The following is a 576,716-nucleotide window of genomic DNA, read 5'->3' on the forward strand; positions in this document are numbered from 1 at the left end:
TTAACAAGAACTGTATTAATATGTGGTATTCTAAAGGCAGTGTGGCCCAGTAATAGGAATACAGTTTAAATCTGTATTATGCTTTTCAATCCTATCTATTTATCTCTGTGACACTATATGGACAAATGACATCGACTCATTTAAATTTAATGTCAAAAGTAAAGATTTGATGTCCCACGTGAATGCAAGTTCTGTAAAATGGCCCTTTGGTCTCTCTGCTAGATAGATTTGTAAATATGTGTCAAGTAAATGTACTTTAAAATGTATTCACTGTTGGTAAGATCAGGGGAGAGACAGATGCAGGCCCTAGAATTTGGTTTAAAAGATGTTGCTGTAGTAAGCAGAAAAGACTCAGAAATGTTACCAGGTCAAGAGGAAGCTCTAATGGTGCTGGGGAGAGGGAGCAGAAGGGTTAAATGAGCAAAGATCCTCCAGGTATACAAACCTAGGGCAACCTATCATAAACATTGATTGTAACTTGAGTCCTGCTAGCCAATGGCAAGCAGGGAGAAAACAGGGCTTTATTTGCTTATTCTGATTTATGTGTTACCTGAACCAGTGTCTTTTGACAGTGGGGAAATGAACAGTAGGTTGGATAGTGACTTCGTTTGTAATATCTCCTTTGACCATCCTTAGGAAGACTCATGATGATGCTAAAGGAAAGAACGTTGGTACCATTTTGCAGGACGACTTGATTCCAATTCAAACTGTTCAGTTCAGTCACTCAGTTGTGTCTGACTCTTTGTGACACCATGGACTGCAGCACACCAGGCTTCCCTGTCCATCACTAACTCCCAGAGCCTATTCAAACTCATGTCCATTGAGTCGGTGATGCCATCCAACCATCTCATCCTCTGTCGTCCCCTTCTCCTCCTGCTTTCAATCTTGCCCAGTATCAGGGTCTTTTCAAATGAATCAGTTCTTCACATCAGGTGGCCAAAGCATTGGAGTTTCAGCTTCAGCATCAGTCCTTCCAATGAATACTCAGGATTGATCTCCTTTAGGGTGGATTGGTTGGATCTCCTTGCTGTCCAAGGGACTCTCAAGAGTCTTCTTCAACACAACAGTTTAAAAGCATCAGTTCTTTGGCACTCAGCTTTCTTTATAGTCCAACTCTCACATCCATACATTACTACTGGAAAAGCCATAGCCTTGACTAGATGGACCTTTGTTGGCAAAGTAATGTCTATGCTTTTTAACACGCTGTCTAGGTTGGTCATAAATTTTCTTCCAAGGAGCAAGCATCTTTTAATTTCATGGTTGCAGCCACCATCTACAGTGATTTTGGAGCCCAAGAAAATAAAGTCTCTCATGCTTCCATTGTTTCCCCATCTATTTGCATGAAGTGGTGGGACCAGATGCCATGATCCTGGTTTTCTGAATGCTGAGTTTTAAGCCAACTTTTCGCTTGCCTCTTTCACTTTCATCAAGAGGCTCTTCAGTTCTTCTCTTTTTGCCATAAGGGTAGTATCATCTGCATATCTGAGGTTATTGATATTTCTCCTGGCAATTCTGATTCCAGCTTGTGCTTCATCCAGCCCAGAATTTCTCATGTTGTACTCTGAATATAAGTTAAATAAGCAGGGTAACAAAATATAGCCTTGACGTACTCCTTTCCCGATTTTGAACCAATCTGTTGTTCCATGTCCAGTTCTAACTGTTGCTTCTTGACCTGCATACAGATTTCTCAGGAGGCATGTCAGGTGGTCTGGTATTACCATCTCTTGAAGAATTTTCCACAGTTTATTGTGATCCACAGAGTCAAAGGCTTTGGCATAGTCTTAAAGCAGAAGTAGATGTTTTTCTGGAATGCTCTTGCTGTTTTGATGATCCAATGGATGTTGGCAATTTGATCTCTGGTTCCTCTGCCTTTTCTAAATCCAGCTTCAACATCTGGAACTTCTCGGTTCACATACTGTTGAAGCCTAGCTTGGAGAATTTTGAGCATTACTTTGCTAGCCTGTAAGATGAGTGCAATTGTGCAGTAGTTTGAGCATTCTTTGGCATTGTCTTTCTTTGAAATTGGAATGAAAACTGACGTTTTCCAGTGTGGCCACTGCTGAGTTTTCCAAATTTGCTGGCACATTTCACAGTGTCATCTTTTAGGATTTGAAATCGCTCAACTGGAATTCCATCACCTCCACTAGCTTTGTTTATAGTGATGCTTCCTAAGGCCCACTTGACTTTGCATTCTAGGATGTCTGGCTCTAGGTGAGTGATCTTACCATCATGTGATCTTTTCTGTACAGTTGAATGCAGTACTTGGATGCAATCTCAAAAACAACAGATATGAGGATCTTTTCTGTACAGTTATTCTCTGTATTCTTGCAACCTCTTCTTAATATCTTCTGTTTCTGTTAGGTCCATACCATTTCCGTCCTTTATTGAGCCCATCTTTGCATGAAATGTTCCCTTGGTATCTCTAATTTTCTTGAAGAGATCTCTAGTCTTTCCCATTCTATTGTTTTCCTTTATTTCTTTGCACTGGTCATTGAGGAAGTCTTTCTTGTCTCTCCTTGCTATTGAACTCAGGATTCAAATGGATATATCTTTTCTTTTCTCCTTTGCCTTTCACTTCTCTTCTTTTCACAGCTATTTGTAAGGCCTCCTCAGACAACCATTTTGCCTTTTTGCATTCCTTTTCCTTGGGGATGGTCTTGATCACTGCCTCCTGTACAATGTCACGAACCTCCGCCCATAGTTCTTTAGGCACTTTGTCTATCAGATCTAGTCCACTGAATCTATTTGTCACTTCCACTGTATAATCATAAGGGATTTGATCTAGGTCATACCTGAATGATCTAGTGGTTTTCCCTACTTTCTTCAATTTAAGTCTGAATTTGGCAATAAGGAGTTCATGATCTGAGCCATAGTCTGCTCCCGGTCTTGTTTTTGCTGACTGTATAGAGCTTCTCCATCTTTGGCTGCAAAGAATATAATCAATCTGATTTCGGTGTTGACCATCTGGTGATGTCCATGTGTAGAGTCTTCTCTTGTGTTGTTGGAAGAGGGTGCTTGCTATGACCAGAGTGTTCTCTTGGCAAAACTCTGTTAGTCTTTGCCCTGCTTCATTCTGTACTCCAAAACCAAATATGCCTGTTACTCTAGGTATTTCTTGACTTCCTACTTTTGCAATCCAGTCCCCTATAATGAAAAGGGCATCTTTTTTGGGTGTTAATTCTAGAAGGTCTTGTAGGTCTTCATAGAACCGTTCAACATCAGCTTCTTCAGCATTACTGGTCAGGGCATAGGGTTGGATTACTGTGATATTGAATGGTTTGCCTTGGAAATGAACAGAGATCATTTTGTCATTTTTGAGACTGCATCCAAGTACTGCATTCAAACTGTGGGACTGGACATATATTTTATAATAGTAGGAAGAAATGACCAAAGATGGTCCATCTGCTTTGGGAAGATAAACCAATGCATGCCAGTTTACTAAGCTGGCCAGAAGGGGAAGAAGACTTTTACCACAGTAATTACCCAAAAAGGGGCTTCCCAGTTGGCTCAGTGGGTAAAGAATTTGTTGCAATAAGGGAGACAAAGGAGATGTGGGTTTGATCCATGGTTTGGGAAGATCCTCTGGAGGAAAGTATGGCAACCCACTCCAGTATTCTTGTCTGGAGAACTCCATGGACAGAGGAGCCTGGTGGGCTGCAGTGCATAGGGTCACAAAAAGTCAGACATGACTGAAGCAACTGAGCACACACCCCCAAATAGAAAAAGTTACCCTGTCTCTGAGGATCAGTGGGTTCTCCCAGTTTGCCTGGCCTAGAATGAATCTCTTGGTATGAAAATAGCCTTGGACAGTGACACTCCTTGTCCCCTAGCCTAGCCAAGTTGCAGGGCTGGTGACCTCTCTGCAGTTGGACAGTTCAAGGTGAGCCAAGTGTAGAGACCCAAGCCAAAGCCAGCCACCTGTACCTTCTACCAAGGCATCTGTACCATCTATATAAACCTCTCCATGCATGCTCAATCGTGTCCAACTCTGTGCGACCCCATGGACTGTAGCCCTCCAGGCTCCTGTGTCCATGGGATTCTCCAGGCAAGAATACTGGAGTGGGTTGCCACTTCCTTCTTCAGGGGATCTTCCTGACTCAGGGATAAAACCCATGTCTCCAGCATTGCAGGCGGATTCTTTACCCTTGAGCCACCTGGGAGGCCCATAAAAACTTCTCTGGTCTCTAGAAAACCAAGAACACACACACATACACACACACACAGAAAAGAAAAGAAACAGAGATGTGTGGGAGGCAGGAAGAGAGAGAAGCTACAATTACAGTATTTTTTTTTTACTTGTCTTTATTTCATTTAGTATGATAATCTCTAGGTCCATTCGTGTTGCTGTAAATGGCATTTTTTCATTCTTTTTTGTGGCTCAGTAATCTAGTCGAGTTTCCTGTGGATTTTCAAATTACCTCAGATCAAGACAGCAGGATGCATAGGTCACCTGTAAGAATATTCTAAGAAATGTATCTTATGCAATAATAGCACTTAATTTTTACTTATTTACATTTCACTCAATAAACATTTATTTACCCTCTACAATGCAATGGGCATCATGCTAGGTGTTAGAGATACAACTGATCCATAAAAGAATCTTTACTCTCAAAGAGATGGCAACAGTGGGGAAACGATTCAGATGTGAAAACAGACCAGAATAGGACAGGGTGGAAGCTGTTACATGCCCAGTTCTGTGTAGGGCAGGAAGGGAGTGATCCAGCAGAGGCAATACTCATGACCTTTGTCTAGGAAGACCTCAGAGTCCTTTTGAGAGAAGGACTTAATTCACTGAAGAGCAAAGAAGCATTAGATAAGTACATCCTGTGCCCTAAAGTGAAACAGGAATTGTGACGGTTCAGGCAGTGAGCAGAATGGGCCACACTGAGAAGAAAGACTCAGCCGGAATCACTGCCTCCCTCTCAGCAGAGAGCCCTGCACTTTTTCTACACGATAATAACAAGAGTTGAGATAAATTGAGTGGCCTAGCACTTTAAATTTATTATCCCATTTAATCCCTACAATCGAAACTGAAGCTAGCACAATGATTACAGCCATTTTAGGAAAGGCTAGTGAGGTTTGCAGATATGTTAACAGCTGGAAGTGATGGTGCTGGGATTGGAACAGGGGCCATCAGACATCACAACCCATGAGCCCCTTCTCTCTAGTCCCATGTAATGCTAAACCCACACCCCTGGTGGTTTTTCAGCTATTCCCTGTAGTCGTGAAATAGCACCTGGCTAGGTGGCTCAGCGATGAGGATGCGGAGAGCGACCATCCCTCCTGTGCATGCGCGAGGGTGGGTTGGCAGAGGTTCATGAGCTTGCCGCTGCAGCCTTCCGAAGGAAGAAGTGACTCTGGATGATCTGATGGTGTATGGACAATAATTCTACTCTCCAGCCTCCCCCCTTGCTCTGTGTGTGTGTGTGTGTGTGTGTGTGTGTGTGGCTGGCACACCACGGGACTTGCTCTTGGAGCCAACACTGCTGCTGACTGTACACACCCCTCCCAGTTCACCACTGGGCTGGGAAAGCCCAACCATCTGTGGTCCCCAAGCTCTAGCTCCTCAGAGCACCTTTCCCCAGCTCACCAGGATTAACCTCCACATTCCCTAAAATCTCCCTCTCCTCTGCCTTTTGGTCCGGTTGCATCAAGGCTGGAGGAGTATTGCTGATCCAAAGGTCAGATTTCAGGTTACCTGGGTAATGATAGAACATAAAGAAAGGAAACCACAGACTGACTTGGTAAGCAAGTGTGAATACACAGTGGCAGATAGGGCAGGGTTGTGAGCACCCTGAAACCTACCACGTCTTAATGTAGGTCAGTGGCAATAACCTCGGGAATAAAATGGTTAACTTTTATGATGGGTGAAGCATCCAATTAAAGTGGATGGTTCAACATGCTTTATTGTGGTTCCAGCCAACTTTTGATTGAGAAAAAGACACAGAGATTGGGGTAGCAACTGAACCTCATTCCTCTTCCGTGTAAAAGAGATCCTTGAGATCACTCAGACTTCCTAGGAGTGCCAATTTTGCCAGAAACTCAATGTCCCTTTGGGTACTTTGCAATGGGGAGAAGCTTGTGGTCTGAACAGTCAAGTATAACAAATACATGGTTCATTGGAAGAGAACTGACCATGTTTCATTTTTAATAGTCAAACTTATAAGTAACTACTACAATTAATCTATTTTAACCTGTATTCACTTAGTCTAACTTTTCAGTAACTACAATTATTAATCTGTTAACTTATTAGTAATTACAATTATTAATCTATTTAAAGTATATTCAGATTCAAAAATGTAGTTAAGTTTTCGGCTTGCACCAAGGGGCACCTTCCAGGACTGCTGCTGCCAGCGCCCCCATCCCCAAAGTGAGCTGCCAGTGTCCCACATGTCTACAGGAGACCCTCCAACACCAGCAAGCAGTTCATCAAGTTGGACTTTCCTGTCCAGTACAGCCCTGCAATGGCCACCACCACCACAGGCTGAGATATCTGGTCAAGAATCTTCAGTGCTTTTGCATTTACTATCAACTTATCATTCTGGTTTCTCACCAGACAGATGGAGTCCATTATGGTGGGTCCAGATGCCATGGGAAGCTGTAACCCAGAGGAACAACTCAGCAGAACAGAAGGTCTGGACGTCATCTCTCATGGTGCATATCAGCCTTCTGCTTGTGGAGCTCCTATATCAATTCTCTATGATTTGTATGTTTCTAAAAGTGGATTGGGAGCAGAGATGGGAGAGTAAAATGACCTTTTACTGCTGTGTTATGTGAAAATTAATAAAGTGAAACAATTCATATGGCATTAGCAGGCCAGCAAGAAGAGCTCTCATGCAGTACAACTGGAGGTCCATTACAAGAAGAATTGTCAATTACAGACCCCAAGGAAAAATTTTTCAACAAGGGAGTCATCAATGACAGTCCCTAACAGGAAAAGGTGTACGTTGCATCTCTTAGAATTGACTACCCCAACAACTCAGTTAATGAGAAAGAATCATCACCCTGATCCCTTACTTTTCTCCAATGGACTTGCTTTCAAAATAATCTGTCTCAACTCCTTTCTTTTCTCGGTAAAATAATGTTCTTCTTTCTTTGTTGGTCTTGCCCATGGATTTTTCTATAGCTTGCTTCTCCTAAATTACAATTCCTCTGCTATTCCTAAGTAAACTCACTTCTACTTGAAAAAAATAAAAGATATAGTTAAGTTCTACTGATCGGTAATGTATTTGCCAATTGTTTATTCATTGTTTGATAATATTGTTGTTTTATATAAGCCAGTATGGAGCATGTCTTTCAGCCCATCATTCATATCCAAACAAAATCAAAACTTTTTCCAGAGGTATTTCTCTTAAACTCCAACTGATGGCAATAGCTTCCTATAGGTTCAGACACTAGTTCCCGATCCTGGTAGTGTAAAAGGAATCCAAAGTCTATATATCGTATTGCTCAGAATCATACTGAGTTTAGTGTTGGCTGTTGCCTTGCTTCTCTGACTTTCCCTGAACAACCCATACTTGGCTCCATCCCCTTACTCCTGTCCCCAGGTGTGTCCTGTTTTTGTGACAGTTCCTGACAAGCGTCACTTGCTAACATTTGGCTCTGGTTGTTAATCTGGTGTCTGGGCCCCTAACCTGCCTTGCAGAGAAGTAACTGACTGTTTGAGGGACTCTTGCCATGATTATCTGGGTACTTACCTCCTTGATGAATTGTACTCTTTTCCAATTTGCCTTATGCCCATCTGAAAATTCCAGTTTTCTGGATATCCACACTGGGTGTGACAGAGATAGAAAGTATATCAAGTGATGTGATGCTACTGATTCCCCACCTGCCCACCTCTCATCTTTGCCCTTGGAAAATTTAACTTAATTATACTGATGAATTTACATTACATGTTCCTGTAGTAATCATCATTTTTACAGCTTTCTTTGGGAAGTCTCTTTACCCTGCTTTAATTTTCTTGATAACATTTACAACTACCTGACACTAAACTTTATATTTATTATCTATTCCTACCATGAGATGTAAGTTTCATAAGAGCAGGATGACAACTTTGGTGCTTAGAACAGTGCTGGCATGTAGTTTTCAGGCAATATTTATAAATTTTTTCAAAAAATGTTGAGTGGATAAATTAGCAATATGCAAGGAGAGTTTGTAACACCAAAGAGACAATCTTGCTGATTATCAATATAATGTGCCTTCTACAGGAACCATTAGGACTAAAATGTCTAGGATGTTTTGCTATGATATTAGGAGGTGGATGAGACATTGTGCCATACTGTTCAAGAGCATAGATTCTAGATTCAGACTGCCTAAACCTGAATCTGGTTTCAACTCTTACCATCTGCTCAAAATTTCTTGCAGCTTATTTAATTTGTGACTCAATTTTGCCTTTTTAGAATGGGGGTTATAACAGTGCCCTTTAAGGGCTCTCAAAGGGTTGTGGTGAAGATGAAATAAAATAATATATCTAAAGGTCTGGCAATAGTGACTTGCTCATAGTAAGCACACAATAAGTGCTATGTATTATAAGTTGAACGTGATTACAAACAACAGAAAATTCAGTTCAAGTTGACTTAGTTGACAATAATAAAGGGATTTACTGGTTCATGTAACTGGTTCAAAATTGCTTCAGAGGCAAAATGTGATTCAAGCATGTATTGATAAAGACTGCTCATATTTTTCTGCAATCCACTCTATTCTACCTTTCTCTCTTTGGAGATTTTTTTTCTTCATGGCTGGAAGGTATTGCAATAATTTTTGACTTTTACCAAAACATAGTGCACTACTAAAAGAGAGGTTCTCTTTAGATAAGTGTGGAAGATTGGGGAAGTTCCTGCCTACAAGCAATATCTCTGCGAGTCTCCTGATCTCTCCTTGGGAAAACTGCATTGCATGCCCATCTTGACCCAATCACTGGGACCTCTGGAATTGGACTGGAGATGGGGTCAGCTTGTACTGAAACCCAATCAAATTGGGGCACTATTAATAAAAAATGGGAAAATGGATACCCAGAACAGCCAACATATTTTATTGATGAATAAACCATAGAGAACTTCTTCAATCCCACTGGTGCTATAAAACAGGCAGAAGGAGAAGAAATTTCATCACCATCACCATAACTTTCACAAAACATTTATTTTGGAGAAATAGTTTACCAATACACTGTAATAGACAGTGTTCTTCCAAACTCATGGCTCGCTAAATTTTTTTTTCACTCCAATTTCTCCCTAGTCAACAGTCCCTCTACCATAAAGATACATTCTATTATTTTATATTTTCTAGACTCTTTTGAATGTCTTAGTGCACAATATGAATGAGAAGCTTTAATCCCTTATAATCCTGGATTGTATTCTTTTTTCATTTTTTATTGCAAGATATATATATATATATTACCATCTTAACCATTTCAAATGTACAATTTAATAGTATTAAGTACATTCACAGTGTTGTACATACACGAGCACTATCCATTACTAGAACCTTTTTATCATCCCAAACAATACCTCTGTATCAACTAAACAATAACTCCATCTCCCACCTTGCCCTCAGTCCCTGGTAACCTATATTCTACTTTATGTCTCTATGAATTGTGTCTGTATGAATGTCTATTCTAGGTATCTCATAGAAATGGAATCATGTAATATTTGTTCTTTTGTGTATGGCCTAACTCACTTAGCATGTTTCTAAGGTTCATCTATATTGTAGCCTGGGCAGAATTTGGATTGTATTCTTAATTGTATAAAATAAAAGCATCTTTTGCAGTTAATTCTCTCATGTGAAATAAAAAAAATAATAGTGAGTGAATTTAAAGTGGGATGATGATAAATTTTATGTGATTTTTTTTTTATAAATCTTATGTGACTGTTGATTTGCAGAGGATAATGAAATATAATCCTCATTTCATCCTAGTGACAAAGGTTCATGGGACAGTGTCAAGTATCTTGTTTTGGAAAATGTTCAGGCCATTTCTTATTCTTGCTCTGCTGTTGTTTTGTTTAAATGATATGCACAAAAGACACTGCTTTCATTGTAACCTTCTGTTTGAAACACTATTATTGACATCTGAGGATTAAGTTTTAATTGAAGTAAGATTTCAAATGGTCTATTATCTGTGATCCCTATATAATGATCACAAAGACATCCTAGAGCAGGCAATGAAACAGATAAATATGTTGAAAAGACAGCTAACAGCCCCATTTAGCTCACCCACGCTTGCCAAACTTGACACACACAATTTATCCCAGACTGATGGAAAGGGAGCATAAAATATAGCCAGTTTGTAATACTGTATGCTTCTCAGATGGTGTTTCCTTGCGCTGAAAATCAGGTGTCTCATATGCCCAGATATTGTATTCAGATAGCTGTGGATGGGTTTTTTGCCCCAACTCATCATAGTTTTAATGTGTTAGTTTGGAACTTCCTTGAGAGCAAGGTTAATGGTGAGTCTCTCATCCATATGACATTTTGGATGAAACAAGTGCTCCAGCACAAAGAAAGAGTTGAGAATATCCACAAAACCCAAGTTAACCCTTAGGGGAGAAGTGAGAAGTGACTCCAACAAATATTTAACAAATAATAATAACTTGAGATTATTATTGTAAATGATAGGAAGTAGAAGCTTTGCTATAAAAGTGACTCTAGTGATTTTTTTTTTAAGTCTCTAGATTTTTAAAGATCTTCACTCCACAGTTTTGCCAGAAGAACATGCCAAAGGGAATCTGCTCCAGGAATTTGAATCTGTTCTGAAAAGTGATTCAGTAACCTGGATTCCAATGGCCTAAACACAAAACCTGGGCAAGCCTTAGATTGTGGTTTCATATAGGGTGGGAACTAGGCCATAGCTGTGGTGTTATCCGTTTTTATTAGGAACCACACCCCTCTTCCACGTGTGTCTCACTTTCTGATTCTTGTTCAACCAGCCACTTGCTTCATCTGGGCTAAAGTGAACCCAAAAATGTATAGAAACACTACTAGAAAGAAGCCAGTGAAGGAAACCTCTTGTGGACATGGATTTCATGGGAAATAACCTGCTGCTTCTCACCATCTGTGTCCCCAGCAAGGGTTGAGAGTGTGGATGAGGAGGTCAGAGAACACGGTGCCTCTGCACTCCAGTGTGGGTTTTGGTGGAATCATCCTGGCAGCCAAGGATGTTCTTGTTGCCATCATTTGTCCCCTTGCTTCTACTTCTCCTCTGGTCCAAACGTTTCATCTTCCACACTCATCTGGATGAGTCAGACTGGAGGTGCAATTTGCCATGTGAAAAACAGATGTAGATGGACCTAGAGTTTGTCATACAGAATGAATTAAGTCAGAAGGAGAAAAACAAATATCATATATTAACACATATATGTGGAATCTAGAAAAATGGTATAGATGAACCTATTTGCAGGGCAGGAATAGAGACACAGACATAGAGAGTGGATATGTGGACAGTTGGGGGAAGGGGAGGGTGGGACAAATTGGGAACCTGCTGTATAATGCAGGGAGCTCAGCTTGGTGCTCTGTGATGACCTAGATGGGTGGGATCGGGAAAGGGGAGGTCCAAGAGGGAGGGGATATTGGTATACATATAGATGATTCACTTTATTGTACAGCAGAAACACAACATTGTAAAGCAATTATACACTGATATAAAATAAATTAATTAATTTTAAAAACAACAATGAAAAAAATAAATAAATAAAAATAAAAACAACAATGGAAACACCCAGCAATTGCCAAACTTTCTCTTCAAGTAACAGGTTTTAACCAGTGATAAGTCTTGGCTTTTGCTTCCCCAAAGAGGACATGATGAAAAGGGTAACAGACACGGAGATGTTATGAATAGGCAATATACCATGCTAAAAGGGCATGACCCACAGATGACAAGGAAAAGCGATCATTTGGTATTACTTTCAAAGGGATCTGACTATTTGGTATGAAGACTGGCAGCAGCACCAGAATACACCAATTCTGCTCAGGGGTGGCAGAACTGGGTGTGTAGACATAAGAGAAAAAAAAATGTTTTGCTTTCTTTTTTCCATTTGCTTTCCTGGAGGAAGATCACCCACCCTCTAATGCAATCGGTATCACCACTTTCTTGGAGAAGCACTGCTGTCTCTCCTCCTCTCTTGGCGGACTCACCCTTGCTGGGAATGAGGCTCTGCTCTCTGAGCTCTGCAGTGCCCTAGGATGCCCCCAGGAGAGCTCTCCAGGACTGTCCAGTTGACTGGAAGAGTCTGTAGCATGTAGCCAAGAGCCAGGGCATAGCAGAATGAGTAGGCTTCAGCTGAACAGAAGGGAGTGAAGCCAAGTTAGGAAGACAGTGCCTGGATTACAAACCAGAGAGGATGCATCTTTCAGCCTGGAACCACTCTATCCCTTTTCTACCTGGAAAATGTCCCCTGAGTTGCCAAAACCCAGCTCAGAATCCTACTTCTCATCTTCCCTTTCCAGACTCTCCTGGTGAGAGTTGGTGACACCTTTTCCCATTACAGTTACTCCCTCTTTCTCTTGCGCTGCTTGCTCGTATGCTTTCTCTAGTCAGACTGTGCATCCTGGAGGAAAGAGGTCTTGGCCTATTTTGTTGTATGTTCTCCAAATCTGGAATCACAATAGTACTGATGACGATGATGAAAGCTAACACTCAATATAGCACTATGCACCAGCCGTTGTTCTAAGCTGTTCAAATACTTTCACTCATTAACTTTTATAACAATCTTATGAGGCAGCTTCTTTTATGCCACTCATTTTATAAATGACAAAACCAAAACCTCGAATGGTTAAATAGCACTCTAAAGATAAGGTAACAGGGACATGCAGCCTCTGAGTGTGGGGACTGCTGGTAGACAAACTCAAGCATTTTGACTCTGTCCTTTCTCTACTGCCAGAGCAAATGGTAGTCATTCAACAATTTTCTCATGAATAAATGAACAGACTGGGGAAGGAACCTGAGACAAATGCCACCTACCAATGCTTTAGATGATTTTTTATCAGTCCTTGATATACAGGAGACCAAATCTTGTTCTCAAATCTTAGTTTAACAAAAAATTAATTTCTGGATTAATACATTTCTTGAATTTTTTAACAAGTGTGTCCCCCATATCTGATTTTGATGTAGATGGCCTTTGGCCCAGGCTTCAGGAAACACTGCCTGGAATGAATAAGGTAAATGGAAATACTGTTTTTCTACATGGCTCATCATTCTTAATCATCACAGTCAAAGATGTCAACTAAATGGTGACCATATTTTGTAGGGGCTGGTAAGGAAGGCTCAGAGCCACACTGGTTGGTCAAACTACTCTGTCACAGCCACAAGGACATGACCCAAGAAAGCCTTCATGACTGGAGAATCTAGTCCATATGCTTCTATTACAGGAAGCTGCAACAGATAATAATATTCAGAAGCAAACGATGTGGTGCACATATGAACACCACTTATGACCAAATTATCTAAGCCAAGGTGCCATCGATCTGGGTTCTACCTCTTCACAAATGGCATCTCATAAAATGAAATGGTGTTCCAAAGCTTCTGCCAAATGAGTAGCATTCTGGCTTTTAATGTGGATGGTTAGAAAATCATCCAGCTCCCACAGGGCCCAGAAGAAAATTAGCTACGTTTGAAAATATTATACCAAAGCCCACAGACTCACAGCTCTGTTTTTCCAATCTGTTTTCTTCCCAGAGGATGTGCAGGGAGCATGTCAGAGAGGTCAGCATTCTCCACTAAGCCCTGGAAATAAACCATCCCAGGGTGACCCGTCAGGAGCAGGGAGGAGTGGTGAGGTATGTGGTCTCTGCATAAGGAAACTTGCAGGTTGATTTCCTGAGATGCTGGCAGGTGGGTAGAATTCTGCCGTAAATATTTTTTAGAAAACCGAGAATCCAATTTGTTTCTGCTCAAATAGGCAAAATGTCACCGAGCTCCGGCGTATCAATACCAGGGGAAGCAGGTGAGTGGAATGTGACCTTTCTTATTCTTCTACCATGTGTGTATCACCAGTGCTCTTAGCTCATTCACACATGCTCCTATAATTTTTCCTAAATGACCCCGTTGTGTTGAAAGATTGCTAAGGTTCTGGTGAGATGATGAAATCTGTGTTGCCTAGGGGGAAAACACTAAGGAAACACAAATTTTAAATGTGGATGGTGTGTGTGAGTACATTTTTGTGCTGACTGTGTGTTGAAACAACGTGACTTTTGCTATTGGGATGACTGGCAACATGCCAGTAATATCTGAGATATAATATTGCTAGGGGATTATTGCAAAATGCAGATGCGCAAGCAGGAATCTTTGATAAATGATATGCACATCCACACATCAGCAGAGTTTGTATTCTTTTCTCTCCCAAGTCCTCACCAATGAGGTAGGCTGATGGGATATGGTGATAGTGGATCAAAGGAGTTTTGGGGGATGGCCATCCTCTGACCTTTGCAAAGTAGACAAACACTCAGAGTTGCACAGAGACATAACAACATACGGTGACATGGAGACTTTTGTAACCAGACACAGATGTAAACAACCAAAACTGTGCCCAACCTTGCCCCCTTGATTAGTGGTGGCTTCACCCTTTTGAATGAATTGATATTCCTAGGTCTTATGAGAATCAGTAGGCTTCTTAAGAAAGGTCTTCCTTATCATTGACATTTTGGGACCATAAAGGAAATGGCAACCACTCCAGTGTTCTTGCCTAGGAAATCCCATGGACAGAGGAGCCTGGTGGGCTACAGTCCATGGGGTCACAAGAGTCGGACTTGACTTAGTGACTAAACCACCAGTCTAACCCTCACAGTTAAGATAGCTAAGTGGCCTATTCAAAATTCACATTCAGGTGGATGACTGCTGACCCCAGAAGCTGAGCATTAAGGCTCTAGTTCCTTCTACAGCTGGCTCCTGCCCTGCCCCACCATCTAAGAACAGAAATATGCAGGATGTCTCCTCCTGGTTATTTAAACTTGACACATTTATTTGGATGATGATTTTTCTAACTTGCATCACCTACCTCCTCTGGTCTGGAAGAAAGTAAAGTCAGAAATATTATAATATAATATTTGCTGAATGCAATGAATGAATGAATGAGTCATATACCAATGATCCTTACCATTTTTAGTGTATTTTTGTATCCGTGTATTCTTGTTTAATCTAAACTGTGATTTAAAAAAAAAACAACTGTAATTTACATTTCTGTTTTTTACACACACTGCCGTCAGCAAAAGCATATTCCATTGCACCATCACAGTAACTCATCCTTAACACCAGCGAAGTCTACATTCAAAGCCACTCACATCCAGTTTTCCATTCCAAGGGTCTGCTTCTCAGGAGGGCCAATTACAAATGGCAAGGAAGTATAAATATTTATATAGAGACCTTAAAATACATTTTCTCCAAAGGTAGTCTTTCTGATTGGATTATTACTTATGGCTGTGGCTACAATCAATCACAAATGATGTGAAACCTTTTATCTTTCTCATGCTGTACACACACACACATAAGCACACATGCACACACAGCACAAAACATGCCTATGTGCTTTCTATTCCTTCTGTTTTGTTTCTCTTCTTCTTAAAACTGAAGTGTTGTTTGAACAACACAAGACTGTCTCCTGCTGCTTTTTCAGATGTCTGTCTAGTGCTCCAGGTTGTTAGGTGTCAGTGCTGGCTACTCTATCATCCAGGGCCTTTCTGGATTTCCCTCACTCGTGGATAGGTGTGCAAAGGCACAGTTTTAAGATGGAAAGCTAATGCAGGCAGTTTTTCTTCCTCTGAGCTCAAAGAAGCCAATTCTGAATTGAACTGGAAAGTCTTTAGCTGCCTCTTTTGATTGCCATTGGCCCAGGGCATTGGGAGTGCTGTCCCCAACTGAGCAAAACAACACTGTGGATGAGACTGTATGGAGAATGGGCCCCTGGAGAGGAAGACTTCCGGTTCCCCCTTCTCCCACCAGCCGAAGTGCTGCCCTGTGTTAACAGCGTGTGTATGTGTGTGTGTGTGTGTGTGTGTTTGAGGGGAATACCGAAGCAAAAGGGAGGTATATGTGCTTAGTCGCTCAGTCGTGTCTGACACTCTGCGACCCCATGGACTGTAGCCTGCCAGACTCTTTTCTTCATGGAATTCTCCAGGCAAGAATACTAGAGTGGCTAGCCATTCCCTTCTCCAGCGGATCTTCCAAGCTCAGGGATGGGACACCAGTCTCCTGCATTGCAGTTGGATTCTTACTGTCTGAGTTACCAGGGAAGCCCATTTGTTAATACTGTTTTGACCAGAATTGCCTGATTGGTGGAAAGTGATTTTGTGGCCTGAAAGCCTCCTTTACCGGGATGATGCCTTTTATCTAATCTGAGTCAGATGCACTATCTGAGGATGCGCTTGTAAATCCTGCATGAGGCTGATCAGAAAAACCAATAGGAAAACAAAACAAAACCTGCAGTCCTTATGGATCCCAAGAAAAATAACCCAAGAGCTAGATTTGAAACATTACAAATATTTTAAGTTAATCGACTTGGTCTCTATAACCATATGTCATGTACTGTAACAAGGGGGTCTGCAACTCTGAAAATCTATGCTCATCTCAGTGGTGATATCACATCAGTTTTCACTTATCTGTCAACAAGTGAGCATTCTCAATATCCCAGCGCAGGTTCTGATATAGAAAGCAGAGTGCAGAACAGGAGAAATATGTGGTCAGGGGCCCAGCAGGTCTGATGTGGTACAGCTCGGCATGCAGGGGAGCGGAGGCCTGATGAAATCTGAGAGCTCTTCTTACACAGCTTCCTTGAAGTGCTTCCTCTGAACCACCATCTCACAGGATCCGTGAACCAAAAAGAGATGGCCTTGACTCCCACCTACCTCTGCTTTGAAAATGTAAACCTAAGGGGTGCCAAATGGCTCAGCTCTGGGGGCCAGCTTCTAGGTTTCCATACTTTCTTTTGATGCCAAGTGCGATAAAAGAAATGGTAAAAGGACACAGCGTTGTTTGATAGGCTAGCATATTCAGGTCAGGACAAGCAGTTTGTGAAATACTCTGCCCGCCCCTCGGAGGCACCGTCTCCGCCCTCAGCAGAGGCCTCAGGACAGCTTCAGGTGCACAACTTTAGCTAATGTCACCACTGGTCTTGACTCCTTTGCCCGGAGAGGACAGATGAGGCAATCGTTGTCCCTGTCATGATGAGCCAGTGCCCTGAGAACATTTCCTAACCCAGCCCCACCCTCCCCAAGAATGAGTTTAACCTACAAAGTTCTGCGAAGAGGCCCCAGAGGAGTCCTGAAAAACCACTCACAGGGAAGGGATTCCAGCCTGTTGATGGGAGACCACAGGGAAGGAACGGATGCATAGAGACACTCCTTTATCTTGATGGATGACAAACACATGGATGCCTTCTTAAAATAAACATACATTTTCGATGCCTCCTTTCCTATCCCCTGTCCCAGGGACACACATTTTTTTGTTTTTTTTTTTCTGTTTTATACATCACTACCATGACCACCAGTATAATTACATGTCATGTAATCAGGTCCAAACTGGAATTCTGCTGTGCCCATGTGAGAGCTGATGGCCCCAGACATGTTATTTGACCTCCCATGCCTCAGTTTCCTTAGATGATAAGAAGAAATACTGACAGCTCCCTCATCTGGGAGGTTGCTGGAATTGGTAAGGATGACATTCCCCCCCTGGAATCCTGCCCAGTGTCTGGAGCTCCGTAAAGGTAAACAGCAGTGGGAAGGACTCGCTGCTCCAGTGAGTCCTAGATGCTATCCTCATGACCTTTCATTTTTCAGATGGCTTCACATTCATAAAACATCCCTCTGTCTCGTCAAGGGATTTCTGCCTCCTGGGACCTTAATACTCACCCCATATCCCCTCAAATGCCTGTTTCTCCACCTGACAGCCAGACACTCGGGACATTTTCTTCCATCTCCTTTCCATCTCTCCTGCTTCACTTAAAAGGTAGCAAGATGAAAATGGCACAGAGCTGGAAGCACTTTCCTCAGCAGGACAGCTCTCCCTCTGGATCTCTGTGCAGCCATCTAAACGGAGTCTTCACAGATTGAAATTGAGCGCCACTGAGGAGCATTCCCAGCAATGGCTCAGCTGTTTCCCTCTTTGGGGTCTGGGGTCTGTGTTCCCTGAACGAAGATCCCTGTGACTTCCACAAATTGGAATAACACCTATTTCAAATATATTATTTGATGAAAGCAGATGTCAGCAGATACTGCCTATGTAATTGATATTTGATTTATTCAAGATTTATGCATGCTGTGCCTTAGATTTATTAATGATAATCCCCGGCTCTTGTGTTTAATATAGTGGAACCAAAACATAATTTGCTGGGATCAGTCAGAAATGCATCAAAGTGATTAACTCTACATGCAAACCATTACCCAGTGACATCCCTACTGTGCACAGTGCAAAAGGGGGCAATAATACAGTAATTGGCTTCACTTATGCAAGTGAGATATTTGCTGTGATTGCTAGTAAAATTTGGTCCCTTTTATCTCTGATTCTGCATCTCTGTATCCCTTGTCATCCTTTGATGCTCCTTTCCCAGGCAGGATTTGGCTGAAACGAGTTGGCATGCACCACATGCACATACACGACACCCCACCCCAGCAATTATGTGTGAAGGCAGGCGCAGAATCTGACTAAAATAGACAAGAGGGTAACTGCCCTTCTCAGGAAGCCCCCTGGTGGGGCATCGCCTCTGGTGGGGATGAGGGGCCATCTCCCTCTTCCAAGGGAAGGCCAGCAAATGGAAATCACATCCCACCATCACTCTCTAGCCACATCTGTCACCTTTATCAACACCCAGACAGGCTGCAAAACCACTGCCATTTTGGAGTGGACATTTGGGACTATGCAAATAATCACTAAGATAACTTTTTATGGGGGAAATGCCTACTCATTTATGTTTGTTTTCTGTTTTGTTTCAGCTAATTAAAACTTAATTGGATGGACAACCCTTTATTATAAGACTACACCCTTCCCACTTATTTGTTTTTAAATATCTTTTCTAATATGAATTATTGATGATAGTAGATGAGAGCAGTTTTGATTTTAAAAATTCAAAAGTAAAAATAATATATGCAGGGGGCAAAATATTCAAAGCCTATGAAAATGTGTGAAATGAAAAATAGAAATTCCCCTTCTTTGTTCTATCCTCTGTCCTTCTCCCCAAAAGTAGTCATTGTCATAGCTTCTAGAGTAGCTTTCTAGAAAATGTAAGCCTAGTATACCTACTTAAATATGCTCTCATAAAAATGTAAGCCTAGTATACCTATGTAAATTTGCTCACGTAAAAATGTAGGTTTCATATACCTATGCTTTTCATTTAATACTGTATCTCAGAGATGTTTTCTGGTTTGTACCTGGAGAGCTACCCAATCGTCTTCCATGCGTATTTATGGTCATTTTTAATTGTTTAAAGTGCTGCCTGGCCTGGCAGTGCTGTACAATAAGGCTGATACTTGGAAATCATTGCAATATTCCTGCTTGGGACTTGGGACTGCAATTTAGAATGAAGTAGCACCTTGTGAGGATTTATAGCAAGACCAAAACACACCTGCATCCCACATTTTACAGCAAAACTTGTAAATGGCCCTTGATTTCTCTGTTGTCTGGAATGTGCCATATGTCTTCAGGGCATCTGGTGGAACGGATCAGTTCATCAGCCTGGCATTTTGATGGGTGAGGGTGGCTCTGACTCCTGCACCTAATGCCAGGTTTAGATCACGCTTTTAAGCATGTTCAGTAACATGTTGGTAAACGTGGCTTATATCATCTACTTCATGAATCTAACAGAGTTCCCCAATCCCTGGGCCACAGATGGGTACTGGTCCATGACCTGTTAGGAACCAGGCAGGAGGTGAGCCACAGGAGGTGAGCTGCAGGTGAAACCAAAACCACCCCTCCCCACCCAAGTCCATGAAAAAATTGTCTTCCACGAAATTGGTGCCCAGTGCCCAAAACGTTGGGGACCACTGATCTAGTGTCATTCACAGTTAATTTAAAATGAAGTCTCAGGCTGCTTTCTTTGGCTCCTTCATGGAACAACACTAATTGTTCTGTATCAGTTTTTCTTGATTCCTAAACAGTATTAGAGGTATCATTAGAAAACACAGGGACAGCTCACAGGGGCATTCTTTTGCGTTTTTAATGCCATCAGGGAATTGCCCTGAGAATCAAATAGGGTATCTTTTGATGTTCTCCAGCTCATCTTTTTCCATCCTTCTGAACAATGCCCCGAGTTCTGAAGGGTGTTCTGCGTGGGCTGGGCCGGCTGATGCACTTCCCAGGCCTCGGTCGCTAAGTGCACCCTCTGAAAGCTCCACCAGGCTCCTGAGCATGGACACAGCTATCCCCTCTCTGGACTCGTTTCTCTTAATTGCTACAGAAGCTATTCCTGCTTCAGCAATCCAAGTGATCTATTTTTCCTGTCCTAAAAGTTAATTGATTCCTGCTTCCGAGTGCCATGGACGATGAAGAGCTATGTCTTCGCTGGGCAGCAGTCAACTAGATGAGGTCCAGCTTGACCCACTTCCAAAGGCTGCTGGGGCCACAGCTCAGCCCGGCCTGAGGACCCTAGGCCTGAAGTCTGAAAGAAATTAGCATGGGGTTAGAAGCAGCCTGAGGGAGTGATCTCCAATGTGAAGCATGGCTGCCAGTCTTCAGAGTGTAAATCTTCAGATTCTCAGAAAATAAGGGCATGGGCAGGCCATTTGAAAGCTGATAACTGTTATGGTGGGCTGAGTGTTGAGCAAGGCTCACTTGGGTTTCACTGGTGGCACAGCATTAAAGAATTCGCCTGCAGTGCAGGCTCACAGGAGACTCGGGTTCAATTCCTGGGTCAGGAAGATCCCCTGGAGAAATGAATGGCAACCCACTCCAGTATTCTTCCCTGGAGAATCCCATGGACAGAGGAGCCTGGCAGGCTACAGTCCGTGGGGTCACAAAGAGTCGGACACGACTGAAGTGATTCAGCATGCACCTGGGTGCAACTTCCAACTACATATGCTTCTTCTAACTAACAGGCCTCAGAAATGACACTGAACCACTCTGGGCCTCAGTTTCTTCTTTTGGGGGAAAATCGCCTACCTCGGGTGTTATGGAGAGAACTAGGAGAATGTTTGTGAGGAAACGTACATTAGGAAAATGACATGTGATGCTAGTGGAGTGTTTGAAACCAATACCTGAAGGACAATAACATCAATAATAGTAATATTTATTACTATTCAACAAGGTCTTAACATTCAGGCCACTAGCAGTTTTCTCAGTGAAAGTCTACAAGGACTTCAGAAACCTAAACAACGCTCTGGTGGACTTCTGAAGTTCACCAGGTCACCTCCTGCTTACCATCTACTGCCACGATCTTCAGGTTCACTACCCTCAAAACTCTCTCTGATTCCCGTGAGCTACTGATATTGACAATCCCAAAGGGGTTATTCTGCTGGTGTTTATTAAATGCAGGTTCAACACCTAGACCAGAGGAGTAAAATGAGGAAACAAATGGAGACCATGAAGCAGCAAATGTTTAATTAACATCAAAGTACCAGGGGAAAGGCTGGCTGGCACTTAAATTTCAAAAAACGTTAGCTCCCCTCCTGGAAGTGAGTCCTCTTTTTGCTCAGAGCAGTGTTGACATTCAAGTTATTGAGATGACAAATGATGCTGAGCTTGGGAGATTTAGGCTTATGAAACCTCCTTCACGTCTTAGTTCAGTCGCTCAGTTGTGTCTGATTCTTTGTGACCCCATGGACTGCAGCACGACAGGCTTCCCTGTCTTTCACTATCTTCTTGAGTTTGCTCAGACTCATGTCCTTTGAGTCGGTGATGCCATCCAACCATTTCATCCTCTGTCATCCCCTTCTCCTCCCTGACTTCAGTCTTTCCCAGCATCAGGGTCTTTTCCAATGAGTCAGCTCTTTGCATCAGGTGGCCAAAGTATTGGAGCTTCAGCTTTACTTCTTAGCCACTCTTAAAAGTTGAGGCAAACTAGTAATTCGGGGATTATTCATGACACTATATTGGGTTTGCACAATACCAGGATATCACAATGAAAAGATGTTCAAGGTTCTTCTGTATTACCAAGTCACAGAAATTTGTAGAAGGTTAGGGTCTGAAGAGAGCTTAGAAATCTTCCAATTATAGTGTCTTGGCTTTCAAACATATTTGGGATGGGTATGGAACAGGTTTTATCAAATAAATTTCTGTGCAAGTAACCAATCAATGTGACTGATAAAAATGCAGTTACTCTCATGGGAGGAGGAAAAGAGAATTCCCCTCTGGGCAACTCAGGAATGGGAAACACCTTTGAAAACCACATCTGTCTAATTTTATTTTCACTTAATAGAAGAGGACTATAAAGTGAAGTTATCTGAAAGTATGATTTCCTGAGCACAGCACCAGCCTCACCTGGGAATTTGTTAGTAATTCAGATTCTCAGGTCCATCCCAGACCTACTGGTGGTAGAGTCCAGGCATTTGTGCTTTTACAATTCATTGAGATGATTCCAATGCATGTTTACTCAAGTTTGAGAAATAAGAGCCTTTAAGTGAATACTGCAGGCTCACTGAATGAGATTCACTTTGGTAAGTGGAAAGGCATCTACAAATCTCACTCAGATTCCAGGGTGTGCATGCTATCTTATGAATGGTTCTCTTCCATTCCATATACTTTGCTGTTGTTCAGCCACTAAGTCATGTCCAACTCTTTGCAACCTCATGGACTGCAGCATTCCAGACTTCCTTGTCCTTCACAATCTCCCAAAGCTTTCTCAAATTCATGTTCATTGAGTTGGTGATGCCATCCAACCATCTCATCCTCTATTGCCCCCTTCTCCTGTCCTCGATATTTCCCAACATCAGGGTCTTTTCCAGTGAGTCTGTTTTTCACATCAGATGGCCAAAGTATTGGAGATTCAGCTTCAGCATCAATACTTCCAATGAATATTCAGAGTTGATTTCCTTTAGGATTGACCAATTTGATCTCCATACTGTCCAAGGGACTCTTAAGAGTCTTCTCCAGCACTACAATGTGAATGCATCGAATCTTCAGTGCTCAGCTATTTTTATGGCCCAACTTTCACATTTGTACATGACTACTGAAAACGCCATAGCTTTGACTATACAGACCTTTGTTGGCAAAGTGATGTCTGTGCTTTTTAGTACATTGTCTCGGTTTGTCATAGCTTTTCTTCCAAGGAGCAAGTGTCTTCTGATTTCATGGCTGCTTCACCATCTGCAGTGATTTTGGGAACCAAGAAAATAGAATGTACCACTGTTTCCATTTTCCCCCTCTCTATTAGCCATGAAGTGATGGGACTGGATGCCATGATCTTAGTTTTTTGAATGCTGAGTTTCAAGCCAACTTTTCACTCTCCTCTTTCACCCTCATCAACAGAGTGAAAGTTACTCTTCACTTTCTGCCATTAGAGTGGTATCATCTGCATACATTTTAGGAATATCAAAGAGAACTGTATGTCTATTGTACTTTGGAAACTATTCAGTAATTCTCTTAGACAAATGGCTTACAATCAAGAGATGTTGATCCCCATCAAAGATTAATTTAAATGGATTTGACCAATAGCCCAAATTGTAGCAAGGGTTTACACCCAAATACATACTATTCTACAGAAAATATAATTTGTCAGTTATAAAGACTGGACACAGCTGGAATTTAAAGAGTGACTTTTAAGACATGTCTCCCATGCTCTAAGATTTAACAATGCCCTCTCCTAGTACCCCATAACTTCCCCCTTCTCATTTTAGGAGTGAAAAATGAAGAACAATGATGTTAGTCAAGCTTGCCTAGGCCACATACCTCCATAGTGGTACAATAAATATTTAAATCATGTTCTCCTAATGCTTGAGTGAAAGTGAGTGAAATTCACTCAGCTGTGTCCAACTCTTTGTGACCCCATGGACTGTAGCCTGCCAGGCTCCACTGTCCATGGAATTCTCCAGGCAAGAACACTGGAGTGGGTAGCCATTCTCTTCTCCAGGGAATCTGCCCAACTCAAGGTTCGAACCTGGGTCTCCTTCATTGCAGGCAGATTCTTTACCATCTGAACCACCCGGGAAGACTTTCGGATACTCAGTTTATTATTTTCTCTGACATTATAGGAAGTATACTAGACAATTTCCTAAGATGTGGATATTCAACCAGATCAGTTTCCTCTACAGATTTTATCTTCCTCTCTTTTCTGTTGCTTATAATTGATCCTAATAAACTTCATAAAGGACCTGAAATTGTTGAATCCTCACTTCAGTCATCAGTTAAGAAGCTCCCTGCCCCATCCTGGTGATGGGTGAGATGAGAGGTGTCATAACTAAAGCAACTATTCCCTTCTGATCCTACCGGTGGGCATCTGTTTCTAGTTGTAACTGACCAAACACTCCCTTCGCATAGAAACTAATAACATGTTAACATATGGTCTTGAATCTGGGCCACCTAATGACTTTGCATGGAGATTAATCGAAGGTGTTAATGGCATCATTCCCAGCCAGGAATGTCAAAATATTGGCTTGGCCTCCTGTGTACATGTTTTAAGAGGATTTGCTATTGATACTGAACTGGATTAACTTTAAATATAAAGAAAAATACTGTAACTTCAGCAACCACCTGTGAAGCAAGTTTCTGTCGCTGAGGAGTCTGGATTAGTGCTCTAAGCAGGGTGCAGGATAATGAATTTGACATCCCATTTTGACTCCCTGGGAAAAATTCCCAGGATACAATCTTCTTAAGTGGGGGTATTACAGAAAGCAAAATTCTGTTGAGGGTGAAAAATTCATTCTATGACCTTCTATAAGACTATGCATGGAAAATGCCATTAGAGATTAGAGTTGATTTATGGATGTTCTGTGCTATTACTGCCCCTTCCCCCATCTCACCCAGGGAGGAGAAATGGGCAAAAGACCAGTGAAAAGAACTATAACATGAGCCATATTCCCTCAAGTATTTACACAGAAATGTATTCAACTTCCAGGAAGCTTCAAGCTTAGTTATCGTAATTATCTCACGCGTTGATCCTGGTACAACTGCCCTTCTATTGGTTCTATTTTCTTTTTTTAATTTCTATTTTAACCACCCTAGCACTTGTGTGCTTATGTATGTGTGTGTTTATTATGATTCACCTTAAAGGCTTCTTGAGGAATATAAATTATAAAGACATAAAAGTAAACATAGAATAATCTCCTTTCATGCATATATTTACAAACCCGTAAGCTCTAAGGAAGAGTGAACTGGATTTTAAAAATATTTTGAGAATTGCTTTTACTGGGGTTTTTCTTTGCCTAGTTTGTTCAAGTGATTTTGGCCAAAGGAATCATATAAAATACGTCAAAATCAGATCCACTGCTGGCTACACAACTGGCTAGAGAGTAAAAATTATTGACTCCCTCAGAGCACCACCAATTCAATCATGCCTCAGGGAACAGACCCTTGAAATTACAATTTCACAAGTCTTTTTTGAGGAATTACTCAGTGCCTAGTTCTTGGAGTATTTCCTCTCTGTGCTCCTGCAACACTGTACATACAGCTCTCTTACATCACTGTGTAGATTTGTGTGTATTTTCTCTCTTCCCATTTGTCCTGACTGGGAGCTTCCTGAGGGGAGACTTGTCTCTTATTGTTTTCGTACCCAGTTTCCAACAGTGGCTGACATACAACAGGCAAATAGTTGGGGACAGATTTTTGTGGATGAATAATTCTGAGAGATATGCAAAAAGGTCTGAGACACCATCCTGACTGCAAAGAGGTTATCATATTCTTGTGGTTTTAGTACTCATTGTCCTGAAACAAGCAGAATGGAATTCATCCATAGTATTACTAACCACATTATACATTTGGTTTCACAAACTCACTGAAGCCAATAAGGTAGTTTTATTTAGGTCACACAGTAACACACATTTGTGCTTATGGAGAAACACTCTGTAGCACATGAAAAAGTTCTAAATGCTTAATTAATCATTCTTACAAATTTAGCACATTTTGTGCTCATGTACTTGTGCCAACAAAATTCCACATGTGCATTTTTAATTTCTCCTAAACAAAAAATTCCAAATTCTTAAAAAAAAAAAAAAACTTAACCCCTTATATTTAGATGAAAGCAGTAAAGCATGGAGTGGGCCGGCTTTTATCTAATTTTCCAAATTGAAGACAATAAAAAACAAACAAACGGATGACAAAAAGCAATGTATGTCTGATTCATTTCACTTTCCTGTTTGTCAAACCACTCAGGGAATTCAGTTGGGCAGGCTGAAATTCCTTGTACATTTGACTTTCAATATCAAGCAGGATAGCACACCATCCACCGAGATCAGTTCAGTCCAGTTCAGTCTCTCAGCTGTGTCCGACCCCATGTTGCAACCCCATGGACTGCAGCACGCCAAGCTTCCCTGTCCATCACTAACTCCTGGAGCTTACTCAAACTCATGTCCATTGAGCTGGTGATGCCATCCAACCATCGCATCCTCTGTCATCCCCTTGTCCTCCTGCCCCCAATCTTTACTAGCATCAGGGTCTTTTCAAATGAGTCAGTTCTTCGCATCAGGTGGCCAAAGTATCGGAGTTTCAGCTTCAGCATCAGTCCTTTCAATGAATATTCAGGACTCATTTCCTTTAGGACTGACTGATTGGATCTACTTGCAGTCCAAGGGAGTCTCAAGAGTCTTCTCCAACACCACAGTTCAAAAGCATCAATTCTTTGGTGCTCAGCTTTTTTTATAGTCCAACTCTCACGTCCATACATGACTACTGGAAAAACCATAGCTTTGACTAGATGGACTTTTGTTGGCAAAGTAATGTCTCTGCTTTTTAATATGCTGTCTAGGTTGGTCATAGCTTTTCTTCCAAGGAGCAAGGGTCTTTTAATTTCGTGGTTGCAGTCACCATCTACAGTTATTTTGGAGCCCAAGAAAATAAAGTCTCTCATTGTTTCCATTATTTCCCCATCTATTTGCCATGAAGTGATGGGACCAGATGCCATGATCTTAGTTTTCTGAATGTTGAGTTTTAAGTCAACATTTTCACTCTCCTGTTTCACTTTCATCAAGAGGCTCTTTAGTTCTTCTTCACTTTCTGCCATAAGGGTGGTGTCATCTGCATATCTGATGTTATTGATATTTCTCCTGGCAGGCGTGATTCCAGCTTGTGCTTCATCCAGCCCAGCATTTCACATGATGTACTCTACATATAAGTTAAACAAACAGGGTGACAATATACAGCCTTGACATACTCCTTTCCTGATTTGGAACCAGTCTGTTCCATGTCCAGTTCTAACTGTTGCTTCTTGACCTGCATACAGATTTCTCAGGAGGCAGGTCGGGTGGTCTAGTAGTCCCATTTCTTGAAGAATTTTCCACAGTTTGTGGTGATCTACACAGTCAAAGGCTTTGGCGTAGTCAATAAAGCAGAAGTAGATGTTTTTCTGGAACTCTCATGCTTTTTTGATGATCCAACAGATGTTGGCAATTTGATCTCTGGTTCCTCTACCTTTTCTAAATCCAGCTTGAACATCTAGAAGTTCACTGTTCATATACTGTTGAAGCAAGGCTTGGAGAATTTTGAGTATTACTTTGAGAGCGTGTGAGATGAGTGCAATTGTGTGGTAGTTTGAACATTGTTTGGCACTGCCTTTCTTTGGGATTTGGATGAAAACTGATCTTTTCCAGTCCTGTGGCCGCTGCTGAGTTTTCCAAATTTGCTAGCATATTGAGTGCAGCACTTTAACAGCATCATCTTTTAGGACTTAAAATAGTTCAGCTGGAATTCCATCACCTCCACTAGCTTTGTTCGTAGTGATGCTTCCTAAGGCCCACTTGACTTCGTGTTCCAGGATGTCTGGCTCTAGGTGAGTGATCACACCACCACGATTATCTGAGTCATGAAGATCTTTTTGTATAGTTCTTCTGTGTATTTTTATCACCTCTTCTTAATATGTTCTGCTTCTGTTAGGTCCATACCATTTCTGTCTTTAATTGTGCCCATCTTTGCATGAAATGTTCCCTTGGTAACTCTAAATGTTCCCTTGGTATCCACTGGGTAGCCCACAGCAAAGAGAACCACACAAACCAAAAGGGAAGGAATGTTAAGCTGAACTGTCATTGACCTGCCAGACTCAGGTACCCATGAGCTGTGAAACACATGTGGGATTATGAAAAGATTATGTGGTCCTGGATGTTGTAAATGCACCCTAGACTGTCTCCCCTCACTAAAATAAAGTGATGCAGAGATGCCTCCATGGAGAAAGCAATCAGTGGTAGGGAATGAGGTCCCTTACTTTTCTTTCCCCATCCTCTCCCTCCCAATCCTTTCAAGTCTCCCATAGGTCCAATCTGGGAATTCTTGCAGAGGCTAAAGTCCAGCAGTTTAACAGCTATTAAACACGGTCATAAAGTGAAGATGCAGCCCTCGAGTTGGGCTCTTGGCAGCATCAGAGGAATATGGCGAACCGCACAGCTCTTTCGCTGACAGGAAATAATGGAAGGGATGAGGGAGGAGGTGTGGCCAGACCAGACTGGGACTCGGAGAGGACGACCCATGGAGCATACTAACCCACTCCGGTATTGCTATTTAGTACCTGTGAAGTCTACTATTATGCATTATTAAATTCATGTATTATTGAATCATGAATCCTTGTTCCCTGATAAGAAATGGAGATGATTTCTTAGCTTAAATGAAAGCCCTGCCTCTTTATTTAAATAAAACTGTATTACTGGCTGCCTAGCATGCTAATCAGAAAGCTGCATTAAGCAGGTAGGACTATACGAATTAAAAAATAATGAAACAAGACTTTTCAGCCAGACATTGTTCCCTCGCCTGCTTTTCATGACAGCGGATTTCCTACTTGGAGTTGATAAGACAACGGCAAATGAAGATAACAACATGAGAGGGAAATCACTCACTCTAATGGGCTCCACCTGTGCAGACTTCAGCTCATTTACATGGCTGCAGAAAAATTAGAAATCATGCAGCAATTAGTCTGTTCTAGATTATGCAGTGTGTCAACTGATACCACTCAGGAGAGCACTAGCGCTAAAAAGGTTTCAGAAGATAAATCTGCTCTCCTATACAAACAGTTTTAATTACCTGGAAAACAGCATTGCCTATTGAGAAATCTCCATTGTGAACCTGGGCTGCTCTCCTGCTATTGGAATCAGATGTCGGGAAATTCCAATGCTTATGTAATTGACTCATATAATATTTGATGACTTGTTGAAACTGAAATTGGGTCTTTTGGTCGGCTCCCCAATTGTTCATCAAAGGCCCCTTTAATGTCTCTGTTAGAGTTGGTCGGGGAAGGGAATTTAGATTTTTTTAAGTGTGTCTGTTTACTGGTACCCTTTGCTTCTCAAACCTTAGCTCTTGTAAGTCTATACATATCTGATAATTTTTCATAAATCATTTAAAATATGAAGCTGGAGTCAACAGATCAAGCAACTATGAACAACTCCTTATGAATAAAACGTTAAAGCCATTAAGGTTTTGGAATCTTACTCGAGATAGGGGGGAGAAACTCTTCTATTCATTTTGGCCTTGAAGTATAAGTTTCCTAAAATCCAAGGAAGTGTCTAGAGAAATAACAGTTATGAAAATTCAGCTTTTGTATTTATAAAGGATCATTTAAAGATTTTACTGTGATTTTGCTTACAGAAATGCTTATGTATTTATACCCACTTTATTTATTTTTTTTGTTTTTGTTTTTGTAATTGTTTTATTGGATTTGAAAGTAATGCAATAAAGTCTGAAGTTAATGGAGGCATTCTTCAACAGAAAGTTTTGGTCCTTGGGTAGCAACTTCTTGGAATATTGGTAGAAAGTATTCTGTCTGTGCTTTTAGGGAAGACAGAATCAAGGGCTATTATAGAAAAGAGCAAGTAAGCACTTAGCATTGTCCACTAGAGTTTTCTCCCAAAGCAAAGCTAAAAAATGGCTTCTGGTTGGTGGATGGCAGTAGGAGTGAAGCATGCCTTGAAAGGCAGGCTGTGTGTTCCTTCAGTGATAAAAGCAGGGCCAACCTTACCTACAGGTAAAGAAGCCAATCCCCCTAATATAGATGCGATTTCAGCCAGCAAACCTCTACTGGCCAAGAGATTTTTTTCTAAACTTGCTCTCCAAGATTGAGTTCAAGATTCTAATAAAGATATGGAATAGCCAGGGACACTTCACATGGAACTTCATTGGTTTCCACCTTTTGTCCCAGAAGCTGTAGTCTAATGAGGGTTCTCTTGACAAAAGATTTGCAAAGACTATCAATGTAACATATGTGCTGTAGCCCCTTCCTTAGTAACAAAATGAATATAGTATGCTAACACCCTGAAATGTTCTGCAGTAAAGAAATTCATTGAACCCAGCATTTTCCAGATCCCAAATAAGTCAAATGCTCCTCCACACCCTTTTGTAATGGAGTGTTCCTTTACATCCAGTATCCAAGAGAAAAACTTTGGGTCACACCCCTGCAGTCGGGGGGCGGGGGGAATGGCAAGAGCAGACTTTGCCTATGGACAGGAGGACACAGGACTTTAGGGTCATAGTTTATAGCGCTAGAGAGCGCAGAGGCCAACTTCACTGGCTGTGTGGATTTCTTTGGATTATTTCAAGGGCAATTTCCTCCCATCTCAGCTCTTACATGCACAGCAAACATACAGGCACACACACAGACACAGACATGGCCCCAGCCACATAATGTCCATCAAAGTCTAACACAGTTTTGCAACTTAGTTTCCTTATGTGAGACACTGAACACAAAAAAAGGTTTTCAGCATCTATTCTCTCAAGGCTGGTAGTAATCAGTACCATTCTAGATGCCTAGGAGAGGAGTTAATTCATTACACACAGTGAATACCTTACAGCATTAACACATAATTCTCTCCTAGAACCACAGCACAATGACACTCCTGCAATATTTTTAGGATAATCCATTCTTTTCTGCAATACCTTTTCTTACTCCACCTTCCCCGAAAGAGAATGTAAAGTGCCATGTGATACTGCATCAAAGAATGATGGACTCTTTAATCTGGGAAGGATCTTAGAGATGATGCATTAAAGGTGAGGACAGTAAGGCCCAGAGGCATGGCCCTAGTTGCTCTGTGTGACACACTGAACCAAGACAGAACAGGATTGTTGTTCTGGTCTTCAGATCAGAGACTTCAGTTTGTCCAACCACATCCCTGTGCTCTGCCATCACCCAGGGCCCCTCAGCAGAGGAGACAGCAGGCCCCATTCAAAAGTCCTAGCCACAGCATGTGAATCTACCACTTTGAAAAAGTAGGTCATGCAGGACCCTGAAACTCAGAGGACATGGACAGCACTGAGAATAACAAGGGATGGAAAGTCATCAGGGAAGCCGAGAGTGTCCTGGAGAGAACAGGAATCTGGGTGCGAGGCGACTAGGTCAATACCTTCTAGAGTCATAGCCCTCTCATGGGTGTGCCAACTCATCCCCTTCCACAGTGCCAACACAGCAGCAGTCATTCGGCTTCTGCTGCTGCTGCTGCTAAGTCGCTTCAGTCGTGTCCGACTCTGTGCGACCCCACAGACGGCAGCCCACCAGGCTCCCCCGTCCCTGGGATTCTCCAGGCAAGAACACTGGAGTGGGTTGCCATTTCCTTCTCCAATGCAGGAAAGTGAAAAGTGAAAGTGAAGTCGCTCAGTCGTGTCTGACTCTTAGCGACCCCATGGACTGCAGCCTACCAGGCTCCTCCGTCCATGGGATTGTCCAGGCAAGAGTACTGGAGTGGGGTGCCATTGCCTTCTCCGATTCTGTTTCTAGAAGGATGCTAATAAAGGGAGGTCCAATTGGAGATGGTGCGTACAGTGTGAGGGAGACTGAGCTCAGGATGGGGACTCCAGCTGGTCCTTCATATACCCAAGGACTGTCCTCACAGCCAAAGGGGGAATTCAAGATTAAAAAGCAACAACAACACAACTCAACTTTCTGCTTCTTGAGGCATCTGCTTGATGAAATAGGGAATATTTGCTAAAAATAATGGTTATTCTTAAAAATACTAGAAATAAATTGGATTTAGAAATATTTTAAGCATAAGTACAATAAAGAAATGAAAAGAAACTATCTATGGATTTGATGATATAAAGTATAAAAGATTAGTACATTAGGAAATGTAACAAAGTCAAAGGCAACCTGGTAAGGTGGTTTGTCCTCACTGTGATCGGCACATGTTTCCACACTCTGTTTGAGGTGGGAGGAAAGTTACCTTGTGGTTTGAGAATAGGCAGCACTCACTGCATCAGCCCAACAGCATCCTTGAGAGGTGTGTTCTTGGCCATCACTTTTCTCTGCCCTTTATATCTCCTGAGGTCACAAATGTGCCCTCTCACAGTTCCTCTGAGCCACTGCTGATTACAGTTGTGGGACAATCCCTAAAGGTTGCAGCGGTATTTACAGCACATTTCATAATATCAAAGAGTTTCCCCTTTTGCCTGCTAACTTTTATCATTTCCTCAGTCACTTTAGTGAAGGCACTTGTACTGACCTCATAATTTGCATTTAACACCCAGAATGACATTCTTTGTTTCTTTGCTGCAGGCCTGGTGCCAATTCTTGCATCCCTTTTATTAGTCATTATAAATCAAACAGTCTACAGAATACAATAAATCACAGAAGAGACACAACAGATAAAGCCACATTCTTGATGTAGTGAGTATTCTGGAGCAGGAGTTGACTGAGGGAGTTCCCAGTATGGTTCCCAGAGTATATATATCCCAAATGGTATATTCCACCATACCAGTTTCCATTGACTAAGAGCATAGTGGAGCCCTGGAACATGGAACAAAATTAACATATGGACTGTCAGCTCTGAGCCAAAGGAGGCTCAGTCTTTCATCTTCTTCTCTATCTCGGCTCACTCCCTTGGTGATCTCATCCTGAATTATGATTCTAAATACCAGAAAGTGTTGACTACTTGGAAATGTATGTCTCCAGCCCAGACTTCTCCCCTGAACTCTAGACTCATATATCCAGCTGCCCACTTGACATCTCCACTTGTAAGTCTAATAAACATCACAGGCTGTCATCGTCCACTTGAAACTCCTGATCTTCTCAGGCAGGTACCCCTTCCCTATCGCAGAAAATGACAATCTCCTTCTTCCAGTTGCTCAGTTCTTTCTTTTTCTCATCCCCACCTCTGACTGAGTGGGAAATCCTGTTGACTGTTATCTTCAAAATATATCCAGAATCTGACCACTTCTCACCACTTACAGGCAATTCCACTGGTCCAAGCCCCCATCATCAATCACCTGAGTGATTGCAGTGGTTTCTAACTGATCTATTTTCCTTTTGACAGCTGCAGCTCAGGCTCATCATAGCAGCCAGAGCCTGTCATGTCAGACCTTTAACAAAGGCTTCACCTGACTCGGAGGAAAAGCTCAGATCCTCCCAACAGCCAGAAGGCCTTACTACTCTGCCACCCACATCTTATTTCTTTCATGTGATCTTGAAGTCACCTCTATTTTTCTCACTCTGCTTAAGCTACTCTGGGCTCCTTGAATGTATGTTTGAACACACCAGGCATGCTTCTGCCTTGGGAATTTTTAAAAATTTGTTTTCTCATTTGCCTGGGTCACTCTTCCTCCAGATATCTTCATGACTCTCTCATTTCTCTTAAGTCTTTGCCTAAATGACACCTTCTCAGTGAGTCCTTCACAGACCATACTATGTAAAATTGTAAAACCTTATCCTGATATTCCTTACTTATTTTCTGACTTTATTTTCATCCACAGTCCCTATTCTATATGATGTTACAACTTTATTTAATTATTTACTGTCAGTTTCTCTGCATCAAAATATAAAAAGAATAAATGTAGAGATTTTTGTCTCAATTTTCCACTGCTATACCCTTAGTGCCTGGAATAGTGCCTGGAACATAAGAGACAAACAAAAAAAATACTTGTTGAATGACTGAATAAAGGAAAGAAAAAAGATTTACACATTTGTTGCTTGTGCAAGATTAAATATTTGGGAGAGAAATATATTTATGATAAACTGTGCTGTGCAATGCAGTTTGTAAGTATGACTGATGTCTGTGACATCTCTGAATCTCAATGCCTTTATGTAAAAGTTTCTTTTTCATTTGTACAAAGTTCACTGTGGATGTGTAATGACTGGGTGGGTCTCCTGAATGGCTCTCTGACAGACAGTAACTCAAGAGATCCAGGTTATTTTCACCTGTCATTCTCTACATCCTCAGAATCCTTGACTTATACCAAATGGGAAACTGAGGCAAATGGAGTTATTGAATGAAAGCTTGGATGAGATACTGCATAGGATCAGTTTTCAAATGACATACATATTTTTGCTCACTTTCCTTTGACCAGCACTCAGGTCCACGGTCTCACCTAGATGCAAGGATGATAGGGAAGGAATTGAGAAATACAGCTTAGCTGCAAGCCCGGGAAAGAGTAGAAGTAGATATTGGTGAGCACTAGCAGTTTTTATGACATGCTATTAAATCATATAAATTGATAAGATAAACAATAAGTCCCTAAGAAACTCTAAGTAGGCAACAAGTAGAGGAGAAAATCTAAAATTCTAAGGAACACATAAAAGCATGTTTAACCTCAGTATAACAAATAAATGCACAAATTTAAATAAGATAACATTTTAGGAAGTTCTTTTCTAGTTTGCTGAGAGTTTATATAATGAATTTTGTAAAAAAATTTTTGTAAATTTTTCCCCTGCATTTATTGTGGTGAATAAGTTTTCTTTCCTCCTTTAGCTTTTTAATGTTATTAATTAGATCAGTTGACTTTTGAATATTAAAATAACCTTGCCTTCCTTAGATAAAATACATTTAGATGTGATGTATTAACCTTTTGGGGCTTCCCAGGTGGTGCTAATAGGAAACAACATGCTGTGCCAATGCAGTAGACATAAGAGATGCATGTTCAATCCCTGGGTCAGGAAGATCCCCTGGAGGAGGGCATGGCAACCCACTCCAGTATTCTTGCCTGGAGAATCCCATGCACAGAGGAGCCTGGTGGGGTACAGCCTATATAGGGTTGCAAAGAGTCAGACATAACTGAAGCAACTTAGCACCCACACATTATCCTTTTTGAATCTTGACTGATTAAATCTACTAATGTTTTGTTAAAGATTTTTGTGTCCACGGTTGTGAGATATTTGTCAGTGAATTTCTTTGATGTTAATGTTTCCATCAAGTTTCAGTATTAAGGAAATTGAGAAGAGTTCCCTCATAGTCTACTTTCAGAAAGAGTTTGTATACATTTGGTATTATTTCCTCCTTGAATGTTTGCTGGAATTCACCAGTGAAGTCATCCAAATTTTAAGTTTTCTTTAAGGTAGATTTTAATAAGAAATCAATTTTATAAATTTGATAAATTCTGATCTTTTACATCTTCTTGTATAAGTTTCGGTACATTGTGCTTCTCTTTTCAAGGAATATGTCTTTTTTACCTAAATTCAAGATTTATTGGCATAAAGTGGTTCATAATATTCACAGCTCCTTAAGGGACCAAAGCCTTGTCGTGGCAAAGGGGCTTGCATGGCTCAATGAAGCTATGAGCCATGCTGTGTAGGGCCATCCAAGATGAATGGGTCATAGTGAAGAGTTCTGAAAAAATGTGGTCCATTGGAGACAGAAATGGCAATCCACTCTAGTAATCTTGCCTGGAAAACCCCATGGACAGTATGAAAAGGCAAAAGCATATGAAATCTCAAAGACAATAGGATGATCTCAGTTCGTTTCCAAGGCCAACTGTTCAACATCACATTAATCCAAGTATATTGCCCCAACCATTAATGCCAAGAAGCTGAAGTTGACAGGTTCTATGAAAAATTGTAATACCTTCAGGAACTAACACCAAAAAGACGTCCTTTTCATCATAGGGGGTTGGAATGAAAAACTAGAAGTCAAGAGATACCCAGAAAAATAAGCAAGTTTGCCCTTGGAGTACAAAATGAAGCAGGGCAAAGGCTAACAGTTTTGTCAAGAGAACACACTCATCATAGCAAACACCCTTTTCCAAAAACCCAAGAGATGACTCTACACATGAACATTACCAGATGGTCAACATCAAAGTCAGACTGATTATGTTCTTTGTAGCCAAAGATGGAGAAACTCTAAACAGTCATTAAAAACAAGACCTGGAGCTGACTGTGGCTCGGATCATGAGCTCCTTATTTCAAAATTCAGGCTTAAATTGAAGAAAAGATGGAAAACCACTAGGCCATTCAGGTATGACCTAAATCAAATCCCTTATGATTGTATGGTAGAGATGATGAATAGATTCAAGGGATTATATCTGGTAGACAGAATGTCTGAAGAACTATAGATCGATGTTCATAACATTGTCCAGGAGGCAGTGACCAAAACCATTCCAAAGAAAAAGAAATACAAGAAGTGAAAGTGAAGGTTGTTCAGTCATGTCTGACTCTTTGTGAACCCATGGACTATACAGTCCAATGGAATTCTCCAGGCCAGAATACTAGGGTGGGTAGCTGTTCCTTTCTCCAGGGGATCTTCCTAACCCAGGAATCAAACTGGGGTCTCCTGCACTGCAGGCAGATTCTTTACCAACTGAGCTATCAGGGAAGCCCAAAGTGGTTGTCTGAGAAGTCTTTACAAATAGTCAAGGTAAGAAGAGACACAAAAGGCAAGAGAGAAAAGGAAAGATATACTCAACTGAATGCAGAGTTCCAGAGAATAGCAGGGAGAGATAGAAGGTCTTCTTAAATGAACAATGCAAAGAAATAGAGAAATGAGAAAGACTAGAGATTTCTTCAATAAAATTGGAGATATCAAGGGAATATTTTATGCAAGGATGGGCACAATAAAGGACAGAAATGGTAAGGACCTAAGAGAAGCAAGAAGAGATTAAGAAGAGGTGGCAAGAATACACAGAAGAATTGTACAAAAGAGATCTCAATGACTTGGATAACCGTGATGGTGTGATCACTCACCTAGAGCCGGACATCCTGGAGCATGAAGTCAAGTGAGCCTTAGGACACATTACTATGAACAAAGCTAGTGGAGGTGATGAGATTCCAACTGAGCTATTTAAACTCCTAAAGATGATGCTGTGAAAGTGCTGCACTCAATAGGCCAGCAAATTTGAAAAACTCAGCAGTTGCCACAGGACTGAAAAGGCCAGTTTTCATTCCAATCCCAAAGAAAGGCAATGCCAAAGAATGCTCAAACTGCCACACAACTCCACACATTTCACATGCTAGCAAAGTAATGCTTGAAATCCTTCATGCTAAGCTTCAACAGTATGTGAACCAAGAACTTCCAGATGCTCAAGCTGGTTTTAGAAAAGGCAGAGGAAACAAAGATCAAATTGCCAATATCCATTGGATCATCGAAAAAGCAAGAGAATTCCAGAAAAACACCTACTTCTGCCTCATTGACTATGCTAAAGCCTTTGGCTGTGTGGATCACAACAAACTGTGGAAATTCTTAGAGATGGGAATACCAGACCACTTTACCTGTCTACTGAGAAACCTGTATGTGGGTCAAGAAGCAACTGTTAGAACCAGACTGGTTCAAAATTGGGAAAGGAGTACATCAAGGCTGTATATTGTCACCCTGCTTATTTAACTTGTATGCAGTTACATGTGAAATGCTAGGCTGGATGAATCACAACCTGGAATCAAGACTTCTGGGAGAAATATCAACAACCTCAGATATGCAGATGATACCACTCTAATGGCAGAAAGTGAAGAGGAACCAAAGAGCCTCTGGATGAGGGTGAAAGAAGAAAGTGAAAAAACTGGCTTGAAATTCAATTAAATTAAGAAAACTAAGATCATGGCATCTGGTCCCATTATTTCATAGCAAATAGAAGCGGAAAAAGTGGAAGTAGTGACAGATTTTATTTTCTTGGGCTCCAAAATCACTGTGGACAGTGACTGCAGCCATGAAATTAAAAGATGCTTGCTCCTTGGAAGGAAAGCTATGACAAACTTAAACAGCATATTAAAAAGCAGAGACATCACTTTGCTGACAAAGGTCCATATAGTCAAGGCTATGGTTTTTCCAGTAGTCTTGTACAGATGTGAGGGTTGGACCATAAAGAAGGCTGAGCACCGAAGAATTAATGCTTCTGAATTGTGGTGCTGGGGAAGACTTTTGAGAGTCTCTTGGACAGCAAGGAGAAGGAGAACAAACCAGTCAGTCCTAAAGGAAATCAACCCTGAATATTCATTGGAAGAACTGATGCTGAAGCTGAAGTACCAATACTTTGTCCACCTGATGTGAAGAGCCAGCTCATTAGAAAAGACTCTGATGCTGGGAAAGATTGAAAGCAAAAGGAGAAGGGGGTGACAGAGCGTGAGCTGGTTAGATAGCATCACTGACTCAATGGACATGAATTTGAGCAAACTCTGGGAGACAGTGGAGAACAGAGAAGCCTGGCATTCTGCAGTCCAGGGCTTCAGAGAGTCAGGCCCAACTTAGTGACTGAACAACAACAATAACAATATCCACATATTATACTTACAATGTGAAATACTACCTTAAATCTCCATGTTCATGAATATGAAATGGCACTTATGTTTTTCCTTAACAGATTTTTTCCCCCTTTCTTAACAGATAATTTTAAGATCAGTTTTAGGATCGCAGAAAATTGAGTGGAAACTACAGTCATACACAGGTTCCCCCATTATTACTTCCCCACCAGAGTAGCCAGCACATTAGTTACAACTGATGAACCTACCTTGATACATTGTTATCCTCCAGAGTACATTAGTATACACTAGGTTCTCTCCTGGTGTTGTCCAGTATAGAATGAACATGTATCCATCATTATGACACCATAACACAGTTTCACTGGGCTAAAACTCCTCTATGCTCTACCAATTCATCCTCTTCCCCCCTGCAACCACTGACTTATTTTTTTTTTTTTACTATCTCCTTAACTTTTTTTGGTCTTTTCCAGAGGTCCATATAGTTAGAATCACACAGTTCAGTTCAGTCACTCAGTCGTGTCTGACTCTCTGAGACCCCATGAACCACAGCATGCCAGGCCTCCCTGTCTATCACCAACTCCCGGAGTCCACCCAAACACATGTCCATTGACTCGGTGATGCCATCCAACCATCTCACCCTCTGTCATCCCCTTGTCCTCCTGCCCTCAATCTTTCCCAGCATCAGGGTCTTTTCAAATGAGTCAGCTCTTCGCATCAGGTGGCCAAAGTATTGGAGTTTCAGCTTCAACATCAGTCCTTCCAGTGAGTATTTGGGACTGATTTCCTTTAGGATGGACTGGTTGGATCTCCTTGCAGTCCAAGGGACTCTCAAGAGTCTTCTCCAACACCACAGTTCAAAAGCATCAATTCTTCGGTGCTCAGCTTTCTTTATAGTCCAACTCTCACATCCACACATGACTACTGGAAAAACCATAGCCTTGACTAGATGGACCTTTGTTGGCAAAGTAATGTCTCTGCTTTTCAATATGCTATCCAGGTTGGTCATAGCTTTCCTTCCAAGGAGTAGCGTCTTTTCATTTCATAGCTGCAGTCACCATCTGCAGTGATTTGGGAGCCCCAAAATTAAAGTCAGCCACTGTTTCCACTGTTTCTATACCTATTTGCCATGAAGTGCTGGGACATGCTTGCTACCATGATCTTAGTTTTCTGGATGTTGAGCTTTAAGTCAAATTTTTCACTCTCCTCTTTCACTTTCATCAAGAGGCTCTTTAGTTCTTCTTCACTTTCTGCCATAAGGGTGGTGTCATCTGCATATCTGAGGTTATTGATATTTCTCCTGGCAATCTTGATTCCAGCTTGTGCTTCATCCAGCCCAGTGTTTCTCATGATGTACTATGCATATAAGTTAAATAAGGAGGGTGACAATATACAGCCTTGATATACTCCTTTCTTGATTTGGAACCAGTCTGTTGTTCCATGTCCAGTTCTAAATGTTGCTTCCTAACCTGCATACAGGTTTCTCAAGAGACAGGTCAGGTGGTCTGGTATTCCCATCTCTTGAAGAATTTTCCAGTTTGTTGTGGTCCACACAGTTGTGACTATATTGGCATAGTCAATAAAGCAGAAGTAGATGTTTTTCTGGAACTCTCTTGCTTTTTCGATGATCCAGCATATGCTGGCAATTTGATCTCTGGTTTCTCTGCCTTTTCTAAAACCAGCTTGAACATCTGGAAGTTCACGGTTCATGTATTGCTGAAGCCTGGCTTGGAGAATTTTGAGCATTACTTTACTAGCGTGTGAGATGAGTGCAGTTGTGCGGTAGTTTGAGCATTCTTTGGCATTGCCTTTCTTTGGGATTGGGATGAAAACTGACCTTTTCCAGTCCTGTGGCCACTGCTGAGTTTTCCAGATTTGCTGACATATTGAGTGCAGCACGTCACAGCATCGTCTTTCAGGATTTGAAATAGCTCAGCTGGAATTCCATCACCTCCCCAGCTTTGTTCGTAGTGATGCTTCCCAAGGCCCACTTGACTTCACATTCCAGGATGTCTGGCTCTAGGTGAGTGTGAGTGATCACACAGTCATGATTATCTGGATTGTGAAGATCTTTTTTGTACAGTTCTTCTGTGTATTCTTGCTACCACTTCTTAATATCTTCTGCTTCTGTTAGGTCCATACCATTTCTGTCCTTTATTGAGCCCATCTTTGCAAGAAATGTTCCCTTGGTATCTCTAATTTTCTTGAAGAGATCTCTCATCTTTCCCATTCATAGTTTTCCTCTATTTCTTTGCACTAATCGCTGAGGAAGGCCTTCTTATCTCTCCTTGCTATTCTTTGGAATTCTGCATTCAAATGGGTATATCTTTCCTTTCCTCCTTTGCTTTTTGCTTCTATGTAGCTTTTACAAATTGGCTTTTTTTCAGTTAGTAACATGCATTTCAATTTCCTCCATATCTCTTCATGACTAAATAATTCATATCTTTTTAGTGTTGAATAATATTCCATTGTCTGGATGTAGCACAGTTTATTTATCCATTCACATACTGAAAGAAATCCTGGTTGTTCTTAGCTTTGGGAAATAATAAATTAAACTGTTATAAATATCCATGTGCTGATTTTTGTATAGACATACTTTTCAAATCCTATAGGGATATACCAAAAAGTGAGATTGCTGGACCATACAGTAAGTATATGCTTAGTTTTAAAAGAAGCTGCCACTGTCTTCCAAACTGGTGGTATCATTTTGCATGCCTACCAGCAATGAATGAACCTTCCTGTAGCTCCACTTCCTCATCAGGATACTGTGCTGTTAGTGTCCTGGATTTTGGTCATTCTGTTTGTTCATTTGTTTAATTATTTATTAAACATATTTTGATTTGAGCATAGTTTATTTATAATATTATATTAATTTCAGGTTTACCACATGGTGATTCAATATTTCTATACATCATATTCCATTTAAAGTTATTATAAAATATTGACTATATTCCTATACTTTACAATATACCTTATACCTTATTTATTTTATACCTGTTAGTTTGTACCTTTTAATCTCTTATCCCTCTCTTACAATTTCTCTCTTCCCACTGGTAACTACTAGTTTAATCTCTATATCTGTAAGTCTGTTTCTGTTTTGATATATTCATTCATTGCTTTCACTTATTAGATTTCACATACAAGTGATAATATAAAGTATTTGTCTTTCTCTGACTTATTTAGTTAACCATCATACCCTTCAGGTCCATCCATGCTGTTGCAAATGGCAAAATTTCATTCCTTTTTATGGCTGAGTAATATTCCAAAATCACATCTTTTTTATCCATTTGGCTGTTGATGGACACTTAGGTTGATTTCATACATTGGCCAATTGTAAGTAATGGTGCTAGGAACATTGGGGTGCATGCATCTTTTCAAATTAACATATTTGTTTTCTTTTCTTTAGACATAGACAGAGGAGTGGAATTGCTAGATCATATGGTAGTTCTATTTTCACTTTTTTGAGAAACCTCCATACTGTTTTCCACAGTGACTGCACCAAACTTCATTTCCACCAACAGTTTCCCTTTTCTCCATCCTCACCAACATGTGTTATTTGTGGTCTTTTTAAATAGCCATTCTCACAGGTATGAGGTGATATCTCATTGTTGTCGTGATTTGTATTTCCCTGATGATTAGTGATATCAAGCATCTTTTCAAGTGCTTGTTGGTCATATGTGTATTCTTTGGAAAAATGTCTATTCCAGTCGTTAGCTCATTGTTTAATCAGGTAGTTAGTTTGATATTGAGTTGGATGAGCTGTTTATATATTTTGAACATTAGCTTCTTATTGGTCATATAATTTTCAATCATTTTCTCCCAGTCCAATATTCTTGCCTGGGAAATCCCATGGATAGAGGAGCCTAGCAGGTTACATAACATGGGATTGTGAGAGTCAGACACAACTTAGTGACTCAACACCAACAATATCAATGTTTTACAGTTCCCACAGTATAGGTATTTCATCTCCTTGGCTAAATTTATTTATTTTTAGAAAGTTTATTCTTTCTGATGTGATTTTTAAAGAGGATTATTTTCTTGCTTTCACTTTCTGATAGCTCATTATTAGTATATAGAAAAGCAACAGATTTCTGCATATTATTCTTGTATCTTGCAATTTTACTGAATTCATTTATTATTTCTAATCTTTTTTTCTTTTTTTGGTGAAGACTTCATGGTTTTCTATATAAAATATCCTGTCATCTGCAAATAGTGACAGTTATACTTCTTCCTTTCCAATTTGAATGCTGTTTATTTCTTTTTCTTGTTTCATCCCTGTGGCCAGGTCTTCTAAAATTAATATTATGTTAAGTAGAAGTGGCAAGAGTGGACATTTTTGTCTTATTCTTTGAATATGATGCTAGCTTGTGGGTTTGTAAGTGGCCTTTTTATGTTGAAATATATTCCCTCTATACCAACTTTCATGAGAGTTTTATCATGAACTGACGATGAATTTTATCAAATGCTTTTTCTGCAGCTATTGAGATGATCAAGTGATATTTAGTCTTCCTTTCTTCCTTTGGTTAATGTGGCATATCACTTCGATTAATTTATGGATGGTAAATCATCCTTATATCCCTGAAATGAATCCTACTTGATCAGAATGCATGATTGTGTTAATGTACTTTTGAATTCCATTTGCTAATATTTTATTGAGCAATTCCACATCTGTGTTCACCAGGCACATTGTGATTTTCTTTTTTGGTGTATCTTTGTGAGATTTTGGTCTCAGGTCTTATAAAATGAGTTTGGAAGTGTTCCCTCCTTTTCTATTTTTTTTGAAATAATTTGAGAAGGATAGGTATTTACTCTTCTTTAAATGTTTGGTGCAATTCACCTGGGAAGTCATCTGGTCTTGGGCTTTGTTTTTTGGGAATTACTAGTATGGATGTGAGAGTTGGACTGTGAAGAAAGCTGAGCGCCGAAGAATTGATGCTTTTGAACTGTGGTGTTGGAGAAGATTTTTGAGAGTCCCTTGGACTGCAAGAAGATCCAGACAGTCCATCCTAAAGGAGATCATCCTGGGTGTTCATTGGAAGGACTGATGTTGAAGCTGAAACTCCAATACTTTGGCCACCTCATGCAAAAGACTAATTGGAAAAGACCCTGATGCTGGGAAGGATTGGGGGCAGGAGGAGAAGGGGACGACAGAGGATGAGATGGCTGGATGGCATCACTGACTTGATGGACATGAGTTTTGGTAAACTCCGGGAGTTGGTGATGGACAGGGAGGCCTGGCGTGCTGCGATTCATGGGCTCGCAAAGAGTTGGACACGACTAAGCAACTGAACTGAACTGAACTGAATTCAATCTCTTTACAGCAATCAGTCTATTCATATTGCTTCAAGATCCTTCTGTGTCATCTAAACTGCTGTTGCTTCCCTTTAGTGTTTTTTTAAATATTATTTTTGGTCTCCCTGGAGGCATTTTTAAAGAAATAATTGTATTTATTTTTGGCTGTTTTGGGTCTTTGTTGCTGCGTGGGCTTTTCTCTAGTTGGGGTGAGTGGGTGCTACTCTATGTGCTGTGTGGGGGATACTCTCTAGTTGCTGTATGCATTTTTAAAGAAATAATTGTATTTATTTTTGGCTGTTCTGGGTCTTTGTTGCTGCGTGGGCTTTTCTCTAGTTGGGGTGAGTGGGTGCTACTCTATTTGCTGTGTGGGGGGTACTCTCTAGTTGCTGTATGCGGGCTTCTCCCTGCAGTGGCTTCTCTTGTTGTGCAGCACAGGCTCCAGGGTGCTAAGGCACACCGACTTCAGTAGCTGCAGCACATGGGCTCAGTAGTTGCAGCTCTCAGGCTCGAGCGCACAGGCTCAATAGTTGTAGGGCAAGGGCTTAGCTGCTCTGTGGCAAGTAGGATATTCCCAGATCAGGGATCAAACCTGTGTCTCCTGCATTGGCAGGTGGATTCTTTATCACTGAGCCACCAGGGAAGCCCCATTTTTAGGTTATTTTTTATTTCAGTTATTGTATTCTTAAATTTTGATTGGTTCTTTCTTATGTTTTCTACATCTTCAGTGAAGTTCTCACTGAATCCCTGCATTCTTTTCCTGCGTTTTATGAAGGTTCTTATGAACATTTCTTTGAACTTTTTATCCGGTAAATTACTTACCTCCATGTCATTAGGGTTTTCTTCTCCGGGATTTTATTTTATTCTTTTGTTTGGAACGTTTTCCTTTGTTTCACTTTGATGGAATGGCTAGAGCTGGCGTGGACATGGCTCAGGAGGAGTCCCAGGGGGACTCAAATAATGGGACTCACAGACACGTCCAACCTTGAAGAGGCCCTCAGCAGTTCTCCCTTTGGCAGGAGCACTAGAGTTAGTAAACAGGTTTTTTTTTTTTTCCCATATAGTCCAGGTGCTCTTTAAACTGCTGGTGTTTTGCTGTGTCCAGGGTGGGTGAGTCTATACTTGGGCTCCTTGGCAATATCCCTCCCTAGTGCAAGGCACGGCACTGGGAGTGGGATTCCCATAGGTACTGTGTCTCCCTGTCTTTCCTATCAGTTTCGATGTGGTCCTTCTATGTGCAGTAGTTGTTTAGTCAGCCTTCAGATCTTCAGGAGGAATTAATCTATATGCAGGTGTAGATTTGGTGTGTTGGTGGGTGGAGGTCAGTTCAGGATCTCTTTATGCCAATATCTTGGAACCCTTTAAATTTCCCTTCCAAGTAAAATACTTCCCAGGTCTGGCCCAACAATTCTATGCCTAAAATGAACTAGATTCTTCTATATAGAGAGAAATATACGTGCTTTTTTTAAAAAAAATAATAAAGTCTTGTTTTAAAATAGCACAGAGAACATTATATGGCTACCTTTAACTTATTTCAACTTGAAATAAACTGAGTATCTGCTATTTCACAGAAAAAAATACCTAATTCTCCTATAGTGGTCTCCCTTGTCATTTGTATATGCAGAAGTTATATTGTTAGATACAAATATACTCATTGTTGATATATCTTCCCTATTTATTGCTCATTTATCAGTATACAGTGTCTCTTTTGGAGATTTCACTAAGAGCTATTCTGTCCTGATATTGTACTTGATATTTTTCTATCCTAAGAAATGCCAAGGTTTACGCTAATTTTTATATTCACAATAATAAATCCATCATCATTTAAAAGAATCATATAAGTGCATATTATACTTTTAAGATTGCTATTATCTTCTTCATTGTCAAATTCCTGTGCAGAGTTTTTCATATTTCTCAGTTACTTTGGCTTTTCAAATTTCTCTCATAAATTTCCTTAAGTTTATGCTTCTTGGTGAAAAATATATTTAAAATTATATTTTACAAATGTATATTAGGATGCCACTAAAATTGCTTCTAATTTCCTCTCCCTTAATTCTTGGATCCTCTGAATTATTGGAAAAGTCATTTCCATTCAAATAGGACTAAGAGTAGTTAAACGTTGATAAAATGTTTATGAAATATAAACAGAGAGAGAAGTTGGACAGATTTGTAAAAGCTTATTTTTTCTTCATCAAAAATTTCTAGCTCCTAATTGAACAAACTAGCTCTCCCAGTCTTCACTGTTACCAAAAAAAATTCCAATCCACCTCCTCAAACAAATAGACATTCACATATTTCATTTTTTACCCCAGTTACCATGATTCAACTATAGCACTAACCCTGCTGAGTTTTTAATGACATAAAATATAAAACTTTCTTATTACCCACCACATATACATGTGTTTTACTCTCCTGCTTTAATGAACAGATGGTATATATCACAATAATCTGAGTGCATGAATAAACAAATTAGAAGAAAATGTCTAATATTTCCAGTAAAATTGGTACTTTGGGAAGATGTGCTATGTTTAACATAACATCACATACACACCCTGCAGGGTTGTATCCATGGGCATATGTGCAAAATAGTTGAAAATCATGGAAAATACGAGATGAAATACAAACTCCTTAACTTGCCAATTATGACCTATCATCATCTGACTGCCACCTACCAAGCCAGCTTTGCTCCCACCACTGCCCTATTTGCATCCTATATGACAGACATTTGAACTATTTCCTAGTCTTTAAATCACTGTCCCATTTCATACCTCTGTGCCTTTGTGTATGCAGTTCCCTTTGCCTTCCCTTTAAATTGACTCATTGTCCATCAAGTAAAATCTTATTCACCTCTCAAATCTCAGCTTAAATCATACCCGCTAATGAAAACGTATCTTATTATGCCAAGAAGAAAAAAAGAATTTGGTTTCTACTCCCGTTGTTTTTATACTAAATTCATAGTACGCCAATTATCTCACTGTATTTTAATAACCACTATTTTAAACAAAATATATTTTTCATCATTATTCGCCATCACTTATCACCTAGCATGGTACATATTTATTACTGTATAAATATTTGCTGAAAGAAGTATTTGGGGCCAGCCATTTAAAAGACACGATAATACTCTCCAAACACTACATTTCTAGGGTTATATTTGGTATTCCCTTAGTAAAACAAAGACTGGGCTTATAGAACTTTACATAGAACGGTTGTGAAAATTCTCATCCATATCACGTAAGACCCCTTGAAGTCCCACAGCGTCTGGACTATTCATCCTCTCTGACCTCTCTCTTCTCTGAACTGTGAACACATGAACCTCTAAAGCCCAATTTCCCATTGAGAAAAATCTGACAGTCATGGGGTGAGAGAATAAATCTCTCAAAAGCTGCATCTTATTATTAAAACTCTTCTGGAGGTTAGGAAGAATGGAGATGGATAGCTATTTCAAACGTTGCATAAACCCAATGAGAGTAGTTTTGCTCATCTGCCACATGGTCTGTCTTTTGTCCTCCACTGAAGGGTCAGAAGATGAAGGGACCCTGGCTAGGACAGTCTGCAGGACAAGATATTTAAACCTGGGGAAGGTAATGAGACATACTAAAATACATACATGTAAAAGTGTGTGTGTGTGTCTATGTGGAGGTAGGTTTAAATTGTTTTTCCAGTCTTCACATCTTTTGGTGGGATTATATTTGGAATAAAACAGCCATAAGTTTGCATGGTAACTCCATCATGTATTTGCCTCTTGAACATGAGCCAGTTAAGGTTAAACTCTTTAAGTTTCAATTTTATCAATTCTATAAATACCTTCCACTCTCATCTCTAAGATCCTTACACACACACACACACACACAAGACACACAATTTCTCTTGGTTGTGAACATACACTGTAGCCTATAGATGCTCACTGTCTTAAAATGCATACAGTATGTCTTAAGAGAAATACTTTTGTTCTTGTTGTTTAACCATTCAGTCATGTTCACCTCTTTGCGAGCTCACAAATTGTAGCACACTAGCACGCCAGGCTCCTCTGTCCTCCACTATCTCCTGGAGTTTGTTCAAATTCATGACCCCTGAGCTGGTGATGCTATCTAACCATCTCATCCTCTGCCACTCCCTTCTCCTTTTGCTTTCAATCTTTCCCAGCATCAGGGTCTTTTCCAATGAGTTGGCTTTTCACATCAGGTGGCCCAAGCATTGGAGAAATACTTTGGCATTCCTCAAGGAAATTTAGCATGTGACTAACTGACTTACTATGGACTGCAAGGGGGAATGAGGCTAGAACCCATCATTTTGTCTCTCCATTTTCCCACCCCAAGAGGCCTCTAAGGTAGATAAGCAAAGTACTAGCCTAATGCCCTGTATTTCAACTGAGAAAAGGGACTCAGCCAGGTGGATTGTGTTTCCCCAAATTAGAGTCAGAATTAGACCTGACACTTCTGACTTCTATCACCACACCTGTTCCACTGAAAACCAGAGGATCTTAAATCTGGTTGCATGATTTACTCCTATTTGCCTCCCAGGTCCACTCTCCACTCTTGTCCGTGGGTGGAGAAGAAATAAACTTCATGGATGGTTCCAAAAGGCTCTCTTAGCTCCTGACTTCTAGCTGGGGTCACTCAACCAGGATCACCAGCTGGGGGCAGAAGAGGGAAGGATAATGTGGTTGGGGTAGTCTTTCCCTAGGTGACTTCCTGTGGGGTTACCTACAGTCAGCTGCTTCCCTCCTAGGTCAGGCTGCCCTCTCTCTGGGTTCTGACCGCTGCTCCCACACTTTTCCCCTTCAGACTAGGGGTAAAACAGCATCCCACTGTCCCCAGCCCAGGGTACTGGAATATCCCTTCTGGTTTCCCTCCACCCTGCTGGCACCTTTGTAAAAGTCCTTTTATTAAACTTTCTTCAAGTTACCCGATTTGAGCATGCCAGTGATTTCCTGTTGGGACTATAATCGATATGCCAAGGAGCTTTTAGGAAATACAGATGCCTGGGGGCCTCCAAAACTCCCCAGGTGATTCTAGCTAACAGAAGGGATTGCAAACTTCTGCACTAAATCATGATGATGATTTTTGTTGTTGTTGCTGTTGTTGAATCACTAGTTGAATTACTCGTACGTATACACACACATGCATGCATATTCACGTTCACAGGGAGAATGGCAGAGCCTTCACCAAAAGTGAGGTAATCTTGATTTTGCAGGCTACCAGTCAGGCTGACGTATGGATTGATAAATGTGCAAACACTTAGGATCCAGCAGCCTTGTAAACACATTCAAAATATTTACTTTCATGCTGTTCCTTTCTTCTTCTTCTAACACCCAAATGTCAATTTTAATGGAAGCCACATCTCCCCATATTGATTGGTTCATCTTGATTTTATTAAGGTTCAGTTTGGCTGCCCAGGAAGCTTTTCTAGTGTTTGAAACATTTATAAAAATGTATTTGGGAAGGGTACGGCGGGGCGATGAGGTAGATGGGGGGAGCAAAGAAAAAAAAATCACATTTTGCTTAAAATAAAGGCACAGTTTGTTGCCCAGATTTCATTAATTCAATAAATAAAAATACAAGTAAGCTCCAACTTCAACAAGCTCAAGTTTCCCTCCTAGCTGTGAAACCACAGTACCCCGATGGCTTCTAAATGTGTCAACACATGACCTTCCCATCCCAAACTCACCCGTGGGGAGAACATGATTTATGAGGTTGTCTGACCATCCCTGAAAAGGTTTTAAATATTTTACTTTCATAATAAGTGCAGCTCCTTCATTCAGTGGTAAATGATAGTGGGTTCTTGGAGAAAAGGGTGAGTTTCTGGGGGTGGGGGGAAGATCTCAACTTGGAAGAGATTCGCAAACAGCTCTGTGGCACCTTATGGTGTGTGAGCTAATTACTTGCCCTAAGTTGCCTAGTAAACCATCTTTGTTTGGGAAGGTTAAGTTTCTTCTCTGTTCCAAAAACTCAGAGCCAAACAGGGAAAGGAAAAAATGACGGTGTCTGTGGTGAGGCTGGCAATGCCGCCCGCCGGCTGGTTATTTGGAAAGGTTTTAGAAGATGTGTTATGAGGCATGGTAATGTGTGTCATTTTTCATGACTGAAGTCAAAGGATTTAGCAAGTTGAGTCTGAGGACTTGGATGCGGCAGTGGAAAATACCAAATAATGTGTAAGCTTTGCATCCCACCGCTGCCCAGGGCTCTCCTACCATCCGAGACGGAGGAAGAGGACGCTATTTTTTGGACTGCCAAATGCAACAGCTAGAAGATGAGAAATTTGGCTCAGCTCTAAAGTCATTTTTATATAGAAGAAAAGTGAGTTTTGGTTGTTGAAGAAGTCCCTCAGTTTACAAGTTGTTAATGGAGAACATGACTGTTCTTTGAAAAGGATAAGTCAAATGGTGACCACCTTTTATTCTGAGAAAGAGGAAGTGACTCTAAAAGAAATAGAATATGGAATACCTTTCTCTCCAAGTTTCACTTTTGTTCTGGTTCCTTGTAAATATGCATTCAAGGGGAACAGAGGATATAGCTAACCCTCCTAGCCAAGGATCCTTAGTTCCAAGTAATGGAAACTCACTTGAATGCATGTTAAGACAGAAAAGCAACATTTCTTATAAGGATACAGGAGTATCCCATGGAATGTAATGGATCAACAGAGGTCAGTCATAGGAGAGGCCAGAACAGGAGCCAGAGAGCCATGAAGAGCCAAGGCATCTGCTCCATCTGTTCGTTTATCTGCCTTTCTAGTCCCCTGCTTTACCCTCTCCCTCCATTCTGCTTCTCTCTTCTTACCCCAGACTGGATTTCTTTCTTATTCAGGTCCAAGGCTGAAGAGGACCACTCCACAGTGATGTCTCCCATTACACAGTCACTTGGCTCAAGGGACCAGCCCAGATCATGAATGAGCTATCCCTTAGAGAGTGCTTCCAAGTAATCTGCATGTTGTATTAATTCATTTAACCCTCCTATCCAGCCTATTAAGTTTATCCCTGTTTTATAGATAACAAACTTGTGAAAGTCTCTGTCGTGTCCGACTCTTTTCGACCCCACTGGAATTCTCCAGGCCAGAATATTGGAGTGGGCAGCTGTTCCCTTCTCCAGCAGATCTTCCCAACCCGGGAATCAAACTGGGGTCTCCTGCATTGCAGGCAGATTCCTTACCAGCTGAGATACCAGGGAACCCCTAACAAACTTGAGGCAGAAAAATTAAAAGACTAGTCCAAATTTACATAGCATGTGAACAGTAGATAGAGGTTTCAAATCAAGACAGCCTAACTCCAGAGCCTGTGCTCTTAATCAGGGCTGTTCTGCTCCCTGAGTCCCAGTGCCATTTCCCAGAAGAGAGAACGTGGTTGGCATCACTTGGATCGGGTGGGCACCCCACTCCAATCAGCCCTGGCCAACGTGGTGATAGATGGACCTCAGCAGGACCACATGGCACAACTTGAATTGTAGGGCACATCTCGTTGCTGTTAAGGAATCAGTTACCCCAGAATGGCGATGGGGTTTGGACAGATAGCACAAACTCTTCACATTATTCTATGAAAATGCTTATGCTCTCTGAGCCTCATGGGACAGTGTAGCAATACAGAATTGTGCTGTAGCTCAGTCACTCAGTAGGTGTCTGACTCTTTGTGACCCAATGGACTGTAGCCTGCCAGACTCCTCTGTCCATGGGATTTTCCAGGCAAGAATACAGGAGTAGGTTGCCATTCCCATCTCTAGGGGATTTTCCTGACCCAGAGATCAAACCCACGTCTCCTGAGTCTTCTGCATTGGTCCATGGATTCTTTACCACTAAGCCACAAGGTCATTAAAATATTTCAAGCACTATTTTCCTGGACATTATTATTTTCAAAGAGGCAACTCTACATGTGACTTACTTTTTTTCTAGTGTTCTCTAAAGATGGAAATTTAAAATTTCCCATGTGGCAGTTCAGCCAGGTTCCTGCAGTAGGGGAGTTCTTCTCCCCATCTAACCTAAATGCATCTAATGGCAGCTGAAACTGATCACTTTGTGTTGATTTCAGGGTAAACTGCGCACAAAAGGAACATGTGAGGAGATGCTGAAGTAATCTGTTTTTGGCTGAGTGTCACGCTGACTTAATTAGAAAATTTTATCAAAAGACTAATAACAAAGGCATAAAACATTCCTGGAATTATGTGTCTGGAAAGAGTTTCATTAATTTAAGTCTTTTTATATATAAACAAGTACATAAGTGAGGAAAGCACTCCAAGTCTGAGAGAACATTGGCTCCCTAACAGAAATGGCAGGGACGATAAAACTGTGAACTAAGAAATAGGCAATTTTTGATACATATTTCTGACCCTCACTCCATAAATGCCCTTATGCATGAGGCATTGGCCCATGTGGAAATTCTGATGCATTCAACAGTTTCCTAATACACAATTCCATTGAATGTATATAATATTCCACCACAGCAAATGAACTAAGGAAAAAGAAAAATAAAACAAGATATGCTCATTTTATTCTCAATTATCCAAAGATGTTTTCAGCTTACCCTCTCCTCAAACTTTCTCTATTTTTACTTCTAGCTAGCTTTTCACCTTTTGCAGGCCCTCAAATTTTTGAGCAGTCCTCATCTCTCTTCTCCCCACTCCAGTACTCTTGCCTGGAAAATCCCATGGACGGCGGAGCCTGGTAGGCTGCAGTCCGTGGGGTTGCTGAGAGTCAGACACGACTGAGCAACTTCACTTTCACTTTTCATTTTCATGCATTGGAGAAGGAAATGGCAACCCACTCCAGTGTTCTTGCCTGGAGAATTCCAGGGACGGCAGAGCCTGGTGGGCTTCTGTCTATGGGGTCGCACAGAGTCGGCCACGACTGAAGCGACTTAGGAACAGCAGCAGCAGCATCTCTCTTCTATTGTGGCCAAAGGATTAGCTGACAGTTTGCCCCCACTCCCTCAATATGCACATATACACACACACTCACACACTCACATATACTCACACGCATACCCTTCTTGAGTCTGTGCCTTGCCGTCTTCCCTGAAATTTGGTTTGGGTCTATTTCACTCCAGCTCAGCTTATAACAAATAGTCTCCTAGGCATTCTTAACCTTGTTTCCACTCTCAGAAAACAACAATGGCTCTCACCTTCCACAGGGATCACTTCCACCATGTCTCTTTATCATGGTCTATCAGTTCCCTATAGCATCAATGGAAGCTGCAACCCAGCTTCAACCAGTCCTCTGTGACCCCTCCAAGTTCCCCATTTAACTAGAAATTTTCATTTCACTCCAACCTCCACCTACGACATCACTCCAGCTCTCCTGAACAATCTGCTCTCACTTTCAATTATTCTTGGGAACCTGACTTCTGAGTGATACATACCAGGGACATCCAAACGGATGAGCTAAGAACAACCCCCTGTTCTACCTGAAGTGAGAAAAAGAAAGTCTTCAACCACCAATAACCCCACAAAGAGCAGACAAAAAAGATAAGGTAACACTTTTTTTCTCTGTGGATACTTCCAGGTTGTCAACGCTTACTCATAACCTCTCATTTTACAACCAAATAGCACCTCTCTAAGATAGGCAGGGACTAGATGATTTTTGTTGCTACTTGACAGATGAGGAATCCGAGATCTTTTGATTTCAGGTCTGTTCCACTCCGTATTTCCTGGAGTTAAGAACCTGTTCCACAGGCACCAAAGCTTTGGTCAAGGGCTCCAGCAACCAGGCTAGAATGCTTTATCGATAGAGATGGCTGCACAGGTACATACTACATACATTTGATTCATATATTCAACAAATACTGAGTCCATGAACAGCTACTGAGCTAGTACTTGGGACACTTCTGTCTTCCAGATTGCTAGAAGTATTTGCTAAAGACCTTTGCAACAGTTGAGGGTTGAGAATTTCAAGGGTATTGAGGTAGAAGCCACAGCCAACTCCTGACCATCAGTCCCGCCCACAGATGGGGTTAGACGATGCCACCAGTTTCTTTAGGATATCTCTTTCGGTGATTCCTTCACTGCTATTAGCCAATGTCTCTCCCTCAACACTTCCTTCACCTGCTTTCCCGACTTGTTAATGCTCAGGGTTCTTCCTGCCCCTAGTCCCTCCCACTCATGAAGAAAGCTCATCAAAACAACCAAGCTAGAAGCTCTTCTCTTCCAGGAAGTTTTTCACAAAACACAATTCTTAAAGGGGGCAATATTTAGTTCATATGAACGCATTATAAATTTCAGAAATTCCTTGATCAAGATGGGATGGTTTAGTTATAAAGTGTTCTTTGGCTGAAGGAAGCCTTCCTGAAGTAGCTCAAAGCACCAGGAATCATTGACATCATTCTGCCTACACCCAAGGCAGCTCTGAGGGAAGTTGCAGTGTGCTCTGCACAGAGAAGGGCCTGGACTCCAATGACCTGAGCTGTCTGCAAAATTGACTCCTGGGACTTGTTTTAAACCTTTGTCTGTCTCCAGCCCCAAGTTCTCTGGCAATGATGGGGAAGCACTTCTTTGTGAGACTTAGGTGGCTTTTGTGAACACATGGGCCCTGACTTTCATTTCACCGGACACACTACTATAGTGTAGGAGGGGTTTGGCTGCACAGCTGGTGCCATCCTGTGTGTGTGCATGGTGGCTTTGGAAAAGACACACTCTCTGGGAATGTGAGGAAAGACCCGACAAAGGAGGTGTCATTCAGACCAGCTGTGTCAAGGGGTGGGTGCAGCGTGTCAGGATGTGGAGTGAAGAGACCAGGGTTTCAGTCTCTGCTCTCTCCCTTCTGAGAATGACCTCCCCAAGGCATTTCCCCTCTTTGGGTCTCAGGTTGCTCATCTGGGGTGGGAGTATCCCAACCCTTGACATTTGCTTGCAAACTCTTGGATTCTGGGATTCCTTAGACTTTGCTCTTAATCCAGTCTTTATGACTCTGGTTTCACCAGAAACTCTTTGTGAGGAACAAGGCCCAGCTGTGGGAGGCGTCAGTGAGAGACATCAAGTCAAACAGAAGGTGCAGAGAGCAGAAAAGAACCATGAACCGTGTGCCACCAAGGCTCATGATTCTCAGTTTTTTTAGAGGCCTGGCAGGTGGCAGGTAATGTGGGATGTGCTAGGTCTATGGTAATAGGAAAGTGTGAAGCTTGCTTTAAACCAGAGAGGGTGTGCCACAACTAAAGGCACTCAAATTCATGTCTTCTAAGCACTGCACCTGTCACACAAAACAACTCTGTGGGTTGGCTTATAACCAAGGACAGCAGGTTTGAGACCCCATACCATCTCCGGAATTACAGAAAATATTTTTCCTGAAGGCAGCCAACTTGTCTGTTACCAGCTAAGACATTTTTCTTTTCAGAAATTCAGATCAGTAGATTCCTTTTCAATCAGATGCTTCCCATGGAATCCAAAAGCAGAGACAAACAGGGTGGATCAGACAGAAAGGAGCTTAAAAACTTACAGTTCGGGACTTCCCTGGTGGTCCAGTGGGTAAGACTCTGTGCTCCCAGTGCAGGGGGTCTGAGTTTGATCCCTGGTCTAGGAACTAGATTCCACGTCTCAACTAAAGATCCCTCATGCCACAACTAAGACCCAATGCAGCCAAACAAATAAATAAATATTTTTAAAAACTTACAGCCCATCTGAACCTCACTAGGCTCCAAGCATCGACCCCAAAACTGGCTCTGTTGTTAAGTGGAAAAGCTTGTCTGCAGCCTAAATGGTCCCCAATCACCTTCTGAACTGAGCAGGCCCTGAGAGCTGGGCAGAGTCACATAGGAGTGTGGCTTTTCAGATGAGAGAACAGCAGGCAAGAAATGGAGACTTCTTGCTAAGCCCCATTAACGTTTTAATAGAGCTTAAAGTAACAGTTCTCTTTGAAAACGCTTTATTCATAATTGACCAATTGTCATTAGATATAGTTACACTCCATGGCATCTTATTAGAAGGAGCTTGTTTGAACCCCCTCCCCAAGCATTCATAGTAAATTCCTAACAGATGATGTCATAACAGGCCATTACAATCTATAACATGTAGACACCATTAAAGAAATGTGTGTGCTTTTTTGGTACTGAAACATCTAACTTTATTATGAAGTTTGCTATAAAACCTGCTATGATGTATTTAACAATATTAAAGTGTTTATTCTTTAATATTGAAGTCACACTGCCCCTGTGATGCCTGTTATTCCTGCCACAAATGAGAATTGCCAAAACTGTCAGCTCAGTATTTAAACACTTCCTTAAGAGATTTCTTTCTTTCTCTTTTCCTCGTCTTCATTACTTTTTTTTTTTTGCTATGAAAAAGCAGATGTTCTAAAGCTATAAGTAACTAAAAACCAGCAATATATGCTCAAAGGCTGAAACCTAATATTTACAATAAGCTGATCCAATGAGAAATGTCTCCCCAGTGACCCTGGTCATGAAGTGGGAATCCATGTGGTCACTGGCCCTGGTGAGACAGTTGTCATTTATCAGAACCCATGCCCTGTGATTCTCGATTAGGGACTTTCCTGACATCAGCAACTCTCTACCTACTTGATACAAAAAGCAAAATAAATATGAAATCCATCCTTACTGCATCACATTCCATTGGCTTTACAATTGCCATATAAGATAGCTATGATGGATTCCATAATTTATGTAAGGAGATTTGGGCTTCTGGGTGGCAGTGGGCTCTACTGTTCGTCTTTATCACTGTAACAAATGTTACAGTTTCTAATAAATCCTTCAGGTAGAAACCACTGTCACAAACATGTATTTCTAATTGCTAATGAGAGCTAGAGATATTTATAATCAGACAAATGGCAAAAATAAGAGAAAGACCAGTATTCCTTAGAAGAAATCATAAAATTCAGACTATGGTAGAGACTTGACTAACTGCAGTATTAGTACTTTGGTATTCTTGGGAATGTGTGCATGTTGGGGAGGAATCAGAGCCTCCCCACAAGAGCTTCTGATCCAAATAAGTTCTGTAAAAGAGTTGGACACGACTGAAGCAACTTAGCACGCACATGAATATTCCATGATGAATATTCCATCACTTGCAGGTTAATTTGATATAACAAAGTCCTCTTTTAAAATGCAAACATTCCTTAGAGGGTTAAGCCTGTGGATTATTATGTTTTGGTACCTCTCTCATTACTGTAGTAATCTTCAGAAGATTCTCTTTAATTCAATCTACCAAACGTTTTAGTGAATGCCACATTCAGAAAACTAAGATCATGGCATCTGGTCCCATCATTTTATGGGAAATAGATGGGGAAACAGTGGAAACAGTGTCAGACTTTATTTTTGGGGGCTCCAAAATTACTGCAGATGGTGACTGCAGCCATGAAATTAAAAGACACTTACTCCTTGGAAGGAAAGTTATGACCAACCTAGACAGCATATTAAAAAGCAGAGACTGTACTTTGCCAACAAAGGTCCGTCTAGTCAAGGCTATGGTTTTTCCAGTAGTCATGTATGGATGTGAGAGTTGGACTGTGAAGAAAGCTGAGCACTGAAGAATTGATGCTTTTGAACTGTGGTGTTGGAGAAGACTCTTGAGAGTCCCTTGGATCGCAAGGAGATCCAACCAGCCCATCCTAAAGGAGATCAGTGCTGGGTGTTCATTGGAAGGACTGATGTTGAAGCTGAAACTCCAATCCTTTGGCCACCTCATGCAAAGAGTTGACTCATTGGAAAAGACCCTGATGCTGAGAAGGATTGGGGGCAGAGAATGAGGTGGCTGGATGGCATCACCGACTTGATGGACATGAGTTTGGGTAGACTCTGGGAGTTGGTGATGGACAGGGAGGCCTGGCATGCTGCGTTTCATGGGGTCACAGAGAGTCGGACGTGACTGAGCGACTGAACTGAACTGAACTGAGAGTACTATGTCCATTATGGGGGTTTTTAGAAACAAAGATTGTCCAAACCCTCTCAACGGCTCCCTAAAGGAGGTACTACAGGTTCCCAACAAGAAGTTTATTCAAGTAACTCAAGTGAAAGGCTCCCATTCCTCTCTGTCCTCCAGAACTCTCCGGATCTTTCTCACTGTTCTTGTTTCTTATTGTTCCCATTGAGAAAATGGACATTCATTTTTTTCCCCCGAGCCTACTTTTTCTATATGGAACTTCTAAACCGCATGGCTGTATTTGCTCTAAATGCATGTGTGCTCAGTTGTGTTCAACTCTTTTGCGATCCCATGGACTGTAGCCTTCCGGGCTCTTCTAGCCATGGGATTCTCCAAGCAAGAGTACTGGAGTGCGTTACCATTTCCTACTCCAGGGGCTCTTTCAGGCTCAAGGACCGAACCCATATCTCTTACATCTCCTGCATTGGCAGGCAGGTTCTTTACCACTAGCGCCACCTGGGAAGCCCTGTTTGCTCTGCAAGAACCTATTTGGGCCAGAGCCTTGGGCTTCCACTTGCCAAGAGGAAATGCTTCCATTCAGATGGAAAAGACTATTTCTACAGGTCAAGCATGAGTCAGCCTGAGGATTACTGTAGGAGGGAGCACTTGTCTCCCACTCCAGTGAACCCCTGAGTGGGATTTCAGAAAGACTCACTCCTGTGATTTCCTCCCATCCCTCATTACTGACCACCCCAACCCCACTCCCAAAGGAATGATAAATTGATTGATTGTCAGTCAGGAAGAAAAAGTGGACATACATGGCTCAGAATTCTCATCTACATTCTCTGAACTCACCTGTCTGCAGAAGGATGCATCTACTTGTTTGGGGCTATGAGTAAGGGGGTCTGTCCCTGGAGGTGAGACTTGTAATTTAGGAGAGAAGGGCAGATTCAATTCAGCAGAGTGTTGGCAAGTCCATTTGGCCTCACACCAAAGCCACATTCTTTAATCCACCTTGAATCAGTAAAAAGCTGATAGATGGATCTCTACATGTCCAACCTCTGTGCCTACCTCCCATCTCATCTGAATATTGCAAGGAAGAGAGCTATTTTGGGGGGAGATCCCTAAACGCTAGCACTTTTACATCTCCTGCACTAAAAGTGGTACTGACTCCAGGTACTGTGTGCTCTAGGTGAGTCTCCTGTAGCATTTACATGGAGACATAGTCCTTCAAAACTCTGTGGGCTGTTCTGGAAATCCTGCCTGGTACACTGCCATCCAACCCTAATCCTCATGGGAGAGATATTTCTTCTTGGACACAAGTATGCAGAGTGATCTGATTAAACACTCACTAATGAAATGTTTAGACACACTAAAATTAAAACTACAGAAAACTAGCTAATCTGATCACACGGACCACAGCCTTGTCTATCTCAATGAAACTAAGCCATGCCGTGTGGGGCCACCCAAGACGGATGGGTCATGGTGGAGAGGTCTGACAGATTGTGGTCCACTGGAGAAGGGCATGGCAAACCACTTCAGTATTCTTGCCTTGAGAACCCCATGAACAGTATGAAAAGGCAAAAGGATAGGACACTGAAAGATGAACTCCCCAGGTCAGTAGGTGCCCAATATGCTAATGGAGATCAGTGGAGAAATAACTCCAGAAAGAATGATGGGATGGAGCCAAAGCAAAAACGATACCCAACTGTGGATGTGACTGGTGATAGACGCAAAGTCCGATGCTGTAAAGAGCAATATTGCATAGGAACCTGGAATGTTAGGTCCATGAATCAAGGCAAACTGGAAGTGGTCAAACAGGAGATGTCAAGAGTGAACGTTGACATTCTAGGAATCAGCGAACTAAGATGGACTGGAATGGGTGAATTTAACTCAGATGACCATTATATCTACTACTGTGGGCAAGAATCCCTTAGAAGAAATGGAGTAGCCATCATGGTCAACAAAAGAGTCCGAAATGCAGTACTTGGATGCAATCTCAAAAACGACAGAATGATCTCTGTTCGTTTCCAAGGCAAACCATTCAATATCACGGTAATCCAAGTCTATGCCCTGACCAGTAACGCCGAAGAAGCTGAAGTTGAACGGTTCTATGAAGACCTACAAGACCTTCTAGAACTAACACCCAAAAAAGATGTCCTTTTCATTATAGGGGACTGGAATGCAAAAGTAGGAAGTCAAGAAACACCTGGCGTAACAGGCAAGTTTGGCCTTGGAGTACAGAATGAAGCAGGGCAAAGGCTAATAGAGTTTTGCCACGAGAACGCACTGGTAATAGCAAACACCCTATTCCAACAACACAAGAGAAGACTCTAAACGTGGACATCACCAGATGGTCAACACCGAAATCAGATTGATTATATTCTTTGCAGCCAAAGATGGAGAAGCTCTATACAGTCAGCAAAAACAAGACCAGGAACAGACTGTGGCTCAGATCATGAACTGCTTATTGCCAAATTCAGACTTAAATTGAAGAAAGTAAGGAAAACCACTAGACCATTCAGGTATGACCTAGATCAAATCCCTTATGAGTATACAGTGGAAGTGACAAATAGATTTAAGGGACTAGACCTGATAGACAGAGTGCCTGATGAACTATGGACAGAGGTTCGTGACATTGTACAGGAGACAGGGATCAAGAAAATCCCCATGGAAAAGAAATGCAAAAAAGCAAAATGACTGTCTGAGGAGGCCTTACAGATAGCTGGGAAGAGAAGAGAAGCGAAAAGCAAAGGAGAAAAGGAAAGATATTCTCATCTGAGTGCAGAGTTCCAAAGAATAGCAAGGAGAGATAAGAAAGGCTTCCTCAGCGATCAGTGCAAACAAATAGAGGAAAACAACACATTGGGAAAGACTAGAGATCTCTTCAAGAAAATTAGAGATACCAAAGGAACATTTCATGCAAAGATAGGCTCGATAAAGGACAGAAATGGTATGGACCTAACAGAAGCAGAAGATATTAAGAAGAGGTGGCAAGAATACACAGAAGAACTGTACAAAAAAGATCTTCATGACCCAGATAATCACGATGGTGTGATCACTCACCTAGAGCCAGACATCCTGGAATGTGAAGTCAAGTGGGCCTTAGAAAGCATCACTACGAACAAAGCTAGTGGAAGTGATGGAATTCCAGTTGAGCTATTTCAAATCCTCAAAGGTGATGCTGTGAAAGTGCTGCACTCAATATGCCAGCAAATTTGGAAAACTCAGCAGTGGCCACAGGACTGGAAAAGGTCAGTTTTTGTTCCAATCCCAAAGAAAGGCAATGCCAAAGAATGCTCAAACTACCGTACAATTGCACTCATCTCACACGCTAGTAAAGTAATGCTCAAAATTCTCCAAGCCAGGCTTCAGCAATACGTGAACCGTGAACTTCCAGATGTTCAAGCTGGTTTTAGAAAAGGCAGAGGAACCAGAGATCAAATTGTCAATAACCGCTGGATCATCGAAAAAGCAAGAGAGGTCCAGAAAAACATCTATTTCTGTTTTATTGACTATGCCAAAGCCTTTGACTGTGTGGATCACAATAAACTGTGGAAAATTCTGAAAGAGATGGGAATACCAGACCATCTGACCTGTCTCTTGAGAAACCTGTATGCAGGTCAGGAAGCAACAGTTAGAACTGGACATGGAACAACAGACTGGTTCCAAATAGGAAAAGGAGTACGTCAAGGCTGTATATTGTCACCCTGCTTACTTAACTTATATGCAGAGTACATCATGAGAAACGCTGGGCTGGAAGAAACACGAGCTGGAATCAAGATTGTCGGGAGAAATATCAATAACCTCAGATATGCAGATGACACCACCCTTATGGCAGAAAGTGAAAAAGAACTAAAGAGCCTCTTGATGAAGGTGAAGGAGGAGAGTGAAAAAGTTGGCTTAAAGTTCAACGTTCAGAAAACTAAGATCATGGCATCTGGTCCCATCACTCCATGGGAAATAGATGGGGAAACAGTGGAAACAGTGTCAGACTCTACTTTTTTGGGCTCCAGAATCACTGCTGATGGTAACTGCAGCCATGAAATTAAAAGACGCTTACTCCTTGGAAGGAAGGTTATGGCCAACCTAGATAGCATGTTTAAAAGCAGAGACATTACTTTGCCAACAAAAGTCCATCTAGTCAAGGCTATGGTTTTTCCAGTGGTCATGTATGGATGTGAGAGTTGGACGGTGAAGAAAGCTGAGCGCTGCAGAATTGATGCTTTTGAACTGTGGTGTTGGAGAAGACTCTTGAGAGTCCCTTGGACTGCAAGGAGATCCAATCAATCCATCCTAAAGGAGATCAATCCTGGGTGTTCATTGGCAGGTCTGATGTTGAAGCTGAAGCTCCAATACTTTGGCCACCTCATGCGAAGGTTTGACTCATTGGAAAAGACCCTAATGCTGGGTACGATTGGGGGCGGGAGGAGAAGGGGACGACAGAGGATGAGATGGTTGGATGGCATCACCGACTCGATGAACATGGGTTTGGGTAGACTCCGGGAGTTGGTGATGGACAGAGAGGCCTGGCGTGCTGCAATTCATGGGGTCGCAGAGAGTCGGACACGACTGAGCGACTGAACTGAACTGAATGAAATGTTAGGGAAGCAATACCACATTCGCCTTCTCAGAAGTGTTCCTGGTGATTTAATGGAGAAACACATGAGAAACCAGCTAACCAAAAATGATGAGTAATAGTGGCAGAATTTAAAGCATACTTGAGCCAGATATTTGGGAACAAATCTCATCACCCTGCACTGAGGATGGAAAGCTTTAAATGCTCACAGATAACAGGCAGGGGAAAGAAATTACTAAAGTGTCTGAGGATAAGAAAACCACAAGCTCAAGTAGGATGGTAACTGGCGATTGGTATTTGCCTTTGACATTAAGAAATAACACAGAGTGGAAGGGACTCAGGCAAGCCTGACACTGTGGACAAGAAATAGCCTCAGTCAGTGTACAATAAAAGGATTTATTTACACCCTATATTTAAGAGAGGCAGCCTCTCCTGGGTGCCAAAATATTGTCACTGAGTCAGATGGGGTTAATGGATCTTTTGGATTTTTAAGAGAAACAAGTCATAAGTGTGGATTTTTATGTAAAAACATCTCAATGCAGAGTTCCAAAATATAGCAAGGAGAGATAAGAAAGCCTTCCTAAGATATCAATGCAAAGAAATACAGGAAAACAATAGAATGAGAGAGACTAGAGATCTCTCCAAGAAAAACAGAGATACCAAGGGAATATTTCATGCAAAGATGGGCACAATAAAAGACAGAAATGGTATGGACCTAACACAAGAAGGAGATATTAAGAAAAGGTGGCAAGAATCACAGAAGAACTTTACAAAAAAAGATCCCAATGACCCAGATAACCACGATGGTGTGATCACTCACCTAGAGCCAGACATCCTGGAGTCTGAAGGCAAGTAGGCATTAGGAAGCATCATTACGAACAAAGCTACTGGATGTGATGCAATTCCAGCTGAGCTATTTCAAGTCCTAAAAGATGATGCTGTGAAAGTGCTGCACTCAATATGTCAGCAAATTTGGAAAACTAGGCAGTGGCCACAGGACTGGAAAAGGTCAGTTTTCATTCCAATCTGAAAGAAAGGCAACGCCAAAGAATGTTCAAACTACCACTCAAATGCACTCATCTCACACACTAGCAAAGTAATGCTAAAAATTCTCCAAGTGAGGCTTCAACAGTACATGAACTGAGAACTTCCAGATGTTCAAGCTGGATTTAGAAAAGGCAGAGGAACCAGAGACCAAATTGCCAACATCTGGTGGATCACAGAAAAAGCAAGAGAGTTCCAGAAAAACATCTATTTCTGCTTTATTGACTATGCCAAAGCCTTTGACTGTGTGGATCACAACAAACTGTGGAAAATTCTTCAAGAGATGGGAATACCAGACCACCTGACCTGCCTCCTGAGAAGTCTGTATGCACATCAAACCCGCAGTTAGAACTGGACATGGAACAACGGACTGGTTCCAAATTGAGAAAGGAGTACGTCAAGGCTATATATTGTCACTCCGCTTATTTAACTTATATGAAGAGTACATCATGTGAAATGCCAGGCTGGATGAAGCACAGCTGGAATCAAGATTGCTGGGAGAAATATCAATAACCTCAGATATGCAGATGACACCACCCTCATGGAAGAAAGTGAAGAGGAACTAAAGAGCCTCTTGATGAAAGTGAAAGAGGAGAGTGGCATACTGTCCCACCACTTCATGGCAAAAAGATGGGGAAACAATGGAAACAGTGACAGACTTTATTTTCTTGGGCTCCAAAATCACTGCAAATGGTGACTGCAGCTATGAAATTAAAAGACACTTGCTCCTTGGAAGAAAAGCTACAACAAACCTAGACAGCATATTAAAAAGCAGAGACATTACTTTGCCAACAAAGGTCCATCTAGTAAAAGCTATGGTTTTTCATGTATAGATATGAGAGTTGGACCATAAAGAAAGCTGAACACTGAAGAGCTGATGCTTTTGAACTGTGGTGTTGGAGAAGACTCTTGCGAGTCTCTTGAACTTCAAGGAGGTCAAACCAGTCAATCCTAAAGGAAATCAGTCCCAAATATTCTTTAGAAGGACTGATGCTAAAGTTGAAGCTCCAATACTTTGGCCACCTGATGCGAAGAACTGACTCACTGGTAAAGATACTGAGGCTGAGAAAGATTGAAGGCAGTAGGAGAAGGGGATGACAAAGGATGAGATGGTTGGATGGTATCACTGACTCGATAGACTTGAGTTTGAGTAAGATCCAGGAGTTGGTGATGCACAGGGAAGACTGGTGTGCTTCAATCCGTGGGGTGGCAAAGAGTCGGACACGACTGAGTGACTGAACTGAACTGACCTGCACCCTCCTTCAATGTTAGTAATGAATTCATTAAGAAAACAAGGTCAAACAATAACAATCCCCTAGCCATATAGGCTCTGACTGTGCAGGAGATGTGACACTGTCCTCAGGCCCAAGCTGACCCAGGGGTGTTCTTTTCCCCCTAGGCCTTCACTGAGTCTGGCTTTCCTGGATGTGGGATCCCTGCATATGCTAAACTCTGGCCTTCCTAATTCTGATTTTTAAAATCACCATGAAAACCTTCAAAGAGATGAGTACAGGCTCATTTTCAATAGAATGAACTCCAGCTAGCTGAAAAAAAGGCTTGTTTTTCAGCCATGAACAGCTGCTAATACCACCTTGAATGTAATAATATAACTAGTGCCTTCTGATGTCACTTTATTAAAAAGTTGCATTATAACAGAGAAAAAAATGATGCAATTATTATGAAATTCAGGCTTCTTCAAAGCAGACACTTTCCCACCATGGACTCTAACATCTTTAAAAGGCTAAAACACCTGAAAAAATCTGGGAGTTAAGAATACATCTTTTAAATTATAGCCTTTATCAACATTCCTGGTGTCTCTCTCTTCAGCTTCCCTCAGGATTTCACCTTGAAACTTAGCAACTTTATTCTCCTGACAACAACTTACTTCACAAAGATGAAACAGGTTCAATAAATTGGTGCAACAGAACCTTTAGGATGTTAAACAAACCAACATTAAGGGAAGGCAAATTCCTCCACTCTATTGGGTACCTGATGACAAGGCCCTCTAGGTTTTAGTTAGAGAATCTCAAGGAAATGTGGTCTGAGTACTGAAAAGAGGCCCCATGTGTACAATGGAAGCAGTGATGCCTTTTCAGGATCTCATTAGGGGCCTAGTGCTGTTTGCATAAGAGCCTGGTCAGCCTGCTGGCATGGGAGGGCTCCCCACTGCAGAGGGTGATGGAAGGTGGTGAAAAACAAAAGGACAGTGATGACCTTCTCCTCAAAATCTCTACCAGAGAGGACAGCTTTATAGAGACTGGACCCTAGATACACTAAGTTTATGGGGACAAAACAAGCAGTTTGAGGGGTGAGAATCAGACACATTCAATCAAACGACAGGATCAGGGCCAAAGGAGGGGGGTCCAACAAGAAGTGGGGTGTTTTTTTTTCCCCACTGACTTAAGCTGGTTCCTTGATTGACCCTTCAGAAGACAAGTTGTTTGACTTAACAAACCTGCCTGCTGGTCCCTGGGTATGTATTTCTGTCCTCAAAACCACCAGTTAGTTGACATAATTCAGTTCTTGGGAAGAATTATGCTGCTTTAAAATGCACTTAAAATGCTTGGTTCTTCAGATGCATTCATTTGTTTCAGAAATTGGTTTCTGGATACAGAAGTCATCAAATTCTCTTTGCAAACTTCCTCACTGGTGAAGGAAGATGGGCTAATAACCCAGTTTTATCTGGGAAGATTAATGTCTATCTGTCTACCACAAACCAGGGTCTTTCCAGGTGGCTCAGCTGGTAAAGAATCTGCTTGCTAATGCAGGAGACGCGGGTTCTACCCCTGGGTCAGGAAGATACCCTGGAGAAGGAAATGGCAACCCATTCCAATATTCTTGCCTAAAAAATTCCATGGACAGAGGAGTCTGGCTACAGTTCATGAGGCTGCAAAACAGTCAGACATAATTTAGTGATTAAACAACAACCACCACAAACCCAGAACAAAACATGGTGGGGAAGGGGAGGGAGTTAGTACTTTCCAATTCAATTCAATGAAGAATTATTCAGAGATTCCTTAAAGGAGCTGATAGCTCAGAAAACAATAGGACATGATACACTGAGTTTGAAGGGGTAGTTAGAGTGCACATCCAGCCAGGCTGGCCTGGAATGGTCCTAGTGATGGTTTAGTCATTAAGTCGTGCCTGACTCTTGCAAACCCATGGACTGTAGCCCGCCAGACTCCTCTGTCCATGGGATTTTCTAGGCAAGAATACTGGAGTGGGTTTTCATTTCCTTCTCCAGGGGATCATTCTTCAGCACTCAGCCTTCTTTAGGGTCCAACTCTCACATCCATACATGACTATAGGAAAAACCATAATCTGAAAGGAAATCAACCCTGAATATTCATTGGAAGGACTGATGCTGAAGCTGAAGCTCCAATACTTTGTCCATCTGATGTGAAGATTGACTCACTGGAAAAGACCCTGATGCTGGGTAAAACTGAAGGCAGGAGAAAAAGGGGATGACAGAGGAGATGGTTGGATTGCATCACCGACTCAATGGACATGAGTTTTAGCAAATGGTGGGAGACCTGGCATGCTGCAGTCCATGGGGTCACAATAAGAAAGACAAGACTGAGCTTCTGAACAACAACATGTGAGAACAACTTCAAAGGCAGAAGTCAACAAACCACAACTCATGGACCAAAGCTATCTCATTGTTTGTTTTTATAAATAAAGTTTTCTTAGAATACAGTCATGTCTGTTCATTTATGGATGCTGTGGCTGCTTTTGCTCTACCTACAATAGCAGAGTTGTGTGGTTATAGTAGAGACCGTAGGGCCCTGAGAACCTAAAATATTTACTCTCTGGCTTTTTATAGGGTTGATACCTTCTCAAAAGCTTCCCTGGTGGCTCAGACAGTAAAGTGTCTGTCTGCAATGCAAGAGATCCAGGTTTGATCCCTGGGTTGGGAAGATCTCCTGGAGAAAGCAATGGCAGACCACTCCAGTACTCTTGCCTGGAAAATTCCATGGATGGAGGAGCCTGGTAGGCTACAGTCCATGGGGTTGCAAAGAATCAGACATGACTGAGCGACTTCATTTTCACTTTCACCTCCTCTAAGGCAGTGCCTTATAATTGAGGATCACAGTCAATCCTAAAGGAAATCAGTCTTGAATATTCATTGGAAGGATTGATGCTGAAGCTGAAACTCCGATACTTTGGCCACCTGATGCGAAGAACTGACTCATTGGAAAAGACCTTGATGCTGGGAAAGATTGAAGGCAGGAGGAGAAGGGGATGACAAAGGATGAGATGGTTGAATGGCATCACTGACTCGATGGACATGAGTTTGAGCAAGCTCCAGGAGTTGGTGAAGGACAGGGAAGCCTGATGTGCTGCAGTCCATGGCACCACGAAGAGTCGGACATGACTGAGTGACTAAACTGAATTGAACTGACACCCACTAGAAGTCTTTAGACCTGCTGAAGTTCTGTGTGACCCAACCAGGAAAAGCCCAGTCTGCCTCCTGATTGCAGGACCTCTGTCTGCAGGCACCAGGTTCCCTTGGATCTTCTTCAGAGCTCTAATCAGCCCTCTTTTCTAGATAGACATCAATGTATATTTTCTCACATAGTTCCACTGCAGCGAGCAGAGGCAAACCATGACATTCTGGGGCTCAGAGATGCACCCACCAATCAAATCAATTATAACAAGTTGGGGGTGTGAATGCAATTACTCCTGGGAGAGCTATGCAGAAAGAACCAAAGCAGCTATGTTGAATTTCACTCACCTCTACCATCTCTTACCCTTCTCCAAGAGAAAACATTGTCAGAAAAGAGACGGGGAGCATCGAAAGAGTGGGAGCAAGTGTATACTTGAGGCAAGTTGCCTTCAAGTCTGGCTGTGAACTGAACAGCCTTGGAAGCCTCCTGTGCCTGGACACACCTGCTGGGCTCCAATGTGCAACAGAACATCCTAGACTTTGTAGTTCAGCCCTCATTTCACACATTTTTATTCTTTACACTAAAGTGATATGTTGACTATGTCCCTTGCTGGGGTTGGGTTATTATTGCTTTGTAAGACTCTCTTAGATGAGAAAGCTCACATATCAAGAAAATCCTGTCAGACCACATGCTGAAATTTCTGGTTCACAAAGTTTTGTCACCAGTTCTAGAAACTAGAAATAGGACCTGTCTTTGGCAAAATTATGACATGAATAAAGTTTGCTTTCCAAGTCAGAAGCCTGGCCCTTCTTATTCTTTCCCTCTTCCTGTGTCATGGCTTTTCTCACCACTCTGACCACCATGGCTCCAGCATCATCACAGGCTCGCTGGCACAGGTGTTTGAGGCTAGTCATGGGGTTCCTTTATGTGCTGAACTTCAGGATGCTGAATGTGAACCTCATTCTAACAAAAGGAGGATAAGCTGGTCCATGGAGAAAGTGGTGAAAGAAACTGGGGGGCAGGGAGGCCCATGTCACCATGAGATGTCATGACATGCAGCTGGTATTCATTCCATTGATGGCTCAGAGGGGCCTGAGAACCTCGGTCAAAAGCAGACTCATTTGAAACTGGAACCTTCAATTAGTAATGAAGGGCAAATTCTTTGCTTGATACTTGAGTTTACTCTCAGAATGGTTCAGGGAGCTTCTTTATTTTCCCAGACTCTCAGTTTCCACTTTTGTAACTGACAGAGCTGGTTACTACTGATGGGTGCAGAAAACTATCAAGGGAAATGCTTATTATTTTCTCCTTTGCAACTCTAGAGCAGAGCAATATGATGACCAAGATGGGGAATCTGGGTATGTGCCCAGAATAACGGCGGAGTTTCTCTCCAGCAGGGCTTCCCTGGTGGCTCAGACAGTAAAGAATCTGCCTGCAATGCACAAGACCCAGGTTCGATCCCTGGGTCGGGAAGATCCCCTGGAGAAGGGCATGGCAGCCCACTCCAGTATTCTTGCCTGGAGAATTCCGTGGACAGAGGAGCCTGGTGGACTACAGTTTGTGGGGTTGCAAAGAGTTGGACTGAGCGACTTCCACTTCCACTTCTCTCCAGCACCTGTGTCCCTTGCTTGAAATTTCATAGTCTAAAGTGGTTTAAGATAAAGTGACCTGGGGATGGGACTGTCCCCAGAAGGGTGGTATCTGTTAGAAAGGCCTTGAGGTGTGAACACACCTGGCCCAGTTTCTACTCTTGGGCTTCCTCTGCTGGGGTCTGTGCCATCCAGAGATCTCTGCCAGCATCATGGTTGCAAAAAGTCAGTTCTCGGCATGTCAACCTTACAACCCCTGAGCTCACAGGTTCTCGTGGCACCCGCCAAACACTTTTAATAGTTTCAGCCATTTTCAAGGCCTAGCACCTCCCAGTACAACAGTCCGTGCTGGCTCTGCTACAATTCACGCTGCAAGCCGAGAATTTTTCTCCCTTTGGCACTGCTGAGGGGAGAGGTGTTGAAAAGAAGCCCAAGCAGATGGGAATGGGATCCCATTACTTGGTAAATATCTGAATAGCATTTCTTTTTAATTCAATATGAGAGTTTTAGCATGTTTACAATTTTCCCTACCTTAATTATGAAGTCATTTTATTAAAGGTGCACATACCTCGATTATAGTGGGTGAGCTCTTGGCTCTGAGGTAGGTAACTGTGTGAGAATTCCATCCTGGGCATTGTTTTAGGTCTGTTAGCAACTGGCGCAGCACTTGCCAGTTTCCCTCCCTGGGTAACGACAGAGACACTAACACAATAGCAAAGCTGTTAATCCCAAACACATTACTAATAAGGCAAGCTGCCTTGCTGGAGGTTGCAGAGAGGATGGAGGACGGATGTGGAAATGCTAATATAGAAGCTCACACTCTCTCTCGTACTCACAGATTGGTGGATAATGAGGAATGTCCTGCTTTCCTCAAAATATCACTGCAGTCAATCACCTCAGAGCTTCCCCTCTAATCACGTGTCATCAACTGATGTATGTATTTGGGAGGCACTGAAGGTGAATAATCAGCATGGATGTGTTCACTCCATGGATGGTGTGTTTACCCCATGGATGATGCATTCACCCTGTGAATGATGTGTTCATCCTGTGAAAGTGAAAGTGTTAGTTGCTCAGTCATGTCCAACTCTTTGCAACCCCATGAACTGTAGTCCACCAAGCTCCTCTGTCCATAGAATTCTCCAGGCAAGAATACTGGAGTGGGTTGCTATTCCCTTCTCCAGGGGATCTTTCTGATCCAGGGATTGAACCCAGGTCTCCTGCATTGCAGGCAAACCCTTTATCATCTGAGCCAGCAGGGAAGCTGGGTTCATCCTGTGGATGGCGCCCAAAAGATGCTTACGGGACTCAAATTTATTCATCATTTTTGACATGCTTCTCTATGTGATTTATTGATCCTTTGGCCACATGGTAGATTCTGTAGATATTTAGTTTTGAAAAGAAATAATAACTATATAATTAGTTTCAGAAAATAGCACAATCAAGGAGGCTGGATATTGTACAGCTTGAGTGGAATGTAGTTTTGGAAGCATAACATGGCCAAGTTCAGGGACTCTGAGGAGGTGAAAATAAGGCAAGAAGTCATGAAAACTGATTTTTTCCCTTCCTCTACAGAACAGGTGCAAGCAGCTGTGGGGGAAACACACAAACTTCAACTTGGATTTGGAAGTAAAAATTGCACTGTGGGATTTAACCTTTAGATAGTCTCAGTCCTAGCTCAGAATCTCCTTGTCCTGGACATGCTTAACATTTAGTAGACTTCACCCCATGATTGGTTTGGTGGTAGCTACTGACCAAAATGCTATATCTGGCTTGACACAGAATTTTGGAAAGCCATAAAGAATTCCTCAAAGTAGTTATAAATTAGAATAGCTCCTGGAAGCTGTCAAATAATATCAACACCTCTGAGTTCACTTTTGTAGCTGCTGCTGCTGCTGCTAAACCGCTTTAGTCGTGTTTAGCGACCCCATGGACTGCAGCCTACCAGGACCCTCCGTCCATGGGATTTTCCAGGCAAGAGTACTAGAGTGGGTTGCCATTACCCTCTCCACACCTTTGTAGACTGGATCTCAATCAGCCTTAGTGCAGGCTCCTGAGAACTATAGTTTGCAAAACTTTCCAGGTGATTCTGGTGCTCTACCACACTTGAGAAGATTTTCTATGTTTTCTAGGCTTAATTTTTTAAATTAAATTTAAAAAATTTTAAAAGAAGATTGGCTTAAGAGTTGTTAACATCTTGCTTTATCAAATAAAGAAAAATAAACTACCCACTATCACCATCATTTCATCAGAAAAAGAGAGATGAACACCAAGGAAAAAATTGGAAGGACAGATCTTTAAACACATTTAATTTCATAAAAAGTCACTAAGCTGCCACACCCATGTTCATAACAGAATTATTTATGAAAGGTACCAAAAAGTGGAAGTAACCCAAGTGTCCACTGATGGAATGGACAAACAAAATGTGGGGTGTGTGTGTGTCCACTAAGTCGCTTCAATTGTGTCTGACTCTTTGTGACTCTATGGACTTTCGCGCTCCAGGCTCCTCTGTCATGGGTTTATCCAGCTAAGAATACTGGAGTGGGTTGGCATGCCCTCCTCCAGGGGATCTTCCTGACCCAGGGATTGAAACCCACGTCTCTTACATCTCCTACATTGGCAGGTGAGTTCTTTATCACTAGCGCCACCTGCAAAGTCACTAAGCTGTCACACCCATATTCATAACAGTATTATTCAGGAAAGATACCAAAAAGCAGAAGTAACTCAAGCGTCCACTGATGGAATGGACAAACAAAATATATATCCATATATATCCATAAATGATATATCCATATATCCATACATATCCACAAATTATATATCCATAAATGGAATATTGTTCAGCCTCAAAAAGAAAGGAAATTCTGACACATAATACAACAAGGATGAACCTTGAGGATATTGTGGTAAGCAAAATAAGCCAGTCACAAAAGGACAAATATTATTTGATTCTACTTAAATGAGATACCGATGATAGCCAAATTCATAGGGACAAAAAGTAGTATGATGGATTCTGGCATTTGGGGGTTGGGGAGTTGTTACTTGTTGATGGGTACAGACTTTGAGTAGGAGATGCAAAAGTGCTGGAAATTGATAGTGGTGATGGTTACACAAAAATATGAATGTATTAAAGGCTATTCAACTATACATTTAAAAATTGTTAAAATAGTGAAATTCATGTTATATATATTCTATTTCAATTTTAAAAATTCACAAAGTTTCCTTTATCCTTTTTCATCTTGTGTGCTAACTGGCATTGGAAAGCCACCGTCCAGGTTACAGGAATAGCTTAAGGAGAGGAAGCACCACTGTGGGCACAGCCCCAGTGGCTGAATCCAGGCCCCCAGGAGCCATTCACAAGTGGAAAGCCTTGCCTCCAGATAGGCTGTGGGCTTCCCAGGTGATGCTGGTGGTAAAGAATCCGCCTGCCAATGCGGAGATATAAGAGATGCAGGTTCAATTCCTGGGTCGGGAAGATCCCCTGGAAGAGGGAATGGCAACCCACTCTAGTATTCTTGCCTGGGAAATCCGATGGACAGGAGAGCTTGATGGGCTACAGTCCAGGGGGTTGCAAAGAGTCAGACATGACTCAGCACACACTCACCAGATAGGCTGCAACAACCAAACCCAGGCTGGGTGATGGAAAGACACTTTCAGATTACAGAACACATTAGCCATGCTCCTGGAGAAACTAAACAGTTCTCTCAAACATGCAAGCGTGCTAGGCCAGGGTCGTCTTATTCTTTAAACTGTTTGGTATGTTTTATGGGCAGAGAGGCCTAGAGGATGATGGACTGAAGAAAGTTTTCGAGAAACCAGAGATTTGGACCTAAGATTAGTCTGAATAGACAACAACAGCCACTGACACTTTGTGTTTTTCTTCACAAAGCAATAGAGCAAAGTAGAAAAGGACTGCACAGAGGTTAAAAGCAAAGCAATGCAAGGTCTTCCCTGGTAGCTCAGTTGGTAAAGAATCTGCCCGCAATGCAGGATACCTGGGTTCGATCCCTTGATTGGGAAGATCCCCTGGAGAAGGGAAAGGGTACCTAATCCAGTATTCTGGCCTGGAGAATTTCATGGACTGTATAGTCCATGGGGTTGCAAAGAGTCGGACACAACTGAGCAACTTTCACTTTCACTTTCATGTGAGGCCCACTGGAAGCCACTTACAGACAAGATATTCTCTGCAATAGTTAACCTTTGGTGAAATGATAGGATTAGATGAAGAGCAATATTGTTCTTTATTATAGTGGTTGTTTCTTATTAAAACATATATATGTAATAGACATAGATATGCATACATGTACATACATACATACACATATGAAGCCTTCCCTGTTGGCTCAGACAATAAAGAATCTGCCTGCAATGTAGGAGACCCAGGCTCAATCCCTGGGTCAGGAAGATACTCTGGAGAAGGGAATGGCAACCCACACCTGGCTCAGACAATAAAGAATCTGCCTGCAATGTAGGAGACCCAGGCTCAATCCCTGGGTCAGGAAGATACTCTGGAGAAGGGAATGGCAACCCACGCCAGTATTCGTGCCTGGGAAAGCTCATTGGCTATAGTCCATGGGGTCTCAAAGAGTTGGACATGATTGAGTGACTAAGCACCATGCACATGAAATGGAGGTCTGTTATGACTGGTTAGCACATTTTTAAAATTCAAATTAATCTGTTCTTAGCAACACTGACCCTGATAGTCTACAAGGCAGGCCATATAGCTGGAATTTATAATCATAAAATTTTCGTACTGCATTAAGAATCTCTGTGGGTGATAATAGAGCACTAAAATAGCTAACATTGCATCGATGTTTCTCACTCCCTACATTTGTTTAATTTCTTTGCCAGAGACACATACTTAACTTGCCTTGGTAGATTTTTGTAATATGCCTTTCAAATGGAAAACTGTATTTGAGCATTCCAATTTTATCAAGTAGCAAAAACACCCAGGCTGTTGGCCAAAATTTGCATGTTTGTTACTGCATTCCATACCCAGATATTTCAGGGCTGAAGAATAACAACCATTTTCTAAAATGTTATTGGATCCATAATTCTGGCAGCAGGTTAATTCACTTAGCCATTTCCATTAAAGCAATAATTATTGACACAGAATCGTAGGAATCACCACATATAGTGATAATCAATTCCAGGTGAAATAGTCTTTTTAGTTCAACAATGTTTGTTAATACCTACTATGTGTAATGCTCTATAATTTCTTACCTTTATCTAGCACTTCAGAATCTTGAAAGTCATGTTCATTATCTCACTCGATTCTGACAGAAGCCTGTGAGAAGGATAAGCAGGTTAACATACAAGGAAACAGGCACAGAGAGATTAAAAGCTTTGCTCAAGAGCTTGGGCCTAGTAAGTGATGTAGTCACAATACAATCCAGATTTCCTCAAGCCTATTCCTTCTCTGTGTTGCCCCTCACATTATCTGTCCTCACTGTCACCACTCATTGTTGGTATTTATCTGAAATTATCCTTTACTAGTCCTCTGAGTAAACTTTGTGTGTCAATACAACTTTTTTTTTTGTTTTTTCTAGAATGCTCTGCCATCTCACTAAGCAACATACTATGTGACTCAGATGTTCTTCACTTCATAAGCTCAGCTAACTCTTCTACCAGTAAATGCCCTTTAATTCGTCTGCTTTTCCTAACTCTGATAGCTTTGCATTCCTCCTTCCTCCAGCAGGAGAAATGAGAGGGGAAGCTTTGCCTTTGCTCCAGGGTAGGTGGTGTGACATGATGTGCAGAGGAGTCTGCGAGTCAAGAGACCTGAGTTTTGGTCCTGGTTCTGCTATTGACTAGAGGTGAAATGTTGGACAAACATGATGCCACCACAGCCCTAGTTTCCTACCAAATAAGAATTGTGATGCCTTTTCTGTCTTTCTCAGAGGATGAGATTAAGAGCAAATATGTGAAGAATTTGAAGATAAACTCTGTATTAATGTAAATATTGCCAAGTCTTTTTAGTATTCTATCATTAAATGTGGGGGTGGGGATAAAGAAACTTCCTACTGACTCTACTGAGTCAGACTTTTAAATTATATTTCTAAATGTGTGTGGGTGGAGAGCGTAGTTGGGAATAAAGGAGATGGAACTTTACCTTTCATTTCAGGTATTGGACAGACCCCTTTGAAAATATGTGCATGCATACTCAGTTGCTTCAGTTGTGTCTGACTCTTTGTGACTCTTTGGACTATAGCCTGCCAGGCTCCTCTGTCCATGGGATTCTCCAGGGAATAACACTGGCTTCAGTTGCCATCTCCTTCTCTAGGGGATCTTCCAAACCCACAGATTGAACCCATGTCTCTTGCATCTCCTGCATTGCAGGTGGATTCTTTACCACTGAGTCACCACAGAAGCCATTTGAAATATGTACCTTGTCTCAATTCTCTAAGGACTACTAGTTATCCAGATTTGTATATTCCGAGCACTAGAATCAGATGTATTCCTCCATCTGGTATGTGCAGAAAAACAGAATATATAGATTAACAGTTTAACATGGACCTCAGTGAAGATAAAAATAAAATCATCTGAGAATAATTATATAATTATGATAAGACAATACATAAATATTTATGTGGAATGAACTAAAAAGGATCCTGATTACAATCTCTACTTTCTGCTCATTAAGGAACTAGTAATAACCTTTAACAAACATGACTAGAGGAACTCTCTTTTATCCTTTTCTCCATGTCCCAGATCTTACTGTTTCACGCCTTTAGCATTGAGATGGCTATTTTTTACTATACTCTCTTACTAGTCACAGGAAAAATAATGGTCTTTCTATGTGCATTTTCACTGGGCATCAGAGGATGAGATGGTTAGATAGCATCACCGACTCAATGGACATGAATTTGAGCAAACTCTGGGAGATAGTGAAAGACAAGGAAGCCTGGTGTGCTGCAGTCCATGGGGTCACAAAAGTTGGATATGACTTAGTGACTGAACAACAACAACCCTGTGCATTTGCCACTTTTTAAGTTACCAATTTACACCCATGAAAAGTTCTCCCAACACACTCTGCCAATGATAAACAACAATTTGACTACTTGTCAATAAAATGGAGGCATTATCCTTTAGCCTTTGTCTCTCAAAGCCCAGATTTTTTATCTGCCTTCTTTCAACCTTTCAGTGTCTTCTTAGCTATGAGGTATTGGGAAGAACATTTTAAGTCTCTTTTCATGGAAAGTGTTATTTGCTGCTTGAAGTACCAGCTGAAAAAGATCCCCTACCGCACTGCACCATATCACCTCCTGTGTTACACATTAAACTCACCCCTCGCACTTACTGCTCAGAAGTGGTGCAGGGAAATAATGATTTAATCATCTCCTATTCAATACTGTGAAGTTTCTGCTGTTTCTCTCAGGACAGATCTGCACCACAAGAAGAAAGTCCTTTGATGGCCTGGGGTTTCCTTGGATTGAGAATCATGTAAAATATTGGTCAAGACTTTTCCCAGTCTTTTCTTTCATTTTGCACCTTAGTTTGGAAAGCAATTCTCTGTGCCCCAGGGCTTCAGACTGAGGAGATTTGTCTCCAGTGTTTGTATTATGAACAGGTTAATTATCTGCAACCGATTGCACTTGTCTTCGTGAAGGTCTGTGGGTAATAGAAGTGTTGCTTTTTTTTCTCTGCCCATCAGACCAAGACAGAAGACTCGTTCAATAACTCATCCTTTCTGGTCACTTCCAAACAAAGGATTCTCTCAGGAAGAAAATTTCCCAAACAAAGTCTCCCTCAAAAACAAATTCAAGATTGTATGATTTGACCTCTAGGTCTGAGACCTAGATAGTGTAAGTCTAGGAAAGGCAACCATGAGCAGTCTTTCTGCCATACATCTGTCTCTTCAGGAACAGAATGGCCTACAGTATGATGGGGAACTTTCCACTGCCTGTGTCCTTCCTCAAATTGGCTCATAGTTAGAAAGGATAAAATAAAAAAATTGACACTTTTCTGAGATGTCCTACCTGGGGGTCCTTGCATCCTTAGAGGCAATTCCAGAGGCTCAGACAAGCAGAAAACAGCTTATAATGGGCACTGACAGGACTATAACCAAGTAAAAGATGACCCAGGCCTTCCGTGAGCTGCTGTTTTGTAGCCATGTGGAGAGTCGGTCACACTGACTTGTCACCACTGCTCTGGAGCTGTGGGTCTCCAGGACTGTGAGGCCATGAATTGAGCTGTGCCAGAGTGACTTAAGGATGGACCTAATATCTACGCTAGGTCAGCTCATTTCTTGAAGTTTCAGAACTTTCCACTGTAATCAAAATGATCTGATAGATGAGAGTGATTTTAAGAATCTTGTGTCAGACTGAGTTTATGAGGCATATAATATGAATGAACTTTTTTTTGCAGAGAAGAGTTCATGGAAAGTTCCTCTGGGGGAAAAAAAGAGGTTCAGATACACAATAGGCAGAGCAACCAGATGTGCTGTTTCTCCATGGATGGTTGAGGTCTATGCTTACTGCCCTGACTCAATAATGCTTCCACTTTAGTGCTGAAAAGTGTCACAGCTTGGTAAATGGGTTATATGGTTGCTCTAGTGAAGTGATATTTGGATATTATTCTCCAAAAGGAATAGGTTCATTGATCTTGCACATGGTTGGTCAGACAAATCACACATTTGTGTAAGAAGAGCTAGAAGTGAAGCCTGCTGTTAAAGCAGTGCTGGCTACCAAAATTAAAATAGAGACTGAACCCAGCTAGTTAACCACAATATATGAAGACCCAAGGGAATGGACACCCAAGGTTTCTGGGATGAAATTTTTTCAATTCACCTTTCACTTCTCTTTACAACATGAACATAGAGTCAGGGAATTCTGATAAAAGGTATACCTGAAGAGCCATTCATTAACTATTATCCATAGACCAGGAACAATACACAACTCTAAAAGTAAATGGGAAGAACTGGGAACACTAAAGATATGTAGAACAATGAATTCCACTGTTTGAATAGCCAAATCCATTATTGTTGCACCCTTGCTATTTCTAGCCATATTAATCAAAGAAATGCTGTTTGGTGTCATGTGCAATGCCAAATCCCCCACCTCTAGAACTCCCACTGATGCCAGTACATAAAGGTCTTGTAACAGAACTTTTCTTCCAGTTGTTTTCATGTCTGAAGATGACTGATATCAGCTGAGAGTTTCTTATTTCAAAACACACTTTGAGTTGGTACAGCATAAATTTTTATCATTGGATACAATTCTCCATTTTATTTGGTTATTACACTGATATTAAATAACAGGCTAGTATTACTAACAAAAAAGAATCTAACTTTGATCTCAAAATAAAATATGAATTTTTTAATAAGACTAACTCTGAAAAAAAATTTAGGGATGGGAGAGGTGAATGTCCTACAGCAAGAAATTAAAATTGGATAAAATGATGCTTTAAAAAAAAGTTTTATTAACTTTAGATTAAACAGACATGAAGTATTCAATTAAAATGATTTCTGAGGTTTTAAAACCATCATGTTCTGTGATTAATATGGTAAATGTATGTTTGATTGAAATATTAAGCAGAAAGGAAATAAATAACAGAGTTTCAAAAATATATATTCTCATTAGTAATGCAGGTCTGAAGTAAAAAGTCCAGTAAAAATATGGCTTGCTTCTAGGAGATGAATAATATTATTTACGGAACTCTTTTGAACAAGTCAGGATGTTCTCATTTGCATATGTAGCCTGATTGGTGAATTATGACCCAGGATACCAAATCATTGTTCTCTAAACTTGAGAGAAATATACCTTATAGGCCAACCTCCTTTCTTCTGTTTCTCTCACTCTTTACTATGAAATCTGGACTTAGGGTGGGGGTGGGACATCTGGATGGAGCAAAAATTACAGTCCGTCATGTGAAAACAATTGGGTATAAAAGCAAAGAAATTTGTCAACTGACTATGTGTGCCATGTAGGATTTAAAATTATTTTCAAAGTCTTGTGTGACTGGATTCAATCCATCAATCCATTTGAGGATTTTTATTATTATTATTTGTTTTAATATGTAAGTTAAGGCCACAACTAAAGTGGGAAAACTCCAGGAAGAGAAACAGCAATGATCCAGCTCAAGAGAAGAGCTGAAGGGAGGGGCAGTGATCAACTTTTAGCTGAAAACTTGCCTCTGAATAAGCCACACAATCTCCAAATAGCATGCAATACACAAATAACTTTAAATGTCCTTCTCTGACACCAAGCAGCTGTTAAACTCTGAACAAGTCCATACAATCTCTTTGGCGATTCGACCCACAAAATAAAAGCATTCACACACTTTTCAATCTACCAATATTCTCTGAGCACTCACTATGGGTCAGGAATTGTGAAAGGCCCTAGAATTCAATGCTGAGAAAAAAAAAAATCAGGCTTTGTCTTCATGGAGTGACTCCTCTAAAGGAAGATATGGTTGACAATAAAACAAACACATAGACAGCTGCAAAAACTGCAACTGATCCAAGTGCTACTGCACAGAGGAACAGGAGGTGTGAGAGTCTACAATGGTGGCCTGGCCTGGTCAAGGAGGTCAGAAAGAGGCATTGAGGAGAGATCTAAAGGCTTAACTAAGTGGAGGGTACAACTGCAAGATAGGGAAGAGTGTGTGGAAAGGCCCAGTGGTAGGAGGGAGCAAAGAAAATATGAGGGACTGAAACCAGGTCAGCGTGACTGGAGTCCAGAGAGCAAAGCTGAGTTGGATGGAGATGAAGCTGGAAAGGTCAAGTAGGGGTCAGACAATGCACAGCTTTGAGGACCATGTTACACAGTTGGAACATTTCCTACAAGCTCCTGGAAGGTCATTGAGGAGTTTTAAATAAAAGGATGATATAATTAGAATCGAAACATTCACAGTGAGACACAAATTCCACTTCAAAAATGAAGCAGCCCTCAGCTGTCAAATCCCTTCAGGAATTGCCTGAACCACAGAGCCACGGCGCCCGAGGTTCACCCCTTTCCAGGGCTCACATCTCGATCAGTGCAAGGGTATAAGACCAGGCCTGCTCCTCTCAGCCTGGGGCAGCTCTGATGGGTTATCCCATTAGCAAAAGTCCCCACCGTGTTGGCTGAGGCTTCAGCTGGAACTTCATTGCAACTCCAACTTCTCCCTTCATCCAAGCGCACTCCTTTCCTTTCCACAAGAGACACTCTTTAATTAAATAAATAAATACTTCAATTAAAAAATAAATAAATTTAAACAAAAGAAAAGAAAGAGCAAAAGAAAAAACAAGAAACACTGCCTACTCAACTTCTTGTGTGCTGGTTCTCCATCCCAAGTCAGCCTTTTAGGAAACCCAACCCCAGACAGTCAGGAAGTAACAGGAGAATGATTCAGAGAGGGGATGGTGGTGGAAGAGGCAGCCCAAAAAGCAAGTGAAAGTGTTAGTCACTCAGTGGTGTCTGACTCTTTGTGACCTCATGGACTGTAGCCTGCCAGGCTCCTCTGTCCGTGGAATTCTCCAGGCAAGAACAGTGGAGTGAGTAGCCATTCCTTTCCCCAGGGGATTTTCCCTACCCAAGGATCAAACCCAGGTCTCTGGCATTGCAGGCAAATTCTTTACCATCTGAGGCACCAAGGAAGTCCAAGTAGGTAACTAAAGATGGTGGTAGCTGAGTGCAGGCTGATGGAGAGAGACAGAGGAATGTGAGTAAATTTAGGAGACATTTGGGAAGGATGTGGTGATGAAGTGGCGATGGGGAAGAGTGATGACGGAGAGTGAGTAACCAAGGGTGATGCCTTGCTCTCTAGAGTGTACAGCTGGGACACTAAGAAGAATCTCATTTGAGGGAAAGAGCAAAACTTTTCCTCTTGGTGCCTGTGGAGCTGAAACATTCCAGTAGAATATGGAAGAAGGACATTTTGACTGTCGACTCCAGATCACTGAATATGTGTCTAGATTGTAACGCCAGCCATGAATGTGGATAGAGGGAACCACTTTGGGAAAGAGAATACACTGCAAAGAGAGAAGAACATAGCTCTAGACCTAAGGGATTAATTTGTATGCTCATTCCGGTTCCAACTGTCTCTATTCCCACACCTCCATGGGCTTCCCAGGTGGTGCAGTGGTAAAGAATTTGCCTGCCAGTGCAAGAGAACACAAGAGACATGGGTTTGATCCCTGGGTTGGGAAGAGTCTCTAGAGGAGGAAATGGCAACCCACTCCAGTATTCTTGCCTGGGAAATTCCATGGACAGAGGAGCCTGGTGGGCTACAGTTCATCTGGTTACAAAGAGACACAACTGAGCAACTGAGCACAACATGAACTCCTCTAGAGGCAGATTTCGTAACTTTTTAGAAGTCATCGCCTCTTTGAGAATTGTGCACAATTTCAGAGGATCCCATGCCTCTAAGCTTGTCTCTGGACCCCCTAGTAACCCACAGTCTCCAAATCATAACTTCACACTCTAGAGGAAGCCTGTTTTTGCAATCCTATCCTTTCCTTGGAATAACTGTGTTTTGATGTCTTAAAGTTCTAGCTGATAGCCGTCTTGATAGTCCAACAAAGATTTTTAAGGAACACCAAGTACCTGAAATACCCGTGTTTCCACATCATCAGGCAGAGATGGTATCTTTGTTTATCAACAGTCATATTCAGGGCTGCCCTGGTGCAGAGGAAGAGTAGTGGGTTTATGCCACTGAACAGGGATTGGCAAACCTTTTCTACAAAGGGTCAGGCAGTAATTGTTTTAGGCTTGTGGGACATACATGCTCTCTGTTGTGTATATTATTGCTTTTTTTAAGATACCCCTTTCAAAATGCAAAAACCACTCTTAGCTAACGGGGCATAAGTAGACTGTGGGCCACCACTGCAGTTTGCTGACTCTTGCCATAGAAGACAATTAACTTTAAAATCAGGCAAATTAAAACTGCATTTCTCCTCCCCTGAGCATCCTGGCATTTGAACTTGGAGATAAATAGTCTTTAATCATTTGAAGCCTATGTTTTTTCATTTGTAGAATATATAATATCTACCTCTTTGGGTTGCTGTAAAACCTGGAAGTAAAGAATATTCAATATCCATCCATATACCCAGCACATGGAAGTCACCTCATTAAAGAGTATAGTGAGAAAAACTATCTTGTTTCTAAATTTTTTCTTTTGCATTAGAATATGTTGATATTAACATCCCTGCCTCCCCACCCCCACCCCAGGTTACACCTGGAGACATGTTTTCCTGGATCACGTTAGATAAGCTTGTCTATGGCAGAAAAACCCAGCTTCTTCCAGATCCTATCCATTGCTGACACAGGAGTGAAAGGGAGACCTGGAAAAATGTAACCCATGCTGTCATTCCTTGTTTTTGTGCCTTAGCCTGATGACTTCAGCCATACTTGGTTCACCACGTTGCTGCTCTTGCCAAAAAAAAGTCACACACCCCACACTATTGGCCCCATACTGGCTCCAGTATTTGTTGCTCAGACTCCACCCATTGAGGCAGAAGGCTCCTCTCCAATCTACACTGCATAAAGTCAGTTCTTTTCACAGATCTGAGCACAATGAAGGGAGACTGTCCCTTGTCATATCACGTGGAATAGTCCCGTGCTCATGCTCAGACGCTCAGTCGTGTCTGACTTTTGTGACCGCACAGACTGTAACCTGCCAGGCTCCTCTGTCCATGGAATTTTCCAGGCAAGAATCCCGGCATGGGTTGCAATTTCCTCCTCCAGGGAATCTTCCCAATCCAGGGATCGAACCTGGATCTCCTGTGTCTCCTGCTTTGCAGACAGATTCTTTATCACTCAGCCATTATTTCCAGCTTCCACTAAGGCCACAGGAGTCCAAAACCTCTTCCCTCCTTTCTATCCCAAGGGGAGTGGTCTTAACAAGCTTCCCAGGCTTGTTCCACCCTCTGGGGAAGCTTCATTCCCCTTCTTCCTTTCCCCATCAACAAATTCTGCTATATGCCCTTTCACTTCACTGGGCTACACGTATTACTCATATTTCAGCTCCTCTGCCCATTCCTTTAGATATAGGTCAAATGAGGCAAAACTGCATACTTTGTTTTTTGGTTTGTTTTTTTTTTTTGACATGGACCTTTTTTTTTTTTTTTTTTAAAGTTTTTACTGAATTTATTACAATATTGCTTCTTATGTTCTGGTGTTTTGGCCCTGAGGCATGTGGAATTTTAGCTACCTAAGCAAGGATTGGACCTGCACCCCCTGCATCAGAAGGTGAAATCTTAACCACTGGACCACCAGGGAAGTTCCCACAGTTGCATACGCTTGAAGGGCAAATCCTAAAAATTTCTGTGAATTCCTAGGAGAGGGAAAGCGGATTTTTATTCTTGGGGTCACTTCAGTCTGTGAGTTCTTGCTTCTGCACACACCTCATTGCTGAAATTGTGAAACTCTTTTTTTTCTTTATACACAGAGACACAAATACACTCACAAAATATATTTGTGTGTCTAATGGATGTAAATAGAGGTTTGAAGAAAAAGAGGTTTCATGGCATTAATGAGCCGTGAAATGTTAGACATTCTTTAAATCTGCTTTGGTCCTGCCCATGTAGAAATCTCACCAGCTCTTTGTCTCACAAGGAACTCTGGTTCTTGCCGTAAGCTCTTCTCTACCATACTTCTCTATCCATCTATTTGCATTTCTCCCTTTTCTCTCAGGAGTAAAACACAAGTCTCTCATGTAGAGCACTTCAAGGATCTTTTTTAAACTTTGGGCTCCTGTTGAATCTGTTCCCCTCAGAATCTCATCGTCTACCCCTAATAGATTGATAAATCATTTTCTCCAAACAATGAGCCTTTCCTCTGAGCAATTATGCCAGTAGCTAAAATAATAATAAAAAAATTTCACTCGCTTATACATATGTTGCCTGGCTGGATTACCACTTTAATTTTCATTTTCAGCCATTAATACTTTGGCTTAAATCAGTTAATAACATGAATTGAAAGCAGCAGGAAACAAGAAAACAGAACTAAGAAAAAGTGCACTTTCTTTGAGGGAAGAAGACCAGGGAGAAAGCACAGAGAGGCAAGGTTTTGGAAGTGCGGGAGTATGGATCAGATGAAATTCAATGAGAATTTACTGTAGGGGCTGGCTGGTGGGGAAAGAAAAGCAGAACTATATACAAGAAGATGGAAGAGTACAGAAAAGGAAATGTATCTATTTTGCCTGGAGCAGGACCTCAGTTTAGGTTTGCCATAGGCACAGTAAAATCCTTTGGTAGAAGGCACTTTCATGAGGACATGGGAGATCCTCCTTTGATGTGGAAGTGACTACTGAGAAAATCCGTGACTCCCCTGCACAAATCTCCTGATGTCATAGCTGCTATGCAAGTCTGCTTTGGCTCTGCCCTGCATGGGTGTGGCCACCCAGACTTTGAAGGCTGGGATGTGATTGATTACTGAGGCTACAGATTGTACAACTCTCATGACACACCATTGGGGTACCGGGGGCTGGGGAGTAGGGCAGAGGCCATTTTTTGCTATTTTCTGGAGCCTGCTTTAGAATTTTCCTGTATTTCTGTGTGTCTAACAACAGGCATTAGCATTTTCATGTGTTCTGAGAGCTGAAGACAAGATGTGGAAGATTCAATTGTTGAAGAGCAGTGTTCTCTAACTGCACTCTTCAGAGATTTCTAGCACTTTCGGAAAATGTACATTGACCAAGAGTTTAGTTATTGGTGGTATTTCATTTCCAGGGATGGCCCAATTTCCAATATACTCCCCCAACCCAACATATCTGCTCAGCTGGGGAAACTCTTACTGGCTTCAAAGGGTAAAGAGAGTAAAGCCAATATGCGGAAGGATAGAGGCAGATCAATGATGATTTTTTTATCAACTTCCCTGGGTCTGTGTCCTCACTGCAGAAACTGAGTTGCTTCTGGCAAACTGATAGACTAAGAACTATGCAAAAGACCTAGGAGTTGGATCTGAAATTCTGCCTGGATGGGATATTTCATAGTTAAACATGGTGTCCAGTCAGTTCTCATCTTTTTTCTGATTTTCTGAGACAGTACTGACTTCAGTCACCACGTGTACTACTGTAGCTTTGCAACTCCCTTTCCATCACTAAACTACACACACTGGTTAGCAGCTTGGCTCAAAACAAAAATCAAATTCACATTTACCATAACCTCATGTAAAAACTGCTATCTTGTCTACTATTACAAAGCAAGATTTGTGAAAACCCTCATCTCTCAAGCATTAAATGCCTTTTTTTTTTTGACTCTGAAGATTTCTGCAGACTTCAATGCCTGCCATGTGGCCCAAAAGACCATACTCCATTCAGGTCTTGCTGATTCACAGATCTCACACATCCAAGGTTAGTAGACAGAACACAGGAAAACGCCTCCAGAGGCAGTCAGACCCTTGCTAATGAAATCATGGCAGTGAGTGAATGACTAGAATAACAAAAGTTCATTTATATTTTTTGTAGGTTTTCTCAGACACTTAGCAGAGAAACTTGGGATAAGGGTAGGGAATGAACTGAAGAAGTAAGGAAATGTGATGCTCAGCCAAGATCCTTAGTTGATGTCCAGCAGAGCTCATGGGCCTGATGCATTCAAATTGACCATTGACTGAGATGTCAGAAGGGCTTCAATTTTATGGAGCAATTGGCGTGATGCTAGATGGAAATCAATACCTGCAGTCCAGATTTTGTACTTTGTGTGTTGTCGGTTGACGTTAGATGTCTGTTTCTCTTTCTTGGATGAATTTTCTTTCTGCAATCAGCATGATGAGAAAGAAAATAATGCTTATAAATGAAGTCAGCATATAGCACTGGCAGAGCTGGAGGAAGTTGGCAGCTGCAAAAATTCTGTTTTCAGTTTGCATTAAGTGGCGTTAATCGCACTGCTATGTAACTTGGTATAATCACACAGTCGTGGATCAGGATTCAGCTCTTGTTTCAGGGGTGCTGGGTCTAAGCGTGTGGCTCTCAGGTGGGAATGCCAGGCCCTCCTGGTCATCTCTCAGCAATACCGCATCTTTTAGGCCTAGGGCCTCATCCTAGGCCAGAGGTGTTCAAATGCATCCCCTTGACCAAGAAGTGAATCAAGCCAGGAACAGCCCAGAGGCACCTGGTCCATCAGGTGAGCCAAGAGCCATTTCCTCTCTAGCCCAAGGAGTGAGGTGTATGGATTCTGTCTAAGCCAGAAACCTTTTCTGTAGGCCTTAGGGTTGGCTTTAAAAATGAGGTTACTACCAAGTTGAGATTTCCCTGTGAAATTTAGTAGCATTACAGGCCAATGCAACATCTAACAAGAATGATCAGTTTATGGTTTCACTTGTGAATGAGGTGAAAGAGGCTCTAAGAACTCTTGGCCAGGTAATGGGAATTTTTCAGCACATTCTTGCTAACCAAGATGTCTTGATGAGCGAGAAAGAGTGGTCCTTTAGCCTCCTCACTACCATTAACCTGCTATGGGGCCTCCGACAAAGTAAACTGTTAATGCTCTGACCCTTCCACAGGTGCTTTTAAAGTGAAGACAGCTTGGCTGCCAAAATCTAAGGGTCTGACTTAGTAAAGGGGCTTCTCTGATGGCTCAGACAGGAAAGAATCTGCCCACAATTTGAGAGACCAGATTTGATCCCTGGGTTGGGAAGATTCCCTGGAGAAGGGCATGGCAACCCACTCTAGTATTCCTGACTGGAGAACTCCATGGACAGAGGAGCCTGGTGGGCAACAGCCCATGGAATCTCAAAGAGTTGGACAGAGTGAGTGACTAACACTTTCTTTCTTCTTTCAACTTAGTAAAACTCTAAGTTCTCAGCACAAAACTCCGGGATCCAGGCATATTTTCGGTATGTTTTTGAGGGCAGAGATCTTGATTTTATTTCAGTATCCTCAGTACTTGGGACATGGCAGAAACTTATTCATGATGGACTGAATAAGTAAGTAAATAATTATAATGTTCAAGAAAACTATATTCTTGTAAATAACCCACAGTGCAACTACCCAATTAACATAGTTTTCCGCATAGAATGAGATTCGGCCAGACAGGTCTGCATACCAAGGGGCCCCGTCAAGGGCAAAGTTTTCAGAAGCAATGAGGAAAAAAAGAATAGATGGGGACACTCCTACCTTTCACAACTTGGGAGCCTGGAAACATAGTAAATATGCAATCACTCCCAGAAAATCCAGGCTGTCCTGTTTGTACAGATCAGTGAAGACTTAAGACTACCCGAAATGATCATTTCGTAGGTATGAACTTGGCTCCTTCCTCTTCAAAGCCCTTAAACCAATGGTCCTATAATAGCAGAAGAAAGATGTGCTAATTCATTCCTAGACCATGAAGAATTCCATGGGTACAAGACCAGGAAGGATAGATCGAGACTGCTTCCTGACTTCAGATGCACTGATGCTAGCTATGGTCCAACTTGTGGAAGGAATAGGGGTTCTGGTTCCAGATAGCACTCAGGAGGCTTGATCATCACCCGAGGAGCTACACTGGATCTAGAGATGTCTAAGGCAGTAGGGTCTGGTCTGGGGAAATGAGTTTCAGCAGATGGAGGCAAGACATCAAGGTGTATTTCAACCTATTAGTGACAGCTCAGTTATTTTGAGGGTTCCTTGGGGACTCATTTTATCAGCTTCCTGCCACAACTATATTTGGGGTTATGTGCTTCCTGTGTTAATAGTCAGGTAAGCCAAGTCAAGATTGCTTTAGACAGGGCTGCTGCATACAGATTACCCTGACACCAAGGCACCTAGCCTAGGAGGTAACTGGGGACTGAAATCCAGGCTGGTCTCCTCTCACTACCTTATGGGTCGCTGGACTGGGTATGCTGTTCCTTAGGGGGATACCTTCACTGAGCTACTCATCCTTGGAGCTGCATCTACTCAGAGGAAATGTTTCCTGCCCAGAGGGAGTTATGTGCTGATTAATCACCATTTCCTCCTCCCTCCCCAGACCCATTTATTGATTTTTCTCTGTCCTACCCTTTGCCCCATATAATGGCCTCCATACAATACATCTGAGACTTTCTTATTTTCTGGCTTCCAGTGTGGTTTGGCCAACTGCAATCAACAGTAGGAAATGAGTTAGGTGAGAAAAAAGAGAGGCCAAGTTACTTATTAATATTTTCTCTATCACCACCCTCCCTTGCACCATGCCTCCCTGACCCCCATGGTTCTGACAGCATCTGTGGTCCTACTGGGTGGCCCCTCTCCCACAGCTCTAGCTCTTACTGGCCTCTAATAATGCTATTCCCTCCCTCATTCTTTCAGGCCTGGGGGTAATAAAGGCTTCCATGTTGCTAGTCCCCAGATGCCTCATCAACCCTTTTCCCATTTCCCTGGCCACACCTCTGTAAACAGTCCTTATTTTCAGTTCAGTTCAGTTCAGTTGCTCAGTCATGTCCGACTCTTTGCGACCCCATGAATTGCAGCACACCAGGCCTCTCTGTCCATCACCAACTCCCAGAGTCTATCCAAACTCATGTCCATCGAGTCGGTGATGCCATCCAACCATCTCATCCTCTGTCGTCCCCTTCTCCTCCTGCCCCCAATCCTACCAAGCATTAGGGTCTTTTCCAATGAATCAACTCTTCGCATGAGGTGGCCAAAGTATTGGAGTTTAAGCTTCAACATCAAACCTTCCAATGAACACTCAGGACTGATCTCTTTTAGGATGGATTGATTGGATCTCCTTGCAGTCCAAGGGATTCTCAAGAGTCTTCTCCAACACCACAGTTCAAAAGCATCAATTCTTCAGCGCTCAGCTTTCTTCACCGTCCAACTCTCACATCCATACATGACCACTGGAAAAACCATAGCCTTGACTAGATGGACTTTTGTTGGCAAAGTAATGTCTCTGCTTTTAAATATGTTATCTAGGTTGGCCATAATCTTTCTTCCAAGGAGTAAGCGTCTTTCAATTCTGTCCAATTAAATCCTTTGCCTCTGTCTTCTCTTTCTGGCTGGACTGACTGATATAGATGACCTTTTCCTAATCTGCATAGATGGATCATATAGGCTAGCAGAGACCGTGGGTGCAAACGACACTTTGAAAGTCAGAACAAATATTTGCTATGTCACCTCTGTAAAATCATAGTCATTATCATAATACTTATTTGATAGGGTTCCTATGAAGACTGAAGAGACAAAAAATGGACTGCGTAGTGCCTGACACAAAGCAAGTGCTCAACAAGTGGTAAAAGCTCTTAGCTTGTGATCACTGGAAATCCCATGCAGCCTTTAGTGTTCACTCAGTTCTCCCTTCATGTATGAAGCATCTGCTGAGCACTGTAGTTCCCACAATGATTGCCTTTCTCTGAATTTCTACCCTATTAATTGTCTATATAATTAATTTGGTTTCATATATTTTCACCCATTTTTTAATATCTACTATGGGCACAGTACATAATTCAAGATATTTTACCTTCCATCAATAAGAGCATGGGCATAGAGAAAAACATTTATGGAATATATATTGTGTATCAAACACTGTTAGGCACTTTCCGTGTCCTCTAGATTTCATAACAATTCTATGAAGCAAATATTGTTATTCCAACAAAATGTCCAAGTCCCTAGGCCAGTGAGCAGTAGTGAAGGGTTCAAATATGTGCCATTTTGAAGCAAAGCACTACTAACTCTTCAGTCTTTTAGAAGAGGTGACATATAACCAAGTAACTATAATTCAAGATAGTTATATGTACCTTATCACTAGGAACATTGTGTGCTAGAGAGAGACAGAGAAGAGGGGCATTAACTCCCTGCCAGGTATTTATCCAATACCATTAAAAAGATAGGTGCTAAGCCCTAGGATGTGGAAAGAAACACAAGCAATCTTTGTTTGGGGGGAATGGGATTCTAATAACATGAGCCAGACATGTGGAAAGATAACTTTAACATAATCTGGAAAATATGATGAGGTTTGGAGAAAGAAACTATGATTAGGTTTGGAGAAAGCTTCCTGGAAGAAAGAGGATTTGAACTATAGATTAAAAGATGATTCAAGTTAGCTGGTTGAAGAAACAAAGACAATACTTTCATGTAAAGGGAACAGCATGAGCAAAAGCTCTACTTAGACAGTTAAACATGCTCAGTCATCTATGCACATGCATTTGACATGTTGAGATTGTCAGTGACCTGAGGACAAGAGCTATGCCTCCTTTCCAACCTTATCCCAACACCCTATTCAACTCAAGGCTGAGGACATAGGAGGAGCTCAACAAAATCTTTCATTTGATTGGATAAATGCCTTACTCTCTCTTCTGGGAGATACAGAAGGAATAAATGGTACCACAGTCTCCCTGATTTCAAGGCCAATGACAAGTTGCTTTCAGACATCAGGGCTGAAGCACACAGCCAACGACAGGCAATATTTTTAAGTGGCAGAGCTCATTAGTGGTGTAACTGGAAATGGAATACAGGTTGGCTGGTGCTGTACTGATGTTAACACACTATTTCTCAAGATCCAGCAGCCCTGGTGTCTGAAGTCCCCCCAAAGTGAACCTCAATGCATTCAGGAGGCAATTCCAATAGAACATATGAAGGACATGAAAGCTCTTCCCTAATTCCAACAGGAGCAAACCTAAAACATGTGGAAAAACATTATGTTCAGATGACTTATTTATAAATTTTCTCTTTCCTCCCACCAATACATCCAGTCATCATGGTCTTTGATCACTTGGAGTATTACATAACCTCAGTCATCAGAAATTATCTTTAAATTGTACTTGAAAATTTCTTTGACTTTAGCGAGAATTTCACTTTATAATTGTGCATTGTTCTTGTTGATGCTTTAACAGATAAAAACTGTCCAGAGGAGGTAATTCAACAAGTTAGTAATCTTACTGCCAAGCAAAACTAAAGTCTGTATTAGATGTGAGAAGATAATTCAATTTACCTGAAAATGTCATTTTCATAATGGCTTATATGATATATCCAAATTATTTTAAAATCTGAACTAGGACACTGTGGGTACTCATATAAATGATGTGCAGATGATCTGCAGTTCTGTGACCTGAAGCTATTTTCTAATGTTTGTCTTTTAACTGAAATACTCCATCTCTCATTCAAGTGGCAATAGGTGGTTAATCCCCTATAAAAGTTCTTGGATATATTCCTTATAAATGCTAATTACTAAGATGAAAATGCTATAGGGTTTCTTAGGAAATCAATACTTTATTATGCAATAATTACATCTGCAAGTTTAATGTTCTTCATAAGCTCCAGCAAAAGGAAAGAGGTCGCTGGGTGAGATGGTGCAAATGGTCCTTGCCTGACCTGGAAAATCTTCGAGAATTTGAGGCCTAGTAAAGTGCTGAGATGTCATTAAAATATTTTCACAAGTACAACGTTTATTCTGGAAACCAAATTGCAAGAACATCTGTCTGGATGACACTTTGGCCCATAGTTGGATCTAAACCTGGTAACAGTTATAATTGAAACTGTGCCTTCATTTTCCTCCCCAGATCTTTGATTTTTCCTTTGCCTCACAGAGCAATTTATTTCTCAAAGCTACAGCAGTTAACTTTTGTTTTCCTAAGCCTTCTTGGGCATAAATCCCAGCTCTTCCAGTTTTCTACCAAGAAGTTATGGAAGGCAGGAAGACAGGAAAGGAGCTGCGAGGAGATAAAAGGGAGCTCAAAATCACTCTTCCAAGAATTTCTGGGTCACTGTCTAATTGATATGCCTATTGGCAAGCCTCAGATTTAAGCCTCTTCTGACTTCACAGGCAGTTCTTATTCTGCACCCAGTCATGTGTGAAGACTCGAGGCACTGAACATGGAACCCAAAAAACCCCAGCCAGTTCCACTTAAAGCACTCAGGCTGGGGAACTGTACCATAGCAAAATACCCCAAATAGTTGTTTTTCCATTATGATCTTCAGCCTAGCATTTATTATCATTTTTTATTGCTCACTTTTAAAGGCAATGGTCCATTTTACTTAGATCATTAATTTGCAAAAATCACGAGATAGGAGCAGAGAAGGTGTTTTTTATGGGCCATGCTACACCTCTTAGGACCCCAAAGGAAATGAGGTGTGGGCCTCAAGCACATTATAGGAATAGGCCCTGGAACCACAGTCTCCATATTCTTCCATAAATAGAAAATACCAAAGTACTTTCACAGGAATGATGCAGCTGGATGAATGGAGAATGCATTGAATAATGGACAGTATGGATGAATGGTTAGAGAAATAAGTAATAGAGGGAAACTCTGGCCAGCAGTGGGGTGTATACTAAAGACTACTGAATCTAAAGTATGGAGATATTGGGTCCACTTATCCCCAGTCACTTTCCACCTTGTGACTGCTGTCAGTAAACTTATCAGAGTGTACCTCAGCTTTTGCACCTGTAAAATGTTAATAATAATACCTATTTTATAAGACTGACAGGCAATGGAGCCTCAAGAAGTCAGGTTATGGGCTGCAGAGCCATATGGCCATGATTTAAACCTGAATTTTTCTCCATGCTTGCTCTGTCCTTAGGCACCTTATCCTCTCTACATTTGTTTCCTCATCTGCAGAATGGGGATAATGTATTCATATTAGGGATAGGGTGAGCATTAGATAAATTAATACATGTAGATAAATTAATACACATAAAGTGCATAGAAAGGTATCTTGTACACAACAGGCTAGATACATTGGTGGTGGTTTAGTCACTGTCATGTCTGATTCTTGTGACCCCATGGACTGTAGCCCTCTAGGCTCCTCTGTCCATGGGATTCTCCAGGCAAGAATACTGGAGTAGGTTGCCATGCCCTCCTCCAGGGTATCTCCCTAACCCAGGAATAGAACTCTTGTTCTCCTGAGGTTTCTGCATTGCAGGTGTATTCTTTACTGCTGAACCACCAGGGAAGCCCAAAGATAACTAATACTTGTGTTTCTACTAAGCATAGGCAAGTGGAACTAACCTAATGGTTGGCCTCCTACCTGTGACGTGGGGAGGAGAGGAAGTTCATCCTCTACCATCATTCTGTACACCGTGTAGAATAATGAGATGGTCCTTCCCACATCTTCACTCTCCAGGTGAGTAGATGCAGACTGCCATGATCTGGAAGGGCCTGGAATGGGGTTTCTCCTAGAGAAGTGACTCTAGAAATTTTAAATGTATTTACAAAGTAGAAGGATCTATGAAGTACTGGCTGATTGAGATAATGAGGATTCAGCAAGCAAGGACCATTATTGACCATTAACAAAATTAATCATATATTGAATCAACAACATGGTAATTACCTACAAGTCACACTTTAGAAATAGTCTGAATGTGGGTGAATACAGAGTCAGAAAACCTGGCTCCTAGCTCTCTTCTACCACTGCTGCATTGTGAACTTCCAGAAGCTCTCTGGGCCTCAGTTTCCTTATTTAAACTCTGATCTCCTTAAAATTTTTAAAGTTATAATTTCTAGAATGAAATGAGTGAAAAGTAGACTGTCCAACCACAAAATCCTCAACAAACTGCTTCTGATCATAACTTTTATCTTGCAAAACACTTTCATATTGGTTTCCTTATTTGAGCTAGTCAATAATACTGCATAAATGGACTAATTCTTACACTAATTTCCTAGTTGGAAAACTGAGTCACCAGGAGATAAACCTATTTTTTAAAAATATTTTTTGGAGTATAGTTGCTTTTCAATATTGTGTTAGTTTCTGCTGTATAACAAGGTGAATCAGCTATATATATACATAACCCCCAACCCCCTTATTTAAAATTTCCTTCCCATTTAGGTCACCACAGAGCATTCAGTAGTGTTCCCTGTGCTATATAGTCGGTTCTCATTAGTTATCTATCTTATACATAGTAGTATATATATGGCAATCTCAAAGACATATATTTGGATATCAGAATCTCCAGTGGCCCAGCACGTGATCTATCCTGGAGAATGTTCCATGTGTACTTGGAAAGAATGTGCATTCTATTGTTTTTGGATAGAATGCTCTATGTATTATAAATTAAGCTCATTAGATAATAACGTGTCACTTAAGGTCAGTGTTTTGCTACTGATTTTCTGTATGGATGATCTGTTCATTTCTCTAAGTGGGGTATCAAACTCCCATATGATTATTGCATTACTGTTGATTTCTCCTTTTATGTCCATTAATAGCTGCCTAATATATTTAGGTGCTCCTATTTTGGGGTCGCACAGAGTCGGACACAACTGAAGCGACTTAGCAGCAGCATTTTGGGTACATGTATGTTTATAATTGTTGTATCTTTTCCTTGGATTGATCCCTTGATGATTATGTAGTGTCCTTCTTTATCTCTTGCTAACAGTCTTTATTTTAAAGTCTATTTTGTCTGTTATAATTATTGCTATTCCAGCTTTCTTTTGATTCCATTTGCATGGAATACCTTTTTCCTGAAAGTGGGAATACCCCCACTTTCAGTCTGTGTGTGTCTCTATATTTAAATTGAATCTTTTGTAGGCAGCATATGTATGGGTCTTGTTTTTATATCTATTCAACCTACTATGTCTGTTGATTGTAGCATTTAGTCCACTTACACATAAGGTAATTACCTATATATCTTTATTGCCATTCTGCTAACTGTTTTGGATTTGTTTTTAAAGTGATTTTTCCTTTCTTCAAAGATATTTGCAAATTATGTGACTGATAAGGGGTTTTTATCCAAACTATTAAATACAAACAGCTCATACTACTCAACATCAAAAGAAAAAACAACCCAATTAAAAAATAGGCAAAAGAATTAAACAGACATTTTTTCCAAGGAGGAAATGCAGATGGCCAACAGGCATATGAAAAGATGCTCAATGTGGCTAATCATCAGAGAAATGCAAATCAAAACCAAAATGAGATAATCATCTCACACTGTCAGAATGACTATCATCAAAAAGAATACAAATAACCAATGCTGGTGAGGATGCAGAGAAAAGGGAACCCTTATACACTGTTGGTGAGAACACAGAATGGTACAGCCACTGTGGAAAACATGGAGGTTTCTCAGAAATCTAAAAATAGAACTGCCATATGACCCAGTGATCCCACTCTTGGGAATATATCCCCCCACCAAACCCAAAATCACTAATTTGAAAAGAAAAATGTACCCCAATGTTTATAGTAGCATTACTTACAATTGTCGAAGTATGGAAACAGCCCAAGAATCTACCCACAGATAAATGGATAAAGAAGATGTGGTAAATACATACAGTGGAATACTACTAGGCCATAAAAAAGAATGAAATTTTTGCTATTTGCAGAAACACAGATGGACTTTGAGGGCCTTATGCTAAGTGAAGTAGTGAGACCAAAAAAAAAAAAAAGACAAATACTGTATGACATCACTTATATGTGGAATCTTAAAAATACAACAAACTAGTGAATGAAATAAAAAAAAGAAGCTGGCTCACAGATATAGAGAATAAAACTAGTGGTTATCAGAGGGGAGAGGAAAGGGGGAAGAAGCCATATAGAAGTGGGGGGAAAAGAGTTATTATGAGATTCAGTTCAGTTCAGTTCAGTCGCTCAGTCGTGTCCGACTCTTTGCGACCCCATGAATTGCAGCACGCCAGGCCTCTCTGTCCATCACCAACTCCCGGAGTCTACCCAAACCCATGTCCATCGAGTCGGTGATGCCATCCAACCATCAATCTCATATGAGATTATATGAAATCAAATGTGTAAAACTTGAAAATTGTAAAGCACTATAAATTTGAAGAATCTTTCATTCAATCAAAAAGAATAAAGCAATAAAAATGAAAAATCTCTAGTGGAGCTTTGTAAAGCTACATATTCCTAGTCCCTTTTTCAAAACCAATTAAGTCAAAATATCTAGGAATGGAGCCTGGGAGTCAACATTTTTCAAAAACTCACCCAGTGAATTCTCAGGTAGCTATACTGGGCATCCTTCAATCAAGGGTTCTTAAAGTGTGGGCCCCACCAGCAGCATCTGCATCATTATTTGCCAGAAATGGAAATACTCACATCTTCTACCCCAAATCTGCTGAATCCAAATCTGAGAGGGATTCAGAGACCCTAATGTATAATGTTTGAGAATCATTGGTCTACATTAAAACAGGCGACATAGTGATGAAGACCTGAGACCTGCCAGCTTAAACTGAATGACATCTCTGCCACTTCTTGGCTATGGAATCCACCTACTGTCCCTTGCCTTGGTTTAAATCTGAAAAATGGAGATGAAACTGTATTTTCCTTCATAGGGTTATTAAGAAGAATAAGTAAGTTAGAATTAGTTTAAAACTAACAATAGTGTCCTACACAGAATAAGAGCTTAAATAAAAATTAAGGTTCTTGCCCAGAAGCTATGAGTAGAATGAAGAGTGGAGAAGAGATTCAAGAAACAAAATCCTTGGGGAGAAACAGCACTGGAAGTTTCTATCTGGAACACGAGGCCAATGACCCTGCTCACATATTCTAAATGACTGGGAGGGAGAATGCGAAGAACAGTTTGAACAAGCAGCCCACCTGGAGTCTGGAACAGGCCCTCACTTGTAGGAGACTTCACGGTGTGCTGAGAGCATGGATCTGTGTCAGCCCACCTGAGTCTCAGCTGTGTGACTTCAGGCAAGCCACTTAGCCCCTCTGGGCTGCAGTTTCCTCAAACAACTGAGGTACTAACAATGATTTGACTTTTTCCATGGAACTGTTAAGAATCTAGTAGAGCTATTAGATGATGTTATATATTTGAAGAGGCAAAGGTCTTAGACAAGTGTTCAGGGTTATTATCATCCTGTCTTCTTCCAGTCTAAGCTCTATGGACAGTGCATTGACTCTTCTAGGTCTCCTTCCACTGAGACAGTCCAGCATGAGAAGAATAATGGTGGACCAGGAATCGCAGAATTTCACACTAGGAAGTCTGTTACCACCCAATCCCAGAACTGCAGAACCCAGCCATCAGCCTGGACTGGACCAGGCCAAAGTGTTTACCTGGTACAGCTGTTTGGCCTAGAATAATCCTGACTATTCACTGGAAGGGCTGATGGTGAAGCTGAAGCTCCAATACTTTGGCCACCTGATGCAAAGAACTGATTCATCAGAAAAGACCCTGATGCTAGGAAAGACTGAGAGGAAAAGAGAGCATCAGAGGATGAGATGGTTGGATGGCATCATCGATTCAATGGACATGAGTTTGAGCAAGCTCTGGGAGATGGTGAGGGACAAGGAAGCCTGGAGTGCTGCAGTCCATGGGGTCACAAAGAGTCAGACACAACTTAACGACTGAACAACAACAAAAATAGATAAATGTATGAAACTCTAAAGATGCATTTCTTAGAATCTTTATAAACCAGTTAAGTTGCAATAACAGCCCCAAAGGGAAGCCTCACTTGTAAATACCTATTTAGGGACTTTAAAAAAAAAAAACAACAACTATGGATTCCAGTCCTGAGAGAGTATTTTAGCTGAGATCCTCTTCCGACGCAGGGCTGGCTGTGTGACTTACTTTTCTGGGAGAGTAGGAAGAGCAAGGCCCAGGAGAAAAGTTGCTGCCACAAGTGTCTGGAAGGATGACAACAAGTTGTGTTGCCGTCGACAGCTTCTGGAGCTGTGAAGCTTCCTCCGGCACGCTGGCCTCCTCCTCTCTCCGGGGAAACTGCAGATTCTGTGGTCTTTCCTTTGCGTCCTTCATCTGGCCCTTCGAGCTATTGCTGGGCACCCGGCATTTCACTTTACCTGCACTCAACCGTGGTCTGAGCTTTCTGCGTGGATGACTCCACGCTCCGAAGAGCTTGAGAACAGTCACTTGTCACCAGAGACACAGCTGGCTGCTTCTCATGCTGACTCCAGGAGCTCAGGCAGGAGAAGCAAACGCAGCTTGAGGGTCTCGCCTGCGTGGCCCACAGGGCTGTGACTGGAACATCTCCCGTCCTCCCCTGTGGGGCTGGCAGCCACAGTGGTTTTTCCAGCCAGCCCTTGACTGTGCAAAGACATCACATTCTGGGAAGAGCAGGTCTCACTACAGCTTGGCAAACACCTTTCTGTATCATAACTCAGCTTGCACCAGGCTTCAGTGGCCCCCCTAGGGTCATTTCCTAGTTTCCTTCCTTGACCCCCAGGGGCCATGCTAAAATCCTTGTTTACAGAGGAAGCTAGAGCCTCTGTAAACAGTAACCATCTGTCTGCTTCTTCAATCTGAATGGAGTTTTAAACTTGCTGCCTTGTAGATTATCCAGGAATCCAGTCTGATTAGAATGATTCACCCAATGGAATTAGTTTTCTTTTTTAAAATATGTCTTTTATTTACTTATTTTTGGAGGGGTTGCACTGTGTCTTTGTTGCTGTGCACAGGCTTTCTCTAGTTGTGGTATGTGGACTTCTCACTGTGGTGGCTTCTCTTGTTGCATAGCATCAGCTCTAGAGTGCACAAGCTTCAGTAGTTGCAGCACATGGGGTCAGTAGTTGTGGCCCATGGGTTCAGCTGCCCCACAGCATGTGGAATCTTCCCAGGGATCAAACCTGGGATCAAACCTGCGTTTCCTGCATTGGCAGGCAGCTTCTTAACCAATAGACCACCAGGGAAGTCCCTGGACATCATTTTCAGTGCCTGAAACACTCTTTAAATTTCTGTGCTCATGAAAACCCATGAGGGGCTGATAGTAATGACAGGCCCTGCCCAGTTCCCACCTATTCCACCTGGCCTCTCCTTAGGCCACCTAACCCACACCTGCAGCCTCATTTCCATGGCACCCAAAGGAACAACTCTGATCTTGGAAAATTTGAATTTAAGCAGTTCTAACTCAGTCTCTGATGACCACAAATCACTTGCTACCACTGTGGCTCCCAATGTGCGTCCCTGTGCTGACAAGGCAGGGTATTTTTGTTTCTGAGACCCAGGCCACTCTGTGTGCTACATCAGGTGATTGGGCCCTTGCCTTAAGTTGTTCCCAGGCCTTTAAAGCCCTGCCCACCCTGTGCCGGGCTCTCTTTTTCCTTTCAGTGGAGATCTTACTCTTGAATCTGCATCTACAGCTAGGGCCCTAGTTGCTAAAAGACTTCCCTGGATTATGGGGCCTTCTCCACTTGACACCTTGTCATATGGATCATGACCTGCTGGTGCCTCTGATACCATGTATTACCCCCAGCCTGGAGCTCCTAGTGTTTGGTCCATTTCAGTAGGCAGGTCAAAGTTAAGTCCTGACCTCTTCTAGGCTGCCCCGATTGCAGTAGATCAAAAACTACCCCATCATACCATAAGACAGGACAGTAGATTGGAGGTTTGAAGCATGCACCTCCTGAGCAACCACAGGCAGAGCTTCATTTTGAAGACATTTGCTATGGCACCAAAGAGATGTTGGAGAAACAGATTACTGCATAGAGCTTGTCTGCTCGTGAGAGACTCGTGATTGTTCAAGGAAGAAAACTCGGATATTACCTTGTGTCCCAAAGAAATCCTTTAACTTGCCTTACATGGAACAGGATGCTGGGATATGGACAGGAATTGCGCTGCTCAAGCTGCTCAATCAATCTCAGACTGCAAGTGTCCTTGAGGACAGCCCACCTACCAGGCAGTGGACTCAAGGACCCAAAGGTGAGGATAAAATAAGTACACAGGCAGATGAAGAAATAAAGACAAAATTCACCCCAACCTGATGAGCAGGGTTAGAGAGACAGAGAAGACAGGGACTCTTTTTCTTAAAAGAAAGCAATTAACAAGAAAATATAATAACTCTTACCACTGGTAACAGAAATCTACTCCTTCAGCTGCTTTCACTCTTACTGTCCAGGGCAGAATGGTGGGAATGAGACTGAGACAAGAGAATGCAAGCAGAACAATTTTCCAATGTGTCCAGGAGCCTCCAAGGCCATGGGGAAGGGAGACATAAAGGAATCTAATGCTTCCAGGACACTAAATGCTAATCCTGGTGATAAGCAGGCTCGTGAGACAAGGATTCGCTGCTCTGTTCTCACCTGCAGAGTGTGGGTGGCAGAAAAAAAGGGTAGCTTGGTTCTCTCTGCTCTCTGGCCAGAGAGAACTTCAGGGAGGCGTTCTGATTGATCCTGAGCAAGGAGCTAGAAACAGCTAAAGTGTGCAGGGGCTGCTATCCCCTCACCATTCATGGGCATGTCCAGATTCTGAGAGACTGCCCACAGCAAAGAGCTACCAGATGAAATACAGAATATCCAGTTAAAATGTGAATTTCAGATGAACACTGCATAATTTTTAAGTATGTATATGTTCCATGAAATATTTGGGACATACTTATTCTTTATAAAAACTGCATTGTTGATCTAAAATTCAAATTTCACTGGGCATTCTATACTTTTATTTGCTAAACCTGGCAACTGCCTACAGATGGCTCATCCAGCCCCAGAGGTGTTTTGTGCTGTGACCAGCATGGCAAAGAGGACCCTGGGCTATGGTAGGAGGTGTGAAATCAGCAAAGTTCATGCCTCTGAGTTTACACACTTGCTGAATCTGCTCCCGTTTCCTTTCCGCTAATCCAACCTTCTCCACTCCTCACTCCCTAGTTCATATGCCACCATACTTGACTATCTCTCCCATAGGAAACTGTATTACTTGACTTCCCCTAGGGTCAGACACCAAATTGTAATTTCTCTCCAATGATGTCATGTCCACACATTTTGATTGGGTCTCTTCCTTCTTCGTCTGCTTCATTTCATACCTACTGTGTTCCCTGAACACATACATCCTACAGCTCAAGGATCAAATTTTACATTCAGGAGCATCTAGTTTCACTCCCTGAATTTGCCAACAGGGAGAACCTGAGACCAGAGGGGACTTATCTAGAAACATGATGCTTATCAAGCATAGAGCGAAGCACACAAACTTTGATTTATTGGCTTCCCTCTACAACTTTCTACTGTATTAGTGTTTTGCATAATGCTGAGCAAACAGTCATTCTTGGTAAATATTTAAGTGAACTCATGAATTCATAAATGAATAAACTAATGAAATCAATGCTTTATGGTTCATTTGCTAATTGTATAGTGACTATATCATAGGGGAGCTTCATGGCCCCTGAACTGGTAAATGTAAGCAATGAAATCCAGCCAGCCTTCCAGGAATGATGTTTTGTGATCACAGGACCTAGGAAGCATGAGTCCCACTTTCTTCCACAGGATCAGGCTGGATAAGTCTGGGTTGAGTCAGGTAGTAGCAAAAACCAGCCTCCTCATTGGGCAAAGGTGAATCCCAATGGTTGCACGTATAAATCCAGAAGTCTAAGGAAAAAAATTTTTAATATTTTAGCTATGTGACCTTTAACAAGGTAATAACTGACCCAACCTTGGGATTTCTCATCTGTAAGAAAACATAAATAAAATTAAAAATTACCAATATAAAATATGTATCATCTCACTGTGCCAGGCACATTCTCCTATAGATACTCAGAAAGAGTCCGTTGATTTTATTTTATTTTTCTTTTCTTAAAGAGTAAACCTATCTTCTTAGCCAAGAGTTTCTTTTTTTAATTGCAAATTTCTAGGCTCTTCCTCAGACTTGCTAAATCAAAACCTCTTGTAGGGAAGCAAAGTCTCCTTTTTTAACATGTCACCCAGGTGATTCTGATGCACTTGAAAGTCAAGAACAACTTGACGAATTGGTATCAAAATAGCAAGTGATGGCATATCAGCATTTGTGGAGTCAGATCAGAACTCCTTTCTCCCCTTCTTTGTGACCCTGGAGACTCAGTAGAAGGTACAGCTGCATAACCAATGCCAGTTGGCTCTAGTTCAGTTTAGTTCAGTTCAGTCACTCAGTCATGTCCGACTCTTCGTGACCCCATGAATCGCAGCACGCCAGGCCTCCCTGTCCATCACCAACTCCCGGAGTCCACCCAAACTCATGTCCATCGAGTCGGTGATGTCATCCAGCCATCTCATCCTCTGTCGTCCCCTTCTCCTTCTGCCCTCAATCTTTCCCAGCATCAGGGTCTTTTCCAATGAGTCAGCTCTTCACATCAGGTGGACAAAGGATTGGAGTTTCAGCTTCAACATCAGTCCTTCCAATGAACACCCAGGACTGATCTCCTTTAGGATGGACTGGTTGGATCTCCTTGCAGTCCAAGGGACTCTCAAGAGTCTTCTCCAACACCACAGTTCAAAAGCATCAACTCTTCGGTGCTCAGCTTTCTTTACAGTCCAACTCTCACATCTGTACATGACCACTGGAAAAACCATAGCTTTGACTAGACGGACCTTTGTTGGCAAAGTAATGTCTCTGCTTTTAAATATGCTGTCTAGGTTGGTCATAACCTTCCTTCCAAGGAGTAAGTGTCTTTTAATTTCATGGCTGCAATCACCATCTGCAGTGATTTTGGAGCCCGAAAAAACAAAGTCTGACACTGTTTCCCCATCTATTTCCCATGAAGTGATGGGACCCAATCTAACTGCTGCGTGGTACCCCATACCTCAGGAGGAATATATTTATCAGTGATCGATAGGAACACACTACACCTCGCCACCCAGCCCGCTCTCCCAGCCTGGGGGATGAGATGGCTCACACCCGGTCTCTTGTTCCCAGTGGCAGAGCTCAACTTGCTCTGACAGATCAGTGGTTTTAAAATAATGCACACACGTCCACCCAAAGTCAAAAGAGTATCCTGAAAATGTTTCTCCTGGTTATGCAAATCCTCGTCTTACCTGAAGAGAAATAGTTAAGGGAAGATATAATATATGCCCTCAGTGTTACTTCTATACAACTCTTTCTTTTCATGGACACCAAAACTGCATGCTGGGTGACAAGAAACTAGGAAACAGTTTTGGTCAGTTTTTCTCTACTTCAAGAATTAACTGTTGAAACACCTTTTCTTTTTCCCCTTCAAACTGGCCATCTTCTTGAGGGTGATGACTTACGGTGATGACAACTTAGGTAAGGTTCCTATCTACCCCCAAATCCCTCACCACAATGACATAAATGCAAATGCATTATGAACCAAAGTCTTTTTTGCATTTCAATATGATAGAACTAGGAGTTCCTTAAGCCATTTTGTAAGGAGCTCTACCACAGTAAAGATTTTCTCTAGTATAGCTTGAAAATTCTATATGGATACTTGAAGTAGATTTCCTAGTCATTTCTCTCAAATCACTAAGATTAGTCACTGTGTCAATTCCAGTTAAGGAAAGATGTAACTAAGGTAAGGTTTATTTATGATCAAGAGATCCTCAAACATCTAGTACATGGTGATAATAACTTAAAAGGCAAGCTTTCTCTCTCTCTTTGCCTCTTTGGGCAAAAACACCAAAACAAAATGAAATAAAACAAATAAAACCAAAAACCTACCACAGAGGTTAGCTCATAAAAACATCATTAGAGACATTTGTAAGCCACGGATTCCTGCAAGGGCAGAAAGGGCTTCTTTATTGCTTTTACACAGCTCCCCTAAATGGCATTCTGAGTAGTAAGCAACCAGGCTTCAGTGCTATCTTCCAACTTGGAGCCTACGTTCAACTCTCACCCTATAAAGTGATAAGAAAGAGGCATTCAAGCTTACCATAATGCACTAGCACAGACTCAGAAGTCAGTATTCACTTGGCATTCCAGGAGCACTCTCCTTATAGCAATAACAGCATCTGGAACTTCTAGCATTTGGTTTGTAGCAGTCTGTAGAGTGCCTGCATTTTGTACATAAAAACACAAGATGGAAACTATCACTCTAAGAAAGCCTTGAAGCTCTCGAGGTTCTCTGAGGTAAATCTATCATCATCAGTACTTACTTTCCTCCAAGAATGAGAAATGACAGGAGCATGGGATTAGGAATAGCAGCAGAGGTAATGTTAGTCATCCTGATGGAGCATTTATTGACTAATCCTTATGCCAACTGTGGAACACTGGTCATGCCACTTCACCTTCAGAACAATACTTAAGGTAGGTATTATAGATGAACAGAAAAATCTTAAGGAAGTTAGGTAACCCACTCACAGACAGGGGAGTTGAGCCTCAATGCTCTATTAACATTCCTTTGATTCATATACCCTTTACGGGCTGAATGCTTATGTCTACTCAAAATTCATTATGAAGTCAATGGTTCTTTGTTACAGCAGCTTGAGCAGACTAAGACATACCTCCCTTTCCCCTTTGAACTATTGGTGCTATAACATTATGAAAGATTTGCCAATACTGTTTTTCAGGACATTCATTCATTCATTTGCTCACTGGACCTTTCATGTTGTCTTAGAACCCTGGCTCAGGAAGAGTGTGAAGTAAGCAGAGGCTCCCATAACAACTGATGTGCACACATCTAACACTGTTGCTGCCAATTGCTGACTGGGGGTTTTCAATCACATGCTGTGTCAGTGAGTAAGTATATCAAAGATCTCTTATTTAAATATAAAGCTTTAGGACATAAATACCAACAAGCAGCCACTCAGTACTCAACTGCTTATTACTGAGGCCAAGCAAAGAAAAAGAACTCTTCTTGTTTAGAAGAAAAAATATAAATGCCTGTGAACGAAGCTATGGTTTTCCCAGTAGTCATGTACGGATGGATGTGAGAGCTGGACCATAAAGAAACCTGAGTGCCAAAGAATCAATGCTTTTGAACTATGGTGTTGGAGAAGTCTTGAGAGTCCCTTGGACTGCAAGGAGATCAAAGCAGTCAATCCTAAAGGAAATCAATCCTGAACATTCATTGGAAGGGCTGATGCTGAAGCAGAAGCTACGACAGTATGGCCACCTAATGCGAAGGGCCACCTCATTGGAAAAGACCCTGAGGCTGGGAAAGATTGAAGGCAAGAGAAGAAGGGGATGACAGAGGAGGAAATGGTTGGATGGCATCACCAACTCAATGGACATGAGTTTGAGCAAGCACTAGGAGATGATGAAGGACAGGGAAGCCTGGCGTGCTGCAGTCCCTGAAGTCACAAAGAGTTAGACACAACTGAGCCACTGAACAACAATGAACGGAGAGTTACCCTAAGCACCATTTCTCCGCTCTTTCCTACATCTGACCCACTAAATTCTGATTGGTTCTGAAAGTTTTTCTCCTTGTCACCAACCTTCTAAATGATAAAGTTATTCAATGTAGACTTATTTTAATGACAGTAACAAAGTTAAGTCATCTGAGTACAGAGGGCATTTCCATTTAAATGAAAAACTTACACTCATGCTGGCATGAGAATTTTATAAGGGACCCAAAATAATGTGGGAAAAGGTGCATGTGGTTCCTGGCCTTTGCTCATCACTAATGCTATCCATTTAGTAGCATCACACAGGCATTTATCTGGCTTGATATGGAGGATCTCTACAGTTTAGCTCTCATCAACCCCACTGAATAGGGAAAGGAGATGGATAGCTTAAAAAACTTAGCACAGGGGAAAAAGCACAATACTAAGGTATACCCTTTCTGGATAGAAAGTTCAAAACTGGAGTCAAAAAATAGTTTTCTTGATGAACACAAAGCCAGAGGACAGAAGAAAGGGCTTGTTCCTTCCCTTGTGGTCAGTGTCTCTAGGCAAAACATTGCACAGCAACAGAAAGTGGAATGTGAGCTGGCTGTTTACTCCCTCAATTCACAGCAGCACTTTTCTCCTCCCAGGAATCTCTCGGATGGCTAGTGCTGGGGGTTGTCTAGTGACATGTTGCTTCACAGAAGCAGAAGTGAGGATGAGTATCCTCCCCTCAAGTTTGTGGACTCCCAGCTGCTGTGGCCATGTCCCTACCTGTTGCTGCCCCAGCCCCATTGCCCACTCCCACCACACTCCCGGTGAATCACCAAGGGCTTGACTTGGGTGAATGGTTACAGATCTTGTTTTCTTATTAATTTGAAAAAGTTCCCTAGGTGATTATGACATGCTTCTGTTCTCCTGTCCACATATAAGAGCCATTGACCCCCACCCCCTGGAGAGATGAGGAAAATTGCCCACGATCACACAGCTAAGTATGAGGCAAGCTGAGCACTCCCCAGTTCTGTGCTTTTTCTAACAGAGCATTCCTCCCATTGTAAGAGAGGGGCTTTTGGGGGATGCCACATGGAAAGTAAAGAGTGTACAAAGAGAGGATCTCACAGGGCTCTGAAAGAAGAAAACAGAGAAACAAAACAGAGTAGATACTAGATTTGCCTCCCCCTACCTCTGGAGCAACTACATCTGCTTATACAGACTTTCAGAACTTAAGGAATAGGACTATGGGAGGATCGTGGTCTCTAAGTATCCTCCTTTGGAGGAGACGTGGACAGAGCAGAGAGCCCCTGGGGCTCCAGCCTTGAGAAGCCTGCAGATCCTGAACCTCACCCACTCCTCTGAACGTTCTGACCCGCTTCCTGCTCACTCCCTGTGCAGTTGTGTATGAGGTCTTTCCAGTTGGAAAGAAAGGCATCAAAATGTAGGGAAGAAAAGCTAGAGATCATCTTAATGTTTTAAGATATTTCTTGTATTTTCCACATTTCCTTCCATAAACTTAAATTTTTTTTATATTTTTTTAAAAAAGCTTAAAGTACTCTTTCAGAAAAGAAAGAAAGAAAGAAAGGTAACAGCTCTTGGCATAGTTCTTTATGAACTCTCTACTTCTCATCATTTTTCATAGGCTCCTCCTGTGCTTCCCAATGGCTGAGCGATTGATGCCTCATCCAATGTAAAGTGAAGGAGCCACAGGACTGCAGGTGGATCTAAAGAGACATAGAAAGTCTTCTTTGTTGCCAGCCTGGTTTCTTTCTAGGCTGGCAAGATTCTTCTGAGGCTTTCATCTATCCATCTATCTGCCTACCTACCTATCTACCCTTCTATCTATCATCTATCTATTGTCCATTATCTATCTACCTATTCCCTCCTCTGCACTGAAACCATCTGAATGACTCTACATTGCCAGGTTGATGTCTCAAAAAGAATCAGTTAGCTTCTATTTCATTTGTCCTTTTAATAACTATACAATTATTTTTAAAAGGCAAACCTGTGAATATTCAAATTGCATGGGATGTGAAACAGATGCCACAGCTAAAGACTTTGCTGGCAAGTTGGCCCTCAAAACAATGTTAACGCTACCTTTTTCAAAACTAAAAACTGAAGCGAAGGGACATAAATGCACAAGGAGGTGAAATCTCAGCAGCTATTTTCAATCTGAGTTAATTGCTCCTTGAGGTTCTGCAAGTGATTTATGCCATTTATAAGCACACTCAACTGCCACTTAGCCCCACAGGGGCAGAGACGGATCCAATTTCATGGCGGCGGTGGCTTTTGTTGTATGTGCCTTCTCTCTCGGAGCCTGTGTTGATGCTCTTTGGCAGGATTTCCGACCTCCCCGTGGCAGTCACAATGTATAGTCGGGCAGGGCTGAGCTGTCAAGTGGGACGCACGTGAAACTTGAGAGGACCTCATGACTCCCACCCAGATCTGCAGAAGAGTCTCCTATGGGATCAGACCCTGTCCTTGGTATATGAGGACATCGGACCTGAACCAGAGGGAGCATTGTGGATTCTTTAAGTCTGTAGTCACTCAGTCTTAGTGTCTACCTGCATTTAAATGAAAGGTCTAACTCTGTGTATACCTTGCCCAATTCAGAAGGGAGAACTTTGTGGTAACTTTTAATTTGATACTGCTTTGCAGGAGGGCTAGAAGGAGTGCTGGGGCTGGGATTTATGAACATACATCAATCATCAAATAAACGGCCTGTAAGCATATGAATAGGAAACAGCCATCGAAGCAGGAGGCTTAGGCCACAAATTCTTTTGTTTTGTTTCTCTAGACACATCCTACATGGAGTAGAATATGTTCTCTCTCAGAGTCTGCCCTAGTTTAAATTTCTGAACTGTCTGTTAATGAAATACCAAAGGGCAGAGTTTTAAAACTATCCCTTGGAGTGAACCTCATAACTAACAGTATCACTTCTCTATACCTGGCACATGCAGGTTGCCAGGAATCATTGGGCATGCTTCATGCAGGTTGCCAGGAATCATTGGGCATGCTTAGGAACATTATTTTATTTATTCCTTTGACACAGGTATTAGTTCCACTGTATAGATGGAGAAATAGAGTGTCCACAAGAAAAGAAACTTCACATAGTGATCAAGCTACAGAGCTCCTTGCTCTTTAAACTGCCCCCGTTTGCCTGATTTCAACAGCCTAGACAGGAAAATTAGCTGATTGTTTCCATCAGCTCTTTTAGAAAGCACTGTGTGGGTGTCCTGCTGACGGTGGGTCCCAGTCATTTGTGCAGGGCACCCATCATTTATCTCCAGGAAAACTGTTTTCTCACTTGACCATGATTCCTACTCTCCATAATAGATGCAGTCATTTCCATCTGAACAAGCTTGCTGGAGTGCAAGCTGGAGCCAGACTAGGAACCAAACAGAGAGTGTGCAGAAGCAAATTGCCACTAATTTTAATGCGTGCTTAATGTAAGTGGAGTATGTGCTCAGAATGGACTCTATTGCTTTTCTGGGAAATACCCTTCCACAGCAATTGTTTTAAGTGTTATCTCTGATTAATTGTGTGCTATTTTCTCTCTCCCTCCAATCCTTCCTCTCTCTGTCTTTCTCTCACCATATTCCTTCCTCCTTCATTAAAGGAACCAGATAACCTTCCAGCTCTCTCTCCCTGTATCTTAATGTTTCAGTGTGTCTACTGCAGAAAACAATAAGGAAAGGTGAACAAGTAGGTGGTTAATATGGTCTAAAACCCTCCCCGAGCTGGGAAGACGCATCACCACCTGTGTTCCAGCTTTTGGCACGTGCTTGGGAGCAAATTGCAAGACCAGGAGGTCATAATCAGGAAAACAGAAACACATTACATTTTAATAATCACCTACCTTTTCAATAGCTTGGAGCTTTCAAACGTCGCCTCTAGTTACAGGGAACTACAATCAACCTGCAAGCCTCTCCCTTTCCACTTGGCGGAAAGAACTGCAGACGATTGGTGACAATTGTCAAAGGGAAAGGACCCATAAATATAAGTTGCCTGCTAGAAGCAATTCAGCAAAATCAAGCTCATCAACTTCCCAGCATGGATTTTATTTTATTCTAAATCAGATACTCATTAATGGGGAACATTCTTTGAATCATCATTTTATTTACACTGGAGAAATGCAAGACACATTGTCTGGCGAGGGAATGGAGTGGCGCTCTCGCTGCTGCTCAGTTGTAGGTATTTCCTTCTGTAGCCTCCTGAATTTTCTTGCTAATGGAAAACACCCAGGCCAGATGCTAGCTAGTAACAAGTTAAAATGGCACTGGAAAGTAAATAATTTTCTTTGATTTAAAAAAAAAAAGGCAAAAGGAACACATGGGATGACAGGCAAGAACATAAAACATCTTACGCCTTAGATGTCAGAATCAAGCCATCCAGATTCTGCTACTTAAGGAGAAGCACAGACCAGCACCCTGAAGGGATTGTGGGAGGGACAAGTCATGCCCTGGTGTGAGAGGGCACCTGCATTCTTGTCATCTCACTAGGAAATGCTGCCCACGGGGGCTCCTGTGCCCCTTCACAGCTGTGTCTTCCCAACTCCCATCTAGAAATCAATACAAACTAGATGCTCAATAAATTATCTGTTGAATGAATAAATATCTGAATTCTGGGAGATGCCCTATCTTTATTCAGTGTTACTAATATTTTAATTCAATTTTAATCAACACCCAAGCTAGTCTCTAGGCAAAAGACTAAAGTGCCCCCTGCTGTGATCTGATGTGGATATCAAGTCGAGTGAGATCCTCCTCACTCATCCCGCCATAAGTCAGATGCTTCTGTCAGATGCTTCTCTAGTTTTTCCATGGCTGGGCAGAAACCTCAGAGCTGGGGCAGGGGAACCGGCCCCTTACAGCCACCCACACTTACAGGGCACCCTTCCCATCTTCAGGGGGCTTCAGGAGGTGCTCCTCTGAGAATGGTAGAAGGCTGGGTGCTATGCAGTGAGTGACCGGTACATTGTTGGATCTTAGTAAGTTTACTTTTTTAGATGCCAGAGCCATTCAGAGCTGGTGTCTACCCTCAGAAGGAGCGGTATTCCCCCTTTGTACTTTCTATGGAGGTACAAAGAGGAAGGCAAACCCAGAGGCCTTGGACACATCAGTTCACAGAATACCATACAACATGCCAACATGTACAACCCAATTTTTCAGGGTGCTATGGTGTTTTCGGGGTTTTGAACCACCTCTTTTCATCCTATGTTATATTTTCACAGCATTTTCCTGTTAACTACGTGTTGACTATAATTCCCTCACGTTACCCTGACATCAACCCAGTGAGGTAGGTGTTATTAGTATCCTTCCAGAAGAGGAAACGCCTTTAAAATCATTGCCTTTCCCAAGAATAAGAAGTGGCTTTCTTTCTGCAGCAGCATGTTTTTGGCAGAGACCTCTCTGCCCTAATGAGCTGCCCCCTCTGCTCCTGCCCTCAAAGCGGCCCTGCCGTGTCCATCATCTCTGTGGCCAGAGTGCATTGTTGGTAGGTGGACTCCGTTTTTGCTTTTTTCATGTGATACCTTGTCCTAATCAGAGAAAGCCCTGTGAATTTCTAAAAAGAAATAAAGGATCTTGGAGAACAACCCACGTGCAGATGGTATTTAACATTCTCCAAACATCAAGTACTGGTTTCCAGGCCCGGCTTCTTCTTGCTATTTCCTGGTCACTTTGAACTGGCTTATCAAATTGAATAGATTCTTTGATACATATGTTGGTATTTTAAGTCCTGGTGGGAACAAGGTCTCCCATTTGTTTCAAGTTTTACTCTTAGAGATGTTTTTAAAAACCCTGCTTAGAGAAAGAATCTCTGTCAAAACCTACTATGACTTTGGTCTTCACCCATTTCAACGAAGGATGCCAACCACTGGGCTTCTTATTAAGAACGATTCCAGCTGGCTCCATACCCCACAGGGAAGCTCATTTAGATTCACAGAGGTGCCAGTCAATAGACAGCTGGTGATATAAGTTTAAGTAGAATGTTGGGCCTTGGGGTGCCAGGGTACCCAATAAATAACACTCCTTCTTCCAGTGGCTCAGACAGTAAAGAATCTGCCTGCAATGTAGGAGACCTGGGTTTGATCCCTGGGTCAGGAAGATCTCCTGGAGAAGGGAAGGGCTACCCACTCCAGCGTTCTTGCCAGGAGAATCCCATGGACAGAGGAGCCTGCCAGGCTACAGTCCATGAGGTTGCAAAGAGTCGGACACAACTGAGTGACTAACACTTCCTCCTCACCCACGTACTTGAATTAAAGGAAATAATAAAAGTGAGTTAGCATAATGAGGCCAAACCACCATCTCTATTTCAGATAAGACCCAGGGGCAAGACACTGATTGGGGTGAGAATCAAGCAGACCTGATAACTTCCTGCAAGCCTCCTTTTCTCTCCCATCTAGGCCTTGGAACAGCTGGCCCATGGGGAGTTCTAGTCTGCAGGGCAGGTGCCTCTACCAACATCACTGTCTTGGACTGGTCCTGATGGAAAGAGAAGAAGGAAAATGGACAAACTGAGCTCCATCCAGCCAAGAAACAAACATCAATGCCTGTCACCCATCAGCCCTGAAATTCCTCCTCCTCTGTATGGGAAAACCACTTGACCTTTTGGGCCTCAATATCCTCAGCTTTAAAAGGAGCAGGTTGGGCTGGGGTGGGGGCAGTGTGGGTTGAGGGGAACATGGCCAAGTTCCAATCTAGCTCTGAAATCTATGCTTAGCTCCAGCAGTGACTCTGATGGGGCTGAGGCCAAACTGCTTTCTTCCTCAAGACATCAGTCCCCTTTGCTGAGGTTCATGGTCAAAGGTCACACCCCTGAGACTCACCAGTCATCTCTCAGATGATGGTGATCATGACGACAACTCAGTGTACAGCTGTCCCCACCACCAGAAAAGTCACTTTAAGTGCACAGGTCAGCGGGAGCACCTCAGACCACAGACAGCACTTCATTATCTGCATTATTCCCTGGGAATATAGGGAATATACAGGCCTGTTTCTTAATGACTCCAATACAGTACTCAAGAACATAATTATGAAGATAATGATGCAACACAGTGGTAGAAAAAAGATGAAGAAAACAGGGATTTGGGGTCCTGTATTCTAAATTTTCCTCCTTCATGGATCACAGCCTTGGAATAGCAAAGGAGTTTGCATAACTCAGTGAAGCTATGAGACATGGCGTGCAGGGCCACCCAAGATGAACAGGTCAATCCTAAAGGAAATCAACCCTGAATATTCACTGGAAGGAAGGACTGATGCTGAAGCTCTAATACTTTGGCTACCTGATTCAAAGAGCTGACTTATTGGAAAAGACCCTGATGCTGGGAAAAACAGAGGGCAAAAAAAGAAGAGGAGGGTGGCAGAGAATGAGATGGTTAGAAAGCATCACTGACTCAATGGACATGGATTTGAGTAAACTCCAGGAGATAGTGAAGGACAGGGAAGCCTGGCATGTTGCACTCCATGGGGTCACAAAGAGTTGGACATGCCTTAATGACTGAACAACAATTTTAACTTTGGCTCAGTACCAACAAGCCATGTTACTTTCATACCTGGGCTCCTTCAGTCATGTACAAGGTGATGGAATCAGAAGTTTTCTAACTTATTCCCCCTCTTTTAAAATACAAAACCATACATGGAATACGAATACAAAGCATGATTAAAAATAAATCTGCTCTGATAGAAGTATGGGGAGGATCCCAGAACTGTCTCACTAGGCTTCCCCTACTCTATTATCCCAGCCACCAAATTTGATACACCTTGAGGTCATATATGAACAAAGCTAGTGGAAGTGATGGAATTCCAGCTGAGCTACTCCAAATCCTAAAAGATGATGCGGTGAAAGTGCTGTACTCAATATGCTAGCAAATTTGGAAAACTCAGCAGTGGCCACAGGACTGTAAGAGGTCAGTTTTCATTCCAATCCCTAAGAAAGGCAATGCCAAAGAATGTTCAAACTACCGCTCAAATGCACTCATCTCACATGCTAGCAAAGTAATGCTCAAAATTCTCCAAGCTAGGCTTCAACATTATGTGAGCCGAGAACTTCCAGATGTTCAAGCTGGACTTAGAAAAGGCAAAGGAACCAGAGATCAAATTGCCAACATCTGCTGGATCATCGAAAAAGCAACAGAATTCCAGAAAAACATCTACTTCTTCTTCATTGACTAGGCCAAAGCCTTTGACTCTGTGGATCACAATAAACTGTGGAAAATTCTGAAAGAGATGGGAATATCAGACCATCTGACCTGCCTCCTGAGAAATCTCTATGCAGGTCAAGAAGCAACAGTTAGAACTGGACATGAAACTGCGGACTGATTCCAAATTGAGAAAGGAGTACGTCAAGGCTATATATTGTTACCCTGCTTATTTAACTTATATGCAGAGTACATCATGCGAAATGCTGGGCTGGATGAAGTACAAGCTGGAATCAAGGTTACCAGGAAAAATATCAATATCCTCAGATATGCAGATGATACCACCCGTATGGCAGAAAGTGAAGAAGAACTAAAGAGCCTCTTGATGAAAGTGAAAGAGGAGAGTGAAAAAGTTGGCTTAAAGCTCAACATTCAGAAAACTAAGATCATGGCATCCAGTCCCATCATTTCATGGCAAATAGATGTGGAAACCGTGAAACACTTTATTTTTTGGCTTCCAAAATCACTGCAGATGGTGATTGCAGCCATAAAATTAAAAGACGCTTGCTCCTTGGAAGAAAAGCTATGACCAACCTAGACAGCATATTAAAAATCAGAGACATTACTTTAACAACAAAGGTCCATCTAGTGAAAGCTATGTGTTTTTTAGTATTCATGTTGGATGTGAGAGTTGGACCATAAAGAAAGTTGAGCACCGAAGAATTGATGCTTTTTAACCGTGGTGTTGGATAAGACTCTTGAGAGTCCCCTAGACTGCAAGGAGATCAAACCAGTCAATCCTAAAATAAATCAGTCCTGAATATTCATTGGAAGGACTGATGCTGAAGCTCCAATACTTTGGCCACCTGATGCAAAGAACTGACTCCGCAGAAAAGTCCTTGATGCTGAGAAAGATTGAAGGTAGTAGGAGAAGGGGACGACAGAGGATGAGGTGGTTGGATGGCATCACTGACTTGATGGACATAGGAGCTGGTGATAGACAGGGAAGCCTGGTGTGCTGCAGCCTATGGGGTCGCAAAGAGTTGGACACAACTGAGCAACTGAACTGAACTGACATCATATGGATCATTCACCCAAGAATTTATTCTGTGCCAGGCTGCATTGGGGGTCAACACTGTTCTGATGTCACATCCATTTGACAGCCCACCCAGTTTTCCTGAAGTCACATCTCTGGTATTTCTCAGGCATCGTTACAGAAAACTGAAGGGTCTGTCTAATAGGGATACGGGCCAGTGATCAGAGTCAGAACATAAAAACCACAGACAAAATATACTCGAATTTCTACCGCAAGACTAAATTTTAGCACACTGGGGAGAGAGAGAGAATAGGGTGGAGCCTAAAGGCAGAGCACTATTATAAAGTAATTTACTTTAAAAGATATTCTTCTCACCACTCTATGTGGCACAAGCCAGACTCATGGCATGAGATTTTGACCATAAAATCATAAAACCACGCGAAGAGTGTCAGGTTCTGCTCCTGAGAGAAAGTGCTTCTCTCTCACTGGAATCATGAAGCAGTTTTGGCTTCCAGAAGAGCTGGCCCATCCTCAGTCACCCAGCCCCCTCATATATCTCCTCTGCATGTGTTAATTCTTTTGAAGGTGATGGGAGTTCTTCGCACAGAAGATATATACAGCTCGATGGCGGGAAGTGAGATCCTAATTATCTGCAGCTGACAACCTTTCAGGGCCTATTATAAAAGAAATGTCCGCACCAGGCGCTTCAAGCCCTCTGTCCCAGCTCCAGGGAGCTGGAGAGAGCAACAAGGAGTGATTCGAGAGCCTGATTTATCTGGGAAGATTAGAAGAGTTACATCTATGGTCTGGGGAAACAATGGCAGAGGGGGAGCAGGCTAATGGGTGACAAAGGGGCAGGAGGAAGAGAAGAGATTTATGGAGCCTGGTATGAGGGGGAGCAACTGGAGGAATGGAATGGAATGAAGACGGGAAAGAAAGTCCCGAGTAAATATCAGGGAAACTTTCCTCGCTGATTTATTAGACAGACAAGCAGATCTTCCGAGTGAAACCTCATCATCACCCTGAGAAAGAGTGAGTGAGCCTACATAAATGTGTCATGGCTATTTGTCTCTGTCACTGGAGGACCCAGAGTGATATCCAGCAGGGTGCTTTATCCTCCTCTTGAAGAGTGTCCTTAAAAGTCAGAATCCATCTTTTCCTCTCTGGGACACTGGGAGGTTCATAAGGGGCATGTGATCTATGTTCACAAGTCTAGGCATAGCCACTTGCTAAGCATCACCAAGACTCGCTGTCTACTTTATTATTATCAGAGGAGCACGGTGTATTTACCCATGGTGCCTGGGCCCATATCTCTCCAGGGAGAGGAAAGCTTATGCTTGAGACACAACTCAGGAAAACACTTCAAAATTCAATTGAGGTTCTCTCAGCAGGGGCAGATGGAAATGTTCTAGCGAATCTACCTGCAGAGTACCCCTATCTGACCCAGATCGGGACCCTCCTATGTGCCTCTAAAGATCCCCCCACACTCTCTTTGCTCCTCATACCACTGTAGGAACCAGCTGTGCATGAGCTCTGGTGGACAGCACACAGGTTCCACCTGATGGCCCATCTCGTGCCCTGGGGAGTCCCTGTTGCCACAGAGATGCCTCAAGAGCCCACCATGCACCCACCCAAATACAACTGGGAATGATGAGTGGATGTACAGTGGGGAAAACATTTGACCTGTGACAGATGGGCGCTGGCAGGTAAAGACTCTCTCCTTTCTCCTCCTTGATGGGCTGTACAATTATGCACTTTAGGTAGTTTTCAGAGGGCCAGTCCAGCAAGATCAAGCAATTAGTAGGATGCAGCAGCCGCTGATAGAATAAATCATCTTCGTCCTCTTCCTGCTTCTCCCTATGTTACTCTCCTGTCCCCTTACTCCTGCTCACTGAGGTTATGCCCCCCAATAGGATAACAGCACAGAAACCTTTGCCTCAAGTTCTGCTTTCTGGCAGGAGTAGGGGGCGTGGGGAAACCAGGCTAAGGTGTGACCACACCATCAGGGCACAGGAGTTGCTAAAGTTACCATATCTGAATAATAGCATAAACTTTTTAAATCATTTAGCCTGAACATCTGGTTCATTTATCCCCTAGCACACTGCACAAAACTGTGTCCTTCCAACCTCAGCCCCCGACAGAGAGTCCAGACCCAGCAAGGACCCACGTATGGGCCCCATCTTATATTTCAGGCTTACTCTCCTGGACAGAGCGGGTGAGTTGGAAGACTTGAGCTCAGCCCAGTGAGTGTTTCCTCCTGAGTCCACCATAGGAGCTGGGAAACAGGGGAGCTGAGGATCAGCTCCTTAAAGGTAACCTGAGAGGTCACTGACCAGCCTGTGGCCTTTCCTTCCAGCCATGAGATCTTTCTGCCACAAGTGCTTTTGATCCTATTCTTTGTGTTATGGGCAATACAATTCCAATCAAACACTGGAAAAGTGAGGATACTAAAATGGTCACTCCATATTGCCAAAAACTCAGTTTTGGGGCCCCAAAGAGAAACCCTGCAACTCTATGTTATCTGTAAATGCTGTGAGCTTTTGTTGTTGTTTTTGTTTTGTTTTTAGTGTGATTTAAGTTCGACTATTTTTATGTCTCTACCAAAAAAAAAATTCCTTAGTAACCCATTATGGGTTAGTGAATTCCCAAACCGTTCAAAAATACTTTAAAGTTCTTTTGGGACATAGCCAGATACTTAATATTGTATTACATTTTATAGTTGTCACTTAATCAAGCTATTTAATATTATAGTACATTTTAAAACTGTCACTTAATCACATTTTCTTGACCCTTTTATGGGAATTAAAGATCACTGTAGATAAAAAATGGCATGCTTTAGTTTAAATAGATTCAGTATGTCCAGTTTGACAGTTACTTCTGAGACATTAAAAGAATTTTCTGTGATTAATGTGACCCACACACGTTAAACGGTGTAATGTTCCATTTCTTCAGCCATTAGCGGAAACAGCATCAGACAGAAGGAGCCAGAATGTAGCCAACTGGATGTAAAGCTGGAGATAGGGGTGGTGGTGGTGGGGGGTGTGGAATTTAAAGATAATATAGAGCCAGGCAGGCTGAGATAAGCAGAGATTTCTACTGATTTAATATTTGCTTTCTCTGAGCATCTTGAGAGCAGAGTCTGAGAAACACAAAGGTCAGGCCCTGGTAATGGAGTGCATGGCAGTCCACGATCCAAGCACTCTGAGGGGAGCGCTTGCCACAAGAGGGGTGATCTCCGGCAGGCAGTAGAGTGGAGTTACTCGGCGCTTATTATAAATGATTGATGAACACTGCTTCTAAATTTAGAAGTGCTCTCTAAATGGACATTTACTCACAAGGAAAAAAAAATTCTGAAAGGTCCATCCTTGGAACGGTTTTGTTTATGGCGCTGCGATAGTTCCGGGCAATTAATCCAGAATTGCGTCACTGAAAAGATTTTATATTCTTAAGTGTTCACTCATGTAGTTAAAGTAAATTACGTCCTTTTCCAAACATGTTTCAAAGAACTGTACTGGGTTTTAAAAATCCTGGTCCCTAAATCCTACTTGTTTGTTTAATTAATCTGAAAATAACTGCTCCTTCTTTGTCTCTTAATCACAGATCACATACACTGTGTTTGTTAGCAGCTGCAAATGCAAGCGTGTCCCAGTGTGTTTTTCTTGATTGTTTAATAAGAGTTGAATAATACTCTATTTAATCCATCAAATAGGACATTACAATAACATTGATCTTTTGTTTGACAGCAAATTTGTTTGATAACAGGATAGAATATAATGTAATCAAATCAGTGTCAGAAGTGCATTTCAGAGAATCCAATTAAAAACACCCATGCACACTCTAGACACGGAGCAGTAGGCCGAAGGGACAAGCAACAGCAACACACACTGGGCAGAAGAGTACTCAGGGACAAGCTAGCCTTGCCAAATGTCCAGAGCTTAAAGTCAAGACAAGTACATCCTAAGAAGGTGGCCATTTTGTTGAGGAGGGCCAACCTACTTCTAAGGTCAGAATGGACAATGACCCTCACTGTGTTCCTCCTTTGTTGGCCCAAATGCTATAATTCTTGGGACCAAAGATCCTAAATCCTACCTTCACTTATTAGCACTCCTTCTTTCACCTTCTGTTACCACATAGTAAGGGTTCTTGAGGAATGCTATTTTCACAGACCAGCACCCTTCTTCAGTTTCAAACCTGTATAAAAGAAACCTTTTCTTTATAGCATCCTCTTTCTCTGGCAGCAGTGGGGTGGGGATGGGGGTGGGACTTCCTTGGTAGCTCAGACGGTAAAGAATCTGCCTGCATTGCGGGAGACCTGGGTTCAATTCCTGGGTTGGGAAGATCCCCTGGAGAAGGGAATGGCTACCCACTATAGCGTTCTTGCCAGGAGAATTCCATGGACAGAGGAGCCTGGTGGGCTACAGTCCATGGGACAGCAAAGAGTCGAACACGACTGAGGACTAACACACTTCTCCAGGGAGGAACAGGAATGGATTCAAAGGATTGTGCAAGACCTGATCTTTATGAACTTCATTTAGGAGGACATGTGTCAGCCCTGATATTCATTCACATATGTGTCAGATGTTCTACAACTGGACCCTTTCTTTCCCTTCAAAACCTAGCACAGAGCTATAACAATGCCTCTCTCTAGATACAAAAACCAGACAATGCTGCAAAAAGGAGGAAAGAATGTACAGCAATGAACAAAAATTCTCAAAGTGCTCAGTTTTCAGAGTTGTGTTATCTGGTCCTGAAAACTGAATCAGTTGTGTTTCATTCAAAACTCTTTGTAACACCACACACACACACACACACACACACACACACACACACACTCTCCACATACCTTGGAAAAAAAATTACTGAGGTCACCGAGTTGTGTACAAAACAGCCAGTTGCTTGAATAAATTAAACCCTTTCTTTCTCCAGAGTGATTTGCTTGCAGACGCTGACCAGATTCAATGCTCACTCCCTTTCACAACCAACGTGCCAGTGGAGACACCCAACAAGCAGTGAAGGGGATTTGGACAACTCGCTTCATGTCATTGGGGAAAAGGAGGAAGACAGTGGTATTTGAAAAATCTCTAAGAAAACAAACAGCCATTGGAAACACCTGCACTCTCTTTAGGAGCTTTTTATCAACTTTCCATGGATAATACAAACCTCATCTTCTAATGAAGGCAAAATGCATGTTCACAGATAGGTTCAAACCTTTAGTGGTGAATGTAAGCTCAGAAAGTAAAAGAATAAGTATCATCAAATTTCCCAAATCGACCCTAATGCTGTGCTGATGGCCCTCTGCTAACCAGGACCCCAGGGGAAATCTGATGGTTGTTCCACTTTGAAAACTTTTCCATTTAAAACCTGAATTTCCCTGTCACTCACACTTTGTCTCCATCTCATCACAGAGGGGAAATATCCAGGATGATCTCATGGATCTAGAAAGTTAAGGAGTCTATCTTTTAATTCCTGCCTCGTTTTGCCTTGCCGGTCTCTCACCTCACATTATTACAATTTCTTTCCTATCTCCATCACTGCCTCCTTCCTTATTCTTTTGTTCTCTGACTAATCTTCCCCTTTTGTATTAATGAAGTCCTTTGTAGTTTCTCTTCAAATCCTCAAGTGGACTCCTTTGTGACTTCGTTTTTTTTTTTTTTAAACCTGATAGGGCCTTTAAAAAAAAAAAAAACCAATGAAAATTATTAATACTTCTATCCTTTCTGGCACTGTACCATGGGCCTTAAAACATTCTATTACATTTCTGATATGAAACGGTTTTCTCTTGACCCAGAAGTATTGGCAAATTACAGACCCCAAGCCAATCTTTTATGGAGAAGGTCTGAGTGCAAGTGGTGGCCTTTCAAGCGCTTAACCAGAGAGTCATAATCTTTATGACAAATAGCCTCTTGCTTTGCAGTTACGGCTAGTTTACTATGCACATGGCTGAGAAAGGGCCCCGTAAAGTGGTCAGGGGCTATTTCTTAAGCCCCCATCCCAGGTGTCACATCATTCCTTTTTACTGGTCTTGTTGGAAGGACAGCATTAGCCCCACCAATCACCCCAGCTTCCTGACCAGCTGCCAGGCTGTAAAGCACAAGGAACTGGGGTGGTCGATCTAAAGACATCAACTTGTCACTCTTGATGATCATTCATCTGCAACAGAAATGGCCCATGGTGCCTCAGAGATCGATGTGGAGACCACCGCTTTTCAACATTATTGCCACTAATTATTAAGATGAATGCACTGATTAATGGGAGCGATGCTTTTTCACTTTATGCAAATGGCGAGCTCATGCATATACATGGCAGAGGGGGCTCACCAACCTGGTGCCCGGAACGTCGCCGTTCAACCCCCTTATTCATCTGTCACTGTGACCCAGGTGCAACGACTTAGAATGATTTAAAAAGAAATGCTAAAAATGAATTGTTGATCAGCAGCCTCAGGCAGCTTTTTGGAAATTCCCTTCTATGAGGGCTGTGCTTTGATTAGAGAAGCTCAATCAAGGCAATAACTAGGGTTGTTAAGGAGGCTACGTTAGCCTGTGGGCCTCTGCTTTCATTCCCGTTGTCTAGAGGAAAGAGCTGGTGAGGATGGAAAAATGTAGCTTCCCCCTTGATGAGGTGGTAAACTGAGGCAAGGCAGCCTCTCTGGGGCTTGCTTTTCTCCTCAGTAAGACTCTGGGGTTCCTATTCAATCAATGGTCCCCAATCACTTGGGCACCAGGGACCAGTTTTGTGGAAGACAATTTTTCCACAGATCTGAGTTGGTCGGGGGGGATGGCTTTGAGATGATTCAAGCACATTACTTTTATTGTGCACTTTATTTCTATTGTTACTACATCAGCTCCACTTCAGATCATCAGGTATTGGATCCCAGAGGTTAGGGACCCCTGAATTAAATGACATAAAGGCCCTTTTAACCTTAAAATTTTTAACCTTAAAACCTTATAGGAATCTAAAACCAGTGGTAAAGAACCCACCTGACAATGTGGGAGACATAAGAGATGGAATTTCAGGTGGGTCCTCAACAATAATCCTGAGCTCTGGTGATCTCATTCCCGGCTTTTCCATCCTTCTTTCTCTAAACAAATGCCAGAACTCAAGGTTGGACACTGTATTGAATATGATATGATTATGATAGTTGGATATGATAGTTGGGGCAAGTATTCTACAGTTAGGCCCGAACCTGAGTCCTTCTCCTTAATCGTTGCTCAGTTGATCAGTCGTGTCCAACTCTTGGTGATTCTATAGATTGCAACAGGCCAGGCTTCCCTGTCCTTCACTATCTTGCAGAGTTTACTCAAACTCATATCCATTGATTTGGTGATGCCATCCAACTATCTCATCCTCTGTCCCTACTTCTGCCTTCACTCTTTCCCAGCATCATGGTCTTTCCCAGTGCTGTGGGAGCAATCTTCAGTATTCTGACCTGCCAGATGGAGAGAGTAACTGTATACATACCTTACAGAGTTATTCTGGGGGATATAGAGGATAAATGGGGGTAACGTGCCTGGTAAAGCTCTTAATAAACAAAACATGTAAGTATCATCTTTCCTTCTGTCTGCAACTGCTGGCCTAATGAATAGAGCTTAATGCTGAACTCATCATCCTTAAAGAGAACACAGGACATCTTCTGGTTCAGCCCCTGCTTTCTAGCAGGCAGAAGGTGTGATCACAATGATACAAAGGCTACATCAGTCATTCATGTGTAAGTGTTAGTTTTCTCATTGTATCAACATTTTTCCCAAATTTGAGTTTTCTGTATGGACCTCTAACTTGGGAGAACATCAGTATAAACTCTACTGGAATATGTTTGCATTTCAAGTGATGCTAACCAAGCTGCTGCCACATCTCATCCCTGAATCTGCTCCCCTCCCACAGCCTGGATCCTGGGGTGCACTGACTAACTCACATTGATGGCAAGGGCACATTAGGGTTTTGAAAACTACTGGTTGACTGTATGAAGGGTGTAGAATTGGAAAACCTTGAAGGAGGAATGAGAAATTATTCACTGTCAGAATAGCTGTGATGGACAAAGTGAGAAGCAAGCTGGGATTTCAGTCAGGTTCTGTCCCTGCAGACATCTGGCCTCTCAGCAGACACCGAGGCTCAGCTATTATTCTACATACCATACAACAGGAGGCTACCTCAGGCTTCCATTGTCCATATGCATTAACATGCATTTTCCATTATTTAAAGGTAGCTTTTAAGGAAGTATTTGTGGGTATGATAGATGCGTCTCCAAGGACCTCCTCTGTATTCTTCCTGTAGGCAAAACCCCTGCTGGTCACATCTGCATTTGTCATGAGAAATCCTGCTTTCACCAGCCTCTCCAGCTCATTTCAATTCCTGATACAGTCAATGCTTCTCAAAAGACCTTGTCTCCCAGGCCTCTGCCGGAGAATTTAGCTAAGTCCTACATCCTGTGCTTGGCTTTGCTCCTGGTAGCCTGATTCAGCCATGCTGCTAAACCTGGCTGCTCCAAGTGATGTTTGACAAATGCTTGCTTTCTAAGCATCTCCGGAACAAGACAAGGAAAAATAATCAGGTCTTTTTTTCCTTCTCCATGAAAATCTGGAACATGAAGCACTAACTTTAAACCCATCACTTCTACAAAAGGGCCATCAGAATCATGGGTAGTTGCCACCTCTGGGGGAAATCATAAAAGACTTGTGATCTATCACTTCAATTCATATCTGAAGACGGCAAGGCTCAGAGGAGGAGGTTTTCTCGGTCAGTGATGGAGCCAGGAGGACCACTGGGTCATCGCACCCTTTCTTTCCATAGCCACAGACTCTCAGAGTGAGAAAGGGCTCATCCATGCCATGCTCACTCCTCTCCTTCCTTTCTTCTCCCTTCCTTTCTTTTTTCAGGGGAAGGAGATACTTTAAATACTTTAAATAAAACAATAAATTTACAAAAATTTCATGTATTTTATATGTTTGTATTTAACAAATTAAATTGTGCTTTTATAAGATAATTAAGGATTAAAAAAAAAAAAAGCTATAGCAAACCCTGGGCAGGATGGTTCAGTCGTGACTTCTTTCAACCTATGAGTGTCTCTCTGCTTGTTTGGAGATAACATCTGAGTTTGAGCCCTACAGGGATGTGAGGTCACCACACAATCTTGATGCCCTGCCTCCCTCTCAGCCCCCGTGGGAGGGGCTTTAACTGGACCGCAGTGTTCAGTTTTGAACAGAAAGGGAAGTTGGAGACATAAAAAAAGGTGAAGACAAAGGGAATAGAAAACAAGAAAGAGAAGTGGAAAGAAGAAAAGGAAAAAGAAACACCTGCTTGCTTTGCTGCTTTTCTCATTCATTTTAAAATTATTCCCAGATCAAGTACTAACAGCGGAACCAGAGAGGAAAAGGGAATTGGAGAGGCACTCTGCAAAGACGTGTACCCCTCAGACATGTGAAAACTAGAATTCTAGCCAAGTGGGAGTCAGCGCAGGTGATCCCCCTGGCCTGGTCTGCAGACTGGAGCTGGGGAGTGGTGCGCAGAGTCTGTGGGGTCACAGAGCTCAGGATCTTTAGCTTTTTATTTACTCCCAAAGACAGCTTTACACTGCAAATGTGCTTCTTTATGAACAGGCAATATGGACTCATTATATTGTTATAGATAATTGTTGGATCAAAAGTGAAATGAACTGGTAAATGCATTAGGTGCTTTGGTATATTTGTTTTTAAAGAAAAGTTATTTTCAAAAGAAATGAGAGCTCTAGTTATACCTAAGAAACCACAGAAAAACTCAAAGAATGAGCAAAGCCCTTTTTCTGAAGAGAGGGTCAGCCTTTCTGATGCTTCATCCCACATTTAGAGAGGTGGCTTGCTGTTCAGATGGTGGGACGGTCATGGAGATGGAGAGCCAGGAGGGATCACAAATCGAGTCCTCATCCCCAGAAAGGGCTATGGGATATAGAGCAGCAGAGGCCGAGTGATGAGGCTGGGCCATCACAGAAACTGTGGGACAAGGGAAAGGATTGTTAGGATCTGCCAGGAAAGGTGCAGAGTGAAGAGCCATGCACTAGGCAGGAGCTGAGAACAGATGAATGTGTACAACTAATTGAAATGGGAATGCAATTAACACATCTTACACTGGGGGAGGGGGTGTGGAGAATTGATTAGAACTTGAAATTGTTGCAGTATCTGGAGCTTCTGGAAAAACTTAACAATAACAAACAGAACCATAACAGGGAAAAAACATCTAGAAGGGACAATCCATCTGGGAGGAGCTTCTTTTCTTCTGCGGAATATACTTATGCTAACTGGACTGCATACTTTGATCTGAATATCTAAGCCCAGCAGGGCTTCGCTGATGGCTCAGAGGTAAAGAATCTGCCTGAAATGCAGGATGCAATCCCTGGGTCTGGAAGATCCTCTGGAGAAGGGAATGGCAACCCACTCAGTATTCTTGCCTGGAGAATCCCATGGACACAGGAGCCTGGCGGGCTGCAGTCTGTGGGGTCGCAAAGAGTAGGACGTGACTGAAGCGACTGAGCACATAGGCACGCACACATCTAGGCCCAGCAGCCAAGATAGAGTTCTGTAGTTTCCAACAGGGCATTTTTTTCCCCTTAATATGGTTTGTAATCATCCTACTGACTTTGCCTAGAAAATAAAAGCATTTTTGACTGAAGCTAGAAAAGAGATCTTTTTTTCTCCTGAAGAATAAGAGTTGCTATCCAGTGTTCCTTCTGACTCTAAATTCCATGATCTTTGAAATTCTGCTGCTAGCCCTGATGCACCATTATAAGCAGAGGCTGGGATGGGGTGGGTTGTTAACATCATAAATATTAAAATGGCACTGGTCTTCTGCATACCAATAGCATAAACAGTACAACCTAAGAATTAGGCAAAGCACATTTTGCAAGTCTACACAGATGTGCAGGAGTATGTAAACTACTTTATCTATTTCTGGAAGCTAAAGAAATCTCATTTGTAAAACAGTTTGTTTTTTTTCCTGCCCTTCTCTTAGCACACCCCCTCCCAAACTTCAACTGCTCTTCCTCTCACCACAAATGCAATATTTCTGTTAATTGTTTCTTTTCTGCTGTACAATGTCAAACTTATCCCCATCTCCTTTTTATATGGCACAGTCTACATTTAACAAAATTTAAAAGTTACTTTTTTTAAACTGAGGTCCAGTTAAATTATAAGAAAGATATTTCTATTTTCCCTTGATATAATTGTTAAACTATTCCCCTATGTTGGTCAAATTTTGGAAAAAAAAAAAACTATAATTGCAACCCCAAAAGTGTTTTGGGAAGACCCCAAGAAAGGTGTTGGGACCTTATATCTATCAATAGATTGGCTATGCAACAGTCAACAGCAAGCCTACTACATCCTTGGGTTCCATCAGAAGACTGAGTGAATTTGTAGACACTGAATACTGAGTCTAATTATCCAGGTTGTGAATTATTAAGAGCATCTGGGTTCCCTTCACACATATACCTCAGGTTCAACAAACATTTTTGAGGAACCACTCTATGTTACAGGCACTTGTTAGGAACTGGCTCTTTGGTCTTCTCCAAAAGTCTTCAGGCTCTAAAAGCCAGGCTCTTTCCATTGTATCACAACAACCCCCATCCCAGGAGATTAGAAGAAAGGAAGACAAGTACCCTCACATGAATTTATGTGCAGTTCTGGTAAAAGACTTGAGGAAGCAGAAGCCTAAACTAAGCGTTATGATGAAATCAAAAGTTTCCAGATTAACTATGCTTATGTTGCTCACCCGTAATGAAGAAATAGAAAGGAGATTATAGTTGCTCTCTTAACAGATGGGTGCTTCTCTGCAAAGTCAGTCATTTCAAAAAGATTTTTGAAAGCAACTCTTCTGAGAAAGAGTTGTAAATAACTAAGTTCTCTAAAACTAGTATCATACACTGATGAAACCAATACTAATACATGGGAGAGAGACTAAGAGGCATTGTTTGAAAAAGTTTAAGAAGAGCTGGCAAATAAATTATAGTTTATTATTAATAGTTTCCCTGTTATTAATAGTTTGAGAATAAATATGAAAACCTATGGATGCCTCCTCACAACTTAACCTAGCACAGTAGGGGACCTCCTGCTCTAGTGCTAAACCCAGCATCCATGCAGCGGTGGTTGGTAAATATTTTTAATATTACCTCTATAGAACACATAACTCACACATCCAACCTGGCTCAAAATTCTTGGGTCATAGTCATTTGACTACATTTCTAGTCAATATCCCTGGTGACATATTCTATCTACAACAATATTTAGAACTTTCAGTGAAAGGATTATCATTTATTCATTCAGAGTCAAAAATAAAACTTGTGAATTTCAAAGAAACCTTCATAAGTGAGTTAATCACTTGCCTGCCACCAGAAAGACCCTTTCCAGTGTTTTAAGCATTGGGAGAAATTTGGAGATTCTCTCATAGACCCAGCTACAGAACTCTTAAACAATGATGGGACCAAGCTATGAATTAAAGAAGAGATCATTCCACCATATCCCTGAAAACACATTTTCCACATTTACAACTCATTTATACAAATACAAACACACATACACACATAGGTTATGTGCCTGTTAGAATACAGAGCATGGCACTTCCATGGTGGTCCTCCTATAGTAAGCTGGCTATTTTAACTCTGAGAATGGCCCCAGTTTCCAACCTAAAAGATTGTGGAGGGGTATCTCAGCAGAAGATAAAGAACAGGGATATCACCAAACCTGTCAACAAATATTTATTTTTAGCATGTCCATGTGTTTCCGCTTTTCCAGATCAGGCTTCCCTGCCCTTCAGCAGTTTATATTCTAGAGAATGAAACACAAATCAATCAATCAATAAGCTAATTTTAAATTCTGGAAAGTTATCTGCAGAAGACATATTAGGCTAAAGTGAGAGAAAGTAACTAAAAGTGATCAGGGAAGAATCTGAGGCTGTGACATTTGAGCCGAGACTGAATGGTGATAAACTGCAACCACATGAAGAATCAGAATCAGAGGAAAGAGCCTTCTAAGGAAAACAAATACAGGGTAAAAAGACTCTGAGACAGCTGTGAGGTTTATACGATGAGTTACAGAAAGAAGACAAATGTGCCTGGAGCAGAGCAAAGGAGGTGAGACTCAGGGGAGATGAGGTCACAGAGTTGGGCAGGGAATTTTGCTTCCAGCAGTATGGCAGATCAACTCCTCTGAAAATCCTCCTGTTGCAGAACCTATAGTGCAGAATCAATTACAATATACTTTTTAATGCATAGCTGAAACTATGAGAAAGTAAGGTAGACCCACAAGGGCAAAAAGCTGCTTTGTGAACTGAAACCAGAGCAGTGAGTTAAGGGAAGCAGCGTCTGCCCTAGGGCAATGTTATTTGGAGCCTAGAGCTTTGAGGATTAATGATCACTGGGCAAACATAGGATGGAGAGATGGTGATGAGGATCCTACTTCTCAGTGAAAGGCTAGGGGGAAATAGACTAGAAAAAGCAGCCATAGTAGAAGCCTGTATCTCTCAACTGCAATTTCATTTGGAGAAAAGAATAGTCTGGGGTTCAAATCTATTCTATCTTGGATGGTAAGGAAACCTCAATGAGAAATTAAAATGGTCCTTGGATCCCAGTAAAAGGAAATAGAAATTGTCTTAGACGAAAGTACCTGCTCTTCAAGTACCTCATGATCCTACTTCAATGAAAGCAAAATTTTTATGGAAAAATTACTAAATTTGTAAGGAGTCAAGCTACTCTAAGAGCCACGAGATACAAAAAGGGGCTTCCAAGGTGGCTCAGTCAGTAAAGACTCTGCCTGCAATGCAGGAGACCCAGGTTTGATCCCTGGGTCAGGAAGATCCCCTGGAGAAGGGATGGCTACCCACTCCAGTATTCTTGCCTGGGAAATTCCATGGACAGAGGAGCCTGGTAGGAAGAACAATCAGACTTCCAGGAACATCAGATGATGAAATTCCTAGATGTAGAACATAAAATAATTTACATAAAATGTTTAAATAAGTTTTAAAATGAAACTGAAAAACATGAACAGAGAACAAACATTGCAACTAGCCAATTTGGATAAACTTAGTGCCTGATGAACTATGGACAGTTTCGTGACATTGTACAGGAGACAGGAATCAAGACCATCCCCAAGAAAAAGGAATGCAAAAAATCAAAATGGCTGTCTGAGGAGGCCTTACAAATAGGTGTGAAAAGAAGAGAAGCAGAGAAGTGAAAAGCAAGGGAGAAAAGGGAAGATACACCCATTTGAATGCAGAATTCCAAAGAATAGCAAGGAGAGGTAAGAAAGCTTTCCTCAGCTCAATGCAAAGAAATAGAGGAAAACAATAGAATAGGAAAGACTACAGATCTCTTCAAGAAAATTAGAGATACCAAGGGAACATTTCATCAAAGATGAGCTCAATAAAGGACAGAAATGGTATGGACCTAACAGAAGCAAAAGATATTAAGAAGAGGTGGCAAGAATACACAGAAGAACTATACAAAAAAGATCTTCATGACCCAGATAATCATGATGGTGTGATCACTCACACTCATCTAGAGCCAGACATACTGGAATGTGAAGTCAAGTGGGCTTTAGAAAGCATCACTACGAATAAAGCTAGTGGAGATGATGGAATTCCAGTTGAGCTATTTCAAATCCTGAAAGATGATGCTGTGAAAGTGCTGCACTCAATATGCCAGCAAGTTTGGAAAACTCAGCAGTGGCCACAGGACTGGAAAAGGTCAGTTTTCATCCCAATCCCAAAGAAAGGCAATGCCAAAGAATGCTCAAACGACCACACAATTGCACTCATCTCACACGCTAGTAAAGTAACGCTCAAAATTCTCCAAGCCAGGCTTCAGCAATATGTGGACCGTGAACTTCCAGATGTTCAAGCTGGTTTTAGAAAAGGCAGAGGAACCAGAGATCAAATTGCTAACATCTGCTGGGTCATCGAAAACGCAAGAGAATTCCAGAAAAACATCTATTTCTGCTTTATTGACTATGCCAAAGCCTTTGACTGTGTGGATCACAATAAACTGTGGAAAACTCTGAAAGAGATGGGAATACCAGACCACCTGACCTGCTTCTTGAGAAACCTGCATGCAGGTCAGGAAGCAACAGTTAGAACTGGACATGGAACAACAGACTGGTTCCAAATAGGAAAAGGAGTACGTCAAAGCTGTATATTGTCACCCTGTTTATTTAACTTATATGCACAGTACATCGTGAGAAACACTGGGCTGGAAGAAGCACAAGCTGGAATCAAGACTGCCAGGAGAAATATCAATAATCTCAGATATGGAGATGACACCACCCTTATGGCAGAAAGTGAAGGGGAACTAAAAAGCCTCTTGATGAAAGCAAGAGAGGAGAGTGAAAAAGTTGGCTTAAAGCTCAACATTCAGAAAACGAAGATCATGGCATCTGGTCCCATCACTCCATGGCAAATAGATGGGGAAACAGTGGAAACAGTGGCTGACTTTAATTTGGGGGCTCTCAAGTCACTGCACATGGTGATTGCAGCCATGAAATTAAAAGACACTTTCTCCTTGGAAGGAAAGTTATGACCAACCTAGACAGCATATTATAAAGCAGAGACTGTACTTTGCCAACAAAGGTCTGTCTAGTCAAGGCTATGGTTTTTCCAATAGTCATGTATGGATGTGAGAGTTGGAATGTGAAGAAAGCCTAGTGCCGAAGAATTGATGCTTTTGAACTGTGGTGTTGGAGAAGACTCTTGAGAGTCCCTCGGACTGCAAGAAGATCCAACCAGTCCATCCTAAAGGAGATCAGTCCTGGGTGTTCTTTGGAAGGACTGATGTTGAAGCTGAAACTCCAATACTTTGGCCACCTCATGAGAAGAGTTGACTCATTAGAAAAGACCCTGATGCTGGGAAGGATTGGGGGCAGGAGGAGAAGGGGACAACAGAGGATGAGATGGCTGGATGACATCACCGACTTGATGGACTTGAGTTTGGCTAAACTCCAGGAGTTGGTGATGGACAGGGAGGCCTGGCGTGCTGCGATTCATGGGGTTACAAAGAGTCGGACACGACTGCGTGACTGAATTGAACTGAACTGAACAAGCTTTTCATTTCTCTTGGATATAAAATAGGAGTGGAATTGCCGAGTCATATGGTAACTCTGTTTAATCATTTGTGGAATTGCCTATCTTCCAAAGTGGCTACAACATTTTACATTCCCACTAGCAGTATATGTTGTTGTTCCATTGCTCGGTTGTGTCCGACTCCTTGCAACTCCATGGACTGTAGCACACCAGGCTTCCCTGTCCTTCACCATCTCCTGAAGCTTGCCCAAACTCATGTCCATCGAGTTGGTGATGCCATCCAACATCTCATCCTCTGTCATCCCCTTCTCCTCCTGCCTTCAATCTTTCCTAGCATCAGGGTCTTTTCCAATGAGTCAGTTGTTTGCATCAAGTGGCCAAAGTATTGGAGTTTCAGCTTCAGCATCAGTCCTTCCAATGAATATTTAGGACTCATTTCCTTTAGGATTGACTGGTTTGATCTCTTTGCAGGCCAAGGGACTCTCAAGAGTCTTGACTAACCATCAGGGGTATGCAAATTGAAACTGTAATGAAATATACTACTCATCTATTAGGATGACTAAGAAAAATTAAGTCTTGAAAATACAAAGTTCTGACAAGGATGCAGAGCTTTGGAACTTTTCAGTCACTGAGAGTAGAAATACAAAACAATACAGCCATATTGGAATACAGTTTAGAAGCTCATTGCAATCTTAAACATCTATTTACTACACAACCCAGAAATCTTACTCCTAGGTACTTAACCAAGAGAAATAAAAACATATGTATACATATAAATGGAGCTAGCCTCCCGATGAGGATGAAAGAGGAGAGTGAAAAAGATGGCTTGAAATTCAACATTCAAAAAACTAAGATCATGGCATCTGGTCCCATCACTTCATGGCAGATAGAAGGGGAAAATGTAGAAGCAGTGACAGATTTTCTTTTCTTGGGCTCCAAAATCACTGTGGACAGTGACTATAGCCATGAAATTAAAAGATGCTTGCTTCTTGGAAGGAAAGCAATAACAAACCTAGACAGCATTTAAAAAGCAGAGACATAACTTTGCTGACAAAGGTCCATCTAGTCAAAGCTATGTTTTTTCCAGTAATCACGTATGGATGTGAGAGGTGGATCACAAAGAAGTGAAAGAACTGATGTTTTTGAATTGTGCTGCTGGAAAAGGCTCCTGAGAGCCCATTGTACTGTAAGGAGATCAAACCAGTCAGTCCTAAAGGAAATCAGCCCTAAATATTCATTGGAAGGACTGATGCTGAAGCTGAAGCTCCAATACTTTGGGCACCTCATGTGAGGAGTTGACTCATTGGGATAGAACCTGATGCTGGGAAAGACTGAAGGCAAAAGGAGAAGAAGCTGCAGAGGATGAGATGTTTATAGATAGCATCACCAACTCAATGGACATGAATTTAAGCAAACTCCAGGGAAATGTGGAGGATGGAGAAGGCTGGCATGCTACCGTCCACAGGGTTGCAAAGAGTTGAACATAACTTAGCGACTGAACAACAATAGACATAAATGGAGTATAACGTTTAAAACTTGTGAATCACGATATTTTACACTTATAACTTATGTAATACATTGACTATACTTCAATAAAAAGGTACATATATAAATCTGTATGCAAATATTTATATCAGTTTTTCTCATTATCATCCAAAACTGGAAACAACGTAAATGTCCATCAGCTGATAAGTGGGCAAACAACAGTAGTATCTACAATCAACTACTATTCTTTTCAGCAAAAAAAAACTATCAATACATGTACCAACACACATGAATCACAAACGATGTGGAAGTTGTCTTGGGGTGGAGCTGATGAGACTCAATGATGGAAGGTATGAGAGAGAAAAGGAATTAATGGAGATTTTAGACCTAGGCAACTGGGACTCTGGTTGTCTAATAAGAAAAGATGGAAAGGGCTACGGGTGTGGGAGAGACAGTAGCTTTAGAACTGAGAGGAAACAAGAGCTCTTTCTTGGCCATATTAATTTTGAAATGCTTCACAGATACCCAAATGGAGGTATTAGATACGAGGTTTCAGTTTGAAATGGTTTGGATTTATACTCCAAGGATTTGACAAGATCACCAAAGAGACGGTGAAAAAAGAAAGGGCTAAAGACAAAGCTCTCAGGCACTTGAACTTAGAAGTCTGGAATTTGGGAGGAATGATGAGAATAGGCCAGTGAGGCAGAAGGAATACCAGGCGAATGTGGGATCAGAGAACCAGAGTATTCTACAGAAGAGAAGATTTCAAGAAAGAGGGTGTGGCCTGCCATGTCAAAAAAACTGTTAAAAGTAAAATGAGGCTAGACCATTGATGACAAACAAAAAAGTAAGTCATCATTGACCCCAAATAACAGCCATTTCAGGGTTGTGGATGAATGCTTAAGTAAGAATGAGAGGTGAAAAAAATAATTTTAGAAAGCATGCTTAGGAAGCTTTGAAGTGAAAGGAGACTTACTGTTGTTTTTTAAATAAATAATATCAAGGTTTTTAATATGTTAATAGGAAAAATCTTAGAAAAGGAAATGGCAACCAACTTCAGTATTCTTGCCTGGAAAATCCCATGGACAGATGAGCCTGGTGGGCTACAGTCCATGGGGTCACAGAAAAGACACGACTTATCAACTAAACCACCACCACCAGGCAAAATCTAACACACAAAAACTAATGTTTTAGGAGAGTGGTTCTGACCACAGAACTGAGTCTCTGCAAAGGTGAATGATAACTGGAGCACAGGAGAAGCTGGCCTTGGGTGAGGTCAGACACGTGAGAGGGAAGCTGTCAGTGTTTCTGTGAACTGGCCACTGTAGCTATAGGTGAAACCCGACAGGGCTGGGGGAACCTGAGACAGCGCATCCACAGCATCACACAGGTGTTTGCTGAGGTCAGGAACCACTGCCTAGGCTCAGTCTTGCTTGTGTCTTTCCAGGCACTGGTTCCCCTCTGAGGTCCAGCTCAGCCCTGGGTCATATTCAGGATGGAGTAGCAGACAGTGGGTCTCAATTAGACCAAACCTGCCAAACCAAGTACTCTGCCCTTCTTTGGGGAATCTCCCTAGAACCCCCATTTCCTCAAGCTGCTTACATTCCCCCCAGGGCCTACCTTGCGAACAAATTCATTCCAGCTCCCCCTCTCCAGAGCTATGTCCCCTTTCAAGGATGTGTGTGTGTGTGTGAAGAATGAGATGCTAAATCCAATCAGTTTGCTTCCTCCTAGTGTACACGACAATTCCCATGACTGGTAGGGCACCTGTAGCACAGGCTTGGGCTGACCACCGAGATCAGTGGCCAGGAGACATTTAAGTATCTGACTTCTCTATTCTGTAAGAAACTGACCCACCTAAAGAAACCAGTTGTGACTGTAAGGTCAGGGCCTCCAGTTTTGAATGCTACACCGTAGGAGTACTAGCCTATGATGCCCTGGCCTTGACTATTCCCTGGAGGATGGAGGCCAGATTGTCAGACAGAAAGGCAGAGGCTTTGGGGGATCCAGCTAGCCCATCAAGCAGCAGCTGAAACCTTGTCTTCATCTCACCTGCAAAGCATCCATCTTATACCAAAGGCCATTTCTCATTTAACATCACGATCTAAATTTAAGTCCAACCTGTCTTCACACTAGGGATGAAAGAAATGTTTGGACACATCCTTGGCCATTTGCATCCATGTTTAGTATCACATGGACTTGTGGCTTTTATAACCTGTGCTCATGACTTTGACCTTTGTCTTTTCAGGGTCAGTATGATTTTTAGGCATACAGAATGAAGCCAAGAATTCAACTGCATTTTCAACTGGGTAAGGTGACAGGTTTGACATGCCACTAGATATGAGACACCATCTCTGGAACAAGATCAGGATGCTTTCTTTGAGAGATAACCAGCACTGGCTGAGAGTCCCACTCAATTTACAACCAGCCTGTCCGAGCTTAGAAGTCTATGATCTCTTCTAAGAGATGGGGGTGATTTCTCCTGCTCTACATGGCCTGACATGCACCCTATAACATATTGCTTTTGTGTTCTGTAACTGCAGGTTCATTGTGAAGACATTTTAACACAGTAAGCTCAAAGTTTGCTGCATGTTAGAATCATCTGGGGAGAAAAGCTGTCTCAGAATCTCTGGATCTGGGACCCAGGCATCGATATATTTTAGTTTTCCAGATGAATTCAATGTGCTATCAAGTCTTTTATGAAAGTATTAGTGAACAAATGTAAGTTAAAATTTGATCCCCATGTGGTGCTACCAATGCAGATAATGGAGGTGACAAATGGGTAAGCAAGTTCTACCAACCACAAATTTCACACATATTCAGACAACAAGCCCATATGTCACAATTTACTCATCTGCTCAGTAACTGTAAATTTTTTCGACTGCTACACATCGATTTCAGAAAAGTTAAAATGTGAAGAAACACATGGCTCAGAATTTGGGAAACAGTAATATTGTTGGTAACCAGAGGAAAGTGTACCGGAAGCTTTTCAACCATAAGGTCCTTATTTTTGACTCTGAGTTTAAAGACCTCATCCCTCCCTGTGGTCTGGGGACCAGGAGCATCAGCATCACCTGGGATCTTGTTAGAAATGCAGAATCCTTCCTTCCCACAACTGCTGCCTCCGGATCCATAGTTTAATAATGCCAGCTCCATACATTTAAATTTGAGAGACTGCAATTTAAGAAGAAAAGGTGGGCAAACAAAACCAAATGTTAAAATTTAACAATTCAAGAGGCTTAGTATTCCATAAATTCACTACTCAACAAAGGAAGATCATTTTGTTGTGGTTTCCTCTTCCACCTTTTATCCCCTGTGTTAAAAAGACACGAATCCTTCATGGAAAGCTTTGAGAGGAGTCATGTCAAGTAACCCAGGGAAGGCTGATGTACATCTTTACATTCTCTCTCCTTCTGTGGTATATCAGTTACCAAGAACGTTTACATGACGACAGTGTCTTTTTCTCTTAGAAGTCTATCTGTTCCTTCAATTGATTCCCATATGAAGTTATGGTGCTCAGCTTGTGACGTCATGATTGTCTCCAAGGCAACTGATTCCATAAACTCAGAAAGAGGACCACAGGTGAATAAGAGCTGATGTGTTCATAAGTAGCAAAGTTCCCATGTTCCTGTAAATAACCCTAGTCAACAAACATACGCACTAAGCATTATATATAAGCACATACAGAGACAGAGCGTGGGTGAGACAGAGTCTGAGATCATCATGACTCAACAGGGCAGTTTTCCAAACCTGAAAGCTGTCTTTAATGCTTCAAGGCCTGTACAGCTTCTAAAACAATGAGAGGACATATCATTCTACTTTTGGTCATGATTATACCAAACCCTACTTTTGACTTTCTTTAGCTTGAGGGGACTGTCACATTTAAGCCAAATGCATTCCATTGTAGGGTCTTCAGAAGGAAAAACAGGCCACACTGCCAGAAGAATTGGATTTTTTCAATACTCTAGAACAGATGAAGCATATCAACCTCTCCAAGGACCAATACTCACACACATGACTGCATACTTGTGCCTTTCATATATAATAGCTCCCTAAATATTGAGATGTTTTATTCAATTCAACAAATATTTCTTGGATACCTACTCCTGAAAGGCACTCTGCTGGGCTCTTCAGGGAGCACCCAGAGGAGTCATAGGAAATACTCAACTGATATCTCACAGCCCATTACATTACCAGGGTACCTGCCACATTCAATAAAGTCCTTTGAACTTCAAATTCCACTGTGAAGGAGAAAGGGGATAATAACAACAATAGCAGGTAATATATCTATATCTATATTGAGGGTATGCCTTTCATGTATTTTTGAATTTGATTTTGCCTAATACTGTAGGTCTGTTTTCATCTCCTGATTTTGTAGGTTCTATTTTTGGATGAGGAAACAAACACAGAGAGATTAAATAACATGTCCAAGAACTCACAAAGAGAAACTGCTAGAGCTGGCACCCAGACCCAAATCTCAGGCTCTGCCCATGATACCCAGAAGTTATGATCCAGAGAGTGACCATAAAATCTGAAAACACAGATAATATGATCTTATTATATATCTTACCATAATATTAAGAAACTACTTATTATTTACCTGTCACCCTGTAGAGTGTGTGTGCTGGTGTATGAGGGGCAGGTATCAGAGTAAGGTATGTGTTATGTGGAAAGAAAAACAGCAAGGTTTTCCATATTGGGAAACTTTTATGAAAGCAGCATTGAGCTCAGCCTTCACAGAAGCTGAAATTTTAATAGCCAAAATAGAAGAAAGTAATCCAGATGAGGAGAGAACATAGCAGGTCAACAGGGAAACTATTGGGTTAACATGGTAGATTGAAAATACATCTGATTTTAAACACTCCAGAAAACCCTAAAACCATAGTAAAGGGTTTTCTTTTGCAAATAACATCAAGAGAGAGGAGACAATGACAACTAACCTTTGACAGCTGTAAAGCAGGTAAGTAGTTGAACAAACCTCAACCTGGCAGTGAGAGGCTGAGACCTAACCTTATTTATAGCGCAGAATCCTCAAAAGATTCAGCAAAGGGCATCACCCGGGATGAAGCGGGGATTAAAGGGGAGAAAAGAACAGGAAAAGCTATGTGATGGGTACTTTCATTTTTGTATTTTGACGTGTATTATAATTCCTAATTTCCCCCACATTCCAAGATGCCATAAGCCTTCCCCTCCCTAATCGAGTGAGAAGACTGGAGGAATGTTCTCTGAAGAAGGTGTAACAGGAGGTCTCTGTATTAGGCGATGCCATTATAGCTGAGGCTATGGGAACTGGGCCAAAAGAGCCATATGCACACTGATGCTCTGACCAACAGCCTTAATCTCCCACTGGATCCCAGAACATCAGCAGCCAAACTCTCATCTTCCATGCAGGAGATGAAAAATATCTCCAGGGAATCATATCAGCTCAAAAAGAAAGGTGTACAGATACTGACTTTAGGTCTTTCCCAAGAAACAGGCAAAATTACTTCACTGTGAAGCTCAAAGTGGGCAAGTCACACCCACACACCCAGAATTTTTATCATCTTTTTAGTTCTCCAGTCTTAGGCATGAGTATACAGGCAAGAATGACCAGATATCTAAGGAAAGCTTCCAATATGAAAGAGGGACACCAGCATACATACACACACACTGGAGAAACTTAAAAAACAACAATTATATCCTCAGAGATAAAACAGCATATCCATAGTACAGAATGAGAAAGCTATAAAAAAGGAGCATTTAGAAATGAAAAAAAAGCTTTTGAAAATCAAAAATGCATAAGCAGAAAATTTTGAAACTCAAAATAAAGGCTGGGGTATAAAGTTGAAGAAATCTTTCAGAAAATAGAGCAAGGAAAAAAAAAATAGTTGGGAAACAAACGGAAAGACAATCACCAGCCAAATCAAGGAATTGCTCATGTCAATAATAAGAGTTTCAGAAAGAGAGAAGAAATAAAATAGGAACAAAATAAGACAAGCCAGTAGTTTATAATAACTATAAGTGAAATATGTGTGTGTGTGTGCTTAGTCGTTCAGTCATGTCTGACTTTTTGAGATCCCAGGGACTGTAGTCAGTCAGGCTCCCCTGTCCATGGAATTCTCCAGGCAAGAATACTGGAATGGGCTGCCATTCCTTCTCCAGGGGATATTCCCAACCCAGGGACTGAACTCAGGTCTCTTGCATTGCAGGCATATTCTTAACCATCTGAGCCATCAGGGAAGTCAATAAGTGGAGTATAACCTTTAAAAATTGTGAATCACTGACATACCTGAAACTTACATAATATTACACATCAACAATATCTTGATAAAAAAGAATTAATGGGTATAATAAAACTTTAAGTCTACATGATGAAGAAAGACATTGTAAAAAATGAAAAGTAAAGTCTATTACTATAGGATGTAAGTTGTTAGGCTAAAAGGTTCCCTAGGTACCTAGTACGTAGGGTGAAAATACATTACTAGAAAATTTCAGAATACCTGAGATAGAAAGTAGATCCTACAAGTTTCCAACAAGAAAGTTCAGAAGGATTTTAAAGATAGAATCCCGGGGAAATAGCTAAACACTAGACCTAGAGGCAACTAGTCCATATAGGAGCAGTACAACTCAAGAAAAAAAAATATCTATTAAGACCATTCATCATCAAGATCTCCAATACCTCTGTACTGTCCTTGTCACCCAAGGATAGATTGCCTAGGCACATCTTGTCCAGCTTCTTATTAGTACTTGGTTTGTTTTTATTTTGTTCCAGTCAAGTTCCTGTTCTCCATGCCCTGCTGCCTGGAACATCTATAGAAAGCCGGCTCCTGTTAGCTGGAGGTGAAACAGAACAGAGGGAGCATCCACTCCCATATCAGTTTATTCCAGCCACCATAACAAAATTCCACAGACTGTGAGGCTTCAGCAACTAAAATGTATTTTCTCACAGTTGTAGAGGCTGGATACACACAATCAAGGTGTTGGCAGGTCTGTTTCTCCTGGGCTCCTGGGGCCACTTTCCTTGACTTGTAGATAGCAGTCTTGCTATGTCCTCATGTGATCTTTCCTCTGTGTTTCTGGTTTTATTGATGTATCCAAATTTCTTCTTATAAGGACACAGACTGGATTAGGGCCTTCCCTAAAGGCCTCATTTTAACTTAATCATTTTTAAAGGCCCTATCTCCAAATACAGTTACATTCTGAGGTACTGGGGTTCAGGGTTTCAACATATAAATTTATGGGGGGGTTACAATTCAGCCCATAACAACTCCCGCTAATTTTATCAACCTTTAAACTGTACATATACCTTTTATGGGCTTCCCAGGTGGCACTAGTGGTAAAGAACCTGCCTGCCAAAGCAGGAGACGTAAGAGACGTGGTTCAATCCCTAGGTCAGGAAGATCCCCAGGAGGAGGACTTGGCAACCCATTCCAATACTTTTTCCTGGAGAATCCCATGGAAAGAGAAGCCTGGCAGGTTACAGTCCATAGGATCGCAAGAGTCGGACTCGACTTAGTGACTAAACCAACACCATACCTTTTGGGGCTTCCCAAATAGCTCAGCTGACAAAGGATCCACTTGCCCTGCAGGAGACCCAGGTTCGATCCCTGGGTTGGGAAGATCCCCTGGAGAAGGGAAAGGCTACCCACTCCAGTATTCCTGCCTGGAGAACATGGACAAAGGAGCCTGGCAGGCTACAGTTCATGGGGTCACAAAAAGTAGGACGAGACTCAGCAACCTTCACTTTCACTCATACCTTTTACATATTTAAAATTAAAAGAGAGAAGATAGTAGAGTTTGAAGGGTAAGGAATGAATAATTCTCTTTACCTTGAGCACAGGAAATGAGTGGAGGAACAAGTGCACAGAAAGCTGGAAAGCTACGGTAAAGTTAATAGCGTGCAAGTGTTTGACTTTTAATAGGAGAAACAAAGTCTGCAGGCAGTCTGCAAGGCCATTGATTGCCTTTGAACAGGAAACAGATGAACTCAACCTGTGTTTTACTAATGTCTACCTGTAGCAGTGTATAGGCTGGAGAACACTGTCAACTGGCCTCATGTGACTCTTTGCAGCTACTGTCCTGGCTGAGCTGGGTCAGACTACGGAGCTGGCTAAGCCAAATCAACATGCCAATGGAGTTAGGCCTTTTCCTTGCCTCTCCTCACCTTCCATTTTATTATTAAATAGCCCTGCTTGTTATGTGGAAGGATCTCTCTACCTACATGTTCTGGCCCAGGACCAATGGACCAGGGTGCTGGTGGCAATGCTTATGGAAGGCATCAATAGGTTTTTTGCAAATGTGGCAGAGCGGGCAGAACTGGGAAGGAAGCAGGGGATCACTTTTTGTAGCTTTAGAGATCATGGCTTTCCCAACCGCCCAAAGGACCCACTTGGCTATGACCTTTGCTTTGCTAAACCCAACAAACCTCATGGCATAACACTAAGAGCAATCACTGAGTGGACTCCCTAATACCACATGCTCGACAAGGACTAGCTCACTATGTCCGCTTTTCACAAGGAACTCATTAACCAGGCATTATCACACCTCATCTTTGTTGTTGTTCAATCACTAAGTCACGTCCCACTCTTTCTGACTCCATGGACTGAAGCACACCAGGCTCCTCGGTCCTTCACTATCTCCTGGAATTTGCTCAAATTCATGTCCATTGAGTCAGTGATACTATCTTATCATCTCATCCTCTGCCACCTCCTTCTCCTTTTGCCTTCAATCTTTCCCAGCATCAGGGTCTTTTCCAATAAGTTGGCTCTTTGCATCAGATGACCAAAGTAACTGAGGACTGGGGAGTTACATAACTTACTTGGGTTCGCAGCTTTCCATGATGGATTCAGGAGTTAAACTCCTGTCTGACTTCAAAGTTCACGCTTTTCCTACTATGCCATGTGACACAAGAGATTTTTATCTTTCCACTTACCATCTTCAAACATAGCCTGTTCACATCAAGGAGATATGAGGAAACTCAGAGGTCAGCTGACCATGTACACCTTGCAGCAAACCCATTTACTGCAGGCCTGAAGGACAGGCATTCCCGCTGCTTGTTACTCATCATTGGTGGTGGTTCACTCCATTAATCTGGGCAGCCTTGACAAAAGGTTCATTGTTGTTTTTTTGTTTTTTTTAATATTTATTTATTCATTTGGCTGTGTTAGGGTTAAAGTTAGGGTTAGTTGTTGGGTCTTAGTTTCGGCACACAGGATCTTCACTGTGTCTTGTGGGGTCTTTCATTGTGGTACAGGGACTCTCTGGTTGTGGCATGTGGGCTTAGTTGCTCTGAGGCATGTGGGATCCTACTCCCTGACCAGGGATCGAACTCACGTCCCCTGCATTGCAAGGTGGATTCTCAACCACTGGACCTCCAGGGAAGTCCCAAAGTTCATTGTTGAGCAGGGATCTAACCTCTTATACATTCACTTAGCTGGTCTTTGTTCTGTGCTTAAGAACAAGTCAGTACCAATCATCTATATTCCTTGTGATAGCCTCAGGAACTTCCAGGCAGCACCACCTTCAGTTCACATGGGCTTTCCTCCTCCCTGTTCAACAACCCCATTTTTCTCAGACAGCGCATCCTCTAGATGTCCACTCACATGTCAGTGACCCTCTGAATACATCACTAGAAGAATGGACCACAGTACTGCAGATGTACGTGAGCCCCACATGGAATACCGTGAACTGCTAATTAAGTCCACGTGGATGTATTCTGGCCCCTCACCAGATTCTGAAAGCACAGTAAGCATGACTCATTGCCCTTTTTATCCCCAATGCCTTGCAAATAGAAGGTGTTCAGCGGTGTTTCTTGATCCCCCGACTCATTTGTTCAGTGATATTCTTTTCTTATCACTCCTTGGGGCCCTTTATATGCTCTCTGTTTTCCAGAAAAACTGGCTTCAAGAGTTGAGATCTGCATGGTAAAGCGGTTCCTTACAAGCCACCTGCATCTTGGGACCTCTTTGGGGCAGTGATAAATGTGTCAAGGTCTATGAAATACTTGTCAATAACGGACATAAAACTATTTTATGTCAGCGTTCTTTGTACTTCAATGATAATCTATCTGGAACACGTGAAACACTGATCAGAGTCAAATCCCTCTTGTATTAGTTATCTATTGCTGCATAACAAGTTATCCTAAAATTTAGTGGCTTAAAACAGCAATAATGATTTTTCTGGGCATCCCTCAGCTCCTGTGTGTCAGGAAGGTAGGTGTGGCTGGGTTGAGCAGTTCTGGCTCAGGGTCCCTCTAGAGGTTGCATCAGCCGTGGCTGCTGTCATCTGAAAGCTTAACTGGGGCTGGAGGATTTTATTCCAAGTAATGCACTTACATGGCTGGCGAGTGATGCTGATTAAGAAGGCCTCCTCTATTGCTCTCCCCACGAGCTTCTCCACATTGCTGCATGGATATCCTCACACAGGGTAGCTGCCTTCCCCCAGAGCAAGCCACCCCAGAAACTAAGATAAAGCCTATGGATTAGCTAGAAGAGGCCAAGCCACTTACATTCACGAGGTTTTGTGATCCTAATGAGATCCTAGAAATCTACAGTTCATTTGTTCATTTATAAATACTTATTGAGCATTTATTATATGCAAGGCACATTTCTAGCTGCCTGGAATATATCAGTGAATAAAACTAAACAATAAGCAAATGTATTCATTCACCATCTGTCTTCTCTCTAGATTTTTAAAAGGAGATAGTGACAGCTGATTTCTGGATTTGAAAGTCATTCTGCTAATTCTAGAACGTGGCCTTCATACATGTGAAAGCAAAACAGCAATAACAACAGCTATTATTATTATATAAATAACATTTGTAGGACATTTACTATGTGCCAGATGTGTGCTAAGCAATTTTATATAATAATAATAATAGGCTAAGCTTATTATATCATTTGATACATTTGAAATTCTTAACAGCTCTATGAAGTAAGTACTGTTATCATCAGCATTTTATTTTCAAACGACAAATCTGGAGATTAGGTAAGTAACTTGTCCAAAGTCATATAGTTAGTGAATAGAAGATCTGGGACTCAATCTAAAGCTCTTACATCAAATCTGAATTCTTAAAGTTGATGAATCATTCCCTAGCAGATGCTGAAACTCAAATGCCTCCTGAGACCAGGTAAGTGATGTAAGGGGAGAGAGCTAATGGGACGACAGGGAGCAGTGAAGACACTGGTGAGCCATCGGCTTACGTCTGTCTTGAGGCAGGAAAGTTCACATTTTTCTAAAATGTTTCACTGGCCAAATAAAATACTTCCCTGGGCCAGATTCAGCTAGAAAGACCCAGTTTCAAAGTTTAGGTATCATATGCTAAATTTAATTAATTTCTCAACCACAAGAATCTTTAACAATCTTGTATAGCTTGGTTTTCATCCAAAGTTTATAAAATATTGGCTACTTGTGATGAATAAGACAGGGGAGGATAGAAAACAACTAAAACTTTTCTCTACTTCATTCTTCACTTATTCATTCAACAAATATTTTTGAGAGGCTTCTATATGCTAAGCTCTGGAGTTAAAGCAAATAACAAAATAGATGTCATTCCTGCCTTCTTGGAACTTAGGTCGAGTTAGCAAGCTTTGCATCAACACTCAAGAGTGGATGTACAATGTTTCTCAAACTTATTTAAATATTTTGCAAGACCTAAGTGTTCAACAACAACAGGTGTTCCAAGGAAAAGACTGGGAAATACTTTGCCTTAAACTGGAAGATGCAAGATGACAGCACATTAGCTGAGCTGTCGACATGCCAGGTTTGGCCAGCATAGTAATTGATAAAGCTTTGGGAAACGTCTTTATGAAGGGCCTGCTCTCTGCTATTGGGCACAGACTCCACCATCAGCCTTTGGATGTTACCTGTCCTGCTTCAAACATTCATATTGCCTAATGGCTCCTTGAACACACTTGCATTTATTGTCCCTCTCTCACAACACAGAATCACTGCTGCTCTGAAGGGCTATTGGCATCTCAGGAAAAACTAAGAAGGAATGAAGGTTAGTGATGTAAATATGCCAGGTGGAGATAAAGTCTGGGTGATGACTGTAAAGGAAAAATGCACATGCCCAAACAGGAAAACAGCAGAGACTACAGGCATCTCTGTGGAATCGCAGGAAGCAAAATGTTGTCATGGGAAAATGACTTGGGAGACAGACCCACAGGTAATAAAATGAGATCCATGCCTCCCTGGAGTGCACTCGAAGCAGAACTCTTCAAGGATAAGACTGCAAGATAAAATACAAAATTTCCTGATAAATCTGAATTTCAGATAAACAAGAGATACTTTTTTTTTTAGGCATAAATATGCCCCAACTATTGCACAGGGCACACTTATAATAAAAAAATTATTTGGTATTTATCTGGAATTCAAATATAACTGGAAATTATGGAGTTTTATTTGCTAAATCTGCAACCCTACTCAAGGGACAACTAGCCAGTGGCTTGGTGGCAACTTGCAGATTTTCTTTTTTCCCTAATGTGAAGAAAAGGAACTAGTCAGCATCTCCCATGTTTAGACGCTCCTCTCAGTGGCCTGTTTTGGATTATAAAGACTGGAGGACACTGCAACCATTAAAAATGCAGAAAAGCTGAAGTTCGGCTGTTTGAGAACAGAATCAATGGCTTTGGGCCTGGGAGGGGACCGGACAAGCTATCTAGTCCCACCCTCTGTAGCAATGTTACAGAAACAGCTTAAGCAGTGGCTTCATTATAACCAGATTGAAAAATACCACTGCACAGGGGGTTGGATATAGGCACCCAGACTTGTATTTTGCTTCTGGACAAGGAAGAACTATCCAGAGGCTGGCTCTGCAGAATACCAAGCCAAATTCTGGCTAATGGTCAGAGGAAGAAAAGTACAATTTTTCATTTTCAACATCACCTAATGTTTTCTATGCTTCGTTCTAGAGGCTTTGAAGAAGGAAAAAAAGCACTTTGTTCATGATTAAGTTTTATTATAAAAGTATATCTAATTCCACAGAAATGTCTGTGTCTTCAAAAACACAATCCTTTCGATTCTTAGACCAAGGTTTTTCTCCCCACTGGAATAAGGGTCACTGTTGCACTTTAAAATTAAGTTGGAGTTCTTTGAAAAGAATTCTCATTATGGTGATCCATCATCCTCAAGGACTTTCATAAACAAAAGGAAGTATAACTGTGCAAAGGTTTCTTTTCTGAACAAAGTGATATCTGAGCTGCAACAATTTTTTTTTAAAAATCAGGCTTTCTCCTTAGGAAATTCCAACAGGAAAGAGTGAAGGTTGTGGAGAATTTCCAGGACCAAATTTTGCATTTCTTATTCAGAAAGAGGAAACTTACAGGACACAAGGAGCTGTGTATCTTTAATTTCCTTTCTTTACTGATCATTTTTGCCCTGAAGCTCATTTGTGCTTTTATGTGGATGTGCTTGGGGATCACAGGACTTTGTGTGCATGTTTATGTGTGTACGTGTGTGTGTGTGTGCACAGATGGGTATGTGAGGAATACATGTGGGTCTATCATTTTGTGTGATATTGAAACTTATTCCTTTGCACCCCAGTTCTTTTGGTATTTAGGGAAACAAAAATGTAAATTTTCTCACACTTGGGTCTTCTGATGGTTAATTTTATGTGTCAACTTGCCTAGTCCACAGTACCTAAATATATGGCCAAAAACCAGTCGTAGGTCACTGTGAAGGTATTTTTTAGATGAGATAAGCATTTAAGTTAGTAGATATTCAGTAAAGAATATTAATCTGTATCAACGGGTCTCCAACCCCAATGTGGGACTTCCCAGGTGGCTCAGTGGTAACAGAATCCTGCCTGCCAATGCAGGAGACACAGGAAACACTGGTTTGATCCCTGGGTCAGGAAGATCCCCTGGAGGAGGAAACGGCAACTGACTCCAGTATTCTTGCCTAGAGAATTCCATGAACAGAGGAGGCTGGCGGGCTATAGTACATGTGGTTGCAAAGAGTCGGACATGACTGAGCAACAGAGCATCCACACAACCCCCAGGCAGCAGACTGCTATGGGTCCACAGCCTGTTAGGAACCCAGTCACACAGCAGGAGGTGAGTGGCAGGCAAGGGAGCAAAGTTTCACCTGCCACTCCCCATTGCTCCCCATCACTCACATTAATGCCTGAACTTTTCCTCCCCTTTAACCACTCTGGTCCTTGGAAAAATTGTCTTCCATGAAACCAGTCGCTGGTGCCAAAAGGTGAGGACCTCTGCTCTATATAATGTGGGTAGGCCTTGTCCAGTCAGCTGAAGATCTTAAAAGAAACAAGTCTGCTGAGGATGAGGGCATTTTGCCAACAGACTGCCTTCAAACTAGGGCTATACCTTCTCGTCCCTGGGTCTCTAGCCTACTGGTCTACCCTGAAAACGTTAATGTACCAGCCTCCATATCAGGTGAATCAATTTCTTAAAATAAAACTCTTAATAAATCTCTGGTTAAATACACATACACAGAAATACAGGACTTTCACCCCAGATTTTATTCAATAAGATGGCCAAATTCTATTTTATATTATGTAATCAGTTCCTGAAATCCTTCTGGAGCCTTCTCTGAGTTTTGTATGGCTTTCTGAGCTGTCTTGACTTAAGGAATGCATGCAGAAGCCACCTTTACAGTCAGGTTTGGCCACAGATTTCAAGGAGCTGACTGGACCCCTTCTTCCTTCTCTTTTCCACTTCACTCGGAATGGGTGAATTCACCTATAAACATGCATTCTCCCCAACAGCCTGGAGCTTAGGTTTTTGCATCAGAGACAGGATGGTGAGTTTATCTGAAAAGATATCCAGGATGCTAATGCTGCTACTCTCACCATCTGTGTGAAATTTTCACACAGCAGCAGCAGGCTTCCAGGGAGCCCCTGTGTGAGGGAGAGGAGTGGCAGGCTGGATCCCAAGCTTTCTAGAAACTCCAGGGTCATGAATCAGAATTCAGTTCTCAGTACTGAATTGAAGACCCTCCATGAGGACCACAGAGCCAGGCAAGAGGATGAATGAGAGCCTGTGAGCAGGCCTCCTTGGATGACATCCCTGTGACCCAGATGGCATTGAACAGTTACGCTCAGTTTCGAAGGAACGCAGGATCATATGTGTCCTGGGTGTGCTAAGAATCCACCAGTGAGGTTAGGCCAAATGCTCACATGCTGCTTTCGAATGCATGGGTATCAAAGCTAGCGCAGGCTCCTTGACACCATAATCCATTATCAAAAACTGAAAGCAGCTGGTTGGATTTCTAAACTTTCTGCACAGAGAAACGCATCTGGTCCCAGTTTGCTGCAAAGAAATCAGTTTCATTCTTTCTCACAGCTTGGCTACAGAAAGCACTGGGGCAGCCTGGCTCCCCCAGATAAAGGAAAGTCGTGCTGGTCTTAAGGCTTCATTCATGCTGGGAAATGTGCTGCCCATCCCCACTGCCAACGCCTGTCTGCCTCCAGCCTGGGGCCTCAGCCAAGCAGGGACTCTGAAACCCCACCAGTTCAGAACAAGGAGGCTGGGAGTTAGCAAAGCAGCTCCAGCCCCTCAGAGAAATCTCTGCACAGATCATGTGTATGAAGGGGGAAAAAAAATCATTTTTAATGGATTGTCTCAGGATCATTTCTTTAGGATTGTGCAAAGTTGAAGTATCGACTAACTTTCTGTTAATTTCAAAGGCAAGGCTCAGCCATAATTTATTCCTTTGATTCCACTGACCATCAGCAGTTGTGGCTACTTTCTGTCCGGCTACAGAGAACAGTTAAATGATGATGTCCTTACCCCCCTTTGACTCCTCTTCCAGTCTGTTTCAGCAGTCTCACCCAGGCACTTCCTGTCTCCCCAGCTCCACTGTCTGGCACTTATTTCAGACAAGTCAATATGTTTAAATTATATCTGAACTCAAGGTAATTAATCATAAAGCTCTATGCTTTGTAATTTTTTTTAAAAACTTCTGGTTGGCATTCCACTGAATCACAATTAAAAAATAAAAGCTATCAGGGATGCATTGTGAATATCACATAAATGCTCAGGCTGGGAATCCTTTCTGGACAAACCACAAGGAGTACATTGCAAACCTCCTCTCTTTCAGGGATCTAAATAAGAGGGTCAAGATGGCATTTCAAGAAATGTTAAGCAGATCAAAGGAAAGACCTATATGAGCTGGCTGGATCCCAGTGTACAGAAACAATCTAATTTGAAAACATGAAAGTCAGGTGATGAGTTGTCTCTTTAATGCATTTTGCAAATATAGCAAAGGCTTTGAAGCTTACCGCATAATTATGCCATGGGACTGTACTGGATACACGTTACTGAAGATTGATAGGTGCTTGCTTCAAACAAATTGTAGTTTCCTCCAGTTTTAATGGCAGCCTTGTAGCACATGACTTCAGTATTTAGTTTCATCATTTGTATCTAGTCCAAGGCTGGAATGCAAAGCGTGTAATGGTTCCCGACTCCCTCAAAGGTGGACTGGCATTCAGGCTCCCATCCTTCAGTGAAGACATCCCTATCTAGGAATTGGACGATTACCATTTAAGACACTTCCAAGAGGATGAGGAGAAGGTAAACCTAGGATTCAGATAAATGGAGTTGGAGCTCATGTAATGATACAATCTTTCAAAAAAGATTGCTAATTTAGACACATTTCAGAATTTATAAAAATTATATACACCACTGTATCGGTCAGGATTCAGTGTAGAAAACAGAAACTTCAGATAATTTAAGCAGGAAAAGACTTATTTAACACAGAGAATCAGGTGCTTTCAAAATCACTGGATGGGCTGAAGGAGCAGGTTCTAGGCTGGGCCTCCTGGAATGACTTCCAGAACCATCTAATGATGGTTAGATATGGCTGTTCTAAGTTAGTAATCCATCTCTTTCAAACGCATCTCCGAGTATGATTTGTCTTACCACCCTAAGTACCATCTTCATGTCATGTAGGCCTTGATATAACCATAAAAATAAAAACAACAACCAACCAAACAAAAAAATTTTAGCAAAATACCCATGCACATTCTCCAAGGCCAATTTTTTTCAAGTCTTGCTTCCCAGAGGTTGGCATTCTAAGACACACGCACAACTAAAATCATACAATTTATCTAATGTCAAAGACAGACAGTGTAGGGAGGCTAACAGTGTGCATTTATCTTGGCAGATCCCAAAGGAAGCTCTACATTTCAAAGTTTAAAACAAATCTACATTTTAATCTCAGCATTATAGTCAGAATTAGTACACACAAAAAAATTGGTTATTCTCAAGACAATAAATTAATTGCATTTTTGATCATCTTTTGAGACATGAGAAAATATTAAGTGTATTCTAAGATAGGTGTGGACAAACTATCCCCATGCTTGTACTTGTCAAAAGCAGCTCTGTTTATTATTTAATAGTTGCTTTCCACACCGATGGCTGAACTAAGTAGTTGCAACAGGGATAGTATAGCCCCATAAAACCTTACTATTCCCTTTAGGGAAAAGCTCCCTAACTTCTGCCTTAAGGTGCATGTGTGCATGCTAAGTCACTTCAGACTCTTTGCTAGCCTATGGACAGTAGCCCATCAGGCTCCTCTGTCTATGGGATTCTCTAGGCAAGAACACTGGAGTGAATTGCCTTGCTCTCCTCCAGGGGATCTTCCTGACCCAGGGATTGAACTCACATCTCTTAGGTCTCCCGCATTGGCAGGCGGGTTCTTTACCACTAGCGCCACCTGGGAAGCTCACTTTAAGGTAACGGGGACCATATATTAGATTCATAGATGCTAATTCTCAATATCAGTAGAGACTGCTACAAATCAGTTGCTCCCATACCATTTAAACATTGAGTCACAATGCAGAATCATTTCCCCACACACAAAAGCTATCTGGTATTTTCCTATTGACAAATAAAGATTTTTTTTTCTACTATCGTTTGGACTGAGCAGCAAGCTTTTAAAAATGCTAGCTACCAAAAAAAGGTAGATCCAAAAGAGCAGAAAGGCAGATCCAAAAGAAACTTTCTAGATCCCACAGAATTTTCTGCAATAATAGAAAGGTTCTACATCTATGCTAATACACTTGAACTAAAATTTTAATTTTATTGAATTTTAATTTAAATAGTCACTTTACTTACAGTAGCTACCATATTATACAGTGAAGCTGTAAGTCATAACCTATGTTCTGGCTTTTTTGTTGTTACTAATGATACTTTGTTCAAAGATAAAAGATTTTAATGTAGATGATAGGGATATGGACAGACAATAAAGATTTCAAAAATATTTTATAAAAAGGCATCTATGTTAAGTGCTGTATAAATAATCAACACATGGAAAATACCCTCTTATTCAGTTCAGTTCAGTCGCTCAGTCGTGTCCGACTCTTTGCAACCCCATGAATTGCAGCACGCCAGGCCTCTCTGTCCATCACCAACTCCCGGAGTCTACCCAAACCCAAACCCTCTTATTAGCTGCATATAAAATCCAAATTACGATGGCAGTGAAATCTGGTGAAGTGAATAGGTGCCCTTAGATCCTCAATATTGAAAACATTTTCACCCTTTTGAAGACTCTGATTTCTAAGGCTGTGGCTCTCCTTTACATGGACTGAAGTTCAAGCCTTAAACTTAGTTCATAAAGAAAGTTTTAAAATCACTAATCTACCCAAAATATTCATATTTACTACCCATATTTTCCTTTATGGCTCATATTGTGTTTATTAGTTACATTTCAGTTCTCCCAATCATTTAATTGCTGTTTTTCTCATTCACACACTCAATAATTTGGGGAAAGTTACTGCTTTTCACCACTGACCATGATTTCAATAGACAATGTTCATGGTTTGAACAACAATTCATTTTATTTTTCTCTATTGTATCTTTCTGGATGTGAAAGAAACAGATTGGAAAGACCTAACATACCCACTCACAACCACCTCAAAGGAAGATGAGGAGCAACAACTCCATGCAAAATTCCCTGTCCAGACTCAGACGTCTGTCAGACGTACAGGATACAGCTGGACATCTCGACTTTGCAGCTGCCACATAGACCCATGTGGCCATGAATGTCAGCTTAAGTCTGAGACTGTGTTAAGGAAAGGAGAAATGGCAGGAGTCTGTGTGGTACCTACGACACTTTCCATGATGCCCTCTACACCTGGTACCTTTGTCAAATCTCTGAGGATTTGCTCCAGAGCCATAACTATGTCACAAGATGCCAAACTGCCATGTTTGGGAAGTAAACAACAAAAAGTTTTGTGGCTCTAGCCAATTTTAAGGCCATTTGTTCCCATTGAAACTTAAAATCTAAGAAAGGGAAACATGACTTTGGGTCTATTTGATTATGTCTGATACCTCTTCTCTTTCTATCAAAGGATACTGACAAGGTGAACTAGATTGAACACGGCGATCCTAAATGATACAGTTTCTCAAACTTTAGTTGACAATTACTTTAGCATTCTCCTTCAAGGATAAAGGTTTCTCAAGAAAATTTCCTGTTTAAGCCTAAAAACAATAGAGAAATCCAGAAAGCTCTAGAATGTAACTACAGAAGAGTGCTCCCCAGCAACACTGCCCACCAATTAGTTAGAACATGAGAGGTCTCTTTTTCTACCACATCAGTTAGAAATCTAAAGGGTTCCTACCAAGCCTGCCACTGATAATCTTATTCAGAGAGTAAGCCACGATTTGAAGGCCCTCAAGGAGTGGTTTCCCTCCACAGCAGCCTAGAACTCTTGCCCTAGGTATAATAGTAGCTATGGAAAGTCAAAACCACCAGTCCATGCAGGTTCCAATATTAAACAAAACGTATGTGCGATGGATGCAGTTTTGGACTGTGACTACTTCTACATTTGCCACGGTAGTACAAGTTTCCAGAACTATTGTTGGCTGGAATTTTGGTCTAAATGAATCTGTCATGGTCTTGAAGGTCACTGTAATCAGAGTAACCAACACTCTTGTGTTTCTGCCAATTGAGCTACTGTGTAGACAAACCATGAATACAATTGGCTTGGTTGCAATTGGAATAGTCTATATTGCCACAGAGGGGCTTCCTCGATGGCTCAGTGGTAAATAATCTGCTTGCAATGCAGGAGACTCACAAAATGCAGGTTTGATACCTGAATGGGGAAGAACCCCTGAAGGAGGAAATTGCAACCCACTTCAGTATTCTTGCCTGAAAAATCCCATGGAGAGAGTAGCATGGAGGGCTACAGTCCAAAGGGTTTTAAAGAATTGGACACGACTGAGCAACTGAGTACATACTGCCACATGCAAAAGTCCTCATACTTTTTGTCAAAAGAGGTGCCTGCTAAACAGTGCTACTGTATATGACCACTCTCACCCAAGGAAAGCCTCTCTGTGTGGGTAACTGTAATATGAGAAATCGCATTTGAAGTCAGAGGACCCACAACCCACATTAACCTGTTTGTGTCTCAGTTTCCTTACTCATAAATGTTCCCTTACAAGTTATTTTGGTAATAAAAAATGATAACAAAAATGTTCCTGTTGCATGGTGAGAAATTTAAAAATATCAACTATAAAAATGCCATGGGGCTTCTCTGGTGGCTCAGCGGTAAAGAATCTGCCTGCCAATGCAGGAGACATGGGTTCAATCCCTCATTTGGGAAGGTCCCACAAGCCATGGAGCAACTAAGTCTGTGTGCCACAAGTACTAAGCCTGTGCTCTAAAGCCCAGGAGCCACAACTACTGAAGCCTGCGTGCTGTAGAGCCCATGCTCCGCAACAAGAGAAGCCACTGCAATGAGGAGCCCACACATCGCAACCAGAGAGTAGTCCTTGCTGCCACAACTAGAGGAAAGTCGACACAGTAACAAATATCCAGCACAGCTATAAATAAATAAGTAATAATAAATTTAAAAAATTTTTAAGTTAATATTTTTAAAATCCCATGATTTTATGACTGAAGCAGAAGAGGCTATTATGATGTCAATCACAAACTGACATCAAAACCAATTTTTTTAACGCCTTTGCTATCTGGAGTTAAAACTTCCTATTCAAGCATTTTTTTAACGCTGTACAAGCAATATTCATTCTGGCTGCCCCATCTCAAAGTGTGTGTAAAGTCAGCCTTAATACTGTAGGGATGAGACTCGTCCCTTTAAGCTCACTAGAAACTTACTTCCTGCTGTTATTGCAGTATTTTCCCCAACATGCTGAGTTCTAACTCCCAGTACCTCAGAATGTTACCTTATTTAGGGATAGAGTCTTTACAGAGGTTATCTAGTTAAAATGAGGTCATCTGGGTGGGCCCTAATTAAAAGGGACAATTTGGAGGTAGATACACAGGGGGAATGCTATGTGAAGCTGAAGGCAGAATTGGGGTGATGCTTCCTCAAGTCAAGGAACGCCAAGGATTGTCAGAAAACTAGGGGAGATGCGTGAACCTTCCTCATAGCCAAGAAGAAACCAACCCTATCAACAACTCAATTTCAGACTTCTAGCCTCCAGAACATTTTAAAACTGCCCTAGCAAACAGATACATTCTGGAAGGGCTGTCCTCTAACAGAGAGAGATGGAAAAGGAATGGGAAGAAAGAACTAACATTACTTGACTGTATACTTTATTTCAGGAGTTTCACGTTGTTATGTCATTTAATCCTCATCATAACCCTACAGAGTAGTTATCACCTCCCATTTTGCAGATTAAGAAACTGAAATGAATTTCAGTAACTTACCTAATATTCTACAGGTTCAGTTCAGTTCAGTTCAGTCGCTCAGTCGTGTCCGACTCTTTGCGACCCCATGAATCACAGCACGCCAGGCCTCCCTGTCCATCACCAACTCCCAGAGTTTACCCAAACTCATGTCCATTGAGTCAGTGATGCCATCCAGCCATCTCATCCTCTGTTGTCCCCTTCTCCTCCTGCCCCCAATCCTTCCCAGCATTAGGGTCTTTTCCAATGAGTCAACTCTTCGAATCAGGTGGCCAAAGTATTGGAGTTTCAGCTTCAACATCAGTCCTTCGAATGAACACCCAGGACTGATCTCCTTTAGGATGGACTGGTTGGATCTCCTTGCAGTCCAAGGGACTCTCAAGAGTCTTCTCCAACACCACAGTTCAAAAGCATCAATTCTTCGGTGCTCAGCTTTATTCACCGTCCAAATCTCACATCCATACATGACCACTGGAAAAACCATAGCCTTGACTAGATGGACCTCTGTTGGCAAAGTAATGTCTCTGTTTTTAAATATGCTATCTAGGTTGGCTATAACCTTCCTTCCAAGGAGCAAGCGTCTTTTAATTTCATGGCTTCAATCACCATCAGCAGTGATTTTGGAGCCCCCCAAAATAAAGTCTGACACTGTTTCCACTGTTTCCCCATCTATTTCCCATGAAGTGATGGGACCAGATGCCATGATCTTAGTTTTCTGAATGTTGAGCCTTAAGCCAACTTTTTCATTCTCCTCTTTCACTTTCATCAAGAGGCTCTTTAGTTCCTCTTCACTTTCTGCCATTAAGAATGGTGTCATCTGCATATCGGAGGTTATTGATATTTCTCCCGGCAATCTTGATTCCAGCTTGTGTTTCTTCTAGCCCAGCGTTTCTCATGATGTACTCTGCATATAAGTTAAATAAGCAGGGTGACAAGATACAGCCTTGACATACTCCTTTTCCTATTTGGAACCAGCCTGTTGTTCCATGTCCAGTTCTAACTGTTGCTTCCTGACCTGCATACAGGTTTCTCAAGAGGCAGGTCCTACAGGTAGCAAGTAACAAAACTAAGCTCTGGAGCCATGGCTGATTCTGAAGACCCTCACTGTCCCTTATTCCTAACTTTGCCATCTGACCCTTGAGAAGGAATCTCAGGTCATCTCTAGACATTTTCAGAATTCTTGTGCTCGTGTATTTTCCTGATAGAAGCAAAATTTCCTGAACAAACTGTTCCTTACATTTACACTAGCTGAAAGCTAAACCAACTGCAAAAGAGATCGTGGCTTCAATCTGACGTTATTTCCTGGCTGAATGACCATTTTCTAGTCAGATCAACTCTAATCAGTTTTCTTTCTCAAAGAAACCAAGATTGAGTGCTTTCTAATCTTTTCCAGAGTTTTGAGACATAGAGAGTAATGCCGTCACTATGATGGCAAAATGGCTAGCCCATGAGAAGAGAGTTGAAATCCAGTTTCTGATTGGCAAGCGTAGCACAACCCTATCTGGACATCCTTTATGTTAAACCTGGCATTGGAGTTCACTCAGTTTCCCCATGGAATTTCAAGTTCATTTTGTACTTGTAATCCAAAGAAACAGGTGTGCTGTGTTCCCGCTCTCACCCTTACATGTTAATCTTTGGGAAGTTGGGGGTACTGTATGGGAGGAGTATACTGACTTTGTTTCCTTTCTGCATAATGAGAGTTTCTACAGGGAACTATTGGAAGTGGACCCAGAGAGAACATAAGACAGGACAACTCCTTTCTACCACGTATCAAAGTTTGTACAACTCTGGCCACGTGGTCCAATATCAGTTTTTTTCAGAAGAAAGACATGGGAGAATAGGAGAGCTACAAAGACACCTGTTCTACATAGTGGTGCTCCAGTGTGGAGCTGCATGTTAGATCAGGTGGAAGGCTAAAGTGGTTCAGAACATAGGCTTTGGCACCAAAACTGGGTTCAGCTCCCGTGTCTTCTTTATTTTATGCAGGAGAAATATTTAACCTTACCAAAAGTGCATAGGAGGGAAAACTTCTCAATTCCAACTTCCACAGAACAGGCAAAAATATTAACTGAAATGGTATCTTAATATGTAAAAGGCATGGCATGCAGTCGGTGCTCAAAAGTTGCAGGTCCTATGACAATGAGGCTAGAGTGTGTTCCCTGACCTCCTCTCAGGACTGAGTCAATGTGGCCACTTTCCTCTCTGCGCCATGTGTCCTGACAACTGGCTTAAGCCATGCTCACAGCTGCAGGCTACCCTCTGAGGAATCCCTGGGCGCATGTCTGCCTCTGTCGTCTCTGTGCTGTGCATTTCTGCGGCCGTGCACGACAAAGCGAGTGGGAGCCCCTCTGGCAAGGACCGCGGTCCACAGGAGGAGGACACACGCTGCAGGTGGACCCCAGCCTTTCCAACCCTTAGGCAGCTGCGGCCTTTGTCCCTTCACTATTGGGTGCTGAGTTTCTTTGGAGATAATAGTTGCTAAATATGCCAAAGCTTTTAGAAATACCTCTGAGTTCCACATCCTACCCTACCCCCCACCCCCACCCCAAGACGGCCAGAGCACAGTGACCACTGCTGAGAGAGCACACGGAGAAGTCCCAGAGGTCATCTGGGGACTGGCCTGGAATGGCAGTTCCAATTGGAACTGGAAGTTCCAGTTGGCCTGGGAGTTGGCCTGGAATGGCAAAGCGAGCCGTGGGGCGAGTTCTGGAATAGAGTTCACATTTCAGGACTGGGAGCCTCTGGGAGGGCCTTCCGTTCAGGGAGTGGCTGAAACCTGCAAACAGACCACTCCCACCAGGCCTCCCCAACCCTGAGTAAACTCCTTTAAGCCTCAGTTATACATGGTCCCACCAGGGTTTCCTATAACTGTCAGGATCTCTAGGGACCTGGGCCTGGAGACCAACTCCCTGGGCACTGCCTAGGAGGAATATGTGTCCACGGCACAAAAGGAAAGAGAGGTTCACCAAACAGAGTGTGAACAGGTACCATTCAGACAGCCAGGAAAACAAAGAAAAATAATCATGAGAACCCGATCTGAATGGAATGCTTTGATTTCTAAGTTGAGATGATTAAAAAAGTAAGTTGTCAACTCTCCAGTGTCCAAGTATTCATTTATTTGTTCAAATGAGTATTGTTTTCTGTACTCAAAATGGATCAGGCCTTGTGCGAGGCACTGGAGATACAAAGGTGAATGATACAGGTATGTCCCTGACCCCATAAAGACAATAATCAAGGAGATGAGAGAGACCAGTGGAATCGTAGAGTAGTAGAAGGTGACAAATAATATTTACTTTACTTTCCCTTGCAGAGACTTCTCAGTGATGGACCCAGAGCAAGAACTCAATAAATGATGAATGTATAAATGAACGAAAATAACTAACATCTGTTGTGTGCATTATGCAACAGGCATGATTCTAAGTATAGACTAAATAAATGCATTAACTCATTTTACATATGCAATGTATTTAATTGACATATACAAATCGATACACATAGTTGAATATATAGCAAATTAAAGTAGTAAATGAACAAATGGTGTATGCTTAGCCCCCAAACCTTCTCTCTCCTGAACGTGTTTTGAACCTGGAGAAGAAAGGACAAGAATAAACAATGATGGTGGGTAAGCTTTGGGTTAGGCACCGAGAAATCTATACGTATAAACATGGAAAGAAAATGGGTTTTGCCACAGTCATAAGAATAAGCTAAGTTCACGTCCTAACTTCACCCCATGGCTGGGTGATCATAACCTCTCAAGCCTCAAAATCCAAACCTGTGAAATGGATTCAATAGCCCTGCCTCCTGGGTCTCTGGTCAGGGTTAGTCACATCCATCAGGTTCTCTGTGAAGAAAGTGTCCTTGAACTGGGAGGCACCCTCCAGATACTAGTTGCTACGGATTTAGGACTTATTATTAAGAGGCAGCAGAGCAGAATGGGGAGTTAAACTTAGAATCAAAGGCCCTCCTTCTAAGTCTGGGCTCCATTAACCAACTGATACATGTAAACAGAGGGATTAATTGAGATAATGTGGGTTAAGATGTTTTAGCACAGAGCTACCAGTTGTAGAATAGGAGGGGGAGAAAAACCAAGCCCTTCCTGGAGAATGAGTCACCCAAGGCTTTCTCAGAGCTTCTGGATAATCTTTTTGAGCTGGGTTAAATGGACTGAATGAACGGATGAACTCCCAGGACCCTCCTCTCCTGAGAGCCTGTGATCACCCCACGTGGGTGTGGGCATGATGTGATGGACTCTGCTTGTGGGATCAATAAGACCCACCTGCCCAGGGATTCCTGGGGTCCTCTGTTGCTAACAAAGGAGTTGCTGCTAAGTAAGGAAGAGAGTGACACGGAAAGAGAGAAGGCAGGCAAGGATAGTTCTTCATCCTCAGCCAGGGTGCCTGCAGGCCAGGCAGCTCTAAGTGATGGCCTCTGCAATGAACACTTTCTGTTTGTTCAACAGTGTCAGACCATTTGGGGCAAATTTAACAAAATGTTTCAGCTTTTAGAACAGGGTATCTTCCTTGAATAAATTTGCACAAAGCATATGCACAGTGGGATAAAAGATGATATGGACAGTACTTTCTATACTGTGCAATAGATTCTTACTTTGTTGTCCTTGGCCCAATGAACATGAGACATATTTTGTGTATATTAATTATTTCTAATTAAAAAAAACTGAGTACAGAGTCAATATAACTTCAAATGTGTGAGTTAATTAGGTGTTTTTGACCCTTCACTCTGAATGCATGTGTAATCCAAGGGAACTATGGTACATCTGTGGTTGATTAGTTAAAAATTAATTTACTAAGACCCTGGTTCAGAAAGAGTTAATCAATATCAAGAGCCATCTCTTTAGAATCTCAGCTACTTTTGCAAATAGTTTTGACACCACAAGAATTTCATATTTTTGGTTCAAAACTCTAAACCTGTAAGGTTATAAATTTGGCCTTTGCTGTGAATGGAATACCTGTTATTTTGAAAAATAAATCCACACAGTTCAATTTATAACTCTTAGGTTAAAAATGTTAGAGAAGTTATAACAACTGGAAAATACATGTGTGTTAGGCGCTCAGTTTTGTTCAACTCTTTGCGACCCGATGGACAGTAGCCCGCCAGGCTCCTCTGTGCATGGGATTTCCCAAGCAAGAATACTGGAGTGGGTTGCCAAGCCCTCCTCCAGAGGATCTTTCCAACCCAGGAATCAAACCTGCGTCTTCTGCATTGCAGGCAGATTCTTTACCACTGAGCTACCAGGGAAGCCAGAAAATACCTGTAGCAAATCATTATTTGATTTACTGAGGGAAAAATTGTAAAGGTACTCATCTTCCCAGTGCCCTGGAAAGCTTTTGTTTATTTATGAGCCCTGGTCCTACCGTCCTGGTCAAGTGAGAAGACTCTTCAAAGCTGTTCAGAGGGGATCAATGTAATGAATCGCCCAGGCTGACTTTCTTTCAGACTGTGATACTAAAATTAAAACCCAAACTATATAAGCTCCAAAGCACCTCTGTATGCCACACGACCCTTCCTCACTTATACTGATGCACCGTGTTAGAAATTTTATCTAATCAACTGACATTTTAAGGATCAGAGAATTCAACAAGAATAACAATGTGGCTACAATTTAGTCTTTTCTCCCCTTCATAAAAACATCGTCTTCTATTTGGTCTCCACTCAGGTCAAGACATTTCACTAATTTGCTAGTCATTAAAAAGATATTTTTATACCCAGCCTGTAATATTATCCTCTTCAGTGATTATGATAGCTCCCAACAGAATTCCAGACTCGAAAATGAAGGCTGGGAAGCTGAACTGCAATTATGATACTTTAAATAATTCCACAAAAGTAGAACCACTGTTAAATAATTTATGGCCTTTGATCTTGTCACAGATCTACTGAAATCTTCACATCACTCGAGCTAAATATTTTCAAACAGAAAAAGGATGGTTACTTTCCCCTCTACCACCCACTCGCCCTGGCTGAAGATACATCAATAAAGCTTCCAGATGTTTGTCTTGTTGAGAAGTTGGACCCCAGGAGAGGCATTGCTGCCAGTGTTAGGGACCTGCCAACATCAAACACTTTGCCTGGCATTTGACTCCCTGTGCCCAAAACATACAGCTCTAAAAGTAGACCTGGGAGGAGGTGAGAAAACACATAAAGTTTGATTAAATTTACCTGAATCTGTGCAAGAACTAGAGTTTGCTTTCTTTAAATAAAGTTTGGGGGAAGAGGATGCAGGGCAAAGGGATGATCAGGACATTATTTAGCTTTAGAAACAGAGAGCTCAAACCAGATGAATTTCACAGGCTCTCTGGTGACTTGTTTGCAGAGTCTGTGTTAAGGAATCCTAGGGAACGATCAGGTGATATCACGGTTCCCTGATAATCCTCCTCAGTAATTATCCCTGTTTTTGCCTCAGGGTTGTTTTGCAGTAATTTCCAAGATAACTGCAGCTGAGTATATCTGAACAGAGTTTAAAAAAGAAAACCATTAGAACAGAAAATATTGAAAGAGGGAAAATTACAATTGTTCATTTATAAGCAATCTTCAAAGGTAGCCTTTGCCTTGGGTGAAGAAAAAAAGGTACCTGAATTGTTTGGGGGTTGTTTTCATCATGCAGGAAGTATTCAGGCTCCTCTGTTCACAGAATTCTCCAGGCAAGAATACCGGAGTGGGTTGCCGTGCCCTCCTCCGGGTATCTTACCAACCCAGGGAACAAACCTGAGTCTCCTGCATTGCAGGCAGACTCCTTGCCATCTGAGCCACCAGCAAAGTTTAAAATACTATATTTCAGCAATTTCAAATAAAAACTACAGGGAGAGGTCTGAAGGCTATGAAGCTGAGCTGTTAACAATAATATCAGACATTTACACTGAGCACACAGTCTGACCTTCATAACAATCCTGCCGGGAAAAGCAATCCTGGAGAGATTGGGTCAACCAGCTCAGGGTTACAGGGGAAGTGGCAGAGATGACCACCAGCCTGACCTGTGTCTGATTGACTCCAAAGCCCCCGTCAGGCTAGATAGCAGTAAAGAATTTGCAAAATAAAACATGTTTTCTACAAACAGTGTGCCTCCACTTGGAAGGAAGGTGAGAAGATGGAAGTAGAATATCTGTTTGTTCTAGCTTCACGGCCACAGGCGGAAGCTCTAACACAGTAGCTCCAGTTACTGTGGAGAGCAGGTATCAGAGGTCAGGTGCAGGGAGTTCCACCCACAGACTTCAGAATCTAAGGCCAGCCTGTTTCCCTCTGCTCTCATTGTCCATGATTCTTCCCTGTGTCACTCAATCTGATGAAGGAGCCAGGAGCTCCACAAACCATCTACTAAACATTTTGCCTTCCTTGTGATCTACCCACATCTCTTTCCCAGACCGTGATAACCCACAGTGAGAAATCAATTTAGTAAAACACTAAATACTCTCGCCTCAATAATTTTAACCATTTCACAAAAGGTGGAAAATATATTCATTGTAGTACAATTATGCTATAGCCCAAGTTTCCCAATGTCCTTCTAATCCTGCTCCCCTGACACCTGTTCCCCATCTCAGCTTCTCAAGACATAGACATATGTCACCCTTATTTTTTCCTTTGTCTGCCTTCTTCTGCATCTGACCCACCAGTCACTCCTAAAATCTATCTCCAGATTACATCTCAATTCCTTCCACTCATCTCATCACCACGGCCACCTCCCCAGTCCAGGTTACAGTCACTCTCACCTGCATGAATCTAATTACCTCCTACTTGGTCTTCACACAGAAACCAAAGACATTGTTTTCTACAGCCTTCAAAGAGTTCTTTTTTAAAATTATACAACAGGTATGTGAATGCACTATGGAAGGCTTAATATGATTCCCAAAGATATCCCCTCTTAACCCTGGGGTTGTAAATGTGACCTTATTTAGAGAAATGGTCCTCACAGATGTGCCTAAGAATCTTGAGATGAGGAGATGAGCCTGATTGATTTAAATATCATCCCAACTGTCCTGATAAGAGAAGAGCAGAGGGAGATTAGATACACACAGAAATGGGAAAGGCAACTTGACTGTGGAAGGACGCACACATACACCGAGCAATGCTGGTGACCACAAGGCGCTGCAGAACACAAAGGACGGATTCTCCTTAGAGACACAGCTCTGCCCACACCTTGCTCTCAGCCCAATGAAACTGATTTCAGGCGTCTGGTCCCCAGAACTGTGCAAGAAAAAATATGTGTTGTTCTAAGCCACCAAGTTTGTAGTAATTCGTTACACCAGTCACAGGAAACTAATACCTGCACTGTTGACGCAAAACTCAAAAATTATAAAGAACCTACTGTATGGCACAGATAATTCTACTCAACACTATGTAATGACCTATATGGGAAAAGAATCTAAAAAAGAGTGGGAACATGTAATGTGTATAACTGATACACTTTGCTGTACAGTAGAAACTAACACAAAATTGTAAATCAACTGTACTCCAATAAAAGTTAATGTAAAAAAAACTCAAAAATTATGGATAAAGTTTTAGATACCCCTAGGCCATCTCCTCTCCTCCCATCTCATTCTAGTTCTCTCATATGGGGTACCCACTGTCATAAGTTTCAGTTTTTATCAGTTCAATCTTTTTTCTTTGCATTTGTGTACATGGATGTTGGAGAAGGAAATGGAAACCCATTCCAGTATTCGTGCCTGGAGAATTCCATGGACAAAGAAACCTGATGGGCTACAGTTCAGAGAGTCGCCAAGAGTCAGACACGACTGAGTGACTAACACACACACGCACATGGATGTACTAAAAGAAGATATCTATTTTTTTGTTTTAGAGAACTCAAAGTGCTCCGCCACATTTATGGTTAGTTTTGTCTGCTTCTGGACTTGACATAAATAGAATAATGCATGTTCTTCTGTGACTTACTTCTTTCACCCATCATTACGTTTTTGAGATTCATCCATATCATTAAAGTAGGGATCTAAAGTTTGTTTTCTCTAGGGTAGTATATTCCACTGCATGAAAACAAAGCCTGGGTTCGATCCCTGGTGAGGGAACCAGATCTCACATGCTGCAACTAGATTCCCACATGCTGCAATGAAGATTGAAGATCTCGTGTGCCAGAACCAAGACTCGGCACAGTCAAATAAATAAATATTTTAAAAATACTTTATAAAAAATATTTTTTAAATGCTTTATAAAAAATTTACTTATCTATTTACATCTGAGCTCATCTTAGGAAAGAGTAGTTTCATCATAATATTCCCTGCTTGGAGCCTTCCTCTGGCTTCTGACAGCATTTATATGACTGACTCTTTCCAGGGCTCCCTTTGCCTCTCACATCGCATTTTATCCCACTCTTCCTGATCCACAGGCTTTCTTTAGGTTCCTTGAACACATTAAACTCTCTTCTACCATAAGACTCTTGCTGTTGCCCCTCCTTGGACCACTGCGTCCCCAGATATTTGCGCCCCTGGCTCCTCCTTTTTGTTCAAATCTTATCAGATCTTATCTGTGCAGCCTTCCTTGACCACCCAATCTGAGTTAGCCTCAGCCCCACTCACTCACTCCCATCAGCCCCTTTTTTAAAATTTTTCCTTGAACCATCTCTCCCTATCTGCATTTGTCTTGCATATCTGCTTCCTGGTCTGTTGTCTGTCCCCCTAAACCGCTGCTCTGTGAAGGCACGAACCCTGCCTTATCCACCACTCAATCCCCAGCAACTAGAACATGCCTGGCATGCAGTGGATGCCTGGCATATATTTGTTGGATGGGTGAATGAATGAGTAAATGAAGGTGTAAATGAAGTAAATGAAGATGTATTTTTACAGAGAGTAGATTAGACCCCATCAAAATTCAAGTACTCATTCACTCCTTTCACACAATGTGTCTATTTTCTAAAAGCCCTGAGTTGGTCCAGGTGATGAGAAGACAGTTTGTTTGCTACCACTGACAATTTATTTGACTGGCTAGGTCAGTGAGGACTGCCCCATGGACAATGAAGAGCTGAAAAAGCATTTACTGAAGTGGGTTTTTACCTTTACCTTAATTCTATGCTTCCCCTACTCCTGCATTTTCAAGCAGGGTGCAGTGTGTACTCGCAGGGTGACTAAGACACTGGACTATTATTAGTGAAGCAGGGGATGCTGATTACAACACCAAGCAGGCCTCTCCTTAGCCTGGAGGGGAACATCTACTCAAGCCTGTTCGATGATTTGGGCAGGATTCCAACAGGTGGAGAGACTGACCCCAACTAGGCCTCCCGCTGAGAGAACACAACATCACAGAGATGCCAAAGACTAGTTTGGGGGTTCAAAAATAGAACACGATAATAATGTGCCTCACCATTCACTTCACAGACATTCACAGCCTCTTATTATACTCCATGAATTTGATTTCAAAATCCATTTAGTTTCATTGCAGTCATGTGGCATTCCTAATTTCTTCTAGATTATTTTAGATTATTTCTTCATTCTCTAGAGGTAGAAAATATAGTAACTGAAGCTTGTGCAGGAGGAAACTGTGGCAGGTGATTTTAGGGGTGTCTTGTGTTCCCTTTCTCTGCAGTGTTTGCCCAGTGTTTAAAAAAAGGTTCTCAGCTTTGAGGCTGCTCTCTCTGTTAACATTCACTTCAAGATCCAAACACCAAATTAAAATGACAAGCAAGAGGAACAGGTGGTTATAAAATGTACTAACTCTGGGGCTCTGGGAGGAGGGTGAGTCAGGAAGCATGGACAGTTTGGCCTTTTTCTCCTAAAACACAAGTCTGACGCCCGATCACAGGGGGCAGTAACACCTGTGCACATACACCCGAGTGGAGTTGAGTGATTAAGTGCCGTGGAGCCTTGTGATGGAACACTGGCACTGCAGAGGAAGGAAGGTGGGGTCTAGGTTTTCAGTACAACTTGGCTCAGATGGTAAATAGTCTGCCCACAATGAGGGAGACCCGGGTTCGATCCCGGGGTCAGGAAGATCCCCTGGAGAAGGGAATGGCAACCCACGCCAGTATTCCTGCCTAAGAGAATTCCATGGGCATAGGAGCCTGATGGGCTACAGGCCAAGGAGTTGCAAAAAGTCAGACATGACTGAGAGACTAACACTTTCACTTTACAACACAGAGAACAAAGAGGGGAACACACAGCATGGTCACTTTTACCAAATGAGTCACCCTGTGGCCAAGAATCACAATACGCCACAAAGAAGCTTAAGGAGTCAAGTTTGCTGAGTCAGGATCCTGCCGATTGGGAGAGCTGATGTCCATCTAAAGGGGGTTGGGTCCGCATTGACCAAACAGGTCCTTGTTTTGCTAGACTGTCAAAATTTCCAATAGAAGTCAAAAATGGAGGTTTCTGAAGCATCTAGTTCTAAATGCTGGTGACACATCTGAACCCCTTTCTCCATATTCTGTGGATCACGCCCAACATGTCTGTGGGCTAAATTTGGCTTGTGAGCCATCAGTTTACAACTTCTTCTTTGAGAGTGGTAACCTCAATGGCCACAATTAGTTTGATCTCTCACATCCACATGACCCTTTTCTTATAAAGAAAATTTTGAAACAACTTTCTTCCCCTAAAGTATAATTTATGATAAATAATCTACCTATAAACTTAATTCAAAATTTTAAATATAATGTCCTAGTTATAATGTAAAAGCGAAGTAAAAGATGGGTGAAAGTGAAAAGTAAAAGTGAAAGTCCCATCCGACTCTTTGTGACCCCATGGACTATATAGTCCATGGAATTCTCCAGGCCAGAATACTGGAATGGGTAGCCTTTCCTTCTCCAGGGGATCTTCCCAACCCAGGGACTGATCCCAGTTCTCCCGCATTGCAGGTGGATTCTTTACCAGCTGAGCCACAAGGGAACCCCAAGAATACTGGAGTGAGTAGCCTATCCCTTCTCTAGCGGATCTTCCCGACTCAGGAATTGAACCGGGGTCTCCTGCACTGCAGGAGGATTCTTTACCAACTGAGCTATCAGGGAAGCCCAAAAGATGGGTACTTTATACAAAAATAAATATATATTTCTGTGTGTAACTGCTAGGACATAACTGCCTTGGAAGGCATGAGGACACTGTCAGATGCTTGCCTCTTTTGAGCAAGTGGCTGAGAACACAAAAGCTCCCAATGTAGAGAAATACAGTTTGTTGGTTAGTCCTGTGCATGTGTTTTACCCACATGAACATCCATGGGATATTTATAAGGCACACAGGATATGGAACAGTTCTCTACAGCATAAGACTGTTCTAGCATTGCTGCTCCTGCCCACTGATCATTGTGACGACCACAGGGTGCTCCCACAAAACTCCAAATGTCCTTTGGAGGGCTGTGCCACCTCCATTAAGAAACAGTGACACTGACCAACTAGTTGTCAACCGACTATGTGACCTCGGACAGTCTGCTTAACCTCTTTGAGTTTCCTTATCTGCCAAATGGGGAAACAGTGGTGCCTACTTCACAGGTATTTTTGTGGAAATTAAATACATTAGTAATTGCAACATGCTCAGATAATCAAGCTTCAAGCAAATGTTAACTTTTTGTATCATTATTGGGTTGGTATCAGATGGCAGTTGCTCTGAGTCATCAACCCTCAGTGGGAAGCTATTGATAATTCCACATGTTCTTTTCTAGATTGTTAAGGAAGCACGGGGAAAAAGGCATGTCCTACAGAGACGTAAAACTTCACTTGTAGTGCTGAACAAAGCTTTCCATCATTTGGCTGACTCTAATTCTATTTAGAAGAAGGCTACAAAGATATTGATACCAACTTGAGTTTTTTTCCCAAGTTGTTTCTGCTGCAGCACTTTCTATTTTTACCATGTCAGAAAATATGAAGAAATATTGTTACCACATTGCATGTGTTAAATTGATTCTCCCAATTTGGTTCATGGTTTCTTCAGGGAAAGGCCCAAGTGTTACTCTTTTTCTCTTGGTCTATGGTACCTAACGTGGGAGCAAGGACAGGGAGGGCCCTCACCTAACAGGCACATACTGGTAGAAACTCTCTCTCTCTCTGTCTTAACTGGAGGCTCAGGATTTCTATTTCTTGTCCTTCCCCAGATGCCTGCAGATTCCCTGGGGTTTACACTGCCACTTTTGATCTGAGTGCCAGCTCCTATGAAGCAATCATCCTAAACAGCAGCCCTGCCTCCACAGCTATCCTTTCTCCATGCTTTGTATCAACCCTGGTAGCAAACTCAGCACTGTGGCTGACTGCCACAAAACTAAGGGAAAAAAAGAAAACCTTCCCTCAAAGAATATGTACTAGTTGGGGATTTTACTGAAGATCTGCAGTGATGCGGGATGCTTAGAGGACAGCATTGCAAATACTGTATATTTTAATATTAGACCCCTATTTCTCTTGGAGGGTATTTTGGTCACTCTGTCAATAAATCTCATGTAAGGCTGCATGACTCTCCTCTCTCCTCCCAGTCTCCCTGGTCTCTTGTTGCTTAGAAAAAAAGAAAGTCTTCCATTTTTGCAGAAAATGTCCCTCTCTTACTGTCTCCACCCCTGGGGCTGGACCCTAGCAACACCCAAAGCATCTGCGTCCCCCGCAGCATCTGCTCCAGGCCTCATGCCTTCCAGCTCCCATTAGGACTGGCTGTGGGGAGACACAGTCTCAGTACTCCTGACCCCACTGATTGGAAATATGCCTCCTTTCTCAAAAGGCAGAAGAGGCTAGTGCCAGCACTGGCTTTAAACAATTTCCCCCTTTATTTTTTTTTATTTTATTTTATTTTTAAATAAATTTATTTATTTTAGTTGGGGGCTAATTACTTTACAATATTGTAGTGGTTTTCGCCCCTCTATTTTATAGGACACCGGTCACTAAGGCACAATGGCGTATTAACCTCAGAAGATGACCAGACAGGGACTCTTCAGGTTTTTGCTTCATTGTGTGATACTCATTTAGAAGCTACTCTAGGTTCTGATAACATGACAAATGGTTAACTATTAGCTCTAGATAATAATTCCATGCTTGATTTGTGGACAGAATTCATCTGCCTGACCCTGTTGCAACCTGAAGAAAGAAAGTGGCTGCTAACGCACCAGGCATGGACACTGTGTCCTCAGGTTTTCATGTGGAAGAGAGAGAAGGGACCAGAAGAGCTCATTAACACTAGGATTACAAATCATTGTGTTATGAAGTGCAGAAAAAGACTGAGAAGTGCTAAGTATGTTCCAATAAATACAAGCAAAAATTAAAATGTTTACTTCAAGATATCATAAATTAAAGATGTCTATATCTCTATATTCATATTATCAACACTCTTGTTATTTCTATGAAGAACTTAAATCTACCAAACTAGGTATAGAAAACTAGTGCAAAATGAGCAAACACAAATGTCAACATTTTCAGTGATTTCATCAACTGAAATATATTTTTTGCCCAAAGTTTAGACCCAGTGCTGTACCTTGGTTCAGTCAGTATTGACCTTACATATTTTCTCATATCACTGAACTGGACAAATCCAAAACAACAAAATCTTCATTGAGCTAAGCCCCAAATAAGCCAGTAGTTCATTTAGTTTAACTCGCAAGTTTTCATATTAAGAAGAAACAAAAACAACCTACCAAACAAAAAACACCTCTGACATTGAAATTTTCTTCCTCTCTAGAGTACAGCTAAGTAAATATCTGTATTTTTCCCTCACTTAAGTTCTGTGATCCAGTGATCAAAGAGCCAAATAAGAGAATAATTTCTCTGGTCTACAAAAGGTTAATTAATCGTAACTCAAGTTTTATTTTTTTCTCTACTCCCCAAAAAGGGAAGGAAAGTGACAACTTTAAAAATAACTCAAATATGGGGGCTACAGATGTACATAACGAAAAATCTGAGGCAGAAACCCAAAATAAATAGACAAAATTTAAAGAATTAGACAGAATTTAGAAGAAAGAAAAAAAAATCGCTTCCACTCTCTGTTCATTCTTAGTAGCGTAAGTGATACTTTATATTTTCTTGGCTGGGTTTAAGCCATTCAAGCACTATTGCTATAACTTTCTTGTCACTTCATAAGCTTTATTTCATAGTTTCAACTTTTAAAAGAACTTTATTCATCACCCCAACTCAAAATCTTGTAGGCACATTTTAAGTATGCTGCCACCAAGTGGCAGTCCTGCTATAGCCACCTGATTCAAAAACAAAAACCTGTGGCTTTACCTGCCATTCAGAAGTAGGTCTACTAACATCTTTCTCTTTATTGACTTTATTACGTCTCTTTACCAGCTTATTTTCTCACCATTGATACATCAAAAACAGCTAACTTTATAGCCTCCTAATAATATATTTCCTCATCTTCTAGCATAAAATTCTTCAGAATGAAAATTCTAAATAGAAATGGAATTGTCTTCCATGGCCACCAATAGGTATGTTTAAGTTGGTAACCTCAAGGATTACATTTTAGAGCAACTTTTCAAGAAATGAACATCTAAGTCACAACTAAGTACCTTTTTCACTAATTCTTAGCCTTTTAAATCACTTTATCTGAATTGTTAAGCTTGGTATTAAAATTTCCTCTCAGCAATTTGTTAAAAACTTCTGAGTTTTCTCAGATCCAAACAGCCCTCTGGGCTTTGCTAACATCCATATATTCTCTTTCTGTATCACTAACAGATATTCTAGGCACTTCATACAGGCTCTTGCAATGAATTCAGTGCTCAAAGCCTAGTCTTCCTTTCTTTTCATGTGACACCGAGAGCACATAATCCTTCTTTTCTATTTCTCTACAAATAGCTAAGTTTCCTCTTTATTCATTTTTGTCTCAACTTTCCTAATTCCCCAAGCAGTTATTGCCAATAAGAGCATCTGGCAGAACTAATTTCTAGGGGACTTAATTAGTTACACCAAGTTCTCAACTACCTTAGCAATAACACTCAGAGCTTTCAGCCTTGTAAACTGTCTCAATGATACTTAAAAAGAGAAAGCATCAGAAACTGTTTTCTGAAGGCATCACTATCCCTTACACAGAACAGACATCTTTTTCATCAAAGAGTTATGCAATTTTTTAAAAGACTTAAATTGGTTTCTTGATTGGGGGAATAGTCCATACTGCTTTGGGGACATATTTCTTCATCCATTCAAACTCAAAACAACTATATACACAACTCTAGAAAAGAGTGAAAATGAGATGATCTCAAAAGTAACATTAATAAATCAGCCACCAATATTCTATTCTTCTAATACAAAACATCTAAACCTCTCCTTTTCCTCTACTTTTTCTCCCCCTCCAGCCCCTCTGCCTTTCACTTCTGCCTCCCTTTTCTCAGTCTCTCATAAACTTCTCCTTTCTCAGTTTAACCTTTTCTCATTGCTGGCTTTGCCAGTATTTCTGCTGACTGGCTTCACACCCAGTCTGTTTCCAGTCTTAGTCCCAGGAGAGGACTACTTCCACCTTCAGCATCCCCTCCAAACTCTTCCTATTTCCAGCAATTCTGGCCAGGCCCACTGACGGTCCTGCTTTGTGAGGAAAAAAAAAGTCCATTGAAACACTAATATGTCTTTTTATTACAGAAGAATAAAGGATTGATTCACCCACTAATGCTTAAAGTGCTCATTATTTTTCTCTCCTTCATTACCATCTGCACAAACCCAGAGGCCAGGGAGACTACCTCTGATACAAATTTCAGCTTTCTGGAATTTTTTTGCCTGTAAAGTGAGGGGACAGAAGAGTTAAACTGTAGGGTACTTTTCAGCTTAAAATGAACAGATGCCATCCTTAACAAAATAAATTCAAATAACTTCTGGTTAAGAATAATAATACTTAATAGAACATTATTTATGGATTTCCTCCTATGTACCAGACTATATACACTATATACTCACAGTAACAAGCAACATCAATTTGGGCCAGCTAAGTGCAAAGCACTTGCATTATCTCATTTTCTCCCTCGACAACATTGTGACATATGTACTGTAAGTAACTTCTTTTTGCAAATAAGGAAATCAAGGCTCAGAGAGAATGAAAAAATTGTTCAAGGTCACACTGTTTATATGTGGTTGATACAGTCAGTTTGAGACTCCAATAGGCAACCTGCTAATCACTATATTCAGAACAACTCTACAAAGGTGGTGTTATTATCACTACCTAGCAGTGAATAAACATTCACATGCTGAATCACCTTAGATAATAATATCAAGTCATTAAACAGAAATATGCATCAGTTCTCACTGTGACTGGTCCCTAAAACTGAGAGTACCATGGCTGTGTATAAATTGATATTCACATAGAACTGCTAAGAAAAGAGAAACAGAACTGCCTTATGCAAATATATCAACAGAATTGTTTACACAGATTAAGACTTTTAAAACAGAAATGTCATAAAACACATCAATGTTATAACATTAAATTATAACATTAAATAGTCATTAGGATATTATCATATTCTTTATTTCTAGGAGTTCTTTCTACTAATCTGAGTGCTCTTTACTCATATTTTACTCCACTTTATAAAACATGCTAGTCTATACTCTGTAAACCTAAGGTTTTTAAGGTCTTATTTTGTTATCTGTTGTTTCTGCTAGCTGTTGCAAATGGTGTTTCATTTCTTTGTATGTTTAAGGACTTTTTTTTATTATCAAAAGCTAATTCCCCTTAGAATTTTACCTGTGAAAAATCTTTAAGGCCTAGGATGGATGTGGTATTCCTCAAAAAGATATTTGTGTTTGCTTCTGTCAGTGAATGGAGACATTACCAATTCTGGAAAACATTAAAGAAATTTATCAGCTTGAGATATTTTAGGCTACCCACCTAGGTGATGGCTTATTATTATAAATTTTTAAGGAATATTTTCACCCTTTAGTTCATTGCCAAGGTTGACACAATTTTCCTTGAGGTGCCTGAGTGAAGTGAGGGCCTCGTAAGTTTTATTTTTAATTCACCCTTGCATTATGGGTATAGCCCCACAGAGTCCCAGCTTTCTTGAAGGTCTTCTATTATATTGTCTACCTGAACTTTGTCTTCCAAACTTCAAACCCCAGGAAACCTTAAAGAATGATGCTCAGTTTGACCAAGAAAATGTCCTCAGGGCAGTAACTTGGCTCCTACCTTCATCTAGTTCTAGGCTAGAGTATTCCTTACTTTCTTGCAAAAGTGTGGAAAAACTACAAAAAGCTATCTTAAAATTTTATTCAGTATATTTAGTTGTTTTCAGAGAAGGGTGGCTTCAGGTACTTGTCCACCATCTGAGTAGGTTATTTTATGTCATTTAAACACAATTCCCCGGTGGTTCAGACGGTAAAGAATCTGCCTGCATTGCAGGAGACCTGGGTTTGAACCCTGGATCAGGAAAATCCCCTGGAGAAGAGAATGGCAACCCATTCCAGTATTCTTGCCTGGAGAATCCCATGGACAGAGAAGCCTGGTGGGCTACACTTCATAGGGTCACAAAGAGTCAGACACAACTGAGCGACTAATACTTTCACTTTCCGTGTGTGTGTGTGTGTGTGTGTGTGTGTGTGTGTGAGATGATTCATATATATATGTATACATATATATATATATGATTCAATATTAACAATATTAATTCCACAGTTTGTTATTAAGACTGGATGACATTAAGTGAAAAGCACTTTGAAAATTGCCAGGTCAGAACGCCAAACAATCGATGCCTTCGAACTGTGGTGCTGGAGAAGACTCCTGAAAGTCCCTCGGACAGCAAGGAGATCAAACCAGTCAATCTTAAGGGAGATAACCCTGAATATCCACTGGAAGGACTGATGCTGAGGCCGAAGCTCCAGTATTTTGGTCATCTGATGCAAACAGACAATTCATTGGAAAAGTCCCTGATGCGGGGAAAGATCAAGGGCAGAAGGAGAAGAGGGTGTCAGAGAATGAGATGGCTGGATGGCATCACTGATGCAATGAAAATGAACTTGGGCAAACTCCAGGAGATGAGGAGAGACAGGGAGGCCTGGAGTGCTGCAGTCCACGGGGTCACAAGAATTGGACACGACTGAGCGACCGAACAACAACAGCATGTAAATAGTAGCCATAACTGATATCCCTTCCTTCGTTCATTCAAAAATATTTATCAAATGCCTACTGTGTTTCAGACATCATGTCAGGTACAAAGGGCATAGCAGTAATAGAGAAAAAGAGACAGGAAAAGATGAGGCAAAGAAAAGGATAGAGAGAATGTTGCAGTATAACTCCGTATGCTAAAGTTTCTGAGGCCTTACCTACATGAGAGAAGCCAGAACTATGCATTCTAATTCAATCTCATTGGTCTCCCTTGGCCAAAGAGGACCACGGTGGACAGCTTGATAGCATTTTCAAGGCACAGGATATTTGGAGAATCAACGAGAATAAAACCATAAAGGAAACTCTGATAGAGCTGGTAGGGTGGGGGTGGGCAGGGTGGCAGATTAGAGCATTTCATAATTTTTTTTGAACTATCTGATTTCTAGATAATTGCTTCGGTTAAAAAGAAAAATAATTTTTAAATTCCTCCAATCACACCCTTGGTGTGAATAAATTCTAATGAGGAATATGCACACATATGGGCAGGGAAGGCCTGAAGTTTGTACCGGTCAGTGTCTCCTAGAGATTGCCAGCACTGAAGACCTTCTATAGGTATTTGTGAATGAGTGACCAGACAAATAAATGGCAGGCGAGAATTCTACCACTGAACCACTGACTCAAGTCAGACGAATAAATGAAACGAAGTTGTGTTGAGAAAAGGCAGTAAGTAGTGATTAAGACTGGAACACATATAGTCTACAGGTTACCTGCACAGGAGTTACAGAAACAGGTAATCCCCGTGAGAGCTCACAGCCCCATGCTAGGGTGGAGGCTTGGTGAACTAAGCTTGAACTGAATTTCAGCTCCCACTCGCCCTCCCAGCTGGGCCCCTTTATGCAGTGAAAAACCTGCTCAGCTACACAAGGCAGCTCTGAGTTAAAAAGCACAGGTTTGGAACCAGATGCAAGGATTGGAATCTTATCTCCTCTTCCTACTAACCTTATGACTTTAGACACGTAACTAAGCCTCTAGTTCCCCTGAAAGTAATGTAGAGATAACAGTACCTGGTGAAGAGTCTTGTCAGAAAGATCTAATGGGTGACTGCATGCAATACAGCTCTGAGAAATCAGTTTTTAGATAGTAATGGGTCAAACAATGTATGCCGTATTCCTGTACCCCTCACTTTGGGCACATTTGCAAAAGGTGTTTCAGTTTACATGATGACTCAGCTATAGAATATATGTGGGTTTTTCCTCCAGTGGACAGAGCACTGAATGCAGAGACTGAAAACCTCTTTTCCACTGACACCTTAGCCATCCACCACACACCAGCTCAAAGCTGAGAGACCTGCAGCAACTCGCTTCACCTTCTCGACTATCAAGCTTCTTCAGATTTTAAACTGAAATAATACTGTCCCATAGCCTTGTTCTAAAATTTATTTTTCGGAAGATTTGTTTTTAAAAAAATGTAGACCATTTAAAAAGTCTTTATTGAATCTGTTACAATACTGTTTTTGTTTTATGTTTTGGTTTTCTGGCCACAAGGCATGTGGGATCTCAGCTCCCCAACCAGGGATCCAACACATACCCCCTGCATTGGAAGGTGAAGTCTTAACCACTAGACTGTGAGGAAAGTGCCTGTGCTGTAGAGTCTAAAAGAGAAAGTGCTTTCTTTTCATTGTAAAGCACCATACTATCAGAGGTACTGGAAGTAACCAAAAAGCATAAAGCATAAATCCATTCCCACTTTTCTCCTGTATCCATAAACATAGGGGACACTCAGTAGAGACTTCTGGATAAATAAATAAATATTACCTGAAGAAGTTATTCCAAAAGGTCCTGGCAAGTCAGCTACATCAGCTGTTCTCAACTTTGACTGCATTCTGAACTGATCTGAAAAAATACTGCTGCCTGGGTCCCACTGGGTCTCACTCCCACAGACCTGGATGGAATCGGTCTGGGGTGTGGTCTGGGTATCTGGATCTTTAAAGCTCCCTTGACTGATCCTAACGTGAGGCTCTAATTTAACGAGCCTGAGTGGTAGTAAGGCAGACATAGATACTTGACAACCCCAAAGTCATTTCCAATCCCCTTCTCTCCTGCCAATCTTCTCTGCAAAGGCTGGAAGGAGAAATGACTCATTTTCTCAACTTCCATTAAAGTTAAGGGGTGACCATGTGCCCAGGTGTAGGTCAACGGTCAGAGGTATGCTGGGTCAGAGCAAGGGGTTTCTTTAATGCTTTTATTGTCCTGATAAAGAGACAGCTGTGTCTCATGCACCTTTTCTGGCTATACCCTCTTCCTGTCTTGAACACTCATGTGGCTGAACTGCCATGAACCACAAGAGAAACGCCAACCAAGAGGACCCCAGAAGTGTCAGCCTTGACATTGTTGAGTCTCTCAATCAGCTTCTGCAATTACCTACCTCTGACTTTCTCGTTATGAGAGAAAAACAAACTCCTTGTCTGTTTAAGCCACCAAAACCTAGCTTTCTGTAGCGTGCAGATGAATACAATCCTAACTGACAGAAAGAGATCCTGTCTATTTTCTTTTGCCCCAATCTTCAGAGGAGATGCTAACATACTAAATACTTTCATGTAAATGCAACTACAGGTTTATTTACAGAGTGATGAGTTTGCCTGGGAAAGAATTTAGAGTGGCTTACTTGAAGGTGCGGCCTCTTCTAATTAAAATTGCTCATAGACCATCCTACCTGTTGAAACACCCATGATGTAAGACAGAGAAAGGACTTTCACTGAATGACTTTCTGGAAATTTTTCTTCCTTGTTAATTTACTGAATTACACAACATTTAGATTAAGGACAGGCAATAGAGAAAAAGTACACCCTCCATTTCCAGCCCTCCAAACCTTGGGTGACTGTTCTGGGAGGAATAACTAGGTTTGCCTGGCTGACTCGGGCAGCTCTTTTCTGCCTGCCTGGCAAAGGACTGGCTAGGGCAGTGGCTTTTGCTCTCAGGAGTCTCACCGTCCTACCAGGTTTCCACGAGCTCCCGGCACAGGTGTGCCAGTCCTCTGAGCAGCTGGCACAGGCTGTATGGCGTCTCTCCTCTCTTGCAGGACACCCTCATGACCGCTCCCATTTTCATATGCTTGGTCAAAGGCTCCCCACTCCCAAAGTATCTATAAAAGGGTAGAAACAGAAGAGCAGGATTCCTTTCCTGGAGCACAACTCACACAGTTTTCTACTATGCCCAGACCCCCAAAGGGCTCTCCATGAGATGGCAAATGAAAGCAACTGTGCTTATTCTACCCCACTGAGGACTCGCTGTGTGGAAGTCTCAACTTGCATTGCACAACTTTCCTGCGATAATCACACTAAAACAAAAGGTTCTCCTTCATGCACTGTTGGTGGGAGTGTAAACTGATACAGTCACTATGAAAAGCAGTATAGAATAAAAATACAGATACCATGTGACCCAGCAATCTCACTACTGGGCATATACCCAGAGAAAACCATAATTCAAAAAGATACATGCACCCCAATGTTCATAGCAACATGATTTACAATAGCCAGGACATGGAACAACATAAATGTCCATCAACAGATGAATGGGTAAAGGAGCTATGGTACATTTATACAGTGGAATATTACTTAGCCGTAAAAAGAAATGGAATTAGGTCATTAGCAGAGATGTGAATGACCCTAGAGAATGTTACAGAGTGAAGTAAGTCAGAAAGAGAAAAACAAGACCATATATTAATGCATATATGTGGAATATAGAAAAATGGTATAATCTTATTTGCAAAGCAGAAACAGAGGCACAGATGTAGAAAACAAATGTATGGATACTGGGGGAAAGGGGAAATGATATGAATTGGGAGGCTGAAGTTGAGATATATACATACTGATACTATGCATACAATGGATAACTAAGAAGAACATACTGTATAGCACAGGGAACTCTGCTTAATAGTCTGTGGTGATCTGAATGGGAAGGAAATCCGAAAGGGAGAGGATATATGTATATGTAGAGCTGATTTTGGAGAAGGCAATGGCACCCCACTCCAGTACTCTTGCCTGGAAAATCCCATGGATGGAGGAGCCTGGTAGGCTACCGTCCATGGGGTCGCTAAGAGTCGGACACGACTGAGCGACTTCACTTTCACTTTTCCCTTTCATGCACTGGAGAAGGAAATGGCAACCCACTCCAGTATTCTTGCCTGGAGAATCCCAGGGATGGCGGAGCCTGGTAGGCTGCCGTCTATGGGGTCGCACAGAGTCAGACACGACTGAAGCGACTTAGCAGCAGCAGCAGCAGCAGAGCTGATTTATTTTGCTGTGCAGCAGAAACTAACACAACATTGAAAACAACTCTACTCCAACAAAAATTAACTTAAAAATTAATAAAAGCAGTGGAATCCTCAAAAATAGATAGGTAGATACACAGATGCATAAAACCAAATGTTCCCTGCATTGATTGAGGCTTCTTTCTCCCCCTCTCCACTTCTCTTGGGATCTCTATCAGGCTAGATAGTAACTCAACTTTCATTGCAAATAATATATTAGCTTGGGTTTCCCCTACTCAATGAAGTTGAAAGGCACTCTCATAGTTATTAAATAAAAAATGTATGAACTGGCATGGAAGGCTCACCATATTGTGAACTTTAACAATCTTCCCATCATTATCCCTCACCACTCTCAAGTGAAGCACTGGTACCATACTATTTTACATCCTGCTTTGGAAACACCATTTGAAAAGCCTAACAAGATTCCTGAAGTCAAGATACAGTACAGTATTTGACAAAATTGTTTAACTATTGGAATTACCTGGGCAATTGTTTAAATACAATTTCCCAGGATCCACTCCAAGGAAACTTGATCCTTTAGCACTGGGTTTGTGGATTGCCTTTTCACAAGCATAAAATGTGACCTTAATGATTCAACAAATTTGAGAAATATGATAACTAATAAATAGGGAAAGAAACACTCTTCTCCTATTTGCTTCTGTGCAAAACCTACCTGTCCTTCAAAGCCTAACTCAGATTCTTCATCTCTGAGGTCCTCAGACCATTCCAACTGTGGTGCTCTCATCTGCCCTCCACTCACCCTCACTTGGCACTCGATAGTCTTTCCTATGATCCATGCTTAAATTTACGCTTTCATATGACTCATTAACCCAAGGGTCCTTAAACAAAGGTGTGCATCAGAATTACCTGGGGAGGTGCTTTCAAAGTGAACATGTCAAGGTGGCTTTGCTCTTGTTTACTTTAAGGGTGATGCCCAGGCAACTGTACTTTGAAAAAGCATTCCAGATGCCTCTGGTGAGTGCCCACCCTTCTTATGCTCCAGCTTATACAATACTCTGGGAATCCTTGCACTGATCATCCTGTGAGATCTGTAGGGGCCAGGACAGTGTCTGACACTTTGTTCTAGTTTTCACCAAGGCTTACTTCATCACTTTGAGTATTGTGAAATGAGTATTCAATCAACAAGAAAGAACTATTTGAATGATTGATTGATAATCAATTGAAAAGGGTAAAAAAATGGCCCCTTCAATGGCCTATAATTAATTTTCATTCATCTTCTATTCCTAGTCCATTCTCACAGTTATTTGCTACAAATTCTGAAATGTCTAATGAATCCACTTGTTCCATACATACAAATGATACTTGAAAAATCAGTGAGAGATGCCATACATTTACAAAGATGGATGACCTCTCACTTTTCCCAGGGTACCAAATCAAGAACTCCCCTCCACTCCCCCAGATGTCACATACATGGAAAATCAGAAGCCATGTCCAGAGGCACTGTCAGTGTGAACCTCCAATGACCACGGAGCTACCTCAGAAGGTGCTCTGACATCCTTCAATGTCATGACCACATTTAATGCACTGATCTTACATTAAAACAGGTGCCATCCTGCAAGTTATTTAACTGATATGAAGAGTACATCATGCAAAATGCCAGGCTGGAGGAGCACAAGCTGGAATCAAGATTCCCAGGAGAAATATCAATAACCTCAGAAACTCAGATGACACCACCCTTATGGCAGAAAATGAAGAGGAACTAAAAAGCCTCTTGATGAGGATAAAAGAGGAGAGTGAAAAAGGTGGCTTAAAACTCAACAATCAAAAAACTAAGATCATGGCATCCAGTCCCATCATTTCATGGCAAATAGATGGGAAAGCAACAGAAACAGTGACAGATTTTATTTTCTTGGGATCCAAAATCACTGCAAATGGTAGCTGCAGCCATGAAATTAAAAGACGCTTGTCCCTTGGAAGAAAAGCTATGACAAACCTAGACAGCATATTAAAAAGCAGAGACTACTTTGCCAACAAAGGTTTGCATAGTCAAAGCTATGGTTTTTCTAGTAGTCATGTATGGATCTGAGAGTTGGACCATAAACAAGGCTGAGTGGCGAAGAATTGATGCTTTTGAACTGTGGTGTTGGAGAAGACTCTTGAGAGTCCCTTGGACTGCAAGGAGATCAAACCAGTCAACCCTAAAGGAAATCAACCCTGAATATTCATTGGAAGGGCTAATGCTGAACCTGAAGCTCCAATACTTTGGCCACCTGATGCGAAGAACTGATTCATTAGTAAAGATCTTGATGCTGGGAAAGATTGAAGGCAGAAGGAGAAGGGGATGACAGAGGATGAGATGGTTGGATGGCATCACCGGCTCAATGGACATGAGTTTGAGCAAGCTCCAGGAGTTGGTGATGGACAGGGAAGCCTGGTGTGCTGCAGTCCACGGGGTTGCAAAGAGTCAGACACGACTGAGCAACTGAAGAACAACAACAATCCACCAAGTAACAAAACCAGCATAGAACAGTCTATCAATTAGAATAATATGGCAGCCCAGATGGTGAATCTTATAATTCTGACATTGTAGGAAAGTCTCTGCATGCTGAAAATCTCCTCTCTCCTGGATTGTCAGGGAGTCTGTTGCAACAGCCCCTTTAATATAGTGGGTTGTTAACAAACAGCAATCAGGCACTGACATCTCTTGGTGACTGATTTGTCATGTTGGTTTCAGTTACCCATCAGGACTTTGAGGAAAAGGAGTGCAATACAGGTAAGTTTTGATTGATGAGGAGATACTGGTTAAGGGGAGTAGGGCTAATTATGGCATACCAGTGAAGGTTCTGGCTGGCAAGGCTCTGAAAAGGCTGAGAACAAGAAAGAGCTAGAGGAAGGGAGAAGAAGGTGATGAAAGAAAGTGACTTAAGAGCTGGAGGGACATTCAACTGACTCTGAGTGTCATCTTTCCACAAAGTATGGGGGACATGATGTGCTCTGTTTTGGATTATGAAAGCAGTGTTCTAGAAAACTGTGTGAATCTGGTTCCCAGGATCTAAAGGGACCAGCCAGTGTAAACTTCCAAATAGGAATAAAGTCTGATTCTTATTTAGAAACAACAGGCTTAACTCATAAATCTGGCTCATCTGAAATGAGGGTCAACCAGTGGACCTGCTTTCCTTTACTCCAAACTACCTTCAAGTCCTCTGGACTCCTAGGACATTCTCAGTGTAAGTGGTGCAGGCGTGCTAAGTCGCTTTAGTCCTGTCCAACTCTTTGCAACCCCATAGACTGTAGCCCATCAGTCTCCTCTGTCCATGGGATTCTCCAGGCAAGAACACTAGAGTGGGCTTCCATTCCCTTCTCCAGGGGAGCTTCCAGACCCAGGGCTCGAACACGCATCTCTTACATCCCCTGCATTGGCAGGTTGGTTCTTTACCATTAGTGCCACCTGGGAAGTGGCTCAGTGTAAGTGGACCCTCTTGCAATTAAAACAGATAACCAACAAGGACCTCCTGTATAGCTCAGGGAACTCTGCTCAATATTCTGTAATAACTTAAATGGGAAAAGAACTTGAAAAAGAATAGATACTTGTATGTGGCCACAGGACTGGAAAAGGTCAGTTTTCATTCCAATCCCTAAGAAAGGCAATGCCAAAGAATGTTCAAACTACCGCCCAAATGCACTCATCTCACATGCTAGCAAAGTAATGCTCAAAATTCTCCAAGCCAGGCTTCAACAGTACATGAACTGTGAACTTCCAGATGTTCAAGCTGGAATTAGAAAAGGCAAAGGAACCAGAGATCAAATTGCCAACATCCCTTGGATCATTGAAAAAGCAAGAGAGTTCCAGAAAAACATCTATTTCTGCTTTATTGACTATGCCAAAGCCTTTGACTGTGTGGATCACAACAAACTGTGGAAAATTCTTCAAGAGATGGGAACACCAAACCACCTGACCTGCCTCCTGAGAAATCTGTATGCAGGTCAAGAAGCAACAGTTAGAACTAGACATGGAATAACAGATGGGTTCCAAATCAGGAAAGGAGTGGGTCAAGGCTGTTAATTGTTACCCTGCTTATTTAACTTCTATGCAGAGTACATCATGAGAAATGCTGGGTTGGAGGAAGCACAAGCTGGAATCAAGATTGCCGGGAGAAATATCAATAACCTCAGATATGCAGATGACACCACCCTTTGGCAGAAAGTAAAGAAGAACTAAAGAGCCTCTTGAAAGTGAAAGAAGAGAGTGAAAATTGGCTTAAAGCTCAACATTCAGAAAACTAAGATCATGGCATCTGGTCCCACCACTTCATGACAAATAGATGGGGAGAACAATGGAAACAGTGAGAGACTTTATTTTTTTGGGCTCCAAAATCACTGCAGATGGTGGCTGCAGCCATGAAATTAAAAGACGCTTGCTCCTTGGAAGAAAAGTTATGACCAACCTAGACAGCTTATTAAAAAGCAGAGACATTACTTTGCCAACAAAGCTCCGTCTAGTCAAGACTATTGTTTTTCCAGTAGTCATGTATGGATGTGAGAGTTGGACTATAAAGAAAGCTGAGTGCCGAAGAATTGTTGCTTTTGAACTGTGGTATTGGAGAAGACTTTTGAGAGTCCCTTGGACAGCAAGGAGATCCAACCAGTCCATCTTAAAGGAAATGAGTCCTGAATATTCATTGGAAGGACTGATGCTGAAGCTAAAACTCCAATACTTTGGCCACCTGATGTGAAGAACTGACTCATTTGAAAAGACCCTGCTGCTGGGAAAGATTGAAGGTGGGAGGAGAAGGGAATGACAGAAGTTGAGATGGGTGGATGGGATCACCAACTCAATGAACATGAGTTTGAGTAAAGTCTGGGAGTTGGTGATGGACAAGGAAGCCTGGAGTGCTGCAGTCCATGGGGTTGCAAAGCTCTGGACATGACTGAGTGACTGAACTGAACTGATATGCTTGTATATGTATAACTGAATCACTTTGCTGTACACCTGAAACTAACACAACATTGTTAATCAACTCTACTCTAATATAAAATAAAAATTAAAAAAATTAACTGATATATTAATATATAAAAAAACCTTCGTTCCTCATGTGTGCTAAATCACATGAGAGTAGTGTCCAACGCTTCACAACCCCATAGACCGTGATCATCATAGAGCAGTCATGTGAGGGGAGCAGTACTTCCTGGAAGTCTCAGTAAAGATGAACTTGATGACCTTATTCAAGACTCAACTGGACAGGAGCTTTGTTGTTGTTGTTTAGTCGCTAAGTCATGTCTAACTCTTTTGTGATCCCCATGGACTGTAGCCTTCCAGGCTCCTCTGTCCATAGCATTTCCCAGGCAAGAATACTAGAATGGGTTTCCATTTCCTTCTCCAGGGGATCTTCCCGACCTAGATATCAAATCTGCGTCTCCTGCATTCATAGGTGGATTCTTTACTACTGAGCCACCTGGGAAGCTCAGACTGGAGCTAGACACTCCTAAACTTTTCCCAATGGGAGAAGCACGTAAACATCGCATTTCTCAAATGTGAATATCCAACTGACCTTCTGGAGCACGCCCATAACAAGTAGTTGCTAAGACTATGCCAAAGTCTTTGACTGTGTGGATCACAATAAACTGTGGAAAATTCTGAAAGAGATGGGAATACCAGACCATCTGACCTGTCTCTTGAGAAACCTGTATGCAGGTCAGGAAGCAACAGTTAGAACTGGACATGGAACAACAGACTGGTTCCAAATAGGAAAAGGAGTACATCAAGGCTGTATATTGTCACCCTGCTTATTTAACTTATATGCAGAGTACATCATGAGAAACACTGGGCTGGAAGAAACACAAGCTGGAATCAAGATTGCCGGGAGAAATATCAATAACCTCACATATGCGGATGACACCACTCTTATGGCAGAAAGTGAAGAAGAACTAAAGAGCCTCTTGATGAAGGTGAAAGAGGACAGTGAAAAAGTTGGCTTAAAGCTCAACATTCAGAAAACTAAGATCATGGCATCTGGTCCCATCACTTCATGGGAAATAGATGGGGGAAACAGTGGAAACAGTGTCAGACTTTATTTTTGGGGGGCTCCAGAATCACTGCTGATGGTGACTGCAGCCATGAAACTAAAAGATGCTTACTCCTTGGAAGGAAGGTTATGGCCGACCTAGATAGCATATTTAAAAGCAGAGACATTACTTTGCCAACAAAAGTCCGTCTAGTCAAGGCTATGGTTTTTCCAGTGGTCATGTATGGATGTGAGAGTTGGACGGTGAAGAAAGCTGAGCACCGCAGAATTGATGCTTTTGAACTGTGGTGTTGGAGAAGACTCTTGAGAGTTCCTTGGACTGCAAGGAGATCCAATCAATCCATCCTAAAAGAGATCAATCCTGGGTGTTCATTGGAAGGTCTGATGTTGAAGCTGAAACTCCAATACTTTGGCCACCTCATGCGAAGGGTTGACTCATTGGAAAAGACCCTAATGCTGGGTAGGATTGGGGGCGGGAGGAGAAGGGGACGGCAGAGGATGAGATGGTTGGATGGCATCACCGACTCGATGGACATGGGTTTGGGTAGACTCCGGGAGTTGGTGATGGACAGAGAGGCCTGGCGTGCTGCAATTCATGGGGTCGCAAAGAGTCGGACACGACTGAGCGACTGAACTGAACTGAAAATTGTGATATACCCCTACCTGACCCCCAATCTCCCCTCCTGCCTCCCACCTCCATACCAAGAAGCCACAAACTTCTGCAGAACTGGTTTGGTGAAGTTTCTGAGTGCAGAAGTTCATTCCATCAATGAGGTTCAAGGAAAACACTCAGCATTAGGTGGGATGTAAAGACACTTAAAAGAATGTGATTTCGACAGAATTTCAAGACAGACACAAACATTGTATTTCTCAATAATGAGAAAGGGATGAAGTAAGAATCCCACTGGGTGTGGTAATACAGAGAAACAGGGACACTTTTTCTGAGGCTAAAAGCTCTTGAAAAGCTGAAAGTGGATTCTTCAGACCTGAAGTGCAGATACTGAGGAGATGCTCACCAGAGTTCAGAGCCTGAGATTTCAATCTCTCTACAAAAGTTGTGCAAAGGGAGACAGTCCAGAAGTGACAATTTTGAAAGAATTCCAGAAGCCTGTAATGAAAGCATATCTTGATATATATTCTTTCTTGTTTTAATCTTTAAACAAGTCTTTAAAAATTAGAGATCAAGAACTGGCAGTTAATTTACAAGTTAATCTGTCTAAATTCCTGCTTCCCTTAGGCAATGTTTCATTCTCACTTACCCATGAAAAACTAAGACCCTGAAAACATCAAGTTGAAAGTACAGGGTCACACCTGTAGTTAACAATGAATGGCAGCAGGGAGTGGAAGGTACTAGCGTTAGTGTCTTACAAGGGCTCTTAACTCCCTGGAGACTTCTTGAAATCATGCTCAGAATCACCTTAAAGAACTAGGTATCAGATTAGTTCTTCCAGGCTCTAGCCTAGCTCAGTGCTTCTCAAAATTAAGCATGTATCAGAGTCACCCAAAGAACTCGTGAGAACACAGATTGCTGGGCCCAAACCTCAGAGATTCTGACTCAGTAGATCTGGGGTACAGCCTAAGAATTTGCAATTCTAGCCATTCATTTCCCAGTGATGCTGATACAGCAGACCTGGCAATAGCCTAGATCATATCTTAGAATCTGTTTCCCTAGACCATTTCTTGGGGTCTGATTTTTGTGACTTGGTCCAGTTTACTTCATCTGGGACAGAGAGGGGGCAACTTCCCACACAGGCTGAGGAATGTGGTATCAATTCTGAGGCCAGTACAAAGAGGTCCATGGGATGATGGTATAACTGGAATCAGGAAAGCAATTCAGTTCAAAAACACCAAGCAAGAGAATTAGGGAAGTGATGAGTGTGTTTATCTGGTTTCAGAACTCCAGAAGTCTACAATCAGGCTTTGCCTCAACCCTCGGCTGAGCCCTATGGGGCTTGGAGTGGACTCTATATGTATCTTAGAAATAATATGTGGTTTTTATAAATGTGTCCTCCCCCTTCCCTTCTTTTTTTCCTTCCTTCCTTCCCCTCTTTCTTCCTCCCTCCCTTCTTTCCTTCTGGAATCACTAAGTTTAAAATTTTTTTTTAACTAAATGAAATTGACAAAATACAGACTGGAACTCATCTCAAGGCTATTTAACATAAAGGCCACCATCCTGTTTCTCCTGAGCTTTTTCCTAATGAAAAAAAATGGAGGTCCACCTTGGAATTTTCCCAGCATCCTTTACAATGGTAAGCTCCTGTGGCTCAGGCCCCAGCTCCACTCTGCATAAAGTAGGACTTTAGAGTCTGGTTGGCACAAAGACAAGGACAGCGATCAAAGTCAGGGTGGGCGAATCATCCATCTCACTGTCAATGGCATGTATCACTCGGATGCTTCAAGCCCTATATACACACATCATTTTGTGTGATTTATGGCCCTAATTAGATCCCAGTGGCAGTATTCCATCAGCTAACAATGCATAGCCTAATCACCTTTTCTTCATACAAATGATTTCCTTAACTTTGCATGCATAACTTAACAGCTTTTATTTTAAAAACTCATGTTAACAGCTTTCCTGTGGCAACCAGTAGGGGTGCTATGATAAGAATCTAATTTGCTGTAAAAATGACTCATTTGTCAAATAAGCATTAAAATAATTGTTCCCCTTTTGACTGTTACCCTGCTGTTTCCAGTCATTCTCCAAAACTAAATTATTTACTCATTTGAAAGTTCAGCTGTGCATATTTTAATTGATATTCCCTCATAGGACTCATATTGTTAATGACAATAATTAACCCGAAAAGGCTGCTAAATAATTATGCTAGAAAGATATGAAGTATTTGCACAGAAAGTAAAATCAGCATTTGAAAAACTATCAAAATGTAAAACTTTCATATTTTATGGCAAAGCACAGTAATAGTTCATAATCAAATTAAAGAGAGAAAGGGAAAATGTAGATTATATGATTTGATGCAGAATACTTTATGTTTTCAATATAGAAAAGTAGTCTAGCTAACAAAATTACTCTGTCATCTCAATAAGCTTGTGATATTACTATTCTAGCTGGCAATATAAATTGTTCTCCAGCACTTAGCATGGCTTAGGATGGGAGCAAACTAACTCTTAATAATGATACCAAACACATATTCACTGCTTCTCTGTTAGATAAATCTCCCTATGACAGACTCAACAAGCCCCACACACTTCCAACAGAGACACAGCACTAGCAGATTGTATCCCTTACCCAAGAACGCAGCTGGCTCTCAACTTGTTGGGAAGATCTCAGCAGAAGTGGCAAGTCCTTATTCTCTGGGATTCAAAGAGAGCTGTGGTCTTCAGATCCTTATCAAATTAGACACAGAAGGGACCTAAGAGTCTTACACTTATTAATGTACAGTCTTTCCTGGCCAGTCTACTAGCCTTCTAGTTCCTAGAAACCCACAGAGCTGACAATCCCATGGAGATGACTAGAGATCATTTATCCAAATGGACAGTAAGGACTGTTAGACCCTACCTACTATCCTACCTTAATAGGAGACTAGAAGGTCAGAACTTAGCTATGTATGCTCCACAAATACTTCTGAACTAAAGCAGAAAGCAACTTCACAATGCCACAGAGGTGCTGGGACTTCAGGGCTATACCGGTACACGCCTCCCATATGGCAAGAGCAGCCCAACAAGGCATCAATAAAAGCTTCTGTCATTGATTCAATTCTCTTTATTTTTACCTTACAGCTGATATCACTGGTAGCATAATAATGCTGTAATAAAAGAGATGATAATATTTGGTATTTATAAAGTTCTATTTATTTTTACTCACAGGTGCAAAGACTAATGCTAATAGGAGGCAGAAGAATAACTTATGAATACGTGCCATACCTCACTTCCAAAAATATCTCCTGCAAGCACTGAATACATAGAATAAATGGATAGGTGGATATGGTGCTAATTATACTTGTCATCAAATAAAATTGCAACTTGCACAAAGAATACAATTTGATTTTATATATATGTATAGATAGATTGTTCATATGTTGTTATCTATATCACTATTCTTTCCATAAACATTAATTTAGCAACTACTCTGTGCTTAGCACTAGCAATAAAGTGGTCAACAGGATAGATAGGGGCCATATTCTCAAGCTGCTTACATTCTGGCAGTTAACCAAAGGGTATATAAGTAAATTTATTTATAGTCAAGACAGTGAAGAGTAACAATCTTTTAATGGAATCCCTCTCTGCAAATCTGCTGAAATAATACAGAGCAATAACTGAACTCAAAAGTTAAATGCAGAGAGAGGAAGATGACTGGAGCAACTGGTCAGCTGGGTTCCAGGTCTGGAAGCAAATACTGGAGCTAGGAATTCAGCTCCATATAAAATGAGAAGCTGAAATTAGGGACTAAGCTAAAGGTCCCCTGTTGATGAAATGAAACGGAGACTATTGCTTTATTTTTCCTGGTTCTGTGGCTGTGGATATAAGCAGTAGGATAAAGACATATTTAGTTTCACTAATAAGGACTGAGCTAAGCCACCCTCTGACTCAATGCCTAGATGTGCCACATTCCTACATCATCCTAAGTGTTAGTCACTCAGTCGTGTCTGACTCTTTGTGACCCCATGGAATATAGCCTGCCAGGCTCCTTTGTACATGGAATTCTCCAGACAAGAATACTGGAGTAGGTTGCCTTTTCCTTCTGCAGGGACATCGTCTTAAGGAGAAGTATAAAATGTTATTACTGTGAGATCTGATCTGAACTTGGGGAGGAGGGAACAAAAGGTGAGGAAGAGGAAACTACAAACCCACTAGACAAGGAGAGGTGATCACTGACGGAGAGAAAATATGACCCAATCAAAATAAGCTTATATAATAAAATTCCGAATATATAGGATAATCTATGGTTAAGAAATACATCTGAAAAGATTAGCACTAGAAATGTGAATTCATGCCAGATAAAACTGATTATATAGAAGAGCATGACAAAGACTTTAAATAAGTAGGTTGAAGAAATTTAATTGAAAATTAAATAATAGTATTTGTTTAAAAGAGAACAAAAATGTGAAACAGAACAGGCAGAAATAATATAAGAACATGTGAATCTGAAAAAGAACCAATTAGAAATCCAGAAGTAAAATATATAAATCATTAATATTATTGAATAAACTCATATAGACAAGTTAAAATCTAGACTGGACCCAATCAAGAGCAGAATTCTGGAATTAGAAGATATTATAAAGGAATTTATCTAGAACAAAGCACAGAGAAACCAAAGTGACCAGAAAGAACAGCTATGAGATACGGATTCTAGACTGATATGCTCTAACCCAGGAGTCAGCAAACTATGACCCACAGGCCAAATCCAGTCTTCTGGCTATGAGTCAAAAATGATTTTTACAGTTCTTAATGATTATAAAAAATCAAAATAAAACTAATATTTTGTGATTCATGAAAACTGTATGAAAATTCAATTCAGGATCCAAAAATAAAGCTTTACTCTAATACAGCTATATGTGTCTATTTACCTATTGTTTAGGCTTTCAGGCTACAACAGAATTGAGTAGTTTCTACAATAGAACTGAATAGTTTCAACAAGAACAGAATGGCCCACATAGCTGATTTATATTTACTAACTCTACAGAAAAGTTTGCATATCCTGGCTCTATCATCTCTGTTTAAGAAAAAACAAAAAGGGGAGGAAATGGTATAGATGGTATATTCGTAGAGGCAATAAATGAGAATTTTCCAAAAAGAATGACTTGGTAGTGAATGACATGTAATACTCTTCTTCAGTTCAGTGACTGTTCCTTATTTTAAGAATATTGAGGGGCATTTACTAGACCATTACTGAGTATTACCATCTAAGGTTTACAGTCAATTGTACTATTTCATTGAACTGACCAATTAACTAGACAATTCATCAATCCAGTCAACCATCTGTTGTTAGTTCACTGAAATGATTGTTAAGTTCTGCCCAATGAAATCCAGAATATCTAATCCTATAACTCACTGCTGCTGCTGCTGCTAAGTCGCTTCAGTCGTGTCCGACTCTGCGCGACCCCATAGACAGCAGCCCACCAGGCTCCCCTGTCCCTGTCTCCAGGCAAGAATACTGGAGTAGGTTGCCATTGCCTTCTCCCTATAACTCACTAAAATTTCTCAAAAATTTCTACCAATCCACCTCACCGAATTTCTGTCCTCTCCTGAGACATTATCCCATGAGTTAACTCCCTAAACTCAATTCCTTCCAAGGTATGCCCTTCCCATAGGTCTTCCTGTTGCTGTCTTTCAAGTTGCAATTCTTTAACATTGAGCTACATGATCTTGTTTATTCAGTCTTAGTTCTGTAAATATTTACTGGGTGTCTGCCATGTAGCAAGTGCTCTTCTAGGTGATAAGGAGACAAAGATAAATAAGCAATAACCCCTACCTTCAAGGATCTTACTGTATTTAACAGTTAAATTGGCAATTAAAATACACAATAATAATTGTAAAATCAGGAGCAGAACAACAGATGAAGAGCACTTAACATTTGAGGACTTGATCTCATGACTTAGCAACTAAATGATACCAATACAGCTAGCTACTAGAATCCTCCAAATCCTCAGCAATTTCTGTCACAAAATGTTTCAGTCCACAAAGAATTAATTCTTTTGGTAGTGTGAGAAAGAATTAACGATAAAAGTATTATAATAGTATTGATAGTACAAGTAACGATTATTACTATATGATCCCTATATTACTGTTTACAGCTCCTCTGTCCTCAGCCAGGCTTTACCTATACAGTTCAGTTCAGTTCAGTCACTCAATCGTGTCCGACTCTTTGCGACCCCATGAAGTGCAGCACACCAGGCCTCTCTGTCCATCACCAACTCCTGGAGTCTACCCAAACCCATGTCCATCGAGTCGGTGATGCCATCCAACCATCTCATCCTCTGTCGTCCCCTTCTCCCCCTGCCCCCCCATCCTACCCAGCATTAGGGTCTTTTCCAATGAGTCAACCCTTCGCATGAGGTGGCCAAAGTATTGGAGTTTCAGCTTCAACATCAGTCCTTCCAATGAACACCCAGGATTGATCTCTTTTAGGATGGATTGATTGGATCTCCTTGCAGTCCAAGGGACTCTCAAGAGTCTTCTCCAACACCACAGTCCAAAAGCATCAATTCTGCGGTGCTCAGCTTTCTTCACCGTCCAACTCTCACATCCATACATGACCACTGGAAAAACCATAGCCTTGACTAGACGGACTTTTGTTGGCAAAGTAATGTCTCTGCTTTTAAATATGCTATCTAGGTTGGCCATAACCTTCCTTCCAAGGAGTAAGCGTCTTTTAATTTCATGGCTGCAGTCACCATCAGCAGTGATCCTGGAGCCCAAAAAAATAAAGTCTGACACTGTTTCCACTGTTTCCCCCATCTATTTCCCATGAAGTGATGGGACCAGATGCCATGATCTTAGTTTTCTGAATGTTGAGCTTTAAGCCAACTTTTTCACTGTCCTCTTTCACCTTCATCAAGAGGCTCTTTAGTTCTTCTTCACTTTCTGCCATAAGGGTGGTGTCATCCGCATATGTGAGGTTATTGATATTTCTCCCGGCAATCTTGATTCCAGCTTGTGTTTCTTCCAGCCCAGCATTTCTCATGATGTACTCTGCATATAAGTTAAATAAGCAGGGTGACAATATACAGCCTTGATGTACTCCTTTTCCTATTTGGAACCAGTCTGTTGTTCCATGTCCAGTTCTAACTGTTGCTTCCTGATCTACATACAGGTTTCTCAAGAGACAGGTCAGATGTCTGGTATCCCCATCTCTTTCAGAATTTTCCATAGTTTATTGTGATCCATACAGCCAAAGGCTTTGGCATAGTCAATAAAGCAGAAATAGATGTTTTTATGGAACTCTCTTGCTTTTTCGATGATCCAGTGGATGTTGGCAATTTGATCTCTGGTTCCTCTGCCTTTTCTAAAACCAGCTTGAACATCTGGAAGCTCATGGTTCACGTATTGCTGAAGCCTGGCTTGGAGAATTTTAAGCATTACTTTACTAGCATGTGAGATGAGTGCAATTGTGCAGTAGTTTGAACATTCTTTGGCATTGCCTTTCTTTGAGATTGGAATGAAAACTGACCTCTTCCAGTCCTATGGCCACTGCTGAGTTTTCCAAATTTGCTGGCATATCAAGTGCAGCACTTTCACACCATCACCTTTGAGGATTTGAAATAGCTCAACTGGAATTCCATCACCTCCTCTAGCCTTGTTCATAGTGATGCTTTCTAAGGCCCACTTGACTTCACATTCCAGGATGTCTGGCTCTAGGTGAGTGATCACACCATCGTGATTTTCTGGGTCATGGAGATCTTTTTTGTACAGTTCTTCTGTGTATTCTTGCCACCTCTTCTTAATATCTTCTGCTTCTGTTAGGTCCATACCATTTCTGTCCTTTATCGAGCCTATCTTTGCATGAAATGTTCTTTTGGTATCTCTAATTTTCTTGAAGAGATCTCTAGTCTTTCCCAATCTGTTGTTTTCCTCTATTTCTTTGCATTGATCGCTGAGGAAGCCTTTCTTATCTCTCCTTGCTATTCTTTGGAACTCTGCATTCAGATGGGAATATCTTTCCTTTTCTCCTTTGCTTTTCACTTCTCTTCTCTTCCCAGCTATCTGTAAGGCCTCCTCAGACAGCCATTTTGCTTTTTTGCATTTCTTTTCCATGGGGATTTTCTTGATCCCTGTCTCCTGTACAATGTCACGAATCTCTGTCCATAGTTCATCAGGCACTCTATCAGGTCTAGTCCCTTAAACCTATTTGTCACTTCCACTGTATACTCATAAGGGATTTGATCTAGATCATACCTGAATGGACTAGTGGTTTTCCCTACTTTCTTCAATTTAAGTCTGAATTTGGCAATAAGCAGTTCATGATCTGAGCCACAGTCTGCTCCCAGTCTTGTTTTTGCTGACTGTATAGAGCTTCTCCATCTTTGGCTGCAAAGAATATAATCAATCTGATTTCGGTGTTGACCACCCGGTGATGTCCACGTGTAGAGTCTTCTCTTGTGTTGTTGGAATAGGGTGTTTGCTATTACCAGTGTGTTCTCGTGGCAAAACTCTATTAGCCTTTGCCCTGCTTCATTCTGTACTCCAAGGCCAAACTTGCCTGTTACGCCAGGTGTTTCTTGACTTCCTACTTTTGCATTCCAGTCCCCTATAATGAAAAGGACATTTTTTGGGGGTGTTAGTTCTAAAAGGTCTTGTAGGTCTTCATAGAACCGTTCAACTTCAGCTTCTTCGGCGTTACTGGTCGGGGCATAGACTTGGATTACCGTGATATTGAATGGTTTGCCTTGGAAATGAACAGAGATCATTCTATCGTTTTTGAGATTGCATCCAAGTACTGCATTTCGGACTCTTTTGTTGACCATGATGGCTACTCCATTTCTTCTAAGGGATTCTTGCCCACAGTAGTAGATATAATGGTCATCTGAGTTAAATTCACCCATTCCAGTCCATCTTAGTTTGCTGATTCCTAGAATGTCGACGTTCACTCTTGCCATCTCCTGTTTGACCACTTCCAATTTGCCTTGATTCATGGACCTAACATTCCAGGTTCCTATGCAATATTGCTCTTTACCTATACAGTCTAATACAAAAACGTATAGGGTACCTAGCATTATTCCCATTTTAAAAGGACCAAACTGAGAATCTGAGGGACTAATTAACTTGCCCAAGGTCACAGAGCAAGAAAGAGACACATTCCAACTCCAAGCTCAAGTCTATCTACAGCCAAGATCTGAATTCTTTTCCCAATCTCTTCTGCCTCACAAATCATCCCAAAGTAGCCCCTGAATGCTATTTTGCCAAATTTTCATCTTAAATGTTCCCAAATTCTGAAAGACAGAAAGAATTTTGGAAGTTTTGTGATGTGAATGGTGAGAGTCATCATAATTATTGATTATTCATACTATTCATTATTATTTGGGGGATAAATGAACAGGAAACAGGGAGAAGAGATATTCATTCATTTGTTCTATCTTTCACTATTTAGTGAGTTTTTACCATGTGCTGTTGGTCCCCATTTTAAGCCATTAAGGATAAAGAAGGGAATGAAACAGATGAAATCTTGATCCTACTGGATCATCTATTCCAGAAAGTCCCTGTCCTCCGTGGTCCCTGAAGGGAAATTTTCCATTCAAATGGAGACATTCCCATCTCCACAAATGATGCTCTCAGGCCCCAAGTCCAGAGAAGAGGCAGGTCAGTGTGTAATCAGAACCCACACAAAGATGTCCAGGGACTGGACTTTTATCAGTCCTAGAAAATTGTACCCAGGTGGTCCCCTGAGAGAATTTGTAGCCACCATTTCTGTTAGAGGGATGTGCATTTAAGTGAAAAAATCAGATGATGAGCAAGCCTCAAAATGCTGAGGCTGAACCACATGTGCTCAAAAGATCCACTGATCTCCTGACCTCAGTTTCAAGTTTACTGTGTGCTGAATGAAAGTTATGTTGAGATGGTGCCTCTCAACCTCACTCATCAGAAAGGGCTGTGTTTCCTTTTGAAAGGCTTTTGTAACGCTGCCCACTCCTCCTCCCCACAAGGGCAGTCGTCCTCACTGCCAAGCCTATTTTTATGGTTCGTCTCCAAAACAAGTGCAAAATAGTGTTGGCCTCAGATGAGCCCTCCCTCTCGCTGGCCACTGGGACACCATCTGCAAGTTGAGTGGGAACAGTAAACACTGCAGGTTAAGTAACTCATTACTAATATTTTCCTTGAGCTCTGAAACTTTTTAAACAAACAACAACAACAATTGTATCATAATAACCTTCCAGAGGTTAACAGCCAGCAGGTGGTCCAGCTCAGTCCAAATGAAAACCAGACAGCTGTTTGATTATAAACTGTTGATTCTTACTAAGATTTGGGGAAAATTTCTTGCTGCGAAAGGGTCTTCTCTTAAAAATCCCTAATGAAACAACACATAAATGTCAAAATGACAAAAATAAGGAAGTGTGTCATAGACTAAGCATTTTAATGTCCTTTCTGGCTTCCTCCAGAGTGTACTCTGGATCTAGCCACATTTAATGGCACAGATTCTTAAAGAGGTGGTGTACAGCATGAATTTTTATGACCCAAATAAAACTTGGAGAGGGTCACTTTCTCTGCCATAGTCAGTGTCCTCAGCAGATGTGTGGTAGGCTCACGTTTCAAATCAGCAACTGTACCAGCATTTTACCTGGACCCAGAGGCTATAGCGAGTGCACATGTGACGATGTAAAGAAACCCTGAGGTGTGGAGCATTATCCTGTCTGTCTCCAAGCCATTAAGACATTGCAGGGATTCCCCTGGGAAACCTTGGCAAAGCTAGAGAAAATTCCAAGGGCTGATAAAATGGTTGGAGAATGGGGAATGAAAAGTTTCTAATCAAAACCTTACATTAGCACCATAAGGCTCCAAGACTGATGACTATAACTGTTTTCTTCCCTTGATGATGAAATGGGACACAAGAAAATTACTCCCTAAATCAGTATTTAATTACCGCTCTATTATACTACAATCAGAAACATTTCAGAAAGCTCAGAAAACAAAGTTGAACCTTTTTATACTGAAATCTGCAGCAAGTGGTGAAATGCAAAAAAAACCTTAGGAATACAAGGGGGAAAAAGCTATGCAATGACAATCACCTATTTTTTAATAAAAGAAAAGGAACAAAAATGAAAAGTGTAGGAGAGAACTTCACAGCTCCTAGTTTAGTTGCAATAAATTAGTAAAAGGCGACAATCACAGAGTGTGAAAAAAAAGAAAAGAAAAGCAGCTTTTTGTTTGACCAGTTTGGTAGGGTTTTTTTGACATGACCATATAAGCAAGAGGTGGCAGTGAGCCAAATCCTCAGAGATAAGATGGGTAGCAAAAGAAAGAAAGAGAAGCAGCACCCAAGATGCTGAGCAGGCCCTCAATAACTTTTTGCTAGTTTGCAGAAAGAGTAATATGAGGGTGTCAGTGCTTCATTCTGAGAAAATAGAGTAAAAAGCCTTTCGAGGGCTTTTCATATCCTATAAGAACCAGACTGTGGTTGCTTCTCAACTACTGGAGGCTCTGCAAGTGAAGACAAAATGTAACTTAATAAATATGTATTGAAGGTCAACATACAACATCCTCTGCTAGGCAATGTGGAGATACAAAAATCAAGACAGTTTTGACCTCGAAGTGTTTTCAATCCTCAAGCAAAAATTAAATAAATAAATAACAACTAACTAGAAGATAAAATATAAAGGTATGAAGACTTTGAGATATATATAATTTAGTTAGGGAGTTTTAGGGTGCTTTTAAGAATGCTACTGGGGAAAACAGACTTTAAGCTTGATCTGAAAGTTTGAGAAAATTTTCCAGTTATGAAGGTTAATTCCAGAGTATTCTAAGAAGCATAAGGTAAGTACAAATAGTGAAAACTAGTACCAAATTTACCTAGTTATCACACATTTCTTCCTATGTTGCTCATATCCTTTTTAAAGCTCCAAATTAAAGGAGTGCCTATAAACATATTTGTTTTTATTTTAAAGAGGTTTTTTTAAAAAAAATGTTTAAGTGTATTGATGCAATTTTCTCTCTGAAATATTGTTCTAGAAGTAAGATACTGCAGATGTCTATTAGCTGGCTGGACTACTGAAAATAATCCTACCTCATATGGTTATGCCCAGCCATTCACACCCCACACATGCAGTATCAGTGTGCAGTCCAAGCCTTCAAACCTCGCTGATCTACAAATGTGATATTTGCACATTTTGCATTCCCTTTCAGTCCCTTTCTCACAGGGTCTAGTGAGCACCAAGGTTCCATTCTACCATGCTCCTTTTTGTTTGTTTTGCTTTTCTTTCCTACCCCACTTCCTTCTAGCTCCTCCCAGAACAGAGCTTACATCCTATTCCATCAGGGCCATGATCTCATTAAGAATCTTAATGTTTGAGATTGGAAGCTTTGTATTCTTTTTCTATGGCTATCATACAAAGAACCAGAGTGGATAGCTTCAACCAGAGATTTACTTTCTCACAACTCTGTAAGCTACAGGTCCAAGATCAAGGTGTTAGCACGATTGATTTCTTCCCTCCTTGAGAGAAGATAGCCATCTTCTCTGTGTCTTCACATGGTCTTCCCTCTATATATGTCTATATCCTAATCTCCTCTTCTTAAAAAGACATCAGTCGTCTTGGATTACCTCTCGCCTTATCTCCAAGTATAGCCACATTCTGAGACTAGAGGTTAAGACTTCAATATATGAATTGGGGGGAGGGGGCGGAGTGTACAAGTCAACCGATAATAGTATTTAATTCACTAAAATTCTCTGATTATCCATTTCCATCTCTATGGAAAGAGAGTCATAAGAGGATGTCCTAATATTTTCCAGTTCTACAAGAGCATGGCTACAGATCACTGCATTCCTACAGCCTGTCCCCTGACTACTTCCTATGGAAATCATGAGATTATCTCAGGGCCTGACGTCACGGCCAAAGTAAGGCATGTAAATCCCCATTTGATCCTCATGAGGAAGTTGAGATTCAGAATGGCTAGGAGATCTGACTAAAATCTTGTCAGTCAGTCACAAGAGGAAAGGCTCTTCTGACTTCAAATGCTGCATCTTATATAAGGAGTAAAAACAAGCTAACACATTAACTTCAGGTGTTAAAAAATGAATTTTAACATTAACTTTCTAGATATAATTAATCAGCAAAGAATAACACTAAAGGTGATCATTTAGGACTGGTCTTGCTGAGTAGGTGTTTATCTTCATGGTATTTTCAAGATGGCCAGGAAGGTTCTGCTGCTCAAAAATTTCACTCCCCTACTTGCTACAGAATGTCTGGAATTTTACCCTTCAGATACAAGTTCTGTAAACCAAGATTTTGTTTTGTTTAATTTTATAGTTTCAATGATGGAAATTCTCAAAGAAATACAACATTAGAGAGATTAATGAATATGAATAATGAACCACTATATACTCATGATATATATTCATGTATGATTTCCTAAAGGAAATCAGTCCTGAATATTCATTGGAAGGACTGATGTTGAAGCTGAAGCTCCAATACTTTGGCCACCTGATGTGAAGAAATGACTCAGTGGAAAAGACCCTGATGCTGGGGAAGATTGAAGGCAAGAGGAGAAGGGAATGACAGAGGATGAGATGGTTGGATGACATCACCGACTCAATGGACATGAGTTTGAGCAGGCTCTGGGAGTTGGTGATGGACAGGGAGGCCTGGCATGCTGCAGTCCATGTGGTCACAAAGAGTTGGACACATCTGAACAACTGAACTAAATTGAACTGATGTACTCATCATCTAGTCTCAAAAATGATCAATATCAACCTTATTTCATCTCTATCTCATCAACTCTTTCCTTCACAGATAATTCTGAAGCAACTCCCAGATATTGTAAATATTTCAATGTGTATCTTTTTAAGATATAACCACAATAACATTATCACACCTTAAAAAACTAATGATAATTTTATATAAATTAAATGTGAAGCTTTTAAAGTTTTATCTTTTTTGAAATGAAGCATATTGACATATAACATTGTTTTAGTCTCAGGTATGCAATATGATGATTTGATATTTGCTATACACTGCGAAGTGATCACCACAATAAGTAACTACCATCTGTCACCATGCAAAGGTACGAAACATCCTCAGATTTCTAACAATAATTCTTCAGTTCAGTTCAGTCGCTCAGTCGTGTCCGACTCTTTGCGACCCCATGAACCACAATTACATCAAATATTCATTCAGTGTTCATATTTCTCTCATTATTTCATAATTTTTTTATAATATGTTTGAATTGTTTCTAAGTATTAATAAGTTCCAATGTATCAGTTATCTATTGCTGCATAACAAACCATATCAAGTGTTGGTGGCTTAAAACAATGATTAATTGGGCTTCTCTGGTGGTACAGTGGGTAAGAATCCACCTGCCAATGCAGGGGACATGGTTGATTCCTGGTCTGGGAAGATTCCACATGCCACAGAGCAGCTAAGCAACATGTGCCACAACTACTGAGCCTGCACACTAGAGCCCCTGAGTCACAACTACCGAAGCCTGTGTGCCTAGAGCCTGTGCCTAACAAGAGAAGCCATCACAATGAGGAGACCGCAAACCGCAACTAGAGGGTAGCCCCCACTCTCCACGCTAGTTGTTCATTGTTCAGTCACTCAGTCATGCCTGACTCCTTGCGACCCCATGGACTATAACCTACCAGGCCCCTCTGTCCATGAGATTCTCCAGGCAAGAATACTAGAGTGGGTTGCCATTTCCTTCTCCAGGGGATCTTCCTGACCCAGGGATCAAACCCACATCTCCTCCACAGGCAGGTGGGTTCTTTACCACTGAGTCACCAGGGAAGCCGATGTGTAGGTATGAGCATAGTACACTCCAGAACTTAATTCCAGAACTACTGAGATTAAATTGCAGGCTGATACGGGATACATCTTGATCTTATACCAATCTTCCTCTTCCTTTATTATTCAGGCTCCAATCCTGTTTTGTGTCCTTGTTTACACTGATCCATGACAGGTCTGGTGAAGAACCTGCCAGGGTGAAGAGTGAGTGTTCCAGCCAGCAGGTGAAGGCATGCAGGTGAAGGTGCACAGTGGCGAGCAGTTACTGGTGTGTGAGAAGGTTTGCATAGCAATTCATGCTTTATTTGCACTGAAAGTGGCTAGAGGGCCAGGATTCTCTCCTTCCCACTTAATCCATGTGTTTCTCCCCAAGAGATACATCTTTATATCACGGCTGAGAGACATGAGTTTGATCCCTGGGTTGGGAAGATCCCCTGGAGGGGGGCATGGCAACCCACTCCGGTATTCTTGCCTAGACAACTCCATGGACAGAGGTGCCTGGTGGGTTACAGCCAACGGGATCACAAAGAGTCAAACATGACTGAAGTGACAGCACATACAAGCGTTCCAAGATGGCCAAAGCAGGTGATGCCAGGGGCCTCGGGCTCAGGCCCAGAACGGTGTCATTTCCATCATATGCTATTGGTCAAAGTAAGCTAGGGTCAATCCACATTCAAAAGGACAGGAAAACAGATCCCGCCTCTTGAGAGGAGAAGGACATGACTGTATAGCGATGGGAGGAATTATTGCTGACTACTGATGTTGAGGTTGCTTGCCAGGAAACAATCACATGTATCCATTGAAATTGTCTGACATGTTTCTTAAGTCATTTTTAATCTACAGGTAACTCCTTCACATTATTTTTCCTCTTGCAATGTTTTTGTTTGTTTAAAAATCAGTTGTTTATTCTCTAGAGTTTACCAGAGTCTAGATTTGTCTGACTGCCTCTCCCTGAGTTTTCTAATAAGTTGCTATGTGGAAAATTCTTAAAGAGATGGGAATACCAGACCACCTGACCTGTCTCTTGAGACACATGTATGCAGGTCAGGAAGCAACAGTTAGAACTGGACATGGAACAACAGACTGGTTCCAAATAGGAAAAGGAGTACGTCAAGGATGTATATTGTCACCCTGCTTATTTAACTTATATGCAGAGTACATCATGAGAAATGCTGGGCTGGAAGAAGCACAAACTGGAACCACGATTGCTGGGAGAAATATCAATAACCTCAGATATGCAGATGACACCACCCTTATGGCAGAAAGTGAAGAGGAACTAAAAAGCCTCTTGATGAAAGTGAAAGAGGAGAGTGAAAAAGTTGGCTTAAAGCTCAACGTTCAGAAAACTAAGATCATGGCATCTGGTCCCATCACTTCATGGGAAATAGATGGGGAAACAGTGGAAACAGTGTCAGACTTTATTTTGGGGGGGTCCAAAATCACTGCAGATGGTGATTGCAGCCATAAAACAAAAAGATGCTTACTCTTTGGAAGGAAAGTTATGACTAACTTGAACAGCGTATTAAAAAGCAAAGACATTACTTTGCCAACAAAGGTCCATCTAGTCAAGGCTATGGTTTTTCCAGTAGTCATGTGTAGATGTGAGAGTTGGACTGTGAAGAAAGCTGAGTGCTGAAGAATTGATGCTTTTGAACTGTGGTGCTGGAGAAGACTCTTGAGAGTCCCTTGGACTGCAAGGAGATCCAACCAGTCCATCCTAAAGGAGATCAGTCCTGGGTGTTCATTGGAGGGACTGATGGTGAAGCTGAAACTCCAATACTTTGGCCACCTGATGCACAGAGCTGACTCATTTGGAAAGACCCTGATGCTGGGAAGGATTGGAAGCAGGAGGAGAAGGGGACGACAGAGGATGAGATGGCTGTATGGCTCACCAACTCGATGGACATGAGTTTGGGTAAACTCTGGGAGTTGGTGATGGACAGGGAGGCCTGGCGTGCTGCGATTCATGGGGTCGCAAAGATTCGGACATGACTGAGCGACTGAACTGAACTGAACTGAACTGATGTTCTTTTTATTCTCTGGAAATTGGTCATTAAGTCTACAGGCTTGGTCAGATTCTGGCTTGATTTTCTGTTTTTTCAGGATGGAGTTGTTTACCTCCATTAGGAGGCCATAACTTGGTTGTTTCTTTTATAATGATGCTATTAAACACTGATGATCGTTATCTATCACTTGATCTGATTATCTGCAAGCTACAGCCTATAAGCAAAATCTAGCCAGTGTACCCTGTTTTTATAAATAAAGTTTTACTGGAACACAATTATGTCCATCTGTTTACATGTTGCCCATGACTGCTTTCACAGTCCAACTGCAAACTTGAGTAGATGCCACAAACACTACATGGCCCACAAAGCCTAGGATGTTTGCTATTTGATTCCTTACAGAAGTTTGTTGACTATTGATCTAGGTTAACTGAGATGGCAAAATCATGATTTTTCTAACTCTATCATTTTCTTTTAGTAAGTAAAATATTCCCATAAAAAGAAACTCCTCATTAACTACCCCACTCCAGTACTCTTGCCTGGAAAATCCCATGGACGGAGGAGCCTGGTAGGCTGCAGTCCATGGGGTCGCGAGGAGTCAGACACGACTGAGCGACTTCACTTTCACTTTTCCCTTTCATGCACTGGAGAAGGAAATGGCAACCCACTCCAGTGTTCTTGCCTGGAGAATCCCAGGGATGGCGGAGCCTGGTGGGCTGCCATCTATGGGGTCGCACAGAGTCGGACACGACTGAAGCGACTTAGCAGCAGCAGCAGCAATCTAAGGTACAGATCATATCGGAAAAGCAGGATACATGCTGGAGTCTTTCCCTCTACTTACCTGTTTTTAATAGGAGGTAGCTCCCTACTATTCTCCAAAGGTGACCAACGATGTATTGAAGTTTTTTTGGTGTTTTTGTTTGTTTTGTCTTAAAGTACCACTATGAACTCATTCCCAGTGATTAAATACATTGCATCCAACTTAAATTGTCCCATCTTTTATAAGTAAAGGTTTATTTAAATTATCTTCTGAGTCTTTTTAAAATAAGCCCCATATTATTGAGACCCTTGTTACTACCTGGTCTAACAAAGTGTTCCCCACTAATCTTGTACATTTCCTTTTCCATACATGGAATTACCCATTTCTCCAAAGAGATGTGATCCTTTGGTGAGAAATGGTATCAAGTAAACCGCATCCAGATGCATGGGATACACATTGATACTGGAGTGGTTATTATTTCTAAATTTTTTTAGATTGGAGCTTGAAAATATGTCTTTTTTTAAAGAAATAACATTATGAATTTACACTGATCCTTTTGATTGAAATTCTGGACTATGTGATTTTCACTTTATCTCATTGGTCCTACATCTTTATTTCCTTAAACCACTCTGAAAATCTCAATTTTAAACAAACCAAAATAAACATCCATTTGAATTATCCCATACACACACACAACAACTTCAGGATGGCAATGCCAGTGCTATAATCAATAATATGATTCCCCAAACATTTAAGACATTTTTATAGTTCTTTTTCTCTGAGAATATATTCCACTGAGGTTACCAATAAAGTCACCCTGTTAAAAAGTTAAGCTAATGTTTTTGATAAAACAGGACATTTTAACATAACCATTTCAAAACAACTCAAATTGCTGAAGCATTGTTTTTATTGCCAAGTAGCATGTGCAAGAGTAACCATGGATCACCACCCACTTTCTGAACCACACTCTAGAAAGGATTAGGGGTGGGGTGAGGTGGGGTCAGACTCAGAAATGAGGTGTGTCCATTGTATACGTGACAAACAAAAACAAGGAAAAAACTATTTCTTAGGACAAAATATGTTCTTTCATTTTACTACCTTTGCAAAGTGCAAATTCCCCTAAGAGAAATAATAAATCAACCTATCACTAGTAATTTACCCTTTTGTGCTAATGGGCTCTGAAAGAAACAGGGGAAGAAATTTCAAGTCTCTACCTAACCAAGGGCAGGGGAGTCAAAGAAGAATGTGAAGCAAAGAGGGTAGAACATGAAGATCCTCAAATTGCAGCTCAAAAACTTTTCCCTCATCCTACTTTTCCCCAGGGTCATCCTTTACAGGGCAACTAGATAGAGAAGTAAGAGAGATTTCATGGTAGTCAACATCCTTAAGCCTACTTTAAATCACCAGATTGCTTTTGAGAGGCATGGCTTCCCCCCTCATAAGTACATTTCGGTTTACTTTTCTTGTTCTCATCCTCTTTTCCCTCCTCTTGTTCCTACATCTTAAGCCAGACATTAGCAACCCAACTGACACCATTTTTTGCAAATAAAGTTTCATTGGAACACAGCCAGGTGCATTTGTTTATGTGTTGTCTATGGTGGCTTTCACACTCTGATGGCAAAATTGAACAGCTGAGAAAGAGACCGTTTGGACCACAAAGCCTCAAATATTTATTATTTGGCTCTTTACAAGCAAAGTTTGCCAACATCTGCTCCAGACTATGGGTTGACCCTAACTTCAGCCTTCTGGGGTATGGCTCAGCCTTTCTGAGCTCAAAATGTTGCTAAGATTTAACTTAAATGTGCCACTGAGAATAAACTCACTCCCTGAATAGGACAGAATATAGGTTCTAGAAATTGAAGTAAACTTAGGTTCAAGAGCAGTGCTTGTTGGAGGTGATCCAGTCACTTGTTCACCTTGCAATTTCTGGAGAATTGTGAAGTAAAATAAAACTTATTTTAGCCAGAACACCACCAGAAATCTCCAAATGTTTAAATTAACAATAATAACATCCACTATCATTGCTCACTTTTCACGTGCTAGGCACCATGCTGTGCACTTTACAGGTGATGTATAATCTTCTTTCATTCTTTCATCAATCCTGGGAAGCAGATACTATGATTATCTATACTTCATAGCTGAGAAAACAGACTTAGAATAAGAAATTTACCCAGGGTTACACAGCTGGGAAACAATGGAGCAAAAACTCAAGTTTTTCCAGAGTCCATGCTTTAAAACCACTAAGCAATTACCACTTCTAAGCCAAGACACTGAAGTTTGCTGTAATTTCAAGCCTAGAATCTGTAGGGCTCCTGACCAGAACTTCCCCGGCAGTCCACTAGTTAAGATTCCAGGCTTCCAATACAAGGGGCACAGGTTCAATCCCTGGTTGGGAAACTAAGATTCCACATGATGAATGGCCAAAAAAAAAAAAAAAACCCAAACAACAACAAAAAGGACTGACCTTTTTGTTTGGGACTGAGGCTGCCTAGAGAAAAAGAACTGCTGTAAATGACTTAGGAAAAAGAGGAATCTGTCACCAACACTATGAGGTAATTCTTTCATTAAGAGACTTCCAGTTAAATACAGCAGCCTGACCACAGACATGCAACCTTTCATCCCTCTGAGTCCTCACTAAAATGATTATAAAGGAATAAAAAGGATATAAGTTCTGAAGGACCGGGAAGCAAGAGAGGAGACATCAGTAGAAGAGAAATTTAATACATTTTCAGAAGGAAACTATATCAAAGACAGGTGACCAGTCTAGCTAAGCAAGAAAAGCTAGAACCAGAAACGGAGACATCACAATGAGAAGAGAGGGATGATCCCCTACAGAGGCCCTAAGAGGACCAGGCGCCAACAGTGCTGGAGAAGGCAGCAGTCAGGCTCAAGTCCAAATACAGATTTCGGGAGTTGGTGGTTAAGTCTGCATAGAAAGTGGTTGCCTGTCTAAATTCCTTTCCTCATACCACACAGTCTCCAGGCAGAAGACTGTAACTGTGTATTCTTCTAAAAGGAATAAACTAAAGAGGCTCCAGATATAGCAAAGTTGATGGGGTAGGATAAAGAAGTAAGAAACTGGAAGATTAAGGGAGTTTTATGGGCTGTCAACTAGCCTCCTTTACTCATCCTATCTGAAGAACTACAGCAAAGTGTATGCCACACCCTCAGAGTTCCCATTGTCAGATTCTTTGCTGGAGATGGAAAGCAGTCCTAGACATCTATACGCTGACATATGGAACATTCTCCAATAGAAATGCTACTCTCTGTGCAATGATGTTACACCAATTAATAGGCCCACAAAGCTTTCAGTCAACACCACTCTCAACCAAGAGCAGCTATTCAAAGATCGCCAGACTTGAGAAAAGTCTCCAGAATGAAAGAGACAAGAACAAAATAACAGAGAAAAAGGAACCAAGACAAAGCACAGATAATGTAGGAACAAAACAAAGTTTCATAAACTATAACTAATATCTTCAGAGATATAAGAAGATATTACATCTATAAAACAATAATTAGAAGCTATAAAGGAGGAACAATCAAAGAAATAGAACAGCTTTTAGAAATCAAAGTTATGATAGATAAAGCTTTCTTTAAAAATCTTTCAAAAATCAGTAGAAGAGTTGGAAGAAAAAATCATGCAATCCTAAAAGAAAATAAAAGATGATAAAGTGATGGCAGATAAGAGAAAAACAGAGCTACACAAAAGGTGAAGATACAAGTTCCAACAAAAGTAAACAAAAAACTGGTGAGATGGAAATTATCCAATATATCAAAAAATTTCTCTAAGCCAAAATTATCAATCTTTTAATGGTCCACACTCTTAGAACCCCAGGTGAGCATGAAACATCCAGCAAAAAATCATTTGCAAAAGACTCATACCATGGCACATCACTGTGAAGTAAGAGTAAAGAGAAAATTCTAAAAGATTCCACTCAAAAACTCCAGGTTGCAAGCAAAGGTTTAAGAATCAAAATGACAGGATTTCTCAACAATAATAAAGAGCTGGATAACAATGGAATAATGCCTCAAAAATTCTTAGTGAGAAGTGATTGCCAAATCAGAATTCTTTACACAGCCAAATTAAAAAGTAGTTAGAGGTAAGAGAAGGGAAGACTTCTCTGAAAGACTCAGTTATAACTTCCCTACATCTTCTAGCTCCCCTGTACCCTTTCTTAGGAAGTGCCTGAAAGAGTACCCTCCCTGATGAAAAGGAGTAAACTTAGATGGAGAAATAGTAAGGAGATCTCAAAGTAAGGAATCCAATCCAAAAGAAAGACAAAAGGAAGTCTCCATTATGGTAGCTGTGAAATAGTTTTGTTTAAGGAACTGATTAAATGACAAATTTAAACACATGGGTAAAACATATAACCAAGAGCTATATTATATTAATAGATCTGACAAACCAATTGTGAAAAATTAAGAAAAAATTTGGTGGCCAACTTAAATGCTTTTCACCAGATATATCTACCTCTCCACCTTTCATACACAAGGTAGGATTGCTCTTCAAAGGCATCTTGTGGTTTGTGAAGCCATGTGACTAGTTCCGGCCAAGGAATTGTAAACAAATGTGACATGCATCATATCTGGGCCAGAGCAGTTGAAATGGTTTGTTTCCCTCCAGAGCACTTTTCTTCCTGGTGTGGAGATAGGCTAGGTTCAAGATATTCATTTCCCTGGTGGGCCAGGGTTAAGCCTCCATGCTTCCAATGCAGGAAGCATGGGTTTGATCCCTGGTTGGAAAACTAAGATCCCACAGGCCACCTGGCTCAGCCATAAAAGCCAAACAAAAAGACACAAGTGTAACACAACATTGTAAATCAACTTCACTAAATCATTTTTTAAAAAGATAGTTGTTGCACTAAGGGCCTAGGACCCTTGGTGACTATAATTAGTAGAGTCCCTCTCACATCCCCTAAATCACCCACCATGAACACACAACATGAACAAGAAAGAACCCTCTGTTGTTCTGAGACACTAAAATGGGGTTATTACTGAATGAAACAGAGATCAGATTGTCAACAGTCACTGGATCATAGAAAAAGCAAGAGAGTTCCACAAAAACATCTATTTCTGCTTTATTGACTCTGCCAAAGCCTTTGACTGTGTGGATCACAACAAACTGTGGAAAATTCTTCAAGAGATGGGAATACCAGACCACCTGACCTGCCTCCTGAGAAATCTGTATGCAGGTCAAGAAGCAACAGTTAGAACTGGACATGGAATAACAGACTGGTTCCAAATTGGGAAAGGAGTAGGTCAAGGCTGTAAATTGTCACCCTGCTTATTTAACTTCTATGCAGAGTACATCATGAGAAATGCCTGGCTAGATAAAGCACAAGCTGGAATCAAGATGGCCGGGAAAAATATTAATAACCTCAGATATGCAGATGATACCACCCTTGGCAAATAGATGGGGAAATGATGGAAGCAGTGACAGACTTTATTTTTTGGGGCTCCAAAATCACTGCAGATGGTGACTGCAGCCATGATATTAAAAGATGCTTGCTCATTGGAAGAAAGGCTATGACAAACCTGGACAGCATGCTAAAAAGCAGAAACATTACTTTACCAACAAAGGTCTGTTTAGTCAAAGCTATGGTTTTTCCAGTAGTCATGTATGGATGTGAGAGTTGGACTATAAAGAAAGCTGAGCACAGAAGAATTGATGCTTTTGAACTGTGGTGTTGGAGAAGACTCTTGAGAGTCCCTTGGACTGCAAGGAGATCCAACCAGTCCATCCTAAAGGAGATCAGTCCTGGGTGTTCATTGGAAGGACTGATGTTGAAGCTGAAACTCCAATACTTTGGCCACCTGATGCGCAGAGCTGACTCATTTGGAAAGACCCTGATGGTGGGAAAGATTGAAGGCAGGAGGAGAAGGGGACGACAGAGGATGAGATGGTTGGATGGCATCACCGACGCGATGGACATGAGTTTGAGCAAGATCCAGGAGTTGGTGATGGACAGGGAAGCCTGGTGTGCTGCAGTCCATGGGGTCACAAAGAGTCAGACACGAATAAGTGACTGACTGACTGAATGAATGAAACCTAGCCCAACCTGAAAAGTACATGGAAATCCACACATGTTAAAACAGGGCAATCATTAGAATCATAGTATACTACTAATTCTACAGTGACAATATTTGTATAATTGTGATAATGGAAATTCTATTAATTTAATAAAATTTTGATATAACTATATTGAGAGGTGAGGAGAAGAAGAAGTTAAGGGTTTTGGTGTTTTAAGAGCTAAATCGTTATTTATCACAAAAAAGGAGCCAATAGATAAGGTCTAAATTAAACAACAGTAGTTAAGAGTGGTATTCTTTTAGCAATATGGATATACACATCAGAAAGAAACAGTTTAGACTACTGAAATCTACTTCTCTGGTAATGAAGTACATGAGAATGGGACCAAGAGACTGCTCTCTCTGTGTTTCCCAGTACTGTTTAATTGTGTGCATGAATCACTTAGATCAAAACAAATTTTGATAGTGACTCGAAGCACTGTTTGACATTATCTGACATTTCTATCTTAAGAGAGTTGAGTATGAGGTTGGGTTTCTCGCCATTTCTCTGAATTCGCACCATAGAAGGCAAAGTTGTGTCAATCTCCTACCTGCCCTTGTTGAGTGCTCTCCTGGACTTGCCTGGTTTGCCAAGGCCCAGATGGCCTGAATATCAAGCCTGAGCAAAGGTGTCTGTGCTCCCCTGGGGGAGTGGGCAACAGTGCCATCATTCCAACTCATTTGAAAAACCACTCACAGAAGCAAACCTGGGATGCTGCTGGGGAGAAGCTGAAGAAAGCACAGACTTTTCTGGGCAGATTATAAAGCCTGACAACACAGCAAGCACTGGTCTTCAGAAATTAACTCCTGGTCTGAGAGTTCCATCTTTGTTCATAAGTTTGTGTTAGGCACTCAATCATGTCTGACTCTGTGTGACCCCATGGACTAGCCTGCCAGGCTCCTCTTTCATGGGATTCTCCAGGCAAGAATACTGGAGTGAGTTGCCATTCCCTTCTTCAGGAGATCTTCCCGACCCAGGGATCAAACCTGGGTCTCCCACATTGCAGGTAGATTCGTTACCATCTGAGCCACCAGGGAAGCCGGTTCATAAGTTTATCCATAAGTAAATATAAGGACAGTCAAGGTAAGGTTAGAGTCCCTTTCAGTCCAAATGGCTCAAGGTTGCAAGACCTTCCCAAGCTACTCCCTGGGCTGGGTTAAGTCTCTAGAAGAGAAGAATGCTTACTCACGTGAATGGAAATAACAAGGTTTAACAAGTCATCCAAATAAATGGCTGAAAACACTCCAGGAATTATATAGATCATCAGGACAGGTGTTATTATTTCTTCAATAATGACTGGAAAAAAGAAACAGTCCTGCTATGTGCTAGGCTTTTTGTATAATCTAATGTTGCTATTATCATGATAGTTTTACAAATAAGAATACTGAGACACAGAGAGGTTAAATATTTTGCCCAAGGTTGCAGAATTAGTAACTAGCAGAGATGTAATTCAAATTTGGCTACCTCACTGGACCCAGGATATAATGTGAATCACTTGTAATATCTGAAGGAAAAATTCATTTTCCAAAATTCCATGTCAAAGTTCTGCACCACACAGAGTGGGGGCTGCTTTTCAAAGATGCTGTTGCTATTCGTAATTCCACAAAGCACGGATGTATGTGAAACAATCGTTCCCCCGACTGCATAGGTCTACTATTTATATGAAGCTATTTAACTTAATTACAAATAATTTAGGCTACAGATGGGAGCAAAGCGACATTAAGGATCTTGATTTTTGAAATCGCTCTAAAATAGCTTTTAAAATCTAGGAGGCAAATTGTCTTTCCAAATGGAAATGAATGTGTGATGCAGTGAAGTCTTAAAGTTATTAGCATCTTTTGCTGAGCCCCCATCTATTTCCTTTGTCATTTACACGATGTACAGCCTTTAATTTCAGCTCCATGATCAAAGACATGAAACTGGAGAAGCTCACTATTAAAATCAATGGCTGTACTAGGAGAAAGGAACAGTGGCGACATGATGGCTGCTTCTCACCTACGACAAGGGGAGACCAGACTCCCTTAAAGATTTTAGGCAGAGACCCCAGTCCAAGCTCTAAACAAGGAATGTGGAGTCACACACACATATACATAGACAAGCGTGTGTGTGCGCACACATGCTCTCACACACACACACACAGTTCAAGGAGACTCGGCCTTGCCCATCCCATTCCACCGTACCTGTGAGAGCTCCATTGCTGAATGCAGTGCCAGGAAATATGTTTTTAGGAATTCAGAGTATCACGTTTCATAATTTGATTTAAATCAATTATCCCATCCCTCCCTGGAACAGGCACAAGCTACAAAAATACAAAATGTAAATGGAACCAGCTGCAGCAAAAGCTTTTTTGCCAGGATGGATTTCAGTCAATATAATCAGCCTCCTCTTCGAAGTATGTTACTGTTGAGACCCAGAGATTGCGTGAACTGCTTCCAGTGTCCTGGGAAGGACCAGGAGGGTAACCAATTATGGGAGGGGAGAAACAGAAGGAGGTAATCTCTGTCCTGGCTTGCTTTTTACCCCAAACTCTTAGGAAGAATTAATTCTCTCCTCTGGGGGATACCGGGAAACTGAGGTTGTTGCTGGCAGCCTTCGAACACTATCCTTAATTTATGGATATTTACTAAACCACATAATCACCCTGAGTTATCCCATTACAGGGTCCAGCAGAGCCAAGGTCTGCAGCTCTGGGTGTGAAGATCAATTGGCAGAGGTTTTGTGAGTGTGTGTGAGTGTTTATTAAAGAAGGCATGAGTGTACCCCACAGTTACTTAGGTTCCCAACATGCTGCCCAACAAATGGATCCCATGCGTACAGATTGGCATCTTTCCATTGAAATCCTTTCCTGTAACCAATTTAAAATGATAATTCTATTAAAATAATTATTCTAATCAAACTTCATATCTTCTTGGCAGGTTCTATGGCGGCCTCTGTCCTCAATGTTATTTTAGCATTTTCTTTATTTGTTTTCTCACTGGGCTGACGTTGGCTCTTTGAATCTTTGGAAAGGTTTACGTCATTGGGTAACCATTGCACCTTTCTGGAGCTTTCCATTCAAGACAAGGCATGTGGGAAACAAAATGTCTTAGAGAGATACTGTACTTAGAATTTTGACCAAATGGGGGGCCAAGAAATGACTGAGAATGATAGATGGATGTCTAACTCGCCTGTTCATCTAAAATGCAGATCTCATAGTGGCCAGCCAGTCTGTTAAAGCTGTAAGGGGAAGATGAATGGTAGTCCCATCCCTCTTACCCTTATAGTTTTTCGATTTCCTCATTTTTCTTTCAAGGGCTTTTGCACTCTTGAAATGTATCACAGTTGTATCAGATCTCAGGAGTTCTCTTATCAGTTCAGTTCAGTTGCTCAGTCGTGTTCGACGCTTTGCGACCCCATGGACTGCGGCACACCAGGCTTCCCTGTCCATCACCAACTCCCAGAGCCTACTCACACTCAAGCCCATTGCATCGGTGATGCCATCCAACCATCTCATCCTCTGCCATTCCCTTCTCCTTCGGCCTTCAATCTTTCCCAGCATCAGGGTCTTTTCCAATGAGTCAGTTCTTCACATCAGGTGGCCAAAGTATTGGAGTTTCAGCTTCAGCATCAGTCCTTCCAATGAATATTCAGGACTGATTTTCTTTAGGATTGACTGGTTGGATCTCCTTGCAGTCCAAGTGACTCTCAAGAGTCTTCTCCAGCAGCACAGTTTGAAAGCATCAATTCTTTGGTGCTCAGCTTTCTTTATCACATCCATACATGACTACTGGAAAAACCACAGCTTTGACTAGAGTTCTCCTATAGCTCTTCTAATTTTTGAAATATTATTATAACACATGTCATTCCTTCTACACAACTATGTTGGAAGGTAGGCAGGACAGATCCTGTCAGTCCCATTTAAAGATGAAAAAAAAGCAACACAGAGACTGCACGCAGCTGTACCAATACCGCACAGCTAATATTCTAAGGGCTGACTGCCACTTTCCAAGTAGAGAAGCACAGCAATATAAGTAAAAACAAACTACTTCTATGTTTTAATGTTTTAGCAATAATAAAACATGTAAGGACACTGGCCAGTATGATTTTTATCATGACCAACTTTTGCTTTAAGAAAAAATATTCCAGGTGCACTTTTGCCTGAGGGATGTCATCCTCTTGATCCAAATCACTGATGCCTGGGAGTCCAGCTGTGGCCTCTTCCACTTTGCAGCCATGCTACTGAGTGTGAAAGAAAAAAAGGCTTGCAATTGAAGAGTTGGGCCCCTTGGTGCTATTTTAAGTTAAATATTGGACCAGAAGTCTGAGACTTCATCCACAGCTCTGCCACTATGGTATGTGACTTTGGAAAATCATTTTTATCTCTCTGGGCTTCAGGGTACCCTCTAGGCCTTCAGATTCTAGTATCTACTTTAAGCCAAAAGAGCCTTGAGTTTTGAGATTCCAATATTAGTCTCACTTGAAAACTATCTCTAAGAGAAAAACTGGGCTTCAACCAGGCAGCAGGCCAGTCTTGATTAGTAACTTCCTGGCAGAAATTTAAACCTTTTGATCCAAGCAAACTCCTGCTTATCACATATTGCAAGTATACCTTTAAAAAATAACTTCGCTATACCTTTGATGGAATATAAATTTAGCTATTTTACAGATGGAAAAATACAGACCTGGAGAGATGTCTTGAGCATCTCATCATGGACCTAAAGACAAGGCAAGGCCTGAAAATGAGGAAGAGGAAGGAGTCATGGGCAACAGAGCCTGAGCGGAAAAGCCACTAAGAACCTTTCTAAGGGCTGGGAAAAATCATAGGGAGAAAAGGGGCATTAAAATATCATTCAAATATAAACAAGGTGAGGCAGAAAGTTTCTTCCAAACCTCATTCTTTTCCAAACTATTTCTACACAGGACTACCCATTTTAGGCAAACCAGCTTCCAGATGGGACCCCTTTACACATACATACTTTGTCCATCACAGCTGTATGTGGCTAACAGATTGAAAACAAATTCTATTTACATGTGTATAAGAACAAATTTTATGCACATATGTTATATATGACCCAGTCCAAATTGCAAGCTCAAGAAACCCATATTTTATGTACACTATTCTTCTCTTTCATACCTTTTAAATGTAATTTTAAATGTCCCGAAAGATGAAAAGTGACAAACAGAAATAAAGACCCCCCACCCCAAGAAAGTAACCAAGGTAATGGAAGTAAATCATCTCCTAAGACTGTTTTTATGCACAAAGCCTATTCAATAAGTGGCTTCTACTGTAGGAAATCGCTTGACCAGCTGGTCCATTAAATTCCTGGCTGTGAGTATCACCTGGGGAATGTGTGGAACATGCAGAGTCCTGAGCTAGCCTGCAGATATTCTGATCCAATAGTTCTGAGTAGAAGGCCAGGGATATGCATTTATAAAAAGAACTAAAGCTGATCCTAATGGCACATGACCTACAGTCCCGTTTTCAGAACCACTGCCCTGGACCGTTTCCTCTGATGGCTCTAACTTCTTGGTGATCAATAAGCTTACTTGTGACTGCTCTCATTTACCAGGACTCCTTAGACTAGTTTCTAATAAAATATGGGTTTAGAGGAACAAGCAAGGGACTAAGAACCAGGAGGTGTGGATTATAGTCTCAGTCCTGTAGCAGATTATAGTCTCAGACTCTGGCCCTGTACCAGAGTTGGATGGCTTCATTTCTCCCATAGTAAAATGAATGAATACATGTAGTAGTTATTACAGGGGATAATCAGCATAGCAGCAACAAAATCAAAATTTCTCTTTTCTAAATAATAAAAATAAGCAGCAGGCATTACAATAACCCTGGTGTAGTGCTTTATGGGCCTTGTATTGGTTCACCTGCTAGGTCTTGAGTGGAAATCTTCAGATTCATTAGTATTTCTCAAATACTCATTCAGAACCAAGCCAAAACAATGAGCCAGAAATGAAAGATCTGAGACATCGGCTATGACCTCTCGTGGAGAGTTGGTGTGTCACCTCACAGAACTCATTCTATACTAGAATTCACTAGAAACAGGAGTCATTCCATAGCAGAGACATGCACAAGGCAGGCAGATGGACTGAGACAGAGCACAAACAAACAGACATTTGGCATGGGAAGGAGTAAGTCTGGCGCTCTTTGTGGAGATATGTGGAGAAAGTAAGTTTTAGGTAAGGTCTTAATCTTTGAGTTCATGGGAAGGAACAGAGTCTTGAATTTTGGTTATTGTTTGACTTAGACAGTCAGAGACCATGGGACATAAATTGTTCCTCCTTTTCTGGAGAGGCTAGTTTTCTCTCCAAGTGTGTATTTCAAAACTAGGCTGATGTCCAGTGTAAGCATCCATCCACTCACCCATCCATCCATCCAATATTCTTCCTTCAACGATTGTGCTTCTCACTGGGGTTGCAAATAGGTTGACGCCTTGGCGCTATTCTCCAATTTTACAAGAGAATCACAGAGTTCATCAGTGAGAGATTCTCAGTGGCCACAGGGACATCCCAGTGAGCTCAGGCTGAGCAATCTGGGAACATTCTCTCACTTCTCTTTTTCTAGAGTAACTCATTCTGCCCAGGGGGAGAGTGACTGGAGAGAGAGCACGGGATTATAATTCAGGTGTGGATTCTGGAGCCCACCTGACTGGTGTGAATCCTGACTGTAAGTAACTCAAATAACTGCCAGCAGTGTGATCCTGGGAAGTTTACAGAACTTCTCCAGGCCTCAGTTTCTCATCTATAAAATGGGGACAATAAATTAGTGTACGGAAAGCATGGAGAAGAGTGCCTACAAGCTCCATATGGGCCCTAAGTAACTGTTCACTATTAAGATGATGTCTCCTCCTACCCTAGTCACCATCAGCTGCTCAAGAGCAGGAAATCTGTAGCCCCCCACTCCATCACAGATGGGCACCCCCTACAAGAGCATATAATATATGCTAAACACTCAACATGTGCAGGCTTTTCTGGCAGCTCCTGTTTTAAGCAAAATAACATTTCCTTCTGGCCAGAGGTCCATCATCTTCTGGGAGACAGAAAATAACTGGTGAACACTACAGTCACGCTCCTAGCATGTCATGACCATCCTCAGGTTATTCAGCAGGCTCTTCCTTTCCAGGCTAGTCCATTCTTTAACACTGCCACACACAGATGCTCCGGCCCCAGCCTTTTAATCATCTCCCTTGCTTGGCCCAGAGCCTGCCCCAACTCTCTGTTGTCCATGTTGCCCAGGAGAGCTCCAAATAGGACAAGTACACACTATTTCCCAAAAATGTCTTCTCCAGTTTTCAGTTCTGACAAATGAACTGGTTCATGAGACTGAAATACTTCTGAAAACAAGATTCTATTTATTTTCTTACTATTTCCTTCACTTACCCTGATGGATTAAGAGACTCTGGATGGAAAGAAGGTGACTGTGCTCATAAACGAGAAAAGGTATGTGAGCTGATAAATATCCTTGCCCACGAGGACTTATATCAGAGCTAGAAAGCAGGCTTCATTTCACGTGTCAACTCCAATCACTTGATGTAAGAGTTTTGTTAAGGAGGATTCTGAGTGCATGTCTCAATAAGAAGTGAACTGTGATTAAATCATAGAGTGTGCCAAGGGCTCAGGAGTGGGGAACAGTTTGTGATATGGGCTAGGCTTGCCCCAGCTCCTTCTGACAGTCTAAAGCCCTTCAGGTCAAATATTTTCTCAATTATTTTGACCTTTCAATCATCACTTTTAGGATTAAAAATCTTCAACAAGGTCCAAATTCACCTTAAAATGTGTATCTTGGAAGGAATGACCTAAGCTAGTACCAGTTTATTACAACTTAATCTCAGAGCAACTAGCTAGTCACCTGCTGCTGCTGCTGCTAAGTCGCTTCAGTCATGTCCGATTCTGTGTGACCCCATAGACGGCAGCCCGCCAGGCTCCGCCGTCCCTGGGATTCTCCAGGCAAGAATACTGGAGTGGGTTGCCATTTCCTTCTCCAATGCATGAAAGTGAAAAGTGAAAGTGAAGTCGCTCAGTCATGTCTGACTCTTCGCGACCCCATGTACTGCAGCCTACCAGGCTCCTCCGTCACCTAGCAAGGACCTAAGGGAATAGTATCCAGAACAACTAGATTTTGACATGGGGGATGGAAAAGAAAAGAATTTGAGGTACTTTCTCAAAACACACACTGACAGGGTTCCCCATTGCAGCCTGGGCAATCACTAGGGAACATGAGAGCATGCAATACTGGGGAGAATAATGAATGGAGTGTCACAGAATGAATGGGATTTAGCAAGATGGAGCTCTCTGTAAAGCATACACCATCTGTTTCACAAATCTGACCATCCCTGAGCCTAGGGGATAACCGTGTATTTCCAAAGTACATGGAAAATAGGCAGGAGGTCAAAGGCACTCCTACTTACCAACTAGTAGAGGAAAACCTATTAAGTTCTATTCAGCTACTAAAGGAAGAAACCCTAAAGAAGTTTAGGCATTCAGCTCAGTGTTTCAGCAAAGGGAATTGCATGAAGGGCAGGTCATCTCTCTTCCCTTCTAGGGTCTGTAGATCTTCTATTACTGTATTTCACCTTTCTAAGGCTGTTCACAAAATAACCGCTCTAAAATCAAGATTCATCTTAAAATCAATGGCGTTTCATACTTTAGACAACTTGTTTTTCTTTTCTTTATGGAACATAAAATAATGGTATCTATTAAATTTGATGGCAAATGTGATGAAACATACTAAATTGGAAGGGGAAATTTAATACACAGGGATATACCGGAATCCTTTGCCACGTCTTCTCTTGGTTCAACCACAATCAGTGCAGCCCTCCACACCTCTGTCTTGAATCCATCAAGTGTTTGTGGAGTCCCCAAGACTCCCAGACACAGTGATTTTGTTTGTGCGGCTACTTGAAAAGTCTTGTCTGAGAGGGAAAAGGCAAGGTGGCCCTATTTATTTTAACATGTCTTCAGCTATTTTAAAGAGTTTTTTCTTGTTTCCATGTTGGAGGTCTTTCTACCAGTTTGGAAAAGTGCTCCCCTCCCTCAATTCCCCAAACGCATTAGTTAAATGCTAAAGCTTAAGAATTTTCTATGTGGCCTTCTGTTTCCATTAGATCAAGAAACAGCAACTAAGAAAGGAAGGAATGCTTTCAGAGTGTCACTTACACCCCTAGAGGCTCTGTACCACCCACGGTCTTCCCTTTCTGCCTCTCAAATGGATCAGAGCAAAATTAACTATCAAAACTCACTCAGACACTCACAGTTTCTCCAGACTTTCAGACCAGCCTTTGCCACCTGGTAAGGCATACAGTTTAGCTGGGCTCTGGGTACATAAAATAAAGTTGCTATTGGTGCCCTGTCAATCAACATCCAATCCCAGGCAAAGGCAGAGCATGCAGCCATGTGCCTGCCACATGTACAATGTTACTTTGCTCAGCCAGCTTGGAGGGAGCAACAACTCCTCCAGAGAAATTCTCACAGTCCAGACATCTGACTGGGGGATCCAAGTAGGGGAAGGACTTGGATTAGGAAAGAATTCAGGGCAGGTACTGATACAACTCTGATCGCTCCAGGCCTGACTATCCAACTATGCATGGGGAAGAAAAAAGAAGGAAAGAACACAGACAATAAAGAAAGGAAAGGAGAGAAGAGAGCAAGGATGCTCTCTTCTGGAAGCACAGCCAGAGGCCCAAGGGGACCACATTCTCTAGAAGTGGCACTTCTCAGAAAATCCTTCAAGTACTATACCGACATCACTTATATTAAAAAGTACAGGTGAAAAGACATCAAAAACATCAACGTGAAAGCAAGAAGAAGCTAAGAGAAACTATGTGGAAAACCTGGGGGCAGAAAGTAAACTGTTCTCATTCCCATGAACAATGCCACACAGCAGCCATGGCCCAGTTTAGGGAAACTGGCTTAGGAGCCAAGGGATGGTGCTACGTGTGCATGCATGCATGCCAAGTCACTTGAGCTGCGTCTAACTCTGTGTGATCCTATGGACTATAGCCTGCCAGGCTCCTCTGTCTATGTAATTCTCCAGGCAAGAATGCTGGCGCGGGTTGCCATGCCTTCCTCCAGGGGATCTTCTCAACCCAGGGATTGAACCTGGGTCTCACGTCTCCTGCACGGGCAGGCAGGTTGTTTACCACTAGCACCACCTGGGAAGCCTGGAACCAAAGCTGATGGTCATTCAGGTGGACTTTAAGAAGTTCATGTTTTGCCAAGGAGAAAAGTCAAGAATCTTTTAGCCACATTAACTAGCTTACAGGAAAAAAACAAAAAAACATTCATTAATACGTACTTGCTTTCCAGTGAATATAATCATATCTCTGTCTCTCTCTCTCTCTCTCTCAACTACTTGGCCTGAATCAATGTCTGCTGGGTAAGTCCTAAAGGAGGATAATACCTTTGCCAAACCCTACATCCCAGTGTTATTCCCCTTCAAGTTACATTTGATCATGTCTACAGAGTATTAAGACATTATTTGATTTATCAAAGGAAGTTACAGGAATGAAACAATCTTCAAACTGAGACTTTAGCAGAATTGACAGATGCAGTGGTTCCCTGTAGAACAGCTATGACACACAGAGGAACCTGAATATCATTGTCCTAAATAATCAGGAATAAATTGCCCAAATTCTCCCACTTAAGGCATATGAACACGTCTCCTTCTCTGGAGATTGTGTGAGAAGCAAACACACTTTCACTTGTCTGATCTACTCCTCTGTGGTTTTCAGTGGGGAAGAACAAGTAACATACTCGTTGGAAAGAATATTTTTCTTCTTTAACTGAAAAAGCTTAAGAATTTCCTACATGTGTATAGAATTTTATACCATTCTAAGTGCTCTCAACTGTCATCACTTTTGATGCTCACAGGCATTAAAGCCCACAAGTGAGATGTGTGTTTACAGCTGTCTTAATACCACCAAGCAAACCAGGAATATCTCTGTAAACCTCACCTACCAGTTACCATAGCCTCAAACAATCTTCCTCTCCATCCACTGTCCTACCCCTTCTTCCTCCCTAAAGCTTACTTCCCCTCCTGGTTAGTTCTGCCTCTTTTATAGCCTTTATTACTGCTGTTATACACACAGGTGTTTTCACTGCTTCTGAGGATCTTTATTGATAAGTTGATGTCTCCCTCATTTTCTCTTCTTTTCTATACCCATATCCCTGGATCTAATCATGCAAACAACAGGTTTTGTTTTGTCTCCCTCTCACAACCCCTTTCTCTCGGCCATATCATTTGGTACTTAACAATTGTTTTCCTTGTAATTTATATACAGAGTATTTACTTGCCCCCCCTCACCCTGGTTCTATTTCTGCTGACACAAAAATAAATTGATGTTAGTCTCATACCATCAATTTCAAAAATGGAAATTATTTATATACAGAGAGAATTCTTCCAAAAGTTTTCTTCTTACAAACTCAGCCTTTACTCTTCACCCTGCCACAGAATTTTAACACTGAAAGAGAACTCTCAAAATCTAACCCAACTGTCTCATTTACAGATGAAGTAAGGACTTCTCTGGTGGTCCAGTGGTTAAGACTTTGTATTCCAATGCAGGGGATGCGGGTTCGATCCCTGGTCAGGGAGCTAAGATCCCACATGCCCTGGAGCCAAAAAACAAAAACATGAAACAGAAGCAATGATCCAAATTAAAAAACAAACAAACAAAAAAACTTAAAACAAAAATAGATGAGCAGATGGGGATGTGAACCCAGGTCTTATCAGCTTTGGTCTTTGCAACACTTTGATACCTGGCCCAGTCACATTGCCCATCTGAGTTTTATTCTCATAAATTATTTGAGGTTGTCACCCAGTGGCCCAAATGTATTTTGAACTTGGTCAAACTCCATTACTCAGCTCCTTGCTCTTCAAAACTCCTCTTCTTACCCCCAAACCTGCTACTCCTCCTTGGTGAATATACCACCATCTACTACAGGTTATCCTTGATTTGGGGGTTATTCTGATTCCTCCCCTCCATCTTCCTCCCATCTCTAGCTCATCTCTTCTGCTCTCTTCTCTCAGGCCTCTCTCTCACTAGCCTAGTTCAGGCCACCCTATTGCCCTATAGCTCTTACTTTAATTATCACAACAGCATCCTAAGTGGTCTCTGCTACCATTCTCATCCATGTCTGATTGTAGTCACATCTCCTTGCATCAGCCAGAAGGAATTCTCCAAAATAAAAATTTGGTCATGTCACTTTGCTGATTAAAACCATCAATGAGTCTCCACCATCATTAAGAGAAAATCCAGTTTCTGAGAAGGGTTATGGCTATCTATGTTTTGACCCTTGCTTGTGTCCAAGCTCATCTTGGGCTGCTCCCACATCACATTTCAAACCAAACTTCCTTCAGTTATTTGGATGAGTTTTGTTCTTTCCCACCTTCCAGACTGTGCAAGCTATTTGCTCTCGCTGCAAGATTTTCCTTGTCCATTTCATTTGGATAACTGGCAAACTCCTCTTCACTGTTCAGGTAGCAACTGTAGAAGGCTTTCCCCCAGATGTCTGCATAGCTCAGGCTTACTCCTGCGGTTGCCAGCTCAGACGTCACCTCTTCAGGAAGCCCTCCCTCACCAACACCTCACCTACTCTCATGCTCCATCCTCTGGCTGTGAATTCTGTCTCTTCATACCTCCCATCACAACTTCCTGGATTATAACTTCTGTGCTTATCATTGTCTCTGCCTGTCTCTGTCCTTCCCCAGCTTCCCCACCCACCACATTAGATGTTCATGAGAACAGGGACTCTGCTGAATTAGTCACTGATGAATTCTCAGTGTCTAGAATAAGCACTTATTAAATATTTGAGAAGTGGATGGTCTCCGTGCTTAGCACAATACTTTGTTTATAGTAGTAGCTTAATTAATACTTGAAGGAGGGATGCAAAAAAGAAAGAAGGAAGGAAAAGAGGTTAAAAACTTGGGAGGTCATAATGGCTTTCATCTTTCCTTTCTGTAACAGTTGCTACATCTTCTCCTTGTATTATGTTTGTTCTTTCATCATAATTTTCCTATTAGCCATTGAAAACAGTTGCCAAAAAATAGATCACACAATCATCAGACTTGGCAGAGAACCCAGCATGGCGGTGAGACCCTCTGTCACGGGTGCACTTCCCAGACTCCTCCAACTCACTTCTTAAGCTCAGGTGTCTGCACTGAATTGCCACCTTCTGCAACTTTGACTGAAATGCCAGAATTAGTCCACAGCCTTGTCGCTTCCCCTGCACTCTTCCTGAAAACAATTACGTAAAGATCTCTCGTTTTATTCCATTTTTCTTATATGCCAACTCCTAGCTATGCAGCTCTAACTCCACCTGCAAGCTGTAAGTGGGCGGCACTGTTATTATTTCTTGACCTTCTCTCATCCCTCATCACCTGCACAATATCAACGGAGATGCATCATGTTTGTTCTCTGATTTATACTATTTTCCCCCACTTGGTTCACCTTTATTTTATAGAGAACATTTGCTTCCTATTATGGGCTTCCTCTAAACCATTCCCTTAATGATTTGACAATACTGCCCACCAGATGAAGTTTAAGGGACTCACCTTTCTTTCCTTTCTGAAACAGGGAACTCTGTTGGCCCACATCCCATCTGGGAAACTCTCTCATCACATGCCCCCCAGCAGCTTGGTCCATGAACACTGGCAGTGATCTGAGCTCTTGGGTGCAAGAACACAGAAGGGCGTCAGCCCCAGCCAGGAAATTAGAATTCACTCAGAGCGTGGAGGTCCCTGGATCTGTTCATTCATATGGGCCTCAGTTCCTTCCTACTGAGATTTGTTCTTCCTTTTACAGCCCCAGCACCATTCCTTTTGGCAGAAGACATGAATGTAAAATAGGACTGACGGAGTTTGCACTGTTCTGATCATTCATCAACAGTACCTTGGTGCTGCCAAGCACCAGCCAAAAAGGTTTCTTTTCTTCTTATTCCGTGCTTAGCTTTAAATCCTTTTTCCTATGCTAAGCATTTTTTAAAGCCCTGGTTCACAGTTTGAGTTTTAGCTTTCTTTCACTTTAAAATTTTCTTTTCATTTTTTCTCTTTTACTATTTTTTGTTTATGCTAGACATTATCTTTTACTCACCCCTGGTTCAGAGTTTATTCTTTTAAATTCTGTACATCTTTAAAAACCTGAGCTCATCAGAAAAGGACCTATGGAGCCAACCTGGATTCTACAAATTTCTTTTCTTTTTCTTTCTCACTTAAATCCACTCCTCTAAAATCATGAGACTAGTATCAGGATGAATTGGAATAGAATCAGGACTGAACAAAGAACTATTTTTTTCATTTATTTTTAGGTACTCACTGCAACCTTAATTCACAGAACATTGTAGAAAATAAGAAAATCAAAAAGAAAAGGACTGAATGCATTCAAAATCTGGACAACTAGGAATAATCATAATTAACATTTTGAAGTATATACACTTGCAGGTTCCCCCCCGCCAATGCATTAGCGAAAAAAAAAAAAAGGAATCAACTGTTCCTCCCATTTTAGTGCTGTCTAAACTCACTTAATGTTCTACTGTACACATTTTTCTGCATCACTGAATATTGTTCTACAATATCATTTTTAAAGACTAGACAGCATATACAGTATAATACAGATAAAGTATTATCAACAAATGCCTATTAAGAGGCATAGGCTATTTCCAACAATGGGGATTAGAAACAATTGTGTACTGAACATCATCGTAGAGCAAGCTTTGTGCTTATCAATGATTGTTCTGGGGGGGATTCATTCCCAGAAATAGAACTGCTACATCAAGGGGTATGAATCAAATCTGGGGGAATATAGACCAAGATCAACTTCTATATGGGCTTTTCATTCTCTGTAAATGTATAACAATTTGGGAACTTGCCTGGTGGTCCAATGGTTATGAATCTACCTTGGAATTCAGGGAACAAATGTTCAAGCCCCAGCCATGGAACTAAAATCCCACATGCTGTGAAGCAACTAAGCCCGTGTGCAGCAAATACTGAGCCACAACTAAAGCATCTGTGCGCTGCAACAAAAGATCTCACATCACACAACAAAGATTCCATGTGCCGTGACGACTAAGACCCAGTGCAGCCAAATAAATAAATAATGCTTCAAGTTTCTATTTTCTGGGGATGGGCAGGTGTATACTCTACATCCAAAACAAGAATGAGAACTACAATTTTAAAAGACCCTTATCCAGTTTTGTAGATGATAAATGATATTATTTGTTGCTTTCAATTGCATGTATTTAATCACTAGTATATAATCACATTTTTCATATGCTTTCATTAACTTTATTTTTCTGCTTTTGTGAGTATTTGTTCATATCCTTTATACATTTACTTACTAGAGGACTTATATTTTTCTTAAGATTTATACAAGTTCTTTATAGGATATTAGTAGACCTATCCTTAGGCTTCCCAAGTTGCACTAGTGGTAAAGAATCCTCCTGTCAGTGTAGGAGACGTAAGAGTCACGGGTTCGATCCCTGGATCAGGAAGATTCCCTGAAGGAAGGCATGGCAACCCACTCCAGTATTCTTGCCTGGAGAATCCTATGGACAGAGGAGCCTGGTGGGCTATGGTCCTTACTGTCACAGAATCGGACATGACTCAAGTGACTTAGGATGTACGCAGACCTATCCTTACCTTATCTCTAGTTTTACTTATTTTTAAATTTTCATTATTTTTATGGAGAACTAGTCTTATTTAGTAAATTATCTTTTTCTTAAATATTATCTACCTTCTGTATAAAGCCTTAAATATCTACCCCACAAAAAGATGATTTTGTAAAGCATTCGTATTTACTCCTGACATTTTATAGGTTTTTATAATCTACTTAAATATTGAATTCATATAGAACTTAATTTTTTATATGGTGTGAGGTAGAAGAGCTTAATTTTTGCCCCCAGTGGTTTGCCATATGTTTCAAGACCTTTTATTGAATACTCTTTCCTTCCCCACTAATTTTAAGTACTATACTTTTCACATACAAATTATTATATATCCTTGAGTCTGTTTTTGGATATTCTATTCTGTTAATTTGAAAAGAATTGGCTTTTAAGTTTTCTTATTCAGAAATGAAAAACTTTCATATATTAATAATTGTTTCTCAATAGAAATGTGGGTTTTTCTCAAATAATTCTTCAACATTTCTTATTAAATTTGTATAAAGACATTTTCTATTTCTGGTTGTTAGTATTAGTCAAATTGTCTTTCTCATCCTATTTTAGGGGTTATCACTCCTATACAGGACAGCAATGGCTGTTATGATGCATAGTTTAGACCCTCCATCTTGGCTTGTACACATATTTCCCTAGCTCCTAGGTTTTGAGGGATGGCAGTTTTAACCTGAGTCCCTCTCTTCACTCACCCTGAGCAGGAGACAGTTGCCTTGCCTAAAGTTATACTTCCCCATCAGACAGCCCATGTCCTCTGATTGGTAGGTTAGGGATTATCAAGCTCCAGACTTCTTGCTTCAAAGCAGGGAGATTCTCAAGAACCATCCCAGCTCCAGGGCTCCTCATGGAAGTGGATATGGTTCCTGGGGCAATTTCATCACAGTCTAACACTTCCCCCACTTCCCCTAAGGTACTGGCCCTGAGAGCATTTACCAATGAGCTTCCTGTATGGGAGCCTCCAATTCAGAGTTTTTTCCCTCTGGGAACCATTATTAAGACAGTTGTTAGTAGTGATCTAAGAAAGAAGGCTGAACTAACAGTCCAGTTTGGAACTGGATCACTTGCTAACCAGTTGGCAATGAGGACCTCGTCCTAGAAGCTGGTAGAAAACTTTAGGCTTTCTGAAGCAGTGCAAGGCTAAAATTTTACACCAGTGACAACCTGGGATAGGATACCCTTGGAAGAAAATTCACTGGCATGTGCAGAAGCTTAAGTTTGAGAGGTTCTGAGGAAGCAGTAATTATAAGGACAATGGCTTGCTGAGTGGCACTGATGTGTTGAGGAAAGACAAGAAAAGACTGAGGGTAATTAATCACTAATTGAAGGCTAAGTGAAAATTGGAGGACCTCGGTGGCAGCAGGTAAAGATGCTCTGATTTCTGATCTCTTGTGGGAGGAGGAGGTTAAGGATCAAGCCCAAAACTTAACTATAAGAATAACAAAGCTCCAGAGAAAGTTGGATTTTCAGCCTGGGTAAGAGCACTTTACCTGAAGCTTCAATACTTTGGCCACCTGATGCGAAGAACTGACTCACTGGAAAAGACCCTGATGCTGGGAAAGACTGAAGGCAGGAGGAGAAGGGGATGACAGAGGATGAGATGGTTGGATGGCATCACTGACTCGATGGACATGAGTTTGAGCAAGCTCCAGGAGTTGGTGATGGACAAGGAAGCCTGGTGTGCTGCAGTCCATGGGGTTACAAAGAGTCAGACATGACTGAGCAACTGAACTGAACTGAAGAGCACTTTGCCAAGGTTGTGGCCCTGACTGGGGAAGATGTGAAACTGTGAGATTTGAGATGACTCATTGTGGTCAATACACTCAAAAACTTTTACACTCCAGATCCCCTGACCTCTCTGGACCTACACAGGTGACTCACTGCTCCTATTAGTATAGAGCTCCCCTTGCTTAAAGATGATACAGAGGTCTCTGGCCTGCAATGGAACTTGTATCCTTGAATGAATACCCCACCGTTAGAGTGGGAGCTTATGGGCGCCAAGTAATAAGTGGAGTCCTGGGCCCGTCTTCTTGTAGGCCCAGTGGGCCCACAAATCCACCCCTGGGATTTGAAAATGTCCTTGGATTCCAAATGTATAAATGGAAAGGGTACACTTGGTAGATGACAGAATCTTTACACAGGTTCCTGACCTTTGGGGTAAGAGGTGTTGTAGTGAGGAAGGTCAAGAGGAAGCCTCTGTAACTTCCCCTTCCCAGGCAAAAATTATAAATAAAACACTCTTTCACATCTCAGGGAGAATAGCAGAAATTAGTAGCACCCTAAAGACATCATCATGATCTAGGATGCAGGGCTGGTAGTCCCCATAATCCACTTTCCAGTCTGTTTATTACAAAACCAGACTGATCCTAAGGGATGACAGTGGATGACATCAAACTCAACCTAGTAGTAGCTCCAATTACAGCTGCTGTGCCAGATGTGGTACCTTTTCTAGGGCAGGTCAACATGGCCTTAAACATATGGTATGCAGCCATTGATCCAGTGAATCCCTTTTTCCATCCCCGTTAGAAAGAAAGGTCAGAAACAGCTCTCCTTCATTTGGAACAGGCAAGAGAGTACATTAACCATCTTTCCCTGTGGCTGTTAACTTCCCCAACTTCTGTCATACTGTAACCTTCAGAGACTGAAATCTACTGGACCTATTGCAGAATGTCAACAATGATCCATTATATTGGGCGGGATGAAGAAGAAGTAATAGTAGTTTGGAGAACTCAGTAACACACACCTCCAGAAGATGGGAGATAAATTCCATGAAGATTCATGGACTTTTTGGATTGGTGAAATTTTTAGAGACCTAGAGATGTTGATTCATTACTTCCGAAAGTAAAAGGACAAAATTCTGCATCTCAAACCTCCTATCAATAAGGAGGTAGTACAATGCCTGGTAATCTAGCTTCTGGAGGATGCATTTTCCATTCTTAAAAATATTGCTTTGATTCCCCTATTGAGTTACATGATAGGTCAGCAGTCTGGGATAGATCCCAGAGCAGAAAAGGGCTTGAGAAGTCAGGACCAAGCTGTGATGAAAGCAGGCCTGCCCCATGGTCAATATTACTGTCAGACTCTATTAATTAGAGGTGTTGTTATGGGGGAAACATGTCCTGTGGAGTTTATGGGAAGCCCCAAAGGAAGAATCACAGCATAGCCTCCTGGGGTTCTAGAGTAAGGTCATGCTACCTGTAGAGGTGAAAAAATGGTCCCTTTATGCTACTGGTTCCTGGTAGAGATGTATGCCTGATTGCAAGACATTAAGTGACCGTGTGACCAGAACCGTTCACCATGAACTAGGTTCTGTCAAACCTAACAAGTAACAAGGTCAGACCCAGTGACAATTCCTCATAGATGGATGCTGTCCAACAAGCAGGGCCAGTGAGCACAAGCAAGCAGCACAAGCAGGTTTCCAGGACCCACAGTTCACTTGCTTCAACTACACCAGTGCTTCGCCCTCAGCTCAAATCTGTGAGACCAAATGACAAGCGAAAAAAGGCTGAGTTTGGGTCACAGATGTGTCTGTGCAAGATATGAGTGTGGGGTGAAAATGGACAGCTACTATACTACAGCCTTCCTCAGAGGTGGCCTAGAAAGGCATTGATTCAGAAAATCCTCCCAAAGGACAGAGCTTCAGAAGTTGCAGCTGGCATTGCACTCTGCATGGAATGAGAAGCGGCTCAAGGTAAGAACACTGGCTTAAGGCCAATGGGGAGTGGCTCCTCTAGTGTGTTTAGGAGCCCAAAAGAGAGAGCTTGGAAGTTCACGAACAAGAAGAGTTGGGGAAGAAGCATGAGGACAAATCTTCAGAAGTAGACACAAAATGTGAAGATCTTTATCTCCAGTGTTAACTAATCCACCGGAGAGTGTCCACCATAGAAGGACTAAGTAAACAGGCAAGAGGATGACCTGTTCAATTGATGTTAACCTGCCTCTGCATCAACCCCCTACTCAGTGCTAGCAGAATGTCTGTAGGAACTGAGTGGCCATAGAAACAGGGATGAGGGCTGTGGCTGGGCCTAACAGAGTCAGCTTCCAGGCACCAAGACTGATGGAGCTACTGTTGGCACCAAATGTCTTACCTACCAGGGATAGAGAGCAATGCTGAGTTTCTGAACAGGGACCATTGCTCAAAAAGACAAGCAATGGTTACACTGCAATCTATGCTATGTCCTAGGAATGATTTATCTTGATTGGATTTGAAACACGTTCTATTCATGGGTTTGCCTTTCTTGTCCGCAGGCCTCAGCCAGCATCACTAGTTTAGGACTGAATATTTGAGCTGCTGACCCAGACCTGACAAATATCATATTGGACCAAGGCACCCACTTTATAGCAAGGGAAGCACAATAATCGGCATATGGTCATTGGATGCACTAGTCCCATCGCATATCGCATCACCAGAAGCTGTCAGCTGGATAAAGCAACGGGATGGCCTTTCAAAGGTGCAACTGAGGTGCCAATTCGGAGATGATACTCTGTGAGGATGTGGCACCCACTCCAGAACACAATATACATGCTAAGTCAATGTACACTATATGTGCTATATGGTGCTGAATCTCCACAGACAGGATATACAGTTTCAGAGGAAAAAAGGGAGTGGCACCACTTACCATCACTCATAGTGAGGGAACTAGTAATTCCTATTCTTAAACTCTGTATATTTAGAGATCCTGGGTCTCAGAGAAGGAAAGCTCCCACCAGTTGACACAGCAAGAATCACATTAAACTCTAAGCTATGATTCCACCTGGTCACTTTGGGATCTTTGTGTTAAAAGACCAGCAGACAATGAATCACTAGGGTAACCACCTAACCATGAAGGAGAAAGAGGGCTGCTGATACACACTGGACTAAGGAAGGATGTTTTTGGAAACCAACTGATCTGCTTGGCATCTCTTGGTAGAACTTTATCCAACTTTGACAGCAAATGGGCAAGTGTACAGCATGCCCGAGAAGGGCATGACAACTATGGATTCCAGTTACTCAAGCATGTGGGTCTCAGTCATCCCACCAGGTAAACACCTAGACCTGCAGAGGTGCTGGACAGGTGCAAGGTGATACTAGGATGAATGGTAGAGGAGAAAGGCAGTGAGTACCAGCTGTAATCTTGACACCAGCTACAGAAGCGAGGGTAGTAATTCATCCTACTTAATTTCCTCTTTTGAGTTCTCTTTTCTTTTTCACTAAAATCTTTCTTTATATTTATTTATTTCTCTTTTATGCTTTTTAAGGCTACATTTTTACTTCTTGTGCTGAAAGTTTACTTATTGTAGTCTTTTCTACTTATTAGTTAAAACATTTAAAATTATACATTTTCTTTGATTATAGCTTTCACTACATTCTATCAGTTCTTGTGTGTGGTATTCTCATTTCATGCCTAAATAGCCTAGAATTATATTTTATATTTTTATTTGAACTGAGATCTAAGAGTGCTTCATTTCATTTTTAAAATTTAACTAAAAATTCGTGTTTAACAAATTTTTATAGGGTCTCTTTCTCAAATGTTTATATAAATTCAGTACTCTGGTATCCTTGATTTTCACAACTAAAACATTTGACTTAATAGCACATTGCCATGCACAAATGATTTCTTAGGTCACATTTTTACCTAGTGGATCATCCTTGTTTAGGCTATGGTTCCCTTCTCCATCCTTAAAATATCCCTTCTATTAGAAGGCAATATGGTATTGGAAACCATCTATGGTATTAGAAACCACCCTCCAACCAGCTACAGCCCAACTTCCCACTCCTATTGCCAAGTTGAAACCTCAAACCAAGCTGATTTACTGGAACTCTTACCACAAGCAAAATCCCTCCTAAACAAAGTCCCAGTGTTTTCTATACTTGCCTTTTCATTCATGAATAAAATGAATAGAGCCTCTGACCCTGACCTGCTCAATTAAAGCCCACCACTTTCTTCCAGTAGTTCTTTTCTCCTGGTAGAGCCTCCACACCAAATTCAATTCCTGTGTGGCTCTGAACTTCACACTGTAGTTCTTTTCTCCTGGTAGAGCCTCCACACCAAATTCAATTCCTGTGTGGCTCTGAACTTCACACTGTAGTTCTTTTCTCCTGGTAGAGCCTCCACACCAAATTCAATTCCTGTGTGGCTCTGAACTTCACACTGAACTCCTTGCCTGCAGAAATACACTATCCCCAAAAAAGCATCCTTTCACTGAATTCATAATTGGGGTTCCCACACTATATTGCCTGTCTCTGAGTAGCTGCTTTTGCCTCAAGCAGGAGACCCAAGACTTAATTCCAGTATGTGCCCCAAAGTTTTTATTCTTGTTGTTTCTTCCCCTCCCTGGGGCTGCACAAGTTCTCTTTTCTTCTCCTGAAAACTCAGAACGATAAGCAATGCCTCCATGTTTAGCTTTCTTCCCATCTTACAGATGAAAACAGAGGCATTAAGAAATGAAGAGACTCTTCCTAAACAAATTAGTGGTGGAGTAGCGGCTAAGCTAGAATTTGTATCTCCTAACTTCTTCTCCAGTTACGGTTAACCTAGAATTATGCTGAAGTATATAGAATTGTGTTCCTTCTCAATGGGCAGCTTCAAATGGAAAGCGGTCAATATCTAGCCTTCAGTGTCTATGTAGTAAGATGGCACAGGCATAAACTCAACAACCATCTCAAATTTGATACGCATATTCTGTAGTCATGTGTCCTTGGGACACTGGTGTACTCCCTTGTCAATCTCAGATAACTGTTCTTAGTTTTACCCTATTTTACCTTCAACCAACAGTACACCCCAGTCCTGTAACATGAAGCTTCTTTTGATCCTCAGTCAATTTTCCAGTGTAAATGTTGAATGCGTAAAGTCCTATAAATCGTAGAGATGAGAAACAGCTACCAGAGCACCTAGGAATAGCAGCCTTGCTCTATTCTCTATGTTCAACTACACGGGCCCCTTTATTCTCTCCAATATTAATGAGGTAAGTTTCATGGTACTGTGCAATTGGTAGCAATTTATGTACAAAGGGGAGAAATTTTCTTAAATTAAAGGTGCAAGGAGGAGGAAATCAAGCTGAGCTGTTGATTTCTCTTGTGTTTCAGCAACATTTTTGACTATGCCTATCTGGTGGCTCAGACAGTAAAGAATCTGCCCACAATGCAGGAGACCCATGTTCAATCCCTGGGTTGGGGAGATCCCCTGCAGACAGGAATGGCTATCTACTCCAGTATTCTTGCCTGGAAAATCCCATGAACAGAGGAGTCTGGTGGGCTACAGCCCATGGAGTCGTAGAGTTGACATGACTGAGCGACTAACATAACTACGCGGCCCAAACCACTTTGGCAAGACAACCCTGCTGGTGGAATATGCTGTACCTTTCTGCATGTGGTAAGGATGTGTAGAAGTACACACTTCTTGCCACAGCAGACCACCTGAACTCATTCTACTATAGCCTAGCTTCTGGCTTCAGGGATGCACCCGAGTAACCTCTGATAACCGAGTAACCTCTGATAGCACACCCATAACTTCTGTTTACACTTGTCAATAAAAACCCACTTTCTACCAGTCCTGAGGAGGATATAAGCATCATGGAAGGGGGTTCCCAGCTTAGGAAGTATCCCGAGAGAATCCATTCTAGGGTAGTTCACCTGAGACCTTGAGCCTAAAGTCACCCACTAACGTTCCGTGATGAAGAAACAAAGCAAGAAAGTTTTTACTCAACACTGTTCAGAAACAAGATGCTGGACCTCCAGGAACCTATGAACAATAGAGAAAATCCAGATACAGACACGCAAAAAGTATGTGTTAGAGGAATCAAGATGGAGACAGTCTTTTCATTGGTCCCCATGAATGCATACAAATGCGAGCACATACACAGGACTCTGCTCTTTCTCCAACACAACCCATTCTGTACACCACTGTTTATCCATGATACTTCTCGACACCATGTTCTTCATACTACTCTATAATTTGGAGGAAATTCTATTGCCTAGAGAGTAGAAGTGCAAATTCCTGGCAGGAAGAAGGCAATGTTTTCCCAAGTCCTCCTATTTGCCCAAGGGACTCTCATCTGTTGAATTCTACCTTAGTCTGACATTCCTAAAACACAGTGCTCCAGACAACCACTACCATTAGATCATCACTGACAAGGGAGTAGAAATATGCTTGCCATACCTGGTTTAAATTAAAGTGCTCACATTTTGCTTATATTCTCCCCTCATAAGGCTTTGTTCTCTACTTACCATTAATATATTGACTTATTCATTCTTTGATTCAGCATAGTGTTGACTGTGTATAGTGAGATGGGGGAACAAAATTGAAGCCAAGAAGCCTGGATTAGAGGTCACCTCAGGTGAAGGTAGGAAGGGGGAGATGGAAATAATTTGAGAATGAGGATGCAGGCAGATGATCAGGTTTGGAAAGGAGAATAGATGAGTATGGGTTTGGGCATTTTTTTTTGTGGGAATTTCTTTATGATAATCAAGTAGAGATACCCACTAGACATCTGGGTAGAAAAAAAGGCATGGGCTCAACCTTCAGATCAGGGAGTCATCGAAGAAATTGTGTGAGCTGAGAAAGCTGCCTAGACCAAACCTGTAAGCATACCAAGACTACCAGGTCTGAGGAAAGGTGAGAAGGACAAGGAGGAAGGGAAGGGAAGGAGATGAGGATCTGAAAGAGCATAGAGCCAGGGCATCTAGAGAAGCAGAAAATTTCCTTTTTAGAAGATACAAGACATAAAATGTTTTTTCTTTAATTCACAAATTACATCAATGAAACAATCCAAAATATTCATCGAGGGTGCATGTTGAAGAAATAGCAAATTTTACAAGTGATTGTCCTCACCTTTGAAGACCTTGCATCCTGGAGAGGTATGCACCTTAGCAAATATAACATAAAAGCATCTTATTTCTCACCAACAGTGAATAATACCTATGGGTTGATTACAGACAAACTCTTTAGTTAATGGTAGAAATGAACAAAAGACTAGTGATGAATCTGCATTAGAATTTTGATCTTTTGTATATGTGGGTCTATCCCCTAGCATGGGCTTCCTTGGTGGCTCAGCAGTAAAGAATCTGCCTGAAATGCAGGAGAAGCAGGTTCAATTAGCTGGTCAGGAAGATCTCCTGGAGAAGGAAATGGCAACCCACTCCAATATTCTTGCCTGGGAAATCCTACAGACAGAGGAGCCTGGCAGGCAACAGTCCACAGGGTCACGAGAGTCAAATAGAACTTAGTGACTAAACCATCACCATCCCTTAGCATGACGTGAAGTCAGAGGGAACATTACCCCCTAGAAAGCACACACTGAAGTTTAAGTTTCCAGAACATGGCTTGGTCCAAATAGAGTGTTTACTAAAGACAGCTGAAAGCAATACAACTGGAAGGCCAGTCTGAACTGAGATCAAAGAAAGTGGGAAAAGGTGAAAACTAGAGAAGGGGTGTCAGACAATCAGGTCAACAGGATGAAGCCAGGCCATCAACAGATAACCGAGCCAAGGATTAGAATTCAGAAACCAGGCAAACAGTTGGGAAACAGCACAAAGACAGAATACAACGAGGGCCAGAGAAAAGGGACAGGAAAAAGGCACAAGTGTCAGAGATGCGTCAGACGTGGAAGCTGCCTCATGGCTCAGGAATATGCCTGATGGCCTCAAGGAGTGGCAGGATTGAATCGAGGGGTTAAAACTACCTGCTTCTGCAGTTCCAGGTATAGCAAAGTCTTCATGAGAGAAGATCATGCTGCGTTTTGGCTGCCACCCAACTCCACCCTCCCGGGGGCCGCGTCCCATTTTTCTGCTGTAGAGTCTCTCACTGGCCTGGAGTGTGTCTGCCTCTGGCCAAGGGCAGTGCTTTCCCTTTGTCTCCTAGGCTGTAATCACTGTTAAAGACTAGGTGTGGATGATCTATTTGTAAATGTGTAATAGAATGTTAAGAAATAGGCATGTCTCCACATAATTACATAAGTAAATGAATGCAATAAACCAACACTTAACCGGGACCACTGAAAACTGGAGTCATATGGAAATGTTTCATATTGTAAGGGAGGGTTATGAGAGATTCTTTGTGGTTTTTCTCTTCTACTCCTTTCATTTACCTTTAATTTTTTTCCTTTCAGGTTAAAGCTGACTCCACATCCTAAGGGACCAACACAAGCCATCAAGTTAAATGATGTCCCTGATAGCCCTGTGGATCAATAGTTATATAGGCCTATTCCTCATCTGGGCTCTGTCAGGGCCCAAATTATACACTGTACATGAAAACCACCTCCTGGATTTACTGCCTTGCACCCCCACGCAACCCCCTTCCTCACTCATAGCAGGTGGCTTATTGCCCTGCATTTCTTTCTTTTAAGCTTTAACTAAGTCTTTGCTACTTACTGATTTCTCAACATTTCTGAAGTGCAGAGAGGCAATTAGCCAAGTTCTCTTCCCTTTCACAAAACAGCCATGATTTCTTTGAGTTCCAAAGAAACTCTTCAATGTCCTTTTTCTCTCCCAGCAGTATGAGAATCTTCCCATCAAATGATATATAACTGGCAAAGAGATTACAATAGCATGAGGAAGCAGACAAGAACTTGGCCTGCAGTGTTTTTGGTCCCCCTAGGATAACCCACTAGAGTCTAGACCATCAGCATTAGTAAGGGAGTGGCTGATGAATCAAAACATCTAGTTACACTTCTGATACCCAGGCCCAGGGGTAAATCACCTCACATTTCTTTGCCTTGGTTCTTCTCTCTCTTAAATGGCAATGATTTCACTTCCTCACATTACCTCCAAGACGATATTAACCTAAACCAAATAGAGTATATGTGAAAACATTTTATATTTTGGGGAGGGAAAGTGTCCCATAAATTCTAGGTTCTATTATTTAATATTTCTGTCTCAGATGGATCTGGTCTCGTGAATCACTTTATAACAAACTGGACTTGAACTGTATTGAACTGTTTTTGAGCTTTCTAATCTCCCAATTGTGTCAGATGTCTAGAATTATAGCCCTCTGAAACAGTGTGTGAAGCGTGCTTTATGATATGGAGACTGACTCTTGTCTGGTTAAAAGACAGCGTTTCATGGTTTTCTAATCAGTGTCCACCAGAGGTTCACCAGAGGTCAGTCTGGGAGCTAGATTAATGAGTTGCCTTACTCCCATGAACTGTAATCTTCAAATTTCTCTCAGTTTGACCCATCTCTTATCCTTTTATGTATGTTCTTGGGACATTTCTGTTTAGCAAACAGCGGTAATACTCACCACTTTAATTACGTTTAAAATAAATAGACAAGAGGTCCTATGTTCTGTTGGTCCAAATAGATGAATATCGTTTCAATGTACAGTTTCCCCATGCCCTTGTGCTATTGTAAATACTTTTTTTAAACTCTAATGCCCAGTTACCAACATGCTGACCCAGTTATCCACATGCTGACCCAGTTATAGTCTATCCTGTATAGCTTTTATTTTAACAGTAAGCTGTTTAACAATAAAAGAAAACCAATGCACTCCTCTAATTTCAAGCATAATTCACATTAGCTACTGTACTCCTGCATCCAATTATATCAACCCAATGTTTTCCACACCATCCTATCCCGAGTCCCTCTAACTAACACTTCATTGTGACCTGTCATTTAGCTCATCTTAACCAACATTTAGTTAGCTAATTGAAAATATTTGAGTACCTTCTATTTCTAAATCTGACTCAGCTATAAAGTTGTGGGGAAGTGGTCAGTGCTGCTTTTGTATTTCCGGGCCCAAACCACAGTTTTGTGGTCGTGTGTACTGGTCAATTTCTAAATGGCTGAGTTTAATCAGCATTCAATTTTGCAATCTATGCAGAAAATGAATTACAGATTTCACTGACTCTCCTGCTTGCAGGACATAAGGATCCTTCTCACTGCTACTCACAGAGTCAATTCAGATCATATTTGCAGGGTTCTCTAGCATTGCTAGGGACCTCAAGGTCTAGATTGGGTCCTGTAGTCTCTGCTGTACTCCCCAGTGAGTATCATCACATACCAATGGCCCAAGTCTTATTCCTTGTATATGTTGAGCATATTCCTCCTTTTCTCCACCTCTCTGGATTATTGTAAGACTAAAGTGAAGTAATAGAATAATAACTAACATACAGAACTTTATAGGGCTTCCCTGATGGTTCAGATGGTAAAGAATCTGCCTGCAATGTAGGAGACCCGGGTTCAATCCCTGGGTCAGGAAGATCCCCTGGAGAAGGAAATAGCAACTCACTTCAGAATTCTTGCCTGGTGAATTCCATGGACAGAGGAGCCTGGCGAGCTGTGGTCCATGGGGTCCCAAAGAGTCAGACATGACTGAAGTGACTTAGCATGCACGCATGCAGGGCTTTATAGAATTGAAGGTATCTTTTCTTAAAAGTGGGGAGGGGGAGCCTTGAAAATTTAAGTCCGCTAATAATAGTAACAGTAAATAAATGCTTTATTCAGTTTTTCCTCTGTTCCTGGGTGATCAGCTCTTCTGAAATACTGACACATCCCCGAATGAGTTCCCCATTCATTCTCTAAGCTCAAAAGATTTCAATTTCCTGACCATGACCAAGCCATCAGAATAGAATCTCTCTTTATCATTTGGATTGACTTGCATTCACTGATACCCCACTATAACTGTGGATCATCTCTAAGTTTCTTATTCTGTTTAATAGCTACATCATTGTGTTTTTGAATTGGCAGAAAGCTCAAAGATAGCCATGCACAGCAAATGGCTTATGAAGTGATACTGACCCTGATGTCTGATCTTAAACCCCAAAGTCAGTGCTATTTAGTTTTATCATTTATGGATTCAGTCCACAATTACAGTAGACCAGGCAAGTCTCCCTGAAACAGTCCCTGCTTTAGGAGTTAGCCTTTAATTTGAAGGTATTTTCCCCAGCTGAAAGTTGTAATAGTGCTCAATTCCATCTGGCAACAAAACAAAGAACTGTAGGATTTATAAACTGACAGATCCTCTAATAAATATGAGTGAGAGATCAAATTTTCATCCTTTTATGTGACTAGGTACCACATCCCATCACCTATTCTGACTCTGGGGCCTTATTAATAGCCAATTTGCACACAAGCATTGGCATGATGACCCAAATCAATCATAACCACAATGGAAAATGCTCCACAGGACAATTACAAAATTCATCAGTACCCAGAATGGGTACACATATGGCAAGCTGTGAAGGTCACCCACCTGAACATGCCACCTCCTAATTTCTAAAGATTGACCTGTCTGATAAACTAGAGGTTTGTGCCCTTCCTCTCTGGTCTACAAACATCCCTCACATAGCAGCTTGGTCAATAAAGCAAATGACTTTCCCAGAGATTGACAGGAGACAAAAACCAGGTGTGTTTCTGGTTGATTTAAAAGTATTCATGGAAAGGTCCTGGTGGTAAATGCATTTTGTGCCCATTAGATCATGTGTGGTATGGAGACAGAAACTACAATCCTTGTGTTGACATGTAAAGAGATGTCCACTAGAGTAATCCTCTGGTCTCAGGGTCATGGGCCACCCCTTACAAATAGTTCATGGATGGAGGGTGAAAATTATCAGTTCACACTGCTAAGTTAGGAGAAAACTATGAACCCTAAAATTCGGTCTCTTTCCTCTCCTCTTTCTTGGACCAGAATATTGCTGCAATCCTAGATGAGTATATATGCTGTGAAAATGTTAATTTTCCTTCAAGTGGGCAATCTTAGGGTCTAGACTGGAGAGAAGGGCAGCAGAGCATATTAACAAGCCCATCTGGTTGCATATTTATATAATGGCTAAAGTTAACCATTTGATTTCCATCTGACTGGCTCCTGTGTTGATCTTCAGTTGGCTTTGATTTCAGGCAAGGAAGAGAGGAGTGTTATTTATGGGCTCCTTTCAAATCCCAACAGCTTCATTACATAGCCATAGGACTTGTGGTAACATTAGTTGATAAAACAAACTAACCCCAACATTTCACAGACTTGGAACAACAAACTCATGTAACAGTTCAATTTAGCAACTGAGCAGCTATCCTCCAAGGAGTGAATCAAAGCCTGCCTCCTTTCATGCTCAGGTTCTATTATCTTCAACATGCAGTTTCCAAAGCCACCAAAAAGGTCAATGTCATTCCAGCAAGTCAGAGGAGAAGCGTGCTTAGAAGATACAGTAGGAGGAGTTTAGGGGCCAGGCCTGCAAGTGGTACACGTCACTTCTCCTCACATTTCTCTGGCTAGAACACAGTTATTTGGGCACAATAGGAAGGCTGGAAAACGTATTTGAGCCATATGCTCAGGAAAAAGAAGAAATGGACTCGGTGAGCATCTGACAGGCTTGGCTACAACAGCAGTCTAAGGAAAACAAAAGGCCAGTTGATTAGGTTTCATATCATTGTCAGAAGTTCCATTTGGATGGAGATGCCTCAAGAATAAACTGTGTGAGAATTTTCCAAAAATTTCCTCTATGCAATGCACGCTGTTATTAGACAACCTATCAAATGTTATAGAGACACGTTAAAGGCAAACCTTGAGACTTGCATTGTCTACCACAATTATACCCTTTGAGCCCACAATCCACCTACAGAGGTGCCACAGGCCACATCACCTGCACTGAGGATGCATGAGATCCTGGCACCCTGGATTTCTTCCTAGACTCCTGGGCTTCATCTCACCTTGCACCCCATTTCCATCTTGATTGCCCAACTCTCTGCTTCTTGCTTCATCCCTGTCCATGGTGTGACCCCTAAGTCTCTCCTTGGATCTGACCCTGATCTTTTCCTCTCTATCTGTTGTCCTAATGATTGGTACTCAGACCTTAGACTGAGGTTTCTGGCCACTGACAGAGACAAATCAGCTAATTTCTGGTCTGAGTCACCAGGCTGAGCCTCAATACCAGCCCCTCAGACCTTTTTCTACAGACAGAAGAAGGCATGCATGCTTTAGGAAAATATATTTTTCATGCCTTACAAAATTCCCCACCCAGCCAGATTTTTAATTTTAGCTGCTATAAAGAATTCTGTATGTAACCTGAAACAAACTTTATAATAATCCAAAGATGCTGGTGCCAGTGTCATCCCCATAACTATAGGAGAAAGAAAAAATAGACTTAGTAAAGCATGGTATTTTAGGAAAATCACACTGAAGGGCTTCTATTTGAACCCAGTTATTCCTGTCCCTTAAGTTTAAGCTCTAGAAAAGAGCACTGATCATGGTTTAGATGTAAGCTTACCAGATGGCACTCGCGGTAAAGAACCCTGCCTGCTAATGCAGGAGACATAAGAGATGTGGGTTGGATTTCTGGGTCAGGAAGATCCCCTGGGGGAGGGCATAGCAACCCACTCCAGTATTCTTGCCTGGAGAATTATATGGACAGAGAGGCCTGGTGGGCTACAGTCCATAGGATCCCAAAGAGTCAGACACGACTGAAGTGACTTAGCACGCATGCATGCGGGGCTTAGGTGAGGCAGGAATACACCAGGTTAATAGCAGATTTCTGGGTGAATCTATTGATGTCGATCTGGTCCCAGGCTATACAGGTCTCTCCTCAAAGAGACAACTGCTAAAGGACAGCATTATAGGCCAGTCCATTCGTGTGGAAACCCAGACGCCATCATTTCTGAGTACCCACAATCACAGTGCTGGATGGTTCACTCTGATGGGCTTCACTGTCCTTGACCCTTCTGAGGATATGGCTATTCCCTTCTTGTCCAAATCATAACACACTTTCTGTTTATTAGTCATGACTTGATTTTCCTGACAATGTGAGGAAATCTTCTCAGTCCCAAATGTCTGCCAATGATTTGTGGATTGCAGGTAAGCATGTTAGCAGGCTATATTTAACGTAATTTGAAATTTCATTGTCTTTCAGTAAAAGGCAGCTGTTTCCAGATGTCATGAATCAACCTTTATGTCTCACTGACGTGGTGTTTGCAGGAAACATCTTGCAATACTGTCATGTGTTTGGGGGAGTTTCTTGGATTCAATTTTTTGCAAGTCAGAACCTGCTGCTTTCTAGTGAATTGTTATTTGGATCGCTTCAGTAATCTCCTGTTCAGATATGACAATAGGTTGACAATTCCATGGTTCAGCTGTCCCGTTTGGTTCTCTCACAACCACAAAGCTGCAGCCCATTCAGTATCAGAACTTTGAAAACATTTGCCAACAATTCAATCACACATCATCTTTGAGGAACACACTCAGTGAGAGCTAATTGGTGCTATTGTCAAGCCCAAGAACATTTTATTTGGTTTTCTTGGAATTACTTAATTTTTCAAATCCTGAATTTCCTTCTATTTCTGTAATGTTTTGAGTACTGAGTTAATTTTTGTGTGCATTTGTCAATTATTCCCATCAACTTATCTTCACTTAAGTCACTCAATGTAAGATACTAATTAGCTGAGCAATTTTATTGTTTAGTCTGCCAGATCTATTGTTATTTTTATACCATAGAAATCTTCCCAGGTTTTTGGTGGCTTTGCCAAATTTCTGTCCCTTTGTTTTACTACATTTCCCCCATTGACCCCTTTCCTGCTATGACGTGGATTAATTCAAGTCATTTTTTCCTACTGTTGTAACGGTCTCATAGTGAATGCTTTTATGCATATTATTTTAGGTCTCATGTGTCATTTGGCTATTGAGGTAATGAATGCATGTGTATGTAGCTCAGTCACTCAGTCATGTGCAACTCTTCATGACCCCATCTACTGTAGCCTGCCAGGCTCCTCTGTCCTGGGATTTCCCAGGCAAGAATACTGGAGTGGGTTGCCATTTCTTCCTCCAGGGTATCTTACCAACCCAGGGATCGAACCCAAGTCTCCAGTGTCTCCTGCATTGGCAGTCAGATTCTACCACTAAGCCATCTGGAAGCAAGGTAATACAAAATCACCTAATTATGTAAAGTAGGAAATTTGGGAAGTGTGATGTCATTCTTTAGGTCAGAATTTGAAGGAAATTCAAAGCCAGAATGAACATAATTCTTGCAAACAATGCTTGAGTACATGGTTTTCAAAAACTATCAGTTCAGTTCAGTCGCTCAGTCGTGTCCGACTCTTTGTGACCCCACGGACTGCAGCAAAGAGTTGGAACCAACTGAGCGACTGAACTGAAAACTATCAGAACTCAATATAGTTCTGATACTAGAACTATAGTTCTAGTACCCTTTTTCAAGCTACAATACTCTCTACCCTTATTCAAATTTCAATTCATTGATCCCAGATCTGAGGACTCATATCTGATGGCATATCCATATCTGAGTCAATAACTATTCTTCTCTTTACCACGTTTAGTTTCAGATCTACCACATATTTCTCACTTAGTCTGGCTATCAGTTCAAGATATTTGGTAACAAAATGTGGCTACCTTGCAGGTCTGCACATTGCCACCTCAATTCCCAACCAGAGGTCTCTGATAGCTGTGCATTTACTGGCACTTCCTTTAATGCCCTCTCATCATTACATGGCTCAAGTGGATGACTGACTCTGTAAGCCAGAACACTTCAGACAGTCACAGCTCACTGGCCTGAGGTGCCTTAAATCTCTGGTTCCAGAACATCAGGCCCAGCCGGTTACTCGCAACTATTTCCAGCGTGTAAGGCCATTCCTGAATGAAAAGGCCATCCGTCTCCCCATGGATTCACCTCTAATTCTCCTTTCCCTGACAACTCCAGCCCCATGATGAGTTACTAAAACCTCTGTGGGATATCAGAACTGCATGAACTGACAGTGGCACAGTTTTCCTCTCATGCACAAGGACACCGAGCTGGGTTTTGAGAGGTGTGTAATTAGTATAATTACTTTATTTTGATTGCTGAGGTTAACAACATGGGCAATGCCCAAGCATATTATCATCATCAATTGATGAGCTGGAGTTTTAAAAATCTGATTATATGACATGTGTTCAGCTGTATCACCCTCTGCATTGCTGCTGGGGAATAACTATTACCTTATTCCTTAAGATGCTTAAATAATTTTGCCATGATACTGCGCCAGGTATGAGTAAACCTAAAGAAATAAGCTCCCCGAATCCTCTGCTGTGTGTATGTTTGCATACATGCCTTTTTCAAACAGCATCCAACAAAGCAGGGAGCTCATTGTATAGTTGATGAGGAGTATGCCAGCAGTTTCCCTATGTTAATCCCCAGAGGGAATTGATAAACAAGTGGTTCTTGCGTGGGGCCATTTGGCCATGTCAAAATTCGATAAATGCTTTTGGTTGGGCTGGGGGTGGAGGAAGAGAAGGAGTATACTGCTGGAAGCTAATAGACAGAGGCCAGTGATTTTACTAAACTTCCTACAATGCACAGCACAGCACCCACAACGAAGAACTGTTTGACTCTAAATGTCAACAGTGGAGATGTTGAGAAACACTGGGTTAGACCAAAGAAAAAGACTTACAATGGTTTAAGAGAAGTGCATACGACTATACAATAATAACAAGGTCAAACAGTTCACCCACTCAAAATTATTCAATAAGAATTACAAAAATTTAAAAACAGTCAGCACCATTTGTAGGAGTATCCCCCAAATGGAAAGACCTCAGGTTGCCTTCCAAAATTAGATATTCTAGGAATATGGAAATCTCCCTGAAATTAAGGACTTAAGATTTACGTGAACAAACTGCCTTTATTCCAAAGGTTCTTTCTCTCAGAAATAAAGATAGGATAAAGAATCTTTCAACGCCCATCCCAATCCTCCCACACTTATATGAGGATTCCCTCATGAAATCATGTTGTGTGTGAGACAGCCAAAAGGCACAATTTTATTTAAAAAATGATCACTACCCAGGGTTTCATGAGTCCTGACTCAGGATGATCAAAAATGAAGGGCAAGCCTTATACCACAAATAGACATATGGTTTAATTTATGTTAACATAGGTTATCGTTGCCTAAATTCAAACTATTCCCCAAATTATTCTCTTCTTTGTGCACTGTGACTCAAATAAATGAAACAAAATTTAGGTTTAATTCTTGACCATTTAAAAAGTACTGCTTGCAGGGTGGTCTATCAGTCCTTCAGATCTTAGCATGAGGTAGTTGTGAATGTGTGCTGGATTTCTTATGTCTATTTCTGATGAGTATGGGAAGCTACAGATGAGCAAGTCTCATAATCAACTGAGCTTCAAAAATTAAGGCACTTGTCTGGGGAGGCCCAGGAATCCCAGAATCCCAGTTTCAGCCACATCATCCCAGGAGTGGTCCAAAAACCTACACAGGCAGAGGACAACAATGAGAACTATTGCCCTTTATTAGAGCTGGAGCTTTGGCCCCAAATCCCAAGATGGATCTTGAGCCCTGCTGAGCTCTGCTGCCTGTCAGAACTCCTCTTGGCCAGACTAGAAAGGCTGAAGTAGCCTTCTTTCCCCTCAATCTTACTCCAGTTTTCACCCAGCTTTAAAGGTGGGGTGGGGTTCATCTCTTTCACCATAGAAAGGGAGTACCTCTGAGGTCGGCCTCTTGAAGGGCAGACCATCTAAAGAAAGACTAGGCAATTCAGGGAGAAAGGAAGACAGACAAACACACCCTACCAGGGACCTTCCCTGCATGTCCTTAGAAGAAGACAGTCGTCAAGGGAAAGTCAGTCAAAATTAAATCAGGGCAGGCAGAGTCATTGCACTCAGACTGAAAAGAGTTAATTTTAAATGCTTTACATAAAAGAGTTTGATAAGCAGTTGGGGAAGAACTTTCCAAAGTGATTTTGCCCTTGGTATGAGGACATAAATGCAAGGCTGGCTGCTACTCAACAGGGAGGTAGCTTCAGCTCTCATCATCATCCTTTTAAATTGGGGTCAGTCCTGGGGATATGTCCACAGCTCTAAAGATATATATTTGTGGCCCCAACTCAACGGGGCAGCTTGCTGGCAGACTGCGACAGTAACTGCCCACCCAGCAGAGGTTGTCTTTGGATTTCAGAACCTGCCTTTATCCTTCTGGCCCTCCTCCCCACTTTCATTTTCTGTCTCATTCTAGTTCCCTTTCTTCCTCCTTTCTCCTTTGTGTGTCCTGAGCCCTTCCCTATGGGGCTGGTTTAACAACAGCAACCAAGCTTTAGCTTCTTAATTTGTTTCACTTGGAGTTTTCCATTTTAAAGCTTTCAGGAGTTTCATCTCACATTACAATTCTGATTAAGTGGCTCTTGCTTCGCCTCCCTCCTAGGCTTGTTATAAGAACAGAGGAGTGTTGAGTTCTTCATGTCTATAATGGTCCCCAGAACTCCCGAGAGGGAGGTTTTATATTTAGGACAACAAAAATAACTCTCATTACAATTAATAAAAGAAAAACGAGACACCCTATGTAGAATCTCAATAAGCCTCAAGTATATTAAACATTCAGGAAAGAGATCTGTTGAAGGCTCAGCCTGTTATGACCCAGGAGGGGCACCACAGTTAATGGGACTGAGAGGTAAATGACACTAGGTGACGTTTAGGGCTGCCAGTTGCCACAGCAACTTGAAATGTCTTCAGCAGCAATCTCACTCCTATGTTAAAGAACCACATTCTCAAAGAAGAGAGGTGATAGAGGTCATATCAGCTTCTCTCTGACAACCATCCTCTACCTCACTGACCCTCCTCTCTACTAGGTATAAGGCTTGGGAGGCACTTCTAATACATCCATTATGTTATTTAACCTTAAGATTGCTCCAATATGGACATTTCTTCCAAACAATAGTATAACTTTGAGATGAGGTAGACCATGATTTGAATCCAGCCTCTCTGTACTGTGCTACTTTGGTGATTCTGGCCAAGCTTCTTAACTTCTTTGAACCTCAGCATCTACTCTTAGAAACTAAGATTATATATTAGCTTTTGCTGCATAACAGATATCTCAAAAATCTCACTGTCTGTAAGAAACACTGACTCCCTTGCTCACAGGTCTGCCAGTAGTTGTAGGTCTACTGGGATTGGCCTGAGTTAGCAGGGCTCAGCTCTAGGTTTTAGATGAGGTTCACGTGTTTACATTTTCTCCTTGAACCAGTGACAACCCATGGAATGTTCCTCTCACAGCAAGTCACAGGAGCACAAGAGACAGGCAAACTGCAAGCACATCTGAAGTCCCTGGTTGAGTCATGTCTGCTAAGATCTCACTGGTCAAAGCAGTTGCATAATCTAAAGTCATGTACGTAGAAATGTATTCCTTCCCATGAAGTCTTTGTAAACCACAGAGACAGTGAAGAATTGAGGTCCAGTCTCTCACAACTGAAATAACTATCACATAAAGATGTTGAAAACACTAAATGAGGTAAAAAAACATGTAAAGCCTAGGACAGAGAAGGAGCTGAATAATGACAGCTATCATCATGGATTAATAATGTTTTTGAAAGCTATGCCCATCTACACAAAAGTTCAAAAATGAGACAGACATTACTTTAATACCTTTTAATGAATTGTATCAACTGTAATTACTAAAACACAGCCTTAGACTTTTGCACCCTATCTCTATGCAACTCTGATGATGTAAGTAAGCCAGGGAAAGCTACCAAGAGGCATATACACAAACTCTGAAACTAGAGATGTTTGTCCTTAGAAACCCAGGCTTCCTGTTCTGAGCAACTTCCTCCAGTTGCTCTGGCCTTATTTAACACAGTAAAAAAGGTGTCCAAATATTTAATCACACTGATGTGTCCCTGCCTTAATTAGAAACTATTAGTACATCTGGTGGGCTTCCCCAGGTGGTTCTAGTGGTAAAGAACCCACCTGCCAATGCAGGAAATTTAAGAGATGCAGGTTTGATACCCAGGTCAAGGAAGATCCCCTGGAGGAGGGCATGGCAACACACACCAGTATTCTTGCCTGGAGAATCCCATGGACAAGAGGAGCCTGGTGGGCTATAGTCCATAGGGTCACAAAGAGTCAGACACGACTAAAGCAACTTAGCATGCATACAGTACATCTGGAAAATAGATGCTCCCTTTTTTATATCCACATGGGTTAATGGGAGAACAGGTATGTGGTAGGGTGGCTGATTTCTAATCTCTTCTCATACAGACCTTTTTCTTTTTCTCCACTTCTTGCAGGGAAGTATCTTACAATGTGGGGGAGGGGCGTGTATTTTAACCTCTCATGATGATCTTAGGGCCCCTTCTGGATTCACAACCCTTCCCTCTTGCACCATTTCACACACACAGGGAACTTCAAACCAAATTACCTCAAATATAGGCAGCATTCAAGTTGGCAGGGACAGAAAAGTTTTAGAACATCTCATAGCACTCTAGGAGAGCTAGACATTCCTGGGTTAAACTCTTCACTTCATCACCCCTTCGATGGACCCAGGGAATGTTATTTGGACTCTTTAGGACTCCTTTCTAGCAATTATAAAATGGGGTTAAAAACACATGTCTTGGCATATCACTGATGGGATCAGAGGAGATCGTTTACTACTGAGAAAACATCTATGGAGTGTTGTGTGTGCTAGATCCTAAAGATGGAGACACAGCCACTGCCTCCAAAGTTTAAAGTCAGTCCCAGGCACACAGTGTGATCTCAGTAAACCACCACTATTACTATCATTTACATTTATCTTGAGATATTTAACAAGCGGCACAGTACATGAGTCCACCTGCAGGAATGAACAGCAGTCTTAAGAGTTGTATCAAGGTGCTAGAGGCCATCTACTATGCCAGGATCATGAGGAGTAATGACCAGGAAGGCCATGGCAGCATGGCCACACAGGAAACTCAAGGTAGCAGCTATTTACTCCCCAGTAAGAAAGTATTCTGACATTTTTTTAAACAAATGGTACAATGTTATCATTTAAAATATCATTTATTTTAAATAATACACACTTATCATTTAAGTTCCTATCATACACTTTGGGAGAAGGCAATGGCACCCCACTCCAGTACTCTTGCCTGGAAACTCCCATGGACGGAGGAGCCTAGTAGGCTGCAGTCCGTGGGGTCGCTAGGAGTCGGACACGACTGAGCAACTTCACTTTCACTTTTCACTTTCATGCATTGGAGAAGGAAATGGCAACCCACTCCAGTATTCATGCCTGGAGAATCCCAGGGACGGGGGGGCCTGGTGGGCTGCCGTCTATGGGATTGCACAGAGTCGGACACGACTTAAGCGACTCAGCAGCAGCAGCAGCAGCATACACTTTCGGTAGTTCTGTTTCCTATCTAAATGCTACAATAAAGGAAGAGAGCGCTCTTCTGTATGTTGCTTTGACTGTCCAATGATGCAAGGAAAACTTACCCTGGGTGATATTCCAGTTCCAGTTCTCAGATGAACACATTATGGCCAAAGAGGAGCCAACATGTCACAGGCATCAAAGATTCCCCACAGCCACCATCCATGGGCCCAGAGCAGAATCAAATGAGTCCAAAGTCAAGACTGAAGGAAGCACCTCTGTGTCATATGTTGGCGGTTTCAAGCCAGTGTTTGAAATCTCCACCCTCCCAGAGGCCTGCTGTCCCATGAGGACTCACTTCCTCAAGGATATCTGAAGTTTCCCTAAGTTTTCAAGTTGATAAGGGACAAAAAGAGGGCAAGAGCGGCCAGGTACAAGAGAGAGGGAACAAGTACAAGAGCTCTATTAAAAACCAGAGAAAGGAATGGCCATGATATTCGTTCCAACCATGGTAAAACAAAGGCTTAAGACAGCCTTAGCTTTCTGCCAGGTTCATGTTTACTTGGTAACATTCACCTCCTCCCTCAAAGTACGAATGATTGAGGTAAATGAAGCAACTGTATTTCAGCAAATGAACACTATTCCGGTCAAGGAAAGAGTAAAGAATCAGAAAATTCCCATGCATAATGGAGAAGATTCTCATAAGAATCATGGCAAGCAATTGCACATTTTTACCTAATTCTGGCTTAGGGTTGTGGCAGTTCACAGCTTATAGAAATCATGCAGTCTATTTGATCTGGGAAATTGAAGGCCAGAGAGGAGAAGTGCCCTGTACTAACAGAGGACTCTTGATCCTCAACCCAGAGCTGGTTATATCATGCTAACATTTCTTTCTCCTAAATGCAAAAAACAAGGGCGCACTTACACACACTCACAAACACACACAAAAGGAAGACACAGAGGAGTAATCAACACATCATGAGACAGGCATTCTTGGAAAATATCTGTGACAAAATATTCTCCAAAGAATATACAAACACAGACATTTAAGATTATTATTCTAGTTGCCAAGACAACAGAAGAACAGTATCAAAGAAAGAAATAACCAGGAAATCTTCCCCCAAGTTCGACACCAAACCACAAGAGACTAAGCATGAGGTACCTCTCACTTTGGGACTGTGGGTGTAAGGAAGGCACTCAGGACCAAGATATGCTTGATCACAGAAACCTGAGCTGCTCCCAACCATGGTAGTACCACACAGCAAAAGTATTCCACGCCAGTGTGCTGCAGGCCAGAGTGATCTGAGGACTAATTCCATGCACATGTGCCTAGGAGGTTTGTTCAGGGGAAAGCAATCCAAAAGCCAACTGCAGAGTTCATTTTAATAGCACTGAGGTTGTGTGCATGTCTAATCATGGGATCAGCAAATTACATGCCTGGTGCACGGACCATATGACCTTTGTGGGATTGTGGAACAATTGAGTGCTTTTGGGAGAAACACTAAGAATTCACTGAGCATGAGGCCAAGCTGCGAAGCTGTTGCACAGGGAAGACAAGCAGCAGCAACGAGCAACAGGCTTGTGAGACTCTCCCAAGCCTGGGGCACTAAACTAGGCACTGGAGGACGATTCACCCCATCCCCAAATTCGCTGTAGAGAAAACTGCATTAACTCCTTTAATGAAAGGGCATCCCACAAAGAAGGCTCTAAATGCTTGTCATCAAAGGCAGACAGATCAGGAGGGGAATAGGGTTGGGAAAGAAGTACCTTCCATCCCTGGCTGTGCCCCCTGGGCGCTCTCAGAACTTACTGAATAAAAAGGCCTTGAGGATCCTGAACATGCAAAGGCCCTAGTAGACTAGCACAAAGTTAGTTAAATAGGCATTGCTGATGGTGAGTCAGGAAAAGAAGAGCTAACAGTTTCACAGCATTCTACTCTCTTTTCTGCCTGACCTGGTTTGCATACCTCTCTCAGTACATCATCATCTTCACACAGGACCATGTGCAAACACACACACACACATGACACACTTACAGGAGTTACCAATCTGTGATTGTAAAAAGGCTTGGGCAAGATTAAGTCCTAGAACTTTGGCAATAGGTTATCATGAGAGAGGCTGGAAACATCAGGAGAGAGGAGCCTACGGGGTCTGAGAAGCCTCTGATTTGAATTTAGAAAAGAAAAGTTAGGATCTCCTTTCCCCAAGAAAATCCTCCAGAACATAAAACCCACCCCGACATACAAATGCACGTGTGTGTGCTCAGTTGCTTAGTCTTTTTCAACTGTTTGCGACTCCACAAACTGTAGCCCACCAGGCTCCTCTGTTCACGGAATTTTCCAGGCAAGAATACTGGAGTCAGTTGCCATTTCCTACTCCAGGGGATCTTCCCAACCCAGGGATAGAACCCACGTCTCGTGCATTGGCAGGCAGATTCTTTACTGCTGAACCACCAATTAATTACAAATGGTGCTGTCAATACCAGAATTTTTTCTCCTCTTATTTAATGTTTCCCAAGGATACACTCTGTGCTGAGGACTAATTTCAAAGCACCTAAGAAGCAAGGCTTTGTGAGATTCGAGTTCCTCAAAGGTACAGGGCATATTTCCATCATCTTTGTGTATCAGTTGTCAGCACATAAGAGATCTGCCTAGATGTCTGTTGCTGTGGGAATGGCCTGCCCATGCCACATGCTCACACTGCAAAGAGGTGTTCCCCCAGGGAACACCTCTGCCTTTTACCTGAGATCATGCAGTATAACCTCATTAATATCATCTACACTGACCTGGTGGCGAAGCCTGAGTATGGCCCCACTTATAAGAAGGACTATGGTGGGGAGTGGATGTTGCCTACTCTGCCACTACTCAGGGATGTCTTCTCTAGTTATTAGGTTAATCAGGACACCTTGATTTAAAGTGACAGAAAAAAATGACAGCTGAAACTGAGTTAAACAAAAAGGATATATGTTGGCTAAGTTCCCAAGAGGATAATCATAGTTCTTTACCAGAAGAAAGGTGAATAGATACTGAGTGGCAAAATAAAAAACAGATATCCACTAGCGTCTTCTGCTTTTACAGCATGGGTGACCCTCATCTTTCTAGCTCTTCTCCATATCACAAAAGAGTTGGTCAACAAAACTACACTCTTCCACCCACCATCTGTCTATTCTTCCTCCCAACCAAAAGTTTCTCTCAAATTTTTCATACATATTACACATGCTAGACATTTAAATTACCCCTTCCATGCCTTAGCATTTTAAATCAATGCAGTGAGTCTTTCTGGAGGCCACTGTGAAGGCTGAATGTTAAGGGAGGAAACGTGGAGAGTGTGGAGCAGTGACTGACTCCTCAAGGCTTTCTCAGGCCCCTGAAATCATACCATAGGGGCAGCCAGCCATATTGGGTCCAATTCATAGGATCCCAGAAGAGAGGTTAAGTGCCAAAGCACGTCCAAGGGAGAGTGCTAGGGGTCAAACTGCTAAGGAAAATCATGTCCAAGCAGTTCACAGAGGAAGAAAGCTCTGAGGTGAGCATTTACTGCTGGAGCTCGGACGCCAGGGATTAGAGAGCCATAGAAGGCAAGAGCAAGGAACAGTGAGAGGGGCTGAGCATGGGCTGATGTTGGGGATGGTGGGCAGTTTGAGCAGAAATGCTTGTGCTGCGTTCAGCTGGCCGTAAAGTGGGCTGGCTCTTCACATAAGGGACTAGATAAATAAAACTTGGCTTCCATCGAAGGCTACGCCCCAGGGCCTTGCTCAGCTCTTTCCTTGGGTCTAGATTTTTCTTCCCTATCCCCATTCTAATGTTTCCCCGAGAACTGAGTCTGCACATAGTGGTTGATCTTTACAAACAACTGAAAATCCTCAATATTTACCAAACACCAAGCATTAGCTCAGCCTTGGGCTATCTGTTGATGATACACAGATGAAAAGATGTTATTTTCAACCTTGGAAAAATTTGCTGAGGGTGGGTGAAGCAGTTGAGTTTTGTTTTTTTTTTTCTTAATGATGATAAAATATTAGTTCTATGACAGAGGCTTATACAAGGTTACCATAGGAACTCTGAAGCGGAGCAATTAACCCAAGTGCTCTTAAGGTTGTGGGAGGGAACAGTAGGCAATGAAGGTAGAAGGAAAGCTGGGCTTGATCCTCCATGGAATGGCACAGGGTGGAAAAAGGAAAAGCAGTAGGAATTAAGAGCTGGATCAAAAAAACATGATGATCTTCAATTCTTCCCTAGAGCATGAGCTTCTTGGCATGGGGCCTTCTATCTATAGGGGGCTCCGTAAATGTTTGTGAATTAAATAATGAACAGAACGCCTTTGGAACAGAACACAGACCTGCAAGACCAAGGGGCATTGCTTCCTAAATATTATCACAGTCTTGAATTTCTCATTATGACTCTCTGAGTAGTTTAATTAATAATTGCTATGGGAAGAGAGCAAAGTGATAATTAACAGCTATTGGCCAGAGCCACTGCTGAATTAAGAGTCCAATTACAAAATGAACAAAGCACATTCAAAAAGAAGCATGAGTTCCAGGAGCAATGAAAGCCCATGGGTACCAAGGACCCTGGGAGATTTTCTTCATCTGAACAGCTACTAGGTGAAATGTGTTTCAAACAGAATGAATGAAGAAAGGGTAAATGTGAATATCTGCCAGGAAATGACTCCCTCACCATGGTTTGCCCTTCCTAGAAGTGCAAAATTTGCCACTGGGTTCCTTTTCCTCCCAACCAATAGCAGAGATTAAAATAAAAACAGAAGACAAGGGGCAGGTTACAGCCATCTTATCCTGGGTGTCAAATGCCCAGGATGCTTCCAGAAATCCCAGAGCCCCGCAGCACTTCTGAGGTCCACAAATCCCTATGACTTGATGGCTTGTTGATTCCTCCTTCCAAAGGCAGTAACATGTGTTCAGGAAAATGATAACTACAGGACTGTTCATACACAAAGAACCTCAAAAACACCTGTTGTGTAAATAGCTGGGTGGTTGGCCATTCCACTGATATCTGGGGGTTAACCTGTGTATTTATCCCCATTGTCCCCATCAGGGATCCTCCTGTTGCTGTCTTTTCCATGTACAGTGACTCTTCAATAACAGCCGGCTTCTCTCCACAATCTCTTCCCCACAAAGCATGTCTTCAATGTTCAGTCTTTTGGAAGTTATTATACCCAAACCATTAATATAGCTAAGTTTTTACTTTCTTTTATGAAGAGCCTTCTATGAATATGAGATCTTCAGTACTAGGTAACTTAAGGAAGGTATGGTAACAACCCAAATGTCCAACAAGAGATGGATGGATGAAGAAGATGTGCTATATATATATACAATGGAATACTACGTAGCCATAAAAAGACGTAAATAATGTTATTTGCATTAACACTAATTGACTTGGAAGGCATTATGCCGTGTGAAATAAGTCAGAGAAAGACAAATAGCATAAGGTATCGCTTATATGTGGAATTTTAAAAATACAAAAAACTAGTAAATAAAACAAAAAAGAAGCAGATTCACAGATACAGAGAACAAACTAGTGGTAACCAGTGGGGAGACAGAAGGGGAGGGGCAACATAGGGGGAGAGGGAAAAGGGGGGGTTATTATGGGATTGTATGAAGTCAGGTGTGTGAAGATTTTAAAGACTAAAACAGTACAAAGAATTTAAAGAATCATTCAACAAAAAAGAATTTCTAAACTTGAAACTTTAAGCTGGTGAAATAAAATTAAAAGTTTCAGATTTTTTAAAGAAAAAGATGTAATTTATAAAACTGTATGGGGTATACTAAAGAAGAAACAGAGAAAAGCAGTAAACACACAAACAATAACAATAATCTGGAAAAATTGGCAGAAGAGTAGAAAGGATTTTTTTTTTTTTAATAACAGTGATTTCTATAACTTGGAACTGCTTTAACTGAAGCACTGACTGAGACAATTCTGTGCTTTTAAAGGTAGCTTCTTTAAAAAAATATCCCTCTTTTTCCACCCCCTAGGAAATGTTGTTATATGGAGAGGTACATGATGTAAAGGTGACATTCTGTGGCTGAGCCAAGGAACTGCAATGGTTTAACCTAAGTGCCCTGGTCTTCCGCACACCCTTCCCCTGCAGAGCTCCAAGAACTTATAGGCTGTAGGCTAACAAACTATTTCTTTACATTTCATAGGCTGAACTTCAACTAGGACTCAAGTGGAAGCCTATCTTCACAGGTTAAGATCTCAGAGTCAAAACCAATTACTTTCAATTCATCCTTCATCAGAGTTTATGTAGCAGAAAGATAGGGAGGGTTGAAATTAGAAAGCTAACTACCTGCTCTCCCTACCTGTTCCCTTCCCCTCTCAGGGTCGCTCTTCTCTTGTTTGTAAAGTGTGGGTGATCATGCCTGCCGTTTCCACCACATAAAAAGGTGTACATATTTGGAGAGTAGGGGAGTAGACATGATACACAATAGAAATGTTGTATCAAGACAGAGTGATTTCCACCTTGCAATAAAAAAGAACTTTCTTTTAGGCAGACAACTCAATCCACTTGCCAGGTAAACTACAAAGCACCTTCGCCTTGAACCTTTCACAGGTCTCCCCAATCTTCCTGCTTCTGCCACAGGCCTGAGTTACTGGAAATGTCTCGGTCACATCATTCCTCTACATAACGTATATTGTAAATTCAATGTCTAGCTCATTTCCCAAGGCTTGAGTTTCTAGGATCAGTATTAACATATCAGTGGGCATCGAGAAATGTTGGGCTGGATGAAGCACAAACTGGAATCAAGATTGCCAGGAGAAATATCAATAACCTCAGATATGCAGATGACACCACCCTTATGGCAGAAAGTAAAGAGGAACTAAAGAGCCTCTTGATGAAAAAGGAGAGTGAAAAAGCTGACTTAAAATTCAACATTCAAAAAACTAAGATCACAGAATCTTGTCCCATCACTTGATGGCAAATAGATGGGGAAACAATGGAAACAGTGACAGACTTTATTTTCTTGGGCTCCAAAATCACTGCAGATGGTGACTGCAGCCATGAAATTAAAAGACACTTACTCCTTAGAAGAAAAGCTATTGCCAACCTAGACAGCATATTAAAAAGCAGAGACGTTACTTTGCTGACAAAGGTCCATCCAGTCAAAGCTATGGTTTTTCCAGTAGTCATGTATGGATGTGAGAGTTGAACCATAAAGAAAGTTGAATACTGAAGAACTGATGCCTCTGGAACTGTGGTGTTGGAGAAGACTCTTGAGAATCCCTTGGATTGCAAAGAGATCCAACCAGTCAATCCTAAAGGAAATCAATCCCAAATATTCATTGTAAGAACTGATGCTGAAGCTGAAGCTCCAATACTTTGGCCACCTGATGCGAAGAACTGACTCATTAGAACAGAGGATGAGATGGTTGGATGGCATCACCAATTCGATGGGCATGAGTCTGAGCAGGCTCTGGGAGTTGGTGATGGACAGGAAGGCCTGGGGTGCTGCAGTCCATGGGGTCGCAAAGAGTAGGACACAACTGAGCAACTGAACTGAACTGAACTGGGCATGAAGAACAGAGCACTGAACTTGAATCCACAGTCCTGAATTCAGCAAACTAATTCCCCCCAAGTTTATATTCAAAGCCACAGGCCAACTTTTACATCATTTAATTCTTTTCTTTGTGGAGGCCAGGAACTAGCAAAGGCTTACTTGGCTAAGCATCTTCCAGAGTGTGGAGGCTTGCTGAATTCCCCTGCGAGTTTTATCTTGACAGGCAGAAGTTTCATTTTCCAGATGGGAGCTTAGGATTTCTCTTTTGCCCCTCTAAAGCAAAAACCAAAACCACTAATAGACTGAAACTCTAAATAGATTAAGTCCCAACATTACCTGGCTTCAATTCATCTTTGTATTACCACAGTTGTCCTTTCTCCTCTTCTACATTTTTTTTTTTTTTACTTTTATTGGATTTCTGCCTTCCCATCTGTAAGAGAAGAGATAGAAAAGAACAAAATAAGGTAGGGACTTAATATCAAAACCTATGACGTACTCTTGCCTTTTTCATTTCTTTTATCAGAAGAAGAACACTCCAAAGGTGTATTTGGAGGAGTGGAGAGAGAGAAAAAGAGAGCAATGCGTCAATTATTACCTGCACTGAAGTAAAAGTAAAGTGAGAAAGAGTATTTTTCTCCAGCACTAAAAACAGATGAAGATCTAGGGTGTGGGATGGTAAGAGATGACAGCCTAGGGAAAACTGGTGAGAACTGTACTCACAGTGTTCTTATCTGTGTTCATGAATACATAATTTTTGGATTTTTCAGTTGTACTGAGATAGTTTCTCCCTTTCTTCTCGAAGATGCCAAAAAGAATCGCACTCAAGGGTAAGGAAACACCTGACAGCCAGGGGATTCCGACAGTGCCCTCGCAGAAGCCATCTTGCAGCTCTGCCCATGACTGAAGGTTTTCAGAATCTCTTCCCCTAGCACGAGCATATGTTTTTCCAAGCGAGTAGTGCTGGCATCGGGCTTCCTTGGTGGCTCGGTGGTAAAGAATTGGCCTGCAATGCAGGATACCCGGGTTTGATCCCTGAGTTGGGAAGATCCCTTGGAGATAGAAATGGCAACCCACCTCAGTATTCTTGCCTGCAGCATCCCAAAAACAGAGGAGCCTGGCAACCTACAATCCATGGGATCACAAAGAGTCGGACACAACTGAGTGACAGAACAGTGCTGGCATCAGCTTAGAGAAGAATCAAACACAACAGTCCATATAGATCCCACTTTATAGGAATTGGATATTGGAGAGAAGACTGGCTAAGGACAGGCCTGCCAGTCCTATCTCTGAAGATAAGCATGCCCTGCATACACCAGCCCTCCAGGGAGGCTGTGTCCTTGTCTGTGGTGAAAACCAAAAGCCTAATACCTATGTACACCCTGGCAGACTCTCCTTGGTGCAATACTCAGGCCTTAAAGGGTTAAAGCACAGCACTCTGCTAGAGGGAATAACAGAGCTTACTGCGGAATTTAAACGTATTTGGACAGGTCATTTAGGCTTTGCAGATCATATGGTTTCTTTCACAATTTGTGTTGCAACTGCTCAACTCTGCTGTTGTAGGACAAAGAAGTCATGGGTAACACGTAAACAAATGAGCATGTATCTCAATAAAACTTTATTGACAAAAGCAGGCAGAGGGGTGAACTTATAGTTTTTTTTTTAAAGTGAGGTTTGCTAAGTTGGGGGTAAAAAAGACATGTTAAATTAAGAGCAAGGTAAGAGATGGGGGCTTCCCTAGTGGCTCAGTGGTAAAGAATCTGTCAGCCAATGCAGGAGATGCAAGTTCAGTCCCTGGGTGGGGAAGATCCCCTGGAGAAGAAAATGCAACTCACTCCAGCATTCCTTTTGTTTTTTTTTTCTTTTAATATTTTTTATTATATATATTTTAATTGGAGGGCAATTACTTTACAATATTGTGGGTTTTTTGCTATACATCAACATGAATCGGCCATAGGTATACATGTGTCCCCTGTCTCTTGAACTTCCTCCCACCTCTCTCCCCAACTCATCCCTCTAAGTTGTCACAGAGCCTGGGAAATCCCATGGACAGAGGAAGCTGGCAGGCTACAGTCCCTGTGGTCACAAAAGAGTTGGACACGACTTAGCGACTAAAACAACAAAAACAAGGCAAGAGATAGCCAATCAGGACAGTTGCTCATGAAATGCCATAGCATCTGAAGCCAGCTCTTGTTTAAAAACATACCTGTAGCCATGAGAGTTCTGCAATTGGACCACAAAATGTAGATAAACACAATTATCTAAAGTCTATTTTAAATAATGCCTTTTACTTTGAAAGCTTTGCTACCATCTTATTTAAGCTTTGTGGCAAGTATTTGGAGTAGATAGCATCTATCCGTGCATGTCAAAGAGGAATTTTATGTAGAAAAAGAAAATGTTTTGCCTGAGAGCTCACAGATTCGTCCTGTGTCCTTGAGTCCTACACTGGTGGATTCTCAGTTAGTCACCTGCAGAATACAGAAAACTGGTTCATCTCATTTTTAAGATCACATTACATCTCCAGGACATTTTTTTTTTTTTTTTACCATTTTATGTAAACCTTTGAAATGTTTTATGTGCTGACCTTGCAGTTTGTCACCTAAGCACCTGCTTTTCCTTTCCATTCTGTACATGAATGTGAGTCTGAACTGGTTCTACCAGCTCTAAAATATAGCAGTTGGGTCACCATGACAATAATGTGCTGTCACTCATAAAAAGAACAAGCTGAGTCACCTCCTGGACTTTTCACTCTTCAGGTCCCAAACCCCTCAAATTAGATAACTCTCTTATTTAGGGAGAAAAGGAGGGTTAGGGGTTAAGTCTTGTGTCTCAGGGCAACACCTCAGTGAAGAAATACAAAAAAGAAATCCCAATCAGGTAATAAGAATAAGGTGAGGCCAGGTTTCGGGGTCCAAGCCACACCTCGAGACAAGCTGAGCTGAACCTCTCCATGACTCTTTCCTAAGAAAACAAATTGGTAGGAGGAGCTGCCCTCCTGACAGCAGTCCTTGGCTGGGCCTCCAGATGCCAAGACAGCCTTCCTAGCCAGGTGCCTTCTCCTCCGGGCCTCTCATCCTTTTGTTTTCCTGTTAGTCCATTCAGCCCAATAAAGCCAGTTTTTTGCATATTAAAACTTAATTTGTTTAAGAACAAACAGTTGGAGGCCTGCTACCCAGGGGCCCAGGTGACAGATCACACAAGGGGCGCATCAGCCTCGGGGACTGCCAATTTGGCGGGTGCCCGACTTCCAGGAGAGACCAGCCCAGCCCACGAGCTCCTCACTGTCAGGACTCCAAATGGCATTACTGTGAACTCCAAGGTGGAGCTGTTTACCAATACCATGATCTCTCCCCAGATGCAGTTGCTACTGCAGCTAATTAAGAGAACAATTAAGACTCAGGCAATCAGTCAAGTACACAGACCTCTGTCATCTTCCCAGCTCTCGGGTGCAGCACTGCTCCCAGAGGGATGAACCATACTCAGTCATTCAGAAAATGACAGGAAGAAGCTATTAAATATCTGAAAACCATAAAAACACAATCATACTGTTCTTTAGCTGAGCCATCCACCAGAGACTGATGCCCAGCAACTTTAGAAACTTAGCAGTCCTCTCAAATTCACACACTCACAGATAAGAAGATTAATCAAAAGCAGCTCAAATCAAAATTTAATTAGAAGGTGGGAATGGGAGAGGCTGGGCTGGCCATTCTCCTGGTTTTGCTTTGTTTTGTTTGCTTTATGACTGATCAATACCCCTTGTATCAGCCAAACGCATGACAAAGTCCATGGGGTGTCTTTAGAAAGGAAGTAACAGATTAAATATTGAGCTAAACAATTTAATCTTCCTCTGGAAGAATTTTCAGGTATTTGTAAACGTAAATCCTATTAGAAGGGTACAGTCTCCATGTGGTAGATTATAACGTCTCATTGGGAGAAGGTCATAAACACAGATATACAAGGCACTAAAACCAAACTTCTCTTAATAGCATAACATACACAGATCAGGAAAAAATGCCCTTAAAAAGTACATATACAGACATAAATGTATGTGTATTTTTTTAGTAAACTTCTTGCAGGGCAGTCTAAGATTTCTTCCTCTAAGCAGGTATTATTCTCTTTGAGCCCTTGGTGATCTGGAGCTAAGAAATGAGGCTGACCGTCTTAGAAAAAAAGCACCATAAACAAAAAGTTATCAAAACATTTCTTATTAAACACCTACTATATGCCTTGTGAGGGATAATGAAGGAATAAATAGAAAGTGTTGTTATATTTGAGCTTGGACTTTAGGAGTCAAACTGGAGTTCAGATTCTCACTCCTTACATATAAGCCTTCATTTTGTTTCATTATCTGTTAAGTGGAAGCAAGTAGTCTTCCGGTTTTAGGGGGTTGTCTGAGGTTTAAATGAGATAATACATGCAAAGTTCATAAAACAGGTCCTGACACATGGCAAGCATTCAATAAAGCTATGAAAATAATGACAAGGATGATTTCTAAAAACTACAATTTACAGATGACTTTAAGAAAGTGGAGAAAACCACTAGACAATTCAGGTATGACGTAAATCAAATCCCTTATGATTATACAGTAGAAGTGAGAAATAGATTTAAAGGACTAGATCTGATAGACAGAATACCCGATGAACTATGGATGGAGATTCGTGACATTGTACAGGAGACAGAAATCAAGACCATCACCAGGAAAAGAAATGCAAAAAAGCAAAATGGCTGTCTGAGGAGGCCGTAAAAATAGCTGTGAAAAGACAGGAATCAAAACGCAAAGGAGAAAAGGAAAGATATACCCATTTGAATGCAGAGTTCCAAAGACTAGCAAGGAGAGATAAGAAAGCTTTCCTCAGTGATCAATGCAAAGAAATAGAGGAAAACAATAGAATGGGAAAGACTAGAGATATTTTCAAGAAAATTAGAGATATCAAGGGAACATTTCATGCAAAGATGGGCTCAATAAAGGACAGAAATGGTATGGACCTAACAGAAGCAGAAGATATTAAGAAGAGGTGGCAATAATACACAGAAGAATTCTACAAAAAAGTTCTTGATGACCCAGATAATCACGATGGTGTGATCACTCACCTACAGCCAGACATCCTGGAATGTGAAGTCAAGCGGGCTTTAGGAAGCATCACTATGAACAAAGCTAGTGGAGGTGATGGAGTTCCAGTTGAGCTATTTCAAATCCTAAAAGATAATGCTGTTAAAGTGCTGCACTCAATATGCCAGCAAATATGGAAAACTCAGCAGTGGCCACAGGACTGGAAAAGGTCAGTTTTCATTCCAATCCCAAAGAAAGGCAATGACAAAGAATGCTCAAACGACCGCACAATTGCACTCATCTCACACGCTAGTAAAGTAATACTTAAAATTCTCAGCCAGGCTTCAGCAATACGTGAACCGTGAACTTCCAGATGTTCAAGCTGGTTTTAGAAAAGGCAGAGGAACCAGAGATCAAATTGCCAACATCCGCTGGATCATCAAAAAAGCAAGAGAGTACCAGAAAAACATCTATTTCTGCTTCATTGACTATGCCAAAGCCTTTGACTGTGTAGATCACAATAAACTGTGGAAAATTCTAAAAGAGACGGAAATACCAGACCATCTGACCTGCCTCTTGAGAAACCTGTATGCACGTCAGGAAGCAACAGTTAGAACTGGACATGGAACAACAGACTGGTTCCAAATAGGAAAAGGAGTATGTCAAGGCTGTATATTGTCACCCTGCTTACTTAATTTATATGCAGAGTACATCATGAGAAACGCTGGGCTGGAGGAAGCACAGGCTGGAATCAAGATTGCCGGGAGCAATACCAATTACCTCAGGTATGCAGATGACGCCACCCTTATGGCAGAAAGTGAAGAAGAACTAAACAGCCTCTTGATGAAAGTGAAAGTGGAGAGTGAAAAAGTTAGCTTAAAGCTCAAATTTCAGAAAACTAAGATCACGGCATCTGGTCCCATCACTTCATGGCAGATAGATGGAGAAACAGTGGAAACAGTGGCTGACTTTGTTTTTCTGGGCTCCAAAATCACTGCAGATGGTGACTGCAGCCATGAAATTAAAAGACGCTTACTCCTTGGAAGGAAAGTTATGACCAACCCAGATAGCATATTAAAAAGCAGAGACATTACTTTGCCAACAAAGGTCCATCTAGTCAAGGCTACAGTTTTTCCAGTGGTCATGTATGGATGTGAAAGTTGGACTATAAAGAAAGCTGAGTGCCGAAGAATTGATGCTTTTGAACTGTGGTGTTGGAAAAGACTCTTGAGAGTCCCTTGGACTGCAAGGAGATACAACCAGTCCATCCTAAAAGAAATCAGTCCTGGGTGTTCATTGAGAGGACTGATGTGGAAGCTGAAACTCCAATACTTTGGCCACCTGCTGCGAAAAGCTGACTCATTGGAAAAGACCCTGATGCTGGGAAGGATTGGGGGCAGGAGGAGAAGGGGACGACAGAGGATGAGATGGCTGGATGGCATCACCGACTCGATGGACATGGGTTTGGGTAGACTCCGGGAGTTGGTGATGGACAGGGAGGCCTGGCGTGCTGCGGTTCATGGGGTTGCAAAGAGTCGGACACGACCGAGCGACTGAACTGAACTGAACTGAACTGAATAGTCTCTGTGATTTCTACACATGATCTTACTGAATATTCATTACACTTTTATACAATGAATATTATTACTATTATGGTCATTTTAGAGATGAAGAATTGTATCTCATGAGGCCAGGCCTCCCAAGGTAGTGAGCAGGTACCAAGTGAACCAGCCTGGCATTCACAAAAGACTTGAATTTAAGACTTTTGTTTTTAACTCCAAATGAGGGGATATCATCAACAGACAGAAAAGAAGCCAAGATCACTGAAAGAGAAAACTTAACCTTTTTCGCTGGTTCAAGTCCAGGAGGACACATCTTTTAATGTGCTATGAATTAACATTTTTTACTAAAATTTAAAATTATTTTATAAAGTAAAGTCAAGTCACTCAGTCATGTCCAACTCTTTGTGACCCCATGGACTGTAGTCTACCAGGCTCCTCCATCCATGATATTTTCCAGGCAAAAATACTGGAGTGGGTTGCCATTTCCTTCTCCAGGAGATCTTCCTGACCCAGGGATTGAACCCAGGTCTCCCACACTGTAGGCATATGCTTTACCGTCTGAGCCACCAGGGAAGTGGAATCATAATACATTATGACAGAATCATAATACACTGTTTTATGTATTAAAATGCAGATTTGTTCCATGTGAATATTTAAAATGTATCATGATTTTTTAACCTATTCTGGCCTTTTTATCTTTTTTGTACATCAAAAGCCTCAAAAAAAGGTTGGGGGGGAGAAACTCCTGGCTTTCTGGTTCACCTGATTTCACATTATTAATGGATGCCAGGGAATGCAGAGCTACAGAAGGATGCATGACAGAATACTACCAATGTTTCCACCACAGACAGGACAGTGCCAAGCATCCTCAAGAGCATGTGCTGTGCTGTGCTTAGTTGCTCAGGCATGTTGAACTCTTTGCGACTCCAGGGACTATAGCTCACCAAGCTCCTCTGTTCTTGGGTATTCTCCAAGAAAGAATACTAGAGTGGGTTGCCATGCCCTCCTCCAGGGGATCTTCCCAACCCAGGGATCAAACCCAGGTCTCCCACATTGTAGGTGGATTTTTTTTACCAGCTGATCTACCAGGGAAGCCCCCCTCGAGAGCACAGTTCAGTTCAGTTCACTCAGTTGTGTCCGACTCTTTGCAACCCCATGGACTGCAGCACGCCAGGCTTCCCTGTCCATCACCAACTTCCAGAGTTTACTCAAACTCATGTCCATTGAGTTGGTGATGCCATCCAATCATCTCATCCTCTGTCATCCCCTTCTCCTCCTGCCTTCAATCTTTCCCAGCATCAGGGTCTTTTCAAATGACTCAGCTCTTCGCATCAGGTGGCCAAAGTATTGGAGTTTCAGCTTCAACATCAGTCCTTCCAATGAACATTCAGGACTGATTTCCTTTAGGATGGACTGGTTGTATCTCCTTGCAGTCCAAGGGACTCTCAATAGTCTTCTCCAACACCACAGTTCAAAAGCATCAGTTTTTCGGTGCTCAGCTTTCTTTATAGTCCAACTCTCACATCCATACATGACCACTGGAAAAACCATAGCCTTTCCAGACAGACCTTTGTTGGCAAAGTAATGTCTCTGCTTTTTAATATAGGACTAGATCTGATAGACAGAGTGCCTGAAGAACTATGGACGGAGGTTTATGACATTGTACAGGGAGCAAGACCATCCCCAAGAAAAAGAAATGCAAAAAAGCAAAATGGCTGTCTGAGGAAGCCTTACAAATAGCTGTGAAAAGAAGAGAAGCCAAAAGCAAAGGAGAAAAGGAAAGATATATCCTTTTGAATGCAGAGTTCCAAAGAAGAGCAAGGAGAGATAAGAAAGCCTTCCTCAGGGATCAAGACAAAGAAATAGAGGAAAACAATAGAATGGGAAAGACTAGAGATCTCTTCAAGAAAATAAGAGTTACCAAGGGAACATTTCATGCAAAGATGGGCACAGTAAAGGACAGAAATGGTATGGACCTAACAGCAGCAGAAGATATTAGGAAGAGGTTGCAAGAATACACAGAAGAACTGTACAAAAAAGATCTTCATGACCCAGATAATCACGATGGTGTGATCACTCACCTAGAGTCAGACATCCTAGAATGTGAAGTCAAGTGGGCCTTAGGAAGCATCACTACGAACAAAGCTAGTGAGGTGATGGAATTTCAGTTGTGCTATTTCAAATCCTCAAGAGCACAAGTAACAGTAAAATTGTAATAAATTAATTAGCAAGGAAAGATCATGGAGCACTTATTACTTATTTGTTTTTAACATTCTAAGTTTATACAATTTATTTTTTACTAACGTCTGTGTTTAACAACAGCTTGGAAATTTTCTGAGAAAAGAGCTTTCATGGTAAGTAGGAGCCAGATGTAGCACATTACTGACTCCATACAAAGGAGACCTGTGTACAAACATGAATCTTTTGGAAAGCACATGTCTCCATATAATAACACTTTAGAGCAAGTCATTTCTGAATAGTTACATACATTTACAAACATATGCCCAGGTGCATTTCTTTATATTTATAAAAGAATACATGGCTCACACTAGTCCAGGTAAGCTCTCCACAGACACTGCTCTCCCAATCCCCCAAACAGTGTGCTAGTCCCTGTGTGCAAACACTGGCACTGCCTGCTACAAAACCTTATTGGAATTGGCCGGCAATGAAAAATACCCACATCCACATGCAGCTGACAGAATAAGCTGGGCTTCACATTGTTAGCTCTCAGCAGACCTAACTTGATGTCACAGATGAGCTGGTGACCTCTAGATGGCCACTGGTGGGCTACTTTTCCTCCTTATTTGGTGTTACCAATCAGATCACTCTTCTAACCTTATAAAATGCTCAGAAATTGAATAATCAACATCCACTCAGATCAGAGATTTTTTTTTTTACATTACTGTGTGCTCATAGGCACACATATACCTACATACATTCACTCCAAAGAAACCTCATGTTTTAAGTTAAATATTGCTCTTCTAAAATATATAATACTTGTAAAATAATATGCCGTATTAATTTCCTGATATATAAAATGGGAGCCAAAAAATACATTCTTTTAAGAACTAAATTCTATATCCAGATATATTTCTACTATATTTAAGTACACCCATGTTACCATTAAAATTTTTTAAGCTACCACCTGAAATTTCCTTACAGCCAAACTACCACTGTTGAAAGGGAATCTGCCCAATTCTTATTGCTTCTCCTTTTATTGGAGATGGGAAACCAATTGACTGAAAATCAATGGCTCAGATATCCACTGAGGAAAAGAGAAGCAAGTTCAAAGACTTTTCTTACTGCTCCAAACCTGAGAAATGTCCACTGTGAACAAAAATCATACAAATTCAAGGGGGAAACCAAAACGCTATGATTTTCAGGCTCTGCATTTTCCCTGAGTAATTCAAAATGATTTTATAATGATATAACGAATTTTTCCGGGCCATTAGCCCAAAATGTTGTCTGATACCTATGACTACTTTGAAAAGGAAAAAGAAATTAAGCAGGAAATAGCCACTGAATTTGGAAAGACAGTTACGCCTTTATATAGCAGCCTTTTCATCTCTGCCTACATTATACATAGTTTTGTTTTTTTTTTTTCAATCAGAAGAACCACCGGTCTCTACTTGTAAGGTGTAATCTTCTTGGACAGGATTTTCATATGAAAAGTCGATCTCTTGACTCAAATAGGATCAACTCACTACCAAAGTTCTTTGTTAAGAATCTTCCTCTATCTACCATTCAAAGAAATGTAGACTAAAAAGGGAGGTGGAAAAGAAAGTCCTTTGCAACAAAGGAAAATATTTCATAATAGAAAACAATGCATCTTCCTCTCTAGGGTAGCAAGGCTTTATTCACTTTATTTTTAAATGGATTGTTTAGAAACTGGACAAAGGAACATCAAGCAAACCCCAAGTGGTGAGCCTCCACAAAGAGCAAAATGTCCTAATAATTTGTGAATAGCAGAGAGAAGGAAGGAAATCTCCCTAAACAATTTCATTTACTCCTTTTCTGCAAAAAATACTCACACAGGAGTTCCCTGGGCAGCCATTCCTCTGAAAATTGAGTTCTTAGTCTTCACATCACTTGCAAACCAATTTAGAGGTGAAAAACATAAGTCCAGACTATATTTAAGCAAACGACTTGTTTCTTTACTAAGCAAACTGAGTTCACCCAGTTTCTCATCCAGGTTTTGAAAATATCTGCTTGTTAAACTGAATGCAATTTTTTACATTTCTTTCAACAGTTAGAAACACAAAGGATTTAGAAGAATTATCCAAATAATTTTGGAAAACAACAACTTATTCTGAGATTGTTGTTACTTGGATATTACTAGGGAAAAATTATATTGATATATAGCCTGCTTTAACTGATATGAAAGGTAAGTCCAAGGAAGAAAAAATCTCCAACAAAAAAGAAAGAAATTTCTAAGAGGAACACCTATCATTAAAAACCTCTGGTTTCACAGCTTAATGAGAAACTTGAGCAAAAACTGGGTAGCAACACAACCAATGTACATTTTCTGTCAGTAGTCAGGCTAATCCATTCTGTATATTTTCTAAAAATAACAAAATGAAGAGTGAAGAGTGTGTCCCCAGTCATGAGCATACTATGTGAATCTCATTCTGCCTCTCATTTCAAAACTCTTCCAGGTTTCTGGCTTCCACTTTGGTTATAAGTGTGTTCAGGTAGGAAAAAATCAAAGAGAAACTGGGAGAATTCAAATTCAGCACAGTGATTCAAGGATGAACCAAGTACCAACCTGTTTTTTGTCCTACGCCTAAACCATGATAAAGAACAACAACCACAAAAAAAAAGCCTATCAAAGTCAGTGTCTTTCCCAAGAATTCATTTTTTTTCCCAACGTCCCTGTTTGTGTCAGTGTAATCATCTCTCTTCCATTTTCGCAAACTAGAAGTCATCCCCGAAACTCTCCTCTCCTCTCCTCTGCATTTTGACCTGTTTCCAAGTCTTATTATAGCCCATTTGAATTATTCCTTAGCTTCAGCCCTGTTTCACCATTTCCATGGCCATCAGCCTATTCATACTTGAACAACCAAGATAACCTCCCATATGGTTACCAACCTCACTCTAGCCTGTGGCACACAAATCCAGAGGTCACACCACTGTTAGACAAAACCCAAAAGCCCTGTTGTCTTTAAACTGGTGTGTAGAATTAGTAAAAGTCCCTAATCTAAATTCCCCTCTCCTACAGCTATGTTACTCCCATCTTCCTATTTGTGGGACATATAAGTAGATGTCCCCTAGTATCCATTGTCATCTTCTTTCTTTAAAACTAGAATCTCGGATTATAGCTGGACACATCACACCTGAAATAAAGGCTACATTTTATGCATTCCTTTGCAAACAGGTGTGCCCCTGCAATCAAGCTCTGGCCAATACAATCAGGACAGAAGTATTATGTGTAACCTCTAGGTCATACCCTCAAAGTGAAGTAATGTGCACTGGAATTCTTCTGTTCTTCACGCTGACTAGGATGAAGATGTGATAGCAGGATCAGAAACAGTCACTTTAAACACAGAAATGTAAGTCATACACGGAGGACAGCAGAGACACTCTTTTCAGCCCTACCAGTTCTCTGCTTTCAGATGGTTAAGTAAAAGGAAACAAATTTACATCTTATATAATCCATTGTTAAGTTGTGCTTCTGTGGCAGTAATCTAACCCATACTCTAATGCATACCCCAATATATACTATATCCTCAATTGTTTAATAAAATTAAAAGTGTATATTTTCTAAATTTACTCTTATGTATATAAAACCATGGATCTTTCATTCAAAATCATAGTCACTTTTGGCACACAGCCCAACACAAGCCAGCAATATAGCAATAGTTTCATCATTTCAAACCACTTTTTAAAATTTCCAGTTGAAAATGTTTCTTTATATACATTAGTTAAACTTTTCTGGTTGCAGTTGTCAGAAACTTAAGAGAAACAGAAAAATTTATACATACAAATACACACACACAAGCCACACAACACACACACAGAATAGTATGTAATGGTTCTAATGGCTTTCAAGGAATATCACAAACTTCCCTCTCTATTTCTCAAGTACTTTCTTCTGTGTGTCTGTTTTATTCTCCTTTCTCACTATAAACTAGCTTCCTATGCTTCCCTGTTTGAAGGTGGGATACAGCTGCCTATCATTCCGAAGTTTTACATATTATCATTCAGAAACCCAGAGAGAAACTCTTATTACCTCTTAGGAGTTGTATCATGTATTCACCTAAGCAGACCCTGAGAGCAAAGGTACATAAAATAAAATTGGCTTGCCATTTTTATATATAGCCTGGCAGGCTACAATACAAGGGGTCACAAAGAGCTGGACATGACTGAGTGACTAACAAGAACACAACAACAATATATACTTCAGACTATATTACAAAGCTGCTGCTGCTGCTGCTGCTGCTGCTGCTGCTGCTAAGTCGCTTCAGTCATGTCCGACTCCATGCGACCCCACAGACGGCAGCCCACCAGGCCCCGCCGTCCCTGGGATTCTCCAGGCAAGAACACTGGAGTGGGGTGCCACTGCCTTCTCCGATTACAAAGATATGATAATAAAAATAGTATGGTACTGGCACAAAAACTGACAGGTAGGTTAATGAAACAGAACAGAGAGCCCAGAAATAAACTCACACACACTTATGGTAAAATAATCTATGATGAAGGAGGCAAGAATATACAATGGAGAAAAGACAGTCTCTTCAATATGCAGTGCTTGGGTAAATTGGACAACAACAAGTAAAAGAATAAATCAGAACATTTTCTCCCACCATATGTAAAAACAAACTCAAAATGTAAGGCCAGAAACTACAAAACCTCTAAAAGAAAACACAGGTAGAACACTCTTAGACATAAATCACAATGATAGTTTTTAGATCTTATTCTTCAGGCAAAGGAAACAAAAGTAAAGATAAACAAATAAGACCTAATAAAACTTAGAGATGTTTTTGCACAGCAAAAGAAACCATCAACAAAATGAAATGACAAACTACTGAATGGGAGAAAATATTTGCAAACAATGTGACTGACAAGGGGCTAATATGCAAAATACATACATAGCTCATAAAACTCAATCTCAAAAAAGAAAAAACGCAAAATGACTCCATTAAAAAAATGATCAGATTTAAATAGACATCTTTCCAAAGAAAACAAACAGATGGTAAACAATCACATGAAAAAATGCTCAAAACTGCTAATCATCATAGAAATGCATATAAAACCACAGTGAGATATCACCTCACACTGTCAGAATGGCTTTCATCAAAAAGACCACAAATAACAAGTGCTGGTGAGGATGTGGAGAAGAGGGAACCCTTGTACGCTGTTGATGAGAATGCCAGTTGGTACAGCCACAGTATACAAACAGAACTATCACATGATCCAACATGCTTACTCCTGGGTATATCTCTAAAGGAAATGAAGATATTAATTAAAAAAGATACATGCACCCCAATGTTCAAAGCAACGTTATTTATAATAGCCAAGATATGGATGCAACCTAAAAGTCCATAAACAGACAAATGCATAAAGAAGATGTGGCATATATATATGTATATATATAAACAATGGAATATTAGCCATAAAAAATTAAATTTTGCCATTTTCAACAACATGGATGAATGTGAAGGACATTATGCCACGCAAAATAAGTCAGACAAAGACAAATACTGTATGATATCACTTATATGTGGAAACTAAAAAATAAAACAAACTAGTGAATATAACAAAAAAGAAACAGACCCACAGATATAGAGGACTAATGGTTACCGATGGGAGAGAAAGGAGAAAGGAACAACATAAGGATTGTAGATTAATAGAGACAGATGATTAAGCATAAAATAAATAAGGTACAAAGATATAACATTCTGCATAGGGAATACAGACAATACTTTACAATAGCTATAAATGGAATATAACATTTAAAAACTGTGATTAACCATGTTGTACACCTGGAACTTACACTGTAAATAAAATATGCCTCAATTTTTAAAATTTCAAATTCTACTTACTGTGAAAAACAAAAATAATTTTGATCTAAAAAGTACATTTCTTTTACTCTTCATAGATTTTTTTCTTCTCTATATGAGAAATATTTGCTTACTCTGAGATGAAAAAGATTTTCTCTTATTTTCTTCTAGAAGTTTTATGATCTAGCTTTTTAAAATTTCCATGATCTGTGTGGAGTTAATTTTATGTATGATATGAGGCAATGATCAGTATCCATCTTTCCATATGGAAATATATTTATACAATCATAATTTTTTAAAAACTATTTCTCCTTTCCCCCATTAAAATTTCTTGGCACTTTTATCAAAAATCAATTGACCATATATGTGGTGATCTATTTTTAGAATCACTGTTGTGTTCACTGCCTGAAAATGTCCATATGTCTGTCCTTATGCCAATATCACATTGTCTTGATTACTGTATCCTTATGCTCAGTCTTGAAGTCAAAAAGTTATTCCTGTGTTTTAAGTTACTTTAGGTTTATTAGGTATTTCTCCATTTCCATATAAATCTTAGAATCAGCTTCCTATTTTCTATTTTTTAAAAAAACATACTGGGACTTAATTGAGATTGCATTGAATCTATAGATTAATGTAGGGAAATCAACATCTTAACAATATTGGGTCTGTTAGATAAACAAAGTAGTTCTCTTGGTGTTATTTCACTTTCCTTTAATTTCTTGCAGCATTTCTTCAAGCATTTTGTAGTTTTTAGGGTATAGGTCTCACTCATATTTTATTAAAAATTTTATTAGTTATTTCACGGATTTTGATGCAATTCAAATGGTATCCTTAAAAATTTTAATCTTCAATTGTTTGTTGCTAATATATAGAAACAACTGGTGTTTGTACACTGACCTTTCATCCTGCAACTTTATTAACTTATTAGTTCTAGTAATTTTCTTGTAGAATGCACTGGATTTTCAATAGATAATGATCATGACAGTTTTACTTTTTCCTTTCCAATCTATATATGTTTTATTTTTTCCTTCTGCTTTATTATACTGCTTAGAATGTCCAGTACAATGATGAATAGAACTGAGGAAAGCAGATATCCTTCCTTATTCCTGATTTTAGAGAGAAAGTCTCCAGTCTCTCACCATTAAATATAGTACTTCAGTTCAGTTGCTCAGTCGTGTCGGACTCTTTGTAACCCCATGAACCGCAGCACACCAGGCCTCCCTGTCCATCACCAACTCCCGGAGTTTACCCAAACTCATGTCTATCAAGTCGGTGATGCCATCTAACCATCTCATCCTCTATTGTCCTCTTCCCCTTCTCCCCCTGCCCTCAATCTTTCCCAACATCAGGGTCTTTTCAAATGAGTCAGCTCTTCGCATCAGGTGGCCAAAATGTTGGAGTTTCAGCTTCAATGTCAGTCCTTTCAATGAACACCCAGTGCTGCAATGAACAATGGGATACATGTGGCTCTTTCAATTTTGGTTTCCTCAGGGTATATGCCTAGGAGTGGGATTGCTGGGTCATATGGTGGTTTTATTCCTAGTTTTTTAAGGAATCTCCACACCATCTTCCATAGTGGCTGTATCAATTTACATTCCCACCAACAATGCAAGAGTGTTCCCTTTTCTCCACACCATCTCCAGCATTTATTGTTCGTAGACTCTTTGATGAGGGCCATTCTGACCAGTGTGAAGTGATATCTCATTGCAGTTTTGATTTGCATTTCTCTAATAATGAGCGATGTTGAGCATCTTTTCATGTGTTTGTTAGCCATCTCTATGTCTTCTTTGGAGAAATGTCTGTTTAGGTCTTTTTCCCACTTTTTGATTGGGTTGTTTGTTTTTCTGGTATTGAGTCATATGAGCTGCTTGTACATTTTGGAAATTAATCCTTTGTCGGTTGTTTCATTTGCTGTTATTTTCTCCCATCCTGAAGGTTGTCTTCTCACCTTGCTTATAGTTTCCTTTGCTGTACAAAAGCTTTTAACTTTAATCAGGTCCCACTTGTCTACTTTTGTTTTTATTTCCATTACTCTAGGAGGTGGGTCAGAAAGGATGTTGCTTTGATTTATGTCATCGAGTGTTCTGCCTATGTTTTCCTCCAAGAGTTTCACAGTTTTTGGTCTTACATTTAGGTCTTTAATCCATTTTGAGTTTATCTTTGTGTATGGTATTAGGAAGTGTTCTAATTTCATTCTTTTACATGCAGCTGTCCAGTTTTCCCAGCACCATTTATTGAAGAGTTTGTCTTTGCCTCATTGTATATTCTTGCCTTCTTTGTCAAGAATAAGGTACCCATAGGTGCATGGGTTTATTTCTGGGCTTTCTATCTTGTTCCATTGGTCTATATCTCTGTTTTTGTGCCAGTACCATACTGTCTTGATGAGTATAGCTTTGTACTATAACCTGAAGTCAGGAAGTTTGCTTCCTCTAGCTCCATTCTTCTTTCTTAAGACTGCTTTGGCTATTCAGGGTCATTTGTGTTTCCATATGAATTGTGAAATTTTTTTGTTCTAGTTCTGTGAAAAGTGCCATTGGTAATTTGACAGGGATTGCATTAAATCTGTAGATTGCATTTGATATTATAGTCATTTTTACAATATTGATTCTTCCTACCCAGAAACATGGAATATCTCTCCATCTGTTTATGTCATCTTTGACTTCTTTCATTAGTGTCTTCTAATTTTCTGTGTACAGTTCTTTCATCTCCTTAGGTAAGTTTATTCCAAGATATTTAATCCTTTTTGTTGCAATGGTGAATGGGACTGATTCCTTAATTGTTCTTTCTGATTCTTCATTGTTACTATATAGAAATGCAAGTGATTTCTGAATATTGATTTTGTATCCTGCAACTTTGCTAAACTCACTGATTAGCTCTAGTAATTTTCTGATACTATCTTTAGGGTTTTCTATGTACAGTATCATGGCTCCTGCAAACAATGAGTGCTTTACTGCTTTACTTCTTCTTTTCTGATCTGGATTCCTTTTATTTCTTTTTCTTCTCTGATTGCTGTAGCTAGGACTTCCAGAACTATGTTGAATAATAGTGGTGAGTGAACACCCTTGTCTTGTTCCTGATCTTAGGGGGATGCTTTCAGTTTTTCACCATTGAGAATGTTTGCTGTAGGTTTATCATATATTGCCTTTACTATGTTGAGGTAGGTTCCTTCTATGTCCATTTTTTGAAGAGTTTTAATCATAAATAGGTACTGAATTTTGTCAAAAGCTTTTTCTGCATCTATTGAGATGATCATATAGTTTATATCTTTCAATTTGTTAATATGGTATATCACAATTATTGATTTGCATATATTGAAGAATCCTTGCATCCCTGGAATAAACCCAACTTGATCATGATGTATGAGCTTTTTGATGTGTTGCTGAATTCTGTCTGCTAAAACTTTGTTGAGGATTTTTGCAACTATGTTCATCAGTGATATTGGCCTATAGCTTTCTTTTTGTGTGTTGTCTTTGTCTGGTTTTGGTATCCGGGTGATGGTGGCCTTGTAGAATGAATTTGAAAGTGTTCCTTCCTCTGCAATTTTTTGAAAGAGTTTTAAAAGGACAGGCATTCACTCTTCTCTAAATGTTTGATAGAATTCTCCTGTGAAACCATCTGGTCCTGGACTTTGTTTTGGGGGAGATTTTTGATCACAGCTTCAATTTCAGTGCCTGTAATTGGGTTGTTCATAATTTATATTTCTTCCTGGTTCAGTCTTGGAAGATTGAACTTTTCTAAGAATCTGTCCATCTCTTCCAGGTTATCTATTTTATTGCCATATAGTTGTTCATAATAGTCTCTTATAACCCTTTGTATTTCTGCATTGTCTGTTGTAACCTCTCCTTTTTCATTTCTAATTCTGTTGATTTGATTCTTCTCTTTTTTTCTTGATGAGTCTGGCTAAGGGTTTGTTGATTTTGTTTATCTTCTCAAAGAATCAGCTTTTAGTTTCATTAATCTTTACTATTGTTTCTTTCATTTCTTTTTCATTTATTTCTGCTCAGATCTTTATGATTTCTTTCCTTCTATGATTTTTGGGTTTTTTTTCTTCTTCTTTTTCCAGTTGCTTTAGGTGTAGAGTTAGGCTGTCTATTCACTGTTTTTCTTGTTTCTTGAGGTAGGATTGTATTGCTATAAATTTCCCTCTTAGAAATGCTTTTGCTGCATCCCACAGGTTTTGAGTTGTAATGTTTTCATTGTCATTTGTTTCTAGCAATTTTTTGATTTCCCTTTTGATTTCTTCAGTAACCTGTTGGTTATTTAGAAACATGTTGTTTAATCTCCATGTGTTTGTGTTTCTTACAGTTTTTTTCTTGTGATTGATATCTAGTCTCATAGTGTCGTGGTCAGAGAAGCTGCCTGATACAATTTTAATTTTCTTAAATTTACTGAGGTTTGATTTGTCACCCAAGTTGTGGGTCTATCCTGGAGAATGTTCCATGTGCACTTGGGAAGAAGGTGTATTCTTCTGCATTTGGATGGAATATCCTGAAGGTATCAATGACATTCATCTCATCCAATGCATCAGTTAAGACTTGTGTTTCCTTATTAATTTTCTGTTTAGGAAGTCCCTTCTTATTAGTAGTGTCCTGAGGACTATGACAGATTTTCTAATGTTAAACTATTTGTACATTCGTTGGGATAAATCTTATACCATACAGTTTTTTCCCACATTTTACTTCTATGTATGTTATAAGCCTCAAAACTACACACTGCTATCACTGCTTTTAAAATTTCAGACATCTTGAAGAAACTTAAATATGAGAAAGACGTGTTTTATATTCCCCATATATGCATCATTTTCAGTGCATTTTATTTGAGGATTAATAGATATATTTCCATCTAGCATCATTTTCCTTCCATCTGAATGAATTCCTCTTACATTTCTTATCATGCAAGTCTGTAGGCAACATATTTCCTTGGCTTTTCTTAGTCTGGAAACATCTTTATTTTGCCTTCAGCTTTGAAGAATATTTTTGCTGGGTAAAGAAATCTAAGTTGACAGGTTTTGCATTTTTTTTCTTTTAAAACTTTAAATATGTTGCTACACTGTCCTATGTATATGTATATGATTGTTTTTCCTCTGTGTGATCTGTTTCTCTGGCTGCTTATAAGATTCACTCTTTATTACTTATTTTCTTCAGTTTAATTAAAATGTGCCTTGGTGTGGTTTTCTTCATGCTAATTAGATTTGAGATTTAATAAACATCTTGGAACTGTGGATTTATAGCTTTCCTCAAGTTTGAAAGTTTATTCAAACCATTAGCCAGACTCATCAAGAAACAAAGGGAGAAGAATCAGATCAACAAAATTAGAAATGAAAATGGAGAGATCACAACAGACTACACAGAAATACAAAGGATCATTAAGAGACTACTACCAACAGCTATATGCCAATAAAATGGACAACTTGGAAGAAATGGACAAATTCTTAGAAAAGTATAACTTTCCAAAACTGAACCAGGAAGAAATAGAAGATCTTAACAGACCCACCACAAGCACAGAAATTGAAACTGTAATCAGAAATCTTCCAGCAAACAAAAGCCCAGGACTAGACAGCTTCACAGCTGAATTCTACCAAAAATTTAGAGAAGAGCTAACACCTATCCTACTCAAACTCTTCCAGAAAATTGCAGAGGATGGTAAACTTCCAAACTCATTCTATGAGGCCACCATCACCCTAATTCCAAAACCAGACAAAGAGCCCACAAAAAAAAGAAAACTACAGGCCAATATCACTGATGAACATAGATGCAAAAATCCTTAATAAAATTCTAGCAAACAGAATCCAACATCATATTAAAAAGATCATACATCATGACCAAGTGGGCTTTATCCCAGGAATTCAAGGTTTCTTTAACATCCACAAATCAATCAATGTAATACACCACATTAACAAACTGAAAGATAAAAACCATACGATTATCTCAATAGATGCAGAAAAAGCCTTTGACAAAATTCAACATCCATTTATGATAAAAACCCTCCAGAAAGCAGGAATAGAAAGAACATACCTCAACATAATAAAAGCTACATATGACAAACCCACAGCAAACATTATCCTCAATGGTGAAAAATTGAAAGCATTTCCCCTAAAGTCAGGAACAAGGCAAGGGTGCCCACTTTCACCACTACTATTCAACATAGTTTTGGAAGTTTTGGCCACAGCAATCAGAGCGGAAAAATAAATAAAAGGAATACAGATAGGAAAAGAAGAAGTAAAACTTGCACTGTTTGCAGATGACATGATCCTCTACATAGAAAACCCTAAAGATTCTACCAGAAAATTACTAGAGCTAATCAATGAATATAGTAAAGTTGCAGGATATAAAATTAACACACAGAAATCCCTTGCATTCCTGTAACCAATAATGAGAAAACAGAAAGAGAAGTTAAGGAAACAATACCATTCACCATTGCAACAAAAAGAATAAAATACTTAGGAATATATCTACCTAAAGAAACAAAAGACCTATATATAGGAAACTATAAAACACTGAGGAAAGAAATCAAAGAGGACACAAACAGATGGAGAAATATACCATGTTCATGGATTGGAAGAATTAATATAGTGAAAATGAGTATACTACCCAAAGCAATCTATAGATTCAATGCAATCCCTATCAAGCTACCAATAGTATTTTTCACAGAACTAGAACAAATCATTTCACGATTTGTATGGAAATATAAGAAACCTCGAATAGCCAAAGCAATCTTGAGAAAGAAGAATGGAACTGGAGGAATCAACCTGCCTGACTTCAGGCTCTACTACAAAGCCACAGTCATCAAGACAGTATGGTACTGGCACAAGGACAGAAATATAGATCAATGGAACAAAATAGAAAGCCCAGAGATACATACATGCACCTATGTACACCTTATCTTCGACAAAGGAGGCAAGAATATACAATGGAGAAAAGACAATATCTTTAACAAGTGGTGCTGGGAAAACTGGTCAACCACTTGTAAAAGAATGAAATTAGAACACTTTCTAACACCATACACAAAAATAAACTCAAAATGGATTAACGACCAGAAATGTAAGACCAGAAACTATAAAACTCCTAGAGGAAAACATAGGCAAAACACTCTCCGACATAAATCACAGCAGGATCCTCCATGACCCACCTCCCAGAATATTGGAAATAAAAGCAAAAATAAACAAATGGGACCTAATTAAAATTAAAAGCTTTTGCACAACAAAGGAAACTATAAGCAAGGTGAAAAGACAGCCTTCAGAATGGGAGAAAATAATAGCAAACGAAGCAACAGACAAACAATTAATCTCAAAAATATACAAGCAACTCCTGCAGCTGAATTCCAGAAAAATAAACGACCCAATCAAAAAATGGGCCAAAGAACTAAACAGACATTTCTCCAAAGAAGACATACAGATGGCTAACAAACACATGAAAAGATGCTCAACATCATTCATTATTAGAGAAATGCAAATCAAAACCACAATGAGGTACCATTTCACTCCTGTCAGAATGGCTGCTATCCAACAGTCTACAAGCAATAAATGCTGGAGAGGGTGTGGAGAAAAGGGAACCCTCTTACACTGTTGGTGGGAATGCAAACTAGTATAGCCACTATGGAGAACAGTGTGGAGATTCCTTAAAAGACTGGGAATAGAACTGCCATATGACCCAGCAATCCCACTGCTGGGCATACACACTGAGGAAACCAGAATTGAAAGAGACATGTGTACCCCAATGTTCATCACAGCATTGTTTACAATAGCCAGGACATGGAAGCAACCTAGATGTCCATCAGCAGACGAATGGATAAGGAAGCTGTGGTACATATACACAATGGAATATTACTCAGCCATTAAAAAGAATACATTTGAATCAGTTCTATTGAGATGGATGAAACGAGCCCATTATACAGAATGAAGTAAGCCAGAAAGAAAAACACCAATACAGTATACTAATGCACATATATGGAATTTGAAAGATGGTATTGATAACCCTATATGCAAGACAGAATAAGAGACACAGATGCATAGAACAGCCTTATGGACTCTGAGGGAGAAGGTGAGGGTGGGACGTTCTGAGAGAATAGCATTGAAACATGTATATTATCATATGTAAAACAGAACACCATTCCAGGTTCGATGCATGAGACAAATGCTCAGGGCTGGGGCAATGGGATGACCCAGAGGGATTGGATGGGGAGGGAGATGGGAGGGGGGTTCAGGATGGGGAACACATGTAAACCCATGGCTGATTCATGTCAATGTATGGCAAAAACCACTACAATATTGTAAAGTAATTAGCCCCCATCTAAAATAAATAAATTATTAATAAAAAAAGAAAATTTATTGCCATTGTTTCTCCAAATAATTTCTTCTGCATCCTTCTCTGCCACCTGCCCTTCCTGGGAGTCCAATTATACATATGATAAGAACAGTTGATATTATACTATAAGCCACTGAAGTTCTATTCATACATTCTTCATTCTACTTCTATGTTTCATTTTGGATCATTTCTATTACTATGTCTTCAGAGTTACTAATCTTTTGTTATGTATATACAATCTGCTATTTAATATCATTCAGGAAAATAACTTCTATTCTTATCTCTAAAAGTTCCATCTGTTTCTTTTAAATATCTTCGATTTTTCTCTTCATGCACAGTAATAATAATTTAGTATTCTTGTCTTCTGATTCAATAACTTCTGCTTCATTGACTGAGTTTTACTCTAGTTACAATATAAGTCACAATTCCCCTTCTTCACATATTGAGCAATTTTTATTGAATGCTAAATATTGTATATTTTATATTTTTGAGTATCTGACTGTCTTGCTTTAAATATCTGTGGGATTTACTTTGGAAGGCACCTAAATTACTTGCTAAGTTTGGTGTGATTTTTTTAAGACTTTCTTTCCCCATCTTAATAAGACAGCATTTTTTAAAAATTTATTGAATTGGAGGATAATTACTTTACAATATTGTGATGGTTTTTGCCATGCATCAGTATGAATCGGTCATAGGTATACATGTGTTGTCTCCATCATGAAATCCCTTCCCACTTCCCTCCCCACCCTATCCCTCCAAGTTGTCATAGAGCACTAGCTTTGGATGCTTTGCTTCATACACCAAACTTGCACTGGTTATCTGTTTTACATATGCTAATGGATCTGTTTCAATGCTATTCTCTCATTCCACCCTCTTCTTCTTCCACTGGGGTGTTTTTTTTTTTTCTCTTTAGCATTTTCTTTTTTTTTTTTTTTAAATAAATTTATTTATTTTAGTTGGGGTGTTTTTTAAGACTTTTTAGAATACAGTAAGCCCCTTACACACGAACAATCAAGTTGTGAGCCTTCAAAGATGCAAATGTGCCCAGAGAAAGGACAAAGTGAGACAAGAGGAAGAAGTAACTGAAAACCAAAAAGATTCACAATACAGGAAATGGCAAGAGGATTTTCCTTATTTGAGGAGGCACTGTTAATATTTGAGGCCCAGGACCTGAATGTAGAACAGTACATGAAGGTTAGCTGTTTAGAATGAAATCCAGTGCTATCATGTCATCTGTGATGAGAAAAATAGAGCTACTACCCGGACATCACAGGATTTTTTTTCTTTAATGAAGGTAACTAGAATTGAATCCAGCAAGGAACCAGGAACCAGAACCTGTATCATCAACTTCAGGTGTAAATGAAATTGCAGTTTGCCTTCCATCTCCTGTTGTTGCTGACAATCCTTCAGCTCTACCATCGCCCACCTCCTCTCCCTCCCTCCAGTCAGAAACTCTTCTTGTCTGTTCACTCAAAACTAGCTCCTGTATTCCAGCTGCTGTACTATACTATTGTACTTTTTAAGTTTCTGTTCTGTAAGATTAAAAACGTTTATTTTTGTTTGCTTTTTTATGTACTATTTGTGTGAAAAGTATTACAGTTCAGTACTATATAGCCAACTGTGTTAGTTGGGTACCTAGACTAACTATGTCAGGCTAACAAAAAAATTGGACTTAGGAATGCACTCTCAGAATGGAACTTGTTCGTATGTAGGGGACTTACTATATGTCTAGAGAGCCCTTTACTCTAGAGTATATTTTAATTCTACTACAATGGCGTGACCAATATGTAGTTCCCACTGAATACCGTGCATGGTCAACAAAGACTTTTGACTCTCTCTCAGAGCCTGAACAAGTCCTAGTCCTGAGTTATCCCTGGGAAACATTCAGCTCTCAGTTTATTTGCATCTCTCGGCAGCATTTCACCCTATGCATGTCAATTACAATTTTCAGCAAAGAGTCAAATAGGCCTTTACACATATTCCTGGAGATATTTTTCTGGGCAGCACCTTCCTCTCCATAATGCTAACTTTTATGTTACAGTTAACATACCCAGGTAGCTCAAACCGTAAAGAATCTGCCTGCAATGCAGGAGACTTGGGTTCAATCCCTGGGTACAGAAGATCCCCTGGAGAAGGGCATGGCAACCCACTCCAGTATTCTTGCCTGGCAAATTCCATGGACAGAGAAGCCTGATGGGCTACAGTCCATAGACTTGCAAAGAGTCAGACAAACTGAGCGACTAACACACACATGTTACAGACACTTCAGCTTCCCTGAACTAAGATCTCTGTCTCAACTCCATAGAATTGACATGCTTTACTTACTGTTCTTACACCCTGTTCCATGATTCAGAATGTCTTTCCAGGAAGAAAGCTGGGGCCATAACAGGGTTCACCTCACTTGTTTACTTCTTTAAGAAATCACTTCTTTCAGAAATCCTCCCCTGCCCATTGTCCAAAATATAAGGGCAATTGTTTCACATGTTTTGTCAAGTCTTTCACTGTCTTTAGCAAAGGGGTAGTTTATTCTTCTGGTTCCATCATGGCCTAAAGTGGAAGTCTGCTATACACTTTTATTCTTATTATTTTGCTCTCAGATTCTAGCTTGGGAGAAATGTAGATATAATGATGACCAACTTCTTTTGAGTGTCTACTAGTTTCCGAGAATTAGGCTAAAAATTTTTACATTAATCACCTCATTGAATCTTTATAATAACCTATGTATCATATAATTATATGTCCCGTTTAATACTCCATTTTACAGATGAGGAAAATGGGACTTTCGGAAACAATTTTCCTACAGTCACATGGCTAGAAAGTAGTGGGATCAGATTTTCAATCCAGCTCTGCTGGACTCTTAACTAATATATTTGGAAAGTCCTTTGATCTATCCAATATATTTACCCCACATGACAGCATCTCAAGCATGTACACTATTATGTATGTACACTAACACTAAATGACATTATATAATTTCAAAATGTTTACACAGTGCCTGGAAATGAAGACCATGGTTTTCTGCCCAAAAAGCACTGCACACACACACACACACACACATACACACATATGCAAAGTATTCAAAGGTAATGTGTGAAGTCAGGAGTAGGAGAATTTTGTACTTGTTTATTGATCAAGGATACTGAAGTCTAAAACTTTATATCATTTAACAATTGTAATATACTCTTCTGTTATTAATTTCATGTAATTCTATTTTTATCTCATTTAAAAGATTGCAAACAAGTTTGATGAGAATAAAATCATGTCTTAGCCTCCTTCTGTATACTCTGCATTGTCTAAAACAATGCCTAGAACAATATAGTACACACTAGATTATTTCTTGATAATTGGTTGATTCATCAAGAGAAGTTTTTTAATATAATTGCTTTGATTTTTACTTTGCTTTTAAGTACAGATCCCAAAGGATGTTACTACTATATTAGATATTTCCTGCTAATTCTTTCTAGATTATAAATTCTTTCAGGGCAAGGATATGTTTTATGTATCTGTGTCTCTGCTCAACACAAGTTGTAGACCCAGAGAAGCCTCCAATACACAACCAATTTCTGGTTTCTGGAATTGATACACAGGCATGGGGCCCAAAACTGAAGAGATTACCTACTTACTATGCCTACAGGCCCATTGACCAGCACAAACTAGACCAAGTTCAAATCACCAGAGAATTTTGCATTTCAAGATTCTCTTTAGATATAAAAGTCCTAAATAATAATAATATAACTTAACAATAATGTAACCTAATAATGCAAATGGTCCACATTTGCATCACAGTTTAAAAAACACTTTCATATTACATGCTAGTCATGATCTAATCAGGAAAATGGAAAATTGCTCTTTCTCCTACAGAGGAGAGCTAATACAAAGGAACTGATTACATTTTAGTAAGGGAAAAGTGAGGAATACAATCAGGGTCATTGAAGGAACCCTTGCATAACTAATGGTAGGAAGCCACTGTCACCACTGTGTCTGGAGGGAAAATAGGAGGAAGTGCTGAAACAGCCCAGAACTTGGGGCCATCCAGTGGCTCCCCAGTCATGAGGGAAAGGATGAGTCAAGGATGCCACAGGAAGCCAAGAGGAGAAATGCCCTGGACTCCCTCCACTCAGGCTCTCTAAAATTCTGTCACTGACTCTCACTGGACAAATCAATCTGGAAGCCAAAGGGCAGGGAAGTCAGGAAAAGAACTGTAGCTTCCTGTGTTACAGAGAAGACCAAGGCAAGGCAGAGAAAGGACCTGAGAGCAATCAGGCAGTTGATTCCATATTTTATCTCACTCTGTGGAAAAGAAAATGGAGACTTGGAGAACTCTGCTACTTACTCAAGATCACACATCAGCAAGTGATAGACCTAGAATTTCTTACATTTTTTTCTATAGACTATGCTTTCCTTTCACAATAGAACAAGAAAGAAGGTGAAAAATTGTATTTGTGTGTTTGGACTATTGCAACTGCCTCCTCACAGATTTTCCCACTTTCTATCTTGTCCCCTTCTACTCTCTATTGTCACTACACATAATTGAATTTCCCCTGGAGTTTTATTTAAAGTGGTATTCACTTTAGAAGTTTCAAGCTGTAAAGAGGACTGTCCTCAGGGCCAAGACCACTGGTGTCCCCCATCCTCCCAGTCACTCCCCATTCCCCTGTGCTCCCAGGGCCCCTTTGGCTTCCTTCCCTTGTTGTAGCCACGTGTTCTGGGAAACAAACTCACTCAGAAGAACACTGCAGATAGTGGAGTGCAGTTTATTACACCGGCGGACCCAAGGCAGAGTCTCCTCTTAGCGAAGGACCCCGACCAGTTTTTGTGAAAACCTTATATACCCTAAGTGTACATGCTCAAACCATCTGCCCAAATTCTCTGAAACTAGTCTGAACAAAGGAAAAGAACGATATAGTCAAAGTTAACCTGTGATTCATATGCCTTAAGCCTAGGCAGTTAACAGCAGACAATTATCAATAGGCCTGTGGTCATACCCCAATAAACATAATAGAATTTATGATTCTATTCGGTTACACACATAATTAGCGTATTCTTTTAGGTGGAGAGTCTAGGTACGAGCCCTGGAGCTCTTCCATCCTGGGGGTCTGGTTTTCCAGTTGGTATGTCACTTCCATAGATAACTGGGCATATAGCTCAAAGTCCACAGTCCGGCCCAAGATGGAGTTCTGCTTTCAAGTTGGGGCTTGTTCTGTCTGTTTCCTCCTTCACCCTCACAGCACCTCCCACACTGAGCAGCAACTATCTGTTGCCTGCCTCCCTCTTAGATTATGGGAATCAATTCTCAGTCATCTTGATATCCTAGGATGATATCCCTGACCTCCTGATACAACGTCGAGCACATTATCAATGCTCTATAAGTGCCTGAATAAATGAGTGTAACTGAAGGTATCCTCACACCATATAGCTGAAGTATTCAAAATTGAGGCTGCTTAACTGTTCTGAAGTCCCTGAAGATTAAGATGCATCAGTTCACAGAAGGTTAGAATCATCAGGATGTTTATTCCTTTAGTCCCAATGTCTGAGCTTTAGTGCTCCAGCTTTATCATCATTCAATACAACACTGTTGGAGCCATGCCTCTTTCATTTAGTCACATGGCTGAGAAGGATTAACCCAAGTGAGTAGCTGCCTAGATTGAGAATCCATTCAGATGCCAATATAAAAATAATTAGACAACAAAGCCCTGTTTTAGCACTTTCTCTACAGTGATACACAAGAGGCATTTGTGGGCCCACAACAATTTCGAAAGCATAGTTCCAGGGAATAGTGCTATGCAATCATAAAATTACACTCGAGATAAGATTTAATTATCATTTTCACCTTTCCAACACCTTTCACAAAGTAATACTTAAAAGCTTTGCAAGAAAGAATATTACCCTTAAAGTGATAACATACAACAACAAAAGCACAAGAATGAACACCCAACAGGCCAGGCTTTTATGGGAGCTTTAGGTTCAGGATGTTATTCAAAATTATTACAAGTGACTGCTGCCTAAGGGAGTTTATAGATTGGCTTCAAAGGGGAAGCCACTGGGAAAAATGAATGGACTCTGTTTCCTAAAAGTGATATTTTCATTTCTCCAGACAGAGAGCTAATAAAAGCCACTGAAAAGCAAACACTGATCACACGGCAAGATGCATGTCCTCAAAATCATTCCATTTTCTCTATGAATCAAAACACACTCAACATTATCATTAATAGAGATGTGCAGTTCAGTTCAGTCGCTCAGTCATGTCCGACTCTTTGCGACTCCATGAACTGCAGCACGCCAGGCCTCCCTGTCCATCACCAACTCCCAGAGTTCACCAAAACACATTTCCATTGAGTTGGTGATGTCATCTAACCATCTCATCCTCTGTTGTCCCCTTCTTCTCCTGCCTCCAATCCTTCCCAGCATCAGGATCTTTTCAAATGAGTCATCTCTTTGCATCAGGTGGCCAAAGTATTGGAGTTTCAGCTTCAACATCAGTCCTTCCAATGAACACCCAGGACTGATCTCCTTTAGGATGGACTGGTTGTATCTCCTTGCAGTCCAAGGGACTCTCAAGAGTCTTTTCCAACACCACAGTTCAAAAGCATCAATTCTTCTGTGCTCAGCTTTCTTTATAATCCAACCCTCACATCTATACATGACCACTGGAAAAACCATAGCCATGACTAGATGCAAGGTAAAGATAAATGTCGGTAGAGGCCCTGACCTGTCCTCTAATGGGGACTCACAAGATGACAACAGCTTGAAGATAATTCTTACCTCTCCTGGATAGGGATATAAGATCATACTTGATATCCTAATTACATTCATAAGTTTTCAGCTAATTTTAAGAGCAAACTGTCAAGGTTATTAAGGATAAGGAAAATTTGAGAAATTATCACAGATTAGAGCAACATGGTTTTCTGCATTGAATCCTACACCCAAAAAAGTATATTAGTGGGAAACTGGTGAGATGTATATGAAGTCCAGAGTTTAGTTAATAGGACTATGTCAACACTAATTTCTTAGTTTTGACAAAATGGCATCATTATACAGGATATTAACATTAGAGGAACCTGGGTGAAGGGTACGTAGGAACTCTCTGTACTCTGTTTGCAACTTTTCTATAAATCTAAAATCATCCTCAAATAAAAGGTTTATTTTTTGAAGAAGTGATTGCTTAGCTAAGTTCACTATTCTGGTGGTTCTGTCACTATAACGACAAGTAGAATACTTCTTCCTAATTTCCAGCTTTCCAAAGAAGAGGATCTATCAGACCAAAAGGAATATGAAAAGAGCAGGACAGGCATTAGCTCCTGAAAGTCCCTGCAGGTCAAAAGGAAAACCTGCCACCATTAAATTTTGAGGGATGGCCTTAGTTGCTGAGGTTCCCAGAGGGATTTAGCTAGGCCATGGTTCCTAGGATGGACTTCCTCCTTTTGCTGATCAATCAAAGGCATCAGGCATCACTTAGGAAAGACCAAAAATATTTCTTAATTCATGTGCATGTGTGTGTGTGTGTGTATATATATACACACACATATATATATATGTAAATAATTTACAAGAATGTGTGCTCATTTTTTTTACTCAGAATACTGAAGAACAAGTTACTAAGAGGTATGTCCCCAAGTTCTGAGAGACTGTTCTACCTTCAGGCTTAAAGGGGAAGATTAAGATTGACTTTCAAAGGCATACAAGTCCTGGGAGAAAACAAATGGCATCATCAATCTGAGAAGGATTTAATACAGGGACTGATTCCCAAGGTATGGACAAAATTTAGAGAAATCAGCAAGGATCAGTACAGCACCTCGGGCCCAGGGATTGCAAAGAGCTGTTATAAAAGCTCTTACGACAACGCTCCTACAGTGATGAGACAAACAGGAAGGAGAAGTTACTAAGAACTGAGAGATGGGTACATCTAGATGGCCACCTGTAGATCATGTACTGGACACAAGCCAGAGGAGTCAATATCCTGACATTATTCTTCTCTTGCTCTCTGATTCTCTGCTGATGTCTCCCATTGGCCAAATCCAATTAGAAACCAGAGCACGGAGGAGCCCACAGCTACACCCCACATGGCTCAACCTTCTGCAGGCCCAGAACAGAGTAAGGAAAGGGGTGGAGAATGGATCTGGAGGGACAATCCTATCCATACTATTGTGCTGCTGGCCTCATCTTGAATTTTCATTGCCATTGCACCTATTTAATAATAACACTAATCTATTCACTGTTCAGTTGCAAGATTTTTCTGAATCCAGTGCAGATAAATAACTTTGCATTTTGTAAACTCTTTCGTAAGGGTCAAGCCATACCCTGACAAGATGCAACCACCTCTCAAAAAAAGGGGTATTATCTGCCAAACAGCTTAGGGAAGCAGAGTGCAGGGGCCTCCGTATGCAGTATGTTTCCACAACTGGATGCTCCTGGAAAGGACCATACCAAGTTTCCCTAAGTGGTCTCACCTTCAAATAATAGTTTTCCCTCTTTTAAGTCTGTCCTTTAGATTCCCTTCATTTGTGAAACCCTTTTAAAAAGCCACCAGCAAATGCTTCTCGCTAGAGACAATAGGGAGAGTGTGGTAGAAGAACAATGAAAAGACCACTGGAACACAAAAGGGGGGAAATGCCAGTAACTGCATATCTGTAAGACTTCTGGCTCTCAGAGACTCAATGGGGCTTGTACTGTCTTTTCTTCATCACCTTTCAACTTCTAATTATGTGTAAGAAAAACTCCAAAATGGAAGGCATTTTTATGTAAGGCAGTTAAAAGAGAGAGAAGTAGGTTTCATGAGCTGAACTTGGCAACTGAGCTAAGAGATAGATGGCCAAGGAAGGAAAAAACGGGAAGATCAAGGGAGAGAAGACAGAGGTAAGATGAAGCCTCATGTTGGATATAGAGTCATCAAGTTCTCACCTTTAATGTCAGTGAGACACGAGAAGATATGTGTCAATGAGCTGGCCAAGTGGTAGGACTGGGGTTCCCAGAAAACATGTGTAAAAGATAAGTCCTGCTTTAATAATTCAGACACCAAGAAAATCACATTTCTTTGATATTCAAGTTCTAATGACTCCAAGGATTACCTGCCTGGGTTAACAGTGCTTCTCTTTGCCAGAGAAGCCCAAGAACACACAGGCTGCTCAGTTCATAATGTCGGTCTTGTTTTTTTCATTTCACAGTAGAATTTGTGTTCATTCCATCACTACTCACTCATTTCATTTATCCAATAAATATTTGCTAAGCACCTCCTATACATCAGTTCAGTTCAGTTCAGTCGTTCAGTTGTATCCGACTCTTTGCGACCCCTGCCAGGCTTCTCTGTCCATCACCAACTCTCAGAGCTTGCTCAAACTCATATCCATTGAGTCTGTGATGCCATCCAACCATCTCATCCTCTGTCGTCCCCTTCTCCTCTCGCCTTTAATTTTTCCCAGCATCAGGGTCTTTTCTAATGAGTCAGTTCTTCTCAAAAGGTGGCCAAAGTATCAGAGCTTCAACTTCAACATGCGTCAGGCACTGTTATAAATACTGAGGATGCAGCAGAGAAAAATGAAAACAAGATCCCTTACTCTCCTTTTTGTTGTTGTTTAGTCGCCAAGGTATATCTGACTCTTTGTGATCCCATGGACTTCAGCACACCAGGCTTCCCTGTCCTTCACAATCTCCTGGAGTTTGTTCAAACTCATGTCCATTGAGTGAGTGATGCTATCTAACCATCTCATCCTCTGCTGTCCACTTCTTCTCCTGCCCTCAATCTTTCCCAATTAGTCAGCTCTTCCCATCAGGTGGCCAAAGTATGGGAGCTTCAGTATTGGTCTTTCCAGTGAATATTCAGGGCTGATTTCCTTTAGGATTGACTGGTTTGATCTTATAGTCCAAGGGACTCTCAAGAGTCTTCTCCAGCACCATAATTAGAAAGCATCAGTTCTTCAGTTCTTCATTTCTCAGTCTTCTTTATGGTCCAACTCTCACAATTGTACATGACTACTGGAAAAGCCATAGCTTTGACTAGATGGACCTTGGTCAGCAAAGTGATGTCTCTACTTTTTAATCTGCTGTCTAGGTTTGTCACAGCTTTCCTTCCAAGGAGCATGATGTCTTTTAACATCATGGCCACAGTCACCACTCACAGTGATTTTGGAGCCCAGAAAAATAAAATCTGTCACTTCTTCCACTTTTTCCCTTTCTATTTGCCATGAAGTGATGGGACTGGATACCATGATCTTGATTTTTGGAATGTTGAATTTTAAGCCAGCTTTTTCACTCCCCTCTTTCACGCTCACCAAAAGGCTTTTTAGTTCCTCTCTGCTTTCTACCATTAGAGTGGTATCACCTGCATATCTGAGGTTGTTGATATTCTCCCTGCAATCTTGATTCCAGCTTGTGATTCATCCAGTCTGGCATTTCTCATGATGTACTCTGCTTATAAGTTAAATAAGCAGGATGACAATACACTGCCTTAATGTACTCCTTTCCCAATTTTGAACCAGTTGTTGTTCCATGTCTAGTTCTAACTGAGTCTTCTTGACCTGCATACAGGTTTCTCAGGAGACAGGTAAGGTGGCAGCAAAGAAAAATTAATACAAGATCCCTTACTCTACTAGTTCAAACATTTTATTTTAAGGTAGACCAAATAAGCAGAAAATGAACAAGATACAATCAAAGATTAACACATCATTGAAGGAAATTAAGTAGAATGGACTTTTAAAGAGGATCTGCTGGTGAGAAGATTAGATTGAATGGTCTGACAAAAAAAAAACCACTGAACAGGTAGGGTTTGAGCTAAGATCCTAGATGACAGAAAGAAATCAGCCAAGCAACTAAGTGGACCATGAACATTGGAGGCTCGTGCCTGGAACAGCAAGTGCGAAGGTCCTAAGGAGGAATGGATTTGGCTGATCTTACAAAGATGTCAGAGTCAGGAGGGGTCCAAAGCTTGGCCACAGGTTATGTCTAGAGTTAGCCCTTTCTAAGGACAACTTGGGTCCTGGTGTGCTAAGTCTATCAGGCATCTAGATCTCTGAGCCACCTCCTCCCCTCCAAGAGCCTCTAACTCATTCCTATTAGGGCACAAATTTTAATGGAAGCATAGAGTCCTGACAAAAACCACCTGGGAGGAATGGATCATAAAGTCCTTGGAAATGCATTTCCACCTCCTCCCAGCACAGTGCAGGAGAGGGGATCTGCTAAATTTCTGGATAACTAAATTTAATTCTGAAGATTTTTTCCCAAAACAAAGAAAGTTCATCAGAAAGTTAGTTGACATCTTCCAATCCTACAAACTAGACTGCTCACAAAGCCTCTTAAAAGACTGAGGTTTACCCCAAATAGGTTCCCTGCAAGGTGACCCTGGCTTCTCCTCAGGAAAGGGTTATAAACTAGCTGCTGCTCCTAGATGGAGGTATCACAGTGCCATCCTCAGGATCAGTGTAAAGTAATGAAACCTCATAGCACACACAAGAAATAAATATCTCAATGTAGAGGAGGTTATAGTCAGCAACAGGGTAGCTTTGAGGTATACCAACCAATTCCTTGATACTCTTATCTTCACACTATGAAGATAATTCCTGTTCACTTATTCTATGTCTAAACTGAACTTACTGACATAGGAACAGAATATGGTAGAGGTGACACAGCATGACTCCTAGGATGAGGACATAAAGGTGAAGTGGCTCCTTCTTTGCTCTCTCTCCATCTCCCACTTTAAGGAAACCCAGTTGCCCCATCATAAGGACACTCAGGCAGTCATACAAAGAGGCCTATGTGCTGAGAAACTGAGGCCTCCTGCCAGTGGCCATGTACATGAGTAACAGTGGAAGCTGATTCTCCAGCCTCGGTCAAGCTCTCAGATGACTGCAACCCCAAGTGATACTTGGTTATGACCTCATAAGATACCCAGGTCACCAAGCTAAGCCACTCTCAAATTCCTAACCCACAGAAACTATATCTTCTGAAGTAATAGATATTTGTTGTGTTTAGTCACTAAGCTCTGCTTATGCTGATATCTGTTATATATCAGCATAAGCAGTGAGATCTGGAAGCATTTATATTGGGGTCTATGGCAAGTCATCAAGCCTTGAAATAAATGCAGTTTAATACCCAGATCCTATCTCCAGGCTGGCATGGTATGCAAACAATGGGAAACATATCTGAAACACATCAAATGCATCAAAGAGAGGAAACGCCATTTGTTTCCATTTGGAATTATTAAAAATCATACTGATCTTATATGGTTATTATGTTTTATACTGTCACACAAGACTAAGAGAATGACTTAACAGTTTGCTGACAAGCACAACAAAATACTATGACATCAAATCTGTCTCAAGACTGAAAGGGGTGAATAAAAAAAATATTTATCCCAGAGTAAAGATGTCAACTCCTGTGGCAGAGAATATCAGTAGCTTTATAGCAAGCTTATTAGTCTGGGGGCAGATAGAAGCTTGCCACCTTGATTACCTGATTCACTAGGCCCCAGACAGACAACATCTTTCCACGAGCCCATGTCTCTCTGTAGGTTAAAAACTTGAAAGATTGCAAACAAGCAGTATTATTTTGGAACCAAGAGATGCTATTCTCAAGCTTAAACTTTTTCACCCTCATCACATCTGCTTCCCAAAATATCAAAAATATTGAAAATCAGGAACTGTCAAAGGCCAATCAAGTCAGATGTGCCTATTTCAAGACCAGCATGTCAATAGTGTTTACACCCCTTCTTACACCACAGAGTCTGATTACCTCTGATTATATATTTAAGGAAACTTCCATGCACTGTAAACACCGAAAAAATACATCCCTTTAGGTTTCTATATCCTCCATCTGGCAAAGACGGGGAGTCCCCTAGTCAGCTAAAGTCCTTGACTAGGACACTTCACCTATAGGTTAAAGGACAGGGAATAAATAATGACAACAATCCTGAGCAACATCATATCTTTCTTTTATTGCCCATCTTGCCCATCTCATCATCCTCTAAAAACCTCAAGCCTAGGAGACAGTGTTTTATGGAAAATTAAAAATCCATGTAGCACTGGCACTACCAAATACAACCCCCCACAAACTGACTTGGGGACTGATGGTGCCACGATTCTTTGCCAGATTCAGGGGCAACTGCTAGAGGTGGACGGAAAAGGCAATGGCACCCCACTCTAGTACTCTTGCCTGGAAAATCCCATGGACGAAGGAGCCTGGTAGGCTACAGTCCACGGGGTCGCTAAGAGTCAGACACGACTGAGAGACTTCACTTTCACTTTTCCCTCTCATGCCCTGGAGAAGGAAATGGCAACCCACTCCAGTATTCTTGCCTGGAGAATCCCAGGGACGGCGGAGCCTGATGGGCTGCAGTCTATGGGGTCGCACAGAGTCGGACACGACTGAAGCAACTTAGCAGCAGCAGCAGCTAGAGGTGGAAAAACTATAACCAAAGAACTGAGTGAGCAGGACACTGCCCCCAGTATGGCCCTTTGGAGAAAATTATTATGGTTGCACTTTTTTTCCCTCTGTCCTTAGGTAGCTTTCCAGTGAGTCCTGGGGAATTCTTGCAACTCAGAATCTCATCTATCTTTCCCTGTGTTCCTGTCACCATAGCCTTAGAGTCAAGTGGTTTAAATTCCCAGTGGGCAAACTCCAACCATTCCAGTTTGGGTTTTTATTCCCAGAAGAGACTAGGCTTCACAATCACCCAGTAAACAAAGACAGCATTTTTAGAGGGCTTCTCTCATGGGAGAGTTCATGATTAGTGGAGCTACTGGGCAGAGCTGGGGATCTCAGGGAGTGCAAGGATAAGGCAAATAACTTCAGAGGGATGTTATATTTATATAGAGAGAGAGCCCTTAGAGTCCTCTCAAACAGAACAGTCAGAAAAAATGATTTTCATTTTTCTAATATTTAAAAGATGCCCATGATAAGCCCAGTAGTGAATTCAGTATTTCAAGAACACAATAAAAACAAACAAACAAACAAAAAAAACAGACAACTGGCACTGGTTCCCAAGAAGCTTTTAACTTCAACTCAGTAAAAATGAATTAGTAAATCATATACCCTTATGTTTATATATTTACTCACTTATTAGGCGTCTTTTACATACCAGGAATAGTGCCAAGTGTTAAGTGGGCATTGTTGAACATAGAAAAAGACATGATTCCTATGTTCTTAGAGTTTATAGTCTAGAGGGGGAGATAGAAATTAAATGGATATAGGGGATAGGGAGAAAGAGAGAAAGAATAAAAACATAGAAGTAAGTTTGTCTCTGATAGCTAGAGACAGGTATATTAAATTGCTACAATTGATCCAGTCAGGGAGGACAGAGAAATCTTCTAGGAAGGTATGCTGATTGAACTGAGTTCTGAGGAGAGAATTTCTGGTTTATCTGGGGGCTGGGGAGTGGGGGTAACATAAGATAAAGGGAAAGCCTATGTACAAAGGTCCTGGGGCAGAAAAAGAGAAGAGCATATTTAAAAAACTGAAACAAGACCACTATAGCTGCATTGCAAAGATCAAGAAGCTGCTGTAACAGAAACCTATAAAGAGGAACAAGGGGCAGACCACAAAGGGCCTTACAGATCAAGTATCCAAAGGACAAAGGGTCCGTATCCTAATGTAAATGGGAATTTATGGGAAAGGTTTAAGAAAGCAGAGACACAACTAGATTTTTCTTTTAAAGACACCCTTCTGGCTATAGCCTAGACAGTAAATAGCAGGAAGACCAGGGGACACTTAAGGAGACTGGGGGGTTCAAGTGAGAGACAGATGCTTGTGCCAGTGTAGTCTGTGGGCCCAGATGCCAATTACTAACCTACTTTTCAGCCCCACACCTGCCTTTACATCCTCTGTTCCATTCTGCTTGGCTGGGGGTCTGTGAATCCTAGCTACTATTGTTGTTGTTTAGTTGCTCAATCGTGTCTTACTCTTTGTGACCCCATAAACTGTAGCCCACCATGTTCCTCTGTCCATGGGATTTCCCAGGCAAGAACAGTGGAGTGGGTTGCCCTTTCCTTCTCCAGGAGATCTTCCCCACCCATGCTTCAAACACATTTCTCCTGCATTGGCAGGCGGATTCTTTACCACTGAGCTGTCAGGGAAGCCTGTGAACCCCCTCTCCCAGTGTGTTAATTTCTTCTCAATAAATCCTCCTAAAATACTGCATGATGCTCACAATGTGGTTGGAATGGTACAGAAAGTTCAGGGGGATCTCTCTGGATTTGAACAGACTATAACCATAATGTAGCCTCAATTTGAACTGGGTTTTGTCATTTTTTTTTGTTTGTTCTGGAAGTTATTGTTCTATCCTTGACTCATAATAATCAAAGAAGAGATTCTGAAAAAATACTGTATAACATAGGTCTTAAGGAGAATTAAAGGAGGAGAAAGAGAAGAAAAAGGAGAACAAGAAGGAAAAGAGACTAGGGCGACTCCATCCTAAAGTACCTTAAAAACTAACTGGAGGAATTCTACATAAGCCCATGGTGTGATGAGAAATCACTGTAGCTGATAAATACTGAAGGCTATAATGCAATGTATTACTGCATTCAAGGTAGGAATGGATTCCTTAGTCTGGAGATAACTTGAGGAAACATCGGCAAGGAATAGCATTTGAACTTGGCTTCCCTGGTGGCTCAGTGGTAAAGAATCTGCCTACAATGCAGAAGACAAAGGTTCGATCCCTGAGTCAGCAGTCAGGGAGGAGGAGGGCATGGCAACCCATTCCAGTACTCTTGCCTGGAGGTTCCCATGGACAGAGGAGCCTGGCAGGCTATAGTCTACAGGGTCCCACAGAGTCAGACATGACTGAAGCGACTAAGCAGCAGCAGCAGCAGCATTTGAACTTAGTTTTGTGGCTCAGCTGGTAAAAAATCTACCTGCAACGTGGGAGACCCAGGGTTCAATCCCTGGGTTGGGAAGGTACCCTGGAGAAGGGAAAGGCTACCCACTCCAGTATGGAGAATTCCATGGACTGTCCATGGGGTGCAAAGAGTCGGACACAACTGAGTACTTTCACTTTCACTTTCACTTTTTAGGTAGAACAGAACTTGAATATGTGGTACCGTGTAGGAAAGGTATGTCTGTCTAGGAAAATGATGTCATTCACTTATTTCCTGATTTACTTTTCACATATTTATTCAGTTCAATTCAGTCGCTCAGTCATGTCCCACTCTTTGCGACCCCATGAATCACAGCATGCCAGGCCTCCCTGTCCATCACTAACTCCCAGAGTCTACCCAAACCCATGTCCATCGAGTCAGTGATGCCATCCAGCCATCTCATCCTCTGTCTTCCCCTTCTCCTCCTGCCCCCAATCCTTTCCAGCATCAGGGTCTTTTCAAATGAGTCAACTCTTCCCATGAGGTGGCCAAAGGATTGGAGCTTCAGCTTCAACATCAGTCTTTCCAATGAACACCCAGGACTGATCTCCTTTAGGACGGACTGGTTGGATCTCCTTGCAGTCCAAGGGACTCTCAAGAGTCTTCTCCAACACCACAGTTCAAAAGCATCAATTCTTTGGTGCTCAGCTTTATTAACCGTCCAACTCTCACATCCATACATGACCACTGGAAAAACCATAGCCTTGACTAGACGGACCTTTGTTGGCAAAGTAATGTCTCTGCTTTTAAATATGCTATCTAGGTTGGTCATAACCTTCCTTCCAAAGAGTAAGCGTCTTTTAATTTCATGGCTGTAGTCACCATCTGCAGTGATTCTGGAGCCCAAAAAAATAAAATCTGACACTGTTTCCACTGTTTCCCCATCTATCTGCCACGAAGTGATGGGACCAGATGCCATGATCTTAGTTTTCTGAACGCTGAGCTTTAAGCCAACTTTTTCACTATCCACTTTCACTTTCATCAAGAGGCTCTTTAATTCTTCTTCACTTTCTGCCATAAGGGTGGTGTCATCTGCATACCTGAGGTTATTGATATTTCTCCTGGCAATCGTGATTCCAGCTTGTGCTTCCTCCAGCCCAGCATTTCTCATGATGTACTATGCATATAAGTTAAATAAGCAGGGTGACAATATACTGCCTTGACGTACTCCTTTTCCTGTTTGGAACCAGTCTGTTGTTCCACGTCCAGTTCTAACTGTTGCTTCCTGACCTGCGTGCAGGTTTCTCAAGAGACAGGTCAGATGGTCTGGTATTCCCATCTCTTTCAGAAGTTTCCACAGTTTATTGTGATCCGCACAGTCAAAGGCTTTGGCATAGTCAATAAAGCAGAAATAGATGTTTTTATGGAACTCGCTTTCTTTTTCGATGATCCATAGGATGTTGGCAATTTGATCTCTGGTTCCTCTGCCTTTTCTAAAACCAGCTTGAACATCTGGAAGTTCATGGTTCACGTATTGCTGAAGCCTGGCTTGAGGAATTTTACTTTACTAGCATGTGAGATGAGTGCAACTGTGTGGTCGTTTGAGCATTCTTTGGCATTGCCTTTCTTTGGGATTGGAATGAAAACTGACCTTTTCCAGTCCTGTGGCCACTGCTGAGTTTTCCAGATTTGCTAGCATATCGAGTGCAGCACTTTCACAGCATCATCTTTGAGGACTTGAAAAGCTCAACTGGAATTCCATCACCTCCACTAGCTTTGTTCATAGTGATGCTTCCTAAGGCCCACTTGACTTCACATTCCAGGATGTCTGGCTGTAGGTGAGTGATCACACCATCGTGATTATCTGGGTTGTGAAGATCTTTTTTGTACAGTTCTTCTGTGTATTCTTGCCACCTCTTCTTAATATCTTCTGCTTCTGTTAGGTCCATACCATTTCTGTCCTTTATCGAGCCCATCGTTGCATGAAATGTTCCCTTGGTATCTCTAATTTTCTTGAAGAGATCTCTAGCCTTTCCCATTCTGTTGTTTTCCTCTATTTCTTTGCATTGATCACTGAGGAAGGCTTTCTTATCTCTCCTTGCTCTCTTTGGAACTCTGTATTCAAATGGGAATATCTTTCCTTTTCTCCTTTGCTTTTCACTCCTCTTCTTTTTCCAGCTATTTGTAAGGCCTCCTCAGACAGCCATTTTGCTTTTTTGCATTTCTTTTCCATGGGGATGGTCTTGATCCCTCTCTCCTGTACAATGTCACAAACCTCTATCCATAGTTCATCAAGCACTCTGTCTATCAGATCTAGTCCCTTAAATCTATTTCTCACTTCCACTGTATAATCATAAGTGATTTGATTTAGGTCATACCTGAATGATCTAGTGGTTTTCCCTACTTTCTTCAATTTAAGTCTGAATTTGGCAATAAGGAGTTCATGATCTGAGCCACAGTCTGCTCCCGGTCTTGTTTTTGCTGACTGTATAGAGCTTCTCCACCTTTGGATGCAAAGAATATAATCAGTCTGATTTCAGTGTTGACCATCTGGTGATGTCCATGTGTAGAGTCTTCTCTTGTGTTGTTGGAAGAGAGTGTTTGCTATGACCAGTGCATTCTCTTGGCAAAACTCTATTAGCCTTTGCCCTGCTTCATTCTGTACTCCAAGGCCGAATATGCCTGTTACGCCAGGTGTTTCCTGACTTCCTACTTTTGCATTCTAAGTCCTGAGAAAATGTGGCTGAAAGAAGTATTCAAAAATCTTACCATCTAACAAACAAACATGTACAGGAAAGAAACTGACTTTTATTGTGGGGATGAAAAGTAAGGTAGCTGGATTTTCAAGAGTGAGTTCATAAAGGAATAGAGGAAGAGAAAAGGGGGCGGGGATTGTTTGGGACCACAGTGGAGAGGTATCTTTAACATCAGATCCATAAACTTGAGTTTCACCCTTTTGTTCCACTTACAATGCCTGTATTACAAAGTACTCCAAAATGTATTGCTGTACAGCAACCATTTATTATGTCCATAGCTTCTGTGGGCCAAGAAATCAGACAAAGCACAGTGGAGACAGCTTGTTTCTGCTCCACAATACCGGGGGCTCACCTGGAAGACTCAAAAACTGAGACATAAGGGTTTCCCTGGTGCCTCATTGGTAAAGATTCTGTCTCCAGTGCAGAAGACATGGGCTCCATCCTGACCCAGAACATCCCACACACCAAGGAGCAACTAAGCCTGTGTGCCACAGCTATTGAGACTGTGCCCTATCTACAGCCCATGCTCAGCAACAAGAGAAGCCACTTCAATAACAAGCCCACACCCTGCAACTAGAGAGTAGCCCCTACTCGCCATAACTAGAGAAAGCCCTTGCACAGCAACAAAGACCCAGCACAGCCAAAAGTAAATAAATAAAATTGCATTTTTAAAAAGCTGAAATATGGAACCCACTAACTAAAGTCTCATTCACTTACAGTCTGGAAGTTGATGCTAAGAGCTGACTGGAGGGTCTCAGTTCCTCTTCACAATGGCCTTTCCACATGGGCTGGCTCAGACTTTTTCAGAGCCCAGGGGCTGAGTTTCAAGGGAAAGTGCTGAAAGAAAGAGAAAATCATATCCTTTTCATGACCTAACACTGGAAGACAATCTTATCACTTTTGCATACTCCTGACTGAAGGAGTAACAAGCCCCTTCCTATTTTCAAGGAGAGACCTCACCACTTGGTTACAGGAGTGTTGCCATATTGTAAGAAGAACATATGAAAGGAGTTACCAGTCACTTGTAAGAAGAGGATAGACACATAGGTAAGTAGGTAGGTAGATAGATAGATAGGAGATTAATCTTTGGAAAATACCATCTGCCTCACCTTTGTATAACACAAAGTCCTTTGAATAGAAGAGAAATCCAACAAAGTTATATTTTAGGAATATTAACCTGACAGCAAGGACAGCATACAGATGGAGCATAGAAATGATGTAACAATTACCAGAGTAGAACTAACAAAGAATTTGGCATTTTGGCTTTTTGAGTATGAAGTTTACTATTTTGAGTTTTATTCCTTTTCTGCCTCACTATTCTTGATCAGAAATTTTAATGCTATACGTTCCAAAGTGTGCTCTATAGAATATCAGTCCCAGAAGATTCTCTAACAACAACAACAAAAAAGACCCTATGTTTAAATAGAGGTAAACATAGTCTATACACTTAATCTCTCACTTGGAAATTCTCAATGTTTCTTAGCATAGAAAAACTGCTCAGAAAGTCATCAGTAAAAGAAAAAAACACCTGATTAATATTGTTTTATCCAAAGTGTTGCCAACCTTTTTGATCACCTTTTTAGCTTTTCCCTAATTAACATCCTATGGAACTAGCCCAAAGACCACAGTCCTGGCTGCCCCTGGTGGTAACAGTGAAAAGCCAGGCAACTAATCAGTCAGCAAGTACTGATCAAATGATACATTTGGTCAATTCATGTTGATGTATGGCAAAACCATCACAATATTGTAATTACTCTCCAATTAAAATAAATTAATTAATTTTTTAAAAAAGAATAAGACTCCGAAAATAAAGGAAACATGTATTATATTGATAATAAGCTTTCAGTCGAATAAAGTAAAACAAACAAACAAACAAAAAAACCATAATAAAAGCAATGGAAACTGAGCTGTTTTAGGAAAGATCTCAGTGAAAGACACTCACATGATCTCCTTGAGAACTGAGATTTAACCACATGAGGCTGGTTCTTGAATGTCTGTATACCTCTCAAATCTCGGGCAAGGCTAAATTATTGGGATACTCTTTTACTTTTGAGTGAAAGATGAAAAAGTGCTTATTTTCCAAAGGTTTCTTTGCATTAAGATGTGGCCATTGCTTGCACACAAAGAGAAAGGGAACCGACAAAGAACTCCACACACAGGGGAGTAAACTGCCGAAGGGGGCAGGAGAGCTTCCTATAAATCACACTGGTGTGTCCCGATGGGGCTCAGCTGGTAGAACGGCAATGCTCTGGGAGGAACAAGGCCAGTGTCATGGGCCTCTTTGTCAGTGTGATTGATCACAGACACCATTAGTAGCTTTCCTTTGTGAAAGCCTTCTTTCTTCTGCCTATTTCCTTTCATCTTTTCCTACTGCTCTCCTTTTTCCAAGATCCCTGCTTCTGGCCTTTCCCAACCAACACTTTTGTCTGAAGAAGGCAAATTCACTCAAACAGACCTCCTGACTATCTCCTGGCCTGCCAGGTGCCAAACTAACATCTGGAACTCAGGCTGCTAGGGGAGTGTGGCAGGGAGCAGGCAGTGTTGTGTATCTGCTTGCGATGTGTCTTCATGAATCTAAGGCATGGCCATGCGTTATTCTCCATACCTGCATGTCCTGCTTGTGTATGCAGGTATGGAGGAGACAGATAGATGGTGTTAAGAATGGCTGGGGTTTTACCAGATGAGTGTCATGGAGTGAAAAAGAGACCAGAGGTCTTTACAACAGAGTGCTTTTACTGTTGGACCATGGAGTCTGTGCTGGAAAAGGAAGTAGTTAAGATTAAGGTGAGAGGGTAGAAAGTGTAAGAGTTAGGTACAGGAACAAATCAATCAGAGGTCTAGATGAAAATGAAAAGCTGAGAGGTTAGGAGGTGCTGCTCACAGAATGACAGGTTTTATATATAGCTTTCAAAGGAGACAATTAATTATTGTATAGCAGAAGAAAGAAAGGAGGCAACCCGTCCTTGCCCAAGAGAAGAACAAGCCATGAGCTCTCCACCTCGCCATCACTGACCACCTCTCAGCACACTGCCTGTGCATTTTTATGCACAAGAGAATCTCTGCTCCTCGTTCTGCCTTGAGATAAGCCATTTCCAATGGCTGCTTCTGTTTGCCTAACTTTGAAATATCTTGGTCCCCACCCAGGAAGGGAGGTAATAGGAAGAAAAGCAAATGGCATCCTCTTAGGTATCTATTAAGACACAGGTTGCTTGTCATACTCTCAAGGAAGCTTCCTCCCAACTCCTCTCTCTACTCCCTTATCAGGATTAGAGAACTCTGGTCAAGCCTCAGAAAGCCTGGGGCACTTATGTCTATGGTGTCTTGCCTCACGGCTTTAAAACATCTATGATATTATCATCACAAGAAAAAATTGTGTTCCTATTTCTATTATTTTGTACCTATATGAGATAATGGATGTTCACTAAACTCACTGTGATAATCATTTTATGATGTATGTAAATCAAATCATTATGCTGCACACCTTAAACTCACATTGCCATATGAGGATTATATCTCAATAAAATTGGAAGAAAAAATTTTAATACATAAATAAAAATAAAGAGCAATGGAGTAAAGTACATATGTATGGGTCTATCTTCCCCACTAGACTTTGGGTCATATGAGGGCAGGACAATATTTTACTTATTTTTATTTCCTATCACAAAGCCTAGGGCTCAGCATATACTAGGCAATCATTAATTGCCACTGAATAACTGAATAAATAAGTGAATGAATTATACCAGGAAACAGCAGACTGGCAAGAATGCTATAATAACACATGCTGGGCAGACTCCCAGGGCATTGTGTCTCTTGTACAGACCAAGAGTCATAACGTTCTCTACTTACCTTGCCCCATAGGACCAACAATGGTAAGCACGACTAAGCATTAGCGATGAAAGGCCCCCTGAGATAACCTGGCCAAACAGATGTACAGGCCATCTCTAAAATATTTGGGAGTCCTCTGGCACAGACTAAACACAGTAGTAACTAATGAGCTGATATTTGCTCAGCTCCCAAAGGTCCTTGGGACCGCAGGAAATAAACCCTAGGAAAGTTCAAAGTACAAGTCAGCTGGATGGGAGGCAACTCTGTTTCTCAAGCACTAGCTGCCCTGTTCCCACTTGGAATCTGACTTATAATTGCCAACTTAATACTTCCAAAGGTGAGCATTTATTGTCGGGACTAATGGGTGCCTCCAAAAAAATATTTTTACAACTTGCTCTTGAACATTCTGAGAAGTTCCTCCTTGGAAGCTACAAATGGGGTCTTTGTGAGAGAATCTGCCCCCTACCCAGACCATGTATGCCCAGTTGGCCAGCTCCGTGCCAACAGGTCCTTCCACCAAGGGGAATCATCTTTTTTCTTGTACTGAAATGAGTCCCTGGAAGGGCAAAGACAGCTAGAAAGCCCTTTGCTTGGACAGAGGGAGACTCACACCCACTGTTTTCAGGAATCTCAGCTGCTGCTCAGGTTCTCTGGAATGAAGATGGGTGGTCACACCAAGCCAGGTTAGCCCTCTTAGAGCTTTTCACCAACCAAAGATTCTTTCTAGATCTCTCCTTCCCACAGGGTGTCCACCCCATCATGAGGGCAGGTGAACACCGGACCAGAAACTGGAAATGTGTGCTCTAATATCTCTCAAACCAGAGGTAGAAACGTGAGCAAAACCTAGGGACCTTTTTTTCTTAAGTGTACATGTTTACACTCCCTCCCAGAGACTCCAATAACCTTCTTCTCATGATAAACATCATAGCTGTTCTGTTTCATTTCTGTTTTATTTGCCACACTAATACTAAGAGTAAAATTTACAGTGGGCACAGTAAAGGCAGCTGTCAGCAGAAAATTATTCTTATCATTGGAGGTGACAAGCAAGTTGTATCCATGGGTCAACTCTAGCAGTCGGCAGTGGCTGCCATGAATTCAGAAGAGTCCTGAGGCCATATCCAGATGTAACAACAACAACAACAGGTTGAATTATCGATGTCCGCCACGGGTTAAGGATGGGGCAGTGATGACACATGGGCCACATATTTGCCTCTGCAGCTTCAATCCTCTACAAAACCAGAAACAAAGCTCAGGGCTCCAGCCCCTTTGCCTTCTAAGTGAAATCCCTTCTGTGAAGCCAGAAACTAGCCTTGGTGATGCAGTTGCTAAACAGTGCTTATTTAAAAATGCAATTGCTAGGACCAGGATGACATCTAAAAAGGAAGTCAAACCCTGTGCTTCCTGGAAACATACCCCCAATACAAAGAAAACATCCTTGCAGAGAGGAAGAAGGAGGCTTCCTAGCAGAAACACAGCTAGGATGTCTGAGAGGGTGTTAGCAAAGTGGTATCTGCCAGTTCACAGTATTTTCTTTGCATTGCTCAAAGGTAAAGTGAAAAGATAACAACAGTGTTTTGAACATGTTTAGATGTTTTGTTACCAGAGGGAGCTGCAGAAAGTTTGAATTCTCTGAAATGAAAAGGAAAGAACAAAAAAGCACATTGTGCATTTTGCCTACTGTCAGTTATTTCACAGCTTTTCTTAAACATCTGAGGCATGATTTGGAAAAGAGGGGTTGACTGGTAGATATTTTAAATGAAGACGGCTTTCATATATTTTAAAATGCCTTCAAATAAAGGTTACTGGGGACAATGTCAGTGTCAGGTCTGACCTTAGTCCTCACTCTGAGTTGACAGGGCCAGAGTGGCCATGGACCAGAACGTCCAACTGCATTCTCCTTTTCCTCAGGTGGACAGCTCTGACGACCCATCCTTTCTGGCATCCCCCTCAGCATTTAGCAGCTTTGCTGGTTGAATTTACATCCTGGCCGGCCTCTCTCTTGGGTGTGTTCATGCCTGTTTACTGGAAGGTCTGATATGTGCTGTGGGAGTGAAAGACTCCACTTGAACTAAGGCAGTCTGAGTTCAGACCAAGCTCTGTGGATACATTCTAGTCATTTAATCACCTCCATGCAGTTTCTTCATCTGTAAGTGAGGATAGTAACTTCTTCCCAGGACTGTGGTGTGAGAACTGAATGACTGTTAAAGCACTCTGTGCATTAAAAAGCAAATGCAAAGCATCCAATGCCAGATTTCCTCACTGTAAATGTCCTCTCCTCAGAGAGGTCTTCCCTGACCACACTGTGAAAATGATCCCTTTCCTCCCCCTCCATCCCCTCTTTCTCTGCTTTCCTTTATACTGCTTACTACTCCCTGACATTATCATGTATATAGTTAGCCAGTAATTTATTATCATCTGTCTCTCACAACAGTACCCATGGATGGGGACTTCTATCTTGTTGCCCACTATGATTCCAGGCCTCAGAACAGTACCTGATCTAAAGTGGGCACTCAATGAGTATTTCTTGAATAGATGAATGGCTCTTTGCACCCCATTCCACCTAGCTGATGAAGACAGAGGCAAATGACTCTTCTCAGTGGACCATCTATCTCCCAGCTAACCTGGGAGATAAACAAAACAGCGGACAACTACTTAAAGATAAGAACAATCCCTCTGGTTAATGTATACGGGACATTTCATGTAACAAGGAAACATGATGAAAAGTTCATCTGAATAAACCCTAAAATAAATGGATTTTAGTGTCTCGGGAAGTTCTAAGTTCAAAAGCTATAATAACCAAAGAAATTTCTCCCTAGAAGGAGAAAGGGTGAAAAAAACTAGGTAGAACCCACTCTGTTTATAAGTCTGTTGCATAAGGAAAAATGCACTAAGAATGAAGGAGGCCTAACTCTGATGTGGCTCAATTCGAATAACAGGTGAACTCTTTCTCACAGTATTCGACAGAAGCTGGCCTCAGCAGTGCCTAAAGATGTCAGTCTCACCGAAACAGCCCTCAGGAAACTAGAAAACATAACAGTCAGAAGCCTGCTCACCACCTGCTGATGTCAACTATTTCATATTCATGTACAGAAATAATTCAATTCATAGTGCCAAGGCCCATTAAAAGTCTTCATACTGTCCCATCAGCCATTTTAAAAGTTCATAATTAAATAAGCCCAGCTTAGAGAGCAAATCAATTTTAGTCAGGGAACCTGGAAAGCAATAGTAGAAATAATAATGAAAGACAGTTATATTTGAATCCACTGTGCCAACAATCACCTTCTAACTAACTAGTCTAACATTAAGTGAAAAAGGAGAAAATTTAGTCAGTTTTCAACAAAACTCAAAACCTATCCCCTCTGTTTGAGAGGAGTAATGGCTAACCTTCACATTTCTCATCATAAATAAATGTTTCCGGGTTCAAAACAATCCATTTGAATTGCTCCTGAAATATTGAACAAGCTCAATTCCAGTTCTTAAAGAAACCATGCACCCTTAGGTATTGACCTCAGCAGGCATGAGGACAACAGTGGCGAAGATGAAGCACTGTCATATTTGTAATGGCTTGGAGGCAATAAGGAGGGAAAGCTCCACCTGGGACCAGCCTGAACCATGCCAATTTATCCACCGTCCTTTCATTGGATCTTCATTTCCCATGATAACCTCTCTTAGTCCAACCCTTTTCACACCTCTAATATCTCCATGTAAGATGGCAATAGAGCCCTGGCTCTGCAATTTCCATCTCCAGCCTCTCTCCCAACACACCTACTGAACAGTATATTCAAGTCTACACCTCCTATTTATACCAAACTATCCTCATTCTGTTCATCACTGTCTACTGAACCCCAGAAGACCCTGCTCTGATGATGTCAACTTTTGGCTTCTGGATCTTCTCACCAAGGAGCCCAGGCTCTCATCGTATCATTTCCCCAAAATTCTAGCTGGAAAGAAAATCTATTGCATTCTTCTAGGCTAAGCTCAAATGTCATATACATCCTGAACCCTTCCCTGATTCACCACCAAATGTGAGTTCATCTCTTCCTGAGCAAGCAGAGTGCTCTGTCCTCCCCCTGCTCTTGGGATTTATAGCTTTCTGTGTGACTTCCTGATGGTTCCTGCTCATAGATGCGTCCCCCTCAGTGGGAGGCTCACCTCCCCCTTCCTGTCTAGCTCTCATGCCTTCTAGGACTGTCCACTCTACATCACTGCTGCTGACTTATGCTCCTTCTTCTCCCCTCATCTTGCTCAGCTAGTTCTCTGGAGCCAAGTCTCCAGCCATCACTGCCACCATCCACCCCTTTCAGTAAAAGCATTAAGTCCCTTCCACTCCATGCAGTCTCTGCATCTCCTACTTCCATCTATGCTGCTGCTGCTGCTGCTGCTAAGTCGCTTCAGTCGTGTCCGACTCTGTGCGACCCCATAGATGGCAGCCCACAAGGCTCCCCCATCTCTGAGATTCTCCAGGCAAGAACACTGGAGTGGGTTGCCATTTCCTGCTCCAATGCATGAAAGTGAAAAGTGAAAGTAAAGTCGTGTCCGACTCCCAGCGACCCCCTGGACTGCAGCCTACCAGGCTCCTCCGCCCATGGGATTTTCCAGGCAAGAGTACTGGGGTGGGTTGCCATTGCCTTCTCCACTTCCATCTATACTAACACTGAAATATGACTGAAAGTCAAAGATATGTGAGCTAAACCATAAACTTACATAGAGGTTCTGTTCTAAAAGAGCTAAAAATAATCTTACATGACAGACAAAGACAAATACTGTATGATATTACTTATATGTGGAATCTAAAACATACAACAAACTAGTGAATCTAACTAAAAAGAAGTAGACTCACCAATAAAGAGAACAAATTAGTGGTTACCAGTGGGGAGAGGGAAGGAGAGAAAGGGGCAAGATAAGGGTAGGAGATTAAGAGGGACAAACTGTTAGATATAAAATAAGCCACAAGGATATATTGCACAATATAGGGAATATAGCTAGTATTTATAACTATAAATGGAACACAGGGCTTCCCTGGTAGCTCAGTGGTAAAAAACGACCCAATCAAAAAATGGGCCAAAGAACTAAACAGATATTTCTCCAAAGAAGACATACAGATGGCTAACAAACACATGAAAAGATGCTCAACATCACTCATTATCAGAGAAATGCACATCAAAACCACAATGAGTACCATCTCACGCCAGTCAGAATGGCTCCCATCAAAAAGTCTACAAACAAAAAATGCTGGAGAGGATGTGGAGAAAAGGGAACCCTCTTACACTGTTGGTGCAAATGTAAACGAGTACAGCCACTATGGAGAACAGTGTGGAGATTCCTTAAAATACTGGGAATAGAACTGCCATATGACCCAGCAATCCCACTGCTGGGCATACCTACGCACCAAGGAAACCAGAATTGAGAGAGACACACGTACCCCAATGTTCATCGCAGCACTGTTTACAGTAGCTAGGACATGGAAGCAACCGAGATCCAGGCAAATGAATGGATAAGGAAATTGTGGTACATATACACAATGGGATACTACTCAGCTATAAAAAAGAACACATTTGAGTCAGTTCTAATGAGGTGGATGAAACTAGAGCCTACTATACAGAGTGAAGTAAGCCAGAAAGAGAAACACCAATACAGTATATTAATGCACATATACGGAATTTAGAAAAATGGTAACGACAATCCTATATGCAAGACAGCAAAAGAGACACAGATGTAAAGAACAGACTTTTGGACTATGTGGGAGAAGGTGAGGGTGGGACAATATGAGAGAATAGCATTGAGACATATATATCACTATATGTAAAATAGATGATCAGTGCAAGTTCCATGAATGAAGCAGGGCACTCAAAGCTGGTGCTCTGGGCCAACCCAGAGGGATGGGGTGGGGAGGGAGGTGGGAGGGGGATTCAGGATGGTGGGACACATGTACACCCATGGCTGATTCAAGTCGATGTATAGCAAAAACCACCATAATGCTGTAAAGTAATTGGCCTCCAATTAAAATAAATTAATTAATTAAAAAAAACACAATGAGATATATTTTCAATAAACCTTGGAAAACAACAACAAAAAGAGAATCTGCCTGCAATGCAGGAGCCACAGGAAATGTGGGTTCAATCCCTGGGTCGGGAAGATTCCCTAGAGGAAGAAATGGCAAGCCACTCCAATATTCTCGCCTGGGAAATCCCATAGACAGAGGAGCTTAACAGGCTACAGTCTGTGGGGTCACAAACAGTTGGACACAGCACGCACATATTGTATATTTGTAACTTACAGGTGGCGCTAGTGGTAAAGAACCTGCCTGCCAATGCAGGAAACGTAAGGTTCAATCAAGGTTCAAGGTTCAGTTGAGACACAGGTTCAATCCCTGGGTCGGGAAGATCCCCTGGAGGAGGAAATGGCAACCCACTCCAGTATTCTTGCCTGGAGAATCTCATAGACAAAGAAACCTAGCAGGCTATAGTCCATAGGGTCACAAAGAGTCAAACAAGACTGAAGTGACTTAGCATGCAGCATGCACGCACATAACTTACATAATATTGTACATCAACTATATGTTAATAAAAAAGAAAATAATCTTACAGAATTGTTTTTATACATAGTCTTTAATAATCTATTTCTATCATATTGTGCATCCTATCATTTTCTCTTTTCTTACTCATTTGCCTGACTTAATAGGCTGAAAAACACTAGAACATACCCAAAAAACACATATATAACCCAACACTAGAACACATACATATCCCAATGCTAGAACACACACATACCCCAACAGAAGAACACATACATATGCCAAAGCTAGAACACATATATACCCCAATGCTAGAACACATACATAACCCAGATGCCAAAACATATACACACCTCAAGGCTAGAACATATCCCAAAATACACACAACATACCTAACATGATTCAATCTTTTTCATGTACATTCATTTGATGGAACCTATACTTTTAATCACCGTATCAACATTATCATTCTCTTGTTTTGGATTTTTTTTCAATCATCAGGGAAAAGTAGATAAAAGATTTAAATAACTTCATATATAAATATATTGCACAACTAAAGACTGAATCACTGCACAAACCATTAGAAGCTGGCAGGCAACATCAAAACTTTGAAATATCCTATCAGCTACCATAATAAAGCTTAAATCTGCCCATAAAAGATAGTGTGGAGTATCAAAGACCATGCAAAAGTGAGGGGTGTACACAAGTGAGAACCACTAGTATTCCTCACAACTCAGGGTCATTCCTGACACCCTGTAACCCCATGTCAGAGCCAAGTGGGCAAGGGAGACACTCAGGATCCCAAGGGTGGGGGTTCTGGTTGAAAACGCGTGCTTAAAATTTTCAACTGCATTGTTTCAATTGCATAAGGAGTTAAAGAGCCTTTCATTGTCTTGCCTAGGATTATAATACTATTTTATAAATGATAAAATGTTACATAGTTGCAATGTGTTAGAACCTTATTTATATGGAATTCATTCCAAATTTCCAATGACATCAAAATGCATTTTAAAATGTGTCTTGGTGTAAGCTCTTAGAAGGCAGGGTCCATTTTTTACTTTTTGTATCTTATATTTCATAGTATTTTTAATATAAATGGACAAAAGTTCTTATCACCATAAGCATGATAAGATGAACCGACATAAAAAGAAGAAAAGTTGTAATTAACCAAGCTCTTTTTTTAATTGAAGTATGGTTGATTCACAGTGTTTCACGTACAAAGTGATTCAGTTATACATAAACACACACATATGTGTATGTGTCTATGTGTATACACACACACACACACACACACACACACACACATATATATATAAAGTGAAAGAGCTAAAGTGAAGTCACTCAGTCGTGTCTGACTCTTTGTGACCCTATGGACTGTAGCCTACCAGGCTCTGCCGTCCATGGGATTTTCCAGGCAAGAACACTGGAGTAGGTTTCCATTTCCTTCTCCAGGAGATCTTCCCGACTCAGGGATTGAACCTGGGTCTCCCGCACTGTAGACAGACACTTTATCATCTGAGCCACCAGGGAAGTCCATATATATATGTATATATATACATACATATATATGTGTGTGTATATATATATATATTCTCTCTAGATATATATCAGAGAAGGAAATGACAACCCACCCTAGTATTCTTGCTTAAAGAATGCCATGGACAGAGGAGCCTGGCAGGCTACAGTCCATGGGGTTGCAAACAGTCAGACATGACTGAGGGACTAACTAACTAACACTTTCTCTCACTATATATATATGTGCATACACACATATATATACAGTACATATATATATTATTTTTCATATTCTTTTCTAGTATATGTTATTATTAGATATTGAATGTAGTTTCCTGTTCTATATATACAGTAGGACCTTACTGTTCACCTATTTTATATACTATAGTGTATATCTGTCAAAACCAAATCTCTAATTTATCCCTCCCCCTTTCTCCTTGTAACTATAAGTTTGTTTTCTATGTCTGTAAGTCTATTTCTATTTTTTAAATAAGTTCCTTTGCATCATTTTTTTTCCCTAATGATACAAACCAAGAGATCGTTAAAGATGTGACCACTCGGCATCACATAAACCCCTATAAGTTACTCTAAATGGTTCGTCATATTTAAATCAGATGCTTTCCAAATAAGAAACAGAAAGCCTACAGATACAACAATTGTGCACACTGACATCTTCATCAGATTATATTCCCTCTCATGCAAATCAGTGGAATCCACTTGCAGGGAATTTGACAGCAAGTCTTTCAGCAAAGGCAAAGGAAAATTATTCAGCTTCTTTGGCTCAAAAGTCAACGTGAGCTGTGGCCAGAATGGAGAGGAAATAAAAAACAAGAGGGGCGTAGAGCGTGAGGTCCTTTCACTGGAGGTTTTCATTCGTTCCCTCACAGTGGCAGGTATGAGAGCAGGAAAATGGGGAACTTTGGCCTGCAGTGTCATTGCCTATGCTGTTCAGAGAATCAGGGAGCTTGAGACCACAGCACCCTCATCGCTCCGCGATTGTTAACACACACACGCCACACACACCATTGAGACTGCCACTGCTTCCTCCGAGTCCAGAGTTGGCTCCTCTACTGAGAATCTCCTCCCTGGGAGAGGCGTCAATGGAGCAAGGAAATTGTCTCTACCGCTGGGTGTGTTACCAGGGTTCCCTCTTTTCAAGGCTCACCACAGCCGTGCTCTGAGAGACATTGCTCTGCGCTCCCCTCATTGTCCCACTGCACCAGAAACAAGCAACAGCAAAAGAACAGTCATTATTTGTATTTGGCAAGAAAGGCGGCAGTAAAAACCAGGAGGCAGTGGGCATGAAAATGTCAGACTGAGGATCGGAATGAGGCTGGGACAGCAATCACAGAGGAGCAGCCTCAGTGGAGAGGAGCCTCAACTGCAGACAGACAGGTAAGTGATGGAGAAGGAAAGAAAGAGAGAGACAGCGGTGGGGAGAGTCCACTACACCCAACAGCAAACAAACTCAGGTTCAATGCTGCTGCACTCCAGAGGTACAGAGCACAATGGCTGAGGGGCACCCAGACCCTCAAGCTGAATGTCTGGACTTCTAACTCTGGCTCTGCCATCTGCCATTTACATGATTCATAAAGGTCAATTTTTTAACTTCTTCATGCCTCTGTCTTCTCATCTGTAAATAGTGATGATGATGACACATACCTAACAGAACTGTCATGAGGCTCAAATGAGCTAATGTTCAGAATGGTTAAGGTTAGAACAAGACCTGACACATAGGATATGTAAGTTGCTAGAATTCAAATGATGATGTGGTAAAAGTCATTTCAAAACCCTTGCCTTCCTTTCTTTATGTAGGAAAAGAAGCTAAACCACTTATTTTCACCTCTAATATTCTCTCATTCTATTCATATTATTCCCCACATGCCTTGGGGGAACCTATGCCTGACTACAGGTAGTGAAAGTGGCTCAGTCGTGTCCGACTCTCCATGGACTATACAGTCCATGGAATTCTCCAGGCCAGAATACTGGAGTGGGTAGCCTTTCCCTTCTCCAGGGGATCTTCCCAACCCAGGGATCGAACCCAGGTCTCCCACATTGCAGGCAGATTCTTTCCCAGCTGAGCCACAAGGGAAGCCCAATTGCACGTAAACATCCTATAAACCAGGGCCCCCAGAGTCATGTGACATAAAATCCCCCTGTAGCCAGTGCATCGCTTGAGGTGGGGCCTGGGGGCCCCACTGGGCCAGATTCCTGCCTGGGGACTGAACTCCAGTCTCTGGTGCACAAAGTTCTAGTAGGAGGTATCACTCACCTTCAGGAAGTCAAAATGCTACTGAACGGAATTCTATGCCAAAATAAAGGAAGTATCAGGTGTTTTCTTCTTCCTTCACATTTGGATTCAAGATGGGTCTTTAGCCAAATCACATAGGTAAAATATGTCTTCAAAAAACTTTTTTCAGTTTCTGACCTCAAGTCCATCCCAAGCAGAGCTGGGTTAGACAGCAGGACGGGGTCAGAGGGAAGTTGTGCAGGGACCAATTGGTAAGGGGCACTGAAACATCACTAGGACACAAAACATTACTAAAAATGTCATCAGATGGTGAAAGATGCGTACTAAATGTGACTGGAAGACTACATAATTCTGGATCTTATCGGGGATCATACTGTTCTGCAGGGTGTGTGGAAATGGGTGGAGAGAAGGGTTTGAGTGGCCACATGATCCACATGCTTGGAGATCATTATCCATGAAATAGAACTTTTCTGTCCAAATGCCACTGGCTACGTTGTTTAGAAACAGCACTAAATGCTCCCAGAGAGCACACACCTTCTAAGGACCATGGTCCAGATAACCCCTGGCTCCCCATTCCCGCCCCCAAAGCCCAGGACGGTGAGCATGTCCATGGTGGCAGACGTTGGATTTCCAGGTTACAGAGAAGCTAAGACTTCCCCTGGCAGCTTCCTCCACTGACCCTCAGGGCTTGCTGCCCAGGCCCTGCATCTGGAAATCCAAGACCAAACTCCCCAAAGACAGTGAGTTGTGACCAGTGTGCTCTAACTGTCCCTCATGTCACATTTAATTCTTACAGCAACTCCTTGATGATGAGCTATTCACTTTCTCAGAATCTCCAGGGGACAAGAGAAGGAGACTGGGAGGCCAAAAGTCTGGAATGTAGCCACGATTGCCCAGCAGTCCTCCTCCCAGACTGGCCCGGGGCTCCAGGTCCCACGGCACAACCATCATCTTTGCTGCACCTGGAAATCATAGGCAGCTCTGGGACCTCCCTGGTGGTCCAGTGGTTAATTCTCACACTTCCGCTACAGGGGACACAGGTGGGATCCTCAGTTGGGAAACTAAGATCCCACACGCCATGTGTCACAGCCAAGAAAATTTTAAAAAATAAAATAAAAAACAAAACATGAGGAGCTCTACAGAGACCCTGCTCCTTCATTTCACTAGCCTCCAAGCCAAGTCCCTTGTGACTGTGTCTGGTGGGCAAATCAGGGTCACATCTGTGCCCCAGTGCAAAGGGGTCTGAGAAAACACAGGGTAGGAGACAGTTTCTGACTCTTAACAAGACTGAGAAGCCAAATTCCTCAATGTGAAAAGAAAGCTCAAAAGCAGGTGGTGAAAAGAAAGGGCAAGCCTGCGAATAGGGGCTCAGGGAGGAGACTTTACCTTCGGGACTTGACTGCAGTCTTCACCCAAGACTAAGGTGACCACACATCCTTGGTGCCAGGACCATCTCCCTTACATCTGTCATGAATAATGGCTCTATTATTAATAATAGCCTTTTCATTTTCAGAAGTGTTGAAGTTTGGAGAATAAATAATACTCCAATACTGTCACCTCCCTAAGCTCATGTCCTGCAATGAACCCCAAATGAGAGTTGCAGGACTTCTGCATGTATGTACATGCATGTGTGCATATGGCCTCAGACTGACTGCCCAAAAACACGTTACAGAGACTAGGTTCTGATATACAGACACTACTTCCACTTCCAGGAACTGCTCCATCCAATTTGAGACTTCAACTTAAGAACAATTCACAGGCAAGAACCACTTCCTCAATAACAGAATTACCTGGACTTGGTATATAATTTGTTGCTTTGCAATTTGAAAACCATGAAGTGATAACTCTTGGAAAAGATTCTTTTCACTGTGTCTGTTCTGTTAAATACATTGCTCTACCTCCATTATTTTATCTCACTTCCCGCAGGACTCTGCCCTTAGCTGCCTTCCAAGTAGCAATAAAATTCACCATTCTGCTTCAACTTTAAAATGCCAGCATATTTTAGCCCTTTGGGGATAAGTGGCTGCAGGAGAAATGAGAAAAGAAAAAGAAAAATCCAAAAAAGAAAGGTTGAAGAATAAAGTAGAGAAGGGAAGTAAAAAGGAAGAAGGAAATTAAGAGGAAAGAAAGAAGAGAGAATCATCTTACATGATGCATTATTCAGATGTGCATTTCCTTGGACTGTAACATGTGTTGGTAAAAGCTAGCAATTCATCAAGCCTGGTGGTCTCAGCCTGATTCCAACGGGTTTCTCCAGTTAAACTCACTCTCAGCATCTGAGCTAGTAAGCACTTTTGCCACATATCACAGGACCACGGTGTCCTTCAGAAGAGCCAGAATCCATCCAGCAGACTGTTTTATAGTGGAAGGAATGGGTACCTGGGATTATTTAGACTAACACTCCAAATTAACCCTGAACACAGTCTCCTGTTATGCTAATTCCAAGGAAAAACAACTCCCAATATTATCCATCCCTGATCTTGAGTCCTAGCAAAATAAAACTAAGGAACCCTTCCCAAGCTGTACATCAACTTTTCCTGGAAAGACCAACTTCTTGAGAAAAGCCTTGCTCATTTTGAAAAATCCTTAGGTCTATTCCATTCAACTCTTCTGTTATTCCCAGTGACATTTTAAAACAATAGTACCCAAATACATATTCCTAAACTGATAGAAGGGAAACCACAGTCCATGAATTAAGACAATGCCACTTCTAAAAATAAAACAATCCCTATACCTCTGCTTCGTTACTGAGTGGCACAGCCAGCATTTCCTTTCCCTGTTTACAGGTAATTTAGGCCCTCTGGTGTGTTACAATCACTAAATATTGAAAGATTTTTAAAGCTTCTGTTTTAACCCACAACCTCATTCTGATTTGTACATGTCTACAAGGATAGAGACGGGGAAAATATCACTTCTTCTGAATGATCCAACCTCACAATTAATAATTGAGAATCTCTTTCTCTTTCTCCCTTGCCTTTTCTTTCTCCGAACTAGAGTGCACTCTTCAGCTTGTTAAGCTCAGCTCACTCCCACTGATAATTCACTAGAGATCATAATTTATGGACAATTGAAGCTGCAGAAACATCTCTTAGAAGGAATAGAGCAGATCCATAGCAACAATTCTTCAGGGGAATATTAATCCCCGGCTTTATGTAGTGCTAAGTGTACAATAGTAATCAGAACTTGAGTAGAAGCTGCTAATCATTGAGGGAAAAGGCTGTATAAAGAATTCATAATGGAATTAGCCTGCGGCAAACAAAGAAAGACAAAATTAAATCAGCCATCAAATTGCACCAAGGAATTTTAATTTACAGGTTAATGTAGGATTATGTAACTAATCACAGCTAACATTTTCAATGAACAACCAATAAAATTCTGCTCCTTTTTTCCCTCTCTAATGTTACTAATGGTATTCCAATAACATGTTTTTATTACCTTATAATATGTTAGAAATGATTCTCAAAAATTCTAAGTCTTTCCAACTGTCAGTATCAGTGTAAAATGGTAGATCTGAAATAGTCGAAAGTGTGGGTCTAGGAAGATCCACTCCCAAGTTCAGTCCAGACCCAATACTATCTAGGTAAGTTTGCATAAAATAGATTTACATAACCATATAGCTTTAAAGTATATGCATGTTTTTCATGCAGTGCAGGGAGCTAAAATGGGACAAAAGAGACTAAATTAAATATGTGAAACTAATGTGGAGCACAAAGTATATCAGCTAATTCTAAATAAAACCACTGCCATAGATTTATATGTCAATATTGCAGACATATCCAGTGACATACACACCAAGGACCACTCTAACGGGGTTTTCATGGTTTATAAATGTGAACATCATAAAAAGAAATAAGGTTTCCAGGATAAAAAGTTGATTAGCATTTCCCATGGGAGGGGGGTGGAATCTTGTATCCACCCCAGTTATATTGTGATATCAACCAATGCATGACAAAGACAGGAGGGAAAAAACCCTTCTACACAGTTTGAAAAATTGTATGAAACCCGCTGCTTCATAAATATATAAAAAAGACAGCATAACTCTTTGTACACTGGCAAGGGGAAACTCCAAAATTATACTGTATGCTTAAAAAGACATCAGTTTAATCAAAAAGATCTTTTTCCAACATATGGCAGAAGGAAAATTATTATAAATGGAGTAAAAAAGTATGTTCATAAGCTTTACTTCACAAGAGAAGAATGCTGGGAAGAAAAGGCGACAGCATTCTTCTTGCATATGTTTTGCTTGTCGAGAACAATGTGGGAAAGTCTCATTTTCCTTTAATCTAAATGTTCATTTTATGGAAGCAGCAACATTCGGCCCAGTTATTAGCAAAGGAGTTTTGTTGCTTTATAAAGTCTAATTTTAAGATGCTCACTTCCAAAAAAACATTATGGTGTCAATTGCACTACCCTTCAGCAATCCTGTAATAACTTTATTCAACCATTTCTAATTATAATTATATTTTCAATTCCTTTTAGCTATAGAAACTCTTTATCAATCAGAGCACAAGACAGAAAATTACTTTATTACAGCTACAGCTCGTTAGGCTGAGTGCTCTTAATGAAGCAGCCTCATAATCAGATGAAAATCATGCTGGAGAAAACTTGCATCATTAGTCTGGGCCTTAATTACCAAGAAATATAGTCACTAACAATGATATTCCATTTCATGATATGGTGCATGCACCTTCTACACTAGTTGCAATTAATAATTCCACCGACTGCTACAGAATCCTTTCTATTTATTCACAACAATGGAGGGGGGAAATTCTAAATTTAATTGAGCGCTTCAGATTGAGCTCTCTTTCTCCCTCTCTTGCGTTCAGATTAAAATGTCACAAGGCTAATATTCTATCTTACAATAATTCATCATTTTAATTACATATTTTATGTATGTGAAATGTCTTTTTCAGCTTTATAGTTGAGGTTGACATTTTTGGGGACACATCTAGGAAAATGTGTGGCCTCTTGTGAAGGTGGTTCCTACCGCCCGAGACCACATCAAGGAAATTTGGAGGGGGGGATCACAACCATCAGTCCATCAACTCCATCCATGTTGGGAAAAGCTGCCAACATGAACAGGGACATTCATTTAAATTAATATCAGCGTCTTCTGGCTTTGGAAGGCAGGCTGGCGATGTTCTGGGAGGAAAAAGGCCCTGTGTCACAAGCATCTTTGTTAAGCGTGATTGATCACTGACAAAATCAGCAACTTTCCTTTGTGAAAGCCTCCTTTCTTCTGCCTGTTTCCTTTCACCCTTTCCTGCGTTCCTCTCTCGCCAAGATCCTAGCTCCTGACCTCCTGAGAAATACCTTTAGCCAGGGGAGATCCCCCGACTCTCCTGCTGGGTCCCCACGGCCCACCGGACTTGTCCTCTCTCCAAGCCAGGCAGGCTTAACTTTAAACTGAGGGTGCTGGTACAACCATTGCTCTTTTTCATACACAAATTAGGCAACTGGGTGAGGTCAAAGAGCCCTGGAGGAAGGGCAGAGGGCAATGGAATGGGCACAGATAAAGGAGATCCCCATCTGACCTCAAGACCCAAGTGTGCCTAGAGCTGAACTTCTGCCTGAAGTCTCCTTGCAGAGGAATCAGTGCCAAACAGCTGACTTCATTAATCTGGTCTGTGCTTTCCCCAATCATCTGCCTTATGAGCACCGAACAGTTTGATAAATGAAATTGATAGGAGAGAATGGCTTGGAAAAATCCACAGGGCACAAGATGAAGGGTGGGTTACAATAAAAGACTGCTCATTTTTCAAACTTTAACAAGCAATTTCTGTAGCATGAATTTAAAGATCCCAACTTAAAGAAACTTGACTTCACACTACTAATAATTACTGTTGAGCTGGCAAGGGCACAGTTCCTGAGGCAGTAGCAGGAGACATGTTCTTCCCTCCCAAGTTCAGACTCCTAATAAATTAATGACTGAATAAAGTAATATATGAAAAACCACCATGGAATAAAATATCAGATGACAATCAGCATGACGATGTTGAAGAATTGACTATCATGCATCTTTGTTCCTTCTGGTACTGCTAAGGTTTGGAGGGAAGTAATGGCAAGTAGCATTGTATTTCACATGAACATTACACGGAAAATGGACTCAGAGGAAGAATTGGATGATGAGAGCCAGGAGGACTAGGAGAGTCATGGAGCAGAGCAGGAAGATGTGGCTGCTCAGAGAAGAGTGCTAGGTGGACAAGAGGAGGTGGATCTGGACCAAGGAAAAAAAAGATACAGGAAGCATCAGGAAACGAAAGCTGTCCAGGAAGACAGCAGGAGAAGAAGGACATTAATCAAAACCACACAGAGCACATTTCCGTAAGAAAAATGTTTGGCATTCTGGACAGTCCAGTAGCTTGTGAAACAGCTTGAAATGTATAGAGATCCCCAAAGACAACTGGTTTGCAAGGCTCAGCCTGATACCCTCAGAAGCAGCCTCTAAGCAGACTTAGAGGAGAGCCAAGAAGGAGTTAAAGGGAACTGTCTGGATTTACATGTTCTCCCATCAATGCAGTGTCAGGAGAAGACCTCTGCATTATTGTCCTTGCCTTCAATCCCTCCTTAGTGTTTCCTCCTAAGGGCATCTCATTTAAGGACATAAGTCACTGCAGGTGTTTCCATCTGACAGTACTACTCTCTTGGACATGGGAGAGGCCCCATTGAGCTCTAGACCTTTGTCACGGGCTGTGACCCACATTCTGATATTCCCACTCTCCATGTCTGGCAATGTCCACACCCAAACAGCATGAGATCTTCCTGGGGCCTGCTGCATACTAGCTGTGGGGTGTGGGGGATGCTTAGGGGATTGATTTGACTCCTCTGTGCCTCAATTTTCATATGTCCAAATAAGAGCAACAATAGCATCTGCTTCACAGTGTTGATGCAAAGGTAACCTCAGGTGATGCATGTAAAAGTGCTCATAATACAATCGGGCACATGGTAAGTTTCAATACAATTAGCCTTTCAGTACAGTTATCTCTGACCAACACCATCACTGGCATCATTATAATCATCACCACCAAAAAGAGGCAAGCATAGCTTGTACTGAAAGTTGGTTCAAAGATTTCAAACAGTGGTTTTCAAACCTGGTTATATATGGAGATCACCTGCTCTGAATTCCCCCACCCCAGACCAATTAGATCAGAAGCTTCAGTGGTATTCTTTAAAGCTCTTTGTATGACTCCAGTGTGAAACTAGAACTGAAATCCAATGATATGGAGTCATCAGGCCCATGCATACTATTTAGAACATGATGTTGCCAGCTAAAAGGTCTGCATCTTGGAAAGCGGCAAAGCCCTCATATCTCAGCCTCCCAGAGAGCAATGGGAATCTTGGAGTTCCACTTTGAGATGTGATAGTTTGGAGCACTTATGACCCACGAAGAAGCAACCACAGCCTTGGCTGAAGGAATGTGCCTGGTGGCTTCTCCAGCTGGCAGAATGATCCATTTACAACATACAGAATATAATGCCTGCAGCCAAATGTTCCCATAAGATACAACTGGGACTTGCACACTCCTCTGTCTGGGGTCAGGACATGTATGTTCCACAAGGGCAAAGGTCACTTATGGACACTAGAGAAAGGACTGTCTTCCCCTGTTTAGCAAGGGCAGTCTAAGCAGAAACTGCCCAGAGAGAGCATATTAAGGCCCCAGGAGAGGAAATGATTACCACCCAGATCTCAAGGAGTGAAGACGAACCTGTCAGAATGTACAAACTTTAGATTTGGGCTAACTCTGAATTAATGTGACAAACCTAACCAGTTAAATCCTTAGCTATCTTGATGACTTTGGCAGCTGTTCGACATTTGCATTTGCAGGATCTAGGAAAACTGAAACTTTCAACTACTTAGACTCCTAAAACCAAAATAAACCTGTCAGATGCTCAAAAGACAATCCTCTATTTATTCATTTTTAATATTTAAGACACTTCCGCCGCAGAAAGACCTCCAAGACCTAGGATGAAATGATAGAGAAACCACAATTTAAAAAAGAAATTAAGAACAATAAGCAGCATCTAAACTCATCATTCATTTCATCTTGTGTTTTTCTTCCGGCAGGAAGGGATTAACTTAGACTGTGGTGGTTGCTGGAAACCTGAAAGGGGATCAGTTCATCCCAAGGAGTACAGGTTGGCACAACCCTCCTGTTCTCAAAGGGAGCCAGAAAGGATGGGAGGGTTCAATTTCCTCCCAATTAGAAACATCAAACTCCCCACTTTGTGTAATTATTTAGGGTTTCATGGAGTTTTTGCTTCAGTGAATTTTTTTAAAAGGCAAAATCAAAATAAATGCAAACTATCCCTTGAAATAACAGAAGCAGATCAGAAAAGGAAGATTTAAGGCATGAGAGATTGACTGACTTAGTCAGGAGTCCCTAGGCTGTCTCTGACCCTAGTGGGCTGAGTGACCTTAGGCAAGTTACTACACCTCTTGGGGCCTTGGTTTTCTTGTTATTAAAACCAGGGAGTTAAGGAAGATCACCAAGGCCATGCAATTCTGAAGTCCACAGTTCTACACGTTTTTTTCCCTTGCCTCATTCTTCAAGTCTACTTTGGTATTTATGGAAATATCAGAATCACTACAGGCAACTATTTTCCTCCCTACCAGTTATATAAAGAAAAGAGGATAGAGTTAAGAACAGTAACTTCACTGTCAAATTTATAGGCAAAGAACCCACAAAACTTTGCAAGCCCCAAGACTGAATACTATTTTTGACTATTTCACTCCTTTATCAGGAAGTGTTTTGATCTGATGAAAAGTAGTCTTTTCTTCATGATTGTAAATTATCTAGTTAGAAGTTATCGGGTTTATGCCTGCTCTTGAATGAGTAGCTAAGATTGTGCTTAAGACTCAGGAGATCAGCATTGTCCAGAGTTCATGAAGAGCCAGGTCATCACTACAGCAGAATGCAAAGAGTCTCTCCCACCACTGGGACCTTTCTTAACTTTCACTCCTCCCTCTTGGAAATCAGTGCCATGATTTCAAGGGACCAACAACCCAACCACAATCTGCACTGTTAAGTATCTTTTTATCTGACTTTGTCCTTTCTTTCCACTTTGCCTCTGAAGCATCTGGAAGGCAGGAATTCTGCTTTATAACTCCTTGCCAAGGTCTATGGCATCTAGGAGAAAGTAAGAGCTACTGTCAGCCAGCCTCTCAGTGCCACAAACCATGCAATCTGCACTCCGTTTTTTAGGCCAGCGACTCTCATTAAAGGAAAATTTGTCCTCGTCCCCATTTCAGGGACATTTGGCCATATGTGGAAACGTTTTTGACTGTCACGAGTGAGAACAGGGGAGCTACTGGCAATCAGCTAGTAGGAGCCAGGGATGATGGCTAAGCATGCTACAATGCACAGGATGACCCCTACAACAAAGTTGTACTCAACCCAAAAAGTCAATAGTGCCAAGAAACCCTTCTTTACACCACCGAATATTTCACAGAAATTCTAGAAAATAGATTTTCTCATCCTTATTTTTACAGTTAAAGCTCAAAGACGTTAAGTAACTTCTCCAAAGTCACCTAACAAGGCAATAGAAAGGCCAGAAATGGATCTCAAGTCTCTAGGTCCAAAGCCTCACTACCCCTCCTTGAATGAATGAATGAACAGAGAATAAATAGCCTGCTGTTCTATGTCAGGAAAGCCAAAGAAGGGCAAACTGTACTAAAGCCCTGGGCAGACTGACCTGAGACCACCTCACTGTTGATGCCCCAAGCCAGATGCTCAGTTAATACATGCTCACAGCCTCTCCATCACTGTTCTCTGGAACTGCCCACCCCCATGGAATGGAGACAATAAGGTAAACCAACAGGACCTCACATCTTCATGACACTGCCTGGCTCCAGGGAGCTTCTGGGGAGGGCACAACTACTATTCCCCAGAGTGGCTCCTGAGAAAGCTGAGAACTGGGACTGCAGAGGTGCACGGGCAGAAACTGTAGGCCACCTGGGGAGGTGGTCCAGCTCCAAGGACCCCTTAGGTCCTTTCTTTCAGGAAATGGAGATGGATGGGAGAACAAATGATTGGGGATGGTCCCCCTGCCCTTGACTTTCCCTTTGACAGACCACCTCTCTATCAGCTAACTGCTTCCAGTTTTTTTTTGAAAAGTAAGCCATTTATTCAGCAGAACCACACACGAGATTATGGTGGTTTTAAAAGATAACAACTCCCCACTCCAAGACCCCCACCCCCAGAAGCCTGCTTTACACTGCCACCTGAGGTTTCCACAGATTGATGACAAGCACTGGATTTCATGGTACAGTATGGTGGAGAAGGTCTGCTTCCAAAACCTGGTCACTGGAACCCACACTTGGGCAGCCCCTTCCCACCCAGTGACTCCTGGCCCCTCACATCTCCACCAGGCCCCCAGAAATAAGGGCCCACTGTCTGAGCCACTGCAGACCAGTCAGCTGGATGGAGTAATTAAGGGCTGCTTCTGTCAACCGTTTGTGCTGAAAAGTCTTAAGAATATTTAACTCCCACAGGCCCCAGGCATTAATTAAATCCTTTTTACCTGCTCTTTCAGACTTTTCTGGAAGCAGAAGGCTGCTGGGGGAGAAGAGAAGTCCTACAGCATGTCACACTGTAGACGTTAAAACCCATCCATCAAGGGTTTGGAAAGTGCCTTCAAGGTGGCTGGGCATCTCGTTCACTCATAACGGCCACTCTCCCAGGGACCAAACCACAGTGACAGAGATAGATGTGAGTCTGCAGCCACTGGCCAAGGACACTACAAGGATACTGTGGTTCTAGAGTCAACTCCAAAGCACCCACAGCTGGTGGAGCTTTATATATATATATATAAACTATTGAGCAAAAGAAACAAAATTTATTAAATAATATATGATTATGTGTTTTTGCTTTCTTTTGGTTTTTTATGGGCTTCCTTGGTGGTTTAGACGGTAAAGAATCTGGCCACAAAGTGGGAGACACAGGCTTGATCTCTGGGTCAGGCAGATCCTCTAGAGATATTTTTCTTACACCATTAACTAAAAGTCAAACTTTATTTAGATTTTACTAGTTCTTTATTAATGTCTTTTTTCTGTTCCAAGATCAAATTCCAAATAACTCACTGCATTTCATCAACTGAGTCTCCTCTCATCTATGTCAGTTTCTCAGTCTTTGCAGGTTTTTCATGACCCTGACACTTCTGAGGATGGTCAGGTAGTTTGTGGAACGTCCCTCAATTTAGGTTTGTCAGGGTTTCTCATAGTTCAACTGAGGTCCTAGGTTTGGGGGAACAATAACACGGAGGTGAAGTACCTTCTCATCACATTCTACCAGGAGGCATGTGATAATTATACATCCACATGTACCTGGACACGTTCGTCCTGATCGCCTGGTTAATGTGAGCAGGGCTGGCTCCTCCACCACAGACTGATTCCTTTCCCCTTTCTCTAGTCTATTCTTCTGAAGCAAGACACTAAGGCCAGCGCACATTCAAGGGGGAGTGAAGCATCTTATCATGTGCTGCCCTAAGACAGACTTCTCAATAAGAAATAGAAATCAACTTAAAAAAAAAAAAACCCATAATCTGAAAGCTGGGACCTCCTTAGGCTCTAGTCTCAGCTGTGTGACATGTGATGCACTACTGCTGCTCAGAAAGGCTTGCACAGCATACCCTCTATGAGACAGGCAGGGTGGCCATGCCTTCTCCAGAGGGTTGCTGAGGGATCAGAGGAGCAAGACATGGGAAAGGAGTTTCAGCTGCCATGCTGTACCCCATAGCCATGACAGTCAAAATGCTTCCATCTTCCTTGCTTTCCCCCCGCACCTGAAAACACCCAGCACTTGCCCATTTTTGGTCTCTGTTATCTCTGCTGGAAATGCCACCTCCCCCCAACCCCCCACTCAAACATGATTTCCCTAGCAAAGTCTTCCTTGACCTTCCTACTTAAAATAACATTCTTGTACACTTTATCCCTTCACCCTGCTGAGATGTTTTTTGTGGCTGTCAGCACTACCTGCCATTATATTCTATTTTTATTTCTATTGTTGTCCCCTGGACAAGGTTGCTTTCTTCTTGAAGAGCAAAGACTTAGTGAGCATGCTTTATTCCCCCACTGAAGCCCCAGTGCCTAGGACAGAGTCTGGCCAAAGTAGGCAGAGTGTCAAGAGATATTTTTGAATGAAGGAACACATGAAAAGTGAAAGTTAAAGTCACTCAGTCGTGTCCGACTCTTTCTGACCCCATGGATTATCCAGTCCACGGAATTCTCCAGGCCAGAATACTGGAGTGGGTAGCTTTTCCCTTCTCCAGGGGATCTTCCCAAACCTGGGATCGAATCCAGGTCTTCCGCATTGCAGGTGAATTCTTTACCAGCTGAGCCACTAGGGAAGCCCAAGAATACTGGAGTGGGTAGCCTATCCCTTCTCCAGTGGATCTTTCCAACCCAGGAACCAAACCGGGGTCTCTTGCATTGCAGGTGGATTCTTTACCAACTGAGCTATCAGGGAAGCCCTTAAGGAACACATGGAAATGACATTCCTTTGTATCTTTGCAATGCTTGGTGCCCTTGTAGATTCATGAACCCTCAGGATAACTCTATAACATCATACAACCTCCCACCAGGCTTAGAAACAGTGCCTAAACTATGAGTAACTAAGGTTATAATGTTGGATGGAGATGCCTCAGGCAGCAGAAAGACTGTACCACAGGGGTGGGGAGATGGCTTTATCTGCCATGATACCTGTGGTCCATGGGCAGTGGCTGCCTAGAAACTGTTCTAAGAAAGTTCCTGAGACCAAATCTAGATTAAGTGGGAGAATGTAATTGATTGGTTGAGTTGTAATTTTGTAATGTCTGCAGTGAGTTGAAGAACAGGAGCAGTGAGGCACATGACATTATTATACTCAGAAGCAGTGAGGTACATGTGATTATATAGAATCTCATCATTCCACTGTGAATAGGCCTGGTTTTCTAATACAAAATGATTGCCATCTAATCAAACTCCTGTAAAATAATTACTTATATCAAGGGACAGTAAATAATATGTAAAGAGTCAGCTAGTAAATATTTTAGTATTTATATTATTTAGTATTTAGATATATAACAGTCTCTGTGGAAACCACTCACTTTTGCCAGTGTAGCATAAAAGGGGCCATAGACAAAACATACATAGTGGGTGTGGCTGTGTTCCAATAAAACTTTATTTATAAAAACATGCTTCAGACTAGACTTAGTGGGCCACTGTTTGCCAGCCTCTGACCACCACAAATTTCCCTTCAAGGAATATCTTTCACCAGTACACTCTCCACATCCCCCACAAAAAAAAAAAGATCTTTAGCAAAACCAAAAATTATTACTCAGCACTGCTAGATCTTCTGACGTCTACCTACCTAGGGTCCACAGAAATTACTGACATATCAACATCTTCTGGCACTTTAAGAGTTATCCAAACTGTCACCAGTCACCAAATGTTTCATTAATGGCTGCCAATATCTTTAGAAAAATGCCACAGTGGGTTTCTTTCAACAAGTGATTTATTTCAGATATAATTTCAGTTTAATTAATAGGGGATTTCGTTGTGACCCGGAGGGTGTGAGAATCAGCAGAGAGTCTGTGGTTTGGTTAGGAGAAAACTAGAAACCTGTCTGTGCCTGTAGAAGGAAAATTTAACAAAAAAGAAAGAAAGAAAGCTGGCTTTTTTTTCAGCTATGAACATTCAGCCGATAACCTCATTAAAGACACCAGTGGAATATCTTAGAAAAGCAAACTAAAAGGACGTGGAGGAGGAACCGAGAGGTACAAGAGAGTGGGGAAATGGTATCTGGCTTATGCATTCCCTAAAAATAAGTCTGTTCCTTAGCTGAACTGCAATCTTTATCTCTACCACACGTTCTTAAAAATCTGAAATCAGCAAAAGCAACACATCAACAGTACGATTTATTAGACCTCGCCTGACACCACACAGCAAAAGTCAAGAGACATGGGCCCTGCACTTGAGGAGCCAAGTCTTCCTTAAAGTGGCTTCATTTGAACTTCCTGGCACTTTCAAGATGTATAATCACTTATCTAAGTAATAAAGTTTATTTTTTGAGGGGTGCATTTGGAGAAGAGAGGGTTGTTGTTTTCAATTACCAATAAGCGAAATGCCTCATCCACATTTCCCAAAACACCAGGTTACATTAGTTTCAGTTTTAATATCCTGCCAAAGAGAGAAAAAGAGGCCCTAAATACGAAACAAATACAGCTGTCTAATATTGCTGTTCAAATGCCACTGCATTAAATAAAATTCCATGCTGTAAAATTTTGCAAGGTGATAAAACAAAAATGATATAATAAATATAAAACATCTGCGTTTTTTTAAAAGCAAGACATTTGGAAACTGATTTCATTTATATTTAAACTTGTTTTGAAGTGTTCCTCATTTTGAAAAACATCCTAGTTACAGTATATTAGTTTTTTTTCCTCCAGCGAAAGATTAAAGGGCTGATGCCCAAGTGCAGGAGGACAAGAGGAGGAGAAACCACCACTGTGCTTTCCAGAATGAACTTTGAATCTTCAGCTGGCTTTCAGTCATAAAAAGGGGAGATGAGTGCCTTCCATCAGCAGGGCTGGAAAATGGATTCTCACACACACACAAAAATGCATTAAAACAACATAAAGTTTCTGGCAACAGCTGAGGCACACACATCCCAGAAAGAAGAAAGTTTAACAGTGTTTCTGCCTCCCTCCAGGTGCCTAGGCAGGGTAGTTTCTAAAACACTGGGAGAACAGTAAGACCACCCACCACTTTTGGTTTTAGGCAGGCTTTGACCTGGAGGGGTAGGGCTCAAATAGGGGAACTCTACCTTTACCATCAGGCTGGGAAACCCAAGGTCTCAGCATCTGGGCACTGGACTTAAAAACAGCTCAAAAGGTCTCAGATTTCCTTTGCTTTCCAAAGGGAGCACAAACAGCATTTGGGAAAGAGGAGACAAAGCATGCATCTCTTTGCTACAATCTTGAGCATGTTCATTCTCCACTGCTAGAGAGAGAATCTAGGACACCTGAATTCATAGATGGGAACTCCACCACCACTCTACCCAAACACCATTTTATTTACAACACCTATCTTTTGACCCAAAATCCAGCTACAGAGCTGCAAAACTAGGAGTGAGCTCTTTGTTAATTTCATGGCTTCTAGCAGAATGCACAACAGGTAAATTGTGCTTGGAACAATCAAGGGAAGGAATCTGACCTGAGGATGGCTCATAAAATGAGCTTTCAATATTAACATTAGCTAACATTCATTGAGCACCTCTTTGTGCCAGGAACTCTACAAACACCACCACATTTCATCTTTACAACCACCGCCGTTGCAGCTGATCGTTACCATCACTTCCAAATGAGGATGATGAACTTCAGCAGAGCCAAATGAACCGCCCTGGGTCACAGTGCTGGCCGGTGGCAGAGCAGGAACCTGAACCAAAGTCTGGATGTCTACAGAATCACTACAGGTCATTCCTCAGCATCTGGTGAGTAGGGAGTGGGTTGTACCCAAGTTTTACATAGAAAGTTTACTGATCAGTCACTGACGACAGGACCTCTGAATGGATCAAAAGGCTGCTTAACAGAATGTGAAGAGAAGTACAATTAATATTTTTTGGCTAATACAGCACTTGGGACTCCATTAACCATGTATCAAGTAGAACTACAATACCACATCTTGATGCACAGTTAATAATGGTGTGTGCACAACACATGTCACTTATACATAAATGCATTTTTCTAGGCCATTTGCAAAGAATTCGCTCCCACAAACTCAATCTTTTCTACAATGTTATTTATTAATCTGTTCAGGAAACTTTTTTATTGAAGTACACTTAATTTACAGGCTTCCCTTGTGGCTCAGCTGGTAAAGAATCCTGCAATGTTGGAGATCTGGGTTCAATCCCTGGGTTGGGAAGATCCCCTGGAGAAGGGAAAGGCTACCCACTCCAGTATTCTGGCCTGGAGAATTCCATGGACCATTCCATGGGGTTGCAGAGTCAGACACAACTGAGCGACTTTCACTTATATTTAATTTACAATGCTTGATTAGTTTCAAGAGTACAGCAAAGTGACTCAGTTATATTATTGATATATATGGGTTTTTTCAGATTCTTTTCCATTCAGTTCAGTTCAGTTCAGTCGCTCACTCGTGTCCAACTCTTTGCGACGCCGTGGACTGCAGCATGCCAGGCCTCCCTGTCCATCACCAACTCCCGGAGCTTGCCCAAACTCATGTCCATTGAGTCGGTGATGCCATCCAACCATCTCATCCTGTCATTCCCTTCTCCTCCTACTCTCAATCTTTCCCAGTATCAGGGTCTTTTCAAATGAGTCAGTTCTTCGCATCAGGTGGCCAAAGGATTGGAGTTTCAGCTTCAATATCAATCCTTCCAATAGAACTGATTTCCTTTAGGATTGACTGGTTGGATCTCCTTGTAGTCCAAGGGACTCTCAATAGTCTTCTCCAACACCACAGTTCAAAAGCATCAATTCTTCAGTGCTCAGCTTTCTTTATAGTACAAATCTCACATCCATACATGGCTACTGGAAAAACCATAGCTTTGACTAGACAGACCTTTGTTGGCGAAGTATTGTCTCTGCTTTCTAATATGCTGTTCAAGTTGGTCACAGCTTTTCTTCCAAGGAGTAAGCATCTTTTAATTTCATGGCTGCAATCACCATCTGCAGTGATTTGAGAGCCCCCCAAAAATAAAGTCTCTCACTGTTTCCACTGTTTCCCCATCTTTTTGCCATGAAGTGATGGGACCAGATGCCATGATCTTAGTTTTCTGAATGTTGAGCTTTAAGCCAACTTTTTCACTCTCCTCTTTCACTTTCATCAAGAGGCTCTTTAGTTCTTCTTCGCCTTCTGCCATAAGGGTGGTATCATCTGCATATCTGAGGTTATTGATATTTCTCCCAGCAATCTTGATTCCAGCTTGTGCTTCATCCAGCCCAGCGTTTTTCATGATGTACTCTGCATATAAGTTAAATAAGCAGGGTGACAATATACAACCCTGACTTACTCCTTTCCCTATTTGGAACCAGTCTGTTGTTCCATGTCCAGTTATAACTGTTGCTTCCTGACCTGCATACAGATTTCTCAGCAGGCAGGTCAGGTGGTCTGGTATTTCCATCTCTTGAAGAATTTCCCACAGTTTGTGGTGATGCACACAGTCAAAGGCTTTGGCATAATCAATAAAGCAGAAATAGATTTTTTTCTGGAACTCTCTTGCTTTTTTGATTATAGGTTATTAAAAGATACTGAGTATAGTTCTCTGTGCTATACAATAGGTCCCTGTTGTTTACCTGTTTTATATATAATAGTGTATACATGTTAATCCCTAATTCCTAATTTCTCTCTCTCCTTCCCTGCCCTTGCTATCCCCCTCAGTAACCATAATTGTTTTCTATGCCTGTGATTCTACTTCTCTCTTATAAATAATTTCATTTATATCAGTTTTTAGATTCCACAAATGATATTATGTATTTGTCTTTCTCTGATTTTCTTCACTTACTATGGTAATCTCTAGGTCTATCCATGCTGCTATAAATTGCATTATTTCATTATTTTTATGGCTAAGTACTATTCCATTGTACATATGGATCACATCTTCTTTACTCATTCATGGGTAGATGGACACTTAGATTATTTCCAAGTCTTGGCTGTTATAAACAGTACTGTTATAAACATTGGGGTGCATCTACACTTTTGAATTAAAGTTTTCTCCAGACATATGCCCAGGAATGGGATTGCAGGATCATATGGTATCTCCATTTTTAGTTTTTACAGAATCACCATACTAGTCTCCATAACAGCTGCACCAATTTACATTCTCACCAACAGTATAAGAGTCTTCTTTTTTCTCCACATCATCTCCAGCATTATTTGTAGACTTTTGATTGATGGCCATCCTGACAAATATGAGGTGATACCTCACTGTAGTTTTGATTCACATTTCTAATAATTAGCAATACTGAGCATCTTTTCATATGCCTGTTGGCCATCTGTATGTCTTCCTTGGAAATAGGACTTCTTCCCATTTTTAACTGGGTTGTTAGGATTTTTTTTATATTAAGCTGCATGAACCTCTTGTATATTTGGGAAATTAATTCCTTGTCAGTCACACTGTTTGCAATTATTTTCTCCCAGTCTGTAGGTTGTCTTTTCATTTTGTTTATGATTTCCTTTGCTGTGCAAAAGCTTTTAAGTTTAAGTCCCATTTGTTGATTTTTGTTTTTATTTCCATTACTTTAGGAGATGGATCCAAAAAAATGCTTCTGTGATTTATGTCAAAGAATGTTCTGCCTATGTTTTCCTCTAGGATTTCCATAGTATCCAGTCTTATAGTAGATCTTTAATCTGTTTTGAGTTTATTATTGTATATTGTGTTTATTATTGCATTTGGTGTTTGAGTTTATTATATACGGTGTTCTAATTTTATCCTTTTACATGGAGTTGTCCAGTTTTGCCAGCACCACTTGTTGAAGAAACTGTCTTTCCTCCACTGCATAGTTTTACCTCCTTTGCCATAGATTAGTTGGCCATAAGTGCATGGTTTATTTCTAGGCTTTCTATCCTGTTACGCTCACCTATATGTCTGTTTTTGTGTATCAGTACAATACTGTTTTGATTATCGTAGCTTTGTGTATAGTATGAAGTCAGGAAGGGTGATTCCTCTGGCTCTCTTGGGTAATATGGTCATTTTAACAATATTGATTCTTCCAATCCAAGAACATGATATATCTTTCCATCTGTTTATGTTGCCTTCAATTTCTTTCATCAATGTCTTATAGTTTTTAGAGTACAAGTCCTCTGCCTCCATAGGTAGGTTTATTCCTAAGTATTTTACTATTTTTGATGTGATGATAAATGAGATTGTTTCTTTAATTTCTGGGAAACTTTTTCCTCATAACTAGTTTAAAAGCTATCTTCAGCCCAACCCCTGTTCAATTCACACAGAAGTGCTTAGTGAACATGTTCCCTTGACACCATCCCACGAACACAACTGTTGATCAAAATTTTAACCTGCCTTCCTGACATAATGTTTTCCCTAATTACACAAACAATTCCAGATTTGGGGTTTCTGTTGCTCTGGGGTTTTTTATGTGATAATGGTGGACTCTGTGATTATCTCCATAATATCTATTTTATGCCCCCAATGAGGCTTGAGACATGAGTCTTCCAATGAGGACTGCCCAGACCCCAGCTCCAGGATCATTTTAACCCATCACAGTGATCCCATCTCTCTAAACCAGACAGTTCAGGCTCAGGGATGGTCCAATCAGGGAGAAGAGCAGGATTCTTATTTGGTACTTCTGGGAGAAGATATTCCCTCTATCCAGAGATACAAATTAGGAAGCAAACAGCTCTGGTCATGGCTATCTGCTCTCCTGCAGTTAAGAGAGGCGTTATCCTGACAATGAACTGAGAGTGAAGTTCAACCCGCACACAAAAGAGAAAGCTGAGAAAATCTGAGAGAAGGAGAGTTAGAGCCCTGAATGAGCTTGACCACACACTAGCCTTTTCAGTAATGTGCAGCAATTCATCCCCTTCCCTGTTCAGGCCAACTTGAGTTGAGTTTCATTTTGCTTCTGAGTTTTATTCTGCTAGCTGGCACGCAGAGTTTGTTAGAGCTCTTTGAGAATGTACTAGGCAACCTCTGGCACAAAATCATATAGCATCCACTCAATACAATGAAGATGCATGAGTTTAGAATCTAAAATCATGATGTAAAATAAAAAACCCACACATTGCAAAATTCACTACGGAAAATTCCCTAAAGATGCCATACAGTAATCGTTACATAAAGTTTGAAACTCAACTACAGGAACAAACACACAAACATATTCTATTTGACATATTTGTATCCATGTATTAATGTTCACAGATGTAATATTTCTACCTTTAAACCTACTCCATAAGGAGGCATTTATGGTCCTTCCCAATCAGACCACACCTACTTCACGTGCCTCACCAAATTTCATGCCTCCATGCTTTAGCACAGGTTGTTTCCATTAAAGTTCCCTCTATATTTTTCCTCACCTACTTGTACTTACTCCTACTTATACTTCAAGGCCCAACTCAAATACCGTCACTGCCTTAAGTCTCCTGACTCTTCCTGGGAAACAATCACTATTTGCTCTGCAGTCTCACAGCACTTTGTTCAAATCTCTATTAAAGCACTTACCTTATGGTTTGAGACTTGGTGGTTTACGCATAGACTATGAGCAATCGTAGAGTGGAAGCAAATCTAATTCACCCCTGTGTCTCCTGTTTAGCCTATAGGACTGGCTCAGTGTGTGCTGTCATTGTTTTTGCTGAATTAAGACATTCTTAATTCATCTGACATGTCCTAAATCTATTTCTCTCCATCTCTGTCTAATTCTGTCTTAGCTGAGTGACAGCAAGAGCCTCTTAAATGATCTGACCACTTTCATTCTTACTCTTTTCAATCTTTTCAGGGCAGATACACCTTCACAAGAGTTAGAAAAAGCCCCCTCCACCCCCGCCCCCAACGCGTCCAGTGGTTAAGTTAGAAAAAAGTGCCCCTTCTAGGCTGATACTGGGAAATCTGAAGAAAGAGGCTTTCTCCTTTCAACAAACTTACCAAATTGACAGGAATGAAAATGAAACTAGCAACTCTAGGAATGAAAGCCTGCTGGTGGTCTTTGCCACTGCACTGAGGGATGCATTCTTGAGAATGAAGTCCACTAAAAGGAAGAAAGATGGAAAAGGACAAATTCCTGATTATGTTGTTGAGCACCTGGGTTCAGCCACACCTGAAAGAGATGTCTTTGGACTTTTTAGTCACCTGAGTCAGTTAAGTTACCTTTGTCCTCAAACTAGTTTGAGTTGTACTATAGGAACCAGTGAACTAAAATGGACTGGAATGGGTGAATTTAACTCAGATGACCATTATATCTACTATTGTGGGCAGGAATCACTTAGAAGAAATGGAGTAGCCATCATAGTCAACAAAAGAGTCCAAAATGCAGTACTTGGAAGCAGTCTCAAAAACGACAGAATGATCTCTGTTAATTTGCAAGGTAAACCATTCAATATCACAGTAATTCAAGTCTATGCCCCAACCAGTAACACCGAAGAAGCTGAAGTTGAACAGTTCTATGAAGACCTACATACAAGACCTTCTAGAACTAACACCCAAAAAAGATGTCTTTTTCATTATCGAGGACTGGAATGCAAAAGTAGGAAGTTAAGAAAAACCTGGAATAACAGGCAAATTTTGCCTTGGAGTACAAAATGAAGCAGGGCAAAGGCTAATAGAGTTCTGCCAAGACAACGCACTGGTCACAGCAACACAAGAGAACACTCTTCCAACAACACAAGAGAACACTCTACACATGCACATCACCAGATGGGCAACACCAAAATCAGATTGATTATATTCTTTGCAGCCAAAGATGGAGAAGCTCTATACAGTCAGCAAAAACAAGACCGGGAGCTGACTATGGCTCAGATCGTGAACTCCTTATTGCCAAATTCAGACTTAAATTGAAGAAAGTAGGGAAAACCACTAGACCATTCAGGTATGACCTAAATCAAATTCCTTATGATTATACAGTGGAAGTGAGAAATAGATTTAAGGGACTAGATCTGATAGACAGAGTGCCTGATGAACTATGGATGGAGGTTCGTGACATTGTACAGGAGACAGGGATCAAGACCATCCCCATGGAAAAGAAATGCAAAAAAGCAAAATGGCTGTCTGAGGAGGCCTTACAAATAGCTGTGAAAAGAAGAGAAGTGAAAAGCAAAGGAGAAAAGGAAAGATATTCCCATTCGAATGCAGAGTTCCAAAGAATAGCAAGGAGAGATAAGAAAGCTTTCCTCCCTGATCAATGCAAAGAAATAGAGGAAAACAACAGAATGGGAAGGACTAGAGATCTCTTCAAAAAAATTAGAGATACCAAGGGAACATTTCATGCAAAGATGGGCTCGATAAAGGACAGAAATGGTATGGACCTAACAGAAGCAGAAGATATTAAGAAGAGGTGGCAAGAATACACAGAGGAATTGTACAAAAAAGATCTTCATGACCCATACAATCACAGTGGTGTGATCACTCACCTAGAGCCAGACATCCTGGAATGTGAAGTCAAGTGGGCCTTAGGAAGCATCACTACGAACAAAGCTAGTGGAGGTGATGGAATTCCAGTTGAGCTTTTCAAATCCTCAACGATGATGCTGTGAAAGTGCTGCACTCAATATGCCAGCAAATTTGGAAAACTCAGCAGTGGCCACAGGACTGGAAAAGGTCAGTTTTCATTCCAATCCTAAAGAAAGGCAACGCCAAAGAATGCTCAAACTACCGCACAACTGCACTCATCTCAAACTCTAGTAAAGTAATGCTTAAAATTTTCCAAGCCAGGCTTCAGCAATACGTGAACCATGAACTTCCAGATGTTCAAGCTGGTTTTAGAAAAGGCAGAGGAACCAGAGATCAAATTGCCAACATCTGATGGATCATCGAAAAAGCAAGAGAGTTCCAGAAAAACATCTATTACTGCTTTATTGACTATACCAAAGCCTTTGACTGTATGGATCACAATAAACTGTGGAAAATTCTGAAAGAGATGGGAATACCAGACCACCTGACCTGCCTCTTCAGAAACCTGTATGCAGGTCGGGAAGCAACAGTTAGAACTGGACATGGAACAACAGACTGGTTCCAAATAGGAAAAGGAGTACGTCAAGGCTGTATATTGTCACCCTGCTTATTTAACTTACATGCATAGTACATCATGAGAAATGCTGGGCTGGAGGAAGCACAAGCTTGAATCAAGATTGCCGGGAGAAATATCAATAACCTCAGATATGCAGATGACACCACCCTTATGGCAGAAAGTGAAGAAGAAATAAAGAGCCTCTTGATGAAAGTGAAAGAGGAGAGTGAAAAAGTTGGCTTAAAGCTCAACATTCAGAAAACTAAGATCATGGCATCTGGTCCCACCACTTCATGGCACATAGATGGGGAAACAGTGGAAACAGTGGCTGACTTTATTTTTATGGGCTCCAAAATCACTGCAGATGGTGACTGCAGCCATGAAATTAAAAGACACTTCTTGGAAGGAAAGTTATGACCAACCTAGATAGCATATTAAAAAGCAGAGACATTACTTTGCCAACAAAGGTCCGTCTAGTCAAGGCTATGGTTTTTCCAGTGGTCATGTATGGATGTGAGAGTTGGACTATAAAGAAAGCTGAGCGCCGAAGAATTGATGCTTTTGAACTGTGGTGTTGGAGAAGACTCTTGAGAGTCCCTTGGACTGCAAGGAGATCCAACCAGTCCATCCTAAAGGAGATCAGTCCTGGGTGTTCATTGGAAGGACTGATGTTGAAGCTGAAACTCCAATACTTAAGCCACCTGATGCGAAGAGCTGACTCACTGGAAAAGACCCTGGTGTTGGGAAAGATTGAGGGTAGGAGGAGAAGGGGACAACAGAGGATGAGATGGCTGGATGGCATCACCGTCTCAATGGACATGGGTTTGGGTGGGCTCAGGGAATTGGTGATGGACAGGGAGGCCTGGCATGCTGCGGTTCATGGGGTCACAAAGAGTCGGACACAACTGAGCGACTGAAGTAACTAACTAACTCTACACATTTACCACGTAAGCAGTTCAGAGTATATACCATTGCTACATGCTAAGAGTATAACATTACAATGTGACTCAGGCGGAGTGTCTCTGCAAGACTAGAGACCAGATTTATTGATACCAGGATAGATCTAGACTCTTCATGATCTCTAATTTAAACCCATTGGCAGAATTAGCTTGAATGAGGACTCTCTGCTGTAACTCTGTGCTTTGAGTTCAATATGAGTGAGCCCCAAACTGGAGTACACAAAATTCACCTTTTACGTTCAGAATGCTTTTGTCATATCCATCAGAACTAAGAGGAAACGCTCATGAGAGGCCATCATCAGTATCTCTCTACCTCCACATCACCCTTAAATCTTTCTGCCCTTAGATCACCCCCAAAACAGAGCTCCCTAACACTTTCTTCAAAAAGGAAACTGCCAAACTCTCTGAAAGAGTGAGTGTTCAGATCATTTCATATCATTTAAAAACAATGCTCAAAGATACCAATGCAATCCTATGAAATACTAAACAGAAAGCCTTGAGAGAAAGTCAAAAAGCACCCAAAATCATTAAATAAGCATGTAACTAAGGTTATAACTGTGGCTAAGATAGTGAGAAATTATACAATGGTTTATTTATTTGCTGCTATAGGCACATCCCCTGCCCACTTCTGCCTTACCCACCACATCTCATACAATGCTGGATAATTTGATTTGAAAAGTTTGTGATATGGTAGATGGATTGTGGGTTCTTTTGGTTCTGACACTTATTTTCTAGGTGGCCTAGGCCAGTCAATTACTTTCTCTTGGACTCAATTTCCTCTTGGGAACAAATGGGGACAGTAACAACATGGTGACTCCTTCAAGAAGTGAATGAGATTCCCAGTTCAGAGCACCTCCAAAACATCACAATCACAGCAGAGGCACCAGACACATTTGCTCATTTTTTACTGAACTGACTGTCTTAAGCAAAACCAGGCAGTTATTTTGGTATTAAACAAGGTAATTTCTTGCTCAAAGCATTCCCTGGCTATTCAATCCAACCAATAATGACCCACATGCTCAGACCAAAAGCAAAGTACTATATTGATCTTGTTTCCCTCACACTCTACATCCTATCCACCAGCAAGATCAGTTGGTTATATCCCATATATACCTCAAATCTGACGATCTCTCTCTTGCTCCCACTTTCCTGTCCACGTCATTACCACCTCTCTGCTGGATATTACAGCAGCCTCCTGTCTCCTGCCTCCCCACTCATCTCTCTCCAGCCTCCACATGGCAATCGGGTGACATTTTCTGAAGTGCAGATCAGATCATGTCACTCTCCTGTTGAAATCCTCTCCTACTTTGCAATAATATTTATAATAGCAATAATAATATCATTAATTTACTGAGCATTTACTATATAAAAAGGACACAGGTCTAAGTACTTTGGGGCATATTACATTATTTAACCTACAATAACTTTTCAGTGTCTGTTGATAGATGAAGAGATAAAGAAAATGTGGTATGTGGTTTAGTCACTAGGTTATGTTCGACTCTTGTGTCCCTGTGGAATGTAGCCCACCAAGCTCCTCTGTCCATGGGATTTCCCAGGCAGGAATACTGGAGTGGGTTGCCAATTCCTTCTCCAGGGGATCTTCCCAACCCAGGGATTGAACCCACATCTCTTGCATCTCTAGCTCCTTACCACTGAGCCATCAGAGAAGTCCGTGTGTGTGTGTGTGTGTGTGTGTGTGTCTGTATGCTGCTGCTGCTGCTGCTGCTGCTGCTGCTAAGTCGCATCAGTCGTGTTCAACTCTTCGTGACCCCATGGACTGCAGCCTACCAGGCTCCTCCATCCATGGGATTTTCCAGGCAAGAGTACTGGAGTAGAGTGCCACTGCCTTCTCCGGTATGTCTATATAACAGAACAGTATTCAGCCATGAGAAAGAAGGAAATCCTGTCATTTGCCACAACATGGATGAAGCTGGAGGGCATTATGCTATATGAAATAAGTCAGACCCAGAAAGACAAATACTGTATTATCACATTTACATGTGGAATACAAAAAAGTTGAACTCATAGAACCAGAATGTAGACTGGTAGTTGCCAAGGGTAGGGGTGGGGGAAATGGGAAGAGGCTGGTCAAAGCATACAAACTTCCAGTAAGAAGATGGGTAAGTTCTGGGGACTTGATGTAGATCATGGTTATTATAGTTAATATCATTGTATTGTGTGCCTAAAATCAGCTATAAAAGTAGATCTTCAGTGTTCTCCACACACATACACAAAATGGTAACTAGGTGAGGTGATGGATGTGTTAATTAGCTTGACTGTGGTAATCATTTCACAATGTGTATGTATATTAAATCATCATGTTGTATACCTTGAAAAACACATCATGTTGTATAATCTAAATATATACAATTTTTATTTGTCAATCATATCTCAATAAAGCTGGAAAAAAATAAAATACAGCTATGCAAGATTGATAGCATTCTATTTCCCCTTTCTTAGGCATAAAGGTCATACAGTTAGTGGTGCAGGAGCCAGGAGAAGCCACAAATCCTTTCCCTCCCTGAGAGGCTCTATAAGGATGATCCTGGTGCCAACAAAGGTCCATCGAGTCAAAGCTATGGTTTTTCCAGTAGTCATGTATGGGCATGAGAGTTGAACTATAAAGAAAGCTGAGCACCGAAGAATTGATGCTTTTGAACTGTGGTGTTGGAGAAGACTATTGAGAGTCCCTTGGACTGCAAGGAGATCCAACCAGTCAATCCTAAAGGAAATCAGTTCTGAATATTCATTGAAAGGATTGATACTGAAGCTGAAACTCCAATCCTTTGGCCACCTGATGCGAAGAACTGACTCATTTGAAAAGACCCTGATACTGGGAAAGATCGAAGGCAGGAGGAGAAGGGGACGACAGAGAATGAGATGGTTGGATGGGATCATCAACTTGATGGACATGAGTTTGAGCAAGCTCCGGGAGTTGGTGATGGACAGGGAGGCCTGGCATGCTGCAGTCCATGGGGTCACAAAGAGTCAGACACAACTGAGAGACTGAACTGAACTGAACTGGTGCCATCCACTTCACCACTTCACCTCCTAACACCCACCCTCCCTATTTACTCCCTAAGCTCCAGCCCTGTGGCCTTATCTGTCCCCCAAACATAACACAGCTCATTTCTTTCTCAGGTTCAGAGACTCTTCATCCAGGCTCTGCTCAAAGGTCACCATCATGACCACACTGATGGGTGAAGCATGTAAGAATACTGGTTTTATCACCACCATTATAATCACTTGCATGAGTTCAGAAGGGTGCTCCCTGAGGACCTCTTATTGTTTTTGCTGGGGGTTTAAAAACATGGGGAAGAGGAGAATGAGTTTGAGTGCTATGATGTATCACTTCTATCAGGTAGTTCATAAATCCCCCTGATTTTAAGTTTGATTCTGAACAATAAAAATGCCTATGGAGAGAGTGAAAAGTCTACAGAGTAGTTTCGGAAGCTGCTTCTTAGAACTCTGAAAAATTATTTGCCCCCTCAGTGAGTGAACTTTACTGTCTGAGAAACTCTGAAGGCTGGAAACTGACAGCACTGAAAACATTCCCTCACCCAAAAGGGCTTATTTTAACTTTTTAAAAAATATTTATGTTTCTTCAAATATGTCTATGGTTCTTTTTTAAAAAAAAGCAACTCAATTTGGGGGAAAACATTACGACAATATGCTTCTTCATGCCAAAGAAAGCTTTGCATTGGCCTCTCCCGTGTTTCTGGATTTCTTTTTCCAGCTGTTATATCAGATATAATCATCCAAAACTTCAATTTGTCATCTCCATCAAATTTGGTTTATAATTCTGTGTTGAACTTTATACGAAAACATTTATGGATTAAAATTCAAGAGTAAAGTGAAGATTTCACAAATTAGGGACAAAGTTAATAGTCTTCAAAAGGTTGGATTTCAAGCAGACCTGAAAAACACTGACGTTTATCCCAGATAACAGACACATTACTGCCTGTTCTACTGAAATGTGGTAAAGCAGATTCACACTGCCAAGCCAGTCTGGGAATTCAGTTCCCTCCTACAAGTAACTGAATGATCTGGAGCAGGATGGTGGATAAAAACGAGTTCTTAGACCACTGGATCTGTCAGTCCAAAGAGAAGAAGTATCAAAATGTCACATTTATGCTCCTCATGGCAGCAACATATTGAGTAATTACTATATAGCAGGCAGTGTGTTGGGGAATTGCCATGCCTTATTTTACTGAATACACTTTTGTGGCATAAGTAGAGGTTCTTTTAATATTTATCTATTTATCTTTATTTGGCTGCATCAGGTCTGAGACTGACATTTTTGTAGGTGAAAGCAGTCCAACAGTCGCAATTTCAAGAAGTTCATTCTAGTACTGTTCTGTGCCTCCTGGCTGACCCAGCACAATGCTTATCGCATGCAGCAGAGCACAGTAAGCTCACATTTCATTTATTCTTAGTTGTACACAGAAACAACCTCTGAAAGGAGGGACAAATAGCAGTATTTCAAGCAAGAGTCAACCCAGCCATCTCTGCTGTGTTGTTCTCAGCCACACAAGTTTCATCTGAAGTGTCTCAGGCTACTGATTTGCCTTCATCCCCAAGGCTCACTTAGCAAAATAGTGAACCTTCCCTGTGTGCCCTGCCCAGGTAATTGCAGGGAGCTTTGGGACACTTCTGGAAGGTACTCAGTTATAGCTCTTCCCTCCTACTCCCAGGCAACCTACTTTTCCTATCTTGAAAATCAATGTCAAAGCCATTGGATGGTTAAAAAGCTTCAGAGGAGAGCTCAGGAGGACTGAATCCAGTGCTGGGGTTAATCTTAAAAATTAAATTCTAGACTCAACATATATTTCAATTAATAACATTTATCATTCTTTAGGAGGTGAAATGAGACCACAAGAAATGAGTGACCAGAAAGAGATTGCATTCCTGATGCAGCTGACGGGCAGTGGTGCAAGGATACTCAGAAACCCCAACCAAAACCCTAGAAATTTAACTAAATGTGAATAGAAAAGCAGTTGAAGCCATTTAGACACCAAGTATGAAGTTGTTCCGTTTTAAAACACTGCCTGAGGCAATGTCTTTGCCCAGCCCCTTCTCACCCAACAAAGAAACAAAATGAAACAAACAAACAAAAAAATAGGCCAGAATCAAGAGGTTCCAATTTCACCAGAAGTTAAATTGAAACCAAAGAGCAACAGCTGAACAACAGAGCACATTCCCACATCTCCCACCATCCACTTGAATATTTTACAGCCCAGAATAACAGAAGATGAAGATGACTGTCCAGATCTGGTGTGTTTTGAACTAGGAATAATTTGCCATTCGAGGTGGGGGATGCTGAGCACATTCCAAGCCAATCTCTCTAGCCTACTGGTTACAGAGCAAACAGACAGAGCCTGTCAGCTCTGAACATGAACCAGCTGATTGATCTACAGACATGAGACACCCAACTTCTGTCCACCTGGTGTACAGGACAACTGGAGCAGGGAGGAGAAGGGAGGAGGGGGCTGGTTAGGGGAGCACTTTTTAGAACATGAAGCCAGGAAAGTTCATGAAAGGGCTCACTGTGGCCCACATACGCTTCTATCTCTTTTCTTTCTTGCCCCATCCCACCCCTTATTCTTATGTGTTAACCAATGACACTGATATCTTGTAGGTTTTTAGCTACTGGAATAACAAATAAGAGATGTGTTCAGCCCTAATGAAAACAATATGCATGACCAAAAGATTTTTTCTTAATTTTGTGAGAGGAAAAAATCATGACGCAGTTGTGACATAAATCTAATGTGGAAATGCAATACAGGTTGAAAGTTGTCTTGTGTGCACTAAGTGGTACCCAGAGCACCCACTCTTCTATAAGGAGAGAGGCCACTCCCAGCCCAACAGGATTCAAGATAAGAAAGATTAGGATCTATCCTCCACCAATCCAGATACAGAGCTGATGCCACATGGGCAGTGACCAGGCTGGGAAAGACTATGTCCTCTTTGGCAAAGGATTCTGTCCTGTGAGCTAGAAGTGCTATAGCAGGAATCAGAATGCAGCATTCCTGCAGAGGGGTTCATTTGTAGCAGCTCTGGGGCAAAAGCCTGGTCCTATCTCCCCTGGTTTATAGCTTCTGTAATTCCTAAACCATTGGCTCTGAGAGAAGAGGAGTAACTCAGGTAAGGATTACACTAAATGAAATCTTAGAAAAGACCCTTGGGTCTTGCTCTTTTCTGCCAGCCCATCTTTTATCCTGTATCCCATGCCATCCCTCAAACGGACAAGAAGTACACACTCCATTTCAGTCTCCTCTGTTTTCAAGCAAGAAACCCATGGCCCTGTCTAATGATCATCAAAGACACTGCCATTAAAAGCGTGAACTTCAGAGTTTGATAACCTGGTTTTGAACCCTGGCCCACCCCTCACCTTAGAGAATTGCTTAACTTCTCATTGCCTAATTTCCTATGTAAGATCAGGACGATAACTGCATTTAGCTGCTAGGGTTGTTGTAAGGACCAACTGAGTCAATCTACTTAAAGGACTTAGCAAAGTCACTAGTACATGGTGAGCAATTATCATCATCCTTGTTCTAGCTTCCTTTTGTCAAGAAATGAAAACTTCTGTCTTTGGTCTCCCTAGTACACAGTCTCTGGTGGGGATAAAGTGGACATCCAAAACAGCACTGACTAGGTGACACAGGACATACGCTTTGTAGGAGTCAGAACGAGGAGGGAGAAACAGAGCATGCAGAGCTGGGAAAGGTGCGTGGAGGAGGGAGGTGCCACGGGACCTCGTACAAAGGCAGTATATGGATGGATGCAGGCACGCATGGATGGCCTGATGGATGGAAAGACAAAAGAGGGACTGCAGAATTCAATTTCTTATAAAGAGTCTTTGTAGGGTGTATGTGTGTTGGGCAGGGGGGGTTCCTTCTGTTGTCTGTAAGGGACAACTCTGTTGAAAAAGCTCTTCTCTCAATGACCTCTCTGGAAAATTTTTACATTTAATACGGCCCCAGCTGCAAACAGCCAGAGTAAACTCCCACAGTAGCAGTCGCTTCCCCCATCCTCCATCTAGTCAACACTGTAAACAGAACTGCCGTGTTATTATTGAGAAGGGTGGCAGCTCCCATGCAAACTACATATCTGATTACAATCTGAACTCTTGGCTGAACCATGAATTCAAAATAATTTAGGTGATACATATAAATTTAATTTCTTTGTTCAAACTCCACATCTGAAATGATGCCCTGCAAATGTGGAGCTCTCACTGAGGTCTACAAAATGAGTCTCCCTCCTAACTCGTCTATACTGTGTGGAAATAATCTTCAAGGAAAGGAATAAACCTACTTTAAAAACAGCTGAGTCCTTTAGATCATATACCCTAACCAATTTATGAAGATAAATGGAATTCAGTATTAAAGAAATATATTTTTTCCACTCTTCCAGAAAATGTAAATGCCAGCTACAAAATAAGAAAGAAAAAGACAAAGAAATCAAGAATAAAGCAGCAAAGAAAGAAAACCAGAAAAACCAATTCAAGGACAATTGAAGAACTCTTGACTTATTGTCCTCTTCTGCCTCATCCTCTCACCCCCGTCTCCCCCACTGATCCAAAGGCATTGTATATCAGAATATCACAGAGGAGAGGAGCCCAGGGAAAACAACTGCTAAAGAAAACAGAACTCATGTCTACCATCCGGAATCAGAGAAGGCACAGTTCTCTATGGAAACAAACCCCCTCTTTCTACAGTGGGGCAGTGTTCACTGCTGGCCATCTTTCCTACATAGCATGCACCATTTCAGTAACTCTCATCTCAACTCTAAGCTAATCATCAGGATGGACAAATGGAAAAATAACAAAAGGAGAAAGAGTAAGAAAGGGAAAACAAAGTACCACTGTGAGTGATTGCTTGTGTCCTATTAATATAATGAATACAAAATACTTTAAAAAAATGCATTATATATTGGCTTATGATGGGGTCAATACCACGATTTATTTAACTCTGGGGACAATAAATCTTGATATTGACTGAAAACATAAGTCAATATGTGTACTGTTGTGTGCATTCTATTACAAAAATGAGGTTTTTAACTTTAATAGCTGCTTTTGCAAAGAGGAAAAATAAAAGAACTCCCTCAAAGGCCCTCAAATCACAATCACACTAGCCTGCTTGGAAGGGATTCACTGTCTGGCTCAGCCACTCAGCCACTCAGCATCACTGGCTGAGGACTGGTCAGTCAGTCAATAAACATGGTAAACTGAGTTGGTGATCCTGACTCTTCCTCCCCGCTGCATCCACAATCTTTGATGTTCATCCTCCACAAAGCAGAGGCCACTCCTCAACCTGGGGCTCAGCTTGTGAGATTTTAGCCCATGGAATATGAACAAAATTGGATTTGTTCAGTCATTAACAGGCATCCTATGTCCTGTCTGTTTTCTTGTGACTCTGCCATCACAATAAAAAGAGCTTCTCTTCAGGTAGATCCTATCTCCTTAGCCTGAACCCCAAAATAAGTCTACATAAACAGACCAGAGGCCATGCCACAGTGTGGAGCCAAGTGCAACTGGATCTAAAGTGGAAGCAGTTACCCATTCAGGCTCAGCCTAGATCAGGGCCTCTCAAGTCAATCTGCAGCTATGTGAGAGGTCAATGCTTACTGCGAAAGCTACTGAAATTGGGTGGTTGGTTGTTATGCTAATACAGGTGGCATCGCTAGGTGATCATTATTCATAGACCACTATACTTACTCCCTGGTGCAACCTTCAAAGAAAGCTGGAGATAGAGGTTCTGAACTCACAGTATAATGGAGGAAGAAGGACACTCACATGATGGACTGTCTCCCCTTAGGTTATGTTCCATATAACCGAGACAACTGTCAGACATCTCCCCATTCCCTTAGCCAGGGGTACTAACGTCCTCAAATTCATACATGTTCAGAAGTTAGACTCAGCCCACTTTCTAGTCTCCAATAAAAATAAAGTAATTCCCAGCATTAGGGATATTTGTAGTTTGGGTTTTTTTGTTTTGTTCTGAAGATCAGGAAGACTTCATAGGAATGCTAAATAAGGTTTCACACAGAATTCTAAATGTTTCAATTTCCCCAAATTCCTCCTCAGTCATAACAGGGCTTCTCTCTTTCCCCTCTTTGGTGACCCAGTGGCCAGCCTCCCCAGTTAATCTGTTCTCCTTCCAGATTCCTTTCAAGAGCTCCAGGCTCCTTACTAAGCAGAAAAATTCAACTACACCCCAGTTAATACCTCTGAACTTATCAACTCATTCGGTTTTCAGCAAATACTGAGCCTTGAACAACAGAACCACCCTTCAGAAGGCAGTTCAACGATATGAGAAGATTCTTTGGTGTCTCAAGTCCCCACTCCATGTGGTTAATCAAAGTCTTTTTTAAAAAAATATGTGTATAAAAACATCCAAAGTAATTCTGGTGACTGAAATTGTCCTTACATCATTATAATCACTCATTAATTTTTTTCAACATGTATTTACTGAACCAGTTACTGTTGTTGTTGTTGTTGTTGTTTTGAGAAGCATTATTTATTTATTTTGGTCACACCCCATGGCAGGTGGGATCTTAGTTCCCTAATCAGAGATTGAACCTGTACCTCCTCCTGCATTGGAAGGCAGTCTTAACCACTGGACCACAAGGGAAGTCCCCCAGCCACTGTTCTAAAGGCTGAGAACTCAGTTGTGAACAAAAGAGACAAACTCCTTGACCTCATGGAGCGTGGTCTCAAGAGCAAAAGACAGACATTAACAGTTAACCTCACAGATGAAAGTGGTATTGGGCAGGGGTAAGTACTACAAAGAAAATCAGCCAAGGGCAAGGGTATTCACTTGCTATTCTAGACAAGGTGATCAGGGAAGGCTCTCTGAGGAGGTGATTTTTGAACAGACTTGAATTGAGCCTAAATCTCTTGAGCGCTTACTTAGTTCATCCATCCAATAAGTATTTATATCATGCACCTGCTGTTCTGAAGGGTTAGTGTTCACTGAGGAAAACAGAGAAGAACCATAAATGGATAATCTCCTCAATGAGATTTAGTCAATAAAAGAGATAAGACATACATTTTTAAAAAGACAAACTATAGGTTTCCCCTGCTACTTGAAAGTAGAGTATTCCTGTGAAACCTTTCGTAAGCTGAAAGGGTGTAAAGAGAAGAAACAATTACCTTAGGGCACATCTTGCTAATGAATGCACAAAATAAATGGAGACGAAGTGCAGATGCTCACAGACACAGCTCAAAGCCATGACGGCTGGATGCTGAGATGCTGAGCGTGGTTCCCGGGGAAGGAGCTTGGGGTGTGCTGCCTCTACAACAGCTCCAGCAAAACCAATACTGAATGCTGTTCTCCCTTTATGCCTCTTCTCATAAAAGCAAAATTCCTCTTCAGATTTCTTTCAGTTAACAAAAACAGGTACTAAAGTGGATCTTTCGTAAAAGTGAAGTGGCATAAAGCAAACTTTCAAAAAGTAGGGGATACCTGTTGACATTAAGATAGAAGATACTGTGTGCCATGGAGATAGGATACCAGGGAGATTTTGAGGAGTGAGAAACCATACTGTAAGAAATCAACAGATCCTTTTACAATTATACATTTTAAATAAACAATTTTCTGAAGAAGCTAAAGTAATTTTATCAAAAGTGGAAGGACTGTCCCACCCTAAATTTCCAGATCCTTTACATTCAACATATGCTATACATGATAATTTCAAGTGTAAACCAACAATCTATATTTTATGACTATATTTTATGACATATAAAGAAAACTTTAATTTTTTTTTACTTTCTTGTTTTCTTTCATCTTATTTACTGAGTGCGATGAGAGTGGCAGATAATTAAGTAAAATATGATTTTTCTACCCATTTTCAAGATTATCCTCACAACGTATGTCAGTACACTTGGAAGCACAGAATGAACCCTTAGATTAGGGATTCAAGCAGAGGTGGGGTCAGAGAATGTTCTTAGAGACGCTGATAGTAGCATTGGTTGTTCACCCAGTTCTATGATTGGCTGACTGATACACAAAGAAGTTAGAGACACTACTCACAACAAGAAGAGCCACACTCTGAATTGCACCCAGAGACAAAAATCACATCAACGATGGTAAAGATACCCTACCAAGTTCTGGATCTCTGACTTCTGTGCTAGAGAGAAATAAATTTCTATCATGGTTAATCCTCTATACTTGAGTTTCTAGTACAGCAGCTTACTCTGACCCTAAGCCATACAGGAGAGATAGCGATATGAGGGCCATTAAACTCACCAAAATTAACTAGCGCAAATGAACATGCTCATGGCCGAGTTTGTGAAAGGAGTGCTATCAATGGAAGAAAGAGTCTGCCCAAGTCAGGACTTTGCATTAATTACCTGGCTATTTTCTCCCTTGGACATGGTCACATACTCACAGTTTCCACACATGACTTAATGTTCGTTCATGCTACGCGGTCACTGACAAAACTGTTTTCTGGACCAGAGGAACCAAGTCATTCAGCAACACTGAGTGTAAAGAGCAACCATTCCAGGAATCAGGAAAAGCATTTTTAAAAATCTAAAAAAAGTGTGAGCCTCTGCTGCTTTTCAGATATAAAATTTCATGCTTCTTGAGTTTCTTGGCTGATATGTCCCTCCGATCTTATTTCCTAATAGAAACTGAAGTTATTTTCTAAGCTGTAGCTTCACAAAAAACATTTCCCCTTTGATAACAAGCAATGTGAGAGAAAGCAACTCCAGGGAACAGGGATTTCTTTCCCCTGAATACAGCCCCTCTATGGGGAACCTAAGAAATAAAGGACTCTCATATCTGATTGTTGAGGTTGAGCAGATGCTTAATTTAAAACTCTAATTAAAGTTTTATTTCAATAAATATTTACATCAGTTCAATTAAAGGTATAGGGCTGGGGATGGGGAGAAAGAGCACAAAAAGGTAAATATTATAAATATAAAGATCTCCTGAAATCCAAGGGCAGGAAACAGAGTAGAAGTGGGATGGACACAGTGTGTGGTTGCAGACTCAGGGTAGTTACTGAGATCTATCAGGAGATACCCCTGGGTCTTCATTTTACTCTTCAGATTTACCTGAATCAGCTCCTCCCCCAGGAATCCACTGTGTTTTGTCCTGCTACCCACCAGGTTGGGCTCTGAATATCCAAATTCCTGGTTCCTTTCAACAAAGACTAAGAGCACAGGTAGTTCCCAGGGAAAGTGGACTAAGGGTGAATCAAGAATCTCAAAACCACCCCACTACCCCAGTGGTTGGGGGACAATACAAAAACCTGGAATTTTCAGGCTACGTTGAGGGAGAGGGCTGAATTCTTGATGCTTTCTAGCTCTGTGATAAATACTTTTGGCCAAGGTCATCTAAGCTAAGAGATCTTAATTCATCTATTTATTTATTCATTCAAACATTCATTCAATAAACATTTATGAGCACTTGCTCTGTGCTATGGACTAGGAAAACAAAATTGAATAAAAAAAAAAAAAAGAAAAAAAAAGGATCTCATTCGTTCAGAAGCTCACAGGCAAACACATAAACAGTTACTTCCCAGAGAGCTGCAGTATCTGAGGAAGGTCACATATAACGCAAAACATGAATTTAAAAATAACTGGTTGATATATGGTTTGAAATGGTTTTAATGTAAACTGATGTTTAAACTAAATGTGAATTCATTTACATAAGTAAACGTATTTGCACAAAAACCATCCATATTTCTTGAAGAGGTCAGCTGACACTAGATCAGAGCGTGCCAGGATGATCGTCCTTGTGCTAGCAAGACCCTCCTTACTGCAGGTGGGAATCTGCCATCTACCCACTCTGCCACTGTTGCTAAGGGTCTCAAATGCTAGTTTTACATCTCCTACTGCTGTTTAATATTGTTTAATCAGTAGAAGATGAATCAAGGATACCTTCTGTTCCAAGAGCATCAAAGAAACATTTTCCTTGTCTGATACAGATTAATCCAGGTACATTCTTGTTGCTTATCGTCAGTGGATCTAAACCAGCATTGCCTTACCAAGGTTGTTATAACAGGTCATTCCCATTTTTTAAGTCAGTCTCATGGATTCACTAAGGATATAAAAAATTAATTCATCTTTAAAAAAAAAACCTTAAACCACTTACATTTCCTTGATATGCATAATTTAATTGGTTTGGTTTTGGTTTTATATTTTACCCTTTTATACATCGTTCCATATTCTTAAGTTTTTGTGATACATTATGTACTGCATGGGTTTTTCCCCTTCCCAATGTCTGAAGTGACTGGTTAACTTTTTATTTAACCATATAACTGTTCACTAACACTGTACTATTACAATTTTCACAAGTGGCTCCTAGTGATGTACATTATACATTTAATGGGGTATTGTTATGTTACAGTAAACAATTTAGTACATATATAGTTTCAAACAAGAGAAATCTACAGATTCTTTGTAATCTTATATTTTTACAAATGTGTTAAAAAAACAGTATACAAAGTGGGTGATGCAAACATGGATAACCAAAAACAGACAACAGTTATATGACAAAACATGAACTTGGTACTTTTCCAGGTCAAAGGAGGGCATGGATAGTGTCACAGGGAAGGTGGGATTAGGTGAGACCCTGCTGGGGAGGGGTACATAGGTAGGTGTCGAGGAAGAGCTGCACAGAGAAAGCAGTTCTCATAATATAACTATTAATGGAAATAAAAGAAAACTTTGTTTTCTCAAAACTAACACAGAGAGGACGTACGATGGCCTAATTGGAAGCAACAGTTAGAACTGTACATGGAACAACAGACTGGTTCCAAATAGGAAAAGGAGTACGTCAAGGCTGTATATTGTCACCCTGCTTATTTAACTTATATAGAGTACATCATGAGAAATGCTGGGCTGGAAGAAGCACAAGCTGGAATCAAGATTTCCAGGAGAAATATCAATAACCTCAGATATGCAGATGACACCACCCTTATGGCAGAAAGTGAAGAAGAACTAAAGAGCCTCTTAATGAAAGTGAAAGAGGAGAGTGAAAAAGTTGGTTTAAAGCTCAATGTTCAGAAAACTAAGATCATGGCATCCGGTCCCATCACTTCATGGAAAATAGATGGGGAAACAGTGGAAACAGTGGCAGACTTTATTTTTTTGGGCTCCAAAATCACTGCAGATGGTGATTGCAGCCATGAAATTAAAAGACGCTTACTCCTTGGAAGGAAAGCTACGACCAACCTAGACAGCATATTAAAAAGCAGAGACATTACTTTGTCAACAAAGGTCCATCTAGTCAAGGCTATGGTTTTTCCAGTAGTCATGTATGGATGTGAGAATTGGACTATAAAGAAAGCTGAGTGCAGAAGAATTGATGCTTTTGAACTGTGGTATTGGAGAAGACTCTTGAGAGTCCCTTGAACTACAAGGAGATCCAACCAGTCCATCCTAAAGGAAATCAGTCCTGGATGTTCATTGGAAGGACTGATGTTGAAGCTGAAACGCCAATATTTTGGCCACCTGATGCGAAGAGCTGACTCATTTGAAAAGACCTTGATGTTGGGAAAGATTGAAGGCAGGAGGAGAAGGGGATGACAGAGGATGAGATGGTTAGATGGCATCACCGACTCAATGGACATGAGTTTGGGTAAACTCCAGGAGTTGGTGATGGACAGGGAGGCCTGGGGTGCTGCGGATCATGGGGTCACAAAGAGTCGGACATGACTGAGCAACTGAAATGAACTGAACTGCCCTAGAAATTGAGGACTTCTTACAGAGAAGAGTCGGTATTCATATAGTCAGTGTAAGGGCAGACATTCTCTGTGCCACTGCTGAGAAGCAATGGGATATGTCCTGCTGTTAAGGCGTATTCCAAGCAAGATAATAATTATTTCCATAAACCTCCCCTCCAACCACTTCTCTGTCAACAATACCTAAATGCGTTATAATAGCAAAAGAGTCTTCAAAAAAACAAATGCAAAGGTCTACTTGGCCAACTAACTTTTATCTTCTTCCCCTATAACAGAATGGTGTGTGGCCCATAAAAGCAGCATCTTTCAGCCTGCAATTCAACTTAGTCACACACCTTTCAAGAAAAAGTTATAAGTCAAAATATTGTTGGTTCCCTTTCAAGAAAAAAAAAAATACAGAAAATAGCCCGCTAGGATTTTTCCCCCAAATAATTTAAGAAAAAATAATAAAAAGAAAATAACCATGAGAAGCCTACCGTTCTTCATAATACTTTTTTTCCTCATATTTAGGCCACCATCACTGATTTTAAGTCATCATCCACTTAAATTGCCTCACAAAGCATTTCACTTGGTGTACCTGGGAAGAGATGCAATTCAAACAATAACAATTTAACAGCTTACTTATCCCCTTCTTCCCAAGACACTGCAATGACCTGGGTACAAGAGGTAGTGAAGAAAATCTCCTTTCTATCATCTTTTCTTTTCTCTCTTTCTCTTTTCCTCCCTGATATCTTTAAAGACTTCCCTTAGAACAAAAGTGGAACTCATCATTTGATGATGAATTTGCATGTCGATCGGCAGCCAGTGTAGCAGCCCTCAGATTAGGGACATTCCGCTGCACACTAAAAGGCACAAAGAACAAGAAGTGCATTTCCATCTGCCCTTCCTTTCCAGTCAGTGCATTCCCAGCCGTGTCTATTGATGAGCACTTGGAACAATACCAAAATGCAGTGTAAGATCAATCCTGCTGTTTACTTCGCTGAGCTAAAGGAACAAAGAACAGAAGAAAGGCCTTAAACCCAGCCATCGTAAAGGAGCGGGATGAAGGATGAAAAATGGGTCTGATGGGCAGCTGCACTGAGTAAACGTATTTGGAGAAGCAGCAGCTCCAGCTGAGATAGAAACCAATGATGATTTGTATTTTGTACTGTATCTTCGGGGGATAAAAGCACTTCTATCAGATAGCATTGGAGGCAAACTTGAAACACTGCAGTAAAGGGCGATGTTCCCCGTCAGGGAGAGAATAAAACCTCCCATAATTGCTGAGGAGTGTTAAATATCTGATTGTGCATGCCTCTCTCCTCCCATGGTGAGGCAACTCAACCAGGTCCTCTTTTTAACTCTACCAGCCCCTGGTAACCCAACAGTTGGCTGGGCTCTGCAGTCAACAAAGCAACAGGATACTGGGTTTTACTTGAGTAAATACCAGTAATTGTGATTTGTGGGATTATTTGTCTTTAAGCCTTTTTAAAGTTATTTCCAATAGGAAGCCCAGCAATTTCACTGCTTACAAAGTAAGAGTTGCAGGGGGAGGAGAGAGGCACAGGATGAGAGGGGTGAGGCAGAGTTAGCATTCAAATGCAAATATTTTGAGAAAGAGAAAGCAGGGTTACAAGGCCGTTAAAGCAAAGGTGAGAGTTTCCTTTCTGAATAAAGAGCAGATGCAACCTATACTGCTTCACCATTTGGCAAGACCAAATGTAACAGTGGCCAGCCGCAGTGAGGGGGCACACCAGGTAAGGGATATAACAAAGGCAAAGGCCAGAAACACACAAGCAAAACTGGGCCCCTCCTCCTTGGCGTGCCCTGCTCGGTTCTCCTCCCAGAGCTAGATGCAGCTCATCCCTTAGCCTTGCAACTCAAGTGTGGCCCAAAGACCAGCTGCATCGGTATCACCTGCGAGCTTGTTAGAAATGCAGAATCTCATGGCCCATCCCAGACCTGCAGAATCAGAGTCTGAAGAGGTGGGACCCAATGAGAGTTCAGAACCATAGCATCAAACTATCCAAAAAACAGCTTTCCTGACTCCTTCAGCACTCAGCAAACCCTCTCTTCTCTGAATCCTCCTGCCAACCACAAGGTTTTAACATATGCCTTTGCACAGAGCGGGGATCCAACAAACACTTGTTGCTTTGCCTTAGCCTTGATGTTTTCCTGAGTATTTATGTGATTTACCCATTCGATGGGAATTCTATCTTTAAACCTTCTCCATGCCTGGTACACATTGGTACTCATTAATTGTTGAAGGTTGATCTTGGCATTGGGCCTCCTGTTTCTATTGGAGGATATTATTGTAAATAGTATTGAGTAGACTCTTCACTGGTAAGAAATTATAAATTTCCCTACTTTAGTTATCCTGACAAAAGTACATGTCAGCCTAAACAAAGCTCCCCTGGGCTCTCTGATCATCTTCAAGTGACTCAGTTCCTCTCATCTGCAAAGGAGGCATGGAAAATCCGAGATGCATAAGTAAATATTTTGTAGAGATATTAAAAATTAACTGAAAAACATTTATCCTTGGGAGGAAAAAAGTTGAGTCGATTCAATCTAGCATAATCTGTGAATTTATAAGAAGTCAATGCACCCTTTTAACTTGGCTTTTTATGCAAAAGCCCATCTCTGAGTTAAAAGCATTCTATGGAAGTGATCCATTTTAATCCCCAAACAACAAAATGAACTGAATATAATTTATTCTAAAGTAGGGTAAGAAAACTGAGGCCCAATAAGATGAAATAATTTGCCCAAATCCACCAAGTTACTCAGTAAAGCACATATTCTAATACTAGAGATTCCAGAGCCCATGCCTGTTCTTACACACCCCACTGGAGGAACAAAAAATGAGGAATTAAACAATTCATCCAAATGTAACCTGAAGGTCTTTCTGTATACCCACAGGAATGGAAATGCCTGCCAAATGGAGGGACCTAAACTTTATCCACCAGAAGACAGATATGCTCAGTGCAGCAACTTTGTAATTATATAGCACAGATAGGTGAAAGAAATAGAATAGCATAAATCTATGTCTACACAATGTCACATAGCTCAATTTTCCTCAATAAAAATATTCCACTAATGATCAAGATATTTATAAATACCAGTTCCCTGAATTTTTCATTTTTTCCTAAAATGTTTGGGAGACATATAGACTTAAACGTCCTAAACATCTTAAGGAGATTTGCCCCCAAAAAGAACTCTGACATTGACCAAAAAAAAAAAAAAATCAAGGCTCTTAAGATGTTTCTTATTGTTCATATTATCTGAGCAAAGAAAACACACTAGACACCATACAGAACATTAAGGGAGACTCAATTTCAATCGAGAGGGCTCATAATATAAATTAGACAGACACAATCTAAATTAAATAGACACAGTCTAAATTAGATAAACAACATCATCAGAGTTCTGATTCCTTCCCAGCAGGGACTGTAGGAAAGAAAGTTTCCCAGAGTTTCTACCACACAGAAAGGTCTGAGTTTCCCAGGTCATTCTGTTAAATTATATTGTGCATCCTCTGGCTCCAAATACTGACTGTGGTGTTTTCTGAGTCCAGCATGACCAAAAACAACATTGACGTCATTAGGTGGGGTGGAAGCATTAAGAGGGAGAATTTTACAGTTTGAAATATGTTTCACAAGAATTGCATTTTCTTAGGACATTTCAGCTTGACTAGAAAGGCTTAATTATCATCGTTTGCCACAAAAGGCAGAACTTCCTGCCTTGCTTGTTCTGTATTCTTCCATCAAAAGTGAGCCTGGCGCAGATGCAGAGCGCCTTCAATGTATTCTCCTAAGTAACAGGAGGGAGTGGCTGCCTGCATCCTAGACAAGCCCCAAAGTCTGGCACTTTACGCATGAAAATGAGACCATCAGCATCTGGTAACTGTACAATTTTCTAACTGTTTTTTTTTTTTTCCTTTCTTAACTAACAAAGCCTCTGAGCAGCCTCTTCCATAAAGATCTAAGGTACAGAATGGTCAGATGGCTTATTCAAGGTTACATGGAATTAGTGCAGAAGCAGGACCGAGACCAGCTCTCTGGACACCCGGTCCACTGTTCTTTCCTCTGCCTGGTGCCACAAGGATACTGCCTTCTAGCAGAACTGGTCAAGGTAAAAACACTGCAAGCACAAATGTAAGCCACATATGTCTTTTTACGTTTTCTAACAGTGGTGTTTTTAAAAGTAACAAGAAAAGGTAAAGCTGGTTTTAATGATAGGTATCACTTAACCCTATACAACTATCTTTTCAACAAGTAGTCAATACTAAAAAATTGTTAAGGAAATATTTCACATTACTTTTTTGCATGAAGTCTTCAAAATCTTGGGTGTATTTCATACTTTCAGCATATCCAACTTAGATGAGCTTCATTCCAATTGGTGAATGGCCACACGTGACCACTTTCTTGGATAAGACATCATTATAGTGTCTGTCTAAAATACTTGAAAAGCACAGCCCTGCCACATCCAGCCATGGATCAGACAGCTCCTTAGTGGTCAGAACTAAGTGGTCTCACTTCCAGCGGTGGAAGTGAGACCAACCAACAGCTCCATTGAGAAGCAGGAGAGAGGCTTCCAGGCAGCCTCCAACCATAAGGAGACTCTTACACCTAATATGAAACCCCATAAACCTGCTAACCCCTCCCCTCCCCTCCCTACACCACCAAGCAGACAGCACGCTCACCCAGCATTCAACAAGCCCTGAAGGGACACTGTAGAAGAGAGCTGCACCACATGTCTCTTGCAGATTATTATTTTATTAAGAAAAATAGAGAAAACATGTTTAGTATTGCCACAAATATCTACTGGGTGACAACCTACTGTGTAGCACATGGAACTCTGCTCAATGTTATGCGGCAGCCTGAATGGGAGGGGACATTGGGATAGAATGAATGCATGTATATGTGCAGCACCTGAGACTATTACAAAATTGTTAATCGGCTATGCCCCAATACAAAATAAAAAGTTTAACAAAAACCAGAAAGTATGCTAGGCCATTATTTATATTACCACTTAACCTCATGATAATCTTGTAAGTCAAATCCTGTCATCTCCATCTCACACACAAAGGTCACACCACTAGTAAGCAGAATAGCCAGGGTTCAAGGTCAGAACAAACAGCACCATTCTCTTTCTGTTCTATCACAATAGCCTTCACTTTTATATCATGTGGATTTGTTGAGCAGCAACAAGGAACAGAAATTGCACTAACCCTGTGTGGGCTGGAAAGAGCCTCTGCTTTAAGAACTAAACTTCAAGTCATTGAAAATCATATTTCTAAAAAGCACTGAAATGCAGACATCAAGCATCACGGCGTGGTGGACGAGGGATTACCAATGGGCTGCATCTCTTGAGGATGACTGAGAATGGTGTGGCAGTATCTGGGCTCAAGGCCAAGAAGGCCATAATCAATAAGCTATGTGTGTCATGGCTGGGGACAGGTAGAATAGACACACTTCCTAAGTATTCATCATCCCTGAGGCCATTACAAACCCTGGAACAAACCTCTGGATCCTGGACTAAGAAATAGATCTAACCTGAGACCATATTTGGTTAAATGCTGGTCAAAATCAATGAGTTTTGCTGACCCTGGTTGAGGAAACAGTTAGCATCCTGGGGCCTCATCATCAGACCCGAGACCTTCACAGGACTCAGAGCAAATCCATGGATGTTGAACTGCCTACTAGGTAGATTCAGCCCCAGACCACTCCTGGTAAACATCTTACCAAGTCTTCAGCAAGGTGGGCTTAGTAGTTGACAACAAAATCACATGGCAGTTGTAACCTTTTTTTGTAATTGATTATTAAATTACTTGTGTGTAAACTGTTAAATTTACATCAAGGTGAACATTTAGTCATTTTCCACTAACAATTTTGTTGTATTTTAAGAGCCTCAGGATACAAGTACATCCTTCAGGTTATATAAGCACAAATGGGTTTCCCCAGTAGCTTAGCAGTCAAGAATTTGCCTGCGATGCAGGAAACACAGGAGACACGGGTTCAGTCCCTGGGTCAGGAAGATCACCTGGAGGAGGGCATGGCAACCCACTACTGTATTCTTGTCTGAAGAATCCCACGGACAGAGGAACCTGGCAGGCTACAGCCCATAGGGTAGCAAAGAGTCAGACGTGACTGAAGAGACTGAGCATGCGCGCACAAATACCCGGGCAAGCAGCACCAACAGGTGTTTCCTTCTAACACCGAGGCCCCTAATGGGTAGACATCACTTTAGGTCAGCAGTGTCTACATGGGATACTGAACTGGGGTTACCAGTGCCATTTCTCTCCTTAGGGGCAGACTGGTACCTACTTCACAAGTCCCACCAAGCCTGGGGAGGGCTTCCAAAGACCAGAGGAATCACACATAACTCGACAGCACACCCTGTGCAGCTCAGGCTCCTTCCCCATCCTCTCTAATCCCAGAAAATGGTTATATTACCTTCCAACAGAGACCACCTCAAAATCTTCTCCTACCTCGCCAACCTAAACCCTGATATTACAGTGTTTTCCACAACAGTCAGTCACAGGGAACATGAAAATCTCCCTCCCTTCCGATCATGGCACAGTCACAGGAGAACATAATCTTTGGATGAGCAAACTTCCTCTTCAAACAAAGGCATACTTCTCCCTGTGCGGCGGGAGACATTTAGCCCCTCTAATATCCCCTGTTGTGGAAGGTGAGCCTTCCAGGCTTCGGTGATGGGGATAATTATAAGGGGATTTGCCGTCAGGACCTGCAGGTGGGAAGGAGGGAGGGCAGGAGGAGAAAAAGCAAAAATCCAGACAGTTTTTTCATGTTAGGGAAACACCTTTGTGCTCAAAATGAGTGCAGCTTCTTGCTCACTGACCTCATCCTCACAGAAAAAGTCTCCTTATTTGTGAAAAGGTGCTTGTAACTATGGTTCCCACAGCCTGAAATGATGGAACGTCTGAGAGATAGTACCACTTCTCAGCCCAGGCCACAGCAGTGCGATGCCAGGCAGGCATTCTCACAGTCTCTGCTATCTTTTACTTCACATTGTCATGCAAACAGCCAAGGTACATGCTGACAGTCACTTTACACATAAAGATATTTATACATGCAAAAAAAAACCCAGAAAGCCTACTGCTTGGAGCGTCCAGGCACCCACCAGTCCATCAGCTTCAACTACCGAGCCACTTAGAAGCCTGCTTTCAAGGGCGAAGTATCAGAGAAGAGGAGAGATGTAAAAGACAAGAAGGCAGCTGACTGCCGTCTAAGGTGAAAGTCTCTGTGGACAGGCACATTTCCAGTTCAGTGATCTGAGATGGAAAACAGGGCATGGGCTGTTCTGAAGAGCTTGTACAGAGCCATATGCTCCAGTGAGCAAAGGGACACCCTGCCCTTGTCTAAGTGCGTGGTGAGATCCTGTCAGCCTCTCCACCACCTGGAACTTTTGCAGCACCTGGGTAGATGGTGGGGCATCACTCCCCACAAGGAAAAGAGTGAGACTCTATTAATGGAACATAACACTAAATGCATTTCAAAATGTACTCAGTATCTCTATATTCCTTTATTTTGGTTGATTGGTTGGTTAATTTAACTTACCCTCTTTATACCCCCTTTTAACCAGATGCCAAGCCCCTCAGTGCGCAAAAGCAAAAAGGAAAGATGATTCTTCAAAGGATAGTAGGTTAGGGTATGTTATGTCTTAAGGAGAGCAATGTGGAATAATAATTTGCAATGGTTTTGTCTACGGTACTCAGAATAAAAATACATTTGGCCTCTGTTCTCAGAAGAACCACCTCCCTGAGCCCTGCATCTCAGGAAAGGGATTGAACTTCACACTTTTCCCTGCTCATCCAGACTACTCTGCTTCCAAGATGTTAGCTGAGCAACGAAGTGATCAGGAAGGAAAGAGAACTACTAACATCATTAAACTTTTGCTATTTTATTACATACTTTGAAATACATTCAATTTCCTGTAGTTCTGTTTTTCAAACATTACTCACAAACGCACAGTGTTTAGCAACACAAAGAATGTGAACTCGCAGTTCCCTTTCCCTGGTGTGCACAGCCTGAAGGACAGAGTGTTCCAGGGCACAGGGGACTTGGTCCCCTGTGCAGACGGAGGACTGCAGAAGCAGGATGTGGAGAGACATGCCCAAAGTCAAACCAGCAGTTCTGACACTGGAGCTAAGCTTCACCGAAATGTGTGAACTCAAAAGTAAAGGAAAGAAGAAGAAACAAAGGAAGCTTAAAACGACAAAAGGAGAGGATGGAGAAAAGGAGAGAAAGATCCTGGAGCCTTTGAATTTTTTCCTATTCTCACCCACCTTTCTCTTGCTTGAGCCGCTGGGAAAGTAAGCAGGGGGAGAACACAGGACGGACTGACAACCTCCCCCTTCTACTATGTCATCTTCCTTGACACGTGTCCTTCCTGTCAAACCTTTTTTTCTTCAACTCTCCTTCCCTCCGTCTTCCTCTTACCCTGAAAAGTTTCTTCTGTGTCTACAGTCCTCTTGTTTCTCTCCACATCTGCTCTTATCCAGTTTTCCTTCAAATTTTATTTCAAAATTAGTTGCTCTTTTCAAAACTGAACATGAGCCTAGACCCAGAATAATCTTCGGAATCATCCACTCCTCTGCACTTTTCCTCCTTTAAACCCAGTGTTCCCCCATATGTGTCCCATCCCCCACAACAGGGGCTTCTCTAGTCTCTAGATTGAAAGTCCACTGCTTCCTGGCCAAGATTTTCCAACAGGGCCCCACCACCAATTAGAATAGATGTTCCCCCCAGACAGGTATAATAAACACATGCTGGGATCAAAGACACTATTAATAATAATACCATTAAACAGGCCCTGGCAGGCTGGGGTTAATCTGGAAACACGCATGCTCATCACACGTGAAGCCCATAATACACAATGAAGGAGAATCTTAATTCTCCAACTCGCTAGCCTTCATTTATATTCCAAAGTCTCCACCTCTCTCCCGACGGAATCATTCAGCACAGTAGGATTTTCTCTGCTCAAACCCACCGTCACTTTAAAAGAATAGAAAAGGCTGGGTTTAGCTCTTGTCGCAGGCATCAAGGCTTTTTCTCTTTGACAACTAGCCCGGGGATCTGCAGCTTCATCTCTTCATCTTTTTTTTTTCCTGAACACACATATGCAAAACCCACAGCATCTTTATTGGAAGCAACATGTAAGTGATATACATAAGGGTTCACATTGACCTAGCACTGGCTAATCGTGCAAGCTAGAATAATAAGATATTAATTTTTGACCAATATGGATTAAAATGAGCTGGCCCCTAAGTCAAAAAGAGAAAGACAAATATTGTATACTAATGCATATATATGGAATCTAGAAAAATGGTACTGATGAACCTATTTGCAGGGCAGCAATAGAGATGCAGACATAGAAAATAGACTTGTGGACACAGTGTCTGGGAAGGAGAAAGTGGGACAAATTGAGAGAGTAGCACTGAAAGATACACATTACCATATGTAAAATAGATAGCCAGTGGGAATTTGCTGTATGACACAGGAAGATGAATCCGGTGTCTGTGACAACTGAGAGAGATGGGATGGGGTGAGGAGTGGGTGGGAGGTTCAAAAGGGAGGAGACATATGTATACCGATGGCTGATTCATGTTGATGTATGGCAGAAACCAATGCAACACTGTAAAACAATTATTCTCCAATTTAAAACATTAATAAACTGAAAAAAATGTTTTGCTCTTAAAAAAAAACATACTGAGCTGGCCACTCTCTGAGAAGAAACCCAGAGGCTGTCTGTCTCACCTCTCGTTTGACTTTAATAGAATCTTCCCCACAAAGAAATCAGGGTAGTGACAAAAGCTTGGCTCCACAGCTGCCACCCCTGGAAGCAGCTGCTCTTAGCATCCCTTCCAGCCAGGAGCAGCAGGGTCTGTATGTAATGCCAATGGGAAGCAAAAACACACACCAGCCCACCAACCAACCTGGAGCTGAACCCGAGGAGTCTGCTGTGTCGCCTGCGGTTAGCAAATCACACCTGGAATTTCCCTGAACCCAGGCAGGAACTATCTGGGTCAGCCGAAGGGTCTATCTGTTTTCTCCGAGAAGCCATCACCTGTTTGGTTTTTTTTTTAAAAAAAGCCTACATGGAGCGTCCTGTACCACCCCTAGATTACCTAGAAACATTCTGCTCCTGATTCCGTTGTCTTCCAATCCTGATTGTGCAAAACTGCAGGTGGCTTCCCTTATCTCCAAGTATGCTGAGAAATTCTTAGATTCAATTCTCAAGACAAAACTCATTCCATTCCCTTTCATTTTTGAAAGAGCTTAGCACTACATTTCAGAGTAAATAGAGAGTGAATTAAAGTTAAGTAAAGGACTACTAAAACTCTTGTATCCCTCAAAATAATGATACTATTAAATGTACTACATGCAGGACAAAAATATTCAAGTCATCTGATTCACTGCAGACCTTTTAAAGAAGTACTGAATCCAGGGGTTTTTAAGCAGCTCTTTTGCTTTGTGCATAGAGTTGAACTCTGGCACAAACTACATTTTCCCATCCAGCCACTCCTTCACAGATATGACCTCAGATTGGTGATGATCTGCACCACTGCCTTCTGTTTTCCTTTCCCCAAACTAGCTTCACATGAAATACAATCATAGACATAGATTTGCTCTCACTGTATGAAACAGTGGCCATTTCTGCAAATGAAATATAATTTAAGGTACTGCGTTCGTAGACACATCATCTTTTTATTAATTCACTCACTCATTCATTCATCATTCAACAAGTAAGAATGGAGCCTCTATTCTCTACCAGATCCAACGTTAGGTGACTGGGATACAGAAATAAAAAAGAATAACCTATCCTTCTCCTATGAAGCTGATATTATTAATATGTGACTAGAATGAAATTAAAAGACGTTTGCTCCTTAGAAGAAAAGCTATCACCAACCTAGACAGCATATTAAAAAGCAGAGACATTACTTTGCCAACAAAGGTCCATCTAGTCAAACCTATGGTTTTTCCAGTGGTCATGTATGGATGTGAGAGTTGAACCATAAAGAAAGCTGAGTGCCGAAGAATTAATGCTTTTGAACTGTGGTGTTGGAGAAGACTCTTAAGAGTCCCTTGGAGTGCAAGGACATCCAACCAGTCCATCCTAAAGGAGATCAGTCCTGGGTGTTCATTCGAAGGACTGATGTTGAAGCTGAAACTCCAATACTTTGGCCACCTCATGCGAAGAGTTGACTCATTGGAAAAGACTCTGATGCTGGGAAGGATTGGGCACAGGAGGAGAAGGGGACGACAGAGGATGAGACGGTTGGATGGCATCACCGACTCAGTGGACATGAGTTTGAGCAAGCTCCGGGAGTTGATGATGGACAGGGAAGCCTGGTGTGCTGCAGTCCACGGGGTTGCAAAGAGTCAGACACGACTGAGCAACTGAACTGATCTGAACTGAAAACAACTGCAGATTAGAGTAAGTGACAATGAAAAGATAAACAAGATCCAAGAGACTAAGAGACTAACAGTTCAAGTAGTCTTGAACTACATTTAAGGAGGTAGCATTTAAGCAAAGACTGACTAAAAGAATGAGAAGGAATTAATTCCAGGCTAATTCTGGGCATTGCCTTTTAATTACATTCTAGGGGAGGAGGAGCAAGCGTAAAGACCCCGAGGTTGCAAAGAACTTGGTGAGTACAGGGATTAAAAGCACCATTTGCCTGGTGCATGGTAACCAAGGGGAGAATGGTGCAGAAGGAGACAATGCCCACTACTCCGTTACAGGTGTGCCCAACTCTCTGCCTGCTCCCTCTTCTGAGGGAAATATGTCAGAATGCAGTTAGGAAGAAAGATGACATAGAGATGACCTTGAATCTGCTTTAATTTGTAAAAAAAAAAAAACAAACCCATCACAAACACTGAGACTTTAAACAGCACGGGTAATATACAGTTTGTGGCATATCTCAGTCCTGAGCATATCACACCATCATCTTGGAACACCATGTTTGAAAATCTGGAGTCCCACAATCCTGGTTGCTAACCCTGGTCCACTCAGGCTCCAGCTGACACATGGTGAGATCTGCTAACAGGACTGATTAAGAAACCACATCTTCACTAAATGCTGCACTAAGTAGTAGTCCTTTGGATATTTACTTAAAACTCATTAACTGATTGACACTTCATCTAACAAACAACTTCGGCTTAATCCACTGTTAGAGTCCATTTGCCCAGCAACACAAAAATGAATGTTCTATCGTACTGCTTTTCAATAAAATTGTAATGTAAGCCACAAGTATGAGCCACCTGTATAATTTTAAATTTTCTAGGAGTCATATTAGAAAAAAGGTTTTTAAACACAGAGAAATTAATTTAATAGTATATTTAACCAACATATCCAAATCATTATAATTTTAACATATAATCAATGTTTTTAAAAGTATTAATGAGATATTTTACACTCCCTTTTTTGTACTGTCCTGGAAATTGGGTATGTATTCCACTCTCACAGCACATGTCAATTCAAACTAGTCACATTTCAAGTGCTTATCAGTCACATGAAGCTCCTGGCTACTATAATGGATAGTGCACCTCTACAGGGATGATCAAGGGCTTTCCTGGTGGCTCAGTTGTAAAGAATCCACCTGCAATGCAGGAGACTCAGGCTCAATCCTTGGGTTGGGAAGACTCTCTATAGAGAAGGAAATGACTACCCACTCCAGTATTCTTGCCTGGGAAATCCAATGGACAGAGGGGAAGCTGGTGGGCTACAGTCCATGGTGTCACAAAAAGAATCAGACACAACTTAGCGATAAAACAATAACAAACAGAGATAATCAGACTTTCAGGCATTTGTGCTCTACGAGTTGTCTTAAATATAATTGCAAGACAGATGAATTGCAAGGTTAAGAAAAAATAAACAAGGCAATAAAGAAAGAGTCAGTCCCATGTTTAAAATTCCATTCTGGTTTCTGAGTGTTGAAACTTTTAGCTTTCCTGGCTTCCTGAACTATTTTTCACGAAGCATTCATTTAATCATCTATGTATTCACTCACTCAACAAACAGTAACTAAGCACCTTCTATTGTCTAAGTACCAGGTGCCAGGGATGCAGACATGAACCAAGCATAATTCTTGCCCACAAGATGCTCACTATGTAGGTAGGTATCTTTGAACTCAATAAGTAGTCAGCTCTACAAGTCAATTCCTCAAGACTTCTCCCTCCCCAGCTAGAATTCTGGAGAAATAGGTTCTAGTTTTGACTCTTCTACCAAGAAACTCTAAATCCCAGAGAAAGCCTTTTCCCTATCAGAGCCTTTGTTTCCCTTTCTGCAAATTGTGTGAGTTGATCCGAATAACTACTAAGCATCCTTTCAGGCTGAGATGGCAGCTTCAGCCTGAACACCATTACCCTATTTCTTATCCTAATAATGTTTGGGAACACAGGAGAGCAAGCTGAAGAAAGCCCCCTCCCCTAACCCTACCCCTAGGAGAAGATGCAGCTTTGATTTCTTCTGAATCCTTTCCCTCCTGGGCCTTCTGTGGTTGCCAGTGGTCTAGCTTTGTTTTACTTTGCTTTGTTTTAATTACACTCAAAATTAGCAAAACAATCCCCATGATCCGCCTAGAAGAGTAATTGGCCCATTTGGTACATCTGACTGTGTGGCGAGACCCCCTTGTCATTACACCAGAGCCCCACATATATTCTGCTCCCAGGTAGATGATGGCTAAGTAACCCAGGGAGCTCATTCAGCCCATCATTAACCTCATTTTGAGACAGCCCCAGAGGCAGTCCTTTAGCCACCGGCACAGCCGGCTGTCAATTGTGTCAAGCCAGTAACATATTAGTTAGCAGGGGAGCAATCCAAAGAGGTAGCCATACATACAAATGCCTAAAAGATATTCTGGAATGCAGTAATTACGTCCTGCAGCTGCCAAGGGTGTCCTCTGTGAGTTCACAGATAGGAGTTGTACCATGGAAAGAAGAGGATGGATAACAGCAGCCAAGCTGTTAATAACAAACAACAGGTCTTGGTTCGAACCCACCAAACAGTCCTCAAAACTTCAGTCATGAGCCATCTTCAGGTTCACACAACTATTCCCAGGAGACCCTGGTCCCCTTAGTGTGGGAACTGTGTATTCTGTCCCTGAACACAAGAGATAAGGTGCAAGGGAAAAGGAGAGTAAAGTTAATAATAAATAATAGGAGAGTTAAGAGGAGAATATTCTTGGTGTTACCATGGATTCTATAGCTCTATTCCTATAAGTGAAATTTTCTAATTTCTAAGTTTTTTTAAAAAATGGGCAATTTTCATACTTTTTAATAGTTCATTTGTTTTTATTACTAAGCAGTATTCCACTGTACATATACCAAAATTTTTTATCCATTCACTTGTTGATAAACATCGAGTTGTTTACAGGTTTGTGCTATTACAAATACTGTGAACATTTGTGTGCAAGAGAGAATGTGGCAAATGTCAGTTAACATTTGGTGAATTTAGGTGATGGGTATGTGGGTTCACTGCACTATTCTTGCAACTCCCTCTATGTCTGAAACTGTTTCAACATAAAAACATACAAAATGAAGTACAATTCTTACCAAACCTGATTAAAAGACACTTAAAACGTTTTTAAAAAATTATCTTAAGACAAAATTGACTTTTACTGTACAGCTCAATGAATTTTAAAACACATAAAAATATGTAACCACTACCACAACTGAATATTTCCATCGCTCCAAAAAGAAACCCCTCTGCTATGCCTCTATCCTTACACCATCTCCCTAAACCTAACCCCTGGCAACCATTGATCTCACACTCCAACCATTCTCTTTTCAAGAATGTCATATACATGGAATCATACAGTAGCTAAACTTTGAGACTGGCTGCAGCATAATGTCTTTAAGATGCTGCATAGCACCCACCTGTTGGACACTTGGGTTAGTTCCCATTTGGGGTCATTAAGGCTAGAGCTTATATAAACATTTGTATATAGGTTTTTGTGTGAGCACAAGTTTCATTTCTCTAGGAAAAATATACAGGAGCATGATTGCCAGGTCTTTAGTAAGTATATGCCTAACTTTACAAGAAATTGTCAAACTTTTTTTGAACACCTGCCAGAACGGATGTGTGTTCCCAGTTGCCCCACATATTAATCAGCAATTCGGTGTTGTCAGGTTTACTCCTAGGGATTTTATTCCTTTTGATGCAATTTCAAATAAGATTATTGCTTTAATGTCTCTTTCTGATAGTTCATTGATAGTGTATAGAAAAGCAACAGATTTCTGTATATTAATTTTGTATCCTACAACTTTATACTGAATTCATTGGTAAGCTCTAGTAGTTTTTGGTGGCATCTTTAGGATTTTCTTTGGACAGTATATTGCCATCTTCAGTGACAGTTTTAATCTTTCTTTCCAATTTGGATTCCTTTTATTTCTTTTCCTTGTCTGCAATGTGGCTTCCAATAATATGTTGAATAGAAACACTGAGAGTGGGCATACTTGTCTTGTTCCTGATCTTAGAGGAAATACTTTCAGCTTTTCACCACTGAATATGATGTTAGCTGTGGGCTTAATACATATGACCTTTATTATGTTGACGTATATTCCTCTACACACACTTTTCTGCACAGCTTTTTTCATAAGTAAATGTTTAAATTTGTCAAAAACTTTTTCTGCATCTATTAAGATCATCATATGGTTTTTATTCTTCAATCTGTTAATGTGGTATATCATGTTGACTGACTTGCAAATACTGAACCATCTTTCATCCCTGGGATAAACACAACTTGATCGTGGTGTATGATCCCTTTAATATATTGTTGAATATGGTTTGCTAATATTGGTTGAGGATTTTTGCATCTGTGTTCATCAGTGATATTGACCTGTATTTTGTGTGTGTGTGTGTGATAACTTTGTCTTGATATCAGAGTGATGATGGCCCTCTAGAATGAGTTCAGAAGCATTTCTTATGGTATCATTTAAAGTCAGTATTTCCTTATTGATTTTCTGTCTGGACAATCTGCCCATTGATGTAAGTGTGGTGTTAAAGTTCTCTACTACTATTTTGTTACTGTCAATTTCTCCCTTTATGTCTGTTAATATTTGTTTTGTGTATTTAGATGCTCCAATGTTGGGTGAATATACATTTATAATTATTACATCTTCTTCTTAGATTGGTTCCTTTATCATTATGTAATGTCCTTCCTTGTCTCTTATTACAGTCTTTGTTTTAAGTCTATTTTGTTCAATGTAACTACTGCTATCTGGCTTTGATTTTCATTTACATGGAATACCTTTTTCTATACCCTCACCTTAAGTCTCTGTGTATCTTTAGATCTGAAGTAAGTCTTTTGTATGCAGCATATATGTGGGTCTCATATCCATTCAGCCACTCCACATCTTTGACTGGAGTATTAATTCCATTTAAAGTAATTATTGTCATTTTGTTCATTGTTTTGGGGTTGCTTTGTGGTTATTTATTTCCTTTCTTTTGTTCTTTTCCCTTTTTATTACATGACTATCTTTAATGTTACGTTTGAATTCCTTTCTCTTTTTTGTGTATTTATTAGAGATTTTTGGTTTGTGGTTACCATGAGAATTATATATATACATGACTGTTTTAAGTTGCTGATCTCTTAATGTCAAGCACATTTTAACAACCTTGCGTTTGTACTCTCTTCCCCTCACCATTACTATTTCTGACACTACATTGTACATCTAATTGTTTTATGTATCCCTTAACTGCTTATTGTGGTTATGAATGATTTTACTACTTTTAACCTTCCTACTAGCTTTACATATGAATCATTTATACCTCTGCAGCATATTTGCCTTTACCAATTAACTTTCTCCTTTCATAATTTTATTTCCAGCTGTTGCTTTTTCTTTTTCACTTAGAGAAGTCCCTTTACTTTTTATAGTGCTGGTTTGGTGGTACTGAACACTTTCCGTTTTTACATATGTGTAAATCTTTTTCTCTCTCCATCAGATCTAAATGAGAAAGAATCTTGACAGGTAGAGTATTCTTTGTTACTGTTTAGTCTCTAAGCAATGTCCAACTCTTCAACACCCCATGGACTAGAGCATGCCAGGCTCCTCTGTTCTCTACTGTCTCCTGGAGTTTGATCAAATCAGTGATGCTATCCAACCATCTCATCCTCTGCCATCCCCTTTTCCTTTTGCCTTCAATCTTTCCCAGCATCAGGGTGTTTTCCAATGAGTCAGCTCTTCACATCAAGTGGCCAAAGTATTGGAGCTTCAGCATCAGTCCTTCCAATGAATATTCAGGGTTGATTTCCTTTAGGATTGACTTGTTTGATCTTTTTGAGTCCAAGGAACTCTCAAGAGTCTTCTTCAGTACCACAATTTGAAAGCATCAATTCTCAGCTTTCTTTATGGTTCAACTCTCATATCTGTACATGATTACTGGTAAAGCCATAGCTTTAACTAGATGAATCTTTGTCGGCAAAGTAACGTCCCTGCTTTTTAATATGTCTTACAGGTTTATCATAGCTTTTCTTCCAAGGAGCAAGTACCTTTTAATTTCACTTATGCAGTCACTGTTTGCAGTGATTTTGGAGCACCCAAAATAAAATCTGTCACTACTTCTACTTTTTCCCCTTCTATTTGCCGTTAAACAATGGGACCAGATGCCATGATCTTAGTTTTTTGGATGCTAAGTTTCAAGCCAGCTTTTTCACCGTCCTTTTTCACCCTCATCAAGAGGTTCTTTAGTTCCTCTTCACCTTCTGCCATTAGAGTGGTATCATCTGCATATATGAGGTTGCTGACATTTTCCTCCAACAATCTTGTTTCCAGTTTGTGATTCAGCCAGCCCTGCATTTTGCATAATGTACACCAGGGAAGCCCAAAGTATTCTTGGTTGTAGGCTTTTCCTTTGCATCACTTTAAACATACTCCCTTCTGTCCTGTAGAGCTTCTGCTGAAAAGTTATCTGATAGTCTTATGGGAATTCCCTTGCATATGACTTGCTGCTTTTTCCTTGCTACTTTTATTCTCTAATTAATTTACCTGGCTGCACTGGGCTTTAGTTGTGGCATACAGGCTATTAGTCATGGCATTCAGGATCTAGTTCCCCTACCAGTGATCAAACCTAGACCCCCTGCATTGGAAGCACAGTGTCTTAACCACTGGACCACCAAGGAAGTTCCACCCATGCTGCTTTTAACAGTCTCTCTTTATCTTTAATTTCTGACATTTTAATGTCAATGTGTCTTGGTGTGGTCCTCTTTGGCATTATCCTATTTGGGACCCTGTAACTCCTGGACTTGGATGTCTGTTTCCTCTCTCAGGTTAGGGAGATATTCAAATATTATGTCATCAGATATGTTATTTGCTCCTTTCTCAATTCTTCATCTGGGACCCATATAATGCAAATGTTAGTGCACTTAATGTTGCCCCATACATCTCTCAAACTGCCCCCATTTCTTTTTATTCTTCTTTCAGTTCAGTGTCCATGATTTCCACTATTCTATCTTCCAGCTTGCTGATCTGTTCCTCTATGTCAGCCTATGCTGATTCCTTCTAGTGTGTTTTTCATTTCAGTTATTGTATTCTTCACCTCTGGTTGTTCTCTATATTTTCTAAGTTTTTGTTAAACTTCTTAACTTCTTACTCTGTTCATCCATTCTTCTGCTGAGTTATCTGATCATCTTACAACAATTAACTTGAACTCTTTCTCAGGTAGATTGCCTATATCCACTTCACTTGTTCTTTTTCTGGTGTTTTATCTTATTCCTTCATTTGGAACTTATTCCTCTGTCACCTCGTTTTGTATAACTTGCTGTTTTTGTTTCTATGTATAGAGTAGTATGTGTTAGTTGCTCAGCCATGTCTGACTCTTTGAGAGCCCATGGACTGTAGCCCACCAGGCTCCTCTATCCATGGAATTCTCCAGCAAGAATAATGGAGTGTGCTGTCATTTCCTTCTCCACTGTATAGGATAGGTGGGTTATATCTCTCAACCTTGGAGATGTGGCCTTTTATAGGAGATGTCCTAGTATTCCACCAGCACGCTGCCCTTATCACCAGAACTACATGCTCTAAGCATGATCCCTATGTGGCTATTTGGGTCCTTCTCTTGTGGCGGGTTGACTACTGCGGGTAGTCTGGGATGTGTTACTGATCCCTGGTCTGGTTGATTGCCAGGCTGGCTTCTGTGAAGGCTCCCAGCCACTGGGTGCAAACGATGACTGGCTGAAGAATCTGGCAGTAGGAGGAGAATAATGTTAACTTCAGTTCAGTTTAGTCGCTCAGTCATGTCTTGACTGTTTGCAACCCAATGAATCGCAGCACGCCAGGTCTCCCTCTCCATCACCAACTCCCGGAGTCTACCAAACTCATGTCCATTGAGTCGGTGATGCCATCCAGCCATCTCATCCTCTGTCGTCCCCTTCTCCTCCTGCCCCCAATCCTTCCCAGCATCAGGGTCTTTTCCAATGAGTCAACTCTTCACATCAGGTGGCCAAAGTATTGGAGTTTCAGCTTCAACATCAGTCCTTCCAATGAACACCCAGGACTGATCTTTAGGATGGACTGGTTGGATCTCCTTGCAGTCCAAGGGACTCTCAAGAGGCTTCTCCAACACCACAGTTCAAAACCACCAATTCTTCAGCACTCAACTTTCTCCATAGTCCAACTCTCACATCCGTACATGACTACTGGAAAAACCATAGCCGTCACTAGACGGACCTTTGTTGGCAAAATAATGTCTCTGCTTTTTAATATGCTGTCTACGTTGGTCATAACTTTCCTTCGAAGGAGTAAGCGTCTTTTAATTCCATGGCAGCAATCACCATCAGCAGTGATTTTGGAGCCCAAAAAAATAAAGTCTGACACTGTTTCCACTGTTTCCCCATCCATCTCCCATGAAGTGATGGGACCAAATGCCATGATCTCAGTATTCTGAATGTTAAGTTTTAAGCCAACTTTTTCACTCTCTTCTTTCACTTTCATCAAGAGCCTTTTTAGTTCGTCTTCACTTTCTGCCATAAGGGTGGTGTCATCTGCATATCTGAGGTTATTGCTATTCTCCCAGCAATCTTGATTCCAGCTTGTGCTTCTTCCACCCCAGCGTTTCTCATGATGTACTCTACATATAAGTTAAATAAGCAGAGTGACAATACACAGCCTTGACACACTTCATTCCCGATTTGGAACCAGTCTGTTGTACCATGTCCAGTTCTAACTGTTGCTTCCTGACCTGCATACAGGTTTCTCAAGAGGCAGGTCAGGTGGTCTGGAATTTCCATCTCTTTCAGAATTTTCCACAGTTTATTGTGATCCACACAGTCAAAGGCTTTGGCATAGTTAATAAAGCAGAAATAGATGTTTTTCTGGAACTCTCTTGCTTTTTTGATGATCCATCGGATGTTGGCAATTTGATCTCTGGTTCCTAAAAATAAAAAAAATAAAACCAGCTTGAACATCTGGAAGTTCACGGTTCACATATTGCTGAAGCCTGGCTTAGAGAATTTTGAGCATTACTTTACTAGTGTGTGAGATGAGTGCAATTCTGCGGTAGTTTGAACATTCTTTGGCATTGCTTTTCTTTATGATTGGGATGAAAACTGACCTTTTCCAGTCCTGTGGCCACTGCTGAGTTTTCAAAATTTGCTGGCATATTGAGTGCAGCACTTTCACAGCGTCATCTTTCAGGATTTGAAATAGCTCAACTGGAATTTCATCACCTCCACTAGCTTTGTTCATAGTGATGCCTTCTAAGGCCCACTTGACTTCACATTCCAGGATGTCTGGCTCTAGGTGAGTGATCACACCATCGTGATTATCTGGGTCATGAAGATCTTTTTTGTACAGTTCTTCTGTGTATTCTTGCCACCTCTTCTCAATATCTTCTGCTTCTGTTAGGTCCATACCATTTCTGTCCTTTATTGAGCCCATCATTGCATGAAATGGTCCCTTGGTATCTCTAATTTTCTTGAAGAGATCTCTAGTCTTTCCCATTCTGTTGTTTTCCTCTATTTCTTTGCATTGATCACTGAGCAAGGCTTTCTTATCTCTCCTTGCTATTCTTTGGAACTCTGCATACAAATGGGTATATCTTTCCTTTTCTCCTTTGCCTTTTGCTTCTCTTCTTTTCTCAGCTATTTGTAGGGCCTCCTCAGACAGTCATTTTGCTTTTTTTCATTTCTTTTCCATGGGGATGGTCTTGATCCCTCTCTCCTCTACAATGTCACGAACCTCTGTCCATAGTTCATCAGGCACTCTATCAGATCTAGTCCCTTAAATCTATTTCTCACTTCCACTGTATAGTCATAAGGGATTTGATTTAGGTCATACCTGAATGGTCTAGTATTTTCCATACTTTCTTCAATTTAAGTCTGAATTTGGCAATAAGGAGTTCATGATCTGAGCCATAGTCAGCTCCTGGTCTTGTTTTTGCTGACTGTATAGAGCTTCTCCATCTTTGGCTGCAAAGAATGTAATCAATCTGATATCGGTGTTGGCCATCTGGTGATGTCCATGTGTAGAGTCTTCTCTTGTGTTGTTGGGAGAGGGTGTTTGCTATGACCAGTGCGTTCTCTTGGCAAAACTCTATTAGCCTTTGCCCTGCTTCATTCTGTACTCCAAGGCCAAATTTGCCTGTTACTCCAGGTGTTTCTTGACTTCCTACTTTTGCCCCTATAATGAAAAGGACGTGTTTTTTGGGTGTCAGTTCTAAAATGTGTTTTAGGTATTCATAGAACCATTCAACTTCAGCTTCTTCGGCATTACTGGTTGGGGTATAGGCTTGGATTACCGTGATATTGAATGGTTTGCCTTGGAAACAGAGATCATTCTGTCGTTTTTGAGATTGCATCCAAGTACTGCATTTCAGACTCTTTTGTTGACCATGATGTCTATTCCATTTCTTCTAAGGGATTCTTGCCCACAGTAGTAGATATAATGGTCATCTGAGTTAAATTCACCCATTCCAGTCCATTTTAGTTCGCTGATTCCTAGAATGTCAACGTTCACTCTTGCCATCTCCTGTTCAACCACTTCCAATTTGCCTTAATTCATGGACCTAACATTCCAGGTTCCTATGCAATATAGCTCTTTACAGCATCAGACCTTGCTTCTATCACCAGTCACATACACACCTGAGTATTGTTTTTGCTTTGGCTCCATCCCATAATTCTTTCTGGAGTTATTTCTCCACTCATCTCCAGTAGCTTATTGGGCACCTACCGACCTGGGGAGTTCCTCTTTCACTATCCTATCATTTTGCCTTTTCATACTGTTCATGGGGTTCTCAAGGCAAGAATACTGAAGTGGTTTGCCATTCCCTTCTCCAGTGGACCACATTCTGTCAGACTTCTCCATCACGCCCCGTCCATCTTGGGTGGCCCCACACGGCATGGCTTAGTTTCATTGAGTTAGACAAGGCTGTGGTCCGTGTGATCAGATTGGCTAGTTTTCTGTGATTATGGTTTCAGTGTGTCTGCCCTCTGATGCCCTCTCGCAACACCACCGTCTTACTTGGGTTTCTCTTACCTTGGACGTGGGGTATCTCTTCACGGCTGCTCCAGCAAAGCGCAGCCGCTGCTCCTTACCTTGGACAAGGGGTATTTCCTCATGGTCGCCCCTCCTGACCTTGAATGTGGAGTAGCTCCTCTCAGCCCTCCTGTGCCCATGCAGCCTCCGCTCCTTGGACGTGGGCAATGCTAACTTACTGGTTGGTATAGTCAAGGTCCAGATAATCCCAAGGCTGGTTTCCTCTCACCAGTGGGTTAAGTCAGTTCCTGGGGCTAGAACAAGTCCACTAGCAGGCAAAGCTGGGTCCTAGAGTCTGGCTGCATGGCCCAGGGGTCCCAGAGCTGGTGTGGAATTGCTGGTAAGTGGGGTCAGTTCCTGATATATCTGGCTATGGGCCTGGGATGTCCCAAAACTTCTGTTGGCCTGATAGTCGGCAGGGCCAGGGCCCTGTCAGTCCCAGGGATATTTCCAGCCTGGGGAAGTGGTTGGGTCTGCAGGTAAGTGGATTGGGCCTACAGGCTATGGTGTTGTGGTTGTCTTGGGGTTGATGTCCACTCACTGTTGGGTCAGGCTAGTCCCAAGGCTAGAGCATGGTCACTGATGGGCAGGGCTGGGGGTTCTCAGGCTGGTGCCTGTGGGTTCTGAGTATAACAACAAAAACTGAGAAGCTTTATCCACCCAAATTTCCATTTATTAATGAACAACAGTGATCCTTCAACCAAACTTCGAATCAAAATATGTATTTGGAACAATCACTCCATGCAGTCCACTAAGATACACCATCAAAAAGCCAAAATAATTTTCTACCTGCAGAGCATTAAGTTGGACTTGTCCTTTTGTCTGGTCTTCTAGACATGTACCAGGTAGACAGAAAGATGGATAGAGAGAAAGACAGAAAGAGACGCAGCCTTATAAAAATTAGTTATATCTGCCCCCTTTTAATGCAAGGCATTTGAAAACTAAATTGTCACTGAATCACAAATGAATATCCTGTCTTTTGGGGCTTCGGTAACTACATGACAATTTGCCAGGACCTAAGGCAAGAAAGATGCAGCTCTTACTATGCTCCTCTCTTGTTTAGCTTTTTATTAAGATTCCCACTTTTATTACATGTAATGGAGGTTGGTTTCATTACTGCTAATCTGTAAGCTGCTACAGTCACTCTGGGAGACATTAGCCTGTCACCACTGAACTAGCTGGGTCACAGAATTCTGAAATATGTCTCACTTTTTAGCTTTAAGAACAACAACAACAAAATATTAACCACAGAGAGAAAACAGCATTACCTGACTTTCAACATCACCCCAGGACAGCAGCAGTGAAAAACTGATATGATCCAGTGCCTGCAGAAGTGCAATACCATGACCAGAGGCCATAGCCACTTGGCAGATCCAAAGAAATTTTCCAAAGAAACTACCACCACTGAACTTGAAGCTGGACAGAAGTGCCCTCTAAGAAGACGTATATTGAACAAGACTATTATGACATGAAAAGTCATTATTTCACCGTGGAAAAATGATGCCACTGTTGCTTAATATGAGTATAATTAGAAAGAAAGAAAGAAAAACACCAAAATATTGATGATGATTAGCTCAGGGATACTATATTACAGTTACTTTTTAATTATTTATTTTTTGCTTGTCTGTGTTTTCTAAATTTTCTGTAATGAATAGATTAAAACATTACTTTTATAAGGTTAAAAATTTTAATGATATTAGCCACTGGAATTCATTTTGGCAACAAGCTAACCAAGTCACATATGAACCTTGAATAAATTAAAGAGGCAAGACTGTGTCTGAGCTTGTGTAAGCGTAGCTAAAAACTTCTTCATTTTTTTGAGCTATATATATCAGGCATGTACCAAATGGTAGAAGGGTTTCCCAGGTGACTCACTGGTAAAGAATTCTCCTGCAAAGCAGGAGGTGTGGGTTCAATCCCTGGGTTGGAAAGATTCCCTGGAAAAGAAAATGCAACCCACTCCAGTATTCTTGCCTGAGAAATTCCAAGGGCAGAGGAGCCTGACAAGCTACAGTCCATGGGGTCACAAAGAGTTGGACACAACTCAGTGACTAAACAACAAATGGCAGATACTGCTCCTAGTGGTGAGAATACAGTATTAAACAAGGTAAGCAAGGTCCTTTGTGGGAGCAGAGGAAAGACAATAAAATACACTACCTAAATGTCAGGTAGTTCTAAGTGCAATGGTAAAGACAAGGCAGGTGCTGGGACAGAGAGTGACTAGGGGCCTCTTTATGGTGGATGGCTGGGAGAAGGTAACTCTGAAGAGGGAACATCTGAGCTGAGACCTGAATGAGAAAAAAGGAGTTGGCCATAAGAAAAAGCAGGAAGAGCATTTCAGGCATAGGGAACAGCCAGAGGAAAAGCCTCTCTGCAGAGACAAGCCAGATGAGTCCATGGACAGGAAGAAGGGTCAGTGTGACCAGAGCTTTCTGAACAAGGAAGCAGATGGAACAACATGAGATCAGAGAGGCAAGCAGCAGCGAGGTCACAGAGGGCCCTGCAATTGTTTCAAATATGGTGGGGGGAGAAGGTTGTATCAAAAGCTATTGAGAGGACCAGCAAGCTGAAGACAATGTTGACCATAGAATTTAAAAACATAAAGGTCATCAGTAACCCTAAAAGAGCAGTATCAGTAAAAAGGCAGAATTGGGAGTAGATCAGAGGAGAATGTGAAGGAAGTAGAGAGAGAAACTATAAATGACAATTATCAAGATGTTCTGCTGTGGTTAGGGGCATAAAAATGAATGTCGTACAAGTAGCTAACGTGTGTGTTTAAAGATAGAAAATATTGGAACATGTGTAGCTGTTCATGGGAGGAACCATCCTAGAGGAATGGTGAGACAGGAAACAGAGGAGAAAACTGCAGCACAAACTTCTTGAGAAAGGATGGGACAGGATCTAGAACACAAGCAGATGGGCTGCATTTAAATAAGGACAGAACACTGTAACAAGTGGGAAGATGGAAAGTGCGGGGACAGGTCCAGAGTCGGGTGGTGGGAAGCACAGAGAATTCTTAGCTAATTGATTTTCTTGTCTTAATAATGCACAAACAAAGCTGCTCAACTGCGAGTGAATCAAGAGAGAGTGTGAGACATTTTAGGAAGGAAGGTGTTAAGGAACGTGGTGAGAAAGTACTTGCTTACTAGGGAAATGCAATAGCAATGCCATGTAGATAAGACTTCATTTGAGATTTGGAGTCCCGATTTTAATATGAGATTAGCTGGCCCAACTGTATGTTTTCTCCAAGAAGTTCCAGTTACTCAAGTACAAACATGGAGGAGAGAGTTGGACGGTGTTTAACCAGAACTGGGTCTTATCAGGAGACCCAGAGTGGGACACAGGAGGCAGGAATGATCCTAACCAGCAAGGGAATTCTATCTGGGAAGAGTGAAAAGTGTGGAGCTGAGGACAAGAAAGGATAGAAAATGGGGGAAGTACCCTAGCCAGAAATCTTAATATAGTGATAAGGTCATGAGTGTGTCAGAGGGAGTGGGCAGAGGAGTTGGGAGGAGGAAAAGATTCTAGAGGTAAAGGTAAAGGGATAGAACAACTGAGAAGCTACAATACTCATGAATCAAATACCTGAATACTAGAGTCCCCATCACCAACAACGGAGAAAGGACTAGCAAGAAAAGAACAGCAGGGAGCTGAACACTAAATGCATCAGAGTTTGGTACATAGACTAGATAGTTTCCAATTTCACCCTCACTATTTATCTCCACCCTGCACTGTGTGGATGTAAGAACAGGTTCCCTGGCCCTCTGGCTTCCAAATGGAAAACTGGAGAAAAAGAGAAGAGTGACCTGGAAATATTTATCTCCTTTGCTTCACTGTTTTCAGGATTGCTGTAGACCAGCCTTATCTAGTTAACAGAAAGACTCCACTCCAGTTAACAGTATCCTCAAACAGCCTTCCTCACACTCACACCCACACCCCCAACCCCTCCTTCTGTCTGGTAACAAAGGAACTCTACTATTACTAGCCCCAGGCACACCCTGCTTGGGATTTACCTCACCCTAACCACACTTTTGTAAATAGTCCCTTATTAAACTCCTCTCAAATTATCCTAATTTGACTGAGCCATCTGTTTCTTTCTGGGAGCCTATGATACAGTAGATGACAGCAAAGTGAATACCTACCTTGTAGAGTTCTTGTAAAGATTAGAGAAAATATATGTAAGGCATCAAGCACACTGTCTGGCACATCAAACACTTAATGAATAGTGTAGGGGGATTGGGGGGGGGATAGCTGTTTAGTTATTGTTAATATAAAAGTATATACTAAGGTCCAAGCAGGTCCTGTAATTTGCAACTAGTCGTTACTTTAATCCACAGTGAAGCACTTGGCTTCTGCTACTACCAAGGTACTCTCAGGTCTAGCAGCAGCCAGCCAAGTCATTCAAAGCAATGATGTGAACAAGTACATTCAAAGAAAAAGGAAGAAGATTTGAAGAAAGATTTCAACAAAGCAGTTGACCTCTAGATCCCTAGCCAGGCTGCCTGGCAAGATGGTAAATACAAATCTATTCTGGGCAAGTGAGGGAAGTCACTGGAGAATCAGAGCATGGGGACACACTCACATCTTGCACGTTGGACACACTTCCCTTCCCTTCTACTACACACTCAACTGAAATCTCCTTCCAGGGCCCAAAAGAAGAATGGCCATCTTAACACCATTTAGTTATAGATTTCATTTTTTAATCATAATACATTGTAAATGAAATTATTTATTTACAAACTAACAAAGTTTACCTAAATGTTGTTAGCATGGGGAACCCAGGCCCCAGACCACAGCTGGATGTTTCACCAAGGTTCACAGCCGGGATTAGCTGGGGCCACAGAGGTTGTCCAGAGGCTGACATTACAGGGGGATGGATTCCCTCTTCAAAGCCAGACCCCTTCTCTGGAATGGAAAATACAGAAACAACAGATGAAAACCCCAAATTTAGAGGCTCCTTATATTGGTGACAAATTTGGACGAGTTTAAGGGGAAAAAATACCAAGGAGGCAAGAATACACTCAGAAAGGATTCAACTCATCTGTCCATTTTGCAATACAAAAAGGAAACACATGTGTGCTGCCAACAATGCTCAGTGCAAACCAAATCAGATAAGACGGCTCTCTTTTGTGGCCCATTGATCATGCCATTGGAGATCCCCGCTGCTTAAATCTCTCAATGCTTTCCACTGCCCTCCCAGTAGAAACCAAAATCCCTCACACTGTCTCAATCTGTATGACTCCTTACAACCCACCCTTGACTCCATCTGGCTCTTCCATTGCTCACTGTACTATGCTCTTCTAACATCAGAGCCCAGCAGTGAGCATGCATTCTCCCCTCTTACTGCACTCCTCTCCTACACACTACTCACTACTAGGTAACTCTTATTTATACTTTAGGGCACAATATATATTATGTCCTCCAGAAAGCATTCCATGCTGCCCCAGGAGAGTTACGTCAGCCTGTATTGGCCTCCTCTAGCCCTCTGTACTTAAAAAATTCAGCAGTTTTTACATTTTGATGTCTGCCTTCCCTACGCGACAATGTACTCCATGAGGGCAAAAAATGTGTTTGTCCTGGCCGAAAAGACTGCCCAAGTACCTGGTACACAGTAGTTCTTCAATAAACATTTATTGAAAAAATAGATGGCATGCATGATGCATGTAGAAAAATACTGTGCAAAACTACTAAAAACACACAAATCATATGTTCATTACAAAAATGGTATACTGCAGTTCAGTTCAGTCCAATTCAGTCGCTCACTCGTGTCCAACTCTTTGCGACCCCATGGACCGCAGCACGCCAGGCCTCTCTGTCCATCACCAACTCCCAGAGTTTACTCAAATTCATGTCCATTGAGTTGGTGATGCCATACAACCATGTCATCCTCTGTCGACCCCTTCTCCTCCCACCTTCAAACTTGCCCGGCATCAGGGTCTTTTCAAATGAGTCAGTTGTTCACATCAGGTAGCCAAAGTATTGGAGTTTCAGCTTCAGCATCAGTCCTTCCAATGAATATTCAGAACTGATTTCCTTTAGAATGGACTGGCTGGATCTCCTTGCAGTCCAAGGGACTCTCAAGAGTCTTCTCCAACACCACAGTTCAAAAGCATCGAGTCTTTGGCGCTCAGCTTTCTTTATAATCCAAACTCACATCCATACATGACTACTGGAAAAACCATAGCCTTGACTAGACGGACCTTTCTTGGGAAAGTAATGTTTCTGCTTTTTAATATGCTGTCTAGTTGGTCATAACTTTTCTTCTAAGGAGTAAGCGGTCTTTTAATTTCATGGCTGCAGTCACCACCTGCAGTGATTTTGGAGTCCCCAAAAATAAAGTCTGCCACTGTTTCCACTGTTTCCCCAATTATTTGCCCTGAAGTGATGGGACCAGATGCCATGATCTTAGTTTTCTGAATGTTGAGCTTTAAGCCACCTTTTTCACTCTCTTCTTTCACTTTTATCATGAAACTCTTTAGTTCTTCGCTTTCTGCCATAAGGGTGGGGTTATCTGCATATCTGAGGTTATTGATATTTCTCCCAGCAATCTTGATTCCAGCTTGTGCTTCTTCCAGCCCAGTGTTTCTCATGATGTACTCTGCATATAAGTTAAATAAGCAGGGTGACAATATACAGCCTTGATGTACTCCTTTGGAACCAGTCTGTTGTTCCATGTCCAGTTCTAACTGTTGCTTCCTGACCTGCATACAGATTTCTCAAGAGGCAGGTCAGGTGGTCTTGTATTCCCTTCTTTTTCAGAATTTTCCACAGTTTATTGTGATCCACACAGTCAAAGGCTTTGGCATAGTTAATAAAGCAGAAATAGATGTTTTTTCTCAAACTGTCTTGCTTTTTTGATGATCCAACGGATGTTGGCAATTTGATTTCTGGTTCCTCTGCCTTTCCTAAAACCAGCTTGAACACCTAGAAGTTCATGTTCACGTACTGCTGAAGCCTGACTTGGAGAATTTTGAGCATTACTTTACTAGCATGTGAGATGAGTGCAATTGTATCATAGTTTGAGCATTCTTTGGCATTGCCTTTCTTTGGGATTGGAATGAAAACTGACCTTTTCCAGTCCTGTGGCCACTGCTGAGTTTTCAAAATTTGCTGGCATATTGAGTGCAGCACTTTCACAGCATCATCTTTCAGGATTTGAAATAGCTCAACTGGAATTCCATCACCTCCACGAGTTTTGTTCATAGTGATGCTTCCTAAGGCACACTTGACTTCGCATTCCAGGATGTCTGGCTCTAGGTGACAGATCACACCATCGTGATTATCTGGGTCATGAAGATCTTTTTTGTATAGTTCTTCTGTGTATTCTTGCCACCTCTTCTCAATATCTTCTGCTTCTGTTAGGTCCATACCATTTCTGTCCTTTATTGTGCCCATCTTTGCATGAAATGTTCCCTTGGTAACTCTAATTTTCTTGAAGAGATCTCTAGTCTTTCCCATTCTATTGTTTTCCTCTATTTCTTTGCACTGATCACTGAGGAAGGCTTTCTTTTCTCTCCTTGCTATTCTTTGGAACTTTGCATTCAAATGGGTGTATCTTTCCTTTTCTTCTTTACTTTTCATTTCTCTTCTTTTCTCAGCTATTTGTAAGGCCTCCTCAGACAGCCGTTTTGCTTTTTTTGCATTTCTTTTCCATGGGGATGGTCTTGATCCCTGTCTGCTGTACAATGTCACAAACCTCCGTCCATAGTTCTTCAGGCACTCTGTCTAGCAGATCTAATCCCTTGAATCTATTTCTCACTTCCACTGTATAATCGTAAGGGATTTGCTTTAGGTCATAACTGAATGGTCTAGTGGTTTTCCCTACTTTCTTCAATTTAAGTCTGAATTTAGCAATAAGGAGTTCATGATCTGAGCCACAGTCAGCTCCTGGTCTTTTTTTTTTTTTTGCTGACTGTATAGAGCTTCTCCGTCTTTGGTTGCAAGGAGTATAATCAATCTGATTCCAGTATTGACCATCTGGTGATGTACATGTGTAGAGTCTTCTCTTGCGTTGTTTGAAGAGGGTGTACACTGCAATCTACATATAAAATAGAATATAAAAAACTAGAAATTGCTGGTTTCCAACTTAAAGAAAGTGTGGAAGTGAAAGTGGCTCAATCATGTCCGACTCTTTGCGACCCCATGGACTATACAGTCCATGGAATTTCTGTAGGCCAGAATACTGGAGTGGGTAGCCTTTCCCTTCTCCAGGGATCTTCCCAACCCAGGGATCGAACCCAGGTCTCCAGCACTGTGTGCAGACTCTTTACCAGCTGAGCCACAAAGGATGCCCAAATTTAAAATTTGTCTGTAATAATTTCGCTTATAATGTTTTGCAAATAAAAAATAAAACCATTTACCAAACAATTGTAAGAGAGTCCTTAAGAAAGAAAGCGAAAAATGCTGGGGGTCTAAAGGATTTGCAACAAATAATCATTACACATCAATCCTTTATTTTTTAATGGGATTAATGAATGGTATGTCAGAAAAACATTTCGGACTCCAGAAGGCAGTTTATTCATTCAACACATTTACTGTACCTTCACTGTGCATTAGAAACTGGAAGTATGATAAGGCACTGGGCAAGATTCCTGCCTTTATATAGCCCACAAGTGCTCTCCTACATGGGGAAATGAAGGCAGAGAGACATTACATTGAGTTGAGTCAATAATGGTTGATTTGGGAACCAGTAAGTCGTCTTGGCTCTGCCATTACAAATGAAGCTGAAGATCTAGATGATCTGTCACATTTCTGGTAGAAGTGGCCCTGGGTTTTAAAGGGAACTGCATTTCAACAGCCATAAAAAGGCTGCTTATCGTCGACCTAGTAATTTGACCCCTACAATTTATACTAGGAATTTACCCTGTGAAAATAATTCAAAAGAGGAAATTATAAAAAATATGCAAAAATATCACTATTGCAGTATTTTTATAATGGTTAAATACAGGGGAAAGCCTGATTGTCCAACAATAGAATAATGTATAGTATATTATGGCATAACCACAAAACAAAATTCTATGCAACTGCTCCATATTTTCATTTTGAGGACTGTAGCAATCTGAAAAATACTTAAAAGTGTTATTTTAAAACCAGTCTACATAAAGATCTAAACGTAAGACCAGAAACTATAAAACTCCTAGAGGAAAACATAGGCAAAACACTCTCCAACATAAATCACAGCAGGATCCTCCATGACCCACCTCCCAGAATATTGGAAATAAAACCAAAAATAAACAAATGGGACCTAATTAAAATTAAAAGCTTTTGCACAACAAAGGAAACTATAAGCAAGGTGAAAAGACAGCCTTCAGAATGGGAGAAAATAATAGCAAACGAAGCAACAGACAAACAATTAATCTCAAAAATATACAAGCAACTTCTGCAGCTGAATTCCAGAAAAATAAACAACCCAATCAAAAAACGGGCCAAAGAACTAAACAGACATTTCTCCAAAGAAGACATACAGATGGCTAACAAACACATGAAAAGATGCTCAACATCACTCATTATTAGAGAAATGCAAATCAAAACCACAATGAGGTATCATTTCACACCAGTCAGAATGGCTGCTATCCAAAAGTCTACAAGCAATAAATGCTGGAGAGGGTGTGGAGAAAAGGGAACCCTCTTACACTGTTGGTGGGAATGCAAACTAGTACAGCCACTATGGAGAACAGTGTGGAGATTCCTTAAAAAACTGGGAATAGAACTGCCATATGACCCAGCAATCCCACTGCTGGGCATACACACCGAGGAAACCAGAATTGAAAGAGATGCATGTACCCCAATGTTCATCGTAGCACTGTTTACAATAGCCAGGACATGGAAGCAACCTAGATGTCCATCAGCAGACGAATTGATAAGGAAGCTGTGGTACATATATACAATGGAATATTACTCAGCCATTAAAAAAAAATACATTTGAATCGGTTCTACTGAGATGGATGAAACTGGAGCCCATTATACAGAGTGAAGTAAGCCAGAAAGAAAAACACCAATACAGTGTACTAATGCATATATATGGAATTTGAAAGATGGTAACGATAACCCTATATGCGAGACAGAATAAGAGACACAAATGCATAGAACAACCTTATGGAGTCTGAGGGAGAAGGTGAGGGTGGGACGTTCTGGGAGAATAGCATTGAAACATGTATATTATCATATGTGAAACAGAACACCATTCCATGTTCGATGCATGAGACAAATGCTCAGGGCAGGGGCAATGGGATGACCCAGAGGGATGGGATGGGGAGGGAGGTGGGTGGGGGGTCCAGGAGGGGGAACACATGTAAACCCATGGCTGATTCATGTCAATGTATGGCAAAAACTATTACAATATTGTAAAGTAATTAGCCCCCAACTAAAATAAATAAATTTATAAAAATAAATAAATAAATAAATAAAACCAGTCTACAAAATTTTGTTTTATGGAAGGCAACTATGCTCACACTATACCACAAACACTGTACTTGTCTATTGTATGACACAAAGTTGTATAGTTTTTTCCTGCATATGAAATAAGAAAAAATAAGGAGAACATTATGATAGTATGTTAGGAAAATTATGTGGGTTTTATTTTAACTTTTGACATTTTTATTTCCAATTTTGTTAAAATAAAAGTATTTTAATTATGTTGTTAGTTGTTCAGTCGTTCCGTCATATCCAACCTCTGCAACCCCATGGACTGCAGCACGCCAGGCTTCCCTATCTTTCACTATCTCCCAGAGTTTGCTCAAACTCATGTCCATTGAGCCGATGATGCCATTCAACCATCTCATCCTCTGTCACTCTCTTCTCCTCCTGCCCTCCATCTTTCCCAGCATCAGGGTCTTTTTCAGTGAGTCAGCTCTTCACATAGGTGGCCAAAATTTTGGAGCTTCAGCATCAGTCTTTCCAATGAATATTCATGTTGATTTCCTTCAGGATTGATTGGTTTGATCTCCTTGCTGTCCAAGGGACTCTCAAGAGTCTCCTCCAGGACCCCACTTTGAAAGCTTAAATTCTTCAGCACTCCTCCTTCTTTATGGTCCAATTCTGATATCCATACAAAACTACTGGAAAAATCATAGATAGCTTTGACTATACGGACATTTGTTAGCACAGTGATATCTCTGCTTTTTAATATGTTGTCTAGATTTGTCATAGCTCTTCTTCCAACGAGCAAACGTCTCTTAATTCCATGCCTACCATCAACATCTGCAGTGATTTTGGAGTCCAAGAAAATAAAGTCTGTCACTGTCTGCATTTTTCCCCATCTACTTGCCATGAAGTGATGGGACCAGATGCCATGATCTTAGTTTTCTAAATGTTGAGTTTTAAGCCAGCTTTTTCACTCTCCTCTTTCACTCTCATCAAGTGGTTCTTTAGTTCCACTTCGCTTTCTGCATTAAGGGTGGTGTCATCTGCATATCTGAGGTTATTGATATTTCTCCTGGCAATCTTGAATCCAGTCTGTGATTAATCCAGCCTGGCATTTTGCATGATGTACTCTGTTTCCCCAGTGGCTCAGAAGAAAAGAATCTGCCTGCAACGTGGAGTCATGGGTTCCATCTCTGGGGTGGGAAGATCCCTTGGACAGAGGAGCCTGGCAGGCTACAGTCCATAAGGTCGCAAAGAGTCATACGTGACAAAAGCAACTGAGCATGCACATACAAGCTCTGCATATAAAAGTTAAATAAGTAGGGTGACAATATATAGCGTTGAGGTACCAATTTTGAACCAGTCCGTTGTTCCGTGTTTGGTTCTAACTTGCTTTTTGAACTGCATACAAGTTTCTCAGGAGGCAGGTAAGGTGGTCTGGTAGTCCCATCTCTTTAAGAATTTTCTACAGTTTGTTGTGATCCACACAGTCCAGAAGCATATGTTTTTCTGGAATTCTCTTGCTTTTTCTGTGATCCAACGGATGTTGGCATATTGATCTCTGGTTTCTCTGCCTTTTCTAAATCCAGCTTGTACATCTGGAAGTTCTCAGTTCATGTACTGTTGAAGCCTTGTTGGGAGGATTTTGAGCATTACATCACTAGCATGTGAAATGAGAGCAACTGTGTGGTAGTTTGGCATTCTTTGGCATTGCCCTTCTTTGGGACTGGAACAAAAACTGACATATTCCAGTCCTGTAACCACTGCTGAGTTCTCAAAATTTGCTGGCATATTGAGTGTAGCACTTTAACAGCACCATCTTTTAGGATTTGAAATACCTCAGCTGAAATTCCATCACCTCCACTAGTTTGTTCAGAGCAATGCTTCATTCATAGTAATGCTTTGTTCATAGGAATGCTTTGTTCATAGTAATTTTAATTATAAAACCCTTAAAAATGCCATATGGCTTATCATATTTTCATTGGATACATCAGGATTCGGAAATAAAAAATCATTTTTTAAGGCTTATTAAAGATTAAGCTCTTATTGAAGCTCAAAACATCAGTTCTATTAAAAAAGAAGAAAAACCAGACAGGTGACTTCCTGTCACTGACATAAAAAAGACCTGGAAGCTTTCATTCCTGAAGATTTTAGATCAGCAAACAGTGTAATACGGTTGTCAACAGAAGAAATTCAGAGCATGCTAACAAAGCAACTTGGAAAGAATCTGTTCCTTACATTCCCTGACAATCAGACCACACTTTGAGAATGCTCCAGCTCTCTGTGTCAGCCTTGACTAGAGATCTGATAAACCAGATTAAACTCCACAGAGAACTGACCAAGACAATGAGAGGTCTGAAACACCTCCATTTCAGTACAAGGGACTATTTAGGGAACAGGGGATACTAACCCAGAAAAGATGCCACATTTGTACGATTCTCATCTTGTGGATGAAAGTTTTATTGAATGGTACTTTTTATCATGTGAAATGCTGGGCTGGATGAAGCATAAGCTGGAGTCAAGATTGCCAGGAAAAATATCAATAACCTCAGATATGCAGATGATACCACCCTTATGGCAGAAAGCAAAGAAGAACTAAAGAGCCCCTTGATGAAAGTGAAATAGGAGAGTGAAAAAGCTGGCTTAAAATTCAACATTCATAAAACTAAGATCATGGAATCTTGTCCCATCACTTCATGGCAAATAGATGGGGAAACAATGGAAACAGTGACAGACTTTATTTTCTTGGGCTCCAAAATCACTGCAGATGGTGACTGCAGCCATGAAATTAAAAGACACTTGCTCCTTGGAAGAAAAGCTATGACCAACCTAGACAGCATATTAAAAAGCAGAGACATTACTTTGCCAACAAAGGTCTATCTAGTCAAAGCTATGGTTTTTCCAGTAGTTATGTATGGATGAGAGTTGGACCATAAAGAAAACTGAACGTGGAAGAATTGATGGTTTTGAACTGTGGTGTTGGAGAAGACTCTTCAGAGACCCTTGGACTGCAAGGAGATCAAACTAGTCCACCCTAAAGGAAATTAGTCCTGAATATTCATTGGAAGGACTGATGCCAAAGCTGAAACTCCAATACTTTGGCCACCTGATGTGAAGAACTGACTCACTGAAAAAGACCCTGATGCTGGACAAGATTGAAAGCAGAAGGAGAAGGGGATGACAGAGGATGAGATGGTTGGATGGCATCACCAACTCGATGGACACGAGTTTGAGCAGGCTCTGGGAGTTGGTGATGGACAGGGATGCCTAGCGTGCTGCATTCCAGGGGGTCACAAAGAATCAGACACGACTGAGTGACTGAACAGAACTTTTTTTTTCATCTAGTAACCAAAGTAATTGTGACACATTTCCACGTCTATCACAATTCAAACTGCCTGATACTGGACTCTGCCCACCCTTGCCACAGGCCTCATGCACTCTCTACACTCCACACCTCATCAAGGTGCACCCACAACCTGGTCTATCCAAACCACTCACAGATCCTCAAATGCACATTATTTTTCCAGGCCTACTTGCTCTTCCCATTTTCCAGAACTTTCCCACTGCTGTGGTGATTTCACATTTGTGGCTCACTCCCTCTGATCGCCCAAGAGAGCTTACCCCTTCCTTCCCTGGGCTCCTATGGCATCTGGCATGGGCCTCCATTGGGAAATACATTTCACTTTACAATGGAGTGACTTATCCACATTCACCACTCACTGTGAGGTTCCTGCAGGCAGGACCTGTGGTTGCACTGTTTCATCCCAACGACTTGGCACACTGTCTGACACTGAATAGATGCCCTGTTACTACCAGTCAATAAATGAACCTCTTCTTTCTTTGCAAAATCCACTTTAGTCATTTTCCCAGTGAGCAGATGTCTCTAATTGCAGAATATCTTGGGCAAATGCTGGAAAAGCACTGCCTTTGTTAAACAGGTACAAGATGGTTTCTTTCTACTTCCTGTACTCCTTGAACAAGAGTCCCTCCAATGGCGCAGCCTCTGAAACCACTACAAATGTGTGTAAATCCCATCAGCTTAAAACACAGAATATAGGCAAGCACTTTAACTCACTCTATGAACTCTTCCATTGTTGGGTTGTTGGTTTAAAAAAAATTCCATCTGCCATAAATCTACATTTCCCCCCAAATGAAATATAATACTCCCGCTTTCCTCTAGCAGTCAGATAATCATCTCCTTGTTTTACGGAAAATGATTTAGAAGAGAAAAGAATTGGTCTGACAGTCTCATAAGTTTCAGAAAGTGCTTACCCTGACAGTCCCTTTCTTGCTTGTCCTATTTTTTCTCATCCACACACACACATGCATATACACACTCTCACACACATGCATGCACACACTTGCACATGCTCATGTTGAAATCTGGGTTTCTATTATATGAAGTCAAGACTGGTATCATGTCATTAATAGCCTTTGTTAGACTTAGGCATATTCTTCTATCTCTAAATCACTTCATACATATCCTTTGTCTGCTATTTTTCCAGCTCTCCATTGCTGACTCAAGTCCAAGAAAATAAAGAGGACCCTTGATATTATGTAGTCCATCAACTCTGACAGCAGAAAACACTCACTTGGTACTTTCAGAATGTCTGAGGAAGAGGGGAACCCATCATCTTACTGTTTTGACTCTGCCTTCAATGTTCCCCCTGACACCACAGACTCAGTCGTCCAACTGCCTTCCAGCTAGCACAGCACATCTCCAACAAGAGGCAGTCATTTCCTTAAATGCTTCCCCCCGAACCCTCTTTCAGCTGATGCTTAGCAATGTTCACCTTGAACAGGCAGAAGATCATACCATATAGGTGAAGGAACATGACAGAGGCCACCGCTACTCATCACTTCCCAAGATGGAAATGCCCTTAGGGTACTCAAGAGAATGAGCAACTTTCTTTACCACTGATGTTTATTGATTTGTCCAGTTCATAGGGAACATCCCTTAATGTTCTGCTTTCATGTTTCTGCTTTGTTGCATGGGTGCAGGAAAGAATATTGCAAATTGATCTGTCTCCCTGGCCTTTGCTGGGATTGGCCTCCTATTACTTTAGTTTCTCAGGTCTGTCACCACGTGTTCACATTCCAGGACCTATATAATCAGCCTAGCTAAACACAGAGAGTCAGGCTGATTAATTTCTAACATTCTGAGTCCATTGATGGCATGCCTGTTTTATGATCTCGGCAATATGTGGCCACTTCTGATTGTTTGACCTTTGCCCTTCACCTCAGAGCTGTCTCTTCTAGGACAGCTAGAAGTTGACAGCACATACTTTGTGTCTACATCGTGCTTGAAGAAAACCAAAGTGCTCTGGTGTTATGCAAGTCCAGAAGAAGGGCTTTTAAGAGAAACCCATTTCCATTACCAGTTGAACGGCATTTGAGAACCAATCATAGATCCATTAAACAAAAAGAAAAGACATTATCCATAACCTCCATTATTACGCCTATACTTTAGAACCTACCCATTCATTCTGATTTAGCTTATGTGCTAATTATGATCAATGGATTTCCATAAGAACATAAAACCGTATCACAGCTTTTAATTTCTCATTCCACCCTTTCCCAGAATTCAGTTATTTTAATTACATTATATTCTAACTCATTTCTAATAGCTCAGAACAAAAGGGTCATCATCACCATCACCAATATATCTCTCTTTATATATATATATATATATATATATATATATATATATATATATATATACACACACACACATATATACACATATAATTTTAGGCACGTCGTCCCATTTCTAATGTAACCCTAATATGAGGTTAGATGAGTTTTCTTTTTAGTTTCATTATAGAAGGGGAGCCTCTTTAACAATTTCAGAGATGTATTTCACTTATCCTAAAATACCTTTGGTTGTAAGATAGGTTGGGGTCTATTTATAGAACTAAGTTCTCAAAAATGCACATAATTTACATCCTCACTCACCAAGAACCTAGTTAGAGAGCTAATGCAGGTGCACTTGGCAGCCATTTTTTGAGGTCACACCAACGCTCATCCACCCCACAGGAAAATGGAGAATTATGGGAACACCAAGGTCACCAAAGGACAAAACACATGCGCCTTTAGTTTAAAGATCATACATGTCCTGTATCAAGCACACATTGAACAGCAGACTGAAGTGAGGAAAGGCTTGAGCAGAAAGGTAAATGCACTGAATATTCAACATAGTACTAAAGATCAGCCTGTAGAGGTGAGCATATAATTGTACCAAACTGTGTCTCCTTTTGAAAATGGCACAGAAAATGAGCACGTGCTGTGTTAGTGAGATCACAGAAGTTAACAGCTTCGAGGGACTGTGGAGACCTCAGTGAATCCTCCATTAGTAGGACACAGTGGGAAGAGCGAGATGGGACCAGACTCAGCACTTCTGACACCAGCAGAGTGTTCCTGTCACTGCACAGTGCCATTACCCTTTCACTCCCGGGCTCCCTGAGCCTCTACTCTCTTACTCCAGCTTACTTCATAATTCTTTTCCCATATATCAACTTGCAAATACTAAATGCTGCATGCAAGTTTATAATATCTTGTTCAAGTTACCTCGAGAGACAACAAAAGGACATATGGCTGGCTTAGTTTCATCTTTCAGTTTGTGATCAACATGAGTAGTAAGATTCACTAATTGTACCTAAAAAATTAATGACTCAAAGTAAGGAAAAATGCTTTAACAGCTTAGTTGTTAACTTCATTCTGTGTCATGTAAAGTCACATATGAGCTGAACATACTGTTAGTGTAGAGAACTAAACTCTAACATACCTGTTTGTGTCATTTATGCATTAGTTATTATGCTATAAATTTTAAAATAGAGGATCTTCAAAAATAAATGTGCATGTATAAACACATATTTGTGTGAATCTCAATTTTTTCTTTTTTTCACTTTATGAAATATTTTAAACACACAGGAAAACTCAGAGAACAATAGCATATTTCTCATCCCTCAACTTGAATAAATGCTTACACTTTGCCATATTTGTTTCAGACTTTTTCATATAAACTCAAAGAAATAATAAATTACAGATACACTTCAAATTGCCTGTGTACTCACATCCTAATCCATTCCTTTCTTGCTCATCTCAGAGAAAGCCAACTTCTTGAACTTGGTGTTTATCATTCTCATAAGCTTGTTTTCCTCTTACAACTTATGAATATATCCATAAATAATGTATAATATTATTTTGCATGTTTAAAATTTTTACACAAATAGTATCTAAAATGTATGTTATCTTTAACTTGCTTTTTTTAAAGAAAGAAGAAAAAAGGTTAGTCACTCAGTCGTGTCTGACTCTTTGCAACCCCATGGACTGTAGTCCACCAGGCTACACTGAATTCCACCATGGAATTCTCAAGAGAAGAACACTGGAGTCGGTTGCCATTTTCTTCTCCAGGGGATCTTCCCAACCCAAGGATCAAACCCAGGTCCCCTGCATTGCAGGCGAATTCTTTACCATCTGAGCCATTAAACCCATCTTTAATTACTGAGATTTATCATGAGATAAATGTAGCAATACTTAAGTGAAGCATTCTGTATTTCATTTTTTATATGAATACACAACAATGTATTTATCTATTCCCATCTTAGTGGATACTTAAGTTGCTTCCAATTCTTCACTGTTACCAGCAAGACTTCAGTAAGTGTTCTTACCACATGTCCTTGTACACATTTTCAAGGGCTTTCCTATAATGCATTTGATGCAATGGAAGCTCTGGGTATTTTCAGACTAACTAAATATCATCAAATTGTTCTCTCAAAGGGTGACAGCAGTTTTGAACATTACACTCACACCAACAGTGTATGAGAGTTTCACACACCTGCAATGTCAGACTTCTGGATTTTTGTAAATCTGATGGGTATAAACTTATACATCTTTTTATATACTTTTTATATAGCTATATAAAAAGCCCTATATACATACAATGTGTATTTGCCATACAGAATTCTTCTATTGTTATTTCATATTCATTGCTGGCTTTTCTATTAGACTGTTAGTCTCACTAATTTAGAGTAATTTTATATATCCTGAATATTAGTAATAATAAGTAACATTTGGGGAGTGCTTACCAAATGTAAGACATTAGTCTTAGGGTTTTACACATATTAACTGATTAAATCCTCACAATAACCCCACAACCTGTCAAGTAGGTAAGACTGTTATATTTAAGAATGAAAAAATTGAAGTCAAAAGAGGTTAAGTAATTTGCATAAGCTCATATACAGTTAGTAAGTGATGGAGCCAAGATTCAGGCCCAGGCTGTCATAGTCTTCAAATTCTTCATCAGCTTTCTGCATTGCAAATACCTTCCTCCAGTCTGAAGCTTATTTCTTCAATTCATTCACTGTTGTTCAGAAGTATACACACATGCACACACAGGTATATACATGTATGCGTGTGTATATGTCCACATATAATACATGTTATATATGTGTCAAACCATGCTTTTCGTGTCCACCTTAGGGGACACTTCTAAACCTCAAAGCCACAAAGATATTGTCAAACACTTTCTTTCAAAATTTTTGAGAATTTTCACTTTTTTGTGTACAGAATAAAAGATTTAATTTTACTTTTTACAATGCAGAAAACCACTTGCCCCAGGCATCATTATCTGAATATTTCCTCAATGATTTGAAATATGACTTCTGTCAAATGTCAAGTGTCATCTATGTGTCAATCTGTTCTGAGTTCTCTATTCTATTCTATTGATCTATTTGTCCCAATACAAATATCATACTGACTTATTACTGTAGCTTATAATAATTCATGATATTTGATAGGCCATGTGTCTCTACTTGAGGGTTTCCCTGGTGGCTCAGAGATAAAGAATCCTCCCGCAGTGCAAGAGACCATCTACGATGCAGATTCGATCCCTGGGTTGGGAAGATTCCCCAGAGGAGGAAATGGCAACCCACTCCAGTATTCTTGCCTGGGAAATCCCATGGACAGAGCAGCCTGGCAGGCTACAGTCCATGGGATCACAAGAGTCAGACACAACTTAGTGACTAAACCATTACCATCAACACTTCACATTATTCTCTTTTTTAAATCATCTTTAACAGATGTAGGAGCACATTAAGTTCCATCAAAAATCCTGACAGAATTTTTATTATAATAGCTTTCAATTTATAGATTCAGAATAAGTTAAGATCTTTATTAAACCTTCCCACCTTGGAACATAGTATAATTCTATATTTATTCAAGTCTTTTAATAATGTCTGATAAAGTTCTTCTTAAAAGCTATTTTTGTTTATTCGTATATACTTACATTTATTCTTAATTCACTGGTGATGTTGCTTTTGTGACTAGGAGCTTTTTCTTATTATACTCTGTAACTGGTACTACTATTTGACGACTTCTATAATAAAAGACTTCTTCTGACAGTTTGACTTTTGCCCTTTACTCCAGGACTGACTCAAAGACGTCTTCAAGTTTACAGCACTTGCATTGCTTCTAAAATATATTTAAAAGAATCTTTTAAACATATTTGCTTAAAATATGTATCTTTGCTCTATGAAAGCTCAAGAAAGGATGGAATTTGGGAACACGTTTGATTTTGTGTATTGTCTGTGATTCAACAACTTTAACTCTTATTATTTCTAAAGATTGTCTGTATATTGTCTTCAATTTTCAATCTATGCCATTACATGCCTGTAAATTACAGTTTTGTTTTTTCTTTTTCAGTTTTTATTTTCTTTTACTTGTTTTATTGCATTGGCTATGACTCCAAGGTTAACAAAAAGAAAGCAGACATCACTGCCTTGCTCTTGACTCTGATGGAGATATTTCTAATGTTTTACCATTGACATTAAGTTTACTGTGAGATTTTAAAGATAGTCCTTATGAAGTTAAGGAGGATTCTTTCTTTTCCTAATTTTCTTAGAATTGTCATAAATGAATATTGAATTAACTGAATAATTCTGTATCACTGTTGCTCAGTCACTCAGTCGTGTCTGACTCTCTGCTACCCCATGGACTGTAGCACGCCAGGCTCCCCTGTCCTTCACCATCTCCCAGAGCTTGCTCAGACTCATGTCGATTAAGTTGATGATGCCATCCAACCATCTCGTCCTCTGTCATCTGTATCTATGGAACAGACTAGATGGCATTTCTCTTTTTATCTGATAAGAGAATATGTTACATTAATAGATTCTCTGATGATTATTTTCAAACCAAAGATAAACCTTACTAGTTACAATGTATGATCCTTTTTAAAGATTGTTAAATTCAATTTGAAAAAAAAATGCTTCTATATTATTTTAAAAATAGTCTACTTTCTACAATTTTCTTTTCTTGTTATGCCTTTGTCCTTTTTGGCTAACAATGAGCTCTAAATGCATTCAGTAGCATTTCCTCTTTTATTCTCCTCTGAAATATTCATATAAGATAAAAAAGATCATCCAGTCTTTAGAGTTATGCAAAAACCCACCTCTGACACTATCTGGGCCTTGTACCAGTTAAGAAGAGATATTTGTGATAGTGATCTATGTGGTTTATTATTTTCATTTACATTTTTCTAAGAAATTACTCATTTTTCTAAGTCTATAATTTACTACTGCAATAAATTGTTCACAGTAGTCTCTTACTTTAAATTTTACTACATCTACAGTAATACCTTTTAATTATCTTATGATTTTTTTATCTTTTTTTTTTTCCAGAAGCTTGACAAAGGTTTGTGAGTACCACTGAGCTTGAGTCTTCCCTCTGAATAATGATCTCTTTTATTTCTAATTTCATCAACTTGCTCATACCTTTATTATATCACTGACTTTAACTTCACTTTAACTTCACTCTTGTTCTTTTTTTTTTAGTTTACTCTTGTTCTTTATTGAGCTTTTAGAGTTGATCACTTTATATTACATATTTTCAGCACTCCTTGATGGCTCACATATTGAAAGCTCTAAATTTATCTCTATATACAAATATTACTATGGCCTACAACTGTCACATATAGTCCTTTCCTTGTCCTTCATATACATTATTGCTGGCATTATAATTGCTGCTCTGAAACAGGAGATGTTAAGGAGTTTGTTGCTATATTTACCATATTTATGTAATTTCTAATTTAATTTTAAGTCAGAAAACATGATTTACATCATATTAACTCCTTGAAATTTGTTGAAGGTTTCCTTAGAAATCAATTTTTGTACATGCTTGATATGTACTTGAAAATAATGCATGTTCTCTGTTGGACATAAACAAAATTCCTTTCTATATTCATGTTAATATTATATACTCAAGAGATAAATGTATAATAAAATGTGTAAACATTTCCTACAAGATGGCAGATTTATCAAATTTATCTCATAATTCTGTTAAATTTTGCTTCATATGTTCTCTGCTAGGTAATACAAGGTCATCTTCATTATGACTTCTTGGTGGATTTTTCCTTTTATTATCATGCAGTGTTTATGATTACACCTATTGGTGTTTCTCAAATTTTACTTTTTATTAATATTTCTAGACAGTATTTCTTTTGTTAGTATTTGCATATATACTTTTTCCCATCTATTTATGACAATTTTGTATAGCTTTACTTTAGGTTTCTCCCAACTGAATATTAATTTTGTTTCATTAGATTTTTATTCCAAGCTCACATATAACCTCACCCTCTCCTACAGAGTCCAAAAGACTGTTCAATACATCTGTGTCTCTTTTGCTGTCTCACATACAGGGTTATCGTTACCGTCTTTCTAAATTCCATATATATATGCATTAGTACGCTGTATTGGTGTTTTTCTTTCTGGCTTACTTCAGTCTGTACAATAGGCTCCAGTTTCATCCACCTCATTAGAACTGATTCAAATGTATTCTTTTTAATGGCTGAGTAATATTCCATTGTGTATATGTACCACAGCTTTCTTATCCATTCATCTGCTGATGGACATCTAGGTTGCTTCCATGTCCTAGCTATTATAAATAGTGCTGTGATGAACATTGGGGCACACGTGTCTCTTCCAATTCTGGTATCCTCAGTGTGTATGCCCAGCAGTGGGATTTTCTGCCTATTCTTGTGTAAAATCTTTTTCTTTTTATGGCTATTATTTCATCCTTAATTAGCATAAGCTCTCTAAAATTATTTCTTTAGAGAGTTTTACTGGCTACAGCATAAAAATAATTTATTTGAATAAATTAATTTTCTGATTGTTGGTTTGTTTCTACCTTCCCTAGCCTTCAGTTTCTTATTGTGGTTTGAAGTTTAGCTCTTGAGTTTTTAAGTGAGAGGATTTTAGCATAATTGCTTTGTCTTTACTCCCCTCCTCTGTGTTCACTGCTTTCTGTGTTATCTGCATTCTGGTTCTCTATAGCCACAGTTCAGAATCTGATTTGACAAAATCAGTTTGAGGCTCATACCCCTTAGTGATTTTGGGGCATTAAAGACAAAAAATATCAGTCCAAAAGGAGTCTGGGAAAGATTGAGGGCAGGAGGAGAAGGGGACGACAGAGGATGAGATGGTTGGATGGCATCACCGACTCAATGGACATGAGTTTGAGTAAACTCCAGGAGTTGGTGATGGACAGGGAGGCCTGGTGTGCTACAGTTCACAGAGTCTCAAATAGTTGGACACCACTGAGCAACTGAACTGAACTGTAAAAGGAGTCTGATTTAGTTCAAGATCTCAAGGCTCTAGGTCCTCTATCTTTCCTAAGCTGCAGTCCTAAAGACAGCTGGAAGCATGTTTTTTTTAGCCTTCTTTCACACGTAGGTGTTTGAGTAAAGGGAACCACACCCTTGCCTTTGGCTTCCAGCAGTAAGCCTGGATCCACCTCCCCACCCCCACGCTTCCACTGAGCACTTTAGTCCTGGTTGAAGTCAAACTCCCAGCCAACACTAGTTGCTTCTCAGCCTGGAGGCCAACAGGCATGAGTTTCATTCAACTCTACACACTAATTTAGGGATCTGTTCTATCACTTGATCCACAGATTGTTTTCTTGTTTTAAGATTAGTTATGTCTTTTTGGTTTTGTCTTTTATAGCTTATGTATAAGGGTTAAGTGTATACACATCATCATTATAAGGATGGGCCACAGCATGACCCTACTTTGCCATCTTAGCCTGCAGTCCCAGCTTCACATTTATAATTCACTAGGAACATGAGGGCCAGGCCCCGTGCAGGCTGATTCACTGTTGTATCCCTCATAGTAGGTATCAATAAAGATGTGTTGAATAAAAGAATAAATACAAATTTTTCAGTTTCAGTTTTCTCAGTAGACTACAAGATCTTGAGGGTAGAACCCCTGTCTGATCTATCATATTGCCTAGTTTAGTACCCTGCATATGGTGATTGGTCCATATTTCAAAGAGTCAATACATTTTTGCTGTTGATTTTCCATATGGCAAGAAGGAGTGATGTCCAGATACATGAAGTGTTGCTTTAACGGATTAAAATCATCTTCTGAGTTGCTTTACAAGATGTTTACAAGATATTGTTTTTAAACTATACTTTAAAAAAATGAATGTTCCTTAATGAAAAAGGTTTCACCCGAGAGTAGAGTCACACGGAAGTGGGATATTTTCACTAGAATAACATAAAATTGGGACATGTATGACTTTAATTAATCAAGAAATCAAATGAAAAACCTTGCTATCTTACAACAATATCAGGGACCAAATGCAGAGAGAATGCTAAGTGAACACAATTCCTCTAGCTGAAAAAACATTTTTCATACCATAGACCAAAGGACAAGGGAACAAAGAAAATGTCCTTGTTGATTAATTACCTTTGGAACCAGGCCCAGCATGAAGAAGGAATATAGGTTAGTGATACAGCTACAGGTCTACTCTTTGTCCCCTCTGCCCTCTGCAAGAAACAATTCTCTGGTTTTCTGAGAGACAAAGGCACTTAGGTGCTTTAAACCATGATATCCATAGAGAGACATTTCCATATATTTTCAACATTAATTCCAGCCTCCCAGTTGACAACCTCTTCATATTTATATATATTGAGTGCCTACTGTATGCCAGGCACTATGGCAGTTCCAGAAGAATTAGAAAACAACCCACTGAGGGGAACATACTCAGACAAACCTTCCCACTCAGGTGATACTCTTTAAGTGCTGCAGGTAAGGGAGGAGCAGGTTCAGGGGCAGAATAATGCCCAAGACTTCATGAGAAGGCTAGAAATTCAAAGCCCTCCAAGGTTGGGTAGGATTCCAATGGAAGACACTTAACATTTCTAGGCCTTGGTTTTCTTTACTGAGGGATTTGGGTTAAATCATTTTGTTATAGTCCTCTCCAGTTGAAACATTAACAGGATCTCTTCTGTACTCCCCATAACAACTGACGCCTTTGGGGCATGTGTAACCTAGCGAACAACCTACACTGCCTAGACACTTGTTAGAACAAGTGAGAAACTTCAGAGACATCGGCCTCCAAGAAAAGAGAAACGTCTCTCCTTCTTGAGAAGGTCTCCCTCCTAGAAGCCACATATGAAAGAAAAGTAGGATTATCCAGAACTCCCTGAAGGACTCAGGATGGGACCCCAAGGGGCTGAAGAGAGAAAGTAAATCAGCCCAGAGCAGCACAAAGACAAGACACACTTTCAACTGTGCAGGTTGAACACTTGCTTCAAACCTCTGGCTCTGATATGGCTGCATGGAAGGTGCCATCTGAAGAAAAATGGCACTCAAGATTGACAACTGATTAATACACAGCTTGATTATATGCAAATCATCACTTTCCGTTGACTTAATTGTGATCTGATGTAACGTATAATTAACATACGTATTTAAAATAAATGTATATTTAATTGAGATGTGTATTTATAAAATGAATATTTACATGTATATGTTGTCTTTTGTGGGGGGAGTGACTTTTTTTCCTTACAGAAGGGAGATGTTCAGGGGCCCCATCATGAACTAAGACAGAAAACAGAAACAAAGGAATGAAAAGTTGCCTTTGATACGTGTAGTAAAGAAAGCAAGGAGCTGACAGTCAGAAAGCCTAATTCCAGGCCTGGCCCTGCCCCATACTATGTGACATTCATCTCTGGAGCTCAGTTTCTACATCTGTAAAAGAAAGGTTGAACAGACAGTTTCTATTGATAAGTCACCTTCTAATTCTACAATTCTATTATTAGCTCACAGAACAACTCCCACCTTCGGGTTAGTTTGTCAAAATAACTGGACCACAAACACTGATGGTCCAGAGTTTCTCTGATGGAAATTAATGTGCCTAAAAATTGTGCTCAGAAGACTCCAGAAGAATTCTGGAGCCTGAGCCTGAGGGGCCCCATCCAAGCCCATAGCACTCAGTCCAGTTCAGTTCAGTCGCTCAGTCGTGTCCGACTCTTTGCGACCCCATGAATTGCAGCACGCCAGGCCTCTCTGTCCATCACCAACTCCCGGAGTCTACCCAAACCCATGTCCATTGAGTCGGTGATGCCATCCAACCATCTCATCCTCTGTCATCCCCTTCTCCTCCCGCCCCCAATCCTACCCAGCATTAGGGTCTTTTCCAATGAGTCAACCCTTCGCATGAGGTGGCCAAAGTATTGGAGTTTCAGCTTCAACATCAGACCTTCCAATGAACACCCAGGATTGATCTCTTTTAGGATGGATTGATTGGATCTCCTTGCAGTCCAAGGGACTCTCAAGAGTCTTCTCCAACACCACAGTTCAAAAGCATCAATTCTTCGGCTCTCAGCTTTCTTCACCGTCCAACTCTCACATCCATACATGACCACTGGAAAAACCATAGCCTTGACTAGACGTACTTTTGTTGGCAAAGTAATGTCTCTGCTTTTAAATATGCTATCTAGGTTGGCCATAACCTTCCTTCCAAGGAGTAAGCGTCTTTTAATTTCATGGCTGCAATCACCATCAGCAGTGATTTTGGAGCCCAAAAAAATCAAGTCTGACACTGTTTCCACTATTTCCCCATCTATTTCCCATGAAGTGATGGGACCAGATGCCATGATCTTAGTTTTCTGAACGTTGAGCTTTAAGCCAACTTTTTCACTCTCCTCTTTCACCTTCATCAAGAGACTCTTTAGTTCTTCTTCACTTTCTGCCATAAGGGAACCAGAGATCAAATTGCCAATATCCGCTGGATCATCGAAAAAGCAAGAGAGTTCCAGAAAAACATCTATTTCTGCTTTATAGACTATGCCAAAGCCTTTGACTGTGTGGATCACAATAAACTGTGGAAAATTCTGAAAGAGATGGGAATACCAGACCATCTGACCTGTCTCTTGAGAAACCTGTATGCAGGTCAGGAAGCAACAGTTAGAACTGGACATGGAACAGACTGGTTCCAAATAGGAAAAGGAGTATGTCAAGGCTGTATATTGTCACCCTGCTTATTTAACTTCTGTGCAGAGTACATCATGAGAAACGCTGGGCTGGAAGAAACACAAGCTGGAATCAAGATTGCCGGGAGAAATATCAATAACCTCAGATATGCAGATGACACCATAGCACTCAGAGACCAGCAATCCTGAGAACTGACTGTTTATGAACACATCTGTGGAACAAGAAGGGCATGAAGATTTCATCATCAGAAGGTGGGACCCTCAAGGAATGGGCTCCAGGCTGGTTCATTTTTGAAGGAAGAGAAAAGAAAGAATTAGATAATATGTAGACATTATCAGGGCTTCCCCTGATAGCTTAGTTGGTAAAGAATCCACCTTCAATGCAGGAGACCCCGGTTCAATTTCTGGGTCGGGAAGATCTGCTGGAGAAGGGATAGGCTACCTATTCCAGTATTCTTGGGCTTCCTTTGTGGCTCAGCTGGTAAAGAATCTGCCTGCAATGTGGGAGACCTGGGTTTGTTCCCTGGGTTGGGAAGATCCCCTGGAGAAGGGAAAGGCTACCCACTCCAGTATTTTGGCCTAGAGAATTCCATGGACTGTATAGACCATGCGGTCACAAAGAATCGAACACAGCTGCGTGACTTGCACTTCACTTCACTTCAGACATTGTCCTAGAGACACTCTCTAAGTAGATGGGGGCTATGAGAAGTGGCTCTATGAAGAATAGCTTAAGAAAATACAATGGGCAAATATATCACCTCCAATGCCCTTTGGTAGACAAAACTACATAGAAAACAAAAATGAACTCCATGTTCATCATTAAGTCTTTCTCAGTTTTTCACAGATAAAGTGACTTGTCCTAAAATATTCTATGAGCCAACCGATTAAGAAGACTGCAATACTCCCCCAAAAGCTCTCAGTATGCTATGGTTTTGGGTATTTCTTTGCAGCAGGGTAGAGTGAAAAGAGCCAAAAGACCTGGGTGTGCCCCTCTGTTCCATTCCCAGCTAGGCAGCAACTTTGAATAAACTGCCTTTTTCCTTTCTGACCCGTTTTTCCTCCTTCAACTACTTTCCTTTTTGGAAAACGTGACTTAGCCCTCATCAAACAAATGAATCCAAAAACTGTCCCAAATTCAATGCAAGAATTTCAAGCCTGAATAAAACATGATATCCAAGGAGATTACAACCCAATGAAGGAGACAGTGGTATATACAACTAAGTACAACACAAAGAGAAAACAGCCACCTTAGTAGTATGGATGAGGTTTAAGGAGAGAGAGGAAGAAAGTTGAGTCTTTAAGAAGGAATATCTTTTCAAAGATGTTAAGGGGAAAATATGTCAATATGGTACAGGAAGTAGTTATTTTTGTTTGTTTGTTAGATGTCACTTATCTGCCCACAATGCTTCTGCCCACTAATTGGCAGAGGGCAACTTCCCTCTGCTCCTGGGTGTATCTAAAAAAACTGAACTGGGCTTCTAAAGCCATCCCTCCCTGCACACCACCCCCTTGTCTAAAGGGATTCAACTTTTAGCCCAGCTCTTTCCTTGCTTGCTAAAATGCATCAGACTCACTAGGTATAGAAACTGCTTTCATAACAAAGGCCTACACATGATGAAATTTATATTTTAGCCACAAAGCCAGGCAACCCTCAGGCCACTGCCCATGTTGTGAAAACAGGGCTTACAAATCAAAAGAACCTTAATAACAAATTTTATTGATCAGTTCAAACATACATGTTACTAACTGGCATGGCCTCCAGAAAAGTACCACACCCAAGTTCACACACACATGTGGGCACACACAGCATTCTACTCTATGTTGCCACACATGTATTTCATCTGGGTAACTGTCTTGTGCAAGCAGATGGGGGAGAAATACTTAAAAAGATGGACTCCTATTGTTCCACCAAACAACTTAAAACTGATCGAAGCCTCAGAGGAGAGAAAAACAAAGCCAGCTCTCTGAGGCTTTCTGTCTACCCCTTCAGAAAATCATTCGCGTCCCGGGCAACACTCAGAAAAGAATTAAAATTTGAGCAACATTGGTTTACTTGTTTATATGCATCCCCATAGAATCCCCCACCACATCTACAGAAGCTTCAAAGGCTCCGCGACAAGATCCGTCAGGATGTGGGGAGAGTGAGAGAGAAAGACACTCTAGAGCGTTTGGAGACCCCAGCCTGGGCATGCAGGCTCTCAGGCATCTGGTTATCCCTGCCTGACACCACGCCTGCGATTTCAGACTGTTTAATTAATTCTGATAATACCGCATCGCAGGTGCTGCAGGAAGTATGTTAATTTAAGATCACGTCTTACCAATTCCCACAGGTTTCATTTGAACCTAATAAATGAAATAATCTCCACCATGAGCGCCTTGCTTACCTAATTAGGCGTGGGGCGACGAAGCAGTCACACTTGGGGTACATCAGTGCCACTGGTCATCTTTAAAAGCATAGCTGTGGTCTGCCTATGGGCTCCTTCCCTGGGCTTCTATTAGATACAGATCAAAGCCAAGCAAACAAGGAACCACACTGCCCTTTCTCTACCAGCAACCCTGTTTTTTTTTTCCCCCTCTCAATTTCTTTTCTTGTCTTCTTAAACATTTCTATCTGCTGGATCCTATGAAATTTCACCATGTTTATACCAAACTTTAATTCTAATTTCATATTAATTCAGTTAACAAATGCTATAACAGTCAGGCTATTTTTAACCAATGGGTAATTTCTAACTAGTATGTTCCTTCCTTACTGATGAGGCATTAAAGGGAACGGCCTAATTCTACCTGAACTAGTAGCAACATAAAGGCCATTATGCCTTCCCTCATCTCTCACTCCCCCACAGTCTTCATCAGAAACCAGCCTTCTTTGTAGGGTACAAAGCAGCCTAGAATATCCTCAGCCCCACTTACTTCATGTCCATGTTCAAGAAGCACCTTATCATCAAGGCCTTTCCTGACCAGCCAAGTATTAATAAAAGAGTATTATTAATGAAAAAGAGTATCATTAATAAAAGGGCTTCCCAGGTGGCGCTAGAGGTAAAGAGCCCACCTGTCAATATAGGAGATGTAAGAGACATGGGTTCAATTCCTAGGTAGGGAAGATCCCCTGGGGCAGGGCACAGCAACCCAATCTAGTATTCTTGCCTGGAAAATCCCATGGACAGAGGAGCCTGGTTGGCTATAGTCCATGGGGTCACACAGAGTCAGACACAACTGAAGCAACTTAGCACAGTACACCAACCCCATCTCTACAAGCTGCACCCTGGCCTCTCGAAGCAAAATGAAGACTTGGCTACTGCAGTATCTGGCTGACCTAAATAGCACAGACCAAGACTTATTTATTAACTCTGCTTATGAGATTCACCTGGAGAATTCTGCAGTCAATGTCCAGCCCCCAAGATCCAAAATTCACTTGGTCCAGTGTGGGCTCTGGACATCATCGTGTGTTAAATCTCCCCCAGACAAGAGTGGAATTCTCTGACACCCAGGATTAAGTGGACTTAGGCCTGAGGAGTCACTTAATAGAGGATGATGTATTACGAGTATCTACCTGGTCAAACAGATCAATTATTTCCCTAATCCTCAGTGGACTGAAGCAAAGGTTACATTCACTTTATTTTGTTCTACAGAGACTCCAGTGTCAGAGCCTCCAGGTGGAAAGGATTTAACTGAATTCCCAGGTCCTAGCTTGGCTTCCCCATGATCAGGGAACCTCTAGCCAATAGGTATTTTCCCTCCCCTCAAAGTCAAAACTCACTTAGACTGAATAAACTTAGACAATTTATAAAAACATGGCCTCTGGCCCTCAGAGGCCTTGCTGTGGAGATAAAATACAGAAAAGGAAAAGCCGCACTAAAGACTTTTTGGGTAACCTCAGGTTTTTGAGGTGCTCGTCTCTCACTACCGGGATCTGGCTCTCTCCCACCATGGCTCAAATTCAGATTCTCCCTGCTCCTCCCCCTCAGCATACCTACAATGGGATCTGACAGAGAAAGGCAGCCTTTACTTGGTATAGGACCCCAAATACTGGTTTTCCACTGGGTAGAAGGTTGTAAGAGAGCCACACTCGGCAGCATCCCTCTTGAGAGAGCTGTGTCCTTCTGGAGGGTGCTGAACTGGGCCCCACATGGCCCCCTTCCCACTCAGCTCACAGAAACACTGCCCAGGACCGCCCAGCTCGCAAGTTTCTAGATTCAGTTGGCTTCTCGCATTTTCCATTTTCTGAGCTTAGCTTTGAACAAAAATTGAACAAATCTCCAAAACTCAGAGGGGAAGCCCAGAAAACACTGCCAGGTTTTTCTAACCCCTGCTTGAAATAATCAAACCCCCAGTGTATGCCCAAACTCAGCCAATGCTGGCTCAACCACCAGCCCCAGCCTCGCTAAAAAATTCATAAACCACAGAACAGCTGGGCCACAGTCTGCTTTCAGAGCAAAGCATCCTCTATCAGGTTTTCATCTAGGCACTGCTGAAGAACTAAGTATTTATTCCTAACAGAGACTTGAAAGGGGAACTCTTACTGGGTGTCTGCTCAGAGTCACATGAGGACAGATTTGATGGGAATCCCATGCATATTCCAACTAGATAAAAGATATTATTTATTCCTAAAATGTCTTCAGAGACGCCATTAATGGAGAAATTCCAAGTGACAAAAATAACCAAAAAAAAAAAAAAAATGCCCCTAATATCAACATGCAACTGCACTAAGATGGATCAGGGAAAGGAATGTTTAATATTTAGGCTCTCCCTAAAATCATGTTTTTTTCCTTTTCATCACAAAAAAGAAGAACTGCCTGGGGGAAGTAACAGGGGGAAAAGATGCCCCCCTGGAAAACATATGGGACCAGTTAAACACTCTTTTTCCCTAAAAGGAGAGATTTCATTTGGAAGTTGCCATATTTTGACAATTTCTACGGAGACTTGTCTTCCAATGAATTTCCTTGATCATGACAGGCTGTGGTAAACAGAAAAGACCTCTTGCTATTAGGCCATCAATATTCCATGTGTAGGTAATAAAGTTTAACAAGGCAATTTTTTTTTATCTTTTAACTTCATCCTTTCTCCAAAGACTATATTATATCTAAGGAAGACTATAGAGAAGTTAAATACCTGAAATCCAATGGGGACCCTACATGAAAATTCTCAGATTCGGGGAAGCCATTTTTTCTGGTAAGACATTTTTTTTTTAAAAAAAACAATGAAAGCGAGTTTTCTTGCCCTCAAACTTACCACTACTCTGTTAACTAGTACATCCATATATCTGTAGTACTGGGTTAGCCAAAAAGTTTGTTTGGGTTTTCCGTAATGGAAGGACCCACACGAACTTTTTGGCCAATCCTATACAATAATGACTGCTTATAATGGTACTCTTTAAGTCCGTCAAGACTCTTCATCAACTGTAACAACAAGATAATGCTCTGTGTTGTGTTCTCAGTCTTCAAAGACAAATTATTTAACAATAATATACAATGCATTCCTAAGCCAATTTCCTTTAGCTGCATTTTCCTTATTAAATAATGTGTCCAATGTAACAAATATTAAATGAATGGATAAATGAACAGGAGGAAAGGAGAGAGGAAGGGAGTTTTCTACAACCTAGAAATACACTTCCCACCTTAGATACACTGGCTCAGGGACAGACTGGTTAATTCATGAATCAGAGGTTTCCATTCCCCGTTTTCATATTTCTAGTAACCCACATAAATTCACTGTTTATTTTTACAATCTACAGAACAGGTCTAGTAGAAGTTAAAGGTGAATTGAGCAGGGCACAAGATTTAAATGAGACCAGCCACAGAGTGAATGCCATAGATAATACTTTGCATTGTATCAGACTTCTGTGTTTATTCAAAATGCCTTCACAAAGCTCCTCTAGATCCTCACCACGGTACTGTGAGACAGATGTGGCTGGTCAATCATTGCCATGTTCAGATGAGGCAGCCGAGGCCGGGAGAAGTTAAATGCCTCACCAAATACACGGCTGGTGTGGTGGGATCAGAATTGGATGCAAGAATTGTTTCAGCCCAGTAGTTTTCATCCTGAGGAAGTTTTCATGTTAATTAGAGAGTATGTCCTCAATAAAAATAGTGGGTTTTGGGCACCAGCTGACAAGTCTGTAGAATCCAAGGCACATAGAAAGTCGATCAATTTTCCAGAATTAGGATAACACCCATTTCCTTGCTTTTACTCCTCCCCAAGCCATTGTTTTCGTTCTTTCCCACCTGCTTCTCTCTTCCTTTATCTTTCACCATCTTCCCAAATTCTTCTATAAAATGTTCCCAGTTACTCAAATCCCATCATTTCTTCCTCCTTCGAGCTCTTACAACTTGTACCTCTTCTGGTGCTTGTCTCAGGTAATTTGGTCAGGTCTCTCACCTAGCTGCCCTGAATTTTCCTTTACATCTTGAATTGTCACTTATATAATCATAGGTATGCCCACAAATAGACTGTGCTTCCTCCAGGACAGGGAGGTTATGGAGTGCACAGCTGTTTTTCCAGCCCACAAATGATGACTTCCATCTTGACTAGCCCCCAAGTCCCCTTGACCTGGTAACTGCATTGCTGACAATCCTCCCTCCTCCACTCCGTCACTGTGGCTTGGGGGTGGCCAAAACCTTTATCCTGCCCCAGGGATATATATACATGATCCAACCAACCTATGGGGCTCAGTTCTGAGATGTGTGATGGCATGGAAAGAAGAGGATGCATTGCCACTGAGATTGCCAACAAGGAAAACGATGTAAGCCTGAACGTGCTGGGAGCACCATGTGGAGCCGGAGTCTGAATCCAGCCTGGAGAAGGAAGAACCAAGGGATGAGCAGCTCCAGGTCCTGATGAGAACAGCCAAGTCACTGGATCTAGCTAGACCTAACCCCTGACCCTCTAGGAGTACACAAGCTATGTGTTTCCCTTAAGCCCACTGGAATTGGATTTCTTTAAGGTCCTCTCATTTCTCTACTGGAGAATCTTTTCCGGGTAATTTGATAAGGAAAGAGACTATGGAACTTTCTGGGAAATGAACATGCGCAGCGATCTTGTTTATTACAGCTCAATAAAAATACGAAGATTTTTAAGATGGTTTTAGTCACACTTTAAAAAGACTGAGAAACATTCCACTGTTCACAATAAAGCCAAAAAATATGTTAGTCGTGAAAATCGTTAAGTATTACTTTTCTTCAGCAATTCTTAGATGCACATTATTCTCAGATTGTAACATTCCTGAAATCAGAATGTGTCATATAATCAAGGGGGTCACACAATCCCTGGGCTTCAATTAAAGCTGAATTCTTCCACAGAAGATACATGTTTCTTCCTGTCAATGAGAGTTATCTGAGCCTGCGGACAGGCAGGCTCAGTCACTCGTCGAATCTGACTGTTTGCAACTCCATGGACTGTAGCACACCAGGCTCCCCTGTCCATGGGATTCTCCAGGCAAGAATACTGGAGTGGGTTGCCATTTCCTTCTCTAGGTGATCTTCCCAACCCAGGGATAGAACCCACATCTCTTGCATCTCCTTCACTGGCAGGCAGATTCTTTACCACTGCATCACCTGGGAAGCCCTATCTGAGCTTACTGATAATTAATTTCTCTAATTTGGGCTACACCACCAGTACTTGTAGCTCAAATTCTCAGAGAGATTTTGGTTTTATTCCCTCTGCAGAGGCCCAAAGCTGAACATTCAGGTTTTCTGGGTGACCCTTCTAGAGAATTTTCATTTACCCTTTCACTGAGTGAGTAGCTCTTTGGTATCCTGCCTTTTTGTAGGGGTCACCTGTTAAACTTCCTACCTTGGATACTTTTTCTTTATGCAAGTTGTACATAAAATGCTACTACTTTTTACAATAGATGGTGTCTTGACTTTCATGAATTATGGCTGTATTATTAATATTAGATTTGCCCTGTGAAAGTGATGATGATTATGAAGTCCCCAAATTACCTCCTGGAAGATTCCACTGGATGTCTTCCTCTCACTGGAAACCAGAGTCTGGACTAATGAAGACTGTGTTGTAAACATCTTCCTAAACCCTTCTGAGTCTAGAATAAAGGCCAGGAACATAGTGGTTGCTCAATACATAATCGGTTAGTTTCTGAATTAACTAAATTAATGACTGATTGAAGTCAAATAGTTGTCTGAGGACGCCCTACAAATAGCTGAGAAAAGAAGAGAAGCTAAAGGCAAAGGAGAAAAGGAAAGATATACTCATTTGTATGCAGAGTTCCAAAGAATAGCAAGGAGAAATAAGAAAGCCTTCCTCAGCGATCAATGCAAAGAAATAGAGGAAACAACAGAATGGGAAAGACTAGAAATCTTTTCAAGAAAATTAGAGATACCAAGGGAACATTTCATGCAAACATGAGCACAATAAAGGAGAGAAATGGTAGGAACCTAACAGAAGCAGAAGATATTAAGAAGAGATGGCAAGAATACACAGAAGAACTATACAGAAAAGATCTTCATGACCTAGATAACCACAATGGTGTGATCACTCACCTACAGCCAGACATTCTTAAATGTGAAGTCAAGTGTGCCTTAGGAAGTATCACTACAAACAAAGCCAGTGGAGGTGATGAAATTCCAGTTGAGCTATTTCACATCCTAAAAGATGATGCTGTGAAAATGCTGCACTTAATATGCCAGTAAATCTGGAAAACTCAGCAGTGGCCACAGGACTGGAAAAGATCAGTTTTCATTCCAATCCCAAAGAAAGGCAATGCCAAAGAATGTTGAAACTACTGCACAGTTGTACTCATCTCACATGCTAGCAAAGTAATGCTCAAAAGTCTCCAAGCCAGGCTTCAACAGTACGTGAACCATGAACTTCTAGATGTTCAAGCTGGATTTAGAAAAGGCAGAGGAACCAGAGATCAAATTGCCAACATCCGCTGGATCATCAAAAAAGAGAGTTCCAGAAAAACATCTACTTTCGCCTTTGACTGCGAGGATCACAATAAATTGTGGAAAATTCTGAAAGAGATGGGAATACCACACCACCTGATCTGCCTCCTGAGAAATCTGTATACAGGTCAAGAAGCAACAGTTAGAACTGGACATGGAACAACAGACTGGTTCCAAATAGGAAAAGGAGTATGTCAAGGCTGTATATTGTCACCCTGCTTATTTAACTTATATGCAGAATACATCACGTGAAATGCCAGGCTGAATGAAGCACAAGCTGGAATCAAGATTGCCAGGAGAAATATCAATAACTTCAATACACAGATGACACCACCTTTATGGCAGAAAGAGAAGAAGAACTAAAGAGCCTTTTGATGAAAGTGAAAAAGTTGGCTTAAAGCTCAACATTCAGAAAACTAAGATCATGGCATCCGGTCCCATCACTTCATGGCAAATAGATGGGGAAACAATGGAAACAGTGAGAGACTTTATTTTGGGGGGCTCCAAAATCACTGCAGATGGTGACTGCAGCCATGAAATTAAAAGTCACCTGCTCCTTGGAAGAAAAGCTATGACCAACTTGAACAGCATATTAAAAAGCAGAGACATTACTTCGCCAACATAGGTCCGTCTAGTCAAAGCCATAGTTTTTCCAATAGTCATGTATGGATGTGAGAGTTGGACTACAAAGAAAGCTGAGCGCCAAAGAGTTGATGTTTTTTAACTGTGGTGTTGGAGAAGACTTTTGAGAGTCCCTTGGACTGCAAGGAGATCCAACCAGTCCATCCTAAAGGAAATCAGTCCTGAATATTCATTGGAAGGACTGATGCTGAAGGTGAAACTCCAATACTTTGGCCACCTGATGCAAAGAACCAACTCATTGGGAAAGACCCTGATGTTGGGAAAGATTGAAGTGGGAGGAGAAGGGGACGACAGAGGATGAGATGGTTGGATGGCATCACCGACTCGATTGACATGAGTTTGAGTAGGCTCCGGGAATTGGTGATGGACAGGGAAGCCTGGATTGCTGCAGTCCATGGGGTCACAAAGAGTTGGACACGACTGAGTGACTGAACTGAACTGAACTGAAATGCTACTGAAGAGGCAGAGGAAAATGCACCAGGGAAGCTCTTGGGCTAGAGAAGGCCTTCTAAATACGAGCTCAAGATGTGGACCTATTAAAGGGAGGTCTCCTTTCAGAAGAGCCCAATTAAACAGCCCTCCATACGATGTCACACTGCTGGGAACATGAGTACCCACATGTCTGGAGGAACTAGATGTTGCAATTAAAATGGTTTTCTGCCCTTTCATTTGAACTTTCCTGAATACTTGGGTGGTTTTCTAAGTACCCACTTTGGTAACAGTGATTTAAGTACCAAATGAGATTTCTTTTCATTCAGTTGAGCTTCCAGAAATGCCACAAAATTACTCTCCAGCATTATAGAAAATGATTCCTGAGAAGGTTGAACAAGATGTAACCTTTCACCCTCTAACTCTATTACCACTGGGGTGAAACCTTTGTTAAATCCAGATTTATAACCCTTCTCGGTTCATATTGCCTGGTGAGTCTGTAAGCACGGAGCCTGCATTTGTTGCCAGAGAGAAAACATTTGCTCAGTGAATTCTCTTGGTCTTTATCTCCTTTCTCTTGAGGATTGTTAGAAAATATAGCAATGACTCCGGATCTCTTTCTTTCTCTCTCTTTCCCCTCAGAGCCTCATGCCGTGTAACAAGATTGTTAAAGACAAATTGCTAACCATCCCTCTTACACACACACCTCATTAAACTGGTTGCACAATTTTCTTTCATTCTTTCTCCAGGGTTGCTGTAGGAATATAGCCATTTATAATAACCGCCACTGTTGAATGTAACTGCCGGGTTCAGGTGAGAGTATGTATACACTCTTTGTTTTGCAAAAGGCTTTCTTTCAGGTACAAGTAATATAGTTCTGTTTCCTTAGATGAATGGCTAGTGTATTGGAAGACCTTAGGTCACCTGGGGTTCAGGTTGGTTTTTAATGAATTCTGTTGAAATGCCGGAAACTACATGAGAGACTTCTGAATGGGCACATCTTACAAGTGATTTGTCATCATCGCCCTCATCTTCAGCGTTATTGAAAAACTAAGATAAAATGACATGAGTAGGCCTCCCTCACCACCCCAGCTCACCCAATGGAGAACCCAAAAAAGAGCACATGTGTTAGACAGGACACGTGACCACAAGTTAGGAGGTCTCCAGAGAGACTTACATCTGCTACCTTCCTGTTTTATGGTCTTTGAGCCTCAGTTTCCCCATTATGAAATGAAAACAAAAATTCTCTCCAATCTATCTAACAGGGATTTTAAAACCATTCCATATAATAATTGGTATGGAAGTGATTTGAAACATACAAAGCAATAAACATGTGGAAAATATTACTGTGGTCATATTAAGGGGCTCTCACACAATTAGGCCAACAGCATTTTCTCTGTGACTTTGGGCTCACTAAAGGATCAGATAAAAAATGAACAGGAAGGGAAGAAATCCACTAGCAGTGTCCTTGGTGGGACTCTTTGGAGGCTCCAGAACCCAGTTCTTAACATCCCAACCCATAACACTCAGGGTTCTCTGCAGAGCTCAGAGCCTAGTAAAAATATCAGGTCATCAGCTAAGCCACTTGCCAGGACGGCCATAGAACCAAAAACAGTAACTGCAGTATACAAGAAGGAATAATCTCAAAACCCAAACATGGTAAATGTGGGTCCCTGACTGATGAACACTACAGTAAAAAAAAAAAAAAAAAAGGAGGTTCAGCCGATAACTAGGACCTTGGCCTCCCCTGGCCCTGCCCACTGGCCAGCCCTGAAGCCCTTCAATCACCTTCTCACCTCTGCTCTCTGCTTGAGCCAGTGTCCCCATGTCCAACAGCAATGTCAGAGCCCTGCCTGACTAGTTAGTGAGGCTGGAGTTAGCTCAGCCATCCTGGACTCCAAGACAACCACATACTCACCCAAAAGCAGCCCTCTCCAAATCTCAACACGGTTATCTTCCACATGTTTGTTACTGAAGCCACCCACACCAAGAGCCTAACCCAACCAACATCAAGTTTGCTACATTCTCTGGACATTCCTATTAAGGCCAGCCTTGAGCTTGTTAGCCCACATGGTGCAGCTTGCCTTTTCCAGGCCCACTGCCCCTGCCCTTCTCAACTCACCAATAAGATGGCCTTGGCTCATCACCAGCACAATCTAGGCCTGGAAGAGCCCACAGCCACTTCTCCTGGACAATGACATTTTATAAGCAACTGAATCCGTGTGGAAAAACTATGTTCTTAGAGTCAGAAAGCCTGGATTCAAATTTCAAATCTCACCATCTACAAATTGGTGGGAATGTGGGTGAGTGCCTCTACAAACTTCATTATCTTCCCCTGAAAAAGTAGATTAACAGAACCTTTCAACACAGTTATCCTCAGGATGAGTGAAAACACTATGTAAACTATAAGATACTTTAAAACTTAATGGTTTGTTTTGTTATTTTTTTCAGTTGTCCAGAAGTAAAAGATGTAGAAATTACACTATTGGAATCTAGGCTCTCAATAAAAAAACTTGTCAAATGATTATCAATGAATAAAACCTATTTCACATTTTTTAAATAAAAGCTATAGTGTGTGTGTGTTAGTTGCTCAGTCGTGTCCGACTCTTTGCAACCCCATGGACTATAGCCCGCCAGGCTCCTCTGTCCATGAGATTCTCAGGCAGGAATACTGGAGTGGGTTGTCATTTCCTACACCAGGGGATCTTCCTGACCCAGGGATCAAACTTGCATCTCCCATATTGAAGGCAGATTCTTTACTGTTTGAGCCACCAGGGGAGCCCAGGTGGTCTTTATTCAGACTTAATAATACAGTTTACTCATCTCCCTGCTTGCTGGCCCTCTTGCTTCCCACTTCTTGCTATAAATAAAAGCTATAAATCAGATTAAAATACACATTAATCCTAAAAGAGATCTCTAGAAATCTAAGATCCTCAGTTCAGTTCAGTTCAGTCACTCAGTCGTGTCTGACCCTTTGCGACCCCATGGACTGCACCACACCAGGCCTCCTTGCCCATCACCAACTCCTGGAATTTACTCAAACTCATGTCCATTGAGTCGGTGATGCCATCCAACCATCTCATCCTCTGTCATCCCCTTCTCCTCCACATTCATGACTGCCCAGTATCAGGGTCTTTTCAAATGAGTCAGTTCTTCGCATCAGGTGGCCAAAGGATTGGAGGAGTTTCAGCTTCAACATCAGTCCTTCCAATGAATATTCAGGACTGATTTCCTTTAGGATTGACTGGCTGGATCTCCTTGCAGTCCAAGGGACTCTCAAGAGTCTTCTCCAACACCACAGTTCAAAAGCATCAATTCTTCGGCGCTCAGCTTTCTTTATGGTCCAGCTCTCACATCCATACATGACTACTGGAAAAACCATAGCCTTGACTAGACGGACCTATGTTGGCAAAGTAATGTCTCTGCTTTTTAATATGCTGTCTAGGTTGGTCATAACTTTTCTTCCAAGGAGCGTCTTTTAATTTCACGGCTGCATTCACCATCTGCAGTGATTTTAGAACCCCAAGAAATAAAGATCCTAAGATCTAAGATCCTAAAAGTGACTTAATTTTAAGCAAAACTTTCTAAAAGAAGAGAAAAACCTTCTTACATACTGTTGTAACTGTCTCTTCGTCTAAAGCCCAATTGTCAACCCCTATTGTCAGCTACTGACACTCTATGACCTATTTTTATGGCAGTTCCCTCCTAACTGGTCTCCATGGCTCAGGCTGAGCTGGTGAGGACGGAAGGCAGGGGAGGCCACCAGGGCAGAGTCATGAGTTGCAATAAACCAGAGAAGTATATAAGTGGGAGGCAGCCACAGAAATGGCCAGAAGAGGAATGCCAAGTCATGAGGCTAAAATCAGGCTGGGAGAGTGGAGAACCAGGAACAACTGAGCTGAGGGAGCAATCAGAACAGGACAGCAAATCGGGCTGCATTTGTTCAACACAGGGAACATGAGACTGAGTGGACATGGGGAGCTGAGGCAGAACATGGGAGACGGGTTGGGGGGTTAGTGAGGAATAGTGGTTTCATAGGCTCTAGTCCTGAGACCACATCACAACAGCTTCAGTTAGATGTTTTTGAAGATCTTCATGCCACCCTTCTCCAGGGCCAAAACTGTCTGCCTCTTGTAGTGGGTCAGCAAGCAGCTCTCTGACATCACCTATTCTCTAACTTACAGTTTTCCTACATTCAACCCACCCACCGAAGGTCTGCTTTGCTCACAATCCCCTTTTGCACCAGAGCTTTCAGTGTAAGCATCCAGCTTACTCTGGCCCCTTAGACAAATTCCACTCTCCAGACCTTAGTGCACAAGGTTTCCACATCTGGCCCCAAACGATCTACCAGCTTTTTCTCTGTCCTCCCACAATCCCTTCTCTTTTCTAGGCATGTGTTCCCCAAATCATCTGATTCCTTCCCATTTCTGTGCTTTTCTCACTTTATTCTCCCTATCAAGAAAACTATTTCTGCTCTCTCGCTCTAGATTCTAGATTGTTCTTCAAGACTCAATGCATAACCCTCCTCTCCCATGAATTATTCCAGGGTTGCTGCACCTCCAGTTATCAGCTCTCCTCTGAATTTCTATAGCCCCAACCCTGTGTTAGCAGTTTGGAATAAATTCTTGCATGATGACACTGCACTGTTACATTTTATTGTTATTATTTATTTTTCTGCTTATATATTATTAGTGAAAATCATGTCATTATTTTTTGTATTCCCAATTGCCTAAGAATGCTGCTTCAATTATGGGAAGCCTTTAATAAATATGTACTAATTGCTTTATTGAAACTGTTGGCTTTAAGCTTACTCTAAAGGCTTCCTACTATCTGTCCTCAGAAAGTTAATTCGAAGACTAGCAGTCTCATTATAGTACTAACGTAGGTGTTTTATAAAAGCAAAGTGGCATAAGGCAAACTTTCAAAAAGAAGGGGAGAGGGGACACTTGTAGTGATAATTACCCTACTCTTGAGGCAGACCATCAGGATTTGAATCCTGGTGGGACCCCTTACCAACTATGTGACTTCAGGATATTAAATAACCTCTCTATACCTAAACCTCAGTATTCTTGCCTGGAAAATCCCACGGACAGAGGAGCCTGGAGGGCTACAATCCATGGAGTCACAAAGAGTCGGACATGACTGAGCAACTAACACACACACACACACACACCAGTGGCTCAGCAGTAAAGAATCTGCCTGCAGTGCAGGAGACACAGAGACGTGGATTTGATCCTGGGGTTGGGAAGATCTCCTGCAGGAGGAAATGGCAACCCACTCCAGTATTCTAGCCTGGGAAATCCCATGGACAGAGGAGCCTGGCATGCTACAGTCCATGGGGTCACAAAAAAGTCAGACACTACTGAGCAACTAAACAACTATTATTAAAGTAAAGGTCAAAAATACATTTGATGATTGTAAGTTTTATATCTTCTATTGGACTCACGAGCTAAGAGAACTATAAAATGTGAATAATTAAATTTAATATGTTTCCTTGAATGCCTAAGTTAACTCAAAATGTTTCCCCTGCATGTGGACTGATGTTCTGTAACTTCGTGAAGGTCATTAAACATATTCTGGTTGACTCACCAGAATTTGAGTTTGCATTTTGCAGTCTTGGAATCTTTAAAGGAACTAATAAAGCCCTCTGGTTCAACAAAAGAAGCCGGAGCAAGAGAGAGAAAGGAGGAAAGACAGTCTGCCATCATACTATCCTTCAACTGTTCTCATTCCTCAAAATGGGGCTTGATTATTTTTAATAGAGAAAATGTTACCATAGACCGACTCAAAATTGATTTATTAAAATTGACAGATTATCCAATCCTTTACCATAAGAGGATGCACCCACACCCTCTGCAAGCTTTTCTACAAGAAACTTGGGGTTGCACACGCTTTCCTAGAATGCTATCAATTTAAATGATTGAAAAAAACAACACATAATAAGTGACAGATTTTTCAAATCAGATAAAGATGGGAACCAGATTATCTGTCTGGGGGTGATAGATTGCAGCAATAATAAATTCACTTGAAGACACCGGATCAATTTTTAATCAAGCCAAGAATTATTATTGCAGAAAGATAAAATGACCCATGAGAAGATGCCTTAATTTTCCACCAATCAAATTATAGCCTTTCTAAATAAGATGTAATGAGATCCATGGAATATCCAGGTTACACATCCCACCTAATTACCCGTGTTCCCTGTCATGTAGTGATATACTAGTGGTAAACTGACCTCTGAATTTGCCCAGATGAAAAGGTAATTAGTTTTTCCACCAAGCTGTAGTGAAAATAACAGCAGTGACACATGTCATCTCCTTCCACCAAGGCACAGTCTCTGAGGTGTTTGTTCTTAAAATATACAGGATATGACCTACTGGGTAATAAACTACACAGTCATTAAGTGAAGCTTGTGTCTGACAGAAAAACAGCCGCCATCTCTAAATTGAGAAAAAAGGGCCTGAAGGTAAAGCAAATCAGTCTACACTTGACATTAAACTTCATCAGCAGGGAACAATGCCCCCTCCCCCAGGAACCACCAATCAGGAGATGGAACGTGTAATTACTGACAATTGTGAAGATGCTATAGAGAGATTCGTATGCTCCATATGCTCCACTTGGTCCCATCTCTCCTTTCAGGACTGGAGAGCTCTCCCAACTCAGGTTCCTTCCCTCATCCAAAAGTGGCAGATAAGAAAGAGTATCAGCATAAATCCAGGTGTCCCCCTGAGCTAATCCCAGTCCACATCCCTTCATCATCATTCATTCAATAAACATCCACACACACACACAACCCTTCCTTTCTCCAATTCTTGAAACAGATAATCCCACTTACTTGAATTAGCCTTCTTCATCAAATCTATTTGTTCTTCATCCCTATTGTTGGACACATACCTGAGCTCCTCCAGCATCAGAATTTCCTGTATTTACTGCAAGATAAATTCAATTTATCACTTATTTCAGCCCACTCTTTATCTCCTACTAATGATTTATATGTGCTTATAAAGAAATTATTAGCAAATTAGCAACCCTACGTCATGTTTAGGCTTCCAGTGTTAATGATTATCAGTTGTTGATTTGAAATTAAGTTTCTTTAAATTTGTCCCTGTCATTAAACCCTTTGAAGAACTGTTTATATTTTACCAAGAGTATGAAAATTGCAAAGATCTTGTATTTTCAAACAGTACTAAGCCAGCCCAGAGTTTTCCATCTGATAGCTCTCAGAAATGCAGAATCCTCTAAGCTAATGAATAGCAATACATGATGAAGCTTAGATCTGGAGCTCAATGAATGCATTTACTACAAAGGTTTTTTCCCAACTAATGATGTTTGCACAGTTTTTCTTTTTAATAATTTCATATACATTTAACCCATTTCTGGTAATGTGTGATCCTTCAAATTATCATATTCAAGGCATGTTCACAGTAAGGGCAAAATAATGACCAAAAAATTGCCAACTATTCCAGTGTAACACCCAGATGGCATTTCATTCAGTTGCAGATTCCAACACTGATAATCCCAAAATTTATTTAATAATAACTAACAAATATTAGCTGTTTTGTTATTTTTACACTTTATATATGAAGTATAAAACAATTTTAGTGTATTATATATGTAATGGACTGAATGTTTATATCCCCCTGAAAATGAAGTCCTAACATGTGTGATGGTATTTGGAAATGGGACCCTTGGGAGGTTCAGAGCGGGTCATTAGCATACAGCACCCATGATGAAATCCCCTTATAAGAGGAAGAGACCCCAGAGCCTTCTCTTTCTATCACATAAGGAAACAGCAAGACGGTAGCTGTATGCAAGTCAGGAAGAGAGCCTGGGACACCTGAATTGAATTGGGACATCTTGACCTAGAACTGAATCTGGGAAATCTTGACCTTGGACTTTTCAGCCTCCAGAACTGTGAGAAATAAAGGCACTCAAAGTATGGTGGCTGAGCTAAGATAGTATACAAACATATTATGTAGTAATTGTTACAGTATGTATTATATTAATATATAATAACATACAATGCATGAAATAATATCAAGTAACACTCTTTCAGGCAGTCTATTAACAGTTTTATATTCACAGTCTCAACTCACCAACCCAGGAGATAACTCCTTCATTCCAGTTTTACCAGTGGAAAAAATCAAGGCTTGAAGAGGGTAGCTAACTTCCATAAGGCCCCATAATGGACGAAACCTAGGCAATCTGTCTACATACATACCCACTAAAATACAAAGTGAGCTTTCTGGGAAATGAATCAAATTCATTTTCATTTGCTCTTTAACTAGAATTATAATACCTAAACAATGCCCAATGCTATGATGTCCCACTAGACATTTTTCCCCATTTTTATGATATCTTAGCACTGCCTCCTCTGTGTACTCTTAGAAATAACTGGCTCATACACAAAAAGTTACCCTCAATTTAATGAATTCCAGCAATTCATTTTTGTTACTCCCTCCTTACTAATTTATTAATAACAATTACAACAAAATTGGCATGCTGTATAAATTCTTACATATTCTCTTCACCTTAATATATTGTCCTGGATAGTCTTAAAAAGGTAATGTGTTAAAATTTATGACTTATTATCAGCAACAAAGCTATAGCCAATTGACCATAAAAGCCAACCATTCTTAAGTAATTAAAATGCCCACTGTAGCAAATGGAATATTTGCTTGAATATGTCTTTGGAATATTAGTATTTCAAATATCCCTTTGCCTTCTCACATTCAGTCAAACCAATGGCTACACATTGGCTGAATAAATGTTACTCTCTATATGTGGGTTTTAATGGATGACACCAGATCACCATATAAACACAAACAATTGTTCATAGATTTATAATACTTGTCTATATTAAATGTCTGAATACTAGCTCATGGATTCAACAATAAATATTTCACAAACCTGTATCAATGAAAACTACTGCATTACAAATCCACTGCTTCTCAGAGTCTAAGCAAGTTAATATGAAGATAATATTGTCACTTTTATGTGTTGATATGGCCAAAAAGATCTGATGTTAACCAACAGATTTTCTACTCATCACTTTCATTGACTTGCTTCCTGATACTACACAGTATTGAGAATATATATCCCTTTACAAGGTAATCAGCTACCCCAGTTTACCTGGAATTGTCCTGGTTCAGTACTAAAAGTTCTATATCCTGGGAAACTTCACAGACCTAGGTTCTTCCTGAACCTTCCTGCAGCCACCCTCCCCAGAGCTAATCCATTTTGACACCATAAAGCCTACTCTGGAAATGTGTTGAAAGCATTGAGGGTACACAATGCAAATGGATTTTTCTAAAAATGTATGATTTTCAACATGCATAGCTCTTAAGAAATTGCTTCCAGCCTACAGACCAACACAATGGGACCTGCTAGTCAAGACTTTGGGTGCTGAATTCCTTTTGCCTGAAAACAAGACAGGACATAGCAATGGAAAGAATTCAGATTTGTTCAAATATACTCTTCCCTCTCTTTTGCTTAAGAAAGTCCAATGAATGAAGAAGGTAAAAATAGAAACTAAAAATATAAAGATACTAAAATCTGGGGTGAGAAAGGATAATTCATTTAACTTTAAGGTGAATCTGAGGTGCATTGAGGACAGTCAAACAGTTAAGTCTAGTAGATATTCAGATATAAGTACCAGAATCTGAGATAAAAGACTGAGCCGCAAAGACAGGTGTAGAAGCTTTTGAGTTACAGGTCGAAGTTGAAATGTATGAGATGAAGTGGGGTGGATGAGAGGACCTGCAGAGAATGAGTAAGAAAAGATGAGGTAGGTGACGAGTATCTTGCCGGATCCCCTGAATCATAGTGATTCTTAAAGTGCCCTGCTCTAGACTTCACTCATCTGATTTCCTGTGTCTTCAGCTTGTGGAATTTGAACTGGCCAATTATTCTTTTGCTGGATGGAAATTTTCCTGAACTCCTCAAGGCATCTTCTCTATAAGTAACTCTAAGGTTTGTCCTAGGAACCCTGATGTGGTTAAAGCTCTTATATGAGCAACTCATTTCCCTTTCTGCTTTCTCCTCACTGCCACTTCTCTCTCTCCTTTCTTTCTTTTGCACAAATATTTATGCAACACCAATCATGTGCTAGGCATTCCTCCAGACACTGGAAGCAATGAATGAAAATGTATAGCATTCCTATACCATATACTCAGAGGCTATATTTAAAAGAAGCTAAAAAGTTATTTTTACTGATTTTTAAAATGTTTCTCTGTTAAGAAAACAGTAGCAGAACCCTGAAGTCTCCTGAACTTGGTCTTCTAAATGGAAGCAAAAGAGTGCCATACAGTAACTGAAGTAGAGGTGTTCTTTCTAAGTTACTAAGCACTAGAGCACTGGATAAACATGGAATATGTTATTAACTGGAGACACATGGACAGAGGAGCCTGGCGGGCTACAGTCAATGGGGTCACAAAGAGTCAGACACAACTGAGCACGCACACACAACAGAGTTTACAGCAAGGCTCAGAACTAGATATATGGACACAGCTCTCAGTCCTCACCTCTCTAATATAACCATCCACCCATCCAGCATTCCACAGAACAAATCTATATCATCCCTTATAATATCTATTCCCCTAACTAGTGGTTTGAAATATTGTGTCTAGTGCCAATAGTGTTCCTGTGGGCTATTGTGTCAAGGTTATTGGGATGCTTTCTGAAATGCCTCTACTTATTAATGGAAAGTTTCAATGAAATAATAGAAGGCATAAGGTTAGCTCTTTTTGAGAAAACTGGGCCATTCAAATCATATTCTAAAATGTCCTCCTAACTTCCAAACCAGACCACCTGACTTGCCTCTTGAGAAACCTGTATGCAGGTCAGGAAGCAACAGTTAGAACTGGACATGGAACAACAGACTGGTTCCAAATAGGAAAAGGAGTATGTCAAGGCTGTATATTGTCACCCTGCTTATTTAACTTATATGCAGAGTACATCATGAGAAATGCTGGGCTGGAAGAAGCAAAAGCTGGAATCAAGATTGCCAGGAGAAATATCAATAACCTCAGATATGCAGATGACACCACCCTTATGGCAGAAAGTGAAGAGGAACTAAAAAGCCTCTTCATGAAAGTGCAAGTGGAGAGTGAAAAAGTTGGCTTAAAGCTCAACATTCTGAAAACTAAGATCAGGGCATCTGGTCCCATCACTTCATGGGAAATAGATGGGGAAACAGTGGCAGACTTTATTTTGGGGGGCTCCAAAATCACGTCAGATGGTGATTGCAGCCATGAAATTAAAAGACACTTACTCCTTGGAAGGAAAGTTATGACCAACCTAGATAGCATATTAAAAAGCAGAGACATTACTTTGCCAACATAGGTCCGTCTAGTCAAGGCTATGGTTTTTCCAGTGGTCATGTATGGATGTGAGAGTTGGACTATAAAGAAAGTTGAACACCGAAGAATTGATGCTTTTGAACTGTGGTGTTGGAGAAGACTCTTGAGAGTCCCTTGGACCGCAAGGAGATCCAACCAATCCATCCTGAAGGAGATCAGCCCCGGGTGTTCATTGCAAGGACTGATGTTGAAGCTGAAACTCCAATATTTGGGACACCTCATGCGAAGAGTTGACTCATTGGAAAAGACACTGATACTGGGAAGGATTGGGGGCAGGAGGAGAAGGGGACAATAGAGGATGAGATGGCTGGATGGCATCACCGACTCAATGGACATGAGTTTGGGTGAACTCTAGGAGTTGGTGACGGACAGGAAGGCCTAGTGTGCTGCGATTCATGGGGTCGCAAAGAGTTGGACACGACTGAGCAACTGAACTGAACTTCCAAAAGGCAATAAAAATGATTCTTAATTAAATGTTTAATGTTTATTATAGTTAGAATATTAGTTTTAGGTCAAATTTATGATGCACTAGATTTGTACTTTTTATGTTATTATATGGACTTTATAGTTCATTGAGATTTCTTATATAATCAATGTGTACAGTATATTTGAGCCCATTTATATGACAGAACATAATTTTATTCTTTAGAATTATTACAGAGGTTTATAGCTGTTGCATCTTTGCTTTTATGACATATTTTTGTCACATCTATGGTTTATTTAATGGCAGGTCCTTGGTCAGGAATGCAATGCCCAATTATGATATCGTTCTTATGGGAAAATGTAACTGCTTTATGATAGAGTTTCCCGGAATGGATTGTGCTCAAAGGCAGAGACTAATTGTGCTTTGAAAGGAACAATTCCTAAGAGTGAGTGTGTGAGTGTGTGTGTGTGTGTGTGTGCTGGTCACATATAAGACACCTTGTCTATCCGAGACATATCACTAGGCACTCTCTTCCACCACACAGGCTTGGAAAAGACACACAAATCCCTTTGAGAACACTTTCTAGCATGCATACAGGTTTAGTGATAGAGAGGAGAAGGCTGTATATGATTGTTCACACATATATCACACATCAAAAGAATAAAAACCATTTGGCCTCTCAGATACATTTCCCCATTGAAGATAGCAGGACTTCTCAGTAACTTCAAGTACTGCCTGGCTTCTGACCATTTTATTGAATGAAGAATAAGTTCAGCTGCTTCCTCTGAGATGCGTTAAGGGAAGACCAATGGTACAATGTCAAGGAACCCACATGAAAAATCCACAATTCTGAAGTTTAAGTCAGGGACTTCAGTTGACTCTGGATGTCCCTTGATATGCCTCATTTCTAAAATGTCTGTATTTTTTTTTCAAAGGTTTCTTATCTTTAGCACGTATGTTCAATTCTCCTAAAATGATTCTCTGAAGCAAGCTATTTTATAACACCTGGAAAACTGCACAGATGGAAAATTTTGAAATGAAAAGTGCCCTTTCTCCTTCACTTTTTCAAAAAGTACATCTCTTAAATATGGCAGATGAATAAGTGAAAAGTTCCAGATGTCTGGGAAAGTTGGGATACCCAATAGGACAGAAGGTATGGAGAATTTCTGATCAGCTTCCAGTAAGACAATACATTTGAAAAATCAGCATAAGATTAGGCCACGAAGCTATGTAAATTCAAAGTCCAGAGTGCTAACCATTACAACATGGGGCCCACAAACTCATAACTCATCCTTCTATGTGCAATGTTTAAGCAATTTTTTCTTTGGTTGCTCAAGCCACAGAACAAACCTTGACTGGTTGTGGCTGCAGCAGAGTTCATGCCAAGGAATATACCTAGGAGTGAGGGGAGAAGAAGACCCCTGTCAGATTGGGATAACAGGTGCAGGCACTCTGGTGGGCAGACGGTTAGGCTGGCCAAGAACAATGTGTGAAAGCTGCAGAGTTACATCAGAGAGAATGGCAGGTGCCCAGTCACTATAAGTTAGGATTCAGCGGCAGCCAACAGAAACCACTCTAGCTGGTTTCAGCCTAGAATGTTTCATTACCAGGCATTAGGAGGCTTAAAACACCTATGTGGAACCTGATGGAGTAAGCTCCAGGGCTCTGCCACAGTGAAAAGGGCCACCATCACAAGCTGGTGAGCTTGGAACACAGCAGTCTCCAGCCTTATGTGCAGCAGCAAAGTGAATGCCCCATGCCCTGCCTCTCACTGTATTTCACTCAACTCTGAAAGCTAGCCTTGCACATGGGCAGAACCAATATAGGACCCAGAAATCAAGCTCTGAGGAACTTTCCTCAAGCAGGTTTTTTTTGTTTTTTTGTTTGTTTGTTTTCTAGCATCTGCAGCACAGAGGGTAGGAATAGACATTAAGGTCACGATGCAAAAACTGAAGTTAATACTGAGAAATTAAGTCAGTGACTTGACAGGATGCAAGAAAGGAAAAAAATCTGAATTCCTATCCAAAAAAGGCAGACTACGCCAAGAGGAAACAGTTCAAAGATGGGAATTGACCAGAAGTCAAGCCTAGGACCACACTCTTTACAGTCAACAACTTGAATTTCTCCCTAAGAGGAAAAGCTTACTAGCAGGATTTGCAGTTGAATGGGTTTTTTTTTGTTGTTTGTTTACCTATATAGCTAAACCAGTATCTAAGAGCTTCCTGATAAGATCCTTAGGAGTCAAGGCTGTAGGAGAGACTGAACAGAAAGGAATGGTCTTTCCTGAGATTCAAGTTATAGACTTGCTAAATCCAAGTCATGCAGTCTTCTTTAGACCTTCACAATCTCCCCTCCCTCTGGGAAAACCTGGGTACTCAAGAGGCAGCCAGTGCTTGGTATGTAAGAGAAGTTCCTCCATAGTGGAGGTGAGGACAAAGTCACTTGTTCATCCAGTGAAGTAAACAGCTCCACTCACTACAAAGTCAATAGCAGCTATCATTGCCTCGGGCTTCACCCAGCAGTACTTCACCTGCTGGACACTAAAAAGAGGTGGCCAGCCCCTCAAATGCATAAATTAGAAACAAAGCACCGGACTTTTTCATGTGTGTATATGCTTGGCCTTTACTGGCCAACGGCTTTATGATCAATTTTAATAAAACCTCACCAATCTGAGTGTGGGGAGCAGATTTCTGACACCAGGGCCCTCCAATGTTCTCTGAAGTCAGCTCCACTCCTGCATTCCAGACATCTGCCCATGTGACACTGATAAACAGTGCTGCTGTTATTCAAGGCATCTTAAATGGCCCCTCATGAGAACAAAGGGATACAGACAGGAAAAATGTAAGGATTTCTAGTTATAAAGATGAGGAAACTGGGATTTAGTATAAATGAGGAATCTGTCCAAGGCACATCATGCTGGTCCCAGGTCAGCTACCAGGCCCACAGATTACAGATCCAGGGGTGACACTTACAACTCCAAACTGCCCAGGGCTTCTGCTACTTATTAGCCAGATCCTAGGAGCAAATGGGGTGGGGGAAATGGGATCCAGAGGCCCACCTGAGAGCTGGAATAGGTTCTCAGGAATCACAAAATACAAAAATGCTTCATTGCAAAGAAGCCTTTTAAAGGCACGCCAGCCTGTCCTGAGTCATACTGCGGCAAAATAATTTCACATAATTCTAAAAATAATTACAGAATTGAACTGGAAAGAATGGAATAAAGAAAGACAGAAGGAAAAGGGCAAAGTCTTAGGCCAATTTCCAACTTTCTTCTGTGTCCACAGCCTACTGAAGTCTGACTGACTTTAAATACTTCTACTACAGCTCTTTACAAAGTGCTCAATATACACATCTTTTCATTTAATACTAATTTTACTGTCAGGATTTCCCCCACATCCATTAAAATAACTGAAGATACTTTAGTCAAGGCATATATGATGGGAATGAATTAAAACAGGAAACCCATTTGTCCTCAAACCTACTACTGTCATTTGTTTGTACTTCCAAGGAAAGGAGAAATACACAGAATCAAAAAATTGTAAGTAGAAACATAGGATTTTGACCTTTAAGGAAAGAAATTACTCCTTTTATTCCAAATGGGCTTAATACTTATACCTGGCAACATTTGCTGAGGGCATACTGTGTGCCAGGCACGACAGCTAAGCCCATGATATTCATTTCACTTCATAACAGCCTGGGAAATAAGTATTATTCCCATTTTACAGATGAGGAAAATAAGGAGCAGTAAAACTCAATCAGTGCTTCTCGAATTTAACGTGCAAATGACCCGAGGATCTCTTAAAATGCAAATTATGATTTGGAACTTGGTCCTAGGACCAAGATCCAGCACTGGAGAAGGGTGGACACCAGGTTCCAAGTCACTGTGTGCACCCCCATGCTCTGGTTCTCAAAGTGTGACCTGGGACCAACAGCAGCAGCAGCAGCCCCTGGCAATGTGTTAGAAATGCAGATTTTAGCGCCTTGCCCCAGAAAGACTAGATCAGAAACTCAGAGAGTGGGGTCCCGGGATCTGTGTTTCAGCAAGTCCTGTAGGGGTCTCTAATGGCACTCAGCGTCTGGAGCCACCACAATACACCATACCTTGTTTCCTCTATCTTGGGAAATCCTTCCTCCCAATCTGCATTTGAGTCTTGGAATGTCTTTAGGGTTTTGATATATCACAATCCCTTTGTGCTAATTACTATCATTCAAAAGGTAGTTTCTTCAGAGAAGCCTGAAAACATTTTACCTCTCATGACTAAAACTGCATTGCTTCCATCTTCTTCATATCAGAGAAGAATGGCAAAACAACTTCCACAGATGATAAGATGGAAGGCAGAGGAACTAAGCTGGCTTTCCAAAGCAAACTGGTGATATGCTCCGGGGTCATAAAGTATAACTGAGCTGCTGCAGGCATGTGCTTTATACCGAGGAAATAATCGTTCTCCTAGACCTAAGCACAGAGCAGATTTCAGTGAAGGATGAAATGCTTCCCTGGAAAATTCCGCATCCCAGCAACAACAATGATGCAAACGTTTATGTTTCACATTCAAAACCACAGAACTTCAGTGCTCCCCCAAAGCAGGCCTCTGTGGGTCCCAGAAATAAATATATATATATATAAAACTCTAAAACAGAGACTAAATGCAACTCAAAAAATGGAATAAGAGATGAGCAGAGTAACATTTTTCTATTCACCAAGCCAAAAATAACAGTATCCCATTCTGTTCAATTTACAGTCTAGTTAAGGTCTGCTTCTGTCCTTCCTTTATCTGACCCAATACATTCATCCTCACTAAAGCACCCACCTCAGACTCACTCTAGCCAGACTCCAGTCAAGATATTTTATAAGTTAAAAGTGTGATAGGCTCTTGATGACAGCACGTATTTTCCCCCATCTGTACTAAATTCAAACCATTCTTCACAGCCCTATTAAACATGAGCAAAGTCACTTGCAGCCAGTAGGTGTCCTTTGATTGTATTTTTAGAATAGCCCTTGAATAAAATAGAGTTGGATAACCCAAAGAAAGCTGGTAACTAAATATGACAGTCAGAATAATCAGGAGAATTCTAACATTTTATCTGGAGTGTAGTCCCCCACAATGTCATTGGAAGTTATGTGTTCGATTCAGATTCCTGATTTCAGATAACCTGAAAGAGTTGCTATAGGTGTCGAAAGCTACTAGAAAGCAACACAAAAGCACAGTAATGCTCATGGTGAAGGAGAAAGCACATGTGCACAAGTGTGTGTGTACACACACATACACACACCATGCAAGGCCAGGAGAGAAAGCTTCAGTGTAAGAAAAACCAGCTTCACAATCTCTTGACATTTAATCTTCTCTCCCTAAATTTCAGCCTTTTCTCTAAAGCCCAAATTTTCTCCACTGTTATCTTTAGATATTTAATTAATTTGCACCCAGGCCCCCAGAACTCTGATTCAATAACTTGCCTGAGCCTGTCCCCAGAGAATCAAATACATATTCACACACTCAGAGGCTGGAGATCTTACCATATTTAACAAGAAGCATCTCTGACAGTAATTGGAGTTTCGTATCAAGGTAAATAAATGGTAAGATCATAAGAACATACTCCAGTGGCCCTGTGCATCCTGGAAATGCTAACATCAGAGAGCAGATTTAACATAAGGCCTCAGTGGAGATGAATTTTCTATAAACAAACAATGTGAAGAAAGCCTCACTTTTGTCATGTGTTATTCCCATTGAAGAAAAGATGAATATTCTGTTTCATATGTTTGTTACCAGAAGCTGCCACTTCATTTATTTAATAGGAAGATTTTCACTTCCCCGCCATGTGGACCAAGTTATCATTGTATCTTGGCCAGCGGTGGGCTAGCAATCTTACCCAGCAGTGCCTTTTAAAGCAAATTGTGCAAATTGCTAAATGTACTATGATGTGAACACTTCAGGTGAGTCGGTTTAAAGGTAGCTTATCTTTTTCTTTTACCCACAGTGAATGAAGCACCATCTTCCAGGAGTAGGAAGCTTTCTCTAGAATAGGTTTTCTCAACCTCAGCACTATTCATGTGTGGGGTCAGATAATTTTTTGTTGTAGCAGCTGTAACAAGCAGAATAATGGCCTTTTAAAGATGTTCATGTCCTAATCCCTGGAATCTGTGAATTGTTACATTATATGGCAAAGAGAAATTAAATTTACAGATAAAATTGAGGTTGCTAATCAGTGGAACTTAAAATGGGGAGATTACCTGCACAGGTCCACCAGGGAAGCCCCAATGTAATCATAGGAGCCCTTAAAAGTGAAAGACGGAGGCCAAACAGTTGGTTCAAAGAGATGTGATGATGGAAGAGGCAGGAGAGATTTTAAACTTGAAAGGGACTTGACCTGCCACTGTTGGCTTTGAATACAGGGGAGGGGGCCCCAAGCCAAGAAATGCAGACAACATCTAGAAGCTGAAAAAGGCAAAAGAGTGAATTCTCCCCAAGAGCATCCAGAAAGGAACGGAATCCTGATGACACCTTGATTTTAACCCTGGGAGCCATATGAAAGACCTCTGACCTATAGAACTATAAGTTAAATCTCTGTTGTGATAATAAAGCTAGCCATTAAATTCATGGTAATCTGTTACGTCAGCAATTGTTGCAGCAGCCCTTTTATTAAATCACTAATACAGTGGTGCTAGTGGTAAAGAACCTGCCTGCCAGTGCAGGAGACATAAGAAATGTGGGTTCAATCTCTGGATGGGAAAGGTCCTCTGGAGGAGGAAATGGCAACCCACTCTAGTATTCTTCCCTGGAGACTCCCATGGACAGAGAAGCCTGGAAGGCTACAGTCCAAAGGGGTTGCAAAGAGTCGGACATGACTGAAGTGACTGAGCACGCATGCACACACACAGAGACTGTCTTGCATGTAGAATGTTTAGCAGCATCCATGGTCCCTACCTGCTACATGCCAAGAGGACCCTCCCCCAAGTTATGACATTCAAAAATGCCTCCAAACATTGCCAAATGTCTCCTGGGGGGGCAAAATCACCACTGCCCTAGCACTACCAGACTGATTTATTTCTAGAATAGCAACTGTCTTCTCACTAATATGGCAAAAATACATATTCAGCCTCAACTTTTGGGCTAAGTTATTTCAATATCCCAGTATAGTGGGAAAAAGTTATTCTATTTTTAAAAAAATTAATCAAACAGAAAAAATATCCCATGACTCATTATTGTAGCCTCACAGTATAGGAAGCAAATGAGAAGGTATGAAAGATACAGGTTAATGTCAGACCCACGAAGGAAGCTTGTTCATCAACAAAAATGATTTGAAAAAATAGTTAACAAAAATAAAAATAACAAAGGGCTTTCCTAGTGGCTCAGGTGGGTAAAGAATCCATCTGCAACGCGGGAGATCCAGGTTCAATCCCTGAGTTAGAAAGATCTGCTAGAAAAGGGAACGGCTACCCACTCCAGTATTCTTGCCTGGAGAATTCCAGGGACAGAGGAGCCTGGCAGGCTTACAGTCCATGGCGTCACAAAGAGTCAGATACAACTGAGCAACTAACACACAAGGGCTTTATAGCTATTACTGCATTTACTCTCCCAAATTATTAGTATCTCCACTGTGAGCCATAATTTGAGAGTGTTGGGTCATCCTTGCTGTCATCTATGAGTTACTATAGCTGACACTTCAAAGGTGGAGATGGGGTGAACTTTTATTCAGGGACAGATGAAGCGAGTAGAGGGCCTCCTGGGAAAAGAGTTCTACCCCAGCCCTGGTATGTACCACCTGTTCTACAGATGTTTGGAGGTTTGACTGGAGGGTGGTGATGTCCACAGATAAAAGCATTAGAAAGCAACACTCTGTCTCTGTCTATTCAAATCCTGAGACCCCATCCCCCTTAACTGGGTGTTCACAGCCACTGCTGATGGAAATAAACACAAACACAGGCTTTAGAAAAATGTTTAAATAATTAACTATTAAAACTCACAGTAATTACATAAAGTTGGGAATATCTCCCCCCCTAAAACTACCTAGTTCTTGGTTACTGTTTTCTCTGAATACAACCCCCATTGTTGTTGTTTAGTCACTAAGTCATGTCCAGCTCTTTTGTGACTCCGTGGACTGTAGCCCACCAGGCTCCTATGTCCATGGGATTTTCCAGGCAAGAATACTGGAGTGTGTTGCCATTTCCTTCTCCAGGGGATCTTACCAGATCAGGGATTGAATCTGTGTCTCCTGCATTAGCAGACGGGTTCTTTAGCACTGTGCCATGAGGAAATCCCACAACCCTAGCAGCTTTAAAAAATTCTGTGTCTCAGGGAAATACAAGCAGGGTGTCTAGAGGAAACCTCCATCCCTATGTGTTCCCTGGCACTGAACAGTCCTCAGTTTCTCAGGCTATGTGTTGCTTTGGTTTTCCATCGTCATTCTTTTAATACTGAACAAATGATTTACCTCAGATCCAGTTTGAAACCTGGCTGCATTCTCAATTGCTCTGGCAGCTTCCTAAATGACAAAGCAGCCATCACTTCCACCAGGCACCACCTTCTTGCACGGCCAAATGGCCATGATCATATTAGGACCAGTTCTGTCCTGGGTTCTCTAGGAACATGATCCATGTCCATGGAGCCACCTCATTAAAGCACTGGTTACTAAACAAATTGCAAATTCTAAGTCTGGCTGATACTCCCTCATAGAAATGATAGTTAAGATGTTATGTTTCTTGTTATTTATACAAGATTCAGAAAGGAATTGCATAAATGCACTGGGGGAGGCAGGGAGACAAAGCAACTCCAAAGACAGTCAGCAACCCTTCCCACAATAGACGATGACTCTTACTACATCCACGTTATTTATGTTATCAGTATTCCCTGGTGGCTCAGTGGGTATAGAGTCTGCCTGCAATGTGAGACCTGTGTTCAGATCCCTGGGTTGGGAAGATCCCCTGGAGAAGGAAATGGCAACTCACTCCAGTATTCTTGCCTGGAGAATGCCGTGCAGAGAGGAACCTGATGGGTTACAGTCCATGAGGTCACAAAGAGTCAGACACGACTGAGTGACTGACACTTTCACTTTCATTCTGCTAAGATGGAATTTCTTCTTTTCCAGCTCTGCAATATCTGGCTCACTTGACTATCATTGTTGTTGTTGTTCAGTCACTCAGTCATGTCTGACTCTGGGACCCCATGAACTGCAACCCACCAGTCTTCCCTGTCCTTCACTATTTCTGGGAGTTTACTCAAATTCATGTCCATTGAGTTAGTGATGCCATCCAACCATCTTATCTTCTGTTGCTCCCTTCTCCTCCTGCCCTCAATCTTTCCCAGCATCATGGTCCTTTCCAATGAGTAGGCTCTTCATATCAGGTGGCCAAGGTATCAGACCTTCAGCATCAGTCCTTCCAATGAATATTCAGGCTTGATTTCCTTTAGGATTGACTGGTTTTATCTCCTTGGAGTGAAGGGACTCTTGAGAGTCTTCCCAGAACCACAATTGGAAAGAATCAATTCTTTGGTGCTCAACTTTCTTTATGGTCCAACTCTCATATCCATACATGACTACTGGAAAAACCATAGCTTTGACTAGATGGACCTTTATTGGCAAAGTAATGCCTCTGCTTTTTAATATGCTGTCAAGGTTTGTCATAGCTCTTCTTCCAAGGAGCGAGTGTCTTTTATTTTGTGGCTGCAGTCACTGTCCACAGTAATTTTGGAGCCCAAGAAAATAAAATTTGTCACTACTTCCACTTTTTCCCCATCTATTTACCATGAAGTGATGAGACCAGATGCCATGATGTTAGTTTTTTGACTGTTGAGTTTTAGGACAGCTTTTTCATTCTCCTCTTTCATATTAAACATAAGAAATCAATGCTAGATCTTTTGCCTTTACAGAATCCAATGTCAGGAATATTTCTTGCTGCTTTACCTGAATTTCCCTTCCCTCTGTTTTTAAATCTTTTTCTTTAATCTTACTCCAGGCGGTGATCAGCCTCAGGGTAAGGAGACAGAAATGCAAGTTTGCATCTGAAAACACCATTTGGATCATATTTTATTAATGTTGTGCTAACAGTACCCCTAAAAAATAGACAGTAGTTATTTAAATTGGTTGTACGAGAAAGCTCTTTATCACTATACACTGAGAAAGAAAAGAAATGAGGGGGAGGGGCAAAAATTCTAACATTGAGCCAGTAATTAGGGAGAATAAAATATGATGCTTCACCTCTGAACAACAGCACCTAAACTGCTCCTGGGATGACAGGCCCCACCAGAAACCCCTTTCAATGGCTGGGAGGCAGACTGCAACATAGTCTGGATGCTTTCTGGGTGGCACCAACCTGGAGTGACTGGCCAACAGGAACAGCTGCTTTAGGCATCAAAGTGGCAGGAAGAAAATGCAGAGCAAGGGGGGCACAATACCTCGCTAAGAAGCAGAACACCGTTAAAAATGGTTTGTTCAGTAGCTTTCACCTTTGGGAATCTTTTCAAGCTGGGCTTACTAGGCCCTGAGTGGATCCTACAGGGGTACTTGCTGTAGCTCATTTAGGGTAGAGATAAAAGGAAAGGATTTAAAGCAAGTGTCCTGTTCCCATTTTAAGGGAAGAAACCCAAACCAATACCAAGGATGGATTGTTGCTTCTTTCCATTCCTTAAACAAGGGAGAACTTAAGGGACTTCCCTGGTGGTCCAGTGGTTAAGAATCTGCCTGCCAATGCAGGAGACACGGGTTCAATCCCTGATCCAAGAAGACATGCCACAGAGCTACTAAGCCTGTGCGCCACAACTACTGAGCCTATGCTCTAGAGCCCTCAAGCCACAACTACTGAGCCCATGTACTATAACTACTGAAGCCTGCATGCCTACTGGTGCTCCGCAGCAAGAGAAGCCACTGCCAATGAGAAGCCCACGCACAACAACAAAGACGCAGCACAGTCAAAAATAAATAAGGGAGAACTTTAAAAGTTGGGTCAGTTCTTTAGGGGAAATTTATTCAACAAACATTTATTTAGTACTTCCCATGTGAAAATAAAGTGTGTGTGCTGTCGCTCAGTCGTGTCCAACTCTTTGCGACCCCATGGACTATAGCCCACCAGGTTCCTCTGTCCATGAGATTTTCCAGGCAAGAATATGGAATGGGTTGCCATTTCCTTCTCCAGTGGATCTTCCCAACCCAGGGATCAAATCCGTGTCTCTTGCATCTCCTGCATTGGCAGGAGGGTTCTTACCAGCTGAGTCACTGGGGAAGCCAGGAAAATAATGGGCTCTGGCAAAAAAAATTTTTAAATGTGTAATACGTAAGAATTGATTCCATTTTTGAAGTAGACAGATATTTATACAAGTAACTATGATGCAATCCAGAATTAAGTGCTTGCTATAGGAAAGGTACCACCACAGGTTCCCATGCCACCCACAGAGTGGGAGGATCAGGGAAGGTTTCAGGAAAGCCACAGTATTTGAGCTGAGCCTTTTAGTCTGCCAATGGCAGTAACAGATGGGGAGGATATGGGAGGGCACTGCCGGCTGGGAGCACAGCTGAGAGCAAAGGCTCAGCGGCCTGGCGTGCAAAGCACATCTGGGAAGCAGCATTGCTCCCTGTATACTGGAAGCAAAAGCTAAAATGGAAAATGATGCCCACCCCCCCGATATATATATATTCCAAACAACTAGCTTAAACTGTACCAGCATACAGTGTTGGCTGTGGCCAACACACATAAAAGAGACCCCAATGTATAGTCCTCTCTCCTTGCATTTCGATGGAACCTATGACTTGCTTCTAACCCACAGACTATGTCACAACTGATGGGCTGTCATTCTCTTGATACATTATATGTCACAGGCTGTTTTTCCCATGACCATGCTGTTACATATCAGACTTTATCTTAGTAGACAGCAGAGAGAGAGGCTCCTTTGCTGGCTTTAAAGAAGTAAACTGCCTTATTATGAGAGGGTCATATAGTAGGCAGCCTGCAGTAGCTAACAGTACCTCCAGCCAACAGCCAACAAGAAAAGAGGAAGATGACTCGTGCCAACTACCAGAGGGAGCATGTAAGTACATCTTTCCCCAGTCAAGCCTCAGAACAGACATCTATACTACAGCCTAGGATGCCTTTATCATCTAAATAAGCTTTCCTTGGATTCCTGGCCCATGGAAACTGAAATAAGTGGACATCTTTTTAAAGCCACTAAGTTTATGGTAATTTGTTATCCAGCAAGGAAAACTAATATATTGACTTCAATAAATATTGAAAAGGATTGGCATTCAAGACCAGAGCAGGGAAGCCCTTGAATATCTATATTCAGTTCAGTTCAGTCACTCAGTCGTGTCCGACTCTTTGTGACCCCATGAGCCGCAGCACGCCAGGCCTCCCTGTCCATCACCAACTCCCAGAGTCCACCCAAACCCATGTCCATTGAGTCAGTGATGCCATCCAACCATCTCATCCTCTGTTGTCCCCTTCTCCTCCTGCCCTCAATCTTTCCCAGCATCAGGGTCTTTTCAAATGAGTCAGCTCTCCGCATCAGGTGGCCAAAGTGTTGGAGTTTCAGCTTCAACATCAGTCCTTCCAATGAACACCCAGGACTGATCTCCTTTAGGATGGACTGGTTGGATCTCCTTGCAGTCCAAGGGACTCTCAAGAGTCTTCTCCAACACCACACTTCAAAGCATCAATTCTTCAAACTATATTCAACATGCCTGTAATTATTCATTATTGCCAAATACCCTGTTTTGTTTTTGACAATTATAAACATCTTATTAAATGAACTAACATATGTATAGGGTGCTCACACAGTATCTGGAATGTAATGAATGCTATAAGTGTTAACCATTATTGATATCATTGTTGCTATTATCATTACTATTTCTTGCTATGAATAAATTTCCTCAAGAGAAATAAGATGCTGTTAAGACAAGGTTCACCTAAGAAACATTGTTCTCCGGGACTTCCCTGGTGGTCCAGTGGTCAGGACTCTGCACTTCCACTGCGAGGAACTGAGATCCCGAAAGCCATGCAGCACTGCCAAAAGTTTTAAAAAAGTGAAAGAAACACTATTCTCCTTTGGTCTTCTCCTTTCAGAGCTTCAAGGATCTGAAGAAAACAACATATGAAAGACCACTAAGAAAAATGCCCATATTCACACATACACAACCTTCTGCCTACAATTTCGAGGGGCTCTTAGATAAGAACCAATATTCTAAAAGAACACTGGGGCACTCCAAGCCAAGTGGGAGAGTCTCCTGAAGGCCCCAAGAGACAGTGTTCTCAGATCCTCTGATTTTACCCTCAGCTCTGATGCCAAAACTTTGCAACTATCATCTTTGGCTAGTGCCAGTTTAAAGTGCTGCTCAAAACCAAAAAGGGTGTTGTTCCCAGGATAGAGAGCGTTCTCATCTCCAGCTCTCCTGAGTGGTGGGCCGAGCCTTATACCTTCAGACTGCTAAGTGAGAAGACCCTCCACACACCTGTATTACAAAGCCAGCCACAGAAAGTTCTCCTTGGGCTTCCGATACATCTTATGCACTGTACACAGAATCCAGGCAGGTGACATCAACACTCCCCTGAGCTTCACACTTCTCATGAAGCACTACTGTCTGTTGATTCCTGCCGTAGGGAGCACACGGGAAATGAAGGGACTGATCCAATCTCATGAGAGTCCACTATCCACAATACAAACAACTGTGGTCAGAGTTGCCCATCCTACACTGAATATTCCATATAACTGGTCCAGATGTAAATGCAGGCTTCAGAGGCTGCCTGATTCAATTTCTCTATTTTAAACTGACAACTGGGTGTTCTAAGGATTGCAAAACATTCAAAACCAGAATTTTAGCTTCCTGTCTGGGGAAAAATTTTTCAAGTGGACATGGAAATGTAATGAACAATGTGTGGACCAATGAACAAAGTATAATGTGCATGGAATTGGTGAAAAGTGGATCTCATGCTTACATCAACACATTCCATTGATTTATTGTGAAATACATATCTTACAATTACATATATGTGTGTGTGTGTGTGAGCATGTGTGTGCATGCATGTGTATATATTACATTTACACAGTGGGTTAAAATTAATAATCAAATTTGCACATCACTTTTAATTAAATCCACATCTTTCCTGTCCCCCAGCTGTTGGCCCGGTGTTTATATGGAGTACATCTGGCAGCCCTCAGCATTCTCCACAGTCACCCGTCCTCTCAGTCCCCAGATACACCTGCTTTCTGCAGCTGGTCCCCCAACAGGTGCAACGGAAAGCCTGGTTGATGGGCATTATAAACACCCCTGCTGTTGAGCATCTGGGAGGTAACAAAGGGCCCAATTCCAACTTCAATGTTCCTTCCTCCAGCAGAAGTGAAAACACCCTGTGTGATCGCAACATGCTGGAGTCCCCATCAGTCACTTTCCCGCTCCAGGAAGAAACGCTTCAGGTCAACAGGGCGTTAACAGCTGTGCCACCTTCTGGGTTATTAACGAAGGTCACCATGGGGAGCTGGGCCTTGGTCATTCTTGTTTGTTTGAGCTTCTGAGCCCACGGCCAGCAGCCTGGATGCTCTATCTCCATGTGTCCTAATGAGCAAGGCACCAATTTCCTCATGGCCCTCCAGTTTGTAACCACTAGCCACCTGGTTTTGATTGGGGAGCCCAGAGACCAATGCTTCCCACAGTACTGCCAAATGAAAAACATGTGGCAGCATCACATACTGTGAGAATTACTATTCTGCAATTCCTTGTTGATAGAATGGTAGGTATTTCAAAGCAAGAGAAATTCAGGATAATGTGCAGGGTCTTTTTGTTTTGTTTTGTTGTGTGTTGGTTCTTATTATCCCAAACCCTGAAGTTTGGGAAAGGGTTCAAATTATTTTTCCTGTGGTGATCTGAAAAAAACCTCATTCTATACTGAAAGCATCCATGCAATTAGTCCAGATATAAATACAGGCTCTAAAACTATGCTCCATGGCACTCAGGTTAATGGACTAATGCTATAAAGTAATAGGTTACAACAAGGAATTTCAATACAATTAAAACCATAAAGCTAATGATGATCTGTTTCAAATGAAGCTCTAGATGAAAATAAAGCACTAAAAGTCACTTGTTCATTAAACAGTTTTGGTTCCACTCACGGAAGTTCACAGGGGGCGTTAGTCATCTAATATGTAAGATGCACTGGAAATAAAATTCATAAAAATGGCCTTCATTCTGCTATTTATTTTGACACTCTTGCCTCCAGGCCAACAGACTACTCCCCACATGCCTGTAAGGCAGAGTTCAAGTACCACTTCATTTGAATCTTCCTGTAGCTTTTTATGCAATTTCAAGCTACTGTGTACAGCCCAGGAATTAAGCTGCTCACCTGAGACACATGTAAGACTGGGTCAGGATCCTAGACTACTGTAAGCTGCAGTGATGCCCCTACTTGTTTGAAAGAGTTATCATACCACACTGTGTTCCTTAAAAGACCCTAGCTATCCCCAGGTAGTTTCTGCTGCCCTGGGTGAATCTACATCCTGCATGAAACGACTATTTTTGACTTCTTTATTCCTTATTATATAGTTAAAGAATCCCTTGGGGCTTTCCTTGGTGGCTGAGTGGTAAAGAATGCACCTGCCAATGCTGGAGAGAAGGTTCAACCCCTGGGTCATGAAGATCCCCTAGAGAAGGAAATGGCTACCCACTCCAGTATTCTTGCCTGGGAAATCCCATGGACAGAGGAGCCTGGCAGGCTACAGACCATGGGGCTGCAAAAAAGTTAGACAGGACTTAGCAACTGAACGGCAATGACCACAAAGACCCTCTTGGTCTTCTCCTAGCTTTCCCCCACTCAAAACTTCTAATATTGCTGAAAATAGGCGACAACCTCTGGGCATGACTATACTATCCACCAACAAAACACATGAGCATTATGTCCAAAAAAGCAGAAACGAGATGCTCTCAGATCTGTGTGCTGTATTCCTAAAGGCAGTGTTCCCAGCGGGGAGGAAATGGTGCTCTACATTCTTAGTGCCTGCTGCTTGTGTGCTGTGTGCCCCGAGGATGTGTCTCTAGGCATAAAAGGCCAAAAAGACAACCACATCCAATTGGAGCTTTCAGCAGAACACATCCATTGGCAAGTGAAGGCTCTGTATGTGGTTTTCCTTACACAAAATGACTTGTAACTTCTGTCTCTTACAGATATTATCCACCCAAAATCTTAACGCTTTGACAAGCAAGTCAAGGATGAAAAATGCTGCTTTCTCTCTTGTCTGTGGTCTGTGTTATGATTCTAAGACTAAGGACCTGCCAGAACCTGATTCATCCACCCAGCCAATAGGGTTGAGTGTAAGAAGACTAGAAAGCAAGAACTGCTTCCATGTTATCCATCACAGTTCTATCCCTTGGCTGGGTGTCTTGCCCTGTGACTCTTATTTTTTTTAATTAGTTTATTTTCTATTTTTTAACTTTACAATATTGTTTTGCCATACACTGACATGAATCCACCATGGGTGTATATGTTTTCCCCTTCCAGAATCCCCCTTCCACCTCCCTCCCCATCCCATCCCTCTGGGTTATCCCGGTCACCAGCCCTGAGCACCCTGTATCATGCATTGAACCTGGACTGGCAATTCGTTTCATATATGATAATTTACATGCTTCCATGCCATTCTCCCATATCATCCCACCCTTGCCCTCTCCCATAGAGTCCATAATACTGTTCTATTTATCTGTGTCTCTTTTGATGTCTCGCATACAGGGTTATCTTTACCGATTGACTAAATACCATATATATGTGTTAGTATACTGTATTGGTGTTTTTCTTTCTGGCTTACTTCACTCTGTATAATAGGCTCCAGTTTCATCCATCTCATTAGAACTGATTCGAATGTATTCTTCTTAATGGCTCAGTAATATACACAATGGAATATTTCTCACCCCTTGTGACTCTTGATGCCTTTTCCACTCTTCCCTCCTCACTTTTGTGTGCCAAGAGCCTGACATATATGGGTGACACCAAGGGCTACCCGGTCCTCCGACTTTCAGCTGGCTTAAGGCCACAGAAACCATGAGGAAGAGGCGGAGAGTAAAAGCCAAGCATCTCTTCCTGCCACTGCTTCCTGCAGGTGGCCCTGGTTTGTCTGAGTTCCTCTCCTGGCCTTCAGCTCCCACCAGCCAGTCCTCTCCATGGACCTGCATCATGTCCCATAGTGCTCCTCTCTTGCCCCTTAAGCCCCATAGGGAACCAAGCTCCCCGCTGTTACTTCCCAGTGTGCCACACTCCCTCTGGCTGGCTTCTTGTAACTCAGCTTGCACCTTTGCGATCCACTTTGTAAATTCCTAGCTTGAAGTTTCCGCTATTTCTTGCCAGGATTCTGACTGACATAATCAAAATCATACCTAAAAACAAATGACTAACCCAATAAAACCTGGATTTTGGGGGAATCAAACATTTTCTCATCTAACAATAAGCAACATAGAAACCAACCATTAGAGTACAGATATGCAAGCCACAGGAACCACTGCCCACTTACTTCAATAATATCCACTAGGCTTTGTGTCAGGCACCGTTCTCAGAGGAAATGATGATATCCCAGCTCTTGTGCTATGCTTAGTCGCCCAGTCGTGTCCAACTCTTTGTGATCCCATGGAGCCTGCCAGGCTCCCCTGTCCATGGGGATTCTCCAGGCAAGAATACGGGAGTGGGTTGTCATGCCCTTCCCCAGGGGATCTTCCCAACCTAGGGATCAAACCCAGGTCTCCCTCATTGAAGGCGGATTCTTTACCCTCTGAGTCACCAGGGAAGCCCATCCCAGCTCTTAGGGATAATCTAGAGAATGATCTCCCTACTGCAAATGTTACATGTCTGTTTTTGGTACAATTATTCAATGTAAGGCAAAAAAAGTAATTCAGTAAATTAACATGTGCTGTGGAAAATGGTGGAGAAGCTGGCAGGTCTAACAGTAGCATCACATTATATATCCATTGTTCTCAAATTTAGTTTTAAATGAGAATCACATGTGAGCTTTCTAAACCTACAGATGATTCATCTCTACCCTCAGAAGGTGCTGGGGCACCTAAATGATTCTTATTCATCAATGTCTGGATTGTTGCAATCCTGTTAGTCTTGGCACCACAAAATCTTGGTTAGGAAGGTATATTCACCATGGTGTACTTAACCCATCTCCTACTGTTGAATATTTAAATTCTTTTTAATATTTGATTATTATAAATAATAGCTTCCCTGGCGGCTCACTGGTAAAGAATCTGCCTGCCAATGCATGAGGTGGAGATGCGGGTTCAATCCTGGATCTGGGAAGATCCCCTAGAGAAAGAAATGGCAACCCACTCCAGAATTCTTGCCTGGGAAATCCCATGGACAGAGGAACGGCAGGGTTACGGTCCACAGGAAGCCAAAAGAGTCAGACGCAACTTAGTGACTAAACAACAACACCACTATAAATAACAATGCAACAAACATCTTTGGACATATTTATTAGTACAGATTTTTTAATAACTTTACAGTATATTTATAAAAGAGAAATTACTGAGTCAAAAAGGATGTGAATTCTTTTTAATTCTTAATACATTTTGCTAAATTGATTTCTATAATGCTTATGTCAATTTACATTTCAAACAGTGATGCCTGCAAATGTATTTCAAGGCATCCTTACCAACATTGAAGAATATCTACTTTTGTCAATTTGATAAGCAGAAATGGTATCGCATTTCAATTTGCATTTCTTTTTTAGTGAAGTTGAACTTTTTATGTTATTAATCGTTTACGTTTATTCTCCTATAAAGAGTCTCTGGTCTCTGTTGGACCAGTCTTAGATTACTTCCTTGTCAAATATTTAAACTTAGTCTATCATTGATTTTTCCCCCTTTTTATGAGTCTACATCTCCAGTTTTATAATTGAAGTAGTAGGGGAAAAATAAAAGCTCCTCTAAAGAAATTCAATTTATTGCTAAGTTGTGAAAACATATTCCTGTACTAACTTCAAGGAAGTGCTTCCCTGATGCTGCGGACAGAGAGATTCGACCATAAAACTGAAACTGCATACTTTTTCTTTGCCGTAACATTTTTGTGTTCCAACTTGTAGCAAGGAAAGGCAAATGTGTATTCCTTTCTTTGAGGAATGGCTGTTTGCTTAGCAGTTTTTAGTAATAAACTAAAAAGAGAAGAAATAAAGGAAAAGAAATAAAAACTCTAATCCCCGTTTCTCTAGACTAGAGTAAAATAGCTACACAAATCACAGTGATGTCACAAACACTAATACTATGGTACCTACTTATGAAACGCTGCAGTCATGGAAACAGTTCAAAATACAGTAACAGTTTCATACTGTGAATGCAAAAGAGTGTATATGCAACATGATACAACTGAGGAATTTAAATCTTCCAATAAATGCACTGTGAACATTGAACTCAATACTGCAAGTTAAATCAACACGAATTTTATTAAGCACTTACTATTCATATATACATGTATGTATGCATATGTGTGTATGTATATCCCTCCATATACTCCAAGAAATATATGACTTGATTCCTGATATTGGCCTTAGAATCACACTACCCAAACCCATAATTTTTAAGAGTAACTTTTGAGGGCAGTGTCATACACTGTCAATAAGAATGCAATTGGAATAATTTCTCATGAAAAGCAATTTTCAATATATATCAAATCCTTAAAATTGCTTATACTTTTAGATTAAATTGCTTAATTTAATGGTCAATGGGATGACCCGGAGGGATGGGATGGGGGGGAGGTGGATGGGGGGTCCAGGAGGGGGAACACATGTAGACCCATGGCTGATTCATGTCAATGTATGGCAAAAACTATTACAATATTGTAAAGTAATTAGCCCCCAACTAAAATAAATAAATTTATAAAAAAGAAAAAAGAAAATAAATAAATAAATTGCTTATACTTTTAAATTAAATTACTTTTAACTTCATTTCTGAGGATTTATCCACAGAAGCCCTAAATATGGGAAGAGTTTTATGCACAAACGTGTCCACAGAGGTAACATGTATACAATGAAAGAATGTCAACTTAAATGCACTCTATGAGCTTGTTAATTCAGAATGATCACCACTGTATAAAGTGAAAAGATAAGTACAGAAGACAAAAAAAGCAAAATGTCAACAGGGGTTATTTATGCCTTTTATGTATTTTTCCAAATTTCCTATGTGAAAGCAAGAATACTGGAGTGAGTAGCCATTCCTTTCTCCAGGGAATCTTCCTGATCCAGGGATTGAACCCAGGTTTTCTGCAATGCAGGCAGATTCTTTACCATCTGAGCCACCAGGGAATGGAGTAAAGGCTTTGCTTTCAAAATGAATAAATGTATATAATTCTAAGGCTGTACCCATTTATTTTGGTTTTGCTTACCTGGGGCATTGCAGGAAATGGAAATGGGAGACTTTACTGAGGAACCCTGAGAAACAAGACTTTTCCTCCCAGTTTGAGCCCTCAGGAAGGGATGCATAATGTGTCTTCATTTGGCTCTGTGGCTCCCCACATTTTATTCAATAATCCCTCTGCCTATGTGGATTCTCTGTAAGTGCTATCTGAGGGAAAGGAGTTAGGGCCCCAAAATCCAGAAAGCATTCACGGTGGACACTGCTGTTTTGAAGGGCCTTATCACAGTGTATCAAGAGTATTCACACCCAGCCAGCCAACCTTGACTTGGGGCAGGAATCCCTTTCAAGGAGGAAAATATACATATCATATATGTGTGTATTTATCTGTATATCCTCTACATCTCGGTTTCTCAACCTCTCAGGACTATGGGCCAAATAATTCTCTGTGAGGAGGGACTGTACTGTGTATTATAAGGATGTTTAGCAGCATCCTTGGCCTCAATCTTCTAGATGCCAGTTGTGACAACCAAAAATGTCACCAAATACTGACAAACGCCCCTGGGGGGCAAAATCCCCATCTGTTTGAGAACCACTTCTGTATATCTAAGTGGCTCCAGGAATACAGTAGATGCTCAATAAATACTTTCTGACTTGACTAGAAAGGAGAGAGGAGAAGAAGACTGGAGGAGAAACTGGCGAGGAAATCAATGGGCAAAAACCTGAATCCCCGTGTCTTCAGGACAGAGGAGATCTAAATCCAGTCCAGGTCAACCACTTTATCATTTGGGATTTGAGTCTCTTTGGCTATAAATGCAGGTGGTTACACTAGAAACGTAACGTTCACTTACAGTTCAACAACTCTAACTTTGCACAAAGCCTGGAGCATAGTAGATACTCAATAAATATTTAGTAACATTTACTGGACACCTACTCTGTGCCAGGCTTTGAGCTAAGTATTTTATACACATTATGTTGTTTAATAGTCACAGCATCTCTCTGAGGTAGGAACCAAAATATTTAAGTCAACTTTACAGATGGGTATCACAAAGCCCAGAGAAATTAGATAGTAACTGTGTCTGGTGATGAGATTGGAGCTGAGATATACTTAACTTTGGAGCCTACACTCATAACCATCATACAAGACACATACACATTACCCCAGAACAGGCTGATGGAAGAAAGATCTTAAAAGAAATGAGAACTTAAGCCCTGGAAACACACATCAAGGAGGTCAAGAATCTCAGTGTTGGCAATGAACAACCTGAGCCATCTTCCTGTCTGACCTTTACCTGTGGTTTAGCAGACACTGAACAAAGTGGAGCCTTCACACTTCTCTGAAAACTCCAAATTCTACCAGAGCAGCTTCAGATCACACTGTCAGGGCTGGTGGATTTTCTTTGTTTCTGGTTGTGACATCACACTCAGATGAGTGCTAAATGTGCACCTAATTCCTTGATTCCATACACCCCACAACAATTCATCAATAAGGCTCAACAGACCTACCTCTCAAGTCAGGAGCTTCCTTCCCACTTCCTATCATCATCCTACTCCAGGTCACCATCACCTCTTGCCCACATTACCAGAATCCATGTGCTTCCTCTCACTCGTCTCCCAAGCAAAAGGATTCCATCAAAACTTACGTTCAATCATATCACTCACATGCTTTATACCCTTCAATGACCTCACCTTGCCCTTAAAATAAAAGTCAAAGTCCTAGCAACAGCCTACAAGCCCCCACTATTTGGCTCCTGCTTCATCTTGTCAACTCTGCTCCTACCACACAGGACTTTTCACTGCTCCTCAAAGGTGCCATGCCTATTCTCACCTTAGGGCCTCTGCACGCGGTGTCTCCTATGATTGTAAGGCTCTGACAATTTTCCTATGTCAAGCTCCTTCTTGGTAACTCAGGTCTCAGCTTAAATGGCACACTAGGGTAAGACCATTCCCAGATCTCACAACAAAAATTCCTATCTCTCCCCACAACCGTTATTACATCACTCTGTTGTATCTTCATCATAGCATTTCACTCTACATTAAAATATTTATTTGGTTACTTTTTGATGATCTTTCTCATGTTGGAATACATGCCCTAAAAGAGTGATGCTTGACACAAAACATGTGCTCAATAATTATTTGATGAATAAATAAAAGTGGACAAAGACCTTGTTTTATTTAATGATGTATGCCCAGTGACTAAGGCTGCTGCTGCTGCTGCTAAGTCGCTTCAGTCGTGTCCGACTCTGTGCGACCCCATAGACGGCAGCCCACCAGGCTCCACTGTCCCTGGGATTCTCCAGGCAAGAATACTGGAGTGGGTTGCCATTTCCTTCTCCAGTGCATGAAAGGGAAAAGCGAAAGTGAAGTCGCTCAGTCGTATCCGACTCTTAGCGACCCCATGGACTGTAGCCTACCAGGCTCCTCCGTCCATGGGATTTTCCAGGCAAGAGTACTGGAGCGGGATGCCATTGCCTTCTCCAGTGACTAAGGCAGTTCTAGACAATAGAAATATTATATGAGCCATACATACAATTCTAAATTTTCTAGTAGTCACATTTTAAATAGAAACAGGCTAAACTTATTTCAATAATTATTTTATTTTACCAAATATATTCAAAATGTCATTTCAATGTGTAATTACTATAAAAAATTATTAATGTGGTATTTTATATTCCTTTCTTCACATCAAGTCTTTTAAATATTGTGTGTATTTTATATTTACAGAGCATCTCAATTCAGACTAGCCACATTACAAGTGCTCAACACCACAGGCAGCTTGTGGCTGCCCTACCGGAAAGCATACCTTTAGAAAAGTGTCTGGCACACAGAAAGTGGTCAATAAGTATTGGCCAAATGAATGAGTGAACTAAAACCTGAGTTAAGAACTTCTGTTAAACCGCATCCATACTCATATCACTTATTGGTTAGTTGATTGGTTGGTTGGTGTTTTGGTTTTGATCATCTAAATACAGGACTTCACCTTTATTACTATCAAGTGTGTGTTTTTTTTTATTTTTTACATTCAACTCTGGATTTAGTCTTCCAAGATCACTGATGTACCAAATTCTATCATCTTACATACGTCTTAGTCCTCCCAGTTTCATGTCATGTTCAAACATGGTTACCATGCCATTTATACTGAGAAAAGCTTGGCCAGGCCTGGTCTAAGACAGATTTCTGCAGGATGTCTTACACTGATCCATCACCCATCCATTTTTCAAGTTCTTCTACCCTCTATACAACTAACTAAACAATGCCATACCTCTGATTACCCAGTTTTTTCACAAGAACATCACTTGCAGATTAGGAATCAAGCAATGCCTCAAGAAGTCCTTGGCTCAGCACAGTACCTTCTCATTTACTTGTTCTATTCTGCAAATATATTGGCATCTCTATATAACTGATTTTTTTTTAAAAAAGCACTGTTTATGACTAAATAATGACACAAATCTCTATCTCTATGGATTTAACCGTCCTTAGCAATCCATGTGGTGATTCTTTTACTTGCAGGCACTAAAAGACCAGTAGATGAAAGGGAATTATTTAGCTGATGAGGAAACCTAGCTGATGCCTTAGCTTCCCCACTTCAAAATTATGTTTTATTTCTCTAATCTATCGGGGTCACTGGACCGCACCTTTAAAGTGGAGCATCCCAGGCCCAACAATATTCCTAGTGAATCAAACACTCTGGGGAGAAAACCTGTGAATCTTCTTTCTGAACATGTTCCCCAAGTGATTCCAATGCACATTAAAGTCTGTGAACTACTGGCCTAGGGTTCACGTTACAAGAGACTGTTAATAAAAAGCTCTTCTGAAGTGTTTGGTATTCCCACTTAACACAGATTGGAATCACATGAAAAACATTTTGAAAATAAAAACTCCTAGGTAACAGTCCAGGTAGTACAAATTAGTATCTCGTGGGGTTATTTTTAATACAAAAATATAAAAATTCCCCTGGCTCTTAAGAAGCAGCAGGCCAGACTGTGATCAGCTGATGAACATTTGTAATCACCCTGACTAGTTCATGTGGTCAAACTTGTGCAAATTTTATGCTATCAGTAAATCAGAATTAGTGATTATATAATTTTACAGAAAAGAGGGAAAGAAAATATAATAGGTGGTAACTTGCTCTTGAAATGTTTATTTTCCTCTATGGGAAAAAATATTTACTCAACTCAAAACTCTGAAAAATAAATAATAATCAGCAGCTCTGGGAAGACAAGCAGGTATAAATGATATAACCCTAAGTAATCAGTTATTTGGTTAATTCCCTGGATTCCAAAGGGAGAAGGATTTTCATAATTCAATCTCTAAATATTGTATAGGTGATGCCATTTTTGGCATTTTTATTCATGATTCCCATTCATCAAATGCGAGACATATGCTCTCATATGAGATCTCCTCCTCCTAGAGTTCCTAGTGTCAATCTGCTTGTGAGGTCCCATGTAATTCAACTGAACAGGACATCCAAGTGATAAAGAAAATGTGTAAACCTTGGCAATGAGAAACCAGTACTAATCAGCTGCCAACTGACTCATAAGCTAGTCCACAAAATATAAGCACCAGTGCTATTTTTGAAGAAGTCAGCAACCCAGCTGGCAGAAAGAAAGTGCCAAGGAGTCTGGATGAAGAAGAAAGTATGCCTAAACAAGTAATTAAAGCACTCAGAAAGGGATTCTGCTCCACAATCTATCAGTAGGACTGCAGGTCCCTCTGGAAATACCCTAGACATACCATATTCTCTCAGTATTTATTGAAAGCCTTTTATGTAGTATCCTAATGAGAAAACCCAAAAGGAATAACAAGGCAAAATAAGGATGCATGTGGTCATGAACCAGCAGCAGGGACTGGGCGGGCCCCAAACATGCAGACCTTACACCAGCTGCTGGGAGAAAGTAGAGTCCAGAGTTGTAGACTCTAAGAACTGGAAGTGTGGGCCCATCAGAACAAGCCCATGCTTTGTGTTTCAACAAGGAGCACAACAAAGGATGCCCAGCTTCTGGAGGAAAGAGTGGTTGACATGAAGTCCTCTACACTTATGAGAGGAAGCCTTTGTGCTTTCAAAGTAAGTGTGAGAGTATTCGTTCTCCACATAGCAGAGTCAGGTCAGCGGGGAAAGTGGGAGATGTGAGCAGAAATGGAGACGTGATGAAAGCAAAATGTATACAAAGTAGAAGTCCTTTCAGTGGAACCTCACTGAAACAGCTCATCAGACTAACAGATATCCCCTATTCTCTCTCTAAAACCCAGACATATGAAGCAAATACCGAATACCTAAAGTCAAAGTCTACTCTCCAATATTCCTGGATACCTCCACTTCTACCACCTATAACAAGAGGCCCAAACTGTCTATGGCAAGTGAACCTAGTAATTTAAGCATGCAATTTGGTTAAATGTATAGAAATGAGATAGGAGAACTAAAACAGAGTGGTCTCCATGAAAACTAAATTGCACTGAGAGGGCATAATGAGCTATTTTTTTTAATTCACTATGGAATTAGGGGCAGATTTAACAACTGTTAAAGACTGAGAATATTGTAAAAATTTAAAAGGACCCAAATGAAGGAAATGGAGAAAGTTTGGTTCACATAAGAAAGATGTCTCGGAATTCTAGTTTTTGCTGGTGGTGGTGTTCTGTCGCTAAGTCACGTCCAAGTCTTTGTGACCCCAGGGACGGCAGCACACCAGGCTTCTCTGTCCTCCACTGTCTCCCAGAGTTTGCTCAAATTCATGTCCATTCAGTCAGTGATGCTATCTAACCATCTCATCCTCTGCCATTCCCTTCTCCTTTTGCCTTCAATCTTTCCCAATATCAAGGTCTTTCCAAAGAGTCAGCTATTCATATCAGGTGGCCAAAGTATTGGATTTTCACCGTCAGCATCCATCCTTCTAGTGAACATTCAGGGTTAATTTCCTTAAGGATTGACTGGTTTGATCTCTGTACTGTCCCAGGGACTCTCAAGAGTCTTTCCCAGCACTACAGCCTGAAAGCATCAATTCTTCAACAGTCAGCCTTCTCTATCATCCAATTCTCTTGTCTGTACATGACTACTTGAAAAACCATAGCTTTGACAGTACAGACCTTTGTCGGCAAAGTGATGCCTCTGCTTTTTAATATCCTGTCTAGGTTTATCACAGCTTTCCTTCAAAGGAGCAAGCGTCTTTTCATTTCATGGCTGCAGTTACCGTCCACAGTCATTTTGGAGCCCAAGAAAATAAAATCCGCCACTGCTTCCACTTTTTCCCCATCTATTTGCCATGAAGTGATGGGACTGTATGCCATGATCTTAATTTTTTTTTTAATGTTGACTTTCAAGCCTGCTTTGTTCACTCTTCTCTTTCACCCTCATCAAGAGGCTCTTTTATTCCTCTTCACTTTATGCCGTTAGAGTCATATCTTCTGGATATCTGAGGTTATTGATATTTCTCCTGGCAATCTTGATTCCAGTCTGTGATTCCTCCAGCCTAGCATTTCACATGATGTACTCTGCATATAAGTTAAATAAGCAGGGTGACAATATACAGACTTGTTGTACTACTTGCCCAATTTTGAACCAGTCAGTCAGTTGTTTCATTTCCAGTTACCCCTGTTGCCTCTTGACCTGCATTCAGGTTTCTCGGAGGGAGGTAAGGTGATCTGATATTTGCATCTCTTTAAGAATTTTCCACAGTTTGTTGTGATCCACACAGGCAAAGGCTTTAGTACAGTTAATGAAGCAGAAGTATATGCTTTTCTCAAACTCCCTTGATTTCTCTGTGATCCAAAGAACGTTGGCAATTTGATCTCTGGTTCCTTTGCCTCTTTGAAACCCAGCTTGCACATCTGGAAGGTCTCAGTTCACGTACTGCTGAAACTGAGCTTGAAGGATTTTCAGCATAACCTTGCTAGCATGTGAAATGAGCACAATTTTCCAATAGTCTGAACACTCTTTGTCATTGACCTTCTTTGGGATTGGAATGAAAACTGACCTTTTCCAGTCCAGTGGCCCCTGCCGAGCTTTCCAAATTTGCTGACATATTGAATGCAGCACTTTAACAGCATCATCTTTAGGACTGAAATAGCTCAGCTGGAATTCTGTCACCTCCACTAGCTCTGTTCATAGTAATGCTTCCTATGGCCCACTTGACTTTACACTCCAGAATGTCTGGCTCTAGGTGAGTGACCATACCATCGTGGTTATCTGAGTCATCAAGACCTTTATTGTATAGTTTTTCTGGGTATTTTTTTCCACCTCTTCTTAATCTATTCTGCTTCTGTTAGGTCCTTACCATTTCTGTCCTTTATCATGCCCATCCCTGCATGAAATGTTCCCTTGATATCCCCTTTCCTTGAAAAGATCTCTAGTCTTTCCCATTCTATTGTTTTCCTCTTGCATTGTTCATTTAAGAAGGCCTACTTATCTCTCCTTGCTCTTCTCTGGAACTCTGCATGAAGTTGGATATATCTTTCTCTTTCACCCTTGTCTTTTACTTCTTCTCTTTCCTCAGCTATCTGTAAAGCCTCCTTAGACAACCACTTCGCCTTCTTGCATTTCTTTTTCTTCGGGATGGTTTTGGTCACTGCCTTTTTTGTACAATGTTATGAACCTCCATCCATAGTTCTTTAGGCACGCTGTCTACCAGATCTAATCCCTCGAATCTATTCATCATTTCCACTATATAATCATAAAGGATTTTATCTAAGTTGTACCTGAATGGCCTAATTGTTTTCCCCACTTTCTTCAATTTAAGCCTGAGTTTTTCAATAAGGAGTTTATGATCTGAGCCACAGTCAGCTCCAGGTCTTGTTTTTGCCGACTGCATAGAGTTTCTCCATCTTCGGCTGCAAAGAACATAATCAATCTGATTTCAGTATTGACCATCTGGCGATGTCCATGTGTAGAGTCATCTCTTGTGTTGTTGGAAGAGGGTGTTTGCTATGACCAGTGCGTTCTCTTGACAAAACTCGGTTATCCTTTGCCTAGCTTCATTTGTGCTCCAAGGCCAAATTTGCTTGTTAGTCCAGGTATCTCTTGACTTCCTTCTTTTGCATTCCAATCCCCTGTGATGAAAGACATCTATTTTTGGTGTTCTAGAAGGTGTTGTAGGTCTTCATAGAACAGATCAACTTCAGCTTCTTCAACATCAGCTGTTGGGGCATAGATTTGGATTACTGGATATCGGATGGTTTGCATCGGAAAAGAACCGGGAATCATTCTGTCATTTTTGAGATTGCACCCAAGTACTGCATTTCAGACTCTCTTGTTGACTATGAGGGCTACTCCATTTCTTCTAAGGGATTCTTGCCCACAGTAGTAGATATAATAGTCATCTGAATTAAATTAGCCCATTCCCATCCATTTATTCCACTGATTACTAAGATATCAATGTTCACTCTTGCCATCTCCTGCTTGACCATGTCAAATTTACTTGATTCATGGACCTAACATTCCAGGTTTCTATGCAATATTGTTCTTTATAACATTGGGCTTTACTTTCACCACCAGACACATCCACAATTGAGTATCATTTTCACTTTGACCAAGCTCCTTCATTCTTTTTGGAGCTATTAGTAACTGCCCTCTACTCTCCCCCAGGAGCATATTGGACATCTTCTAACCTGGGGGGCTTATCTTCCAGTGTCATATCTTTTTGCCCTTTCATAATGTTCATGGGGTTCTCATGGCAAGAATACTGGAGTGGTTTGCCATTTCCTCCCCCAGTGGACCATGTTTTGTCAGACTCTTCACTATGACCCATCCACCTTGAGCAGCCCTACAATGGCATGCTCATAGCTTCATTGAGTTACACAATGACGTAATGACAAGCCTTCATGACACAGCTGTAATCCATAAAGGGGAAAACTCTAGTTAGCAGAACCATACTCAGAGAAAAGGTTCTAATGAAAATGTGCTATGAGAAAGAAAAGAAGAAATCAGTGTGCAAGGAGAAAAAAAAATTGCCCACAATCCCATTACCCAGAGTTAAACACTGTTAACAGATTTGTGTCTATCTTTGTTTTATATATATATTAGGACTTCCCTGGTGGCTCAGAGGTTAAGCATCTGCCTCCAATGTGGGACCCCAGGTTCAATCCCTGGGTCGGGAAGATCCCTTAGAGAAGGAAATGGCAACCCACTCCAGTATTCTTGCCTGGAGAATCACATGGACGGAGGAGCCTGGTAGGCTACAGTCCACGGCATCGCAAAGAGTCGGACACGACTGAGCGACTTCACTTTCACTTTTCACTTTTGTTTTATATATATATCTTTATTTAAAGTAAATTTATAGGGCTTCCCTGGTAGCTCAGTTGTAAAGAATCCACCTGTCAATGCAAGAGACATGGGTTCGATCTCTGCTACAGGAAGATCCCACATGTGGTGGAGCAACTAACCGCATGCACTGCAACTACTAAGCCTGTTCTCTAGAGTCCAGGAACAACAAATGCTGAGCCTATGTGCTGCAACTACTGAAGCCCGTTTGCCTTAGAGCTCCATAACAAGAGAAGCCACCACAATGAGAGGCCATGCATGGCAACTAGAGAGTAGCCCCTGCTCACCACAACTAGAAAAAGGCCTACACAGCAATGAAGACCCAGCACAGTCAAAAATAAATGAATTATTTTTAACAATAGATGAAATCAAATAAATTTATATATATTAAAAAATACATGTACCTATATGTACACACATGTGTATACACATGCTGGCTTTTTAATTGTTAAAAATGCTGCTAAATGGGACTTCCCTGGTAGTCCAGAGGTTAAGAATCCATCCTGCAATGGAGGGTATGCAGGTTCATTCCCTGGTTGGGCAACTAAGACCACACATGCTACAGAGCAACTAAGGCTACACGCCACCACTAGAGAAGCTCATTCATTGCAACAAAGAGTTGGAGTGCCGTAACTAAGATCTGATGCAGCCAAATAAACAGATAAATAATTTTTAAATGCTGCTATATAATTTATCTTTCTTCCTTAATAAATCATGACTATCTTCTGATGTCAATAAATATTTATCTCTACTACCTTTTCAATGACCTTGTAGCATTCCATTTTACAGACACATACAATTGATTCAATAAATCCCCTTCTGTTGGACTTTTAAGGTGATTCCCATTTGTATCTGTTATCAGCAATGCTGCCACCATTGTGCACAGCCTTCACTATTTCCTTAGGACATATTCTGATGGTTATAATTTAATATACCAGAGAGGGGCTACCAGCTCTGCTCTTTCGGGTTCTTAAAAGGGCCACTGAGGTACAAGACGGATGCCGGGATGAAGCGCAGCAAACTCTGTGCCAGTCCTGTGCTAAGGGAAGGGGCAGATCTGTAACCTCTTCTCTAACCATCCACAAAACGGAACATGAAGGCTATTATCCAAGTACTTTGAGTTCTCTGCACATCCATGTTTCTACCAGCATTATTCACAACAGTCAAAAGGTAGAAGCCACCCAAGTTTCCATCAACAGATAAATGGATAAACAAAATGTGGTAAATATATATAATGGATTATTTTTCAACCTTAAAAAGAAAGGAAATTCTGACATGTGCTAGAAGATGAAGCTTAAGGACATTATGCTAAGTGAAAGAAGAAAGACAAATTCTGTATGATTCAGCTTACAAAAGATACCTAAAGTAGTCAAATTCACAGACAAAGTAGAATGAGGGTTGCCAAGGACTGGGAGGAGAAGGACTGGGGAGTTTTACTGAAAAGACGTCAGGAGATAAGTGGTGGTGATGGCTGCACAACGATGTGGATGCACTCTTGCCTCTGAACTGCACACTTAAAAATGGTTAAGACAGTAAATTTTGTTATGTTTTACCACAATAAAAAATTATACAGATACATACAGTAATACACACAAACATACATATACATATATAATTCTTGGTTCACAGACTAAATGAAAACAGTCCTCAGACCTGACTTAGCCTACAGTCTACAGTTAGCTGACTCACAGTCTAGTCCAGTGATCTCCAGTGTTCCAAGGTGCTGTGGAAAGAAGCTGTACCCCTGGAGGTCTGTAGGGAGGGCTCCAGGCTCTCCAGCTATGGTTGTGCCAGAGCAGCTCCTCTCTTACCTGCAGTTCTACAGGCGTGATTTGAAGAAAGGTCTCTACTGCTTGAAGATTTAGTAAACCACTGTCTAAGCCACCTTCTTTGTGCTACAGAAAATAAAGCAAAGGACAGAGTTGGCAAGTGAGGTGTCCAGCAGAGTCAGGATCAGAACCTGAGTCCTCAGACTGTGAGCTCGGTGCCCATCTGTTATACCACACACCTCCCCTGAGGAAAGCCACTCCCCACTAGTACAGTGGACTCTGGCTTCCATTCAGCTGATCCCCTCAGACCAACACTTAGCTTTCAATAAATCTAAGTGACTTAGTACTTCCGTGTGACCAAAAAACAAAAGACAAATCCAAGGCAAGATTTTGCTCTGTAGTAGGCAGAATAATAGCCCCCCAAAGATGTCCTACTCCCAGTCCCTAGAGCCTATGATATGTTACATTAATTACACAACAAAAGAGACTTTCCAGATGTTATTAATGTTAAAGACCTTGACATAAAGAAATTATTCTAGAGTTTACAGGTGGGCCCAACCTAATCAGGTAGCTTGACAATCTTTAAAAACAAAGAAATGTTCCTGGCTATAGTCAGTCAGAGGGTGATATTACTACAGAAGAGTATCAGAGATGGGATGTTGCTGGCTTGGGCGGTGGAGGAAGGGGACCATGAACCAAGAAACAAGGACAATCTCAAGAAGTCAGAAAAGACAAGGTAACAGCTTCTTCCTTGGAGCCTCCAGAAAGAAGCACAGCCTTGCCAGCACCTTAATGTTAGCCCCGGGAGATCCATGTCAGCCTGCTAACTTACAGCACTGTAAAATAGATCTGCGCTGTTTTAAGCCACAGAATGTGTGGTAATTTATTAGGACATCCCTAGGAAACAAATAAGCGCTCTTGAATACACATGGAATATCTTACCTTTCCTGCAGTTTGTGGTCGTAAGGCATATTTGCCTGGCCCTTCTATCTTCTCCACTAATAAACAGAGTGGCCTCTGGAACACCCAGCCTGCCCCCAAAGAACTGGAAATCAAACATGAGACAATCTGGAGATTTCCCAAGGCAAAAAGTAGTAACAGATTTTAAAAATTCCAACTATCTCCACAAATAACAGTCACGGAGCTTGATGAGTATTTCAGAAACTAAAAGAAAAAAAATTATCAATTCAGGATTTCTGTCCCCACATTCTGGACATTTGATGGGCAAAGTCAAGGTCATTATAATGCTAAAAACATGATATAAAGGAGAAAGGGGCAGGGAGGGATATATTAGGAGTTTGAGATTAACAGATACACACTACTATATATAAAATAAAGAAGGACTTTATAAAATAAAATAAAGGGAACTATAGTCAACACCTTGTCATAACCTATAATAGAAATATCTGAAAAAGAACATATATATATACACACACATATATATACATATAGTTGAATCACTTTGCTTTGCTGTAAGCCTGAAACTAACATAACATTGTAAATCAACTATAGTTCAATTAAAAAAAGAAAAACGTGGTCTGGTCTATGTATGCAGAGTGTGTATGACTGTGTGTGTGTGTGTGTGTGTGTGTGTGTGTGTGTGTGTGTGTGTGTGTGTGTGTGTGTGTGTGTGTGTGTGTGTGTGTGTGTGTGTGTGTGTGTGTTAGGCAGACACAGGATAGGATGATCAGTTTAGCCAGTTATTTTACTATGTTGACTTAGTACTTCTTTCCAGATAAGAGGTCAACAAACTACCATCTTTAGGTCAAATTTGGCCAGCTGCCTGGTTTTGTAAATAAAGTTTTATTGGAACATGAGCCCATTCATTCACTTAAGTATTATATGGCTGCTTTCCCATTATAATGGCAGAGTTGAGTACTTGTGACAGACACTATAAGGCCCCAAAAGCTGAAAATATTTATTATTTGGCTCTTTACAGAAAAAGCTTTCTAACCCCTGAAGAGTGGCTGGGACATCTTTAAGTAAATTAGAGTAGAAGGATCTCTGAGGAAGAAGAGTTCACAAGTTCATAGGAGCCTCCGTCGGCCCTGTGCAACCCTGGATATGAGGGGCCATGTTTGTCTTTCTTCCTGCAGTTGGTTCTATGACTCATGTCTGCTGACCCTACCCAACAAGGCTGAGAAAGGCAACCACATAACCCAAGAAAATCCAGCTGTGGCAATCCAGCTATATTTTCCTTTCACTCCACCACCCCAGCATGCAAGCAGCCTTATTTGATTCATTTCTTCTAATCCAGAGTCCTCAACCCTTTCTACCATATTTTTCAAATATTACACTAATGTATTTTTAATTACCTATAAATTATGTTTCCCCACAGCTCTCTACCCACTGAATCAAAGGCTTTTGTTGTTTAAGTTAACAGGAGGCAAAACCTTGAACCAAGAAATTCTCTCTTTTTTTTTTTTGGCTATATTTTATATTAGATTTCTTAAGAAGAGAAAGATACTATTAAAGAGAAACTACTAGAGTGAAACTACTATCTTAGAAGTCAGTTTTGTTGAAAGAGAAAAAAAGTATTATTTCTATTCAAAACTCATCTTTCTGTACATTAAGAACAAAGCTCAGGGACCAAGCATGAAGCTTGTTGCATGAGCCACAGTGTAGACAGCACACTGATAGGATGTAAAGCAACGCCCGCCAGAAAGAAGGAGAAGTGAGCAGACTTTCCCCACAACTCCTCACCTACTGAGGGTTGGCCCGGGAAGACGTGGGAAACTGAGACGGCAAAAATTCCGGATAGATAGGTAAATCCAAAAATACTTAGGAGAATGATTTAATCGATCATAGCTATGCAAGAAATCTTCCATGAGACTCCTAAATGGTGAGCTTCAGAGTTTCCAGATTGGTGCACTCCTGGAGGGTGGTGCACCAGGAGAGTCACGGAAGCGCCACACCCTTCCCCACAAACCCCGCCCTGCGCACCTCTCATCCAGCCGTTCATCTGCATCCTTTACAACAGCCTTCCTAATAACCTGGGAAATGCAAAAATATATATATATATGTAGGCTGGTGCTTTAATTTCTCCCTCCCTCCACTGCTCCCCAACCAAGTGCAGGCACATGTGTACACACACACACACACACACACACACACACACAGTCCATGCAGTTCAGAAGCAGAAGAATATCATCCGCTGAGGGAAATGCCCAAGTAGATGGGCCAGAGTTAACATCCTAATTTCCACACAGACTACACTTGACATGAGATGTCTTGAAGTACCCCAGAAGCCTAGTGGTGGACATGGGAGAAGGTAGCTGAGAATTAAGAAAGCATTTGCTAAAGGGTGCCTGACATGTGGCAACAAAATCCTAGAGCAGAAGCTGAGAACTAATCTACCTAAAGCCAGTTCTGACGGGAGTTCCTGGCTAAGCCTTGGAGGGTCTGTAGCAGTGAGAGGCCAAGTGGAGGATATTAACCCTAGGCGTACTGCCACGTGCTGCTTAGACCCAGTCACACCATCCTAAGACACACCAACCAAAGCCACCTACCACTGACAATCTGCTACTAAACAGCCACTAACTCCCAAAGAGAGGGAAGATGAGCAGCACCTTGAAGGGAGGTCAACAGAAGCCAACAGAGAAGGTCGACACATGTACAACACATCCTTCCCAACACATATATAAGCCTTTTCCTGCGCCCAGATGTCACTCAGGGAGAGGAAGAAGAGGGACTAAGAGAGGAGAAAGCCTGAAAGAAAAAGCAGAAGCCACAGACTCTGAGCTTACCCCAAAAATACTGTTTCAAAGCAGAAGAACCCAATTTCATGTAAATGGGAAAATTTTACTTTTTTTTGGTGACTCTCTACAAACATGCGCTTCAGGACAAGATAGTATCAATTACAAAAAAAGGGTCTCCAGTGACTGTAGGTGAACTAGACTTATTATTGTGATCATTTTACAATATGAACAAATATCAAATCACTATGTTATATACCTGAAATTCATGTTATATGTCAATTAAATATATTGAAATAAAAATAGTCCATATTTTGAGCACTATTGGGGCATGGTGGGTAGGTTTCCAGAAACCCCACCATCATTTCTTACCCTATCCTCTGCCCCAGGCACACACTTCATTCCACTAACACAGAAAGGAAAGCCATCTCCCCACCCCCGCCAGGCAAAAAAGAGGAAAGAGAGACTGCTGTATTAACCCATCCCCACTCAGTGACTGGATCTAATACCCTGGAAGCAGGGGAGTGGGTCAAAGGCTTTCAGCAACACTCCTGCCTGCAGAAGCAGCAGCAAAGGCAGGCAGGGAGGGAGGGACGGAGGTGCTATTTCCTCTCAGTGAGGCTCACTGCTCACAGGAGTTTTCCAAACCCAGTGGCAAATTCTATGGGATCCGGGATTCCAGCTGGAACCAGGACTCCCCTCTCCGCAGGGCCCACTCTCAGGTCTCGTCGTTAACCACATCATGTCAGTGCTCCCTCAGAAGCCACCAGTGGAGCATTATGCTCCCCCTCCCTAAGAGGACACTCAGAGCAGGATAGAGGACGGAGATGTGTGGCTGCATAGTTACAGTATTTCCCTCCAAACTGGAATTCATTATCGCTACTTGCTCCTCTGTCCCTCTCAGATCTGCAAAGCGTAGGTCACAGTGACTTTGTTTTTATTGGCCTACCACATATTGAAACCATTCCCGCATATTGATACTGAATATTTCAGCCAAAACCTTGTGAAAATCACTCACTGTGCAGCACAACAGAACAACTTTCTAAAGTTAAACGTCCTGGGATATTCTATCTTTTCAAGTACATACCAAAAGCAATTAAATTCAAACTAGGGAATACAGTCTTTGCCAGTTTCCATTCTTGACACATATGCATCTGTGTTTATAGGTTCAAAGACCTCGCAAAGGATCAAATCTCTAGCTTTAATGTTCTCTCTGCAAGTGAAAACCAGTCCTGCGTCCTTCCTTAAATCATCTGCAGGAAAGTCCGTGGCATGAAGCCTCTACCCCAGACACCCCTGATGTGGTCCTAAACAGGGGAACCAGAACCTACTGCTGTCCTCCCCTCTCCTGCAGCCCAGGGGGCACAGCACAACTGGTTGAGAAGTTAAACATCCACAGGGGGCTAAGCAGAAAAGAGGTGTAGCAGCTCTCTGCTGCAGAGCCAGCCTGTCTGAGCTTTTACTGCACTGACACAAATCACAAGGGGGTTCTACCATTCACAGTGGCCTCATTCTTCCTGCCCCTTTTCCTCATCTCCGTCCCAGGTCTTCATACTCAATCGCCTTGATTCCAGGGAATTCTTCCATTACTGTCACACCCCCCACTTCCTGGATTCTTGGGGCCTGACACCACACCATCATTTTCTCCTTACTTCTGTGGGGGCCACACTTTCTCGCTTCCCCTTCTTTCCCCTCCAACATGGAGGCAGGCCTTCACTAATGGGATCTGCACATGAAGCTGCTGCTTGATAAGTCTTGAATGTGCTAGAAAATTCCTGAAAACCTATGGCAATTCTGCACACCACCCATCACCCCAAGATTATCTTTCAACACTGGTTTTCAAATTATACTCAACCCTCATGAAAAGATTCTATAGTTGCAAACTCACCTACTCACCAAAATTTGTTTGTAACCCTCACATCAATACTCACTCGTGGTCATTCAGGAACACATGCAGAACAACAAAAAATCCAAGCCATGCGACACACACATCCCAGTGGAGTTAAGTAGGGTGATACTTTGCCTCCCTGTTTCAGCTCTCATACTGCAAACAACTGTCTTTCTGTAGTTTCTTTTAAGTGCAACTTTTTAATATACCTTTTAGCTTTTATTGGTGATTTTCCTGCTGGAAATGGCTGCCAAGCATAGTACCAAAGTGGCATCTAGTGTTCCTGAGCATAGAAGGCTGTGATGAGCCTTATGGAGAAAATAAACAAGTTAGAGAAGCTTCATTCAGGCGTGAATTGTGGTGCCACTGGCCTTGAGCCCAGTGTTAACAAAGCAACAATGTATATTAAACCAGTGGTCTTTAAACAGAAATACATATAAGACAAGGTTACATATTAATGGGTGGTAATAAGGCTCACAGGAACCTAACCCTGTGTTTTCCCTTAAGAACAGTGATTCAGGATTTGCTAATTCAGTGTTCATGGTGACTTTATAAAACATAACTACCACAAATAACAAGAGTGGACTTCAGTGGTGATCATTTTATAATGTATCAGTTCAGTTCAGTTCCGTCGCTCAGCTGTGTCCAACTCTTTGCAACCCTATGGACAGCCTCACGCCAGGCCTCCCTGTCCATCACCAACTCCTGGAGTTTACCCAAACTCATGTCCATTGAGTCAGTGATGTCATCTAACCATCTCATCCTCTGTTGTCCCCTTCTCCTCCTGCCCTCAATCTTTCCCAGCATCAGGGTCTTTTCAAATAGGTCAGCTCTTCACATCAGATGGCCAAACTATTGGAGTTTCAGCTTCAACATCAGTCCTTCCAACGAACACCCAGGTCTGATCTCCTTTAGGATGGACTGGTTGGGTCTCCTTGCACTCCAAGGGACTCTCAAGAGGCTTCTCCAACACCACAGTTCAAAAGCATCAATTCTTCGGCGCTCGGCTTCCTTTATAGTCCAATTCTCACATCCATACATGACTACTGGAAAAACCATAGCCTTGACTAGATGGACCTTTGTTGGCAAAGCAATGTCTCTGTTTTTAATATGCTGTCTAGGTTGGTCATAATTTTCCTTCCAAGGAGTAAGCATCTTTTAATTTCATGGCTGTAGTCACCATTTGTTGTGATTTTGGAGCCCAAAAAAATAAAGTCAGCCACTGTTTCCACTGTTTCCCCATCTATTTGCCATGAAGTGATGGGACCAGATGCCATGATCTTAGTTTTCTGAATGTTGTATAGAAATATTGAATAACTATGTTGTGTACCAGGAACTAACACAGTATTGTGGGTCAATGATACTTCAAAAACAAACAGACTCATAGAAAAAAAGATCAGATTTATGGTACCAAGAGGCAGGAGTTAGGAGGAGAGGGAATTGTGTCAAAAGACACAAATGTCCAGTTATATGTACATACTAGAAATGTAAGGTACAGGATTAATGTAATCAAAACTGCTGTGTGTCATATCAAAACTGCTGTGTGTCATACATGAATACTATTAAGAGATCAAATCCTAAGAGTTTTTTCATCACAAGAATAAATTTTTTTTTTAATTTTTCATCCACATGAGATGATGGATAGTCACTAAACTTATGATGGTAATCATGATATATATACGTCAAACCACTATGCTATATGCTGCTGCTGCTGCTGCTGCTAAGTCGCTTCAGTTGTGTCCGACTCTGTGCGACCCCACAGATGGCAGTTCACCAGGCTCCTCTGTCCCTGGGATTCTCCAGGCAAGAATACTGGAATGGGTTGTCATTTATATCTTAAACTTAATACAGTGCTATATGCAATTCAGTTCAATTCAGTTCAGTTCAGTTGCTCAGTCATGTCTGACTCTTTGCGACCCCATGGACTGCAGCACGCCAGGCCTCCTGCAATTATATCTCAATAAAACTGAAGAAGGAAAAAAAAGACCTTATCTTTCAGAAAAAAAAAAAGAGTGCACCATAAATATAACAAAGAAGTCAAACAAATTTTCAACATTATGGGCAAAAGCACTCTTTTTCAGAAGTGTATTTTCAAAAATATAATTCCGAAATTTGTTTTCATCTATTGGTAGAGTAGACGCTTCTTCACTCTGGCATCAGGCTCCAGAGCACCAACACTTCAGACTCTATCCCCAGTGTTTCCTCTCCTCACTCAACTGCTCCTCTCTGGGGAACCTTCCACATGTGCCTCAATTCCTGCAGGAAGCCTGCTCACTCCTTCAATCCCTGCACTATTACCTTTACGAAACCCTGACTCTAGCCACAATGTACAATTGAACTGGAATTCATTTATAACCATATATGTTTCTGCCACTTTTGTCTTAATGTACATTTCACCAGCCCCATCTCTTCCTTGGTGTGAGTTTTCTATTTCCTTCCAAGGTTCACAATGCATGCTAGAAGGCTTTGTATTTTTGTGGCTGTGAAATAAACTGTGTTGATTCCATGGAAATGCTCTCAGGCTCCAAACTTTCCTGTTCCTTGTGTGATGCCGTCCATTATTTCATCACACTCCAGGCAGGATAGACTAGCGTCATTTGTGTGCCCTCTGTCCCTCAATCTGACTGGAAGACTTGAAGGGAAAGATGCTCTTCAAGCACAGCACATGAAAATGTCAAAAATCATCGTATGTTTCAGGGTTCCGCCATGATATAATCAGTGGGCTTGATGCACAGTACTCAACAATCCAAGCAGGTCATGCATTTGCAACTAGCTAACTTGTGGATATAAACAGACCAGACAACCTTCTCCAGGGTTTCTGTACTGTCTCAAATGCTTTGAAGTTATCCTTTCCTGCCCCCAGCCCATGCTCCTCCCCTGGCATGTCACTTCATCTCTCTATTAACAGTGGCACCTGTTCGAATCAAATAGACTTTTAAATCTCAGTTCTTCCAGCAAATACTTGAAAAAGGATGTACTTTAGTCCATTCAAGTCACCATAACAGAATACCAAAACTGGGTGGTTTATAAACAAATTTATTTCTCACATTTCTGGAGGCTGCAAGTCTGAGATCAAAGTGCCAACATGGTCAGGTTCTGGTGAGAGCCTTCCTTCCTGGTCCACAGACAGCTGTGTCCTCACACGGCGGAAGGAAAAAAAGGCAAGAGAGCTCTCTAGGGCGTCTTTTGTAAGAGCACTAATCTCACTCATGAGGGCTCCACTCTCATGACCTGATCACCTCCCAAAAGCCCCACCTCCTAATACCATCAGATTGACAGGTTAGGGTTTCAACATCTGAACTTTCAGAGGACACATTCAGTCTACAACAGTCCTATAGAGTCACCACTGTGTGACCCCTAGGAATGAAAGTATTCATGCATTGAGCATCATTGGCTGCTACATCACAAAGAGAAAGAGAATCTTATAGTGGAAGAGGACAAGACCAGTTATGAAGTATTCTTACCAAAAATAAAATCATATCTGAATTGGACCAATCCTGTGACTCCAACCCCAATTACAGAAAATACAGAGCAACATGTCAAACCAACAACATGTAGATGCATCTAGCAAGATCCAGATTATGAAAGACTCCACGGTCAAATAACTTGGATTTGTTCAAGAGATCAACTGCAAAGAGAAAAAATGAGATGGAGGGAGAACTTAGGTTTAAACAAGAATTAAAAAATAACCAATTGCAATTTGTAGACCTTTTTTGAATCTTCATTCAAATAAATTGTAAAAAAAAATCATACTATTGAGATAATTGGAAAATTAAACACTACCTGAATATTTAATGATATTAAAGAAGGATTGTTAAATATTTTAGATACAATGGTATTATAATTAATTTCAAAAGAAAATGGAACTTACATTGTAGAGATTCATACTGAAATATTTATGGATGAAGTGATACGAATGGTGTAGAATTTATTTCAAAATAATTGATGGAGGTGAGTGGAAGATTAGCAAGAGGCTGTTTAGTTGGTAGGAGCTAAGTGCAGGCACAGGGGGCATTTGTTATGCCATTCTGTCTACTTCTGGTCATGTTCAAAATTCTCCATAAGGCAAATGATAAAATGGACATAAACAATGCCAGCTCTTGCCACTTATCAGCTGTGTAATATTGCCTAGTTCCTCAACCTCTCTGAGCCTCAGTTTCCTCAGCAAAATGACCTGCCTATTATTCTGAGAGTTAAGATGGGTAAAGCACAAGGCATATGTCAGATAATTAAAATCTCTATTTTTCTTCAAGTATCTTTCAAATGTTTATCTCCAGTTCTAATTACTTATCTGCAACATGAGGCTCTTATTTCCAGAAACTAAGAGATTCTTTCCCAAAGCTGGCACTTTTAAGCAGAAGGACTGTCTGCCTACTCAAAAACCATCTGCAATTTCTTCTCTGCTTTCAGCCATAATTTTGTTTCCAATGTCTCCTGCTTCCCTATTATCTTTGCTGGTGACTGTGGTTGATTCAAGGGTTGACCTCCAACCCACTTCTGGCCACTGAGACATGAGAAGTCTGCTAAGGGTTTCCGGGATTGGATTCTTCTCCCTTTAAAAATAAGATGCACAAGGAAGAAAGAATTCTTTCTTTGCCATAGTTGCCTCTACATGTGATGCCTGGAACTGTAACAGTCATCCTGTGACCATGAGTAGAGATAGCTTAGGAGGAACTTGCTAAGGACGGCAGAGTAGTAAAGCATAAAGATTCTGGGTTCTCAGTGATGTCACTGAGTCACTGAGTGGCGAGTCCTGGATTTCTTGTCGTCCATCATAAAAAGCATCATTACTGTTCAAGCCACTCTAGAGTACGGTATTCTGTTACTTGAAACTAAAAGTCTCCTAAATGAAACAGGCTCAGCAGAATCACCTGCAGAAGGAGAGACAGCTACAGGTCTGTCTCCCCCTTACCTTCCACATCTGCTATTTCTCCACTGAGGGCACACTCCCTCTCCCACACCCCAATTCCTTTCTCATATGCTACCATACCCATTCCCACAGGTGTATGTCACGTCCCTTGTGAGTACTGGGATGGAAAAAAAAAAGGTGAGAACCAGAGCAATGAGCAGAAGGTGGCCACAGACGTGTTTTGTTTCTCTTCTTACCCTCTCTTCCTAGGACAGTGCCTGGCAAAGTCAAAACAGATTTAAGTGTAAGGGGGAAGAATGAATCCATAAATAAATGCCTTGCCATTTCAGAACTTTCAGTTAGACTCAACTTCCCCCAAATACTTCACAAACAACACATTTGTGCATCATCTCTTGCCTGGACTATAATAGCTTCCAATAGGACTCCCTGTCTCCAGCCTCCCTGACTCCAAAAATACAGATCATTCTCTACCTTCCTTAAAAATCTCTAGGAACTCAGAATTAGCAACAGGATCAAGTCCAAATTCCTTTAATGGAATAAGATCCTTCTTCACTTAACCACAACCTAACTTTCCTGCTAAATCGCCTAATTCCCTCCTCTCTTCTCCCCCTCCAATCCATTCTAAGTTCCAGCCACACCAGTCCCGGGTAGAGTCATGAATCAGCCTCTTATTCACATTGTGTTTTTTCTTTCCACCCTACCTATCTAGCTTAACGAACTCCTGGATCATCCCTTACTACTTCGCTCAGATATCAACTTGTCTCTACTTCCAGACATAGCTGGCCACACCTCCTCAGTTTTCTCATAGTCCTATGACCACACCTCCACAACAACACCTGTCAGGTCACATTAGAATTATCTGTTTAAAAGTTCTACTAAACCAAAAAGTATTCCAGAGATGGAGCCGCATCCTTATTCCCTACAGTAACTGTCACTGAATAAAAGGTGTTGAATTATGGAAAAGAAGAAAGGAAAGTACTGGCATTTTTCCACTTGCTAAGTCTAGAAACCTGGAAGTCATGAATTCTCAGAGCAGAAAGGAATGTTACAGATGATCATGGAAAAACCTTTACTTTAAAGATTTAAGTAAATTGACTGTTCTTTGATCCCCTTTACACAATTTGTCACCAAATCCATTTGTCATCTCCTCCTTGAAAACACCCACCAGATTCCCCCCACCTCTCCATCCTGCTGACCCCACCCAGTCCATTTCACTCGTTCATGCTGGAATTTCTGAAAGGGCCCTCAAAGAGGGTCTCCTCTCCCTTCTCCCTTCTGAGCCATCTTGTGCACAACTGACCCAAGAAACTTTCTAAAATAGTATTTTTAACATGTCACCCAACCGCCGCAAAGAAGTCTTTTCCATTTCCTAGTGGCCTTATTTTTCTAAGCCAAGCTCTCACTCTACCCCCACCAGCCTCTCCTTCTAGAGTTATCTGGGTCATCCTTTTAGTCCAACTCTTCCGAACACTCCCATACCCACAGGCCACACCGCAAGTGTCTTGCAGTGTCAGAAAATACGGAAGCGTTCACTTCTGCCTCTGGCTTAAGTCTACTTAGGCCCCAAGACACTACCTGGATGTCCTCCTGCTCTCCTCCGCTCATTTTAAACCTAGTCCTCCTTCCAGGTCTCCCAGTATATCTTCCCTCCCTCCCTGCACAGATTTGACTAATTCTTCCCTTTCCATGAACTCCCACGGCCATAAAATTTACTGTTCTGTTTCCCACCTAGAACACAAGTGACTAAAGGGTGGGGAGTGTGTCTTGAACAGTCTGCCTCCTCCACCTTTGACTACCACTACCCTACTCTTCCCTTAAGACTCAATACAAATACCACCTGCCTATGAAACTAAAAAGCAAATGCCTCTGAAATCCTATAGAACTTGGTCAATATCTTTCTTAAGGCATTTGTCACATTCTTTCTACTGATGGAACTGTTTGCTGCTGTGTTTCAGTTTTCTGAACATAGGACAAACTCCTGGAAGGCAGGATGCGGTTTCCTCATCTCTGTATCATAGGCTTCCCTGGTGGCTCAGACAGTAAAGAATCTGCCTGCAATGCGGGAGACCTGGGTTTGATCCCTGAGCTGGGAAGATCCCCTGGAGAAGGGAAAGGCTACTGACTGGAGAATTCCATGGACTGTATAGTCCATGGGGTCACAAAGAGTAGGATACAACTGAGCAACTTTCACTTTCACTTTCATCTCTGTATCACATCATCCCAGGTGTCCTCAACACTCACTGGAGTGCTTTGTACAGAATAAGTCCTTATTGTAAGACTCTTCCTTTGAGCACCTCTGTTTCTCTGTGGTTCTTAACACGGGTTCTGAAGGCAGAAACTGAGAAACACAATTACTCTGTGTGTGTGTGTGTGTTTCAGGGCAGAGGAGTGAGAAAGAAATATAGGCACATTTTTGTGTCCAGGTACATGTGTGTACCTGTCCCCCACAGTGATATCCATGTGAAATCTTGTTTAAATTGTTCTCAGGAATAAACTTGAAGGAGGAAAACGCAGAGAGATGGGTCCATTCCCACAAGGTCGGTCCTGGTGATCCCTAGGGAGATTACTGGTTTTAGCACTGAAAGCCCGACACCCAACAAGACCCCTAGATCCTGGGAAACCTGGACAGTGGATTACCCTAGCCCCCCTTTTAGCCCCAAGTTTTAGCTACCTCCTCGTCCCCTTTTCCCAATTCCTTATGCCACTGTTCATTCACCAGTATAAGCATGGAGTAAACACATCAATTTATCATAGCCTAGGCCACACTAAACACTGATAATTCTTTAAACTTCCCAACACTGAATTAAGCCCTGGTCTGCAAAGTGGATGTTTTAGATCTTCAAAGAAATTATTTCAGCAGATTAAAAATGCTTTTGCTATGTGAGGTGCTTTAGTAAAACAGAAAGCAGGTGGGAAACACATTGAGATTATGTCAATACCCTGGAAATGTTATTGAATGGCAACTTATTTCCTCAATTCACCCTCAAATCACATACAAACAGTTGAGATAAAGAATCTTCCAGAAAAATGTCAATATTCCATATTTGGTTCTGAGAGTTCCTTTTATTTATAAAATATTTTGAAATCTTTCCATCTTCTTGATACCGTCTTATTTTGATGGTTTTAGAAGCCATATTCTGAACTGTGGCATTTTCAAGTCAAATTTTTATGCAGACAAAGCAATCTAAACATGTTCGGAAACAATGAGCTGTATATAGAGCTTCAAGCCTCCATGACAGTCTCCTTGCTGTTGGCTTGGTGTTTACAGCAATCTTCAGTGTGGGAACGTGTTCTCCTACACTTCTATTAGTTCCCACAAGGGAATGACAAAGCCCTTTCAACACTTCTTAAAGCCCTCCTTTTAACCCTCCACCATGTCTAATGCCACAAAGCCAACATCTAAAATGATCATGTATGCACTGGTGTGATACCTGAGGACCTATAAAATGTACTTAATTTGGTAAAACATTCAGTTAATATTCTGGGAGTTTCTACAAGCTTCAGCATGCAAATTGTTCCAAGTGGACTCAAGTGACTGAATTTTTTGCTGGATTAACTGGAGGTTCAGACACCTTCTAAATCCACCATTGCAAGACTCAAAATATGTGACTAACACTATCCATAACACTGATAGAATCAATTATTTTTAACAGGAAGAAAACCTTAAACTGTCCCTTCACATTGGCTGTGCCATCAGCTGAATACGGTACTAACTTCTTGGAGAAATATGATTTGATATGAGAACATCTGTAACCGTCTGGAACATATTTTTCCCAGGACTTTACTTTGAGCTCTCTACAGATATCAGATGTTCTCCACAGAATCTGTGACATGTCTTAGGATTCTTGAATAAACATCAGTTATGCCTCTGTCTTGAATAGTGTCAATCTGAGTTGAAAATCTGCCAGCCTTCTTAACATCACCACCAGCAGACTTCTTAATGAATCTGCTGATACTGTGGATAGATTTCTATTAAAATCAGAGTTGTATAAGCTGATCTTCCACTTAGTTAAACTCACTTTAGTTTCCAAAGATCCAAGGTGTGTTTGAGCAACAATCTGAGAAATACACACAAGGGTCCTATCTTACCACTTATAGTTGCTAGAGCATTTTTTGTCCTGTGATCATTGATAGGGTCTTTTACCAATGTCCTTAAGTCCATTAATTAAGCAAAATAAAAATACTTCAGCACAACTGGTTCTATCTTCATGTTCTCTTGATTATTAAATGAAAGACTGGAGGTGTTATTAATAGCACTGATTAAATGGGAAGCTTCATCTCTTATACCAGTCCCTCTGACATAAATGTTCTGTGAATTACATCTGAAGAACACAATGCAAAAAAAGAACCTACTTAATTAAGCTCAGTAAAGTTATTTCAAATATGCACAGAGGTGTATATACAAAGACATTCTTCTAAAAGACACCTAGTAATTCCAAAAATTTGGAAAAACTTGCACTATGAGGAATAGTTAAATGATTTATTGTATATCCCTACAAAGAAGTGTTATACTGTTATTAAAATTAATGTGGTGAAAATATTTTTACTTACATGGAAAAATAGTCCACCATCTCAGTTAAGTAGGGGAAAAGAGAATTTAAAGCTAGTATTAGAGAAGTCGCTCAGTCGTGTCCGACTCTTTGTGACCCCATGGACTGTAGCCTACCAGGCTCCTCCATTCATGGGATTTTCCAGGCAAGAGTACTGGAGTGGGTTGCCATTTCCTACTCCGGAGGATCTTCCTGAACCAAGGATCGAACCCAGGTCTCCTGCATTGGAGGCAGACGCTTTATCATCTGAGCCACCAGGGAAGCCTAGTATTACAGTATAATAAATTTCTGTTTATATACTTTTTTCATTATATATGTCCACATTGCATGGAAATAAGTCTGAAAAGATATACACTAACTAACACAAGCAGCCATCTCTGGATGGTGGAATTATGGGCAAATGTCATGTTCCAGTTCTTCTTTCTACTACCACTACCACTACCACTAAGCCAAACCCTATCAGTGCCCAGGGCAGAAAGAGAGAGAACCTGAGCTACACGCAAAGGACAAAAGGTGCTCACAGATTAACTGACTCTCAGAGGCAATAGCTTAGTTGGTAAAGAATCTGCCTGCAATACAGGAGACCCTAGTTTGATCCGTGGGTAGGGGAGATCCGCTGGAGAAGGGATAGGCTACCCACTCCAGTATTTTTGGGCTTCCCTTGTGGCTCAGCTGGTAAAGAATCCGCCTGCAATGCAGGAGACCTGGGTTCAATCTCTGGGTTGGGAAGATCCCCTGGAGAAGGGAATGGCAACCCACTCCAGTATTCTGGCCTGGAGAATTCCATGGACTGTATAGTCATGGGGCCGCAAAGAGTTGGACATGACTGAGCGACTTTCACTTTCAGAGGCAGAAGACTCTGGAGTGGGAGCTGAGAATGTACATTTCTAACTAGCTTCCAGGTAATGCTGAGGCTGCTGGTCCACTCTGAGTAGCACCTCCCTAGAGTTTTCCTTCACCCCAGCTCTCATTAACCAGCTCCCTCATGCCTATACTGCCTTCTATTGTTATTGTGTGTGTGTCTCAATTCTTCCACTAGAATCAAGTATAAGCTCAGGGAGGCCACTGCTTCTGGCCCAAGTCTAGTGTCTTCCAAACAGCAAGTACCCAATGCATGTTTGTTGCAGAAATTAATGAGGAGACTTTCGAGCATGGTGGGAGGGTACTGAGAAAGATCTGTGACATTTATTACCGCTCATGTGGAACCATGGCATCATAAAAAGCCTCACCTACATATGGGGCCAGAATCTCTGGGGGAAGGCCAAGGAATCTTCACATCACAATCTCTCCAGATGATTCATCTGCTCACTAAAGCTAGAAATTCTGCCCAGGAAACCAGAAGAAACGGAGGATTCTTCATTGAGATAATGAAAGTCCCTGAAAAAATGTGAGAATGTTTTCAGGGAACTTTATCACACTCTATCACATTTTAATCCATTAACACTTGAGTATGAATTAGTGCCTCCAATAAGCACAGAAAAAAGAAAATAGACACAAAGTTGGTATGATGTGATAAAAGAAACTTTTCAAAGGTCCCCCACAGCAGAGCTGACAATCACCTTGAGGACTGGATGCCTGTTTCCAAGGGAGGTGGGGATGATGTATATCATACTAGCCAGAGCGCCTCTTGCTTTCAGGCAATACAATCCCTAAAACAAAGAGATTTTTAAAAAGAAAGAAAGACAAGAAAAATGTGTCTGTTCCTACTTCCCAAGAATCTTTATGCAAGCACCACACTCAGAGGCCAAGAGCGCACTGGACACGGAACATTTGGTGGCTCGTTCCTTCCCACGTGCTACTGTTCCCAGCTGTATCTGCTGAGAACCAAAGTGTTGGGATCTTATAAAAGGCATTTTGAGAGGCCACAACACTTCCTCTTCTTACTTCAACGTGAGGCCCTCAATTAAGCCGGAACTAATTCTTATGACAAGTTACAAACCACAAGCCAAAATAATGAAAACACTGACACCGCTCACACTAGCGGAAGACTTCAGGGAGCTCCCATGACAAAGCCCCTGTTATTCACCCAACTTTCCAAACGGTTCCCAGTGCCGGGCATGGGCAGCCTCCCTAAGCCCTGGAGAATGAGGCAGAAAGCAGAATTTCCACTGTGGCACTGGTTCAAGCTTCTAGCAGATGGTTCTGCCGATTTGACCAACTTTTTCATAGAAATTTTCCTCTAAATCAGGATGAGGCAGAGGGAAGAACACCAGACTCGGAGTCAAAAGTCCTGGATTCCATATTCCAATTTATCAAAAATGGACAGCTGGAACAGGTTCATTTATCTGAGTCCTGCAATGTGTACACTTGTGTGCACATATGTGTGTATTTGGGGCTTTCCTGGCAACTCAGTGGTAAAGAATCCACCTGGAATGCAGGAGATTCAGGAGACACAAGTTCAATCCCTGGGTTGGGTGGATCCCCTGGAGAAGGAAATGGCAACCCATTCCAGTATTCTTGCCTGGGAAATTAAATGGACAGAGAAGCCTGATAGATTACAGTCCACAGGGTCAAAAAGAGTCAGACACAACTCAGTGACTGAGCATGCACACAGGAGTGTGTACATATAACAGTAAACTGGTAGCTTCATAACTGAGATCTGAACACATCCAGTGTTGTGGGGAACACCTGTCCCTCCAATTCTCTACATGCAGGCCTTGGGTGCATGTAGGTGCTTCTTCGCTGGAGTTTGGGAGCATGGGTTAGATAGAAGGAATGAGGGCAGTAGACAAGGGTGATTCCACATCAGTCCTTCCACTCTCCCTGGGGGCAACCCTGTCAATCTGGATGTGGCAGGGAGTGATCTACCAGCACAGTGAGGTCCTAGTGGCAGAATAAGTGAGGCCTGAGCTCAAATGAGACACTCTCAGGGGACCCCAGAAGCAACAAAAAAATCTTTAGGAGAGCTCCAAGGTCCCATGGTTATGCCAAGGAGAGGCTGAATCCCTCCAGAATTGAGTTTTTCCAATTAAGAAGACATCCCTCCTACTCGCTGAGGGGCAAGGCCTGGGGACATGGAATGGGCACAAGAACGCTCCTGCCAATGCCTCAGGGCCAATATCAGAGTAGCTCACATACAGAGGAGTAACTTGTAAACTACATCAGAGATCTAGAGACATAGGATGTTCCTTTTTCCTTTGTTTTCTCAATATGAGGCCAACATCCAAGAGATGAGAGCTCAGACACCAGTGGCAGACTGAGCTCTCAGAGGGCCCAGGAGAGCTACATCGAAAAGCATCTTCAGGAAAATGGATGAAGGCTCTCTTACTTTCCAGAGGGACCTCTGCAAATGGCAAATTCAGTCAATTTACCTTTGATACCAGATCTCTTCCCAGTTTTAGTTTCTCTGTCTACATAGGGGGTTCAGTTCAGTCACTCAGTCGTGTCCAACTCTTTGCGACCCCATGAATTGCAGCACACCAGGCCTCTCTGTCCATCACCAACTCCCAGAGTCCACCCAAACCCATGTCCATCGAGTCGGTGATGCCATCCAACCATCTCATCCTCTCTCGTCCCCTTCTCCTTCTGCCCCCAATCCTACCCAGCATTAGGGTCTTTTCCAATGAGTCAACCCTTCGCATGAGGTGGCCAAAGTATTGGAGTTTCAGCTTCAACATCAGACCTTCCAATGAACACCCAGGATTGATCTCTTTTAGGATGGATTGATTGGATCTCCTTGCAATCCAAGGGACTCTCAAGAGTCTTCTCCAACACCACAGTTCAAAAGCATCAATTCTTTGGCACTCAGCTTTCTTCACCGTCCAACTCTCACATCCATACATGACCACTGGAAAAACCATAGCCTTGACTAGACAGACTTTTGTTGGCAAAGTAATGTCTCTGCTTTTAAATATGCTATCTAGGTTGGCCATAACCTTCCTTCCAAGGAGTAAGCGTCTTTTAATTTCATGGCTGCAACATATGGGGTAATGCCATTCAAATACTCTAGAGACATTCAAATCAGCATGTTCAAAATTAAATTCATCTCCTTCTATTCATAAATATTAAGTACCATTAAATATATACATCTGTACTTCTCCCAGACTCCAAACTCCTTGAGAACTGTGACCAGATTTTATATATCTTTGTATCCCCAATGGAAAGACAGTAGAGTCTCAATAGTAGTTCACTGCATTGAAATAAAGTGTTCAGCATTAGCTATGATAATGTTGGGTTTCCCAGATGGCTCAGTGGTAAAGGATCCACCTGCAATGCAGAAGATACAGGAAGCGTAGGTTCGATCCCTGGGTCAGGAAGATCCCCTGGAGAAGGAAATGGCAAACCACTCCTGTATTCTGGCCTGAGAAATCCCATGGAAATCCCATTGGCAGGCTGCAGCCCATGGGGTCACAAGAATCAGACACGACTGAGCAACTGAGCATATGATAAGAGTAGCTGCTATAAGAAATGCCAAAATCTCAGGGACTAATATAATGCCATTTTATTTTCTGTGCACTAAAGACCCCAAAACGGATGCTCCTAACTAGCAGACAGTTAGGAAGCCAGGGGATCTGGGAAAATTCTATTGAGACCCAGGATAATTCTATTATGTATCTCTGCCCTCCTCTAGTGTCTTAAAATCTCTGCATTCAGCACACACATGGGTGTGTGCGTGTGAGAGAGAGAGGGAGATAGAGGTTAACTGATTGAAAAAGCCTCCATTTACCCGTATCATTGACATAATTTTTAACTATTAATAACACGTCTTTTCACTCTCAAAAGTGTCCAAGTTTTAAGGACAAATTATGTTGTTACTCTACTAATAAAACATCTCTTAGGTAATCTATGAGCCCACCATAGTTTCTCAAGGTTTATATTTTTCACCATGGGCAACTAAGAACCAGTCTGAAGTAAACACTGTTAACAAAGAAGAAAAGGTCAAGAGTGGCATACTCCATTGTACCTGATCATCATTTACTGTCCTGCACGGTCAGATACATTCTTCAAACATTAAAGTTCACTTCAGAGAAATCATGGCCTTCTAGAATATGCCTGCTCTGTGATGTATCACAGCGGTGCCCTCAACCTGAAGAGTCTGACACTAAAAAGCCAAGTCTTCTGCTGTGGTCATTGCTGAACTGACTTTCCAGCAAAGGACTGACATCTTCAGAAAAGCCACTTTTCCTTTCTAAAAATTAACAAAAAATATCTACAATCTGATCATAAATCCTTTAGTTACAGTATTTATAACATGCCCAAGAAAGAAATTAAGAAACTTCTTCCCAATGGTGAACTGCCACCCAACTTTAAAAGTGAAAGCCTTTAATTCTGAAATTATAATTATACAGACATGGACAAGCCTAACATTTATTTTTACTAACAGTCCTACTGCTGCTGCTGCTGCTACATAACACAATAAGCAAAGGTGTAAAGGGAATGTTTAAGACTTAAGGGCAAAAAGTTTTCAGGATCCCAAGAGAATTTCACAAGATAGGTGTAGAAATACATACCAAATACCAGAAAGGTAGAAGGAAATAACCTAAAAGTCTTCATTAGCCTCACTGGTGAAAATTTAGTTGGAACAACTTGAAATTACACAGGAACTCTTTGAGAAACACTCTGCAGTTCAACTTCACCGATTCAGACTTATTTGCCATGTCAATCAGTCAGGATGAAAGAGGCTTTGCCAAATGTACACACTTTCCCCATCTAACACCTTCTCTGGTTGAGCCTTGTGACGATACTGCTAAGAGGAATATCTGATCAAATGCTTAAGCATTAACCATGTGCAAGGAAAGCCATTAAATGAATGAACCTTCTGTGAATTAAATTGATTTTCTAGAAAACGAAAACAAAATTGAATCCAAGAATAAACTATATTAAAATCGCATTAGACAAGTAAAAACATAAAGTATATTTTCACTGGGGCTATAAAAATTAAATTAGCTAAAAGAGGAAATAAATGCTTTTGTGTTCCAAGCAGTTCCACTTACTAAGACAATAGGTACCTATGAAAGAACCAAAACTCTAAAAAGAACTGTAATTGTTTCCAAGGATGATGCTTTGTGTAGTCAAAGGAAAGTCAGCTTTTTCTCTAAGTAACTTTCCAGGAAGAGGAGAATCATATTCAGCGGCTGCTCACAATTGAAGAAGGGAAGGTTACAGAGAACCAGAAGTTCAGAGAAATCCACATCTGACTCCAAACTGGCCCCTTGCTGAGGACAGGGTGGGCAGGCTGACCCCCCCACACTTGATCCTTCCCCCCCATTCCATCCCTCCCAATATTTCCAAGAGTTCAGCTGCTGCAGTACATTTCTGCTTTTCATATACGGGCTGGTTCAAAATGCTGTTCTGGGCTCAGGAGGTATGCCATGAGGTCTACAAGAACATTTTTGTCATACCCAGATCCCTGTTTTATCAGCAGGTAAGTACACTAGCTGCTATAACAAACAGGATCAGATTTCAGAAGCCAGACACAATTTCAAATGTCCAGGTCCCTCTTTTCCAAGTGATGGCTCAAGGATCTAGGCTCTTTCTATTCTCCAATTCTACTGTCTTTCAACCAACTAGATGGAAGCAGGGAGTTGGCTCATGGAAGATTGTGCAGAACTCATTTTCAAGATTCCTCTAGTGGCACGGGCAGCTGGGAAATGTTTTCTCCTCTGGAAAAAGAGGAAAACTGGACACTGGTGAATTCTACCAATTTCTACTCTGGATCTACCCATTTGTTCAGAAATCTCGTTAGTCTCTTTTGCACATCAGATACTCTGTCAAGGACTAGGGTAAATGCTGAGCAGTATGTTGCACTTCAGTAATCACAGGCTTGCAGGAGAGAAAAATGGGCACATACATAATTACAGATTATAACTTGATAAATGCTATAACAGATGCATGAGCAGAGGGCTGATGAAACCCAGAAAAGAAGCAAGATCAGGAGTCGAGTCTTGAAAGAGGATGACAATGGCTAATGTTCTTTAATCATTTTCTACTCATTCAGTATCGTTCCAGTGGTTTTCATGTATTAACTCACCTAATCACCACTACTCTAAAGCTAGGTATTACTATTATACCAATAAACAAGAAGCTGAAGCACAGAGAGGTCTCACTGTTTACTAGTGATAGAGGCAAGGTTTGGACCCAGACAGTCCATCTCCTGAAATGACTCTCAACCAGCATACTATGTGAAAAAGCCATAAGAGTTCAACAGAGAAGAAGGACAAAGCCCCCTCTACTGACAGGAGCCCTGTGTCAGCTTTCTATACAGTACAGCAGGTCTGGAGAACACATGCTGATAAGAACTCACTACACCCTCACCACTCATGCCAGGCAGCTATGGGTGTCACAAAGAGATGGCCTGGAACCAGAAACACCAACCAAGGCTTGGGGGATGTCAGGACATTAGGAAGACAGGTCAGACTGGAGAAGGAACCCGGACCTGAATAGCAGACTGTCCTGCTAAGGCAGGGCCAGGAGCCAAGCAAGGTATCAGAAAAGGGCGAGTCATTTAATAAAAAAGCTATTAAGAAGTTATTAGATTCAACACCTATCAATCCAAGTTGAAGCTGACCCATGGCCAAAAGCTGTTGGCAGGGGACAGTGCCCTCCACCCGTGTATAGGTGATCCCAGGGTTGTGCAGGCTGTCGTTGCTGCAAAGAAGAAAGTGGGATCCCTTCCTGATTCCCTAGGAATTCTGCATCCCCTGCTGAGTATTCGTAACATCAGCCTCCGAACACTGCCTGGATTCCACTCCAGCCATATGCCCAGCCTCCTGAGTGTAGTAAAAGCAGGCAGGACTCACCCACACCCAGGCTTGCTATCCTTCCTAGACACACAGGCCTGCACTCCCTAGTTCCCCTGTAGTTACATGGGGCCACGTGATTAAGCAGAGCCACTGAAATGTGTGCAGAAGTGGCCTGTTTCTTTTGGGACACCAAATAAAGAACTGGTCTCTAGTCCTCTACCTTGGCAATGCTGGAAGCCACCTGTTGAGATGGCAGCCTAACAAGATAGAAGGAATCCTGCCAGGAGCTTCCCCAAGCCCATGCTAGATTTTATGAAAGCAAGAAATAAGCCTTACTTTTTTTGCCTTAACTCCCTGAGATATCTGGGTTTATTTATGAATGTCATATAACCTAGCTAGTATATTTAATACATTATATTTCAAGCCTGTGCCCATCACTGGTATTGTTTCTTCTTCTGTTCTGACCCTAAAACTCATGCCAATCTCACTTCAATAAAGCCAAGATTAAATATGCTAAAGGGCTTCCCAGGTGGTGCTAATGGTAAAGAACCTGCCTGCCAATGCAGAAGACCTAAGAGATGCAGGTTCAAGCCTTGGGTTAGGAAGATCCTCTGGAGAAGGAAATGGCAACCCACTCCAGTATTCTTGCCTGGAGAATCCCATGGACAGAGGAGCCTTGCAGGCTACAATCCATAGGATCACAAAGAGTCAGACATGACAGAAGCAACTTAGCAAATACACTAAATCTAATCCAGTAGTATGCACATGTGGTTCCTTATTTAATCAGTTATTAATTTTCACATTTTCTAACAAAACTATAAATAAAACTCCTTGATCAACACTTGGCATGTCACTGCCTATGTCAGAATGGTCACAGAGTCTGAGCTATTTCCTAACCCATCCTCCTGCTTTAAGTGGGAATCTAACAGGATGAACTTTTCAGTAAGGAGGCTTGGCAACCTTGCCACCACCAGGAGAAGCAGCAGTCAAGGTGGGAGGAAGGCTGCTAACTTTCTTGCTGAAGTGTTGATTAGCCTTCCTGCAAGAAGCCTACTAGTGGAGGAATTCCTATCTGTCCTCATCTGAACATCTGATTCATGAACACTTCCTGGGCCTCCCTGCAACACACACACACACACACACACACACACACACACACACACTGCAACATCAACATTTCTAAAGGAAGCTGTATCAGTACCAGTGACCCCCAAGTTATAAGAAAGCAATATTCAAGAAGTATTAAGTATAAATTTAATCAGAATTAGAGAACATCTTTTGATAAATTCCATTCTGTTTACTTTACTTCCTTGAAGTGACACGTACACACGTGAAGACTTCTAGCTTCAATGTGATGTCTATAACTTTCAGAGAAAAAATTGTCTTTTAATCTCTAGTACCAGTTGGGCAGTCAGACCCCAGACGTAAGCAGACAGAACAATATGCTTCTCTATCTAGAGGTTACTTAGAGAAACACACAGTGAACTGGGCTTGCAGCAGAACAAGCTCAGAGAGAACTGGGTTCAAAAACAAAAAAATGCACATATTGTATAGCTACCTAAAATGCCATGAAGTTACTTACGTAAATTTTTGAAAGACAAGTATTATGTAAAATGATAAACTTTACTAATTTACATTTTCTCAAAATATTTGTATAACATTTCATTTTTCAGGCTATAAAAAAAACCACAAATACACATGATTAACATTATCCCAGTCAAATACCTTGAATTTCTCCCACTTTTCCTCATTCTGTTACCTCTCATTCCTTCTCCCCTACCTATTCCCAGAATTCCCTTCTCAGATTATGATGATACAATCTGAAGGTATAGAACAGATTACCACATAATGACTATTGTATTATATATCTTCTAAGAATGATTTTTTAGATTTGCTTTCAGCTTGTAAATAGAAATCCAATTATAGATTTTATATGTAATCTTTAATAATTATTTAAAACTACCTAGATATACAAACAGATGCAGATGTACACTCACTGGTTTAAGTGTTTGCCCCAGCCTTTTTCGTACTCTAGTTTTCCTTTTTTGATCATTCACTGCACCATCAACCATCTCTTGGTCACTTGGAATTTATCTTCATGCACTCTTTTCAAGAGACAAGTAAAACCTTACCCAAGAGAACCACTATCACAGATAATTTTGAAGCTTTGCCTGTCAGAGAATATAATTGTTTTCACACATGAAAGACAAGCTGGCTGGGTATAAAATTCTTAAATATAGTCTTTCACGAGCAAAACTCTATAGACATCTCTTTGGTATAGCTATCACAGAATGATATGATTCTGGATGATGTTATCTTTCTTCTTTTGGTATTTTGGTATTATCTATTTGCTTCTCACTGAACACATGTCATTGTAAAAAGAAAAAAATTAATAAAAACAAAGTCATAGATTTGTGATGTGTGCTGATTTCTACATTCTGCTGGACATTGAAAGGCATGCAACAATTGCTATCATTAAGATGAGAACCGAACAATAAGTCACATAAAGATATTGATGATACAAATGGATGCTAAAAATTACTGTGCAGTAATTTTATAATTTACAAAATAATAACATTGGGATTTAATATCATTTATATAGAAGGGAAAAAGTAGTGCATCGGGAACATATAATGAGAAGAAAACATCAGAAGCTCTCAAAACTCTCCAGATCTTCCTCAGGCAGGACTCTGAAATCTGAAAGCCACAGCCTTACAACTGAGGTCTAGTTCAAGCCTCCGTTAGGCTCCCAGCATACCACCTTTTCATTCAGAACATCTCCCCACCCCCTGAAAAAGAGACATGTGAGACATATCAAAACTGATTATACTTTGGAGGAGGTCAGATGGAGAAGGACCATAGCATAGTTGTTAAAAACACAAAATATAGGTTCAGACCACCTGGGTTCAAGCCTGACTCTGCCACATAGCCCACACTTGTGGGTGACCTTGAGCAAGTCAACTTCCATGTGCACTTGTTTCTTCATCTGCAAAATTAAGCTAAGAATAGCATCTCCCTTACGGTATTGTTATAAGAACTGAGTCATCAACAACCTCAGATATGCAGATGATACTACTCTAATGGCAAAAAATGAAGAAGAACTACAGAGCCTCTTGATGAGGGTGAGAGAGGAGAGTGAAAAAGTTGGCTTAAAACTCAACATTCAAAAAACTAAAATCATGGCATCTGGTCCCATCACTTCATGGCAAGTACATGGGGAAAAAGTTGAAAGAGTGGCAGATTTTATTTTCTTGGGCTCCAAAATCACTGTGGATGGTGACTGCAGTCATGAATTAAAAGAAGCTTGCTCCTTGAAAGAAAAGCTATGACAAACCTAGATAGCATATTAAAAAGCAGAGACATCACTTTGCCAACAAAGGCCCATATAGTCAAAGCTATGGTTTTTCCAGTAGTCATCTATGACTTGGACCATAAAGAAGGCTGAGCACCGAAGAATTGATGCTTTCAAATTGTGGTGCTGGAGAAGACTCTTGAGAGTCCCTTGGATAGCAAGGAGATCTGACCAGTCAATCCCAAAGGAAATCAACCCTGAATATTCACTGGAAGGACTGATGCTGAAACTGAAGCTCCAATTCTTTGGCCACCTGATGCCAAGAGCTGACTCACTGGAAAAGACCCTGATGCTGGGAAAGACTGAGGGCAGGAGGAGAAGAGGGCAACAGAAGATGAGATGGTTGGATGGCACTACTGACTAAATGAACATGAGTTTGAGCAAACCCCAGGATATAGTGAAGGACAAGCAAGCCTGGTGTGCTGCAGCTCATGAGGTCACAAAGAGTCAGACACAACTTAGCAAAAGAACAACAACAAAACACAGTACCTGGCATGTAGGAAGTGAGGAAGTGTGAACCAAGTGTCTGTAATAAACAAATGAGTCACACAAAATAAGAGTTACAGGTTGACCTCCATTATCTGACATGTCCCCCAACAACATTTATGACCATCGAGGTGAGCCCAGGAGGCAGTCTTACTGCCATCTCAAACTAAATCAGTTAGGCAAGCTGAAGAAAAATGATGGAACTGGTTCAAGTCATGGGACTTACTGGTGCCAGAACTACAGCAAGTTCTTCTGGTCCACTGGTCCACTTCCCTACACTCACCTTCAAGCAACCCTGTCACTGAGTCTGGTCATTCAGAGACAGCACCACTCCAGATCTTGTTACCCAAACACTAGGTGACACTGTCTTTAGTTTGCAAAGTAATTAGAGCGTCAGTAGTCAGTTCAGTCACTCAGTCGTGTCTGACTCTTTGTGACCCCATGAACTGTGGCATGCCAGGCTGCCCTGTCCATCACGAACTCAAGGAGCTTGCTCAAACTCACGTCCATAGAGCTGGTGATACCATCCAACCATCTCATCCCCTGTCATCCTCTTCTCCTGCTTCCCTAGTAGCTCAGCTGGTAATTAGAGAAATGGTCCTTAAAACATCCTCCTACAAAGTGAGGTAATCCTACTTCAGTTCTGTTAGTTTTGTTTTGTTTTGTTTTGTTTTGTTTTTAATGACTGTCAGAGGGCAGGGAATGTTTTGTTTGTTGTTCTACCTAGGGATTGTAGATTTCTCAACTTCCTTTCAAGAGGAACTTGGTCCAAACCTACAACTAGGAACCCTACATGAAGACTCAACATTGCTATTTAAAGCAATTAGAATGAAGGCAGTCTTTCATTTCACTCAGCACCTTGCTGGAGAGCTAGTATCTCAGTCTTATGGTCTCACAATTAATTTGTTGGTACAATTAATCTAAATGAAGAGGAGGAATTTACTCTCATGCCTACCAATCCAAATAAGAAAAATCTATGAGAGTCAATACCCTGGAGTATCCCTCCAAAAGCCTCTAAATGGGGAGGGGTCTATAAAAAGAACACAGGCTACAGAGGCTCCTCCATTTGCCATCCGGGTGAGCCTACACACAACTTAACCTCTTCAAGCAAAGTAGTCTCATCTATACAATAGAGAGGTAATAGCACCTACCTCATAATGTTGTTGTGAAGATTAAGTGAGGAATAAATCGAATTCACCTAACACAGTGCCCAACATGTTTCTTATGGTCTTCATTATCACAGCCGAACAGGAATAAAGACCCCTGTACTCAAGTATGGGGTCTCCATCAGTGCTGCCATTTCCAGCTATCTACAAAGTAGTTAAGCCAGTCCTGATGGGTTTCATCTGTTCACCTGGAGAACTGTCCATGTCATAACGTACAATAGGCTATTCTAATATACAAGAGGCTATTTGTATGTTCCCAGGACGAGCTCCTATTTCACTGTTTTGCATAGCCCCTAAAACTTTGATATGGCAGCCCTGAATCTTGCCTCTATGATGAAACTTTTTTACAGTTCTGGTGTCTGGTTGACTTTTGACTTGCTAGTCATAGAGTCTAAGTTTGTTTACTTCCATGGGCCACTGAGGATGTAACTGTAAAAATAGCTGTGGTGATGGCTTGCTGACTTTTAGGCTAAATTCAGATAGAAGTTACCTAAAAATCTCCATTTGGCTCCAGGGAATCTAGGATCCCCCGGAACTCCAGAAAGAAGAGAGACACCAGATCACCCCCAAAAGCAATGGCAGCCACTTCCATCCTGGGTGTGGGAAGCTCCCAAGGCAGTCAAGAAGGAAATATCTCACTTGGCCCAGCAGGAACTGGCTAGTCCTGACCTCCAGAGGGAAAAACAGCAGGAAAGACAGGCAAGTTTGTGTGCTTGGTCCTGGCTGGCCATGAGTACCAGATCTCTAGGAATCCCCTCTTCGGAGTGCATCTCACAGCCTTGGAAATCCACCCCAGGTGCACACCACTAGAGCTGTCAGCCAGGTGGTCTTTACCTCTCCGGACTTTCAGGGAGAAGCCAAAAAGCTGCCAGTGGCATCTGTTTGTTCTCCCGTCTGACAACTCCTCCCCCTGCTCTCCTCCCAGAGTTGGGTTTATTCTCAGCAAGGAACTGATGACTGCAATGAGAGAGCTCACAGCCAACCAACAAATCAAGTTCAGAGGTTCACACTTCAATTCCTCTTGCCCTGTGACCTTGGGAATCTGAGGAACCCTCTAGTCAGCCCACTTTTCTCTCATGCCTGCACCTCTGCTCATATGCTCCCTTGTCCTCCACCCCCCCCAACCTCAACTCCTTCCTTCTCTCCCTTTCTAAACAGATCCTGGAAGCAAGACAAAAAACAGCAATCCAAAAAACAGAAATACAATGTTAATCACACACTCACAGACACCTCATAATAATTTTGTAAGACAATACTTTAAATGTGAGCTCCTTGGTGGCAAGACGCATCCACTGTAAAGAATCTAATCCAAAGACCCAGAACAAACATATACGATTGAAAAGTTCATACTGTTTCTTATGAAAGCAAGATCAGAAAGTGCCTGAGTCACATGTTCCTCTGTTTGACTTGCATCAGAAGAGCTGACAACCTGAAGCTGTTGCGTGGTGGCTGTCACATCAGGCCAGTGATAGTTTCTCTCTCTGTTTTGTCTCTTTTGTCAGTGAGATAAAGATCAGCATCAGTGCCTCCCATTCAGAAGCCCATCCAGGACCCACGATAAGCGGAGAATCCTCTTTTTCACAAATTTTGTACTATCCAATCACAGCACAAACGCCAGGATTCCCATCCTCACTTTCATTCACTGGGGCAAGGATTCTGCCCACTCCTTACCCACTGTCTGATTTCTCACCGAAGGAGCATTTGCAAGTTGAAAGATTTATACTCTGTGAAATATTTAACTTGTCATCAGCCGCGGGCTCCAGGCTCCGGGTTGTGCTGGTCAGTTCCGGGAAGGTACCCTGAGCCTCCCTCATAGGCATGGCCACACTGCTCCCAAGTGGCTCCTGCGGAGAAGCAGGAAGCCAGAGCCGGCTGGGGCTGGATGGCTTTTGAGGCCCACAGGGGCCTGCCTCTGGGGCTCCTGAGGAGCCCCCCTCTGTCAACCCAGCCCTAGACCCTCCTAGCACCCCTCACAGTGGAGAACTCAGCAGCGCCAGAAAGGCCCTCTGTCGTGGCACAGGGAGCCTTCCATGTCTTTAATAAGCCTAAAACGCTGCATGGCTGCTCTAACAAAGGAAAGTCCAGAATTCAACCTCAATATGAACACAGAGGAGTCTGTTAAGATACAAGTGGAAGAAGGACTTCCCTTATGTAAAAAAAAAAAAAAAAAAAAAAAAAAGGTGTGGGAGACAGGGAGGAGGAAAAGGAAAGAAAGGTAAAAGTAACTGGAGACTAAAAACATGTATTAGCACCTACTGCATAGGGTTGTTTACACCCCAGAGGCAGCTCCTTACTTCTTATGAATCTACTTAGGGTAGTTTATGAAGGTAAATCAGTCTTAATAAGTAAAATCTCCTTCAAGCTCATCCTTTCCTCAACAATTACAAATACAACCTATCTTTATAATTAGTGTCCCCAAAACGTTGTTACTGCTCCCCCCAAAAGGGATGGACTCTTGTTTCCAGTCCTGTGATCAGCTGTGCTCAAAGTTTAGAACAATATCATTAACTCTCAGTTGACAGGGGAAGCTTGGTAAGAGAGCAAAAACAAGACACCTCTCCCGCCAAAAAAATCCTCAGAGATACCAGGCAGCCCTTCTGATTCCTGAGTCACCTGGGGAACTCTTTTTCATTGGGGGGGGGGGATTTACAATGTTGCGTTAGTGAATCAGCTATACATATATTTTTTTTGGATTTCCTTCCCATTGAGGTCTCCACAGAACATTGAGTAGAATTCCCTGGGCTATATAGTAGGGTCTCATTAGTTATCTATTTTATACATAGTATCAATAGGGTATATATGTCAACCCCAATCTCTCAATTCATCCCATCCCCCCTTTCAGCCCTCGGTATCCATATCTTTGTTCTCTTTGTCTGTGTCTCTATTTCTGCTTAATTTAAGACATCTGTATCAATTTTTTCAGATTCCACATATATACATTAATATATTGGATTTGTTTTTCTCTTTCTGATTTAACTTCCCTCTGTATAACACTCTCTATCACCTGGGGCACGCTTAATACTTCCAAAGCTCAGGCCCACCTCCAGACTAACTCAATCAGAACCTCTGCAGGAGACTTCCCCAGGCAGTTCAGCCTTCCTGACGGTGCTGCTTCCAATGCAGGGAACAGGGGGTTCCATCCCTGGTGGGGGAACTAAGACCCCACATACCACGTGGTGGATCCAAAAGATAAAATTTTTAAAAAATAAAAAACACCCCTCTGCAGGTGCACCGAGGCAGGCATCAGTGTCTTTCTGCAGCTTTGCAGACAAAGCTGAGAACCACTCTCCTAGACCTAGAGTCATCATTCTAACCACAGAGAAGAATCCCTGAGGGAAACTCAGTCATCCTTTCCCCCCACCCCACCCCAAACCGACCCAATCGCAGCCTCTGTGGAGGCGCCCCAAGGTTTTGTTCAGAAGCTCTCAGGCGATTCTGAAGTTATATTTGATTAAAAGGTTTCATTTTTATTACAGAAACGCGTTCACAGAAAAGGTAGAGAATAAAGACGTAAAAAAGAAACACACCTTACACACGAATAATCCCAAATCCAACCTTCCAAAAATAATCACAGTTAATTATTTAGCTGAGGAAAAGATTGGGGTGGGAGGGGCAAGCGATTGAGGGAATATGCGGATTAAGGGAGATGTACTCACAGGTTCCGAAATCAAAGCCCGTGTCCGCTTCCTAAACTCTCTCCATGCGGTTCTGGAGCTAAGACGCTGCAGCGCCTCGGCATCACGCAACGCTCCTGCACAATGGAGCGCAGTCACGTGCATGAGCACGCACACAGTCACGTTCAGTCACATGCCCAGAGGCACGCCAGTCACGTTTGCAGGCACGTGCACACGCACCCTGTATTAAAGGAGGCCTGGAGAGACCGCCTCACCCTTCTCATCATCACGAAGCCGCTGTGTAATTTCATCTTGTGGGTGCCTCAGTTAGAAACATTTTGCTTACCAAGCCAGATTTATGGAGTGACAGTTACCTCATTTGGCCATTTTTTTAAATGAATCATGGATTTATGTAACTCCTAATCAAAGCTGCTTTTCAGAACAAAGCAACCCAGGCTCAGCACCAAGTTGTTGTTATGCACTCCTACAGGGGAAAAAAGAAAGATGTTTATTGAGCCTAAGCAATTTATCTTAGGTTTTAATGTAAGAAATTTGAAATACTAAAATACAGGAAACCTGTCACCACCATTGAGAGCCCGAGGATATTTGAGAAGGAAAAGGAAACAAGAGGAATACCACATTTCCCTAGGGCAGTAGGTTAAAAGGGAGGGGGAGGCGTAAGGGCAGGGTTCCACTGGAAAGCTGCAATTGTTAGGAATTTGATTCTGCCAATAATTATGCATGAATCCTTGTGCAAATCAAAATATCATCTCTTATCTTCCCATTTGTGAAATGAGAGGGATCAAGTTTAAGGCAGGGTTTCCCTGATAGCTCAGTTGGTAAAGAATCCAACTGCAGTGCAGGAGACCCCAGTTAAATTCCTGTGTCGGGAAGATCTGCTGGAGAAGGGATAGGCTACCCACGCCAGTATTGCTGGGCTTTCCTTGTGGCTCAAATGGAAAGAATCCGCCTGCAATGTGAGAGACCTGGGTTCCATCCCTGGGTTGGGAAGATCTCCTGGAGAAGAGAAAGGCTACCCACTCCAATATTCTGGCTTGGAGAATTCCATGGACTGTACAGTCCATGGGGTCACAAAGAGTCCGACAGGACTGAGCAACTTTCAGTTTCTCAATGTTGACGCTGTTAACGTCTTGGGCAGGATACTCCTCTGTTGGGGGCTGGGGGGAGGAGCGTCCTGTGCTTTGTAAGATGTTTAGCCCTGTCCCTGGCCCCTATCCCCTAGATGCCAATAGTACACACTGCCCAAGTTGTGACAGTCAAAAATGTCTCCAGAGATTGCGAGATATCCCATGAGGGACAAAATCAACCATGCTTGACAACCACTGGTCTAGGGTAATTCTGAAAGTCTCTTTACTTTCAAAAATTCATAAAGTATGTGGGAAAACAAATTTGATACATCAGGGAATGTGCTTATAGAAAGCAGAAGATGAGAGTGTGTAGACTTATCTGTAAAGGAGAGGTTTTCAAGCTTGGCTGAACATTAGAATCACCTGAGGAGCTTTTCAAATTTCCAGTCTTCCAGTCTCCCAAAGTCAAATGCATGGCCAATTAAATCAGAACTCTGGGGGTTGAACAGCGTTCAGATGTTGTCAGTGGGTGATAGTTTGAGGATCAGTGGAGGAGTGACAGAAATAGCAATGTCTGTTTATCATTTCACATGATTCTGATAAAACTTTATTTCAGTCAGCAAGAAAATCAAAACCCCAGTCTAGGCTGGCATTTTGCAAAGCACTGGGAAACATCATCTTAAATCAGGCCAATCTCAAGTTTTCACTTTCAAGGAAATCTATACCCACTTCCTGGATAAATACTTGGGCAACCAGAGACTCAAAGCCGAAAAGCTCAGTGTCTGTGAAAAAGGTGCAGCCATTCATCCTATGAATCTTCCTGTCCCTGCATCAGGGACCTGAGACCATGCCGACCATTCTGTCTAAACCATGAAGGTCAATTACATTAACCCTGTTCATCAGAGATTACCTGTTCCAGCTTATCAAGTAAGTGACAGTGGCATCAAAAGAAAATGTATGCACTCCCTAGAAGAGGAAGATACACCCTATACTCATCTCCATGTGAAATCAGTTTGTATGGCAGGGATTGAAAGAAGCCTAGAGATGCAACCAATGAGGCAAAGCCACTACTAACTGGATTGAAGATGAAATGTGACATAGGCAGTTCAAAGGGACCACTGTAAAGCGACTAAAAACTCCTCAACCATTTCCTGGGGATTCTGTGCTGATTAACTTGGTACACTACAAAGTGCTCACAGTTACCTAAGAAGAAAGGGAAAGGATGCAATCATATTTACTGTAATTTTTGTTATGTTTTTACCAAAAAATAGCCAAAATTTATTAAACACTTGCTCTGTGCTGGACACTGTGCTAAGCATTTCATATATGTTATTTCACTTAATCCTCACAACAACCTAATTAGATTGATATTATAATTAATAATTATTATTATCCCTGGCATAACTGAGGAAGCTGAGGCTTAGAGAGCTTCCAGCAGTTACGAGAGTGGAAATTAAAACCTAGGCAGTCTGACTACAGAGACTAAATTCTTGAGCATCATGTAATATGGCCTCATGAGTCTTTATTCATTGGTGAGATCATGAAACTAATGCTTTGCATACCAGTCTTTAAATCATGGATTTCAAAATACTTTCACAGTATACAGTAGATGGGCTTATGCCTAGATATGATCCCAGTGGATAAATGGTATACCCATGTTCTCCAGAATGACTTCACACCACCTAAACAGAATCACCTGCAAAGCTGATTTAAATGCAGAGTACTGGGCCCCATCTTTCACCTACCAAATCAAAATTTGGCGTGTGAAGAAGCCGCTGTGGGAATCTGCATTGTGAACTAGCTCCCCAGGTGATGTTTTTGCTCATCAAAGCCTGAGAACCATTCCCCTAGGACAGGCACACTTCTGCATTTAAAAAGCACAGTCTTGTGCCTGTGGAACTTAAAGAAAGAATATTTATCTCTTCAGAATTAAAAATAAGACAGTGCAAATGTCAATTTTAAGAGCCAGAAGATTCCCAGTAAGGCAGTGCCCTTAAAGATCCCTGGATGTATTTTAACATATTCAATTTAAGAAATAAACCTACTTCCCGGAATATATCATACTTTGCACTGAGAATCTGCCTTCCTCTGGAGACCAGAAATATGCTTTATTAATATCACTTAAGCTGTTACTCAAAACCTCCACACACATACACCCCACACACATACACACACACCTCTACACAAATTTGAGTAAACACTATGTAACCAGAAAATGAAACTGCTCTCAAATAACCATTATGACTTTTCTTATGTGCTCACATTACAATAAAATTCAGAGTGAGAGCTATCAGTGGAGATGGAAATTACAGACCATGCGGTTCTCTGCAAGATATGAGCCCTTAAGGGCTGTGATGGCGAATTATTCCTCTCTCTATTTCCAGTTTCAAGCACATAGTAGGCAATTAATCCAGTCTTGTGTTAAGGGGAAAAAAAAGGAAGAAAGGAAACTTCGAATGAATCAATGAGAATCAATTCCCCAATGAGAAAAAGCTTTGCAGGCCATCTCTCCACCAACACAGCTTTTTGCCAGGATTGCCTTCTGAATACAAGAAAACTTGGGAGACTTTTCTCTAAACAACTAACTTCTAGTAACACATCTTCAAATCTTCAAAGAGTATCTCTTTGCAGCAGTAAATAATCACCCCAACTTCTTCAGCATTCACATACAACCCGAAGTAAACCTCAAAGTGAAAAATGAAAACCAGAATAAAACATGTTGAAGAAGGAAGAGAGAAAAGATAGATTATCATTAAAAAAAAAAACAATAACAGTATACAACACACCAGGGGTTGGGAAAATATCAAATTTTCATTTTACAGCAAAGATTATGTTGAGCGTTGCTTCATTCTGCTATCCATGAATTTCATATTCTTTCTTGCATTAAAACATATTTCTGCTGCTGCTTCATTCCTTCCAGTGCCTGTGCAACATGAATATTCACAGAGCCCCTATAGACTGCAAATGTGTACACACACACACATACACACACAGATGCAGACACACCTACATCACACCCAAATGTCTGCCTCTTGATCCCTGAGAACTCATATGGTTAGAGAATTTCCAAACGTTTGCCGAACAAATGCTTGGGATGATACTACTCCAACAGCATCAGGAGAATTCATGTGCGGGGTTGGTTTCCAGCCCCTGAAATTATTCTGAGTTAATATATTCAGAACATCTTACTCAGACTTCCTCACTGTCAACATCAAATCTTGAATATTAAGACCTTTAAGAGACCCTAAAATCATCTGCTTCCAAATCTCTCATTTTATGCACAAGGAAATCAAGCTCCAAGTGAAACTGCTTGCCCATAATCAGATGATAAGTTGGTGCCTGAACATCCAATCCAGTTGTCTCTCTACTATACCATATTGGGACCAATATTTTGCACTTAATAGATAGCTAGCTGGCAGTTCAACAAGAAAATTCATCTAGCGTCCTCTTGGTAATGACTGCAAGATCTAAATTCAATTTCTATAAATAATTGCCAATTTTTGTTACAGTTCCTGAAGAATGCTGGACTCCAATAATCAATATTGTAATAAATGAGTTCTAGCTCTTCTTTTTTTGTTAACCTCTTTTTTAAGTGCTAGTGGCTAATGGAATAAAAGAGAAAAGAGACTGTAAGATTCACAAAATTGACAAACTGTATATTCCTATTGGCCATATGCTTGCTTCATAACCCCAACCCTGCCTATATTTGAAAAGGCAGTATCCCCTAACACAGTGCTGCTCAAGCTTTTCTGTTACATGAATCAGACAAAATGCAGACAATGATTCAGTAGGTCGGGAGGATTTGAGATTCTGCATTTCCAGCAAGCTCCCAGGTGACTGAAGCTCCTGGTCACAGGACTACACTCTGTTGTAGCACCCACAGTGACCCAGGTATCAACACCATGACAGCAAACCAGATGGCAAAGGGTAAAAGACCAGTGAGCAAGTCCTGAAAGCAGTGCTGACAGTGCAGAGCAGAACTGACCAACAAGTTAGTTACCCGCTAATAAAATAATGTCCTCTGGACCTGAAGTCTACCTTATCTAGGTGTCAATGTTGGAAAAGGCTCCCATGTCATCATTCAATGAAGGTTAAGTTGCACTTACTCAGACTCATCTCTGACAGATTAATCTGGAAGCATAAAAGGCAGGATAGGTTCTAATTCTCTGCATTAACACTCAGGAACAAGGAATAAATGAAACCAGAGCACTTTCAGTTGCTTATAAATAACTTCCCTGCCAAGTACACAGAAATGAATTCAACCAGGAGAATGTACCCCTGAGTCCAGCTGTCTCCTTAGGTTACTGGACAAACCAAACCATCACATCTAAAAACCTTGCTTGGAAAATAGGTTTTGTGCCAGGAGGACATTTATTTCAAAAAATCAAACAGGCAACTTAATTTCAACCTTTCTGATTAAGCAGATCCTAGCCGTTCTGTGAACATGCTTCCAACCCTTCCCCAAGGGAATTGAGTGGTAACATGGAGAGCATGACCGTTTATTTGGCTTAAGGAACACATTAATTTATCTGGTTTATAGAATTTAAACATCTGACGAATGACAGTGGGGTTGATTTTATTCATCAGCTAATTGCTTTGCCACCTGGAGCTGAAGCTTTATATATGCAGCTTATAAAAGATCTGAAAAGGATCTCAATTATTCTTTAATTTGTTCCTTGAATATAAAGTAGGAAAATCTGGCCTAATCAAACATTGTCTCAATTCTACTGGGATATGTCTAGTTACCTTTTAACAAGGTAAGCTTTCATTTAATCATATGATATGATAATTCCCCACTTTCAAGCCAAGTAGCCTCTTAGTTACAATCAATTTTCCACTGAAAAAAATAAACATTGTCTCTTTACTGAAATCCCAGTAGAGAAAAATAGCCCTTTTTAATGAAACTTACTGCTAATACAACCACACTAGGAATTTCTGTGTAGGAATCCATTAAACCTCCTAATTTGACATTGCTAGTAAATTGCAGAATCAAACGAGTTCCATGAACAATTTTCTATGTGCACATGGCCATTCTTGGCACACATGGAAGAAATGGATAATAAGTGTACACACACACATGTGCATACACATGAACACACACACAGCATTACTGGAACCTATTAAATCTCACTTAATAAATGTTTTAATCAAGTTGAATTCTACAATTTATCTGAGGGAGGAAAAAAGAGGAGAAACTAACCATCATGCAATTTCTTTAATTGCACCAAGTGAATCTGAAATGCCAGTGTGTGATAGAAGATGCTAGAAATCTCAAGACAAAAAAGCAATAACAGACAGGCAACTGGGATATCCCTTGAAATGTAGCTTTGAAATAAGCTGAAAGTTAAAACTACAATGCCATTATTTTAATGAGCCAAGGTATTGTGGGTTTAAAGCCAAGTATTTGGCCCCTACTGTACCAAGTTTACCTTCCTCATCTCTTAGATGCCACACAGCTAGCTTCCAGGCAGTGGCAGTCAGAGAGAACTGGGGGCCAGGCATTGCACAGGCTTCCTGGAGGATATCAAGTCATCAATGAGCACCTTGTCTAAGAAGAAAGGGGGTGTCCAGGTCCTAAGGCAGGTGAGTGGCAGAGGTACAGACAGGTGGCAAAGGACACATGGTCATTGAGATCAGGGACTGAAGTTAAGACAGGGCAGGTCCCTGGTTTCCTAAAAGCAAGAGAGAACTCAGAACCCTTAGGGACTGTTCTGTGTGATGAGACAAGGAACCAAAACAAAACTCAGGCAAGGGGAACTGCCACAAGCTCCCTAATACAGACCTGACTGTAGACAATGGATCTGACCATAAACAATAACGCAAGAAACTAAGAACTGGCACCGAGAAGAGTTTAAAGTAAAACCCGCCCCCTTTCATCATCTTCCATAGCACCTAGAACTGGGCCTTCCTTAAAAATAGTTTATTTGATAAATAACAACGTGCAGTCCAATAAAATCTTAAATGTCAGGACTGCAAGAGATCCTAAATAACACCTAATCCTTTGTACACATGGATAACATGAATCTCCCAGATGTCTAGAGCTAGGATAGCTTAAAAGATAAGAGCTTAGACTCTAAAATCCAAACTCTAACCCTATATATAACTCACTAGGTGTGTTGACTTTGGGCAGTTTTTGTGCCTCTATAAAAGGAGATAATAATAATAGTACCTGTTCCATAGGATGTTGTGAAAATTACATGAGATAATCTAGATTCAGCAATTATAATAGTGTCTGGGATGTATAACAACTCAATAAATGATGCCCTCTATTTTATCATCATTGTCATCATCATCACATCATCATCACTGTTATGAACTGAATGTTTTTCCTCCAAAATCTGCATGTTGAAGTCTGAACCCCTCAATGTGACTATAACTGGAGATAAAGTTTTAAAGAGATAATTAAGGTTAAATGACAAAAATAGTATGGGTGTTCCTCAAAAAATTAAAATATATAGAGCTAAAGGATCCAGCAGTCCTCTTCTGGGTATATATCCAAAGGAAATGAAGTCACTATCTTGAGATATATTCTCCCCCATGTTCATGGCAGCAGTATTCACAATACTCAAGACATAGAAACAACCTTTGTGTCCATCAATGGATGAATGAAGAAAATGTGATATTATATACAATGGACTATTATTCAGCCCCAATGAAGAAGCAAATCCTGCCTTTTGTGGCAACATGGAAAGACCTTGAGGGCATTATACTAATAAGCTAGGCAGAGAAAGACAAATATTGTATATTCCCACTCATATGTGAAATGTGAAAAAGCCAAACTCAAAAAAATGAATAGAATGGTGGTTGCGAGGTGCTTGGGATGGAGGGAGGGAGCTGGGAGAAATAGGATGACGTTGATCCAAGGGTACAAACTTACAGTATAAGACAAATAAGTTCTGGGGATCTAATGTACAGCTTGGTGACTCTAATCAACAGAACTTCATTAAATACTTGAAAGTTGTTATGAAAGTAGCTCATAAAAGTTATCACCACACATACAAAAAATCGCAATTACATGAGGGAACAGAAGGGTTAACTAACCTGTTGTGGTAATCACTTCAAAATTTATACATATATCAAATCATCCCATTGTATATATTTAACTTAGACATGTTGTATCATATCTCAAAATAACTGGAAAATAGTTATAAACCTTTACAGATAAAAAATTTTGTGCTCTCTAGCATCTGCCGCAGGTTAATTCTTGAAAGAAATTAGATTATGGTGAGTTGATACCTTTTGAGGCAAGGTGATAGATACATAGGAGTTGTTTTTCTATTCTTTCTGCTTTTTGAGATTTTTTAATTCGAAGCAAAATTTTAATTAAAATAATATACTCAGTTCATTGTTAACATTACAATACTTAAAAAATAAAACAGTACAAAGATCTTAGATGTTAAATGATGTCATGTGATGCACCTAATCCATTATGACTGGTGTCCTTCCAGGAGGAGGGGAATACACCAGGGAGCACACACATTGAAAAAGACCATGTGAGGAAACAGCATAAGGTGACCAGCTGTAAGCCAAAGAGAACGGTCTTAGGAGAAACCACCACTACCAAAACCTTGCTCTTTCAGCCTCTAGAACAGTGAGAAATAAGTTCCTGTTGTTTAAGCCACCCAGTCTGTAATATTTTGGTATGGCAGCCCTAATAGTCTCTGTCATTATTATCTGGGCCAAGTCGCACTGCCAGCTAAAGGCAGTGGCAGGAGGAGGACCCAACCTCTCTGTGCTCTTCCCATCAATTTCCCCTCCCACGTTATTGCCCCAAATTCCCTATTGGGTTTCTTTTCTCTTTTTTTTAATTAGTTTATTTATCTATTTTTTAATTTTACAATATTGCATTTGTTTTGCCATACATTGACATGAATCCACCATGTTATCCTAAAACATTAGTTCCTTATCCAGTTATAAGGGCCTAAGATATTATTCAAGAAAATATTGAAAGTGTAAGAAACAGGACACTCTGGAAGAAAATCAAGGGTCTCTGTCTCAAGGAAGGAAGAAAGTTCTGAAGTGTATACCCTCCGCCTCGCCTGCCACAACCCAGTACGCTCAGCAGGTCCAAAGTGGCTGTACTGAGGAACCCGGAAGCCGAGGGGCCCCAGGTAACAGGCTGGATCCAATGCACAGGTGATATCTTCTCACCAGAGCAGGATCGTTCCAAGGAACCTACTGGACCTTGATCCATGACCAGACTTCAGCTCCCCTCAATCGTCTTGCATTGCTGCCCCACCTGAAGCACCATACATACAGGTGAAAAAACTCCGAATGGTGACAGGGCATATTTGTTCCACAAGGAGTTTTTCCTCCTTTATAAAATAAACAGACTCAGTCTTCAAGGTTTCCAATCCCATTGATTGAAAAATAGGATGTACAACCCATTTAAAATCCACCAGAACATACAGAATGAGATGGTTGAATAGCATCACCAACTCAATGGACATGAGTTTGAGCAAGCTCCGGGAGATAGTGAAGAACAGGGAAGCCTGACATGCTGCAGTCCACGGGGTCTCAAAGAGTTGGCCACAACTGAGCAACTGAACAACAATAACAACAAAGAACATACAGAATGGATAAACAACAAGATCCTACTGCACAGCCCAGGGAATTATATTTAATATCCTGTAACAAATTATAATGGGAAAGAATATATATATATATATATATATATAACTGAATCACTTTGCTATGCAGCAGAAATTAACACAACATTTTAATGCAACTATCAAAGTGGGCTTTCCTGGTGGTTCAGCTGGTAAAGAATTCGCCTGCAAGGCAGGAGACCCAGGTTCGATCCGTGGTTCAGGAAGATCCCCTGGAGAAGGGAATGGCTACCCACTCTAGTATTCTTGCCTGGAGAATCCCAAGGACAGAGAAGCCTGGTGGGCTACAGTCCATGGGGCTAGAAACAGTCAGATACTACTAACATTGTCACTTGTTTTCACTTAAAAAATTCCACCAAAAATCAACAAATGGTGCTGGTACAACTACATAATCATGTGCAAAAAAATGAAGCTAGACCCTTCCCTCACACTGTACACAAAAATTGAATTGATTCTAAATGAATTAACGACCAAGATGTAAGTTCTAAAACTATGAAAGTTTTCGGAAAAAACATGGAGATAGAGCTTCAGAACCTCAGATTTGCCAATAGATTCTTAGATGTGACATCAAAAGCACAAGCAACAAAATGGAAAATAGATCAATAAGTCTTCATAAAAATGAAAAGCTTTGTGCATCAAAGGAGGATACTATCAAGAAAATGGGAAAAGACAACTCACAGAATGGAAGAAAACATTTTCAAATCATATATCCGATAGATGATTGTGTCTAGAATATATAAAGAACCCTTACATTTCAATAAGAAAAAGACAACTCAATTTAAAAATTGGGAAAAGATTTGAGTAGACATTTTGCTCAAGAAGATACACAAATGGCCAGTAAACACAGGAAAAGATGATCAGTCTCACTAAATCAACAAGAAAATGTAAATCAATGTCACAGTAAGATACCACTTCACACCTACTGGTGATAATAAAAAATATATGGACAGCAATAAGTATTGGCAAGGATGTGGGAAATTCTGAAGGCTGATACAATGTGGGTGGGGGGAGGGATGGACTATAGAATAATGTACTTTCTAAGCAGTCTGTCAGTTCTTCAAATGCTCAAACATACAGTTACCATGTGACTCAGCAATTCCATTCCTAGATATATAACCCAAGAAAAATGAAAATATATGTGCACACAAAAACTGGCACACAAATGTTGAGGGCACTGTTATTCATAGTAGCCAAAAGGTGGAAACAACTCAAATATTCATTAACTGATGAATGGATAAACACAACAGAGGATACCCATGCAGTGGAATATAAACAAAATTAAATATTAAATGAAATGTAAAAAGGAATGAAGTACTGATACATGCTACAAGATGAATGAGCCTTGAAAACATTGTGTAAATAGAAGAAGCCGATGACAAAACCAGATATTATATGATCCCATCTGTATGAAATGTCCAGAATAAGTAAATCTATAGCGACAAAAAATTGATTAGTGGCTGCCTAAGGCCGGGGGATAAGAAGTAGGGTGTGGAATTTCCTTTTGGGGTAGTGAAAATGTACTAAAATTGACTGTGATCGTGGTTGTGTAACTGTGAATAAAGAGGACTGTACACTAGAAATGAGAGAATTGCATGGTATGTGAATTTTATCTCAAGCTGTTCCAAAAAAAATCCATCAGTCCTCTCAGTGTTCAGATCCCTTTTTCCCAGTCTTAAACATTCCATACTTTGTACTTATTGCCGCAGGAGGTCCATTTGTGATGCACAAGGGTGCCTCTATATAGCCTTCCACCTCAACTTCACACTTGCAGTCTTGTGCCTTTGATCCTGCAGATTCCCTGTATAACCACAGTTCTCCTTAACATTCCTCACTAAGGAACATTTTCTTGTCCAGAATTTGATCATCTTTTTCAAGATAACTACTTGATATTTTAATCCTAGATAACAAGTCTGTTCCTAATAAAGCCAGGATGAAAATGTTAAAGAGATCAAACTTTTATTTGCAGATCTTTTGCTCCAAGCAGACAGATGTCCCAGCTGCAGGTGGCAAATATGTTGCACGAACAACATACAACATTTTTCTGTTTCCCTACTTTCAGACACTAACAGTTCTAATATCCAATAATAGACTCTATTTATGAAAACTAAAAACTAAACTACTGGAGTGGAAGATATGTAAGTAGTCAGTAAGAAAACAGAAAATTAACCCCCCAGCCTATGCTTATAATGAACATTTTCCACACTTGCCAGTGGTTAACCATTTCTAAATACTGTGCCTGTTCAAAATTATCTGTCTTTACTGAGCTTCCAAACTCAGTTATTGACTGAATTTTGTGCCAGGGGCATCTGCTCTTTAGCAGTAAACCAGATCATTGTGGTGCCATAAAATATCCCCTTGAATACTTAGTGCAGTTGAAGTAATTCAGCCTCCCTTTGTCAGGCAGAAAAGGGGAATCAAATTAAAGCAAAAAACTAAGAAAATAGAATAGGGATTTTGGCTTTTGTTATCTTCTTTCTTTCCTCTCATTTCTCTTAAACATCTTCTTGTTTCACCCCCAAAAATATAACTTCCCTGGAAAAAAAATAGAGTGATTTTTCTTTAAAATGAAAAAAAGGAGACTAGAAACAAATATGCCATCTGTTAACAATGGATAATTCTGGATACTGAGAATATGCATAGATTTTAATTTTCTTCCTTTTAGTTTTCTGTATTTTTAATTGTTCAAAAAAAACTTTTTCAATAAATAAAAATTTTAAACATATCCCATGTCTTTCAAAGCTTTGTCACACAACCCCAGTCAAGAAACTACTAATATTTCAATATAATATCCTGGCAGGCTCTCAGTTCAGTTCACTCGCTCAGTCATGTCCAACTCTTTGCGACCCCATGGACAGCAGCAAGGCAGGCCTCCCTGTCCATCACCAACTCCTGGAGCTTGCTCAAACTCATGTCCTTCGAGTCGGTGATGCCATCCAACCATCTTATCCTCTGTCATCCCCTTCTCCTGCCTTCAATCTTTCCCAGCAACAGGGTCTTTTCCAATGAGTCAGTTCTTTGCATCAGGTGGCCAAAGGATTGGAGTTTCAGCTTCAGCATCAGTCCTTCCAATGAATATTCAGGACTGATTTCCTTTAGGATGGACTGGTTGGATCTCCTCACAGTCCAAGGGACTCTCAAGAGTATTCTCCAACACCACAGTTCAAAAGCACCAATTCTTTGGTGCTCAGCTTTCTTTATGGTCCAGCTCTCACATCCATACATGACTACTAGAAAAATCATAGCTTTGACTAGATGGGCCTTTGTTGGCAAAGTAATATCTCTGCTTTTTAATATGTTGTCTAGGTTGGTCATAGCTTTTCTTCCCAAGGAGCAAGTGTCTTTTAATTTCATGGCTTCAGTCACCATCAGCAGTGATTTTGGAGCCCCCCAAAATAAAATCTGTCACTGTTTCCACTGTTTCCCCATCTATTTCCCATGAAGTGATGGGACTGAATGCCATGATCTTACTTTTTTGAATGCTCAGTTTTAAGTCAACTTTTTCACTCTCCTCTTTCATTTTCATCAAGAGGCTCTTTAGCTCCTCTTCACTTTCTGCCATAAGGGTGGTATCGTCTGCATATCTAAGGTTACTGATATTTCTCCCAGCAATCTTGATTCCAGCTTGTGCTTCCTCCAGCCCAGCGTTTCTCATGATGTACTCTGCATATAAGTTAAATAAGCAGGGTGACAATGTACAGCCTTGATGTACTCCTTTCCCAGTTTGGAACCAGTCCATTGTTCCATGTCCAGTTCTAACTGTTGCTTCTTGACTTGCATACACATTTCTCAAGAGGCAGGTAAGGTGGTCTGGTATTCCTGTCTCTGAAAGAATTTTCCACAGTTTGTTGTGATCTACACAGTCAAAGTCTTTGGCGTAATCAATAAAGCAGAAGTAGCTGTTTTTCTGGAATTCTTGTGCTTTTTCTATGATCCAACAGATGTTGGCAATTTGATCTCTGGCTCCTCTGCCTTTTCTAAATCCACCTTGAACATCTGGAAGTTCATGGTTCACATACTGCTGAAGCCTGGCTTAGAGAATTTTGAGCATTATTTTGCTAGCATGTGGGATAGCTGCAATTGTGTAGTATTTTGAACATTCTTTGGCATTGCCTTTCTTTGGGATTGGAATGGAAACTGACCTTTTCTAGTCCTGTGGCCACTGCTGAGTTTTTCAAATTTGCTGGCATATTGAGTGCAGCACTTTCACATCACCATCTTTTAGGATTTGAAATAGCTCAACTGGAATTCCATCACCTCCACTAGCTTTGTTCATAGTGATGCTTCCTAAGGCCCACTTGACTTCTCTTTCCAGGATGTCTGGCTCTAGGTAAGTGGTCACACCATCGTGATTACCTGGGTCCCAAATAAAGAGGAATATGGTAATGTTTCTTCAGAAATCTCTTTGCTACTTTTCAGTAGTCTCTCCCCCACCTACCACCACAGATCTGCTTTCCACTGAATAACCTATACTCTTCCATATGAGACTCAAAAGTCACCCCTTTGAGAATTATTGGCATTTTAAAACTTTTTATTTTGAGATAAATATAGATTCAAAGGAAGTTATGAAGAAATACACAAGCAGGTCCTGTATACCCTTCATCCAAACTTCCCACATATTAACATCTTATATAACTGTTGTGCTACAATGTAATATCAAAATCAGGAAACTGATGATATAAACCATAGAGCTTATTCAGATTTCACCGTACGTTGGTGTGTTTATGTTGCTCTATGCAATTTTATCACATGTGCAGTTTCATGTAACCACTGCCACACTCAAGATATACAACTGTCCCATCACCACAAGACTCCCTTGTGTTGCCCCCTTCTTAGCCACATTCACCCCCCTCTCCTCACTCTAACACCTCCAACTCTGGCAACCACTCTATTTCTATCTCTATTTCTTTTTTTTAAAAAGATTGGCATAATTTCCTTGAGAGTTATGCAAGTTTTTGTGTATATGAGTAGTTCATTTCTTTTCATTGCTGAGTACTATTCCATAGTATAGATGTACCACAGTTTGTTTAATCATTCACCCACTGAAGGACATTTCTGTAGTTTTCGGTTTGGGGTTATTAATAAATCTTCAATGAGCATTCCTGTCCAAGTTTCTGAGTGAACATAGTTTTCATTTCTCTGAAACACATGCCAAAGAGCACAAACAGTGGGTTGTATGGTAATTGCATGTTTTATTTTTAAGAAACTGCCAAGCTGTCTTCAAGAGTGGTTGTATAATTATAATTCCCACCAGCCATGTATGAGTGATCCAATATCCCCACAATCTTGCCGGCATTTGATGTTATCACTATATTTTATTTATCACTATTTTTGTTGTATTTTAGCCATTCTGATAAGTATATAGTGACATCTCAAGTTTTTAATTTGCATTTCTAATGCCTAATGATGTTGAATCTTTTTCATGTGCTTGACATCTGTATATCCTTTTCAGAAACATCCATTAATGCTTTTTCCCACTTTTTAGTTAGGTTTTCTGGTTTTTTATGTTGAGTTTTGAGAGTTCTTTATATGTTCTTAATATAAGTCAGTTTCAGATATGTGACTTGCAAATATTTTCTCCCAGTCTGTAATTTGTCTTTTTCATTCCTAAGAGTGTTTCACAAAGTGAAATGTTATTATTGAAAAGATCCAGTTTATCGATTTTCCTTTTATGGATTATGCTTTTGCTGTCAAGTCTGGGAATTCTTTGCCTAGTTTGAGGTCACAAAGATCTCCTCTTATTTTCTTCTAGAAGTTTTATAGTTTTATGTTTCACATTTAAATCCAATCCATTTGAAGTTAACTTTTATATAAGGTGTAAGATTTAACTCAATATCCATTTTTTTTGCATATGGATATCCAATTGCCCCAGCACCTTTTATTGAAAGGCTATCCCACTTCCGTTGTATTGTTTTGGTTCCTTTTGTCAATAATTTTAATTGGGCATATTTGTGTGGATTCATTTCTAGTTTCTCCACTCAGTTCCATTAATCTGTTTTTCTATTCCTCTGCAAATACCACACTGTCCCAATTTAGTTATATAATAATTCTTAATATCAAGAAGAATAATTTCTCCCATTTTATTGAAGTGAAGTGAAGTGAAGTTGCTCAGTCGTGTCCGACTCTTTGCGATCCCATGGACTGTAGCACACCAGGTTCCTTCATCCATGGAATTTTCCAGGCAAGAGTACTGGAGTGGGTTGCCATTTCCTTCTCCAATTTTATTACTCTTCCTCAAATTTTTTCTGGCCATTAAAGGGCTTTTCCCTTTCTATATGAGTTTTAGCACAAACTTATATAGTCTACAAAAGACTTTGCTAAGATTTTGGTAAGAGTTACATTAAACTATAAATCAATATAGAGAGAATTGATAGCTTTATTGTGTTGAATCTTCTGATCTACAGTATGTCTCTGCAAGTATTTTGATCTTCTAGCAACATTTTGTAATTTTCAACATACAAATTCTGCATGTTTTATTAAATTTATTCCTAAGCATTTCATTTTTTGCAGTAGTTGTGCATAGTGCTGTATTTTCTTCATTGCCAGTATAAAGAAATGCAATTGATTTTGTGTGTTGATTTTATCAAGCTCAGTTTTAAAAGGTTTTTTATAGATTCCCTGGGTTCATGTTGTCTTCAGACACAGTCTTATTCCTTCTTTTCCAATCTGTCTTCCTTTTATTTCTTCTTCTTGTCTTATTACAGAGGCTAGAACTTCCAGAACTATGTTGAACAAGAGTAGTGAGGGCAAATATCCTTGCCTTGTTTCCAGTTTTAGAGGGGAAGTATTGCAGGAGAAGGCAATGGCACCCCACTCCAGTACTCTTGCCTGGAAAATCCCATGAATGGAGGAGCCTGGTAGGCTGCAGTCCATGGGGTCGCTAAGAGTCGGACACGGTTGAGCGACTTCACTTTCAATTTCACTTTCATGCATTGGAGAAGGCAATGGCAACCCACTCCAGTATTCTTGCCTGGAGAATCCCAGGGACGGCGGAGCCTGACGGGCTGCCGTTTATGGGGTCGCACAGAGTCGGGCACGACTGAAGCGACTTAGCAGCAGCAGCAGCACTCAGTCTTTCACCACTAAGTTAGCTGTAGGATTTTTATTAGTTTTAGGATGTTCCTATCTATTCCTAATATGCTTAGAGTTTTTATCAGGAATAGGTATTAAATTTTGTCTAAAGTTTATTCTTCCTCAATTGATAGGATGTGGGCTAGGGATTACACTGATTCATTTTCAAATATTTAATTATTCTTGCATACCTATAATAAATACCACTTGGTCATGGTCTATTATTCTTTTTATACAGTGTCAGATTTTATTTGCTAAATTTTTGTATGTAAGTTCATAAGATATTTTGCATAGAATTTTCTTTTCTTTGTGCACTCTTTGCCTGATTTTGGAACCAGGGTAATATTCACATAATAAAATGAATTGGAAAGTATTCCTTCTTCTTCTAATTTCTGCAGAGATTGTATAAAATTAGTGTTAATACTTCTTTGAATGATTGATAAAATCCTCTCAGTAAAATCATCTCAGCCTGGAGATTTCTTTTTCAGTGGCTATGTAATTACAAATTCAACTTTAAATTAATTATAGGACTACTTAGACTACTTAATCTTGGTTGAGTTTTGGTAGCTTGTGTTTTTGAGAAATTGGTCAATTTGTTCTGAGTTTGGAATGTCCGAGCATAAACTTGTTTCTAATAATGCCCTATTATCCTTTCAATAATTACAGGATCTGTTGTGATATCCTCTGTTTCACTCTTGTTACTGAGGATTTGTGTATTTTCTTTTTTATCTGTGTTCTTGCTAGAGATTTATCAATTTTATTAATTTCTTTTTAATGACTTTTGTTTCATTCATATTTTTCTATTTTCCTATTTTTAATTGTATTTATTTATGCCCTTTATTATTTCATTTCTCTGCTTGCTTTGGGTCTTCTTTTTCTAGTTGCTTGAGGTAGAAACTTTGATTATTGATTTGAGATCTTTCCTCTCTTCTAACATAAGCATCTACTGGTATAAATTTCCCTCATAGCACCACATCCCAAATTGTTGATATGTTGTGTTTTCACTTTTATTCAATTCTACACATTTTTTAAATTTCTTTTGAGGTTTCCTCTTTGATCCATGAGTTGTTTAGAACTATGTTTTTTAACTTCCAAGAATTTGGAAATTTTTCTGTTGCATTTTTATTATTGGCTTCAAGTTTGATTCTATTATGGTTTAATATTCTAAATAATTTCAATTCTTTTAAATTTTGTAGCTTGATGTATGATTCAAGATATGGTCTATCTTCTCACATATAGATATAGAGATCAAAGTAGAGGTCACTAGTGGGGAGAGGAGGGAGGGGAAACACAGAGATAGGGAAGTGGAAGATAAAAAATATTGAGCGTAAGATAGGCTCGAGGATATATTGTACAACACAGGGAATATAGTCAATATTTTGTAATAACTGTAAATGGAAACTATCCTTTAAAAATCACATAAAACTGTTTTTTAATTCTTTTAAAAGAAAGGGGAAAAAGATATGGTCCACCTTGGCAAGTGTTCCATGAGTGCTTGAAAAGAATGTATATTCCACTAGTGTTAGGTGACATATTCTATAAATGTCAATTAGATCCTACTGTTTGATGGTTTGTTCAGGTCTTCTGTAGCCTCTCTGATCTCTGTCTGCTAGTTCTATCAATTGCTGAGAGTGAGATGCTAAAGTCTTGCATTATAGAATATTTCTCCCCATCCTAGTCCCACCATCCACTTCTCTTTCTGGAACTTAATCCCTTGGGTGGCTCCAGCAGAGTAGTCACTCCTTTGAAGATTTCTGGCATTTTAATCCAAGCCCCTGAACACCAGTGAAATGTGATTAAACCCAAACCTGGGACTTGCTGGAGGTAGATGCCAGAAGAGATGCCGCTACATAACAAGGCTGGGCCAGGAAGCAGCAGATGAGTCAGTTGAGGCAAAGCAAGGTTAGAGCCAACCAGAAAGCTGTGAGTTGTGACCACCCAAATCAAGTAAGTTAGTAGCCAAGGTCTTAACCAATAACCAAAGTCAGGAACCAGTCAAGAAGCTCAAGAAGTATCAGGACACAGGAACCTAAGGGGAACTTGTGGGGTCCCATTTAATTTCATCTGAGCCTTGATGGCCTAGGACTACTCTGAAAGAGTCAAGACACCCCTTTCTCCATGTACTTTTGCTTTTTAAGGTATCCATAGCTTCTAAAGCAATCCAAAGGGATGAATTGCCACTCGGACCATTTCCAGCATTAGCAACAGAATGATGGGGAAGGTGCATATTGAGGTTTATTTCCTGGATATCCTAAAATCATATTCCATGAGTCTTACTGGATCTGTAGGGCTTCCTTGATAGCTCAGCTGGTAAAGAATCCTCCTGCAATGCAGGAGACCTGGGTTTGATCCCTGGGTTGGGAAGAGCCCCTGGAGAAGGAAAAGGCTACCCACTCCAGTATTCTGGCCTGGAGAATTCCATGTACTGTATAGTCCATGGGGTCACAAAGAGTCAGACACAACTGTGTGACTTTCACTTTATTAGATCTGTACATCTCATTACATCATTCTGGTCAGGGACCAGAAATAGGACAGAAATGCCTATTGAAGAATCATTAGGCAAGCTAACATCAAGGAAAGAGTCAGAAAAAAGGAGAGTCTTTGGGGAAAAGGATAAAACCTTTCACAATTTCAACTGGTGAACAGAATACCTAATAACCACAAACTACTTATCTCAGACTTCAAAGAGGCGGAAGACTGACATTTCCTACAATTTACCACCTTAACCATCTCTTTTTTTAATTTACTTAGCTGTTTTTGGCTTTGCTGATCAGGTCTTTGTTGCTTCATGGGGCTTTCTCTGGTTGTGGCAAACCAGAGCTATTCTCTAGTTGCTGTGCACAGGCTGCTCATTGCATGGCTTCTCCTGTTGTGGAGCACAGGCTCTAGAGTGCTGGGGCTTCAGTAGTTGTGGCATGTGAGCTCAGCAGTTGCAGCTCTCAGGCTCTAGAGCACAGGCTCAGTAGCTGTAGTACACAGACTTAGTTGCTCCACAGCATGTGGGATCTTCCTAGGCCAGGGATTGAACCCATGTCTCCTGCACTGGGAGGCAGATTCTTCATCACTGAGCCACTAGGGAAGCCCCAACCATTTTTAAGTGTACAGTTCAGTGGCATAAGTACATTTACATTGTTTTGCAGCCATCACTATTATCCATCTCTGGAACTTTATCATCTTCCAAATTGAAACTCTGTACCCATTCAACGGATTTCCCTTGTGGCTCAGCTGGTAAAGAATCCGCCTGCAATGCAGGAGACCTGGGTTTGATCACTGGGTAGGAAAGATCCCTTGGAGAAGGGAAAGGCTACCAACTTCAGTATTCTGGCCTGGAGAATTCCATGGACTATATAGTCCATGGGATCGCAAAGAGTCAGACACGAATGAGTGACTTTCATTTCACCCATTCAACAATAACTCCCTAGTTTCCCCTCCCCCAAGCTTCTAGCAACCACAATTCTACTTTCTTAGAAGATTCCCATTTTGATAGACTTTCATATTTAACCTACCAATATTATGTTATTTGATTGGAGATAATTGATAATGCTGACAATATTCTTAACCACACTGGCAAACTGCTAGCAACTCTTATCCTTTGACCAACATTCCAACCTATATGACAAGAAACCCAGTTCAAGACCCTGCTGTTTTCCTGCAAGTCTGGGGAGGGATTTGTCCTTAAATGCACAAAGACACTCTGCCTGCAATCTGGCCTGGAGCAGGACACTCCAAGTAAAGTAACAGCATCCTGGAAAGAGCTGGAGGCAGAGGCCCTGGGGAGCTGCTCAGACATGGGAAACAACAGCCTGCCACACCTCACAGCCACTTGGAAGTCAGGTTCTTCTGGCCTTCCCAAGGCACCACCCATGGCTCCACTCCAGGCAAGCATAGGATTCCTAGCCTTACCACATTTTGCTCTCTGAGGCCTCAGAATTCCCCTTTATAAGGCTTATGGATGGATGTGCTGCCACAAAAGTCCTGGGGCACCTTTACAACCCATCACATACTGCACATGTCCAAGGAAACATGAAACAGAATGGCCCCACATGAGACGAACGATTTATCACATATTTTTAAAATAAGGCACAAAACCTACACTAAAATACAGTGGAACCATGGCATTCACAGAAAAAGCACCAATCCCACCATCAGTGACAGTCTAAGTACATGGAGCCTGAGCACTGCCTCATCACACCAAGATGCTCTGTAGCGATAACGTGCTGCTACAATTCAGGACTGGGCCCCCACAATAAAGCCGGGACTGTAATTACTATAATGACCTCCCACTGCTATTGTGTCTTTAATTAAGTCTTTATCAGTAGGCATTTGCCACTTAAACCTAACTCACTGTAACTACGGCAGCGTATCATCTACATTTTCACAAAGAATTACTGAATCATATTTCTGTCACAGAGATGAAAGGGAATATTTTCGTTCAAGTGCCATTTGCAGACAACTGCATAAAGAAGAATCAAGCTGTCCTCTAGCAGCCCTTCCTGACAAGTGAAACTCAGCGGAGAGAGTTTGTGTATGTGTGCTTTGGTGTTGCCAGTTTATTTTTAGCGCAACTCCACTCCGTCTACATAAACTACAGGGGGGATAATGACACCAAATTAATAACACACTTGATTACATAAACTGTCTTGAGGTGGAAAGGGCTGAGACGCTCACAGGAGGCCCAGAGACGCCGAGTGAGTTGTCCCAAGTCACACAGTGGGTGACTGACCAAGGCGGGTGCACAGCGCAAACCTCCAGGGTAGATGCTCTTCCCAGTGGCCATGAGACCACCCGCGGAGCTGGAAAAACCTGTTTTACCCTGCAAGGCTGCTAGAAGTACCCTGGGCCTAAAGAGACAGCATTCCAGATTCAAGTTTCCAGTCATAATCAGTTCCTTACGTCAGCACTAGAGCGAATGCTCAGATGGCTTTTTGGCAGAGCCCAGCCCAGTGGGCCCAGCAACCTCGTCAGAAAAAGCCGCTCCAATTCAAGGCCTTGCCATGGGTTTTAGCCAGGGCCTCAACCTGCAGAGCTTGCCTCCGTGAAAGAAACCTCAGCAGACACGTTGGTCCTCACTCCTCTAAGAGTACTTGGTTCACTGGGGACCCAGGGAGAGTGCCCCCTGCCCACCCTACCACCTCACCCTACTCATCAGCAAGTCTGACTGCTCAGGCCTCTATACCAAGGGGCCCGGCTGTGGTGGTATTATTGTTTGTGCTTTTGCCCATGACAGCGAAAACTTTTGGCTTTAAAAATCTGCTCCTCCAAAGAGCATAAATCCTTCCAGAATCGGGGAAGTGCCTTCACATCCTGGAGGTGGGTGCTGAGGGGACAGCAGAGCCCCAACCCCCGAACAAAAGGAAGGAGAGGAGAAGTCCAGGGGAGCGAGGCTGGAAGGTCCCTGGGGTCTGAGGGCCCCACTGTGGCAAGAGCCCCAGGGTACACAGTGGCTCCGCAGTGCCTCAGTGGGTACCAGAGGTGCTGGCAACGTTCTGCTTATTTATCGGAGAGGTTCTGACCAGTTGGGGAGAGGCAAGGTGGCCAGCAATTGTCACCTTTTCCAGTGTCATGTTTGGCCACAATGGCTCCTCCATCTCCTTTTGGTTCTAATTTCATTTTTAACAACAGAAAGCCTTTAGCTGGATACAGAAGAACTGAACACAGGAGCCAATCATGGAGTGAGGGGTGGAATTCAGTGGGGGATGGATTCCATTCAATTTTCTTCCACATATTTGCACCCACTGGGGAGCGACTCACATTTTCTCACCTTGGCAGGGAAGCCTGCTGCAAAGGCACGACCCAGCTTAGGGGTGGCCCCTGCTGCTGGCTTGCTTCTGCTTACGTACTGCCCCCAGGGAGGGGGCCAGGCCCACAGAATCAGCAGAGTCCCCCTTCAGAGAAGAAGTCCAAATTGTGGCCAGGGGCCTGCAGCGCCTCTTTGCTTTGCTTGTCCTGTCTGGGCTCACCACTGACCGGGGACCGCTCCTGTTGGAGGGTCAGTCCAGGATCCCGCACACAGTTAAGGGTGCTTCTTGGCCAGTGCCTCAGGGTCTGAGCACAGTTGGTCTGTATGGATGACGATCACTGCCGCTGCCGTCAGCCCACACCCAGCCTCCTCATCCCTGTCTGCTCTCTCATGGGGAGCTTAGGCTGATGATTGTTCCACTAATGCTCTCAGCTGCTACCTTTTTATCTGACAAAGGACTCAGCCAAGTGATGAAAGACATAAGCCAAAATCTACTCTATGCCTCGTCATACAAATACTTGGCTTTCCTGAGGCCAAGACGCCTTCTAGGGATGGACATGTTTCTGGGTTCCTTACCACTCCCTCCTGTAGATGTTAGGATGGTTCTCTGGGTAAACGCCAAGAGCCTCCCTGGAGGGTGAAAGAAATGTCAGAAGCACAGCTTCTATCAGATAATATGAAATTATCATCTGCCTAAAGAACACATTCACTAGGAAGAATCTCTCTAAGGCATTATTTTCACCAAACATGGTCCCCAAACAGGAAGCTGAGCCCAAAGCACTTCATAAATATTTGCTGAATATAAATGAATGATACATGCATAAATGAATAAATGAATTTTTCTCCAGAGAGACACCCGAGCTCCTTATCTATTCCTCTACCTCTTCTTTTGCCAAGCATCGTGTTATTGATGACTCACATTAAGCCATGTACTACTTTCCATGTGGAAGGTGAAGATACAAATGGAGAAGATGAGAGAAATCAGACTTGTTACCATGGAGGAAAAATTAGGATAGGAATGAGATAAAGCTAGGGGTAAGGTTAGTTTAGAATACCTGTCCTCAACTTTGTCTGTGCACTAGAGTCGCCTGAGGAGATTTAAAAAGTTCTGATGCCGGAGTCCCACTCCCAGAGATCCTGATTTCATTGGTATAGGATGTGACCTAGCCATCAGGATTTTTTTTTAATAACCCAGGTAATTCTATATAGCCAAGTTTGAGAAACTCTGATTTATGATACAACTGCCCTAATGGTCTGCATACAAGCTAGAAGAGACTAACAAATTGGACTCTGAGTCTCCTAGCAGCCAAGGTGAAAAGAGGGAAACACCATCCATTGCATTATCTGGTGTCCATAGAAGAAAATCAAACTGCTTGTTTAGAAGTACAGTTAATCTTGAGACCAGAAAGAGATTTGTCTTCATGAAAAGACATGGAATGAATCAAGTAATAACATCTCAATAGTTTACCTACGGTACTCAATCAGTAAATATTTATTGAGCACCTACTAGGAGACCAAGTCTGTTCCAGATCCCTAGAGACAAAAGGATTGCCAGATTTAAATGACAATTTAATGACAATTAACAGCTATTACTATTTAGTGCTGTTCTGTGCTAAGCACTTTACAACCATTGCCTCATTTAATCCTCACAACCACCTGAGGAGGAGGTGGGCATTTCACACCTGATTGAAATTAAGGATCTGAGAGGACAATCAACTGGCCTAACATGACCTATCCAGTAAGTGGCTCAAGCACTGCTAAAATTACAGATGCATTTATCTTTTGCCCCAACAAAGGTAATTCTGCAGGCATACCAGCATACATATGACATATATACCAGGCAGTTCCTCGTGGCATTATTTCTAACAGCAGTAGCCTAGAAACAATGCAATAGTGTGCCAGTTGAATAAAGTATGGTATATCCATGCAGTGGAATACTGGCAGCTGTAAAACTGAGGAAGATCGTTCTGTACATTTAGTACATTCTGATACTGAAAATGAGAAAAACAAGATTCAAGACGGTAGATATAGTAAAGTTCTTTGGGGATAAGAAAGGAAGGGAAATAATAATATGTATTCAAATTTGCTTATATTTTCATTAAAAACCACCAGAAAAAACAACAAGAATCTAACAACAAAGTTTACCTATAAGTGTCAGAGAAGAGGCAAGCAAAGCGAGCAGGGGCAGAAGAGAAGACACTAAGCAAATACATGTTTATATTTTTTAAGTGTTCACACTTGTCAACATATTACACATTCAAGAGGACAAAATAACAAAAACAAGAATATAGTGAAAGATAACATAATGAAGAAAATAATGAAAAAGAGAACTAAAATGTGAGTGCTAAAGTCCCTGAATTTCAACCCAAGTCTACTCACTCTCAAGGCCATACTCGGGACACTGTGATGTCAAGCAACTTAACCTGCCGTGAGCAGCCAGCAGGGCTGACCCCTGCTGGCAGAGATGCTGCTCCTGCTCTCAGATCTCTTTCCCTTATAGTGGTTCAGCATCTGAAGCTTCCCAAGCATCAGTCTGTCCCGGCTTTTTAAAAATTTCCGCTAAAACAGAGAATCAGGTAATAGTAGGAGTTAGAGCGGGAGGCTGTCTTTGAAGAGGTAAGCCCCAACAAAGAAAAGCTGAGTGGGTTTAAATTTATGGCCCTTGGTGATCCAAACCTTTAGAGTTCATTTGTTTAGGGTAAGTCGTGTGCTGTAAGCCGTCCTGGTAACAAATAACAATATGTTCCAAACCCATTGTTCCTGTGGGCCTGGATTATGGCCGTGCTTTGGCCTAGATGAAGGGCTGCTTCTGCCAACAGAGAAAGAATGCTGTTCTGTGCAGAAGAGAATGTTAAAACAAAATCTAGAATTTTACAGACTATCTCCACTGATTTGGAATGGAACATCCTTTAGGAAAAAAAAAATGAAGAAGGCGAAGAAGAAGAAAGAGGAGGAGAAGGAGAGGAAGAGGGAGATGAGAAGAAGAAAAAAGAGGAAGAAGAAGATGAGCAGGAGAAGGAGGAAGAAGAGGAGGTAATTTTTTACCCTCAGTTTATTTTTTCAAGTTTGAAATCATCCCAAAGCTGCCTGAGAAAATAGAAGAGTCATTTTCAACGTCTTAGGTGCAAATGGTCGAGTTGTCCCAGACAGTACAGCAGATCTGAAGATGTGTAAATTCCCTGATTGCCCACATGCTGTAGATGTTCAGGACATGATGAGTGGCCTTGACAGAGCAGATGCTCTTCCCAAGGTAATGCCCCCTGCCTTATAGTGGATCTTGCCTTAGCTTAAATGTTCTTCCTCTTTTTTTCTTGGAGGGTAGGAGAGATGAATCAATGTCCCCTTTTCTCCTGAACCCAGACGCACCACATTTACTTTGCTTCCAAGAAACTGAAGCCCGCTACCTGAGATATGTAGGCTCTTTACGTCTGGATGGAGAAAAAAGAATTATTTCAGGTAGAATTCATGAGCACAGATTGACCATATATTGGATTTTAAATTCAAGTATGTAGAACCAAGGTCTGTTTGCATCAAGATTATGGAATGAGAGACTATTGTAATCAGCATTCTCTGAATCTCCCCTTTCTGGACCCATTCCCCCTCTTTTTGTTAATCTGATAATACCTACTCCCATCCAGTTACAACATGGATACCTATTATGTGCTGCTTCCATGGTGTTAGAAATATTATGGGGGCTGGAGAAGGACAGCAAACTCCTCAAGAGGTCATTTCAACAAATATGGTGAGTTCTACACTAGAGGTGTTCAGGATATGTGAGGAGAGCTCAGACTCTGGGGAGGATCAGAGAGGCTTCCTGGAGGAGGTGATATTTGAGCCTATGTATGGAGGTTGCAGAGGAATAACAAAGTATTAGATTCAAGTTCAGGCCTCTGTACTTCAAAATGTCACCTGTACCAGGTGGCTTTAGACCATTCCCAGTCCTCATCAATTTACCTGTTCTGTAGGTTTACCTGCCATTTCTCAGAACCCAGATCTCTGCTAAGACAAGTATTCACATGATTTGAGGTAGATTATTTCCAACTATCAGAAGCTGCTGTTCTACCACCTCCAAACAGCACTTAGAAATATTTTTTAAAGCCCTTAATTCCCTATCCTACCCAGGCTGAAGGTCCTTTTGCCTAGAGGAACTTTCTAACACACCTCCATTGCCATCCTATAGATTGTATCCTGTATATCAAATACTATGGTGGAATACATTTAAACAGACTGAAACCATTAACTATCCCCTTTTAAACAGGACTCTATGAAAGTAAATCCTGGGATGTTTGTCCCTCCCCTCACCCGCCACCCCTAATTACAAAACTTCCCTCACACACAGATCTCCCTTTTGACCTCAATAATAGATCCATGCCTGGACCGGGATCAAAGCACCATACAGGAGGGGCAGAACCTAATCTGGGAACTTCTGCTCCACAGCCTTCTGGTCACAACCCTATGGTAGCCCCCATCAATTCAGTTCAGTCGCTCAGTTGTGTCTAACTCTTTGCCACCCCATGGACTGCAGCACGCCAGGCTTCCCTGTCCATCACCAACTCCTGGAGCTTGCTCAAACTGATGTCCATTGAGTCGGTGATGCCATCTAACCATCTCATCCTCTGTCGTCCGTCCCCTTCTCCTCCTGCCTTCAATCTTTCCCCGCATCAGGGTCTTTTCCAATGAGTCAGTTCTTCTCATCAGGTGGCCAAAGTATTGGAGCTTCAGCTTCAGCATCAGTCCTTCCAACGAATATTCAGGACTGATTTCCTCTAGGATTGACTGGTTTGATCTCCTTTCAGCCCAAGGGACTCTCAAGCCCCCATCAGCATGTAACAACAAAAGCTGATGTATTCTCACTGCCCAGATTACACTGCGGGGTGTGTTAAACATTTTGCTTGCCTCAGACAATTTCAGTCTCACAACAAGCCTATGAGGCAGGTCCTGTCATTAGCTTTCTCTGTGGAACAGAGCAGTATGGTGATTTGTTCAAGGGCACAACTAGCAGCAAGCAGATATGAGAATCAAACCCAGGGAGTCTGACTCTCCGGCACATATATCAGATACATCTCAACCACTCGTAGTGAGGAGAAGTGGAGGCTTCAGGGCCCCAGACCGGGGTTTGAATCTCTGCTTCACCACTTATTTAGCTGGTTAACACTAGGCAATTTAGTCCCTCCAAGCCTCAATTTTCTCATCTGCAAAATGGAACCAGTAACTGAATCTACTTCATAGGGTTGTGGGGAGTAAATGATGCTGTCCTAGATATAGAGCATTTGTCATGGGGCCTGGCATTTTGTGGATGTTCAGGAATGTTACCTACAGCTATTATTACATATTTACAAGCCTGTGTATCCCCTCCCTCAGGGTCAGTGAAGGTAAGGATAGAGATTATTCGTATCTTTCTCACCAGGTGTGCCTGATAAAGAGTCCACCACGTAGCAGGCACTTGGAAAGTGTTTGTTGAATGGATGGTTGAAAAACTAGTTTTCACTGCTATTTCAAATGATCGAGTAAGAACTTCCTCTATTTTGACACACAATAGCCTCTTCTTGTTAAATTCTATTCCTTAACATTCAGAAATAAATTATGAAGTGTCTAAAGAGATCATTCTAAAATTCTTAAACTGTCAAAGTTGTACAATTTTTTTCCCTATAGAATATGAAAAGTCAGCCTCCCTTCACTCTGCCAAACCTCCTTTGGCTCTTGCATTTCAGGAAGTCCTCACTATCACAAGTATAAGGATGGAAACTCACAAACTAACAATCCCCGGGTCGGGGAGAGGGCTAGATCTTCCACTTTGTAAAAACATTTCTAGTTTCTTGAAATGCCAATGATCCCTTGAAACTTCATTTCCTCCTGGAGAAATTCAAGAAAAGTTTAGCTTGCCTGGTGTGTTTTAGGAGGACTTTCCTTTTATAAAGTGAAGCCTGTGCTCCTTGAACTCAGGCAGTTACTTGCTCAGCATCACCCATCCTTTCACAATCTACACGCTCCCTTCCTTGAACTGAAGAGCACACGCTTCATACCCAACATGCCAAGCTCTTCTGTAAGCCAACATCACTTGCCTGACACCAAAATCTTCCCACAACCCCTCCCTATTGCTTGACCCACTGGGCTAACTCTGAACATTCAGCAGACATTCTGCGCAGTCAGTGTATTCATTTCCTGGAACTGCTGTAACAAAGTACCCAGACTGGGTGTCTTAAAACAACAGAAAAGTATTCTCTCAAAGTACTGGAGGCTTGAAGTCCAAAGTCAGAGTTGGCAGGACCATATACCTTCTAAGGAAAAATATTTCCTTGCCTCTTCCATCTTCTAATGGTTGCCAGCAATCCCTGTTGTTGGCCCATCATTCCAAGCTTTGTCTCTGTCTTCATTTAGCCTGATCCCTTGTTTACCTCTGTGTCCAAACTTCCCTCTTCCTATTAAAACTCCAGGCATGTTAGATTTAGGGCTTTGTCAGGAAGCAACAGATAGAACTGGACATGGAACCACAGACTGGTTCCAAATAGGAAAAGCAGTACATCAAGGCTGTATATTGTCACCCTGCTTATTTAACTTATACGCAGAGTACATCATGAGAAACTCTGGGCTGGAGGAAGCACAAGCTGGAATCAAGATTGCTGGGAGAAATATCAACAACCTCAGCTATGCAGATGACACCACCCTTATGGCAGAAAGAGAAGAACTAAAGAGCCTTTTGGTGAAAGTGAAAGAGGAGAGTGAAAAAGTTGGCTTAAAGCTCAACATTCAGAAAACTAAGATCATGGCATCCGGTCCCATCGCTTCATGGCACATAGATGGGGAAACAGTGGAAACAGTGGCTGACTTTATTTTTTTGGGCTCCAAAATCACTGCTGATGGTGATTGCAGCCATGAAATTAAGACGCTTACTCCTTGAAAGGAAAGTTATGACCAACCTAGACAGCATATTGAAAAGCAGAGACATTACTTTGTCAACAAAGGTCTGTCTAGTCAAGGCTATGATTTTTCCAGTAGTCATATATGGATGTGAGGGTTGGACTATAAAGGAAGCCGAGCACCAAAGAATTGATGCTTTTGAACTGTAGTGTTGGAGAAGACTCTTGAGAGTCCCTTGGACTGCAAGGAGATCCAACCAGTCCATCCTAAAGGAGATCAGCCCTGGGTGTTCATTGGAAGGACTGATGATGAAGCTGAAACTCCAATACTTTGGCTAGCTGATGCGGAGAGCTGACTCACTGGAAAAGACCCTGGTGTTGGGAAAGATTGAGGGCAGGAGGAGAAGGGGACGACAGAGGATGAGATGGTTGGATGGCGTCACCAACTCGATAGACATGAGTTTGGGTGAACTCTAGGAGTTGGTGATGGACAGGGAGGCCTGGCATGCTGTGGTTCATGGGGTCGCAGAGAGTCAGACACGTCTGAGAGACTGAACTGAACTGAACTAACCCAATATCTGGAGAAGGGGATGGCTACCCACTCCAGAATTCTTGCCTGGAAAAATTCCATGGACAGAGGAGCCTGGCAGGCTTCACTTTTTTTTTTCTTCACTTTTCACTAACTCAGTATGACCTCAACTTCAGTGTACTAATCATGACTCTATTTCCAGGTAATGTCACATTCACAAGTTCTAGGTGAACATGAACTTGAGAGGGGGAGGGGGACACTATTTAACCCAGCACAGGAAGAGATCAGTATGGGTAGAGAGACTGAGCAGCTTCCTGTGGGGTATGACCTGAAAGGTTTCAAAATGAAAAACCTTCTTCCCATCCGTCAACAAAGCATGCTACAGTTCCTATATTCCACCATGAGAAAGCTTCCTTTTGTTCTCAGTGCTCTTCTAGTGCCCAATAAAGTAAAAGCAAAACCTGTAATATTGCAAATGCTGTCTGGAGGGATGGCATCCGTAAATCACTATCATCTCATACCTGAGTGGTCATCAGCTGCTTTTAGCATAATAGCCAGCTGATGCAAGGTTCTATCGGAATGGAGCCTGGGATCCGAAACTGGAAGGGAGCAGGTGGCATGGAAGACCTAGGAAATGAGACAGCAAGGACAGACACAGTTTTAGTGCCCACCTGGGGCAAGCTGCCATGTCTCAGGGAGCACAGAGCACCAGAGACCAGCCACCACAAGGGGGCAAGAAGCAAGCAGAGGTCATATTCACACTAATTCACGCTCATTGAGCATCTACTATCTGCCGGATACTACATGTGGTGCTTCTGCATACACCTCACTCAGACTCCAGGTGAAGAACCTTCCATCTCCCAACTCACAGATGAAAAAACTGCAACTCAAGAGAAGTAGGTAACCTAGAAAAGGTTAGGAAATAAACAGTAATGATCAAGTTCAAGCCCAGGTGCTGGCATCTGCCACTTCACAGAGAAGAGAAGAGGCAACAGAATCCATGAACTCGGACTGGGAGTTCTGCTGGGAGCTGGTCTAGCTTGAAGCCCTCTCACCACACGCTTGGGCTTGTGCTTCTTAACTTCTGCTTTTAAACTGGCAGCCGTTTTCTACTGCATTTCCAATGTGCCTCTGTGTGTATCTTGGAGACAGGGAGAAAGAGAATATATGGGTCAATATAAGCAGACTCTTAAAAGCTTATACTTTATCATTGTAATAATCATAATATATTTTATTTTACAGCTACTCATAACTGAAGCCTCTGGGCACCCTAACAAAAATAGCTAAAAGAAAAAAAAGGAAATTATATTAAACAAAGGAAATATGACTATAAAACCCCAATAGCCAGGGAACTAAATGAACAACATAAAACCTCCAAACAACAAAACTACAATGAAACCAAGGGGGGAAAGAAACCTTTTCACAAGCTTTACCCTGAAGGATTCCACGCTGTGAGATCACATCTGTTTAAAGCACCATAATTTATCGATATGACATCAAACCAGGAGCCAGCCATTGTAAACCTTTCCCGCAGAAACTCTCAGAAAACTAACCAGGTGGTCAATGGGGTGCGGGGTGGGGCTGTCTGTAGCACATAGCTGGGGCAACAATAGCTTTAAAATTTTATGTTCAAATACATCTATGTGAAGTTCCAGATCTGAGCACTGAGATGCAAAAATTAGTTCATTCCATAGGTAAGCAAAATTTACAAACCAGGACTTTTTTTAAACAGCAATTTTTTTTTCTGAGATAGTTCATCTGTTAGTACTCACTGATGACTTCTCAAAGTGCTGCATCAAATGGACCATTTTCAAGAACAGATCCTCTCTAGAATGAGCCGCTGAGTTCCAAGTTATGACAGTCTTTAAGGGAAGATAAAGGCCCTTTCATTTGTAAAGCAACTGAGTTCCTGAGTCTATCTCCCATTCTGATGTTGCAGCCTCTTCAAAAACAGAAACTCCTGCTGACCGCACCATAATTCCTCCTGATCCCACCATAAACATCCCAACATAAACATAAGAATGACTGCAATTGTTATATTCCTGAGGGCAGTATTTCCCCAAGCAATGGCTTCCCACATCCTTCCTTAACATTTTTCTATTAAGCAAGGAAAATAGAACCCACTGAGGAAAAGTGTTTAAAAGGTTTGTAGGATTAGATAAGGACCTACTATATAGCACAGGGAACTCTCTCTACTCAGTACTCTGTAATGACCTACATGGGAAAAGAATCTAAAAAAGAGTGGCTGTGTGTATATGTAAAACTGATTCACTTTGCTGTACAGCACACACACAACGTTGTAAATCAACTACATGCCAACAAAAATAAAAATAAAAAAGATTTGTAGGATTAGAATAGCCCAAGGGTTGACAAAACTTGGTTGGCAAAAACAAATAAAATATTAAAATGGTGCCTAGGAAAAAAATATGTTTTTCAAAATATTTGTTCATCCTGGAGTAAATTCTAGGTTGGAGTAGATCTGACCCCTGATTAGATCTACTGAGTGTTTGAATTAGGTCACTCATAGCAGAAAGAGGAATCTAGAGTCCAGTGAAGATTCAAAAGTAAAGCAGGTGAGAGAGGAGTGCAGAGAGGGTAGCAGAGGTGGCATCACCAGGGGAATATGATGACACAGAGGGATCCACACAGGTTGGAGGCTCAGACTAGCCTGGGTTCTTACCCATGCCCTGGTGCTTAGTAGCTGGGTAACCTTGGACACGACTGAAGTGACTTGGCATGCAGGAAGCATGCATAACCTTGGATAATTCACTTAACTTCTCTGGGCCGTCATTTTCTCATCTATAAAATGAAGAGAAATTGCTAAACACACTTTGCTCTTTTTATTTACAGAAGCCCTTGAAGTTCTTCAAAGGAATAACCCAAATCTCCTGGCTAGCTCTCAGACACATTATTCGGTTCAAAGATCAAGTAGTGGAATGATACACATAGAGTGATACTATTTGTGCTTGAAAAAAGAGGCCGCTGAAATAACACTGGGTGATTTCTACAGGCCCATGGACACACGTATGTAAGAATACACAAAAATAGAGGCTAAAGCACATGGGCCAAGGCACGAGGTGTTCTCTCCAGGGATCAGCCCCAGATTGAGACAGGAAGAGTACATGGAGGCCTTATTACTTAAATATTTCAGAAGAGACAATACTATATTTATTTATTACTTATGCATGAGAAAAGAAAACTTTTATGTAGCCAATAAAAACTACCTCCTAGCTTGTTTCAGGAAATACAGTAATTCTAGAAGAATCTCTACTAATCAGTTAATGAAAGCAGTTGTGCCAATGAGGCCAAAACATGAAGGGTCCAGAGTTCTATGCAGAAAGATAGTTAAGTAACTTTTCCCTTCAGTACAATTCAGTCGCTCAGTCGTGTCTGACTCTTTGCGACCCCATGGACAGCCTCATGCCAGGCCTCCCTGTCCATCACCAACTCCCAGAGTTTACCAAAACTCATGTCCATTGAGTCAGTGATGCCATCCAACTATCTCATCCTCTGCTGTCCCCTTCTCCTCCTGCTTTCAATCCTTCCCAGCATCAGGGTCTTTTCAAATGAGTCAGCTCTTCACATCAGGTTTCCCTTACTGAGCTGAAAATTGAAAGAATTGGCTCCAAACTTTTCTGGAAATGAACCCTGTAAGGCATTGATATGTAAAGTGGGTTTGCAGCTGGGGCTGGGGAAGTTCTGTAATGGTTTGAAAACCTGGATGGGGTTCCCTGTGCCCCAACATGTCAACCAGGGAGCCACCAGCCTTGCCTTCCACCATGTACCTGCCAGCCATGGAACATGTATCACCTGGTTGATGCCTGCCCACCACACCAGTATTAATCAGAGCCTAGAGCCTTTTAGTACTTTCTCACTTTGGAAATGCAGATTCTAAGTGAGACCGATAACAAATCTGATAAAGTTCAGAGTCTTGCTCTTCAGCATTGCTCAATTTAAGCATAAAAAGCATCTGTAGGCCTTTCTGGAAAGACATGTTCTTCTTGTGCATGCCAGAGGTAAAGGTACCATCAGCGCCCAAAGAGATGGGAAAATGAAACAACCACTCACAGCCTGGGATTGCCTGGTAACCAAAATGTGCTTCTTAACTTTAGATGTAGAGCTGGAATCAGGCTCAAGAGAGAAGGGATAGATGTATACCTCTGGCTGATTCACACTGTTGCATGGCGGAATCCAACACATTATAAGGCAATTATCCTCCAATTAAAAATAAATTTAAAAAAAAATTTGATTTCAAAGTAGGTTACATAGACCTTCAATGGACTCTTATTTCGATTAGCCAATCAAAGCAGGAAGACTACAGGTAGATGACTGGAGAGATCATTTGTAATTTATACCAAAATGAATGTGATATTTTCTTCCACAAACAATTTTAAGAAATACATTCAATCACATAAATAAAATAGGAAATAATATAGAATCATTGCTCCGTGTTTAGCAAAGAGAAAGAGAAAGGCTACCAGGCTCTAAAATGCAAGAATATCAGGAGGAAGGGAAGATTTTCCTTCTTTCTTCAGTGCATTTTGCACAAGTCAGATCCCAGATAAAGCCTCCTGCTGGGGAGGTATATTAGCACCAACCCCATCCAGGGTGGATGGACAGCCTGGTGGCCAGCGTGGCTGTCAGTTCACTTGCTGCAGGAGTCAGGCTCAACACACAGAGCTTATTTAAGAAGGAAAAAAGTAGGAATTTGAACTAAATTAAATATCAACTCACTTGGGAGAAAATTTTATGTAGCCTCTTTTTTGGATTGTATAATTCAAAAAAAAATGGAGTCAGTTCCTATTCATCAAGTAGACATCACTCAAAAAGTTTGAGTTCAATTTATGGGTATGTGTGTCTGTGTTTTAAATCAACATTTGGGTTTAGCAAATTAGTGCAGGTTTGCCTGTTTTCTGGTGTAAAGGATCAGTTCCAGACCTGTTTTTAAGCACCAAGCTATTGAAGGATTATTATTTTAGAATTCATATTCCTTTTTAATCCCCTAATCCGTTCAGGGGAAATGTCCAGATTGTCAACCCAACACAAGAGAAAACCTCAACGAAGCAGCAAGGAAAAAATACAAAACAATAGACAAATAACCATGGGATATATTGTTCAGCTTTTGTTGAGCTTGAAATGTGCCAAGTTGGAAACAGGAGAGAGGTTTGTGATATTCCACTGGAACATATTGTCACTGTTATAACCAGCCCACATTCACCGGAGCTGCCAATTATTCCCCAGCCACCATTTTTTTTCCTTCAGATTGATCTCCTGCTTGAGGCTGTTTCACACCCATGACTATGAAGCTTCCCTAGTGGCATGTTGGCTAATTAAGAGCAAAATCCATCTCTTGATGAAATAATGCTGCCACTGAAAAGGAATTCTACATTTTTTTAAAATTCTTAATCAGGCAGGAAGGAGCAGTATTTTAACACTTGTATTAAGCATAGGAAAAAGGTCTATAGCTAGCAATTAGCAATGATGAAAAGGACAGCGATTTAAAGCATGTTGCGGTGACATTTTTATCAAATTAAATGAGTTTGCTAGGCCCACCAGCTGCATATGCTTATTGTCATTTACTGTTTGGACAGCAACACATCAGCTACTGAGTATCAGGAGGTGCTGAATTTAATAAGTCATTTTGACACTGGTGTGAAACGAGCAGATCAGCATTCTGAGGAATGTGTTCACACTCTGAACAGACAGGCAGACATTCTAAGCATGCTAGGTGACACCAATCAACAGGAAGAAATGATGAAAGCCAGGCTAGGAAGCAGGCAGCAGCCACGGGACACACCACGGTGAGGAAAGAAAAAGATATACACATACACACACATGCCAAACCTACTTCTTGGTTTAGCTAGACATAGCATCTAAAGAAGCAAAGATTTTTTTCAGAAACACTGGAATGTGTACCTATTCTTGACTGTTAATTTTCATTTATAATTTAAAAACCTACACAGCACAGTTCCCCTGTAACAACCACTAGAATAAGCTGATAGATCTTCAGTTATTTTTTTGTCCCTCTCATGTTTGAAACGCAGCATCTCATTCAAAAGAACAAACCATTTTTTTCTCAGTGTGCTGGGAAAATACAAGTTTTGGTTGTTCCTTTCCACCTAATATGTTTGCTCTAAACTGATTGCTTTGCTCAGGTGGGACAAAGCAATGCTACTTGGTGTTGATTTATAGTGGGGTGAAGGTATACGTTGTGTTCAAAACTCCTGCTTGGAACATGAGATGTGGAATGACAATCTGATAATCCCAAGAGCTATTTATGTCAAAGGAGAGATCTGATACCAATGTCTTAGCCGTGTACCAGGCATGAGAGCTAAAACACACCAGAAAGTCATTTGCCAATTACCCCCTAAACATGCAGGTATAATTTACAGCCTAACAAAGGTGACTAGTAATTACTTCATGGCTTCAGAAGTTTCTAATGCCATCTAGTGGAAATACTAAAGTGTAAATCTGATCACCTACACTTCAAAAGGGAGCCTAAAATCCCAGATAATATATCATTATGCTGCCACATATTCAGAAAAACTCAACACCAGAGTCCAATCTCAAATATATTTCAAAAAATTTGCTACGGTGCTTTCACAGAGCTAGAATGTGCCTTGAAAAATAAGACTTACCCAGAATACCCTTGGATGCCTGTCAATCACTAATGAAATAATGATTAGCACCACTCCACACCACTACCATGCCTATAAAATCACTTTCCTCATCACTATTCTCTCTCTCATCTTCTAAACCCTAGAATCTAGAGCTGGACTATTTGACAGATTTTTTTATTATTATTTTGCAAGCAGAGTGGGTTCAACAAAATCTGAGCTACCTTTTGAAGTAAATGTTTTACTGATTTTAGTCTTCAAAAATAGTATGTGCTGTGTGCTCAGTTGCTCTGTCATGTCCGACTCTTTGCAACCCTATGGACTGTAGCCTGCCAGGCTCCTCTGTCCATGGGAATTCTCCAGACAAGAATACTGGACTGGGTTGCCATATCCTCCTTCAGGGTATCTTCCCAACCCAGGGATTGAACCCAGGTTTCCCGCATTGCAGGCAGATTCTTTACCATCTGAGCCACCAGTATAAAAGAAACTAAAGATATTTTGCTGGCTTCATTCTTGAAGCTGTTCAATTTTCAGTAAACTCTTCATAGGGTTTCCTCCAGTGGAATTCTATAGTGAAATTCTGAGCAGGAAGAATAGGATTAGGGATTTTTTACTTCCTTCCAAGATGGTCACCAAGCAGCTTTAGCCATGGGGTTGTGACACAGGAGTCAAAAGGTGTTTCACATAATTGTAAAAAAATTAATTAAAAAGGAAAGAAAAGAAATAGGCCATGTTTCATTTTGCATGTGAAGATGCCTAGGTAAATAGCCTACATGTCACTTTCCTCTGTATCACATCTCAGAAACAGTCCTCTCCAAGAAGCATAGTTATAATAAGAAAAATCACTGAAACACTGGGTTCTGGTGCAAATTAATGTGAAACTCAGAGCTGTTTAGTTCTCTTCTTCCCACTTCAATTTCCTCATCTATCAAATGAGGAAGTTGGACTTGAAATCAACTCAAAAGCCCTTTTTTCTTTAAAACTATGGTCTAGAATTTCAAGTCCAAAACCCAAATCTTCTGTTTCACTGTAATAAATTTAAAGGTATTAATTTCACCATAGCAATTTTACTTTATAAAAAATCTAATTTTATTAAAATTATTTTATTAGTATGAGTCTTATGGTGAATTTAGTGTTTGGACCACTATCAATTTTAAAAACAATTTATTTGTAAGAAGAGAGGGCTACAGTTTAAATAATTACTATGTTTAAAGAATTAAAAATAGAAAGTATATCTTTTCTTTATACACCCATCTTAGTATTATTATGCTGAGTAGAATAAATTTTATTTTAGCATATTTGTAAAATAAAAAGTATTTTTCACTAGGAAACAAATATATAGCCATCTCAGATGTAAAACCATAAAAAAGAAAGAAGGAAAAAAAGGAAAAGAAAAGACGAATTTGTAGTTCTAATATCCAAAGGCAGCAGACTGTCTGTTTAAACATGGAAGACCCCTCTCAATCTTTTCTTTGTGCATGGTATTTACATAATTTGTATCAGATGGTATACAAAAACCATATATACATTGATTTTCCTAATAGCATCTATTTTTCTGACTATAAAGATATAATTTATTATCTTGGAAATTGTTTAAATATACAATACGTAAAGAAAATTAGAATCCCCCAGAATCCCACCACCCAGATATATCCTCATTTACTATTTTATTTCTTTACAGTTCTTTTTCTATGCATAATTTAACACAGTTAAGATTATATTACATATTTTGATTTTAAGTACAATTAACCCAAGAAGAGTCATTCACAAGTCTTAGTTGGAAGATGTTACAAAGAGGATCTTAATCACAGATTATATCTGCCACTGCTAGTTTATTCATGTTTCATAATTATAAAAAAGAAAAATAAAAACCTATACACTCAGGTCATTCAAAATGAATTCTTAGAAGCAGAAAATTATTACTCAAGTTCCTTGTCAATGCGATGGCATTATATTGCTGAATAAAAATCAGTTTCAGTGGAGGGAGGAAAAAAGGCTTTCTAGGTTTAGCAATTCTGCAAACACAGTGTCACTGTCATTTAATGACTGTAGTCTTTATTTGAGGCTAGAAAAGAAGTGGGCTTTGTGTGAGGTAAAGAATACTGTCCCCCAAACACACTTTCTGATAGTGAAAAATAACAAAACCAATAATAACAATTAATGGAAAAGTCACAGACCCTAGCTTCTTCCAGGTTTGTAAATCCTCTTGAAAATATCTAATATAGTTAGATTCCTGATCAGAAAATCTAAACAGAGTAAGATGGCATTTTTAAATTTTCAGAAGGTGGGTTCTTCCTCAAGAACAACAGTCATTTTTGCTGATCCCTTCTCTCTGGCCCTGTATCTATAACCTTTCCCTCATCAGTTGAATCTTTGTCTTTTCTTCTCCGTATTCAGAGAAGTTTTGCTTTCCACAGTATGTGTTCTACACTGCATAGCTCCATTACAATTCTAGTCTCCAATTCATACCTAACTTTCTGACAATCCTTCATTATTTTATTCATTTTTTTTCCACATTCTTTCCTATTAGATGTTAACCTCAACCTTATTGCTTTTAGGGGTACTGCCGATGTAAATATCTTTAACTTAAAAGGTGTTCTTAATTTTCCAAAATGTTTCCTTTATTTAAAAAAAGAGAGTGTATATAGAAAGATACAAATAATAGCAAATACTCATGATTCTTTTTCCACATATAATAAATGTTAAGTTTATCATATTGCTTCAGATTTTTTTCTACAAATAAAATATCATAGATGAAGTACAAACCTCTACAGCCCCCAGGTGAAATCATTTTGAACATGTGTATCTAGTTTACATTTTCATACTTTTACTACTTATATATGTATCCATAAGTAATCTATACCTAGTGGACTGTGTTTATTAAATTTCTGTACACTGTATCATTCTAAAAATGGTATTATGCTACAACTTTGTTTTCTCTGAATACTGCATTCTAGGCAGAGGCCATGTTCAGGTGGTCCAGCTGAGACATCATCAGATGCCAGAATCCACAGCCAGACACAGGAGTACATGTGCCTTCACACCGTCCCCCTCCTGGTCTTTGAGCCACTCCAACTGCTTCGAATAGAGCAGAATTAAGCTGTCCACACTGAGTCACGTCCAAGCTGTAGATCTGTGAGCAAAATAAACAGTGACATAGTCTTAAGCCACTAAGTTTTGGGGTAATTTGTTAGGCAGCCAAAGTAACTTGAATAGCTTCTTTCCACTCCCTGTCCTGGTTCCCCCACTTCCTATCTGGCCTCCTAGGGGCACTGCCTTAATAAATTGTCTACATATAAATCCAAAAGACCAGGACAGAGTTATGGGATAATGCGCATCAACGGAGAAATGTATAATTTCTCTTTAAAGGTAAAGATTGTTCTCTTTAAAACTCAGTGAGATGCTGTTTCTGAGGTACCAGTCATCGGGTAAAGAAAGCAACCGAACTAAAGCCAAAAGGAAGGGAGAGGAATAAATGTACTCTCTGAGTTCTTTTCTGAGTAACCACATTAATGGGAGAGATAAAAAATCAAGAAGCGTCTAGATTTAGTGCTGTTACAAACAGAAGTATTTTGTAGAGTCTCTTATAAAAGCAGAGTTTCAAACTTTTACCTTAAAGAATCTCCTCCATTAGCAGATGAATGGATAAAAATGTTATACATACACATACACACGGACTACTACTCAGCCAGAAAAAAGAGCAACATTTGCAGCAACACGAATGGACTTGAGGTACCGTGTTAGTGAAATAAGTCAGAGAGAAGGAAAAATATTGTGTGATATCACTTATATGTGCAATCTAAAAAAAAATACAACAAACTAGTGAATATAAGCAAAAAAAAAAAAGCAGACACAGATATAGAGAACAAACTAGTGGTTGCCAGTGGGGAGGGGCAAAATGGGATGGGGGAGCAGGAGGTACAAGCTGTTGAGTGTAAGGTAGGCTCAAGGATGTATTGTACAACACAGGGAATATAGTCAATGTTTTGTAATAACTATAGATGGTGTATAATCAATAATAATAAAAACTTTTAAAATAAATGGAATAAGGAGAGCAAGAGAGGAGGAATCTGTAGATTAAAATAAACAAAGATAAAAAATAAATTTGAAGAATCCCCAGGAAACATTCTGCTTTTCAGGTAGAAAAAAGGAACAAATTCCAAGGCTCGCCTAAATTTGGCTCTTGGGAAGTTGCCAGAGTCCCTGTGAACTGGTTCCCTGCCAACCAACTGGATAGCAAGAGCTGGAAGGAGAGAGAAGAACAATCCTAAGCCTTTGGTCCACCCACTGGAGGAAGTGCTTCTACGAGCAAGTTACCTGTACATCCAAAATCATGGAACCTTCTATAGATAGTCTAAGGGGCAATAGAATTCCATCAGCTGATATCAGCCTGCTCCTAATACGGATCTTCAATTTCTCAGAAGTTGGGGGGGGTCACTACTCACTGATTCCACTTTAAAGTAACTGATCCAGCCCACCCACCTCCCCGACACTTCTCTTTTACTGCTGGTGCTTGACTCCAGCCCAGTAACCTCAACACAGTTCCAAAGAACCTGTGTGCTTGATGGCAGGGATTTCACATTCTAGTTCTTTTGAATGGTTGCCTCCTCCTCAAGTCTATTCTGCAGCCACTCTAGCATGGTTCATCTTCCCAAGTGATTTCAAGATTGGCTAGTCCCAATTTCAGAGTTCCTCCTAATGTCACCACTGTCAATGACTGCAAGTTCATAGACTGGAAGCCACATGCTGTAACAAAAGCCACATAGTCACAGGCTTCTCTTGGCTGCCAGGACCCTTGGGGATATTTCAAAATAATGAACATCCCTTGGAGCCCTCTGAAGTGAGCCCTGAAGAATATTCTAGGGTGGGGTAGATTTAAATTATTCTTCATCTTGGATCTTATTTGTCTTATAAGATTCCCCCTTACTCCCAACACAGTGGGCAATTTCTCCTTTCCTGGCCTTAAGTTACCCAAACGAACTGAAAAATAAAGCTAACCTAGAGACACTGGAGGCCCTCACAAGGGACTGATTTATTTCCCCCATGTACTTGACCTGGCCACCATGTCAAGCCCAGGGAGAGTGCCTTACACTGACATTCTGTGAAGAGGCTGAGCAATCCTGGTGTACTGCCAATGACAATGCAACAGGATGTGTGGAAAACAGGATCTCGGGTCGTTACCAGGATTGCCAAATCCCCCGGATCAAGAAAGCACATCTCATCCCTGCCTTCAGTGGCCAACAAAGAGAAGAAAATGTACCATGTACTGCTGTGAGTTGCTCTGAGGAAGATGCCAGAAAGCTTCATGGAAGTTCACTCCCACCACGGCAACCACCTCTACGGCCCAGCCCCCTAAGTTTTTAAATTCTATCAAATTTAAAGGTGTTTTTGGAACTTTGACATTTGATTTTTATTTCTTCTGGGTCTGTTTAACCTTTTTTAAAAATTGTATTTATTTTTTAATTGAAGGGTAATTGCTTTATAGACTTGAGTTGGTTTCTGCCAAACATCAACATGAGTCAGCTATAGGCATACATATGTCTCCTCCCTCTTGAACTTTTCTCCCATCTCTCCCCCCATCCCACCCCTCTGGGTTGTTATAGAACCCTGGTTTGAGTTATCTGAGTCATACAGCAAATTCCCATTAGCTATCTATTTTACATGTATGTTTCACTTTTTAAAAAATTCTCTTATTTTTTCACTTTTGCCTAAATATGTATATTTGAAATATGTATATTTCAAAGAGCCTAAATTTAGTTTAATCCACAGTAAACTGAATTACCATAGAACTTGGAATTCATAATAGAGTTCAACTTGAAGTCAAGCAGCCTAGGTTTCAAACCCCGCTTAGTTCCATACCTTAATTACTAGTATGTGACCTTGGAGAAGTTATGTAAACTCCAAGCTTTCATTTTTTCATATTAAAAAAAAATGTTATAATGGCTGTACCTTTCCACGGAATAACTATGAGGATGTCATAAAATACTGCATGTAAAATATTTAGCTTAGCACCTGACACCAAGTGCTGATTCAACTATTAATAATATTAACTACATGGAGAGAAATCCTATGAAATTTCATTTTATGTATTTGCTTTTTGTCTGGAATATTCAGGATCACAAGTGATCTCTAAAAAGTTGGAGCAGTCTAATGGCACAAGATGGAATTCTATTTCAAAGGCTCTAATGTGAGTATTAGGCACACACACACATACACACACACAAAGAATAATCTGGATGAGCCACTGCAATCAGTTAACCTAAAAGAGAGCAGGCCTCAGGCCAATATGCATTTTATGTGAAATTGAAAATCCACCCTACAATATGTGCTTTGTTTTTCAGACCCACAAGCTTCCTTAAGTTTGAGATGTCAGTTTGGTGATATTATGCAAAATGGAGTGGACTGGGTGAATTTTATTAATTGGGAGTTGTTTGGAACTCTTTCTACAAAGTTGCCCAAAGACACAGAGATCCTTTTTTCTTTTCATTATGGAAAACATCAAACATGTATAAAAGTAAATCAAAAATATATGAAATCTTGTTCTCATCACCCAAGCTTTATAACTATCATTTCACAGTCCCATATGATCTAGATTTCCACCCATTTCCCCCATAATATTATTTCAAAGCTCAACCCAAATATTATTTCATTTCATCAACAAATATTTTCATTGTGTCGCTAGAAGAATTCTTCTTTTTTTTAACTCAGCAAGTGACACTACCACACCTGAAATCTTAATCATTCTTTAATATCAAATATCCAGTGAGTATTCAAATTTCTAATTGTCTCATAATAGTCATACCTCTTTGATGGTATAGTTGTTTTAATAATGATCCAAATACTGTCTACACATTTCAGTTGTGTTGTCTTTTTTCAATCTATAGATTTCCCCTCAAATCTTTTTCCTTAAAGCTTGTTCGTTAAAAAAAAAATAAAAAGCAGTCTATTTTGTGAGTTTCTCAAAATCTGGGTTTTACCAAAACTCATGTCAAAGTATACTTAACTTTTCAAACAAATATTCTCAAGTTAGAGCAGGAGCAGAGAAGCTGAAGATGGTACTGACTTGCTGGTGAAGACTTCTTTTAATTTATCATAAAAGCTGCTGATGCAATTCACAAAATCATTAGCATGTAGGTTGCAGACTAAAGTAAGAGAGCCCCAGCCTTGCTGCTCTCCCAGATTGTCCCTTGTTTCTGTTAATAAAAATATTCCAGGCACCACCACTCTGTGTACCTCATTACCACACCCAGAGTTATTCCTGAGAACATGTTCTCCCTCTCTGCCCTGACAGGCATGGGTCTGTGCAGCAGGAACTCGAGGATGAAGATGTGGGTTTAAAAGTAAAAGAGAAACAAAGGTAGGAGAGTGAAAGGGCAAGGAAAACAATAGGTAAATGCAGCCAACAGCAGGTGAATCGAGGATTATGAGTGAAAAAAAGAGCAGGCAACAGATTACAGAGATGTCACAGTGGAAGTGGACAGATCCCTGCCATGATCACTGGGTCTCGTGCCCTCTGTTCAGGATGAGGCCACTTGGGCTGGGAAAATAAGTCCACCACCTTTTGCTCTGCCATGAACACAACTCTGCTCCCCCAAACCAACAACATTTAAACAATTTAGCAGTTGTAGGAGGTTCATTCTGACCTATGTCATTTTGGCAGCTCAGATATGACTCCAGATAAGGCTATGCCGCCCATGACTGGGCAAACTGGAAGCCTGATAGCTACTTTGTTTCCCCATCCAAGAACCCTGCAGTGAGGACAGATTCCTTTTTACATACACTTCTAGAGCACTCCCACATACTGAAAAGGATTACATGAAAATAACCACAGTTTATTGTCAGAGGAACAATATAAGGCAGATGAAAATCTTAATAATAGATGACACTACTTGTGGACATTGAAGATACACTGTTTCTTCTGATACCCTCTTGACTGACACAGCTAGCCTTGAAATTGAGCAATTTTCTCATGTTAAAAAAATAAAGTTCCAAGTTGCTACTAAATGCTGAGGTATTCTGAGCCCTTGGTGAGATAAAAACAAAAAAAACAAGAATTTCCAGTTCTGGCAATGGTAGCAATGCTTGCTAAAGACTTATCTTCCTGCTGAGTACAAGAACACGCGGGGAAAAAATTGTTTTAACCTGCTTGAAAGCTTCAGTAAGCTACCAAGCCAGTGATGACTGGAGGGACCAAGCAATACTGGAAGAGCTAATGGCTAAGGCATTTCCAAAGTTGATCAAAGAAGATAAGCCACAAACTCAGGAAGCACTATAAATCTCAGATTCCCTACCAAAAGAAGCAGGAATGGGGAATCCCACATCTTCACAGATGTAATGGAAACTTTCGAAAATCACAGAGAAAAGCCTAAATTCAAGGGATGGAGAAGTAAGACCCATTGTCTTCAATAGAACAACTGGACTGACAGCTGGATTCCCAACAGAAATAACAGAAGGCCAGGAGACAATGAAGTGATATTTTCCAAGTGAGGCAGGAGATAGATGGGCTCTGCCATGGTAAAGCAATTGGAGCTTCAATCCTTGTGGACTGAAACTCCAAGAGGAGTATGGCAATTGAGGAAGCAGGCTGGGCTCTGCTCGGATAACATACTTCCGATTCTCAAAGTGAGGAGACCTCCCTGACCACACATGCATAGAAAGGTTCCTTGGAGATCAAAAGAGAGTGATGTTAAGGGATGTTCTACCCACAAGCCTTTGCGGTAGAATCCGTCTTGGCTAAGAGATATATGCACACACATGGGAGGATCCTGAGATATATCAAATATGGACTCTGAACCAGGCAAATCAAAATGATTGGCCAAAGGACAGTCAGAAGAAATAACCTATAAAAGAAATTCAAACTGCCACAAGGGTGCGACTCAAGGACTTTCCCTCCGAGTCTGCCTGTGTGTCTATACATACATACCGTACTTTTTCCTCTTAATAGATACTCTATTTGAGTCGCCACATTCTATCTTTGTTGAAATTCTTTTCTGCAAAGCCAAAGGGCCAGGACCATTGTCACTGGCCACTGGTCTAGTGGCTAGGACCTGGTGCTCTCACCGCTGTGACCTGGCCTCATCCTCTGGCTAGGAACCCAAGCCCCGCTCCAAGCCATTGGCGGCCGAGGCCACCTGAGATCAAAAGTGCTGAGAGAAAACAACCGAACTTCTACCTCCAACGTTGTGAAATGACTCCTAGCATACCCAAATTTCACATGGATCCCAACTGTAAATTCTGGACAAAATTCAAAATGATAAGCAATATCTCAAAGGCACTACAGGGTAAAAAGGCACATAGATTGTGGAGGAGAGTAGACCCTTGGGGAAAAGGAACAGCCTACAGTGATTTATTCTCTTTAATGGCATTTGGCCTAAAGTGTAGACCAAAGTCAGTGCAGCATAGATTGGATCCAATAGAAAACCCACATCATTACTGGCTTGAAAAAAAAAAAAAAGAAACAGAAGAGAGTGTTAAGGGTAACCAGAGGCACTGAAGGCTAGAGGGAAATTCCAGAAAGGAGAGAGCCAGAAAGGGTAACCACAATTTCTGGGTTTATGCTCTGCCCAAATCTCTGGCTAACACCCGAACCACATGCACACGGCAAACTCCAGCTAAGAGCACGAGCCTCAGACACCTGTGGGGCAAAATCAAAAGTCCTAACGTATGTGTAACTGGAACCTCAGAAGAAGAGAAAGAGATTGGGACATAAACAAACATTTAAAGAAATAATTGCTGAAATTTTCCCAAGTTTAGTGGAAGTCATCATTTACATACTCAGGAAGCTCAGTGATCCACAAGAAGGATATGAACAAAGAAAACCAAAAAATACACACTATATATAAAATGGGCTTCCCCGGTAGCTCAGCTGGTAAAGAATCCACCTGCAATGTAGGTGGACCCCATTTCAATTCCTGGGTCAGGAAGATCCACTGGAGAAGTGATAGGCTACCCACTCCAGTATTCTTGGGCTTCCAAGCGGCTCAGCTGGTAAAGAATCTGCCTGCAATGTGGGAGACCTGGGTTTGATCCCTGGGTTGGAGTGATCCCCTGGAGAAGGGAACGGCTAACCACTCCAGTATTCTGGCCTGGAGAATTCCATGGACTGCATAGTCCATAGGGTCGCAAAGAGTTGGACACGACTGAGTGACTAACACTATCACTATCACTATATAAAAAGTAGATAACCAACAAAGATCTATGGATCTACTATATAGCACAGGGAACTATAATGAAAGGAATCTGAGATATATACATATATATATATATGAATCACTTTGCTATACACCTCAAACTAACACATTGTAAATCAACTTTATTTCAGTAAAAATTGGAGAAAAAAAAGACAAAACTACAACAATCACAGCAGTCTCAATCTGCAGAACATCAAAAACAAAGAGAAAATCTTGCAAGTGCTCAGAGCATGATTAGCTGTATCACTAACTTCCCATCAGAAACTAGGAAGCAAGAGACAGTGAGTGGTAAAACAGTTAGAGGGTAAAACAAAAAGCTGTCAGCCAAGAATTCTATATCCAGTGAAGTGTACTTCAAGGATTAAAGCAAAATAACATTTTCAGATGAAAGAAAATAATTGCCAACCTGTAAACATATAACAGTGACAATGTTTCTCAAAAATGAGAGTTAAATAAAGATGTTTTAGGATAAACATCTTACCAACAGACCTATATGAAAGTATATGCTAAGAGAACTCTTCAAGCAGAGGAAAATGATCCCAAATGGAAGTTCAAAAATGCAAAAAATAAAGATCCACAAAAAGGTGAAGCAAGTAGGTGAATCTAAATGAAAATCTAATGTAGGAACAATAATAATAATATGGTATTTAAAATGCATATGGAACAAACCTAAGGGACAAAAATAAAATCAAAGGAGTCAAGTGAAGTTAAAGTGGTCTAAGTTCCTTTCATTGTCTAGGAAAGAATCATAGTATTAATTTAGATGCAGTATAATCTAACAGGTACCCACCATCCCACTTCAAAACTTAAGGACCTATTCCTTCAGCTGTCACTCCTCTTTGAGAATTGTCATAAGCTTAAGAAGATCACCAGAGCAGCCTGTATCCAAGTACTAGTCAATGTGTGGATGTAAAAGTCTGACCTACTCACCCAACTCTGAAGAGCCATCCAGCTTCAGGGGTCCCCTCATGGTGGCTTCAGGCCTTTGTTGTAATTGCATTGCAACCTGCCAAACTTGCATCCTTCTTTCCTTTCCACTGGTGATAAACCCAAAACATCCCTCAAATTGACTTTCGGAAGTAATGTCCATCTTAGACTTTTTCTCTCCTGGGAAACCAACCTCACCTACAACATCATATTAGATTTTCATAAATCAAGGAGGTATGTTGAAATTCTGGGTATCTCTAAAAGGGTAATAAAGCAAAATAAAAATGAACAAACTAATAGAAGAGAGAAATGCAATAATAAAAAGTAATTCATCCGAAATAAGGCAAAAAAAAAAAAAGAGACGGAAAGTAGGACAAATAGAAAATAAATAGTAAAAATTTTAAAAGACTTTAAACAAAATTTTAAAAATCTGAAACAGATTGGCCAGGTGACTATCACCTGCATAAAAAGATACTCAACCATTACTATTCAGGAAATTGCAAATTAAAGCAGTATCATTATTCACCCACCAGATTTGGAAAAATGAAAAGAATGATACCATTCAGGACTGGCAAAGGTTAGCATTATGGCCACTCACAGATATTGCTAGCGGAGATGTGAATCGTTGCCACCATAGGCAAAAGTAATCTAGTAGCACATATTAAATTAGAAATATACTTATATCTACCCTTTGTGTCAGAAACTAGTTAGCTGTTCTCAAAATCTGTCTCCTCTTTCTCCTGGGCATACCTAAACTACATTTGCCAGACTCCTTTGCAGCAGGTGACTGAATCCGAGCTCACATATGACATTTGAGTCTCTTGTTGAAGGTAACAGATGCCTCACAATTTGGACCCCTGAATGTCTATGGGTAGCAGAGACATCTAAGTACCTGGAACTAACTTGAACTTTTAAGTTTATTTTGTCTGAAATACTAAATATTCATGGGTCTCTTTGTTACAGCAATTAGCTTATTCTAACCTATAAATCCTTTTACTCACTAATATCACTTCATGTCATCCTTCTTTAGAGGTAAACATAACAACAGACTCTATATATAAGGAAACACATAACTGGAAAAACTAGAGACAACTTAAGCATCCATCAATATAAAAGAGTTGAATAAATTTTAATGTATCCACACAAAGGAATATTATACATTTATTTTTCCATAATGAGTTATCTCTCTGCCTAATATCTACAGAAACTCCATGATATATAGTTAAGAAAAGATTAAGCTGATATAAATGCATACAACTGTTTCATAGGAGGGGAAAATGACATATCCATGTTTGTATATATTTGGATAAGGACAGAGATAAGTTTGCAAAGATTCTTTCTTTCCATGTTTCTGTTCTGTTCTCCCAGGCTTGTTGGCTTTTGTCCTCAGGCCTGTCCCTTCGTGGTGGCAGATGTCTGCGGATATTTTAAGTATTTGAGTTCATACAACATGTAAGAGGAATCTGGAAAATGTAGCATCCTTATATTGCTTTTTAATAACAAAGAAAATTTCCAGAACACCCCCACCCGCTAGCAGATTTCTCCTTGCAATTCAGCCAGAATTGCAATACATGCCAAGTTCCCATGGCAACCACTAAAAAGTGTAACAGATTCCCTTGCTTGGCTTAGAGTAATTGAGATGCCCTCTCTGCATTGGGGCAGGACCTGATGTCCCCCAAAGTACATAGCGGCCTGATAACCCAACCAAAACAGTGATCTGTTGGCAGGGGCTTGGGAGGAATGATGGTGGAAAAGGCAGATAAACAGTGTCTTCCACATCTCAGAAAAAACATAAAAAGATGGTACTTTGAGGGCTATTATTTTTCATCAATAATGCAGGTAGTTGTTTAAACCACTCTAATGCAATTCATAGATCAACTTTTGAAGAAAAAGGAAAAGAAAAATGAAGGAGATGGAGATGAAGTTTCACCCAGAACTATATAACGCCAAAGAAAATGCCCCCCCGACTATATATATTCCTACTTATACCCTTTCACTTGTGCAGTCTGAACTGCTTCACCACTACACACACACACACACACACACACACACACACACACACACCCCTATATGGCTCACTCTCTTATCTTTCAATCCAGATCTTCACTTTGAGTCTTCCACAGCTTAGAAGCTTCTCTAACTAGTCTGAAAGTGAAAGAAAGTGAAAGTCACTCAGTCATGTCCAACTCTTTGCAACCTCATGGACTGTAGCCTCCCAAGCTCCTCTGTCCATGGAATTCTCCAGGCCAGAATACTGGAGTGGGTAGCCATTCCCTTCTCCAGGGGATCTTCCCAACCTAGGGATCAAACCCAGGTCTCCTGCATTGCAGGCAGATTCTTTACCATCTTAGCACCAGAGAAACCGCTAACTAGTCTAACCTACAATAATTTCTCCATTCTCTGTATTCCTGAGAACCTATAGTATACATCATGAAATCTGTCATTAACTTACAGTATACAGTCTCTGGAACAACTCCTTTACATACATGAATATCATAGGATGTTAAAATGGGACTCTTTCTGTCTCAGTTTCCCCGAGGACACCTAGAAAATAGGTGCCAGCTATCCCTACCTAAATCACTTGCCACTTGTGTGGAAATTGTAAATAAAAGCTCTTATAATCAGTTTTGTGACTTTTGTCCTCAATGATATAAAATGTTGAAATTGAAGAAGTTGGGAATAGGAGAGGTTTCCATTCCCCATTAGTATGTGTTCTGTCAATATCCTCCACAGGATCGGCTTCAACCACAAGTGAGAGCAGAACCAAAATGGCAGTGACTTCTGAAAGCAGAACTGCATTTATCTCTCCTGTAAATGTTTAAATTAATGATTCAGGGCTGCAGTGGTGACTCCACCCACCTTCCCATCAGTAGGAAGGTTAAAAGGGAAAGAGAAAGTGTCATCCTTTCTAGAAAGGACACTTGCTGGAAGTTGCATACACACACTTTATCTTCCACTGGCTTGGATGTGGTGACATCGCCAACCCTAGTTACAAGGGGCTGCAAGGAGCTGGGAAATGTAGTCTTTATGCCAAGAAACCAGGTACCGATTGAGAAAGGGAACGGCATATGTAACAAGAAATCTAGCTGTTTCTTCCACAATCTACCTCTTAAGCCCTAAAAATATCATGTGCACTCTTTTGAGAAGTTATAGAACTCACCCACATTCTCCAAAAAAGAAGACAACCAGGCCAAGTAGTAACTGCATTCAGCTTAAAAGCAGGACCTGTGAACAATGCTCAGTCTTCAGGCCCAGATAGAGTTCTGAATGGTCAGGTGATCTATTACTAACAGTAAGTTATCTTCCCATCACATACCTAAAATAAAACTGGTAGAAAGGAAGCAAGATAACAGCAATAAAAAAGCCTATTTGTAAGTGGGGGAAATGGGAAATGTCCAGAAGTTACTGGCCCATAACCATTGTCATAGCCCACTGGTCAGAAACTGCAAAGATTTCTTTCCTTAATAGTTGAGTGAATTCCCTGGTTAGACCATCTGGCAGCCTCTCAGTCTCCTTCCTGAGAAGAATTCCCTTGTCTATTATCCCTGTCTTTGCCCTCTAGAAGGTTTCTTCCTTATCCATCACTCTCTTGACCACATGTGAAATGGGCCTTGGAGAACACACATGATCCTCTCTTACTCCCTATTTCTACTAACACAGGTTCAGGAGTCCAGGCATTACTAGAGAGGCTGATGATCACAGACTTCTTTTTTCCAATAGAATTCCTTCAAAATCTTAGACTTCCAGTCAGTTTGTGTCTATGTGTGAAAAACCACAGTGAAAGATCACATCTAGGCAGAGTTTTTGAAAATGTCTCAAGTCTCTTACTGACAACACTCCTCTCTCTCAACATAGTATCAACTAAAACCAAAGGCTTGGATGAATTCTGATTTGTACAGCCAGCTCAGCCTGATTCCCACCAAAAGCAGAGAACTCTAACAGAATTTGCTTGAAGAAGACTTGGGGCTACAGTGTTATATCTTAACAACTCTGCCATTGGTAGCCACTTCTTAAAACTGCTTCAATTTGGGGTACAGATATAGCTTTTTCAACACTTCAAAGACCCCAACTGCTACGTTTTCAGCCAAATTAGAAAGCAAGCAGCAGCCAAATTGCCTGCCTTAGCAAGGGGATGTTGCCTTCCATCTCTGCTTGCAGCCTTACCAGCTCTCTGCTGCCTTCAGCTCTCTCTTGCAGGACTAAAGCTAAAAACAGCAAGAAGCATCCAACACCACCAACATTCGGACTTTTTTCCTACTATTTCCATTCATTTGTGGCCTGCCTTGCAGCAGATGACAATCTGACCAAATGCTTTGCCACCACATAATAGAGGGCTCCATCTTTCTAGCCCTCAATACCTATGTCCTTGTGGCCCACTACCTGCCTAAACTCGTGCTCAGCAGCCCATTTCAGGACAAAATTCTGAATTATTTAGGATCAGGTTCAATTGTGTCAGGAAACCCATAAAAGCCAGAATATTGGAGTGGGCAGCCATTCCCTTCTCCAGGGGATCTTCCCAACCCAGGGATCAAACCGGGTCTCCCTCATTGTGGGCAGATTCTTTACCATCTGAGCCATCAGGGAAGCCTGAAAGCAATGGCGTTTAAAGATGGAAATTTACTTCTCTCTCATGTGAAAGTGAAGGTAGGCCATCTGTGTGTGCTGGCCCTACACCAGGGACCCAGGCTCCATCTAGCTTGTTGCTCCTCCCCGACTTCTGGGACCAAGATGGCTCTTCCAGCCCAGCCAGCTGAATCCCATGCAATAAGAAAAGGGACGAGGAGAGGGATATGCTTTCTCCCTTTAAAGACAATTCCTGAAAATTGTCTACACTGCTTCTACTCAACATGTCTTTGATCAGGATTTAGTCACAGAGTCTTGTCTGGCTGCAAGGGAAACTGAGACACACAGTTTTTATTCTGGGAAATCATGTTTACAATGTAGAAAGAAGTGGAACAAATACTGGGGGATAATTAGTGCTCTCTGCTAAAGCACTGCTTCCCCTTACCTCCATCCTGGAGGAGGCAGCTTCAGGGAGCCCAGTGAGAGCTTTAGTCTCCTGACATCTGTGGAACACTAGAGGCTGGTGCCAGACCACTTCATGGGCGAACCTGAGGGGATATCTAGGGTGATTGCCTCTCTGAAAGCAGAGAGAGGAGGAGGAAACCCACGCTACTGAGAGACAACCAGCCTCAGTTCAGTTCAGTTCAGTTGTTCAGTCATGTCCGACTCTTTGCGACCCCATGAATCGCAGCACGCCAGGCCTCCCTGTCCATCACCAACTCCCGGAGTTTACCCAAACTCATGTCCGTTGAGTTGGTGATGCCATCCAACCATCTTATCCTCTGTTGTCCTCTTCTCCTCCTGCCCTCAATCTTTCCCAGCATCAGGGTCTTTTCAAATGAGTCAGCTCTTCGTATCAGGTGGCCAAAATATTGGAGTTTCAGCTTCAACATCAGTCCTTCCGATGAACACCCAAGACTGATTTCCTTTAGGATAGACTGGTTGGATCTCCTTGCAGTCCAAGGGACTCTCAAGAGTCTTTTCCAACACCATAGGTCAAAAGCATCAATTCTTCTGTGCTCACCTTTCTTTATAGTCCAACTCTCACATCCATACATGACCACTGGAGAAACCATAGCCTTGACTAGACGGACTTTGTTGGCAAAGTAATGTCTCTGCTTTTTAATATGCTGTCTAGGTTGGTCATAACTTGCCTTTCAAGGAGTAAGCATCTTTTAATTTCATGGCTGCAATCACCATCTGCAGTGATTTTGGAGCCCAAAAAAATAAAGTCAGCCACTGTTTCCACTGTTTCCCCATCTATTTGCCATGAAGTGATGGGACAGGCTGCCATGATCTTAGTTTTCTGAACATTGAGCTTTAACCCAACTTTTTCACTCTCCTCTTTCACTTTCATCAATAGGCTCTTTAGTTCTTCTTCTCTTTCTGCCATAAGGGTGGTATCACCTGCATATCTGAGGTTATTGATATTTCTCCTGGCAATCTTGATTCCAGCTCGTGCTTCATCCAGCCCAGCATTTCTCATGATTTACTCTAGCCTGGTGCCATCCTAAAGGAACTTTGTCTAGGACAGTCTTCCAGGGAGGCAGCACCAGAACACCAGCAGAGTCTCTCCATGTGAATGAGATGCTGAAAAACCAAGGGAACTGCAGAGAAGGGATGGAAGGCAGTCTCTGAAGAATATGCAAAGGCTCATCCCTGCCCCCAAAATGAATGGGCTTGGGACATCTGCCACAGCCTGAGGAAGCCACATCAGACAGCACCAGGGCCAGTCACATTAGACCCCCCAGCCTGTACTTCTCCTCCCCCATCAGCACCCCAACCACAGAGCAGTTGACAACTTTAGTGAACAAGTTGGCAGAGAGTAATAGACTTGTAAGATGAGAAGCAGAAGCTTCCCATGCCCTCCTCCCAGGCCAAAAGAAGAGAAGGGGAGAAGCTTTAATTTGAAATAGACTTTGAAGCTTCCAGTATTCATCTGAAACTGCACATTTCAATGGTTCTCCATCCTGACTGCCCACTGGGTTCACCTGGGGAGTTTTAAAAATTCCCGATGCCTGGATCTATCCCCAGAGATACTGGTTTCATTAGCCTGGGGAGCAGCCTGGATATTGATATCAAAAATAACAAAGTGCCCAGGCAATTCTGATGGGTAGCCCAGGCTGAAAACTACTGTGGTAATACTGAATTAAGAACTTTTTGCAGGAATTTCCCTGGCAGTCCAGCAGTTAAGACTTCACCTTCCAGTGCAGGAGGTGTGGGTTCAATTCCCGATTGAGGAGCTAAGATCCTGCATATTTCTGCAGCCAAAAACCCAAAACATAAAACAGAAGCAATATTGTAACAAATTCAATAAAGACTTTTAATATGTTCCACATCAAAAAACTTAAAAAAAAAAAAAAAAGAACATCTTTTTCAAACAAAAGATTGTGGAGTGACCAGAAAACTGACAGAACTTACCCTAGATCTCTCCTGCAGGAGGAAGAACCACGGCTCAGGCATGGAAGGAAAGAACAATGACACCTTATGATTGCACCCTCTAGCTGTCCTCACCTTCAAACTGGCAGTTCCATAAATCCTACCTCCTTTCTGGAGATCAGAAGCTTCTTCAGGGCAAGCACCATGACCTCAGATTAGTTGGATTCCCCACACAGCCCTTCATTTGCTAGACCCATTGGAAAGAGCTTAACACAGTACTTGTGGCCCTGTTGTTAACTTCTGACCTCTATGCTGGGGAAAAAGTGAAGTGCCCTTGGTTATGCATGGGGGCAAACTAAGGTGACTTCAAGATAACCTTGAACTATATCTTGGAGTCAATGAAAAGACAGAAAGTGCATGAGACACAGTCATCGTAATGTAGTTGGAAATTTTTATCTACATATTACCAATTTCTATGGTCCAGATTGTGACTTCTATATTGTCCCCCATTTGAGTAAGTTTTTATCTTCCTAACTCAAGGGAAGGTCTGGCTTCCCCATCTCTCCTAACCAGATCCTGGTGGAGCGCCGATGCTCCTCACACACCATCACCATGATCACCACCCTCAGTTGTGGGGATTCTTGAGAGCTCTGACCCATGAATAATGACAGTATGCTGACAGGAGTCAGGAAAAGAGCCAAGAACTTGCAAAACCATCAGCTAAATCCAAGAAGAGCAGCTTTAGTCTGTCAACACAAAGATGTCATGTCCCAAAGTAGCCTACAGCACCAGGACCCCACAGGAGATGGTCCTCAAAACATTCCATATTCCCTCAAGCCCACATTTACGGTACAGCTCCATCAAACAGATACATCATGCCCCACAGTTTGACACTCGAGAAATCGCACTTTCCTGTGAATAGATCCTGAAGCTTGGTAGCAAGAAGGCACTCTTTTCACAACCTAAAAAGGAAAAGCAAGTAATCTTAAGCCCACCTCAATATCAAAATTGGCCCTCTCTATCATCAGCTGCTGTCTTTTGTCTGATTCAAAGACATCCTTTAACTAGAAAAAGGAAGCACTCTGCCAGGAGCCCAAGCTCAGATAGACGTCTGCTTAAAGTGCATTTGATGGAAAGAGCCTTCCGATTTCAATAGGCTTTTTCTAGGCTTTTCCCAGTAGAGGGAATCCCCTATATGAAAAGTAAGTTCACCCAAAGATGAGGTCCCCTGTTCAATCAGACATAAAGAGATTTACCCCACTGCCTCCATGGTATGTCATCACCAGGAAGGTTGGCTACCTTCTCAAAGAATCAATAAAAAGATCCCTTAATATCTACAGTGTGCTTGTCACCATTTAGAAGCACTTACCAAGCCAACCATCCTGAGTGGTTCCAACAGCACCAAGCCATGAGCCCCAGTCTTTGGTTTTAATCATGACAATAATGAGTGGCCCAATAAAGGTAATTTTTTTTAAGTTAATGAGCTCTCCCCTAAGAACAGCCACGTACTGTACTGAAAAATGTCTGTAGGACACATTGCACTTTCGCGCTATTTATTTAACTTTATGTGGATGCCATAAAACTTCTTTATTTGCTTTCAGTTAGCCCATAGGTTTTGACAAGATAAATTTTTATTTAGGTCTTTGCCCAGCTACAATCAGAAACAGGAGACTCACTTTCCAAAGCTGGGCTGATAGATGGATTAATCAAAGTACTCCCCACCCTGCTTTCCTTCCAGCAACCACAGGGATCAACAGACGGAGTTTTTCCTTAATTAAAGAAACTCAGCAACAAGGTGATTTATCGATGATGAATCTTGCAGGCCTTTTCATTGTGCGGTCACTGTTGGCCACTGTTTGAAATTTACCAACATAAATAAAGCCTCTCCATGACTAAACAAAGTTAAAGTAGCAATAAATCGAGCCTGCCATGTACTCTGGGCTAGATCTGAAGCCAACATAAATACCAGAATGCCTTGGCCGTGACACGCTTGACACAATGACATCATGCACTCCCAAAGAGAACAGCCTAGCCCAAGCCAAAGCCTAAAACCTAATACAATTCTCCCAAATGAATCAAATTGCAATGGTCTAGACTCGGCTGCACTAAGTGCTCAACTTCTGGCTCCCTTTGCCTCCTCCGTCGAGCGATCACATTAAAAAATAATCTATACGCTGATCTAAATTTCGCTTTTTCTGCATGATTAAATTTTGGCAGGAGTAAATCTCTGTTATTCTCACTCCCCGGGAATGTTTGGAAAGTTACTAAAAACTCAGGATTTATCAGCTTGAGGTCCAACGACCAGGGTGCAAACCCGAGCCCGGCCTGCAGCTACCCTCAGCGGGAGGCAGGTCCACAGGCTGCAGGGGACCCTGAGTGTTAATAAGGGGGTAAAACTCTGCTCACTTGAAAACACCTCGACCCTGGCCTCTCTCCTAAGGAACTTGCCTGGCCCAAATCTAGTAACAGGCTGGAGTGAAAGGTCTTCACAAAACTAAAGTCAGCTCAACGGGGGCTCAAGGCCCCCCAGCCTTATTACTGCTGGGAGATGAAAGGAGGGAGGAAACCTTTCAGAACGCATACCCAGGACATCAAATTAAAAATGGAGAAAATCTAATAACTAATTGGTGAAACCATAAAAGCCACCATAAAAGACATTTTCCTTAAACTACTTTACACAGGGCTGTATAATTTTATGTCACTTTTTATTTATGTTGCTGTAATGAAAGCTGCGCTGGGAGCTGAGGAGCTTAGGAAGAAAGGAATTGAACTATGTTTAAAGGTGGGGGGGAGGGGAAGTCCATCTATAGGGCTTCAAACAAGATTAGTTTTGAAATATAGAGAGGTTGGGGAGGAGAACCTATTTACTCGTAAAAGCCTCTGAGCAAAATATGTTTGCAATGAGCATCTTTCTTGCACCTCTATCCTCTCCACCCCCAAGGCCATAATCTCTTAACATTTATAAAGTAGGTTCCAAGGCCTTTCACAGAGCCAGGGTGTGAATTAGATAGATAAGCCCATGCCGTTTAGACAGATCTTGTGAAACTGAATTCTTATTGTATGAAATATGTAAAGGAGCATGATTTGAGCTTCTAGAGGGATCCATGATACAGAAGTGAACCCCATTTTAACAAGGTACTGATGAGTTTGCAAAGCTCCCTAAGACACCACAATGCCAGATTCAGGGGTTCTAGAAAGACACTGTTTATTACTATTCAGAAGATCAGACAGGCTCCTTCCCCCTCCTGATGTGTTATGTGACAATTCAGAGAATGTTGCGCCATCGGGAAAAGAGAAATAAGTTGCAAGACAGGCAACCTTGGGTAAATTATAAACAGAAGTTTGAAATTGCCTGAGCTTGAAGTGGAGGGCCATGAAGAGGGCTCTTGGAGGAGTGATTTTCCTCTTTGGGATCTGGAGGCCAGTGGCTAGGGTGTGCTGGGTTTGTGAAAATTCACTATACTCTCAGCATGTGTGTTGTTTTCTCTGTGTATGTTAAGCTTCCATTTAGAAAGAGTCTGAAAAATAGCATATGTTCAACTGAGTCTTAAAAGAGAGGCAGAGAGTGGCTAACATATATACAGAAACACAGACGTGGTGTGCTGTTTTCCCAAGGAAAAGTGCGGACCGCCCCTTAAATTGCAGGGGCCCTCTGAACGCTGGCTAATTTTCAAAGTGCGATGAGGTTGTTTTTAGAAACAATTTGCCTTCTATTAACAATGAAATCCAATTCGGCTTTGAATATTAGAAAGTGAAACATATATACAACTTCGAGGGGCTGGTGGAGTATCACACAGATAGGGCATTATTTAGGTAGGCTTGACAGTCAAGGCCACTTTACACCATTACGGACCAGACTAAACAAACCTGACCCCCGGGGCGACCCTCCAAGGATCCCAAAAGATTGGAAACTCCGAAAAGACAGCCCTGACCAGACTTTACAGCCTGGTAATGGCATGCGAACGACATACTGTCTCTGTCACGCAGCCAAAGGTTGGTGTTGTATATGAGAGCAATTTCCTCAAGAATTCAGAGGAAAATGTGATACTTTGCCTTTTCTGTAACAGCAAGTGTGTTTACTAGTTGGGGACGCCCAAGCCTCCTGACGACTACCCCATCCAATAACCTGACCCCGGCCGCACCCACGTCCCCCCACCCCTGCCTAATCAGTTGGCAGCAGCAGGCAGGTTGGATAGAGGAGGAGGGGAGGGCCCACTCACCCAGAATGGGAAAGGCCTCATTTGCAGGAGATTTGAAAAACTGAAACTACATCTAGGAAAACATCATTGATATTTAGAATCACTGGAAGGCAGGTTTCCCTCACACCCTGGCTGTCCTCAGCACACACAATGCTTGACTGGTTGGCCCGGCACCGAGGTCAGGCTCACCTAGAAAATGTCTGCAGTGGGTGGCCCTGAGTCCAGCTTCTCCTGGGGCCTGTTTTCACATGTTCCTGTTACATGAGTATACACCCTGCATGGGATGATTCAGGTCTGTCCTGAGGGGAATTCAGTACTCCAAACAGCCCTCAACAAGAAGTTGGCAGGGAAAGAAAATGCTTGCCGGTGGGATGGGGAGGGAATTGAAGGGGGGGAGAGGGGAGCAGAGGGGAGGAGGAGAGAGGAGGGGAGGAAAAGAAGATTCGAAAAGGACTGAAGCTATGACTACATACATGCTCTGAGGAGAACATAAGCTTTGGGGATGACTTCAAATTTGAATACCACCATGATTCATCTGGAACCTTTTATACTCTTTACTTTTCCTCTCACAAAACAGGTCAGGAGCCTAATTCTTTCTTATATGCCTGTGGCTGCTGCCCAGAGGCCTCTTGGACACTGAGTAAAGGAGTTATGTAATTCTTTAAAAAAAATACATTGCAATATACATTAGGTACAGACAAATACTGTTTGATTCCACTTATATGAGGTACCTAGAATAGTCAAATTCTTAGAGTCAGAAAGCACATTGATAGATGCCAGGGTTTGAGGGGATAGGGAGGGGGCAATGGGGAGTTGGTATTTAATGAGAGAGTTTCAGTTTAGAGACGTCCCTGGTAATTCGGACGGTAAAGAATCCGCCTGCCAATGCAGGAGACCCAGGTTCAATCCCTGGATTGGGAAGATCCCCTGGAGGAGGGCATGGCAGCCCACTCCAATATTCTTGCCTGGAAAATCCTATGGACGGAGGAGCCTGGCAGGCTACAGTCCATGGGGTTGCAAAGAGTCAGAGGCAGACATGACTGAAACAACTTAGCATGCACGCACGTGGATGTCCTTAGTGCCAGTGAACTGCACAGTTAAATATGTTAAAATAGTATGCTTTATATTACGTGACTTTTACCACAATTAAAAAAAAAAAACTTTAAATAAAGGGGGAGTTATGTCTCTGCTCCCAGACTTCCGAGCCTCTTCTTCCTGACCCTCCAAACATCAGGCCCCCTGAGGACCACCAATAACACAGGCAGACCCACAGTCCTCTTTAAGAGAAAATCGTGTTTGTGGATCCTAAGAAAAAGATATTAACCCGATAATGGAGGTTTAAAGACTGCAAACAACCTCTTTTAAAAAACCCTCTACTTCTATTTAGAAACCAGAATTTAACTTTGATCTGTCTTCTTTTTCAGATAATTCTCTGGCCCCACATAAGTTCAAATGAGACATTCTGTTCAGCTTGCACTAAATGGCAGCACATTCCTGCTATTTGATTCAAGGAGCTCTTATTTCCCGGCAGATCACAAGTCATTTATTGGATGGAGGTGGCAAATACGTAGCGTTTGGTTCAGGATCATGTGCATCTTGACTTTGTTCTTCCTTGAAATGACTATCCTGTTTTGGACAGATCAAAAAAAAAAAAAATGAATATGACTTCCAGGTGAAATGCAGACCCAGCCTTTTGATAAAGAGGAAGCAACCAGCAGAGTCTCCACAGAAACAAATTTCCAACCGGAGAGAAGAGGGCGCTGGTTCCACTTGAGACTGGGGAAGGAACAGGCAGCCTAGCCTCCGAGTGAGCAGGACTTCCGCCTGAAGAAGCCACCTGGGGTCACTTCCCAGAAGGGAAGGAAATGAAGGGGCCTGAGCAGCAGCCCACACCGCTTTCTGTGCAGGTTTTGCCAGGAACCAGAACTGAGGTAGAGAGGCCCTCCAGCCAGCAGCCCAGGGGCCCCACGTCCTGCAGCGGCAGCGTCCCTTTCACTGCTGAGAGTCACCAAAAGCTTAAACAAGGCATTGCTCTCAGCCTGTACTCACAGCACGTTTCTGTCCTTGATTCAAGGGGCCTTTGTATCCCCCCTTCCTCTTCTCCCTCTGCCCTTCAATCCCCTCAGGGGAATTCAGTTATGCATATTGCATGAAATGAGGACCACAGGCCGGACCTCTACAAGCTGCTAATTGAAAACCTTGTCAGAAGTGGGAGGAAGAGGCAGAGGGGGAAAAACAACAACCCTTGGCAGGACCCCCTTGTACTGTGAGCAGCAATGCACCCTCCCAGAGGGTGGGCCTATCTCCATCTCAGCCACACAGAAGTCCTTCCTCCCAGCTGCGAGGACCTGGGGACTCATGCTCTGGGAGATGGTGCCTGACAATCAAAAAATGCTGCAAGGATGCAACTATTGGGCTTCCAGACCCCTGCTCAGTTCTGGGGCTTACTTGCTCTATGAGGATGGGATACTTGTTCTCAAGACTCTCGGCTGTGTGATCAAAGGCAAGTGACACAGCCTCCCTGGGCCTCAGTTTCCTCCTCTGGGAAATGTGGATAAGAATTCCATCTACTCAACAGGGTCATTATGAGGATTAAATGTGATAATATATGTAAGCATTTGACACAATGCCTGATACAGTAAGTGACAGATCTTAATATTTTGCTCTGGTAAGATCCTTGGGTCAGGAAGATCCCCTGGAGAAGGGAATGACAACCCACTCTGGTATTTTTGCCTGGAGAACCCCACAGACAAAAGAGCATGGTGGACTAAGTCCATAGGGTTGCAAAGAGTCGGACACGACTAAAGTGACTTATCACACATGCACGTTAAGACATGTAACAATAAGAATTCTCCCTTATCAGACTGGAGAAAAATAGATGAAGGGAAAATAGAGGAGAAAGAGCTGAGGCTGCTGTTCTACTCCTATTTCATAAGTAAATCTGGTACCAGTTCCACAGAAGTCATCAAATGACAAAGGGAACAAGAATGCACATATATGACGAGGTGGAGGAGGAAGGTGGCAAGAATTCAGTACAGGGTAACAGGGCAGGAACACCAAGAAGCTGTTCTTTTTTAATCATCTTTTCTACAGCAGACACATTCTAAGTGCTTTCACAAGGTGTCTGAACAGAGCCAAAAGGTGGCTATGATTATTCCCTACTTTCGACTAAGAATCTGAGGCTCAGGACAGATCAAAAAGCTCCCCAAAGTCACAAGGCTCCTAAAGGTGGCATCAAGCGTCCAGAATCTCCACTCCTGCCACCACCTCCTACAGGCTCTGCACAGGGAATTCCTTCCTGCATTTGAGAAGGAGCAAGAAACTCCTTGGAAAATGGTACAAATCTAGTTCTTGGGAGTTAGACATCTTTTCCCAATACATTTAGAGAAGGTTTGGATTCGGATATTGGCACCTTCAGTGGGAAAGGGCTTGGACCCCCTTCTGTTCAGAACAAAAGTTTCCAGCCTGTGTTCCTTGTCAAAGGGAGGTGGGAATGTGTCGGAAGCAATAAATTAGAAGGTTTTTAATGTTTCCCTGTGAAGCACTCTGGTTGAGGTGTTAATATCCAGGTTAAGAATACAAAAAGTAAGTAAATGAAAACACCGTGATTACAATGGTGGTGGCTTTATCGGAGGACCTCCAAAATCACTAGCAATTATGTGATATGAAATGCCTCCATTATGAAAACTGTGATGATTTTGTGTCTACTGATGAGGATAATGACTAATATATTCTGTCAACAGAGATGACAGCTGTCTGTATGTATTTAGAGGCGTGTATTTTTAGATGCCGTTACTGTACTTCCAGCTATGTTAGCTACTAAATTTTGTTGACACGATGCAATCCAGTAACAAGGAGGCTTACGGGAAAAGGTTAACATTCCTATTTCCAGCTGTTTCTCTTCCTTACATCATTTTTGTCTCATTATTCACGAGTATCCATAAATCTGCCACTCAGATCCCAGGCTAAGTGATGTACTATAGGGAAATTGCTAATGTCACCAGGAAATAAAATAAAATTGAAAACCAGTTTCCAGCATCCAGCATTCAGAAATCTCATGCCCTGCCTGAGCATCACTCCAACACATTCTTTGCACGCTGACCAGAAGAACCTCTGTCTGATAAGGGACATGGGCTTCCCTTCCTCCATCCCAGATCCCCAGTTTTCAAAATTGGGGTAGAAAAGGAAAGGAGGTAGAATGATTTGCAAGATGGGCTCTAATTTTAAGACAAAAACCGTCCTATTAAATCTTAACAGATGTTTCTCAAGTTTAGAAGATTAAGATAGATTTCAGCATCAAGAATCAAAGAAAATACTCCATGACCTTAAAAAAGGATAAAACACAAAGCCCTAACAAACCCAAAGTCCACTTTGACAGCTGTCTCTGATGGAATTGACGAGGTGCTATTGATGTTTGGATTAAACCATGCCTCTGTGATCAAGTACTCAAACATAGGATAAAAGACGAATATATTCTTTAATCCTACCCACTAATTTTGTCTAGGCCCTGAAAAGCAACGGGTACTGAACAAATGCTGAAAGTGGCTTCTCTTCTGGTTATTGACAAAGCTATTTTTATTTCATTAATTTGCCGTGTATCTTATCAGCGTTTAAACCAACACAGGGAAATCCATACAAGGTACTGAACTTCTCAGAAAGAGATCACTGCAGCTTCCAAGGCCACTACAGGTAAAATCAATAGATGATGATTCTAGAAAGTAAGTGAGGGTGCTGTTACAGAAAAATGTAAGAGAAAAATTGGGTTCCATTTTTTTTTTTTTTTTTTTTGCACTAAGCTGTAAAATAGCATTGGGAATTCCAATTTTCAGCCTGGTGAGTTTTGAAAGAAAAGAAGAAAAACTTTTCTTAAAAAGGAAAGGATGAAGAGGCAATTAAGTCATTAATTACTCTCTTTGTCTAACGCTGTCCAACCCGTCAAACTTGGCCTCTTCTGTCTTCATCAAAGGTGCAGCTCATTCTACTTTACAATAAGTACCTCTTAATAAGACAATCTCATGTTTCAAAAGCTGCTCTATGAGGAATTTAGATGAAGAGAAATTAAAATAATACTCAGCAGCAGACCCCAGAGATTTGACGGTGGCACAGCGCCACTGTCACCAAGGACCTCAAATGAGCAGCAGGAGATTCCAGGGACAGAGACGCTGTTGGGAAACAGTAGGCTGTGTGCCCAGGGCAAGGAGTCTTGGGATTTAGGAAAGGAGGAAAGATGGAACTGACGTTCAAGCTAAGAACTGGGGACTGATCCACAACTTCATTTAAAGATCAGAAAAGAAACAGATTCTTTGTAGAAGGACCCATTGTAAATGCCAGCCTGCTTTGAGTAAACACTGGGGAGATGGTGTTCGAGAATAGATCACTCCAAGACCTTTCTAGTGGGTCAGAACAATTTCAGGGAGATTTGCTGGGCAGGGCTCTCACTCTCCAGCCCTCCAGCCAGTCCTCAATACCCTGCAGATGCCTTCCCCTAAATATACCTTCCGGCGAGTCCACTGGCACACCATAAAAAGACCCCTCTGAGTATATGTGATTAAGTAAATTTGCTCCTTGAACAGTTAAGGGTTTGGACTGCCTTGGGTCCACTTATGCTTGGATTTTTTTCAACACCTATCCTCCTGCTTAGACACTCAGTCTTTCCGACTCTTTGTGACCCCATCAATTGTAGCCAGCCAGACTCCTCTGTCTGTGGGATTTTCCAGGCAAAAATACTGGAGTGGGTTGCCATTTCCCCCTCCAGGGGATCTTCCCAACCCAGGATCGAACCCACGTCTCCTGCGTCTCTTGCATTGTAGGTGGATTCTTTACCCACTGAGCCACCTGGGAGGCCCCCTCAATATCTATACTACTATGTTTATGATCAGTGGTTGGTTGAATCTCTGGAAGTGGAAACTGCAAATACACAGGACCAACTATCAGACTTGAGCATAGGCAAATCTTCGTATCTGGGTGGATCCTAGAACTAATCCCCCATGGATATCGAGAGCCAACTGTACACTCCTTTAGGGAATGTAATGAGCTTCTTTGGGGGAAAAAAACATTTTTTTTAAAGTATGAAGTATGATACTCCCTCAGTTTGGTTTCTCATGTCAAGTTTCCTTGTTGATCTGGATGGAAGACATCATTTCACAAGATTGTGAACCAATTCTCCTCAGTGGCAAGGAGAAAAAGCCACAACGCACAAGAGGAAGCAAGAAATGAACAGGAACATGCATTTTAAAGTAATTGTGGAAGACTGGACCACATTTATAAAAGTTCTCTTTTCCTCTCCATTTCTGAAGATCCAACCGGGCTCTACTCTATGAACCAAGAGAAGATTCAGCTAAGAATTCATTGACTTCATACAGGATACTCTGCATACAGGATGCTGGAATTACATAAGTACCCATGTAATAGCAACTGCTTTATTTTTGTGTGTTGCTATGGAATTTTGAAAGCAAAACAAAGAAAACCACTGATCAGTAATTGTGACAAAACTTCTTAGCCACAGTATTGAGAATAGGGCCTAATTATTCCATAAACACACTTTGATTTGTTTACTTCAACGTCAAATTAACTTCAAATATGTAACAGCGACGCTGATCTGAGACGGTACACAACACCGCTGCAGTGTGTGCTCGGTGTGCCTTGTGTAAATCTCCTTTTAAAGCAAATTCGTTTGTAAAAGTCTCTCCATAGTACACCCCGCATACAAAAGGAGGAACCACATACATATTTTATTTAAAAGAAAGTCGTTTCCAAAATGAAGTGTATGCGTTTATGATTCCATATTTTGGCTTACTCTCATTTGCCCCTTTACACAAATAGAAATAGGAACATTTTTAAGGAAAATTAGCAGCTCATGATCACAGAGCTACTTAGGGATATAATGTGAGCCTAGAAAAATTAAGAACTACAAAGAAGCTTTTCAAATCATTGGAGAAAATTACTATATGCTGAATGAAATGGGAGAAAGATAAGAAAAGGAGAGATGATCAAACCCATAGTAAGGCATGCCTTGGTCATTCAGTCAACAAATAGTTATTGAGCACTCATTTCATTAATACTCCTTTATTTAGAGGGAATAATCTATACAATAATCTTATAGAGAGAGCTTACTTCTCTAAGCAACCCACCAACATTAACCCATGTATTCCTCCTAATAACTCTACATGATAGATGCTATTAACATCCCCATTTTATAGAAGAGGAAACCAAGGCACAGAGAGGTTAGTAATTCACCAAAGAGCACACAGCTAGCAAGTAGCAGAGTTTGGGAATCAGGTCCAGGCACTTTGTTTCCCCACTGCACAATGTGCTAAGCTGCTCTGCCAATCATATTCTCAACCCTGGCCCTGGAGTAACAAAACATGTTCTTCCCCTCAAGAAGCTTCTAGCCTAGAGAACAATTACAATACAGTGTAGTAAATTCATGAACATGGTAAGCACAGGATAATGTTCTGGGAGGCTGTGGGCACAGGAAGGCCCAGTCTTAGACTGGGCAGAGAGAGGTAGATTAGTAAGTCTACCTCTAGTAAATCAGAGGGAAGACTAGTAAAGACTTTTTAGGTCTAGAACAGGGGTTCTCAACCTCACTACTATTGACATTTCAGGCCAGATAATTCTTCGTTGCGGAGGGGTATCCTGTGCACTGTAGAATATTTAGCAGCATCCCTGGCCTCTACCCACTGTGCTATGCTGTGCTTAGTCGCTCAGTCGTGTGTGACTCTTTGCGACCCCACAGACTGAAGCCCGCCAGGCTCCTCTGTCCATGGCGATCCTCCAGGCAAGAATACTGGAGTAGGTTGCCATGCCCTCCTCCAGGGGATCTTCCCAACCCAGGGGTCAACCCCAAGTCTCCCGCATTGCAGGCAGATCCTTTACCATCTGAGCCACCAAGGAAGCCCAAGAACAGTGGAGTGAGTAGCCTATCCCTTCTCTAGAGGGACTTAGCGACCCAGGAATCGAACTGGGGTCTCCTGCATTACAGGCGGATTCTTCACCAGCTGAGCTACCTGAGAAGCCAGGGCCTCTACCCGCTAGATGTCATTAACATAACTCTCTCCCAGTATAATGATCAAAAATGTCTCCAGACACAGTCTCCTGAGGACAAAGCATCCCTGGCTGAGAATCACTGATCTAAAGGAAGTAGTGTCCAAGGCAGATCTGAATGATGAGTGATGGTTATCAGAAAAATAGTTGGAAGAGAGGTCTAAGCAGAAGATATAGCACAAAGGCCCAGAAGAGAGAGAAGGAGAGATTGGCAGTTCCTGGGAGCTGAAGATGATGCAATATGAATGGCTCTTAGAACTAGATATAGAGAGTTAGGAAAGGAAAGTCAAGAGGGGCAAGCAGGATCGTAATAAAAGGCCTGCCACGCTACATGTGGGAGATGGACTGTACCCTAGTACAATCAGGAACTATTAAAAGGAGACAGAGGCTTTTCCTGGTCGTCCAGGGGATTAGAATCCGCCTGCCAATGCAGGGCACATAGGTTTGATCCCTGCTCTGGGAAGATCCCACATACTGTGGAGCAGCTAAGCCTGCATGGTCATGTTCTGCCGCAAGAAAAGCCAGAGCAATGAGGAGCCTGTGCACTGCAGCTAGAGAATAGCCTGTGCTTGCCACAACTAGAGAAAGCCCATATGCAGCAATGAAGACCCAGTGCCCCAGCACAGCCAAAAATAAATTAATTTAAAAAAAGAGAGAGAGAGAGAGAGAACGACAGGATCAGACTTGCATTTTAGAGTCCTCACTCTAGTCTCTACAGACAGAGTGAATTAGAGAAGAACAAGACTGGGAACTAGCTAATACAATGTGCTCAGGTTTTCTTTGCATAGTGATCACTTTCCCTTTTAACTAGAATCTTAACACTTGAAACTAAATGTGTGTTCTTCATCAGTAAAAAGCTCTTGTGAATCAATATGAAAAAGATGATCACGCCAATAGCAAGAAGAGTGAACAAGCAATGCACAAAAAAGAAATATAAATGACAGATACATGTGAAAAATGAGCTACTTTCCCCAATGATCAAGGAAATACAAATTAAATCATGAAATCTCATATTTTCCACATATCATACTGGCAAACAATTTTTCAAATTCTTATTGCAACTGGACATGGAACAACAGACTGGTTCCAAATAGGAAACGGAGTACGTCAAGGCTGTATATTGTCACCCTGCTTATTTAACATATATACAGAGTACATCATGAGAAATGCTGGGTTGGATGAAGCACAAGCTGGAACCAAGATTGCCAGGAGAAATATCAATTACCTCAGATATGCAGATGACACCACCCTTATGGCAGAAAGTGAAGAAGAACTAAAGAGCCTCTTGATGAAAGTGAAAGAGGAGAGTGAAAGAGCTGGCTTAAAGCTCAACATTCAGAAAACTAAGATCATGGCATCTGGTCCCATCACTTCATGGGAAATAGATGGGGAAACAGTGGAAACAGTGGCTGACTTTATTTTTGGGGGCTCCAAAATCACTGCAGATGGTGATTGCAGCCATGAAATTAAAAGACACGTACTCCATGGCAGCAAGTTATGACCAACATAGACAGCATATTAAAAAGCAGAGACATTTCTTTGTCAACAAAGGTCTGTCTAGTCAAGGCTATGGTTTTTCCAGTAGTCATGTATGAATGTGAGAGTTGGACTATAAAGAAAGCTGAGCACTGAAGATTTAATGTTTTTGAACTATGGTGTTGGAGAAGACTTTTGAGAGTCCCTTGGACTGCAAGGAGATCCAACCAGTCCATCCTAAAGGAGATCAGTCCTGAGTGTTCATTGGAAGGACTGATGCTGAAGCTGAAACTCCTATATTTTGGCCACCTCATGCGAAGAGTTGACTCATTGGAAAAGACCCTGATGCTGGGAAAGATTGAAGGCGGGAGGAAAAGGGAACGACAGAGGATGAGATGGTTGGATGGCATCACCGACTCAATGGACATGAGTTTGGGTAAACTCTGGGAGTTGGTGTTGGACAGGGAGGCCTGGCATGCTGCAGTCCATGGGGTCACAAAGAGTCATACATGACTGAGCAACTGAACTGATTGCATTCTGTTAACGTGCAGAGAAATTGCATTGCCCTAAACTCCAGAGCAGGGAAATTCTGTGGCAGTCCAGTGGTTAGGTCTCTGTTCTTCCACTGCGAGGAGGCCAGGGTTCAACCCCTAGCCAGTGAACTAACATCCTACATGCTGTACAGCACGGCTGAGAAATAAATTAATTAAGTAAAGTGCAGTGGGAATCTATATTGGTACTGCTTCACTAGAAAGCAACCGAGAAAAAATAATAATAACATTGAGTTTTATGAATAATAACAAAGTATTGAAATGATCTAAACAGCCAGTAAGAAGAAGTTTAACCAAATTATAGCAATTCTGGGTAATAGAATACCATGTTTCCATTAAGAACAACTTTGTGGAAGTCTGTTGAGATGGAAAAATGCTTGACACAAGGCAAAAATACAAAAACACTGACAACATTCAGTGTTAGTAGAAGACTAGAGAAGTGGCAATGTGTTGCTGGCTACAACCCTGGGGTCACAGTGTTACTGGACCCAGTTCTCCAGGCTGAGTTGGCTTGCCTAAAAAGTGGGGGTAAAGTGAGGTACCTGAGTTTAGTCATCAGCCTCTGGAGTACTCATCACTAGCGCTCACTGGGCTGGCAGCACTGACCTCAAGGGTAGACTTTATGAGCAGCTCTTAAGGCCACAGGAGTCGTCCCCAAGCATGATTCCCCTAAAGGCTGAGCCAGGCAGGGGCTTCTTATAGGTGCCACTTTGCTGTTCACTGGCATTTTCATTGGGAGCTTATTAGTAACCAGACTGTACATATCACTTGATCTTTTTTTCAAGCATTGTTTGGTATACAGGCCCTCAATTGCTCGGAGAAAAAATTGTTTTACCCTGGATTTGGGGCCATTTTTGATAAGACTGATACACCTTGAAAAGGATATAAAAAGTCCCCATAGCCACTAGTGCCTGACACATGTTAAGTGTCAGTGACTCTAGTTACATAAATGAGTGATGTGAATGAACCAGGACACTCTGTATCACATGCTAAACTTGTACGGAATTCAGGGAAGGGTGTAAACTTACACTCGCTGTGCCTCAAGGACCCCAGAATGGCCCAATAAAATACTATCTACCCCTAAAATTCACAAAGGACCCCAGAATGGCCCAATAAAATGCTACCTGTCCCTAAAACTCACAATGGACTCCAGCATGGCCCAATAAAATACCACCTATCCCTAAAATTCACAGCCATGTAAAAGCATCTCATATTCTGGTATGCATTTACTGAATTTAAATCCAAGATGAGGCATTTCTTCCCCCCCCCACCAAAAAAATTCATCTTTCAGAAAAGAGGGTCAAGCGTTAAGTAACTTATCCAAAAATCACATAGCAAATGAATGTCAGTGTATTTGAACTCAGCTTTATCTGAAACCAAAGATCAGGGGAGTTTAGTAAACTTGCATAAGTAATATTTCAATTCCTACTTTACCTTAATTTATGGCACTAGCTGTACAACTTATTTGTCGCTGATTACTATAGGATCTCGTTCTGTGTCATTTTATTATTTTACTTGTGTCCCTGGCCCTACTTGCAACAAAGTTTGGATTTTTTTTGTTTCTTTTTTAATGAATTAATTTATTTGGCTGCATCAGATCTTTGTTGCTGCACGCCTGGTTTATCCAGCTAAGGTGAGTGGGGGGGCTACTCTTCATTGCAGTGCAAGAGCTTCTCATTACAGGGACTTCTCTTGTTGCACAGCATGGGCTCTAGACACACAGGCTTCAGTAGTTGTGGCCCACAGGCTTAGTTGCTCTGAAACATGTGTGATCTTTCCAGATCAGGGATCAAACCCATGTCCCCTGCATTGGCAGGCAGATTCTTAACCAGTGGACCACCAGGGAAGTCCCTTACCAACAAAATTTGAAGTTCTAGAAGGGTAAGCAGCTTGCATAAACACTAACTAATATTACTATTATCAGAAACAAACCAAAGAAAGCCTTATGCACAATCATATTCATTGTAATATATGATGAAAAATGAAAAGATCTAAATTTCCAACTGTAGAGTTATCGTTCATTGAACAATAATCCAATCATTCAATGATGTAACATTCAATCCTTAATTTATTGAGTGTTTGGATGGTGGGACTCCAAAATATATATTTATATTGGATATTTCTAGTTAAAGTATCTAGTAACATGGGGAAATCCTTCTGATGCATTGTGACCTGTTGTAGAAGCTTGGGATATAAAAAAAGATCACTGTTCTTCTAATATTGAAATTAAGATGACCCAAGCCTCCATTTCTCTATTAAGAAACTCTCTTCCCTCTCTGGGCTCTTTCCTCTTATAATAATTTTGGCAATGCCCAAGGGGTCAGTCTGGGTTGCTGTCATCCTGTGGCCAAGTCAGAACTTGGACACTGTACCCCCAATTCACTCAAGGCTGAAAGACTCTGTACTGAGTGTCTCAAAATCGTATCATCAGGCACTAAAATGTTTTGGAAAAAACCAAAGTCGAAAGAAGAATACTATCCATGTTTGCACCATCCAAAGACAACCATAATTAACAATTGATGTATCTCATTCCAAAATTCTCTTCTACATACAGACTCTTTTTACCAAGTTATTATTGCATGTGTATAAAAAAAAAATCCCTCTATAGCTTCCAACCCTAGAAATGAGAGACTCCGCAGGATTTACCCCACCATCTAAAGCATGCTGAGTGCCATGGATTCCCACAAAATCTGCAGCAAACTTCTCCCCTCAATCCTAATAGGCCACACATGGCAAAACATGCTAAAGAAACTGGAGTCTTTCCCCAGTGACCCTGGATTGATAGCAGTGCTGCCATCATTACTGCCCTTGTGTACACTGTCAAGCAATCCTCTCTCTCTGGACAGGATGATGCTCATCACACAGGCATCCATGTCATCCTTGGCCCCCAGTGTATTTTGAAAACTAAATTTCGGAGCCATGATAAGACAAAGCTAAGATATCATTAGCAGTGTTGTGTTCTTGTTGTTTGCTTAGAGGATGCTTTATTAGCCTCCTTTGCAAAACTGAGAAGGCTGATGATGGAATATCCTAAGAATGGAAATAAAGCAGTCTAATGGGCCAAAGACTACTCTAAGAGATGAACTCAGTCTTTCCATTATCTTCTGTTGTGATCTCACCTAAGCCAACTTTGTCGTTCACAGTTAGGTTCTTTCTAGTAAACATGGGCAGCATCCAATAGCTAGTGGTGGGTGGGGTCTATAGATCTCTCCCCTTGCCATTTGATTGTTGCTGTTGTTTAGTCATTAAGTCATGTCCAACCTTTTTGTGACCCCATGGACCATAGCTCTCCAGGCTCCTCAGTCCATGGGATTTCCCAGGCAAGAATATTGGAGTGGGTTGCCATTTCCTTCTAACTAACTAGAAGTTTTCAAAACACTAACTACTTGCCCAGAAGTGTATACTCCCTCTTATGGTAACAGACTGTACCTGAGATATAGGTCATATATACAAATACATACACATCACATATACCAACATGAGGTTGCTTTTGTGGTGTGCAGACACAGAGAAGTAGATAGATATACCGATAGATAGGTAGATGTAGATACAGATATAGCTATATGAATATATGTGTATACATATATATATATCCACGTGTAAGAGTATATATATGTATTAAGATATGTAAGTATAAAATCAAGCTATCTGTATCAAAGTATTTTAAAGTAAATTATGGGCAGCACAATATTACTCTCATTAAAAACAAAAAGGTTTTAAAATCCAGACAAAAGAAGGAAGTAGGTAGAATAAAACTTAAAGACTTCATTTCATTTTTAGGGATGAGTTTTAAACTCATTTCATTTGAAAGAAGGCCGAATACATTAGACAAGTAGGGAAATAATCCCACTATTAGTATAATCACTTGTATCTGTCAAATGTGCCCTGATGTATAATACGCTTTCTTTAACTCCAGAGGACCCCCAAAGAAACAAAAGTTCAAGCAAAATTGCAAAGGAAGGAGAAAGAATATTATTACCCAGAGTTGAATCCTTTCAAAAAACAATGATACCCTCAAACCACTCAAAGGCCAATGATTACCATCCCATAGGATGATGGATGCTACAGAGGAGAGAGCAACAGATTCAAGAGCAGAGTAAGGAGGAGTACCCACAGCTGCTGGGAAATCAGGAAAGAACCCAAGGAATCACACTGGAGCTGGGTCCTGCAGGAGACATTCGTCTGGCCAAGACGGGATGTCTGCCTTGACTTCCCAGTCTGGCAAATGAGGAAGATAGAGTTCCTATCTCTCAGAGGAGTGAGAATTAACAGACAAGGTGTGTTTCCATCCTGGCATGTTGTACCCACGTGCAGGAATCCATCTTGTAAAATCAGGAAGCAGGTTGCAAAGAGCTCTGCACTGAGTCACAAGCCCTGGGTCCCAACCTCAGCTCAACCCCGCTAGTCACACAACACGAGGTTGGTCTTTTCCTCTCTCTGCACCTTAGTCTCATACGTCTAAAATAAAGTCTGTGACACTGTTCTGCTGCCTCTCATGAGGACCAAGTGACATCCAAGATTGGAAAGTGCATTGAAGAGTTAAGGACTTAGCAAACACAAGCTATTCCTTTCATCACAAATAGAGGACACATTTTTTAAGTTCAGTTGGGCTACAGAAAATTCGAGGTAGAAGGGAGAAGCATCAAAAATCTGTTCATGGACTTCCAAGGCCAAGCCTTGATCTTCAGGTTCCCCTGCCCCCTTTGACAATGCTCCAGACTTTATAACTGGGCCTTGAAAGACTGAGGCAGGTCTAACTGTGTCCTTTGGACTCCAAGGTCAACTGGAGGCTCTCTCACTGTTGAAGCTCTGGCATGAGGGTCACCCATGTCCATCTCCAAGATAGAGAGAAAAAGCCAGTTCTAGAGCTATTGTGACCTCTCCATTCTGTGCACAGAGCCAAGAGTCCTGATGAGGGCTCCCCACTAAAGGTAAGCAGTCAAAAGTGATGCCCCATGTCGCTTAGGCCCTCAATCCTCACTTTAAGGCCAAATTAAAAGTCTTCAAGGTGGATCTTTGATCAGAAGGAGAATGTTGTTTAATTGACAAGGCTGTTTTTCACAAACATTTGGTTCTTCCCCAAGGGGCAGCTGTTTAAAAGCAGTCCTACTAATAGGAGAGTCTCTTGAATTTAAATGTCAGCATCACAAGCACTGGGCTCTGGGCTCCGGCAGGTACCAGGGGACTGGCTGGCCTCACAGCTCATTTAGGGTAAATAGATGCTTGAAACTAAACCAAGTCTCAACAAAGCATCCTGTATGGGGTCTCCCTTATGCTGGTCCCCGATGGTGTGAGAGTAACAGTGGATCACCATTCATGATATGAGGCTGTTGCTGATGGTTCACTCATGAAAAAAGCATTTATTGAACACCTATTGTGGGCTGGCACTAGACTAGTCACTGAGTCAGCCACCAAAAATGAATAAGATGTCATCCTGGTCCTCAGAGAGGTCAAAATCAAGGAAGAAAACACAGGGAAATAGAAATATACCAATGTCCCCTTAGGAAGGCTTCCAGGAGTGCATTGGAGCCTTATTCTCATACAGTGGGGGTAGTGAAGGGAGTGGACCAGAATGCCCAGAGCTGTGCTTCTGAACATCACTATGCACACAATCCTCCTAGAGTCCTTGCTAAATGCAGATCTGACTCAGTGGGTCTGAGGTGGGGCCTGAGATTCTACATCCCTAACAAGACCCAGGAGATACTGAGAATGACTCTGGAGCACAGACCACACTCTGAGCCATGACGTTCAAGAGAACTCTGATGGCTGAGCCAAGTCTGAAGAATGAGCCAAAGTCAGCCAGGGCAAGAGGAAGTTGGGGGTGGGCTGGGGGGATCTCATGGCTCAGGTAAACACCAGGAGGGGTGGAGGGCTCGGGGAAGTACAAGGCCTTCAGTTTTGCTTGTGGGAAGTGGAAGAAAAACCTGGAGAGGAAGACAAGGGAAAAGGCATAGGGGCATTTGGTCTTTATGGAAAAGATGGTGGGGACCATTTAAACATGTTTGAGCTGGGAAGAGCTATGGTTGTTGGCATTTTTAGAAGATCTCTTAGCCAAAAGTACAGGAAGTGGACCAGCAAGAATTAAGATGAGAGGGAGGGAGCCAATAAAGAAGTTGTTTCTGCATCACAAACAGAGGTGGATGGAATCAGGAGGTGTCAGAAGATAACATCAACAGACAGCATTTCTCCACAGCTTCAAATTAACCTTCTCCAAATTCACTTTGGTCAATGGCTCTCCAGTGCCCTCAAACTGATTTTGAAACTCTTCTGTCTGGCTTTCAAAACATGCCACAACTACTTTCACCAATATCTCCACTAGATACCCCACGACTCAAAATGAACACCCATCTGCTGCCCTCCCATGACCTGCCAGGCTGATGTTCAGACCTTCCAGCTCAGCCTCACTGCCATACTTAGTACTCCCTGTTCACCACACCTGGAGAGTCCCAGAGGCTCCTCTCTACCTGGAAGCACATGCCACTGTGCTTCCAGGCCCCACAGTTGTTGTTGTTCAGTCTCTAAGTCATATCCAAGTCTTTGCGGCCCCGTGGACTACAGCACTCCAAGGTTCCCTGTCCTTCACCATCTTTCAGAGTGTGCTCAAACTCATCCATTGAGTCAGTGAAGTGAAGTGAAGTCGCTCAGTCGTGTCTGACTCTTTGCAACCCCATGGACTGTAGCCTACCAGGCTCCTCCATCCATGGGGTTTTCCAGGCAAGAGTACTGGAGTGGGGTGCCATTTCCTTCTTCAGAGGATCTTTCCCACCCAGGGATCGAACCTGGGTCTCCTGCATTGTAGGCAGATGCTTTACCGTCTGAGCCACCAGGGAAGTCTTATTGAGTTAGTAATACCATCCAACCTTCTCATCCTCTGTCACCCCCTTCTCCTGTCCTCACTCTTTCCCAGCATGAGGGTCTTTTCCAATGAGTCGGCTCTTTGCATCAGGTGGCCAAAGTGTTGGAGCTTCAACTTCAGCATGAGTCCTTCCAATGAATATTCAGGGTTGATTTCTTTTAGGATTGACTGGTTTGAACTCCTTGCTGTCTAAGAGACTCTAAAGAATCTTCTCCAGCACCAAAGTTCAAAAGCATCAATTCTTCAGCATTCAACCTGCTTTATGGTCCAACTCTCACATCCGTACACATCGGCAAAGTTTCCCCCGACTGTTTCAGCCCCACCAGTCTGAGTAACACACAGCCTGCTTCATTCTATTTGTGCTTAATCCCAGAGGGCTCTGTGATTTTAATGCCCTTTTTTATTTCTTTTTGCTTTTAATAAAATTGCTCATCTTTCAGAAGTGTCCCTGTACCTGTTCAGTTCAGTTCAGTCGCTCAGTCGTGTCCGACTCTTTGCAACCCCATGGACTGCAACACACCAGGCCCCCCTGAGTTTACTCAAACTCATCTCCATTGAGTCGGTGATGCCATCCAACCGTCTCATCCTCTGTCATCCCCTTCTGCTCCTTCCCTCAATCTTGCCCAGCATCAGGGTCTTTTCAAATGAGTCAGCTCTTCGCATCAGGTAGCCAAAGTATTGGGGTTTCAGCTTCAACATCAGTCCTTCCAGTGAACACCCAAGACTGATCTCCTTTAGGATGGACTGGTTGGATCTCCTTGCAGTCCAAGGGACTCTCAAGAGTCTTTTCCAACACCACAGTTCAAAAGCATCAATTCTTCGGCACTCAGCTTTCTTTACAGTTCAACTCTTACATCCACACATGACTACTGTATCATGGATTAAATAAGAATAATAAAGAGAAATCTGTGCACCCTCCTTTTGGGTTCAGAAACAGACATCACCACATCACCAAGATATCTAGAGCCCCTATAGGCTCCTCCTTGGTGGCCCTGTTGTTTTTTTGTTTTGTTTTGTTTTTTTACTATGGCCACTGCTAACACAACATAACCCAAAATAGGACCTGAGGAACAGGAGCAGTCTTCTCCATCCTTTAGTTATTCCGTAGCAGTTGTCACAATTCTTTCTATACTAAAACTCTGGGCATGCAACCAGCCAGGGTGAGTATACTTGTGGGAAAATGAAAATGAGTATTTTAAATCAGGTCTGCCTGGAATAATCCCAGTCACAGACTCACTAACCCCTTAGCATTTAGCAGACTATCCAGGATGAGACAGGCCTTCAGTGAACATTCATCTAATTGAATTCCGGTTTTCCTTCATCCAGTGGATGGAATATAGATTCTGGTCAATGTCAGACATAAAAATACTACACTAAGCAAGTGATCCTGAAGTGGGGCTCAGCCCCTCCCACCACAAGGTGGGCATTTACACCCACTGGAGTCTAGAAAGAAATACTAGAACTTCTGTTTGTACTTAGGTTTTTTCTCGACTTTTTAAAGTTTTAATTTGGAGTATATGTCTTCTGTGAGTTGTATGAAAGGAGAAAAGATTAGCATTCCCCTTGACTAGAATGGAAGAAGCTCTCTGGCCTGACAGCATGCGTTTGGTTAAGGCATTGCTACCTACTTCATGGCATCTAACCCCTGTTTGGGGGCATCCCTGGTGGCTCAGATGATAAAGAATCTGCTTGCAATGCTGGAGACCCCGGTTTGTTTTCTGGGTCAGGAAGATCCCCTGGAGAAGGGAATGGCAACCTACTCCAGTATTCTTGCCTGGAGAATCCCATGGACAGAGGAGCCTGGTGGGCTACAGTCCATAGGATCACAAAGAGTCAAACACAACTGAGCAACTTTCATTTTCCCTTTCACATGTCTTATTGGCATAACTTATGTAGTATGTGCTTGCTATATGTGTATATGTAGTGTTTACTACATAGTACAACATGCTACATAGTATCATAAGTGTGGTATGCACCAGAGAAGCACACCTAACTACAGTAGGCAGCAGGAAAATACACTGAGAGACCCAAAGTGGAGTCTCCCCATGAGCTCGTAAGACACAACTATTCATTCATTCATTCAATCATCCGAAAAAATATCTTACTGATCTCCTCAAGTGGTCTGTCATGCTTTGATGCCCAAATTGCATCAGACAGAGGCAAGAAAGCAGGCATCATAAGGAAGCTGGTCAAGTCCTGTCCTGTCCTGCTGCCCATTGGACTCGGGCTGCTTCATGGCTCAGATAACTGGTGTGTGGCACTAAGTTGCCCAGAGTAAGAAAATACATACTAAATATGCACCCACCTAAGAGGATGAAGATGGAAGAGGTCAACCAGATGTTTAATCTTGATCACAGATGTTTCCTGTTCATTACAAACTCACAGCAGTCATTTAACATGGTTCTTTTATTCACACCTGGCCTTCTCTCCCCAGCAAAGAAGGGGGTTACCTACCTGACAGATTCATAAGAAGCTCCTGACCCTCAAAGATGCCTCCCCACCCTCCAGATGACTGAAACTGCTCTCCGAAGGAGATGGTCCTACAGCTAATTTAAGGAATGTGATTTTGAATGTGACCCATTAAACTTGCACTAAGTTGTAAATGACATGTGCTCAGTACTCTCTAGAGAACTAGTTTTGCTAGAGAGAAAGATGGAAAAGAAAGTAACACCAGAGAACTGATCTATCAGTAGAACTGATCTATTAGTACCTACAGGTGAAATGAGTGGGTCTCACGGATGTAAAAGTAGCCTTGGAAAGGAGACACCACCAGGCCACTGGGCCAGGGAAGGAATGTTGAACTTGCCCATTTTGCCAAGGGCTGTTTTATACCCAGCACCTGCCCCCTGGCCTCAAACACTTGGTTACTATCGAAAATGTTAGTGCTAGAAGGAAGTAGGGAGAGATCCCTGGGGTAGGCTAGACCCCAGCCTCCTGACTGCTGGTCCAAATTCTCCTCCAATGAGCTTTCAACACACCTGGTGATTGAGGTGAGTAAACAAAAAGAGATTAAAAACTCAAGCCCATTATCCATTTTGAAAAACTAGCTCAATTCTATGCTCTAACTATTTTGAACAGCTTAGCTCATCTCTCCCCTCTGGGGTTTTGATTATACATTCTTGGCACTTCTCAGAGTGATGCTAGAAGTGGGGAGGCAGTCAAGATGATTCTCATCCATATCCCATCCCAGAGGTGAACCTGGGAACAACACACTGTTGTTTTACTGGATAAAATAAGACAGAGACTTCACTTACACTGCAAAACCTGGGGTTAAATGTCCTGTGACGATTTGGGGGAAAGATAGAAAAGAGCAACACCCAGAGGTACCTTCCTGCTTGCCAAGGTTGAGAAACTGGAACAGTCAGACACTTACAGAGTATCCAGGCACAAACATAGTGCATTGATTTAACAGCAGCTTACAGAGGGGTGATTAGCTCAACAATAGGAGTCTCTATTTTATTTCATTTTAAACAATTCTACTTTAAAATTACTGATATTAAAACTGTTAAACCCAGATCATGAGCCATATTTTAAATATGTAAAGATATTCTTTTAATACATTGACTTTTGAAAACAATTTTAATATATATATAATACATATATACATAGAGTTAGCTAGCTAGGGATGCCAAAACAAAGGGTCACAGACTATCCTGCTCAAATGACAGTAATTTTTTTTAATTAGTTTATTTATCTATTTTTTAACTTTACAATATTGTATTTGTTTTGCCATACATTGACATGAATCCACCATGGGTGTACATGTTTTCCCCTTCCAGAACCTCCCTCCCACCTCCCTCCCCATCCCATCCCTCCAGGTCATCCCGGTGCCCCAGCCCCGAGCACCCTGTATCATGCATCGAACCTGGACTGGCGAGTTTCACATATGATAATTTACATGCTTCAGTGCCATTCTCCCATATCATCCCGCCCTCGCCCTCTCCCATAGAATCCATAATATTGTTCTATTTATCTGTGTCTCTTTTGATGAAATGACAGTAATTTATTTCTCTCCCAGTTCTGGGAGCCAAAAGTTTGAGGTCAAGGTATCTGCAGAGTTGGTCTCAGAGGCCTCCCGCCTTGGCTCATAGATGCCTTCCCTCTGTGTGTATCGTCTCCATGTTTCCTCTTTTCACGAGGACACCAGTCATATTGGATTAAGGCCCATCCTAATGACCTCACTGAAAGATCCCTACTCCCCCTTCTGAGGTTTGGGGGCTAGGACTTCAACATTTGAGTTTTAGGGGGACCCATTTTGGGCTGCATATAGTGTACTGTGCACAGACAACTGAGCATCTTTACCCTAATTGTCACAAAGTTTCCTATAAAACCTGAGTGTGATGCATGTAACTGAGTTTCTAGTCAAATCCTTGCATCACATCCTTAATAGAAACGAAGAAGGACTGTAGATTATAATCTTATAAAGGATAACACACACACATGGTATTAGGATAATTTTCCTCAAAGGAACAGCTACTCTTTAATTCTGAACATTTTAAGACATCCAGAATCACTTTCCCTAAGCAATTATGATTTTACAAAATGCTGTCAGGACCATTGCAAAGTTTTACTGCCCAGACAGAGCTAAATGCCTGGAGCTTTCAGTGGTGATTTATTATTTACTCTGGAGGCAGGTTGCTAAGCAAGATTTATTCAGTAAGAACAGAGCCATCCGTAACAGTACAATATATGTTTGACTGCGAGGGAGATTCTTTTTCACTATTCCTCCAGAGAGTGTGTCCTCCATAAGAAGAAAAAATATATCTTTATGTAAGTTTTAATCCTTTTGTGAAATCAAGGGTACCAGTATGGATTTAACAAACCAGTTTGACTTCAAATGTTCTCATTTGAATTTTAGCTCTGAGAAATTTTCAGAATGAAAGCAATGGGAGAACAATACCCAAGTTCATTGATGGAATATGCCGGGTATTTGCTTTACCTACACGGGGCTTTTATTTCCTGAGGAGTTGCTTCATTGCACTACAGTGGCCTAACTCACACATTCATACCAGCTTGCAGCAACCTCAGATTCCTAGGGAAAAAAAAGAGCACTAATAATGCATATTTGCCAACTTGGGTTTTCAGAATTGGTAACAAGGACTAGAGACCAATTGCTGGCCTGCTTCCTCCCCCTAGTGGTCATAACTGCTGCTTTTTGCTAAAGACAAGAGAACTGAGGACCAGTGAAATAAGCTGCTGCCTACGTCCCCCACTTTAGCAACCTATTCTCCAGATACCCACAGCCCTCCAGCTGCCCTTCCACCAATCTCAGAAAAGGGAAATGATCAACTCATTCACATTAAGGTGTCCAGGACCGAAAACTTCCCTTCTCCCCAGACTATGCATTTTAACAAAAGCACTGAACCAAAAAGGCAATGCTACTTAACCCAAAAGAATAAATCACCAGCAGTGGAAATTTAGAAAATTAAAAAATTTTAAATAAAAAAGACTTTTTTCCCTAGGCCTTTTTGTCTTTGTGTTTTGGAGGAAGGTCTTTGAAAAGTTATCTAGTGCCTCAATTTCTTCAAGGAATTACAGCCTTTTCTATAATCTGGAGGAGAGGAAAAAAATCAGAAGACCCAGGAAAATGTTCCATTTCCCCGACTTCTCTTCTCCGTCATCAGCTGCTCCCACCCCTGTCCCTGGCTGGAAGGTCAGCTCTGGGTGGCAACCATGTCCAACAGGGCAACTCAACTCCCCTAGACGCAAAGTGGGTGGAAACATGAGCGAGAAATGTTTGGTTGGACTCCAACCACCCTCCCCTAGTTGCTCCCAGGATCCCCACCACAGTTCCTCAGTGGGTCAGGGAGTTCTTCAGGCAGGTGGCCAATCCCCACGAATAGCTTTTGATCTGGAAAGTAGGGTTGAACAATGAGAGTCAGACTAGCAGACAGACTGGGAAGCTTGAGAGGCCCCGGGCAACGTTTCTGAACTCTGGCTTGAATGGGTCATTCATCAAACCCCTCCCAAGTGTTGGAAATTGGCCTCTCCCCCACCAGGAGCAATGCCAGAGGGTCGCCTCTGCCACCAGTGCCCACGTTCAACCTAGATGGAACCAGGAAGAAAAGGGAAAGAATGCAGAGAGGAGAGCTGCTTTGTGTTGTGCTGAGAAGCCATAGGGACCCATGAGTGCCTCCAATCTGCCATCACCAACTCCCACAAACACAGAGTCTGCGGAAGTAGAAGCTGGTGGAGTGTGACTGGTGCCTGGAGTCAAAGGGCTGGTTTCAGCGCACAGTCTCAACTACATGAAGTACTGTGACATGGATAGAATCTGGTGTCAGGCAAACCTGAGTTTGAATCCCAGCTCTGCCACTGGGTAGCTGTGCAGACTTTGATGACTTTTATGCCATCCTTTAATTGTCAGCTCAAACATTACACCCTCAGGGACAACCTCTCTGACCCCACAAATCAGATCAGATCCTCCTTTTATAAACTTCTTAATCCCTAATAATTTTTATTTATCACACGCATCACCATTTGTAATTTTATAATTTATGTGTGAGATGATTTGTCTAATTTTTCCCATACTGCATTCTAAGCTCAAAGTGGGCAGAGAGCTCATCTCTTCCATTTACAACCTTTTCCCCAGGACTAGAACATAGAATAACTTCAATAAGGATTTGAGAAATGAATGAACCATCCTGAGCCTTTGTCATCTATAAAATGGGATGATAGTACCTTCCTTGTAAGTTTGAAGTGAAGATTTAATGAAAATGTATTTGTGACAATTCTACTCTGTGTCTGACAAGGAGTAAGGCTCAGAAGGGGGTCATTCTTTTGCTACTTTCTTTTCAGAGGCCTACCATATGTAGGTGGACAGTTGTCCCTGGCCACCAGAGGTGCCACTGAGCAGTGAACTGAGCCAAAATAGAAAACTGGAGACCTGAACAATCCACAGATTCCATCAGAAGTCCCTGAATAATCAAAAGTAGTTGGCACATTACAATTCATCACCTCTTCCCTCTACATGTCCCTTGATGGCAGGAAAAGTTATCTCCAGCTTCACTCTCCTTTCCATCCCAGACAGAGAGTAGCCAGAGGGACTGTAAATTCATTCCTAACATTTTCAGTTGTTTGAGTTATGTTCTACAAGAATTAAGAAGGTGACTTTAAAAACATGAAGGAGAAATAAAGGTTGCACTACCCAGAGCAGAGTACAGGTGTAAAATGAAACTGAACTTTTAATATGAAACCGCTGTGGAGGAGAAAGGACTAAGAATATTTTTATAGAATACTTGCATTATGGGTAATTTTTTAAAATCCAGAGTTCAACTTGCATGACATTGAGGCATAAGTCTACCAGTTAACGACATTTATAACTCTGTAACAATACGTTTTGTATAAATTACTGCTGAGGCTTAACATTTCTGATTATGATATATAGAATAAAGTGATGTCATAAAGGCAAAGTTAGTAAGTTACGATCTGTCCTGTTGCTTTAAATAAGAGGATTTCTGGAGACAATCGCCTTGATGAATATAAACTCAAATGAACCTTGAATCTCTTCAATTATTCTTATTTAGAATTCATTTTCCTTTGAACTTTCATTTAACTCAAAGCGTAATCGTTCCATTATAAATCAAGTGAGAGCTTGTCTTTCCTGCAATAACAAGTATGCTTTAAATAATGAAGCAACACCTATGATCATAAAAGATAACGTTTCAATGCACCAAAATACAAAAGGTAAAGAGATTTATTATCTTAGTTCAGTAACGATGAGTTGAATATTTTTGTAGCAACAGACATCTCTATTCCAGATAACACTTTTTGTTTGACTTTTTAGTGTATGTTCATTCCCAGAAGACTGGGGTACCTTATTATCAATGAGAGAAACCCACGATGCAACACATAGTGCTGTTGGTGACTGAGAAGGTCAGCTCTCTTTTTGTTCAGTTTCCTGAGTAGGTTAATGAGTATAAATATCTCTCAGCCTCCCCGGCCCTCTTTACCTTTATGAAAGAGCTGGCCTAATCATCCTAAATTCATCCCAAACTCCAAAGGAAAAGACTCTATGAACTTTTCCTTCTGTACAGAATTATCGTGAGGAATAACTAAGTTCATGGAGGTGAGTATACTTTAAAAGGCATAAAAGTGCTATACATATCATTTGATGGTTTTCACTCTGTATTTTGTAAATACTTCTACACATCTACTATGTGAACTATACTATTTAATATAACATAGATATCTCTGGGGCATCTCCAGGGCAGTATAGATGAAAAAGTGTGATGAAGAGGGTCTTCTGGAGTTGCCATGATAACTTCTCTTGGATGATATGGGAACCCCCACATTATAACAGGTCAAGTGGCCAAACTATCCCAAACAAACACCTTTTACCCCATTGAAAAATCTCACCAGCAGACAAAACACAGAACTAAGCAGGTAGTCTGGGTGGTTGGATGACTCTCTTCCTGTTATCTCTTTATGCATTTCATCTTCAAAGCATTGTGACCTGTCTTCAATATACCCTCTGGTGTGGGATTTACATTTTTAATATTGGCATTTATGACGTGGTGCTTTTTCCTGGTTAATTGGTATCAGAGCAAAATGTTTGCCTCTCTCTTGAAATAAATCTCTTCAAGAGCTTCAATCACACATTCTTTTGTTCTATCCCTCATTTGAAATGGGCTCTATAAAGCCGCTATATAATCTTTTGCCTCTCACATTTTTAAATCTGGGGGTTTATGCTTTAATAGCTTTGATGTGTGTACTCTTTAGCCTGTTACTTACACCGTGTTCCTCCCCGCCTGACACCCCACTCCCCCTCAGCCTTACAAGCCTGTACCCTCTGAGGCTGAAAGGATTTATTTATCATCCAGAATGTTTCCATAATTTTCAAAACATATGTTTCGAAATTACATTCCAATATCTCATACTATGTTCTTTGTCTTGCATCTGTTCTGTAAAAACAAATAAAATGCACATAATTATATTCCAATGGCTGCAGAGTCTATGTTTCCCGCAAGAGTTGGTTCTTCTACAAACAGTAAGAGTCACACAACAAAGGCACTTACACCCGCCTGCGATGTCATTCAAAGCTCATCCTTGTGTTAATTAGAGCTAACCAGTGATAATAGCAAACTTCTACCATGTAACTGGGAAACTTTGACTCCTTTCCAAAGCTATTTCAGTTTTACAGGATAATCTCTTTATTGAAAATTAGCTATTGTTGAAAAACCAAAGACATAATACTCAACCATGAATGGACAACAACTTAGTAATTTTTTATCCTCTCTGGTTGTGACTTGCGTTAAACATACTTTAAAAAGTGCACTTCTCTCCCTGAAACATCTTGGTAGAAAGACAGTAAGTCAACGCACAACCAAAAAGACCCTCCAAAAAACCAAAAAAATAAACCTGAATGAAACATACAGAAATACTAGGCCAAAACATATTACTTTTTTTCTGTAAGTACTCCATCACACACTAACTCTCTCCTGCTCAAGTCTTTCCACCACAAAAACATTCACACACACACACACACACACACACACACACACACACACACACACACACACAGACCATTTAAACATAGAAGCCCAATCATTTTACATCCACTATTTGACTAGAATGTTTGATGTCAAAATTAGATTAATTAGCATTAAGACACTTGAAAAAGCCCCTCAAAACTGAGAACTACTATTCAGCCTATTTATTAAAAACAAAATTTCCCCACTGAAATGCTCTCTCTCCTCAGGTTCCACCCGTGTTACCATGATCCTTGTACTCTTTAGGTAATAAAAGAAATTCTGGAACTGAGAAGAGGGAGAAACCTGATGCCTGCAGTGGTATGCCAGTAGATATTTAACAACCAGCTTGAGTGAGAAAAAAAACTGACTTGTAGCATTTGTTAATTTCCATGATATGGATTCCTCCATCACAGCCAATTTCAAGCTACCACTGGGATGCTGCTGAAGTGCAGAACTGGGAATATCTATGCACAGTTGGTTCTTACCAGGTGGTTGGAGCTAGTTCCACCACTGGATGTCTGCGACTCCAGACTGAAAAATATTCCCAGCACCTTTCACATCTGGCAGCAGTTCTAGAGGTAACTCTTGTCATTTACTCTCAACCGGTCTGTTTCTAGAATGATTTTCAGACATTCCTACCAATGTCCTGGGCTAAAAGGCACTTTATACTGACATGAGATCATAGGTGGAGAGGCTAGTCCTAGTTATTGAGTTCAGTTGATAGATAACGAAATCCATGTAAATCCCGGCCCCCACGTGATCCAGTATCAGCATAAAGATATATTCAAAGAAAACGCAAAGATGACTCCAGAAGCCTTGAAAAACAGTATCAGTGTGGGATTTTCTTATAAAGTTTTATACCAGTGTTTCACCCAGAAATCTTCCCAATCAACCCTCCTTAGCCATCTTATAGTTTTACAGTTACAGTACAGTACAGGCTGAACACAGACACACACACACGCTTTCTCTCTTCCACGTTCTCCTTCTCCATGTCACACATATGCACGTGTGTGCATGTACACACATGCACAGATTCTACCTCTTAACCCTATCACCCCCGCCCTTTAATCCTCCTTCACTTATATACCACACTCAGTACCCTGACTGCCCCCCACAGGCACAGGTCCCTGGGCAGCACCATTCTCCCAATCTGACTGCTTTTCTCCAAATCTAGTGACTCATACTCTCTATTCCATTACAGTAACACAAAGTATTTGTCAGTGTGACTTTTGCAGCATCACAGTTACAATAAGAAGGAGCATTTATCTTTTCTGCTGTATAATATTTGAGTACCTTATACCTAGAGACTCAGGAAAGTCATGTAGACAAGAGTCAAACCAGACTGGAGGGCACAAGGACATTCTTCTTAACCACTGTACTCTGCTAATTCTCTGTCTAAAGAGAAGTCACTGAGGGACCTTGGCCAAGTCAAACTTCCTGTGCCTCAGTTTCCTCACCTGTAAAATGGAGTTTATAATAGTACCTACCTCATAGGGGATAGAGGGGAATTAAATGAGTTAATATATAGAGAGTGATTAGAACAGTGCTGGCACATAATAAGAGCAATTATGTTAGCCAAGTACCAACTAGTAATGTTAACCAGTACCATCAGCTCTGCACAGCCTCTAGAATCCCATGACCTTTGCACAGTATCTTCTCATAGGGTCCCAGGGAGTCGTCAAGTTTTTTAATAAAGGGTCAGATAGTAAATACTTTAGGCTTCACAAGCCACACACAGCCTCTGTCACACAATCTTCTTAAGGTTTTTAAGTCTTTAAAAATGTAAGAAACACAAGTGTGTCAATCACATATTCCCTCCACAGGTGTTCACTTACCACTTATGTGCCAGGTACCTTTCTGGATGCTGAAGCTGCAAAGATGGAGAAGTTAGCATTCAACCTTTGGGAAGGGATGCTCATAGCCTGATACAAAGCTAATCATAGCACCGTGTGTGGTGAGTGCTTAAAGGAAGGGGTGTGCTCTGGTTGGGGGAAGGTGATTGATGAGAAGGGTGTCCAAAAAGGAAAAGACCACTTGAGCTGTACCTTGCAAGATACAAGGAATTCACTCGGCACACTGAGACATAAGAGCAAGGAGGTCTTCAGAAAAATTGCAGTTTCTGGAATCAGAGGAGGCGCATGACATCCCACAACGTCAGTGAGAGCCAGATCAGGAAGTTAGGTACCCTCACACTCACTGAGGCACTGAATTTTATTCTGTAGGCCTCTCGTTTCAAACTCTTCAGCACAGAAAAGTTGTCTTCAGGCAGTGTCTTCATTCAGAGCCCTGGATTCACAGAAAGCAAATCTGGTTGAAGCTGAATGGTAAATTCAGAGCCCCTCTCTCCTGCTGGCCTCCTGCACCAGAGGCTGATCAGGGCAACCTCTATGACCCCTGGCAGCATAGCTGTAAATCCACTGCTCCTGGCAATGGGCAGTAAGCTCAGGGTCCAGGGAAGTCCTGTGGCTCCACTTAAATTCTTCTGGAGTCAATAAAATGCCATATATCTCTATCTATTTCCACCTTGAGCAGACATCCCATTCTTCCCCAGCAGCACCTCTGCCTCTGCTGGTCGCAGACCTGCTCCATGAATCTTAACATTTAACTGCACACTGTCTTGGGCCATTATCTAGTTGTTTCTTGAGTATGTTTTCTCTCCATCTAGATGAATTGGCCTAAAGATAGGAAATGTATCTTGCTTCTCTTGTATCTCACTCAATGAGGAGATGCTATTGAAGGAAAGAGCTCTTCTGACTCCAAGATACTGAGACTCCTTATAGGAGGAAAGCGTTTTCAAGCAGAATAAGAGCAGTAACACAAGGAAAACATCTCCCAAGATAAGCATTAACTTAGTGCATGGAGTATTTAGTGGAGAGGTGTTTATGTGTTTTAAGACTGAAGGTTTTTAATAATGTTTTGATTAGAGTCCTCAGTTCACAAAACATTATTGCTTTGGGTTAGGGTTCTAATTTCTATTTAATTAAATTCATCAGTTTTCCAATTACAGTTTGTATAATTGAGGTTTTGCTTAAGAAATATTTTCCCATTGCTATGTTCCAAAGATGTTCTCCTATGTAATGTTTTACAAACTGTATGGTTTTACCTTTAATGATGTAGCATCAATAACTGTATACGGTGTGAGCCAGGGAGCTGTTTAAAATGTATATATGAAAACACTCCAAAATGTAGTGGCTTACAACTAAAACTAACATTTAGTTTGCTCACACATTTGTATTGTAGGTAGGGATCAGCAGGGATGGTTCATCTTTGCGCCATGGAGTGGCAGCTGGGATGACTCACCTGGGGCGGAAGGATGCACTTTCAGGATGGCTCGCTGACAGCAGGCAAGTTCATATGGCTGGCTGTCAACTGGGAGTTCAGCCAAGGCTGAGGGCCGCAGGCCATAGTTCCTTCCCACCAGCACCTTGACTGTCACAGACTGTTTGAGCTTCTTCACATATGGTGGCTGAGTTCCAAGGGAAAAAAAAGTAACGGCAGTTTATATCACCGGTATCACTTTATATCTCCTATCTTCAGAAATCGTTTAGAATTACATCTGCTGTTGTCAAAACCTGCCCAGAATCAAGGGGAAGAAACATAAAAAGCACATTTCAGTGGGAAAAGTGTCAAAGTCACATTGTGAAAAAGCACATGTAGAGGGGAGAGAACATTGCAATCATCTTTGGGAATAGAATTGGCCATGGGATCCAACTTTATTAGCAGTTCATCTTTATCATTTCTGAGGTTCCTTTATACACAGAGACTGTCATTGAGCTCTCTACTCTCACACTGCTCTATTTCTCTTGGTTTTTTTTCCACATTAAGGCTGGTGATGTGCCCACATCTAATAAGATAACTTTCTTCCCTTCATTTCCCTTTGTTGATGAAGAAACAAGACAAGGATCTCCATTATCATTCACTAGTGTTAGCACAAAACTGGACTTCCTAGCCAAGACTACGAATAAAGAAATAGAGACGTGAATTAGATTGTGAGTTATTCATGAACCTTTATTTTTCCATATTAGTTTTTAAATACATCTATCAAACTCCTAAAAATAATCCTTCTGGAATTTTCTTGGGATTGCCTTGACTTTATAACTTAATTTGGGGAGGATAAACATAATGTTTACGTTGGCTTAAATCTCAACATTCAGAAAACTAAGATCATGGCATCCGGTCCCATCACTTCATGGCAAATAGACGGGGAAACAATGGAAACAGTGGCTGACTTTATTCTACGAGGCTCCAAAATCACTGCAGATGGTGACTGCAGCCATGAAATTAAAAGATGCTTACTCCTTGGAAGGAAAGTTATGACCAACCTAGACAGCATATTGAAAAGCAGAGACATTACTTTGTCAACAAAGGTCCGTCTAGTCAAGGCTATGGTTTTTCCAGTGGTCATGTATGGATGTGAGAGTTGGACTATAAAGAAAGCTGAGCACTGAAGAATTGATGCTTTTGAACTGTGGTGTTGGAGAAGACTCTTGAGAGTCCCTTGGACTGCAAGGAGATCCAACCAGTCCATCCTAAAGGAGATCAGTCCTGAATATTCATTGGAAGGACTGATGCTGAAGCTGAAACTCCAATACTTTGGCCACCTGATGTGAAGAGCTGACTCACTGGAAAAGATCCTGATGCTGGGAAAGATTGAGGGCAGGAGGAAAAGGGGATGACAGAGGATGAGATGGTTGGATGACATCACTGACTCAATGGACGTGGGTTTGGGTGGACCCCAGGAGTTGATGATGGACAGGGAGGCCTGGCGTGCTGCAGTTCACGGGGTCGCAAAAAGTCGGACACGACTGAGCGACTGAACTGAACTGAAATGAAATATTTCATAGTTTTGGTTTGTGCCATGAATATTATTTTTACTATGTTTTTTTCATCTCTTTTTGCTGGAGTTAAGTACCTCTACTCATATTCATAAGCTGATCTTGCATCTGACAACTTTGCTTAATTTAGTTGAATCTGTTGCTTTTGCTATGTAACAATCACATTATCTGCAAATAATGGCAATTTCGTTCCTTTCCCTCTAATTCACACGTCTGATTTCTTTTTTTTTTATTCATAGTCTTGGCTAGGAAGTCCAATATTGTGCTAACACTAGTGAATGATAATGGAGATCCTTGTCTCCTCTTGATCTTAAATGGAATGCACCTTTCTCCAGTAAGTGTAATTTGTGCTTTAAGTTTTTCATTACAGGTAGGTATCGAGCTTTATTAAATGCCTTTCTGTATCTACCGAAATTTTGTGAACTATATTACCATGTTGAATCATTCTTTTAATTCTGAATAAACCTCCTAAATGACAATATATTTTTAACTACTAACAGTTGATAAGCTACTACAATATTTTATCTAGGATTTCTATATTTGTGATCATAAACAAAAGAGGTCAGTAATTTTCTTTTTTTATATTGTCATTATCCAATTTTAGAATAAAAATTATTTTTAACACAAAAATGAGTGGGACAGGGACTTCCTTGGTGGCCCAGTGGGTAAGAATCCACCTTTCAATTCAAGGGAAGTGGTTTTGATCCCTGATTGGGGAAATGAGATCCCACATGCTGCAGAGCAACTAAGCCCATGCCTCAGAACTAGAGAGAAGCCCATACACCACAATGAAGACCCCACATGCCACAGCTGAGACCTGATGCAGCCAAATAAATAAATAAATACTTCTTTTAATGAGTGGGACAGCTTTTGTTATGTTCTCCTTTCTATTTTGAGGATGCTAGAAGTGAATTGTAAAACTGAGTCAGGTGCCTTTTTGGAGAGGAGGTCTTTGATTACTATCTCAATTTTTTGGTGTTTACTTGTTTATTCAAGTTTTCTGTGTCTTCTTTTACCAACACAGGCATTTAGTAGTGTTCTCTAAATGTTCACATTTCATATAGAGTTTCCAGATTTAGTAGGATAAAGTTGTTCTCAACTTAGTTCTATATCTCTCTAAAGCTGTTTCTCTTGAAAAGATCTGTATTTTTTATTAAATCTTTTTTCCTGATTAGTCTATATAGACTCATACCTTCATTAATTATTAAATAGCAATAGGATGGTTTCTGCTTTCTAAAGAGAAAAACAATGGTTTGCCTATTGAATCATCTCCAGACCTCGCCCACCTCTCCATCCCGGAGACCACCTCTCAAGTCTATGCTCTTCGATGCAAAAAGAGAAGTCAGGAGCCTGAGCCATGTCCCTCTGGACCATCATTCATGCATGCCCTCCAGGGGCTATTGATCCACAGGCTACATGGATATTTGTCCCATTTTTCTCATCCATCCCCAGCAAGAGCGCCACTGAGGAAAAAATGACTCACTGCCGACCACATGCCCACCTTTGTATTAATACAAAGCCATACAAACCATAATCTTTCCCCTGAAATAAATACATGCTCTAGCTGGGAGATAAGAGTGACACTGAGGAATGCACCTGAGGGGAGAAGGAAATCTGAGCACAGATTCCGAACCTCCCCACTTCAGCACCGAGCAGTCTGAAAGCTGTGAGAGAAATGCTGCAAGTGAGGGCAGTGCAAAGGTCCCAGCCAGAGACCTGGAGCTCTGTTCCCTCAGCCGCTTCCTTCAGGCTAAGGATTACTGCAGCGATGGAAAAGGGAGAAGAGGAGAGAGGACCACTGAAGAGGCAGAGAAGAGCACAGGAGGAAGGCAGAGAAAAAGGAATCGCCGAGCTACACCGATGCAATCAGGACACGTCTGATTACTACAGCGAATATTTGTGTCACCTCTCACACAGCAGTTAAAAAAGGACCCCCTCACTGGATTCCTCCCCTCCACCAGCCCTGAGAAGTACGGTATCACAGCTTGATGAGTGTGGAGACTTCAGCCCCCAAAGACTGTGAATTTCCCGATTCAGGAGGCACAGGTTCAATCCCTGGCCTAGGAGGATCCCACATACTGCACAGCAGCTAAGCCCGTGGGCCACAACTATTGAGCCTGGGCTCTATAGACTAGCAGCCACAACTGCTGCAGACTGTGTGCTCTAGAGCCCATGATCTGCAACATGAGAAGCCACCACGATGAGAAACACACACCCCACAATGACAGAGTAGCCCCCACTGCCCACAACTACAGAAAAAGCCCACAGAGCAACGAAGACGCAGAGCAGCCAAAAATAAATTAATTAATTAAAGTCTTATTTTTAAAAAGAACATGCTACTGTTTATTTGCCAAGAACCTCAGCAGGACCTCTGAGCTACCAACTATCTTGTTCTAGAAACCAAACGGTCAGCACTGGGAGAACATGAAGCCTGTGCCGTCCTCCACGCCTCCTGAAGCTCATCACCTGTAGGCACAGGTCCAGGTGCTCAGGTGGATTCGAGGAAGCTCTCAAAGACCTTACAATGAAGTCAGGACATGATGTTTCTATTGAAATAATAATAACAACAACAACAATAGCAACTAACACTTCCGGAGTGCTTACTATCTACTGCAACCATGATAAAAACTTTGAAGAGCTGTGAATGTTTAATCCTCATGATTAATGATTAGAGTCTTCCATAAGAAACTGAAGCTCAGAAGGGTGAACTGTCATATTCAGGGTTACACATCCAGCAGGGGACAGAAATAGAATTCAGATCAGGCCTGTCTGACTCCAGGAGACAAACTCTTAACCACCACCATACACCACCTCTTTGCTTTATAAATAACTGGTGAGGAAGTATAAACCCCAAATGACTGGTATAATTAATGTCTGCAACAACCAGAGTGGTGAGAGAAAGCTTCAGTGAAGAGGGAGCCTGATGCAGACCTACAAGAAGGGAAAGGACAGACAAGAGGTCTGGGGTCACATACAGGAGAAATACTGGGAACGAATGTAGGAACAGGGCTATCGGGATATTTGCAGGGAAGGGGAGGCTGATACAGGGCTGTGGAAACCACATGTCTGGCTGGTCCTTCAGACTCACAAATTCAGCACCAGAAAGAGGACAGGCAGCCAGGGAGAACAGAGAAAGATAGTCACTAAATTTAGTTCTGTAAGCACACAGTAAGACCAGAAGGAATTTTACCCATTCTCTGATTCCTCAGTCCTCAGATACCAAAGACAAAGTTTCCATCCCCAGAGGAGCTTCATTCCTAATCTCCTCCCTCAAAATAGAGTATGTGCATGTATGTGTGTGTTCTTGAAAGGCGGAGAAGACCTCTCAGTATCAATAAAGGGAATCAGTGACAGAGGCCATCAATGGGGGACCTTGCCAACACCCTGGATTCTCTCCATTCAAAAAATAACCCATTCCCTTTGTCATGCAGTTTTCAGTCTTATCCGATTCCAACCACATCTACACAGCATGTCTAGCGTGGCAGCCGCCCACAATCCATTCCATTTGCTTACTGTGAACCACCAAATGGGGTAGACAGGCTCCCGGGAGGCCCAGTACCTCCTGTTGGGCCAGCCAGGCATTCTGTCTGCCTTAGATGTGCAAAACCTTGTCAAGACACGCCAGAGTGTTCAATTCCCCAGTGTAACCCACAAGAGTCTGTGTCCTCCGCACCACTGCCCGTCACTAGACCAAAGTCTTCCAGGGAGATCAGAACCTCTGAGAAACACCACAAAACCAAAAAGAATTTTTCTCCCCCAAATTCAAAATTATTACTGATCAGGAGAAAGGATGTACATTTGGCCAAATTCCACTAAGATTTTGTAGTTCTCCATTATTAAGAAGTCTTGCTTCAGGGGTACAATTTTAACTTTTTGGTTCTAAGTTTTTAAAAATATATGTATATTTAAATATTTAATATTTTTAAACATATTTAAAATATTTATATACATATGTTTTTACACACACACAAATATAGTGGCTCTACCATTCAAACTATATAAGATAGCAACCACAAAATTGAAATTCTGTCTTTCAAAGGGTTTTATGTACTCCTCTAACTGAAAACAGCTTCACAATAAAAAGATCCTGTTTTACAAGTGGGCCCAACCCAAAATAGTAACTATGGCCTTAAGGGCTATTATCCCATTGCTGTATGAAGGATTTAGGGCATATAAATGCCCATTAACACAGTTAAGCATAATAATCTGATTTATAAAGTATCCCTTGCCAGGGCCCTTGTGGCACCCTGCAATTACACTGCCCCAATTAAAACATCCTACAAGCCTAATAGACTTGCCCTGAAAGACACCACCCTATAAAAGCACGACCCAACCCACACAAAAATCCTGATGGAGGAGGCTCTATGGCAAGGTGGTGGCCACAAAAGGGGTTTTCAGATGGAATGAGAGCTTTTTAAGTGTCTAATTCCCACGCTCAGTGCCTGCCAAAGTACACAGGAGTGAATAATAACCTCACAGCAAAGAAGCATTAAGAAGGAGAGCTGTCCAGGTGTCCACCCAAGGATTTTCTAGTAAATATGGCATCTGCTTGTTAACATGGGTTCGAAGCACAGAGAATCAGAATGATGTTTTCCCCTGGAAAGCAGGAGGAAGTCTTCTGTTCTGGACACCCATCTGGTGGCATGGAGTTTGGAAACCTCCTCTCCCAGTTGGCCCACCTCAAGCCCAAGTTACTCTGTGCAATTTACAAGGTCTCGGTCATTCTTGGGCTTCCCTCATGGTTCAGTGGTAAAGAATCTGCCTGCCAATGCAGGAAATATGGATTGGATCCCTGAGTCAGGAAGACTCCCTGGAGAAGGAAATAGCAACCCACTCCAGTATCCTTGCCTGGAAAATCCCATGGACAGACGAGGCTGGCGGGGTCACAAAAGAGTTGGACACAACTTATTGACTAAGCAACAACAGTCATTCTTGTGTGTGTTGTGGGGGTGGCGTGTTCCTCATCTATCTTATCTCACTTCATTTCAGTTGCTCAGTCAAGTCCAACTCTTTGTGATCCCATGGACTGTACACAGCAGGCTTCCCTATCACCAACTCCCAGACCTTGCTCAAACTCATGTCCATCGAGTCGGTGATGCCATCCAACCATCTCATCCTCTGTCGTCCCCTTCTCCTCCCGCCTTCGATCTTTCCCAGCATCAGGATCTTCTTTTCAAATGAGTCAGTTCTTCACATCAGGTGGCCAAAGTATTGGAGTTTCACCTTCAGCATCAAGTCCTTCCAATCAATATTCAGGATTGATTTCCTTTAGGATGGACTAGTTGGATCTCCTTGTAGTCCAACAGACTCTCAAGACTCTTCTTCAACACCACAGTTCAAAAGCATCAATCCTTCAGCGCTAAGCTTTCTTTATAGTCCAGCTCTCACATCCATACACGACCACTGGAAAAACCATACCTTTGACTAGATGGATGTTTGTTGGCAAAGTAACGTCTCTGCTTTTTAATATGTTGTCTAGGTTGGTCATAACTTTTCTTCCAAGGAGCAAGCGTCTTTTAATTTCATGGCTGCAGTCACCATCTGCAGTGATTTTGGAGCCCAAAAAAATAAAGTTTGTCACTGTTTCCATTGTTTCTCCATCTATCTGTCATGAAGTGATGAGACCAGATGCCATGATTTTAGTTTTCTGAATATTGAGTTTTAAGCCAACTTTTTCACTCTCCTCTTTCACTTTCATCAAGAGGCTCTTTAGTTCCCCTTTGCTTTCTGCCATAAGGGTGGTGTTATCTGCATATCTAAGGTTATTGATATTTCTCCTGGCGATCTTGATTCCAGCTTGTGCTTTATCCAGCCCAGCATTTCACATGATGTACTCTGCATGTAAGTTAAATAAGCAGGGTGACAATATACAGCCTTGTCATACTCCTTTCCCAATTTAAAACCAGTCTGTTGTTCCATGTCCAGTTCTAACTGTTGCTTCCTAACCTGCATACAGATTTCTCAAGAGGCAGGTAAAGTGGTCTGGTATTCCCATCTCTTGAAGAATTTTCCACAGTTTTTGTGATCCACACAGTCAAAGGTTTTGGCATAATCAATAAAGGAGAAGTAGATGTTTTTCTGGAACTCTCTTGCTTTTTCTATGATCCAACAGATGTTGGCAATTTGATCTCTGGTTCCTCTGCCTTTTCCAAATCCAGCCTGAACATCTGGAAATTCATGGTTCACCTACTATTGAAGCCTGGCTTGGAGAATTTTGAGCATTACTTTACTAGCATGTGAGATAAATGCAATTGTGCAGTAATTTGAGCTTTCTTTGGCATTGCATTTCTTTGAGGTTGGAATGAAAACTGACCTTTTCCAGTCCTGTGGCCACTGCTGAGGTTTCCAAATTTGCTGACATATTGAGTGCAGCACTTTCACAGCATCTCTTTTAGGATTTGAAATAGCTCAACTGGAATTCCATCACCTCCACTAGCTTTGTTCACAGTAATGCTTCCTAAAGCCCACTTGACTTTGCATTCCAAGATGTATGGCTCTAGGTGAGTGATCACACCATCGTGATTATCTGGGTCATGAAGATCTTTTTTGTATAGTTCTTCTGTGTATTCTTGTCACCTCTTCTTAATATCTTCTGCTTCTGTTAGGTCCATACCATTTCTGTTCTTCATTGTGCCCATCTTTGCATGAAATGT

At 41.3% G+C, this 576,716-nt stretch overlaps 1 protein-coding gene and 2 non-coding genes across 28 annotated transcripts; 1 reads left to right on the forward strand and 2 right to left on the reverse strand.

Moving 5' to 3' along the window:
- Positions 1–4,284: 4,284 nt before the first annotated feature.
- LOC145544390 (uncharacterized) lies at positions 4,285–480,156 on the reverse strand. Of its 26 annotated transcripts, XR_014081386.1 has the most exons (11): positions 480,103–480,156; positions 464,990–465,137; positions 454,550–454,648; positions 451,701–451,750; positions 449,700–449,802; positions 448,800–448,883; positions 412,489–412,582; positions 294,865–294,984; positions 253,037–253,130; positions 170,669–170,761; positions 169,607–169,710 (listed from the first exon to the last, which is right to left on the reverse strand). XR_014081386.1 is itself a non-coding variant. In XM_081587272.1 (8 exons), the coding sequence occupies exons 5-8, from the start codon at positions 232,667–232,669 to the stop codon at positions 123,789–123,791; spliced, it is 546 nt and encodes a 181-aa protein (XP_081443398.1). In that variant the 5' UTR covers positions 232,670–232,683; positions 232,857–232,939; positions 412,489–412,582; positions 464,990–465,137; positions 480,103–480,156; the 3' UTR covers positions 122,908–123,788. The 26 variants fall into 26 exon arrangements, 1 of the variants encoding a protein (XP_081443398.1); XR_014081382.1 differs by lacking the exons at positions 169,607–169,710; positions 253,037–253,130; positions 448,800–448,883; ... (2 more) ...; positions 454,550–454,648; positions 464,990–465,137 and adding exons at positions 134,435–134,672; positions 147,721–148,018; positions 175,019–175,165; ... (1 more) ...; positions 232,529–232,683; positions 232,857–232,939; XR_014081377.1 differs by lacking the exons at positions 169,607–169,710; positions 170,669–170,761; positions 253,037–253,130; ... (6 more) ...; positions 464,990–465,137; positions 480,103–480,156 and adding exons at positions 4,285–5,698; positions 6,554–6,714; positions 7,698–7,771; ... (4 more) ...; positions 103,428–103,548; positions 103,651–104,030.
- A 75,501-nt stretch (positions 480,157–555,657) lies between these two features.
- TRNAC-ACA (transfer RNA cysteine (anticodon ACA)) lies at positions 555,658–555,729 on the reverse strand. The gene has a single exon. It is a non-coding gene; the product is annotated as a tRNA-Cys (tRNA).
- Positions 555,730–557,283: 1,554 nt separating this feature from the next.
- Positions 557,284–557,406, forward strand: LOC145504133 (U6atac minor spliceosomal RNA). The gene has a single exon (XR_014052114.1). It is a non-coding gene; the product is annotated as a U6atac minor spliceosomal RNA (small nuclear RNA).
- The last annotated feature ends 19,310 nt before the right edge of the window (positions 557,407–576,716 follow it).

The sequence above is a fragment of the Giraffa tippelskirchi genome, chromosome 4 (genome assembly GCF_054371585.1).
Source record: "Giraffa tippelskirchi isolate mGirTip1 chromosome 4, T2T-mGirTip1v1.2.pri, whole genome shotgun sequence".
Classification (NCBI taxonomy): Eukaryota; Metazoa; Chordata; class Mammalia; order Artiodactyla; family Giraffidae; genus Giraffa; species Giraffa tippelskirchi.

Bases quoted from the DNA above. Each gene is read 5' to 3' on its own strand.
- LOC145544390 (XM_081587272.1), bottom strand. From the start codon at position 232,669: ATGGGAAGATTCTCATACTGCTGGGAGAGAAAAAGGACATTGAAGAGT. The intron at 134,673-175,018 runs GTAGGACGGTGA...CTTAAATTGCAG, and splicing joins CGGGAGCTCGTGGAAACCTG to TCTCTCAAATTTAAATGTAT. The intron at 123,947-134,572 runs GTGATGCTGATG...CTTGTCCCACAG, and splicing joins CATTTCTAACAAGATCCCAG to TTTCTGTGATGGCCCAGCCT.